This window comes from Ambystoma mexicanum, chromosome 5q (genome assembly GCF_040938575.1).
Source record: "Ambystoma mexicanum isolate Mex_15411 chromosome 5q, UKY_AmexF1_1, whole genome shotgun sequence".
Taxonomy (NCBI): domain Eukaryota; kingdom Metazoa; phylum Chordata; class Amphibia; order Caudata; family Ambystomatidae; genus Ambystoma; species Ambystoma mexicanum.
The window spans coordinates 947,095,737-947,672,452 of NC_090933.1; the positions used below are offsets into that span (position 1 = coordinate 947,095,737).

General features: G+C 46.2%; 1 protein-coding gene across 1 annotated transcript; it reads left to right on the plus strand.

Annotated features, from left to right (window-relative positions):
* The first annotated feature begins 26,955 nt into the window (after nt 1-26,955).
* Nucleotides 26,956-304,444, plus strand: BAALC (BAALC binder of MAP3K1 and KLF4). Its single transcript, XM_069621465.1, has 3 exons — nt 26,956-27,418; nt 290,095-290,273; nt 301,492-304,444. The coding sequence occupies exons 1-3, from the start codon at nt 27,205-27,207 to the stop codon at nt 301,606-301,608; spliced, it is 510 nt and encodes a 169-aa protein (XP_069477566.1). The 5' UTR covers nt 26,956-27,204; the 3' UTR covers nt 301,609-304,444.
* The last annotated feature ends 272,272 nt before the right edge of the window (nt 304,445-576,716 follow it).

The following is a 576,716-nucleotide window of genomic DNA, read 5'->3' on the forward strand; positions in this document are numbered from 1 at the left end:
TAACTGAGGAACTGAAAGCGCAGGCTCTTGCATTGCAATAGGGAGCAGGGGCGGATAGAGATGAAGTTCGCTGGGAAAGGGAAACACCTGAGCATAACCTCAGGAGCCCTAGTACCAGAGGCCTTCATCTCTCCCAGTCCTTGGACTCTGCCACCCCTATGTCCCCTGGCGCACATGAGCACAGGGCCACAGGGAGGGCAGATTACTATCCGGCCAAAAGTATGGGGTTCACAGGCCAGTACCTCCCAGGAATGGATGGGCAGGCATCCGGGTATGGGCACCTAAGCACAGTGCAATTTAGTGGGGAACCCCAGGAGAGTAGGCCCACTAAGGGCATCCTGGAAACCTCCGCCCAGTTAGGTCAGTGGGGGGGGTACCCATCAAATCCTGGCAGCGGATCTGAAGACTCCTTTGAGCGGCCCAGGACACAGGAGACCAGGTCCCCACATTCTGCCAGCCATTCCCAGGCTTGCAGAATCTGGGAAAACCTGGAAGATCAGACGGGCACCTCTGGGAGCAGTGCCTCTGAGTTAGAGGATGAGTGGGAACACTTGGAGCTCTTTGAGCAAATGATGGAGACTTTCCATTTGAAGGACAGCAGTAGCTGCATCCAGTACGTCAAATGGACATTCTCCCCAGAATACTCCAGTTTCTTTGCGGAGCTGGAGGACCAAAATCATTCAAGATGGTCCACCTATAGGGCGGCCATCTTGAAACATTTTTCTGTTCGCCGGAATCCCCAAGAGGCTCGCAAGGCAGCCTACAATTTGCAATGTGGGGAGGATCAGGCCCCACAAGAATTCGTGCTAGAATTGAAGCGTGCCTTTGCGCAGACCACCAGAAGGGTGCGCACTGACAGCAGAGAATTCATCAACGCATTTTTCCATGCTCTCCCCAAATACATAATGACCCAGCTCGTGAGAGATTTTCATGGGGAAAGATCTTTAGACTGGGTCATTGAGCAAGCCACCCACATCTATGAGGTGAAGAAACCGGTGGAAAATAAGAATCAGCCCAAAAACCCCAAAACCAACAGCACCCCTGCTGCTGCCAAGGTGGCAGAGGTAAAGGTTGCCCCCGTTTTAGATTTGTAGATGGGGGGACCTAAAAACCTGCCTGCACCAAATAATTCACAGCCCAGAAGGTCCTCGGGCCAGTCACAGACAGGGAGTCAAGGAGGTAGTCCCACAAATGGGGTCCCCCGCTCCGCTGACTATGTAAGTCCCCGCTATTAGGGAAACAGACCAATCCTCGGTTATGTGTGGACCCCTCCGGCCCAAGGTGGGGAATCCAACCAAGCGCCCAACCCACGGAGCTTCCCTCCGCACTTCCCCCAGGAGGGCAGAAATTCACCAAATCCTGGGCAGAACTTGTTCCCCAGGTATCCACCCAACTTCCAGCCCCAAAATCATCCATCCTTCTTTCCCCACTTTCCTGAGCCCAGACAACCTAATCCGGGAGAGGGGAGGCCAAGGGTGGAGGGGTACCCAAATCTTCCCAACCCAGGGTACTACCAGAGAAGGGATAGCTACCCTTCCCGGGATCAGCCCAGGGGAGAAAACAGAACCCCGTATCAGCCTGAGCGGGTTTCCCAACTTGCGTGCCAGGTCCAAAATATGGCCCGGGATCTGGGTCACATACTGAGGGCTCAACAGAGCCCTCAGATGAGCATACCACCACAGAATGCCCCAAACTCTGGGCCTGGTGCTCCAGAACAATGACGGGGGCAGCACCCCGATAACCCACCGGTTCCCAGGGAGGAGGCACAAGGGGAAAGGGATGTAAAGCCTTGGAGGAAGCTTCCTTCCCAACTTGTAAACAGCCCCTGGAAAACCAGGAACCGGAAAAAAAAGCTCCTACCCCACCCAAGGAGCAAAGAGGAGGTAGGAGAAACAAAGGACCCAAACAGACCCATTTTGTGGAGGAGGTACAGGTCTTCCAATTTGAGGGAGAGGGATCCTCCTGGGAAAAGTAGTTTCTCCTTCAGAGATGGGGGAACTCCTCCCAAGGAAAAATGGTCCCAAGGGATTCCAACCTAGACTGGGTAGATGTGGGGATTGAGCTGTCGCCGCCCATCATTCTATCCCAGAACCAACAAGACCGAAAACCCCTGGTTCAAGTGAAAGTTAAAAGAGGACAAAAATTGAAAAACCCTGATGCTTATATTCATCTAAATGCTTTCCTTCAACAGCAAGGGTTAGGGGTAAACCCAACACCATTAGTCAACATAGAACATGACACCATTCCAATAGAGGTGGATAACAGCGACTTAAAGAGTATTACTCTAGCCGCAGGCACCATTATTGGAATGGCGGTTGATGACTGACATTTTTCCATTGATTTAGGAAATGAACTCTTAGGACCAATCCCCAAGGACTGTTTTGACAGTGACAGTGATGAATATACAACACCAGATAGGATCTTTACCCGGCATGGGGGGAACTTCCTGGTATACACTTTTTGCCCTTGTGGTAAGGAAGACGTGACTTGTGACATCAGAAGGGATGAGGTGATTTTCCAGGTCCATGAGGGCTGCCTTTCCCACCTGAAGCCTCCAGTCCAAATCAGCACTCTGACCAGGGACTTCTCCACCCAGCTGGAGGAGGCCGCTGAGATAGCAAAACCAGAAGTCTTTTCAGGCTTCAGGCAGATGGTGGAAGAGAGAGTCAACCTAGCTGATTCCTGCGTGACTCTGGAACAGAAGTAAAAGTTGAAACAGGTTTTCTTGGATTTCCAAGATCTCTTTGCGGTAGACTCATATGACTGTGATCGCACCGATATCCACACAACAACAATTCCCACGGACCCTGGCATGACTCCAGTATTTGTGAAGCAATATCGTTTGCCTCTCGCATCCATGGAGTCCCTTACGGAAATAATTAAGAACTTTGAGTCCTGGGGTATAATCTGTCCAGTACACAGCACCTTCAATAATCCGGTGCTGGGAATATTGAAGCCAAACGGCCAGTGGAGACTCTGTGCCGACCTTAGGGAGCTCAACAAACGGGTCCATACTTCCCGATGGCCTCTGCCCTAAATTGACCAAGGGCTGGCCCGGATTCAGGGGTCACAAGTATTCACTGCAATAGACCTGACCAATGGATACTGGACCATGCCTGTCAGTAGGGAGGACCAATTCAAACTGGCTTTTACCTTTGGGGACCAGCAGTACACATGGACCCAGACTCCCTTCGGATACCTCAACTCCGGCAATTAATTCAACATTTTCCTACATAAGGCCAGGCCCGACCTGGGTGCGAGGGGTACCTGGCTTATGTAGATGATGTCCTCATCAAAAGTTCATCTGTGGAAGAACACATAGTGGAGATCCGTTATGTTCTGACACAGTTGAGGGCCGCCAGAGCAAAACTTTCCTTTCAGAAAGCACAGTGGTGTAGAACCTGTGTTAATTTCTTGGGGCATGAGATTACTCCTCAGGGTCTCTGTCCCCAAGAAAAGAAAGTGGAAGCATTTCAGAAACTGAAGGATCCCACAACTCTGCGGGATCTAAGAAGCCTCCTTGGACTGACTAATTACAGCAGAAAGTTCATTGAGGGCTACGCAGAGATCACCAGACCCCTGATTCATCTCTTGAAGGGGGGGGTCAAGTGGGAATGGGGTCCAGAACAATCCGAGGCAGTAAGACAACTCAAAAGAAGCCTCTCACAAGCGCCTTGCCTAGCTTACCCTGTCAGAAACAAGGAGTTCTTCCTGGAGACAGGGTTCTCCAATACGTGCTTGACGGCAGTATTATACCAAAAGCATGACAATGTCAATAAGGTAATCTCCTATGCGAGCAAAACTTTGTCCTCTGTGGAGGAAAAATTCAACGATTGTGAGAAGGCACACCAGGCAACGGTGTGGGCATTGAAGAATTACCGCCCGTTCATCCAGGGGGAACACATCATAGTGGAGACTCCTCACCAGCCTCTGCAATACCTCCAAAGTGACAGAATCCGGGCCGGAAATGTGAGTAATTCCCGAATTACTTCCTGGATTCTGTCAATGCAAGGCTTTCCTGTGGAGGTCAGATATGGCCAAAACAAGAAGAGTCCCCTCGCGCAAGGTCTGGCTGACTTGCATGATTGTGCCAGAGAAAACTGTCTCGAGGACGAAAGTCTAAAAATCAAGGACAACATGGAGGCATACCTTAATTCCCCACACAACGTCTTTGAAGAAGACAAGTGTGAGGGAATGCCCACTGTCTATGTGGATGGATGATCGTACCATGTTGACAACAACGGGGAAAAAGAACTGGTGGCTGGCGTAGGGAATGCATGGGTGAATGAGTCCCCAGAACCCTCCGCTGGGTACAAAATTGGTCCCCGAAGTAGTCAGGTAGCAGAGTTGATGGCTGTGCATCACGCCATCCTCACTGCTGTCCAACATCCACTCCACGAACTGGTCATAATCACAGATTCGGGTTATGTACGGAACGGGTTCGTGGAGCACCTGGTCAATTGGAAAACCAGAGGCATGTTATGTGCTAATAACAAACCCCTGAAACATGGGAAGTTAATCCAAAATATTGATGATCTGGTCACATTGAATGGGATGACCATCTACTGGAAAAAGGTCAGGGGTCATTCCAAAGTAGAGGGACCAGACAAAACTGGAAATGACGTAGCTTATCAGCTGGCCAAAACCGGGGCCATCCAAGGGGATCTAATAGAAATAGAGTCCCTGTTGGGGGAAATCCAGGTCACTGCTATCACTAGGTCCCAGACAAATGCTCACAATGATCTTTCAACTGCACAATGGAGTAAGGAGACCCCTGATGCTGATTTTATTACGGCTCAAAAGGGGGATCCAATAATTGGTAAGTTTTACCAACACATTGAAGACCCTGAGTAGCTTATAAGATCCGCATCCCCAAAGGTAGTCTGGCGGAAGGGGAAGACAAGTGGGTACATATAAATAGGCTAAAGTGTTGCCATCCCAGGCACACTCTGCAGCAACTGGAGGAATCCTCTGGAATCCCAGAGGGGGCCGCTCCACAGTAATTCAGTTCCAACCCTAAAATATTCCACATATAGCCTATACAATTCTATGATTTTTGAATATGTTCTTGCCTCCTGATTTAAAAAAATGTATATGTTCATGTTTTTGACTATAAAATGTATATGCCGCCCCACTATATCAATGGTGGGGGAGAAATGTCTAGGAATGTGTATTGCCGCTTTGCTTTATCATCCTAGGAGAGATAAAACCCGGAGACTGACCACGGAAGACGACCTGGAGACCGGGAGCAAAGATCCGAGGGGCCCGGGGTACCGCCCAATATTCCCATCAGGACAGGCGAGGAGAACCGATCGATCCAACCGGATGGAGGAAAAGATGCTGAACTGTGCCATCTGCGGAATTGGAAGAAGAGGATCCGGACATACCACCGCGTGGATCAAAACCTCCTTTGCACCCGACTCCCCCTCGACTCGAAATCAAAGCACAGTCGGGCGGGGGGGCTTGTCAAGGGTTTTGACCCATGTTGAATTATTAGACTGGTAGATGTGGGGATGAGCTGTCGCCGCCCATCATTCTATCCCAGAACAAAACTAAATCAATAGACTGGGTAGATGTGAGGATGAGCTGTCGCCGCCCATCATTCTATCCCAGAACCAGGAGAACCGTGCAGTTTTGCGCACAACAAAATGGTCCCCTGACCTGCCACCCACCAGTGCGAGCGTGATGGGCCAGGAGTGCCATGGGTGAAATGTGTGCCAAAGGAAAAACAGCAGTACCGGTTAGCTCAGAAAGCGCTTTGAAATCACCCTTGTTTCTCTGAAATGCAAGCTACAAATGCCTATTTTAAACATTGCAAGATATTCAAAAATCTCACTGAACACCAGCAGACATTTGGCAGAATGTATTCTTGTGAGCATACAAAATCTGGAAAGATGAAGAGCCCAAAACAATGTTTATAACAAAACTGGCCGAGCTGTGGATGTCAGCAGCCAGATAAATTGAAATTGGACTGAAAGACACTAAAATCTAAATGTTTAAAATAAATGAGTGACCTACTGTTGAGTGTCACATAGTTTACAACTGTTAAATGTCATAGTTTTGAGTTTAGAATCAGCGTTCTAGCTGCATGTGTAAAAATTGTAAGTTTGATTTGGATGAAGAAAAACTGGGAACCAAAGTGACATTTAGCTGAAGCCTGGCTTGAAGGGAGTGAATTCTGCCCGGCAACTATCCCCAACAGGAGTTGAAACTTGATCAGCAGCTTTGTTCCCAGGCCTGGCTGCATTCTGCTGCCCCTGCCAAAAGGAGATGACACCTCTCTGATTGAATCAGGGGAGGAGCACCTGGGGACTGCAGGAAACTAAACAAAGCACTGTCCTTGGCCCAGGCAAATGTTAAATTAGGGGGGTCATAAATGGCTTCCTCTTGGAAGGAAACGGGGAGGGGCACTGCATCTGTGAGCAAGCCGAGCTTGGTGGAAGTGGATAAACCAGAACTTCCACCATGTGCTTTGGAAAACCACACCCCTTTGGGGCCAGAGCATAATTTTAAAAAGATGGATAATTCATAGTGCGGACTTGTAAAAATTATATAAATAATATCATCATTCTTGTGAATTTTCTGTGCACCTTTTAAGAGGTGTTAGGACTAAGTGGTATGTTCTTGGGGATAGTAGCGGAAAAAAAGGTTGTTACTCCAAATGTACGCATGTTACAAATCTGACACTTTATCATCTGAAACCCATATCCCTGGTGCACATTTGTGTGGTGCACAAGTCTGGAAAGGTTTAGAGGTCGTTATCTGGATGAAAAGGGCAGAATTCTGTTATAAGTGGACACGACATCTTACAAAGACAGGGATCGGATGGTTTGGTGCTACAGAAAATATGTTAACTGGACATATAATATTAGAAAAATGGTACACAGATAAATATGTATTTGGATCAGAAATAGATTTGTGTGCAATTTGACAAGGGGAGGATCCTCTGACCATAAATCTACCTCATCACTCTGACTCACAACCCAGTTCCCCCAATCAAGGGAGAGAGGAGGAACTGGCCAATGATAAGTTGAGAGGGTTGGGCATGCAGAATGAGCCGACCGACCCACTTTCTAGACACATAAAAGGAGACTGTGCAGGACAGGTAGGGACGTTCAATTTCCATTTCCTTGCGGAGCACGCTGACAGACGACTTCACATCCAGAGATCCAGACTTCAAATCCATCAATCTCCAGACACCAGAGAGACCAGACCCAGACCAGATCGCTGAGAGCTGACCAAGATCGCTGTGAGCAGAACCAGAGAACCAGTACCCAGTGGCGAGAGAACCGCAGCCAATCCTGACCCGATCCGTGACAAAGTCGCATTCCTTTCCAAAAAATAGTGTGAGTACTCAGCCAGAACTGTGCAAAACCAATCTCTTAGTTTAAAATAATCTAATTCAAACTATTTTAACCTATTGAGAACTGCATCATAGAAATCGTGTCCCTTCTTTTGATTCAAAGCGGCAAACTGTCATCTGTCATTTTGAAACTTTAAAATTTCATTTCTGAAAAACTACCTTCACAAAATCGTCCGTATCACCGGAACCGTTTGTCCCAGGAACGAAATTTAACTAAGATTCTAAGCTTTCCAACAAGCCTAAAACCGTCTTTCTACTCCTTATACTTCCTCCGTAATTGCGCTCGACGCACGCAACTAAGTTGCCGCAATTTGACATTTTGCTTCATTCCAGCCACGTGTAAAAACATTTGCCTTTTGCTTCCATCACGGAATTCTGTTTTCAACTTGATAACCATCCCTGAATCATTGATAGGGCTGGCCTGAACTGATTTAAAGTATCTCTCACTCACCCTGAACCTCCTAGAGGGAATTAAAATCATTTTAGCATATTTTTCCCTTCTTTGCATACCACATTTAAAGTACTTTGCCTGTGTTTAAAATCATCCTTGTGATCTAAGCTTGTTAGGGGGGAACTGAATTCTGATTGTACTGTGATTGTATTCCTGAAGACTGTGTGTGTTACTTCCACCTCCTTAAATTGCATAGATGGGGGTGAATTGCCAAAAGGGGAAAAGTGATTATATTATGTTTTGCTGAAATCATATCAAGTTTATTCCTGTGTTGCTTCTTTTCCACCTTGCATTTCCTTGTACAATATAAAGAATTCTCAGCTACCTTATCCTCTATACTACTCCTAAGTAATTAAACCAGCGTGCTAGTATCACATCATCCATTGTTGATCACTCACTGTCATATGTCTAAGTGTGATATCAATTATTAATTTATTATAAAAGTGCGATATATATATATATATTGTTTAGTTCTCAAATAAACCTTTTAAATTTTCAAAACAAACTTACTTCTTGGCTCAGTGGGGTCAGGGGGATTCTAAAAGAGGGGTGTTATATAAGGGTTGTCATCCAGAGTACACGAACTGGACATAAAAATATATAAATAAGGGCTTCCCTTGAGCAATCCCAGACAAGGCACTGACTTAGTGGGACTGCTTCATTGGAGTCTTTAGCACTCCCCCACAGAAGTGGGATCGCACCAACCAGAGCGCTCAGTGGCAATGAGGGGGAGATGGCAGAAAACTGGCAGAGGACCCTGAGGGCACAACCCTGATCACAACAAACCCTAGGGTGCCCCCTAAACCCAACCCAAAGCCAAACTAAGACAGAATATGAATCAAACTAACCCCAGAGAGGTTACAAACCACCATCGACAGATCTCCACGCAACCACAGGGGTGGATGACATGGAACACCATACACCTCACCCATGACAACTACCACCCCTCTGATTCCAACTAACAATATATATGGGACATGGGAGTAAGCCCACGCCTCACACCCACTAACTCCGTATATGGGCTCCTAAGCCTTGTATTGGGCATGGCCTGGAAAAAAGGCCCACCCAATGTTATTGTTCACGGTTACACTCAGGTCTATATTCAGACCATGAAGTTACTGAAGAGTGGGAGTTCCCCCACTGTTTGAAGAGCGCTAACACGAGACAAGAAGCGCACACAGACCACACCGATGCACGGGATGGCATGGACATACACCCCCAAAACGAACCCTCACAACTACCCGGAAATCACCTTGCTTTAATGGCTAAGGTCTCAATGGTGAATCTGAACATCCAGGGCCTAAGTCACTCCATCAAACGCAGTCGGATGCTGAATTACATGCGAGACAACCAAAGTGACATCGTCTTCTTACAGCCGACCCATCTCAATAGAGCGGAGGTTGAGAAAAATGACCTGAGGCTGGGTGGGAGCCGCAGCTCACTTGCCCGACCAGGGGAAGTGGGGGGTGTCCATCCTAATCCACAGGCGAGTCCCACTAAAGATCTTACGCACACACAGCGATAAAGATGGCCACTATATCTTAGTACAGGATTGATTATCGCAGCGCCCGATCACCCTGCTGAACACATAAGCCCCCATGAAAGACTCCCCGGCATTCTTCAACAGCACCTTCCGGGAATGCGCCCAATATATGAGCAACTTCACCATAATTGGAGGAGATCTGAACGTGACCCTCAACCCAGGTACAGACCGCAAGGGCCTGAAATCCACCAGCATAACCAATGCTAAGAAGAGACTTGCCCTCAGAACCTTAATGAAAGACCTCCGCTTGGTTGCCGCGTGGAGACACGTCCACCCAGATCGCCAAGACTTGACCTTCTGCTCCCACTGCCAAGATAGTTATTCCCGTTTGGACTATTGGATACTACCTGAGAACGCAACACATATGGTAAATAGCTGCTCAATCGAACCAACTACTTTATCAGACCACGCACCGGTCAAACTTCACCTCATGATCCCCGACATGCCCCGCAGACTCCCAACCTGGCGCCTCAACCTCAGCACCCTCCAATACCCTGACATAATAGAACATCTAACAGATGACAATGCAGGGTTCTGGGGAAACAATGAGAAACCGGGATACTCCCCATAAAGCTGATGGGACGCCTTCAAAGCATATCTCAGGGGCCGATGCATAATGCGCTGGGCGCATGAACGAAGGGTGTGGAGGGAGGAAGAAGCCTGACTTCTGGGGACCTAAAACAACTAGAGATACAACATAAGATGACCCATGACAGCCAGATCAGACCCCAACTACACACATTGAGAAACAAAATCAAGCAGTTCACCACAAACAAGGTGCAAATATCCTACACTGGCTGGGCTCAAAAATACTTCCTAGAAGGCGATAGACCCCTCTGAGGAATGGCACTAGCCCTTAAACAATGCCAGGCCACACAGACAATCACCTCAATCAGGGACAATGGCAATAACCCAGTAGTAGTGATGAATTGATCAACGAGAGGTTTGCCGAATTATCTACACTGCCACTGACACATTCACGCCACAGGCCATAGACTCATTTCTCGCCACAGTGCCCATATCCCGAGTCCCACACGAACAAATAGACGACCTGGACACCCCTATCACCACAGCTGAAGTCACATGAGCAATCCTGTCCCTGTCCAAAGGGAAAGCTGCAGGACCAGATGGGATCCGTATAGACATGTACGAGAAACTAGTAGAGGGAATTGCACCAAAACTCATGGCGGTCTTTGAAGAGGCCCTGACACACAAACAGCTACCTAAATCCATGATGGGGGCCAATATCATAGTTTTCCACAAAAGCGGCAGAGTCCCAGAGGCCTGCGGCTCCTATCGAGCAATCTCATTAATTAACGCAGATGCCAAGATACTAGCTGAATGCCTGGCCCAAAGGATAGAGAACACCCTACCACACCTGATACACAAAGGCCAAACTGGCTTCATAAAAGGGTGACACTCCAGCGACAACATCCGCAGGCTCCTACATATAATCGCAGGTGACAGGGACCCCCGGGATGCCATTCAATCCAGCACAAGACAATGCTGCCCATTATCGCCCCTACTATATGCCCTCTCTATCGAACCCCTAGCAATACTGACCCAAACTGGAAAGGCATACAACAGGGAACAGAGGAACACAAGGTATCACTAAATGCAGACAACCTACTCATATACATCAGTAACTGCCCCATAACCCTCCCATACATTAAAACCATCCTGCAAACCATCAGCCCCATGGCAGGCTACAAAGTCTACTGGGGCAAATCCAAAGTAATGCCCCTTCGCTGCGACATCCCCTGTAATCCGGGCGGTGTGGCACCCTTCTCACTCCAATTGAACTGAGTAAAATACCTGGGGATGCAAATCAGCGCCTCGATAGCGGAACTCCGAGACCTCAACTACCCACGGTTCCTCCACCACATACAAAACGATCTGGGGAGATGAGACACGATAACCCTATCCATGTCAGGCAGAATCAATGCACTGAAATTGAACTCCTTCCCAAAGCTGATATATGCAGCAATGATGCTCCAAACCGGCCCGGCCCCCCAAATGTTAAAAGCACTAGATAAAGCCATCAACAGATTCATTTGGCGGGGAAAGAAAGCACGGATCCGCCTACCTGTACTGCAAGTGGACAGACCCAACGGGGGCCTGGCGGTCCCCCCCAAGAGAGCATACCTTCAAGCCGTGCAATTGAGCTGGATTAAATGGTGGCTCAACCCCGAGGAAGATACAAGCTGGCGGAACATGGAGCTAGCCCCAATGGCCCCACTCACACCCATAGAACTCATGGCAATCCCACCACAATACATGCCGCTGAATATCAAGCTGCACCCGATTATTGGGCCTATCCTGCTACAATGGCACAAACTACGCGCCACACAAGGGGTCCAAACACAAAAAGCACCTGCCTGGGCCAGTATAAGATCGGTCCTATGATACAAATCAACACCGCCGATCCATAGAAACCAAACAGACACTTGGTCCAGGTGCGGATTATGGACATCACAGAAGAGGGAGCATGAATGGGATTTCAAGACGCAAGCAGAACCTTAGGCCTGGGGACAGGAGACTGGCTTGTCTACCGCACCATCCAGGCCACGATCGCCAAACACACCACTGCCAACACTCGCTCACAACCTCCCGTCCCATGCGAAACCGAAATGGAACAAAACATCAACGCATTCCTGTGCATCCGCCCTTTCTACCGAATGTCGATACCAGATAATATAAACAGGATTCTGACACTCGCAGAAGACATAAGTCAGAAGACATAGGAATGCCAATCAGCGCTACTGATTTGCAGCGGACCTTCACGTTCATCCCTGCGGTCTCCCTTACCCCCAGCAACAAGGAAATCCAGTACAAAATAACACAAAGACTGTACTTCACACCAGCCAAACTCCACAGCATGGGCCTCACACCCACAAGCCGGTGCTGGAGAGGGTGCAGCAGCATGGGAACAATGGGGCACATGTTCTGGTCCTGTCCCGCCATCGCCCCCTACTGGCGGGGGAATTCATCGCAAACTCATAAACATTGAGGGGGCAGATGTCCCGCTCACCCCAAAGGCATTGATCCTCGGCGCCGATGATGAAAGCTGGTATGACGACTCACTCAAACGCAAACTCATCTCCATTATGACGTTCACAGCACGGAAACTGCTGTTGACACACTGGAAATCAGTGACTCCACCCACGGTCACTGAATGGTCGGACTCACTCTCCAGAGCTTGCAGGCTCGAAAGGGCAGCCTTTAATAGACTATCCAACCTCAACCCGAGTAGAGCAGCCCGCTACTGGGAGATCCTGGAGGACTATGTGTGACCCGGAGTCTGCACAACCCCATATGAACCCCTATCCCCACAACCCGCACTTCCCCCGTATGGACTAGAATCATCTGTGCCCCACCCAAACCCAAACCCTGGTCGTTCGCCTGAACTGTCTCATTATATGACCTGCACTTAAAGGCATGGTCTAGTAAACATTTTTATTGTCCCTACGGGTCGGCCATGTTTTTTTAAGCCTAAGTGGCTCGGTTTTAGAAAACTTTCCTATGGACCTTACCCGAGTTTTCGTCCATTAAACGCACGCAAAAACAGGCACCAGGGAGCTGCCATTTTGTGATAATCCTATCACTTGCCGCATCGCCCTGGCTGACCTGCTTCTGCGGCACTAAATCAAATCCCCCGCCCTTGAGCCTGACATTATCAAAACATTCATATTCCCTGCCTCTCTCCGTGACGATATCTGTGCTGTGTATGTAAACGCGCCCAGTCGTCTTCTACGCGTCTCCACACAGAACCCGGAAACCAACACAGACCATCTCACAACACAGAGCGCCACCATTCGGAATATGAAACTATACTTTAAAATCAAACAGCAACAGGGTACATTTGGTAAAGTACATTTATTTGACATTATTGTCTTTTATCTGTATCCGCAAATCCGTAAAAGTTTATATTGAGTCACGCGCTGTTCCTTTATGGTACACAGGGTGTTGGTTTTCGTTAAAAGAAGCACTTTGGAAGCACGGTGAACCGCAAGGCTGTTCCATCAACTAGGCACTAGTCCATCGTAAAGGTTGATATGTTGCTTCTAGCCACTAGTACAGCGTAAGGGCATGTGGGCCCTTGGCGATCGTCCCATAAAATTGTCAGTGTGCTCCAGTTGTTCACACGAAGCTGCAGGTGTCTGTTGAAAAAACCATCTGCCGGTGTCTCAAACCGATAACAGTAGCAGAACGGGATCAAATACCTGTTATGAAAACAAAAAAATTATTTTATTTATTACGGCTGATCAGAAACTATTTGCTTGCAAGGATAGTTCAATGGAGTATGTTCGGCTCTAAAATCAATGCGAAAAGTAACGAAATAAATCGTGGCCAACACACAATGAGAAACGACAGTTTGTCTACATGTGTGTGGAATGATATGATATATGATATGGCATTTGTAACGCGCCTATACACAAGTGTTTCAAGGTGCGACGAGGCAGGGGGGAACAAGGGCAGACAGCCAACGATCCTACTAGGCCAGGTGTCTTTCAGATCGCGCAAGGGGAAGGGGAGAGGGGGGTAAAAGTGCTGCACATGGTTAGTAGAATACAAGATAAATAATAGGGCCAGCTGGTGGCAAGTGCAAGGTAAATGCCGGGAGAAGGGGCTGAAGGATACAGAGACAGTCCCGTAGTGCAGGTAGGCAGTGCAGGGAAAAGTGGCTGGGCCAAGGACCGAGATCGGTGAGACCTGTGGACCTGCATGCCCATGTGCCCACTACGAACACGTTTTCCTTGCTTTTCCTAGCTCTTCATTCATGCATTTATTCAATCATCCATTCATTAATTCTTCATTCCGGTATAAAAGCGTCTAAAGATTTACTCACATTATATTTGAAATTTCCATTGTGTCTCTGCGTAATGCAGTCTGTAAATCCGACCGTGCTCTTGACAACGATTTTTCGTATACTGAACTAAAATGAAACTCGGTCTAGTTTCTGAATTTTCTGCCTTATCGTCTCTTACGTTATTGCGCACCCCCTTCAAATGAAGTTCTTTCGGCATGGTCCCTGTCTCAAGGTAAAAAAACAATAGAACCTTATACTTCCAGTGCGACTTGTGGGCCTCTTCTGGGCGCGAGCTGAAAATCAAAGCCGCTGTCCTTCGCATTCTTTATTTGCAACATCCCGTAGTGAAGGCATCTGTGAGAACTTGAAGTTTAGAATCCCTCTATGTAGTGCGCCACAATGTGCAAATGCAAACTGGCTTCTCTCCCAAATGCCACGGCCCACTTGGCGCGTTCTAAGGCCCCCAATTCTGTCCCCGTTGTCTGCGAGCTTTGCAGCCCCAAAGAATCATAACTATGGAGACATTTAATTTTTGGCGGAAGGTCAGGGAAAGTATAAAGTACCACAGGAGTTGAGTTAAAAGTGAGATTTATTGTTTGTTTGTTTGTTTTATTATTTGCAATACGCAAGCCTCCCCTCCGTTAACAGTGTGCAACAGTGCGCAGCATTTACATTTACATGAGATGAGACATGAGAAAAATATATACATACACATATATGAGGTGAATAGAGAGAATTCAAAGATGACACCCAGCTTGTTCGCCACCCATGATGGTGAAGGTAGGGGTTAGGGTTACAGGTACACTGTGCAATAACATTTATTTACAAAAAGACAATCGTATTGCAATTATTTAAACCGGGATTTGTACTTCACAACCAGCTCTGCTTCGGGTGGACATGGCACAGTCGCAATGTTCGGTGGCAATGCATCACTGCTCTGCACAGAAACGTCCAGAATTCCATATCTGTGCTTCTCTAACACAGCAACAATAAGGCCTTTCACAAAGTCGAACTGCATTTCATCATAGACTGGTTTGATCACCCATTGCTTACTTCGTTTTGAAAACGCCTTAGTGTAGCGAGGCATCCTTACTTTACCCCTAGTCCTAGATTGTTCACGTCCGACATTGCTGTTATGGGCCAAGACCGCTAGTAGAGTGCGATGTTTCATGCCCCGAAAGCTAAAATACAAGCGCTTTGGCCTGTACTTTAGGCACATATTGTGGAACACCTCCAAACCTCCTGTGTGACAGAATTCTGTCAGTCCTCTCAAATCTCTTGATAGAGTTTTGTCGAAAACAATCTTCTCAATGGCTTTGTGTGTCGTTGAAGATGGAATCAACCAGTTCTTCTTCCTTGCCTCCTCTGGGGACAAAGGGTCATGTTCACATTGGTTGAAATGTAGGTTTTCTGACCAGCGGTGAACGTTGGTACAGTGGTGCATCAGTGACCGCCATTTTTCAAGTAGTATTTCCACTGACCCTTCACAAGTTTTTGAGCTCCACCAAAGATGGTTGGTGATAGACTGGGACCACTGCAAAATACTTTCAAAAACTTTTTTTTTCCTGCAGCCGAGATTTTCTTACTGATTGATTTAGCAAGATGCCATACGTCAAATTGATGATTAATAAGCGGGAACTGCCCTCTCATTGTCTTGGCAATTGAAACGTGTCTGTCCGTGGCTATGAGGTCGATGTGCATTCCCCTTGATTGTAGATATTCCACTGATTTTATGAATCCTAGTTTCTCCATGGCCACTGACGATGTACATTGTGTTACCTGCACGACCACCGAACTCACAATTTTCTTACTATCCATGTCCTGAAAGTGGTAGGTGCAGTACTTGGCAGAAAATCCAGGGCTGTCGCACTGTCCATCGCCAGCTAGCCTGAAACGTTTCCCTTTGAATGTACTTGCTAGAGACAATTGTTCAATTTTCCAAGCATCACTAATGGCCGGAAACAGATAATCACGTTGGTATATGTAGTACAGCGATTTAGAAATGAAATGGAGTCCCACAAACTGAAAGAAAGCCTCTAACTTTCTAAAACTGGAGCCACTAAAAAGTGATGCAGCTGCACACAGTAGATTGCCTGCTGGCATTTTCCCCTGCATCGTTTGTGCAGACCATGAGAACCTATGATTTAATCTACAGGCGGCATTTATTTTGACGTTACTGCCTTTTATTTGACGAGTCACATTAATCAATGGCTTCCCACATACTTTCCCTCTAATGGAATGCACACATTTCAGCATACTTATAATATCCATCAAACAACTGTCGAATACAATGTATTTGCTCTCTTTCATTAGACTGTCATCCTGCGTCAACGTTGTTTCGGCCTGTGACGTTGCGGAGATTTCAACACATTGGAAAGTAATATCGTTGATATCAAGTTCTGATGCATCTATGGATGCTGCGGCTGGTTCATTCTCTGTCATTTCGACATCTGTTACTTCAACATTGATGGGAGAACACAACAATGTCGACAGGTTTTTGGGTGGCAATTTTTTGGCGGGTGTAGATTGTGTGAATTGATCTGCAACTACTTCAGAGCTATCTTCAATACATTCAATATCATCTTCTTGTGGTGGTGCGGTCGCACTGTAGCAATGGTCCAATGCAACTTTGCTGTATTCTCCAAACACAGTTAATTCATGTTCTGGCCATTGGACATGAGCATCTCGAGCCCGAACACACCTCGCCTCAATTAATAGTTCCTCCATAGTGTACATGGTCTGGCAAGCAACATCTCTCATTCGCTTCACTGTCTGTGTATGTATAGTTCTGACACCCATGGGTAACTAGAGGAGAGATTGGAAAAGGGATGTTCAGTTTAAACACAAGATAAAGTGTAGTCCAATTGACTGGAAAAAAACATAAAATAGTCCCCAGCACAAACATTTTTTTAAAGTTATGAACTGTTTGTAACTAACCTTTTTTTGTTTTTTTTTCTTTGCAACTTTTTTGACTCGACCTTCAACATCTGCACGCTGTAGCTCCGATTCATTTCCGCATGTCCTCCCTTCCTCTTGCACTGCAACGACTATATTTTCTGTATACGCATAGACAGCACGGAATGAGGCTCCATCGTCTCCCTGAAACATAGTACTTTCATTACTATGTATCAAAATATTGTTAGCATAAAACACACATGAGGACGAACACACAGGTACATCTCAATAGCCAAACACGATCTAAACATTGTGTGCAACAATCAAACGACAAGTATTCGACCTGTGATGATCTATTTCGATGGAACTGTCAGTATCCATGCCTCTGGCTCTGCATGGACTGCCATGAATGGTTGTATTGGAGAGGAGGCATCAGCATCTCCCTGAAACACAGTACTTGCATTAGTATGGTTTTCAATATTGGAAACATAACACACACTTGGGGTCGACGGCACAGGTACATATAAAGAGATAACCACAAATGATGCATTGTCTAAAACAATCAAGGAAAATATAAATATGCAGATTTCATTGACTTATTTCTCTGATTCCTTTACATCTGCATCATTAAAATGGGATGTTGTGATTGTAGTGGAAGCTCCGTCGTCTCCCTGAAACACAGTAATTGCATTAGTATGGTTTTCAATATTGGAAACATAACACACACTTGGGGTCGAACGCACAGGTACATATAAAGAGATAACCACAAATGATGCATTGTCTAAAAGAATCAAGGAAAATCTAAATATGATCACATTTCATCGACTTATTTCTCCGATTTATTTACATCTGCATCATCTAAATGGGATGTTGTGATTGTAGTGGAAGCTCCGTCGTCTCCCTGAAACACAGCACTTGCGTTAATAGGGAAGAAAGTATAGCAAATGGAATCACGTTATATGATCACGCATGATGGAGCTGTCAGTATCCATACCTCGTGCTGCTGAAGAATATCTATGGATGTTGCAAATGTAGTGCGCACTTCCGAAAGCTGTTGCGCCGATTCATATATGCATGGTCCCGCTTCCACTTCCCCTGGAATTACTTGAATGTCAGGCTCCACATCAAGTGCAGGGGTTGAAGCTCCATCAACGGCCTGAAACATAGTACTTGCATTAGTGAGGATTACAATAGTGAAAACATAACACACACCTGGGGTCGACAGCACAGGTACATATCAACGGCTAACCACGAATGAAACATTGTGTAGAACAATCAAACGACAAGAATTCCAGCTCTGATGATGACGCTCGATGGAGCTGTCAGTATCCATACCTCCTGCTGGTGAAGTACATCTAGAAATGTTGTAGATGTGGCGGACGCTTCAGCATCTCCCTGAAAGACAGTACTTGGTGTATATCAATTGGAAAGCACTAACCAAACATTCGGTAAAATAATTACACGATAGAATAAAACTATTACTTGACATGCATAAAACAAGTCTGTAGCGGATTAGCCTAGTAAGATTACCTGATACGCGCTAGAAGTGGTTGATAACTGCGACCACGTCAAGGATGTAGAATGTTCTTGCTTCAGATTCAAGGGATAGTTAAGAAGTTGTAAAGGTAAATTAATGATTGATAATGAAATGCCAATATTAAAAATAGCCATGTAAGGCAACAGAATACTTGAAAAATGCTCAATACAGCACAGTTCCCTGTTCCCATATATATACATTTCGTTTGTGGGTTATGAAATCGAAAAAGAATATATTGATAAATGTCATTATTCAAAAAGCTATACACTCATTTCAATATCAAAATTATTACAAGGGATAGAACACCTACAATATCAATTAAACCTACACACTACCGCAAGGCCTAACGCTAAATCCGGACACTTGACTCACCGGTGGCAGAATGTGGACGAATAGAGTGGCAATAGCGTTTTCGAGCAATTTCCGTGTTGTTCGCCATTTATTATTCTTTGTTACCCAAGATGTTGTGTACTTGTCCAAGGAAAAGTGCCGGCTGCAGATGCGGTATCGATCACCCCTCTTGTCCTGTAAGACTTGTTGGACTCTACTTTCCAGCTCATCCAGTGGATATCCGCAATGTCTGACCCATTCTCTTATTCGATCAACAGTTTTCGGGAATACATGCATTGTAGTGCCTTCAGATTTCGCATGGGTCTTCGAAGGGCAACCGCTAATCGAACAGGCAGACATTGTTGATAAATCTGAAAAGTAAATATCGACATTATTATACAATCTTCATGAATAAAGATTTGATACAAAAGTAAATGAATCATACAATGACCAATGCAAGGTTTGTTTTGGTCGCAGGAACTATACCAGTTCATTATGTGCGGCTTAGTATTTGCATAAGTTGCAGAAATGTATAAATGATGTGACTTAAATCTGAACATGTGACTCGTCCCTTGGATGTTCTGTCTTGCACGAGAAGGAAACATGCTTACATTATAGACTGGACCCCCGAAGGATGCAATTCGATGACAATAGACACAGATGAAAATAAATAGATCTATTGATAGCATAGCAATGGAAACTCAAGTCAATAGCAATGAGACCAATGAACATAGCACTATTGTGTACTCTACTCGCAAATAGATAGAAATTTAAAAATCTGCGAAATATGACTAGGATACATGGCCTTACCTTGACCAACAAACAGTTGGATTCAGCAAGCAGAGCAGTATGTTGCAGGAGAATAGGTGGGTGGCCACAGGTAGCACACTGATGGGTTTGCTCTAAGCGGTCACAGAAGTTCACGGATAGCACAACGACGAGCAGATTAGCGTAGATCTCAGTGGTTGCCAGGTAGTATGTTCAGGAGTTGACTTGCAAAGAACAAAGATGTTCTCATGAGACATATCAAGTGGTTTATAAAGTATTAGAAACAGGGGTGTGTTTGTGAATGAATGACGTATGTATCTCGTGGTATTAGGGGGGCGGCCTGCTTGAAGGGGAGGCCTGGCTGGAGACACGGGGTCTGAGGAGGCCATGTGACCGATGGCCCCTTGGCGTGGGATACCTTTTGAAGTGTACATGTAGTTTGGCACCTTGGCCTTTCGCGCCCCTGACAGCGCGCATCCACTGGCGCGAACCGCCTTTGATAGAGGGTGGGTGGGATGGAGGGGCTTGGGGCGTGCAGATAAGGCACAGGAAGACTGCTGAATGGAGACACACTTATGTGGATTGCAGGGGGGCGGCCTGCTTCAAGGGGAGGCCTGGCTGGAGACACGGGGTCTGAGGAGGCCATGTGACCGATGGCCCCTTGGCGTGGGATACCTTTTGAAGTGTACATGTAGTTTGGCACCTTGGCCTTTCGCGCCCCTGACAGCGTGCATCCACTGGCGCAAACTGCCTTTGATAGAGGGTGGGTGGGATGGAGGGGCCTGGGGCGTGCAGATAAGGCACAGGAAGACTGCTGAATGGAGACACACTTATGTGGATTGCAGGGGGGTGGCCTGCTTCAAGGGGAGGCCTGGCTGGAGACACGGGGTCTGAGGAGGCCATGTGACCGATGGCCCCTTGGCGTGGGATACCTTTTGAAGTGAACATGTAGTTTGGCACCTTGGCCTTTCGCGCCCCTGACAGCGTGCATCCACTGGCGCGAACCGCCTTTGATAGAGGGTGGGTGGGTTGGAGGGGCCTGGGGCGTGCTGATAAGGCACAGGAAGACTGCTGAATGGAGACACACTTATGTGGATTGCAGGGGGGCGGCCTGCTTCAAGGGGAGGCCTGGCTGGAGACACGGGGTCTGAGGAGGCCATGTGACCGATGGCCCCTTGGCGTGGGATACCTTTTGAAGTGTACATGTTGTTTGGCACCTTGGCCGTTCGCGCCCCAGACAGCCCCACATGCCAGCGCTCATCCACGGGTGCGAACTGCCTTTGATAGTATATTGTTGCTTATCAATAACAAATGCCACATACCAGAGATTCTTGTGAGCACAGACCCACACTTCAACCGGTGTATTATAGTGGTCAAGACCCTTAACCTAAGGCCTGTATAATCCAATGGTAATTATTAGTATAGATATATGTGTGACTTTTATAGAGACATAACCTACTGAAAGACTTTGAACAAGTGTTATTTAGTGCATGCATTATCGAGAATATTTTATGTTAGCTTAGATAGATAGTGACCACCCTGCTTCACAGCGACCAGACCTTCATCCATTCTGAGCACAGATGTCTGACGTCCATCCTTGAATGGAGACACACTTGATTCATTTAAAAAATCGAAACAACCGTTGTTAAAATATATGTGGTGTTTTATTTTGTATCTTATTTTCATGGCACAAAAATACAAGACTTTAAAGATTATACAGGTCAGGTTGCAGCACAGCGAGAGAAAATCCCCTGTACTGACCGCTGTCACTCGGGAACGTTTCTCTTATGGCACGAACGGCACAGGCGGGTATCACTCTTCGAAGGCGGTGTTCAAGCCTCCCGTGGAGCCACCATGTAAAGGAACGAAAGGCCACCAGCCTGTACCACCTGTGAAAAGGAATGAAACAAACTGTTTTTAAATAACCAAGATAAGTTTAATAAACTTTTGTTGTCAATGACAATTCTTGTAACTAATGGCATTCTGCACGGACAAATGCTATCTAGACAATGCACACTATTGAACGACTTTCATGCGTTACTATGATATGAATATATAATTTTGGATATAGTAGAAGAACATGAAATAGGAGTGGCATGACAAGCAGAGTACACTTACTCGTTACTCGGATTACGAGGACGAACAGTTGCGCCAAGTTCGTGCATAAGCACCATCATTATTCTCAACACGGCCCGTGTGAGGCAGGCTGCCCTGAAGTCTGGCAGCTCGGTGATGCATTGCGGTCGTGGCTCGCCTTCCGAAATGTAGGCCAGGCATCCCGAGTTTTCTCGGCAGCAGCAGTTCTCGTCCTCGGTTGGCATTAGCTCGCACCAATTTTATGTGCACCAGGTGGAGACGCCGTCCATGCGACTAGGCCCAGGCTCTTCATCTGTTGAATCGTCCTCCCAACTGCCGTCCGAATCCCCATCGTTTTCGCGTGCTTCCCTTTCCAGTAGTTCCTCCTCGGTATACTCGGGCTCGTACATGCAGGGCATTATTGTAGCCATTGTGTGGTAAACAAAGTAAAATAATTTACAGAGATGGTACAGGTGTTCACACGGGCTACAAGCGGCGAAGGTAGCTGACCAGAGCACAGAAACGAGTCACAGAATACTCAAAGTAACACAGAGAGAGGAATGGAATCGAAAATCTGCTGCTGTGTGTTGGGAAACGGTCTGTTTATACTTATTGAGGAAAGAGGCGTCCTGCCATTTCCATGGCGACACGTCATTAGCTGAGGCGCAGCGATTGTTGACACGAGACATGCTTTGGCGTTGGGAAATGGGCGGTACGAGTCTGCTGATGTCAGGCTCAGGGGCGGGGGATTTGATTTAGTGCCGCAGAAGCAGGTCAGCCAGGGCGATGCGGCAAGTGAAAGGATTATCACAAAATGGCAGCTCCCTGGTGCCTGTTTTCGCGTGCGTTTAATGGACGAAAACTCGGGTATGGTCCATAGGAAAGTTTTCTAAAATCGAGCCACTTAGGCTTAAAAAAACATGGCCGACCTGTAGGGACAATAAAATTTTTTACTAGACCATTCCTTTAATATTGTCTGTTTCGGTTGAAAAAAAAGGGGCTCTATTCGAAGATGATTACTTGCAATTATACTTGTGAATTAGATAAAGAAAATCTACTAGTCTGTTGCTTTAACAATTCTAGTAAAGAAAAGATAAACAACAAATAACACATAGGATGATCCGGTCCTGGCTTGCCATGACACTAAATAAACCGGAGAGACTGGGAGACAGTTATCGTTGACCACTGGAATTTTATAATCCTTTCTTGGAATTCGAGAGGCTTCTATTCATTTTGATAGATGTGATATAATTCTCCTCCAAGACGTTTGGTTACAAGTTGCATGGATGGATATCATGGATATTCTTCACTCCAGCACATGAAGGCCTACTTTGGGCCCCCTCAGTGGCCTACTTTGGGCCCCCTCAGTGGGCTTGATATTCACAAGCAGCCACAAATTGGGAGGTACAGCAACATCCTTGAAAATGGACTCCCAGAAACTCTTAGCAGGAAAAATAGTAGACCTAAAATGTAAAAATCTAAAAAAATATGCATGTAATGTATATTTCTTTTAATCCTTCACAAATGAATTTGGAGGACATGCACAAAGAGATTGGTGAACTCTTTCAATTGGAGAAAGGAAAAAGAGATTGTTTGGAAATAATAATGGGAAGGGATCTGTGTGCAGTGTGTCTAGATCTCGTAAAGTGTGTTTCATATATCCTAAATGAATGTTCGGGCTTGACAAAAAAATGGGGTTTACAACGCGCATTATTTGCAGAATTCTGGGATTCATCCAAACTAAATGGCAATATGCAGCGTGATATATTCCCAGCAAAAATAAATACCTAGCCAGGATGTAAAGCTTCCTCTATACGTGATTACCTGCATACCACCAAGCGGCTAATGAATTTGTGCACTGAATTGGTCATTATAGATTCAATAGTGAGAGATCATTAAAGCCTACAGGCAGAATTGGCACTCCAGGGTGGGATTAGATCTAAATGCGTGGGAATAATGTATTCAACTCTGAACGTTGTGGAAAACAGGTTAACATGGAAAAAGAATCAGACTGCTATACTTAATACTAACTTGGAATCCGATTACTACTCCCTGAGTCCAAAAGAACAGATAGCTCTAACAGACCCACAGTGTTTTTCCACTTTTTTTTTATGGAAAGCACAAAAGTGACGTTGAATGGAAATAAGAGATCAGGAGGAAATCTACCCCTAGGGAAAAGGGTATAGGATCACCACATTCCAGAAAAGAATCGATTAATAAGGCTGGATATTAAAAAGAAAAACATATGGAGCAAAAATAAAAAAAAGGGAATCATACTATGTTAAAAAAATATAAACAAGTGTTTAAAAGTTGGTTACGGCAACATAAACCGCTGTTATTAGAAGAAAGAAATTAGCTAATGCTGGGCACAATACTTTCCAAAACACCCACAAGGTTTGGCAGCTGCTTCATAGCCTATTTGTGGATCAATATGATACCCTCATGAACCCTATTTGAAACCCTGATTGGTGCACTCACTATACTAACCTCTATGGAGACTGGCAGTGCACTAAGATGCTCAAAGAGCCCTATGCTTCAGATACCACCTGGGATTTAAACTTCACAGCTGATGATGTAATAATAGGTAGTGAAACTCTTAAGCCTCCTCGAGTCGGTGTCCCTGATGATTTATCTAATGGCTCATCTAAGCAGTCACCAGTCCTCTGGGGCAACTCTTTTCCAGCAGGAAATTGTAATCCTGGCGGCTATCGTACATTGTGGCAATCTTCAAGAAGGGCAAGAGGTGTCATATTAAACATTTTAGACCTATCACCCGCCTTGATGCCTCCACCTAAATTTTGGGAAAAATGTTGCTGATCGAAATGGAAAGATGGGCACTGAATGCGGGCAGGTTAAAAAATATCAGACAGGTTTTCGTAGAGGAATGGGCAAAAATGTAAATGGTTTTGTGTTTGGATTTCTTCAAAAACCAGCAGAGTTAGTTTGTGTCATGCATCAACCTAAAGGCTGCATTTGACAGTATAGATAGAAATTAGCTATGGCGCAAACTCTTTAGCTGGCGTTTGCTATTAGCCTTATTGCAAATGATTATTGCGTTACATACCTAAGATTGGATGGACAAGGAACTCTGACCAATCAAATGACCACCAATCGCGGACTCAGACAGAGCTGCGCGTTAGGTCCTTGTCTATTTAATCTGTTTGTATCAGATGAGGATTCAGATTTGGAGAATTGTAGGTGGTTTCCTCCCTGCGTAGGGGGCATTCCAGTTCCATGGATCGCCTATGCAGCGACTTCATGAGCTTAGATTACGCCTCACTAGTCCTCCAGAAATCAGTACTAGGCTTTCAGAAGTATGCACAGAAGAATAGGCTCCAAATAAATACTGATAAATCTAATGTGATTATGTTTTCCAAACAAGGCAAAATGATCCTGGTTTATTGATAACAGTAAGCTGAATCAAGCTCCACAGGTGTTCCACCTCGGAATGACCTCGGAATGACATTGTGCTTCCAATAAAGTGTCTAAATTTGATGCTCAAATGAAAAGAGTTAATGCAGACTTTGGGAACTTTTTGCTATTACCAGTTATTAGATTCTATAAAATGAAAGTTACTCCTGCAATGAGGGCAGGCCCGGCGATGGCAGAGGCTAATGGCTTGGAAATGTTAAGTGCTCTAGAAGCGCTACTTTGCCGGCAAGTCTTATTCCTCCCGAATTATGTCTAAATATGAGTTAGGAATAGCACCTTGCAGGGATCCAGTCGAGGGTACACGCGGGGGACAGAGTGCGTCCACTTTATTCAAAGGGTGGACTCAGTACGCGCCCAGCTAAAATGAGAAACATTGAATGTCCTAGTTGAATTTATGAATGAAAGCCGACCTCAGAGAGAGCAAACCGCAGTGGTCAGGTTTGCAGGCCGGACACTTCACCACTGCACTATATAACCTGATGCAAGTTAACAAACAACTAAAGGTGACATGCCCCATTTCGGTACTGCAAGTCTCAGGGACAACATTTGTATTGGTCCTTGGAGTTTAAAGCATGCACACCTTTCAAAGTTTTGGAAAACACTGTTAGAAGAAAATATCCTCTCTTGGTTTTGTGTGTATGTCGATTTTATGAAAGGCAAATGCCATTCGTCCTGTGCAATTTGGGTGGTTATGAAAACCCAATTTAATTAAATGTGCATATTTCACCTTGATATGCTAATTTCTGGCGATGTCACATTCCACTGGGTTTGTTGATGAGTCCCCCCACTTTAATTTTTAGGAGTTGACCCCAGGTACCTTGGTTGATCAACATCAGATAGAATAGACTCGTTTTACTCTAAGGTATTACATCCATGTAAGGCTTCTCTTTGTGAGCCTTTGCAAGTAGAAGCAATCAATCAAGCAATCAAAGCAACTTTATTCTGCAATAAAGCCATCAAAGTGCACACATATAATACAACATTTGATCATTACATACAAAAAGAGCCATGAAACTTTTAAAATAAAATACAAGTTTGACATCACCCAGAATAATGAGCTATCATACAGGACAATTCAAGGCTCAGTAAAATTCACAACTGGGAATCCACACAAGACAAACACAAGGTGGTCAAAACAGAAAACGGGTTGAGCGCTCGCTGCTGCAATCTATGTGTGATGTCAACATCGCACATTCGAATCCCGGCAATGCCAGATCAGCCTTTCATCCTTCCGAGATCGGCAAAGGAGTAGCAACTTTGGTTGGGACGGGGATGATGTATGTAAACATGGGCGTAAGCACTATATAAATAACTAAGCGTTATTATGAATTCTCCAGTCACATCAAATCAAACATATCCCATCCCTATCTCATCATCAATAAAAACAAGCACCTAGATAACATGGTCAATAAATTACAAATATATAATGTGATTTTTATTAATGTTATCACAATACAACAGTCTGCGAGGATGCAATGGGCACAAGGAGACAGCAGACGCAGTAGAATATATCGCCCTGGGTACTTAACTATTTCATGTATGATTGGGAAACATTAAGGGAAGCAAATGGCATGCACAGGCACTTACACAGGCAGTTTGATATGCACAAAAAAGCAAACAAAAGGCTATGGGAATCCGCATGGATTGGGCGGAGTCTCCCGGAGACGCCCACAAGGCAGGGGTTCATAGCATGACAGGAAAGCTGGTGGCAAAATGATCAGTGTGCTCCCAACAGGAGTGAGGCCATGGGGTGTATAGATGCTGGCAAGGAAGAGAAAATGTGGGGATAATTGGGGAAAGGAGGTGTACAAGGAAAGGCGATCGGCAGCAGGGGGAGGGATGGGCGGATCCTAGGAGTGGGAGGAGCCCGCGTACACAGGCGGGGAGTCTCCGCCAGCCCATCGGGCGGAGCCGGGCTTGTCCAGTGCCGGGGGCTCCCTCTGTAGAGGGCCGCCTGTGACAACGCAGTGCACGGGGAGCCGAGGAGCCAAGCCGGTGTATGCGGCTCGGCCCCGGGGCCGAGGGCAGGATGGGCTGCGGGGGCAGCCGGGCCGATGCCATCGAGCCCCGCTACTACGAGAGCTGGACCCGCGAGACCGAGTCCACCTGGCTGACCAGCACGGACACCGAGACCCCCGCGGGTGGCCCGCAGGAGGACGGCAGCACCCCGGAGGCCAGCCCCCGGGACAAGAAGCAGGGCCCGCTCTGCCCGGGTGAGACACGCTGTGCATGCATCATGCGCCCCTTTCCTGGTACCCAGCAGCGGCCCCGCATCCTCATCCTCAGCACCGGGGAAGGATGCAGCGCCACAGCCTGACAGGTGCCGGGGTGGGGGCTCTGACATTCTGGAGCTGTGTAATGTTTACTGCTGCAATTGCTGCTTCCATATCATACACCATGGCACTGGCACTACACCGTGCCCCGTAACGCCTACCGCACACACACGCACCCTCAAACCACACCGTATAGCATGCATCGCACAATACGCGCTACGCGCTATGCCATCTACTCCACATTACACATTGCAGCCTACAGACACCATCGCAGGTATTACACCTGTGCACCAGGCCACGTACATCACACTACTGGGCATACATTTTACCACACAGTAGAGCAGGCACTACAGCGAGCTCCAAACTAGCCACTGCATGCCACACCACATACTGCACCGCGCACCATACCTAGTACATCAAGCACCGTACCACTTACTGAGTACCACATTACACCACACACAGTCCAAGATGCATCATATCACGCCTAGCATACACCAAGCACCACCACATATTTCACCACAAAGTATACCACACTGTACACCACACACTGAAGCACGCACCCCAGTGTATATCTTACCACACATTAGTAGATATATACCACACCCATACAACACTCAGCATCACGTACCTCATGCCCAATACATCACACATTACATTGCATACCTGGGTATTTATCTTATCACAATCAAGCACGCGCCTTATCGCACCGTATAACACGTAGCACGTCTGTACACATGCAGGCTGTGTTTATTATTCGCCCCGCCACTACACAATCTACCATGCATCGTCCAACATATTGACACACAGTATACCAGACAACCACACCTTCCACCTCAGACACCCCACTCTACTCCTAACAGTAACACCAGACCCTAGCATACCACACACAAGAACACACCGCATCACACCCCATGTCATACTATACCGATAACTATGTCATACACGCCATACCGCACACTAAACAAACATACAACAGCCCACATTACACTCAACACTATGCTACACGCCATAACCTCCAGTTCACCAGATAGCCGCGCCACACTAACCAACGAACCCAGACTTGTATCCCGTATTGCATGCCATCCTAGAACACGTATAACCCATCACACGTTGCATTCGTAACTCCAGCCCACCTCATACAAGCACACCACTCGCCCTAGCACCCACCGAAGCACGCACCCTATTAGACGCCATACCGGGGCCCTGACTTTTTAAGAGACCCCCCATGGATTTAGTGTGCCTAGTTCACCCTCCCCCAGCCTCGACACACCGCTGTCAGGACCCCCATACACTGGACAGCAGTAACACTGAAGGGGGTCACTGTATCACCACCGAGGCATGCAACTGCCAGGTCCCACATAGCCTGCCCAGAATCACTGCCCCCCATTCCCCTCCCCCACCACAGGCCAAGGTGCTGACTGGACTCACCTCAGCGCCGCCGGAGTGCACCCATGTTCCTTCCGAGGCTTCACGGCACTGTGCTAGTGCCCACTCAAGGGGGTGCGCGTGTAAGCCTGCGCTGGCCTGCCCATGCCATGCTACGAATTTGGCCGCAGGATCCGTGCCCAGCGGCAGAGCCACCCTGGGCCTCCCTTGAATTACATCTATAGCGCTTGGTGCTTCGCTCCTTGGCAGACCCGCTCCCGACAGTGGCACTGGGAGTCAAACATGATTTCACCAGGATCACATAGTATTAAGTGATGGAAGCTGTATTTTACTCTGAGACAGGACGATGCTCTATACTTGCCAGTTTACTCTCCGCAGCGGTGTTAAGGTTGGCACAGCGTGTACTAAGCCGCCACAACTGCCACTTTGCCCCGATAGAGAGACGGGCATCATTCCTAAAGTGCGAAGTTTCTTCTACTTCCGGGTGACTTGCAGTTTGCTATTGATGATGAGTAGTGGTCTTTTGTTTTTTTTGTTTTCATCGCGACGTACACTGGGGGATCCCTACTGTTCTGCTCTCGGGCGACAGGCGGGCAGAGCAGGGGGCACTGCCAGCGTCTTCCCGCACGCCCCTCGCAGGGGTGAAGTGCTACTCTCCCCGGGGCACGCTCTCCCGCACGGCCACTTCAACCTCTAGCATGATCCGGAGTGCAGCGCCAATCCTGAACAGGATAAGAGACGCCCGGGGGCTTTTATTGAGGTTTTCCTGCCCTCCATTCGAGCAAGCGTGCCCCCTCCCCCGAAAATCCCACATTCGGTGCTGGCCTGGATGCTATAACGCGGCGCAGGTGCTTTTATTTATTATTTAGCGAGGGCAGGTGCTTCTATGTATTTTGCGAGGGCAGGTGCTTTTATGTATTATTTTGTGAGGGAATTAAAGCACAACGCCTTTGAACATTATGTGCAGACATTACGCACTATGTGTAGAAATGTGTTGAGCTGCTTCAGCTCTTTTGAGCTTTGCACATGGTCGTTTTTCGCAGCGAACGGCAGAGTTTGGATTTCAACGCGTCAGACGGTGCTTTGCTTAATGCATCAGTAAGGGCAGCGAGGCCGCGATTGTGGCCGACCCACTAACTGCAAAGTGTGAAGAGGCGACCACGATGTCCCTAGAGTAGCCACTGATGCCTGGCCTGCCCAGAACAGCGAGAAGTGCCCCAACAATGGCGCCGCAAAGGAACAGGCATCAAACCACAACCACACAGTCTCCCAAAAGAGGGATGCAGCGAAAACAAGAAACGGACCTGTTTATGATTTTGGAAACTGAACAGTGATGGCTGGTGATTCTGCTTCTTAAACCCTGGCATTTCCTCTGGGTAGCATTCCCTTGAGGCGCAGCTCTGCTGCTTTCGCACAAATGGTCCAATGCTATGTTATGGGTTTTATGCAACACTCCGCTGCCACCTGCGTGGTCTCTTGGTGCTAAGGGACAGAGGGGGGGGGGGATGCAAGGATGCTTTACTTCTGTGCTGGTGCAGGCAGGGCATGAGTACGGGGTCCTGGTGTGCTCTGGGTAGTTTGCCTCACATGCACCTGGGCCTTTCTGTATCCAGAGGGAAGGGGGGGGGGTATGTGACAATAGCATAGGGTGGTTGGTAGAAGGGATGTAGAGTACTGATGATGTCCTTAGAGTGTGCTTGCTGATCACCTTCAATCAGACCAGCCCAGCTGGAGCATAAGCAAGCAATGACATGTTTCGGCCTTGGTGGGCCTCTTCCAGGAGTGCAACGAAACATACATTTCGGGCGGCGGGGGGAGGGGGGGGCTAACTGGTTTTAGGCCTGGCAACTTTAGAAACTGGGGGATCAAACTTAGAGGCTCCGTCCCCTGTGTTCTACCCCAGGCTTGTGTGGCGGTGAGCCCATATATCCTATCCCTCTTTCCCCAGCCGTCCCGCTCCTACTAACCACCACACCCCCTACCCTCTACCCACCAGAATCAGCTCCTCCGTCCAGCATTACACCTAAGCGCACACACATACACACATACATATACGCAATTACACATTCACTCACTCATTTAAACATCCCATTGAGTAGACACTCAATCATTTACCTGCTCACCCAGCCACCAGACATCATGCACTCACTCACACACACTCATTCATACATACACATTCCTTGCACACATGCATACAAACATAAGCTAACATGCAACACCCTTTCACAATGCTAGTTTCAGAAAAGACTTCCCTTGCCTCTCTGCCTAACAAAAAGCAAGTGTGCACGGTATCCAGCTAAAATGTCGATTTTTTTTCCCCGAATGCAATGTCTAAAAAAAGAATGCCGAAAAAAAAAATCGAATGTGTATTTTTTAATTTGTATTTTTTGTTTTGGTTTAGCTAGTAAAAATTAATAGTAAATAAAAAAAAAAAACGGGGGATTGGGGGAACCCTCTCCATAAAGAACCCCCCCCCCCATAACAAAAAAAAGAAAATGGAAATCATTTTTTTTTTCGGCATTTTTTTTCCGACATTATGGCATTCGAAAAAATGGCAATCGACATATTCACTATAAACCAGTGTGCACATCAGCCCCCTCCCCTCCGATGTGAAAGAACATATAACATTCGTATATGTTCGCTTGCATCCGCGGGGAGGGGGCTGATGTGCGCATTTCATTTTTGTTAGGCAGTGCAGTGATGGAAGCCTTTCCTCAAACCAGCAGCTTAACGTTTTGCTGCTCTCTGCATGAACACAGTAACACTTTAAAGCCACCGGTTTTAGGAAAGGCTTCTCTCCCCTCTCTGAGTAACGAAACGGCACGCCCATCAGCTCAGATTTTGGGGCGGGGTGCTGAAGCCTGGCCACCTCAATGGCGTTGCGTGCCTGGCCTCTTCAGTGTGATGCAGCTCAAATCCACAGATGCACTGAGCTAGGGCTGAGCGATATATTGAGTTTTGGAGATATATCTATATATTTTCAAAATCGATATAGGATGAGACATTGTTAACATCGATATATATACATTATTACATATACTATTTTTTAACATATTGCCATTTACGTCGCATGTAGTCAGCTTACAAGTGAGCATTTAACCCACATAAACAATATTGAGATATATATTCTATATAACCATTCAGCCCAAAAATATTGAGATATGACTTTTGGTCCATATGGTGCAGCGCTAGAGTAGGCCAAGGCCCACGTCAGTGTAGTCCTATGGGAGACGCAGAGAAGCAAAAGCGACTGGTGGAAATGTCTGTGGCCCCACTTGCTTGTGTTTTGCATCTGATCAACAGCTTGCATCCAAAGCACACCTGCCGCATCCTCTTGAGCAATTAAAAAACGGATAAAGGGGGAAAATGAAAAGAGCGTCTGCGTTTATCGCCTGTTTTGGTGGTGGCATTGATAGAGAATTCCTTCTCCAGGCTGTGTAGTGTAATTTGGATTGTAGAGTGATGCCGCTGTGCCGAAAGTTGTCGTAAAAACCATGCAAACAACAATATTTTCATGCTCTGCACAAGCCGCTCCCCTTTGCTCGATTTCTGACGTGGATCAGGGGCATATTCTGCAAATCACATGTTTGGCACCCAATGTGCTCGGTGTCTGCATCTCCACCCACATGCGATATGGATGCGGGCAGAGGTGCTATGGATTCCTATACGTTTGGCCTGCCTTTTAGCACCTCCCAAGGGAGGTAGATTCCCTCGGAATCCATGTGAATGTGTCCTGCCCGGCATTTACCCCCACACAAATCAAGCGTTCTAGGATTCTGCATGCAAAGAAACGCATTCGTTTGCGACCCCCTGAGTGCAATGTGCAGGTTACTCAAAATGAGCCCCAGTATGTCTGTCATGTGTGCATGTGTGGCACTGCTATGGTGCAAATCTAGCTAGGAAGAAGCGGAGTACTGTACAAAGGCACATACAAGGTTTAATAGAGAGCCAACACAAGTGCACTGGGATAAAATGGAGGCCTGTGCAAGAGTAGGCACTTTAGGGGCCCGGTACATTTCTCAAAACACGCCGTGCAATGACACAGAGCTAGGAACAGCGGAGTGCTGCACAAAGATAAATACAAGGTTTACTAGAGCGGCAACACAAGTGCACTGGGATAGCAGGAAGGCCTGTGCAAGAGTAGGCACTTTAGAGGCCCTGTACATTTCTCAAAACACGCCGTGCAATGCAATGACACAGAGCTAGCAAGCAGTGGAGTGCTGTACAAAGGCAAATACAAGGTTAACTAGAGCGGCAACACAAGTGCACTGGGATAACAGGGAGGCCTGTGCAAGAGTAGGAACTTTAGGGGCCCGGTACATTTCTCAAAACACGCAGTGCAAACACGAAGCTAGGAAGCAGTGGAGTGCTTTGCAAAGGCAAACACAAGGTTTACTAGAGCGGCAACACAGGTGCACTGGGATAACACAGAGGCCTGTGCAAGAGTAGGAACTTTAGGGGCCCTGTACATTTCTCAAAACACGCCCTGCAATGACACGAAGCTAGAAAGCAGCGGAGTGCTGTACAAAGATAAAAACGAGGTTTACTAGAGCGGCAACACATGTGCACTGGGATAACAGGGAGGCATGTGCAAGAGTAGGCACTTTAGGTGCCCTATACATTTCTCAAAACACGCAGTGCAATGACACGAAGCCAGGAAACAATGGAGTGCTGTACAAAGATAAATATGAGGTTACTAGAGCGGCAACACAAGTGCACTGGGATAACAAGGAGGCCTGTGCAAGATAAGGCACTTTAGGGGCCCTGTACATTTCTCAAATCACGCTGTGCAATGACACAGAGCAAGAAAGCAGTGAAGTACTGTACAAAGGCAAATACAAGGTTTACTAGAGCGGCAACACAGGTGCACTGGGATAACAGGGAGACCTGTGCAAGAGTAGGCACTTAAGGGGCCGGTACATTTCTCAAAACACACCGTGCAACCGCAGAGCTAGGAAGCAGTGGAGTGCTGTACAAAGGCAAATACAAGGTTTACTAGAGCGGCAACACAGGTGCACTGGGATACCAGTGAGGCTTATGCAAGAGTAGGCACTTTAGGGGCCCTGTACATTTATCAAAACACGCTGTGCAATGACACAGAGCTAGGAAGCTGCGGAGTGCTGTACAAAGATAAATACGAGGTTTACTAGAGTGGCAACACAAGTGCACTGGGATAACAGGGAGGCCTGTGCAAGAGTAGGCCCTTTAGGGGCCCTGTACATTTCTCAAAACACGCTGTGCAATGACACAGAGCTAGGAAGATGCGGGGTGCTGTACAAAGATAAATACGAGGTTTACTAGAGCGGCAACACAGGTGCACTGGGATACCAGTGAGGCTTATGCAAGAGTAGGCACTTTAGGGGCCCTGTACATTTATCAAAACACGCTGTGCAATGACACAGAGCTAGGAAGCTGCGGAGTGCTGTACAAAGATAAATACGAGGTTTACTAGAGTGGCAACACAAGTGCACTGGGATAACAGGGAGGCCTGTGCAAGAGTAGGCCCTTTAGGGGCCCTGTACATTTCTCAAAACACGCTGTGCAATGACATAGAGCTAGGAAGCTGCGGAGTGCTGTACAAAGATAAATATGAGGTTTACTAGAGCGGCAACACAAGTGCACTGGGATAACAGGGAGGCCTGTGCAAGAGTAGGCACTTTAGGGGCCCTGTACATTTCTCAAAACACGCTGTGCAATGACACAGAGCTAGGAAGATGCGGGGTGCTGTACAAAGATAAATACGAGGTTTACTAGAGCGGCAACACAAGTGCACTGGGATAACAGGGAGGCCTGTGCAAGAGTAGGCACTTTAGGGGCCCTGTACATTTCTCAAAACACGCTGTGCAAAGACATAGAGCTAGGAAGCTGCGGAGTGTTGTACAAAGATAAATATAAGGTTTACTAGAGCGGCAACGCAGGTGCACTGGGATAACAGGCAGGCCTGTGCAAGAGTAGGCACTTTAGGGGCCCTGTACATTTCTCAAAACACGCCCTGCAATGACACGAAGCTAGGAAGCAGCAGAGTGCTGTAAAAAGATAAATACAAAGTTTACTAGAGCGGCAACACAAGCGCACTGGGATAACAGGGAGGCCTGTGCAAGAGTAGGCACTTTAGGGGCCCTGTACATTTCTCAAAACACGCCCTGCAATGACACAAAGCTAGGAAGCAGCGGAGTGCTGTACAAAGATAAATACGAGGTTTACTAGAGCGGCAACGCAGGTGCACTGGGATAACACGGAGGCCTGTGCAAGAGTAGGCACTTTAGGGGCCCTGTACCTTTCTGAAAACACGCCCTGCAATGACACGAAGCTAGGAAGCAGCGGAGTGCTGTACAAAGATAAATACGAGGTTTACTAGAGCGGCAACACAAGTGCACTGGGATAAAAGGGAGGCCTGTGCAAGAGTAGGCACTTTAGGGGCCCTGTACATTTCTCAAAACATGCAGTGCAATGACACAGAGCTAGGAAGCAGTGGAGTGCTGAACAAAGATAAATACGAGGTTTACTAGAGCGGCAACGCATTTGCACTGGGATAACAGGGAGGCCTGTGCAAGAGTAGGCACTTTAGGGGCCCTGTACATTTCTCAAAAAACGCCCTGCAATGACACAGAGCTAGGAACAGCGGAGTGCTGCACAAAGATAAATACAAGGTTTACTAGAGCGGCAACACAAGTGCACTGGGATAGCAGGAAGGCCTGTGCAAGAGTAGGCACTTTAGAGGCCCTGTACATTTCTCAAAACACGCCGTGCAATGCAATGACACAGAGCTAGCAAGCAGTGGAGTGCTGTACAAAGGCAAATACAAGGTTTACTAGAGCGGCAACACAAGTGCACTGGGATAACAGGGAGGCCTGTGCAAGAGTAGGCACTTTAGGGGCCCGGTACATTTCTCAAAACACGCCGTGCAAACACGGAGCTAGGAAGCAGTGGAGTGCTTTGCAAAGGCAAACACAAGGTTTACTAGAGCGGCAACACAGGTGCACTGGGATAACACAGAGGCCTGTGCAAGAGTAGGCACTTTAGGGGCCCTGTACATTTCTCAAAACATGCCCTGCAATGACACAGAGCTAGGAACAGCGGAGTGCTGTACAAAGATAAATACAAGGTTTACTAGAGCAGCAACACAAGTGCACTGGGATAAAAGGGAGGCCCATGCAAGAGTAGAGGCCCTGTACATTTCTCAAAACACGCCGTGCAATGTAATGACACAGAGCTAGGAAGCAGTGGAGTGCTGTACAAAGGCAAATACAAGGCACTAGGATAACACGGAGGCCTGTCCAAGAGTAGGCACTTTAGGGGCCCTGTACATTTCTCAAAACACACCCTGCAATGACACGAATCTAGGAAGGAGCGGAGTGCTGTAAAAAGATAAATATGAGGTTTACTAGAGCGGCAACACAAGTGCACTGGGATAACAGGGAGGCCTGTGCAAGAGTAGGCACTTTAGGGGCCCTGTACATTTCTCAAAACACGCCCTGCAATGACACGAAGCTAGAAAGCAGCGGAGTGCTGTACAAAGATAAAAACGAGGTTTACTAGAGCGGCAACACATGTGCACTGGGATAACAGGGAGGCATGTGCAAGAGTAGGCACTTTAGGGGCCCTATACATTTCTCAAAACACGCAGGGCAATGACACGAAGCCAGGAAACAATGGAGTGCTGTACAAAGATAAAAACGACGTTTACTAGAGCGGCAACACATGTGCACTGGGATAACAGGGAGGTATGTGCAAGAGTAGGCACTTTAGGGGCCCTATACATTTCTCAAAACACGCAGTGCAATGACACGAAGCCAGGAAACAATGGAGTGCTGTAAAAGATAAATATGAGGTTTACTAGAGCGGCAACACAAGTGCACTGGGATAACAAGGAGGCCTGTGCAAGACAAGGCACTTTAGGGGCCCTGTACATTTCTCAAATCACGCTGTGCAATGACACAGAGCAAGAAAGCAGTGAAGTACTGTACAAAGGCAAATACAAGGTTTACTAGAGCGGCAACACAGGTGCACTGGGATAACAGGGAGGCCTGTGCAAGAGTAGGCACTTAAGGGGCCGGTACATTTCTCAAAACACGCTGTGCAATGACACAGAGCTAGGAAGCTGCGGAGTGCTGTACAAAGATAAATACGAGGTTTACTAGAGTGGCAACACAAGTGCACTGGGATAACAGGGAGGCCTATGCAAGAGTAGGCCCTTTAGGGGCCCTGTACATTTCTCAAAACACGCTGTGCAATGACATAGAGCTAGGAAGCTGCGGAGTGCTGTACAAAGATAAAAACGATGTTTACTAGAGCGGCAACACATGTGCACTGGGATAACAGGGAGGTATGTGCAAGAGTAGGCACTTTAGGGGCCCTATACATTTCTCAAAACACGCAGTGCAATGACACGAAGCCAGGAAACAATGGAGTGCTGTAAAAGATAAATATGAGGTTTACTAGAGCGGCAACAGAAGTGCACTGGGATAACAAGGAGGCCTGTGCAAGACAAGGCACTTTAGGGGCCCTGTACATTTCTCAAATCACGCTGTGCAATGACACAGAGCAAGAAAGCAGTGAAGTACTGTACAAAGGCAATACAAGGTTTACTAGAGCGGCAACACAGGTGCACTGGGATAACAGGGAGGCCTGTGCAAGAGTAGGCACTTAAGGGGCCGGTACATTTCTCAAAACACGCTGTGCAATGACACAGAGCTAGGAAGCTGCGGAGTGCTGTACAAAGATAAATACGAGGTTTACTAGAGTGGCAACACAAGTGCACTGGGATAACAGGGAGGCCTATGCAAGAGTAGGCCCTTTAGGGGCCCTGTACATTTCTCAAAACACGCTGTGCAATGACATAGAGCTAGGAAGCTGCGGAGTGCTGTACAAAGATAAATATGAGGTTTACTAGAGCGGCAACACAAGTGCACTGGGATAACAGGGAGGCCTGTGCAAGAGTAGGCACTTTAGGGGCCCTGTACATTTCTCAAAACACGCTGTGCAAAGACATAGAGCTAGGAAGCTGCGGAGTGTTGTACAAAGATAAATATAAGGTTTACTAGAGCGGCAACACAAGTGCACTGGGATAACAGGGAGGCATGTGCAAGAGTAGGCACTTTAGGGGCCCTATACATTTCTCAAAACACGCAGGGCAATGACACGAAGCCAGGAAACAATGGAGTGCTGTACAAAGATAAATATGAGGTTTACTAGAGCGGCAACACAAGAGCACTGGGATAACAGGGAGGCCTGTGCAAGAGTAGGCACTTAAGTGGCCCTGTACATTTCTCAAAACACGCCCTGCAATGACACGAAGCTAGAAAGCAGCGGAGTGCTGTACAAAGATAAAAACGAGGTTTACTAGAGCGGCAACACATGTGCACTGGGATAACAGGGAGGCATGTGCAAGAGTAGGCACTTTAGGGGCCCTATACATTTCTCAAAACACGCAGTGCAATGACACGAAGCCAGGAAACAATGGAGTGCTGTACAAAGATAAATATGAGGTTTACTAGAGCGGCAACACAAGTGCACTGGGATAACAAGGAGGCCTGTGCAAGATAAGGCACTTTAGGGGCCCTGTACATTTCTCAAATCACGCTGTGCAATGACACAGAGCAAGAAAGCAGTGAAGTACTGTACAAAGGCAAATACAAGGTTTACTAGAGCGGCAACACAGGTGCACTGGGATAACAGGGAGGCCTGTGCAAGAGTAGGCACTTAAGGGGCTGGTACATTTCTCAAAACACACCGTGCAACCGCAGAGCTAGGAAGCAGTGGAGTGCTGTACAAAGGCAAATACAAGGTTTACTACAGCGGCAACACAGGTGCACTGGGATACCAGGGAGGCTTATGCAAGAGTAGGCACTTTAGGGGCCCTGTACATTTATCAAAACACGCTGTGCAATGACACAGAACTAGGAAGCTGCGGAGTGCTGTACAAAGATAAATACGAGGTTTACTAGAGTGGCAACACAAGTGCACTGGGATAACAGGGAGGCCTGTGCAAGAGTAGGCCCTTTAGGGGCCCTGTACATTTCTCAAAACACACTGTGCAATGACATAGCGCTAGGAAGCTGCGGAGTGCTGTACAAAGATAAATATGAGGTTTACTAGAGCGGCAACACAAGTGCACTGGGATAACAGGGAGGCCTGTGCAAGAGTAGGCACTTTAGCGGCCCTGTACATCTCTCAAAACACGCTGTGCAATGACACAGAGCTAGGAAGATGCGGGGTGCTGTACAAAGATAAATACGAGGTTTACTAGAGCAGCAACACAAGTGCACTGGGATAACAGGGAGGCCTGTGCAAGAGTAGGCACTTTAGGGGCCCTGTACATTTCTCAAAACACGCTGTGCAAAGACATAGAGCTAGGAAGCTGCGGAGTGTTGTACAAAGATAAATATAAGGTTTACTAGAGCGGCAACGCAGGTGCACTGGGATAACAGGCAGGCCTGTGCAAGAGTAGGCACTTTAGGGGCCCTGTACATTTCTCAAAACACGCCCTGCAATGACACGAAGCTAGGAAGCAGCAGAGTGCTGTAAAAAGATAAATACAAAGTTTACTAGAGCGGCAACACAAGCGCACTGGGATAACAGGGAGGCCTGTGCAAGAGTAGGCACTTTAGGGGCCCTGTACATTTCTCAAAACACGCCCTGCAATGACACAAAGCTAGGAAGCAGCGGAGTGCTGTACAAAGATAAATTCGAGGTTTACTAGAGCGGCAACGCAGGTGCACTGGGATAACACAGAGGCCTGTGCAAGAGTAGGCACTTTAGGGGCCCTGTACCTTTCTCAAAACACGCCCTGCAATGACACAGAGCTAGGAAGCAGTGGAGTGCTGAACAAAGATAAATACGAGGTTTACTAGAGCGGCAACACAAGTGCACTGGGATAACAGAGAGGCCTGTGCAAGAGTAGGCACTTTAGGGGCCTTGTACATTTCTCAAAACACGCCGTGCAATGACACGGAGCTAGGAAGCAGTGGAGTGCTGTACAAAGATAAATACGAGGTTTACTAGAACGGCAACGCAGGTGCACTGGGATAACGGCGGCCTGTGCAAGAGTAGGCACTTAAGGGGCCCGGTACATTTCTCAAAACACGCCGTGCAACCACAGAGCTAGCAAGCAGTGGAGTGCTGTACAAAGGCAAATACAAGGTTTACTAGAGAGGCAACACAAGTGCACTGGGATAACAGGGAGGCCTGTGCAAGAGTAGGCACTTTAGGGGCCCTGTACATTTCTCAAAACACGCCCTGCAATGACACAGAGCTAGGAACAGCGGAGTGCTGCACAAAGATAAATACAAGGTTTACTAGAGCGGCAACACAAGTGCACTGGGATAGCAGGAAGGCCTGTGCAAGAGTAGGCACTTTAGAGGCCCTGTACATTTCTCAAAACACGCCGTACAATGCAATGACACAGAGCTAGCAAGCAGTGGAGTGCTGTACAAAGGCAAATACAAGGTTTACTAGAGCGGCAACACAAGTGCACTGGGATAACAGGGAGGCCTGTGCAAGAGTAGGCACTTTAGGGGCCCGGTACATTTCTCAAAACAGGCCGTGCAAACACGTAGCTAGGAAGCAGTGGAGTGCTTTGCAAAGGCAAACAGAAGGTTTACTAGAGCGGCAACACAGGTGCACTGGGATAACACAGAGGCCTGTGCAAGAGTAGGCACTTTAGGGGCCCTGTACATTTCTCAAAACATGCACTGCAATGACACAGAACTAGGAACAGCGGAGTGCTGTACAAAGATAAATACAAGGTTTACTAGAGCAGCAACACAAGTGCACTGGGATAAAAGGGAGGCCCATGCAAGAGTAGAGGCCCTGTACATTTCTCAAAACACGCCGTGCAATGTAATGACACAGAGCTAGGAAGCAGTGGAGTGCTGTACAAAGGCAAATACAAGGCACTAGGATAACAGGGAGGCCTGTCCAAGAGTAGGCACTTTCGGGGCCCTGTACATTTCTCAAAACATACCCTGCAATGACACGAATCTAGGAAGGAGCGGAGTGCTGTAAAAAGATAAATATGAGGTTTACTAGAGCGGCAACACAAGTGCACTGGGATAACAGGGAGACCTGTGCAAGAGTAGGCACTTTAGGGGCCCTGTACATTTCTCAAAACACGCCCTGCAATGACACAAAGCTAGAAAGCAGTGGAGTGCTGTACAAAGATAAAAACGAGGTTTACTAGAGCGGCAACACATGTTCACTGGGATAACAGGGATGCATGTGCAAGAGTAGGCACTTTAGGGGCCCTATACATTTCTCAAAACACGCAGTGCAATGACACGAAGCCAGGAAACAATGGAGTGCTGTACAAAGATAAATATGAGGTTTACTAGAGCGGCAACACAAGTGCACTGGGATAACAGGGAGGCCTGTGCAAGAGTAGGCACTTTAGCGGCCCTGTACATCTCTCAAAACACGCTGTGCAATGACACAGAGCGAGGAAGATGCGGGGTGCTGTACAAAGATAAATACGAGGTTTACTAGAGCAGCAACACAAGTGCACTGGGATAACAGGGAGGCCTGTGCAAGAGTAGGCACTTTAGGGGCCCTGTACATTTCTCAAAACACGCTGTGCAAAGACATAGAGCTAGGAAGCTGCGGAGTGTTGTACAAAGATAAATATAAGGTTTACTAGAGCGGCAACGCAGGTGCACTGGGATAACAGGCAGGCCTGTGCAAGAGTAGGCACTTTAGGGGCCCTGTACATTTCTCAAAACACGCCCTGCAATGACACGAAGCTAGGAAGCAGCAGAGTGCTGTAAAAAGATAAATACAAAGTTTACTAGAGCGGCAACACAAGCGCACTGGGATAACAGGGAGGCCTGTGCAAGAGTAGGCACTTTAGGGGCCCTGTACATTTCTCAAAACACGCCCTGCAATGACACAAAGCTAGGAAGCAGCGGAGTGCTGTACAAAGATAAATTCGAGGTTTACTAGAGCGGCAACGCAGGTGCACTGGGATAACACAGAGGCCTGTGCAAGAGTAGGCACTTTAGGGGCCCTGTACCTTTCTCAAAACACGCCCTGCAATGACACAGAGCTAGGAAGCAGTGGAGTGCTGAACAAAGATAAATACGAGGTTTACTAGAGCGGCAACACAAGTGCACTGGGATAACAGAGAGGCCTGTGCAAGAGTAGGCACTTTAGGGGCCTTGTACATTTCTCAAAACACGCCGTGCAATGACACGGAGCTAGGAAGCAGTGGAGTGCTGTACAAAGATAAATACGAGGTTTACTAGAACGGCAACGCAGGTGCACTGGGATAACGGCGGCCTGTGCAAGAGTAGGCACTTAAGGGGCTCGGTACATTTCTCAAAACACGCCGTGCAACCACAGAGCTAGCAAGCAGTGGAGTGCTGTACAAAGGCAAATACAAGGTTTACTAGAGAGGCAACACAAGTGCACTGGGATAACAGGGAGGCCTGTGCAAGAGTAGGCACTTTAGGGGCCCTGTACATTTCTCAAAACACGCCCTGCAATGACACAGAGCTAGGAACAGCGGAGTGCTGCACAAAGATAAATACAAGGTTTACTAGAGCGGCAACACAAGTGCACTGGGATAGCAGGAAGGCCTGTGCAAGAGTAGGCACTTTAGAGGCCCTGTACATTTCTCAAAACACGCCGTACAATGCAATGACACAGAGCTAGCAAGCAGTGGAGTGCTGTACAAAGGCAAATACAAGGTTTACTAGAGCGGCAACACAAGTGCACTGGGATAACAGGGAGGCCTGTGCAAGAGTAGGCACTTTAGGGGCCCGGTACATTTCTCAAAACAGGCCGTGCAAACACGTAGCTAGGAAGCAGTGGAGTGCTTTGCAAAGGCAAACAGAAGGTTTACTAGAGCGGCAACACAGGTGCACTGGGATAACACAGAGGCCTGTGCAAGAGTAGGCACTTTAGGGGCCCTGTACATTTCTCAAAACATGCACTGCAATGACACAGAACTAGGAACAGCGGAGTGCTGTACAAAGATAAATACAAGGTTTACTAGAGCAGCAACACAAGTGCACTGGGATAAAAGGGAGGCCCATGCAAGAGTAGAGGCCCTGTACATTTCTCAAAACACGCCGTGCAATGTAATGACACAGAGCTAGGAAGCAGTGGAGTGCTGTACAAAGGCAAATACAAGGCACTAGGATAACAGGGAGGCCTGTCCAAGAGTAGGCACTTTAGGGGCCCTGTACATTTCTCAAAACATACCCTGCAATGACACGAATCTAGGAAGGAGCGGAGTGCTGTAAAAAGATAAATATGAGGTTTACTAGAGCGGCAACACAAGTGCACTGGGATAACAGGGAGACCTGTGCAAGAGTAGGCACTTTAGGGGCCCTGTACATTTCTCAAAACACGCCCTGCAATGACACAAAGCTAGAAAGCAGTGGAGTGCTGTACAAAGATAAAAACGAGGTTTACTAGAGCGGCAACACATGTTCACTGGGATAACAGGGATGCATGTGCAAGAGTAGGCACTTTAGGGGCCCTATACATTTCTCAAAACACGCAGTGCAATGACACGAAGCCAGGAAACAATGGAGTGCTGTACAAAGATAAATATGAAGTTTACTAGAGCGGCAACACAAGTGCACTGGGATAACAGGGAGGCATGTGCAAGAGTAGGCACTTTAGTGGCCCTGTACATTTCTCAAAACACGCCCTGCAATGACACGAAGCTAGAAAGCAGCGGAGTGCTGTACAAAGATAAAAACGAGGTTTAGTAGAGCGGCAACACATGTGCACTGGGATAACAGGGAGGCATGTTCAAGAGTAGGCACTTTAGGGGCCCTATACATTTCTCAAAACACGCAGTGCAATGACACGAAGCCAGGAAACAATGGAGTGCTGTACAAAGATAAATATGAGGTTTACTAGAGCGGCAACACAAGTGCACTGGGATAACAAGGAGGCCTGTGCAAGATAAGGCACTTTAGGGGCCCTGTACATTTCTCAAATCACGCTGTGCAATGACACAGAGCAAGAAAGCAGTGGAGTGCTGTACAAAGGCAAATACAAGGTTTACTAGAGCGGCAACACAGGTGCACTGGGATACCAGGGAGGCTTATGCAAGAGTAGGCACTTTAGGGGCCCTGTACATTTATCAAAACACGCTGTGCAATGACACAGAGCTAGGAAGCTGCAGAGTGCTGTACAAAGATAAATACGAGGTTTACTAGAGTGGCAACACAAGTGCACTGGGATAACAGGGAGGCCTGTGCAAGAGTAGGCCCTTTAGGGGCACTGTACATTTCTCAAAACACGCTGTGCAATGACATAGAGCTAGGAAGCTGTGGAGTGCTGTACAAAGATAAATATGAGGTTTACTAGCGCGGCAACACAAGTGCACTGGGATAACAGGGAGGCCTGTGCAAGAGTAGGCACTTTAGGGGCCCTGTACATTTCTCAAAACACGCTGTGCAATGACACAGAGCTAGGAAGATGCGGGGTGCTGTACAAAGATAAATACGAGGTTTACTAGAGCGGCAACACAAGTGCACTGGGATAACAGGGAGGCCTGTGCAAGAGTAGGCACTTTAGGGGCCCTGTACCTTTCTCAAAACACGCCCTGCAATGACACGAAGCTAGGAAGCAGCGGAGTGCTGTACAAAGATAAATACGAGGTTTACTAGAGCGGCAACACAAGTGCACTGGGATAAAAGGGAGGCCTGTGCAAGAGTAGGCACTTTAGGGGCCCTGTACATTTCTCAAAACATGCAGTGCAATGACACAGAGCTAGGAAGCAGTGGAGTGCTGAACAAAGATAAATACGAGGTTTACTAGAGCGGCAACGCATTTGCACTGGGATAACAGGGAGGCCTGTGCAAGAGTAGGCACTTTAGGGGCCCTGTACATTTCTCAAAACACGCTGTGCAATGACACGGAGCTAGGAAGCAGTGGAGTGCTGTACAAAGATAAATACGAGGTTTACTAGAGCGGCAACGCAGGTGCACTGGGATAACGGGGGCCTGTGCAAGAGTAGGCACTTAAGGGGCCCGGTACATTGCTCAAAACACGCCGTGCAACCACGAAGCTAGGAAGCAGTGGAGTGCTGTACAAAGGCAAATACAAGGTTTACTAGAGCGGCAACACAGGTGCACTGGGATACCAGGGAGGCCTGTGCAAGAGTAGGTACTTTTTAGGGGCCCTATACATTTCTCAAAACATGCCGTGCAATGACATGAAGCTAGGAAGCAGCGGAGTTCTGTACAAAGATAAATACAAGGTTTACTAGGACGGCAGCACAAGTGCATGGGATAACAGGGAGGCCTGTGCAAGAGTAGGGACTTTAGGGGTCCTGTACATTTCTCAAAACACACCCTGCAATGACAGGAATCTAGGAAGCAGCGGAGTGCTGTACAAAGATAAATATGAGGTTTACTAGAGCGGCAACACAAGTGCACTGGGATAACAGGGAGGCCTGTGCAAGAGTAGGCACTTTAGGGGCCCTGTACATTTCTCAAAACACGCAGTGTAATGACACGAAGCTAGGAAGCAGTGGAGTGCTGTGCAAAGATAAATATGATGTTTACTAGAACGGCAACACAAGTGCACTGGGATAACAGGGAGGCATGTGCAAGAGTAGGCACTTTAGGGGCCCTGTACATGTCTCAAAATACGCTGTGCAATGACACAGAGCTAGGAAGCTGCAGAGTGCTGTACAAAGATAAATACAAGGTTTACTAGAGCGGCAACACAAGTGCACTGTGATAACAGTGAGGCCTGTGCAAGAGCAGGCACTTAAGGGGTCGGTACATTTCTCAAAACACACCGTGCAACCACAGAGCTAGGAAGCAGTGGAGTGCTGTACAAAGGCAAATACAAGGTTTACTAGAGCGGCAACACAGGTGCACTGGGATACCAGGGAGGCTTATGCAAGAGTAGGCACTTTAGGGGCCCTGTACATTTATCAAAACACGCTGTGCAATGACACAGAGCTAGGAAGCTGCGGAGTGCTGTACAAAGATAAATACGAGGTTTACTAGAGTGACAACACAAGTGCACTGGGATAACAGGGAGGCATGTGCAAGATTAGGCCCTTTAGGGGCCCTGTACATTTCTCAAAACACGCTGTGCAATGACATAGAGCTAGGAAGCTGCGGAGTGCTGTACAAAGTTAAATATGAGGTTTACTAGAGCGGCAACACAAGTGCACTGGGATAACAGGGAGGCCTGTGCAAGAGTAGGCACTTTAGGGGCCCTGTACATTTCTCAAAACACGCTGTGCAATGACACAGAGCTAGGAAGCTGCGGGGTGCTGTACAAAGATAAATATGAGGTTTACTAGAGCGGCAACACAAGTGCACTGGGATAACAGGGAGGCCTGTGCAAGAGTAGGCACTTTAGGGGCCCTGTACATTTCTCAAAACACGCTGTGCAAAGACATAGAGCTAGGAAGCTGCGGAGTGTTGTACAAAGATAAATATAAGGTTTACTAGAGCGGCAACGCAGGTGCACTGGGATAACAGGCAGGCCTGTGCAAGAGTAGGCACTTTAGGGGCCCTGTACATTTCTCAAAACACGCCCTGCAATGACACGAAGCTAGGAAGCAGCAGAGTGCTGTAAAAAGATAAATACAAAGTTTATTAGAGCGGCAACACAAGCGCACTGGGATAACAGGGAGGCCTGTGCAAGAGTAGGCACTTTAGGGGCCCTGTACATTTCTCAAAACACGCCCTGCAATGACACAAAGCTAGGAAGCAGCGGAGTGCTGTACAAAGATAAATACGAGGTTTACTAGAGCGGCAACGCAGGTGCACTGGGATAACACGGAGGCCTGTGCAAGAGTAGGCACTTTAGGGGGACCTGTACCTTTCTCAAAACACGCCCTGCAATGACACGAAGCTAGGAAGCAGCGGAGTGCTGTACAAAGATAAATACGAGGTTTACTAGAGTGGCAACACAAGTGCACTGGGATAAAAGGGAGGCCTGTGCTAGAGTAGGCACTTTAGGGGCCCTGTACATTTCTCAAAACATGCAGTGCAATGACACAGAGCTAGGAAGCAGTGGAGTGCTGAACAAAGATAAATACGAGGTTTACTAGAGCGGCAACGCATTTGCACTGGGATAACCGGGAGGCCTGTGCAAGAGTAGGCACTTTAGGGGCCCTGTACATTTCTCAAAACACGCCGTGCAATGACACGGAGCTAGGAAGCAGTGGAGTGCTGTACAAAGATAAATACGAGGTTTACTAGAGCGGCAACACTGGTGCACTGGGATAACGGGGGCCTGTGCAAGAGTAGGCACTTAAGGGGCCCGGTACATTTCTCAAAACACGCCGTGCAACCACGAAGCTAGGAAGCAGTGGAGTGCTGTACAAAGGCAAATACAAGGTTTACTAGAGCGGCAAAACAGGTACACTGGGATACCAGGGAGGCCTGTGCAAGAGGAGGTAATTTTTAGGGGCCCTATACATTTCTCAAAACATGCCGTGCAATGACATGAAGCTAGGAAGCAGCGGAGTGCTGTACAAAGATAAATACAAGGTTTACTAGGACGGCAGCACAAGTGCATGGGATAACAGGGAGGCCTGTGCAAGAGTAGGGACTTTAGGGGTCCTGTACATTTCTCAAAACACACCCTGCAATGACAGGAATCTAGGAAGCAGCGGAGTGCTGTACAAAGATAAATATGAGGTTTACTAGAGCGGCAACACAAGTGCACTCGGATAACAGGGAGGCCTGTGCAAGAGTAGGCCCTTTAGGGGTCCTGTACATTTCTCAAAACACGCAGTGTAATGACACGAAGCTAGGAAGCAGTGTAGTGCTGTGCAAAGATAAATATGATGTTTACTAGAACGGCAACACAAGTGCACTGGGATAACAGGGAGGCATGTGCAAGAGTAGGCACTTTAGGGGCCCTGTACATGTCTCAAAATACGCTGTGCAATGACACAGAGCTAGGAAGCTGCAGAGTGCTGTACAAAGATAAATACAAGGTTTACTAGAGCGGCAACACAAGTGCACTGTGATAACAGTGAGGCCTGTGCAAGAGTAGGCCCTTTAGGGGTCCTGTACATTTCTAAAAACACACAGTGCAATGACACGAAGCTAGGAAGCAGTGGAGTGCTGTACAAAGATAAATACAAGGTTTACTAGAGCGGCAACACAAGTCCACTGGGATAACGGGGAGGCCTGTGCAAGAGTAGGCACTTTAGGGGCCATGTACATTTCTCAAAATTCGCTCTGCAAAGACACAGAGGTAGGAAGCTGCAGAGTGCTGTACAAAGATAAATACGAGGTTTACTAGAGCGGCAACACAAGTGCACTGGGATAACAGAGAGGACTGTGCAAGAGTAGGCCCTTTAGGGGCACTGTACATTTCTAAAAACACACCGTGCAATGACACGAAGCTAGGAAGGAGCAAAGTGCTGTACAAAGATAAATACGAGGTTTACTAGAGCGGCAACACAAGTGCACTGGGATAACGGGGAGGCCTGTGCAAGAGTAGGCACTTTAGGGGCCCTGTACATTTCTCAAAATTCGCTCTGCAAAGACACAGAGGTAGGAAGCTGCAGAGTGCTGTACAAAGATAAATACGAGGTTTACTAGAGCGGCAACACAAGTGCACTGGGATAACAGAGAGGACTGTGCAAGAGTAGGCACTTTAGGGGCCCTGTACATTTCTAAAAACACACCGTGCAATGACACGAAACTAGGAAGGAGCAAAGTGCTGTACAAAGATAAATACGAGGTTTACTAGAGCGGCAACACAAGTGCACTGGGATAACAGGGAGGCCTGTGCAAGAGTAGACACTTTAGGGGCCCTCTACATTTCTCAAAACATGCCGTGCAATGACACGAAGCTAGGAAGCTGCAGAGTGCTGTACAAAGATAAATACGTGGTTTACTAGAGCGGCAACACAAGTGCACTGGGATAACAGGGAGGCCTGTGCAAGAGTAGGGTCTTTAGGGGCCCTGTACCTCTCTCAAAACACACAGTGCAATGACACAGAGCTAGGAAGCTGTGGAGTGCTGTACAAAGATAAATACGAGGTTTACTAGAGCGGCAACAAAAGTGCACTGGGGTAACAGGGAGGCCTGTGCAAGAGTAGGCACTTTAGGGGCCCTGTACATTTCTCAAAACACGCAGTACAATGACACAGAGCTTGTATTTTTGTAGTCACAGAACAGAAATAGCATCTGCAATGGTCCGTGAATTTGAAAGTTGCCTGCAAACCCAGGCCTTTTACTGATTGGTCAGGCCTTTTATCTCAACTGATTTCAATGTCCAATCAGGATTTCAGAAGGAGCGCACATATACAGGGGGCGGGGGGTTCACTGAAATTCATTATATGCAAATTGTTCTCATATTAATTGTGGATATTTGCACCTTGCTCAACATCTGTGCTATAATTTATTTTACAAAAAAAACCAAACACTGGAATCTTATATCATACAGTTCCCTTCAGCACGATATCGTGATTTATATATAAGATGTCGACTCAATGTATGGCATAGGTGGGAGATTCTGGCTAAGTGGAAATTAGTTGATGTCAGTGAAAATACTTGTCGGTATTGTAAAGATGAAAATCAAATAGAGTCACTGACACATCTTATTACTAATTGTCCTCATAGGTTAGAACTTCGAAAGAAATATTTTCAGCGTTTTTTCATGGGATTTCAGTCTGTATCACATGAATTGTTCTGGAATACTTTATACAATGCGCAAATGACCTCAATGAGAATAGCAATTGTGAATTTTTAATTGGCTTTAAAATGGATGAAGGAATCAATCTATGTTAGAAATGTTTGATTGTTCCAGGCTTTAGAAAAAGGACTTATAAGAAGATATTTTTGTTTTAAATTTAATCTTAGAAATATTACAGAATTAAGATTGAATTATGAAAGAAATAAGACGAAATTGGTTTAAAACAATAGTGATAAGATATTATATCTCTATTGTTATATTTGATTGATTTTATGTTTTTAATTTTTTTTTTCTATATTGAAAAGTTGTTTCTACAACTAAATCAATAAAATAAAACTCGAGAGCAGCAAAACAGGGTCTGGATCACAGACATTGCACTGGTGCCTGTGCAGTTTCGAGCAGCGCCGGGCAGTCTTGCAGCAGTGGTGGGCATTTTGGCAGCGCATGTACACTGCTAGGAGTGCCAGTGTTGTTATCACACTGGTGTGCGGGTGCAAAACTGTCCCTTTCTTCTGTGCGTTCCTAGTGCCCCCACCTTCACGTTTGCTTCTGGATATCTCTTTACTACTGTTAGAGAGAGAGAGACTCTCTCTCTCTCTCTCTCTCTCTCTCTCTCTCTCTCGTGTGTGTGCGCGCACCTATATGTTTCTGCATGTGTGTGCGTGTTGGGATTGTGGTGGTGGTGCGGTAGCAGTTGGGGGTGTCTTGTGCCTCTCACATTGAACATTTTGTCCTGTAGACACCCACATCTTACTTTCTTTGACCAATAATCCTACCTCACTTATGACCTACGCTTATTTAGCTACCCTGTATTTTTTGTATTTGTGATTTCATACAGCGCCAATCCATGCCACCAGCTTTGCATCATGCTTCTGTCAGACGTGCTGTAGCATACAGGTCAACAGACATGTGTATGAGAGGCAGTGACAGCCTCATCATGACACAGTTCTGGCCTCAGCCTGTCAGCTGAGAGTGGTATCTGCAACTTGCCCGCTTTGCCCGCCTGTGGAATCCTGCCAACTTTGTTGTAGGCTTTGAGGATGCCCGTTTAGTTATGGCCCAGCACCGGCGGGCTGCACATGGTCCTGCACCATCCTTTTCTCTAGCGCTGGGAAGCAGCTGCACAGGAGCCTATAGCGGCGGGCAAAGCTCAGAATAAATGCATACATTTAGAAGGGAGCAGTCTAAGGGCACCAGCAAAAGCAGGCAACCGGCGAAGCTGCGTTTAAACGCTGGTAACTGAGGCATAAGCAAGGAAAGGGACAAGAATGCGCCTTCTTTGGAACGTGGCGCCTCGAGAACGTCGCCTGCTACAGGCGGCCACGTGTGTAAAGAGATCTACTGACACGCCAGTGATCTCTACCGCTGGGCGCACCATTATATGTTCATTTTTCTCGTACATATTCACTGTGGAGATTCTGAAAGCATGATTGGAATTCACGATTCGTTGGGGCCAGGAGCTCACCCCTAAACGCAAGCTCGAGGTGACTGGTAACGTCTAGGATTCGCGCATCTCAGAGCCGGAACGGCACATTCGTGCATGGCCGCGCAGAAGCGGCGGCTTGCCTGGTCACTGATTCACAGAGCGTTTTCCAATGGGGTTTTGCCATTATAAAAACACTTCTGTGAATTAGGGAAGGCTGCCTTGGCGCAGCGACGCTAAATCATTGGAGCTCCCACAAACCATCCTTATTCTGAACCAAGGCCCCTTTGTAGCGGCAGAGACTGACAGACAGAGTGATTCCAAAAACTAGCAGTGCCATTTGTACGATGGTTCCCATGGCAACAGCGGACATAGTACTGGTTTTGACCAGGGCTTCCCATTCTGCCAGGTAAACATGCAGATGTGAGGGAGAACTCTGACCAGCAGTGGTCTTTCAAACAGTGAATGCTTTCCGACCCAGTTGTGCCCTGGAAGCTTCCTTTGTTGGGCCTGACAGCGCGCAAGGTAAGCGCTCTCCTCAGATAAAGGGATGGGCTGTACTTCCAAGGTTGGAATCCCAGCGAGAATGACTCAGCCCTTCTGCTTTCTGCTGTTGATACATTGGGCCTCATTACAAGTGAGGCGTAACGGGTTAACGGGACACGCTAAAGGAGGCGGACCCATTAAACCCGTTCCGCCTCATTACAAGCTCCCCTCGCGGGATCCGGTAAGTAACGTCTGGTCAAACCAGGCGTGCTTACCGGGTACCGGGAGGGGAAGAGGGAGCAAACAACGGGCCGCTCGTAATCGGCCCGTTGTTTGCTCCCTCCCCATTCCCATTCAGCCCTATGGGAGCTCAAATGGGAATGGGGAAGGTCCGGGTCCGGGTTCCTGGAGGGAGGAATTACCAGGCCCTCCGAACTCGGAATGGCACGGTAATTTCCCATTCTGGGAACCCGGACCCGATTTTGGCGGCAACCATGCTGCCAATAGCGGCATGGCTACCGCCAAAATCGTAATGAGGCCCATTGAGTAGCAGTAAGAATGGCAATTACGTACATCTACAGTTAATGTGCTTATAAGCAAGAAGAATCGAACATCGAGCACCATATGTAAAATCATGGTATCATTATTCAGCACCTGGGGTCCTTGACTCCAGCTGGCAAGATCAACCGCTTTGGTCAAGTGGCCACGTGTCATATTTTCCTCCACTTTCCTTACTCCCTATTGCATGTATTTTGCTTCTTCTGAAGTGTCTTCATTTTCTTAACAGGGTTACTTCCTTTTCTCTGTTGTCATTTGCATATACGTTCATCCTTCCGGTGTCCTTCTCCCTCCGACTTCAAGGCTGTTCTAGGTATTTGATGTGGGAGGTACCTACCTAGCACCAAGGAGCTGGTTACAGAGACGATTGGTCTACAGCAGAATTATGTGGCGCAGAGGCGCAGCACGCAGAACTCGTTTGCTGTGTGGGATCTGGTGGAGACCACGTGCCGCAATCCATGAGAAGATGGCAAGAGAGGTGATTTTAGGCCGCTCCGAGTTAACACCACCCATAGAAGATGCTTGACTTTGTTCGTTCTCAGTAGAGTGGCTTCCACACTTTTGACAAATGTTGAGTGTCACCCTGAATTCTTAAGGGTAGTCCAGACCTGGACCTCCCGCTCCCTGTGCCTAGGCCCTAGAGCCATGCTGCTCCTCTGCCACACCCCATGACCAGCATCAAGGTAGAGACCAGCATCTGGTGGGGTTGCTGTGGGTGCTCCCGTTCAGAGGAGAATTGCGTTGCATGTCGCTTCAGGAAGATCCTCGTTGTTGGGACGGGCCAAGGGTGGGCGGGAGCCTTCGACAATAAGAAACATAGACACCACTCTGTATGTCTCGGAGCTCGTGCCTGGGTGGGGTCCCCATTTATTAGCTGAGTGGCGTAGGGCGTCACCTGACAGGGGTGACTTTCCACATCACAACACTCGTGAAGTGGACCAGAGGGATAAGCAAATGCATATTTCTAGGGAGCTAATACATGACCACAAGACCTCCCTGAGCATGTACCCGCCAATAGATCATGTTATCTGGCCTTGTTTGTGCTCATTGGAGTTGCTCACACACCTTTAGCAAATCTGGTTGGGGCAGGGCATGAACGTGCTTTTTAGTGGTCAACTTGACTGTTCACAGTTTGAGGCACAGAGCAATTAAGCAGTTTGCTCAGAATCTCACACATCCTTTGTCAAGCACTGAAAGTGGAACTGGCAAGCGCGTGCAGGCTCCATCAATCTATTAACTAGGCCATATGCCATTCATGCAGTTTTGGCTCTTTTCATTTGGCTCACCCTTCACATTTTCCTCTTTGTGGTTTTCCGTAATTACATATTTATTTATTGTATTGTTTTTTTATAACGTGCCTAGTACCACACCTGAGTTTGATTTCTAAGCGTGGATCCGGGATTCGAGCCTCTGTTGCTCTGCACGTTTGGCCCTGTGCTATCCTCCGTTTGAAGTCTACACGCGGCTATTAAAAATAGCCTATTATGAGATGGGTTTTCTTATAATGTGGTGCGGATCAATGTTTTTTTCTGCATTTGTGTAAGGCTCGTCAGGCCCTCTTTCCCTACTGCAATAGGTGAGTAGGTAGGTAGAATTTAAGTGAGTTATTAACCTAGCTGGGAAGCAAGAAAGTGCTGTACAAGTAGTGGACGGCCTACATAGAGGATAAGACCGGAAGTGAGGGTGGTCGGTCAGAAGCCCATCATCCTCAGTCGGTTCCGCGTTCAGTGCGATTGCCTGGTACTACCAGGGCCGAGTATGCCATGTTCCTTTGGCAGACTCGAACCCCAACCTCAAATATTTCAGTGGGGAATTCAATTGAGGCAAATGGGTTTTTGGACATTGTGTTTTTAAGCAATGCATATATAGTACAAGGTAAATTCTACTGGTGAATGAATCCAGATACTGACTGAATCCAATAGTCCCAATAAGACGCCAGCTCTAATTCCAGGGGGCACCATGAATCTTCTGTAACCTTCCCCAGATTAGTAGATCACCAAAAACCAGTGTGGATCCGACTAGATCTGTACGTTCTCTGGATAACAGAAAGCCAGTCAGTCCAGGATGTTCCACGGAGGTCCGGGATAGTAGTTCCTCTGCAGCAGTTCAGAGACACCCCCAATAGCAAGAACACAGGTAAACCAGGTCACTTATAAAGAAGAGAGTTGATTAACTTGACATCCTTTTGGTCATATAAGACACAAAACGCTGAAAAGAATGGTATACACCGCAGGTCTTGAGGACAAAGGGATCACACCTTTTGACTGTTCAAATGTACAGTGTCAAAATCCCATTGAAGAATGAGGGCCCCTGGGGTGCTCACATTGGAATTGTGAGAAGACTGGGGATTATGCGGATGAAAGTGAAACCTTTCTTCACAATGGTGGGTGTAAGCCCTAGTAACCCCTAAGAATTTGGCACCAAAACAATGCCCATAGGTACTAATAGAGCCCAATGTTATCCAATTTTAGAATTTCGGCAGGTAGATGGACTACGTTAAACCACGGGACCTAGCTTGGAAAGGACAAGAAGATGCAGACTGAAGGGGTGGTGGGTTAAAGGAGGTGGTTTTTCTGGTGAATACAGGGGATGGCGGGCACTTATCATTTTTAGGAGTCTGCAAGTTCTTGAGAACAGGTGGTTTCAGCAAGACTACACAGAATCATAGTGAACTAATGCAAGTGGGTAGAACCCTTAAAACCTCTTGACTGGCCTTAGTGGTAGTTGGGTCTATAAGGTTTACTGGCTGCGTATCCAGATGTGGCACTCCCACCCAGTGCCAATTCTCAGTACAGTCCCAGATGAACTAAGTACACTGCTGTGCCATAACATACCCTTTAAAGTGACATGATCACCATCACTAATTATGATTTTTTTTTATGACATGCTTGTACGAATTGTAGCCTAAGCACATGTATTGACACCTCCAAATCAGGTAGTGACGGAAGGTGGTGCCGACAGAGTTTCGCCACATTAGGCATTTTCAAGGCAAATGTGATATTATTTCTTATCGATTGCCATAAAAGATTCACTCCCTTAGATGTAAATTGGGAACATCAAAATTGTCACTTAAGACTAACAACCGAATGTGTAAATTCAAATTGCAAAAGAGAGAAATGCATATTAGATCCACTGTGCCCACAAATTTGACACATAGAAATAAATATTCTGCCAATTGGCCTTATTTAAAAATAAAAACATCTATTACATTTTTTACATATATTACAGAACTGAAGAATTCAGATAAGCAAACTGGTGTCATAAGCCATGCATTTTGCAGCTAACCTCACTGCTTGGATGAGGGAGGGCCCACTCCACATTTTGATTCTACCCTTCCCTCAAAGCCTGTTTTATTTAACTTTTTAACATTTTATTAATTATTATTATTATTGAGCGGGGAGAACACATGATGGAAACAGAAAAACAAGGGAGCAGGGAGTTAGCAACAAGGTTGGGGGAGGGTGGGCAATTTGGAAGCAAGGGATCTACTAGAAACCAGGACATTAAACAGTGAGTAGCAGATCACTGAATTTCAGGTAGGGTGGGGAGGTCAGGGTCTTTGGACCTAGGTCTTAGGGAGGAGCCATTCCCTGAAGAGGGAGGGTTTTGAACTCCTTCCTGAACTGTACAAGTGAAGGGACATGTCTGATTTTAATGGGGGAGTGAGTTCCAGAGTTTCGGGGCATGGACAGAAAAGGGCGGTCTTCTGGTTCTTTCGTGCACCGGTGGAGATCAAGACTGCACATGTCCTTAGTTCAGGTGAATTGCAGGCCTGTGGAGATGCTAGGTTTCACAGTGAGGTAACCTTGGGACTTCAGGGTGACTGTGATTGTGTCAGGGTGATGATGCAGCGGTATTTGAAGATGATGCAGGCTTGCAGTGGGAGTCAGTGCAGTTTGATGAGGGTCTGGGTGATGCGGTCGAATTTGCAGAGTTCTTTGATTTAAGTCCTGCTCTAACGTGAAGCACATATCTCAGAGATGCCAGGGTAGTCCCCGGAAGACCTTCCAAAAGGCCACTGCCGCCTTACAGACTAAAGAAAAAATACAATAGATGGATCAGCGGCCATAAGAAAGAAATGATTTGGAGAGATGCTCAGAGGACTTTGAGAGCTCTAGAACAAGAAAAACATAACTGAAGCGTGGGCTATCATCAACTCAACTGGAGCATGCAGGAACACACCACTAATAAATTCAGTTGCTGAAAGTGTCTGGGTTAATTTCTTTTCGGCCTTATTCGCAGAGTGGCACGCAGTGGAGGAGATTAGCTATGATGCGCCATCTTGGCACCTCCCTTACCATCAGGCTGATCTGGTCAACCAAATAAAGAGATCTAAATTGTCCCAAGCTATGGGCCCAGATGGTGTCTCTAACATGCCTATCCAAGAGAACCTGGAACAATGGGCTTACTCCTTGGACCAAATCTTGAAAAAAGTTTTGGAAACAAGATGCTTGCCAAATTCATGGAAGGAGACCAATGTAGTCCTGATCTTTAAAAATGGCGATATGGGCAACCCGAATAACTACCGGCCAATTGCTTTGCTGGATGTTATGGGAAAACTCTATTTCACACTGCTCTTACAAAGACTGGGAAAATGGTAAATGAGCGAGGGATGTGAAGATCTGTCCCAGTCAGGATTTGTAAAAGGCCTGGGGACCTCTTCGCCAATTTTCCTCATCTCACTACTGATGAACAGAGTCCAAAAAATGCATCAGAAGATTTACATAGCCTCGTCGATTTATCTAAAGCCTTCGATATAATTAGCCGGAAACTGTTCTTGAACAAGCTGCTGTCATGGAACAACCCTGTCGACCTGGTTGACTAGCTAAAGGCGTTGCACAGAGAATCTTTCTGTAGAATTCGACTGAATGCTTCCGGCCGCCTGAGTGATAAGATCCTGATAGGCCGATGTGTCAAACAAGGCTGCCCATTAGCACCGTCCCGTTTCAATCTTTACATCTCAGATTTGGCAGCATCCATGGATGGCGTGAGGTGTTTTCCTCCAAAAATTGGTGGAGCAAAAGTCAGTCGACTGCTGTACGTGATGACTTGGCCCTTCTTAATACTACCCATATAGGCCTGCACAGACAATTAAATCAACTGGAGGAATATACTGTTCGAAACGACCTACAGGTGAACACAGGAAAGACAAAGATCCTTGTCCTGCAAAAGAGCTGAGGGAAACAGAATGAGCCATTCACTTGGCAATTGGGTTCTAAGAAAATCGGGGTGGTTGACTCCTTCAAATTTGTCACAGACTAAAGGGCACTGAGTAAACAGTGTACAGGGTGATGCCCTGACTAATAGCTTTTGTAACACAAAAAAGAGCAAAACACAACTGTGTGGACGATTTTGAAGACTGTCCTGATGAAAGTGGTCAAATCCACAATTGTACCACTGAAACTGGCTGTTATTGAGTGGAGGCTATACTTACCCTACCGTCACTCTTAACAACCTTTTATCTCTCCCATTCCCTGCCCTATTTGAAATCATAAAGGGCAGTCGCTTTGGGTGTGTGTGTTTGTCTTCATTTCTTGACTCTCCCAAACAGGGAGTGCCACTTTATTTGGCCCTCTTTTCCCTGTTGGTTGTTTAGACTTCTGTCCTTGTTTTAACCAAAGTCTCCCTAGGTTAATTCAGCTAGTATATGGGATAGTAAATCATTTTGTACACACAAATACAAAGCTGAAAGATTTGCCATAGGGTTGTCTTCTTTATGTACATTGCTACATGAATATGAGTGGCGATGGACCAATGGGGTTGAAACAATCGAAAAGATTGTAAATGCTTATTCAAAAATAATTTCTCTTTACTTTCTTTTTCTGTCCCTGTTTGGTAAGCAGCTCACCAGCGTTTTCTAGACACAGATTGGGACCAGGCAGGTTTAGCAAGAAAAATCATTGTTTCCTTCTGTCTTCCATTAATAACCCCATTCTCCATGAGCCACCCATTGTCTGTGAACTCATTTTTATGACTAATTGAAATACCTGGGAGTCCAGATCTGCAAAAACTTGACGCAAACAAAAACTGTTCAATCGTTGAAACAAAAAATGATTGTCTTGTTGAATCAAGCTGTAATCTTGAAACATAGATTTTGTGGCTTTTCGCTGCAACCATTATTGGAATTCTACAGAGCCAAAGTAGTTCCTGTGGTGTTATACAGTGGCCATTCCAAAAAAGCAATGGGCGTTATTAGAAGGACGCTTCTGGAAGAGAGTGCTTAACCTCCCCAAATCTATCCCAATTCATATCATCAGAAGGGAGCTGGGGCTAACCTCTCTGAAGGGAGCGTTGGGTTGGAAAGCTTTGACCCTTTTTGGAAAATACTCGGTGGTCTGCCCTCCAATAATGTTTGCACTAATAAAAGTTGAGGTAGAGTCTAGGACCAGCACGCCGGCGACCTCGTGGGACCAGACTTGTAGATCTTTACTGGAGAAACTGGGGACAACCCTCAAAGAACTGTTGGCCAACCCATGGAAAGTTAAGAAAAACTATGGCAAAGAGACTGGATTGTGACCTATGAGGAAGCAAGCAAATTCAAATTGTTTTTGCCACTTAGCAAACAAAATAAGACCACTAGGAGATACACCAGGTTACATAAAGACATTTCCAGACCGCTACTTCAGGTCTCAGTTAACGAGGATCAGATTCAAACTATAGCCCACAATGGAGATTATTATGGCAAGAGAGGGCCAGAGTTCAGAAACTGCACTGTTCAGGTTTTTGCAGGAGACTGGAGTTTTTGGAAAATCTCTTCCACCTCTGCATCCAATGCCTAGCCCTAACTGAATTAAGAACATAACGTTTTGCAAAAATAGTGGAAAGTGCCCTTTCCCTCTCGGCAGAAGATTGGTGGGCAATATTGCTGAGAGGAGGAAACATCACACTGACCATTGCAGCAGAAAACGTTTTGGAAAAATGCTTGGGACACAAGAGCGCCTCAGTTAGCAATAAGTACTAGATGACAATACGCAACACTTTGACAAGAAGTATAATCCCTTTAGGACGGATTTTACTTTGCTAAATGTTTTTGTATTAAACTAATGTCTGCAATAAAAATTAGAAAATCAGTCTTGGAGCAGTTGAGTTTCAGATAAGTACTGGACATCCATGACTGAATCAATGTGATACAGGCGTTGAGTCGGTTGATGTCTTCACTGGAGGATATCTTGAGGTAGAGCTGCATGCCATCTACGTGTTTGTGGAAGTTGAGTGTAGCGAGGAGGGTTTCAAGGGGTTGCCTGTAAAGAATGAAGATCTCAGGGGAGACGATGGATCCTTGCAGGACTCCACAAGTGATGGGTAGAGTTGGTGTTCTGGAGGAATTCCATTATTACAAATTTATGGCGATTAGCAAGGAGGATTTGAATCATCTGAGGACCATTTCATTGATTCCCCATGCAGTGGTGTAGATTGTCAGTGAGAATCTGGTGGTCTGTTGTGTCGAAGACTGCTGGGAGGTCAGGAGAACCAAGAGTCATGGATGGCTATCATTGAGATTTTCAGGGCATGGTTAATCACCTTAATGGTAGCCATTTCTGTGCTGCATCTGCGTCTGAAGCCAGATTGATAAGACTGAAGGAGATTGTTGACTTCAATGTGTTGGAGGAGTTGCATGGTTACTGCTTTCTTAAGGATCTTACCTAAGAAATGAAGATGGGTGATGGAGTGGTAGTTGCTGAGGTGGACAGGGTCCAGTGTTGGTTTCTTGAGAAGCAGAAGGATTTGCCATCGAGGGAAAGGTGCCTTGAGTTGGGAAGATGTTGATTTTCTTTTTTTTTAGGCATTTATATGAGAGTGCCAGGCCTGAGGGCATATGGACGCTGGTTACAATCAGACAGGAGAGAAGAGAAAAAAAGTAGTGGAGGAAGAAAGTCTTAGTTGAAGAGGTAGGTTTTGAGCTTCTTTCTAAAGCTGCCATAGGATGTTTTGTCACAGAGGTGGCCAGGGAGCTCATTCTACATTGCAGGGGAATGGGCCGGGACGCTGCCCTCCCCCTTTGCGGTTGAATCTGGGGGTGACGAGACAATGCTTGTAGACCATGCATTGTGGCCTTGCTGTAATGTGTCTTGAGATTTGTGTTGCAAGGTAGGAGGGTGCATTGTCCCGGGAGGATAGCAAGGTAGGAGGGTGCATTGTCCCGGGAGGATAGCTCAGCGGCAACGTGCTTGCCTTGGAAGCAAGACGACACGGAGCAACACAGGTTCGATCCCCGGGTTCGCGCTTAGAAACCTCTGGGTATTAAGCGCGTTATAAATAACCTATCATATCATATCATTGTTGGAGAGGCAGCAGTGTGTGATGGACAGGATCTTGAAGTTGATCCTGTCCTGAGCCAGGAGCCAGGGAGCGGATCTCCTAGCTTCTGATATATGGTCACGGGATGTCAAGTGCTGCTCTCAGTGCATTGTTTTGGATTGATTGACATTTACAAAGGTGTTTGGCAAAGGTGCTGCAAAACAGAGTGTTGCAGTAGTCAAATTTTGAGCAAATGAGTGCTTAGGCAACTTCGATCTGATTTTTGGAACACAAAAAAGGTATGCTGGCGGTGATAAGCTTGGTGGCATAATCTGATGTTGAAGCAATGTGGTTGGTTGACGTGCCATATTGAGGATGGAGTCCAGGTAGACGCAGAGGATTGTTACAGCGGCTGTGTCAGGGATGATGTGGCCATTGATAGTGAAGGATTTGTAGTCCTGATGAAGCTTGGTTAGTCTTGCTTGGGAGCACACAAGAAGGTTGGTCTTCTCGTCATTGAGACAGAGACAGTGTGTGGCCTTTTATGTTTAGATTTTCTGATAGAAGAGGTTGACCTTGAGTGAGTCTTGTGTGTGGTTGCTTGAAAGGGGGTTGAGGATCTGGGTGTCGTCTACATAGTTGGTGTAAGAGACACGTAGCGAGTCGAGGAGCTCAAAGGGATGCTTGGTATATATGTTATATAGTGTCGGGGAGATGCAGGAGCCTTGAGGTACACCACATGCTATGGGGGTCGGGTGCGTCAATGCCTCTCCGCCAAATACTCTGGAGGTCCTGTCAGCGAGGAATGAGGTGACCCATTTGGCTGTGTCAGGTGATTGTCAGTTAAAGGACGAGTGCTTTAGTTGGAAGGGCTTTGAGTACAGAGGTAGGCAGGATGTTTGCATACGACGTTGCTTTCAGAGAAGGTAGGGTGGCAGGGAGGTCTTCAATAGTGAGTGTCTTTAAAGTTGTTCGGGTAGTTGTAGTTTTGCAAGATGGGATGTGTAGTGGTCTGACAGTTGTGGCGTTGTTGTCTATGTATTGGCAGATCATGCTAATCTTATTGATGAAGAGTTGATGGCAGTGGATTTGTTGATGGTAAATTTAATCTGCAAACATTAGACACATGACTAGAATGTGCTACTCTAATTCATAATGTAATTGAGTCACAAGCAATGCAGTACACTAGTGGTCTTTGTAAAGTGTGCACAATTAGGTGATCCATCACAACCAATGACACTTTTTCCCCCTCTATTCACACAGGTATTTTTATGAGCCGTGCAACTGCGATGACCAACTTGTTAACCTTTCTTCAGGTACTCAAGCGGCCCTACCCTCACTCACTTTTTCCTCCCTAGCAGTTTCCACTATTCAGTAGCTAGGCCCTATGTGATGGGCCAGAAATGAGAGGTGGACACAAAGGTATAGTTTTCTTAGTTTAAGGCATGTTTATTAAACAGAAATGGGTTGTTTGAACACCTCTCTATCCCTAGTCTAAGGAGAGTTTCCCTGCCTAGGTAACTAAACTAAAGACCAGTCTGTGTCAAGAAATTACATTTAAAAACTGCCATTGTGTCTAAAACATTCTAATCTGGCCCTTCCACTAGAAATTAACAACTAAGAGTGTAAGGATATGTCTCTGACTTCGAGTTGGCAAAACATGTTTATTATCAAAGTAAATGAGTAACTCCAACAGAAAAGTATTTTCCAAGACGAAACCCTTGGATCCAGAGGGTGTTTCCCTTCCCCTGGTTTTTTAGGCAGAATGGCAAAAGTGTCTCTTGGAAACAGCAGTTTCTTAGGGCCTCATTACACGGATGGCGGAGAACCATGGCGCTATTAGCGCCATGGTTCATGCCGGTAAAATACCGGCACCGCCTTGGCGGAAAGGGGAATTACCGCCCCATTCCAAGGTTGGCGGGGCGGTAATTCCCCCTTCCACCAGTGCCCTTCCCCATTCCCATTTTTGCCCCATAGGGCATAATGGGAATGGGGAAGGCGCTAATTGCGGTACCGCAAATTGCGGTACCGTAATTAGCTCCCTGGGTCCCTTTGCGGGTTGGTTTTTAAAGCCTGCAAAAAGCAGGCGTTAAATCCCCCAACCCGCAAAGGGACCTCGTAGTAAGGCGGTAAGGATTTACCGGTACCGGTATTTTACCGGTACCAGTAAATCCTTACCGCCATCCATGTAATGAGGCCCTTAATGTTCAGTTAGCATGGCAAATCATATTGAACAAACAACAGTTTCTTGATGTTAAGTAGGATAGAAAAAAGTGTCTCCTTCAAACAACAATCTCCTTGGTTCTTTGAATTAGGTTCAGAAAGTTCTTGTGCAAACAATACATTCCATAGCATTCAGCTCCTCCTTGGTCTCTTTACTCTCTGATGTTACAAGAGTTCTTATCTGTTAATACTCACACAAGCTGAGTATGCAGAAAATCCTTGAAGAAATGGGAAGATCCGCTATTGGGGTTGCTAGTTGATCAGCCCACTGAGGGCCGGCCTCCTCTTAGGGTGGAATTTCACATGCAAGGTCGCCCTCTGTCAGCATAAAGGGATAAAGACATGATAGAGGTTCACCTGGAAGAGCAAAAATACCACCAGGTATTCACCAGGTTGCAAAGAAATGAGGGACAGTTTTCGTACAGGAATTCTGCTGTAAACCCAAGGTAATGAAACTATTAAGCACTAACCTGAGTAGACAGGGAATTGGCTTTGATGAAAAGATGTTGAAGAGGTGGCAAAAAACTCCTATTTAAGATGTTGCTTTTTCAATGGGATTCCTGGATTAGAGTAATAGAACAGAAAAATTGTGACTTGGAGGTGTCTAGGTGAAAGGAGGGAGGAGTTAATATGGTTAGTAAAGACTTGAAGACCTGGGTGGAACGAGGGTGCTCTAAAGGGGAACAGAGGAGCAGTGAATAACAGCAAGGCGTCCACAGTTCAGAACTCCCTGTTGGTAAGATAGACAGAAAGTTTCAAAAATCCATTTTTGTGTAGTGTTCTGTAGGCAATCCAGAAAGCAAGATGTTCATAAAGCAGAAAATCAGCCAAAAGAAGGAAATGTAATCCCAAGAGAAGTCGTGAAAACAAAGCATAGGTCGATACCATCAAAACAGGTTTAAATCGGCATCCAGAGGCAAGTCGAAGAGCTAAGCAGAGGTCAATAACATCAAAACAGGTTTGAATATGAATCCAGAGGCAAGTTGAAGAGCTAAGCAGAGGTCGGTAACAGAAGACAGAAGTCACGAGCAAGGAACAAAGGACCAATGAAATGTGGAACTTACTTCAATCAGAAGCACTCGCCAAATGGAGTTCATACTTCTTTATGCTTCCGTGCTGGATGCTTGGGGTGATGATGGTAGCGTGTGCGTGACACATTGGCTGAGCGTTGCGCAACCATGGCAGAGGCTGAGATGTACGATAGACTTAGAATGTTACGACGCTTGAGAGCGCTACATTCATGCAGGTGCCATGGTAACCGGCAGGAGCGTTGTATACGCTTTGCAGGACTGTATCATTTAAGGAAACAGTGAGACCGTAGCCCGACAGCGCGAACCGTGACATTATCCAGATGTGAAATTTCACACACAGGTTTATTTAACTTCTTCTGTACTTCGGTGGATTACCTGATGTGCTTCTTAATCAGCAATTCTCTTGTGCGCTCCTAAAATTTCCGGGTGTACTCTCCTGCCAGGTGACTTGTCACACAAAAAGCCTTTACTCAATTTCACAACTTCAAATGCTTGGTGCATCTACTCACCAAGAACTCCTTTGCGTGCTTTCTAGATTCCGCCTGGTTTACTTAACTGCCAGGTATTTTGATTTCCTTTTACAACTTGAGTGGATCCCTTGGTATAATCCCCTGCCAAGAGGCCTTTGGTGGGCTCTTCAGATCCCCTGGTGTACTGCCCTGCCAGGTATCGACCCACACTTTTAAAGTGCTTATTAGATTTGAAAGTGCCTGGTTTATTGGTGACCAGGGCTTCCTTTTTACATCCTTGGTTGATTTCCTGGTATACTCCCTGCCAGGTATGCTTTTATGGGTTCATCAGGCCCCCTGGTGTACTCTCCTGTCAGGTATCTTACTGCAGGCTTTAAAGGTTATATTCAATTCCAAAATGCCTGGTATTTTTGGTTGCCAGGAATTTCTTTATGGCCTTCTTAGATCTCCTCGTATACACCCCTGCCAGGTATCTTGCCAACATTTCTAACAACTTTCTATGCTTTTGCTGGATTGCCTTTTATACTCCCCTGCAAGAATCCTTCTTTGGGGTCCTACGGATCCCCTGGCATACTTCTCTGCCAGGTGTCTCCCCTGCAAATGTCAACTGCCAGTGCACTTCTTCCACCAGGACTTCTTTTCGATTTCACTGTCCTTTAAGTATTCCACAGTTGTATCACTTTGCTGTGTATCTATTTTGCTTGCTTAAGGTAATACTTGTTCCAATTTTCTCCACACTGACATCTCACACATGGGGGATTGTCAAGTTTTGTCTGCTTGCTTAAAGTAATACTTGTTCCAACTTTCTCCACACTGACATCTCATACATGAAGACTTGTCAAGTGTTGCCGACGGTTTATATCTCGTTGGTATTTATTTGCTTAGGTTAACACTTGCTACGACATTTACCGCATTGACATTTCATACATGGCGACTTGTGTATATGCCTGTTGGAACCCCCAGGGGTCCCCAAAGCCACTGGGCAGACTCAACAGTACTTTGTAGCATTTCTGACCCATGGCGTGTCTCTGCAAGGACGCTTCCTCTCTGGGACGGCCTCCTGTCCACTGCATTCTTTTCAGCTCTGTGCTCTCAAGCCTGCACGGGAGAATGCTGCTTTTGGGCATAGCCGTATCTGCGAGAGCTCCTCCGGTGCTCCCGGCACTCCGGTCCTCCAACGGTGCCCAGTGCGTCTCTCCTTCCTTCCTGCCACGGTGTGATTCTTGCATTTGCGAGCTGCTGCATGGGTGTGCCTGTTTTCTCGACTTCTTCTGGCACCGTCCTCTTTTCTTCTACTTTCACTTGGAGTGCGGATGTCATTTTTAAATGCTCTGCACACTTGTGATTTAATAAAAAAAAACTAGTCTGCACATTCAAATTTGGATTTCTTTCAATCTGCATCCGCTCCTTCATCCTCTTCCTTGTCTTAGTACTTGAGGCTTTATGGGAGTTGAAGTCCCTAAAGTTTAGAGGATTTAAAAAAAAGATTGTTTAGGAGTTGTACTTAGAAAGAAAACAGAATTAGGAGATGGTATGTGTGTGGTGTATGTTGGAAGTAGGAAGGGGATTTTGATTAGAATGGCAGGGTGCCATCAGATGTTTGGGTGCCTTAGGGTTTTCAGAAGAAAGGGTTAGGGGGGTGGGAATACCACGTCTCTTCCAGTGGCGCCACCACCTCCCGCCCGGCAGTCATCTCCTTGCACACGATCTTCCCTCATATTACCACCCTAAGGATCAGTATCGGGTATCGGCTGCCGTCCCTTGGCTCTGTGGGGGGAGGTCTGTACCGGGGAATTAGTGATGACTCCATAGGATTCATCACAGTGAAAATATGCAATGTGCTAACATAGTGAGTATTAAACACACTGCAGGAAGCTAACATCCCCACCAAACAGTGCCAAAACCCAACATTTAAATGTATTTGTAAAAAATGTAAAATATGAAAAAGCAACCCAAACTGTAGCAACATTTCAATAAAGATGTTGCAATTAGTAAACACCATTCTCCTTATTCATTTGTTTACACAAAAGCCCAAAACGACATTGGGTGCCAGGCAGTTGCAAACTTGTGCTATTTGATCAATGGAGGGACTACTTCAAACGGTCCCTACGCATCACGGTACATAGAGTGACTATCGTAATAACAATTTAATTCACAGAACATCTTGTCCAACCAAGTCGAGACGGTACATGCTTCTCAAAGTATACATAAATATACATAAAGAACTGTAGGCTTTTAATAGTGTTTGTAGGCTGTGTTTTCTTCTTCTTTTTTGTATTTTCGTTGCTTGAGAACATGAAAATAAAAGCATCACAATAAACGTAAAAGAGGCCCATTCAAAAATGTGTTGCCGAAGGTCAGAGTTGAACACAGTTCTGCTGGCTTCCTGTCACTCGAGGTGAGTGCTCATAAAGCTTCACCAGCAAAGTCATGAAGATGAACATTGAAGAAGCACTCACCCCATACGTCACAATACAATGTGCTCTACTGCATAGTGACATGGACATTGCCCCATACGAGAACACACAATGCTCATTGCCACTCTGAGTACGTCTCTGTTTCAAAACCAACAGAAACAAGCACTGGCAAAACGAATTGTGTCTTTTTCAAGCGGTGTCTCAAACCTGCGACTCTCCCGATGCTTTGTACTACCACTCCCATGGCCCCTTGCCATTGCCAGTGCTGGTGGCCAGGGCTGATGGGAGTTATAGCCCAAAGCATCTGGAGAAGCGAAGGTTACAGATCGCTTATATGTGCATTATGCTGGATCATTTAAAAAAGGGACAACCATCTAAAGCCAGTGCATCACCAAGACTTCCTCATTTCTCCTTTTTTGATTCCATCTTTGATGGGGCAGTCGGGATGAGAGCCTCCCTTGACCACTTTCTTTTACCTCTCTAATGCACTTGGGTTCCAGATCTCGCTGTCCTGGGTGTATGGACAATATAAATAATGATACAAAGGAGTGAGCAGCCCCTTTAGTGAGAACGAACATGGGTCAAATACCATGTTCTATGGAATTCCACTGAGGAGGGTCTACAACCACATTTGAGTTCACTGCACCCTTCACAGAGGAGAACTATCCATTTGCATTCCATTTTGCAGTCCAGCACCGAAATGCTAGGCAAATCTCCTCTGAATAAGAGTACCATCAACAACCCCAGACACGTGTTTCGGCCTAGTTGGGCCTCATCAGTGAGGTGCAGCTTAGCCTCTCTAAGACATTGCTATCTCTTTTGAAAAACATCTCAGTTGTCTGAGTAAATCCTTAGTATTTTTTTTAAGTAAATCAATTAATTCCCCCATTGAAATTCACGGTTTAAGATTGTTGCAATTCAAAATCAACTATCTTGTTTTTGGTGTTTTTATTTAATTTTTATAGTCATTAAAGTGTTGCTTCAAAATAATTATTCTCCTTGTAACTAAAAGCCGAATTTGCCTTTGTATTGTGTGCATTACCAAACAAATTCCTATTTGCATCTGTCCTATTAAACCCAAACCGTTGTTCCCATTGTGAGCAATCCCTTTTGCCTAGAAGTCTACCTGTTATGTACCTCTGTCCTTGTCACTGATAAACAATTTTACTTTTGTAAGCTCTAAACCCCTTCCCCAAGCTGCCTGTTATTGTAAGCCTCGGTATAAACGAATTTCCATTTGCCACTATATTTTCCCTTTGCATTTGGTTTCTCCCAAAAACCTATTTTCCTACTTCATGTCTATTTTGCCGGGGTGTGCTGATTAGCATTCTCTAAAAGTGTGCCTATCTCCTAACTGTAAGCAATACACATTTTCTTTTATTCTGTCTCCTACCAGTTGTGAGTAATAATCATAATCCCATTCTGCAATTTTGCTCCAAAACAGGTTTTCCCTTTCTTTGCTGGCTTCCCATCTTGTGGTGGTCGGCTTCAACCAAAGCCTGATTTTACCCCTATATTCCTACTCCTTGCCACTGCCTTCCGTTCAAAGGAATCAAGTGTAATTGATTTTGGGGAGGTGTTGCAGAGGGGAGTGCATAACTGTTGGTGCTATCATTTTGTGGCAAATTGTTATTTTTCTGTTCTGCTATTAAAAAAACGGAATTCACTGTAAGAGTATATCTTAACCTGATGGTTTTGTAGAGAATATTGCATTTTGTGTTGGCACAACATTGGTGGCTGTGAAATTGTTTGATTTTCCTTTTTCATTAAATACTAAATATCTTATTGATACACACCGGCCTGGTTCATAGTCCATTGTGACAGGAGGTGTTTGTGGAGGTTGGGTGTGAGACAGGTTGGAGGCCTACTCAAAAGAATCTGTAGTATATTAAAAATAAAAAGCACTTTATTGTGGCTACATCCATTGTAGGGGAAGGAGTTCCCTAGTTGGCGTGTGCTATGTAATAAACTGTGACACTCCACTATATACCGATTTATAAATGCTCCTGATCCAGATTATCAGTTGTCGGGGCTGGGGTGGGGAGGTATATGCTAGCTGGATTTGAGGCAGACTATATCTCATGAGGATTGGCCCCATATTTGTGCTGGACCTTCCCGTTGGAAAGTTCATTTAGATCTGAGGTACATGCAACATGACCTATGTTCATTCTCAGTAGAGGGGTTCCCACACTCCTTTGCAACTTTGTAAAATGTAGGGTTTCACCCTAAGTAACCCAGGGTAATCCAGACATGGATCGCTTGCTTGCTAACTTACACTTGCAAACAAGAGATTCTTCTATGGGGAGATGACTGAATTACACTGGAAATTTTGTATTTTCATTGGGGATATTGGATGCACCGCTACAAAAATGAAGGGCTTATGCAATTTAGGGCTGGGGGTATTGCCGGTTTAAGATTCAGGAAAGCCAGCTGCATCTCAGGGCCCTCTGGAAAGAAAGGGCAAGGGTCTGGTCACTACACTCTCAAAGATGCTAAGGATCAGCAGCCTTCTCTCTGTCCTCATTTTCTGTCGCCTCGGTTTTTGTGTATGTGGCCGAGTCCTAGTACAGTCCCCTTTATATAGCAGAAATTACATCACTAATTTTACAATCTAGGGGGAGTACCCTGTATTTATCCCTGCCGCTCGGATTGGACAGTTACCATCCCTCTCTCCACCCCCTGTCAGGATTGGTTGAGGGGATGAGAGCACCATATGCCTGTTTGCATTTATTACCATCCTTTGTTCTCATTACAACTTTTTGGCAAACACTAGTTATGTATCATAACTTCATAATTATACTAGCCACTGCCTTATGGAACATATATGCAGTTTTAATTGATCATGAGGAATTAGATAAACCGATCGCCAAATCCATACGATGTAGTATCTCCATGTGGCACATTTTTGTAATTTTCATGAAGTGTACAACAGTTTTGAATATGTAAGTGCTCGAGCATGCTCCTTATTTCATTTTCCACATTTTCACCAACTCTCACATTTGTAATATGTTCAGATCAGCCAGAAAACAAGTCCAACTGGCGATTAAATCCCCAAAGTCCCAGTTAATGCAATTTATATCCCCAAAACCGCCTGGAAATTACATAAAACATGGCATAAAAACAAAATTAATCCTCATTGAGATTACTGTGCAAAATGCCTAAAAATGAAATCAGTCTTTTAATATCAATTGGGAGTGGTCTGTCCAACATGTGGGAGGGCCGCTTCACCCCTACAGCCATCTGTCTTCCTTTGGGCTCAGCCTGTGACCAGAGATTTTTATGAGTCTCTTTGAAATTAGTGTGGGCTCTTTGAAGTGGGTGCTACAATGACTCACACCTTCTTGTCATGCTTCAGCCACATTTTGCCTTCTTTGAACTCCCTGGGCTCCTGCCAGCCAGTTTGCAGAATAGGGAATGCTGACGCCTCCAGCAGCATCACAATTTATTGCGGGGTGGTTATAGGAGTGGTGTGATATCCAGCTGGAAGGGGGGCTTGTCATTGTGAAGTTCCTGCCTCAGCCAGAACAGGTTTTTCCCGAGTTAAGTGTCTCTTCAAATGTGACTGGAGTTATAATATACATTTGCTTTGGTCACCCCCCACATCATGTTCTGCTCCCCTGACATTTTCTGTGTGAGCATTGATATCTTTTTGCATTGTGGCTTTTTAAAGCTGTTTTTATTTGCAACTACATGTGCAGTCCGTTTTTGCTTTGAATTTTTAAAAATCCCGTTTTGCAGGTCACATGATGCTTTGATTCCTCCTTCTTGGGTGACTTAACATTGCTGATTGTCCATTGATAATGATGGATAGGCCCCTTTCTCCATGGTGCTTTAATTTTACATGAGCGCAAAAGAAAAAGCAAGGCCGTTTTTGGTTGCAGTGTTTAAATGCTGCTGTTCAGCTGAAAGGGACCTCTGTTTGGGGCCTTTGAATGCACCCCACAGGTGGCAGATAGGCAAGAAGATTTAGATAACCTATACAGATTTTCCATGGAGGGTCACACCCAAAGTTACATATAAAACATCAAACATATCTTGGAGCTGGCTGTATCAATGAATCTCTCTTGCTTCCAGTTTGTTTTTAAATTTCAGTAATCCAAAATCCAGAAATGTGCTCCCTTCTGGACTTGATCCAAAATCCATACCCCAGCCTTTTGCTAGTTTTTCCATAACATTTTGTGACCATTGATAGTTAAAGCTGGATTCTTCAAAAAAGCAAGATACTTTTGACAGTAGGCATTTCTCACCCATACGAGCATTGTTGCCTTTCCACTGATTTATAACATGGCTGATTGGAGGTGGGGTCTTAGCTACCTTAGCTACCTGAAATATATTCTCCATATACAGCAAACAAGTTAAGCCATTGGTGTGATATTAGCTTGTTCTCTTTTTACCCAGTTTGAGTTCTTGTTTGAGTGCGCAGTTATCCAATAATGATGTGAACATAGCAAATACGCTCTGAGATATTCTCTAATCTTAGGAAATTCCAAAGCACCCTTGCTCTTCAGGGCTCTGCAGCACATCTAAGGGGACATTTGCCTTCTTCCCTTCTCCCCACAAAAAGGAGGTAAACATTTTGTAAATTTGAGATATTATGCTATTAGAAAGTGGGAGCGGCAACATACTAAAAAGATATTGCAATTTTGGCAAATAGCCATTTTGATCACACTTATTCCCCCCTCCCCTTCAAACGTTAGTTTAAGTCTTTCACATTTCTTACATCCATTTTGAATTTCAGTCAATTTTTATCTGCTATTGTGCGATAAAATTTGATTGACATCTCTAGTAATCTGAATTTCAAAATTTTGAAATCCCTTCTGATTCCAATGTAATCTGGTATGTCCAAACCTACTTCTATGACATAATGGAGTCAGAAGGAACATTTCTGTTATGGAAAGTATTTACCTACATTCACTCCCCTAATTTGTGCATCATATCGAATTCGGATATTCGAATGGCGCAATCGCAGATCAAATGATAGCAGAGTCTGCAGAGATAATGGGCAACCCTGTCTAATGCCCCCTTTGAGTGGAAATGCCGTAGAAGTAACACCATTCACTGATACCTGAGCTTCTGCTTTCTTATACAAAGCATCAACAAGATTTCAATAAAGGTTTTAAAATGATAAAGCAGAAAAGCCATTGCTGTGTTTTACACTTGTGATTCCATGTCTTGAAATCAATGCTTTTTCATCGTTATGCAATTGCATCACAGAATTTGATACTTCTATACACCACCCCTTTTCTGAATACACCTTACTCTTTTTACATCTCTTTTGTTTGTTCCCGCAAAACCGATGTAAACACGCATTTCACCTTTTTTCTTAAACAGAGGTAACCCCCAGAAAACGCACCCCTCTTTTACATCTGTTTTGCAAAAAACATAACAGTGCAAAAGCACCGAAGCAAAGCTGTGTCGCCATATTTGCTTGATATTGTCTCCCCATGTGCACGAGCGTAGGAGATGAGACACAAGAAACAATATACACAGACGCTTCCTGTTGTTAAAGAGATTATGAGCTGGAAGATGTGTTGTTCTTCAGGCGCTGAGTCACCAAGGACAACAATCGCTCGCCTTTGGATAGACCTTTCGAGCTATATTTCTTTCACATAACTTTTTAAAAGCTTTCGTTTTGCCCACGAATACTTCGGGCTTCTCTGCCTTCTTACTGCCAAAGATGTTAAGTATGTTTTTATAGGTTTTGATGTTATTGTAAAAAGGAAAGTTAATATGATCTGTGTGAAGCAAGTCACTCATTTTACTATGTGAGCTTTGGGAGAACTTCCCCGGGGTGGAGGCAGAGCTTTAAACCGAACATGCAGACACCATCGGCATTTATTGCTAGTTGTCTAATGCAGACCATGAAGAAATTGCATACAATTCCAGTGTTCATTCTTGTGTTTAGAGGAATGTGAATAAATGCACGGGCAAACAGTCTATTACCCCCTCCCTGACTCAGAAACTGATAAGCCGGGTATTTATTTTTTAACAAAGTGCAGACTACATACCTCAGCCTGGGAAGACAAAAACAGAACACTACACTTATTTTGTAAGATGTTTCTAACGCATGCCAACATGCAAAATGTTGCTTCTCAATAGCAATATTACCTACTTTTTAGAGCCCTTCAAATGTGTCATATATGAGATCAGTGCATGCAGAAGGGTGGATTAAATCTGTGATGTGACCACCAGAGATACAAGACATGGCTGACTTAAAAGTGAAGTGTACATGGTTATATTTGGGATTGTGTACAGGTTGGGGCCAAAATAACAAATGGGGGTGGATCAAAGATAACTGAAATGTCTCCTCATGTTCTTGGGCTGATCCGATCCTGGGGAGTGTCCACTTCAGTCATTTTCTAGGTGCAGGTTTGCTCGGCAGTCCTTTCCTATTGTGTCTAAGGGGTGGTAGGGTCAGATGTCCAGTACAAGTTTCATTTGCTGGGGAGGCCCTCGCTCTTCTGACCTCTCGCAGATGATGAGCTACTTTGTACTCATGGATTCTGGTTCTGCAGGAAGGGGGGCATATTCTACAGGCTGCACCTTAACAACTAGGCCAGTCCTACCCTACTTGCTGCCATGCCCCACCGTTGCATCTCCTCCCACTTTGGGGTCTGTCCATTCAAATCAGGGCCCCTCCCCTAACTACAACCCGGCCGCATCAGGTCCCCCCTTCCCTTGGGTACTTGTCCCTTTTCTGTCCTCATACTTGACCATAAATCTCCAAACCTTTCCTTCCCCCTGCCTCATCCTTTCCACCTACCTTATCCCCTTCTTATTCACTTGCACAGTCTTCCTGACATACTCTGATCTCATTCTTGCTTTCCTTTGTAACCCCTTGTTCCTCAGTCTGGTGATGGCCAGTCTGTCTTAACTTCCTTCCTCCCTGTCCCCAACAATCTTTCAATCACTTCCTCTCTAAAATGATGTGTCCAGCCTCCTCTGCCAAATACCCTTTCCAACTTCTGAATTCTATACCTCCTCTTCATACTCTCTATCACCCAACTCGGTAACTCCCTCTTTCCGATTGCTTCGCTTATTCCAACGTCCTTTCCAGATACCCCTTCCATCCTTTGGCTCGTAATGGCCCCTCCTTCCACCTTTTGCTGTTTCTTCAACTCCTTAACTCCACCTGCTGTCCCGTCTTCTCCTATTTCTCCTTTTTTACATCTTCTCAACCTCCTTCTTGATAGGCCTCACTTACACCAACTCCCATAGACCCTCCTTGCACCCGCCTTTAAACTTGCAACCGCAACCTCATCCAACAACCCCTGTACCTCCTTCCTGTATCTTCACAACTCTTCCAACAAACTCCACTGCAGGTTGGCCTCTTCGCAAGTTCTCCAACATCATCTTCTTGCCACTCCAAGCACTGAGAGACTGACAGAGCTGCTATTTTTATACAATCTTAACCCATCCCCTGGGCTGGTTTCCAGGGTACCAGGCTGCTGCTGTGCCTGCAGGCGAGGGATCCATTTTAATTGGTTGTTGAAGCTTCCTTCCTGAAGATCTCCTGAGGGTGGACTCAATGAGACAGAGGCTTTAAGAGGCAGACCAGCCTTCTTGGTTCTCGCTAGTCTACCCTGCCTCATCCTTGCTTACTGCTGCTCTCACTTCATATGCTTCTCGAAGGTCCTCCACCCTCCTTCAGCTAGTGTTGACCTTGACCTTCTCCTGTTTTCCTCACGTTACTTCTAATATTTGCTTCTTTGGAGAGACTGCCATTTCTGGTTTTCCCCTTTGTTATTAAGAAGGGGAGCAAGTGTACATTCTACCCTCATATGGATGGGTGTGGGTTCTCCTGCACTGTGTTCCCTGAAGTTTAAAGACAACTTCTGTGGGTTGGCCCAGTTTAGCCACCCACCATCTGTCCTGTCCCCGTGGCATTGATTGTGTATCTCAGTCTGGGTATTCCTTTAGCCCACCAAGGGCATTATGGGAGAAGTAGTCCTCCTACTCCTGTTCTGTGGACACAACTGGGATAGTCTGGGTAGGGGTCACATTCCCAAAAATTCTCTTGGGTTTTGGGGACCATACTTGGAGTTCCCTCTGGTGGTTTGCCACACAAATCTCCAGTCTCACCTTGTAGATCCGGTCTGGGTTTTCACCTTGACCCATTGTGGAATTCTATGAGTTTTAGTGGTCTTTTCCCATAGTGGCCAGGCTAATTAAAAATAGGCTTTGCTCAGTGGAGTGGGTGCTTTCATGTGAACAATGTGACTGTTCTCTGCTATCCGCAGGGGTGTTCAGGAGGATTTTAAGGCCACCCCGCTAGTCACCCCCGACTCCCAGCAGGGGAACTAGTCACTGTTCTCATGAAGATGTTTCCAACAGCCTGAAATCCTTAACTTGAAGGTCTGCTGTGTAACTCTATTATGTACTGAGTGGAGAGCTTACTACAAAAAAATCGTTTTTAAATAACCCAGAAGCCTCACCCCTAAATCGGGCATCCGTGTATTGATGGAGGCCACTTCAGGAACGGCACACCTCTGAGACTAACAGAAGTCCGATTTTCTGGTACCTGTATCGTACCCTCAGCTGCACATTTTCTTGTTTATCGTCAGATAAGTCTCTTCCCCCCAGGCCACCATCCATGACATGTTAAACCAAACCTATTTAAGCCATGTACATGCATTTTGCAAAACCAGACAGGGTGCTTTTTTGAGCTGCCACCAGTTTAGGTGAAACACTTCAATCCACCAGCTATTCATAATTCAATCTACAAACTATGTCAAGGGGTGGTTTGCCTGTTATCTGCGCACAAAACACAATTAGAAACACGATTAAGGTGAGTTTTAATTGGACAGTCTTGAACAGCCTGACACGTGTTTCGAGCTGAGGAGCTCGTCATCAGAGGCTGGTAGTTCAGTACATAATTATACAAGAATTCCAAAAATTAAAATAAAACAAAAATGGACATAACAAATTATCAGTAGGTTAGCAGCAACCGCCGATCCAAGCGAAGGGCACATGTGTGGCAAGACCCACAGAATGATAAATCATATTCGTAACAAAATAACAATCAAACAAGTGCATGAAATAATAATGTATAAAGAAATCATCAACGTTCACAATTTTTGAAAAGGATATTGTGTGGTGCATCCACAATTGCCAAATTCGTAGCAGATTATATAAATCAAGAGAGGAGACAAAAAATAACCACAATGGCATCAATTAAAGGCCAAGGAATTTTGGACTATAGCATAAGAGGTGTCTCTCCAACTCAGTGGACATACCAATTCAACTGTTAGGGAAAATAGATCACTTTGTATTCCTTGGAAGGTAAGTCAACCTGACTAAAGAGAATTTGATTGGAAAATAAGGTGTTGTTAGATGAAGATACATGTGAAAATCCATGTGTCAGAGAGAAAATTGTAAATAATAAAAGTGCTTACCAATAGGTTAGTTCATTTCCTGAACCAGTAATTATTGTGAGCTCCACTATGGGAGAAACACAAGCAAACAGTTCTAACTCAGAATAGACATCTAATGAATTCGTTGTACTAATTAAATCCAGCATTTGCAAAGATAAGTGAAGAGCATTAACTTAAGAAGCATACCTATATAAAACGCTTTCAATGCGTTGAGATGCCTTTAGTCCAGGTAGACAAGGCGAGTTGCACAGAGATTAGTATGGGACAGAGTCATGGGGATTTGGATTCAATGGTGTTCATTTAACTGACTTTGGTCATCTATCCTATAATTCCCTTCAGATGTTTGTGCAGTATACGCACATCTATTTCTACTCTGAGACCCTGCTGTGATTAGGCAAGGGGTGGCACAGCATTTGGAGAACAATTGAGACATTTAGGTTGCAGCCAATGTATCCTCCCAACCAAATCCTGAGGCTGTCCGTATCAGTATATTTGCTTCAGCGTTACAAACATTTTTATTTATAGGATGAGTGTTGTGAAAAATGAGGGCAACTGGCCTAGAGTGCATTACAAAGTTAGTGATTCAATAATGCAACCATTCTATTACAAACATATGTGTCAGATATAACGATCTGTGGTCATTCGGATTTTCTCAAAATGCTCTTGGGTTTTATGCAGACAGGAACCTTTCATGGATCAATTTGTCCACTTCGGCTTTCTCATAAAGGTATTTTAGAAAGAGTACAATGGATGTATACCATACAAAGCATCATGGAATGATATCCTTTTATCAGAACATCATTTATATGGTTATTCTTGCTTTTAATAATGTGCTTTGCTCAGTAGAACAAGTGTACCATTGTAGTACTCTGAACTGTCTATGTGATTTCAAACGTATGGTTGAATGAAATGTATATTTCTTCTTTAAAATATTACTCTTTTTGTTAAGTGGTAACTGTTTTCTTTAGCACTCTTATCTACGTGCATCAAAATATACCCTGCTTCTACTAATTTCCCATCTCAGATTACAATATCAATGTCATATTTTTTATAGAGTGTGAACAAGGTATGTGGTGCCTCTGAGTGCAGTGAAACATACATTCTCACAAACATAACTTGCATAGATAGGTGAATTAGGTCAATGATAGCAGTACTGCTGGGCGTGGGATCATACATGAGATGCAATACATCTATGACCTCTTCTTAAGGCAGTGGTGGTATAGCTTCCTCATTGTTATACATGTATGGGATTTATAAAGCCCATACCTAGATGGGATGCAACCAAGTGCGGTACAAAGGGGACATAGCCAAGGCTGTACCCATAGGATGCAAGGGAGCAGATGAGCTGGGATGGGTACGAGGAGCAGTGAAGGGTGGAACTCCAGAGGCAGAAAAAAAGGTTTGAGTGGAGTGATCAGTGATTGGTGTGATGTTCTTTGAGGAGAAGGGTCTTCAGGTCCTTCCTATAGTGTGGGATTGACAGGTGTAGTCATATCTGCATTGGGAACGTCTTTCGGAGACTGGGTGCGTTCCATGAAAAGGCCTGTTTCCTGTTATTTTGCCTCTTGTAGTCCTTTGTTGGGCCAATTAAGGGCTTTAAAACTGGATTAATTACCATCTGATGCTGAATAATCTATATTGTAACCTGGGGGGGAGTGCCCCGCCACTCCCCCATTGGCCAATTTCCAGGCCATGCGATCCGGTATGGCTCGGAAATTCAATGAATGGCCTGGAAATTGGCCATTGAGAGGGGGAACTGTGTAACTCCCCCAGTTACCGCTGCTGGCAGAGCTGTCAGTGTGGCGCTCACGAGATGGGAAGGAGCGCCATGATGAGAGCCCTACAGGCAGCTGGGCTGTCAGTAAGATACTCCTGTGATGAAAGGGGGCACTGCACTGACAGCCCCAGCGCCGGCAGGGCTTTCAGCACGGCACACCCTCATCAAGGTAACGTCGGGCTGAGAGCCCCGCATCCCGCCCACACTCTTTAGTCTGCCCAGGCTGCACCTGACAGACAGGGCCTGTGAAGGCCATCTTAAGCACTTTTGGGGCCCAGAGCACAGACCTCATATACAATATTTACATGTTCCTTCTAGAAAACTGACTCAAACAACAAAAAGTACATTGAAACGTATGTTGATGGCGACCAGATCCCTCTCACTGTGGAGGAAAGCCCTGACCATCACAGTGACCAACTACATACAGCAGAAGACCTTGCATGAGCTATTGCAACAAAAAAAACACCTATGCTGGGAATTGCTATAAAATGCTCCTCTTTGAGTGCCTTCCTACCTCTTGATTCACCTTTAAATTGCCCCCACATTTGACCAAGATAAAGTAGCAATAAAAGTGGTTGACAAACTGTAAGTACTGTCTTACTCGACTCAGCACACAAAAGATGTTCCCAAGTACACCCTCCATCCTTCACGCTGTTTAAAGTGGACCAATCAGCAATTTGAGGCATATTTCTATGTAATTCGACCAATCAAATCTGATCTTATCACCAAGCTTTGATTACCGACCCACAGAATCCCACCTACCAACCGCCTGTCTGGCATTTACACCTGCAGAATCCCTTAACCTTGCATCCCCTGTCCTCCCTGGCCCACTGACCTCTAGAATGTGTGGGATTCACCCCACCATTCCTGCACCTTCCCACTCGTACACTGACCCTGCCATGAAACCCAGCCTGTCTGATGCCCCCTGACCGTACTTCCCCCTGCACCTGCATCCCACCCATAGGCTCCCTAACCCCACTCAATGCCCCTAGACCGCATATACCCAACCCCCCACCTCCTTACCTGCTTGTCTTCGGTGCACACTCCTACACTTCCTGTCTACCACAGCGAACACTGGATATTGAAAGCAGACTATGCATTTGCTTATCCTGTGTTCGCTGTGCAGGCCAGTCGATGGCCTCTGGATTAATCTTCCCTATTCATCGAAGATCGACTTGCCGAATCCATCTTCACTGAGTATGAGTAGAACCTGAGATCAAGTCCTTGTCCAAAGTAGACTTCACCACTCAAATCCCAAATTCATGGATCTCCCAAAAACACACATAAAAATTGGAAAACTGCCGTAGACTATAAGACAATAGGACAAATTAATGCATAGACATAGAACAAATTAATCATTGGAATTAGGGAATGCAGAATTGGCTAAATCAGCCCTCTGGGTCCAGATTATCTAGGATGTGCACCAGTGCTAACAATTGAGCGCATGATTTCTTTCACCAGTTTGATGCTTGGGTAATACAGAATTTAGCAATTTTGTCCCAATCCGTTTCATTTAAAAAATCTGTTCACTACATTTCCTTTTATGTAACATAAGACATATAGTTAAACAACCTGCTGCTTTCTTGACCTAGTGAAAACATGTTCATGTAATACGGATTAGGGTAAAACCTGTTGTGCCATTCCCTTATATACAGGCAGCGAAGCTGGTGCACAATTAATTTGCTCTGTTTTATTGCTCAAGGGCAATGTTTACACTCCTCCCTGACTGACGTCCCATAGATCAAAGAACCCTGGTGAAACCTCTACGCTTGTACACAAGTACACAAAGCCTACTGGGCACCAGTCACTACTTGAGGGTATTAGTTACCCATTGCACCAGAAATAAACACTCATTCTCGACATCTCGCAAAGCCTGAACTGGCAAATTAAAATAGTTACTAGACCAATTCTTTTAGTTCAAGGCCCTGTAATGCCCCTCTCCCATGAACTAATAGCACAAAGTGCATAAACACATACTCTTCTGTGTATGTGTCCCAGTGCAGTGCTATTGTGCATGGTATTTGCACTGGGGCAAACATGCTTGGAAGACATGTCTGTTGGCATTGAGACATGTTTTGCCACAGATGGCCTTAATAATACACAAACGCCTTAAGAATACCCAAACTTATTGGGCGTCATGAGTGAGGAGTAACCTAGGCCTCTAGGCTCAGCAGGCTTTTTGAGGGGTGATGTCGTGGACCTGCTGCTTACATTTTAAAATAAAAAAAAACCTGCAATTACTGTGACCTGTAACACACCCTCCAACACGTCCCCTCGGTCTCCCATCCAACAAAAAGAAATGTGGGTGACTTACCAAATAAGCAAAACAGAACCGTGATAGCCGGAAGGTTTCAAATCATTCATAACTACTGGCACAGCTCTTGGCAGCACTCCAGGTCATCGCTTTTCAGCCTGCCAAGCCGCTACAGGAGTGGAAAGACTATATGCAAATTATTCTTGGTCCCACTCCAAAAGGGGAAGCCCAGCCCAAACTGCTAGGTCACATCCCTTCTGCACGAGACCACAAGCATCCCCAGACATGTTGAGGGCCTTATTGGGCCTCATCAGTGAGGAGTAACTGGGGTCTCTAGGCCCAGAAAGCTTTTCTAGGGGGGATGTCCTGGAGTTGCTGCTGCTGTTTACATTTCATAATCAAAAAACCTGTAATTACTGTGACCGGCAACCCATCCTTCCCCTCTATCTCCCATTTAACAAAAAAAAACTGTTAGTTACTTACCAAATAAGCAAAACAGAAAGGTGATGACTGGAAGGTTCCAAATCGTTCATAATCACCGGCACTGCTCTGAGCAACCTTCAAGACCATTGTTTTTCTGGTTGGACTTGTGTTGGTCAGTTGCTGTTTCTAGTCTGTGGCAAGACACTTGGACACTTGGAAGGCACTGGATGTCAGCGCTTTGGCATTTAGGCCTCTTCGAGATGCTCTGTCTGTTTATAGTTTAGCCCAAGTGATGTACAATAGTCTGGTTGTTTTGTTGGGCGTCTGCTTACATTTACAATAATTTTGTAATATGGGCTGTATATAATATATACACTGATATTAATGCTACATATGGTGATCCAGTCTTGTATGAAATGTATATCATATTACAGTGATAACATAACTATATTTTTCTTAGTGTACTGAGGAACAATGCTATGTGATGCTACTTCCTGTTTTGTCAAGGGGTGAAAGGTTAAGTGCATTCAATTCTTGTGATGTCACTTGGGGGTGGGGTCAAATGACAGGGTCGTGTGATGTCATTTCTGCTACCCCTTGGTGAAGTGACATCCCTGATGTGAGGAATGTGTGATCCCCAAATACATCGACACATCAGCAGTCTTCTCATAGCAAAATACATTACACGAAAAGGAAAATAAAGAAAAAGAATACAGTTGTGAAAATCCCTTTGTGACCTTTACCATTAAGTGTAGTACAAGTTCATAAAGAAGGCATTAATTTGGCCTATGTGATGACATAAACATATCTAATATTACCGCTGATGGAGCTGAAAATACGACCACATAGCAATTCAAATATTGCATACTAAAGTTAGCCGTGAAGAAACCCAAAACAACTCGGATACCTTCTGTTTTTTCAACTGTTTACAGTTTGAATTCCTACTTTCAATTTCTAAAATGGGGACTCTATGAGAACCTCTTCCATCGATTGTAATGTAATGCACGGTCAGGGCAGGCTGCAGCAATAGACAAAGGGCATTCATTTGTTGGCATGTATGTTACATGCCTAGACATTGGTTTGCTGATGTATATTATTGGGGAGGGGGTGCAACTGCTTTAAACAGTGAACTGGACACAAACATCGTCCTAGGTTCCTTAGGCGCACATCCCAATTGCACCAACACATCAATGCTGCGTTTATAATACACATACAATAAGACATGGATTTTTTGTGTCATTTTTCTGTTTTTATATGGACAGAGTCTTATTTAGTTAAACCAAAACACAAATAAAATCCAAATGTAGAATTGTGCTAGAGTCAACACGTGTTTTGAGGAGTGAGGAGAAATGCAGGGGAGGGAAGATGGGGAGCAAAGGAGTGGGCAAGTGCTGGTGGAGGGCCCGGGAGGGAAGTGCGAGGGGGAGCCAAGGAGGAGAGCCTCAGGCAAGTGCTAGTGCAGGCGCCTCCCAAGGGTGGGATGCAGCAGAGCTGCCAAGCAGGGGTTCGCAAGGGCAGGGCAGTGGGGTGGAGGGTGCTAGTATCGACTGGGAAGAATGGCCTCGAATCCTGTGAGATTCATGAGGATCAGGCCACCGGTCACAGCAGCAGTGGGGTGATTAGCAGGGCAGGGGAAGAGGAAAGGAGGTAGAGAACAGCAGAGTTTTGAGCAGTTTCCGGGACTTAAGGAGGTCAGGCTCAAGTCTGAGAGGGGCAGGGAGGCTGATCCAAAGGGAGGCACCAGTCAAGGAGAGAGAACTGCCCCCCACTCTCTGCTTAGCGAAGTGTTTAACAGTCAAAGAGTTGGAATTAGAGGAGTGTAGGGCTCTAGCAGGGGAGTATTTAGGGAGGGAAACCTGGGAGATAGCGTGGTTCCAGGCCCCAGAAGGCCTTGTGGTTGATGTAGAGGGTCTAGAATGTGATCCTTGCAGCCACCTGGAGGCCGTGGAGCTCTAGGGCTGGAGAGATACGGTCCCTGGCCTTGCGGCCTAGGATGAGTCTTGCAGACCTATTCTGGATGAGCTGGAGGGGAGTAGGGAGGAAAGAGGGAGATTGAGGAAGAGGCTGTTGCAGTACTCCAGCCTGGAGAGACCCAGAGCTCTGGAGACATTGAGCTTCTGGGGGAAGGTGAGGAAAGGAAGAATGCCTCTGAGGAGGCGGAGCTGTAAGTGGGACTTCTTAATAAGGTCCATTATGTGAAGGGTGAAGAAGAGGACATAGTTACTCAAGAAGGAAAAGTGGTGTATCTGCTGTGAGTCTTGGGGAGTGAGACTCTGGTCAGGAAATTATGATTTTTCCTTATCCAGCCTTACCATTACTTATGCAGATTGCTACATTCTTAAGTTAGCAGGTGAAGCCTCCTATCATGTTTTTTCATTGTAAGTCTGAGCAATTTTTCGAGCATTCTGGTCTATGAAGTGAGAGACTTACCTAACCCCACACTGCAGGGGCGCTTCCAAGTATAAAGTCACCTACTCACTTTGGGATCTTTAATAATAATAGTACAGAAAGGTAGGTCATTCTTTATTTGTAAAGCTCACCCACCCTAAAAAACTTGATTATCCCTGTTAAATAAAATCATGCCCGAGAACAGCTTGGCTGTGCAATGGTGATAGCATACCTTCAGCCCACTTGTTATTAAATGGATTTTGGGGTGCAAAAGCGTGATATTCTAAAGACATAAATCTAAAACCCTTAAAAGAAAAGATAGCATCATTGCACATTAAAACTAGTTTTGTTTGTTACAAGAAGACACATCCCATTCATCAGCCTTGTACATCCTGCGGACGACTTCTCCTCATTTATTCTGCTGCCCCGAATCTATTCAGACCAAACATGCACCAACAAAATTGATTTTAAGGAATAGTCTCAATAGATGTGACATGCGCCCAATTAGTGTCGACCCATCCCTGCAATTGAATTATTTATTGCATTCATCAGGACAAATGATATTGCTTCTCAGCTGGCCTACTACATCTGCTGCAGTATTCATGGGCTCTGTAATCTAAAATACAAAGCAAAAGCAATAATTTTATGAATTCATAAGTGCCTGTTCCAGAGGGGTCACAAATGTAACCCTGTCAATTAGTCTACTCACTAAAGTTGGTCATGTGTATTTTTCTTGGATCTTCTATTCAGCTCTTCTCATGGTTCGTGCAGGCTATTGTCTGCAATTAGTAACCTGTATTTCCTATGGATTACCTATCTTTTGAAAGTGTATGGCTACTATTTTCCACACTCTTTTAAAAGCCTTTGTTTCCAGACTAGCGGCCTAATGGTGTTTTTTCTAGTGTTCGATAATATTATCAAAGAATGTCCTCTAGGTGCCGTACTTTGGAAATCACCATTGAGTTCCCTAACGTGGAAATCAAGGCACCTAAAAGAGAATAACATGCATGTGCACAACTACCCCGAAACATGGGCATACTGTACATAGCTGCCTCAGAATTGCATATATGAGCACCATTTTATAACCAGCGATGGAAAAATTCTACTGAGAGTTATGTACAATTACAATTGGACTCATCTTCGTTCTCGAGTCATCCCGGCAATCCGTCGACACAGAGTACAGAGTAGTCCGCTTGGGAAACTCTCCCAAACAGGCACAGCCATCTTGGTGTCGCACAAACACTACAACGTCAGACCGTGCTGACGTTTGTCCATCAAACTTGGGCACTATATTCGAATTATATAGTCTAATTAGTTTATAATCAAATATTTACACGCTTGTAATTTCTCACGCATGAGCATTCAGGGCCAAGTTCTAGAACAAAACATATAGAGGATTGGCTAAATTTATTCTGATTAATGCACATACTACATCTTCTGTATGCAAAATGAAAAGCATAGTTTTGTTGCATTCACTCTTCAGGCTCAAACTGTACTATAGGGCAATAGGGCAATGCCCGAACCCAAAACACAACATGCCAATGTGGGCCAGTTGTTTTGGTCAAAGTGGGCCACTTTTTTGGCCAATGTGGGCCAGCTTGATGAGTTACTTCACTATGCGGCTGTGGTTTTGACCATTGTTGCTGAATAAATATTCTTTCAATTGCACAGTTTGCATTACAGTTTATTCAAAAACTCCCACTTGGGTACTATTCATACAGTCTGTCAAAAAAGGAATGAATTGCCATTTGCAAATCTGGGCCAATTGTATGCCCCAGTCCGAGCCTGGCACTCGTACAAATTAAACTGTAATTGCCAAAAATGTATTCCCTGCAATCTGATTTAACAGTTTATATATAGGACAGCAACCTGAACCAGTATTGCTCATCTTCAATTGTTCATTGCTAAGTGATGCTGTTGGATGGCCTCACTTAAACCCTCTTTGTCTAAATTTAGTCTGAGGATCTTTCTTTGTTCACAACTTAATAACATTTGGGACCAATTACCGCCTCTTGCTGGAAGTGTGACCTTTTCTAATATTGGCCATGTGAAGTGTTTCTCTGAGTGACCCATTTTGATCAAATGTGGCACCAATGGCGCATGTTTTTTTGTTTGTATAGAAGATTTATTTTCCAACTTTCTCTTCTTGACCATCCTATTGTTCATTTCCACCTAACATTTATTGCGTAAATATGTGATCAGATTTTCTACATGGCTAGTATTAACATCTGTAAAATATATTTCAGTCGTAAGTGTTTCCAGGCCAATGTCAATTATAATGGTTATCTTGTTTGTGGAAAGACTGAACATTGTGCTTGACCAGTGGGTCTGGGTAAATCATAAAGTGTAGAGGGCATTGGGGCCCTGTCCGTTTTTCCAGTCGAATGTATAAGAACATCTCAAAGATTTTCCTTTGACAGAAGACACATTTTGGACAAGGTAATATATGTTCCCCTTGATTACAAATTAGCCCAAATCTGCAGATTTGTTGTTGATCTTGTTTGCGGAGAGTGAATAGAACAGCACTGCTGTAATTGTTTCAGCAAAATTGTTCTCCTTTGGTGTTGAATTAGGGTGACGTCTTGTGAAATATTATGAGTTTGTGTAATTGACCTCTTCAATAATCTGCATGGATAGCCCCTTGCCAGAAGTCTTGTCATACGATCCTTAGCCTGGTGATCATGCTCTTGTACAGATGAACAATTCCAGCTTTATCTAAGGAAATGCCCAACATTGAAAAATCTCCCATAAAGTTCTCAGGCGATAACTTCCATATATGAGCTGGGAGTTCTGATCTGTCTTTTTTTTATCTATAGTTGCAAGGACACCATTTTCAGCCTTCACCTCAAGATCCGAATAATTTATCATATTAATGTCACTCGTATATGTGAATCTTAATGAGTCGTTCTGGTTGTTCAGCCAAGCCATAAAAGTTTAGACTCTGCACATCCCAATTCCAGATGAGCAAAAAGCCATTTATGTAATGAGCCCAGAGGGCTTTTTTATTCCAAATCGAGTGAGTGTCTGGGTATATATGCTGAGTCTCAAAATCTTTTACATACAAATTGGCCAAACTGGCAGCAAATGTAGCTCCCATGGCTATGCCTGACAAGTGTGCATGCAACTGACCTTGATACATAAACACATTTTTTGTTAGGGCTATTTCTGCCAGGTAGAGAATAAAGTGAGAGATGGGCTTGCTTGTAAAGCCCATGTCCACAATGCAGAGGGATTTTAATTTAATCCCGAAGTCCACCAGGATTCAATTCAGTTCACAAAAATCGGTTCAGTGTGTGCTTTAATCACTTTATTCTGTACTCATTGCAGTCTGTTGATGAGGCCAGTGTAGATTACACTGCAGAAGTCCAGACGTGCCATGAGTAGGGATGCTTCAGTGCTAATAGGTCATTCACTTTTCGGAATGGCAGGATGTTCTGCAGCATGATTATCTTCAAGTTGTAGAGGCGGTCCCAGATAAAACCTGCACTCCAGTCACCCATTTTGAAGTACCAGGAACGTTCTCACCAAAATGTTTGACGTATGATGAGCATATAAATCAGCAGAGAGCCGCAGTAGGGCTCTGCCCAGTACCTATCAGAAGAGCAACACCTATTGAAGTACCGATACCAAGAAAATGGACAGTGAGGTATCCATTAAGGAAACCTTACCAGTTAACGAGACAAAATGAAGATTGCCTAAGTACAGTCCCGCAAGAAACCAAAAAGGTCTTAATGGAAGACGAATAGTGACGTCACGAGGACCTGGACTGAAGTACAAGCAGAAGAAATGACAACCCAAGAATGACACCCAGAGACGAAACGCCATGAATAAGGATGTCGTGAACCTAAAAGGGGAGAGTGATGTTGAAATACAAAGAAGCTTAAGCTGTAAACAGGATGAAGATATTCAACCAGCTAACAGTTGTACATATGCTAGGAACCGCAAGGAAGCTAAGAAAACGATGCGGCTTGCAATGCTAAGTAGAAGAATAGTGGGGCAAGCGCCATTATACGTAATCTACCTCAAAACGAAGCACAGTATTATAGTATTATAAGTATAATTCCACTTTGCAACAAAGCAGAATCAACCCAGGTTACTAAAGGCCGAATGAGCAGAGATTCATATTCTAACAAAATGAGAAGAGACGGCTGAATCGAAACTCGGCAGATGCAACTCGTGTCAAGAGAGCCAAGGTCATACCAATAGAAGGAGCAAACAGTAGCTACATATAATTGAAACTTAAGAACAGAATATCCTGTCTCTGAGAAGTCAAGATAAGGAGGCTTAGGCTGGTGGCAAGCCGAATAAGAATTAAATGGACAAATTGAGAGAAACTAGGCAAATTCATGGTGTCTGCATCACATGACCATCCGAGTGAGGAGAAACACGAGTGCACACCTACACTTGGCATCCGCCCAGGTAGATTTATCGGAACTTTCCCAGGCAGAAGATGCAGTTTCGAGGTTAACCACAGTAACGTAATTGACACATAGTTGTTGAAGTGATGATTGATTGTAACCTTAATTTGAGAAAGAATGCAACATGCTCAGCTAAATTCGGTATGAACCAGTCTTCAGCGAGCGTTGCTGCTTGGTTCTCTTTTGTCATATGCGCCAGATAATGTAACTACTCCAGCGCTATCTTTAATAGGGCTACAGGCTTTACTGGTTTACCAGTGCTGTCTTGTCACCACAAGCTGTCAGAGGGGTTTAAAGAACACCCTCGACGTTTCCAAAGGTTCTTTTCTTCCTGTGGTGCCTCCCCTTGGAGTTCCATTAGCTGTGTTTGTCCCAAACTACTGTAACCTTCAGGTGTAGTTCGTGTAAACATCATTTGCTCGTTGGCATGGATAACTTCCACTTCCATGATTGTTTCACTTTTGGATGCCATACGCTTGTCTTCTGTGTCTGCTGCTTGATTTCCACGTGAGATCAAATCTGTCCCCTTTTTTGTGGGCGGTACTAAGCCTGCGTGCACTGTTGACATCACATAGGCGGAGTCACTGTACACCGTTACTTCCTGGTCTGCGTGATTCTTAATGGCGAGTATCAACGCCAATAATTCTGCAGCCTGTGCTGAATAATGAGATGGTATTCGTGCACTAATAAGTACTCGAAATGTAATTCATCACAGCCAGTATATCTTTGCCCGTCATTTTGATCGATTCTTGAAGACACGTCAATGAAGACGATCTCTCCTTCTGCCAAGCCTTTTTCTTTCACCCTGGGGATTTCATCATAGATGTAGTACCTATATTAAAATTACCTTTTCCTAACCAATAGAATTGTATGTTAACTTTTCAGTGTTACACGTCAATTATGACGAGTTTTCAGTATACATTCTATGATTTGTATGAAATTCATTGGAGTTGAAGTGAGAAGGACGATCGCATCACTGCTGATTTCCATGACTCCCCGTTTTTTTGTACTTGTCATTAAACGGACTCCCTTTGCCAAACCATTGAGTTGTCCTTGTTGATTATTGGTGTTGGAGTAATAAATCTGCACCCCATCCATCTCAAGGGTGCAGCTATCTCATCTTAAAGTACTTTTGGAGCAAACCTCAGCTCTATGGGCCGGCCGGGGGTCTCCGGAGTACAAAGTTGCTGGCTTGCACCTTTGAGTTTATTTGGGGGGAGAAGGATAGATCTCACACTTTTCTTTGTATCGTGGTTGGGGTTGATCTCAGATTTGTACAACATTTAAAATAGTATTGTGTAGTTGCCCTTGCTGTCCTCAAGATCACTTATTTTGCTCTGCTGAAGCAAAAGTAGTTTCCCTTCATCCATTTGTACACTTTCACAAAGTCACTTTAGTTGTGCCAGAAGGTGGTGGCTGGGGTCATGTGGTAAATGAGGCATAATTTAGAGCTCCCCCAATCCTCCCTCTGCTGGCAAAGTAGCTAAAAAACACATATGCGCCATACAACTATCTTGCAAACTCTATTGCTGGGTTTAGAAAACCATACACCCACACAGGCAGCTGAAGAAAACAGAAAAAACCCACTATTTAGACTGTAAATCAACCTGTGAAACAGGAGTCTCTGTGCTTCGCATGTTAGAGAGACAAATCCCAAAGAAGGGTGAAAAAGAGGAGAAGGAGGAGCTGGAAAAATAGGAGGAGCTGACCATGTCTGTGGGAATTGGACTATCATGGTCCCCTGTGAGCAAGGCCTTTGAGCTGGAGGGGATAGCTGCCAAGGAACTGCAGTGAGACCAGGCCAGGTTAGACCCTTAGGTAAGGACAGGAGCCCTGTGCAAGACCTAGGCACAGAAACAGGAAGGGGCAGGGACAGAGACTCACAGAAAAGGTGATAAAGTGAGTCAGTGGCACTATATCCCATTTCTGGTTGCTGAAGCAAGTAACTGTGACTGAGCAACCTTGAGATCATAGACCTAGCACCCTGGTTGGGGAAAACCTACACAAGTTGTCTCACATGGGGAAGCCCATCTGCAGAGACCTTTGGTGCAAAAGGGAGAACTACCACCTGCCCACTGCAGAGGCCATCTCATCCCTGGTGACCTGTAAGGATACAACCATAGCTGAAGGCCATCTCTCCATCCCAGGAGGAGAACCGGACAAGGCACAAGGAATGACCAGTGTCCAGGAGGACCGGACCCCATCAATAAAAAGAAGTGCCCACTGAGATCCCCAAGACTGTGAGTGACATTGTCGGACATTGACCTGAGGAAGAACCTCACACTTCCCTCATCCTTATTAAAAACATTAACTTCACTTACAGAGTTTATGTGCTTTGTGGACTCCTTAGTGACAACAACAAAGAATGTGCAGCAGTAGCTTGATTGCCAATTGCCAGTTTCCTTTTCTAAAGTGAGGTCATCAGCGTACATCTAGATTTGCAAGATGCGCTGTTTGCGCACTTGTACCAGTGTGTGCAAGACACTCTTAAAAAGGAGGTCGGAGTTATGATGCTGCAATAGGATACTCTTATCCTGAAAAATGCTGGTCCCAATTCTGATTTGATGGATATGGCTTTCGAGAAATGAGTGGATCCCCCACAGCAGAGTTTCAGCTTAATGCCATGGTTTTAGCATGTTGTAGACTGCAAAGAGGGCAATGTGTGTTATACAGCCATTGTGACTATTTTATCCCCAATTTACAAAAGTATCTCCATGCCAAATTTTCCCACCCCGAATTCCTGTGTGCCAACAAGAAGGGTAAGAGTTAGGAAAATATTTAATCACAGATATAACAATGGAGTTACAAGTGAGAGTTGAAAGCAAAGAAGAATAAAAGGGAAATTAAAGGGAGAAAAAAGAACCTCATTGAGGGAAGGAATAAGTCTAGGCTGCTTGTAAATTTAGAAGCAACGGAAGATGAAATATGGGAGCACTCCCTCCCCCATGCTGCCATCAAAATAGGAGGGAGCGTTGTGACCGTAAGGAAAGAAAATGTCAAAACGTTTTTAATAAATTTGGGAATGATTTTGCATAGTGACCTACAACACCCGCAAACTGTATCAGTACTGCGTGGTGGCCTTTATCTTAAGATGAGGAGATACTCGATCATGTTCAATAACAAAGCTTCTGTCCGTCTCGCGGGTCTTACTAATGAAAGGTACTCATGGAGCAGGCTGTGGTGTTTCTTGTACTCCAGAAGTTGCCTGGTTACTTGCTTTCACCTATTTTAGGATTTTGTAAATTTAATTGAGAATTGCTTTCAGTTTACACATCCATCCCTTTACGAAAAGCAGCCAGATGGCTACCTGCCCAGGTATTGCAATACAAACACAGTCCACCCTAACAGTAAAATGTTATTTTCATATTCAATAATAGAATTTGCAAGAAATAGTCCAGCAGAAGAAAAGGAACATTTAGCGCCAGATTCACAGAACATTTTCCTATGGGATTACACCATTATAAAACGCTTCTGTGAATCAGGCCTTAATATCATTAAAGCTACAATAATTATAGAGACTATTGACATTCGAAATTATTTCTGAATTTGATAAGAACAATTACTCTTGAATACATTGCTTTACGCTGCGGTTTGAAGGTTCCATAACAGGGTTAAGCATTCTGTGTCAGAGCTTAGCCTTGGGGGTTTGTTGTGTAGGATCCTGCAGAATCCTGTAGAACGTCAGAGATTTAATGAACTGAAATACGTGCACGCCTAACCCAGTGATTTGCGATATAGCTGTCATGTACCCTTGCTGGCAGTACTAATTTCTGGTTGTTAGATACTCATTTATTTTCATGGGGACGCAAATAGAATTGATGCAATCACACGTGTAATGATATAATAGAAACGATGCAATACAATAGGATTGCTAAGCCTGTCTCCGTATTGCTGTTGCGTAGTAACCCCCGTGTTGAAACAAAGCTGCTGCTCCAAGCAACACTATTCGTGTAATTGTTTTTATGATACACGTCAGCTATTATTACAGAGTGCTATGCCTAGCCATCAATCATGCCCTTTAGGAAATGTCAATGTTGGAATTACATTTCTAATCCCAGCATTTAGAGGCTCTTGATATGGATAAGCAACATGGCATGATACTAAATCTACAAGCGATAGTCCTGATGAAGAATACCTTCACCCAATTCCAGTATCCCTCACATAGGGGCAATAAATACCGGGGCCCCTGTGCCTGAGCCAGTTCTAGCTAGACTCGCCCACCCACTGATTCGCTCAATCCAATCAGGTTTTCAGGATATCCACAATCAATATATGAGAAAAATGCGCATATTATCAATTTCATTGGTGATATAGCTGAAACATTAGTAATTAAAGTGTGGGTAAACGCAAAAGATCCTGTACTTAAAAAAATATATATATCTTTACATCGATGAACACAATACTGTGAAGGAATACAGACGGCACCACATCAAATTAAGAGAAAGCTAGCACAGACCAGAACCTATATGACAATTGTGTATGTGATGTGATGTATTTTTCATTTATTTACATAGTCCTTAGAACAGAAACATTTTACAGAGAGCACAGTGGAGAAATCCTGTTACAAGGTGCCTTACAATAGTGGGGCGCTGTGATCTGACTGTAACATAAGCCATATGGTAAGGGGGGAGAACGACAACACCTTATCAATGCAGCTGTACATTATTATCAATGGGCAGTGGCAGGGCTGTTGCTAGGTCTGATAAAGATCCAGGGCTAAGCTAATGTCAGGATTGTCAGGACTCGGTCAGCGACTAGCAACGCCTCTGGACAGCAGCAATAAGAGTACACGAAGAAACATACCATAGTGTGAGGTCATGTAAAGTTCGGGATATGGCACTTAAAATACAGCTGTAGGCAGTGGCTATGAGCGGGCACAGGCAATAAGAAGTGTGCAGATATACACAATGGTGGGCATGCCATTACAAAAGAGGGAGGCTAGGTAGTCACTCTGAATCCCAGAAGCTCCATTGGGGAATATGAGATGCCTTTATAGGGACATCTTGAGCCCTTGGAAATTTGTAGAGTTTATTTTTTACGTCGAGTGGAAGCAAGTTCTATTGGTGTGGGTCCAGAGCGGAGAAGGGATAAAAGTGGGAAGCAGTGAAGGAAAAGTCGGGCACAAAGGTCGAGAGCATAGTAGGGAAGGGGTTTAGCAGGATGCAGAGTTGGAAAGAAATAGGGAGGGGAGCAGCCCATGGATGGAGTCGAACACCAAATTAAGGAATGTATGGAATGATCAGTGTTGCATGGCGAGCCAACGGGTGCTGAGATGATGGGCAGAGCTGGCAGAAGGTGGGAGAGGTTGCTAGTGGCCACGGTAAGTACTTAGTTCAAGGAGAAAAGGGAGTAGAAGGAAAGGCCCGCAAGGAGACTGGAGGAGTTATCCAGTCTACCAGAACCTCCTCTCCAATCTGGTCCTCAGCAGGTGGTGAGGAGTTTATATGTTGAGTAGTTTGAGCCTGGCTGTTGTAGCCATGGTGCCTATAAACTGCTGGCATTTCAGATTGCCCTCATGGAGGACAACCTGGAGATAACCCATGGGGGCAAAGACATAAGAGCGGGATGGAGGGGCGGGACGTTGGCAGCAGGAAGAATGTTAACATTAGTTTTACGAGAATTAAGCCTTAGCGAGTACAGTGCCATCCTGTGAGGAATGACAGACAGACAGTTGGAGATGACAGCAGATTCTTCAGGTGGGAACGAGTAGGAGGAGAAGATGATTTGGGTATCACTCACAAAATGTTGGTAGGGCAAACTGAAGGAGGATATACACTTGCCAAGATGGGAGGTGTAACGCATGAAGAGAGTGGTAGCAAGAAGTGAGTCTTGGGGGGCTCCCACTGTGAGAGGTGTTTGAGAAGGTGTCACCAATCCAGGAGATGGAGAAGATTCAGTTAGCACGGAAAGAGGCAGTGTATATGAGTGTAGTGCCCTTGAAACAAGGCGGGAGTGATGGTCCTGAGCAGCCAATTGATTGGAGAGAACTTGGAGGATAAAGAAGGAGGAGAATTTGTGTCTGCAGCAGAAGCATTACTGGGGGATTACCTTGTTTTTTGAACTCCTGGTGGGATGTTATCTGGTTAAACATCGCACATTGGAGGAATTTTGAGTACTGTGGCAGGAGAACCACAGGCTGATAGTTGGATAGGGTTGGATAGTGGGTTAGAGGATTTGTTTAGGATGGATAGGAAGGTTGCTAACTTGATGGAGGCAGGGAAGGTCATTGTCGCCAGTGAAAGGTTCAAGAGTGGGGATAAGGAATAGGAAGTGAGGGAGGCTATGTAGGAGAATGTGTATGCAGAGCAGGTGAAGTGTGAGTGACTTTGAGCAGGGGTGTTGCCTCCTGGGGATTAGGAGTATGGAAGTAGGTGATGAAAGCAGCCATGTGGTGTTGAAGATATGGAGGTAACCAAGACATAGGAGAGTGGAGTATCTCGATCCATTGTGATTTTGGAAAAGAAGAGGCCAAACCCTAACACAATGGGCCTCATTACGAGGTAGGAGATAGCCATGGTGCTATTAGCACCATGGCTACCCCCTTACCGCATTCCTGGTCCGGGTTCTTGAAATAGGGACTTACCAGGTCATTCTTACCAGGCCAACCTTGGAGGACCCGGTAAGTCCCCATTCTGAGAACCATTCCCCATTCCCATTCGAGCTCCCATAGGTCTCAATGGGAATGGGGATGGAGCTAATAAGGGGCCCGCTAATAGCGGGCCCGTTATTAGCTCCCTGGTCCCTTAGCGGCTCCCACTAAGGGCGCCTGGTAAAACCAGGTGCCCATAGCGGGACCCACTAAGGGACCTCGGAATACGGAGGTAAGGGGTTACCGGCACCGGCAGCCCTAACGGTGCCAGTAACCCCTTACCTCCAACCTTGCAATGAGGCCCAATGTCATTACTGTGGTATTTGACTACTCCCGCATATTGATTACATATGGATCCAGTGAACTCAGATCCCCACTTTGGAACCAGAAGATGTGAGCTCTAATCCTTGAATTCCCGCTCCTGTAAACATGTGTGATCTTGGACACATCACTTTATATCCGAGTGCCTCAGTTCTGCAAATTCCGCAATACTATGAAGTGCCTCATTAAGATTTATTAAAAATACCAGTTGTTTTACTGATGCCACCATACAAATGTTTAATATACCACCCAAGTATGAGCAGGGGTTATTTACTGCATGGGAAACTACTGCGTGGGTTAAATGTGGGTTATTTACCACATGCAGGAATTGCTGTGGGCTGCTGTAATGAAAGGAAACAACCAGACGCTTCCACACCCGTGTGAATATCTTATTATTCGATTGCAATACCTGGCGAGGTTGTGTTTACCTGGGCTTTTGATGTCAAAAGCAAGACATGTTGCAAGTACCTAGGATTTTGTCATGGCACTATCTGGTATATGGTAGCATTATCTGCCATACAGTCTGTGCACCACAGGATATCATCATTCATATTTGCAGCAAATAAAGATGGTGCCATATCGATGATAGCTATATAATAAAAAGTGTATTAAACAACAACACAGAAAACTACATTAATAGCCCTACAACTGAAGTGTCATGTTTTTAAAGAACATTGCCAATAGCAGCAATGAATATATAGAGTAACAACGACACAAACAAAATACGGAAAAATCAATATTTGGCAATGCTGGTTATCTATCCACTACATAAACTTAAAAAATATATTGCAAATCCACCATGCCGACCAATCTCACAGCCAGTAATACCACTGATGTGTGTGTGTGTGTATATATATATATCTTGAGGTCCTTGTACCTAGGTACAAGAAAGGTGGAGTGCACTCCAGGAAGCTGTTTGAAGCCAGTGATTTTAGCCAAACATAGAGGCAGGGAACCAAGGATTTTCAGGCAAAAAATAATTCTTTAATTGATGTAATGTCCAGAACAGGAAAGATAGCTTGATAACAACGACGCGATTTGCGGCTAACACACCGCTTGTTCACGTTGAGGGTGTAAACACTAAGGAAGGACTTTTAAACTAACATCATCTCTATGGTTGTCGTATAGAGAGTCTCATGTACATCCAGACAATCTATGATAAAAATCTGCCATGTTTGAATGGTGTATTCAGCGCAATTAGTCACAGTAAGTAAATAAAAAAATATATTTACAAAGAAGCGTAAAAGTAAATAGACATTATTACTTATTGCCGTTTTTCAACAATGTGCAGAAATCGCTTTCTGGCATATATCCATGGCAAATATTACCGCTAACAAATAATTTTTCACAAGTTGTGTGCAATCACATTAACAGCTTACTAGTGTAAAAAGCTTGAAAGCAAATCTCATTACATGCAATTTGGCTGAATTTTCCTTTCACGTGACTAGAGGTAGTTAGTTCATGAACATTGCATTACTGTGCTCCTTTCAGTGAGCTGAATACTTAACTCTGTCGGATGCACAGTTCACCTCAGCAACGTGCTGTGACTTACTGTGAGGGCTGGTTCTTACACTTTAGGCATATAATATATATTAGTCATCGGGGCTAATACTAACAAAGTAATACAGTGTTCAGAATAAGGTGCATAGTGCTCATGGCAGGAATAAGTTTTAATTCATATATCCAGAAATTGCCTCCTAAAGTGCAAATGCTTATTTTTGCTAGCTGTGCAAACTTGTGATGTACAACATAGCGCTGACAAAGTGCAATGTGCAATTAGCAGCCTGAGAATACAACATACTGTTGATAAGTGCAATGTGCAGTTAGCAGCCTAGAGGTAGTGTTCCTTATATGGGAATACATAAAGTGCTTAGTGCTTGGAATTTCTATACTTTAGATATTCATATTAGTCACTGCCTACTATATAAAATGTAATTGCTAAGCATAGATAAAAAACATTAAAACGTCATCATAAAACCTTAATTATAAAAACCCCTAAATAGTATTGCCCACCATAAGTTTTAGTCTAAAGGGACGGAAAATGAGACTGAAAGGATAATGTACATGCAACTGTTAGTTTTCCTGTGTTCATAAATATTTCAACAAAAATATTGCTCACCCTATAAAAAGAGAAAGGTATAAAATAGAATCAGCAAAAAGAAAGAGACAAGTCTAAAATTCATTCAATTCCCTTACTAAGAGTACAATATTGAATTGATAGACCTTCTGTCCTAAATGCTGGTGAAGGTGAAAAACATGTACCTGTGACGACTTCATATAAACTCCAATTTGCAACAAAACATTTACATGTGGATTAGATCAAGGCAGGCTGTACAATTATAATGATAAGATAGCTATCTTAAGAGTTCATGCTAGAAGAGAATCAGGATCCCCCGAATAGAAAAATGTTGGAGTCCTGAGTCTTCTTTAAAATCCATGCATTTAATTTTCTGGTTTAATCTTAAAATTCTTAGGTGCCTAGGAAGGTATATAATTCTTCGTCTATATATATATATATATATATTACACGGCCTGTGGCAGCGGCCATGTTGTAGTTATGGTTAAGTTGCTAAACCCATAGGAAGAGCATTTATTGGGCGGCTTATAACTTTGCTCCCTCTGGATGAATCCTCACCAAACTTTGCAGTGTATAGTCTGCTCTGAATTCCTTTGCAAAGTTTGGTGGAGTTTCGTCAAGGGGCAAAGTTATAGGGGGGTCCCAAAATTTCTTTTTTTTCCATAGTCTGAATGGAGAAAAACTTTGCTCATGCCTACAGCCCAAACTGCTAGATGGATTTTCACAAAGTTTGCAGCAGTAGCTGCGGCTTGGTCCTGAAAGCATGCTTTTGTAAATTTGGTGGAAATCCGTCCAGTAGTTTTTTTTAAAAAAGACCAAAAAGTAGGTACAAAAAAATAAGTGATATCTGGGTCCAGTCCGCTGACTCACTTCCCTGTTCGGTCTACAGATAGGATTCCGATTGGCTTAGAAGGCAACGTGAAGTCCGCGCACATCGGACGCGCCCACTGATTGGATGGTGAAAAGCGTGAAGTACGCCAGATTTTTGGAAAAGTGCGCCGTCTTGGATTTGCGGTCAGTGGCCAGTGTGCACGGACATCGCGGTAAAAACATACAAAAAAACTCAACGTTGCACTTGTCAAACTTATCAAATAATCTCTGGGGAGATGAGGGGTGATGAGGATGGGATGGGATATGGCTGCAAAAAGCAAAAATACATGGTTTTTTGCCGAAAAAGTACACAAACAGTCCGGATGTTCGCGAACAGTCCTGTGAAGTTCGCGGACCCCTCTGCATTACAGGGTTGGTGAAAAGCAGTTCTTGGATGTCTTAGAACTTTGACACCACTTAATGAAACTGCTTGCAATTTTGCAATTATATTCATGACCTGATTCCGAATGAGTTTGCAAGGTTTGGTGGGATTCTGTCAAGAGAGGGCAAAATTAGAGGGGAGTCCCAAAATAATTTAAAGGCTTATAAATGAGGTGCCATTTGACAAATCTACACTTAATTTGGCAAACTGATAATAGATCTAGATATACATGTTTTTGCGAAGTTTGGTGGGATTTTGTCAAGAGGGGCAAAATTAGAGGGCGGTTCCAAAATATTGTGAAGGCTTATAAATGTGGTGCCATTTGACAAATATACACACAGGTTTGCAAAAAGATTATAGATCTGGATATAAATGTTTTCGTAAAGTCTAAATGAATTTTGTCAAGTGGGGGCTAGGCTATATGACTATTGTATGTGCATACATTTGACACTTTTGAAAAAATAAAACATGGGTGGATTTCCAGCAAACTTGTGTAAGGAGCATTGGCAAGGACCTGAAAGCATGGTTTTGCAAATGTGCCCATGTTTTATTTTTTGACAAGTGTCATAATGTAGTTACAAAAAATAGTGATATACCTTTGGTGACTGAGGTGTAGCCTGTGGCCATGGGCAGTGGCCAGATTGTCCGGGTCATGGAATAAGATCATGATCCGGACAATCTGGCTACTGGCCATGACCACAAGGGACAACACATGGGGTTAAAGTGGCCATGCCACCTGGGACTGTCTTTGTGGTAAATGTATTCGAAATTGGGATAGGTTTGAAAGGGAAGAAAAATATGCTTGTGGTAATATGGTCATAGGGTTCTCTTTCCGCCTTCTGCAGGCTGCCCTGGGAAGCGAAGAGGGGCCCTGTATGGAACCTTGCATTCCCTTTCCATGGTGGCCATCTTGGAAAAGGATTTTCCTTCCTACACCGGCACGCTGCAGGCGTCCCTGTGTAGGAAGAAAAATCCTTTTTTAGCACCCAGGGTTCCCGCTTAGGGAACCTAGGGTGCTAATGGCTTTCATCCCCCATTACAGGAGCTGGAATAAGGGGAGAATGGTCCAGAGACCTCATTATCCACCCTCGCTTCGCTTGGGCTGATAACTTGGGCTGCCGGGCCGGTATCCACAGTTCCAGTCCCTGGAACGGGGGATGAACGCCACAATATTCCCATTAGCATAACACAAAATGCAAATGGAAACGTTGGAAAATCTTATTGAGTCAATGTACTTTACTGACAAATATAAAGTAGATGGAGTCTATACGTTTTTTGTAGTTCTAATTTTTAACTGTGAAAGGTGGTTCCAAAAGGAACATTTCTTTTGTTGTTTTTGGATGTATTTATTTTTTTGGCAGGAGAGCTTAGAATGAAAGGTGGGGAGGGAAATGAGGGAAGAAGCACCAAACACTAATACGGAGGGGCAGGTGGACATGGGAAAATGTTGGGCGTATGTTATTTATAAGGTAGGGGGCAGTGTTTCTCATGCTCCTTGATTACAGCAGTGGTGGTGGGTCTTGGGGAGGAGGGATGGCATTGGCTGATGCCATTTTAAGATAAATAGCAGTTTTGCTAAAAGTATGTACTGTGTGCTAGATTGTTAATGGATAATGAGTAGGAATCGGTGTTGGAGCTGAGCAAAGGGACATTTAGAAGTTGAATGTTCCTAGATCAGTAGAAAATGCAGTTCCGAACTGTTCGCCAAGCACGCATCTTATCGTGAAGTGCAGATGGGTTCTTGGACACGTCATCATGCTGCGCGCCAGCATATGGTCATGTGGCACTGTCCGGAAAGGTCTGCAATGAAGTCAGATGTTCGTAGACGTCTACGGATACAAAACTAGTTGAAATAGTCGAAAAAAGTGTATAGAAGTGTTATAAATGATTCTAGAAGGTGGGAAATGGCAGAGCTTTATTGTGACACTTTGTAAATTGGACACAAATGTTGCTATATTGCGTAAGTATGATATTAGTAAGTTGTAAGAAAATAGCATGCACTGGTAAAAACCCATGAAATTCACTGAAACAACTTTGTTAAAGGGACGTTATGGTTAAGTTGCGCTATTAAAAACCTATGAAATTCAATGAAAAAACTTTGTTAAAGGAACGTTATGGTTAGGTTGCACTAATTAAAACCTATGAAATTCAATGAAAAAACTTTGTTAAGGGGATGTTATGGTTAAGTTGCACTAATAAAAACCTATGAAATTCAATGAACAAACTTTGTTAAAAGAATGTTATGGTCACAAGTGAAACAGAAAACCCCCAGAAATTTGCCAGTTATGTTAAGCTAAGCAACCATAACTTGCGCCACCACCGTGCAGTGCAAAGACACCCAGGACATCAAAGATGACATCACAAATATATGTCTACAGACTGTACTAACAAACATGGGCCCCAGCAACCTGGACACTCTGGGGTTTCAAGTAAGCTCTCAAAATCAGACCTAGATAAATCACTCGAAAGCAAATATGAAATCGGCTCCTCGCACCCTTACTGTTTGCAATTTCTTTGGGGTAATAATAAAAATTAGTACCCCGCGAGGGCCAATCAGAATGTAACAATCAATCTGATTGGCCCTCGCCGGGGCTTTACCTGACCTCGAATCCCTCGAATCCCTAAGTTCCTTCATATCTCCAGCGGGGGGGTGGAGAGAGGGGTGTGGCAGCCCCTCAGCCAATGAGAAGGCTCGGAACGGGGTAATTGCCGCTCCGAGCCACCACACGGCTGGAGGCTACCATCTTCCCCCACTGGGGATTCAGGTAAGTGTTTTCCCTCCCCGGCATCCTCCCAATCCAGACAATCCCCTCCCCGCCCTCCCAACCCAACTTACCTGCTTTATACCAGTTACCTGTCCCCAGCGCGTCTTCTCCCGATCCGCAAAAGGCCGTCATGGAAAGGAAGAAGGGACTACACATAGTTACTTCTCTCCTTTCCATGGTCGGCATTTTTTTTGTTTACATTTTTCTTATTTTTTGAATGGCCTCCATGGAAAGGGAGAAGGGACTACTGTAGTCCCTTCTCGCTTTCCATTGTGGCCATTTTATTTTCTTACCATTTTCCATTCAGTATGAATGGCCACCATGGAAAGGGAAAACAGACTCAGTGTTCCTTTCCGTGGAGGCCATTTCTTTTTTTCTGTTCCGAAATGCCAGAGCATTTCCGAACAGAAAAACATTGCTATTAGTACCCCGGTCTTGCGGGCCGGGGTACTAATAGCAATAAGCCCCTCAACGTAGGGGCATTACTGAGTCAGGTAAAGCCCTAGGGCGTCACTTTGCTCGGCCTGTAACTATGGGCCCTGGGGGTTTACCTGACTCGGTAATGCCCCCGCTTTCAGGGGCTTATCGCTTAAGTGTCGGTTCATTTTTAAGCATTATTGCCTACAGCTGCGTGCGATACAGGATCTTCTGAGCCCGAAAGCTGACTTGTGGGCTCGAGCGCAAGAAGGACTCATAATGAAGGAAAGGGCGTAGGATACACCATTGTCCAGTAGCTGTGCATAATGATGCTATCAATACCCTGCCTCAGGTCCAGGTGCGGCTGGCATGCATTTCTGTGAAAGCGCTGACTGGTTGTAAATATTATTTGGTGATTTAAAATTGCGTGGTGTATGTTGTAGTGATTGTTTCGATTGTAGAAACCGCATGTTTTTGTATGGATAATTGTGAAAGGTTTAACTGAAAACCGAAGCAAAATAAAAACATGTTTTTAAAAAGTGCTGACTGAAAAAAATTAAAGCTTTTTCAGTATGGCCACTGAGGAACAGAGGCTCTGCAGCCTGTTGGCAGAAGTCCGTTTTTGGTTTCTTGCCTACAAGTGACAAAGCAATGCAGCAGGTGTGAAATGCTTGCCGTGGAGAAGGACCAGAGCGGGCTACCACAAAGTAGAGGAGTGCATGAGGGGTGAATGGCGGCCATGATGGGAGGAGAGGCATTCCACTAGGTTATGTGAGCAAGAGAGGGTGTGGGCACAGTGGTGGGAGGGACAACAAACACTGTAAACCTGAGATGCAACAGAACTCATGACTACACCGGTGAATATTGCCTGCAAGCTAGAGATCCTGATTGTTTTCCAGAATTCCAACGTCGATCCAGGTTACTAGATGTAATTGTCCAGGTGCTGCAGTCTTGGAGAAGTGGAGTCTGCTCTTTCTGTTTGCCGTTTGCTGGAGGAGGAGCCACCCTACAAAGACTGTCTTGCGACGCAGAGTGTACAGCGGAGCTGCTGCTGAGGTGCTGCAGTCTTGGAGAAGTGGAGTCTGCTCTTTCTGTTTGCCATTTGCTGGAGGAGGAGCCACCCTGCAAGGACTGCCTCGCTACGCAGAGCGTACCACGGAGCTAGTGCTGAAGTGCTGCAGTCTTGACAGTCCTGGCAGACGAGGCAGACGAGGTAGCCAAGCTGAGGATGCAGGAAGACAAAGAGGGACATTGACTACGGAGCGCTCGGCCCAGGCGAGCGGACCTACTCTACAAAGAGGGTTCTCCGTCCGCCTCCTCACTTATGCCGGCAGAACAGGGTGAAAAGCCAACATCTCCCCGGGAACAGCCAGGTAAGAAATGCGGCCCAACTTCCCCACTGCCTTTCCCTCGATCGTTTCTCCCGGGTCTGGAAAGCAGACAGTGCTTGATCCGGCCGGCAAGGACTCCTCTCCCAGGAAAAGCCACCAAACCCCTGACTAAACAGGCGGTTTCACAGTTGACGCAACAAAGCTCAGAGCTATCACTGGAACAAGCAGGGGCGAACGAGCAATCTATCCACTCCCAACCCTCGGTGTGCGAGGTCCACGAGGTTCAGGAGACAAGTTCCAATATTGAAAGGGCAGGCCAAAAGACTCTGGCAGCGTCGCCCCAAGAGTTGAGTACGGACCAAACCTTGAAGCACAAAACAGACCAAATAGACCCTATCCATTTAGAACTCACAAAACTCCCGGAAGCAGGACTTCACCAAACAACTAGTGGCACAGACAAGCACCCGATGACTGGAGACTCGTGCTGACCAACTTTGCAAACACAGCAAATGACCCACTGAAATCTACCAAAAGCCAGAACAGCGCATTCCATCAGGATACTGGTAAACAACTGAAAATATCTATTGACATTCATCCCCCTATTGAGAGGGAAGATTTGAAAAAAGCCCACAGGACCCCGTAACAACGTTAGAAACCCCACTGGTGGAAAAAATGGCCAACATGACAGAAGAAGGGGGGGGGGAGCAGCAAACCACGAAACAACCAATGCTAACCAAGATCAGGAACCTAATTATGGGAAATGCTCCCCATAACCAACCAAAACATCGGTAACACCAATCAAGGACCAAACCCCAGCTATTTTGACACCAAACCCAGAGAAATCGACTGACAAGGCTGACTCATCGGAGAAGATAGAGGGCCCGCTCAAAATCAAGGAACAGAAGAAAGAAGCTCGGCCGTCTAACAAGTCAAAACCACCTTCACTGACAAGAGCCTCTAGATCTAAGTACAGCAGAGACACCAGAAAGGCTTTCACGAACCGTCGAACTTTAAAGATGTATGGTCCGCAAAAGCTACTGAAAACTCAGGGGCCTAACTCACTAGTGAGCTTTTTCAAGAAAAAATGTTTCGCTATCGAAACAATACAGGACGAACCTTCAGATGTTGAAATTCTAGAAAGCATGGAAACTCTACAAGACTCAGAAACTTCACTTGTGGAATACAAGGTGATATGCTCTGGGGACATAAGGAAACCCCCCCGAAACACTGACGGAAAATATGTGAACGCCTATAAAATGGCACTTCGGCAAGCCTCCGGAGATCCCCCCCAATAAGTTATCAAACTGGGACAAAATCATTCCAGGGGACCCCAACAGCTTCCCAGTAATAGAACGCCTAAGTGAAGAGAGGCGGGGAAACCTTCAACCCAATGGAAACCAAATTACGAAACCAAGCAAATTGCCACAGGATGAATAACGTGTTGAAGATCAAAGACCAATCAAGATTGAAGTATACTCTAAAACATTAGAGTCAAGAGAGGAGTCAAGAGAGACGAGAGACTTGAGCAAAAAAACACCAAAAAGGTCACGACTGAGAAAGAATTCTAGAGCAAACAACTTCAAGTGACCTTACTCCACCACAAAAACTTCTGCTCTCCCAAGAACCCCACTGCAAAACAGACGATTAAGTGAAATTACTAATACTGCAACCAAAGAAACACCACAGAAAAAATTAGACATGATGACGATTATGTCTACAGTGACCATCACGCTAGCACCCTTCAGTAAGCTGTATGAAGCGTTGAATGACACGCTCAAAGATCACACAACAATGACCGCTTTAATACATACAAAGCTGTCATACCTGGAGGGATACATGATGGCAAGAGAAGCTTAACACCAACATAGAAGAGATCAAGGAACAGAGGCACTCTGCCGCCCAAGTGAGGGTAAAGATCAAGGTAGGGATAAACAGATCAAATCAACAGGAAGATGCACAACGGGTTCGCAGACCACAAACAACCTGGTAACAGGATCAGGTCATATAGAGACGCTGACCACCGAGGAAATTGACTTAACATCAAACGAGGAGATACTCCAAAAGCATTACCGAGCACCAACAACGCAGACATGAGTGTTGTTTCGCCCTAACAAAGGGATACCTCTGAAGGAACGGAACCTTGAGTCGATCGTTCTTGAGAATGCGCTTAAACTTGATGAAAACCAAAGAAATAACGGCGATTGGAGACAAAACCACCTCCAACGAATGCCATTTCTGCAAAAACACTTGCCAAATTGAAACAATTCGACACCTTCTGCTAACTTGCAGTGGAACACAGGCCGTTAGAGATACCTATTTGGGAAATTATTGAAGTCAGCAAAAACCTACAACGAAGAAACGTGGTGGTCTCTCTTCATGAGAGGAGAAAAAACACGATGGGTGATGGCAGTAACGCTATTTATGAAAAATATCAGCTTGGAAAAACCAGACACCTGACTTAAACTTAAACTCTTAACTACAAGAACTTTCCTGGACGTCATATTATGCAGGAGGATTTTATATGAAGTTTAAAGACTATCCGTAATGGATTACTTTTCTTCTTTTTGTAAAAATTGTGATACAATTAACACAAATAAAAATAAAAAGATAAAATAACTGTCCATGTTTGTGCATTGTTAAAAAAGTGATGCACACGGATTGACTAGCGAAGAGCACAGTACATCATCAACAGTGACACTTCATGATTGTAACAATGTTCATAAAAGCTGCCTTCAAGACAATCCCCTTACTTTTGAACATAATAAGCAGTGATGCCAACCCAAACGTATTGCTCAAACCTCTCCAACAAAGCGATGAATATAGAACAAACCACCAAGTGATCATCAGCAGGTTTATTTATTTATTTGTATTTACTGATTATTTGTAATGCGCACTATACAGCATTTTTCAAGGTGCATCAAGACAACGAGTGGAGTGAGGAGTAAGTATAAAACAAAAACAAAACTTTCTTAAAAGGTCTTGAAACATTTGGAATGCGCAAAAAAGGGCGAGGGGAGGAATGGAAATGCAGGAGGGCAGAGATGAACTACTGACAGGTACATGAAATGGATCCATTAGCCACGGATTACCCTGAGGGATATATTTGAACTGTAGCCCAAAAATATTTTAGTTAAGTCTTTAGCCAAATGATTCTCAAAAAACACACCCCTTGTCTGGTTGAAGGAGCTCATGTTAACGTCAGTCATAAAATTGGGCGCAGTCCCCACACACGCTGCACCTGGGTACACTGTAGTATTGGGGACATGCGGGATATTCATGATCAGTTAGTTGGCCTACAGGAAGTACCTTTCACTTATGTGATGGCTTTCAATATGCTATATTGCCAGTAAGGTACGAGGTTAGGGACGGCCAATCACTTGTGTGTGAAACATGGGACCTAACAGTCCATGCAGGATTCCAATGGTAACCACCAGGAGGCTTTTCAAATCATATATGAATACTCCCTTGGTTTTAGATTAGCCAGGAGCCTCGTAACCACATTTCAATGATTTTGAAAATAAGCATTAGATTTGAGGAGGAGGTTTACATAATGTAACTATCGAAACTGTTATGTATTGATGAGAGTGTCAATTACCAATTTGCTTTATCTGGGAGAGAGGAACACATTTTCTTTGGAGTAAGTCTTCATTTGGAACATATTCAATTTGATCAAGTTGATCTTCTGTTTATTCAGGTTGCTATTTCCTTCACAAAGTGGGCCTAGGTTTAATGCTGGTTATCTGAGTATACGAGAATGTGTATGAGGGGGTGTCATTTTCTCATTAACGTTTTAGGCCCATTCTCATGAGCTCTTGGAAGACTGGCATTTAAGAATTCTTCTTCCCGTTCCTAACTAGATGTCTCTGAAATGTTTGCTCAGAGGTAAGAAGTCATTCTCTGTCTTATTTCTATGTGATGCTGGGTGTTGCCTACATAAAGACTGTTACAAAGTCCCTTTCCTGGTTCTGGGGACCGGCAAGGTGGGATCTAGGGGGCTGGTTGCCACCCAGAGCAAGTAGTTGTTGCACCCAGAGTAGTATGGGGAGGTTTCTCGAGTTACGCCACATTGGTCCCACTCACATGGAAGGGAACACCCATGCATCCTCTCCTCGGAGCAGTTCTTGGAGGCCAGACAAATCCCCAAATTCTGGTTTGTTATGGCAGCCTAGGCTTGATGATTTTACCCTTTTCCCAAAACCATTTGGAACCTCTAAAGAGTCATTTAGAAATACCCTTTGTCCAATTGTTAGAGACAAAAGCTCCTCCTGAGCATATCCAAATTCATGGCACAGTAAGGGTAAGCCTTCTCTTTAGGGTAAGCCTTCTCTGAAGGGGAAGGTTGTCCATACAATCGTAGAAGAAAGCAGGGGTTTGGACAGTGCTGCTGCAACTGCTCTCAGTACCTCAAAGAAGAATGTCCACAGGGCTTGTGGGTAACACGTGGATACTGAGTTGAAGGTTTTGCTATTTGTGAATGCTGGCATTTCAGCGTGGAATGGAAAGTTACTGCGACTGTGCTCCCTGGTGAGTGTCTCTCGGGCCAAGGATAAGATATATCATATTTCCTACATGCCCAGTAAAACAGAGTATCTCCAAAGCTTACTGTGCTCTACTAGAACAACACTGGGCGAACTCAGCACAACTCCAACATCCGGAGAGGGGGGGAGAAATTTAGATCCATGCTGGTGGCGGTGCAAAAGATATTCGGTCCAAGCCCTGGAACTAAACATCTACCTAGGGGCACTTGAAGAGTCTATCCAATCACATCCCTCACAGAATTATGAGTCACAGAGGCCCATTCTGCGGAAAGGCAAAGTCCACTATAGAAGGAAAACGCTCCAGTAAAGCAGTGCAGTTTGCAGTCAAATTAATCTTGTGTTTGGAGAAGGCTGCCAATATTTGAGTGATGAAAGAAGTGGCTGCTGATGCAACAGAGGAGAGTGCAGGACTAGCAGCAACAAAGACCAAGAAGAGGTGGTGAGAGCGAAGAGGCTCAAGTGGAGCGGTAACATCAAAGGTGTTATAGTGAAACAAGGGAGATGGTGGGAGTTAAGCATTTGAAGGATTTGATAACAGCGGATGGGGAGAGGAGAAAGGAGGCAGTGGTGTTTGAGCTGAAGGAGGAGATGGTGGCATCTATGGGGAGAGGAGAAAGGAGGAGGTAATAAGAGAGATAGGAGGAGAAACTGAGAAGGTGTTATGAACTATGGAGGTAGCGGAAGAGGTGATAATCATCATCAGACTGAAAGTAGCAGGAGGAGGGAATAAGATCAGGGTCGCAGAAAGCAACATCAGGTGTAGGAGCGAATGAAACTCAATGGGAAGGAAAAGGATGAACCAGGTCCTGACACAGAGTTTGTAACATTAGAGGAAGAAGCAGAATGTGACAAGGGAGAAGAGAGCCACGAGGAGGAGGTGCTAGAGGTACTGAAGGAGGTTTAAAAGAGGTTTGGGAAATAATATCAGTTGGAGAGAGAGTAGCTGAGACAGGAACATCAGATGGCCAGCAGAAGAGCAAGAACATAGTTAGTAAAAACATGCAGATTCCAGAGGCCCGGTTGACCGTAGGCAAGACAGATGGTAGGAGGAGGTATGAATTGGGGTCAGGGAGTTTATGCCGAGTTTAGAGCGGAAGGAAAAGATTGGCCAGAGATAATACAACCTTTCTCTGCTGGACATGTCCAACAACCTACCTGCTGACAAGAATATATGATAGAGTGAGCCTTTGAGCATGGGTCCCCAGAGAGCCTGTGTATAGATTAGATCCTGAAGAAGGGTTTGGGTGAACCTGAAAATGACAATGCCAGGAGTGGGTGGGATGAAATTGCCCCCCTCGAGCTGCTTGAATAGAATTTTGTTTCAAAGGTCAAGGGGGCCTATTAATCCACAACCTTTGAGAGAGACATTGGGCATGGAAGGGTTCCTGAGGAGGAAGGAGCCGTAGCCTGTTATGGAAAAGACCATCCTAGCAGCTACTTTGTTTGGTGAGATATTTATTTGGAGTTGCCCAACTTTGAAATGCCACTCTTTATTCTTGGCATCCTTCTTGGTATTTCTTACAACCTTGTGACAGGTGTCAAATGTGGGCTTGAGAAGAACAGGAGAGTCAACCCAACACACCAATTTATTTATTTATTTTTATTTGTAAGTTTGTATCACGCCGTAGCCCACAGGCATCAGGGCGCAGGAGAAAAGAAATAGCTGAAGCAGAAACTAGGGTCAAATCACCAGAATAGATTACTCAAAAATAAGAGTTTTCAGGCGTTTTCTAAAATTTAACAGATTTGTTTCTGTACGTATATCCTTCGGTAGTTTATTCCATGCCTTGGAAGCCTGCACAGGCAAGGATCTTCCAGCTCCTCTGACACGTTTACTATGTGGCACAAACATGCGTATTTCCTCGCTAAGTCTAGTGGCTCTTTTAGCAGCATGTACTTTCATGCGATTTTGCAAATATCTAGGCGCTTATCCATAACAGCAACTGTGTACAATAGGAAGGCCCTTAAACTGAATCCTGGCCTTCACCAGGAGCCAATGGAGACTTCTCCTATGCTTTGAAATAGGCTCCTGCCTATTCACATTTCTTATCAGACGGACTCTGTTATTTTGCAAAACTTGAGGATTACCTAGACTACCTTTATTTGCGCCAAGATGGAGGGCACTACAGTAGTCTATTCTGGGCATAATCATGGCTCTGACAAGGTTTCACAGTTTGATTCTGAAACATATGGTTTTATCAAACGTAACAGTCTCAGATGGTACTGAGTTTTATTCACCATATGTTGAATGTGGACCTCTGAACTGAGAGCGGCTTCAGAAATAACACTGAGGGTTTTCACCTTTGGGGTGAGAAGAATATGGTGATTATTATTAGAAAAGCTGTCATACAAAGTCTCATGTTTCCCTCTAGTTTGGGATGATCCGAAAAACAAAAGCTCTGTTTTTGCCGGCATTAAACACATATCATTATGTGTCATCCAATTTTGGATTTCATCATAAATTTGTGTCACTCTCTTCATGTCAGTTTCATACGTGCCACTGAGTTCTATGACCAACTGAGTATCACCAGCGTAGTTTGAAAAGTAGTATAATGAAAACGGGGGTAGGAATGCGCTTGACACTGTTAAACTAAAGTAAATCAACAGTCTTGCTGAATACAATGTTTTTAATAATAAAGCTTTCTTTGAAGAACAGCCGACACGTGTTTCGACACTTAGGTCGTTTTCAAGGCTGGTTAACACACATCGTAAATAAGAATAATATAGATGTTCAAAAAGATAACAAAGAAATAATCATTGAATACATAGCAGTAGAAAGATAATCGTTAAAATAAAGTACACATCGATATTCCAAAACGATAACGGAAATGCAAAAATAAAATAAAATGAATAAACATACCAGGAAAACATGCAGAGGGCGAGGTACAGCAGTTGTGGATCAGTAAAAACACAGTGAAATCAAAGATAACAAGAAAAGAAACGATTTAGAAAAAGATATAGACAATGTTCAGATGAGAAATCATCCATACGTATTACAGTTGGTACTCAAATATCATCTTAAAACTAACTGTAGCCAGCACCCCGTGGCACAACCACATGCGAGCCCAGACACCAGGAAAAAAAAAAAAAAACAAAAAAACAAAGTGCTAATCACAGTCCAGAATAACCCAAAATTAAATGGAGGGATATTGTAAATACAGCATCAGCTAATATTACGTGATACTAAATAATTAAAAGATACCAATTATATAGAGTAGCATAAGGATAATGCAAAATTCCTTTCGATGATAATATGATACAGAAAAGTCACTTACCACACAAAACTAAAGATCATCAATTAGCTGGTTATATCCTATTCAAAGTAAAAATATATAAAACAAAAATAGAACTCAGTACAGGAGCTATGAAATCAATTGAACAAAATGATGAGGACTAAAATAAATCACTCACCGGATCAAAATATTGAAAAAGTTCCCATCACTTGGGAAATATGGCGAAATGCAAAAGAACAAGGTACTAGTTGCCGTATTGGCCGACTGAATTATATAGCCTGAAAGGAAACCGGATCTAATAAGAAAGCTGTCGATTTCAATCAGTTAAAGATTCAATATTCACCAAGAGGAAATTACTTACTCGATATATCGAGTGAGAAACATATATACCAGGATAAATTCAACCGTCAATGATCGAAAGCTTCCAAGATAAAGTGTGTCGCTAAAGACGTCACAGAAGTGACGGCGACGTAAGTGGAGGCGCGTTACGTCGCTCTGGTGACGTATTGTATCAACAAGGTGACGGTAGCCGTACGCAGTGCGCCCCGGTCGCAGGCTATGACGTCAGATATCAACATAGTTTCGAAAAGGTGACTTACAGTGCCCGATAATTGCCGGAAAATCCTCACAACCATTTAACGTGAACTCCATGAATATGGTATACAAACAGATTCCAAATTAGACTAAAGAGTAATATAAAAATTACTGGTGGTCGGACACGCATGAGAGGTGAGCCACGGTGATAACTGGCCCCAATCAGATAGATGTTCAAAACAGTGATGCACATGCATGAAAAAAACAACCTTTCTGCTCACAAAATTCAATATTGATAAGGTAAGCCTTATTTAGAGAAAAACATGCATCTCATGATCTGAATTCAACCCACGTGTTGTGCATCTCAAAAGACAAATTAATTTGGCTTCCATCTGTCGCAGTTTAAGCTGGAGATTGCCGCCTCTTTTCCCTTTATGTGCTTTCTGCAGACCAATAAAGCGCAAATCAGTGATTGAGTCCAATTGATGCTCTACTTGCCAATGAATTGCTAATGGTGATTTGGGTTCACACATCCTGAGGCTGGCCAAGTGTTCCCTGATGCGTATTCGAAGCTGACGGATGGTACTGCCCACATAGAGTTTGCCACATACACATACAATGGCATATACCACATGGGTAGATCTGCAATTAATGTAGTCCTTAATGGACACTCTAGTTCCAAATTTATCAGTGAAAATTTCACACTTGGGAAACGCCCAGGCACATTGATTGCAATTTCCACATTTACGAAAGCCCGTCAGTTGTTGTAACCAGGAAGTTTCTGTGGTTTTGTTATCAAAGAATGATGGACTCACCCGTGATTTAATAGTTGGTGATCTTAAATAAGTAAATTTCGGTTTAGGAGTCAGGTATGGCTCTAGATCCTTGTCAAGTCTCAGGATGTGCCAATGTTTGGCAACCAATTTGTACATCATGGAAGAATCAGACGTAAATGGGGTAACCAAAGAAATATGGGGTAAAGAGTCTTTAGATTTGGCTGCCTTGTTCAAGAGGTCTGGTTGAGTGACACCAATGAATTTAGCATGTGCTTCATTGATTACAGAGGCTTTGTATCCTCTGTTCAAAAAACGTTGACTAATAATATTAGATTCTTTGTCAAAGTCGATAGGGCGTGTACAGTTCCGTCTGGCCCTGTGAAACTCACCCGTAGGGATATTATTAATAGTAGTTCGTCGATGGTTGCTCTGTGCTGCTAATACGGAATTCACCTCAGTAGGTTTCCTGTAAGTGCACGTGTAAATTTGTTGATTCTCGACAAATATATGTAAGTCCAAGAAGTCAATTTGTTTACAATCAGATTTGCCAGTGAAATTGATCCCAAAGGTATTAGTATTGGCATAAGTAAGGAAGTCATTGAAGGTATCCTCAGTGCCTTTCCAAATCAAAAAGATATCATCAATAAAACGTCGCCATGTAACAATGTTGGCATGATATTGATTTTGATTCAAAATATGGGTCTCCTCAAAGTATGCCATAAAGAGATTAGCCAGGGAGGGTGCAAACTTGGCTCCCATGGCTACTCCCTTCAGTTGAAGATAGAATTGGTCATTGAAAAGAAAAATATTATTGGCTAGAACAAATTTGAGAAATTGTTTAAGCATAGAGACATGTTCAATATAAGATGCCGAACAATCTTTAAAAACATAATCTAATGTAAGTGATGCCAGATGGTGATCAATATTGGTGTACAAAGCAACAACATCAATGGTAGCTAGCAAAAAGTCTGATTGCCAAGTAGTGGCAAAGAGGTCCTTAAGAATATGGGTACTATCTCTGATGTAAGAATTCATTCGTATTACATATGGTTTCAGCACTTCATCCAAATATTTAGACAAGCTCTCTGTAGCCCAATGAATACCGCTCATAATAGGTCTGACCTCAGGTAGAATCTCATAAGGTTTGTGAATTTTAGGTAAAAAATACATAGTTGGTATGGTAGGATCAGTAATTAACAAAAAATCTTTTTCATCATCAGTTAAGAATCCTTTAGAATGCCAATGAGAAATCAGATCAATTAAATTTGACACAACACGTTTAGTGGGATCAGATTTAAGAGTGAGATAGCAGCCAGGGGTTGAAAGATGTTTGAGACCCATGGAAATGTAATCAGAAGTATTCAGAATGACAATGTTGCCTCCCTTATCTGCCTCTTTAATTACAATACTACTGTCATCGGCTAATTCTTGAAGAGCAGTTTTTTGATTTTTGGTAAGATTGGATTTAAAATGGGGTTTGGAGTGCTTGTCCATATATTGATGGATATCTCGAGTCAAAGCTTGATTAAATGTCTCAATGACATTGTCTCCAATAAATTGAGGTGTAAACTTAGATTTCGGTTTAAATTCCATGATATCCAAGTGCAATGGATTGATATTCAAATCATGGATAACATTAGAGGTGTCACGACCGGCTTCCTGATCCAAGGAAACCAAAGTTTCAATGGTTTTAAGGTCTGAAATGCTGAAAGTACTCGGGGGATCAGGTTTGGGTTTAGGTTTGTACATAGTAACCTGTGTTGCAAAATATTTTTTGAGCTTAAGTTTTCTCAGAAATTTGTAAAGGTCAATCTGAAAATTGATGAAATTGGTACACACACTGGGTGAAAATGATAAACCTTTATTCAGGGCAGATATTTCATGATCAGTCAAGTTACGATTGGAAAGATTAGTAACTAAGTCAACATCAACTATTGTCCCAAACGTTTTCTGGAGCGAGTCAAGATGCCCGGTCGGGCTAGTTCCTCGTCTGAGCTGCCACTTCCGCTTCCGCTTGCCCCCCCTCCTGCCCCTGGTATGTTTAGAGGTATTGGAGTAAATACTGTTGGTGTTTTGGTGAAACGAACTTGTTTGGTATTTGCGAATCTTACATTCCCTTTTTTGTATCTCCGAATTTCCCCTAAAAAATGTTTACCCTTTAAATTAGGTTCATTAGTTGGAACGTCATCCGTTGGTAATTCACTGAAGTCTGTTTCAGAATCGAGATCCGAACTTGCAGGGGTAGTGTTAGCTGAGGTCGTTGCTGAGGCGGATTTACCGCCAATATTAATATTGTCATATTTGGTTTGAAATGTATAGACCCTATCTTGACGATAATCCTTATCGTCTCGGAAAAACTTTCTGCATTTACGTAGTTTAATTTCATCCTGATATTCAACCAAGATTTCATGCATTTTGTCAAAATTCTTACGTTTGGTTTCTTCAGCATTTGGCATTTTAGTAATCTCATCTTTGAGTGCTGTGATTTGGGTAAGAACCCTTTTGTGTTCTCTAGTGGCATGTAAAATTAATAATTCTATCATGTTCTTAGAGCTTTGATTAAGGTTATCTACCCACTGTTCCGCTAAGTCTGCATCCTCTTCATTATCAAAATTCGGAAATGTTAAGTTGCGTAGGCCCCTCGGGATAAGATTGTTTTCAAGATAATTAGTGAGGGAAGCCTGCTCCCAGTATTTATTGATTTCTTTCTTGGATAATCTTTCAAGTCGGATAAATTTCTGTTTAAGAGTTTCAGAAACTTTAGTGTTATTGGCAAAGGCATTAGCAGTACTGCCCCGTGGGGCAAATAGGGCCGCTCTATCCTGGTCCCTGTTGGCCATATAGTCAGCCATTATTAATAGAGTGATGGTCAGCTGGCACAGGTAAAAAGTGACAAAATACAGTGACAAGAAAATGTGTGGAGTCACAAACAGAATACTTGTGCGCTATTTATCACTACTATATTCAGAAAAGGCGTCTCTAGCAGCAATTCCGTACCCACCAACCCATCCACAAAGGCTGGCAACAATTAACAATAGTATAATGAAAACGGGGGTAGGAATGCGCTTGACACTGTTAAACTAAAGTAAATCAACAGTCTTGCTGAATACAATGTTTTTAATAATAAAGCTTTCTTTGAAGAACAGCCGACACGTGTTTCGACACTTAGGTCGTTTTCAAGGCTGGTTAACACACATCGTAAATAAGAATAATATAGATGTTCAAAAAGATAACAAAGAAATAATCATTGAATACATAGCAGTAGAAAGATAATCGTTAAAATAAAGTACACATCGATATTCCAAAACGATAACGGAAATGCAAAAATAAAATAAAATGAATAAACATACCAGGAAAACATGCAGAGGGCGAGGTACAGCAGTTGTGGATCAGTAAAAACACAGTGAAATCAAAGATAACAAGAAAAGAAACGATTTAGAAAAAGATATAGACAATGTTCAGATGAGAAATCATCCATACGTATTACAGTTGGTACTCAAATATCATCTTAAAACTAACTGTAGCCAGCACCCCGTGGCACAACCACATGCGAGCCCAGACACCAGGAAAAAAAAAAAAAAAAACAAAAAAACAAAGTGCTAATCACAGTCCAGAATAACCCAAAATTAAATGGAGGGATATTGTAAATACAGCATCAGCTAATATTACGTGATACTAAATAATTAAAAGATACCAATTATATAGAGTAGCATAAGGATAATGCAAAATTCCTTTCGATGATAATATGATACAGAAAAGTCACTTACCACACAAAACTAAAGATCATCAATTAGCTGGTTATATCCTATTCAAAGTAAAAATATATAAAACAAAAATAGAACTCAGTACAGGAGCTATGAAATCAATTGAACAAAATGATGAGGACTAAAATAAATCACTCACCGGATCAAAATATTGAAAAAGTTCCCATCACTTGGGAAATATGGCGAAATGCAAAAGAACAAGGTACTAGTTGCCGTATTGGCCGACTGAATTATATAGCCTGAAAGGAAACCGGATCTAATAAGAAAGCTGTCGATTTCAATCAGTTAAAGATTCAATATTCACCAAGAGGAAATTACTTACTCGATATATCGAGTGAGAAACATATATACCAGGATAAATTCAACCGTCAATGATCGAAAGCTTCCAAGATAAAGTGTGTCGCTAAAGACGTCACAGAAGTGACGGCGACGTAAGTGGAGGCGCGTTACGTCGCTCTGGTGACGTATTGTATCAACAAGGTGACGGTAGCCAGGCTTCCCTCACTAATTATCTTGAAAACAATCTTATCCCGAGGGGCCTACGCAACTTAACATTTCCGAATTTTGATAATGAAGAGGATGCAGACTTAGCGGAACAGTGGGTAGATAACCTTAATCAAAGCTCTAAGAACATGATAGAATTATTAATTTTACATGCCACTAGAGAACACAAAAGGGTTCTTACCCAAATCACAGCACTCAAAGATGAGATTACTAAAATGCCAAATGCTGAAGAAACCAAACGTAAGAATTTTGACAAAATGCATGAAATCTTGGTTGAATATCAGGATGAAATTAAACTACGTAAATGCAGAAAGTTTTTCCGAGACGATAAGGATTATCGTCAAGATAGGGTCTATACATTTCAAACCAAATATGACAATATTAATATTGGCGGTAAATCCGCCTCAGCAACGACCTCAGCTAACACTACCCCTGCAAGTTCGGATCTCGATTCTGAAACAGACTTCAGTGAATTACCAACGGATGACGTTCCAACTAATGAACCTAATTTAAAGGGTAAACATTTTTTAGGGGAAATTCGGAGATACAAAAAAGGGAATGTAAGATTCGCAAATACCAAACAAGTTCGTTTCACCAAAACACCAACAGTATTTACTCCAATACCTCTAAACATACCAGGGGCAGGAGGGGGGGCAAGCGGAAGCGGAAGTGGCAGCTCAGACGAGGAACTAGCCCGACCGGGCATCTTGACTCGCTCCAGAAAACGTTTGGGACAATAGTTGATGTTGACTTAGTTACTAATCTTTCCAATCGTAACTTGACTGATCATGAAATATCTGCCCTGAATAAAGGTTTATCATTTTCACCCAGTGTGTGTACCAATTTCATCAATTTTCAGATTGACCTTTACAAATTTCTGAGAAAACTTAAGCTCAAAAAATATTTTGCAACACAGGTTACTATGTACAAACCTAAACCCAAACCTGATCCCCCGAGTACTTTCAGCATTTCAGACCTTAAAACCATTGAAACTTTGGTTTCCTTGGATCAGGAAGCCGGTCGTGACACCTCTAATGTTATCCATGATTTGAATATCAATCCATTGCACTTGGATATCATGGAATTTAAACCGAAATCTAAGTTTACACCTCAATTTATTGGAGACAATGTCATTGAGACATTTAATCAAGCTTTGACTCGAGATATCCATCAATATATGGACAAGCACTCCAAACCCCATTTTAAATCCAATCTTACCAAAAATCAAAAAACTGCTCTTCAAGAATTAGCCGATGACAGTAGTATTGTAATTAAAGAGGCAGATAAGGGAGGCAACATTGTCATTCTGAATACTTCTGATTACATTTCCATGGGTCTCAAACATCTTTCAACCCCTGGCTGCTATCTCACTCTTAAATCTGATCCCACTAAACGTGTTGTGTCAAATTTAATTGATCTGATTTCTCATTGGCATTCTAAAGGATTCTTAACTGATGATGAAAAAGATTTTTTGTTAATTACTGATCCTACCATACCAACTATGTATTTTTTACCTAAAATTCACAAACCTTATGAGATTCTACCTGAGGTCAGACCTATTATGAGCGGTATTCATTGGGCTACAGAGAGCTTGTCTAAATATTTGGATGAAGTGCTGAAACCATATGTAATACGAATGAATTCTTACATCAGAGATAGTACCCATATTCTTAAGGACCTCTTTGCCACTACTTGGCAATCAGACTTTTTGCTAGCTACCATTGATGTTGTTGCTTTGTACACCAATATTGATCACCATCTGGCATCACTTACATTAGATTATGTTTTTAAAGATTGTTCGGCATCTTATATTGAACATGTCTCTATGCTTAAACAATTTCTCAAATTTGTTCTAGCCAATAATATTTTTCTTTTCAATGACCAATTCTATCTTCAACTGAAGGGAGTAGCCATGGGAGCCAAGTTTGCACCCTCCCTGGCTAATCTCTTTATGGCATACTTTGAGGAGACCCATATTTTGAATCAAAATCAATATCATGCCAACATTGTTACATGGCGACGTTTTATTGATGATATCTTTTTGATTTGGAAAGGCACTGAGGATACCTTCAATGACTTCCTTACTTATGCCAATACTAATACCTTTGGGATCAATTTCACTGGCAAATCTGATTGTAAACAAATTGACTTCTTGGACTTACATATATTTGTCGAGAATCAACAAATTTACACGTGCACTTACAGGAAACCTACTGAGGTGAATTCCGTATTAGCAGCACAGAGCAACCATCGACGAACTACTATTAATAATATCCCTACGGGTGAGTTTCACAGGGCCAGACGGAACTGTACACGCCCTATCGACTTTGACAAAGAATCTAATATTATTAGTCAACGTTTTTTGAACAGAGGATACAAAGCCTCTGTAATCAATGAAGCACATGCTAAATTCATTGGTGTCACTCAACCAGACCTCTTGAACAAGGCAGCCAAATCTAAAGACTCTTTACCCCATATTTCTTTGGTTACCCCATTTACGTCTGATTCTTCCATGATGTACAAATTGGTTGCCAAACATTGGCACATCCTGAGACTTGACAAGGATCTAGAGCCATACCTGACTCCTAAACCGAAATTTACTTATTTAAGATCACCAACTATTAAATCACGGGTGAGTCCATCATTCTTTGATAACAAAACCACAGAAACTTCCTGGTTACAACAACTGACGGGCTTTCGTAAATGTGGAAATTGCAATCAATGTGCCTGGGCGTTTCCCAAGTGTGAAATTTTCACTGATAAATTTGGAACTAGAGTGTCCATTAAGGACTACATTAATTGCAGATCTACCCATGTGGTATATGCCATTGTATGTGTATGTGGCAAACTCTATGTGGGCAGTACCATCCGTCAGCTTCGAATACGCATCAGGGAACACTTGGCCAGCCTCAGGATGTGTGAACCCAAATCACCATTAGCAATTCATTGGCAAGTAGAGCATCAATTGGACTCAATCACTGATTTGCGCTTTATTGGTCTGCAGAAAGCACATAAAGGGAAAAGAGGCGGCAATCTCCAGCTTAAACTGCGACAGATGGAAGCCAAATTAATTTGTCTTTTGAGATGCACAACACGTGGGTTGAATTCAGATCATGAGATGCATGTTTTTCTCTAAATAAGGCTTACCTTATCAATATTGAATTTTGTGAGCAGAAAGGTTGTTTTTTTCATGCATGTGCATCACTGTTTTGAACATCTATCTGATTGGGGCCAGTTATCACCGTGGCTCACCTCTCATGCGTGTCCGACCACCAGTAATTTTTATATTACTCTTTAGTCTAATTTGGAATCTGTTTGTATACCATATTCATGGAGTTCACGTTAAATGGTTGTGAGGATTTTCCGGCAATTATCGGGCACTGTAAGTCACCTTTTCGAAACTATGTTGATATCTGACGTCATAGCCTGCGACCGGGGCGCACTGCGTACGGCTACCGTCACCTTGTTGATACAATACGTCACCAGAGCGACGTAACGCGCCTCCACTTACGTCGCCGTCACTTCTGTGACGTCTTTAGCGACACACTTTATCTTGGAAGCTTTCGATCATTGACGGTTGAATTTATCCTGGTATATATGTTTCTCACTCGATATATCGAGTAAGTAATTTCCTCTTGGTGAATATTGAATCTTTAACTGATTGAAATCGACAGCTTTCTTATTAGATCCGGTTTCCTTTCAGGCTATATAATTCAGTCGGCCAATACGGCAACTAGTACCTTGTTCTTTTGCATTTCGCCATATTTCCCAAGTGATGGGAACTTTTTCAATATTTTGATCCGGTGAGTGATTTATTTTAGTCCTCATCATTTTGTTCAATTGATTTCATAGCTCCTGTACTGAGTTCTATTTTTGTTTTATATATTTTTACTTTGAATAGGATATAACCAGCTAATTGATGATCTTTAGTTTTGTGTGGTAAGTGACTTTTCTGTATCATATTATCATCGAAAGGAATTTTGCATTATCCTTATGCTACTCTATATAATTGGTATCTTTTAATTATTTAGTATCACGTAATATTAGCTGATGCTGTATTTACAATATCCCTCCATTTAATTTTGGGTTATTCTGGACTGTGATTAGCACTTTGTTTTTTTGTTTTTTTTTTTTTTTCCTGGTGTCTGGGCTCGCATGTGGTTGTGCCACGGGGTGCTGGCTACAGTTAGTTTTAAGATGATATTTGAGTACCAACTGTAATACGTATGGATGATTTCTCATCTGAACATTGTCTATATCTTTTTCTAAATCGTTTCTTTTCTTGTTATCTTTGATTTCACTGTGTTTTTACTGATCCACAACTGCTGTACCTCGCCCTCTGCATGTTTTCCTGGTATGTTTATTCATTTTATTTTATTTTTGCATTTCCGTTATCGTTTTGGAATATCGATGTGTACTTTATTTTAACGATTATCTTTCTACTGCTATGTATTCAATGATTATTTCTTTGTTATCTTTTTGAACATCTATATTATTCTTATTTACGATGTGTGTTAACCAGCCTTGAAAACGACCTAAGTGTCGAAACACGTGTCGGCTGTTCTTCAAAGAAAGCTTTATTATTAAAAACATTGTATTCAGCAAGACTGTTGATTTACTTTAGTTTAACAGTGTCAAGCGCATTCCTACCCCCGTTTTCATTATACTATTGTTAATTGTTGCCAGCCTTTGTGGATGGGTTGGTGGGTACGGAATTGCTGCTAGAGACGCCTTTTCTGAATATAGTAGTGATAAATAGCGCACAAGTATTCTGTTTGTGACTCCACACATTTTCTTGTCACTGTATTTTGTCACTTTTTACCTGTGCCAGCTGACCATCACTCTATTAATAATGGCTGACTATATGGCCAACAGGGACCAGGATAGAGCGGCCCTATTTGCCCCACGGGGCAGTACTGCTAATGCCTTTGCCAATAACACTAAAGTTTCTGAAACTCTTAAACAGAAATTTATCCGACTTGAAAGATTATCCAAGAAAGAAATCAATAAATACTGGGAGCAGGCTTCCCTCACTAATTATCTTGAAAACAATCTTATCCCGAGGGGCCTACGCAACTTAACATTTCCGAATTTTGATAATGAAGAGGATGCAGACTTAGCGGAACAGTGGGTAGATAACCTTAATCAAAGCTCTAAGAACATGATAGAATTATTAATTTTACATGCCACTAGAGAACACAAAAGGGTTCTTACCCAAATCACAGCACTCAAAGATGAGATTACTAAAATGCCAAATGCTGAAGAAACCAAACGTAAGAATTTTGACAAAATGCATGAAATCTTGGTTGAATATCAGGATGAAATTAAACTACGTAAATGCAGAAAGTTTTTCCGAGACGATAAGGATTATCGTCAAGATAGGGTCTATACATTTCAAACCAAATATGACAATATTAATATTGGCGGTAAATCCGCCTCAGCAACGACCTCAGCTAACACTACCCCTGCAAGTTCGGATCTCGATTCTGAAACAGACTTCAGTGAATTACCAACGGATGACGTTCCAACTAATGAACCTAATTTAAAGGGTAAACATTTTTTAGGGGAAATTCGGAGATACAAAAAAGGGAATGTAAGATTCGCAAATACCAAACAAGTTCGTTTCACCAAAACACCAACAGTATTTACTCCAATACCTCTAAACATACCAGGGGCAGGAGGGGGGGCAAGCGGAAGCGGAAGTGGCAGCTCAGACGAGGAACTAGCCCGACCGGGCATCTTGACTCGCTCCAGAAAACGTTTGGGACAATAGTTGATGTTGACTTAGTTACTAATCTTTCCAATCGTAACTTGACTGATCATGAAATATCTGCCCTGAATAAAGGTTTATCATTTTCACCCAGTGTGTGTACCAATTTCATCAATTTTCAGATTGACCTTTACAAATTTCTGAGAAAACTTAAGCTCAAAAAATATTTTGCAACACAGGTTACTATGTACAAACCTAAACCCAAACCTGATCCCCCGAGTACTTTCAGCATTTCAGACCTTAAAACCATTGAAACTTTGGTTTCCTTGGATCAGGAAGCCGGTCGTGACACCTCTAATGTTATCCATGATTTGAATATCAATCCATTGCACTTGGATATCATGGAATTTAAACCGAAATCTAAGTTTACACCTCAATTTATTGGAGACAATGTCATTGAGACATTTAATCAAGCTTTGACTCGAGATATCCATCAATATATGGACAAGCACTCCAAACCCCATTTTAAATCCAATCTTACCAAAAATCAAAAAACTGCTCTTCAAGAATTAGCCGATGACAGTAGTATTGTAATTAAAGAGGCAGATAAGGGAGGCAACATTGTCATTCTGAATACTTCTGATTACATTTCCATGGGTCTCAAACATCTTTCAACCCCTGGCTGCTATCTCACTCTTAAATCTGATCCCACTAAACGTGTTGTGTCAAATTTAATTGATCTGATTTCTCATTGGCATTCTAAAGGATTCTTAACTGATGATGAAAAAGATTTTTTGTTAATTACTGATCCTACCATACCAACTATGTATTTTTTACCTAAAATTCACAAACCTTATGAGATTCTACCTGAGGTCAGACCTATTATGAGCGGTATTCATTGGGCTACAGAGAGCTTGTCTAAATATTTGGATGAAGTGCTGAAACCATATGTAATACGAATGAATTCTTACATCAGAGATAGTACCCATATTCTTAAGGACCTCTTTGCCACTACTTGGCAATCAGACTTTTTGCTAGCTACCATTGATGTTGTTGCTTTGTACACCAATATTGATCACCATCTGGCATCACTTACATTAGATTATGTTTTTAAAGATTGTTCGGCATCTTATATTGAACATGTCTCTATGCTTAAACAATTTCTCAAATTTGTTCTAGCCAATAATATTTTTCTTTTCAATGACCAATTCTATCTTCAACTGAAGGGAGTAGCCATGGGAGCCAAGTTTGCACCCTCCCTGGCTAATCTCTTTATGGCATACTTTGAGGAGACCCATATTTTGAATCAAAATCAATATCATGCCAACATTGTTACATGGCGACGTTTTATTGATGATATCTTTTTGATTTGGAAAGGCACTGAGGATACCTTCAATGACTTCCTTACTTATGCCAATACTAATACCTTTGGGATCAATTTCACTGGCAAATCTGATTGTAAACAAATTGACTTCTTGGACTTACATATATTTGTCGAGAATCAACAAATTTACACGTGCACTTACAGGAAACCTACTGAGGTGAATTCCGTATTAGCAGCACAGAGCAACCATCGACGAACTACTATTAATAATATCCCTACGGGTGAGTTTCACAGGGCCAGACGGAACTGTACACGCCCTATCGACTTTGACAAAGAATCTAATATTATTAGTCAACGTTTTTTGAACAGAGGATACAAAGCCTCTGTAATCAATGAAGCACATGCTAAATTCATTGGTGTCACTCAACCAGACCTCTTGAACAAGGCAGCCAAATCTAAAGACTCTTTACCCCATATTTCTTTGGTTACCCCATTTACGTCTGATTCTTCCATGATGTACAAATTGGTTGCCAAACATTGGCACATCCTGAGACTTGACAAGGATCTAGAGCCATACCTGACTCCTAAACCGAAATTTACTTATTTAAGATCACCAACTATTAAATCACGGGTGAGTCCATCATTCTTTGATAACAAAACCACAGAAACTTCCTGGTTACAACAACTGACGGGCTTTCGTAAATGTGGAAATTGCAATCAATGTGCCTGGGCGTTTCCCAAGTGTGAAATTTTCACTGATAAATTTGGAACTAGAGTGTCCATTAAGGACTACATTAATTGCAGATCTACCCATGTGGTATATGCCATTGTATGTGTATGTGGCAAACTCTATGTGGGCAGTACCATCCGTCAGCTTCGAATACGCATCAGGGAACACTTGGCCAGCCTCAGGATGTGTGAACCCAAATCACCATTAGCAATTCATTGGCAAGTAGAGCATCAATTGGACTCAATCACTGATTTGCGCTTTATTGGTCTGCAGAAAGCACATAAAGGGAAAAGAGGCGGCAATCTCCAGCTTAAACTGCGACAGATGGAAGCCAAATTAATTTGTCTTTTGAGATGCACAACACGTGGGTTGAATTCAGATCATGAGATGCATGTTTTTCTCTAAATAAGGCTTACCTTATCAATATTGAATTTTGTGAGCAGAAAGGTTGTTTTTTTCATGCATGTGCATCACTGTTTTGAACATCTATCTGATTGGGGCCAGTTATCACCGTGGCTCACCTCTCATGCGTGTCCGACCACCAGTAATTTTTATATTACTCTTTAGTCTAATTTGGAATCTGTTTGTATACCATATTCATGGAGTTCACGTTAAATGGTTGTGAGGATTTTCCGGCAATTATCGGGCACTGTAAGTCACCTTTTCGAAACTATGTTGATATCTGACGTCATAGCCTGCGACCGGGGCGCACTGCGTACGGCTACCGTCACCTTGTTGATACAATACGTCACCAGAGCGACGTAACGCGCCTCCACTTACGTCGCCGTCACTTCTGTGACGTCTTTAGCGACACACTTTATCTTGGAAGCTTTCGATCATTGACGGTTGAATTTATCCTGGTATATATGTTTCTCACTCGATATATCGAGTAAGTAATTTCCTCTTGGTGAATATTGAATCTTTAACTGATTGAAATCGACAGCTTTCTTATTAGATCCGGTTTCCTTTCAGGCTATATAATTCAGTCGGCCAATACGGCAACTAGTACCTTGTTCTTTTGCATTTCGCCATATTTCCCAAGTGATGGGAACTTTTTCAATATTTTGATCCGGTGAGTGATTTATTTTAGTCCTCATCATTTTGTTCAATTGATTTCATAGCTCCTGTACTGAGTTCTATTTTTGTTTTATATATTTTTACTTTGAATAGGATATAACCAGCTAATTGATGATCTTTAGTTTTGTGTGGTAAGTGACTTTTCTGTATCATATTATCATCGAAAGGAATTTTGCATTATCCTTATGCTACTCTATATAATTGGTATCTTTTAATTATTTAGTATCACGTAATATTAGCTGATGCTGTATTTACAATATCCCTCCATTTAATTTTGGGTTATTCTGGACTGTGATTAGCACTTTGTTTTTTTGTTTTTTTTTTTTTTCCTGGTGTCTGGGCTCGCATGTGGTTGTGCCACGGGGTGCTGGCTACAGTTAGTTTTAAGATGATATTTGAGTACCAACTGTAATACGTATGGATGATTTCTCATCTGAACATTGTCTATATCTTTTTCTAAATCGTTTCTTTTCTTGTTATCTTTGATTTCACTGTGTTTTTACTGATCCACAACTGCTGTACCTCGCCCTCTGCATGTTTTCCTGGTATGTTTATTCATTTTATTTTATTTTTGCATTTCCGTTATCGTTTTGGAATATCGATGTGTACTTTATTTTAACGATTATCTTTCTACTGCTATGTATTCAATGATTATTTCTTTGTTATCTTTTTGAACATCTATATTATTCTTATTTACGATGTGTGTTAACCAGCCTTGAAAACGACCTAAGTGTCGAAACACGTGTCGGCTGTTCTTCAAAGAAAGCTTTATTATTAAAAACATTGTATTCAGCAAGACTGTTGATTTACTTTAGTTTAACAGTGTCAAGCGCATTCCTACCCCCGTTTTCATTATACTATTGTTAATTGTTGCCAGCCTTTGTGGATGGGTTGGTGGGTACGGAATTGCTGCTAGAGACGCCTTTTCTGAATATAGTAGTGATAAATAGCGCACAAGTATTCTGTTTGTGACTCCACACATTTTCTTGTCATAGTTTGAAAAGTAGACATCAAGGGCACATCGAGGTTGTCAATAGACATTAAAGAGTGACAGCAACAAACAGGATCCTGTGGGAGCCCGCACCTCAGAGTTTTATATGCAGAGCAGGCATCACCCCAAACTACTCTTGATGTTCTTTTATCACGAAATGATGCAAACCAAGTGGTTGCCTCCTCTGACTAATTGTAGCCTCTTTAAGAGGTATTCATGGTCCATAAATCGAATGCCAATGCCAAGACCATACCCTCATGACAGGGAACAACATCCCTAAGGCAAGAAGCCAATTAGAAACTGTCACTGGAATAGGTCTCAACCCACATGATTCCAGGTCATAGCCCACCCACCGTGCTTTGTCAGTTGCAGCCCAATCCTGAAGCAAAATCCCAAACAGGCAATAAGAGAGTTACCTTTGACCCTGGGACAATTTCCTCGGCTTCCCTTCAAATCTCAATTGTAGACCTACCCCAACCGACCAACGAACAGCACAGATTTAGCCAATGAACTGCACGACACAGAGGATTCTAGAGGAGGTCTAATGATGTGTTATTTATATAGAGCTTTCACCAAAGCGTTTTACATAGAACATATTTACATACAATATCACCCAACCGAAGTTGGTACTCATTTATCAACCTCAGAAGGATTAAAGGCTGAGTTGGCCTTGCTGGGGTTCAGACCTGCGACCTGCAGATCACACACAGATCGCAGCAGTGAGCGCTCAACCCGCTGAGCTACCTTACCAGCAATAGAGTGGGACTAACTGGGAGCCAGCTCTCGAAACTGGTCAGGACCTTCATTTGCAAACTCTGGGGAAGCACGATCAGGTACAATTTCAGTGCCTGCATATCCTGCCTGCTATCCTAAACAGTGATAAGGGATAAGGCCAGGGTTGACTAGAGGGCATGGTGGCTGTCCCAACCACTAATCTATTTGAACAGTGCTAACTGGAGGGTCTCACTAGAATGTTGACCAAACAGGAGTCTTGGTTCTGAAAGGCAGCAGGATCAGAAGAGGAAACCCAAATTCTGACCTGTCCCTTCAACAAGTTAGTAATGGAAGAACTAGCCCTACTGGGAAAAGTTTTTTCAGTACGCAATTATCTACTTTTAAGGATTACATAATTGTTTTTCGACATCTCGATTAATTTGAAGATGGACCGCCAGTCCTAGATTTGATTGCAGCATATTTAGCAAATGGACCAGACCATTTGCTCTGCTAGGCAAACTACTTTTGACCATCGCCTTGAGGATGACCAATTGATTGAAACACATGTCGGCTGTACTAGAAATTAAACACCTTATCATCTATATGAGCAACTTTTGGATTCTTGATTAATTTAACATTCATAGACTATGATCTTATGTATAGTTTTTGACGTAAGAGTCTCCTGCGCTGTTTTATGACATACACCTTTCATCCAATGATATTCTTATTAGGAGGTCTAGGGGAACCTCGTATGATGTTTCTGCTGCGGTTGACCACTGCTTTCTTTTTTGAAGACCAGGCGCACCTCAGCTTGTTACCCCCCACCTCTGGGTTTGCTTTCTAGTATCCTGAAGAGGGTGGGCTTCAGAATATCAGTGTCATCACCTGTGGAACATCTATCTAGAGGCCCAGGCCAGTCTGGGGCAGATGTCCTGTTCAATTAAGGTCCTGGTAAAGAAATTAATGGGGAGGAAGTTGGCGGAGGAAATTTAAAAAAGTGCTAGTTCTATAGCAATTGTTGGGCTCCCCAACCTTGTCCCTGCAGTCACCAGTGAGAAAATTCCACAGACTGTTCCTCCAGCTGGCTATTTAAATTGTCATGGGGGTCCAGCAGGCACAACAGTGAAGGTCAATTGAAGTGACCAGCCACCCTGAAGACCATCTTAGATATCACCTAGGAGAGACAACAAATTGATCAGAGTACCGCAACCACAACTAGATGTCATGCCCACGTACATGACCTTGTTGGTGGTTCCAGCAAGGCCCTGGAATAGCAATGAGATGCTGAAAATATATCCTGTAAATTTGACCAGGAAGACTGGAGGAGGTGGAGATATTTGCAAGTCATCACCCACTGTGCCAGTGGTCTGTAATCTGCGGCTCGCTGGATGTTTTGGTCTACAACACCCATAAACCCTCATCATTGGCTATCCTGGCTAGAGCTGATGTCAGTTGTAGTCCAAAACATTGGGAGAGCCAACGGTTGCAGACCCCTGCACTAGGTCATGAAACCCACCATTTTGTGTTATCTCTATGGCCAGCTGGTACATGTAGTATGTTTCTGTCTCACTCTACCAAACCTGGACTGATTGACACAAACTATTGTCTCTAAGAAGACCCTGAAGAAGCAGATTACCAATGGTAGCTGAAACCAGAATACTCCAGACAGCAGAGGAGACTGAGTTTCGTACCTAAGGGAGACCAAGGCTTCAATATTACATCTTCTAAACAACCAGTCAGCACCACGTTGGATTCTGGGAGCCAGAAAACAGCTGTTCACTCAGAATTGGTACTTGCTGGGTAAGTGAATCCTCACTGACTGGTATAATTAAAATAAATAATTAACTGCATCCATCGAGGTAGGGCTATCTAACCAAAAGCATGCCTGGACATCAGTTTGGGGCAGGAGATGTGCAATGCCAAAATACCACAATTTGACAGATGGTTGCGGATGGCCCTGGTGGAGGAGACTACTGGCCTACACAAGAAAATGGTAAGTTTGTTAAGGGACCAACCCAAGGTAATACAGTGTCCCGAGGATTTTGTGTTAGAGTGAGAGACCAATTCCGAGTTCAGTCCTCATTAAAAGTCCTAAGGTGAGAGTAGCCAGTGGGTAGAGGGGAGATGTGAAGCAAAATCTCTTGCCTGGTCTGGGAACTGGCAAGGTGGAAACTGGTGTGCTTTGGTGCCACCCCATCCCAGTTGATGTTGGGCCTTCGGGTGTTATGAAAAGGATCCCCCAGTCACCACACATTAGTTCCCTTCACATGGCAAAGGGCAATCACAGTGATGCAACTCAGATCAGTTCTGTAAGGCGAGACCACCTCCAAACACTTGGCAGCACATTATTTATTTATTTATTTTAATTCTTGTTATGCACCACATGCCCGTGGGCCTCAGGGTGCACAGAAAACGAAAACAAGACAAACAAAACATTAAAAGACTGAAGCAGAGGAAGTGTGGAGAAGTCATATGATTACTCTACGGGGAGTATTATGCTAGTTTTCCCCCATCCCATTCCCAGATAACTTTGTTGAAGAGCTTGCCCAATTGGTTGCAGACCTGGCACGTAATTATCCGAAACTCATTCTTATGGGTGATTTTAACATGTGGCCTCACAGCCCTATGGATTCCCATCCCAAGAATCTAACGGCTGTCTTGGATGATTCCACTTTATATTTATGTAACCTTCTCCCTACTCACTGCTTGAGGAATACGCTTGATTTGATCTCTTTAAGAAAGTTTTGACATTTACATGTAATCCTCTTCCTGTACTTTGGTCAGATCATTTTCTATTTCTCATCACTATATCCTTTCTGTTTCCTCATCATGGACTTCGGAAATCTCTTCAACTCCGATGCCAGTGGCGTAGGGTTAGCCCAGCTTCTATAGCTTATCATTTTCTATGTTGTACACAGTGTTGTATTGTGACAGATAACAAGATCCATGTACAGCACTTGTGAAAGTGATGGCTAGCACTGCTGATGTATTGGACTCGATTAAATCCTCAGTCAGCCGGTCTAAACCGTCAGCTCCCTGCTTTTCATCTGGCCTTATGACACTCCAACAAGCCTGTCGACGTGCTGAGCGCAAATGTTGTATTGCTCATTGCTCGTCTGCTAAGTTGGTCTATAAACAGACTTTTATTGGACTATCAGGGTGCAATGAAAGTGGCAAAAGCCAAGTTTGATGCAGATCATATTGTAGCAGCCTCCTGCTCCTATCGCGAATTATTTCGAGTAGCTAAGGAGCTTTCTGCTCTCCCTCGACCTTTATCTGATGGTTCACGTCCAAAAGCTCAATGTGATGACATAAACACTTTTTTATTGAAAAGAGTTATAAGAGTCAACAGTCTATTCTGATTAGTAACTCTTGCCCCCACCCCCCCCCCCCAAACATTTCAGAAATGGTACAGTCTCCTACTGTGGGGAATTCTGGTAGTCTGTTTCAGTTTGAACCAGTTACTGATGAAGTAGTTTTCGCTATTCTAAACTAAAATCAGTTATTCAGGCTCTCCCGATAGATATCATTCCTCTGTTCACAGCAGCACCTCATCACTCTTTAACTACCAGCGGAATTCCTACCACTTTAAAAGATGCAGTAGTTTCTCCACTTTTGAAGAAGCCTCATTTGAACCCTGCCTTAGTAGCACATTATCGCCCCATTTCTCTTCTGCTGGTTCTTATGAAATTGATGGAAGTTATTGTTATTGTAATCCCAGCACCTTCTTCACCCTTTTCAATCTGGCTTTAGAATGCTCATGGGTACTGAATCAGTGAGGATTTCCACTTTGGATGATCTTGCATTGCTTCAAGACAGTGGTGATGTGGGAGTTTTGATTCTACTAGACCTCTGTGCAGCCTTTGATACTATTGACCATGGAATTCATTTATGTTGTGTGGTAAAGGCTAATATTTCTGGCGGCCTCCTCACATGGTGTTCCTCTTTTCTCTCTGACCGCTTTCAAACTGTCTCTTCCTCCCTTTAAATCTGACTCAGTGGCATTGACATGTGGTGTTCCCCAGGGCTCTGCTCTGTCTCCTCTTCTCTTTAATCTGTACCTTTAGCTGATCTTATAGCGGAACACAGAGTGCCTTTTTACACCTATGCAGATGATACACAGGTCATTTCCGTCGTGACTCAATTAAAACTGACCCTTCATCCAAATTATGAAATTGTTTGTCCTCTATTTGTGATTGGATGGTTAGAATTGGTTAAAGCTGAATGGGGATAACATGAAGATTCTTGTGGCGGGTTCCCCCAACTCTAATTCATCTTGGAGTGCTGACTATTGGCCAGCTTCTCTGGGGCCTTGTCCCACTTCTGCCAAATCATTTAAGTGCCTGGGGGTTAAACTTTTTCCATGCGGCTCCAGAGAAGCCCAACTCTCGTATGTTTGTCATGCTGGCTTTGCTAAATTGAAGGTACTGAGGAGTACTTTGCCTTTTCTCCCTCTAGAGTCCTGTGCCAAGGTAGTGATCTCTTCCATTATGGGGTCCTTGGATTATTGCAATGGTTTCTACCTGGGCCAACCATCTTTTTTTGATACAACGTTTGCAGATCCTGCAAAACTCGGCAGCTCATCTGGCTCTGTGGACCCGAGACATTCTCACTCTTCTACTTCAGCTGCACTGGTTCACTGTAAAGAACTGGTATGACTTTAAGAGATTGTGCATCAAGCACCATGCCATTTACAATGCCAGTGCTAGTTATCTTCATTCTAAGCAGACCGTTTACAGGCCCGCCAGAACTCTTCACTCTTCTTTACAAATTTTTTTGAAAATTCTGAGATACCACAGGGTCCGGGCAGGGGGAGGTTCATTCTCAGTCCTGGCCCCCACTCTGTGGAATTCTCTTCCTGTTTATCTCTGAGATACTGTAGATCATCTCCGATTTCTTAAGCTTTAGAAAACCCATCTTTTTAAATTCTGGTTGTCTCCTAATGGTCTCCCAATTTGTCTGCCTCCTTAGCACCTAGATGGATTTTGGCCTTAGATCACGCTCTATACATTTTGATATCATACTATACCCAGCCATGGATTTTCATGCCGTCGCAAATGCTGGAGATCCCTTTGGAGTCCTCTGGCTTTATGCACCAGCATAAAGCAGGCACACCCAATAGGGATCCATTGTACATGCTACCCCCCATGCCACCCTTGCATGTCAGGCATTGTGTACAATTACAAGTAAAGGCTAAACGACATGCTTACATGTCAGGCAGTGTTTAATTGCAATTGTGATTACTGCTTACTGTGCACACATGCAAATGTAATTGTGCACAACGCCTTTTGCTCTGCACATTTTGACTCCGCCATATAAATGTTTAAAATTTGGTTACACATTCAATGCCTCAACGAAAAATGTCCCCAGTGCTCCAGGACTGTAGATATGGCATTGAAGGTTTGACTTCCTAAGCAGGTTCTGGTGGTCCCATTTGGTCATAGGCAGGAGCGGATGGTGGAAAGAGGTACACGTTGGGGTCATGGAGTTTATGGTGAGTTCAGAGAGGCAGGAAAAGAGAGACCAGAAGAGACTTCAGAGACCCCTTTCTGGTGCTCTCTGCTGTCTACTCACACTAACCTGCAGGCTGAAAGAAATATATGAGAGTGTACCATGGGATACAGGTCCCCAGAGCACCTGCATTGAGACTGCGAAGAAGAACTGGAGCACGCAACACCAAGGGGTGGGTAAGGCATCCCCTCTTGAATGGCATGAACACAGGTTTTTGCTTCCAAGGCCAAGGGGAGCTAGTTAACCGGGACCTGCAGGAGAGACATTGGGCACATGCAGGTTCCTGAAGAGGAAGGAACCCATGCCTGTTATGGAAAAGACCATCATGACAGCTGTTTTGTTTGGGGAAGAGCTTGTGTTGTTTTGAGTTGAACAACTTTGTAATACAGCCCTTACTAAAACACTGACAGCCAGTCTTGGTGTTCTTCTTGGTCCCTGGTGCAACCTTGTGATGGGACCAATCAGTCTTCAGGACTGCAAATCAGTTTCTACTTATTTGGGTATGCACTTTTAAAGAAAAATCCCAAATATGCTATCTCTGATTTTGGCACCAATTAACAACATAGAGTTAAGGGTTTATTTTTTTAGTGAGGGAAGCAGAACACAAGGGTGTTGGGGGATAACAACATGGAAGGCTTGCAATTGGCAGCAAAGGATCTACAGGCAACCAAGGGAGACAACAGTTAGGAGCAGATGACATGGTCTCACGTAGGTTGAATGGTGTATGGTCCTAGGCGTTGGGGAGTGGCCATTCATTGAAGAGGAAGGCATTGAGCTCTTCCCTGAACTGTAGAAGCAATGCGGACGAGTCTGAGTTTAGATTTCAGCTTTTGATAGCTTTGCTACATGAGGGGCCTCCCGAGGTGTGGAGTTCAGCCACCAAGTATTTTGGTGTTCCGTTCAAGACTGATTTGTATGTGATACGTGCAGCTTTCAAGTTGATCCTGACAGGGGTAGGGGAGCCAGTGAAGCTCACAGTGTTGGTGAGATATGATGGAATTTGTGGGCATCTGTAATGAGACAGACTGAGGCATGGTGGGCTGCCTTGAGAGGCACCAAGTGTGTAGCTGGAAGCCCAGTAAGGAGGGTGTTTCTATATTGATGTTTGAGATCACAAGGGCTGGGACCACCATGCGTAAGTTATGCAGGAGGATGAAGTGTTTTATTTTGAGAAAGAGCTATAGCCATGCAAAAAAGTTTGCACCTTTTTGGCTATGTGGGTTTGGAAGGAAAGGCTGCTGACAATAATGAAGTGCAGGGATTTGGCTGCGTTTGACAGCTGAGGTGGGTGGGGGAATCCGTCCATGTACATGTTGTCCAGCCATCGTTGCAAGAGTTCATGTTTAGTGGGTGGGCGATGAGGACGAATTCAGTCTTAAATTAAATGATCATGTGTTGCAGGGGTCCCCAAGATCCCAACCAATTCAGGGTTTTCAGGATAGCCACATAAAACCGATTTAAGTACAGTGAATCCAAATGGAAGTCATTACATAACTAGTGGTTATCTTGAAAACCTAGTGTGGTAGGTACTCTCGAGGACTGGAGTTGGAGTCGCCTGCCCTATTGATTCAAGCTTCTACCTCCAGAAGTAGTGAGGTTGTGTTGGACATATGCATATCTCAGAGATCTGCTGGAGTACAGTACCACCTGTGGTAGGGCATATAGTAGATCACACATGTGAGCGTCCAAACAAAAGGCCAGGAGCTTTTAGTAATGCTCTGCTGCCAGATACATGATTCACACTTAGAGAACTGATGAAAAGGTTGGAACTCTTTGTATGCATTGACCTATACTCTTTCTCTGAAATTTATATCACAATGACATTGACACGTCAGACGCATACGTAGTCCTTAGTCTGCTTTATGCTCTAAGCAATAACGCATAGTGATGTGGTAAATTGCAGCAAGGCCCCTCTTCCTTTGTGTACACGCTCACTTCATGAGAATATATATGGGTACTAGATGTACCCTGCATGCCCTACATCAATCAAGCTCTCTCTCTCTCTCTCTCTCTCTCTCTCTCTCTCTCTCTCGCTGAACGGTATTTGCCGGAGCCACCCCAACCACTGGTGATAGCAGCTCCACCAGAAAACAAAAATACACATATTTGAAGGGGGTGCAGTGTTTTTCTTTTAGGTAAAAATAGAATAGAACAGCAGTGATACTTGCATTTCCCTACGTGGGGATCAGCTTGGTATATGGAGACATATACTTGCACCACTGAGGGTGCACTGCCAGTATGTGGGTGGGTGGGGGGGTGAGGGGAGGAGGATAAGATCCGAAGGCGATGATGGGTTTTAACAGACCTTTGTAAGGGGCCAGAGGATTAAGCTGCAGGGTCTTTAATTGTCTTTATTTCCTATTTTTTATTAATTATTAGTGTTTCCGCACACTGGTACAAGTGCACAGATTTAGCAGCACAAAGAAATCTATCAGTATCCTGGATGCAAAATTGAACATTGCCTTGGTGCTTGCAGAACAGACAGATCGCTAGGGTTAGTCTGAGGATGACCCTTTCCAAGAGGGAAGGACATTTTGAAAGACAGAATGGTGTGTATTCTCAGCAAAAGAAGCGATTTAAAAAAGGAAACCATCTCATAGTATTACAATTGTAATATGCCTATTTTTAAAATTGCGCTTCCAGTATATATTGTAGTCATAGTGCAATTATTACACTTTTTTCTTTCTGAGAAAAGCATATGACCAAAACCTAGAAGAGCCATATAAATGTGTTTCTGATAGAAGGTTATGTTCCTAGATGGTGACTACTGTGGTACAATCTTAGTATATACTCTTTTGAAATACCCCTATGAGAAAGGGGGTGGGGACACTGGGGTTTGTCTCATTTAAAATTCGTTCCCAGCTCATCCAAACATTGAAATACGTGTGTCAATATGTACTAATTTTGGTAGTGTTAGATTTGCATGTGAGGATAAAAATACTCCAACATCTGTCACTCAATTGGGTTCACTGTCCTGCTTCTCCCTTCCCGAGATAATGCTTACTTTCCCTTCCAGAGCTATGAGATGAACCTCGCAGAATTTTAGAAGATGTACAGCTGGGTTTCATTGTTAGGAGGGCTGTGTGCATGCTCAGCACTTAATGCCCAGACATTCTTGGCAAAGTTAATATACGCAATTGCCTGCATTGAGTGTGTTTTCACAGAGTCTGTGAAAATGAAGGCAATTCTAGTAGACCGCTTGGGGCACATCAGCAGAGGGACTGCAGAGGGTACCATGATGGTCCCTAAACCCCTCAAATCTGGCCAGCATGGCACTGCACCTGAAGTGGCATAACACTTTATACTGACTCTGCTTACAGGTGTATGTACATTGTGAGCCTTTCAGCTGTGTGCTGGATAGTTTAATTGGATTCACTTGTTAAATTAATTTGTATAGTCAAAGGTGTATATATATATATATATATATATATATATATATATATATTACAGGGCCTGCGGTATCGGCCATGTAGTTATGGATAAGTAGCTCAACCCATAGGAAGAAAACTTTTTAGTGGCCTATAATTTCACTCCTACCCGGAACGAATCCTCATGAAACTTTGCAAAAAAAGCATATGGCCCGTCAGATTGATTCTGCAATGTTTGGTGAGATTTTGTTAAGGGGGAGGGGGAAGTTATATGGCGGGTTCCAAAGTTTGTGGTTTTTCAACATAGACGCAATTGCAACATTATTTTGCTCATGCCTACAGCCCAAACCGCAGGACAGATTTTCACCAAATTTTCAGCAGGAGCGGCAGCTTGGTCCTGAAAGTGTGCCTTTGTTAATTTGGTGTAAATCTGTCCAGTAGTTTTTTTTTAAATGACCAAAAAGTAGGTAAAAACAAATTAGTGATATCTGTGCTCGGTCCGATATCGGGCATGACCGCTGATTGGATGGTGAAAAGCATGTGGTGCATCAGATTTTCTGAAACACCCGCCACAATGGATTCGCGGGCAGCAGCCGGTGTCCGAGAACATCGCGGTAAAGACATATTAAAAAACACAACATTGCACTTGTCAAACTAATGAAACAATTACTGGGGAGGTGAGGGGTGATGAGGATGGGATGGGATATGGCCATAAAAAGCCAAAGAAAGAGGTGTGTTTGGTTTCAGATGTCCAGGAACAGTCCGGGCAGTCCTGTGGTGTTTGCGGACATCTGAGATGTTTAGGCGAATCTACGCTTATTTCTGCATTACAGGATTGGGGAAAAGCAGTTTTTGGATGGCTTATAAGTTTGGCGCCACTCAATGAAACTGCATGACATTTTGGAGTTTGACCAATGTGCACAAAAGTGTTCAGAAAGATTATAGACCCAACCTTGAATGTTTGTGCAAAGTCTGAATGGATTTTGTCAAGTGGGGGCTAAGTTATATGACTATTGTTTGTACATATATTTTGACACTTTAGAAAAAATAAAGCAGGGCAGTTTCGCAGCAAACTCGTGTAAGGGGCATTGTCAAGGACATGAAAGCATGGTTTTGAAAATGTGTCCGTGTTTGATTTTTTTAAAAGTGTAATAATGTCGGTACAGAAAATAGTGATACACTTTTGGTAACTGAGGTATAGCCTGTGGCCATGGGCAGTGGCAAGATTGTCGGACAATCTGGCTACGGGCCATGACTACAAGGGACCAGCAATGGGGTTTAAGTGGGCCTGGCCACCAGGGGGGTACCACTATGTGGTAACATTTTTTAAAATTGGGATAGGTTTGAAATGGAAAAAAAATATGGTTGTGAAGTACTGGATGGGATTGCAGCAAATATGCAAGAACTGGAAAGCATGGTTCTGCAAATATGTCCTGTGTGTTTTTTTTAAGTGTACAATGTAAGTACACAACACAGTGATATGACATTTGTGTCTGGGCAATGGGTTTGGTCATCAGCAAGGAAAAATGTGTACTGTAATTTGCTTATTGGGGCATGCGCCATGGCAGAAGCGGTAGGTGTGAATGAGAACAAATATTCTGCCTGCGGTTACATCCTGAAGTGGTGGACTAGACTACAACAAACATGCACAATGAGCATTAGCAACTACCTTAAAGCATGTTTTTGGAAATATGTCTTGTGTTTTATTTTTCAAAAGTGTAAAAATGTAAGTAGAAAAACTAGTGATATACATCAGATGTCTGGGTCCTGGGCCTGGTCCTCGGCAAACGCAAAAATGTAATGCCCCATGTATTTGGAGACTGGCAATGGTTGCAAGCCATGAGCACTGGCCATTAGTAACATTATTAGGGTACAGTGGACACTGAGCTAGGATGCAGGGTAGGTGCAGTGAATAATAGGGGTGGTTTGGTTTGGCTGGGGTCATGGTGGAGCCTTATGCCGTAGGCAATTGAACAATGATTTCCATCCCCAGCATGCGCTGCTGATAACGACAGACATAAGTATGTGTTGCAAAAAATGTGTTTCTTAAAGGAGGTTTATAGTTCTTTCATAAATATGAAAAGAGGAATTATTAATAAATTATATATCTAGTGATGTAACACCATGAAACATTTTCACTTATAAAAACCTATTAAATTAACAGAAAAGACTTAGTTAAAGGGATGTTATGGTTAAGGTGCATCCCCCCCTTGGGACTCCTGCACTCCAGTAGTTACCCAGTGGTGTCCCATCTTGACAACCTTGGCATTTCCCTCCTGGGTTCTCATGAGCATTTTCCCATCCGTACTGCCCATTCTATTTATGCACTTCTCTCAATGTCCAATGCATATGTGCATTTATAGGAGCATTGGGTACATTTATTTGTATAAGTAAGGGAAATGTAGATGAAAAAGATTTGTAGAAGATTGTTAAGTGGCAGTTGGTGTGTGGAAGCTTAATATGGTCATAGGGTAATATGTACCGTTTTTGGAAGTGATTGGTGGATGGATTTGTGACTGTTTGAAAGGAGGCATTGAGGGAGTGTTACAAATATAAAATTAAAAAGGGTATAAGGGCTGCCCTGTGCGAAGGTGTGCGTGTTGAATCTGGGTCGTTTAATGATCCATGGCGTGGAAAGGGGACTGTGGAAACTGTGGATAGTTATAACGGTCTATCGATTATGGTCCTTATTGTATGATAGAGAAAAGTATTTGGGACAGAAAATAGTTTCTGTCATTTTATATTTTTCTCTAATATTCAATTGTACATTAGCACTCTGGGCGGGGGAGGCAGCCAATTAGGTGGGTAGGAACGCAGGCTTGAACTGCAGGCCACCATGGAAAGGGGAGAGGGGCTCCTTACGGAGCCCTGCCTTCCATTTCTATTGTGGCCATCTTGGAAAAGGATTTTCCTTCATACAGCGTGACGCTGCGTGTGTCCCATTGTAGAAAGGACAATTTTTAGCACCCCGGGTTACTACTTTGGCAACCCGGGGTGCTAATGGCCTTCATCCCCCGTTGCAGGGGCTGCAATGGGGTATGATGGTCTGGAGCCCACGTTATCTGCCCTCGTTTCTCATGAGCCGATAATTTGGGCTGCCAGGCCATTATCCCCGTTCCAGCCCCTGGAATGGGGGATACATGCTACATTATTCCCATTTGCATAACACAAAATGCTAATGGGAATGTTGGAAAATGTTATTGAGCCTATCTACTTTACTGAGAAATGTAAAGTAGATGGAGTCTATAACATTATTTTTTTAAGTTCTATTTTTTAACTGTGAAAGGTGGTTCCTAAAGAAACCTTTTATTTGTTGTTTTTTTAAATGATTTTTGCAGGAGATGTCAGAAAGTAAGGTGGTGAGGGAAATTCAGGGAAGAGGCACCAAGCATTAATATGGAGGGGCAGTTGGACAAGAGAAGATGTTGCGCGTGTGTTACATCTAAGGTAAGGGGCAGTGTTTCTCATGATCCTTGATTACAGCTTCAATAGCACTTAGAAATTGCTCCACCCTGCAGAGCGGTGTGTTGAAGTATATACAGAGGACTGTTGTCTTCCAAAGATATGGATCAACAGCCTCTTTTATGGCTTGGAAGGTAGCTGGTGGGATTTTGTGTCCCACAGAAGTAGGCTGTGTGGTTACAGTATTGGTTGAGGAAGATGAGGTGGAGGAAGACAGCCTAGTACTTTCTAAGAAAGAAACAACCTTTCTGAGAGCATTGTGGTGGTTTGATTTGATGTGGCGATGCATGGAGGTGGTTCCGTAGGAGTACTGTCCAGATTTTCTGCAACTGTTGTACTCAGTGCATTTGACTTTGGTAGCTTTAGCCTTTGGTACATTCCCAACAGTAGTAAAGAACTGCCACACTCATAATTCTATGTGGGTGCGAGAGTACTTCCTCTACCTCTTCTTCTTGGTCCTCTTCATTGGGGGTCATTACGAGTGCGGCGGTAAGGGTTTAACGGCGCCGGTAAGGATGCTGGTGCCGTTAACCCCTTACCACCGCATTACGAGGTCCCTTAGCGGGTCCCACTAAGGCCGGCCGGTAAAACTAGTGGGAGCCGCTAAGGGGCCAGGGAGCTAATAACGGGCCCATTATTAACGGGCCCGTTATTATCTCCCTCCCCATCCCATTGAGCCCTATGGGGGCTCGAATGGGAATGGGGATGGGTATTTTGAATGGGGACTTACCGGGTCCTTCAAGGTTGGAATGACCCGGTAAGCCCCATTCAAAGAACCCGGACCCTGATACGAGTTTGGAGGCATCCATGGTGCTAATAGCACCATGGCTGCCTCCAAACTCGTAATGACCCCCATTGTCTTTTGAAGTACTATGCTTCTTTTGTTGTGTAGGTCCTCCAGCTGGTGGTGGGGGCTCTTGGGGAGGAGGGATGGCAATAGTTGATGCAATCTTTAAGATAAATAGCAGTTTTGCTAATATACATCAAAGTATGTTTTCTGTTCTAGATTGTTAATGAATCATGAGTAAGAACAGGTGTAGGAGTTGCGCAAGGGTACATTTTGAGCTTGAAAGTTGCTAGATCAGCAGAAAATGCAGTCCTGAACTGTCCGCGAAGCACGGATGCATTCGCGAACACGTCATTGTGCCGAGCACGCATAAGGTCACGTGACATCGTCCAGAAAGTCCGCCATGATGTCAGACATTCGCAGACGTCGACGAATGCTAACAGAGTGGAAAAATTTGCTAAAAGTGCATAGATGTGTTAAAAATTATGCTAGAAGCTGGGACATGGCAACCTTTTAAGGTGAAACTTTGTAAATTGGACACGAATGTTGCTATATTGGGATAGGTATGATATTAGTATGTTTTAGGAAATTAGCGTGCATTGGTAAAAACCCATGAAATTCACTGAAAAAATGTTGTTAAAGGGACGTCATGGTTAAATTGCACTAATAAAAACCTATGAAATTCAGTGAAAGAACTTTGTTAAAAGGACATTATGTTTACAAGTACAACTGAAAAACCTTAGAACTGTGCAAGTTATGGTAAACTAAGCAACCATAACTCACGCTACCACCGTGCACTGCTAAGACTAACACTGAGGACATCATGTGTAGAATAGTCCATTTGAGCCACATCACACATTCCACAATGCCGCATAGTAGCCATCAATGGAAGTTCCCCTCTAGTTCTGAGCCACGCCAGCAAAGCATTGTAAGTATGCAAATTTGCTGAAGTGCAAACCTTTTTCTCCAGGAAATTGTCTTTGGGCCTCATTACACGGATGGCGGTAGGGATTTACCGGTACCGGTAAAATACCGGTACCGGTAAATCCCTACCACCTTACTACGAGGTCCCTTTGCGGGTTGGGGGATTTAACGCCTGCTTTTTGCAGGCGTTAAAATCCAACCCGCTAAGGGACCTCGGAGCTAATTACGGCACCGCAAAATTGCGGTGCCGTAATTAGCGCCTTCCCCATTCCCATAGAGCCCTATGGGGCAGAAATGGGAATGGGGAAGGGCAATGGCGGAAGGGGGATTTACCGCCCCTCCAACCTTGGAATGGGGCGGTAAATCCCCTTTCCGCCAAGGCGGTGCCGGTATTTTACCGGCATGAGCCATGGCGCTAATAGCGCCATGGCTCACCGCCTACCGTGTAATGAGGCCCTTTGTCTTAGACGGCAGTGCTACTTTACACATAGCATAATCAACTCAAGACAGACATTTTGCAAGGCTGTCCGGACAACAACATAACTGGTTTGGCCCTTATTAGGGATCACCAATGCAGTATAGTCCTGGCAACTTTGTGGTTGTAGCATTGGGCCATGTTTTCCAAACACCAAGAAAGTTATGGTGGGTTTACAAAGTCTTGAAAAAATCCTTTCACCTGAAATGTGAAAGTAGAATAGTCCATTTCAGCCAAGTCACACATTCCACAACACCACCTAGTAGCCATCACTGGAAGTTCACCTACATATGTATATATATATATATATATATATATATATATATATATATATATATATATATATATATATATATTCACTGAAAAAACTTTGTTAAAGGGACGTTATGGTTAACGTCACATTTGTGATGTCATCTTTGATGTCCTGGGTGTTAGTCTTACCAGTGCATGGTGGTGGCGCAAGTTATGGAGTTATGGTTGCTTAGCTTACCATAACTGGTGAATTTCAGGGGTTTTTCGGTTTTACTTCGATTCATAACGTCAGTTTAACCAAGTTTTTTCAGTGAATTTCAAAGGTTTTTATTAGTGCAACTTAACCATAACGTCCCTTTAACAAAGGTTTTTCATTGAATTTCATAGGTTTTTATTAGTGCAACTTAACCATAACGTCCCTTTAACAAAGTTTTTTCATTGATTTTCATAGGTTTTTACCAGTGCATGCTATTTTCCTACAACTTACTAATATCATACTTACCCAATATATCAATATTTGTGTCCAATTTCCAAAGTTTCACCTTAAAACTCTGCCATTTCCCACCATCTGGAATAATTTCAAACACTTCTATACACTTCTTGCAACCATTTCAACTAGTTTTGCATCCGTAGACGTCTACGAACATCTGACTCAACACCTATTTCTACTCATTATCCATTAACAATCTAGTACACAGTACATACGTTTAGCAAAACTGCTATTTATCTTAAAATGGCATCAGCTAATGCCATCCCTCCTCCCCAAGAGCCTCCACTACTGCTGTAATCAAGAAGCACCATGCCCCCTGACTTAGAAATAACACACGCGCAACATTTTCCCTTGTCCACCTACCCCTCCATATTAGTGTTTGGTTGCTCTTCCCTCATTTCCCTCCCCACATTTCGTTCTCAGCTCTCCTGCCCAAAAAAAATACATTCAACAACAAACAACATATTCCTTTAGGAACCACCTTTCACAGTTAAAAAAATAGAACTAAAAAAAAAATGTATAGACTCCATCTACTTTATATTTCTCAGTAAAGAAAATAGACTAAATAAGATTTTCCAACATTTCCATTTGCATTTTGTGTTATGCTAATGGGAATATTGTGGCGTTCATCCTCTGTTCCAGAGACTGGAACGGTGGATACCGGCCCAGCAGCCCAAGTTATCAGCCCAAGCAAAGCGAGGGTGGATAACGAGGTCTCTGGACCATTATCACCCCATTCCAGCCCCTGAAATGGGGGATGAAGGCCATTAGCACCCTAGGTTCCCAAAGCGGGAACCCGGGGTGCTAAAAAATAGGATTTTTCTTCCAACAACGGGACGCCTGTGGTGTCCCGGTGTAGGAAGGAAAATCCTTTTCCAGGATGGCCACCATGAAAAGGGAAGGTGAGGGTTCCATACAGGGCACCTCTTCGCTTTACATAGCAGCCTGCAGAAGGCAAAAAGAGAACCCTATGACTATATTACCACAAGCACATTTTTCTTCCCTTTCAAATCTAGCCTAATAACTTTACCACAAAGCCAGTCCCAGGTGGACATGGCCACTTTAATCCTATGTTTTGTCCCTTGTGGTCATGGCCAGTAGCCAGATTGTCCGGATCATGACCTTATTCCATGACCTGGACAACCTGGCCACTGCCCATGGCCACAGGCTACCCCTCAGTCACTAAAGGTATACCACTATTTTTTGTAGCTACATTATGACACTTGTCAAATAATAAAACACTGGCACATTTGCAAAACCATGCTTGTAGGTCCTTGCCAATGCTCCTTACGCAAGTCTGGAAATCCACCCATGTTTTATTTTTTCAAAAGTGTCAAATGTATGCACATACAATCGTCATATAACCTAGCCCCCACTTGACAAAATCCATTCAGACTTTACAAAAACATCTAAATCTAGATCTAAAATCTTTTTGCAGACCTTTGTGTAGATTTGTCAAATGGCACCACATTTATAAGCCTTTACACTATTTTGGGACCCCCACTCTAATTTTGCTCCCTCTCAACAGAATCCCATCAAACTTTGCAAACACATGTATATCTTGATCTATTATCAGTTTGCCAAATGAAGTGTAGATTCATCAAATGGCACCTCATTTATAAGCCTTTACATTATTTTGGGACCCCCCCTTCTAATTTTGCCCTTCTTCACAAAATCCTACCAAACTTCGGAAAAACATTCATATCTAAATGTATTATCAATTTCCCAAATTAAGTGAGGATTCGTCAAATGGCACCTCATTTATAAGCCTTTACATTATTTTGGGACCCCCCCTCTAATTTTGCCCCCTCATGACAGAATCCCACCAAACTGTGCATAGTCATGCAGAATCAGCCCAGGAATATACATGGACAATTTCTTGCAGTTCCATCAGGTGGCGCCAAAGTAATAAGCCATCCAAGAACTGCATTTCACCAACCCTGTAATGCTAAGGTGTTCGCAAACTTTCACAGGACTGTTCGCGGACTTTGGCGGCAAAAAGTGCCTGTTTTTTTGTTTCTTGCAGCCATATCCCATCCCATCCTCATCACCCCTCACCTCCCCAGAGATTATTTGATAAGTTTGACAAGTGGAATGCTGTGTTTTTTCATATGTTTTTACTGCGATGTCCGCGGACATCGGCCGCTGTCCGCGAATCCAAGATGGCGGGCGTTTCCAAAAATCTGATGCACTTCACGCTCCTCACCATTCAATCAGTGAACATGTCTGCGGACACGCCGATTAGCCAATAAGGACAATGTCTGCGGAGCGAACAGGGAAGTGTGTCCGCGGACCGGACATAGATATCACTAATTTTTTGTGACCTACTTTTTGGTAATTTTTTAAAAAGCTACTGGATGGATTTTCACCAAATTTACAAAAGCACGCTTTCAGGACCAAGCCGCTGCTCCTGCCGCAAATTTGGTGAAAATCCATCCAGCGGTTTGGGCTGTAGGCGTGAGCAAAGTTTTTTCCCCGTTCAGTCTATGGGAAAAAAATAAATTTTGGGACCCCCCCTATAACTTTGCCCCCGCTGGACCAAACCTCACCAAACTTTGCAAAGAAATCCAGAGTGGGCCATATACTTTTATTTAGTTTGGTGAGGATTCATCCAGGGAGAGCGAAGTTATAAGCCGCCCAAAAAGTGCTCTTCCTATGGGATTAGCAACTTAACCATAACTACACGGCCACTACTGTGGCTGTGTAATATATATCGCTTGATGGGCTTTGCACTGTGAAGTAAACTGCACTGAGAATGGTCACATGCAACTGGCTGACATACCCCATAGAAGGCGTGGAGGGGAGGAGAGAGTTGGCATGCTGCAGCATACTGGGACCTTCTGTGCGTTCTCCCCACCTGGTGCCTCACCCTGGCGCGGTTCAGTGCATTGCGGAGCAATTATCTCAGAAACGGTGCATCCTAGGGCCTTGTTGTTTTCAAGGACCTTTAGAGTTTTGTTTGTCATGTTGAGACACTTAAAACGAGCATTGTACGGACCTTCTACGACCATATCGATGTTTTGTCTATTTCAGGCAACCATCTCACGTGTGAAGGGGCTGAAATCCAGGAAAAAGGGTGGGTGTCCAAATGTCATGTAGCCAGTAATGTCCGGACGTCCTAACGGGTAACTATGCAACATTTGGTGCAGATTGGTGGAACGGTGTGGAATTATATGAGGAACAAACTGACATATGTTCTGCTTTATAAATAGAGACAATTGTACAGGCTTCAAGCACAATTTACCTTGCTAATATAGAGGAAAAGGCAATTCATGCCCAACCGTACAACCTGGGACCCTGGGATTTGTATCTTTACTGTGGGGGGCCCAGTTCCATCTTAAGGAATTTTGGAGTCCCGGGCACAGACACCTTTGGTCCCCTCTCCCGAACCAAAGAAATTAAGTTATCCAGAATCTCTGGTCGTCCCCCTCCCAATATGCGATCCCAACCCATAGCTTGATCAATCATTGGGGGTACTCCTTTCTAGTCGCCTTACCTTCTTCAGACTTCCTAGAACCCGAATAATATAATGTGGCATTTCAAGGGCAACATCCACAGTCCACAACAATAGTATATGACACGGTTTAACAAGCATTGGCAAAGCCAATAGTTGTGGCTTTTGTATTGTCATAATGTTATCACCTGGTCATAAAATGAAGACAGCTGGAAAATGATGAGAGTGCCTGGGCATATGATAGCAGTGCCTGGAAAATGCATACCCAATTGCATTTAGAAGTGTACCCAATTGCATTTAGAAGTTGCGCCCAATTGCATTTAGAAGTGTGCCCAATTGCATTTAGAAGTGTGCCCAATAGCCTCTCCGAGAAAGTTGAATTTAGAAGTGTACCCAATTGGATTTAGAAGTTGCGACCAATAGCCTCTCAGAAAAGCCGAATTTAGAAGTGCACCCAATTGCACTTAGAAGTGTATCCAACTGCATTTAGAATTTGCGCCCAATAGCCTCTTTGAGAAAAGCTGAATCCAGAAGTGTATCCAATTGCATTTAGAAGTTGCACCCAATAGCCTCTCTGAGAAAGTTGAATTTAGAAGTGTACCCAATTGCATTTAGAAGTTGCGCCCAATAGCCTCTCTGAGAAAGTTGATTTTAGAAGTGTACCCAATTGCATTTAGAAGTTGCGCCCAATAGCCTCTCTGAGAAAGTTGAATTTAGAAGTGTACCCAATTGCATTTAGAAGTTGCGCCCAATAGCCTCTCTGAGAAAGTTGAATTTAGAAGTGTACCCAATTGCATTTAGATGTTGCGCCCAATAGCCTCTCTGAGAAAGTTGAATTTAGAAGTGTACCCAATTGCATTTAGAAGTTGTGACCAATAGCCTCTTTGAGAAAGTTGAATTTAGAAGTGTACCCAATTGCATTTAGAAGTGTACCCAATTGCATTTAGAAGTTACGCCCAATAGCCTCTTTGAGAAAAGCTGAATCTAGAAGTGTACCCAATTACATTTAGAAATAGCCTCTCTGAGAAAGCTGAATTTAGAAGTGTACCCAATTGCATTTAGAAGTGTACTCAATTGCATTTAGAAGTGTACCCAATTGCATTTAGAAGTGTATCCAACTGCATTTAGAAGTTGCGCCCAATAGCCTCTCTGAGAAAGTTGAATTTAAAGTGTACCCGATTGGATTTAGAAGTTGTGACCAATAGCCTCTCTGAGGAAAGCCGAATTTAGAAGTGCACCCAAGTGCATTTAGAAGTGTATCCAATTGCATTTAGAAGTGTACACAATTGCATTTAGAAGTTGCGCCCAATAGCCTCTCTGAGAAAGTTGAATTTAGAAGTGTACCCGGTTGGATTTAGAAGTCGTGACCAATAGCCTCTCTGAGAAAAGCCGAATTTAGAAGTGCACCCAAGTGCATTTAGAAGTGTATCCAACTGCATTTAGAAGTGTTCCCAATTGCATTTAGAAGTTGCGCCCAATAGCCTCTCTGAGAAAGTTGAATTTAGAAGTGTACCCAATTGCATTTAGAAGTTATGACCAATAACCTCTTTTGAGAAAGTTGAATTTAGAAGTGTACCCAATTGCATTTAGAAGTGTTCCCAATTGCATTTAGAAGTTGCGCCGAAATGCATTTACGACTGCACCCAATTGCATTTAGAAGTTACGCCCAATTGCCTTTGAGAAAGCTGAATTTCGAAGTGTTCCGCAATTGCATTTAGAAGTGTACCCAATTGCATTTAGAAGTTGCGCCCAATCGCCTCTTTGAGAAAAGTTGAAATTAGAAGTGTACCTAATTGCATTTAGAAGTTGTGGCCAATAGCCTCTCTGAGAAAAGCTGAATTTCGAAGTGTACCCAATTGCATTTAGAAGTGTACCCACTAGCGTGCCATACTCAATCAAGTTGCGCCCAGTAGTCCCTCTGAGAAAGTTGCATTTAGACGTGTCCCCAATTACATTTAGACGTTGTGACCAATAGCCTCTGTGAGGAAAGCTGAATTTAGATTCATGCCTAATACCCTCCCTGTATAAATAAATTGAATCTAGAGGCTAATGTAGAAGCTAAAACGGCGACTAATAATCTAATACAAAGTTGATTCAGACTCATGCCTAATACCCTCCCTCTATAAAAGGGAATTGAAAGAAGTCCACCCAATAATGTGCCCTACTCAATCCCACTAGTATAACTAACAATATAGCTGTGTAATGTAGAATCTAAAACGGTAACTAATAATCGAAAACCCCCTCTAAGCAAATTAAATCTAGAGGCTGACCGAATATCTTCTCTGTGTACAGGTGAACTTAGAAGTGTACCTAATAAACCAATTTCATCTCTGTCTACAATTGTATCAAGAAAGCACCGAATAGTCGTTGACCAGTTGAACCTGGAAGTGTGCCTAAAAGCGCGAGTCACTGATCTTAGAACTACAATCAGAAAACCCTAAATCAACCCAAAGCTCGCACCAATCATGAGCGCACCCACTCCACCAGAGTCTGTCAAACGACTCCTGTCGACCACCTCCACTCTCCGATCTGCCTTCCCTCCCGCCCCACCCTCCCATATCACCCCACCCTCCTCCACAATCCCTGCCATTACCCTCTCCAAACACCAAGCCAGAGGGGCACGATGGCGAGCCACTCACCCTAAGACCACTCATCCCCTGAACCCCACCGCCGACCCGCCAGCATTGCCCATACCCGCTCCTCTCGCTATCATACCTGGCGCACCCCACCTTGCAATCACCCACCCCCCGCCTTGCCCTCATACCCCTGCCACCTTCCCCCCAGACCACACCATTTCCCCTCCTTAAAAACTGCGCGCCTAGCCCTAGCAAGAACCGAAGCCGCTTCCCTCTCCCCTTCTGACCCCCCTACCCTCTCTCACACACCAGTCGTAGCAAAGAAACTAAAGAGGAAACGTTCCTGGTCCCCCTCAACATCTCAGCTCTCCTCGCCTCCCCTGTCTCGACCCAACACCTCTCTCCCACAATCTCCTCCTTCCTCCATGGCCTCTCCCTTCCTGAAACCCATCTCCCTCGATTTCTCCTCGACTGCAACTGAAACTCCCAACCACCCACTCCCCTTCCTCAAATCCCCCACCCCAAACCCGATCATCCTATCACACGCAGCCACCCAACCCCGCCCGAAGCCTGCACATTTTTGTGCTCGCCCACTTTTCCCTAGCATCACCAACCTTACCCCTCTCCATCCACTCTCTCCCCCACTGCCCCATCCCGCTCCAGCACCAAAACCAACCCTGCCTGCAGATGTGAACTGTACCCTATTTAACGCCCGATCTGTCGACCAGACATGAATGTGTAGGACAATCTTGAACGCCTGAAATGAACAAAAATGCATAGAACGGACCTGTCCGCACGGAATTGCGAGACATACATAATATGCTTTGGAATGCAGGGAATACATCATACCACACCCCACGCTTACTCTCTCCCTTACACCACCACTCAACTAGAACACAGAGATACTATGACACCATTCGGTATAACAGTTCTCATATCAACATCTCCCGCTCACTCCCCATCACTCTAAGTAAACATTGCTGGTTTCGCACCCCCCAGCCAGGCGTTCTCCTCAGGCCTAACGCAGCCACACTCGATCTGGATAAAGCCGGCCAGAGCGAACACATACTCCTGATCTCTCAACCACCACACCTACCGCTAAGAAGCAGCTACCACTTGAATTCCGCACCAGCTGCACACATACCTGGTGCGCACACGCACTTTTTGGACTCTCTCTACTCTCTCTACTGACCTGAACTTCGGTTCCCAAGGGCGTTCAACCTACCAGCGCCTTCAGACCATACCAATGGTATATAAGGTGCTATATAAATGCAAAATAACATAACATAACATAACATATCTAATAACAGGCAAACCTGCTGGCTTTGACAATGCTTGTTTTTAACATGCCTTCAGTGCAAGGGCATGCGTACTACTTATAAATCAAGTGGCTGAAGGAACACTTAATAAAACATGTTTATTGCACCAGCAACACATCTGGCAGGGCACATATTGATGTTACTGCTTGATAAAGCATGCTGAAAGAGATCCTAGGAGGATATGTTTGGGCGAGGAGAGGCCAGTATTGGGTGGGTATGGCCATAGGGATTAGCATGGCCAAAGACAGTCAATGGGTGGGTATATAACCAAGCAGTCACAGCAATAGCTTTGGCTTACTATTGGTGTTGTAGCATCACCTAATAGCCAAAACTAAAAATAGCAGTCATGTGGATGAATTAGTTGTAGATGCAGGACACAGATCAGTAGCCATATGAAAAAGCTACACATACCCCAGCAAAGAAAGAGGACTTATATTAGCTTCCATTAGCAGAATGTAAAAGTGCTCAAGCTTGCAGATGGATTGAACGCAATGGGAACGCTAAACATAGTATTGCATAGGTAGTGGATATAAACTAGCAGCTAACAGAAAGGTGCATGTATGCTAACATAGACTGAGATTAGAAGACAGATAATAGTTTTCAAGCTAGTAATATTATAGACGAAGCAACACTATAGCTAGTTAAACCTTGAGTGAGACTTTATTTTGTTGAAAAGCATACCCTCAGAACTACATCACTCTTAGGGGCTGACAATGTGAACGTTTTAGAGAATGGGAATTTCGACAGGTTAGGCTCCACAAGATTAAATGAGTTGCCCATGGACAAACATGTTAGTTGTGAGGTGAAGCTGGGATTGGAGCCAATCTGCAATTTCTGCACTTGACACATTGTGTCCCAGTTCCTATCATACAGCAAGATACAATAATTTGTTAACTTTTGTCTTTTATGAACTAAAAAAATATCCTTTGGGTTTTTCAAACAATATGCTGACATTCTAGCTTGGCCCTATAGACTATCAATACTATTTGGACACATTTTAACAACCTCCAAATCTCCTGATACCTGGTGACTATAACACATTATTCCAAAATACAAGAAGGGTGCCTGGAATTCGCCCAAGAACTACAGATCCATTGTACTATTCAATGTCATCAGGCAGGTGTTTTCGGCCTTGCTACTGACCCAATTAAAGGAATGGTTCAAATGAAGTAACATCACGCCTAAGGAATTAACAGGTTTTAGAAAGGGATCCAGCACTTTAACCGTTGGATTCCTATTAAACACATTTAGGAACGGGCACAAGATTAAGCATGACATTTCTCGATTTCACCGACTATCAGAGAGCTCAGTTAGGGGGACGTTCCCTTTCGGTCCTTTCCCCTACCCTGTTGAACAAGCTACTATGTGCAAGATTGGAGACTACCTCCAGTTCCGAAAAGCGCTGAAGACTCATCTTTTTTAATTCTTCACATGACGTTGTAACACACCAGCAGTGTCCTTCTTTCTTAGCACCTAGATGCCTCGGGCCATAGTCCGCGCTCTATACCTACGGCACATCACATTACATTGATCATTTCAGCATAGCCATTGTTTGAAAAATCCCAGTTCATGCTAATTTTGCACTGTGCCGATACATTACAATTTTGGAAGCCCAAAATATAAATAATTGAATTATAGTTCCAGTTTACCGTTACTCAGTGCAAGCATTCTCCCGTGTCACGGTTTCAGAGATCCAGTATAGTGCCCGTTTGCAAAGTGCCAGGGAACATGAAGTCTGCACTGTTCCAATGTGCTCCCAGTCTGGCAATCCCAGTATATCTCCAGTTACAGAATCCAAGTAGTTAATGCTCAATGTTTAGTTGCCTGGCATATTCCCATGTAGTAATGTCCGTGACCTTCTTCACACAATCCCAGTACATTCCCAGTTCTCATAATCCCAGTATATTGCATTGAACAATTCCAAATCTGCCCAAACATCATAGCGAACAAGCTGCCGGGGGAGCCCTGCTTGGGCAGATCAAATTTAAAACACAGCACATATCCCTACATGGGACATAATGGCAAGCAGAGTGATGAGGCTTGGGACCCATCACACTGAAGCACAGCTTTCCACCTACGCAGAGTAAAAAAAGAACACCTATCTTTACATAAGATGACCCAACTACTCAGTTCTGGGCTGAAAGAACAAAAGTGAACAAAGCACATTGCGTATTTTGAGATATTGAGCTGTGACGATCAATAGTGATGTGTTGCTACATATATTCCTTCCATCCTCCACAAGGAAGTCCAGAGGGATTTGTTTTTCCATAGAACAGCAGCAAAACAGGGCAACGTGATCCCAGGCGTGAAAGACGGCTTCCGAAGCGTGAGGACCACGCTGACCTGAGTGCTTTTCTCTCTTTGCTTAGGTGAAATGAGAGCGTGTGATGCAGTGATTAGGGGGCGTGGGTCCCTCTCATTCTGGCTGCAATGCCATTGTGTGTGTCTGAACAGCACAGTCTGGCAGTGAACTAGTAAAGAGCGGCCTTGTCAAGTCTTCGGTCTTGAGCTTGAATATACCCAGTGCCTTTCTTTATCCACCTTGATAAAGAAAGGCACTGGGTGCAGTGATTGATTTTTATGCTATTTACTGAGCGCGGAGCTCGCTTTGAGAAGCAACAGAGCGCTTTACAGAGGTGTGCAACAGTACAGATGCATAACCGAGTGCTTTTCAGTGCTAACAACAGGACAGATATACATCAGGTAGTAGGATCAGTGCTTTAAATTGACATGGGCCAGCCGGGGCCAGGCCCTGACAGTCTCCAAAAAGTGGGGCTGAGCTGGGACACTGTCGGGGGCTCCCTACCCCCACCACAACATTGCCGGGACACATTCATTTTCGATTCAGGCAAGCTGACAGAAGTGCCAACCAGCCACAGCTGTTGAGGCTGGCACTTCTGTCAGTCACTGTAACTTCCTCCTGTGACCCCTTGCACAAGGGTCACAGGAGGAAGTTACGCTCCATTTGTTGCCCCGCACCCTCCCCACCCCAGGTCGTTGAGGCGTCTTTGACCATTGGCAAACCTGGGCACTCCGTGCTAATTTCTATTTTTATAAAAGATGGCTTGCAAAGTACACAAATCAAGACATCTTTTATAAAGCTTTGCCGATGGACAAAGATGCCTCAGACTTTGTCCGTCGTCAAAGCTTTATAAAAGATGGATTGATTTGTGTACTTTTCAAGCCACAGAAATGTTTAAAAAAGATGGCTTGAAAAATACGCAAACCATAAGGTTTGCACACAAATATATAAATGTTATATATTTGTATGCCTACCTTACTATGGTTTGTATAATTTCCAAGCCATCTTGAAGTACACAAACAATAGTAAGGCACGCAAAAAAATATGTAAATGTAAGCATTTATATATTTATGTGTGTACCTTACTATGGTTTGTGTACTTTTCAAGTCATCTTTTATAAACATAGAAATATGTAACATATTTCTGTGCTTATAAAAGATGGCTTGAAAAGTACACAAACCATAGTAAGGTACGAATGCAAATATAAAAATGCTTACATGCATTTATATATTTGTTTCCGTACTTTACTATGGTTTGTGTACTTTTTAGGCCATGTCTATCCCGCAAGCCACGCCCCCAAATGAGGACCCCCTCGATTTCTTACACCACTTAAAGCCCTGGGTAGGATACATAGGGGCCCTTGGGAGGGGTACAACCAGCTTCACATCCATGTGTGTCTGTGTTTAATTGTCTTTTTTTCAATGGGTATGCAGCTCAGCTGCATGCTCTGTGCTTGCCTCAAGTTAGCTCTCAGTCAGCGTTTCGTCCTGCAGGGCCCCAGAGGCCGCGGCCATGCAAAGTTGTGCGAACAAAGGAACTTGTTATATTTAACACTTGGTAAAAGTTACTTCAGTTCAGTTTGAATTAAAGAACCAATAGAAACAGTCCCTGTGCTGCCAGCGCTGGCTGCCACCCGCCAGCGTGGCGCCACACAGCCCGCTCGAACGTTCATTTTAATTTTGATAGACATGTAACGTGACAACATTGCCTGGGGAGCTGCTTGAGTGTTTGTCTGTTACTAGTGCTTTCCGCTGCTTAGTTCGTGCACATTCTGCCTGGTGGTGCAGGGTGTGACCCCAGAGTTACACCCAGCACAAGAGAGGCCAGGAGCAGATCTAGTTAGAACTCGCGACGAAGGAGGAGGCAGCAAAGCAGGAAAATGAGTGAGTCTCGTGAGGCCTTCTACTCGAGGAGACAGATATCGTGCATGTGGGCTGGCGTGTTCTGCTGCTGTTTGACACAGTCAGCGAGCGTAATTAAGTGAATCAAACAATTAACACACAAAAGTAAGTAAAGAACTGGCTCAGAGAGAACAGAAGTGAAGTTAGTTGAGACAGGGAAGTGGTGGGGTCAGGAGGGTGAGTCAGTGGCAGCAGTGATGGCAAACGACTAAGTGACCAGAGAGCATGGGTCTCGGCTGAACTCTTTAAAATCTGCAAGGAACTGGCCAATCCTGCCGCAGTCTCTACCTCTCCTGTCCCTTCCCAGGCCCTCTGCACTGGCTTCTCACTTCATTTCCAAAACTCAGGACATCCTGTCCTCACTTTCCTCCTATCGCCTCCCTCCCTCTATCCCCTGCTCTTCCGCTGGCCCTTCTGCTGCCACCCCCCCTCCCTCCCTCTCTGCCTTTCCCCTTTTCTCTGAAGACGAGGTTTCTCGACAAGTCCGACCTATGAAAATCTCATCAAAACAGGTTCACCCCTGTTCCTCCAAAACTATTAAAGACCACATCGACTCCCTGGCTCCTGCCCTGGCTGATTTCTGCAATCACTCCTTCGCCACTGGAGTCTTCCCATCCCCCCTGAAGCACTCCCTTGTGCGCCCTCTTATTAAGAAACCCCTCCTGCCCGGCTAACTATCGCCCAATCTCCATCACTCCCTTCCTGGGCAAGCTCCTGGAGAAAATGGCCATCTCCCATCTTAATCTCCACACCAAATCTGTTGATTGTCTTTCCTCTCCGACCGACCCTCCCAGGTCCAACTTTGGGTCCTTCCTCCCCAATATCTTTTTCTCTACCTGTGGCATCCCCAGGGTTCTATCCTCTCTCCTTGGCTGTTCAACCAATACCTGGCACTCTTTGCCCACTGCATCGCCGCTCTCTGTCTCAATATTCAGTGTTATGCGGATGATACCCAGCTAATTTTCAGGTAACCCTCGGCCTCCTCCTCTCTTTCCCTCATCTCTGACTGTCTGTCTGCTATCCAGGAGTGGTGTGCCACCAATGACCTCTGCCTTAATGCTAGTAAGACTAAGATTCTACTCATCGGCACACCCTATCCCTCCTTCCCTGTAGTTCTCTGGCCGGCCTCTCTTAGCCCTCTTCCTGCTCCCACCTGCAAGGCTAAAAACTTCAGGGTCATCTTCGACTCCACACTGTCCTTATCTCCTCACATCTGCGACGTCTCTAAGAAGTCACATTACCAGCTGCACCTCAACAGAGGTATTCTTCCTCTCCTCTCCTTCCCCCAGAAGCTTACCGTCTCCAGAGCCCTGGTTCTCTCTAGACTGGACTATTGCAACAGCCTCTATCTAAATCTGCCTGCCTCTACTCTTGCCCTCTGCAATTTATCCAAAACAGGACTGCGAGACTTGTCCTGGCCTCAAGCCCAGGGATCGTATCTCTCCAGGACTGAAATCTCTGCACTGGCTCCCAGTGGCTGCAAGGATTAAGTTCAAAACCCTCTGCATTATCCACAAGGCCTTCTGGGGCCTGGGGCCGCATTACCTTCAACTCTCTCTTCCGAAATACCTGCCTTCTCGGGCTCTTCTGCCTCCAACTCCCTCAGGGTCAGCCGCTTCTCCAAGCAACGAGTTGGTGGTCGATCTCTCTCTTCGGCAGGTGCCTCCCTCTGGAACAGCCTTCCAGCCTCCCTGAAACTTGAGGAGAACCATCACCGGTTCTGGAAACACCTCAAAACCTTCATCTTTGCTTCTGCTTTCTCTGCCTCTCTCCCCTGCTGAAATTCCCGGCCGAATCTGCACTGGTTACCTGCCCACCCTTTCTGATCTTGCGCCAGGTCCAGCCTTTTGCGCTCCTGCCCTGCCTCCCTGGCAACCCCCTGCACTTAGGGACTGGTTCTGTATCCGTACAGTCCCCCTACCAGCACCTATGTCTGCTCTTACCTTGCACTTGCCACCATAAGGCCACTTTTATTTATCGTATTTATTCTTCTATCCCATGTACTGCACTTTACCATCTCCCTTCCCCCAGGCATTTTTTCCTTTCTCCCTACCCTCGCACTTGCGCGATCTGAATGACATCTGGCCTAGTAGGATCGTTGTCTGTCTTTCCACTGTTTCTCCTCCCTTGCCTCGTCGCGCCTTGAAACACTTGTGTATAGGCGCGTTGCGCGTTATAAATGCCATATCATATCATATCATATCATATCATGGGTCATTTGGGTTTGTGTTGGCGTATGGGCTGCTATTGTTTGATGTAAGTTACGTTATATAAAATGTGGAACACATTCGATGATGATTAAATAGCGGAATAGGGAAACACCTCTCTATCATGATGTACTTTACAGGAATGGAGTAGCAAGCACTGATATGAGCCGGTGTTGGGGCCTCACTCTTGGGGAGGCCATCCTGAAAGTCTCCTTTTGTTGCACCCTGTTTTGCTGACCTCCAAATGTTGCCTTTTGTCACAATACCCCCCCTTGGTCTTTCAGTCTGGCAGACAGAGCACTCTTCCACTGGCCTGATGGCAGGTTAGCTCATTAACATCCCTGTTGTATTTGGCCAAACTCCCTTCCTGCAGCTGCTTGAATTAGTTAGGAAGCGTGCCATGTCTCGGGAGGATAGCTCAGGGGCAATGTGCTCACCTTGGAAACAAGACGACACAGAGCAACACAGGTTCGATCCCCGGGTCCACGCTTTGAAACCTCTGGGTTCAGCGCATTATAAATAACCTATCATATCATATCATGCCAGCTGGGCTAACCGAGGTGCGTGGCACCACCGCCGCAAGTTAGGTCAGCGGGGCTGCAATGGCGCACAGTAAGTCATTTGCCCATAGAATGCTATGGTAGGTTGTTTTGGGATCATTTTCCCAGTGTGCCAGGACGCACTGTTTTATATAACACAATACTGATCTTTATGGGTGATCCTGGATTGCATTGTGTTAAATTGGGGTTGTTTTTAATTTTATCAATTATGTTGGGGTGGGTGTGTTTGTTGTGTGTCTGTGTGATGTTGTTCTGTTTGTTTGTGGTTGTCGGATTTGTGGGATGTATTTACCCATGCATCCGAGCACTACCTCAAAACTGTGCAGTACTGACATGAAAACATCATGATGGCTAGAGCTTCCCAGAAAATGCACAGGGAAGTGCATGAAGAATAGGCTGCCACCCATTTTTGCCGATGTTATGGGCACAGAAGGACACTGCCTAAAACCACCATTGGACTACCCACACAGTAGTCTGAAACCATTGGGAATGGCAATGCTGATTGCCAAAAGCAAACCCATAACTGTGGAGAATTCATTTTCTTAAATCCCAAAAAGGGGTGCAGTACCAGTACTCACCACTATCCAAAAGCCGGCGTTTTAAAACCACCAGATTTTACTTTTTTGTAGAAAACTGAATAGATGAACCCAAAGCAAGCCAAAGAAAGACTTACTGAGAGGTGGATACAATGTAAAGTTATATTCTGAAGTGACTTGAAGGTTTATAACAAGACTGGTTGAGCTGTGGATTTCAGCAATTTAAGTAAATTTGCACTGAAAGACACTACAAATCTAAATGTTTAAAAGAAATGAGTGACCTACTTTGAGTGTCACATAGGTTGCAATTGTTTAAATGTCATAGTTTTAAACTTAGAATCAGCATCCTAGCTGCATATAAAAAAAAATGTCTTGACTTAAACTGGGGAACAATAAGTGACATTTTAAGTGACATTTTATCTGAAACTTGGCTTAAGGAACTGGATTCTGCCCACCAGCCACCCCCATCAGGATTGAAACTTGAGTCACAGCTGTGTTCCCAGGCCTAGCTGCCCTTTTGCTGCTCACACCAAAAGGGATATTACACTTCCCTGATTGAATTACCTGGGCTCTGCAGGAAATTGAACAAAGCCCTGTCCTGACTCAGGCAAATGTTTTATTGGCGGGAGTCGTAAATGGAGCTTCCTCTTGGCAGAAGCTGGGAGGGGCAGGGTCTCTGAGCTTGGCAGAAACTGGAAAGACTGGTTTCTGTACCATGTGACCTGAAAAGACACACCTCTATAGCCAGAATATGGTTTTAGAAAAAGATGAATAACTAATAGTACGGACTTGTGAAAATTGTATAAATGACACCATAATTCTTGTGATTTTTCTGCCCACATTTTAAGAGGTTTTTAGAAACGGTGGCATGTTCAGGGGGGTTTTAGCGGAAAAGAGGATATTACTCAAAATGTGTGCATGTGAAAAATCTGACACTTCATCAACTAATGTCCATACTCCTTGCGCACATGTGTGTAAATTTGGGGTAATGTCCGGAATTGCAAACCAGTTAAAAAGTGCAAAATATTGCCATTTCTGAATGCAAGCTCCCAGGAAGAGCAGAGTTTGAACAGGGTATATCTCCTGTGATATGTGATGTGTGCATGTAATTTTAAACCAATGTTTACCTGTGCAAATATGTCTTTTGTTATCATATATAGATTGTGTGCAATTTGACTGGGGAGTGTCCTCTCTGCAGGCTGTAAAATGACATCACTCTGACACAACTTAGCTCCCCCAATCAAATGAAAAATGGAAGTTTGACCAATTAGAAGCTGAGAGAGAGGTAGGGTCAGTGATGCTAGAACACACCCATTTTAAAAACACATAAAAGCAGACAGTCAGGACAGATAGGGACTTTCAAATCCATTTGCAGCTGGAAGCTCTGCCGGGAAAATCCATACTTTACCTCCATCAATCTCCAGAGAAAGCTGTGCAGAAAGATCCAGACTTTAAATCCCTCAATCTTCAGAATCCAGAGAGAGAGCAGACCCAGATCACTGTGAAGTGCAGAGACCAGAGTCCCGTCTAAAACCTGACCAGATCCATGGCGAGGCCCATTTCACTCAAGAATATAGTGTGAGTACCTAGAAAACTGTGCAGAACCAATCTCCTAGTTAAAATAATATAATTCAATCTAGTTTAATCTAAGTAGAACTGTCTCCTAACTGTCACCTGTCATTTGTAAAGCTGTCACTTGTCATTTTTTAGTTGCAAGCTGCACTTGTCTTTTTGAACTTTAAAATTTCAAATCTGAAAAACGACCTTTATTTAATCGCTCATATCTCAGTGACCGTTTGTGCTAGAGACTTGCAGTAACTTTCCTCTGAAAGCTGAGAATCGTGGCTTTCCTACGAACCTAGAACCGCATTCCCTTATAGTTTTACCGCAATCGCGGAACACGCATTCGCGAATTTTGCCGCAATTTTCAAAAATCTCCACGTGTAAAAATCTGATGCTGCTTGCCTTCCATTTGCCAGAAATTCGTTTAACCTGCTAATCATCCCTGAATCATTGCTAGTGTGAGCCTGGACTAATATTAACTAGATACCACTCACCCTGAACCTCTACAGGGAATTAAAAGCATTTTAGCATATTTTTCACTCCATTGCCAGCACATATAGAAGCATTTTGGGTTGTGTTTTAAACTTCTGTTGTCTAAGCTTGCTGGGGTGAACTGAATCACATTTGATTGCATTTCTGAGAACTGTGTGCTTTTCCTTCCATTTCCTTGCATTGCATAAAAAGGGGGGGTGAATTGTCCAAGAAAGTGATTACATTGTCTTTTGCTGAAATCCTATCAAGTTATTTTCTGTACTGCATTCATTGAATAGTGCATCCACCTGAGCTTACATAAAGCATTCTGTACCACCTTCTTCTTTTGTTCCTATTTACCAGTGTGCTACCTTATCCATTTCATGTCAACTCCTTAGTGATTATAAAGAAGTGTGCTAGTGCCAGATTCTCCGTTGTTAATCTTTATCATATCAGATTAAGTGTGATATTCAATTATTAATTTATTATAAAGTGTGATATATATATATCTATATTGTTTAAAGTCTCAAATAAACCTTTTAACTTGCAAAACAGAACTACTTCTTGGCTCAGTGGGGTCAGGGGGATTCCAACAGAGGGGTGTTATATAGGGGTAGTCATCCAGAACGCATGAACTGGACATAAAGATATATCAATAAGGGTTTTCATTCAGTATTATAGACTAGGCGTTGACTTAGCTGTAGTGTTGAATTGAATCCTCTTACAAATTGGGGGCTCGGGCCAGACGTTTGGGTTAGAATACCACTTGTGCAGCTTAATACAGCGTGCCAGCTGACCAGATACACATATCCAGTCGGATCACCACGCTGCATTACGCTGTGAAGCATTCCTCAAAAGGGACACTCCAAGAAAAGTTCTGTTCTGCAAAAATAAAATACAAACTTCTGTAAGTCAGGACAGAGACCAATCTCTAGAATGACGACCTTGGTAGATATGAAAATAGCCAGAGAGCGCTTCTTACATAAACTATTTGTGAGAGGTGAATGGGCTGAGCAGGGCCAGGATGCCTGGTTGCAGGCCATCACGCGACAGGTCACTGAAACAGGGTCAGACTTATGGAGAGATCAGGGTCCATTACATGTGGCCCTGAGTGAACTATATATGGCTCCTAAGGCCAAAGATGAACACGACAAGATTGTTAGGATAGCGGCATATTTATATTTATATATGGGAGCCATACAGAATAAATGTGCTGAAGGCCATGATCTGGCAAAAAGACAACAGATGGCGTTAGAGAAGGCCCAATCTGATCTGGACACTTCTGAGCAAAGGCTGCACAGGAGCCAGGAGTCAGAAAATGAGACCAGGCAGTACATCACTAAAATAAAGGAGGATATGGATGTGCTGCAAAAGGAAAAGTCAGAACAGGATACCAGATTTCTGGCCTTGCAGAAGGAACACCAAGAAGGTTTGGACTCCCTACTGCAAAGCCAGAAAAAGCTGGAGCAACAACTGGACTTCAACAGGGTATGTGCTGAGCAGGTAGTCACCCTGCAAGGCAACCTAGATAGGGAAAAGGCAGAAAGCAATAAACTGATTCTGAAAGACCTGGATACCCAGGCAGAGTTTGATGAAGAGCGCCGGAAAGCTGGTGCCCTTCAAAGGCAGAGGGACGACCTGGCAGCACAGATGCAGGCTCTCAGTCAGGAAAGAGACACTTTAGGCCAGGAAGTCTGCCACTTAAAAAAGGAAATTGAAGAAAATCACCTGGCCCTCCAGGGGCTGGGTGACCTCCAAAAAGAAAACCAGAACTTGGTAGAGCACACCAGAAGGGTGGAAGATGCTCTGGCAAGAAAGGAGCAGGCCGGTAGGGATGGGACTCAGGAGGTAAACCTCCTGCAGCAAAGACTGGCCCAGTTCTCCAGGACCAACCAGGAAGCACAGAGGGAAAATGAGGCCCTCTGTCAACACAATGATAGGCTCCAACAACAGGCAGCGATGCAGGAGAGACTGATAGAGTCTAGTAAGGCCTTAACTGAGGAACTGAAGGCGCAAATGCAGGCTCTTGCATTGCAACAGGGAGCAGGGGCGGATAGAGATGAGGTTCGCTGGGAAATGGAAACTCCGGAGCATAACCTCAGGAGCCCTAGTACCAGAGGCCCTCATACCTCTCAGTCCCTGGACTCTGCCACCCCCATGTCCCCGGCGCACATGAGCACAGGGCCACAGGGATGGCAGATTACTATCCAGCCAGAAGCATGGGGCTCATAGGCCAGTACCACCCAGGAATGGAGGGGCGGGCATCGGGGTATGGGCACCCAAGCACAGTGCAATTTAATGGGGAACCCCAGGAGAGTAGGCCCATTAAGGGCATCCTGAAAACCTCTGCCCAGTTAGGTCAGTGGAGGGGGTACCCATCAAATCCTGGCAGCAAGGAGGAATCTGAAGACTCCTCTGAACTGCGCAGGACACAGGAGACCAGGTCCCCACATTCTGCCAGCCATTCCCAGGCTCGCAGAATCCAGGAAAACCTGATAGAGCAGACAGGAACCTCTGGGAGCAGTGCCTCTGAGTCAGAGGATGAATGGACAAGGGTTACCCGAACCAAAAAGGCCAATAAGGCAAAAAGGGCCTTACTTAAGGACCCCTTAAAGCAGATTAAGGCGATCAGGAGCGTCATCACGCCTTACCATAAGAACGCTAAGTATTCTGTTTGGGAGCACTTAGAGTTGTTTGAGCAAATGATGGAGACTTTCCATTTGAAGGACAGCCAAAGCTGTATTCAATATGTAAAGTGGACCTTCTCCCCGGAATACTCCAGTTTCTTTGCGGGGCTGGAGGACCAAAATCATTTAAGATGGTCCACCTATAAGGCGGCCATCTTGAAACATTTTTCTGTTCACAGAAATCCTCAAGAGGCTCGCAAGGCAGCCTACAATTTGCAATGTGGGGAGGATCAGGCCCCACAAGAATTTGTGCAGGAGTTAAAGCGTGCTTTTGCACAGACCACAAGAAGGGTGCGCACGGATAGCAGAGAATTTATAAATACGTTTTTCCATGCCTTGCCCAAATATATCATGACCCAGCTCGTGAGGGATTTTCACGAGAAAAGATCTTTAGACTGGGTCATTGAACAGGCTACCCGGATCTATGAGGTGCAGAAACCGATAGATAGCAAAAGTAATGCCCAGAAAAACCCCAAAGCCAACAGCACCCCTGCTGCTGCCAAGGTGGCAGAGGTAAAGGTCACCCCCGTTTTGGATTTGGAGATGGGGGGGCCTAAAAACCTACCTGCACCTAATAATGCTAGGCCCAGGAGGTCCTCGGGTCAGTCACAGACAGGGAGCCAAGGAGGCAGCCCCACAAATGGGGTCCCTCGCTCTCCTGATTATGTAAGTCCCCGTTACAAGGGAAATCGACCCATCCTGGGTTATGTGTGGACTCCTCCAGCCCAAGGGGGGGGATCCAGCCAAGCACCTAACCCAGGGAACTTCCCTCCAAGCTTCCCACAGGAGGGCAGAAATTTACCAAACCCTGGGCAGAACTTTTTCCCCAGATATCCACCCGACTTTCAGCCCCAAAACCATCCATCCTTCTTTCCCCAATTCCCTGAGCCCAGACCACTGAATCCGGGAGAGGGGAGGCCAAGGGTGGAGGGGTACCCAAATCTTCCCAACCCGGGGTATTACCAGAGGAGGGATAGCTACCCTTCCCGGGATCAGCCCAGGGGAGAAAACAGGGCCCCGTATCAGCCTGAGCGGGTTTCCCAGTTAGAGCGCCAGGTTCAAAACATGGCGCGGGATCTGGGTCACATACTGAGGGCTCAGCAGAACCCTCAGATGGGTGTGCCGGCGCAGAACGCACCCAACTCTGGACCTGGTGCTCCAGAACAATGACGGGGGCAGCACCCCGATAACACACCGGTTCCCAGGGAGGAGGCACAAGGGGAAGGGGGGTGTAAAGCCTGGGAGGAAGCTTCCTTCCTCACTTGTAAACAGCCCCTGGAAACCCAGGAACCAGAAACAAAATCTCCTGCCCCTGATAGTCTGCCTCCTAAGGAGCAGAGGGGGGGTAGGAGAAACAAAAGACCCAAACAGACTCAGTTTGAGGAGGAGGTACAGATCTTCCAATTTGAGGGAGAGGGATCCTCAGAGGACCCTGGGAAAAGGATCTTCTCCTTCAGAGAGGGGGGAACTCCTCCCAAAGAAAAATGGGTCCCTAGGGATGCAAATCCAGACTGGGGAGATGTGGAGACTGAGCTACCGCCGCCCACCATCTCATCCCAGAACCAACAGCAAGAAAATCCCCTGGTTCAAACCCACCCTGGGGACTGCCTCCAAAAAGGGGGGGGGCGGCCCAGAACCGGAACCAGGGGAACCCACAATGGCTCTGATCTCCAGTTGCCAAATTTTTCTTTCAGATTCCCAAGGCTCTCCACAGAATTCTGCCCGAAATTCTTCTCTCGCGATGTCCAGAACCAGAAAATTAGCCCACCAGTTGTCCAAAAATGTACATTATCTGTGCCCCCTTGAGGAGAAGGAGGGAAGATATTATGCCCCGGTACAAGTATAGGGGCAGGGTACAATCTCGGCACTGGTGGACACTGGATCTCAAGCTACCCTTCTGTCCAGAAGGGCCTTTGACGAACTGAATGCAGGAAGGGGAGAGAATTACCAAATTCCTCTCACCTCTCTTCCTGGACAACTCCAGAACTTTGACGGGAAGGAAATTCCCGTTGAGGGGACGGCAGACTTGGACATTAAAATTATTGGGCGACATAAGTTGAAACACCCGGTCATAGTTGTGACCCCAGAGGGCACCCCTTGTTTACTAGGGAATGACCTCCTGAGAAGGTTGTCACCCCTAATAGATTGCGTAAACAAGGTCCTCTGGACCCAGACTAGCCGACCAATAAAATTAAAACAGAGTGTTAACCATGTTAGTTTAAACGGCACCTGCCACATGGTTGAACAAAAATCTGACCAAGTAGAATTTCACTTCCAGAACAACCAGATTCCAGACGTGACAGTAATAGCAGTAGGACAACAGACTGGTGATGGGGGGTCCTCTCTATTTCTGAAAATCAACCTTCCTTCCAGTCTAAAGTGGTACTCCACGCTGGAAGGAAACACTCTGAGATTCTATACTAATCCACAATCAGAAACTCCCACTCCTATAGTCCAGAAAGATGTGAAATCAGCTCAGAGCCTGGCTGATATTCAGCAAATTGGAGAGCAGTTGTTCATCCCTGTTCAGTTAAATGATGGGAAGGACTCTGTTCTCGCTCGAGTGTGTGTGAACAACGGTAAGAGCTTCATCAGCGAAGCCATGTTCCGCCAACTCCCAAAAGATCCAGCCATTCCCACATTCAAACTGATAGACAAATGGGAAATGGACCTGGAAGCGCCTAATTCCAAACATCTCCTGCCAAGCAGGTGTATGCTCAAAATCTCCATTGGCAACAAGAGCATAGTCCATAATTGTTGGGTCGTGCGAGACGTCACTGCCGCCTTTTACTTAGGCAGTGACATTCTCAATCGCTTTGCCATTAGTTTGGACCTAATAAACTTCAAAGCTTGGTCCCGATTAGCGGATAATCCCATGGGCTTTGATGATCCAGAAAAAGCATTTAGGTCAGCTCAATTGCTACCTTATGCAGTTGAAATCCAGATTAAAGAGGAGGTCACCATCCCAGAAAGGACCCGACAATTCTCCCTGGAAGTGAAAGTTAAAAGAGGACAACATTTGAAAAACCCTGATGCTTACATACATCTAAACGCTTCTCTCCAACAGCAAGGGTTGGGGGTAAACCCAACTCCATTAGTCAACATAGAACATGACACCATTCTAATAGAGGTGGATAACAGCGACTTAAAGAGTATCACTCTAGCCGCAGGCACCATTATAGGAATGGCGGTTGATGACCGACATTTTTCCATCGACTTAGTAAATGAACTGTTAGGACCAATCCCCAAGGACTGTTTTGACAGTGACAGTGATGACAATACAACACCAGACAGGATTTTTACCCGGCATGGGGGGAACTTCCTGGTGTACACTTCCTGCCCCTATGGTAAGGAAGATGTGACTTGTGACTTCAGGGGGGATGAGTTGATTTTCCAGGTCCATGAGGGCTGCCTTTCCCACCTGAAGCCTCCAGTCCAAATCAGCACTCTGACAAGGGACTTCTCCACCCAGCTGGAGGAGGCCGCGGAGATAGCCAAACCAGAAGTCTTTCCAGGCTTCAGGCAGATGGTGGAAGAGAGAGTCAACCTAGCTGATGCCTGTGTGACTCTGGAACAAAAGCAAAAGTTGAAACAAGTTTTCTTGGATTTCCAAGATCTCTTTGCGGTAGACTCATATGACTGTGGTCGCACTGACATCCACACAACAACAATCCCCACGGACCCTGGCATGACCCCAGTGTTTGTGAAGCAATATCGCTTGCCTCTCGCATCCATGGAGTCCCTTACTGAAATAATTAAGAACCTTGAGTCCCGGGGAATAATCCGTCCAGTCCACAGCACCTTCAATAATCCGGTGCTGGGAATATTGAAGCCGAACGGCCAGTGGAGACTCTGCGCCGACCTCAGGGAGCTCAACAAACGAGTCCATTCTTCCCGATGGCCTCTGCCCTACATTGACCAAGGGCTGGCCCAGATTCAGGGGTCACAGGTATTCACTGCAATAGACCTGACCAATGGATACTGCAGGGAGGACCAATACAAACTGGCTTTTACCTTTGGGGGCCAGCAGTACACATGGACCCGGACTCCCTTCGGATACCTTAACTCCGGTAATGAGTTCAATATTTTCCTACATAAGGCCATGCCCGACCTGGGTGCGAGGGGTAACCTGGCTTATGTAGATGATGTCCTCATCAAAAGTTCATCTGTGGAGGAACACATAGCGGAGATCCGTTATGTTCTGACGCAGTTGAGGGCCGCCGGAGCAAAACTTTCCTTTCAGAAAGCACAGTGGTGTAGAACCCGTGTTAATTTCTTGGGGCATGAGATTACTCCTCAGGGTCTCTGTCCCCAGGAAAAGAAAGTGGAAGCACTTCAGAAACTGAAAGACCCCACAACTCTGCGAGAACTAAGGAGCCTCCTTGGACTGACTAATTACAGCAGAAAGTTCATTGAGGGCTACGCAGAGATTACCAGACCCCTGATTCATCTCCTGAAGGGGGGGGTCAAGTGGGAATGGGGTCCAGAACAAGCCGAGGCAGTAAAGACAACTCAAAAGAAGCCTCTCACAAGCGCCCTGCCTAGCTTACCCTGTCAGAAACAAGGAGTTCTTCCTGGAGACAGGGTTCTCTAATACGTGCTTGACGGCAGTATTATACCAAAAGCATGACAAGGTCAATAAAGTAATCTCCTATGCGAGCAAAACTTTATCCTCTGTGGAGGAAAAATTCAACGATTGTGAGAAGGCACTCCTGGCAACGGTGTGGGCATTGAAGAATTACCGCCCGTTTATCCAGGGGGAACACATCATAGTGGAGACTCCACACCAGCCTCTGCAATATCTCCAAAGTGACAGAATCCGGACCGGAAATGTGAGTAATTCCCGAATTACTTCCTGGATTCTGTCACTGCAAGGCTTTCCTGTGGAGGTCAGATATGGCCAAAACAAGAAGAGTCCCCTCGCGCAAGGTCTGGCTGACTTGCATGATTGTGCCAGAGAAAACTGTCTCGAGGACGAAAGTCTAAAAATAAAGGACAACACGGAGGCATACCTTAATTCCCCACACAAAGTCTTTGAAGAGGACAAGTGTGAGGGAATGCCCACTGTCTATGTGGATGGATGCTCTTACCATGTTGACAACAACGGGGGGAAAGAACTGGTGGCCGGCGTAGGGAATGCATGGGTGAATGAGTCCCCAGAACCCTCCGCTGGATACAAAATTGGTCCCCGAAGTAGTCAGGTGGCAGAATTGATGGCTGTGCATCAGGCCATCCTCACTGCTGTCCAGCATCAACTCCACGAACTGGTCATAATCACAGATTCGGATTATGTACGGAACGGGTTCGTGGAGCACCTGGTTAATTGGAAAACCAGAGGCATGTTATGTGCTAACAACAAACCCTTGAAACATGGGAAGTTGATCCAAAACATTGATGATCTGGTCACCTCGAATGAGATGACCATCTATTGGAAAAATATCAAGGGTCATTCCAAAGTAGAGGGACCAGACAAAACTGGAAATGACTTAGCTGATCAGCTGGCCAAAACCGGGGCCATCCAAGGGGATCTAATTGAGATTGAGTCCCTGTTGGGGGAGATCCAGGTCACTGCTATCACTAGGTCCCAGACAAATGCTCACAACGACCTTTCAATTGCACAATGGAGTAAGGAGACCCCTGATGCTGATTTGATTACCGCTCAGAAGGGGGATCCATTTATTGGTAAATTTTACCAGCACCTTGAGGACCCTGAGAACTTTCCCCTGACGGATACCGATTACATTGGGAAAGAGGACCTAAGAGTGTTGATGAAATGTCCAAAAATGTTCCGAATCCAAGACGGTTTGCTGGTAAGGAAATCCAAAGCTGGCCACGATCAGTGGGTGGTTCCTACCTCATTCCGAAGCCTGATGTTAAGTCACGCCCATGATGCGGCCACCGCCGGTCATAGGGGGTTTCACACAACATTGGAAATCTTAAGAGAGGTTGCATACTGGCCACATATGGGGCAGGACCTCGACCAATACTTGAAGGGTTGTCTTGTGTGTGCACAATTTTAGCCATCATCCCTCACGCACCGTGCGCCTCTCCAAAAGCGGGGGATGACACTGCCATGGTCAGATTTACAAATCGACTTTGTAGGCCCCGTGATTCGCTCGGCTAGGGGGAATAAGTACATGTTGACTGTGACATGCTTGTTTACCAAGTGGGTGGAATGTCTCCCAGCCCCAAATTGCAAGGCAGAAACTGCAGCTGCCTTGATGATTAACCACATCTTTTCCCGTTTTGGTCTACCTCAAAGGATTGAGTCAGACAGAGGTAGCCACTTCACCAGTGAAGTGATGACAAAGATGTGGGAGATACTGGGGGTCAAGAGAAAGCTGCATATTGCTTATAGACCAGCTTCTTCTGGGGCAGTAGTGAGATATAACCGGACAATTGTGAGCATCTTAAAAAAGTTTGTGGCAGATTCTGGGCCAAGTTGGGATATCCGATTACCTCTGGTCCTAATGGCCATCAGATCTTCCCCTTCATCTGCAACCAAAATGTCACCATTTGAGTTGATGACTGGGCGCAAGATGGTGCTTCCGCAGCATTTGCTCTACAGGACCCAAGAGCAGACACTAATAAATGCCTCCACAACTCATGAGTATGTGGAGAATTTAAGGAAACACCTCCAACATGCTTTTGCTTACGCTCAGCGGAATCTAGAAAGATCGGCTGATAGCATGAAGACCCACTATGACCTGAAAACTTCCAGGAAGGAATATCAGGTGGGAGACCGGGTCTATCTATACAACTTCCAAAGGAACCAGGCCAAGCAGCGCAAATTTTTGCCTACATGGAAGGGACCCTTTGAGATCATCGACAAAATCTCCCCTGTGGCCTACAAAATCCACATCCCCAAAGGTCCTTTGGCAGCGGGGGAAGACAAGTGGGTCCACATAAACCAGTTGAAATGTTGCCATCCCAGGCACACTCTGCAACAACTGGAGGAATCCTCTGGAATCCTAGCGGGTACTGTCTCAGACTAATTCAGTTCCAACCATAAAACATACCACATCTAGTCTCTAAGATATTGTGATTTGCATGAAACTGTCTCTTAGTTATACTGTTTTTTTTCAAAATAAGAATGTAATGTTTCGTTATGATGAAATGCATATGCTGCCCCACTATCTCAACAGTGGTGGAAAAATGTCTATGGATAGGTATTGCCGCTCTTCCTTTGTCGTCCTAGGAGAAAGAAGACCATGGAGAATGACCAAGGAGGATGACCCGGAGACCGGATGATGCAAGGGGGCCCGGGGTACCGCCCAATATTCCCATCAGGACCGGCGAGGAGAACCGATCGACCAGTACCGGATGGAGGAAAAGATGCTGAACTGTGCCATCTATTGGAAGAAGATGAGGACACATCCCAGATCTTGCGGGTCCCACCAGTGAAGGATCAGATGGCCACCGCAAGAAGGGGGGCTTGTGGGATGTATTTACCCATGCATCCGAGCACTACCTCAAAACTGTGCAGTACTGACATGAAAACATCATGATGGCTAGAGCTTCCCAGAAAATGCACAGGGAAGTGCATGAAGAATAGGCTGCCACCCATTTTTGCCGATGTTATGGGCACAGAAGGACACTGCCTAAAACCACCATTGGACTACCCACACAGTAGTCTGAAACCATTGGGAATGGCAATGCTGATTGCCAAAAGCAAACCCATAACTGTGGAGAATTCATTTTCTTAAATCCCAAAAAGGGGTGCAGTACCAGTACTCACCACTATCCAAAAGCCGGCGTTTTAAAACCACCAGATTTTACTTTTTTGTAGAAAACTGAATAGATGAACCCAAAGCAAGCCAAAGAAAGACTTACTGAGAGGTGGATACAATGTAAAGTTATATTCTGAAGTGACTTGAAGGTTTATAACAAGACTGGTTGAGCTGTGGATTTCAGCAATTTAAGTAAATTTGCACTGAAAGACACTACAAATCTAAATGTTTAAAAGAAATGAGTGACCTACTTTGAGTGTCACATAGGTTGCAATTGTTTAAATGTCATAGTTTTAAACTTAGAATCAGCATCCTAGCTGCATATAAAAAAAAATGTCTTGACTTAAACTGGGGAACAAAAAGTGACATTTTAAGTGACATTTTATCTGAAACTTGGCTTAAGGAACTGGATTCTGCCCACCAGCCACCCCCATCAGGATTGAAACTTGAGTCACAGCTGTGTTCCCAGGCCTAGCTGCCCTTTTGCTGCTCACACCAAAAGGGATATTACACTTCCCTGATTGAATTACCTGGGCTCTGCAGGAAATTGAACAAAGCCCTGTCCTGACTCAGGCAAATGTTTTATTGGCGGGAGTCGTAAATGGAGCTTCCTCTTGGCAGAAGCTGGGAGGGGCAGGGTCTCTGAGCTTGGCAGAAACTGGAAAGACTGGTTTCTGTACCATGTGACCTGAAAAGACACACCTCTATAGCCAGAATATGGTTTTAGAAAAAGATGAATAACTAATAGTACGGACTTGTGAAAATTGTATAAATGACACCATAATTCTTGTGATTTTTCTGCCCACATTTTAAGAGGTTTTTAGAACCGGTGGCATGTTCAGGGGGGTTTTAGCGGAAAAGAGGATATTACTCAAAATGTGTGCATGTGAAAAATCTGACACTTCATCAACTAATGTCCATACTCCTTGCGCACATGTGTGTAAATTTGGGGTAATGTCCGGAATTGCAAACCAGTTAAAAAGTGCAAAATATTGCCATTTCTGAATGCAAGCTCCCAGGAAGAGCAGAGTTTGAACAGGGTATATCTCCTGTGATATGTGATGTGTGCATGTAATTTTAAACCAATGTTTACCTGTGCAAATATGTCTTTTGTTATCATATATAGATTGTGTGCAATTTGACTGGGGAGTGTCCTCTCTGCAGGCTGTAAAATGACATCACTCTGACACAATTTAGCTCCCCCAATCAAATGAGAAATGGAAGTTTGACCAATTAGAAGCTGAGAGAGAGGTAGGGTCAATGATGCTAGAACACACCCATTTTAAAAACACATAAAAGCAGACAGTCAGGACAGATAGGGACTTTCAAATCCATTTGCAGCTGGAAGCTCTGCCGGGAAAATCCATACTTTACCTCCATCAATCTCCAGAGAAAGCTGTGCAGAAAGATCCAGACTTTAAATCCCTCAATCTTCAGAATCCAGAGAGAGAGCAGACCCAGATCACTGTGAAGTGCAGAGACCAGAGTCCTGTCTAAAACCTGACCAGATCCATGGCGAGGCCCATTTCACTCAAGAATATAGTGTGAGTACCTAGAAAACTGTGCAGAACCAATCTCCTAGTTAAAATAATATAATTCAATCTAGTTTAATCTAAGTAGAACTGTCTCCTAACTGTCACCTGTCATTTGTAAAGCTGTCACTTGTCATTTTTTAGTTGCAAGCTGCACTTGTCTTTTTGAACTTTAAAATTTCAAATCTGAAAAACGACCTTTATTTAATCGCTCATATCTCCGTGACCGTTTGTGCTAGAGACTTGCAGTAACTTTCCTCTGAAAGCTGAGAATCGTGGCTTTCCTACGAACCTAGAACCGCATTCCCTTATAATTTTACCGCAATCGCGGAACACGCATTCGCGAATTTTGCCGCGATTTGCAAATTTCTCCACGTGTAAAAATCTGATGCTGCTTGCCTTCCATTTGCCAGAAATTCGTTTAACCTGCTAATCATCCCTGAATCATTGCTAGTGTGAGCCTGGACTAATATTAACTAGATACCACTCACCCTGAACCTCTACAGGGAATTAAGAGCATTTTAGCATATTTTTCACTCCATTGCCAGCACATATAGAAGCATTTTGGGTTGTGTTTTAAACTTCTGTTGTCTAAGCTTGCTGGGGTGAACTGAATCACATTTGATTGCATTTCTGAGAACTGTGTGCTTTTCCTTCCATTTCCTTGCATTGCATAAAAAGGGGGGGTGAATTGTCCAAGAAAGTGATTACATTGTCTTTTGCTGAAATCCTATCAAGTTATTTTCTGTACTGCATTCATTGAATAGTGCATCCACCTGAGCTTACATAAAGCATTCTGTACCACCTTCTTCTTTTGTTCCTATTTACCAGTGTGCTACCTTATCCATTTCATGTCAACTCCTTAGTGATTATAAAGAAGTGTGCTAGTGCCAGATTCTCCGTTGTTAATCTTTATCATATCAGATTAAGTGTGATATTCAATTATTAATTTATTATAAAGTGTGATATATATATCTATATTGTTTAAAGTCTCAAATAAACCTTTTAACTTGCAAAACAGAACTACTTCTTGGCTCAGTGGGGTCAGGGGGATTCCAACAGAGGGGTGTTATATAGGGGTAGTCATCCAGAACGCATGAACTGGACATAAAGATATATCAATAAGGGTTTTCATTCAGTATTATAGACTAGGCGTTGACTTAGCTGTAGTGTTGAATTGAATCCTCTTACAGATTCTTACTCGTTGGTTATATTTTAGGCTGGTTTATCTTTAATTAGTTTGTTAATAATTAGACTGATGTTCATTTGATATTATCAGTTTTGTTACTGTTGTGGTGAGGTTTATTCCATTCTGGCCTAAGTTGTATCCTTTGTTGTATTTGATGCATTTCTGTTTTTCTATTGATAATAATAAATAAAGAGTTGAAAAAAACACTACTGATCATTGTAGGTGTTTTTTATATTAAACATTTTATAAGCAGGAAAAAAATCAAAGACTGAATGCAGTCATTGGGCAGTGTGATATATGTGGTCACATCTAATAGTGTCACCCCTCTGCAGTTAAATTTCAAATTCCTTTTTTATGTATATAACTTTAACACTGACGTTCAACCTTTTTTATTAGCATACTGGAAATGTTGCATCAATTGAAACTGTAGCAAATAGCAAAAACATGTGTTTTTTTTCCCAGTATACCACATTTGAATTTTTTTTTGGTCTGGTTTGGGCTTTGAGGGGGTTGCTGATATTAGAATTTGTGTCGTGTAAACTGCTTGCTAGGCCACTCTGAGGGCATTTACGGCAAACTTCACTACCCGTTGATTCTCACTTTAACCCTTGGTTTTGGAGTCTGGTGCAAAATGGTGATTAGAGTATAATGGGCCTCATTAAACCCGCCAGGATACTGGCAAAGGCTATTACCGTTTCGACATAACTGGGGGAGGGAATAGATGTGCTGGAAACATTAACAGAGATCAATCTTCCTAAACTTGAGGCAGTGGAAAGAGAGAACTTGGAGGCCCCAATTACGTTAGAAGAGTTGGAACAAGTGATTAAGCTACTACCTACGAATAACGCCCCAGGAGTAGATGTACTTCCGAGTGAGTTTTATAAAACATATAGGGCAGAATTGCTCCCCCCGATGTTAGCAATGTTGAACAAGGAGTTTGACAGGGGCAAAGAGTCCCTGAGGGAAGCGATTATCATTCCACTCCTTAAACCTAATAAACCAAGCACAGACTGCGGATCTTACAGACCGCTATCGATGCTCAACCAGGACAGTAAGATATTCACAGCAGTGATGGCCAATAGGTCATAAATAAACTCATACATCCTGATCAGACGGGGTATGTCCCGCGAAGGAGCATATCTGACAACCTTAGAAGACTCCATCACGTGATAGATCAGACAGTGGGGAGCTCCCAAGAGGTGGCAATAATCTCACTGGATGCGGTGAAAGCCTTAGATTCAGTCAAGTGGCCCTGGCTAATGGCTGTTTTAAAAGAATATGGTATTGGGCCTGCATACTTGAAGTGGGTCCAATTGTTGTACAACGAACCATTGGCTCGAGTCAGAATGGGAGCAACCGTGTCAGAACAGTGGCAACTGAGAAGAGGCACCAGACAGGGATGGCCGTGGTCCCTGATGCTTTTTTTATTAGCACTTGAGCCCCTGGCGATATACTTGAGACAACAGTATGGAGAAGTGGGGATCAGTACGAACGGAGGGCAACATCTGATATCGATGTATGCGGATGACATGCTGCTGTACTTGAAGTATCCCGAAGAGAACCTACAGTATAATTTGAAGGTTATGGAGCGATACGCGACGCTGTCTGGCATAACGGTTAACCCCAAAAAGTCTAGCATATTCCCCCTGGGTAGATATGTATGAATACCACAACATAAATTGCCAGTATTACAGATAAGGTGGGAAACTGAGACGTTCAGATATCTGGGAATAGATATATATCATAATGTCGAAGTCGAACACAGGCAAAACACATAGAAGGCAGTGTCTAAAATTGAAAATAGCATGGAATTCTGGGCCAAGCTACCGCTGACCATGATGGGGAGAGGGGCACTGTTAATGATGGTGGTACTGCCCAGGCTATAACACTATTTTTCAAATATTCCCTATATGATACCTAAACGATTCTTTGCTAAAATACAGAGTGTATGCAGGGGGTTCATATGAGACAATAGCATTATGGAAGCTACAGAACCGGTATGAACAGGGGGGCATCAGATTGGCCAATTTCGAAGTATGCTACCTGGCTAGCCAGCTCCAATATGTGGCAAGGTGGTTATCATAAACTCCTACAGCAGAGTCCAAACTATTGAGGGCTGAGTGCACCCCTTATTTTCTGAACAAATGGATGTGGCTATCAAAATCGCAGCGGGGGAGGGGACTAGATTGCTAGACCCGGGTGGGAATATGTGGCGGAGAGCCTGCCAGATAATGGAGAACTTGAGCCCGTGCTCCCCACAGATGCCACTAGTGGCACTAGAAAAGGTGGATGGGCAAATGAGGAAGACCATCAGAAGGCAGTGGGAACCGACGGGCATAGCGACCTTTGGGGATTTGTGGCAAGATGGGAAGGTAATAGAGTTTGACACGCTGGTGGAAGACGCAGGATTACACCAGGGGAAACATGTCACATACATTAGGCTGGTGAAGTTGATAAGGGGGATGTGGTCTGAGGTAGAGTTGGCCCGACAGCCCGATGCTGTCATGGAAACATTTTTTGATGTGTCGGAAGGGGGCCATGATGTCTCCTGAATATATGAACTACTGATGTCTAGGATGTGATCCAAACGAGACGAGATTGGGAGGAGGAGGTGGGAGAATCAATGGAGACAGATTTTGGGTCTGGGCAGAGGGGTACCACAAAAAGTATGAAGGAACATGAGGTTGGAACAGATTCAGTTATACGTCACCCACAGAGCATATATGACCCTGAAGAAGATAGCCAAGTTTAAAAGCGCCAGAACACAGACATGCCCAAAATGTGGAGAGGTGAATGCAGGAATGGTACATCTGTTCTGGGGATGCCCTGAAATAATGAGATTCTGGAGGGAGGTGGCCCACCTCATGGCAGGAAGAGAGATAAACTTGGATGTGAACTCCCTGTGGGCATGCATGCTAGGGGGGTTCCCCAGGCTGCGTAAACATAAATACGTGAGCAAATTCAAAGACTTGGCATACATACTTGCTAAATGTCAGATAGCTATGAGTTGGAAAGTGAGTAGGAAACCGAAAGTAGAAGCTTGGTGGCAAGACCTCCAAAAATTGGCGAATACTGAAACAACGGTGTGGAACAAGGCTGCAAATAGAGGGGGGGGACACTTTGATTGCCTGGAAACAAATAGTAGCGATACTATCAGTGTCTGACCGGGTGATTCCAGAAGAAGACAGCCCTTCAGGCGGAGAGGAGAGATAGAAGCCCATAGGAAGGGGTTATGGAACTAAGGTGTGTAGTATGCTCAGGAAGGGGCGTGGGGTAGGCAGGGGGAGGGAGGAAACATCACAAAACTGTACACAAGAATTGTAATGCATATTTGTTGGTATACTGTATGGTGATCAAGTTGGAATCAATAAAAAATGTTTACAAAAAAAGGCTATTACCATTTCGGGCTCTCGGTCCGACGGGAGTGCCAGAGGGCACCATTACCCACCATTGCCCTAAAACAATCCACTGCATGTAGTATGCAATGCAAGTGTATTAACCATCAGAATTAGTTGCACATCTCTTTTTATTTAAATGTGCATATGCACTAAACTCTAAATCCTAAACCCCATTGGATACATGCATCCGAAGATGACCAAACAGAAATAGCTGGAATGCTTGACTTATGCAGTTTCACTGATGAGTGGTAGGATGTGAGCACCGTATGCCCAATACAACACCCCCTTGTTTCCTGGGGGTGCAGATCACTGTGTACCCCCATGTCCCACATTCACTCGAAGTGATTCCTAATTACCTCCACAATATACACTCGTGAACTCAAAACGGTCAATCCTGATCCATGTGGCGTACGCACCACTATTGACAAACTGTATCCATGACCATTTTAAACACATCTCTCTTAGAAAGCAGTCAACATATAGTGCAGAGTGCACATTAAAGAGGGCTGAGCCCCTCAAGCGAGATACTCTGTATTCTATCTTCAAAGAGGTTTGGATGGAGGGCTTCTGTCTCCAGCTCAACCTGGCCATTCCCTGCACGGTGTGAGTCAATGAATGCAAATGGTTTTCTCGGCTCTGAACCAAATTTGTTGGGGGAGGGAGGGCAGCAGCACAGCTAGTGAGCCAGAAATGTGGACATTTTGTAAGCTTTACAAATTTCTTTACCATATCTATTTGTGCATTGGAGAATTGCCAAATTATTCATAAATCTACTGCACTGTCTTCATTTAAGGGCATTTCCAAGACTTGTATGATGTGTAGGGCAGGCCTCCAGACAACCTGAAGAGGAAGAAATGCAACCCTCTAGGGAAAAAAGCTTGATACACCTTTTGCAATGATAACAAAGTTATAATTCTCACAAGAGAAAGTACATGCCAGCAGGGGCATTCAAACCCTACTGCCATGGAACACACTGGTTAGTTCAAAGCAAACAAGACATTTTAAAGGGCAGCAGCATCACTTTTGAGGCAAACAATATACAGTTTTATCTCATCGCCCTCATTGGTTGTCCCCTATATACATATAGCCTGCTCCTTAGCGGACACCAAGTGATTGGTTACAGTTCCTTGTGTTGATCTTCTTCCACGTGGTCCTCGGCCTTGCTGAATTTGGGCCTTCGCAACGCAATTGGTTCATTAGTTGAAAAGGCTCCTCTCCCCACATATCAACCATGTGATGGGCACCTGGTAATTAGACATGAGCTCAGTGGATACTCTCGGGGTCAAGATAGCTCTCTGAAATGAGAGAAGCTTTGTTCGATCCCAGACACTCTGGCGCCCCATCCATGCGTCCCCATCATTGGCCTAAATGTGTTACTCTCACCCCACGCACCTCGCAGGACAAATCACAGAGCGTCCTGTTTGTGCCCCCCCTTGACATCTGCCCCCTCTCTGGGGTGCCCCCTGTGATCACAATAATCAATCGAACGCTGAGGGATTTAGGGGTTCCGATAGTTAAAATCTGGTAGTCCAAATAGAGTGACTCTGGGTCTGGGGGCATAGGTGCTCTAAATCTGGGATGGGTGTTTTATCAGCTCCACACTTCTGCCCTGCCCGTGCTTCGCTATTCACATTCCTTTCGAATTACGTTGGCCTGCATTGTTAAAAAATGAAGGGTTATTTCTTAATTGATAGAATTACCTTCTCGTATACTGACTGAGATGAGAAAGGGAATGGGAATATGCACTACTCCATCTATTATTCTCTGGTACTAGGTCCTGGCCATTATAGGTCTAGCTTCGAAAATGGCGGCAGTTTAGTACATTTCAATGCTCAGAATACCTAACTTCTACAACCCCTACACTTACTACATGCTCCTGTGTCCCAGTGTCCCTCGAGTGCACCTCTCCCCTCCCCCATGCCACCTTGTGTCATTATTTACAAACACTCCTAGCATATTGTTCTCAACCTAAACCATTTGAGGGGTCAGGGGAGCTGGGCATGAATCCCAGCAGATGTGGTGTTCATCTCCAAATGTAAGAAGAAGAAGAATTGGCTAAATATTAATAAATCTACTTCAATGTCTATACGCATTTCCAGGGTTTTTATTCTTTGGCATTTCATCCTGAAACTGAGAATTGCCCAAATATGTGTAATTCCATTCACTGTCTTTCGGTAGGGGCATTTTTGGGTCTTGTATGCTTTGTCGGTCCATCCTCACATGCAGCAGTGGGGCGCTTTTGCTTCTCTGGGGAAGGCATGGTCTAATTTATTTGTGATTTGTAGAATATTGAGGCTGCCGTTGGGCAAAGTAGGAGGAAAAAGACTCTGAATGATCCAGAACTTTGTGAGACACCCGCTTATCCAGTGCAGGCTGGAGAATCCATGTTCTTAGCCTGGGATGTTTTCCTCGTGTATGCCATACTGATGGAGAAAGCCTCCAGGTGGAATAAGTGCCACAAGAAGATTTGGGAGCCGCCCGTGGTTGGCCACTGAACGGTGAAAGCGTTTGACTGCAATAGTAAAGGACCACATCTTTATTAATGACAAGGTGGAGAAAAGCAAGTGATCAGTGATTTAAAGGAGTACTTGTAGCTTTTGTGTATGTTAATTCCCAACTTCATTCTGGACAATGTAGATGCACAATTTAACTTATTTAGTTGTATTTCCCAGTTGCAGTCTAGACATTGTAGGCCATCCATTTAGCTTCCTTTCTATTGGTCCTCATTAGCATTCTAGATGATCTAGTTTACCAGTTTACAACTTCTTACATTTATTTCACACTTAGGGGGTTTATACAATTATGAATTCACATTATAAATGAAACAGCCACTAAAAATTGCGGTTACATCAAGACTCTCCCCAAGTATTGAATCATATGCAATGGATTGAAATTGATGTTTCTCACATCAATTGGGAACAAGTGCCAGGAGGTTCAGCGCTCTAAGCCTCGTAGGGCATGCAATAATATTGCTGTTTTTTTCAACACATTTCAGGAGGAGAGTCTGTTGGAATGTGCTCTCGGATACCATGTGTAGCTCGTGTTACTTTTTAAAACATCATTGTATACAGTGCTTTACCATGCAACATCACTCAAGAAGAAGCTGTGGGTTGTCCCCACTGGTCTGTTTTACATCCCTTTGCATTAAGCAATGAGTGAGCAATCTACTTCTGGGGTTGTGAGCCTCCAAATACTCTGTGCTACTGTTTATGCCCAACAACAGATATTATGACTCATCTGGAATGGAAAACTGCATGATATCCTCTGTTGCTTTTCTGTTTTCATTCCAGAAGTCACCAAACTCGGCAATTGCACCAGCAAATGACGCAACAATCCACTCAGCTCATGAATGCTCCGACACCTGTCTGATCTGGCTCAGTAGACGACATGTGGTTGTTCAGGGGTGTTGCACCGCCTCTATAGCAACTGGTATTGATTTTCTATTAACTGAACGCATTGCGAAACCCTAGATCCCCAACGGCAGATATTCGGATTTATGTGGCACTCATTGAAATAAAACCCGGATTCCTGTTTCTCAGAATCGACTAAATGACCATCTGGGACATGCGAATAAACACTGTTCAAATCCCAAAGGCACCCGCTTATTTTCCTACTGGGCTTAACGTATGTGAAATGCCTTTGAAAATATCTAGATTTCTGTCTGGCTTTAGGGCCAATAAACTAGATCTCAGCATCTGCACGTTCAATGTCATAGCATTTAAAATCTTTACTCAGGGTTGAAGCTCTTTAAGTCAACATGTGAAACTACATTTTAACTACTCCAAGCGTATCCACATGCTCTGAAATAAACCTAGAGGAGGGGGGGTTGAAGACCATGCTATTGAAGGGATGGGACCAATTTGGATCCATTCTTAGCATTGGGTATACTTTTCGGGTGAATGTTGACTTTTAATAGCTGAGGATTATTGGCTGACCTCTGATGGTTAGGTGGATTTGATTGGTGGTTTCACTATTCATGAAACATAGACTAAGGCATGCGTCAGCAGCAGAGGAATGTCTAGGAAGTTATGTTAAATAAAATGGGCTTCGTTATACGGTTGAGGTAGTTGTCGAAGCATATGGATGATCAGGGTTAATTTGAGGACTCCATGTTATCCAAGCCAACATTCTCAACAGAAGATGCCTACCTTAAGCTCCTAGGAAAATTGGGTAGGAAGGAGGCAAACCAGAGGATATAGGAGTGCATGACTTCGGCTTCTTCAGATAGGCTGCTTAGCAGGGCCTTTTCTATGTGCGGTTTGAATACAACATTGAGATTACGGGCAGATATCAACCAAGTTCAAGGCAAATGCTGCTTTCGGTCATTGCCCAGGGCAAAGTCCAGAGTGGACTAGGATGAGGAGGTTGCATCTATGAACACACGCTTGAACGTTGCCAAATGTGACTTTTTTGTAAGGTCAGTGATTTGGTTTGCTATTGTCTGCTGTTATGATGGGTTGTAAGAGAGTAACCAGAACTGCTCCTTATTCAAAGCACAGTTTATTATGAGTGGTAGGGGCAAGACACAGAAAGACATCTGCACACTCAAAATGAAGCTTGGACCGTATGAAGAAAACGAAGTAATGTGTGGACAGCACATACAGTAATTAAAAGTGTAAAGTGCTTTTGTGCACTGTAACTGTTTGGCGCTGTCCTTTGGCATTGACACTAATTAGTGACTGGATAATTTACTTACCAGTAGAGCGGGGGACGGTACAAGACCTGGGCTTTGCAGTAGCAGTTTTGAAATTGAACAGGAGGCAATGTTTGATTAATGAGTAATTAGTTCCATTCATTCGCTGTGGGGGGGGAGATGGGTGGTGTTCCCACAGGGGGAGATGATTTGGAAAATCTTAAACCATAACTTCAAGGAGCTTTGTAACGAGGATGGGCGCATGCCTGGCAGCACGATGTGGACTCATTCATGGTGGCTGCCTTTGCTAAGTGCTTCACAGGAATTTCTTTGTACATTTCTAAGGATACCGTGTGCCTAAAATTCATCTGAATATATTATTTGAGGCCTATAACATAATGAGATTATTCATCTGTATTGTGAGTTATTGCTTTATCACTACCTTGGAAGATACATTTAAACTGTATATAAACACGTTTTATTCACTCTTTAACCCCTGTTCATTTCCTCTTGCATGTCCACCTCCCGACATCCCCATCCAGTCACACAATAGCTTATTGGCCATCTTAGATTTTAAATTACGTGCACCATAATGCCATGTCTTCGCCCCGTTGCCCTTCTATTCTATCTTTTCATTTCCAGAATCTCTGCGGTGAGGCTTTTTTCCTCCTTATTCTGTTTTCACCCTGCTTGTCCCATTTTCATTTTTTTTTCCATTCCACTGTTTTCATTGTATTTCTTTTACGAAGAGAACTTTTCATCGTATAAAGCTGTACATCTAAACATAGACATACACCCGAGCAGTGATGACCCGCCTTCAGCAAATTTCCAGGCTCGGCGAGGATGATGAGGCTTCATCTTTTGCAGAGAAAGGACGACCAGACCGGCTATTGTTACCAACACGGGCCACCACAGACTGAATCCCCGGTGATTATGGGCTGTGTTGTCTGTGTTAATAAAAGATTTGCTGACCCTATTCTTCTCAACGAACCTTCTAACGCAAGGCGCTCATAGGAGTCGAATGTGGATATGCCGCTCTCTTCCAGGATGCATGTATCCTTCTACCGATCTTCTCACATTGATTTCTGTTAATATTTCACTGATCACTCTTACTAACGGAAATCCGCCAATGCAGAGGGATCTGTAATGATGACTGTGTATTCAATATTAATCACTGATACAATAGTTACAGTTGTTGCTATGTCAGCATGGCCCGGATGTAAATACTGGATTGATGGGTGTATCATGTGTAGCAGATCTGGGTAAACAAGTGCAGACTCATGGTTGGCTAGTGCATATTTTGTGAAGTAAGTGTCCGATATTATACGGGTTGTCTGTAATTAGTGATCTGATTGACTAACTTTAGGTCAAGCGGGATAATGGTCTATTCTTGAATCATTGGTGTGCTGCTTAGATGTGTGTATGTTTTGTATCTTTAACATTTTTCTATAGCAAGTTTAAACCAAGAAAAGATCAATGCCATGGTTCATGGCTGTGTCATGGTTCAGGGTTAGAACTTTCCGTTCTCTCTACCACTAGCCCACAGCATAAAAGTGTTAGGTCACTGTGATGCTTAGCTAGCTGGGTCTCCATGATACACACCCATTGTGGTCATAATTGCTGAGTGTTGAAGTTGAAGGCAATTTAAGCGGTCTTGCTTGTCATCTATGGCATGAATCTAGGACGCTATGGACTACCTACCACACAGTCAGGTTTTCTCAGCTAGGGTCGGCTCAGAGCTTGTAGTCTTTGATCTTTGGCTGTTTTGGACTGGACCTGGCTTTGTTACGATTAGAGACTTTCTCTATTGTGTCCTCTGCATCCCAAGGGGGTCTGGTGGCATCTCATGAGTGGCTAATGAAGCCCTTTACTTTAGGAGCAGTTGGGGCGCCATGGACATCTGTTCTTTTGCTGCGCTATCTTTAGACTCTACTGTCCAATAGATACAAAGCCATGTTGATGATTGCAGGCTCTAATATTGAAAACTGTATCTGCAACACTTAAATGCATTTGTGTCATGCAGATACAGTTCTATGAATCAAGTCCAAATGGTGTGCATGTTTTGTGTGTATGTGCATGTGTACATCACACACAAAGGTGTATGGTAAACTTGGAGAACCATGGCCATTGAAACATTAGTCCTGTGGCTCTCTGCCTTCTGTAATGCCTCCCTGGCCGGGGTGTCTATTCCACACTTGCTGAAGCAAGCAACCATTTTTCCTCACCTGAAGAAGGATAAGGCAAACCCAACTATGAATTCCAACTATTGGCTGATTGTCAACATATCACTGGGAGCTCAAGTCCGGGAAAATGTTGTCATCCTTTAGGTTTAGAAGTGCAGTGAGGAACATCACCTGCCCTGTGACTGTCAATTTGCATTCCATACTTCCAGGCAGAAGAGTAAACATAGTGTAGGTACGTGAGAAAACCCACATCTGACCTTGATTCCAACTAACCTGCCACACTCTTCGCTGTTTGCAATACATAATATGGCTTGGTGGTCAAGTGCTTAAGTGGTTCCAATCCTTTATACAAGACATTCCCTGTCATGAGACACTGCGTCAACTCCAATCCAATTTGTGGTTGGCCACAATGGGCTTCTATTTCTCCATGCTCGTTCCTCATCTACAGGAAGCAACTAGCTTCCCTAAGTGAGCTCGAGGAATTACCATTGTACATCTATGCAGACAATGTATAAATAATGATTCATATCTGCAATGTGTTAAAAGAATCCAGGACTGGAATCCCATTCAGCATCTTCTGTTTGAAAGCCGGCAAGACTGAGGTCATACTCTTTGGTTCTGTAATCACCAGCATCCTCCCATTTTGCCTGTCTATCATTGTTGAACCTTCCCATCCTTCCCAGTTAATGAAGCTCAAAACCTCTGTGTTCTATTTGACTCTGATTTAGCTCAGATTGATACGGTAGCCAAGAAAGCATACTTCCAATGGTTCCATGTGATTTCATCGCCTGCTTTTACATCGCCAGGCTTTTAAACGTGCACATTCCATCAAATGTGCTCATCAGGTTTTTTTTGTTTTTTTGTTGGGGCCCCGCCCCATCAATCCCCCCACCCACACTTATTTTTTACTATTGCCCACCCGCCCAAACCCTTATTTGCCCTTTCCCACCCCCCCTTAAAAATTTGATGAGCACATACGATGTAATGTGCACGTTTAAAAGCCTGGCGATGTAACAGCAGGCGATGAAACAATGTCGTACCCTTCCAACTTCACATGCTAAAGAACATTTGTCCCCTCTTGGACTTCCAATGAAAGGTGAGGATCATCGGGGCCTTCCTCCACCCCATCCCTCACCATGAATTATTCTAACAGCATTTATCCAGCAGCATCACAATGTGTAATCCAGCCCTTGCAGCTTGATCATGAACACTATAGAGCAACAGCGTATCTCCCCAATTCTTAAGGATTGGCACTGGTTCCCAGTGAAATACTAGATCATGTTTAATGTCTTGTGCATCATCAAGGGGGCATCATGGGCACTGGACATGAATACTTGCCTACCTACCATTATAGCCCACCCTATATCTCTTCAAGATCAAAAGGCTTGTCGCGCACTGGTAAGTGCACCAAGAAACTGAATGTGTGGGACTCCTCTCAGATTTGTCTCCGATATCGTGGAATGTGCTTCTGGAGGACCTTAGATGCCAAAGGATATTTATAATTCAGATAGGAGCTTAAAATCCTTTTTTTAACCCTGGCATTTTGTCTCATGCCCAACCCGTGGTCACTCCCTATTGATAGACTATAATCATTGTTGATGCTTTGCCACATAAGAATGTGAATGTTGAACTTTCAGTGGTCACTAATTTATTTTGATGCAGATGTTACCAAAATGCTTTCATGAAAATGGTCAATTCTCTGAGCTTCATTGGTCCAGTAATTTAACCTAGTGTAGTACAATTGTGCATATTTTCCTCCACTCCCTTCCTTACACCACCTTCCTTCTCTACCCACACACCCATCACCCCCCCTGCCCTTGCAATTTGAAGTGGCTCTTCACTGTGCAACATAGTAAATAAAAAATAAGATAAATAACATATATATATATATATATATATATATGGTGTGAGACTTTGGCAAACATTCAGTAAGCAAAGGCTGGTGAGGGGTATCTTACATAAGATTTCTTCTTCCTAATAGTAATGCAACATAGGGTACGTACAGTGAAAACAGATTGTTTAAAGTTTAATGTTAAGTGACATTTCTCTACGGAGAAAATCAATAAAAATAGGTTTTAATCCGATACGTCCCCTAGGAATTGGTGGGATGCATTCAAAGCGGTAATGAGGGGAAAAATAATAGTATTAAAGGCCACAAGGGACAAACAGAGAAAGGCATTGTAACAAGAATGTGAATCCCAACTAAAAGAGATCATGCTGGCTGAATTTGGGGGGGGGGGACAGGGTCAACCGAATAGGGTCACAAGGAAACAGTATAGAAAAACGCGGGGTCAGATTGGCCTATTAAGACCTAAATGGGGGAGAAGAGCATGCTTAACAAAAGGCAGCTATATTATATAAGGGCTAAAAGAGCAAACCAATTACTGACCAGTCAACATAGGAATAAGGCAGCTAGACGGTCAATAATGAAACTGAAAACCGAATCAGGGGATACAGTGACAGAGAATGGGGAAATTCTGAAACTCTTTGAACAATTCTATGATTCCCTGTATTGATCTGATCGGCTGTCGGAAGGGCCCCAAAAGGAATATTTACATTCCATCAAGCTGAGGACCCTATCAAAGAAAGAAAGGGAATCTGTAGAGGGGGATATTATGGAAGAAGAAGTTTATAGAGTTATTAGGAAACTCCCCCTAAACAAGGCACCTGGATCGGATGGGTTCTCAGCTGCATTTTCATTAAAAGTATTGACTGGTATTGGCCCCGAAATTAACATCCTTATTTAATTCATTTGGAGAGGGGGGATCTCAGTCACAATGGATAAGCAAAAGTATCATTATTCTCTAAGGCTATAATGATCCGACTCTATGCGGTTCATATCACCCCTTTACCCTAATTAATATTAATGGGAAAATCCACACAAAGATATTGGAAAATAGATTAGTAAACATACTCCCAAAAATAATACATCACGATCAATCTGGATTTATTAAAAAACACCAAAACTTTGCTAACATCCAGAGAGTGAGTCGCCTTGTAGAAAAAAGAAACTATAACTTATAATTATATATAGAAACTATAACTTATAATTATATATTCTAGCCCTCTTATTGTCCCTTGATGCCAAAAAGGATTTTGATAGGGTTGAGTGGGCATTTCTCTTTCGCACCATGGATCACATTGGGTTTTGGGACAAGGTTTTTACAAATGGTACAGGCTAACAATCTCTCTCCCAATACAAGACTTCTGGTAAATGGTCACCTTTCCCAATAGGTCAGCATTGAACGAGGGACAAAACAGGGTTGCCCTCTTTCGACATTATTTGCCATTTGTTTGGAACTCTTCTTGACATGGCTAAGAGAATCTTCAAAAGTGCAGGGTATAATGTTTGGAGGGGAAGAGCATAAGGTGATGGCATTTGTGATGATGTGTTATTAGCCTGCTCTGACCCAGTCTACTCGCTTACAGAAGTGGTGGTGGAGATAGAGGTGTTTGGTAAGGTGGTGGGGTTAAAAATAAATTTGAATTCATCGGAAATGTTTAATTTGTTCCTGACAGGAAAACTGTTAGAGAAGGCACGGGACAGTTCACCATTCCAATGGGCTGGGGAGAGCAGTAGGTACCTGGGTGTCATCTTTACAAAGTCTTTGAACTTCCGACATGAGGTGAATTATAAGACACTAATAAACAACACAAAATCAGATCTGGAACCTTGAAGCCCACTTAATATATCTTGGATGGGTAGGATGGCATCAATAAAAATGGTGACCCTCCAACGGTTTCAAGCACTACGGATACCCCTGATACCCCTTCCTAAGACCTTTTTTGTAACAACAAATAAACTATTAACTGCATTTATTTAGAACAATTAAAAACCGAGGTTTGCCCTACAACCATTAATGACCCCGAGATCAATGGGGGAGGTCTAGCAGTCACAAATTTCTTTTTTATTATCAAGCTGCACAAATGCAGGTTAAAATGGAATGGTTTGGATCAGACACGAATAAACTGTGGGTTAAAGTGGATAGAGTGGTCAAATGAGGAGGGTGGAAGTTACGAGGGGGGAAGGGAGGGAAAAGGGGTCTGTTGTATTGTTTCATATGAAAACATTTCAATAAACACAATAAAAAAATAGGTTTTACTGAATGGTAGCTCTATCCCCATAAGTATTTTTACATCTCCAATTTGAGTGGAGCTTTTTTATCAGTCACAACGTAACACATTGCACATAATCTGTAACCAAATATAGATGATTTCCCATAGCACCTTTCAGTACAGTAACCGCATGCCATGCAGGATCCTACCAGTGTGATTAGAGTTCAGATTGACCATGAATTATTCCCCAGCCGCCCCAACAACATCTTTTGTCAATTAAAGAAATACGGATGAAACAACTGCAGATGAAAAGAAGTCTACAGACCTGTAATAGGTTAAGCAACAGATTCCTTATTGTGTGAATGGGACTCTTCTGGAATACCCTACAGGGAAAACAGAGCAACATGCAATGACACAGAATTTAAAGTTCTGCGTAAGCGTCTATACGTTATCCCTACTAATTGATCTAGATTTCTCAAGTGGGAATCTTTTGGGTTGACAGAATCCAGGAAGTGACCATAAGACGCCATTTGCACATTGTCTACAGTTAATCCCACAAAGAAGGAGGTCAACTAAAACATGGATACTTGTTCATTGAGAATTGACCCAACCTCATACCACCTAGTTTAACACAGACCACTACACAATAATCGATGAATATATAGCTCTGGTAGATCAACCTACTGGTAATAAATAAATATAGACAACATCTTCAAATGTCAGCCAATAGGTCAACATCATAGTGTGAATGAGTGTAACTAACCACAACCACTAAATGAGTCAGAGTTAGAATAACTTGGCCTGACTGTAAAACTACAGTATGTTTTAAATTTCTTCATATTTCTTCAGCCGTCAAACAATAACAACATAGCTGTTAAAATGTTTAACTGCCTAACAAACTCTGGCCCAAGTTGATGTTTAGATTTTGTTTCAAATCCACTAAAAAAGTGCAGGTGTTTTAAACAATGGCAAGAAGGAGTTTGGCAGGCTTCAAAATAGCTTTTGGCGTGATGGCAAAAACTGGGAATCATACTTCTGGGGTGACGGGGGAAGGCCAATTCCCCTTAACAGGCTGCATGGCTGACCTCTGCTCTCATTTTCTGACAGCCGCCAAGATTTCCATCGCCAGACTATAGAAAAACCCTGATGGCCCATCCACGCAAATGTGGTGGTCCAAATGTTGGGAAATAGCAGCAGAAAAGTTCACGCCCATCAGATTCGGTAACTAAGCCAAGCTTGAGCGTATCTGGACCCCCTTCCTGGACTACACACAACAATTCCCCGGAATAGCAAGGCAGCCCCCAATGCTGCGTTGGATGGAAAGTCAGGACTGAGGGGAAAGCCACAGTACGCCCGGCCGGAGGACCAAGTGGCTGACGCCTAAAACCAAGACGCTAAATACCTTGCAGTCCAAGCCGCACAGTTCTTCAGAACTCATTCCCCAGAGGAACCACTCCGGGGCTCAAGCGCTGAAGCAACCAACATCGCTCACTAAGCCAACTGTGAAAGACTCAATCTTCCCATCCCTCTCCTGAACCTCACCCCTCCACCTGACCCCCTCCAAGGGACTACTGTTGTTTGTTATTATTTAGTTGTTTGATTATGGTTTCTTTTTGCTATTGCAAGCTCCAAGAATATGTAACATACGAACCTCTGCAAAGCTTGTACTATTTTTTTTTTATTGACTTTAGTTTTGTAAAGAAAAACAAACTTTTTCGTCACATTCAATTCAGTTACAATCCCCAGCCCACGTCATGCTATTATTCCATTTTCCCCTTGCATTAGGCAAGCGTGGGCATATTGGATCGTCTGAAATTAACCATGTTTTTGGCGAGCTAATGATTTCCAATGGTTTATGTCAGTATCATGTCCATAAAGTTAATCACGTTGCAGGTTAGTTGTACATTTCTTCCCGTTATCAGATACGACCACCATTCTTCCATATTGCCGTTTTTAGGGGCATAACGTTCGAGATGGAGGGTGCGCTGTTCAGTAATTTGTGTACACTCGATTATGAGATGTTTAATAGATTCAGGTTCCTGCTTACAGAAGCGACAGTTTGCGTCAATAGTCATGGGATCTTTTATTCTTCTTTTATATAGCTTGGTGTTGGACAAATTAAGGCGAAGCCTTAAAAATTGATTTCGATGATATTGAGAGGGAAACTTGGCCAGGTATTTCGGTAGGTTACCTCTTTCCTGTTCACACGGTCCGAGGTCTAGTCCAAGCTTGTACTATTGTAAAACAATAAAAACAATTTTGGAAAAAAAAAAGTAGGAGTGAAATAGAAGGAATCATACTTTCGAGGAGGATTGTAATTTCAGTATTTTTGAGTAAGTGGATTGCATGTATTTGTATTTTCTAGGAAATGCAATTAAAAGGGCAAACTCACGTTTTTCTCATGTTTTCAATTCTGAAGCCCACAGGTAGTCAAAGTACACCTTTACCTTTAGTGTTTAATGTACACGTTACGCCCCGCCTGTTACGGAATGACATCGGCATCGCCCAAGTTGCTACATGCATGGAAAAACGCTCCTCTACTGTCACAAAATATACAATCTCGTACATAGATACCACATAACGTCCATCGCACCATCAATCCACCCCAAGACTGGCACCACTTACCCGGCCAGAATGGAAAGCCACCTCAGAGCCAACATCACTTCTGAAAGTGCCCTCACAGCCCTGCACCAAGCACTGCCGCCAGACAATGCACAGTGATTAACACCACTGCTTGCCATGCCGCAAAGTCTGTAGTGAAACACTGCTTTGTGTTGGGTAATACTGACAGGTACGCAGATCAGACAGCCACAATCTACCCGGCACAAATATTTGATGCTAAACAATGGGAAATGTGTAATGCCACTGCCTGCCTTGCACCTAACAGTGCTGCCTTACAATGTAATGATCTAATTGCCACTGCCTGCCTTGCACCTAACAGTGCCGCCTTACAATTTAATGATGTAATTGCCCACTGCCTAATTTGATGTGATCACTGCCCCCATATGCCGTACACCGAATAACTCTGTAGTTAAGGTATCTTCTAGCCATGCACATAACTATGATGTCAATAAGGCGACCGTTTGCCCTGCACTTGCTCTTGCCTGACCCGCTCCAGACAACCTTGAAGCCAAAATATCAGCCGGCACTCCCATAAACATGGCTGACAACTGCACCACTTTCAAACCAGCCCAGACCACGCTTAATCTTGCCCTGATAAATGCTTGCTCCATACCAGCTCATGCCTTGTACATCCATGACCCCCTGACAACAGAAAATCCAGATATCCTAATGATCACCGAAACGTGGCTCCACTCTGCATCTGGGCCTGTCCCTGCCCTGGCCAATTCCAGTAGGATATAATAAACTCAGAAATTGCAGACCCAAAGCTAGGGGTGGTGGAGTAGCCAGCATAGCCAATGTCCACCTATGCTTCAAGCCATTCGACACCTCCATCAACAATTGTGACATTCTATCAGTAAAGCTATCAACATCACCCACTATCACTGTCCTTTTCCAAATGATCTACCGCCCCCCCCAGGACCTATCCTTACATTTGTGGGAGACCTTCTCCACTTGATCAGTAACAATATAAATCCTTAATCAAACCTAAACCTGGGCCTTAATGACCCTACTGACCTGCAAGCCTTCTCCCTGGCCAGCTCCCTGACCTACCTAGGATTTAGCCTCCGGATCAACGCCCCCCACCCATTCTAAAGGGCGCACCACCCTGAACTGGATCGCAGACCACATTTGCCTGGTCTCCATTAGCTCCAGTGCCCCCTGCCCATGGTCCGACCATCATATCATTGTCTTTGATCTCCCACTGTGCGATTATACCAAATATGCCACCACTCAATTACCCCCTTCATGGTCTTGCAGTTCACATAAACTCACCAAGGACCACCTCCATCCCCACCTCAACACCCTTAAACCAGAGTACCACCATTCACATGACCCCACCACATTAGTGGATCTTTATATTAAAAATGTAACTACTGCAGTGGATACTATTACCCCCTTTACGCCCAATAAAGAAAAACCTGCAGGACTCATCAACTCCTGTTTAACCCCTGACCTCCTGGATCTCTGAGCCAAAAAATGTTCTGCAAAAACAGCCTTGCGAAAAACCCACTCCAGTGTCCTAAAATGAGTTTTTACGAAAGTAGCCAAACAATAAAAACAAACCATCATTCACACCAAAGCCACCACCTTTAATGTCGGAATTGCCAATGCTAAAACTGACACCTGGTAACTATTCGCTATACTGAAAGAACTAGGAATCCCCACCACACCACCACCCACCCTACTGAAGGACAAAGTGTGGTGCACTCTCATTCCATTCCTCACTACCTTCATTAATGCCTTCTTCGAAACAGGCATTGTACCTTCCTTCCTCAAGGAGACCTGGGTTCTCCCCCTACTAAAAAATCCTACGCTCAACCCCACCCTTACTAACAACTATAGGCCAATCACCACTATCCCCTTCCTACTAAAAATCCTGGACAGGGTTGCCTATGTCAAGATCCAGTGCCACCTGAAAATGAACCATATCCTAGGAGTCCGACCGTCCAGCTTCCGTCCAGGTCACAGCACTGAGTCAGCGCTCTTAGACCTAAAAAACCAAATTGATGAAAGGGAAACCTGCCCTGCTATTCCTTTTAGATCTCTCCGCTGCCTTTGGCTTAGTCAACCCCAAAATCCTCTAACACCATCTGATCACTTGAGCATCTTTCTCACATGAAGCCACAACCTGGATCACCTCTTTCGGTAGAGTGATGAGAGTCTTTGCTGAAAATGCAAGCTCACCACCAGCCCCAATCAAGTGCGGAATCCCACAAGGCTCCAGTATCTCTCCCACCCTCTATAATGTATTTACCAAACTGCTCTTCAACCTCCTGTACTCCCATGGCGTAGTCTACACATACTATGCCGATGACACGCAAATTCTGTTTCCCCTATCTGTAAACTACCCTAATGACTCTGTCACTTTATGTACAGCATACGCAACAATCCAAGTCTAGATGGCATTCATGGACTTTGTCTGAACGAGGAGAAGACTGAAATCATTCTTGTTGGCCCACCAACAGTACTAACAAAAATTTTATCCCAGATATGCGCCCTTCAAAAGTGACGGCACCCAGATTCCGGTATCTCCTGCAGTCAAAACACTAGGGGTTTACCCCAATGCATCACTCTCTCTGACTTGCCAAGTGAACGCCATCTCGTCAGCAGCCTACACCACCAAATTGATAAATGCAGCCAGACCTTTCCTCTCTACAAGCAGCTGCCTAACAATTGCATGAACTGTGGTAGGTGCCAGATTAGACAACATCAACGTGCTCTTCGCTGTCACATTAGCACACAACCTGTAGAAATTGCAATGATCTAAAATAATGCCCTTGGAGCCGCATTAAACATCCCTTAAACAGAACACATCTCCGCCACCCACAGTGCTGCTCACTGGCTCACTATCCAAGAGAAGATCATGTTTAAGATCTTAACAATCACCCACAAATGCATTTCTATATCTGCCCCCCCCCTGACCCAAAATATCTCCAAGACCCTCTCCTCCAGACCATCCACAATGCCATACACCCACAGACTAGCACTGCCGAAAGTGAAATGGGCCAAAGCTGGAGGCAGCAGCTTTCCATCCATTGTAGCTAAACAATGGAAATCTCTTGCTCTCGAGCTGAGAGCTGAAAAATCATACCTGGGTTTTCCAAAAGACTATTAAAACTTGGCAATTTAACTTTGCATAGCTCCTACCCTCGGCTCCCCCTCCTCCACTCCACTGAACCCTGTACTTGCCTACCTGGCATTACTACCAAATGTCCCTATGGCCGCCCACTCTTGCCCTCTTCCTGCTCCTTCCTGCAAGTCTAAGAACCTGGTATCATCTTTGACTCCACCCTCTCCTTCTCGCCTCACATCTCTAACGTCTCTATGAAGTCAAACTATCAGCTGAACCTCCATAGAGGTATTGTTGTTGTGGTAATGTTATGCTATGGAGGTTTTGGTTTGGGTTTAATAGTAATATAAATATATAATATAAATAATATAAAGGGCTTTGTTTGGGGCTGATATTGCATTATTCATTTGATTGGACCTAAGACTAAAAGTCCCATAGTGCATTTGACAGAGAAATGAAAGCCCAGACTTCTTCAGTACTCATATTATTTTTATTGTTATCATGATAGTCTCGATACTCCAAAAGGAGCAGGGGGTGATTGGAGGTGACGCGACGACTTAAACTGTATCTTAACGAGCAGTCTAGCACCGACCAGAGAAATACATATGCGCAGCAAGACAGAGAGCGGAATGGCATGAAGGTAAATCTTAAAAAAAGAGTGGGTGAATTGTACTAACAACCAAGAGGAGGCCCTGTGAAAGAAATTATCAAAACAGAAAGGTTTTAAAACGTTTCCAGAAAATGTGATGATTGTCTATGCTGCAGAGGTCTGCTGGCAGACTGATCCAGAGCTTAGTGCCCTGCACCGCCGCAGAACGAGTCAGGGCTATAGTAAGGCGAAAGCGGATAACATTCACAGTATGTCTATTAGAGAGACTGCGGACATGAAGAAGAGTGCCATTTCATGTTTTTTTCTTTGTTGAAAAGGATCTTTGCCAAACAAATCTTTATATGCTACTGTCAAGTTCAAGACCCTATGCATTGTCAACAAGGCTTTCTGGGGCCTGGGAGCACACTACCTCCACATCTCTCTTCCTAAATATCTGTTTTTGCGAGCTCTCCGCTCCTCCACCTCTAACTCTTTGAGGGTCAGTCGCTTTTCCAAGCAAAGCTTTTGGGGCAGATCTCTTTCATTGGCTGGCGCCTCCCTCTGGAACAGCCTCCCTGCCTCTCTGAAACTTGAGCAGAACCATCTCCGTTCCGTAAGTAGCTCAATACCTTTGACTTTACTTCCGCCTTCTCTCTGCCTCTCCCTTGCTGATCACCTGCCTGATCCATGCACTGGATCCATGCAACCTCTGAATTTGGGCCTAGGTCCCTGCCTGTCCAGCTGCAACCCGCACTGCCTTTTGGCTCCCCTGCACTTGTGGTCTGTATCTGGAGCCCTACAATCCCCTTTCTTGCACTTTTTAGCCACCCTTTAGCTGCATTTCCGAGTACCTGCAATTTGCCACCCGTTGGCTGCACTTCTCCATGTACCCTCCCCCCCCACCCTCGGTACTTCTCCCCTGCCCCTAGTTAGATCGTTGTTTTGTCCTCCCTTTGTTTTGCCTGTCTTTGTCTTGTCACACCTAGAAACCCTTGTGTACAGCCACGTCATAAATGCCATATCATATCATATCATATCATTACAAGATTAAAAGGAATTCTACCCTTTACGTGGAAGCCAATTAAGGTGCATTAGAACAGGCCAAATGTGAACAAGTTTGGTAACTTAATGACATTGCAAGCAGCTATATTTTGAAGAAGTTGATGACAGTGAATAGATGCTTTTGTGGCTACAGAATAAAGAGCATTACAATAGTCTATTCTTGCTCCCACAAAAGGTCCAGTCAAGGTGGCACAGTGTGATGCTGATCAAAATAAAAAGGCCAAATCTATCTAAGTAAGATTAATGGAAAGTTTGTAGATTGTAGAGTAAAAGAGAGGAAACTTAAAGATGGAAGATTCTAGAGAGACACCAAGAGTTTTAACAAATATTTGTTGTATTATAACATGCCCTGCTACTGGAAACTTTGGATACATCTCCAGTACTCTATGGTAGGAAGATGCTGGGCTAACAAGCAGAATGTTGATTTTGATTTTGAGGCATTTGTATCACACACTTGATTAAACAAATCAAGTCTAGGCGCAGATTAAAATGGACATCATAGCCAGAAGGTCGAAAGAACTGAGTACCAGAAGTGAAACCAAGCCAAATAACTAGAATCATGTTAGAGTGTTTTGCCTGCCTAGATTATTCAAATAAATGGGTTTTCAGAGCCATGGATATAAAGATTCGAGAGCCCTGATCTCCAGCGGTAGCATATTCTATAGCTTTGGCCCATACAGTCCAATCTGCGATCACCTCTACACACATAATTCGACGAGGGGATTTGTTGTAGCGATTTGTCACTGGATTGCAGCAGCCGAGTTGGGTGATACCAACGGATTTTGTTTGGGTAGGTATGGTCGGGCTACATTTTTTATACATTTAAAAACAAGACATAACATTTTAAAATCTATTGGGTCCTTAGCTGGGAGCCAATGTAAGGATCGTTGTAGAGTTGAGATTGAGGAGGGTTTCCTTACTCTAAAAATCAGACTCACTGCAGCATTTTGGGCTTTTGCAGCCACTGGATTTGGGTGAGTGGCATGCCTGCCAGCAGCACATTACAGTAATCCAGAACGGAATTCACTAGAGCTCCCCCAACCACTGGGTGATCCTCAGTCAGAATAAATGGAAGAGCCTGTCGCAGGAGGCTTAAGGTGCCAAAACAGACTGTACCTTGGCGCTCACCTGAGCTGTGCACCCTAGATTCTCCTGCCAGACGCAGCCTAGGTTTTTGATTTTGGGGGAAACATTATGGGCCTCATCATGAGTTGGGCAGTAGCCCTTAAATGAGGTGGTAATGCTATTACCACCCCATTTAAGGGCTGGCCCTATTATGGGTTGGGCGGAATATGTGGAGTTTTACTTCCAGCTTTTTGCTGGAGGTAAACATCCTGCTTTCTGCTAGTTTTGGGTGCTATTAGCCCCGTGCTAATTGCACCAGCACTAATAGCTTCATGAACACCCCATTGACTCCAATGGACCCAATGGGGAATGGGCAATAACCACCCAACCGCTACTCGTGATCCGGCGCTAATAGCGCAATTTGCGCTGGCAGTATTACCGCCGGGATATCGCCAGAATCGTGATGAGGTCCTAAGTCTGAACCCAGGAAGAGTGGTGGATCTGGACGCCTTCTTTGGTTGAGAAAGTGTTTGAGGCCAAACAGTGCTCCTTCCGGTTTGCTGGCATTCAACAGAAGCCAGTTGGAAGACATGTATGCCCTGACGTCCACCAGGTATTGTTTGACCGCCTGGAAAGTCTCTTCCACATTCCCTATTTTAATGAACACCTGGGTGTCATCCACATAGGAGAGGAAGTTGACTTTATGTTTCCTAAGTAAATCCATCAGTAAATCCATCAGGGGGTGGAGATGTAGATTAAACGAAAGGGGGGAGAGTGATGAACCCTGAGGGACCCACCCATCTTCATTTGAAAGAAAGGGAGCAAACCACTTGATGGCTTGGTCCAAGATGTTTCCGATCTCTCTGAGCCTTGCCAACAAGATAAAGTGATCCACTGTATCGAAAGCTGCAGAGCGATCCAACATGACCAAAACAGACAACTCTCCCTGATCTGCCACCTCAAGGGGATCGCCTCATACAGCCATCAATGCGGTCTCTGCCCCCAATCCTGGTCAGAACCCAGATTGAAGGGGGTCCAGTATGAATTCACCCTACATATTCTTGTAATTGAGAGGCGACAATCCTCTCCAATATTTTGCCGGCCACGGGAGACTGGCCACCGGTCAGTAGTTCTGCAGATTTCCAGGGTCTAGATTGGTCTTTTTTCAAAGGGGCAAACTCATGGCCTTTTTAGCCCTGGAGGTGCAAACCCAACTGACAGTGATTTGTTTACACATTGAGTCATGAAGGGAGAGATCTATGGCACTAACCTTTTTACCACACTTGCTGGGATAGCGAAAAGTGAGTCATTGGTGGTTTTCAAATTTCCCAATAGTGCCAATGCTGTCTCTTCCATTACTGGTAAGAAAGAAAAAGGCTCTCCTTTGGGGGCAAGTGCTGCTTCCTTCACTCTGGGGGGGTTGTTAAAACAAACTTCACCTTCAGAGCACGGCAGGCCGCCTAAAGCGATATTTTCTTGAATCAACTCAATCTCTTCTTAAAAGAAGGAGTTAACATCTCATTGGCTTGTTCCACAGAAGCTTCCATGGATGAAAACAAAAATGTTGGCTGCAAAAAGTTGTTAATGATTGAGAACATTTCTCTTAGAGCCCTCAATTTTCTTCCTCAAAAAATCAGACTTTGCTATGAATATGGAATTTGTATATTATGTTATGGCCTGCTTTACTCTGTCTGCATTAGTTGAGGTTCGATATTTCCTCCACTTTCTTCAGTGGCTCTCATCAGATTCTTACGAAATGGGAAAATATCTTTTCGTCTTTCCATGCCTAAACAGGGCCATTGTGGAGCAGATGTTACCCATAATCACTGTTACCCTGTCAACAAACTCTTCTCTTTCCTGTGAGGTATCTATGGCATTCAAGGCATTATTTAACTCTTCCCCAAAGATTTTGTCCAAATCTTTGGATCTGCTATAGTGCAGTAGTGGGTTGTTCACAGTAGGTACTGCTCCTTTGTCAGGCTGTCCAAAAGTAAACATCCTCACAAAATGGTGAGACCACGAGATGGGTAGGGTATTGGCTGATTTGGTGCTTACCCCTCTACATAAAAGAACATCAAGACAATGGGCCTCATTACAGGTCTGGCAGTAACCGTGCAAGTGATACTATTGCTGCCGGATCCGTAAATATTTACTAGCGCCTGACTTCCCATAACAACCCCAGTGTTCCGGAAAGTCAGGCGCCAGTAAATTGTAAGTCCCCATTCCCATAGAGTCCTATCAGACTCTATGGGAATGGGGACCACAGAAGCACCGGCACTGTTGTTAACGGTACCGGTGCTTACCTTACGGCTTTGCCTATCATGACCGCTGTGCCCGGCAGGGTCAGACCTGTTGGGCACAGCGGCTCCGGCAGGCAAACCCGTAGTTTTCCGGTCCGGAAACAATGTTGCCAGTAAGCTTACCGGCACTGTTGTTTCCGAACCTCAAACATTGAATGAGGCCCAATGTCCCTGGATATGAGACGCTGACACTTGAAAGGATTTCAGGTCATGATTGGTTGCAATGTCCTATAGCTCCTCCGTATCAGGAACTGAACAATCGTCCATCCAGATGTTAAAATTTCAGAGACACAGCAATTCCCTATGCTTGATACCTGATTCTATCAGGAACTGGTCCAAATTTTCCAGGAAAACTTTAGCTGATCCTGGAAGGCGATAGCCTAATACAATTTTAATAGAGCTGCTAAGTGATGTCCACACTACAGTGCACAATCTGATTTGAAGCCTCCCAGTCTAGAGCCTGTAAGTGGGACATTTGTACATAGGCTCTTGAGATCACTGCCACTGCCCCCCTTCTCTTTTGTTAGTCCTAATAATACACTAAATTATGTAGTTTTTTGGCACAAGCCAGCGGAAAAGTGCCTGGTAAGAATCAGTGAGCCACGTTTCCGTGAGGAACATGATATATAGGTCATGTTCCTCGATGAAATCATGTATTTTATGAGCATGAATGACTGCGGATCTCACATTTAGCAGAACCGCTTTAAGTGGAACCTTATCGGATTCCCGAGGTTCGGTTGTCTTTTTCTCATTAGGCTAGCAAGCAGAATCACAGTCTTGTCGTTTTTCAGTCCAAGGAAATTCTCAGAGATCTAAGATTCAATGTGCTGAAAGACTGATAGAATTTTGATTAGACTTAGGGTCACTATTAAGGTTGTCGATAATTTGTGTATCCTCTGCATAGTTTTGAAGTTCCACTCCAAGCTCTGATACGATGTCACGAAGGGGCTTTGCATTGATACATTGACTGTGTTCAAATCTCTAATGCGCCAGTGCCCAAAATAAAGTGTTACATGCTATCAAGTATCTAGAGTTCAAACATGATTGAAACCAATTTTATTTATGAATCAGGGCAAAATATATGTTGAAAATATAAATTACTTGCCACCTAGTAAACTAAATGAGCCGACACATGTTTCGAGAATGAATTCTCTTCCTCATGGCTCTCAGTGTCACTCATCAAAAAATATATAAACAATAGTCGTACTTACATCATCACAACATAAATCATGACATCTGTCAACTTGTGTGATGTTAGTATTGTGATCAATGTGTATACAAATATTATTATTGCATTGATCTTGGCCAGTCTGTTACTACACATATAAAAAAGAGCCAAGATGGGTTACACCAATAATTCATCAATACAAAATCGTCAAATCAATGTGCATGTCATAGGAGTTTGCAAGGAGGACAAACAAACACAGGGAACAGAGAAAAACAACAATTAGATTGTCCTTATTATCTATTGGAGCTGGTGTCCTAGCCTCTTCTTATACAAATCATCTCTATGGTGAAATGAAACAGGCAACTTCTTAATGTGATTCCCCAAAACTGCTCCCAAACAACATGCAAGCGCAAACAGTGCCATGTGCACACACTCCAAAATGGGGGCATTATAAGGAATGCAACGTTTGTCATAGTTCAGTAAAACAAAATTGTCTAATTCACGGGTTAATGGTAGCTGGTGGTAATAGGCCCTTTACAGCTCACCTCCACCGTGCATGTTTCTGGTATGCAACTACCAGTGTGTGTGCAATCCCTATTTAAGCTAACCACATTTTGAGGGATGCCAAGTGGTGGCGTCAGTGACGATACATGTACCTCATATCAAAGGGTATGTCTTCCAAACTGGATATGCTGTGGATACAAATAAATAATAGGGGGTGCCTATGAATAACAAGCACTCCTGTTTGCTGGAAGGCTAGTATAATACTTACATGAGTAAATACAATGGTGTGCGTGGTAGACCCTTTGCATGAGTATGGGTCTAGAGACTGTTGCTTGCAAGATCAGTATTCCCTAATGTGTTCTTGCTAATGGTGTTTTAACCAAGTCATGGATTTGAATAATGTGGTATGCATCCTTTTTCTGTATAAAGTGTTCTGGAGTCTAAGCTCCCCCACCTGATAACGTGGAGCTGTAAGAATTTGGAAGAGATAGAGAGTGTCAGGTGCTGATTGGAGCTTGCGAAAGATAATGAATAACTGTGTCTGATATTCAAATGGGTACTCGCGCTGGCCGCTGAGGCCTGACGCTTACCCGTTGAAAGGACAGTTCGGGTGCTCTCTGTCCTGCAATCAGTAAACGATTGTGCTCACAGCGCAAGTCAACTTGTAATGCTGTTGAGTGTTGTCATCGAGACGTGCGGGAGGAAGCACGACGAAGGACTAAACACGTGTGAGTTTTTGCTGGCTTTAGCCAGCAGAGTGCCATCTTTGAACACTCGATCTTTCCAATTAAATATGAACTGCCCAATTGAACTGGCTAGAAGTTAACAAGGTAGCGGGACATCTTAAATAACATAAACATAATGATGTCCATAGTGTGTTCAGATGAAGTATAGTGAAGTCAGCATGGGCCAAATCTGTGACTTGTGAGCAGTTTCTAATAATTAAATTCCTCATATAATGAGCATAGTCATTCCTGTATTATTGCCAATGTGCATTCGCATCAAGGCAATGGACCCGAGGAAGGGAATCACAGAAAGACCAACTCATAGTCTCACAGCAAAAGTGAATTTCTACAACAATCAAAGTGGGTTCAATCCTGTGTACAATGTGCAGCACTAATGTGATATGTTGATAGTTCAGCTTCTCTATTAAGGCCTTTTTCAATTGCTTTGAGTGTGTAGATTAGTCTCGCCTTGTTTCTTCTCATCATTAATTCTCTTTGGTCACATCTCAAATTCCTCTCAAATGTTTTGATTCCTGCAAATCAGAACTTGTCCACACCTTCTCCGCTGTGTTCCAATGCTGGGCCAGAGGGTAGTGTGAATTATTTGTTCTGATGGCATATAAATGCTCCCGGATACGCCATCAGAGTTCTCGTCTTGTGCTCCTGATATAAAACGTATTACACAGACAAAAGATAGTGTAAATTAAAAATTTAGTTTTGCAATTTATAAAACTCTGGTTGTGCATTGTCTTGTTTGTAAATGTTTGAGTAGTTGTGGTTTTATTGAGAGCAAATTTGCACATATTACATGTGCTGCATTTAAAGAAACTCAAGAGTGATTTCAACCAGTTACCCTCCGACATAGGGGTTTCTTTCTCCAGGTAGCTGGGACTAATTCGATTCCCAGTGGTTGGTGCTCTCCTAAGCACCAAATCTGGCTTACAACTGATGTATTCTTGTAAATCATTGTCTAGTAATAAGATATTCCAGTGTCGTTTAAGGATTTTATAAAGATCCTGATTATGTGCTGAGAAGGTAGTGATGACTCTCACTATGGGCCTCATTACACGGTAGGCGGTAAGGGTTTACCGGTATTTTACCGGTACTGATAAACCATTACCGCCTTACTACGAGGTCCCTTTGCGGGTTGGAGAATTTAACGCCTGCAAAAACCAACCCGCAAAGGGACCAGGGAGCTAATTACGGTACCGCAATTTGCGGTGCCATAATTAGCACCTTCCCCATTCCCATTATGCCCTACGGTGCTGGTATTTTACCGGCATGGACCAAGGTGCTAGTAGCACCTTGGTCCACCGCCGTCCGTGTAATGAGGCCCTATGTCTTGGTATGTCATATTATTCTTCACTCTAGGTGTGAGTAGAGTCTTTCTTTCTTTCAGTGGTTCTTGCCCTTGCAATAGCTTTGTCTATTGTAAACTCTGAGTGCAAATCTGTTTGAAATTAGCTTCATTTCTTGATCAGAATATTCTTCTGTACTACAATTTCTTCTTGCTCTAAGAATCTCACCAGTGGGAATGTTTTGAATCACCTGCTGCTTATGTCCACTGGTCACATGAAGGACTGAGTTAACTTTTGTCTGTTTCCTGAATGTTTTACTTTCTACCTTATTGTCCACAATGGTGATTTCCAAATCTAAAAAAGGGATTTTCTTCATGCTATGGTTACATGTGAACTCTATCTGAAACAGGGTGTCATTGAGTTTTTAGGTGAAAATGTCTAATTCAAGGGGGTACCTTGCTAAATAAAAAATATATCATCAATTAATCTTTTCCAAAGGATGACCTGGTTGGCACATAGTATAGAGCGTAATGATAAAGCATAGGTCGTTTCCAGTTGCCCCATAAAAAGATTAGCAATGGTAGGTACACATGTTGCACACATGACAAAACCCTTGGTTTGGATGTAAAATTCCCCATAAAAAAGAAAACAGTTACAGGTCAAAGCAAATTCCAACATTTCAATAATCATTTCACAAAATTATTAAGTACAATGCTGATTTCTCCTGAAGCCAAAAGCCAACTGTGTTTAGTGCCAAATCATGCTGAATTGATGTGTACGGTGCCTTGACATCATATGTCACTAGTACAAAGTTAGGTTGCCATTCAATAGAATGAAGAATATTACAATTATGCATTGAATCTCTAGTATAGGATTCCAGTTTAGTGACATATTCTCTCAATTGTTTATCAATGAACTCTGACATTGGTTCAGTGGTCCATGTTATTCCTGATTCATTTGGTCTCATCTAGGGTAACCTAGTAAAAGGTTTGTGGACTTTCGAAAGAAAGTAAATCATCAGATTTCCTCAGGGCTTTACATAGATGTTAAACAAAATAAATCAGGGAGATGCCGGTCCCTTGCCGTACTCCATACTTCACAACATCTAGATTAGCAACACCGGCTAGCCACACCTAAGTCCCAGCAAAATAATTGTGCCTTTTATCTCCACCGACTATGCTGAAATACTGTTTGACATGGCATTTGGCAGGCAGAAACAAACACAATCTGTAAATTGACCAGGAAACAATAGGGCATGAATACAAAATAAATACCTACTGTATACGAACAATATTCATAGTCTGGAAAAAAAATAACATTGGCGGGACGATCAAACTTCTGGTTCAGAAACACTGTGGGAGCAATGGGTGACTGGCGCTTATGTGCCACAGCCTCCCGCATGATAGGGATCCTACCCATGCAAATGCTAAGAGGTCTTCATGGCGTTTAATGATACTTTTAACTCTAATGTTTAACACTTGCCACTACTTGAAATGTAAATGCACGCAACACACTCCCAAATTCCTTTAATCTCGTATGGGGCAATGTGTTTTTTATGGAGGTATTCCAGTGCATGGATGCCTTGGCTTTCTAAATGCCTTAACATAGCATTACATCACAGTCTGTGTTAGGGGACAGGTAATCTGTGTCGTGCAAGTCAGTCAGAGAGAGTCTTTACACCCAAGACATTTCATGAACCCATAATATTTGGAACTGAGACAGAGGTGCCCACAATCAAAGGAACATACCATTTGTGTTGACCAATGCAAGACCACGTTGATCCCTGGAGACAATACTGGCTTAGTTTGTTGCTTCTGGAGCCAGCATTGGTTGCCTACGGTGCATTAAGCAGGGTAGTTGGTAAGTGTATGAGTTAAGCTCAGGCTGACCTCCATGACTGCTGACACATTGAAGACTGAAGTTTTAAATAACCTCTGTGTATACATTCTTTGGAAAAGACCACTTATTATATACCTAATAAAATGATTGAAGAACAGAAGAAGACCTATTTCTATCATGCAATCACTATATTTTTTGTGGTCACTTGAAATACAAATGCAGACCACACAGTGTGGGGGAAGAGACAGGCGAGCAGCGGCTAGCCAGACATTTAGGGAGCATCTTTATATATCCAGAAAGTGCCTCATGAAATAGGTGTGTGGGGAAAAATGTGAATAGTACAATCCCTTTGTTACATGGCTGAAATACAGATAATAATGGGGAGCATTGGTGCTAATGCTTGAACCCAGCACTCTTGGCTGTCCCCCTCCACCACTATCCCAGAAAGTGTTCTAACATTTACACCACCAATTCTTGGGCAATAAGGTTCAACAGGAAGTGTATGTGCCTATGATAGGCGCACTTGTGTGTGTTGTGGGCAGGTACCTGCTGAATGATAAGGAGACACAGAGCAGGAAAAGGATAGATGTCTCCCACAACTGTTTTAGCTCTGCATCAGGAGTACTTTGGCGGCAAAACAGTGGCAAGATTTGGCCATTTCTGGTGATTGAAAAAGAGTGATATATCCAAACGTAGGTCCCAATTACAGTAAGCTACATCTGATCAATTTCAGTCATCCCACAAAGTGCTTTCTATTCTCTCGTTTAAGTAAAACTCAAGACTACCTGTAATAGTATTACTGTATACGATTAATAGATGTCTTGACTGAGAAGTCTGCAGTGACCAATTGCTAACCAAATCTACTGTGCTGATGGTTAATTCACTCTCCTACGTTAATGAGAGAGTGTCATAAACGTGGTAAGTAATATTTGATAGGTTAGTAATGCGCGGACCTGGGGATCAAACCTGTGCTGCTCTGTGTCGTCTTACTTCCAAGGCGAGCACGTTACCCCTGAGCTATCCTCCCGAAACAAGTAAAACGAGTAAAACGAGTAAAACGAGCAAAAAGATCAATGGCGTTGCTAGTGTTTTCTATGTGATGCTTTTGTTTGAATTGGCAAACCTGCGGAGCGAGTGAGACTCCGGCTGTTATCTACAGTCAACACGCCATTTTCCAATGACTGAGTAACGAGAATGAAATGCAATGTTTGTCCATGATCACCGCCCTGTACGGAAGCCCATTTGTCAATGCACCGGAAGCCGACGGGTTCCTGAAAGGGCTTCAGCAGCCCTGTACGCCTTTTAATGATCGTAACGAGCAGTAAAACATCATGTTTTTATTTTCATCTATATAAGCATTCATCTGATTCAATTACATCATCAATACAAAGTTTAAGCAGGGGAAGACTGCAATACAAAAAAGTGTTATAATTGAAATGCACTTACCCCGACTCTGCAGTATGTCCAGATGTAATGTTGATGCCATTTTAAGGTTGTCCCAATAAAAGATGTGGAGCTCCACCTGGCCCAAGTGACAGCTGTTCAGTTAAATGGGTGGTTTTGGCCAGTAGTGTGTATTTCATATCTAAAAAAATAATCTTTTCAGTTGAGCACTTGCTACGGTACACATTGGGGGTTTGCAGTTGATTTGGTTTGATGATGCAATGTATTGATTACGCGCAGCTGAGCCACTACTTCGCTATCATGTCCATTTCTTTCTCGGCTGAGTGATTTTCATGCAATCGGACATTATCTGTGCATTCACTATCACAGAAGGGATATTTGCTGCTGTCTGTGACTCTCACTGGAGGTTGTGTGTCCTTGGCTGAGAGCATTCATCTGATGCAAAAGGTTGATCGTCTCAAGGATGCATATTATTAAATGTGCAGCCTGATATGATAGGCTATTTATAACGCACTTAATACCAAGAGGTTTCTAAGCACGGACGCGAGGTTCGAACCTGTGGTGCTCCATGTCGTCTTGCTTCCAAGGCGAGCTCGTTGCACCTGAGCTATCCTCCCGAGATGCTAAAACTGTAGCAAATGCACATCCCACCAGGGGCTTCATTACAGAAACTTTGCCCCCATACAAATGTACAGTATTGGCAATAGGGCAAAAACTGCCCAAATGCAAATACATTTTGTTTTGATGCATTTTTAGCACCTTGGCAATGTTTGCCTAATTTTGAGTACAAGGTCCTTACTAAGGCAGACATTGTCAGTGTTGCATGTCACCCCTGTTGGGAGACATGGTAGCTCCCAGGGTTGTTGTTCTGGTCACGTGGGGGAACGACGTGACCAGGTTAATAAAAAGAGCAAGCCGCTTCCGTCTCGTCAGTTGAAGTGATTGGCCTGGCATGAAGACCGGGCCCCTGCCGGGCAACACCGTCTATAGTGACTGATGAGGCCGTGTGAGCACAGCGATTGTGGAGCCCCTGCCTTGGTGCCCCAGGACCGGGGCTGGTGGGTCTGCAGCTCTGGTGTCCCGAGCTGCGGAGCCCCTCGCGGCCCGCTTAATTTGTAATATCGCATCCGGTGATCCGGAAGCTGGAGGTTGCCTCCTCTGGTCCGCCCAAGCGCATGGTTGCGTATTGGGCCGGGGCCTAGTGATCCAGGCCCCCATAACAGTCTGGGTGCATACATACGTTGAAAAAATGCATTGTTTGCACTACGGCAATATTTACGGTAAAAACTTGCACTTGTAAGTGCAAAGGTTTTGTAATGAGGCCCCGCTTTGTCTAATTGTGTAACAGGGAATGAAGCAAGCAGGTTTTGCCCCAGTCATTATTACATAAAGGTTTTTGCCTTGGGTCAAAAATAAAGCAGTCTGATTTGTGTTTGTTGTGCGACATAAAAATGAACAGATTCTGGCTCGGACTCACATTGAAAAAGAAGAGCAACATTTTTTGGTTGTTCCTTTAGTTCATAAGCGGGAGGATATTAAAAATCAGATTGTACGCTCGGGTCTTTTTCTTTAGTTAAAAAAAGTAATGTATGTGGGTGCTTTGCTAAAATTGCATCAAGCCTTTTTTGTACTATTCTCGAACACACTGGCTGAAAAAATTAGCAAAACCACCCCGCTGCAAAAATCCTTATGTAATATGGATTGAAGCAAACCCTGCTAACTACATCCTACAAGCAGGAACACTGGTGCTAACTGCAGTTGCTTAATTCTTAACATAGGTGCAAACATTAGGTCATCTGGCTCCATACTGATCCCTTCGAGGATTCTTATTTCTCGCAACAAAAAAATGACAAATTCTCCTTTTTAGAGGTAGGTTTGCTGCAGAAACCAGAGACGCTTGAGACAGACAGATAATGAGTCAAGAAAAGCCGACAGTAATGGCTGGAGATGCCTTTGGGCGGTCACTCAACTCCATTGTTTTTAGCTGGTCGATTCCCCTGGAGCAAATGAGCGTGCTCTGGCATGTGGCCTAGCGCGCTAGGCTGGTTCGCGCGCTAGGCTGGATCGTTCTCTTTGAGTCAACACTGATGCTGCTGAGAGGGCGCATCAGTGGTCAAGAAGCATTGGCTCACGTATTCAGTAGATCCTTTTGCTGTCATGGTATGGACCCTCAGTGTCAAAAATCCACCTGGTGCTCTGAATCTTGGAAAGTACTTATGATTCTAACCTCACTTATTTCAGCTGCACTGAAGCCACCAACTTAGAAGACATTTGTCTCAAAGGATATGTGAGGTTGTAAAAGTAAGGTGTGACATCCACATACCAACTGTTTAGTTTTAGATGTTTGTTTAGGTACTTGCAGTTGTACAGTAGACACAGCAAACTCACTTGTTAGTAAACAGTCGCAGCAGGTAGCCAACAATTCATGGAACATTTTAAAATAGCTGAGCTATCAAGTGTATGCAAAATCTTACTAAGGACAAGGCTTAGCATATCTTCAGCAGATCAATGCTCCATGCTGTGGGAAATGGCACATCAAAACAGCTGTCTCCTTATACTGCACATCTCAGTGCTAACAGCCGTCTCCTCAAACCACACATCTCAATGCTGTGGGAACCGGCAAAGAGAAACAGCCGTCTCCTCGTACCACACATGTCAATGCTGTGGGAACCGGCAAAGAGAAACAGCCGTCTCCTCATACCACACATCTCAATGCTGTGGGAACCGGCAAAGAGAAACAGCCGTCTCCTCATACCACACATCTCAATGCTGTGGGAACCGGCAAAGAGAAACAGCTGTCTCCTTATACCACACATCTCAATGCTGTGGCACCGGCACATAAAAACAGCTGTCGCCTTATACCCCACATCTGAATGTTGTGCGAAATGAAACAGAAAAAACAGCTGTCTCCTCATACCACACACCTAAAGGATGTGCGAACCGCCTCAGAAAATCAGCCGTCTCCTCATACCACACATCTCACTGCTGTGGGAAGCAGCACAGAAAATCAGCCGTCTCCTCATACCACACATTTCAATGCTGTGGGAAGCAGCACAGAAATACAGCAGTCTTCGCATACCACATATTTCAATGCTGTGGGAACCAGCACACAAATACAGCCATCTCCTCATACCACACATCTTAAAGCTGTGGGAACCAGAACAGAAAAAAAAGGCGTCTCCTTATACGACACATCTCAATGCTGTGGAAACTAGCACAAGCAGTTTACTGTTATCTTATACCAAACATTTCAAAGTAGGTACTCGGAAAGGCTCTCGATTAGAAGAGCGATTACACCTGCCAGCCAGATACTTTAGAAATGTGTCTCTCGGATACTTGGAAACAAAACCAGGGTAACCCTTATGGATTAGCCACTTTGGTCGAAATTCACAAAATGATGTTCTCACTTGCATGTGCCAAGTGCGCCCACAAGTTAGGAGAATATCCCAAAAGGATATAAAAATAAAATAAATAAATAAATATAAAAGGATATTAGTTACATATTTCTTAGTGATCAGAGTTTTTGCAAACGTGTAAATGTGTGCTTTGATGTATGCCAGGGAGTGGCACTGTAGACCAGAGCGTATCCCTACTTCTCAGAGGGGTAAGCATTGGCATATTCTGTCCGTGTGGTTATTTCCGCTGAAACTGGCCTAGTTTGTCTTTTCAAGACTATGCCCGCATTGCTGTGCCAGAAATGTTTTTGATTTCCATTGCTTGAAAGAGGGGTGCACATGCAAAAGTATCCCCACCCATGAAATGCCTGTCATTACCAATGTCCACTAAGCACCTTTGAGGGTGGAGGGTTGACCCCAGTGCTTACTCACATATCAGAGTCTGGTGTGCCCCTTGCAGGTTGAGAGATGCCATAGGGGCGTGCGTCCCGGCCCTCCTTCTATAACTAGACCCCCTTTAGGAATGAAGGGATCTAATTAGAAGGACTACCAGTCGCAGAATTCAAGGAACCTGTTGAGCTTCACACCCTGTGTCTGCTGGTCTATGTGATTCGGGACTGTCTCTTAAATAAGAAGTCAATACAGGGATCACAAAGGCACTCGCTCCTCGGCCTCCCTTGCCCAGCCAAAAGGCCATAGAAGAATGATCCACTGGCTTAGGGACCCAAGCCGGTGTCCTGCAGCCATCCTCCAGGATACATTTCTCTGATCCCTCGCAGTTCACAGAAGTCTCTCCCATGGTCAAACCACCATCCTCCCACCATCTCCCAACTCACATGGCCAAACCATCAACCACACATTAGAGTCTCTGCAATGGGCCAGTCTGTCCTTATTCCCTCTTTCCACCCATGTTAGACCCTCAACATGGAACTCAAAAGACACGATGAGACTCAAGAGAGCCTCCTCTCACTCCCTCCTTCCCACCCCGCATTTTTACCATGTCTGCCCCCCACCCACATCTCTTGAATTCCTCTCCCTTTGCCTGTTCGCGAGTTGCCGGCCTGCCAGGTATTCAGGCCCTCTCTTGCATGAGAGATATGAGCCCAACCCCCAACTACTCCTCCCAGGAATTCCCCAGTGCAACCACTGTCACCCCCGGAATTGCACCAGGTTCCCCAAACCCGATCATGCCCGCCCACCTCTCAGACCACCTCCTTATCTTGCTGCAACCAAGGCAGTGCCTGCATTGAATCCACATGCCTCTGCACCCGCATCATGGAGTCAATCTTCTCTCCAGCCACTACTTCAATGACACATCTCATCAGCTGCTTCCTCTCAACCACACAAGACTCCTGGGGCTTCACAGGCGATGAAACTGCAAAATGTTTATGTCGCAGATGTGCATATGCGGGTAAGCAAGCGGAGTAGAGAAATACGGAAAGCCTGCCTCAAACCTACAGAAACATGAAAAGGAGGCGGGTAGGTGTCATGAGCATAAAAGTATATTATGGGGCTGGAAGGCCATGGAAGGATGAGGATAGTTTGGGGATGCCTATCTGGGTCCAGGAGCTTCGGAGAAGAGTAACATACCTGTCGGCCATTTTGAATTTATGAGCTTGTGCAATGACTATCAGACTGTTTGGGACTATGAGCATAGACGCCATTTGGAGGTCGCTTGGGGTTGCAGCTGCGACCCCTGGCTTTATCCTTGCAAACACTGGCATGTTCTTTGCAACGCCTGTTGGACAGAGATTGGCAGTTGTACTATGCTCCATAACCTTTCTCGCGTTTCACTAGGAGCAAGCAGCACTGGCCACAAAATGTTGATTATGTTGTTTCAGGCCCTGCTACATCTAGCACTGAGTAGGCCCGTACATTATTCGATCATCTTTTCTCTTCTTTAAGTTTCTGCACAAGACTGAATGGTCTTTGACTTCCCTGATCTGGGAAAAAGGTGCACATTATCTGGGGTTCTGGAGGAGAACGTGCTTCGTTCTTAAGTGTGTGGCATCTGCAATTATCAGCCTCAGAACATGATTGCGTGCATGTGAGCACACCTGAAAGGATGTCACATACCTGTATGCCTTCTTTAGAGAATATATTACCAACGTCTGGGCAATATTTATCTGCTTTGGGGAAACCCTCACCATATTGTGTATGGTTTTTTTTCTATATGTAGGATACATCTTTGTATGCCAAAGGTAGGAGGAGAGGTTAATATTCTGTGGGCCACCCATTATTTGAACGCCTAATACTTCACGTTGTACTCAGTAACTGGATCTCCAGCAGCCAAATCAATGGGTTAGATCCCTATGCCAAAGGAAATACAATGTACAATGAAAAGATATGCACATTTAGATATGCCATAGGGATCTAACCCAATGATTTGGCTGCTGGACATTCACTTATGGGCATAATGCACGTAAAAAACAATATTGGGGAAATATTCCAGGACTTCTCACTATATCTACAAGTTTCTTTGCAGAAACGCGCCAACCATTGATAGATCACCTTAGGATTGCACCCTTGTAGTACACAATATCATAGTTCACTTCCAGGCTGCACCGTAGCAGGCGCCAATGCCCACCTATGTGCATCACACCCAGAACAGTTTGCTAAAGCCTTGAAAACGACCCAGTTCGAAACATGTGTCGCTGGCCTAATGAGAATGAAATCCTTTTTCATTGCATACCTGATGGGATTGGATTGATTTCTCATGATTAGGCTGTTTACCATAGTACAAGCGGGTGGAGCGCGATTCACCCAAACCCACACCATTTACAGTAAACTGATTGTTGGGTTACTTCATTTCCTAAGCCAGGAAAGTGTTCTTTAGTTTTAGAAGAAAAGTGAGTTGCATTGGAGAATCATGCCATCTGTTATGAGACCTTCAATTTGTTAAGGAGAGCGAGTTTGCAGTTGCAATTTGTTCATGAAGAAAATAATGGTATCTCTTTGGATCCCACCCTAATCAGACCTGACTCACACCTCGAACAAGTTTTACATTTTGAAAGATTTCAACTTCATTGTTTTATGGTAAAGGGTGCTAAAACCATTCTGTTTTAGTTCAGTGTATTGATTTTGAAGTACAGTGACGTTTGTTGAACCCTTCATTTTGGAAAATGTATTCTGTTTTGCTGAACATATCCCAATGATAAAAGGATTTACATGGGTAAAACAAAAGAGGTGATAGCTGGAAGGTTTGGAATTAATCCTAACCTTTGGCATTGCTCTGGGCAACCCTCCAGACCATTGTTCTTCAGCCTGCCAAGCCGTTACAAAAGCGGAAAGGCCCTATGCAAATCTGCCTTGGTCCCACCCCAAAAGGGGCAGTCCAGCCTGAACTACTTGGTCACATCCCTTCTGCACGAGACCACAAGCATCCCCAGACATGTTTCGGCCTTGTTGGGCCTCATCAGTGAGGATTAGCTTGGGTCTCTAGGCCCAGCAGGCTCGGGAACCCATGTCTAGGCATACCCGTCCACTCAGGGTGACTGGAAGGTTTGGAATTAATCCTAACCTCTGGCATTACTCTGGGCAACCCTCCAGACCATTGGATTTGCATGGTGCAAATGGAGAGTGCTTTGTTCAAGAGGAGAAAGATCTTTGCAAAGGAGCTAGCAGAAGCAGGACACACCAGTGAGTTACAGGTGGTTATTGTGGATGTCCCTAAATATAAGAGGGATTCAAGAAAGGAAACGATAAAGATACAAACATAAACAGTTAACAATTTTTTTGCAGTTATGATTAACTAAGACATTCCGGTCACTGAGCGTCTAAAAGACAATTGCCGATTGCTCCACTCAACGCCACTTCTCCCACTATGAAATTCCCTTATTACACCTCACATCCATCCCAGTTCCTCTGCTACATCTTGTTCCTACCTGTAAAACACTGGGTACGTCCCCTATGCATAGAGGTTGGTTGCCTCACAGCTAGGTTTGCGTTTTATAAATCCCATAAATACATACATAGAAATCTGAGGGCACTGCTCACAAAAGATGGAAAGGAAGAGGAGTTGTGTGTTTGCCACGCAACTTATGTCGCATGTGCACCACGCTATTTTCACACTGAGCTTCAATTATCTAATTTTACTGGCTTGATGGTTGCTCCAAACTATGTTGCTTTAGCTCATAGAATTTCAAGAGCTGACTCAAAAGCAGCACAAAGAGGTTAGAACATTCTTGGAGTGGCGCGTTGGTCGTCCAGGAGGTACTCTTTGCAAGACATGTACAGGTGGTGTACAGTGAAAATGCATTTTATTTGGCATTGCTCCACAATGGCTCTCAGTTAATGTGTACATTCAGCCTCACAAGCAGGAATGTCGATGTCATGCCCTGCAGCATCAAATCCTAATTTAGGTGATGGTTTTCACACTTAAGAACAAGTTACTTGGAAAAGTCCATACTTAGTAATGTTCTGACTTTTGTTATTCCTTGACCTGTGCAAGATGTTCAACCACGCCACTATCCCTACCAGCGTCACGACTCGCATTGCGGAGCTAGTGGAAGAACACTCGCCCAACAGCTGTGCAGAATATGCTGCCAAAACGACTCGGTCCTGGATCAGATTGTCTGGGACAACCCAACGTACTTAATAAAACCATGCCCGATCTGCTTCTTACTCAACACGTCCAGATGCTCTTCATGAATGTGCAGGAAAGGCCTTTCCATAAAGACCTACAAATCTGACTTGTGCACTTTTAACATTCTCAAGACACTGAGTGGCGTGGCTTGGTGCAGAAGGGAAGGCCACATGCTTAACACAGGCACTGGGCATTACTCAATTTAGCAGATGAATTGGACCCAGCACGCCAACGTCAAAAAGGCACGGTAAACCAGCTGCGCGAAATGTGTTCAGCTTTCATTTGGAGCTGGGGCTGGGCTTGCCGACCTACTGAATAGAACATTAGAAATGGGATTTCAGTGTGATCAAGAAAACATGCAAACAATCTCTCCAGAAAGTCCCTATTTGCAGTTGCTTCCGATATAGCTTAGGTTTATCCTGGACGCATGACTAGGTCTTGCCATTTGATCGGTAGATTAACTTGGCTCTACTTGGAGAGGGGTTGTTTGGCTGGCAATGAAGCCAAGACTCCAGAAAGGACTTTGAATGTACCTTTAGCGTTTGGTTATAGTGCAAGCGGGAAGAAAGATGTGGGTCAACATGGTTTCAGAAAGTCACACCTAGTTTTCTGGCCGGGGAGGGGTAATCTCTGAAACCTCTGTAATGGAAAAATCAGTTGTTATTTGGAACAGCCCCTCTGGTTCCTGGCCATTGAGTATTATTTACTGTATTCAGTATTGTAGGGAAAACCATATGAATTTAATACTAAATGATTATGAGCTTTGATCTCATTTTATATATGGGATAGAACATGTATCGTGCTGTTGAGGGAAGCCAGGGTTAAAATGTCCTCCTTTCACGATGATGGTTTGATATGATGTATAATATCTTAACAAAACACCTGTCAATGGTTGTAGCCTTGATAAAGACCTTCAGATGGTTGAAACACGTGTCGGCACCCATGGTGATAAATAAAAATCCACTATGATATCACAATTAAACGCGTGAACTATACCTATCATGACTTACAATGAACAAAGCAAGCGCTTATAAGGATCTGTACAGGCGCCATCTACGTAGGAACCCAACACAAACCTACCTAATCTAGACTTGGGGCACCAGAGCACGGGTCTTATGTTTCCTACAACTGACCGCACGAAAGGCGTGGCAACCACCAGTTCTTAGTGCTCTCACCACCTTGTATATTCAGCCTTGCAGTTTTTCTAAATCTCTGCACGTTTCACCACTAGTATTGCAATAAAGCTCTTATCCTGCAGTGACCCTCAATTTTCTCTATGCAGTAAAGGTACTTATTAATGAGGAGATCTGAGGATAAACTCCACAAAACTCCTAATGAGGTCCACAGAGGCACACCTAAAAGGAGATTCTGATTGTTGCAGCTAATGTAAGTATGCAAGGCACTTGTAGTGTTGCAAATTCCCAACTCTCCCATGGTTCCACTGGTGCAGTTTTTGACTAGCACTGTATGATTAGAATGACCTTTCCAATATAGCTCTGTCTGGGAGATGCATCCATCTGCCCCACTTGCATTAGACAATATCTATGCGTTTTACTGCCAAAGGCAGTGTATTACAGACAGGAGCACATTTTGTACAGGGCCATAACGTAAATGGAATGCATAAAAGCTTTGCATAAGTCTTTTATGCCTTCCATTCAAGTCACACCCCATTTTCAATGATTTGTATGATGGAGAGGAGCAACGTAACTCTGCTTGCGTTACATCTGCTGATCTTCCTTTCCACCATCAAATGCTCCTGCATTTCCACCGGCATGAAAAAGCATAAATGCGCAAATGTTGGGGATCCCTATGGAGTCTGTGGGCTTTATGCGCCAGAAAAAAGCAGGCAGACCCCATAGGGATTAATTGTAAATGCTGCCTGCAATGCAAGCATGCCCGCATTTACTTTTGCCCTGCGCAGTGTAGTGCAAATGCGCAGGGCAAAATGCAACATTCATACTTGTATATCGCCTTTTGCCCTGCACTTATGCACTCCACTGTGCAAATGACCCGCTTAGGTTGAAGTGTTAACGTAACGGTTCCCCAATGCCAAATAGGCAGGCACTCGAAAATGAACTCCTAAGTAGCCAAATGTGGGTGAGTCAAATCAGTCAGGTCTCAATCAAATTGAAGTATTTAGGTAAAGGGTATTTTGCTGCCACTGAATCCCAGATCACCAGTGGATCACTGATCATTTTAAATGCCACAAGGTAAGTCAGTCTTTTTCACCTGTACTGTGGACATCATTTGCATAAAAGCAGAGGTTGTATGAGTACATTCAAAGCATCAAAACATCTGCAGAGAAGATATTTAATGGTTTCCAAAATCGCATAACAATATTGAGGCGCAGCAGAAATGCTTATCCTATTCTTAGAGAGGCACAGCTCCACCCTACTGATGAGGTCCAACCAGACCGAAACACGTGTCTGGGGTTGCTGTTGGTACTCTTGTTCAGAGGAGAATTGCCTAGCATTTCGGTGCTGGACAGCACCAGGGCAGGACAAAGACTGATATGTTTTGGATATTTCTCCTCTGTGAAAGATAGTGTGCTAATGAATCTGGGTAAGGCTCTCACAACCAGGACCGATGTCCGGCAGAGGGACTCCCAGGACCCCCCTTGTATTTGCATAATTTAAGTAACTTTGGGTCACACCCTAAGTTACTAGGAGAATCCAGACATGGACCCCTTGCTCACTATTCTTAGAGAGCCACAGCTCCACCCTACTGATGAGGTCCAACCAGACCAAAACACGTGTCTGGGGTTGCTGTTGGTACTCTTGTTCAGAGGCGAATTGCCTAGCATTTCGGTGCTGGACAGCACCAGGGCAGGAAAAAGGCTGATATGTTTTGGATATTTCTCCTCTGTGAAAGATAGTGTGCTAAAGAATCTGGGTAAGGCTCTCGCAACCGGGGCTGATGTCCGGCAGAGGGACTCCCAGGACCCCCTGTTGTTTTTTGCATTATCCTCCCAACATACACTCTCGCAACATACACTCTGCATCATTATAAAGTTGGTGGGAACAGTAAAATTGTGGCATATTAAATACCTCCTATTCTTAAACCACCACCTTATTATGAGCTGGGATCGCTTAAAACATTTTCTTCTTGTGGTATATAGTAAGTTCTCCAGGGTGTAAATAAGTTCTATTTACTCCATGCAATATTTCTGCGCACCCTATGCAGAAATAAATATACAATACATTCATAATTTATAATTAGGTGGAGGCACGGAAACCAGATGCAGAACTAGAATCTCGGATACAGTTGGTTCGGTGAACACAAAAACAAACAGCATGCAATCCCCAAGAAACCCAAAACTGTGTTACCCCACCCCTTAACAAGTTTTTATAACATTCTCAGTATATTGACTTCAATGCAATGAACAGGAGAGTATGTGACCTCACTAGAGAGGATTTCAGTCTTCTAGTAAGAACAATGCTCTTCTGTGAAGCCAGGTGAACCTACACACCCATGGTCACTTTTCCAGTCTTCAAGAGATAGCCAACACAGATGTTTACTCTCAACATAATTGAGCCTCACTCCCTTCTGTCAGTTTTCATTTGAAGTAACTTTTGTTTGTGAAACATGAAAATACTTTTGGCAGTTAAAATAATTATCTAAGTAATTCTGCTAAGACAGCACAGTACGAAACTGAATTAATTACCAAGTTTAATTTCTCAATTCTGATTGCAAACACATACTTGAAAATCATCTTTTCCTATGGTATATTTTGCCTAGTGCTGAATGTAGAGGCCTAGTCTTTCTTGAATCTACATAATGTTCTTGTTTACATTTAAATGCGCTTGCAATTACATGTCCCATCAACATTTTTTAGACATTCATCTGCATATATCTGCATTTTTCCTCCACTTTGGTATTTTAAAAAACAAATGACTTGCAAATTCAAAACTACTTACAATTGAATAATCTCCTGGGCCTCCGACAGTCGGGCTTTAGACCAGGCCATGGCAAAGAATCAGCCCCTATAGACTTAAAAATTTAAATGGATGAGCTAAAAGACAAAGGTAACTTAGCACTCCTTCTCTTATTCGACCTATCAGCATCCTTCGACTTGGTGAACCACAAAGTCCTTTGCAAACATTTAACATCAGCGGCCCACTTATCAACTAAAGCCTTTTTATGGATCCAGGCCTTCCTCTCCAACAGAACAATGAGGGTATTTATCCCTACAGCATCTGCAGAGCCTGCTCCAGTCTCTTGTGGAGTACCACAGGGCTCCTGTGTTTCCCCCACACTATACAACATTTTTACCAAGCCACTTTTTGATCATCTGGACGACTTGGGTGTCAACTACACTAACTATGCTGATGACACACAAATCCTCACTCCCATCAGAGGCGCTACGACATTGACTCTAAACTAATTAATGAGCCTTACCAAACTATACAGGCATGGATGCCATTCATGGCCCTTGTCTTAATGACGATAAAACAGAGTTACTCCTCATCGGATCACAGAATAAACAAACTAAATGACCAATTCAAATCCTTTAACATTGGCAACATCAATATTAAGGTCTCTAAGGAAGTGAAAACATTAGGCATTTATCTCGACTCAGCCCTTACGTTATCAAGACAAGTTAATGTGACAGCCTGGGCAGTGGCCTATACTTCAAAACGTATCAATGTCTGTAGACCTTTCCTGTCATCAGACAGTTTTATTACCTTAGCTAGAGCCCTCATAATATCGAGACTAGACTATTGTAATGCTTTGTACCATGGTACAAACAGTTGAAACCTTAAAAAACTACAGGTGCTACATGAGAGCCAACCACATGACTTCTATTAGACAAAATTCACACTGGCTCCGAGTGCAAGACAGAATTGCCTTCAAAACACTATCACTTACTCACAAGTGTCTTTCAAACTCAGCTCCAAAATATCAAGTAAACAAATTCACAAAAAATCAAGCCAGTCGACCCACCCGGTCCACACAGACACACCTTCTAATGATACCCATATTTAAACTTCAAAGAGCAGGGGGTAACAGCTTCCCAGTACCAGCTGAGCTGCCCAACTTTGGAACTCCATGCCACTAGCCTTAAGAGCTGAACCGTCCTTTTGGACCTTTAGAAAAAACCTGAAAACTTGTCTCTTTGCATGTGAGCAATAATGTATCTTTGTTCCTTGCTCACAAATGTATCTGTATTAATCTGAAATGTACTTGTAATGTCTTGAATTGTACGGGAAATGTCAAAGGCCTCTCACATAATGTATTCACGATTTTAATTAACCTACTGTAACAATACTGTAATCTGTAACTAATGCTCCCAGATACCTTTGGGTTAGGTGCGCTTAACAAATTAATAAATAAATAAGTGGTATTTAAAATACCACATGCTTTTGACCATTAACAGCATATTTCTAATAAGTCCCTAAGTGGGGTGTATTACTCCTCTGTACCAAACACCACCATAAGCATCAGGTGATTTTAACTTGTTAAAGTTTAATGTTGACCTTACTTTCGAACCATAGGGAAAGCTAGAAAATAGACCAGAGGTCATTCAGAGTTGGGTAGCATTTTTTATATGTAATACAGGCAGACAAAGTTACCACCTCCGCCTATGGTATTTCTGAAAATCCGCTCATTTCAGAGTCCATCACCGGCAGACGTGGAATTTATGGAATACCTCTTGGGGTATTTCAGAAACCCCATCTCCAGGGGTGGTAACCTAAAAATATATTGTTTGAAAAAATAATCGTCCATTTCCGCCGTCAATATGAAGGTGGAAATGGATTATGTGCAGCAGTGGTTCATAGCACTGCTGTGCGTTTTTTGTACGCATAAAAGAGTCGACTCTTATTCTTTTTGCATTATATAACTAAAGCGGGGCGGGTGTCGCATCGGACCTTTTAACCCCCTTACCATGGCGCTTTATAAAAACGTTTTCACTGTATTGAGCGAAAGTGCCAGTGGTTCCCTTCCGTACAGTTTTTTTAAAAGTTGTCAAAATAATTGGCAGATTTAGGCGGAGGTAAAAATAGGCAGATTTTCTTAAGAAATACCACTTCCAATATTGCTGGTTTTATTTGATGAAATCCTGATTTGAGCATACACTGTGCCAAATACCGCCGATTTGACTTTGGCCGCCCACTGATGGGACCACATTACAGGTTGAGCAGATTCTTTTGCGGATGTATGCTGGAGTTATTTAACATTACAGCCGGTGCTAATCCGACGAGTATGCCTCATTACAGGACTACTTCACTGCGGCGGGGGAAGATGGCAAGCTAGAGATGGAAATGGATTATGCATTGTATCAGATCATGCTTACTACTACACCGCTTTTTATTGCACAATAGTGTCACATCTGGCCATATGCCTACTATCTCACCCCTTTCAATGCCCTCATTTATAGAAGCGTTTTCTCATGTATTGACGGGAAATGCTTGCGCTTCCCTTCCCCATATGAAAGATTCTTAAAAGTATCAGGGGACTTTTTAAAAAGTTTGCATCCAGTTTGCAAGTGGAGATGAAAATTGGACCTAATGAAGTTGTTATTCCATGTTGTGATCTGCCAGCCTTTACCGCTTGGAATACCACCAGCAGAACATACCCCCATGCCTGTAAGGACATAAGTTGTTAAGAATACGGCCTGTTTACCGTTACCATCAGACCCGTAACGAGGCCTATAATGCTGTCAGTTCGACATGCGGAATTAAAAAATACATGAGAAGTTTGATGACGATCAGTATATACAAAAGACTAATAACAACATGAAGGATAAAAGATGTTTTCATGTCACCAGGTCCACACACAGTAAACACCCTTCCAATCAACCAGGCAGCAGGCGGTCAGTGTGCGGAAACGCAGAGCAGAGAAACGAGATTAGGAAACGTGTTCTCTTGGAAAATCAATTCTTGACCACTCATTAGTATCGACAGATTGTCTGAAGAAGAAATAGAAGGGAGCCAAGAATTCCCCATGTGGTGCTTATTGAAGGTGGCAGTGGCATGTGCTCTGGTATGAGCGAACATTAGGGCTGTAGCTGCAATGCCTGCAGGAGCTCTAATGTCCATAGAGTCAATTGAGTGGACTGAGTGGGGCTTTAATGAGAAAAGGCAGAAAATTAAGACAGATAATGAGCTGGAAGAAGTCTGGCAGAGCAGGATGATTGAGGTGCAGAATGTCAGTGGGAACTGCAAAACAGTAACTGCAACTGCCCGTCTTTTCCAGGCCCACAATCTGAAAGGCACTAGAAGCGTCCATGGCGGTGGAGACCTGCTGACGTCAGCACGCCCTTCAGTCTTCCACACACTTCCGTGCTGGGGGGCAATGACTAGCTCAATGTTAAGGGTAGAACTTCGATATGAATGGAAGAGTGGGCTATACAGCACTTGCGCACAAGCTTGGCCCTCCCTCCACGCGCGGGTCCTCTCACTATACTAAGTGCATGTCCTGATGGATGCGGTGAGCAATCTACGTATTGCTTTCTGCGATCATCAGAAATTGGGTATCTTCCCATTGTATTGCGTGTAACAGAAGTGTTGATTTTCATGATCACATTGCAAACTGTACACACACATTCTATCCTTCACATGCAAGTAAAACATACATTGCTGCTTATGTTCACTGATGGGATGAAACTGTAAACACACATTCTATCCTTCACATACAAGTAAACCATACATCGCTGCTTCTGTTCAGTGATGGATGAAACTGTACACACACATTCTATCCTTCACATGCATGTAAAACATACATCGCTGCTTATGTTCACTGGTGGGATGAAACTGTACACACACATTCTATCCTTCACATGCAGGTAAACCATACATCGCTGCTTATGTTCACTGATGGGATGAAACTGTAAACACACATTCTATCCTTCACATGCAAGTAAAACTTCTGTACAGTGATGGATGAAACTGTACACACACATTCTGTCCTTCACATGAAAGTAAAACTTCTGTACAGTGATGGATGAAACTGTACACACACATTCTATCCTTCACATGAAAGTAAAACATACATCACTGCTTCTGTACAGTGATGGATGAAACTGTACACACACATTCTGTCCTTCACATAAAAGTAAACCATACATCACTATTTCTGTTGAGTGATGGATGAAACTGTACACACACATTCTATCCTTCACATGTAAGTAAACCATACAACACGATTTCTGTTGAGTTATGGGGTGTAACTGTGCACATACATTCTATCCCTCACATGCAAGTAGACCATGAATCACTATTTCTGTTGAGTGGTGGAATTAAACTGCACACACACGTTCTATCCTTCACATGAAAGTAAACCATACATCATTGTTTCTGTTGAGTGATGGGGTGAAACTGTGCACGTACATTCTGTCTTTCTAGATCACAAGATGGGAATCTAAGTGCACAGGCCATTGCATTTCCGCAGTTGGTAAGAGCACGTTCCAGGGATATTCCTTCCATCAAATTGCTTTTCTGCCAGCAGTGCTGCATGATTCTTCCCAACTGTACTGTATTACAGCTGCTTCCAATTTGTGTATCTGAATACCACGTTCAGGTGGAAAATTACGACCAGCCATAGGTGTGTGTTGCAGCTGGAGTAACTTACACTGGGAACAAGGATTCTTTGTGACTCGGCTCTTATCTTGCCAGTGCAGAGCGTTAAAGAAAGATGTTAAATCTTGCTTGACAGTCAGAAAGGAGTAAGGGGAATGCACAGTGAGTGAGTAAGAGTCTGTAGTAGAAGAATGTTTAGCTTAGAAAACATTGACTCCAGACAATGGTCTAAAGGAAAGCAAGAAAAAACCTCTACAAATACATAAATGGGAAATATAAAACTAATAGAGTGCATGGCCTCCAATTAATACAAAATAAAATCAGTAAAGATTGATTGGCAAGTACTAAAACGAGCAGTGTTCAGTAGGCATTATTCTCCTGTTATTAAAATATTTGTTTTAAGAAAAGGTACACAGATTAATTTGTACTAGATACCATTTTAATAGCATTATGCAATTTAAAGGAATATAATTGGAATGGCAGTCATATGCATTGATTTTAATTGTTTATTATTCTAGAAACATCAGGCACTTTAAATGGACAGTATTTCAATAGCACAGTGCACTTTAATGTGATGGTGCAGGTTCATGTTATCACTCATTATTCTGGGTAATCTTATTGTTTATTATTCATGACTCCATTGTACTTACTATGGAGAATCTCATTAGGGCTTTAATCTTGGAAATTGTGATTCGACTGGTGAGTCCCGAGGTTCCATGAGTTTTTTATCAGCACCTTTGCACTTTGTAGTTTAAAGCACAGTCTCTTTGAGAAATGGGAATTGTAGTTGTTAGAAATAGGATTTAAGAACTGGTCCTATTTTCTTTGCAATGACCATAATTAAGCTGTGCAGTACAGCGAACGTCAGTATCTTTTTCTGTTCACATGTTAGAGAAGTGAATAAAATGCTTCATTGCCCAGTGACATTTTTTTGTCTTTTGGCAAGGTTGTGCACAGTCAGATACAAAAGTGATTTTTAACATAACAGTTTATTGTGCTTCAATTAAATGCACACATTTGTTATGTCATGAAATGCATAAACAAGGTGATGTTAGTAAATAAAGTGAGGTTGCAAAGAACTGCCAACTGTATGGCCATCAATTTCGCACTCTGGGCTTTAGTCTATGGGCTTTCTCCAGGCAGTCTTAAAAAAGAAGAGAACATATTTGTTTTAGCTTTTTTCAAAGCACAAAAGTAAGCCAATACAAATCAAAGGCTGAAACTGTGACATTTTGTGTGAGCACAGAGTTAACATATGTTGTCCAAGCACAAACTTAACATTCACTAATTAAGGCTTTTCAACAAGGTATGTTAGGTTTAGTCTGAATTACAATAATGAAACAAGTATCATGGTCTGTTTGTCCTCATCAATCTGTGTAAGTATAGAAGTTGGTTCTCTTCAAGCTCCCGGTCAGCCTATTATTAGGCTAATTCAAACATTCTGCCACATTGGTTCGACATGTTTGCTGTTCTCAGTATGTGGTAGTACAAAGGTTATGTATCGTCAAACTCCCATTGCGCCTATGATTAGGCTCATATGAATGTGCTGCCATGTGTGACTTCAGTGTGGGATTACTCCCGTGATTGTTTCAGTCCACATTACCATTTTGTCCCTGCTTGCTTTTACCTACGGAATATTCATTACTGCTGTCCTGGGTTTATAAGGAGAATTGCTGTATTTGCACTGTTTGAGGATCATTTCTTTGACCATGAGAAATGTATAATGCACCAGAATTGACAGTTAGCATTCATTGGGGATTCCCTTTGATTTCCGCTTCTGTAACAAGATGGATTCAGCCTAGTCAATGGCTAATCGCTTGAAGCTGGTGGTTTCGGCATCCGAGCCAGGCAACTCTGTACTAGCTAATGGAAGTAAGCAACCAGCCACAGGCTCCAATACATCCTTATTGGACAAAGAAAAGAACTGTCTAAATGGTGGGCATTCACTGCTGTCGAGTGATACTTTGATGCAAAAGTGATTACTAAAATTACCCAATTATGAAGAGAAAAATAGTGAAATGCTTAAAGAATGCGAACACATGCTTTGTATTGTGATTAGATATGCAAAAATTCATCAGGTGCAGTTAAATCAAGAAATAACTGATCTCAGTGAGGAACTTACTAAAGTACAACACCAGGACCTTGTCAAATCTTTTCAAACAAAGTTGAATGAGAAATTACAAAGTTATCAGGATGAAATCAGACAGCATAAGGTTCATGAATTTCAGCAAGATCATGAGGATTACAGCAGTGGCAGAATATTCACCTTTGCCAGGAAATATGACTCTCTGTATAGAATTGCTGCAAATATTCCAGTCAGTGTAATTTCAAAGTCTCCATCTTCTGAATCTTCTGATATTAGTTCAGCAGAGGAAGAAATAGCACCTTCAACCTCCATCTCACTTAGTGGTAAAAACGAATGTAATTTTTTAGAATAGATTAGTATGATTTATACTGAAAAGGAAAAATCCAAAGAATCCCCAAAAGAAAAAAACACAAGTATCGGACGGTGCAGACTGATAAAGAAAAAATAACAGTGGAGAGGTAGAGGACAACAGCTATGGAGGCAAAATCCAACCCAAATTCTCATACGTTTGAAGAAATAATCTCTTCCGAGAGGTTTGAGATCAACACAATCTTGAACCTAACAAGTACATCTATTGACAATCATACCCATCAGCTATTGGAATTAGGCCTCTCCTTTCCTGAACAAAATATAGATCAAGTAGATACATGATTGACGTATTCAAATTTTGCAGGAAATTACGTGTGAAGAAATAGTTTGCGAACTCTGATTTAATGCTGGTACCTTCTGTTTCGGCAATTCACACTTAAGTGTTAGAGAACATGAAGCATTTCCTTGTCTCATGGAATTAGGGGCTGAAACGGATTAGTTTAATTTAAGTGGTGATCTCACTGATCTGGATTACGAATTCTTCAGTCATCATAGTAACTTCAAACCCAAGTTATATTTTGTACCACCGTTTGTTGATGATAAATGTATTACTCAATTTGAGAATTATGTGGAAAAAGATCTAGTAAAAATCAATTGGTTCCATAGTCTAAAAAGTATGCTCCACACAGATATATTACATCTAAAAGAGTTGGGTAAGAATTCTAATTGGGTAATTAAGCCCTCCAACACAGGTAGTAATGTAGTACTTTGGGACAGTGGTGACTGTGGAAAGGAGGCTTATAAGTTCCTTAAGACAGAAGAAGTTATCAGAAACTCAATAAAGATCCTACAAACAAATGCATTGTCTCCATGAAATCCCTGCTCGATAAATGGTATGGTGAGGGCTTCCTTAATAAAGATGAATATCAGTTTCTGAATGTGAAGTACCCCACCATTGTAACACTCCATTTGCTGCCCAAAGTGCATAAAAATGAGTCGGTACCACCGGGTAGACCTATAGTTAGTCCTATGGGTTAATTGACATTGTCCAGTTTATTTTTTCTGGTTTCGTATGTGACAAGTGTACCCACGTATGTGAAAGATATATGGGATGTCCTGAATAGGTTATAACATATACCGTGGGAGGATGATTTTATTTTAGTCACTCTCAATGTTACCAATTTGTACACTGTGATAAAGCACACTGGTGGGATAAGAGCAGCTGACATCTTTCTGAGAAACAGATCAGCAACCTTCAGTAGGCATAATGAAATGCTTTGGGAGACTATTAGATTAGTTCTGAAACATAATTATTTTCTTTTAAATGGTGACATGTATTTACAACTCATGGGCACAGCCATGGGCACTATGTTTGCACCTGTTTATGTGAATTTGCTGATGGGATACTGGGAGGAAGTATTTGTGTTGATTATCCCACTGAATAAGTGGAATGACAACATCGCCGTTTGGCTCTGTTTTATAGATGACCTTTTTTAATTTGACGTGGGAGTCTAGAGGATCTTCAATTGTTTCACAAATGTCTTAATGAAAATCAGCTAAATTTGAACTTTGATATAACAATTAGTACCACACAGTATTGAGTTCTTGGATTTAAAGATATCCGTAATTGTCTGTGCGATCCAAATTCTATTGTTCATGCAAGTTCATGTCAGCCCCCTAATACAAACAACAATATTCTGTATGCAGAGTTTCTCTGTTACGCTCACCTGACTCCCACGGAGGCGCTGGCCTGGTTCGCGCTGCTGTGACCTCTTCTAAGGTGATGCGCAGGGTTCGGAAGACGGACTGGACCGGGCCCCCAAATCTGGTTTGTCTGTCTCGAAGAAGTATCCTTCTGTAGGCGAAAATAGGGGTTTAACTGTCTGCCGGGTAATGCAATTGGACTCCCACTTTCCCCTCTCACCCTCCTTGAAACCCTTCTGTGATTTCTCATAGCGTCTCACCTTAGGGTCTGGAAGGACGAGCTCTCCATCCTGCTTCTGATGCAGGGGCGCGTTGGTATTCAGTTACTTCACTGGATTTTCGGATTGGTGAGAACCAAACTTGCTTGGCTTCCAGGAAAGTTTTTTGATAAGAGGTTCCCCTTGTGTCCATGCATTAATGTACTAATGCTAGTGTCTTTTTCCCCATAGGGGCCGGGGTGCGGAATGCCGGGGAACAGGCACCGACCCGAGATGAGCGGTGAAATCCTTGTAGAAATCAGTTAAGTTTTTAATGAGTGTTTTTTGGTAATGTCTTTTCATTCGCTCATTAACGCTGATGTCTCTTTTTCCCCTTAGGGGCCGGGGTCCAGAAATGCCAGGATGCGGCGCGGACCCAAAATGAAGAGGGAATGAATCAACAGGTAAGTCTTAACATGGAGATTTAGCTTTCCTTATTCCCTTCTCTCTCTCACCTTTTGTTCTGGTGTTTTTCTCCCTAGGCACTGGGGCGTGACTGCGAATCCGGATGATCGCTGCTGAACATGGAGGCGCCCTGTAAAGGTGAGTGGAATGCGGCGCTGCAGCGATCAACGCGATGAGCTTTTAAATTAAAGTCTTCCTTTTCAGGATTGTCGGCGAGATGTCTCCGGGATGCGGATTTAGCAGGTAAGGACTTTTCCTTCTTCTGTTCTCTTCTTCTCTTCCTTTGCAGGTGATCCAGGATGCTGGCAGGCGTGGCAGAAGTCAGGATGCAGGAGCAGACACGGTGAGCGTCCAGCTGCTAGATGCAGAACAACGCGAAGCACGTGTGGCTGTTCGGGTGGGGTTTAAATAGCCTTGAAAGAAGTTCCAGGTATGTATCCTTCCTCCAATCAGGTATGTATCCTTCCCCGACCAAGCCCGGATGGTAAATTAGTCCCACAGGTAAAGTAGTTCCTTTCAGGCCTCAAGGAGGCCGGGATCCTGCAGCATGGTCTGCATCAGGTAAGTGCACCCAAGCATTCCCATAATGAGCCTGGCGCCTATGGCGCCAGGACTGATGTCTTTTATGAGCCTGGCGCCATAGGCGCCAGGACACTGTCCAAAGGGCCCCTATATGGGGTTGCTGGGTCCTTCCTTGGGGACTGGATGTCCGCTTTCGGGGACGCCGGGCTTGAACCGGCTCCCCGGGAGCGGGCATCATGACAGCACTCCCCCCCAAGGCCCCTCCCAAGGTTGTTCCCTCCGGGGGTTTTGGTTTGTCTGGGAAGAGTCGGTGGAATTTCCTGACTAATCGAGGTGCATGCACATGGTCGCTGGGTTCCCACGACCTCTCCTGAGGTCGGTACACCTTCCAATCAATTAGGTAGAACAGTTTTGACCTAAACATTTTTGAGTCTAAAATGTTCTTCACTTCGAATTCGGGCTCCCCATCTATTAGAATAGGTTCTGGAGGTTTGAGTAGTCGGGTTCCGGGTACCACTGGTTTCAGAAGTGACACATGAAAAACAGGGTGAATTCGCATACTAGCTGGTAAATCAAGTTTAACAGCCACTGGGTTAATTATTGCCGTAATAGAATAAGGTCCCAGATATTTTGGGTTAAAAGTTCGAGGCCCTTTGAGTGGTAAATGTCTGGTAGCTAACCACACTTGATCCCTAATCTGATACGGAGGTGCTTCACTCCGATGTAGATCAGCATTCTCCTTGTATTTTCTCTTGGCTTGTTGTAAATGCGTAGTTGCCTCTTTGAAGGCTTGGGTAATTGTAGAATGCAGAAGTTCTACTGCAGGCATTCCGAGGTTCTGAGGTGAGTCAAAGTTTGAGGTTCGAGGGTGATGCCCAAACAAAGTATAAAAAGGACTGTGGCCAGTTCCAGAGTGTACCGAATTATTATATGCGTATTCGGCTATCCAAAGAATGTCTTTCCAGTTGCTTTCAGATTGCTGTAACATACACCGTAAGTACTGTTCAAGGGTCTGATTTGTCCTCTCGGTCTGACCATCGGTCTGAGGGTGGTGACTGGTCGATAATCTTACGTCGATCTGCGCTATTTGACAACATTTGCGCCAGAAGTGGGAAATGAATTGGCTTCCCCGGTCAGAGATTAGTATAGATGGGAATCCATGTAGCCGAACAATATTTTCGAGGAATTCTTTGGCTAGGACAGAAGCTGAAGGTAAACCTTTCAAAGGAATAAAGTGGGCCATTTTGGAAAACAAATCCACAATTACCAGAATAGTATTGTACCCTGAAAAAGGAGGCAGGTCCGTAATAAAATCCATTGATAGGGTGTGACAGGGTGCTGGTGGTATGTCTAGAGGTTGAAGGAGACTGGCTGGTCTTTTCTTTTGACTTTTATTTTGGGCGCAAACACCACAGGATATCACAAAAGATTTAACATCTTTTCGCCAAGAGGGCCACCGAAATTGTGGTTTCACCTTTTCCTCTGTCTTGGCAATACCGGGGTGTCCCTCTATTAATGTATCATGATAACCGGAAATAACTAGTTCGTGTAATTCTTTATGTGGCAGGAATAAGCGTCCTTGGAAATAAGGTAAACCATTATCTAAGGTAAAGTCTGATCCCTTTTGTATCCATTCCTGTAAGGTTGTAGGGTCCAGGAGTTGTTTCACTCTGGCTTGAATGTCTTCAAGCGTCTGTAACGAAGTCATGCCTAGAATCCTCTGTTCGGGAATTATTGGTACTGGTTCTGAGTTTGTATCAGATTCTCCCAGTCCAATTTGGGATAAGGCGTCTATTTTGCCATTCGTGTAGCCAGGTCGTTAGGTAATCACGAAATCAAATTCAGCGAAAAACAAAGCCCATCGGAGCTGCCGTGATGACTGAGCCTTGGCGGTTTTCAAATACTGTAAATTCCGGTGATCAGTGATCACTGTGATGGTATGTCGAGCGCCAAGCAGATAATGCCGCCAGGCTTTAAAAGCGGATTTAATGGCTAACAGTTCTTTGTCCGTGATTGCATAATTAATCTCGGGTGCCGAGAATTTTCTGGACCAAAATGCTATGGGATGCAGTTGGTTGGTTTCGGGATCTCTTTGGGACAGGACAGCTCCCATGGCTAGGCTGGATGCGTCAGTCTCGACGACATGAGGGAGATCTGGACGCGGGTGTTTCAATATAGGTGCAGAGGTAAACTTAGCTTTTAAATCCTGAAAGGCCTGCTCGACTTCTTCAGACCATTCAAAACGTTTATTTTTCCTCAAGAGTGCAGTAATGGGTTGTACCACGCGTGAAAATTCCGGGATAAACCTGCGATAGAAATTGGCAAATCCGAGCATGCTTTGAACCCCTTTTACAGAGCTAGGTGATGGCCATTTGAGGATGGCATCCACTTTTCTTGAGTCCATTCGGACTCCTTTGGGTGTCAGGATGAAACCTAGAAACTCGACTTCTGTGGTATGGAAAACACATTTCTCCAATTTAGCAAATAGTTTGTGTTGGCGAAGTTTTTCAAGTACTGCACTGACGTGTTTTCTGTGATCAGATTCCGAAGAGGAGTACACCAGAATGTCATCGATATATACGACAACACAAACATCGATGAGTTCCCGAAGGACATCATTCATGAAGTATTGGAAGGCAGCCGGCGCATTACACAATCCGAAAGGCATCACCTGGTACTCGAATAATCCGTATTTAGTACGGAAGACAGTTTTCCATTCGTCGCCTTCTTTAACTCGTACCAGATGATGAGCCCCCCGGAGATCTAACTTGGTGTGTATGCAAGCGTCCTTCACCTGGTCAAGGAGTTCAGGGATCAGAGGCAGAGGATATCTGGTTCAATGCGCGGTAATCGATACAAGTTCTAAGGTTGCCTTCTTTTTTGGGCACGAAGAACAAAGCCGAGGATGCCGGGGACTTTGATGGGCGAATAAAACCATTAGCTAGGTATTGATCCAAATATTGTCTCAAATGCAGATTCTCAGGTTCGGTAAGGGCATAAATCCTGCTACAAGGGGGTTGTGCACCGGGCACCAGATCGATTTGGCAATCGTATGATCTGTGAGGAGGTAACGTGTTGGCCTGTTCCTTTTGGAAGACGTCCTGAAAGTCTTGGTATTCCGGAAGTAGTTGCATGGAGGCAGAGGTTACAGATGCTAGATTAATCTTCAGGTTTTCTGGGTAGCAGGTTTCTGTACAATCCGGGAAGGTTATTCTCTTAGCTCGCCAATCAATTCGAGGATTATGTGTCTCTAACCAAGGGATTCCAAGAATAACCTGAAACTGTGGAGCCTTGATTACATCAAACACAACACCCTCCCGATGGCCGTCGGGACCAATAAGAGTCACCTCAGAAGTGGAATGTGTTACCGGTCCAGAGGCAATTTCAGTTCCATCGACTGTGGTGATGACATCTTTGCTGGTTTTAGGACGGAGAGGGAGGTTAATCCTAGAGACCAATTCACGATCCACATAGTTTCCAATAGCCCCACTATCGATGTATGCCTTTATTGCATGCAACCGCTTAGGCTGTTCTGGATCTACGAGAACCATTGGCACAATGAAATGCGAGGTCTGAGAGTTAGTTTTCAAGCTCGGCAAGCGGACCTCTACACTTGTCGGGCGGAGTCGTTTCCCGAAACAGAGTCTTCATGGTTTTTATCAGCGGCTCCTACCGCCTTTTGGGGCGGTTTTGCCGGGCAATTTCGTAGAAAGTGTCCAGAATTCCCATAATAAAGACATAATTTTAACTGCCGCCTCCTTTCACGTTCCTTTTGAGTTAAGGGTCCTTTAACCCCTCCAATTTGCGTAGGCTGAGACATCAACTCACTTGGGATTAGCATGGGTCTTGACCAACACCCGGGTCTCAAACCTGGACCGATCTGCTTTTCTGTTTTGAAGTCTGTGATCCAATTGGACCACTAAGTCTATATACTCTGTGCATTCTTGGGGCGGATTTACAACTTGGGCCAAGACATCTTTAAGTTCTCCGCGAAGGCCTCGATAAAACAACGTGACTCTTTTATCCTCTGGCCATCCCGTTTCCACAATTGGTCTATTAAAGGTTGCAATATAGGATAGGAGGTCCTGATTGCCCTGTCGCAGGGATAGAAGTTTGTCATCCAGAGCCTGCCCCTGAGAGTGTCAAGCAAATAACCTTTCCATGCTTGCTTGAAACCTTTGAAAATCACGGAGAATTGGGTCATCTTGTGTAACCAGTGGAACTGACCAATCGGCAGCGCAGCCACTGAGATATGACAATACAAAGGCTACCTTGGTCTGATCATTAGGGAAGGCCCCAGGTCTGCATAGGAAGTGCAAACGACACTGATTCATGAATACGGCGAATCGTTTGGGGTCCCCAGCAAAGCGTTCGGGTGGGGCCAGCGGCATGTTCCTAGGTAGATTAATCTGCACAGGGTTACTGGAAACCACAGGAGCGGGCTTCCCTCTGGAACCGGGTAGAGGAGTTTGCCCAGCTTGACCTTGCAAAAGCTGTCTGGCCAGGTCATCAGTTCTTTCCTTTGATATTATTAAGTCCCTCCTGAGGGCATTAGTCTCTTGACGAACGGCATGTACTTCGGCCCGTAATTCCCCCAGTAATTGGGCCAACTGATCAGTCTCAGAACTTCCCATAGCGCCTGGGTGGGAATTTGTAGGAAGGCTTTGCGTTCTTTTACGCTCACCTGACTCCCACGGAGACGCTGGCCTGGTTCGCGCTGCTGTGACCTCTTCTAAGGTGATGCGCAGGGTTCGGAAGACGAACTGGACCGGGCCCCCAAATCTGGCTTGTCTGGCTCGCAGAAGTATCCTTCTGTAGGCGAAAATAGCGGATTAACTGTCTGTGGGGTAATGCAACTGGCCTCCCACTTTCTCCTCTCACCCTCCTTGAAACCCTTCTGTGATTTCTCGTAGCGTCTCACCTTAGGGTCTGGAAGGACGAGCTCTCCATCCTGCTCCTGATGCAGGGGCGCGTTGGTATCCAGTTACTTCACTGGATTTTCAGATTGGTGAGAACCAAACTTGCCTGGCTTCCAGGTAAGTTTTTTGATAAGAGGTTCCCCTTGTGTCCATGCATTAATGTACTAATGCTAGTGTCTTTTTCCCCATAGGGGCCGGGGTACGGAATGCCGGGGAACAGGCACCGACCCGAGATGAGCGGTGAAATCCTTGTAGAAATCAGGTAAGTCTTTAATGAGCGTTTTTTGGTAATGTCTTTTCATTCGCTCATTAACGCTGATGTCTCTTTTTCCCCTTAGGGGCCGGGGTCCGGAAATGCCAGGATGCGGCGCGGACCCAAAATGAAGAGGGAATGAATCAACAGGTAAGTCTTAACATGGAGATTTAGCTTTCCTTATTCCCTTCTCTCTCTCACCTTTTGTTCTGGTGTTTTTCTTCCTAGGCGCTGGGGCGTGACTGCGAATCCGGATGATCGCTGCTGAACATGGAGGCGCCCTGTAAAGGTGAGTGGAATGCGGCGCTGCAGCGATCAACGCGATGAGCTTTTAAATTAAAGTCTTCCTTTTCAGGATTGTCGGCGAGATGTCTCCGGGATGCGGATTTAGCAGGTAAGGACTTTTCCTTCTTCTGTTCTCTTCTTCTCTTCCTTTGCAGGTGATCCAGGATGCTGGCAGGCGTGGCAGAAGTCAGGATGCAGGAGCAGACACGGTGAGCGTCCAGCTGCTAGATGCAGAACAACGCGAAGCACGTGTGGCTGTTCGGGTGGGGTTTAAATAGCCTTGGAAGAAGTTCCAGGTATGTATCCTTTCTCCAATCAGCTATGTATCCTTCCTCGACCACGCCCGGATGGTAAATTAGTCCCACAGGTAAAGTAGTTCCTTTCAGGCCTCAAGGAGGCCGGGATCCTGCAGCATGGTCTGCATCAGGTAAGTGCACCCAAGCATTCCCATAATGAGCCTGGCGCCTATGGCGCCAGGACTGATGTCTTTTATGAGCCTGGCGCCATAGACGCCAGGACACTGTCCAAAGGGCCCCTATATGGGGTTGCTGGGTCCTTCCTTGGGGACTGGATGTCCGCTTTTGGGGGCGCCGGGCTTGAACCGGCTCCCTGGGAGCGGGCATCATGACATTCTCAGAGCTAAAAGAAACTGCTCACTTGCCTCTGATTTTGAAAGAATGTATGAAGATATGTCTAAGAGATTTTGCAGAGAGGTTATTCAAAAGATATTTTTTATATATCTAAAAGTAAAACGAATTTGAGAACTAGAGCAGATCTATTGAAACCAAATGTATCTGTGGTACCTAAACTTGATACAATCAGATTTGTCACTAATTATGGCCCACAGCCTCAACAAATCGACAAAGTCATAAGTAAACATTGGCACTTACTGTTGAAGGATGATGATTTGAGAATGTGCCTTAATCCCAGAGCGCAAATTACTTACAAACGTGGCAAAAATATTAGACATCTGTTAACTCGTATTCACCTTGAAGTTGTGAAACATCTGAATTGGTAACAAAAACATACAGGATGTTTTTGCTTTTGGCTCTTGTAATATTTGTTTTCAGGTCATAAAGAGCACCTGTTTCAAAGTTACAGTTATGTATTGGACAGATCATATTACTTATAGAATGGACTGTAATTCAAATGTTGTGGCTTACGGCTTAGTATGCCCTTGTGAAAAAATCTATATCGGAATCACCGAGAGAAAACATAAGTTACGCATACAGGAACATCTAAGAGGTATTAAATCTAAGCATGTGAACTATCCAGTGGCTACTCACTTCGCAGAATTTCATAACCAAAACAGATCTCGATTGAAATGGATTGGTCTAGCACATGTTGCACAACATCCCAGGAAAGGCCATAGAGGACTAATGCCTCCTAGATTGGAACCTATGTTGATAGGTGCACTTTAACTTTAAAATTCCATTTGGCTTGAATACTAGCAAAGGCATCGACGTGCTTTAATAATAAATTCTATGTAAGATGTATTTTTTGCACTTGATATTTTGATGATGAATTGTTGCTTTCAGAATTGGTTTGTGTAGATTTCTACTGTCATTTTACTGTGATTTTCCGTCTGTTTGCTAGTTCACCAATGTTGATGCTTTTGAATGTTTTTAACGATGCAACCAACCAGACAAGTCCATTGTAAGATTACAGCCTTTTGTAGCGTGTACTTAGAGGAACTTACTATATTGTTGGGTCTCACTATGACATTGTTCTCCTATTATTAAAATATTAAAAAGGGTACACACATGAATTTTTAATAAATATCATTTTAATAGCATTATGCACTTAAAATGGATATCATTGGAATAGCAGTATGCACTTTAATGTCAGTATACCTGGTGATTTACATTGATTTTAATTGTGTATTATTATCGTAATATCTGGCACTTTAAATTGACATTATTACAAGAGCAGTGTGCACTTTAATGTGATGGTGCAGGGTACTTTTCTCCATTTTTGGTTCCAGTACAAAGATACCATTTTAATAGCATTGTTCACTTTGAATGGATATCATTGGAACAGCACTGTGCAATGTAATGGCAGTATACCTGGTCATTTACATCAGGAACCTTAAATGGACATTATTGCAATAGCACTGTGCATTTTAATGTGATGTCGGAGGGTCATCTTGTCCATTTTATGGTTCCAGGACAAAGCTATCCGCACTAATTATTGTGGGTAATCTTATTGTTTATTAATCATGGTCCATTTTATTTGGTATGAAGAATATCTTGGAAATTGTTATTCCCCTGGTTGCCTGCGTTTTTATCAGTACTCTTTCACTTTGTAATTTAAAGCACAATCACTTGTGAGGGAATCTTTGGTCTTTTTTCTACGTTAATCGAGAGCAACAGAATTGCATAAATGGTGCGGAAATTGTAGTTGTTAGAAATAGGATTTAAGTAATGTGGAGTACAGCAAAACCTTGGTACCTTTTTCTGTTCACATGTTGGTGAAGTGACTAAAATGCTTATTTTTCAAACCGCTGCTGCCCACAGTGACACATTTTTTTGCAATGTTGTTTTTGCAAATGATTTAGTAGTGCCCATCTGATGAGCGGTTGACTTCACTTGTGTTTACGTGGTTGCTTGTTCATTAGGCACATGCTTAACTATGTAAGAGAGATTTCTGTGATTTTTGATGCCTTAATTTTACCCTTGGTTTATAATTAGTTTTCTTTCCAATAGGAAGCCCTGGGGGGATTTATGGAGCTCCTGATGGATAATGAGTTTGGTTTAGACAATAGTCTGATTCGGACATGTATAATTTAGTGCTGGCCATTCAATGCCTGCCACCTCTTTCTCTGAAGAGCTTGTTAGTGTAGGCTCTCGAGCTTGTCCCAGATGCTCTTCATCCTTATTACTTCTGTAAGTACTGGAGTGCTTTTGAAGAGACTAGGCTACTCTGCACTCATATCTCGTGGGACGGATCCAATTGGTCTCTGTCCCTCCTTTCACTTTTAATGCCCATCCTGTGACCTGTGGTGCTCCCCATGGTCCTTCCCTCTACCCGTCCACTTTAATTTGTAATATGTGCCTTTTAGCCACCCTCAGTCTTTTCGTGGACTACAATTGTATTCCAATACTGATGGCAAGCAAATACACACTGTCCACCAATACACAGCAGGAAGCACAATACCCCACCACACAAAACCACAACTAAACAATAGTCCCAAGGATGGTCACCCCACGGAAACCAAAGAACCAGTCAGGATAGAAGGAATACGAACGCCTGAATACACAGGCTCACCAAGACTGATCCATCAAGACAACACATCAACACGACTCCGACCCTGAACCATTCAAAGCCTTAACCAAGAGACGTCTTTATGGGAGGGCAAAAGGGGCACTTGCCAAGGGCCGCCACCTTGGAGGGGGGCCCCAAAAAGGCTGCCTGATATGAAGAAGTAAGGTTACATTGTTAACCAGTCTTAAATAGCACACATCAGGATATTTTACAGGGTGCTGCTGAGTCCTTAAACCCATTGCCTTTCTGTTTTGACAAGTACATTCTGCCTTGATCAATTCACCATGTATTGCTTTCTGTGTTCACTGTGGTATACATAGTTTGTGTGTTCCTTACGGCACAACTCTGTAGAATTCTTTCCTTCCTGTGGGAATTATGTTGATCATGTGCAATAGGAAACAGTGAAATGCATATTGATAAATTGAGTGCAACAATGGTTCAGAAGTTAGCTCAGTGTGTGAAGCACCCATTTCAGAGATATGTGTTCATATGCAAAATTAGAATATCATATTCCAGCAAGGCTGGCTGAGCCTTTCCTATGTCTGAAGTTTATAAAACTGCCTGCATATGTACTTGGTTTTGCAGAACAACATCTGCTGGTATCAGCAATGTACCAGATAGGGAATGCTATAAAAACACACCTATCATCCGTATGGTGAAGGTCTAGAAATTGGTTTGTTCGTATGGGTGTTGTAAAACCTAGGCAATCGCCTCCAATGATGGCATAAACTGTTAGTCCAAGAGGTGAATAAGTATCCAAATTCAAGACTATGGAACAAAAGCGTTCATGCTTGTATCCTGGCTTTGCCAGCAGACGATACAGTGATCCTGGTCAAATCATCTAATATATCTTCCATTACTTTGCTTTCTTCTGTGAGGGTTGCCTTCTTGCATGCTTCTGGCATTGTTTAGCCCATTACTTGATCTTTCTTCTTATTTAGACCATTTGTGTGGGAGGGGTGGTAGACAGAAGAGAGCGTACCAGATGTTGCAGGCCTTAGGCAAGCATATTTCAAGGTCTGCTTGTTTGACAAAAAACGATTAGCTTTTTGGTAAAAGTCAAAGGTTTTTATGCACGTTTATAAATGAAAATGTCACAAGCCATTGTTTTGGAAGTATTTAAAGCTTTAAAATACAAAAGACAAACCCAGATTACATTTGTTAAATCACATCGATTGGTATGCTGGTACTTATATACCTCCCTTGATGATGGAGAGAATGAAGCTAGAACCATTCCCATTTTGCATACAACACTTCTATAATATTTTGTTAAAACTGTCATGTTTGGTAATGTGATTTGTTCCGTTTTTATAAAATGAGATTGTTTTAGTTAATGGTAATAACTGGAAAAGAAAGTGTTAAAATGCAGAAATTGCAGTGTTGGCACAAATCCCAGCTTCACCCCTTGACCCCTTAACCAATGTGTGATTCTGGCCATCTCATTTAATTTTATATTGCCAGTCCCTAAACCTTTCAAAATTGTCAGCCCTTCAGAGTGATTTCCTTCTCATGGTATGATCTTCATAAAATACTTATTCATGGTTTCACTGGCTATAGGGTTGCTTCCACTTTAATAGTGAGCATATTTATATCGCACACCACAGGCATTTGTTTTCCTTTAGTGGCAACACTATTAGAAAACCATATCCCACTTCTAATCTAAATCTGGATAAAGACACCTTTCTGGTAGCTTCTAATCTGCATCCACTATCCATGCTATGGTATGTGTAGCGTTCTCCTTCCTTCCAATTGGTCTCCTCTATCCATGCATGAGCACTTTTGCATTCTGTGAGGCAGCTAATGTGAGTTCTCTGTCTATTATGGGTGACATGTACCTTTTACATACGGTCCTGCATTAATACTACCGGCTGCACACCTTCCTGGATGTTATTGATAACAATGATCCTGTATGCACTAGAGCAGTAACCTATTTGTAGACTGCTAATGTTGGTCTTCAAATGCTACTTGTTTATCATTCTGATTAGAGCAAGAATGAAGAAGGTAAGGGGACTTAAAGTAAACGTGCTTATTATGCTGCGAGACAGCATATCAACCTATAGGTTGTGAACGGAACGGGTGGGGGTGCGGGGTGCGACCATTATTCTTGATCCCTTAATTCGTTTGGTTTGGTGGAGGGAAGCCCCAAAGATGTCCGTGCCCAGGGCCCCAAAAGTGCTTAAGATGGCCCTGCCTCAACCGACCAGGGTCACACTAGATAACCTGAGAATAGTTATTACCCACCCATTCCCACACCTGAAGATTAGGTTCAGAGGCGCCTACCAATCCAAACTATACTCAATAGGATAAAGTTGGATCAGCGCAAGATCACCAAAATGAGTCGGCCCACGAGGAACCAGCAACACCCCAACCCACAGGTATACAACTCTAACAGAACCATAAGTACCTGAATCAGGACACAGACCCCACTAACCCAACCATCAATCTTCTGCATACTTAAACCCACACAAAACCATACAACCAGCTCTCTCCCCAGCAATCCGCACGCACTTTACCACACCACATCAACAACACATAAACCTCACCCACAGCACTCGAGGCCTCGCCTGATCCGATACTAGCACCAAAGCCCAGCACTCGGTGTATACCGAGCTGAAGCTGCCAACAGCACACCACCTCCCCACTCTCCTTCTCCCCTCTTCCCGACCAACCCTACCCACCCTTCCTGTTTACGGATCTGCCAGAGCACCCGGGGACCAATTCTGTTGATGACGATATGCTATACAAGTACCACTAACATAACATATGGACAGTGAGAACAGGTCCTAAGCAGACACCTGTAGGTCTTGCCAAGCAGATGTAGATTATTGGATGAGTAGACTTGGCCAAAACCTAACTCTGAAAAGATAGAGGTACTCTTAATCGGCGGTGAGTCTGACAACTGGAATGATTCCTTCTTGCATCCAGTCATGGACCCCGGCCCTACCACTGTCACCTGGGTGAAGAATCTCGGTTTCAAATTTGATCACTCTCTTTGGCTAATTCCTCAGTCAATGTGGTAACTCAGTGCTGATTGTTCCATCTGCACAAGACTGTACCTTTTCTTCTGGAGCACCACACATTGTTACTGTTATCACTGTTCTAAACTCTCAAAGCAGGTTTTTGACAATTCTTTATATGGTGTCTACCCATTCTATGTATGAGCAGCCTGTCACATTGGCAGAATGCTGCTGCCTGTCCCCGCAGATCTGCTGCGAGAACTGACCACGTCCCGCCTCTTCTGCGTATCATGTGCTGGCTTCCTATCCATCTGCACATATTATTTACATCACTGTGCATTATGTGCAAGGACTTCTATGGCATCCCCATCTTCTTGAGAAGATCTTTCACTATGTCCCTTCTCACTCTCTGTGCTAACCTACAGCTTTCTTACTCCAGCTTCCATCCTCTCAGAGGAGAAGAGGCTCTGCCTTTTCGTGATGGGGACTCGGCTATGGAATTATCTTCCTTCCATACATTCTGAAGAGCTCTGAAATCAAGGCTCTTCCCCACTCGTTCTACATTTCCACTTCTCACTTATTCCTGTGAGCGCCTTGAGACCCTCGGGTGACTACAGAGTGCACGCATTACATATCCCAGTACAAAATTCAAACTGGAGTATTAGGTGTTGCAGTGACTTCTGAAATGAACTAGTTTATTGGCTTTCAGCTGGGTGATGGTTGAAGGTAATCTAATGGTAATGTGCTAGATAGTGTCTTACTTCAAGGAAGGAGTGATCGCCATGCCTACGAAGGTCCAGTAGCTGCTAACTTCCAAGTCAGGAAGCCACTACTTCTGATATTATGAGAAAGATGGCCGTGACTTAAGAAATCGGGCAGTTCAGATCGAAAAAAGGAAACGCTAGGACTCTTAAATACTAAAGGTTTAGTCATGCTCAAATAAACCCTTATGTGTTAAAGGTGTCTATATTCGTTGTGAATTCCCATAACCCCATAACCGCAGTTTAAGCTAATGGCTCCCTCTAAAGGGTGCCTTTTAGGCACTTTGTCTAGCCACTTGGCAGATCGGGTCTTGCTGGTAAAAAGGTTGAGATATGGTTGCATTAGAGGAACCAGAGGGAGTTGACCAGAGGTTGATATTAGATCAGTTGTAGCGTCAGTTTGGGGGTCACCATTGCTGCTTGCTGCTGTTTGTGTGTTGTATGCAGTAGTTTTGCTAGGTGTTGTTGTTCCACAAGCTGGAGCCCATCACCTGCATGCAAGGATGGTGAGGTGGCAAGAGCTGGGTTGCGGGAAATAGCGAGTGCTTGATTTTTGTGATGCATTTTGTGTGCCCCCTTGAAGTCTGGTGAAGGATTCTGTTGAGGTTTTTTAGGGCATTAGTGGGGTTACGAGGTTGACAATTGGATGTTAATCACATATTAGGGTTGCATACTTTGCAGTGCACAGCATGGGCCACTGACATTGCAGGAATCACCAGTCTTGGGTTAGTGCTCATGTCCACGCCACACAGCAATTCCTGGCATCATATCACGACATACCGCTTATCTGCGCTTGGTGACATGGCCCTTTAATTGAATCAGCAGAGCATGTCGTGAGTAGGTGTGTCACAGGGGATCCTTGCAAATCTTGACACAGCCTAACGGAGGGTAACAAAGTATAGAGTAAGACCTGAACAAAAGGCATCGGCAATCATATTTTATTATGCAATGGGGATTCCCTTTGACAGTCAGACACCTCATTAATGGTCATGGGGACTTGTGTGGTTTGCTGTTGAGTGTGGAGATGAGAGCTGGATGAGGGTTACTGCTTCATATGATCAGGTGGGTGTGGGTTAGGTGGAGCATTGCAGCACAGAGTGACATAATAGATAGGCATAGCATGAAATATGAACAATCATCTTGAAATTGTGGAATGACTTGTATCGGGTGGTGACATATCGTGGCAGTTTGCGTCTGCCCCTCACAAGTGGCCATTAGCTACATCTAAGTATTTAGGAAGATGTTTTGAAAGTATTGTTTTCAAACAAAATGTAAAATTTGTGAGGGTGATGAAGCTTGGTCATCTGAGGTTCCAAAGTGACCCATCTGGGACCTTAGACGAACTATCCCTCTCAAATGTAGCCCCTTCATACCTCTCACAAAGACTCTCAAAACCTTTAGCTACCAGACCTTCGCGTGCCACCTACAGCCACCGCCTCAGCATTCCCAGATTCAAACATAACCCACCCAGAGGTTCTAGTTTCCCAGTTATTGCCCCCATGCTCTGGAACTTGCTACCACTCACCCTGCGTGCGGAACCCTCCTACATTGCCTTCAAGAAACAATTGAAGATATGGCTCTTCGTCTAACTGACTAACCTTCTCTCCTCTACCTTGCTTTCCGCAACCAGTGCCTAGATGCCCCTCGGTTAAGCACGCTTCTATAAATGTAAAAATGAATTAAATAAATAAATACGATTGAATCTCCTCATAACATTAGATAAAGTGTACTCTATGGCCCTCATTACGACCCTGGCGGAGGACCATGGTGCAATTTGCACCATGGTCCATGGCGCAGAGCTGCCAACTCCACCATGGGGGTTGGCGGACTTACCGCCCCATTCCGACCTTGGCGGGGCGGTAAGTCCCCAATCCCCATTTACCCTTCCCCATTCCCATTTTTGCCCCATAGGGTATAATGGGAGTGGGGAAGGCGTTAATTACGCCACCGTAAATTACGGTGGCGTAATTAACAACAGGTCCCGTAGCGCCATGGATTTTTCCGGCCGGAAAAACCAGGCGAAAAAACCACCATGGCGCTACGGGAACTCGTAGTAAGGCGGAAAGGTACGCCATGCATTACGCTGGCGTAAAACCCTTTCCGCCAGGGTCGTAATGAGGGCCTATGTTATATTATCAGGATATGCAAACCCTTGAGGAATTTGGTGACCATACACAGTAACGAGGTGAAAGATAAAGCTCAATTACGAGGTCATAGTAATCAGTGCTTCGAGTTTTTACATAACATCTGTAGTACTTTAGGCCTCATCATACACATTTACCATCAATTATGTAAATTAAATCTACCTGGATTTATCATGGGCAAGCAAAACGAAAAGTTCTACAATGCAAAGGACAATCGGGACTGGGTGTGTCCCTCTTGAAGGACATGGGACATGTGGGCATGTAGGGTTTTCCTTTTTAGCACATTTTTAGCTGTATGGGGAGATCATGTGCCCCTGTTCGACATCAGAGGCTCACGCACTTCAATTTGCCCCACAAGTTTTCAGACTCACAGTGTTTCCTGAACAGTGCTGGCCTGTCCACAATGGGCGACAGGAGGTCCTCTCCCATCATGTAACCGCTACATCATGAAGGGATCTCCCTGTCAAACAACTTGATGAGGAGAGCTCTGTATTGCAATGGCGCCTTCATCCCTTCTAGGCACAGGAGGCCATCAGGGCATCTGGTTTGGAGTGCCAGTGAGTGTTGTAGGGTGTAGCGAGGCAGGCAGTGGGGCACTTTTGGGGTAGCAAGGGATACCTGGGAACTCAGAGCATCATGGGACAGAACTGGGGAAATGAGAGACATAGTGAAAAGAACCGGGGCAATGAGAGTGACATTGGGGTAGAATGACCTCGGGCAATACAGGCACAATTGGTGGCATGCAGAAGAGAATGAGGAAGAGCTGGGGCAGTGAGAGTGTAGGCAAAACATTGGGCAAGGAGTCCTGACATTTGAAATATTGCAATATGTTGTTTTCTTCTACATAATTAGTTGGCTTTTTAAAATATAATTTCACTCAAAACTAAAGGCGTGGTCAAATGCACGCCTTTGACCCATCACAATAAATGCAGGAGGCCACTCTGCAAAATCAGGCCCAACATTAAACTCTCCCCACCTTCCAGAATTCACCATTTTCCTCTGCTACCAAACCAGCTTCTCCCAGTCCATCGTGGCGGAACTGTGGGGCGATGTGAACTGGGCTCTTTTCATAAACAGCCTCTGTAGCTGACCCTTCGCGAGTTCATGCCGCCGCCCCCTGGCTTTATTAGCCAAAGTAAACACTCGAGCTTGTCTTGAGAGGTTTGCCCTGCCAGCCTATTGAAAGCCCTTTCTACTTCTATGGTTCCTAGTCTATTAATGGCGGGTTCGTAGCTGGGCCTGTCCCCACAGAGCTGAAATACGCCATTGTGATGCAGCTTTAAAGAATGTCAAGATACGTTCCCACGCGACATTTTGAAATGTTATTTACTGTGTTACCTACCGTCCATCACTGAAGGTTATCCTTTTTAAACCAAACTAAAATAGTGCTTTAGTTGAAGATAAATAATCACACAGTGATACCATCTCCTGATAATGTAAAGCAGAAATATATTTCTCGCTTCAAACCACCCTATTTAAATATTAAACAACTCATGCTGTTGCATCCACCACATGTAAAAGTAATTATTCTCTCTTCCACATACAAAGTTGCCCAAAAGAGTAATCATTATTTCCCATGGAAATACCACCAAACTAGTGTACCGTGTCTTCCACTCACAATCACAGTGAATCCACTGGATTACAAATTGCACAGTGGTGATCCCCATTTTTGGAAAACTCCACTAGGCATTTGAAGGATTTACCACTGGGGGTAAGTCCTTCATTTTTAGAGGGTAGAGTGGAGTAAAACCCTCCTGCAACTGCAGGAGACAGTTTCTTCCCTTTACCCCCACACTCGGCACTTGGTGGTGCAGTAAGTTTTAATGTTATATTATTGAATTTCAATAGCACACATTTGCCAGAGATATCCTGGTGCTAGTAATCAACTAAAGTAGGCAGTGCCACCGGACCGCTAGAATAAAAGGGTTTTTATGGCACACCTAAACATGAGATGGGTCTCTGTGACTATAACATCATGTGTCAGTGCGTTCCACAGCTTGGCGGCCGCTACTGAAAAGGCGCGGCCGCCTGTTCTAACCAACTTGTGACGTGGAATTACAAGAAGATGGCCATCCAGAGAGCGAAGGGCCGGAGTGGGAACATAGAACTGAAATTTGGCCTGAGGTATTCTGCTCCTTGACCATATATGGCATGATGAACTCAATACGTTTTGTCACCGGGACCCAGTGGAGATTCCGTAAAATGGGTGTCATATGCGTGCCATTAGGGGAAGCAGCAGCCACTTGAGCAGCCAAAGTCTGGAGTTGCTGAAGGCGCTTAGTAAGATATAGGGGTTGCGCCAGGTACAGCAAGTTGCAATAGTCGAACCGGGGCATGAAAATGTCTGGATAGGAAAGGAAAGACCTTCCGTAGTATCTTGAGCTGGAGATATCCTCTCTGGCAGGTGGCGCCAATTTGGGCCTCCATTGAGAGTAAGGAAGACAGCTTCACTGCCAAGTCCCTAACAACTGACACTGGTGAGGGGAAAGGTGCAAGCAAGGAGCGCCAAGAGGACGGGGTTCATAGGGAAATGGCAGACAGAGGACCAGCCACAAGGACCTCTGTCTTGTCCTCATTCAGTCTTAGCCAATAAGAGCTCATCCACCGCCCCACAGCCTCCATGCAAACCCCTAAACTGAGATGATATGTCAGCATGCAGAAGTTTCAGCTGGACTAGAATCTGTGTGTTGTCTGCATACGAGTAGGACCGGAAGCCGTGGGAGTGAAAGAGGCCAACCAGTAGAGAATGTGGGTCAGAGTGGAGCCCTTGGGAACACCACAAGACAAGGGGACAGAGTTTGAACGGAAAGGAAAAAAGAGAGAATGTTAGAGCCCTATCTGACAGAAAGGAAGAGAACCATGCCAGTACCGAGCCAGAGATACCAGCATGGGCGAGGCGATCTAACAGGGTGGGATTGTCCACTTTATCAAATGCTGCAGATCTAGTAAAACCAGTGCCCCCACTCCACCCAGATAGGAAAGCCACACCAGATCATCCATAGCTGAAACAAGAACACTCTCTGTCCAGCGATCTGAACGAAAGCCAGACTGAAAGGAACTAAAAAAACATAAATCCTCCAGAAACTGGCTGAGTTAAGGAGAAATTAATGACTCGAGAAGTTTCATGGGGTAAGAAAGGAGAGATAGGTCAGAAATTAGCAGGGATCAAGCGATCCAGAGAGGATTTTTTGAGAAGAGGAACCACCAGTGCCTGTTTCAGTTCCATAGGGATCATACCAGTGGCACAAGAGCCATTTGCCACCTGGGTGAACAAGGAGCAATCTTCGGCATGATTTCCTTCCAGATATTCAGAGGAACAGGGTCTGAAGGAGATGCTGATTTAAGTTTCATGATAGCCTGCAGAATTTCTTCATCTGAAAGCACCGGAAAAGAACACCAGGAGCAAGCAGAGGATACCTGATTAGGAGTGTTCTCTGTGAGCATAGTAGCAGATATACTTGCCCAGATGGCCATTATTTTCTGAACAAAGAAAGAGGAGAGTGTCACAGTGAACCTGCGAGGAAACCTGAGGAAGAATTAGCGGAAGATGAGAGCGAGCGTACCAAGGAGAACAGTTCCTTGGGTTGGTTCAGAACATTTTCAAACTTCTCCTGAAAGAAAGAACATTTGGCCTTGCAGATGGAGCTATGATAAGCCAAGAAGGCAGCCCGAAATGCCAGCCTGTAACTTACATTGGTGGTAAAGTGGCAGTAATCCAATTACCACTGATTTATTAAAGTTTTTCTCACTTCACCGAACTCGTAATGAAGACCTTCGTACATTTTACGTTATCGAGGAAAGAAAAACAAAAAAGAAAAAGCTAATCAAAGCTTTTTAGGCGGCACTCTTCTCCCACAATAGAAATGCACCAGATGCAAAAGAGGATCTCCATCATACGTCCTTTATTTTGCTTTAGAGACACGGTGGACAAGCAGTTTCAGGAGAGAACAAACAATTACGCGTTTCACCCTTCCGGGCTTCGTCGGATTGTGTTTATGTTTATAAATATATTCCATGATCTCTTCACTCTATACCCTCTGCAATGGTGGCCTATAAGGGACAGCGCACAGGTTGGACAAAGGGGTAGGCGGATCATACACAACATATAATTATAGATGGGTAACTTTCAACTACATGGTGTATTTTTACATGTTGGGGTTCTAATAGACACTGCAATCTTCCCTCTCACTATCTATTAGATGCCACTAGAAACCCTGGTAGAATATGCCCCCGGAGTTGGTAGCTACCCATCCATAATTCTGCAGGTGCTCTATGAACTCTGTTTTCCTTGTCGGGCATGCTGTGCGAAACATTTTGCCTCCTTTGCCATGGGATGCATACTGACTCCTGCAGGAACAGCACCCGGCACCCCGCTAGTTTCATTTGTGAATTCAGAGTTCATGGGTACAAAGCAATGATCTTCTGTCGTGAGAACCCTCCCACCCCAAATAAGACCTCTGATCGCTGAACAGTAACTATTCTGATCGACTCAACCTGTGTTACATGCTACCAATGTGTGAACTCCAATACACAGATCATTCTGTCACCTTAAGACAGATATGCCTCACTTCCAGGTCCTACATGAATGCGAGTAGGGGGGATAGGGCGAGAACTGATCCCAGTAGCTGCAGAATGGACTATGCTTACCCAATACTGCCACTCTACTGCCCACCACTCAACCTCTTTGTACCACATATTTCGCCCTCGATCAGCCCCCCAGTCAGCTGTGCTTGTTTACAAGTCTTCTCATCACACAAAGGCATTAGTCTGCTGCTTGCCCTTCACTGGAATTCTGCAGGACATTTTGTACAGTATGCAACCAACATATTTATAAATGTATAGGGCACCCTTGGATGAAACGGAACAAAGGAATTGAGCAATATGCCTGTAGTTATTTCCATAGCTCATATACCCCCTCAAGCTGGAGGGGGCTGCGTCCGTCATCACTGTGCTCTTAATGTGTCAGATTTCATGAAAGCCGATTGTGCTGTGTGAATTCCTTTCTCTAAGAATGAGTCTTAAAGTGGTGCCCGCAAGCCGGATGTGCCAAGGTTACAGATATGTGGCAAGGTTGCAGATATGTGCCACTGTTCATGATAGCTTTTCAAACCACCTCAACATGACAACATTCTAGTATTTTCATTAACGATCATTTCAGATTTTCATATTGGCTTCATGCGTAATACCATCTCCTTCTAAGCAGCGACAGTACTGCCTGATTTATTGGTACTCAGGTTATCGACCTCTGAAGAATGAAGAGCTATTTCGGCCCTGCTGGGAGTCGAACGTATGTCAGGGGTAAACTAAACTCCCGGACACATAGGGATGTTGTATTTCTGAGTGGATCGTGTGTTGTTGATCAAGAGACGATTTCCTTGTCTGATTGATCCCAGGCATTAGGTCTTCAGCCCAACTTTATTCCCAACCTTTTTCTGAACCAATGGTCAAATCAATGGTGCCTCTACTCTCCGCCCTCTGCAACTTATCCAGAACAGGACTGCGAGACTTGTCCTTTGCCTCAAGCCCTGTGATCGCATCTCTCCAGCTCTGAAATTTCTCCATTGGCTCCCAGTGGGTGCAAGGATTAAATTCAAAACCCTCTGCATTGTCCACAAGGCTTTCTGGGGCCTGGGTCCAAAATACCTTCAGCTATCCCTCCGCAAATACCTCCCCTCTCAAGCTCTTCTCTCCTCTATCTCTAACTCCCCCAGGGTCAGTCGTTTTCAAAGAAACAAGCTGGGGGTAGATCTCTGTCTTTGGCTGGGGCTTCCCTCTGGAACAGCCTCCCTACCACTCTAAAACTTGAGGAGAACCATCTCTGGTTCCGAAAGCACCTCAAGACCTTCCTCCTTTCTTCTGCCTTCACTCCCCCTCTCCCCTGCTGATCTGTTCTCTCTTGGCACCGTGCACTAGGCCACCCTCTGTCCTCAGGGCCAAGGTACCTGCTCACCCCGCCACCCTCCTGCACTGCCTCCATGCCACCCCTTGCACTGGAGTCTGTATCTGTACCCATACAGCCCCCCTTTTTTCTTCCTGCACTTATGAGACCTACCCTGTTTGCTGCCTTAAACCTAGCACTTGCAAATTGCTGGCTGCACTACCACTGTTTGTTGCCTTTATTATTTATTTATTGTTATTTATCTGTTTCTCCTCTGCTTCGCACTTTCCACTTCTCTCCCCTTCCATGCACTTTTCTCCTCCCCCTCTCCCATGCACTTGCGCGTTCTCAATGTCACTGGGGCTAGTAAGTTTTCGCTGTTTTTTTCTCCCCTGTTCCCCTCCCTTGCCTTGTCGCGCTCTGAAATACTTGTGTACGAGCGCGACAGAAATAAAATATTAATATCAATATCAATGAAGAAAAAGAATGCCTATTCGTTTTCTGGTCAGCAAACAACATAACTATTATGACAATTAGTGATGCTCTTTTACAGATTACCATTTTTGGTTACACTTTTCCTTTGTGTATATTAGCTAGGTTTACATGGAATAACACATGGCATAGCTTATCACTATCTACCTTGTTTTTTTTAAAAGGGCATTTAAGGGGACAAGCTGTTGTGTTGTCAGTGTGTAATAAAAAAAAACATGTATATGCATACTACTTATGTCTTTCACTAAATGCAGTGACCTGAGATAGTACAACAAACTTCTCCTAGGATTCAATCACATCACCTGACTAGACTATCTTTATCCCTCAACGAAGGACTATGCTGGGCACCAACCACAGATATGGAGGTGCAGGTGGACAGAGGAAGATGTTTGGCGGGCCTTAAATCTAGGGTAAGGAGCAGTGTTTCCCATGCTCCTTGACCAAAGCCACGAAAGCACTTCAAAACTTCTCCCCCCTGCAGAGCGGTGTGTCTCAGTACATGCAGAGAACTGTGACCCTCGACGGTAAGGATCGAAAGCCTCCTGTATGACCTGCGAGGCAGCCAGCGAGATCCTCTGCCCCGCAGGAGTAGCCTGTGTGGTGGCAGGAGCAGTTGAGTAAGATGGGGTAAAGGATGTTAACTTGCTTCTCCCTGAGAAAGGAACAGCCTTTCTCAGAGCATCCAGGTGCTTGGATCTGGTGTGGCGGTGCATGGAGGTGGTCTCGAAGGAGTACTGCCCATGTTGTCCATGACTGAGTATGACCCGCACTCATTGCATTCAACATGGGCAGCCCAAGCCTTTGGGATTCCCCCTATGGTCTTAAAGAACCGCCACACCCATGACTCTCTATGGGTTCTGGAGGTAAGCACTTCCTCTACCTCTTCTTCTGGTTCCTCATCATCCTCCTCTGCATCACTGCACCTGATCCCCTGGCCCAGGCCCTCCAGTTAGTGGTTGTGGTGGTGGCCCCTGGGAAGGGGGGATGGCCATTACAGATGCCATTGGAGCAGGTTATTAAAATTCAGCAAAGCAAGACTTCTCCTAGTGCTCTCTCCTGGATAGACAGAGCGAGAATGACTAAAATGAATAGATGGGTCCCTTCAGAGGAACCGTCCACCTACCATGCGACTGTCGAGCTGAAAATAGGCCTTGGAAAGTTATAAAAAGTTGACAGATCAACTAAAAATGGGCCTAGGAGCTGTGGAATGGTAAACTTTCAACTTGGCATGCGGGTGTGATCACCTGATGACGTCCGGAGACGTCCGTGGCAGCTGTCCGCAGACCCCATTGAGCCCGATATGCCGGGCGCATGCGAATAGAGGTCTGAAAATGGGTGTGTTGTCGACGGACTAATTAAAAGTATGTCATGTGAAACCGGACATGTGTGGACACAGCGCGATGTCCGCGGACACCCTATTTCGTAAACTGACCCCTGAACAGTCCTGAAAATCATGGACTATTAATTGGGGTTTAAAAAATAACAGAATGTATGACAGAATAATATAGAACATATTTATAATATAGAAAATAACTGTATTAATCAAACTGATGGGGTATCAGAATGAGAAACATAAATGGGAGAATTTGGAATTTGTATAAAGTCATCATTGGGGGAAGGAGGGAGAGAAGATTCATGAATCCGTGTTTGATTTATATTTTGTGGATTTGATTGGGGTGATTGCTGGGGGCAAAGATGACGGGTACAAGTAGAACAGTGATAATGAACATTTCTAATAACATGAGTTTTAACATAATTTAGAAGTTCTTTAAAGTAATTTGTAAATTAATCCAATTTTGAAGACAGGATCTTGATTTCATTGTGTACAGGTGGGGGTTGGATTGTCTTTTTGATTGTTGTGATTCTCCATAATTAATCTGTGGGGTTAATCTTCATGTGAAGTATGTACTAAAAGAAAAGAAGACATTATTTTGTCAATGAGCACTGTATACATTATAATATGTATTTATATAGAAAGATGTTTTGTTTATGATTTAAGATCTCATCATCGCTCATTTCTTCTTTCAGAAGTTTTTCTTCTAGCCACTTAAGTATGTTTGCCATTTCTGTCAAAATAAAAAATGGTGATATTTTCTTATGAGAAATGTTTATATGATGAATGGTAATAATATCATTGGTTAAGTTGCTCAATTTATAGGAAGAGTACTTTTTGGGCAGCTTATAAGTTTGGCGCCATTCGACGAACGGTCACCAAACATTGCAGAGAAGTGCACGCTGACTGGATGTTTCAAAACGTGAGGTGCATCATAATGTCTGAAACAGTGGACATATTGGATGGGTGGATCACGACCTGTGTCTGTGGACAGCGCGGTGGGGAGAAGAAGTCTGGAAAATATATTTGGGGTTCTTTTGAGGATGAAAGAGGGCCTGGAAAAGGTGGGGGAGTGGAGCTCTTTTTATAGGTGAAAAAAGCTGTGTGGGTGCTGGCGTGTGTGTCATGAATTATTCTGTCCGTGGACGTTATTGGGATTGGGGAGGGGGTCTGGGTGAGTCTTGTTGTTTGAAAGTATATTGTGTATACTTGGTATATGGTTTAATTCTATTGTGGTGGTTGTAGCCACTGGCCACATACACTATAGTAAAACGTTTTAGGAGAGAGTATTTCTGTCTTTCTTTTCATTGATTTGTTTTGCAATAAACTCGATACATGTTAATTTCACAATTTAATTGAACACCAAATTTTCATTTATCTCCGATTTCAATTCTCACATGAATATCCTATTTCTAGGCTTACTCTGATTATTTGCAGTGTTGTTAGCAGCTGTGGCCATTTTCGCTGCTAAACACACACTGCGACCCAATGGGCAATGGGGATTAGCCGTTATTGCCCAACCCGTGATCTGGCGCAGGTGGCGCTAAAACAATTAATGTTGGGCGGTATCCCAGCGGTATTACCGGCGGGTTACCTCCCAATTCATGCTCAGGCCCAATATGTTCAGTTTTGCCATATAAGGCTTTACCTGTTAAACGGTTTGCAGTTTCATAGAACCAACATTCTTTATGGGAGAGCATTTTTATACCTAAGCTGTACAATTTTTGTGACAGTGTTTTGTTAGATGATGTGTCATCAGAGCGGTCTTTTAGCTCTGTTTTCTCAGCTTTGGTGAAATATCTTGCAACTGCAGTGGAATTGTCTGCAATGTATTGTATGTCTATATTTGCATGCCAAAAGAGGGCAATTATTGCATTGTAATCATTGATGTACTTGGATGCTTTGTCCCTTTTAATAGTGCATGTGTTATAAGGGGATTTGCGTTTTACACTGTGTCTAACAGAAGACATCAAGCTATTTACTTGTCCTTTTGTGCAAACTGGTCTAGGGAAGCCAAAGCGACATTTGGTATAGTATTTACCTTTGTTTTTATATCTACATCGGCAGTATTAGCCACACTTTTGTTTTTGGAAGCGTAAGATTTGTGCATGTAGGTCACTATGTTTGGTTTCTGAAGGGATGTAGAAGGTATTGTATTTTTCAATAAACTGTAAAACAGTGGCATTACTGTCATGGCAAAAGTTGTGAGAATCTTTTATCCATAAAAGCATGTGGATGTGCGGTGCTCCTCTGGATTGATATTCATTTCTCCAAAAGAAGTGTTCCACTTCTCCGAGTTCTCCTGTGTTTGTATATCTATTCCCTCTTTATTTTGGTTTGCAGTGCGTAAGAAGTCATGCAAGTCATCCCACACATATACAAACCATGCGGGTCGGCCTCGGTTCCTTAGCATACAACGTACATCAGCGTGACGTCGGAACCAGTATTCTCTTGTACCAAGCATGTTTGCCAAGAGATTTGTGATACTTGACTGCAAAACTTCATCTTTGTCTGTTATCTTTTGAAGCAGTTAGGCAGTGGACCTGTTTAATAAATTAGAGCCTGTTTTTAATGTGTGTGCAACTCTATAACATAGAGTTGCTATTCTACATTTTGTCTCAATCTGGGGTCTTCAAAATACATTAGTAAAGAGCGATATTCTGATGCAGTAGTTTTTGAAGATCTTTCATCATATCTTCCTCCTTTTTCTGTAGGAAAGAGGAAAAGAACATGCTTCTACACTTTTCTCCCATATGCTCATTGGGGATCCTTTGGCTTGACACATTTGATATCTTTGATATGTTTCTAATGCATATTCTATGGTGTTTTTGGAGTGTATTTGGTGAATTGCATACCGTCCTAAAATGTTGGCTACAGTAACTACAGGATCTACGCATTCAAATTAGCCAGTTTGTGGTGAATCTTGAATTATTTGGGTGGTTTCTCTTAAGTTTTCCACTATGTTTTTATCTTTGTAGCATTGATTGTTTTCTTTGAGATATTGTAGGGATTATCTAACTTTGTTTAAATCAAATAGTTGTTGCCAAATGTGTTTGTCTTTTGTTGGTACACCATTAACTAATACAATCAAAGATTGAGCTATTGGCCATTGTACTCCTAGAGTTTCTACATTTTCTTTAAGATCTAATGGTAAATACACTACTTTGCCACAAATGCCTTTTAGTAACTCAGATGGAGGTAATTTAGCTGTTTTCGGTTAAAGGCGTATTATAGCTTGAAATGGGTGTGCCGTTTGGATTATAATGCTCTCATACAAGTTAAGTTGTTGGAGAGCTTTTGAAAGTGGGAATATTTCTAAGTTATTAGTGATAGCACGTGATGGCATTTGGTTATTATCAAGCTTTGTATTGCAGTACGTGCAAACTATTGAGGGGTCAGTTATTTTGTATTTCTTTTCTGTTTTTAGATATGAAGCTAATTGGAACCAATGGCATTCCTCATTGCCCTCTATTTTGTAGGCCATATCTATTTGTTTTGTGCTACTTTTATAACAAGTTCTGCAACAACAAACACATACTTGGTCTGGTATTTTAACAGATGTATTTTGAAACTTAGCTATTTCTTTTTTGTATGTGTTTTTTAGGAGGTTGGTGTTTGTGAGGTTTTCGCTAATGTTTTCTGAAGCTACTGAATTTTCGAAGTCAACTTCAGTGCCAACATATTTACTTTGGATGTTCTTTCTCAAAGGAGTTCCTTGCTGTTCCATGTAGGAAAATGTTCTTTAAATGTTGCGGTTCTAGAGCAGGAGTATTTGCATAGAACAGTACTCCCTGAGTTCCATCCATCCAGGTGATACTCCCTCGCAAATCCACCCCCAGGGTCAGGATATCTTAGATGCACAACCGGGGTTGTAAATACATCCAATCACCCAGACTTTACTGTTCATACTTACCTAGGCAGGATAAATCTCCTTTCAATTTCCCAGCTGCTGAGAATAGCAAGCCACTTTAGACCTAATGCCAAGCTCTCATGCTTAAAAGCAAAGCAGCTTGAGATCTCAGTGGGATATCTCTTATTTTATGGCTAGCATGTTTATTATCCTGTTCTCTCTATCTCCTCTTCCTCTCCCTCTACCTCTCTTGGCACCCCCCTGGCTGCCTCTCCCTCTCCTTCTCCCTTCTCCCTTTTCTCTCCGACCACGCCTGACGAGGTTTCTAGACAAGTCCGATCTATGAAAGTGTCAGCCAAGCAGGTGCTCCCCTTATCATTCAGAACCATCAAAGACCACATTGACACGCTCGCTCCAGCCTTGGCTGACATTTGCAATCAGTCTTTTGCCACTGGAACTTTCCCCTCTCCCCTCAACCACTTCTTTGTGCTCCCCCTCCTGAAAAATCCTTCTGCCGATCGTTCCTGTCCCAATCTCTATCATGCCTTTCCTGGGCAAACTCCTGGAAAAGCTGGCAACTCCCAGCCTACTCTCCATACTGAATCTCTTGGTTGTCTCCATGACCATCAGTCTGGCTTCAGAGCAGCAAGAGGCATGGAAACTGCGCTCCTGAACACCCATGAAGATCTGCTCACTGATGTCGATTCAAGCCTTCCTTCTGTCCTTATCCTCCTTGATCTTTCCTGTGCTTTTGCATGACCATCAGTCTGGCTTCAGAGCAGCAAGAGGCATGGAAACTGCGTTCTTGAACACCTATGAAGATCTGCTCACTGATGTTGATTCAAGCCTTCGTTCTGTCCTTATCCTCCATGATCTTTCCTGTGCTTTTGCAATCATGCCATCCTGATCAATCATCTCCGTGAGAACGTGGGCATCATGGATCAGGCCCTGGCTCGGTTGACCTCCTTTCACCTGGACCGACCCTCCCAGGTCCAACTTGGGTCCTTTTTTTTTCCACCACCTCTCTCTCCACATGTGGTGTTCCCCAGAGCTCTAACCTCACACCTTGGCTCTTGAATGTCTACTTGGCCCATTTGGCCCACATCTCTTCAGCTCAGCTATTTTAACTTGAAAGCAAGCTCCACATTTTCCCTCCTCCCCACCCACCCTGATCACTCCTACCCTCTATCCCCACTCCTACCCACACCGCCCTCACAGTCGCTCTTTTTAATGCTCATACAAAAGTTAAAAAAACAATGACTTTGCCAATACTTGTTTTTTTTATAATAATGCTTCATATCCCGCAATGCAATTTTCTTTCAGAAGGCACGTGTTATGTCATTTTAAGGTCCTTCAAATTTTGTTTTCACTTCTTCCCTCCCCCCTTCCGATACCACCTTGTGAAGTGTTCTATAGCCTATTGCTTATGCCTAAATTACTTCAGTCTCTAGGCTCCCTCTCACACTTCCAGCCATACGCACTTCGATGTTAAACCTGAGTAAGGCGTGTGGTTACATTCCTGTTTAATTGCAACAATCTTTGATTAAACGCTTTGCATTTACTGATAGTGCCCCTGCTCCTGGGTGAACCTGGTCTGCACTTCATACAATCCTGAAAAGAAAATAACTAAGCAAATAGATTACAAGAAAATACTCAGGGATTGTACCCGTGTTGTTGAAATGGTCACATGTTTGAGACACTAGAAAATGTTTTTTTTCTTTTCTGACAGTGAAAAGAGCGTATGCTAGTGTCGCTTGAGTACTTTTCATTTGGATGGTTTTGAAACTGGGGATGTATTTCCCAGGGGAACATCCGAGAGACTGTCAGGGTCATTGACAGGTCAACAATCACTGCTGTGTGTGGACACAAAAGATCCTGTTATTTATGTGTAGACTTTTCCCATTGTAACAAATTGCAAAATCTACTGTAGTTTCTTGGAAAAAATAGCAATGTTGACTTTCAAGGGAAAAGCTCACTGTGGATATTTGGCTTGCAGAGTGAGCACCAAAGCCAGCTTATTAAAATGCATTGTTTTTCGTGAACGAATGCACATTTCAAAGTCCTGGCACCCAGGTATATGGAAACAAGTTGCAACAAATTGGCTGATTCCTCCAAACGCAGGAATCGGAAGCTTTTTAATGAAAATTCAGGGTAAATGCCAATACCCAGAACATCTGAAGAGCAATATTCATAAAACACATGAGCACCATTTCCTGCTCAGCCTTGCATCCTTCTTTAAGATGAAGCAAATGTTGAAAGCCAGCGCCTTCGCTAAAGCTTGTTTTTGAAAATGTTTCACTGGTGTCTGAAGGCCACATTCCACAGACTACTTACTGGCACTGATGGCCTTAGGCTATGTATAACAGACTGTTAGCCACAGATAATGCAATGCACCATTCCACAGACAGTGGCCACTAATGCCTCAAGGCTGTTGATCATGCACTGCTACCAATGATGCTTCATTTGTCACGATGCCCGCTCCCGGGGAGCCAGCTCAGGCCCTGCGTCCCCGAAAGCGGACATCAAGTCCCCGGGGAAGGTCTATGGCGCCAGGCTCATAGAAAACGTCAGTCCTGGCGCCATAGGCGCCAGGCTCATTATGAAAGTGTTTGGGTGCACTTACCTGATGCAGGCCATGCGGCAGAACCCCGGCCTCCTTGAGGCCTGAAAGGAACTACCTTACCTGTGGGACTCATTTACCACCCGGGCATGGTCTGGGAAGGATACATACCTGATTGGAGGAAGGACACATTCTAGGAACTTCTTCCAAGGCTATTTAAACCACACCCGATCAGCCACACGTGCTTCGCATTGTTCTGCATCTAGCAGCTGGACGCTCACTGTGTCTGCTCCTGCATCTTGACTTCTGCCACACCTGCCAGCATCCTGAATCACCTGCAAAGGAAGGGAACAAGAGAACAGAAGAAGGAAAAGGCCTCACCTGCTAAATCTGCATCCCCGAGACATTTCGCCGACAATCCTGAAAAGGAAGACATTTATTTTTAAAAGCACATCGCATCGATCGCTGCAGCGCCGCATTCTACTCACCTTTACAGGGCACCTCCATGTTCAGCAGCGACCATCCGGATTCGCAGTCGCGCCCCCGCGCCTAGGGAGAAAAAGACAAGAACAAAGGTGAGAGAAAGAAGGGAAAAGGGAAGCTAAAACTCCATGTCAAGACTTACCTGTTGGGTCATTCCCTTTTCATTTCGGGTCCGCGCCGCATCCAGGCATTTTCGGACCCCGGCCCCTAAGGGGAAAAAGACATCAGCGTTAATGAGTGAATGAAAAGACATTACCAAAACACTCATTAAAGACTTACCTGATTTCCACAAGGATTTCACCGCTCACCTCGGGTCGGTGCCTGTTCCCCGGCATTCCGTACCCCGGCCCCTATGGGGAAAAAGACATTAGCATTAGAACATTAATGCATGGACACAAGGGGAACCACTTATAGAAAAACTTACATGGAAGCCAAGCAAGTTTGGTTCTCACCCATCCGAAAATCCAGTGACGTAACTGGATACCAACGTGCCCCTGCATCAGAAGCAGGATGGAGAGCTCGTCCTTCCAGACCCTAAGGTGAGACGCTACGGGGAAGCACAGAAGGGTTTTGAGGAGGGTGAGAGGGGTAAGTGGGAGGCCAGTTGCATTACCCCGCAGACAGTTAACCCCCTATTCTCACCTACAGAAGGATACTTCTGCGAGTCAGACAAGCCAGATCTGGGGCCCGGTCCAGTCCGTCTTCCGAACCCTGCGCATCACCTTAGACGAGGTCACAGCAGCGCGAACCAGGCCAGCGCCCCCGTGGGAGTCAGGTGAGCGTTACATCATTGCCATGTGTAGAAGACTCTTGGCACTAATTGCCCAAGATACCCTACCTACCACACACTGCTGTCACTGAGGACACAAGGCTGTGTTTCACAGATTGCTTCCATCATTGATTCAAGGCCACTTAGAAATCTCTGCTCGGCTATATATCCTGTCAAAGCGAAGGGTTAAAGTTGGAGAATGATACAGAATCACCACCCTCTGTAACAACACTGTGGAGGCAGAATCCCCGCTAGTCATGTGACTAAAGGGAAAACCCTCTGGACCTAGGGTTGGTAATTAAATCATAACAGAAAGGGTGTCCTAACCATTCAATTGAATATTGCCAGAGTTTATTACGTGGTCACACTCAACTCAGGGAGTTCCTTTTCCCCCAATGAATGTGGCGCACAATAAAGCACAATTAGTTTGTTAAGGTTCAATTTGGTAAGGCCTCAAACCCGTCTCGCTCCCAACCTCGACAAATACCCATTGCCACAATGGACCAGGAACCAGGCCGGTGTGTAGTAAGAATTCAAAGCACACAGAGATTGCTGATTTGTTTAATGTGCTTTACTCCCAGCGACCCCCACCGTCCAAACATCAATTAGACTTGGCCCCTCTGAATTGAAGGCCAGTGGCAGAGAGTGGGAACACAGTGGGAAAATCGTTTTGGGATTCTGATAAAATGCACTCTTTGGAAAAAGGGATTCAAGGTGCAAAATGCAATATGAGGGAAAGAAAAGCAATGGGAAAACTCATTTTGCCACCCACACCTAAAAAGAACAGGCAGGGCTTTGGGGTTTTGGTCAGAGCACAAAGGGAAAAAAGGGGCAATTTCATTTTTGACCCTGCACACTCACGTGGAAACAGGGTTTTGGGATTCATTCATTTGGAAAATCTTTATGTCTATAGCGGCTCAAAACACACTGGGAAGAGCTTGTTAGTTACAAATGCCAACAAAACACATCAGGCCTCATTACGACCCAGGCGGTAAGTTACCGCCTGGGCCGTGACTTTACCACCATGGCGTAAACTACGTTTACGCCATGGTGGTTGGCGGACTTACCGCCCCATTCCGACCTTGGCGGGGCGGTAAGTCCCCAATCCCCATTTACCCTTCCCCATTCCCATTTTTGCCCCATAGGGCATAATGGGAGTGGGGAAGGCGTTAATTACGCCACCGTAAATTACGGTGGCGTAATTAACTCCATGGTCCCTTAGCGCCATGGATTTTAACACCTGCTAAAAGCAGGTGTTAAATCCGCCATGGCACTAAGGGACCTCGTACTCAGGCGGTAAGGGTCGGCACTGTTTACGCTGCCATAAACCCCTTACCGCCTGGGTCGTAATGAGGCCCATCCTGTGATTTCTACAGGGGAATTAATTAATTTACTTTAATTAAATATGCTAAGGATCTACACAGACAAACAGGATATTTTGCTATGGGAAAATAACTAAAACAATGCTTGAAAATGCAGGGCCTATACAATCTATGGCTTTGGGGATAGTTTTACTTACAGGAGAGGCCTTGTAATGAGCATCAGAGAACAGCAGGGCACCTCTGGCTGCTCGAAGGGGTCCCAGTCAGCTTCTATGTCTGCTGGTTCCTGTCTCCAATGCAAGATTTGGGGCCTCTCTGCTTGGATATTTCTTGCAAGAGTTCTGCAGCAGGTTACCTCCCGGAATAAGTGGAAAAGCCCAGTTCTGATGCAAAATGGTTTACTTATAGGGCAAATGACATCACAACTTGTCATGATTCCCACGGAAAGGATTGGTTGGTTTTCTGTACCCACCTCCCATCTGTGTGCTAATCGAACAGGGAGATGAGCGGTGTGAGTTAGGAAAGCTGTGGGAGGAGAAAGCTTTGTCATCCCAAACTGACATGTGGACTTGGCATGTTCAGAACTCTGAAATTCTATCTACATGGCAAGTACCCTAATTTTTCAAATCTTTACATGTATAGATATATTTTTAATAACTACATATTAAGGCAAATCAGATGATGCTAAGTTGTCACGACCTTCCTATTCAGAAATATGTTTTTTCTTCATTTACTCTGGAGCCGTATCAGTGAAAAATAGGCCACTTCCTAGTTCCCATGTTAATTTTGTCCTTCATCCTCACACCAACTTTCAAATCTTTCGGAATCAAGGGAAGTCCCAAATCACATTTTCATTAATAACTTTAGTAATGTTTATCACACAAAAATCGTTTTAGCATGATTCAAAGGGAGTTACTGTCACCTTTAAAATAAGTCTGGAATGATCGTTGTGGCATATACGCTTCCCCTTTTATGCAATGATATGTATTTTTCTATTAAGTAAACTCCAGTTTTTTCTTTATTCGATTTCAGTTTCATTTTCCCTTTAGCATGTGATCAGCCAGAGGCTGGCTCATGTTTATCTTCGCCTCTCCCATCAAGGACTGTAATGGCCCTGGCTGCAACTCTAATGGACATTTTATGGGAATTGTGACCTCAAGGTCACTTCTACTGAAAGAATAGGCATGGCCTTATCTGTTTCCACCGTGATTTAAATCTAGGCAGTGTATTTCTTTCTATATTATTAAACAATGGCCCTAATTGGTGGTTGACAAGCAGATCTCCCTCTCCTGGATCAGCAGAGGAAAGGTCATGGAGGTTAAGTTTCATCTTTAGGAGAAATAAACAGCTGCATGTAAAATTCTGCAAGCAGTGGCTTTTAAACTCACACACAATACATTTCTCATGACATTTTATAAGGCACCTGGGCCTTAGATGTATGTGCCATGTACTTCTTTAATCTCAAGGTTGCAAAATACATGGATATCAGTTCTGGATTATCCATATGTATAGGGCAGTTATATGAGAAAACCATTTTCAAACTCTGAAAGTCTAGTAGGCACTTTTCTTAGCATACTGTCATTTGGATGAGGACAAAGGAAGTTCTTTTATTTCTTATGATTGCAATGAGCTCGGTTTCACTTGAGATGACTGAGGCACAATCTGGTATTACATTGAAGATAATGTACATACTGCTATCTGTCTCTTTAAGTAAAAACGCAGCTCTCCATGGATTTAGTAAAACAGCATTGTCAGCCAGATGTCTTTCTTTTTCTGGCTGAAATGCATTGCGCATATCTTCGCACTTTTGAAATTGAAGGCCACTTTCTTTCCTTTGAGATTTAGGCCTCTTTTTGGTTCAATATGCCTCATGTCTGACATCACCATTTCTGTGCTGGCCTTATTCTTCAATGGGACTTCCCAAATCACTCAGGCCTCTTTATTTCTGGCATTCAGAGGTTATATATCACCCACACGTTATGCATACATTCTGCATCAATTTTCAAAAAGGAGATTCACAATAACTGTTCATGAGTTCCCAAATCTACACATCAAAGAAAGAATAATCACTTTATCTTTTGTTAAATCGGATAGTGGAAGAGGGGGCTATTTATTTGCCCAACTACTCCACTATCTCTCTTTTTTTTGTTATTTTCTTTTTTCAAATGCAAGTTCTTTCTCTTCTATAAACCATCATATACATTGTAGTTTAACAGGCAGACACATTCAAAAGTACAGGTATAATCGGCACGTATACAATATGTAAAACAGTGTTGCAATCTACTGAGGCATACAAAGAACTTGTACTTATTAGTTTGTGCACAATCGCATAGATAACATAAATGTGTGTATAAGTGTGTGTAATGATAATCCAAACATTTTAGTTCGGTCCATGTGTCCATGTTTTCAACTGTGGTCTTCAAGTGTGCTTATTTCTCTAAATTTACATTCCTAGACCTGTACTTCCTAGGTAAGGTAGAGGTTGTATTTGGTCTAACTCCCGCCACAATTCTTTGTACGATACCCACTGAGGCCACATATTTACTGTAATTGATTTGAAAGATGCATTTTCTCCATCCCATTGCACCCCGATTCTCAGTATCTCACTGTGTCACTGTGTTTACACATCGTGGGCAGCGGTTTCAACACATAAGGCTGCTTCAGGGGTACTGTGAGTCCCTCAATATTTTTAACAGAGTATTGCCTATGGATTTAGGTAACATACATGTTCACAGCATCATCATTCAGTACGTAGATGACCTACTAGTGTGTAGTAATGCAGAAGAGCAGTGCAGAGAAGACTCAGTGGCACTATAGACATTACTTGCAGGAAAGGTTTACAAAGTGGACAAAGACAAGAGGCAGTATTGTCAGAAGGAAGTGGTATATTTATGGCAAATTATATCCTGAGCAGGAAAAAGGGTACCTCTAGAGAGAGCAAATACAGTACAAAACACACCACAGCCTACCACCATGAAAGAGATGCAAAATTTTCTAGGATGTATAACTATTGTAGAACGTGGTTTTTAACTACTTTAGCTACTGTGAGGGGTCAGAAATGCGAGATGACGTTTTCCCAAGGTTTGTCATTTATTAAATGAAAAAAGGTGAGAAAAATGCCTATCTTTCCCTATCCTAACGAGGATGTCCCTACCTATCAAACTAACCTAAAGAAAGATGACCTAGGGCATCATTATGAGTATGCCAGTCTGGTAACAATGCTGCTGGTAATCTACTGGCACCATTGTTACCGGACCGGCACACTTTGAGTTCTGCTGGAGGGTGCCGTCCCTCCCACCAGGTCTGACCTAGCGGGCGGAATGGCACCCGCTCGCAGACTTTGACGGAAGCACCGGCATCGTTATGAACGGTGCCGTTGCTTCCGTCCTCCCCATTCCCATTGAGTCCAATGGGACTCGAATGGGAATGGGGAGTGATTTTTTTTCAGCGCCTGGCAATGGGGAATTACCGGGACCGCCAAGGCTGTAATGTCCCTGTAATTCCCCATTGCCAAGGGGCGGAAAAAAAACCACTCCGGCCGCAGCCGTGCCATTTTCTACTGGCATGGTTACTGCCAGGGTTGTAATTAGGCCCCTATTGTCTAAAGGTCTCTGACCCTCCCACTAATACATACAACAAAATAACATAAGGAATATTTGGCTGCCTTCAATTCAATACAATAGAATACAAGTTCAAACATATAGGTTTTTGAAAGAAAGTACTCCTTGTGATCAGGGTTGCATTCCATTCCCCTGGAACAATGCAGGAATACCTTTGAAGAAGTTCTGACTCAACAAAGTGAAGGCACGCCCCGGCATGCTCACACCAGAAAAAATACAGCCTGCTAGGGAAAAAGACCCAAGACACGCTTGCAAGAATAACAAGTATTTACTTCTCCAAAATACAAATGTATCAGCAAATAACTCTTCTGCCGTTGAACGTTCTGAGCTCCGTAGGCAAGTGCAGCACATTATAAGCATGAATAACGTCACCAATGACGTGATCATATATAGTACAATTCTACAATCCTAACCAAATAAGCTCTATACATATAGGGCTTGTGCCATATGGGATGCCCGGCCATTGGTCCATCTTTATCTGTTCATCTCCTTCCACGTTGGTTCTGCTGGGGTCGTCATCCAAGGTGAAGTTGGCCTAACAATTAATTGGCTACTAACAAAAACAATGTTATTTTATCATTGTAACAAGCACTGAGCAGATACAGGGATGGGCTTGAAGGAGAGCCGTGGTCACACTAACTCATACGATTCACTTGCTCTCAGACAGATCAGCAACTTCCCAAGGTCCTTTACCTTAGTTTTAGGCTATAATTTTGAGGCTACCCTGCATCTCGCTACACAAATCACGTGACCCATTTCTGAAGGCGCGATAGCCTTGCCTTCTTATCTTAGTGATCGATCAAGGGATGTAAACGCATTATGCTCGGTGGTCTGGGTTTGGACGGTGCCATGGCATGCGGGTGTCATGGGATCAAAGCATGGCAAAGCTGTATTTCTTGTGTGGGGATCATTGGGGGAAGGAGGGCTTTGCTATCTGTCCCATGGGATGGTGCTGCCAAGAGGCGCTCTGCTCCCATCTCATGACCTTTGTAGGTACATTCTTTCCCGGACGCAAGTGCCTGTAATTTTCTTAGAACTATGGAGGATTTTGTGGACTCTGGGAGACCTGGCCGGGGTGGGTGTGATGTTCGCGCTCATGCAAGCGGGTCTAAGACTAACACACAGAATAATGTCCATCGCACTTGGGCCTACTTCTAAGATGACTTCCGCTTGCCAAAATGATGTTTGCACCCACATATACCATATAGTTTGTAATGCATGCACTAAGATGATCGCGCATGCACCACCTACCCCCTGGATGTGCTTTCTTAGCATTTATTTCTCATTCAGTATCACCTAGGGGGGTGGGAAGATCCTCTCTCCTTCCGAACAAATGTTCTGTTCAGTTTAACACAAAAGATCCTTTCCTTCAAATGCGACTTTCCACTTGTCAAAATAAATGCCTCTTTCATAAACACTTGTTCCACGAATCAAAGCAATTGGTGTTTTTCCCAATATCCTTCTTGGTAAAGCACTAATGTCTCTCTCTCAAAACACAAGTTCGTAAATCAAGGTAATTGGTTTTCGCAGGATGTAAAGCAATTATCAGCATATCACATTTCTTCTTCAAATGGAATACCGTTGGCAGGATAGCGCAGCAACTATTTATGGTAATGTCACACTTGTTCTTCAAATGAAATACTTTTGTCAGGATAGCACAGCAACTACTTCTGGTAATGCCACACTTGTTCTCCAAATGAAACAGTGTTAACACGTTCTTTTCATTTCACCTCTTTGCCCCAATCATACTGCTTTATCTTCTTTCCTGGTCCACTCGCCTGCCAGAACTAACTACGATTGGTCTCTTTCGTGGTTTACTTGCCTGCAAGGATGTAAAACTCCTACATCTATAATTGTTCTCAGTGGCAATATTTGTTCCAGGATTCTCCATACAAGTAACCTGTGTTAGGAGGGCTGAACAATGGTTGCCTTGGTTTATAGTCTCTTGAGTCTTGGCAATGTGGGTTACATGTCTCCTCCAGTTGGTATCCCATATAAGGGGAGTTGCACTCCTGTCACCTCTGTACTACTCCTTTACTGCCTCTTGGCTGTTGACAATGCGTTTTACAATTTCTCCCCAACTGGTGTCCCATGTAAGGAGAGTTGCACCCTTGTCTCCTGGCTGTTGACAATTCGGGTTGCATGTTTCCCCTAATTGTGTCCCATGTAGGGGGAGTTGTGCCCTTGTCGCCTTTGTACGTCTTTATTTGCTTGGTATTACAAATTGTTTATTTTGGTAAAATGTCCTGTTTGGAGTGCCCCAGGTCATCTCTAGTGTTAGGCACACTCACCGTTCTTCTTTGGTGACTCTGTTCCCCTTCGCTGATGCTGCAGTGGATCTCATCCCTCTTGCCAGCACTCGCGTGTCCTCAATGGTCTGCACGGTTGCTTCCTGGAGCTCAACCAGCTCTGTTGACTCTTTGCTGCCTCCTGCACACCAAAGCGCTGCACTTCGGGTTGGGAGCACGACTCATCCTCGGCTTCCCGACACTGATTCCCGCTGCGCTTACCCTGCTATTTGGCAGGCTTTAACATCTCGTGTTGACGTGAGCTGACATCAGCTGGTGTTCTCCCTTCAACTTTTGTGGCAGACTCAGCACTGTGATCTACTCCTTCATCATCATCCTTTACCTGTAACTAATTCCTGAGTTTAAATGTCCCACTCAGGTGTTTTGGTCTATAACAACTAAACCGCACATTTTAGTTAATGGCATTGTTGATCCTTACTAACTCTGGGCCTCTCTTCCTCATCCCAGCACCAAGGGCATTGTGGATCTTGTATCATAATGGTTTTGGATTTTTTGATACTTAATTTGTTTGAGCTGTAGTGTGAAATGAGAGTTGTGTGGAATGTTGTGAAAAAGGTTCACGTTTTAACATTGGGGTTAGGACCTCTATTTAAAATAGGATCATGACAATTTGAGGATGTTTAAATTAATTCCTGAACCCCCAAGGTACATACCTTGTTCTGGTTAGACGGCGTTTTATAGCAAGTCCGTGGGTAGTTCCATAGGAGGGACTTTTATCATCTTCAGAGGAAGATGGATACCACATCTCTCCTAAAGGAGTCACCACATCCCCTGACAGCCATCTCCTCCTATGTGATCCTCCCTCCTTATACCACTCCAGGGGTTAGGATCAGTTAGAGGCTGCCTTCCCCTGGCCAAACGGGAGGAGACTTTAGGCTGGGTTTAGTGATGGCTCTGCAGGATTCATCACACTACACAAACCCCTTGTTGCAAGGAGTTAAAGAAGCACAGAAAGTTAAAGGGTCACTCACATGAACAGGAGAAATGATCATTCGTTTTCAAGAACTTAAGAATGTTATAAATAACGCTCCAGTGTTAACAACCCCCAATTACACAAAGGAATTATCTTTGTTCTCACATTCCAATGGGGAAGTATTGACATCAGTGTTGACCCAGACACCATCTCTGGGACACAGGCCCTTAGCCTATAACAGCAGGATCTTAGACTTAGTGATGCAGGGTCATTTCCCTTGTGAACAGGTGCTAGCAGCTGCACCTTTTGCGATTGAAAAGTCATGTGCATTAAACATGAGGTACTCGGTAACATAATATGTGGAGCACACAGTTTTATCCATTCATGAAAGGTCCAAATCAACCCACACTATCCAAAGAGCATCAGGTTATGAGGCCATACTATCCAATCCTTTCATACACATGGTAAGGAGTCGCACAGTGAATCCTGCTACATTCATTGCCATACCCATTAGCCAGGGAAAGAGGTGCATGACTGTCACATATGAAGGTCCCGAGGATGACCGGCTCTTCATTGATGGTTCATCGACGATTAATCAGGAGACTGGACAAAGGAATACAGGTGCTGCGGTGGTGTACCTCATAGACGGGGAGTGCGAAGTAGAAATTAAAAAGAGATTACTGACACATTATTCTGCACAAGCAGCAGAACTCATTGCATTTATTGAAGCACTAGAAGCATCACAAGGGTGTCTAGTAACAATATATTCTAATTCAGCATTCATCACATCCACAGTGCATTCAAGGTTGTCCATAGGGCAAAGCATAGGGTTCGAGAGGGCCAATGTGGCGCCTGCACAGCATTGCTAGAAAGATAAATGTATGCCCTATCCAGTCCAACAGCAGTAGCAATGGTGAAATACGCCTCCCACACTGGGACACAGATTTTGTTTTACTTAGTAATGATGCCGCTGACAGGGCCACCAAAGAAGCAGTGCATTTAAAAGTTCTCGATGTTACGGGATATCCTGAGGTAGCAATACAACAATTGCAGCTAGCAGTACCTTCCACAGCAGTCACACTCACTCAGATAATTGAACTGCAAGGTCAGGCACCCCAAGAGGAGAAGGATTTGTGGATTAACCATGGGTGCTCACTGTCACTGATGGATCTTATCTGGAGACAAAACATTACAGTTAAAGTAGAAAATGCCGTTGAATTGCTTATGGATGCTCTTGAGCAACTGCATTACCCAACACATATATCTAACCAGTATATTGCAGTTGACATCCAGGAGGACTGGTTTGTTGCCAACCTTCACGAATATGTTGATAAATTATTGGTCAATTGCACCACCTGCGACCTCTTCAGTACTGGACACACTCTTTGTTTGTCCAATAGGATCCTTTCAGGCGCTCCACATAGATTATGTGGATATGATAAACAGGTGTAGTAACTATTGTTATCTTATTGTGTGTCCATTGAGGCGGCACCTGCGTACAACCAGATGCTAAATCAGTGGCCACATTTTTATTACGCAAGGTCTTTCCTCGCTGTGATGTCTGAAAATTCAGATAACAGGACTAACTTTTACAATGAATTATTTAGAGAGATCACATCCTTACTAAGAATTAAACATAAGTTATGCTTGATATACCACCCTCAAGCCAATGGGATCGTAGAATGGCTCAATGGTTTATTGAAACAAAAACAATCAAAATATTGTCATACACTAGGGATAAACGGGCTGCATTGTCTTCCTCTGGCTCTGTTCAGCCTTAGGAACCAGCCAGGTAAGGACCACCACGTGCACCTGCATGAGATAGTGATGGTGAGAAGGTTACAAACCACACTCACACCTGTGCGCGCTGCACCAGATCCACACAGGCCAGCTGAGAGTTTGGGGGAGGAGTTTCAGCAGGATTTTAGGGATTTAACAAAATCTATAAAAGTAATCTCCCAAAAGCTCATTCCCAGGAGAGAATAAACAGCTGCCATGCCTATCGTTGACCCAACATCTCTACAGGCCCCAGAGATTTCATCTACTTGGAGTCTTTTGAGAGGAAATGGAACAACTGTCAATACCAAGTTCTGTTTAAGGTTGTGTATGCCACTTCATCTGCTGTAAGAGTGAAGGAACTGCGTTATTGGATCCACTTGTCTGATGTTCGGAAAGCAACTGGCAAAGCACTACCTCTTTCAGGACCTCAAGAACAGTGACATTAAACAATTAATGTAGTTACCTTTCTAGTGACATTCTGGCAACAGATGCCATCAGCGGGCACCATGACACTACATTGTCTTCTTCCCCACAGCGTCCAGGATTAAGAAGTAGTGAAATATATACATTGTTATATATGGGATGCTTCTGTTTCTGTATTCTTTTTTGCTTTATTGTATTTAATTTTGTATGGACTGTGCATAGAAAGGGGGGTATAGTAATGGCACGTTGTCAAATAAGACCACTACTGAAATTGGAACGTTTGCTGTTCTCTAATGACAGATGGGTGAAAGGACTAGTGAGCTGTGCAGCGGGGGGCCTACTGGGGTTCTCAGAGGATGTAGTGCAGGGGTGCACAACTGATTTTGACAGAGGGCCTAAAGTACCTTAAATGAGGGCTATAGTGGGCCGAAAAGTAAAAGTGGGCGGGGCGGTAGGCGGGACATGTCAGGAGGCTTTTTCAACCCCCAATTTGTATTAAACACATGGAAAAAGAATATGTTTTTGAGGGGTAACGATTTTTATTGCATTTCAAACTTACATTTTGTACTATACATTTTCCATTGTTATCATTTATTTCGATTTAGTTATTGTATATCGTCTGTTTAATTAAATTATATATATTTTATTGACCCTTGATTGGACATTCCGTTATTTTGGACTGCTATAGTTTGCTGTTTGGGTTGACCAAGAAGAGTATGGCCTTCGTTGAGTCCGGTTTCCTCATAAAAGCAAAGGATGTACATCTCCTAACTGTGCCTGTTTTAGCTTTATTATTGAGTTCACTCTTGAAGTGCAACACTATGCCCCATGGCTCCCACCCCCAACCAAACACTATGCCCCATGGCCCCCTCACCCCCAACCAAACACTATACCCCATGGCTCCTTCACCCCCAACTAAACACTATGCCCCCTGTCCCTCACGCCCCAACCAAACACTATGCCCCTGTCCCTCAACCCACAAGCAAACACTATGCCCCCTGTCCCTCACACCCAACCAAGCACTATGCCCCATGGTCCCCTCACCCCCAACCAAACACTATGCCCCATGGCACCCTCACCCCCAACCAAACACTATGCCCCAAGTCTCCCACCGACAACCAAACACTATGCCCCATGGCCCCCTCACCCCCAACTAAACACTATGCCCCATGGCCCCCTCACCCCCAACTAAACACTATGCCCCATGGCTCCCACCCCCAACCAAACACTATGCCCCATGTCCCTCACCCCCCACGCAAACACTATGCCCCATGGCCCCCTCACCCCCAACCAAACAGTATGCCCATGGCCCCCTCACCCCAACTAAACACTATGCCCCATGGCTCCCACCCCCAACCAAACACTATGCCCCATGGCCCCCTCGCCCCCAACTAAACACTATGCCCCATGGCCCCCTCAAACCCAACCAAACACTATGCCCCATGGCTCCCACCCCCAACCAAACACTATGCCCCTGTCCCTCACCCCCCGAGAAAACACTATGCCCCCTGTCCCTCACCCCCAACCAAACACTATGCCCCCTGTCCCTCACCCCCAACCAAACACTATGCCCCATGGCCCCCTCACCCCAAACCAAACACTATGCCCCATGGCTCCCACCCCCAACCAAACACTTTGCCCCATGGCCCCCACGCCTCATGCAAACACTATGCCCCCTGTCCCTCACACCCAACCAAACACTATGCCCCATGGCTCCCCTCACCCCCAACCAAACACTATGCCCCAAACACCCTCTCAAGCATGCACCCATACAGACACGAACCCCCCACCCTCCAAATCAGCACACCCTCAAACACGCACCCATACGGACCCGAACCCCCACCCCCCAACTCAGCACACACACTCTCAAACATGCAACCATACAGACACGAACCCCCCACTCCCAAAATCAGCACACTCTCAAACATGCACCCATACAGACCCGAATCCCCCACCCCCCAACTCAGCACACACACTCTCAAACATGCACCCATACAGACACGAACCCCCCGCCCCCAACTCAGCACACACTCTCAAGCATAAACCATGCACCCATACAGACCCGAACCCCCCAACTCAGCACACACACTCTCAAACATGCACCCATACAGACCCTAACCCCTCACCCCCCAAATCAGCACACTCTCAAACATGCACCCATACAAACCCGAACCCCCCGCCCCCACCAACGCAGCACACACATTCTCAAGCATGCACCCATACAGACCCAAACCCCCCACCCCACAACTCAGCACACACACTGTCAAACATTCACCCATACAGACACGAACCCCCCACCCCCCAAATCAGCACACTCTCAAATATGCATCCATACAGACCCAAACCCCCCACCCCCCCAACTCAGCACACACACTCTCAAATATGCACCCATACAGACCGAACCCCCCACCCCCCAACTCAGCACACACACTCTCAAACATGCACCCATACAGACCCGAACCCCCCAAACCCCCCAACTCAGCACACACTCTCAAGCATACACCATGAACCCATACAGACCCAAACCCCCCACCCCCAACTCAGCACACACACTCTCAAGCATGCACCCATACAGACACAAACCCCCCAACTCAGCACCCAAACTCTGAAGCATGCACCCATACATGCATCTCAACATACACAACACAAACATTCAAAAACAAACATTCATGCACATCTGACACCCCCCAACCCCCATCTCAACATACTCAACACAAACACTCAAAAACAAACATTCATACACATCCGACACACCCCCCCACCCCCCATCTCAACATACACAACACAAACACTCAAAAACAAACATTCATACACATCCGACACGCCCCCCAACCCCCATCTCAACATACACAACACAAACACTCAAAAACAAACATTCATACACATCCGACACGCCCCCCCACCCCGCATCTCAACATACACAACACAAACACTCAAAAACAAACATTCATACAAATCCGACACGCCCCCCACCCCCCATCTCAACATACACAACACAAACACTCAAAAACAAACATTCATTCCTTTCCGACACACCCCCCAACTCCCCATCTCAACATACACAACACAAACACTCAAAACAAACATTCATACACATCCGACATGCCCCCATCCCCCATCTCAACATACACAACACAAACACTCAAAAACAAACATTTATACACATCCGACACACCCCCCACCCCACCCATCTCAACATACACAACACAAACATACAGCAGAACAGACCCGACACACAAACACAAACACACAGACCACTTACCGGAGACGTGCTGGAAGGCAGGTAAGCTGGAACGCTGGCGAAGTGAGTGATACTACGGCTGGCGTGGCAAGCAAGGCTGAAATGCCTTCTGGCATCAAGCCTTACTGGCCACGCCAGCCGTAGTGCTGGCACTCCATTGGTGCAGCACACACGCACTACGTGGCTCGTAGGAGTGACGTGGTGCATGTGTGCTGAGCCAATGACGGCCAGTGTTTTGTCCAGCCCGGAAGACAACAAAGACTTTCCTAATGGAGGGCAGCCGATGCTGCTTGCGGGCCGCCCTCCATTAGGAAAGTCGTTGTGCCCGCAGGCCGTATGTTGTGCACCCATGATGTAGTGGAACATGTCAACCAGAAATGTGCTAAAACCTGTAGCACCTATGTGTCAACCCACCTGGAATGAACTGAATGAAATGCCTGCTAAGGTGCAAATAATGAAACACTTCTCCTTTTGCTTCTGAAGAAATGGGACTGCACTCGTAGGCACAAATGAAAGATGCAATAAGAATTTATTCCTGAGCTGACTAATGGCACATCTGCATTGCTTGATTTCTACTGGGTCTGAGGACAATACGCTTATCCCTACCATCCCCCATCTTGGAGAGGCGTCTGCTCACTCCCCACTTTGCGTTTGGCTGTTCTCATAGTGCCCGACTCGCATTTGACTGCCATAAACATGCCACCCGCAGTAGCAACTGAATCCCCTCTCCCCATCAGCATGCCTACCACCCTCTAAGAGCCAGGCAACAAAAGATGTAGAATTATTGGTCCCAGGATTCCTCTGACTAGCTCAAAGCAATCCCAGAACAATTCCGTCTGCTCACAAAAACGGAGCATTTTTTACCTCCTTCATTGTGCATGGCATCCAAACTGCAGCCAATGCCATGTAGTTGCAGATACCAAGGTGGGAGATGATCCAGATAACAAACCAGACAGAGCAAGGCTTCAATTCAATAAAAACAGAATTGCGGGCTATTCGTCTCATGACCCTCCAGAACCTGTATGTTCTGGATTTACTTACAGCAATGGAAGGGGGCATGTGCAAGAAGATAGGATCTTCTTCCTGAACATACATATCCCCAAATGATGCAGATAATGCTTCTTTAACCAATGCCATAGGGGCCCTCCACAACTTGCAGATTGCCATGGAAAAAGAAGCTGGAATGAGTGCGGAAGACTGGTTCGATTCAATGTTATCGTGGGCCCCCATAAAGGTGCTGGTTCCTATCGTAGTATTTTTTCTTGTCATTTTTTGTTGTGTCAAAAGATTCTATGGTGTTGCTCCAAGATACTGCCTAAGAGTTTGATGATGATGTTGGGGTCCATAACAACAGATAAATCTGGTCCCCTCACAAAACCCGTATACACACAGACTGAAAAGTGGTATGGTGAAATAGAGCACAGGATAGTAAGAGATGTACAACCAGTTGGTCCCCCGGGGACACTGTCTCACCCCCCTACCTGATTAAGAAAATGATGTGGAGCATTGGGTAGATTTGGTAGGAGATGGGGGATGCTGTTTCATGACGTGTACCACAGAAGAATATGCCTGGATGGGGTAAAGTTTATGCCACGTGTGCAAAGTGTGTGTACCAAAATATGATGATTATAGAAGAAGGGAAGCTGGTTTAGTTAATGGAGTACTAACTAAAGGGGGGAGTGTTGGGATGCAAGTGCAACGTCCTAAGCAAGCAAAGAGATTTAGACTGCAAAAAATATATTAGCAGACGGCCTAGTGTTAGCAGTTCTTGTTGAGCATGGCAGAATGTGCATGTATCCATAAGTAGTGAGCTTTAACATATATTAGAAACACCATATAGCCACACATGTGGTTTCAGAGGTTAAAGACAGGGTGGTGTATTTTCCATTTAGCAGTAGCGTACAATGTTATGTTTTAGGGGTTGTGCGAGAAGGTAGCTGACATAGGTATTAGATGGCATCAGGGAGGGGTTGCGGTAAAGGCAAGGTTCCAGGGGCTAAGGTAGCAGGAGTTCTGCCATGTTGGATTTTAGGACAAGTTGCAGGAGGCATTTTGTGAGAGTAGGAGAAAACAGGTCTAATGTGGAGCTGCGGCTTTGTCCAGTTGATCCTGAGACAAGTCCCCCTTCCTCACCCCAAGAGACAATTTATGCTGCCAAGGCCACAGGCAGCCACACTGTGTTGATAACAGTTAATTGAGTCCAGCTGCAGAGCTCAGAGGAGATCGGAAAGGAATGTTGGGTCCAGGAAGGGAGGAGGAAGGGTAGGGAGCAAGTATAGGGAAGCGCCTTTTGAAGATTGAATTCATGTGAGCAGGGTGTGGGGTCCTGTGATGCCAAGAGGCCTGGTAAAGATTTAGCACTATGATCCTAATTGAACTGCAGGCACTGCACGCTAGGGATAAAAAAAATACGCAAAATTCCAACATAAGAGTGGTGCCCCTGATTATATCATTCATGAGCACCTGGGTTCCCAGAGAGATAAGGCGGGAGATGTGCTAGGGCTGTACTGTGATTTGGGACTGGAGGAGTAGCGGTGATGCCAATAAATGTATCTGCAAGGGCAGGGAGTTGTTTGTGCGTGCCAGAGTGTCTGGTATAATGAGGAGGCCAATTGTACTATCAAAGCAGAGTTGATTGACCTCACTATTCACACGTTGATCAGACTCCGACAGAGGAGTGCACATCATGTGATGGTCAGGAAATTTTACTCGTTAAAGAAATGCATTATGGTAGTAATGTACCTCCTGAGTTTCACAGTGATGTTTTAGTAGGTCACATGTTTTAGGGGAATGTGTTTTAGATAATGTGTGATCAATAGGGTAATGGACTAAAGGGGATAACTAGAATTGTATATAGGTGTTATCAATGGGGAGTGTGGAATTCTGTTGTGATATTTATTATGCATGGGTTTGTTCATTTTCATTTTTCCACTATGAAAGATGTAACTTCTTTGGGTGGGGCGAGCTCAGTGTTAGTTTGGTTCTAATGGACCATCTGATACTTTTTGCATGTAATAAAACATTCACCTTACAGCAGGCACTAGGTCGAGTCTGTGGCTAACAGCTTGACAGCGGATTGGCAGTAGCGTATGTCAAAGGCAGCTCCCAATGCTTGCAGAAATCCCCTTTCCTTTGAACTTCCAACCAGGAAGGCTAGTAGAGAGCACTTGCAGAGTTCTGTCGCCACCAGTCAGGAGTCCTCTACCATGCCCCTTCCCTAGTTTCATTAAATCAAAAGCTCTCTGTTTTTTTACCACCATTGTTGTGACTCCCTATGGCATGGCAAAGTCTGCACTTTGAAGCACTGGACCTCTCCCAGCCCCCATGGGGCTATTCCTGTTTTCCTAGCAGGTGACAGCCCTTTCCCAGAGAAGGCAAACATGGTCTGTTTTGACTGAAACTCAGTCCCAGGGAGTGAGTACACAGGAGTCATTGTCAGGAGGTCACTTTGAAAGAAGCTTGCAATAAAATGCTTACATTCCCTTTCTCACTTCTTTATTTACTCGCGGCCACTTGTATTTGCGTTCACCAAACCCTTGCCTATCTGTTCTGTCCTCTTTTAGACTGTTCACTCGATCTTTCCCATCTTCTGGTCTTTGGTAGCCTCTCCTGCCTTTTGTGTCTCAATCTGTCCTTCATCATTTCTTTACAGTTCTGTGGCATTATATTTATAATTGTTTAGCTTATGTTAGCATTTACTTTCAAAAAAGAATAAATTAGTCAAGGTTTGTTAGCCAGAATCATCATTTGTATTATGTGCATTTAAAACCAAACAAACAGTTGTTTTGGGAAAAAAGCACACATCAATTTTTCATCAATTTCTGGTGATACGAGAGCCAGCTAAGTGAACAGTAGTGTGTAACTTTGTTTTTGTTAAGTATCATTGTATAAAGTCATTCTGCATCACGTTTTAGGAACTTCACCAAACACTGACTGACAAGAGAGGCCTCCTCTCCTCTCAGACAGCATGTCTACGCTGCTTGTGTAATAATGAGATTCAGAGGGGCTAATTACAACACACAAAATAAAAGAAAATAAGCATAGCTAAGAGGCGTGGCGGCACAGTCCCAAGTGAAAATAAAGTACATGGGTGACTGTGCTGCCTGTCCCTCAGGAGAGGTGGCAGCCAGGCCCCCTCCCATGGTGGCAGGCCGCAACTGCTTTGGTATGCAGCCTTGTGTCATGAGTGAAAGCAGACAGTGATATGTGGCATTGAGTCATTCGAGGAAGCAGTCTGTGGTACATTGCCTTGAGTCTGTGCCAGAGTTCTGTGGTGGTTAGCCTTAACACTTATGGTTGCTTTACCCATGATGCATAGTCACTGTGCATCAAGGGTAAAGCGAACATGACCAGTTTTGTCAATGGCCTACATCCAGTATCAGTCTAGCCAGGTAATAAATACACTTATCATGTTTGCTTGACCCTTGTGCATCAATGGGCAAAGCAAACATGATAAGTGTTATTACTTGATAAACTGGCCTATCTTGGTATAGCAAGTGTCTGGATATACTTTCTTTCTGTGGCATGGTATTTTGTACTCGTTGGCAGTCCTTCTATGGTAATATTAGCATATATTGATGCAGCATGCATGCACATGTATGCGCACAGCCAGTATGACATTTTTTTTATATGCTAGGATATGTTGTGGGCAAAGGCATAATGAGAATTCATTGAAAAATGTTCCTGTGCACAATTGGCAACTTGCATCTTGTTGGGTGTCTTGACCCACGTTCAAGTTATTATGCTACAACATTTGGTGCTGTGGGCTTAGAAAATCCATGATGGCGGAAAAACCCACATTTGCGCCAAAATCCAGGAAAACCGCGCAGTTTGTGCGCACACCAAAACGGTCACCTGACCTGCCACCCACCAGTGTGTGCGTGAGGGGCCAGAAGCGCCATGAGCGAAATCAGTGCTAAGGAATATGGTGCTGTTCAAAATCTGTTGTTATTAATGTCAAAAATGGGTGCAATACTGGTGCTCACCACTACCAGAAAGCCGGCATTTTAAAACCACCAGACACTTGTGTAAAACTGAACAAATGAACCCAAACCAGGCCAAAGAAAGACTTGATAAGAGGTGGATACAATGTAAAACTACATTCTGAAATGACGGGAAGGAAGTAATTTTCTAATGTATGTATTGAAAATAGCTGGGGATGTCAGCAGCTTAAGTGAATTTGGGTTTAAAGCCACTAAAATCAAAATGTTTAGAATAAATGAGTGACCTACTTTTGAGTGTCACATAGGTTGCAATTGTTTAAATGTCATCGTTTTGAACTTAGAATCAGTGTTCTAGCTGCATGTGTAAAAATTGCAAGTTTGGTTTGAATGTAGAAAACTGGGAACCAAAGTGACATTTAGCTGAAGCCTGGCTTAAAGAGATTGAATTCTGCCTGACAACTACCCCCGCCAGGAGTTGAAACTTGATTAGCAGCTGTGTTCCCAGGCCTGGCTGCATTCTGCTGCCCCTGCCAAAAGGAGATGACACCTCTCTGATTGAATTAGTGGAGTGGCACCTGGGGACTGCAGGAAACTGAACAATGAGCCTTCCTTGGCCCAGGCAAATGTTAAATTAGGGGGGTCGTAAATGGCTTCCTCTTGGAAGGTAATGGGAGGGGCGCTGCATTTGTGAGCAACTTGAGTTGGAGGAAGTGGACAAACCAGAAATTCCACCATGTGCTTTGGGAAACCACACCCCTCTGGGCCAGAGCATAATTTTAAAAAGATGGATAATTCATAGTACAGACTTGTCAAAATTATATAATTAATATCATTATTCTTGTGATTTTTCTGTGCACATTTTAAGAGGTGTTAGAACTCTGTACCATGTTCTGAGGCAAAACCCCATGAATTATGGAGATTGCAGACACGGTGTTCACGCTAGAAAAATGAAAATTTACTGGAATATGTGTAGAAAGGCGGTGTACAGTTGTGCCATTTTTGGTAAACGTCCGAGATTGGTAAACCAACTAAAAACGAAAATAAGTTGACATTTTTGAATGCAAGATCTTAGGACGATCAGAGTTGAACAAGAATGTACCTTAAGTCATCTGCAATCTGTACATGTAATGTCAACCACTTGTGTATCTGGGAAATATGTTTAGTTATGAAAAGGATTTTCTAAGGTAAAAGCAAAGGGGTGTTTCTTCAATAGACTGTAAGACTCTGACTCACTCTGACTCACTGCTCCCTTCTCAAATCAGGTCAAAGAGAAATCCTTGACCTATCAAATCGTGAGTGGGTTGGGCAAAGAAAGTTAGCATCCACACTAATTTTCAAAAGACATAAAAAGAGCCACTGGAAGCCAGACAGGTACATTAATTTTCCAACCTTGAACTGAATTCCTGCGCAGCACGCTGACGGAGAACTCCAGAACTTCACTCCAGAATTTCACTCCAGAACTTCACTCCAGAACTTAAAGCAGAGAGGCCTGGACCACCAGCTAAATCCTTTTTCAGCAGGCCTTCAGAATCCAGCAATCCAACCAAACTATTCTACAGCCGGGCGAGCTGTTGAATTCTTTGCCAAGAACTTTTGCCAGAACCAGTAGCAGACCCAGAAAGAAGTGCCGACAGCAGAACCACAGACCAGATCAGAACCAGAGAGACCAGAACCAGAGATCCAGACCGCGGTGAAGTGCAGAGCAGAGCTGAACAAGGGAGCTGTGACTTCAGAACCACCCGCCCGGAGTCCAGTCCAACCTGCTGACCAGACCCTGACGGCCTATTTCAAATTCATAGTGTGAGTACTTAGCCAGAACTGTGCAAAACCAATCTCTCAGCTTAAAACAATCTGATTCAAAACATTTGAACCTGTCCAGAACTGCATCATAGGAATCGTGTGTTCCTTCTCTGATTTTAAACCTGTAAAAGTTGCATTTTGCCATTTTGAATCATTATTTCATTTCTGAAAAACCACCTTCATAAAATCGTCCGTATCTCTTGAACCGTTTATGCTAGAAGTGAGATTTAACTTACATTTTAACGCTAAGATTCTAGGATTTCCAACGAACCCAGAACCGACTTTCTATTCATTATACTTTTTCCGTAATTGCGCTCGACGCACTCGGAAAAAATGCCGCGATTTGCAATTTGGCTCAAATTTCTTCACTTGTCAAAATAGCAGCTTCTAGCTTTCCTTTGATGAAATTCGTTTGAAACCTGACAATCATTCATAGTGCATTGCTAAAGTGATCCTGAACTAATTTAAAGTAGCTATCACCCACCCTGAATCTCTTATAGGGAATTAAAAACCATTTTTAGCATATTTTACTTCATTGCCACCACATTTAAAAGGATTTTGCCTGTGTTTTAAAATCACCCCTGTGATCTAAGCTTGCTAGGGGGGAACTGAACTACATTTGATTGTATTCCTGAGAACTGTGTGCTCTCTCTTCCATCTTCTATTGCATAGGGGGGGAGTGAATTGCCACCAGGGGAAAAGTGAACATATTATCTCTTGTGAAACCCTACCAGTTATTTCTGTACTGCATTCTTTCCATCATTGTTTGTCCTTGAAACCATAAAAGCATTCTCAGTTACCTTTTCCTCCCTATACTAACTCTTAAGTAATTAAATCAGTGTTCTAGTGTAACATCACCCAGTGTTGATCACTGTCATATTCTTAAGTGTGATATCAAATATTAATTTATTATAAAAGTGTAATATATATATATTGTTTAATTTTTCCAATAAATCTTTTAAATTGCAAAGCAAACCTACTTCTTGGCTCAGTGAGGTCAGGGGGATTCAAAGAGAGGGGCGTTATATAAGGGTTTATCATCCAGAATATAACTTGTCATAAAAATATATAAATAAGGGCTTCCCTTGGGCGTTCCAGACGAGGCACTGACTTAGTGGGATTGCTGAATTGAAGTCACTTAACAATCTATTAGTTTTTTTCATGTGCTACAATACAAAATTGATTGCAAACTGTTTTTTTAATCCAATTCGTTACAGCAGGTGCTGGAAAAAAGGCACTATTTAAACCCCTTATTTTAGAACTTTCTGCGGGAGGTGGTGGGGAACCCCCCCGAACCTCCCTTGTTTGGTTCAGGATCTCTCCCTGCACGTGCTCGCTCCTGCATATTAGTCACATACATTTACACCCCTCCACTTCAGAAATTCACCAGCCACCAGTGCCAGAGGCTGCTGCACTGATGACTCAAAGATATGTATCACAGACTGCTGCAAATGATTATCCACTGACTGCTGGCACTGGCAGCTGAAGGCTACATACCCAAGGCAGTGGGCCCTCATTATTCGAGGCCATGTGTCACAGACTGTGGACATTGATAGCTCCAGGCCATTTCCAGCATTCTGCTGGAGAGGATCACTCAAGGTCAAGTTCCACAGAGTTCTAGCACTGGTGATTGAATGATATGTCCCACACGCCACTGGCACTGATGATGTAAGGTTATATACCACAGACTGCTCTGCACACATTGCTCAAGGCCACTTACCACTGATTGCTGCCACAGATCAATCAGTGCTGTGCACCACAGACCATGGGCTCAAATCACTCAACACTGTGCACCCAAGACCGCTGGCACAAAGCAACCGCAACTGTGATTCCTTTAGAGCTGACGCTGATAACTCGAGGCTATTTCCCATGGGCAGCTTTTACCAGTAAGCATCCCCGGTTGCTGGCATAGGTGGATCAAACTGAAGTACTAGTTCAAAAATGACACAGTGTAGCATAATGCTGAAATGGTGTCTCTTTTTGAAATTTGGATGGTGCATTTTAAGTCCGGATGCCCATTGACATTTGCTGCATAGGTCACCATCAGAGCTTTATAGGGAATAGGATGTTCCTGAGCACGGGTAGGCAGACCAGCACCAGGAAGGAACTCATAAGTCTGGAACCGCCGGTGGAACCAAACACTTGTGTGTTCAGTATTCTTTGTAACTTTACATCATGGCGTATGAGGCGTGTCTGTGGAGAGAGAGCTCCAGAGTATGAGCTCGTGATCGATGTGGATTTTACCATCAAAACGTTGTCTATGGATATGCGATGAGCTAGTAGGCTTAAGGAAGTCGATATTAGGTGTCACACTGGTGGTACTGGGGGAGAGTCAGATATCCAGCAGCTGGTAATGGCCAGTTTGCTGAGCTAGCCAATGTGCTTTAAACCCTGTACTGGCTTAATGGGCAGCGACTGCAGTCATTCATGATAGAGGGGAAGTGGTCAGACCACCCTATGCCATATGTAACTTGAACAGCCTGTTCTTTCTAGCCCCCTGCTTACATTTGGGCTATGGGCAGCATGTATGTATTTGTATCCTTTGTTTCTCTTGGGGGCTTCAGTTCTGGCATTCAGAGGGTTAATCTCTTCCTTTCTCCTGATTGGCAGTGACATAAATCCATTGGTCATTTTCATTGGTCAGCTGTGTCACTTTGCTAAGAGGCATTCCATCCTGTAGGGACACTGCTGCTCGCGGTGCTGTTTGCAAACTGGGAGAGTTTATGCAGATTGACAGATGTTGGAATCTATAAAGGTGATACTTCGTCACAGTTGGTCTGACAGGTTTTATTTTCTCAGTGGGCTATAGAGGTGGAAGCGGTTGCCTGGTAAAGGAGCCCCACTCAGATTTCCCATAACCCCTCATTACGAGTTTGCCGGTCTAGAAATAAGGTGCCTGTAACAACGTGTACTGGCACTTTTCTGGACCGGCAAACTCCAAGTCCGCAGGCAGGGGCTGTGACCTGCTGGCAGGACCCAAACGGCAGCCAATTGATGCAATCCCTGGCCCTGGTGTTCACGGAGCCTGTGATTGTGGCTTCCCCATCCCATGGAGTAAAGGCATTCCATGGGAATGGGGAGTTACTGATGTCTCGCCGCCCGTAATGTCCCAGTAACACCAGGATATCAGGAGGTGGAGCTGCTACGGTAGTTCCGGGGGAACTTATGATGAGCTCCCAGGAGTTTTAAATTCCTAAACTCCTGGGCCTGCAACCTCTTAAAAGTGAGGAGAGAGACCCACAAAGACACGTGGTTTATGTCTTAAATTGGGCCCTGATTATCAGGGAGTGCACTGGGTTTTAGTGACTGACTAGAAAGTGTGTGGAAATGCCATTTTATCATGTAAAATACAGATGGATTCGAGGTGAAAAGCGTCAGTTAGCGAAACCATTATCCGGTGAGGCCTACATTTCTGGATCAACTTTAGAGATGCGGTAAAGAGCTGCTGCATGGAAGGATGATTTGTCAATGAAGTCACCAGGGCTGAGGTGTCTAACCCCGTGACCGTGGATGGCACCCTAGGTGACTTATTTAATGTGCTGCACACACCATACTGTGGTTGGGTCAATGCTTAGTGGGGTTTTCACAGATCTCCCACAAAAAAACGTTCCACGTGTGTTTTGACATTCAATGTTTGACATTCAATGAGGCCTTCCCTAGGAATATCTGTCCCTGGGAGTCAACTGGTTGTTCACTAGTACTGCCCTACTGGTTCCCCAATACAGTGCTGCCAGTGAATATATTTAAAAATGTTAATGAGTGCGTGCCTCACGGGTGGGCAGTGTAAGATGTTGACATTTAGCACCAGCGGGTTACCGCCACCATCGTAATGAGGGCCATATTGTTTTCATCTTATTGCTGTAATCCCACTGGATTCCTACAGGAACATCAAAGGATGCACTCAGAAGAAAAGGGTCACAGGAACCAGCAGGTAAGGTGGGATAATAGCAGAGGTCAGGGGGGATTTAGACAGTGCCGGGTTAAGGTAGGTAGGAAGGGGGTGCATGGGGTGTGACGGTGGGGATGGGAAAGGCTTTTACATTTTCAACTGTTTTCTCATTGCTGTGGTAATAAGCAATCAGTGCATTACAGAAGGCATTAGAATTGAAGTGACTGAACATATCCTGAAAATAAAGCACGGGAAGCGAGCGGCACAAGCGACGAACGACCGTTGAAGTGAAAGAGTGCCATCTTTCTCAGCTAAAGGGAAGGCACTAGATAGTTTGGGAGCCTGCTGTTTGATCTCCCAGCATTAATCTTGGAAGCCCCAACGCTGCAGTGCGCTCGCTTCCTGGAGGAGGCGGAGCGCGGTCACGATCACGTGACCGATCACGTGACTCATTCTGGGCTCTTATTCGAGGGCAATCCGCCCGAGCGGTGTGGATACTGGTGACTCAAAAATTGTGATTTCTACCTACTTGCAGCCTGCTGTTTGATCTCCCAGCATTAATCTTGGAAGCCCCAACGCTGCAGTGCGCTCGCTTCCTGGAGGAGGCGGAGCGCGGTCACGATCACGTGACTGATCACGTGACTCATTCTGGGCTCTTATTCGAGGGCAATCCGCCCGAGCGGTATGGATACTGGTGACTCAAAAATTGTGATTTCTACCTACTTGCAGCCTTCTGTTTGATCTCCCAGCATTAATCTTGGAAGCTCCAACGCTGCAGTGCGCTCGCTTCCTGGAGGAGGCGGAGCGCGGTCACGATCACGTGACTCATTCTGGGCTCTTATTCGAGGGCAATCCACCCTCGCGACGTTAAGCCCGCTGCGGAGACAAGGGCGCTGCTGTTTGGGCTGTTTGGCTGGTCGGCTGGGCACGAAAAAGATACTGGAAACTCCCCGCGGAAGTCACGTGCAGGTGGGTCACTTATTTTAAAAAATCATCTGTACATCTGGGGGATATCCCAAAGCTAAACAAGTCATATGACCAAAGGATAAAAAAAATCGCTAGGATCACCCCGGATAAGCAAGCTAACATCACCAGTTGTGTTGTGTTTTTTTTTTTTTTTTTTGGGGTAGGGAGACTGTTTGGGCTTGACCCCTTTGATCCCACCCTGCGAATCGATCAAAATTTATATTTAAAGCCCTAAGGAAAGGGAGCTGCTGGGGTTCGACCCTTTTGATCCCGAACACTGCAAACAACTGACATAACCAGACAACATCAGGGGACAAGATACTAACAGCCCCATTTGAAGGTTAGATATCAGTGTTCCAAACTAATACACATACGATCTCCAAATACCTAATGGCAGAAGTAGTGCTATCAACTAGATTGGGTGACCACCCTCTACCAAACAACCATATAGATGATTTAATATTATCCGAAGACAAGGATAACGAATCAGTGCTAGTTAAGGAAAGCATGACTCCGAATCACGGAACGAAAGATTATAATCAAGGAGCAGTACTCGGTCCGTTCATGATAGAGGTTAAGATCGGCAATCAAACAGGGAAGGAGCCGCTACAGGAAGACATACAATTAAACTCAGAGAGCAATGAGGTCAACCCACCCATGAACAATTTCATATTCCATCAACTTGACAATATGATTGAAACAGACGAATCACCTCAGCCTCAGAAACGTTCAGCTGATGCAAAGCAGTCTAAGGAAACTCTGGCCCTTATGGCAAATGAAACATCCAACAACAATGAGTATGACTTAGAAGCTACAAGGGAAACTGACCTTTCAAAGGAAGATGTGTCAGAGAAGCCATCACCTGTACTAGAGATAAGAACAAAAACAGTAGAAAAAAATATTCCTAAGGCAAAGGATTTAATTCAACTATCTGAGGTTATTCCCGGGTTAGAACCCAATACTACGGTGGAAGATTTAGCAAAAACAGCGAAAGGAACCTTTAACGGAACGAAAGGTAAAACAATAACCCCCAAACCAATTAGAATGGACTTTATAAGATATACAGACCTAGAACAAAAAATATGGAAACCCAGGACCCTATCCTCAGGGGATGCTCAAGACAGAAATAATCATTTTTTTGGGAAACAATCCCTACTAAATTGGGGGACAGGCATTTCTGGGAATGTACCCAAAAGGAAACCAACTCATAAAAACACCACGGCAAACGAAATCCCTGACGCTGTTATGCTGGAAAACTCAATCTTAATAGATAAAGAGCCACAAACTGTAGAGACGACCGTTCAAACCATGAAAGGGGAAACCAAAAACCAGTTAATTCAAACAGAAAATGACCAAGACTCAAACTTGAACACACTATCATCAACGATAGAAGCACCTCAGAAAGAGAGGGAGATGACCAACAAACCTAAGACAGGTGGAGAAAAGTGTGAAAAGGATGACTTCCTGATGATTACAACAATGGCAGCGATCCTGGCCCCTTACATGAAAATACACAAAGATGCTACGGATACTCTGAAGGACCACACTACATTGCTAGCAATGGTTCATTCTAAGACAATCTTCATTGAAGGATTCATATCGGCCATCCAAAAAAATATGCAAAATGTTGAGCAAAGAATCTCCGATATGTTACACACCATCCTAGAACCAATTATGAAAGAGAAGGAAAACCGATGGAAAGATCCTAGGAGAGACTCTCTAGGTGGTTCGGACTGCTCCGTTTTTCAATCAAAAGAATTAGCAAAATTTCAACCACAAATAGAAGAAAATGCAAATGAAGAGCATTTGAAAGAACGTACTGGAAATACGATTGAAAAAGGGACCTTAGAAGAGCTAAGTAATCAGGTCGAATGTCCAATCCCAACTCCGAGGAAAGGAGAAACAACTACAGATACAATGAACACAATAAAAGGAAAGGAAAAAAATAAAGAAAATAATGAACTGGTGCCAAATACCTCAAAAATCTCTGCGGAAAACGAAACTCAAAGAGGAACCACGGCGACCAACGATCAGAAAGCAAAACAGATCACAAAAAAAGGACAACACACACCTCAAAAAACCTTAGACCTTTCGCAGCATGAAAAAGATATTGAGGTATCAAAAATAGATAAGCAGAATTCAAAATTATGCGAAATCTTTAAAAAAAAGGACGTAAAACAGATGAAAGGTATCACTGCGTCGCAACGAAGGGAGCAAATCGCTACGAATGATAAGAAAGCGAAATCTACTCAACCATTACAGATACTTAAAAAAACAAAAAATCAACCGCCCCGGAGGGTATGTAAATCAAATAAAAGCAAATCATTTTTCAAATGTCTGAGCACACCAAAGGAAGCAGCAACTACTGTGGTAAATCGAAACATTGGTAGCCATACGCAAACAAGTACGAGTCTAAATAACAATGAAGCAGCAGAAACAGATGACTCCGATCAGGAGTTAATGGATATGTCCACTTACTCCATCTCGGATGACAACGTCTCAACTGATAGTGACTCAGAAGAAGAGGAAATTGAAATAACTGATGAACAAGTACAGACGGAACGAGAAAGGGGAGTCAAACCAATGTTGGATGACAAGAGGATAATTGGGGAAAACGCAAACAAAGCTGAAACAACAAAAAAGGAAAATAATACAGTCAAGCCCGAAACTGTAAGTAAGAAAAAATTAAAGACAACAATGACGGGAAGCTCAAATATACCAATTAAAAGTCCAACAAGAAACCTGGAAAACCAAAATATAAACAGCCCCATACCTATTTTGGAATTCAAGGAATACACCACAGAAGAAAGTGAGCAGATCAGTGGAACTGATGATTTCCGGACTAGTCCCTTGAGACTGCCGAAACGCAGATTAAACCCGGAAAAAAAGGGCAGAGGTCTTCTTTTGGAAAGACTAGTACATACAGACGACGGTCTTATTCTAAACCGGGCAAATGTCCTAAGGTTGTTCCACCATATACCAGCCTTGAGATTAATCAGCTCTAGTGATATAACACTGATAGAATTTCCTGACAAAAGGTATACGGATAGTATTCGGGTTTCCACATGCTCCCAGGTGATTCACCAGCTATTACTATCCGAAGAGAGGACCATAAGAAAGAAGGGGTTCAAGATAACCGAAAAAAACAATAAAGAAACAGAACCAGAGGTACTGGATCAAGAAACTATCTCAAAGAAAGCTCGCTTTCAAGAGGCGTACGATACGCATAAAAAAGCCATGAAACAATCGCAGGTTACCCAACCTCAAGACGGAGAACAGGAGAGATGGGTATGGTTGGTCAACCTAGCAGCAGGAAAAATGAAGACACTATAGAGCCGGAAAGTAACACAAAAGGAAACATTGTCCCTTATTTCCTGGAATACAAGGGGATTCAACCACCTTCTAACAAAAAATGAATTTGAAAAAGAAATGCCAGATGTACTATGCCTGCAGGAAACGTGGTTGAGAGAAACTCCCCTGATCGAAGGCTATTCAGTAAATATAAACCCAGCAAAAAAAGGAGAAAAAGGAAGACCAATGGCGGGTTTGCTGATAGCGATAAAAAAAGAACTAAACTGGAATGTGATTCATTCTTGGAACTTGACTCCATATATTCAAATCTTAGTCCTGGAAACATTGTCGCCCCTAGACGATCAACACCACCAGCACGTTGTGCTGATGAATATATACTGGGTGCCAGGAGCTAAAGGAAACAAGTCCCTTCCAAGGGACGTAGCAGAGGCAATTGATGATCTGAAAGCTAAATGGCATGACCCATGGATAATATTGGTGGGCGACCTTAATTGCACTTGTCTGGACGAAAACAATAAAGTACTCGAAGACGTACCGAAAATGGCCACAACCAAACACAAAAGAGGGGTCAATTGGAGATCCACGTTACAATCTAGAGATTGCACAATCCTAAATGGAGTCACGTTAGGCGACATCCCAGGGAAACCGACGTGGCGAGGGCTGAAATCCAAAGCCATCTTAGATTACGTGACAGTTTCAACTAATATGTCAATGTTTATTCAAAAACTTGAGGTGCAACCGACCAAGGCTAGTGACCATAATGCTATCAAACTTACTTGTTCTAGTTTTCTTCCTAAGAACGTAAAGGAAATATATCCATTCAAGATAGATATCAACACTGGGAGAACTCGAAATAAAATGAATCCAGCAAAATTACCAGCGCTGAACGATAATTTGATATCCACCCTAAATGATTTGTATCTGCAGCTACCTCTGCAAACCATCGATTATGTTCCTCTGCTAAAAATCTTCCATATTAGAATTAAACCCGGCACTACAAAACCAATAATGTCACATCGACATATATTCGAGCAAGCCATGGCTGATAAAAAAAAGACTATGAGGAAACAGCTAAAATCACTGAAAGTCTCGAATGAGGTAAATAAAACTGATAAAGTACGAGAAATAAAACAAACCTTTAGAAATTGGAGAAAGTTGCACAAAAAAACAATGCTAAACCACGACTCCCAGGCAATGTTAAGAACGATATGTGAGAGAAATACAGCAGAGACGTGGGCCTTAATAAATAACAAAGAGTCTTTGCAAAATGCCATAATAACAAATCCAGTCACAGAGAAACAATGGGAATTATACTACAAACAACAACAGCCAGTTCTAAAACCTCTTATAAATGATTGGATTATACCAAAATGGGATGAAAGTTTGCTGACCATAGACAGTGAGATATTAGAAGACATGATTAAAAAGCTAAAGAACTCTAGAGCACCGGGGCCAGACGGCCTGACTAATGAAGGTCTGAAAAAGGACCCAGCGGAATGGGCTAAAATCCTACACCAACTGTTCAAATATATCTTGGTTTCGGGGAAACTACCGACTTCGTGGAAAACGAGTATTGTGGTGCCAATCTTTAAAAAGGGCCTAAGAACAGTCCCAGAAAATTACAGGCCAATTGCCCTTCTGGATGTGGCTGGAAAAATCTTTGCCTCAATTCTTTTATAATCTTTGACAAATTGGGCAACACAAACAGGCCGTAAGGACGAATGGCAATCTGGGTTCGTAAAAGGACAAGGCACTCCATTAAACATCTTTATTCTAAATCTGTTGAAAGCTCGAACCCTGACCAACAAAGAGGCGAAATTCTATATAGCTGAAGTGGGAGAATGGGACAAAAGAGTCCCACCAATCCCCTCATACCCCTGGCCTAGAGGATCGCGGCCCAGACACCCGCCACGAGAGGAGTTTGCCTATCTACCAGACGACCAAATACCCTGGTACAGGAACATACGGATGTGCCCACCAGCCTGCCCACCAGCCTGCCCTGCCCAAGCCGACACCTGCGGCATGGATGAACTCGACTGAACCATGCAACAGTAAATAAACACATCGTTAGAGATGCCATGACGACCTAGCCAACAGTCAGAACACCCGTGCAAACATGCACACTGGACACTCCCACACCAATCCACACAAAGAACATATTCAGTGCTATGACGTAGGTGACGGACACACCCACTGACGCGCATCTTTATTATTTTTCACATAGGTTTTTCAAAATGCAGAAACGCAAGACGCACAACGAACTCATCTAAAATGCTTGCTGACGCTTCCCCTAACCCGTGCATTGCGATGAGAAATATAACGAAGACATGATACTGGGGGTAAAGCAATATGATACCGTAACTTAAAGTGCCATGCATCAAACTTCCCCACCTATGCACCAGGCCCAAGTAGGCCGCAAGCAAGAGCCTCCACGAACATTGAACGAGCAAGAGTACAATCGCTGACCCTGCAGAATGAGCCTGGCGAGAACGGACAGCCAAGGGAACAATGTTGCAAACTTGCATGCCACAAGCCGAAGCCAAGGTCACACCTGCAAACTAAGCCAGACACAGAGTGGAAAATGCAACATTAAATGTGCAGAATTCTGCCTCAACCACGGTCTCTCCTCACGTGACCAAGCCGAACCTGACAGGGTGCCAGACCCTGGAGGGAAGAGGCGCCTGAGTCCCACGTTTTGAGACACAGGCAGCAACAATGAAGCGACTCAATGGACACCTGCGGCGGTGGGAGTAGTCTGCTCTCAAGCATATGAACAAATCCACGCATTGTCTGCACAAACACATAGTTACATATTGTTGCAAATGGCAGGTGCACCGCGAGCTGGGAACAACGATGGTCCCAGGCTGGGGGGCTCGCGAATCAGAACATGGGGCACTTATCACTGACGCCATTAACATTAGCCAATCATCAGGGGTCTTCGTGTAACAATTTTCATGTATCTAATAGAAGGGACAACCCAATTATACCACCTGACTGACCCTTAACCACTAACAGCGTTCTCTATACGTATGCTATACTAACCCTACCACTCGAGGAACCAATCCAGAGTGACGATAGGTTTTTTGCTAACTTTCCCAGGTGACGCGAGTAGCACGTCATACTGAGGTAAAAAGGGCCTGCGAGCCCCACGAATTTCGAGAGAGTCAGGACGGACGCGTACGATCCTTGACCCATCCCTGCCGTTGTTTAATAAACAGCAGAACCACCTTGCTTCTTGCGTGTGCCTCATACTCATTTTTGGGATACGCGGGAGGAGTTGGGGCCTCCCTCCCGGGGGTCTGCGGACGGCCCAGCAGACCCCGGGAGAATTTCCCCCGACATAGCTTTTGTTGACTTATCAAAGGCTTTTGATGCAGTTGATCGCGAGAGGTTGTGGAGGAAATTAAAAAAATGGAATTGCCCAGAAATTCTACTTTACAACATAAAGGAATTACACTCGAACACCTCAATTAAAGTGAAACTAAATAAAGCCGGCCTGTTATCGGACACAATTCCTACGACCATTGGGCTTAAGCAAGGATGCCCCTTGGCTCCAGAATTATATAAACTATATTCCTCAGATATGGAAAAAGCCTTTGTAGATATAAGATCCTTTCCAGCAAAACTTGCTAATATAGCAATTGGTCGATTGATCTATGCTGATGACATAGTTTTAATCGATCAGACTCCTATAGGACTTTAACATCAACTAAAAGCATTAGAAACATATGTAGCCAAAAACAAAATGACCATCAATCCTGAAAAATCTAGGATCTTGACACTCTCTAATAACAAAAAGAAGAAAAAAATAAACTCACCCCAATGGTATCTATCCAATAAAAAGATAACGGAAGTGACAGCTATTACGTACCTGGGGGTTTGTATCAACACCAACAGATAAGAAGCCCCGAGATGTCAGGACTTAAAAAACAAACTTGGAAACCTAATAGACCAAGCTAAGTTTCTACTGGCGCGATTTTGTCTATTCTCCATGAAACCACTGATAGACTTCTATCGTGCAAAAGTAGTGGCAATCCTAACCTATGGATCAGAAACCTCACTCTTATTGGACAACAAAATATGATCACGTCTAGAAGGCAAGTTCTGGAGATCTATTTTGGGTTTGCCAAAATCTTTCCCAATTCAATTAATTAGAAGAGAGCTGGCACTATCCTCTCTGAAAGTCATCGTGGAGTGGAAGATATTGTCTTTTTACAGAAGATGTCTAGAACCGGCAACAAAGGGGGGCTTTGCGGCCATAAAAAAAGCAATGGAAGAGAGGTCAGAACCAATATTGACTGAATGGACCAAAATATGCCAGATGATCCTTCTTAATTTAAATGAAATGGAAGAATCCTTCTTAAACAATCCAGATCACGTGAAAAAAAAAATGTACACTAGAGATTGGATTGATACATTGGACGAGCTCACTAAATATCGAGGCTATGAAGAATTCTGGGCAGTCCCGCGAAAACTGAATATACTACCCAAATACCTAACACTTTTCCCTAATTGGTTCTTGAGGCAAGGCTTCTTAAAGCTGCGTTTGAATCTTTGGCCAAGTAGAACCAATCATTATAGAAAAAGAGAGAGAGATGAACCAAAGAACTGTAGATTATGTAAAAATGTATTAAAAGTTGAATCATTGAAACATCTGCTGCTGGAATGCCCCACTGTGAGAGGTGAACGACAGACGTACTTAGGTCATATCTGGCAGGAATACAGATTCAAGGACATTGAACTTTGGTGGTCATACCTACTGGAAGGAGATAAGATCTCAAACAATCTTGCGGTCATAAAATTTATCCAGTTCATCTTTGAAAAAATTGAGGGACTAGACGAACCTCTTGGAACAGTTTAAAGGACCTGAAATCAAGCAGACTTTTGCGGTGTGAAACACTAAGCAACATAAAAGAAAAGAAAGAGAAAGGGAATATGAAACAGGCATTTTTATAAAGTTTATAAATATTTTAGCATAACTGTAAAACAGAAGTTTGGGAAAATGCTATTCTTGTTGTTTTTGGTTATTTTTATTCAATTATTCTTGATTTTTAAAATGTTCTTTAAGTTTTCTTTAACGATTGAATTAACTCTCGTCTTGATTTTGTATAGTTGAACTTGCTTTTTTTCCACTCTCTTTTATGACATTTTCTTCTCTTTTATGTTGTAGTCTGCTCCTTGTTCGGTAAAAATAGCTTAAGGTTTTCTTGTGTAAACCAAAGAGCTACAATAAAAAAAAAAAAAAATTACAGAAGGCACAATTACTGTGGTAATAGAAGGCGGCATGAGGGTGAGGAAGGTGGGGAAAAGGTGGGTGCAGCGGCCATGGACAATGGTCCATTCTTGGTTAGTTGTAATGTGTCTGCATGGACTGCCGTGGCCACTGACAGGCACATTTTGCGACGCCTGCACCTCGCTGCTGCCCGCCGATTCGCACTCCAGGGCTCTTCAGCGGGCTCACGTTTCTTCTGAATTTCCCAGCCTTGAAGACTTGAGCTCCAGGCTGCCTCCCAACGTGGACCCTTCAGCTAATGCACCATGTGTTCCAACTTCCAAGCACAGTCACCCTAACGTGACGCTCCCAGCGGACCCTCCACAGACCCCGGTTACCGCTCCAGGGGCTTCGGATCCATTCCAGACCAGGGGTGCCTACCACCAACTTGGCCCCCTCTCTTGCCCCCGCAACGTCATCCTGCGCCTCCACCTGCCCAGATTTGGATCCCCACACACCCACCCCTTCTCACTGGAAGCACGACCAGTGAGTCCTCTGACTTTTTCCGGCCCAAGAAGAAGGCTACAAACTATACTGCCGAAACGTCCGCAACACATTGACGCAGAGTTCCTATGGGCATTTGTCATGTTGTGTTGCCCTTCTAATTTCTAACATTATTTCCAGACGTTCCAAATATAAGGTCAGACTTCAGCCGGGCAGAAGAGACCAAGACGTATTGTCTCTTTCACTCACACTTTCATAGTGTGCTCTTCTTTTCCAATGACATGGGACATTGTATTTTCAAGATGGTGTTCACATGCACAAATTACTAACCCACATCCCATGTCACAAATATTACTCTTTAGTGAATGTCTAACTATGTATGTGATTTTATGACATTATGGTTTGTTATGCGAAGTAATTATGCAAAGTAACCCTTGAACCACTGCACAAAAAAAGTAAATAAACAGCTCACAATATAAAGCTAAATGAAAAATTAAAAATGTGATCTATATACTGTTTGAGTTATGTGTTTAGCACCAGCTAGCATGTTAGTTTGCTTAATGGTTGCCCAGAATGACATGTGCTCCCATTAGGGTCAACATAAATCAGTGTACTCCTAACTAGTTTCGTACACCCCTTAGACTCACAGAGGGGAGGACAACCCCCTTGTTACAGCGTGGCCACTGACCATGGCTGGTGGGATCTGGTTGTTTACTAGAGAGGGCATATGGGCCACTGATATAGAGCATGGTCATTAAGCTCCAGTGCACCATTTGTTGATAGACCGCTCTTGAGTACTCCAGGAAGCAGACAGTTTCATTTTGGCAAGGTCCAATTTGTCCAGAGCGCAAGTATCTGCCAGGTTTATGCACTGTGGCATTGAACTTCTTGGTAAGGGGGAGGGTGATGTTTTGATTGACGTGGCCATTGTTTTTGTATGACCTCTGGCTCTGTGTCTGGTCTGAAGTCATGAAACGGAATTGGGTAGGACCCTGCAGGTGGGCTTGCCATGGGGGACATTGATTCTTCAGTGGTACCAGATCGTGGGTTTTAACTTTTGCGTGTAGGAACTCCAAGTATAAGCATTCAGAAGCCTAATAACCAGCAAATGATGTTCTCATAATAGATCCATTTTAAATATCAAAATAAAGACAAAACGTGTGTACCTTTAATCAGAATTGTCCATTTCCTCTACAAAATGCAGCAAGATGTAACATTGTTCCTTTCTGAATAGCAAACAGGCAGACCGCCATGAGATGTGTAATGTTTAATCTTTTCTTGACAGGTATTTTGGAGGATGGCAAGACCCCTCAGAACGCTGTCACGGTCTCTACAACGGCACCTGGGATACTTAACCCTGAGATCCTGAAGAAGACCAACTCTGGCACCCAGTGCGGCAAACCTTCAGTATTTTCCACTGGAACCAAGACTCCCAAGCAGAAGGGCATCTTTAGAACTGCAGAGGTATGCCACCAGTACCTTCTAGAGCGACCAGGATGTTCATTTGAATGACTCATTTTGGGTTTCTTGCTGTAGTGTTATTAACTATGGAGGCAGTCAATGACACCTACATGAGAAGACCGACGGGCACTAGCTAACGTTAACGTCTGCTTTCAAGGTCAGTTATGCTGTTACCACTTGGATTTTGAGCCAGTGACAATCTATCTACCTCTACCTTTCACCTGCTCCTTCCCGCTAGCAGTTCATCCGCTGCTCGATGACCTATATCAGTAGTCAGTGACTAAGACTCGGGAAACAAGTTTGCTCTTCTCCACATGCCTAAAGTCCATTAACACATACACATATGCACAGCGACTTCACTTCCTGCCAAAATAGTAAAAATGTAAGGGCTTTGCTACAGGCCTTTTGGAAAATGCACCCAAACCATTTGTTACGCCAGAAAACATATTTCAGCAGTGTATCTTCAGTCCTTAGGCTCCACTTGATAGGATAAGACGGTGCCGCTAGTACGGTTCTGTAATGTATAAAGGCCACTCAAGAGTGGAATGATTATTATTATTGTTATCATTAGGGTCTTTATTGAGCGCAAACCTAGGTTCAGGAAGCAACAGAGCGCTCTACAGTCATGGGGGAAGAACATGTGGAAAAGAAGCAGGGAGGCAAAGGAGTGATGAGCAAGCATCAGTGGAGGGGAAGGGCGGGCCATTTATCAGCAAGGGATCTAGAAGCAACAAGGAGTTGAAAGAGTGGGGATTCAGCTCACCCAGTTTCAGGTAGGATGGGGAGTGGAGGGTGTGTGGACCTTGGTGTTAGGGGGCAGCCATTCCTTGAATGTGAGGGTCATGAGCTCCTTCCTGAACTGTAGAAATGAGGGGGCGACTCTAATGTTGACGGGAGAAGTCTCTAGAGTCTTGGGGCATAGACCATAGACAGAGAAGGCCTGTCTTCTGGTTCTTTCCTTCCTGCACCGATGGAGTTCAAGCCTGCACATGTCCTTACTTCTGGCGGATCGTAGACCTCCAGAGATGGTAGGTTTCTCAGTGAGGTAGCTTGGGGACTTCAGCTTGATATACTTGTAGATGATGCAGCAGGATTTGAAGATGATAGAGAGTTGCAGTGGGAGCTAGTGCAGTTCGATGAGGGTCGGGTGATGTGGCAGAATTTGCAAAGTCCTTTGAGTCATGCTGCAGCATGCAAGACACATCTCAGGGGTGCCAGGGTAGTCCCTGGAACCCTAGAATACATTCCAAAAGTGCATTGCCACCATCCAGGTGTGAGAAGAACCAAGGCTTCGACAGCAGCTCTGAAGTTGTTTTCTGGGATTAAGGACTTGATTTTCCTCAGGAGAGAAAGTTGGTACTAAGCCGTTTGTGTCTTCCTATGTGCTGTTTGAAGGGGAAGTGTCTGTCGATATCGAACCCAAGGGACTTGGAGCAGGTGCTCACCTGGAGTGTGAAGCCTTCAAGGTGCATAGCAGAAGGTCAGGTCTGGATGTCACAGTGTTCGGTGTTGTTGGCCAGCAGTAAGAATTCAATCTTTGCGGGTTTGAGCTTCAGGTAGGCACTAGACATCCATGACTGGATTAGAGAAAGCCAGGCCTTGAGTCTGTGGATGTCTTTGATGGAGTATATCTTTAGGTAGAGCTGTGTGTCATCTGCGTATTGGTGGCTGTATATGTGGAAGTGGATGTGTATGTGTCCTGTGGAGCGATAAGGGTTCAAAGCAGTTCCATGTAAAGATTGAAGAACACGGGGAGAGGATGGATCCTTGTGGGACTCCACAGGTGATGGGTAGAGTTGATGGTCTGTAGGAATCCATTGGTACAACTGGTGGCTATTAGCAAGGTAGGATTTGAACCAGATGAGGACGATCTCACTGATCCCCATGCGGCAATGTAGACTGTCAGTGAATGTCTGGTGGTCTAATGTGTCGAATGCTGCTGAGAGGTTAAGGAGAACCAGGATGGCCATCATTGAGGATTTTAAGGGCATCGTCTATAACCTTAATGGTAGCCATTTCTGTGCTACATCTGGGTTTGAAGAAATATTGGTAGGACTGAAGGAGATTGTTGGGTTCGATGTATTGAAGGAGTTGTGTGGTTACTGCTTTCTCAAGGATCTTACCTATGAAGGGAAGATGGGTGATGGAGCGTTAGTTGCTGAGGTTGTTGGGGTTCATTGTTGATTTCTTGAGAAGCAGGATGGCGGTTGATGATTGTCGGGTGAGGGGGAGGGTTTTAGTCAGAAGGGTCTTGAGTATGGAGACAGGGAGGGTGCCATCTGTGTACGCTGTGGCCTTCAAGGATGCTACGGTGGCAGTGATGTCTTCCATAGTGAGTGTCTTGAAAGCTGTCCACTTAGTTGTGGTTTTTGCGACGTGAGATGTGTAGCATGGGGGCAACTGGGTATTTTCATGCATTTTGATGCCAGAGCAAATGCTGTGGATTCCTATGGAGTCTGCTGGCTTTTTGCACCTGCAAAAAGCAGACAGACTCCATCGGAATCATTGTATGAATGCATGGCAGGCAGCATTTACTTAATTTGCACAGCGGAGTGCAACAGGGCGGCGTATATGGATGTATGCCACCTTTTTACCCTCCCCTTTTACACTCTTCTTTGCAAATGAGGAAAATAAGGCGGTGAGGACCTGTGCACATTAAGGTATAAATGTAACAGGTCCCTGTTGCGTTTTTCAGGAGGAACTCGAAAATGAGCCACAATGAATTTGTAAAAAAGCATGATGGAAAGGATGCAGTGCTGTTCTACAGAAAGATTATACTAGATGTCTGTCCAGGGCACCTCCAGCAGAGAGTGTCAAACTGGACCCAAAAGCAGCATATCTGACCTTGTTACCAGGGATGGGATGCACCAAAATCTCACTTCTAGAGAAAGGTTCTGCAAACTGTGGCTCACCATATTTTTTGGACCACAACTCCCATGATCCCTTAGCGTTGACTTTGTTGACTAAGGCTGATTGAAGTAGAAGTACAACATATTTTGAGTACCAAAGGTAGCAGAGGCCTATTCTACAGGGTATCCACAGGAAAGAACAACATTCCCCCACTATCCAGCCCTTTCTCCACATATTCTAGGACCGTACTTTGTGGTTATGATTATACGAATCTTAGAATATGTTTAGATTGCTGATAAAGTAGGAGAAAACAATATGGTTCATTTCAGGACCATACAAACACACGTATACATTGAAAGTCTGATTGAAATCGATATTTGATAGTGACTTGTTAGTTGTGCTGACTTAAAGGTTCCCCAGGTTTTTATCTCTGTATTCTTTCTTAAGCAACTAGTAGCAGCAGAATATTTTCGCTTTATGGAACAGGGAAGCAGATGGCACACCAATTATACCCCAATGTTAACTGTGGAAAAAGTAATTTGTATGTTTTAGAACTGACCATGGAAAGAAACACTTTTGCCCCTGCACGTTCTACATCCGCAAAGAATTCACTAATATTCCGTGATATATTTAGAGCAGTACTGGATAGTCACAAAATTACAAACCCTGTCACGCAATAATAAACTCTGGCAAACATTCTTTGTCACTCAGTCAGTCTGCATGTGAAGGAGAAATGCTGTTGGATTCAGTAGACCAGGCAGGATATCTGAGTAGCAGTTTTGGGGTAAGCAGGTGAGGTGGATAGGAGGTGTACACGTGTGTAATAGTAACATTACTCGGAGCACTACTGGGGCTAGACCTTCTCAGTTTGCCTTTCGCTGGTGAATTGAAAACTGTATTTGTTTTGTATTTTATTTTTGTGGTGTTATATAGAGTGTTTGGATGAACCATATGTGTCATGGGTCAAGTCAACAGGAGAATAACAAGAAATTGGAAAAAAAAACCCACAGAGAGTAGTGACTTTCGAAAGTCTTGAGTTTCTTTCTGAGCAACAGAAAGTTGGATTTCAAGTGAAGAGATAATGGCAGTACATTCCAGCTTTAGGCCGCGTGGTAAGAAAAAGACCGGCCACCACTTCTGGTCTTTCTGAACTTTGACAGAGAAAGGGGCGGTACGAAGGGCAAGATAATGGTGTACTTGTGAGGTACTAAAGTTGCGTTTCCTGAGAAAGAGCAGATTGTCTGGGACAGTAGATCTTATGTGTGCGACATACCATCTTGAACAGCACTCTCTTCCTAACTGGTGCCCAGTGCAAAGAGGCCACACAAAGTGAGTTATGGTCACATTTTTGTCAACCTAAAAATGATTCCTGGCTGCTGCATTCGGGCCCTCTTTCGTTAAAACAGCTGACTTTCCGTCAGGCCCAGAATCGTGACAGGAAGAGGCACATCCATGTGCGGCCATGACTTTGTGAAGGGAGGATACAAAAAATGGTTCTGGTGTTTCAGTTTACATAAAAGGTAGAAACACGATTTCATCAATGCAGCAACCAGCAGGATCATGCATAAGTCTGAGTCCATTAGAATCTCTAAATGCGTCATGGCCAGAGAGGAACTTCGGCAGTTGGCCAGGGCTTCAGACTGATGCATTTGACCGATTGATTGAGGTTTTCCTAACGCGCAGTCGGGCGAACTTAATCGAATCTAGGTGCAGATAGCAAAAGGTGTGGCAGATTTGGATAACCGATAAACTGATAGACAGACACGTTCAGGAAACAGATACACTGGTCGAAGTTATGGTTGTTCCTCTACTTCTAAAAAAAATGTTTCTTGTTCGTATACTTTTATTTGAAAAAGAAACAGTTCCGGAATGGTCTAGTTTTAAAATAAAAGTGTAGGAAGAAGTTGAAGCTTGCACTGAACTTTCCTGGGTATCAGGTCTCAAGTCGAGGGTACACGCAGGTGGACGTAGTCCCCCCACTTTTTGCAGAGGGCACCTTGATATGCTCATGTCTGTTGATGCCACATTCAATTGGTTTTATAACGAGTCCCTCCACTTTTGTTTTTAGGACTTGACCCCTAGTGGGTTTGTTTGGGCGTTTGCACTGCACATGGGAGGGGAGGTGGCGATGGGGTTTGTGGGGGGCAGGCCAATAGGGACCATAGTTCCACTACTTCTTTTCGTACACTTCGACCACTGACACAGATATGGTCATAGTCTTATGCCTGTTTAAACAGGTACGTTTTTACCGCCTTATGAAACGGTGGTAAAGACTGCAATTTACTAATCTCCCATGGGAGTCTGTTCCATTCTTTGGGTCCAAATACAGAAAATCTACGGTCACCGCTATAAACTCAGGACGAGGAGGGAATAGCCAAAGCTAGCTTGCTCTTTCATTCCAGAAGTTTCCTGTGGCATTGATGGGCAGGACGTCTGGCTTTATTTGGGGTCATTTTTAGCAAGCTCCCGTCCATCCACCCATTTATTTTCCTCAGACATTGCTTGAGTTTCTGGGAGGCTGTGCTCCTGTTGCTAGATAGACAGGACAGACATTGGATATCATAAGCCTGGTTCTTGAAACATAACCCACTTCATTGTATGGAAGCAGCCTACGGGCCTATTAACCAACGCCACAAGTTAAGAGGCAAAATGGATAGAGAAAACGACTCTATTCACTGGCTATGTATGGGAGGAGCGATATGAGGAGAGAGACAGATCTCAAAATATTTCAGACACTTCAGCAGGATCTGGTGATCTACTGCGATGAATGCCACAGATACATCTACTAATATTAATGAGGTGGCACCCGCTCCTTCAGCGTCCACCCGTATTTGGTCTAATATGTTTGTGATTATCATCTCAGTACCACAAGATGCCATAAGGACCATTTTGTGCAAGAGCAGGTAAACCGTTTTTCCTCTTCAAACTGGAAATAAAAGAGTGAATACGTTGTATGATGAAACCTCTAAAATGCAAAGGTCTTACAGTGGCTTCTACTCAGCTGAAATGCTGCCTTCAGGGGCCCAGATGCGCACTCAGTGGCGCCATTTCACCAAAATCGTAGGGGCGGGGCTGGGGGGGGGCAGAAGCGCTATCACACAATGACCCCTTTCGCGGGTTGTGCTGCGCTGTATCTTTGAACAATGTTTAGGAAGTTAACTAGGCTATGATATGATATGACAGGTTATGTATAACGCCCTTAATACCACAGAGGTTTCTAGGCACGGACCCGGGGTTCGAACCTGTGTTACTCCATGTCGTCTTGCTTCCAAGGCGAGCACGTTGCCGCTGAGCTATCCCCCCCGAGACTGGCGGACTAGGCTACATAATGCAAACACACATAGATTAATAGCAGGGACACAACACCACTAACAATACCATGAATCGAGTGTAACAGTTGATCGTCCCGTTTTGAGGATGTAGAACATCGATATTCCATGTGTGGACCCTCGAGGCCCATAATCCTTCACCACTGAACATGCAGAATTAGGTTAATGGCTGTCCAAGGCCAAAACATCTGGAGAGCCACATGATGAGTAACCATAATGTAGAATATAATCGCTCAATCACAATATTATTATTGCACTGATCATAGTATAAATAGGCGAACTAACTCTTCTTTTGAGTCCATACAAATCTTTGTTGTGACCTGGGACTTCCCAAGTATGCCTTCAGCAAAACATTTTCAAATTTTTCCCAAGTTTAAATGCAAAATGGTCCAATGGTCAGCATCGTTTCTAAGTAACAGTCAAGTATCTTAAATAGTTTTTTCTCCAAATTGCAACCTGACCCTTCTTCTAATGAGGGTGCAGAAAGGTGTGGAAGCCAGAAGACTCATGCTAACATGTTTCCGTGGGTTGGGCACCATTGGCACAATTCTGCCAGGATTCTTTTAACTGAGCAAGGAACCTGGTGGAAAGTCCACCCTCTAGAATGTCCGCACTATAAGGGAATGTGAACGTGTCTCTGCAATATGAGCATCCAGTTCTATGTGTTTTTATCATGTAAAGGGTCAGCACATTTTTTGCCTTCTGTTTTTTTCCCCATTGCAAACTGTGGAGGGAAACCCCAAGACTCCCACTGGTGCCACAACGTACCCACCGTCGCCAACTCCCACCCTATGTTGCCTCACCCAAACATGTTGCGGTAAAAAGTCGGCAAAACATCATAGGAAAGAAAATGACCCTGATGAATATTTCAATATTCTTATGGCAGCACAACTGACAGAGTGCTTCAAGATGCCTACTAGCTTGGCTCTGTCTTCAGAGCCATATTAGGGGGTGCAGTGTGAGCTTGGCAAAGGCAAGTCAATTCTCTGGCATCTCCAGTCACAAAGTGGTTTCCCCAAATAGGCATAAGACAAAAGAATGAATTCAGGGTAGTTTTCCGTGAGATTTAAAATAAACGAAGCGAGAGAGAATGCCACGGTTATCAAAAGACTGCTGTAAGTAGGAAAGGCTCTAGTCTTTGCAGGAATCTCACGCATTTCCCAAGCCAGTCATGCTATGCCATTGATCTGGCAACGCTCTGGAGCTTCTGTGTGATGCTCCTGTCAGTGGAGTGCGGAGCGGGAGAATGGTCCTTCTCTCTCCAGTTGAGCCTGCGAGGTACAGGCTCAACATTGCCTCGTAGATCTCAACCCACTGGGCCAAGAGTGTCTATCGCGTAAGACATTTGTTTGGTTTTCTACTCACGGTGCCTTCTGATCACTGACCATCTCCCTCTCTAAGGGTCCTGGTAGTATTTATTCTCTATATCTCTACTGCTCAGTGCATCACCACCTGCTCATGGCTGAGGAACTCTGAACTATACTCTCTCCACTTTGCCTCTTCCTGCTCCTCCACGATGCCTCGTCACATGCTTCTTCCTCCGCTCTGCCCAGGAGCGCCCCTCTGGACAGAGAGTGCATGAACTCCTCTTCTAGAGGTTACGGTTTTAACGTCACCATGCCTCCAACCTCTCCTTTCCATTCATTATTGGTATTGGAGACATAGACCAAGAAGATACATAGCCGGTTCGCCATCTTGGAACTTTGAAAAACCACCACATACATTTTGCCATTCATAATTTGTGCCCCGTGAGTGGCGCGACCAGGCTTGTGTGCGCTGCTTTTCTTTCTCTCTGGTTCGCTACAGCAGCAGAGAACTCGATCTCTTCATGTTTGCAAGTGGTAACCAATGTTACAATGGCCTGTCCTGCCCAAGTCCACGGGCCCTGTCCTAATATACAAGCAGAGTTTTAAAAACGACTAAGTCCTGTTCTTAAAGGGCCAATGTTCACTGAGTTGGCAATGTGGCGATCCCCTACGCCTTCCTTGTGGCATGATGAGGGTAGCCAGTGGATCCTACCAATACCATCCTAGGGCCCAGTATCACACGACAGGTGGTGGCACCCGGCCCCCTGCACAATCCCATCACCCAGACCATAAGGGGGAGGCAGAGGACTTTGTTCTACTCCAAAACTCGACTTATCCTCATGATTCCACGTTATTTTCCAGGATTGTTTCACTACATAAGAAGCACTACAAGCATTCTGATTACTACTTTGGTCTTATCACAGGAACAAGAATGAATGCATTATTTATATAGTCTTACCTTCTAGGGGTCATTATAAATTTTATGCACTGCTTTGGGCAGAGAGCATGTTTGATCATCAGTTGTTTCCTACTGTGTCAGTCCTAATGGCCTCATTTCCTAATGGCCGGGATGCCGGAGAGACACTGGGACACATTCTCTGCTGGTTTCTCTGTATCCGTGCCATTTGCATTTAGATTCCCTGCACGGATCAGGATGCAGGATGGAAAGTCCGCTCTGTGTGTTTCCCCACTTCATTCAGGGAATCCATTTGCATCTCCCTTGCATTACAATGTTGATGCTGGTGGAGAGGTGGAAATCCTGGCAGACATTGCATGCTCATCTGTAGGGATCTGGTGTTGCGGCGGCTGCATGTTTTCCCAAGGCGAGCAGGATGACTGGTCACTGACGTGCATGCATCGCGTTAATCTACGTGAATTCACAGCGTCCTGTAGTGTTAGGCATGGAAACCTGGATTTCTTTCAGGGATAGAGTGCCCAGCTCTCTTCTAGACTTCCACGTCTTGGAAAATAGCACCAAACTCGCATCCTGACTTCACAGTCTTAGGGAGATATGTTACCCAGCTCACTTCCTGATTTCTACTATCACGATGTACATCTCCCCCTTGTTTTAGGGTGCATGTCGGGCTCACATATGTTAACCCTCTAGCTGCAAATACCTCTCCTGGGCCAGAATCAATACCTTCTACACACTCAGCTAGCAAGTATATGTTTCGCCTTTGCTTAGGGCTTTTGTCAGGCTCTCTTGTGCCGTGCTCCCTACCAGTGTATTAGTTATAGCCCCCAACAGGCTCATATATCGCTCTCTAAAATCTCACACACAGGCCACTCTCAGTGTCTGAGATACACGCCTCACAAGGTTCTCAGCTTTCTCTCTGAAGTCTATCTGGTCTCTCACAGGATCTGCCTCCATCCTGGGCTCCTTCTCTCCACTCTACGATTCCTGATTTGTGGCACCCCTTATGGAGAACTGTATTCTTTTATAATAAAAAAATAGTGCATAGGCGCCCCTCTGCGAGAACCAACACGGCCCATTGACCTGTTCTTTGGGAGGGTACCCACCTGAGAGTCCGCAGCCACACTTTAGCTCACTGTACCTTTCACAGATGGGAAATATCCATTTGCATATCAGTCTTTGTCCCGCCCACATGGGCAGTCCAGCACCAAAATGCTATGGCAATTCCCTTCTGAAAAAGAGTACCAACAGCAACCCCATACACGTGTTTTAGCCTTGTTGAGCCTCATCAGTGAGGTGGAGCTGTGCCTCTCTGAGCATAGTGAGCAAGGAGTCCACGTCTGGATGACCCTAGGAAACGTAGGGTGACTAAACCTAAGTCCCTTAAATAATTAAAAACCAGTCCATAGGCGCCCCTCTGCGAGAACCAACACGGCCCATTGACCTGTTCTTTGGGAGGGTACCCACCTGAGAGTCCGCAGCCACACTTTAGCTCACTATACCTTTCACAGATGGGAAATATCCATTTGCATACCAGTCTTTGTCCCACCCACTTGGGCAGTCAAGCACCGAAATGCTATGGCAATACCCTTCTGAACAAGAGTACCAACAGCAACCCCATACACCTGTTTCAGCCTTGTTGGGCCGCATCAGTGAGGTGGAGCTGTGCCTCTCTAAACACACGTTTTTATAGTGCTGCTGTGTGACAGAATGCCATCTGTGAGGGTGGAATAGCCTGAGCTTGTTTTATTTTAAATAATTCAGAGATGTGGGAAAATCTGTCTCTGAAAGTGAGGTCTAATAATTAGACCACAGTTAAGTTGCAGTGAATTTATTAAGCTCAGAAAAGACCCGATGGTATCCTCAGTTTCATAATGCTCCATGCTGACCAGTTTCTGTACACTCAGCAATGGCTTCCTGGTAGTCTCTTGGTTGACTGTAGCAACACTGTGGACCAGCTCGACACTTTGCCCCTCTAGCACATTTGTGAGGCACAAGTGGTGCTTGAATGATAGGTAGCGTGGGAGCCTCATTAACCGCTACTATGGCTGTCAGGTTGCTCCCTCAATGAGAGCCACAGCGTGTATGGTACATCACTGACGATTGTACTGGGGCTTGACATGCAGTTTCCCTTTCGAGTAGGCTTAACTGATTATATGAGCACCTTTCTAAAGTATTAATTTCAGATGAAAAGAAGCCTAAAGTACTGGGATTCGTGCCATTCTCCCTGGGGCCAGGTGGGATGTTTGATAAACTGGGGCATGGGGTGAAGGCTGGGAAAGATGGATCTGGGAAATCCACCAGGCGACATGTATTCTCCCTAACAAGGGGTTGTTGCTTTGGGGAAAGCTGCAGAGTGGGCATAACATAGGATACATGGGGTTCAGAAAAAGGGATGGGAGGAATCCGCCCTCATACAGCCTCCAGGTAACTCTTCACAAAGCGGGTGGGCATCCCTGGTCCTCCAAACTCTTTGGAGCCCAGAGAAGGCATTGGCAATCTGACTTTGTCCCAGTGCTTGTTTTAACAAATCTTCTTTGCTCTTCTATCTCTCACATCTACAGTTAAATCTCTCTGCCATTTCCTTTTGATTTTATCTCACGTGTTGGTTTATTTGGAGCTTACTCTATATCCCTAAGGAGTCAATATTTTGAGATACTTATTTGTGCAACCACCCTTGAAAAGTCAGCGTTCTCTGACATTTGTACTGACGGTTTTTTTGAACTGTTAAAACGTCTGTAAAGTGTGGCCTAGTGCAGTGCCACTCCTTGGCAACTCTTCTTTTTTTACAAGTCACGTTTCCATTGTCTCTCTTCCAACAGGCAAAACGCGAATCCAAAAGAATCGCCAAGAAAGAAGTCACAATTAATGTTCAGAAAAGCATCCGAAAAATCGACAGTGATGGAAGAATAACCGAGAACTGTGCCAAGGAGCACTGAGGTCATACGCGGAAGAGGACTTATCACTGGTGTGCACTTTATTATCGATTTACCACTTGAGAGGACCTGAGGACTCTGAGAATGTGTTCGAGGAGTGCCAGGAACAGCTGCTGAGTGCCTTGAGAGAGAGACAGTTTATTGCCGCACGCGCTGTATGGAACGGAGCGGAAGGGCACGTGCATACGGCGTGCGCGTGCGCACATGGACCTGAGTACATGGATTATTGGCAGGCTTTTTCTTTCCCAGTGTTACCTTCTCTATGTGCGGGAAACCATTTGCTTTATTTGTGTTCACAAAAGTCTGTGATTCAATTTACAGCCCACCTAATGGAAAAATAAGCTCCACTCACCATGTAATGTTTTTTTTGGGTCAAACTACGTAAAGCCAATTATGTTTATTGTCAGCTGGCCACATTGCATTTCTACTGGCTCGGGTTAAAATTGAAATGTCACAATGTGTTATGATGTTTATATATTCCACCTTCAGTAATTATTGGATATGAAATCATGTGTCTTGGTTTGTTTCCCGCGTTCGATTTCTTTCAATTCCAAAAGGGCTGCAGCTTTGCATGCAATAGCACTAATGTCACCAGTTAATTTCCCAGAATGCCTTTCGCTGTTTCCTTGTGTTCCAGGGGAATATTTAAGGCGGTTGTCCTCCTGGTCGAACCCCCTTTCGATGTGTATACAGCGTAAACATCGCCATCCCTGACACTGCTGGGATCCAACAGCTTCTCATGAAGGGCTAATGTTCAGCGACACCGATGTTGATCTGCTAACTTTGATACAGGAGCATAGGACTATTTAGTTACCTCATTAATCGAACTACACAGATTGGTTTATTTGTACGTTTCCCATGCTCTGGTTGCGGGATACTTGGAGAAGCGTTCCATTGCTGGCGATGGGACCTTCATACTAAAGTCTGCTTGAAGGTTGTATGTGAAAGTCTTGTGTGGATAAGGTTGACTGGGTCGATCTCGTTTCAAGCGCCCCCTTAAACTGGATTTAATTCTTTGGTGGTATCCCCCAAAATGCTCTGTAAAGCCTCAGTGTTCTCAAGCCTTCTTCATGCTGTTTTAGTTGGAGCTCTTCCCCTTTGCCCTATCTTCTCAAGACTTGTACTGCCAACATAATTGATGCCCATTGTGGAATGGTTGTACTCTGCACTCTCTTGAAATACCGTTATCTTTGTCATGAGCTATTTTCATAAGGGTTTAATGCCATCGAGATGGGTTCTTTTTTGCTGACATGGCTGTAGAGAAGTAATCATAATTCCCAAAGTAATTTTTATGATCTTATTGCACGTTTTAACCAAGGCTAGCATATGGGCCCCGAGGTCCAGTCCTCAAGACCCCTGGCCACGCACACATATGGCATTGAGGATAAACAACTAGGAAATTTACTCCAATTTAGATTCACATTATTTAAATGTTGTGTGTGCATTTGGTCTTGATGCCAGAACTAGGAGGACCCTAGGCTAGCAGAACTTGTTGAGGAATTTCCCAATTTTATGATTGGTTTTGTAGATCTGTCAATTGCCTATTTAATCTATTGTGTGTAAAATTAACTGAACCTTTTTTAAATGTGCTTTCTGCCCTTGAGTCATAGCAGCTTTTGCAAGGTTATCTCACAGAGCAGGCATCGATGCATTGCAGAAAGCTAATCCCTGGGATTTCCAGCAGTGAGTGTATTTTTCTTGGTCAATTGCAAGTTCTTTTTTTGGAAGTCACAACAGTCGATAACCACTTATAATGGAGCAAGTATTTCCACGAGAAGAAATTACCAGACCGTTACTGGTCTATCCACTGTGCATAGTGCTTTCTGGAAATAACAATATTTTTCAACAAAACACATATTTTCAAGAATTATTATGAAATGAACATTATAAATATAAACGATTACAGGTCTACTTATTATACCTCTTGTCAGAGGATGGACATTCCAAGAACAGGTTATACAATTGTCCTTTACAAAGGTTTTGCAGAGTCTAGCAATTTAGCTATAATAATTGTAAGCAATCAGTGTTTGAATTTAGTATTTTCTAAATCATAAGGGCTAAACCAAGATGGCTGACCGAGTCAGCACCTATTAGAATGTCTTTCAAATACCACTCATGCGGAGTCCGCTGACTGTGCACAGTTATCGTTTGACGATTGTAGCAATCTTTGTGTTTCTATGGTCACCGTGGGAATGCTTTCTGTAACTTCCAGATTAATAACAAATGTTGCCTCAAATACTTTTGTTGTTGACTGCAATGTCCTAATCGAGGTTCATGGCATGGACCACGAGACTTCACCACTGGGGGAAATGCAGCAAATCTATGCATTGTATAAATGTTTCGCTTCAAAATCTGTTTGTTTCACCAAGTCTATCGAAAACATTTCAATGTCCGCTTTAAATATATATTTACCTTTATTTGTGCTCTTTTTTCTCTTTTTTAAGTGTGCTTGTGTAATGTCTGAAGGAGGTCTGCGCTCTTCAATAGGGTCGGCTGCACCCGCTCCGCAGCTCCGTGTAAACCGCCAATCCATGTTTGCACCAACACATAATTTGTATGAAGCCAGTATTGTGAATTGACAGGGTGGCATGCTATTCTGAACAGTATTAGGGTTAGTAATGCAAGGACCAGCAGGGGCTTCCACACTCAAGCCCAGCCTCTAACATGTGCATGACCCTTTCTGTTAATTTTTCATTCCCCCCTGTGACATGCTATTCTATGCTGTTCCATGTACATTGATTGAAAACTCAAATAATTTGAATTGGTCACAATGAGATTTTCTTTTAAGAATTGTCTGCATTAATTTGAGCAATTATGATTAAAGTACTTTTATGATTCACCTGTGCTTATCTTCAAAACTATCTTCTCTTTTGTTATGTGTTATAGCATGTGTCATGCCACTTATACTCCCCTTGCTGAAAATGTTACACAAATATAACTCAAGGTTTATTATCTGGCACACCATTAACCAGATGCTCTTTTAAGTGACAATTGCCACTGCTGGAATAAGTATGGCAAAGAAAATGGTGGATGCCATAGCTTTGTGTCCGGATAGCCAAAGTTCTGGATTGCAAGGTGCCGGTCAACAGAAGGCCAGGGAACCATTAGCTGGCCTATTTTATGGCTCTTTGCCACCGAGATAACTGGCGTACTTGATTATCTGGCAACACTGGGTCAGGTTGAGGCAGGGGCATTTTGCTTTTGTTGTGTTACTGTGCAAACCTTCCCTCTGTCAGCGGGTGCCCAGACAATACACAGGAATCACCCGGACTTCTTGAGATTTTACTTTCATGTCCAGCAATGAGGTTTATTCTGCTAAACTGCAGCTGTCTAATAAATTCAGTCTTTGTTCCGTTTGATTATTTGAAGGAAAATATATTGTTCTGTGTCATTGCTTCTATTTGATTACCTTTTTGTGGGAAATACAGGTTTATGAAGAGAATTATGATCTACTGAGAAGACCGGTAATGCTATCAAAACCATTGTTATGACAATTTATCACTTTCGAACTAGAATGTCCAGCACATCGCATTATAACAGCCGTCTGAGGTCTGCAAGGTTTAAGGTATAAACATGGACAATGTATTACATTAGATATCACTTTGTCTTTGTTGTGTTTGAAAACAAATTGAAAGTAAATTGAAATTAAACCACATAATATACAATTATAGTAATTCCCTATTGAGGGACTATATTGTCATTTTATCAAAAAGCACACTGTGTTTACTTATTTAAGGTCGCTGTATTTGGATTCCTTCAGCCTTTCATATGTTCACTTTCAAAGTTTGACTTTATTCCTTGTGCAACAATCATTCAGTTTTATTCAATTGCCCTGGGGTTCCCTTCCCCAAGTTCCAAGCACCACAATCCAAAACAAGGGGGTCTTGAGACTCTGTCCCCAAGACATGTATAGTTCTGTAGGTCCCAGGGTTCCCTCCCCCAAGACTCTCAATCCCTTTGAGGATGCTTGCCTTAGTCTCTTCAAAACTCTTTAACAAAAACCACCAGGTCCACTTGACCCTTTTCTGGCTAACCTTGCCAGCTCCTTTGCAGTGACTTTGTTGGGCTTGTTTTATGATATTCTTGGCTTTCACCACCCAGGCACTCTGATCTAGATGCAGTTGTCAGGCCACACGGTCCACCCATCACAGGTGCGTATTCAGGAACTTGGGCTCCTCTGCTTGTACCCACATGGCACTCAGTACTTAGCTCCTAAGCACCAAGTCACTGACACTTGACTACTTTGATTGGGCTCTTGATTTAGGGCCTTTTCTTATATTCCTTTGGCTTCTCCCTTGTCACCTTGCGGCTCTGCCACCATGTATCACACACCTGTTGCCCAATTGTCGCTTTGTCACACCGTATTTATTCATATTGTTGATTGTTTGGTTTCCCTTAAGCTTTACTATATTGGAGTTAAAGGTTTCGGTTAATTCGTTGTGCCACATATATTTAAGTTCACTTTCAGCTCAGAGTTCAATGCTCTTTTGTGTTGGTCAGTTAAGTTCAGTATTCAATGTATACTTGTTTGTTTCAATGTTAAATTACTGTTCAATTCAGTATTCAATCTGCACTGGTTTTATTTTAATGTTCAGTTTCTTTTTATTATAAAGCTGTTTTGTTGGTTAAATAAAATAACCTTTAACAATAGACTACAAACACTTTAGTACTAATAACAAAAAAATAAGAAAATAACACCAGAAATTGAGTAATTAGCTAGAAAATAAGCAAAAAAAGAAGGAAGGAGAAAGAAAATAGAAACAAGGCATGATACAGAAAATACAAAGAATATCGGGTAAATTGAACGCTCACTACCCTACAGCTGTTTTTAAGTCCCTGTCATTTTAGCATACCCATTCTCATAAATTCAAGAAGTTTACAAAATTCACAGCAGCGATAACAATGGAAGTGGTGCGCCCAGCCAGACCTAATTCCCACAAGTTTGTAGCTGGGGAGCAGGTGCAAGTGGATCTAGGTCACCTGGCCTAAGCCCCGCCCACCTGGTGCCTTCCTGGTTACCGCTCTTTTTTCACCATTTAGCAAGCCCCGCCCACCTGGTGCCTTCCTGCTTGCCGCTCTGTTTCACCAGTTAGCAAGCCCCACGCACCTGGTGCCTTCCTGTTTGCCACTCTTTTCCCTACTTAAGGAGTCCTCCAGCCTCTTTTCCTTTGCAGCTGGGGAACAGGTACAAGTGGATCTAGGTCACCTGGCCTTAGCCCCACCCACCTGGTGCCTTCCTGGTTGCCGCTCTTTTTCACCACTTAGAAATCCCCGCCCACCTAGTGCCTTCTTGGTTGCCGCTCTTTTTCATCACTTGGCAAGCCACGCCCACCTGGTGCCTTCCTGCTTGCCACTCTTTTCCCTACTTAAGGAGCCCTCCAGCCTCTTTTCCTTTGCAGCTGGGGAGCAGGTGCAAGTGGATCTAGGTCACCTGCCTAAGCCCCACCCACCTGGTGCCTTCCTAGTTGCCGCTCTTGTTCACCACTTAGCAAGCCCCGCCCACCTGATGCCTTCCTGCTTGCCGCTCTTTTTCATCACTTAGAAAGCCCGCCCACCTGGTGCCTTCCTGCTTGCTGCTCTTTTTCCTACTTAAGGAGCCCTCCAGCCTCTTTTCCTTTGCAGCTGGAGAGCAGGTGCAAGTTGATCTAGGTCACCTTGCCTAAGCCCCACCCACCCGGTTCCTTCCTTGTTGCCGCTCTTTTTCACCACTTAGCAAGCTCCGCCCACCTGATGCCTTCCTGCTTGCCGCTCTTTTTCACCACTTAGAAAGCCTGTCCACCTGGTGCCTTGCTGCTTTCCGCTCTTTTCCCTACTTAAGGCGCCCTCCAGCCTCTTTTCCTTTGCAGCTGGGGAGCAGGTGCAAGTGGATCTAGTTCACCTGGCCTAAGCCCCATCCACCTTCTTAGCCCTGCCTCTTCCTTCCTGCTCTTAACTCTTAGATCAAGGGCGTCTCTCGCCCCGGCATCCAAAGCAAAGGGCAGACAAAGTAAAGGGCAATTCCTGTTTGGACCTATTTGGACCAGGAGGACCCAGGGGCCGACCCCCTGCTCAAACAGCAGGTTAGCATGCACCAAGTTGTGTTTACACCCTCTGTCCCAACAGGCCATCCCTGTCATGATCTCTGCTTCCAAAAGGTCAGGGTTTTCCCAACTCCCTTGGAAGCAGATCCATAACCCAGGTTCCGAGTGCCAACCAGTCCCAATTGGGACCTTTTGGACCCAGTCCTGGCGCCAGTGGCACCAGGCTCATAAATATGCCCAGTCCCAGCGCTGGAAGCGCCGGGCTCATAATGCTTGGGTGGACTTACCTTCACCAGACCATGCTGCTTACTTGCCTGCCAGTTGAGCCTCTGATCCTCTTCTGTTTGGAACTACTTTTCCTGTTGGGTGGGGCTGGAGCCACTCCCTAGATTCAGAACACTGGAACTCTTCTGGAAGGCAGGAACTCTTTTCTTACCAGGAACTCTTTTCTTACTTAGGCGTGGCTGTGGAAGGAGACACCTAAGCACTACAGGAGGCTATTTAAACCACACCCGGTGGATGAATCTTGCTTTGCGTTATTCTGCAACCTCTGCAGCAGAACGCTCATCGTGTCTTCTGCATCCGGTCCTGGGCCTAAGGAAAAAGGCTTACCATCCTGAATCCAGTCTTCAGCAACACCTATAAAGACAAGAAAGAACAGGTTAGCATTCCGGCATCTGAAAGGCAAAGGCTTATCATCCTGAATCCAGTCTTCAGCAACACCTATAAAGACAAGAAAGAACAGGTTAGCATTCCGGCATCTGAAAGGCAAAGGCTTACCTACTCTTCGTATGCTCCGGAGGCCTTCGGCGCTGCATCCCGCATCTGAAAGACAAAACAAGGTGCGTTTAAAGACATTGGGGAACTTTAATACTCACGTGCCATTACTCCTTTCCACATCTAATCCAGTGGGTATTCCGGCACCCTGCAGCCGCTCCGAACTCGTACCTGCAAAATAAAAAGACAGTTAGAGCGCATAGTGAAGCAGGCAACAAGCGCTTACTTACGTGCTTCCAGGCGCTTCTATTCATCACACGGGCTCCATCTTCAACTCACTTCAGCCCGTCATCCGCCATCGCCGGAACCCTGCAAAACAAGAGACATCATTACTAAAGACTTTAAAGACATTTGAATGACTCGAAACTTACCGTTCGTGCAGTAAACGACGGACAGCAGTCCTCTGAAGTCAAGAGGCCTGCGCTACCTATCCAGTGAAGAAACTGGTTACAGCACCCTGCCCCGAGGCAGATGGAGAGCTCGGCATTCACTTACCTAAGGTGAGAGCGTTAACCTTTGGGGGTCTACAGGAGAGGAGAAGAGGAAAGAGATAGGGACACCCCAATAACCCCAGTTCATTAACCCCATATTTTCTATCTGCAGACATCTTACTCTACACGTCAGGCATACAGTGCACAGAGGTCCAGCCCAAAGAGCCAACCGGGTGCTACACATCACCTTTGAAGATACGGTAGTCGCCCAGTCAAGACCGGCGCCTCTGCGAGAATCAGGTGAGCGTTACAGAACGCAAAGCCTACCGCAAAACTCTCGCCCAGGCGCTATGGAAACCTCGGATACTGACCCCCTAGCCCGGTTACTTGGGGAACTAAGGGCAGAAGTGCATGCAGCTCGTCAGGAAACGAATGCTCTAAGAAGGGAACTAATTATTTCCAAGGAGAGAACAGACAATCTTGCTAGACAAGTGCTACAGTCACAAGCCGGACAGACCCCATTACCCGCATCAGGGGCAAATCTTCCTTCAACATCCTCTATGAATCCAGTGCAGATCAACCTACCTGGGAATGTACCTCTGGCTCCGCCCGAACGATTTTCTGGTGACCCAAAGAGGTTTGCAGTATTTATCAATCAGTGCCGGTTGCACTTCTTATGCCGGCCAGCAGCCTTTCCAACTGATCAAGCAAAAGTAGCTTTTGTACTTTCGTACCTTAGTGGCAATGCGGCAGACTGGTCGATCCCTCTAGTTAATCAAGATGATCCGTTTCTCCATGATTTTCAAGCCTTTCAGCTTAGTATGGAAAAACTGTTCGCAAGACATTCACAGGGGCAGGCCTTGGACAATGAGCTTCTTTCGTTGCGACAGGGTAATCAAGACCTTTTGGCTTATATTGCATCTTTCAATAGACTAATAGTGGAAACTCAATGGCCTGAGGACAAAAGGATTACGCTGTTTTATAGAGGTCTACGTGGAGAGCTCAAAGACGTTTTAGCCCAAGTAGTGAATCCCCCACAAGACTGTTCGGATTATATAGACTTGGTCGTTCAATTAGATCACAGGCTGCAGAACAGGAAGGCCGATCTTTCCAAGTTTGATGCTCGAGTATTTTCCAAACCGCCAACTCCTTCCAAAGGAGTAGACTCCGGGGAACCCATGCAAATAGGGGGTCTGAAAGGTCCTCTGACACAAAGGGAGCGGGAAAGGAGGAAACAGTTGCAATTATGCCTATATTGCGGAAACTCAGGGCACTTTCTTCGAGACTGTCCGGTGAAACCTGCCAAGAAGGCAGTAGGAGCTGCAGTTACCAAAGTTACAAACTCTGAGCAGGGAAACGACCTCGCCCGACAAGAATAGAGGTCCTCTTGCCGAGCGTGAAAACCAGTTCCGTGACCTCGCATTTCGTGATACCTATGGTCCTCATTAGCCCTGATAATCCGGATCGATTACATGCAATTGAAGCTTACGTCGACAGCGGTGCCATCGGCAATTATGTGGATCATGAAATGGTTTTGAGGATGAATCTAACTCTTTGTCCCAAGGCTGTAAAGGACGTCATTACTACGGTGGATGGTACGGAGATAGCCTCCGGGCCAGTAACGCATGCCACTCAAGAGGTGACGCTAGTAAGTCAAGATGGACACCATGAGAAGATCGTGTTCGATGTGATCAAGGCCCCTCAGTTTCAGATTATTCTAGGAATACCTTGGTTAGAGAAACACAATCCTCTGATCGATTGGCGAGCAAGAACGGTCCAGTTTCCAGAATGTGTCTCTACTTGTCACCCTCCACCTGGTGTTGCACTGGCCGCAATTTCTTCAGAGACTCCCCAGTTACCTCCCGAATACCTAGAATACCAAGATGTTTTCCGGAAGGATCAGGCTAACTCTCTACCTCCTCATAGGTCTTATGACTGCCAGATAGACCTGATACCTGGATCTACTCCTCCTTGTAGTAGAATTTATGCCCTCACCGAGCCTGAGAACCTTCACCTTCGACAATACCTGGATCAATACCTGGCAAATGGGTTTATTCGTCCTTCCAAGTCCCCTGCTTCTTCAGCTTTGTTCTTCGTTCCAAAAAAGGAAGGAGACCTTAGAACTTGTATCGATTATCGCTCCCTGAACCAGATCACCGTTAAGAATAGATATCCGTTACCTTTGATCCCTGAACTCCTGGACCAAGTCAGAAAAGCATGCATATATACAAAGCTGGATCTTAGAGGAGCTTACCACTTGGTACGAGTAAAAGAGGGCAATGAATGGAAGACGGCCTTCCGCACCAAGTATGGGCTATTTGAATATCAGGTCATGCCCTTCGGACTTTGCAATGCCCCGGCCGCCTTTCAATATTTTATGAACGATGTCCTCAGAGAGCTCATAGATGTATGTGTTGTTGTTTACATTGACGACATCCTCGTTTATTCTTCATCGGAATCTGAACATCGGAAACACGTGAAAATGGTCCTCGAAAGATTGCGTCAACACAAACTTTTCGCTAAGTTGGAAAAATGTGTTTTCAACGTGACTGAAGTTGAATTCTTGGGATTCATATTATCACCTGGCGGAGTGCGTATGGATTCAAAGAAGGTCGATGCAGTTCTCAAATGGCCATCACCATCCTCCGTAAAAGGTGTGCAAAGCATGTTAGGCTTCGCTAACTTTTACCGCAGGTTTATCCCCGAATTCTCTCGAATAGTCCAGCCCATCACTGCCTTGTTAAAGAAAAACAAACGTTTTGAATGGTCTACCGAGGCGGAACAAGTTTTCCAGGATTTGAAGACTAAATTTATCTCTGCACCAATCTTAAAACACCCTCGCCCCGAACTCCCCTACATCGTGGAAACTGATGCTTCAAGCCTTGCCATGGGGGCAGTTCTATCACAAAAGGACCCGGTAACCAATCAGTTGCATCCCGTGGCATTTTGGTCCCGCAAATTCTCGCCTCCTGAAATCAATTACACGATTACTGACAAGGAACTTCTGGCTATCAAGTCTGCCTTTAAGGCTTGGCGGCATTATCTGCTGGGGGCCCGACACACCGTTACTGTGATTACGGATCACCGAAACCTGCAATATTTGAAGACCGCAAAAGCCCAATCCTCTAGACAACTCCGTTGGGCATTATTCTTTGCCGAGTTTGTCTTCATAATTACCTATCGACCTGGTACAAAGAACGGTAAAGCCGATGCCCTTTCTCGGATGGGAGTGGAAGAACACTTGGTCAACCCTAAACCTGTACCAATCATTCCCGAACAAAGAATTCTGGGTGTAATCGCCACAGAATCCATAGAGGAAGTTAAGGATAAAGCCAGGCAACTTGTAACTCCAGCAGACATACAGAATTGGCATCTGCAGGGAAAGGACTTTGCAGTAAAGGACAACTTATTGTATTTCCAAGAACGATTATACCTACCCAGCACAGATTTACAGAAAAAAGTAATCTCTTGTTATCACGACTCTTTAATGGAAGGTCATCCCGGTATAGCCAAGACCTCAGAAAAGATCAAGCGCTACTTCTGGTGGCCGTCTTGGAAAAAAGATATCAGAGACTTTATAATGTCCTGTGGAGTATGCGCCCAAAACAAGAGTCAAAAGGAAAGACCAGCAGGCCTCTTACGCCCTATTGACATCCCACCTCGCCCTTGGCATACGCTTTCTATGGACTTCATCACCGATCTACCTCCATGCTCCGGATACAATACGATTCTAGTAATCGTGGACTTATTCTCCAAGATGGCGCATTTCATTCCGCTCAAAGGCTTGCCAACAGCAGCAACTCTGGCCCGAGAATTTCTCGAAAACATCGTCCGACTGCACGGTTTTCCTTCGGTTCTAATTTCGGATCGAGGTAGTCAATTTATTTCTCATTTTTGGCGAAGTTGCTGTCGGTCGGCTCAAATTGATGTGAGACTATCGACCAGTCACCACCCTCAGACCGACGGACAAACCGAGAGGACCAATCAAACTCTGGAACAGTATTTACGCTGCATGCTGCAACAAACTGAAAAAACTTGGAAAGATATCCTTTGGATAGCCGAGTATGCCTACAATAACTCTGTCCATTCGGGAACTGGGAAAACCCCGTTTTTTCTTTTGTACGGCAGTCACCCTCGAACCTCGGAGTTGGATCCCCTCCAAGATCTTGAAACACCAGCAGTAGACTACCTGCATTCTACAATCACCCAAGCCTTTAAGGAAGCTGTTTCTCACCTTCAAAGGGCTAAAGAACAATACAAGAAAGGAGCAGATCAACATCGGAAGGAAGCCCCTCACTATCAAGTAGGGGATCAAGTCTGGTTATCCACCAAATATCTATCTCTAAAAGGGCCACGCACATTCAACCCAAGATACCTTGGTCCCTATTCCATCACTACCATAGTAAACCCAGTAGCGGTCAAGTTGGACTTGCCCCCGCACATGAAGATACATCCGGTCTTCCACGTCTCTCTATTAAAACCCGTGCAACCTCAAACCCGACTAACCAAATCTCCAAAACCTATCCTAGTGGATGGAGAACTCGAGTTTGAAGTCAAAAGCATTCTGGACTCCAAGATCTCCAAATCTAAACTATTCTACCTAATTGACTGGAAAGGCTACGGCCCCCAAGAGAGATCCTGGGAACCTGCTGAATATGTCCACGCTCCTCGCCTAATCAAAAGATTTCACCGAACATTTCCTGACAAGCCAAAACCCCCGGAGAAGCCCGGTTTGGGAGGGGCCTTGAGGGGGGGTACTGTCATGATCTCTGCTTCCAAAAGGTCAGGGTTTTCCCAACTCCCTTGGAAGCAGATCCATAACCCAGGTTCCGAGTGCCAACCAGTCCCAATTGGGACCTTTTGGACCCAGTCCTGGCGCCAGTGGCACCAGGCTCATAAATATGCCCAGTCCCAGCGCTGGAAGCGCCGGGCTCATAATGCTTGGGTGGACTTACCTTCACCAGACCATGCTGCTTACTTGCCTGCCAGTTGAGCCTCTGATCCTCTTCTGTTTGGAACTACTTTTCCTGTTGGGTGGGGCTGGAGCCACTCCCTAGATTCAGAACACTGGAACTCTTCTGGAAGGCAGGAACTCTTTTCTTTTCAGGAACTCTTTTCTTACTTAGGCGTGGCTGTGGAAGGAGACACCTAAGCACTACAGGAGGCTATTTAAACCACACCCGGTGGATGAATCTTGCTTTGCGTTATTCTGCAACCTCTGCAGCAGAACGCTCATCGTGTCTTCTGCATCCGGTCCTGGGCCTAAGGAAAAAGGCTTACCATCCTGAATCCAGTCTTCAGCAACACCTATAAAGACAAGAAAGAACAGGTTAGCATTCCGGCATCTGAAAGGCAAAGGCTTATCATCCTGAATCCAGTCTTCAGCAACACCTATAAAGACAAGAAAGAACAGGTTAGCATTCCGGCATCTGAAAGGCAAAGGCTTACCTACTCTTCGTATGCTCCGGAGGCCTTTGGCGCTGCATCCCGCATCTGAAAGACAAAACAAGGTGCATTTAAAGACATTGGGGAACTTTAATACTCACGTGCCATTACTCCTTTCCACATCTAATCCAGTGGGTATTCCGGCACCCTGCAGCCGCTCCGAACTCGTACCTGCAAAATAAAAAGACAGTTAGAGCGCATAGTGAAGCAGGCAACAAGCGCTTACTTACGTGCTTCCAGGCGCTTCTATTCATCACACGGGCTCCATCTTCAACTCACTTCAGCCCGTCATCCGCCATCGCCGGAACCCTGCAAAACAAGAGACATCATTACTAAAGACTTTAAAGACATTTGAATGACTCGAAACTTACCGTTCGTGCAGTAAACGACGGACAGCAGTCCTCTGAAGTCAAGAGGCCTGCGCTACCTATCCAGTGAAGAAACTGGTTACAGCACCCTGCCCCGAGGCAGATGGAGAGCTCGGCATTCACTTACCTAAGGTGAGAGCGTTAACCTTTGGGGGTCTACAGGAGAGGAGAAGAGGAAAGAGATAGGGACACCCCAATAACCCCAGTTCATTAACCCCATATTTTCTATCTGCAGACATCTTACTCTACACGTCAGGCATACAGTGCACAGAGGTCCAGCCCAAAGAGCCAACCGGGTGCTACACATCACCTTTGAAGATACGGTAGTCGCCCAGTCAAGACCGGCGCCTCTGCGAGAATCAGGTGAGCGTTACAATCCCCACCCTCTCTAGTCCCCCAGTGATGTTCTCTTGTGCCCCCCTTCTCACACACAGATGTTGCCTGTTTTGCTTGATTCTTCTACCCGGCTTCCAACCTACTTCTGCAGGAGTCTATCCTGATCACATTCTGGTTTCACCATCACCGTCTTGTGGCCAATGCTGGATTTGACTTTTATGGACTTCATTGGTTCACAGTGTGTCACCCTTTCTCAACTCTCATGCTGGACTTCCTTTGCCTCTTATACTCGTGGTGGCCCTGAATCATGCTGTTCCCGTCTTCATCTTGTATCCTGGCTTGAAACATGATGTGTTACTACTGACTTCTGCAATTATATTCGCTCTCCCGTTTTGCTCCTCCACTCTTTTTGACTGCTTACTCTCTGTTCTGCCCTCCTTTTCCTTCTCCTATCTTCTCCTCTCCTCCCCTTACTTTCTTCTATTCCCTTACTCTATCAGAATTGTCCCTGGACCTAATATGATAGCAACCTTGTCGGTCTCATCCCACCTCCTCTTACTGTCACTCCCACCCCCCTTCCAGCACTATCTGAAATGTTGTCAGGCCTAGTACAATAGTCGCTTGTTTTGGTCCTCCCCTCCCTTTCTGCACCCCTCTCCCTCACCTTTTGTTTTTCTCCGGCTCTACCAGAAATGTCGTCAGGCCTAGTACGGTAGTCGCCTGTCTGTTTCCATTTCCTTCCCACTCTCCCCCTCCCTTCCTTATCTATGTTTTAGCTCTTGCACTATCTGAAATGTCATCAGGCCGAGTACGATAGTTAATTTCACATCCTTACTGTTCATGGCCTGTAAGAATGTCTTTGTATTTTCTCTTTTTCCCTTCCCTTGCCCTGAAGCTCTTTGAAACCCATTGTGTATAGGCACTATATAAATAAACTATCATATCATATCATAAGTGCTCTGTACCTGTTCTCTGAAAACAATCAATGTGATTCCTGAAGGCCTGGGCCACTTTTCCTGGCAACGCTGCACATTCTGTCAATAGGTGTTCTAGTATTTCCTTCTGCGATCTTATTTGACAGAATCTACAATAGAGGTTCTCAGTTTCTCAAAGACCATAACGTAGTAACATTTCTTTGGCGTGCAAGATGTTCCAGCACAATCTTAAAAATGGGTTCTGCACTCCCCTATTGGGATAAATCCCCCAAAACAGGGCCAAGATGCCCCTTGTCTTATGATCACCACAGGGATGCATCATCAGGATACCCTCAATTGTTTGAACCCAATCCCAATCGAAGAAGGATTTATTGGCCCTGCTTTGGTTTGCCACCAGCTCTTAAAGAGAGCTAGCCACATCTGAGAAGAGCTGGCTACAGTTGCCTGCCCATTCTGTCAAGTTCTTTGAGCCCTTGTCCTGAATAATCAATTTGAGATCAGGGTAGAGTGAGGCACCTTTCATAACAAAGATCTTCTGATATAGTGTCACTTATGTCCATTGGGCTCTTGCCAACAGGGAGCTCAAGTCCAGAGCGTACCGGACCACGGGCAAGGGAAAGGAGGGCGACAGTCAAAAAACACCCCTCCACATCTGTCCCTCCAGGACTGGCAAGTAACTAAGAACTGATCATTCATAGACTTCAATCCCATACAGGAGTTTCAGTACAATTTAAGATAATAGAAAATTTCCCAAATTTTGAGTCTGTTCTCTGTAATTGATTAGCCAGCCCTGCGGCTTTAGTTTGAAGCCATTTATTGGTGGTTATACCCGACTTTTTTTAGTATATAGTTTTGTTTTTAGTTTATCAGGAAGCCCGGGCATCCACCCTCTGCACCATTTCCCCTGGAAGGTGCCAAAAAAAGGAAAATCTTTTCCTAGTATTGGAAAACTGGATCACTTTGGTCTTGAAGGGATTGATAGTTAAAGCTTGTGCCTCCACAAAATCAAGAAAATCATCGAGCCAGTGTTGCAAAACTATAGGTGTATTGTTTAATATTAAGAAATCATCGGCATAAGACAGCCAGAGGGAGCGAAGATGATGCAGTTTTGGAGCTATCTTGGTTCTAGGTTGCAGATGTAGGTTAATGTCTGCCATGTATAAGTCATAAAGATATGGAGCAAAAACACAACTTTGCTGAATGCCCCTGCCGTTCCAATAGGCCTGGACAGTTTACCTCGCCTGTCTAAACACACCTGAATTGTGGAATTTTCATGCAAGCCTACAAGTAGTCTCAGTAGACCCTCAGGGATAACCCACGACTGCAGTTTTTGCCAAGGCAAGGGGCGATCAACTGCGTTGAATGCAGCCATCAGGTCAACCGAGGCCCATGCTGACTGTTGGATGCATTTTAAGATTGTACCATTAAGGAAGGTTCCCATCCGCCAGCGGAATCCTGTTTGCCACTTACTAAGGATCCTTATGTACGTGGCCCACTGGTCCAAGTGCCCTAGCAGGACAGAAGCAACTATTTTAGAGTCAGGGTCCATCAGCACTATTGAGTGATAATTACATGGAGACGATCTTGCACTCTTTTTGTATGTTGGGATTATGTGAGCCTGACTCCAGGTCACTGGAAACCTTTCCATCTTTAAAATATCAAAAAAACGGCTGTGAGTACCTCAGACCACAGTCTTGGATTGGATTTAAAGAGGAGGTTCGACAGTTTATTGGGCCCCATAGCACGGGAGGAGCGCAAACCCAAGATGACCTTCTGGACGACTTCAAAACTGAATTCTATCTCCCCCCCACCTCTTTTGGGGAACATTTACCAAGACTGGAAATTGACATGGGGAGATTGGCCCGAGAGTACAGTGTTTCAAAATGGGAAACCCTGTCCGCTTCTTCCACTGCTTTAACTAGTCTCCCTGATTGTAGGCCCATCTGCCCATTAATTAAGGACCAAAATGCTTTGGAGTTTTTATTACTGGGCGCTTTCAACATTGATTCCGCATCTAGTTGTAAAATTGTGCCATCGATGTTCGCTGGCAGTTTTTATATGCCTGTCTGTCAATCTGGAAAAATGAATACCCTTCATTTGGATGATAGACGTATCTTGATGGCCGAAGGCCAACCGTCTTATGCACAGAATTATAGAAATACAGACTGCTATGCTTGGCCAACAAGCGGCCATTTTAAACGTAGCAAGAATCGCCATTTTGCTTGTTAACCATTGCTCATTGCTTTCTGTCTAAACTGCTTTGCAGCTTGCAATTCTTGCAAATTCTGCTTACTCTGCTCAACTGTTAACATTGTTGTCTGAATATGAAAGGGCAAGGCCGCGGGACTGAGGAGTTCGTTGAAACTCCTCATGAGCAGCCCAGAAAGGAATGCCAACGCTCCCTCTCTGTAGCCTTGAGGGAGAGCTGCAGGGCATTTAATCATTTCACAGCTGCCAGCCAGTCTCGTACTGTGGTAGAATATGTTAGAATAAAGCAGCTAAAGGCTTGAATTATGCAATTCTTACCGCCCCCCCTTCACAAAACCCTTTAGAGCGTGTTGGCTCCCAGGACACGAATAGCACCTCATAGATAGCAAAGCTTGGAATGTGACTCTTCCCCCGTGTGCAGCTTGCTTCCAAGAACAAAAGCACCATGTTCTGTTCAACAACTAGAAGATGCCTCCGCACTTTCTAAATTGCACATTGTTACTAGACTACACATCGAAAGTGTCATAATTGTCATACTCGTCGGAAATGTCCATCATCATCCCGAGTTCAAAGAAACTCAATAAAAGGGGGGTGTTAAACATGACATAGCTGATTGTATGATATGCATTTTGTATATATGTAACTGATGAATGTAATTCGCTCTCTTGCGTCCCTCGAGGTCTAGAGAATACACGTTGCGGGGCGTGAGACCACAGTTGGCCAATTGGGACTATTTTGCTTGCAATAAACCCTAGCATTGGGAATTTGAACCTCGTGTCTGGCGCATCTTTTGGTGTATGGTTATTACCTTGTTTCCATATCACGAGGGACCACTAAGGGCCCCTTTCAAGATGGCGCCCGAATAGGGACCCTCCCCCACTTGCCCCTTCGTAGACGTAACGGAGTAAAGGCGGAGAACGGCGAGGACGGGACGATCGAGCCGGGATGAAGAGGTGTACGGGGCGCCCTGTAGAAGTGAGGAGAGATTCCTTCTGGAGATCTGCACACATCTGATCCCTGATCGACGTACCGGGCCAGAGGGCAAAGGAGGCGAGGGTCACAAAACGAGGCAGAAGCCGGAGAAGCGCAGACACGACGTTGGGAGAGGTTGCGTCAGGACACAGGCGACTTGTTTTATCAGGTGAGTCATTCCCCGATTCAAACAAAACCCTGATTATTGGTAGAGTGTTGATTTTGCAAATTCAAACATCCAGAGTAAGGTTGGTTAACCAAGGGGAAGGTTAAAAACATGCCTGGAGTACTGTCCACTTTAGCGGGGCTTTTCCGCTGCGGTAGACAGTCCTTGGAAAATGGCCAAAGTGCACTGCCTGGGGGAACGCCGGCTTATGACATGTATGCAAAATATGGTGTGGGTGCGATAATATTTTGTGAAATTTGGCATAGGCAAACTAGAAAGCAAAAGGACCATCAGTAGCCGATTAATGGTAGCTTTGAGATTGCGAGGATAGATAACTTAGAAAGGGTATTGATAAGGGAAAAAGCGCGACCCGCAGCTTTTGAGACTATCAAAGATTGGAGGAGGGAAGCAATGCTCCGACTTAGGAGTAGAGAGAAGCATGCGCGTAGGCACAAATCGAAGCTTGAGGTAGCAGAAGAAAAGGAGGAGGAGGAGTGGACGGCAAGTCTAAGACGGGAAGGAAGAATTGAGCAAATGAACATAGAAGGAATATACCCGCAGCAGGAACTACACATAGCAGACAAATTAATGGAACATTTGTTAACCCATACGGGTCGAGGCCCAAAACCAGGATCGAAACCAAACACGCCAGTAGTGACTGCGCAGGCCCAACCAGTAGCTCTCATACCCCCTCCCTCAGCCCAACCACTTCCCCTCACGCAAGCATTAACCCACGCCCCACCCACAGCTCGAGCCCTCCCACAAGCGCAGACCGCACACCTGCAATTTCCCAGCACCCAGCAAGGCCCTTCACAGATGCCACCTGTGTCACTTGTCCCATCCGCACCTCCCGCTCCGGACACAGATTCAGCACCATCCGCCCCTCCCGAAGTCGAAATTGAGACCGGGGAGGCGAGAGGCGGGGCTGAAGGAACAGGATTTGGACGGGTAACTCGCAGCGCGATCAGCAAAGAAAGAAAGGTTGAATTACAGCAAGAGGCAGAAATATACATAGAAGGAAATGATGGGACAGCAGCATGGGCCTCATTATATGGGTACCGAAGAAGCAACGAGAGACAGGTAGTGTTGGAATACATGGGGACATTTTTGGTAGGAGAATGGAAAAAGTTACTTGAGGAATTACCGCCACAACGATTGTTAGATTTGAACCAGTAGCATGTTGTAGAATAAAAGATGAAGAAGTAAAGGAACATGTGAATGGACTTTTTGATCTTAAAAATGAGTTGGATAATGATTATGCTGAAATGTTTGCTGCACCTAGGCACAGGGGTTGGGATATTAGAAGAGATGGGAGAGGGACGGTAGAACCATGCATACAGTGGAGACATTCAATGTCATCTGTACAGAGGGGCGACAAGCTGAAAGTATGTATACGGGAAGCGATAAAGTGGATGTCGAATCCTAGTATCCCAACAATGGTCATACATGACATATTTGACGAATATTCCATGCCAATGAAAAGAAAGGCACTGCAATCGATGGCTGAACATTTAATAGACAAGGATATAAAAAACAATAAGGCTAGCCCACCCGAGATACTAGCGGTATACAAGAGAGCATTCGAGCGAAGTACAGGAGAAACGGGCCTATCACTGGACTTAGGAATACTATTGAACCTAAGAGAAGGGGGAGGGATCGTGAGTGGGGTATTTCCAATGAGAGAGGTTCCGCCCACGTTTGTACCAAAAGTAGAGGTCCCTGCGACGGGAACAGTAGGAGCGCAGGTAACACCAGCCCATTTCACCGCCCAGTATGTGCATGTCCCCTTTTCCAGGCAAGAGGTGAATACTATAAAACAGACGATTCCCGATATAAGAAAGAATCCAGCAGGTTTCTACAAGGAAGTAGAGTCAACCCTGAGATCAGCAGTGCTTACTATGAGCGATATAGATTTGATTTTCCCAGTCATTTTGCCAGCAGATATATGGAAACAGATAAGGACGGTAGATGACGTGGGGGCTTTTGGCGCCACATGGGCGGAGTTACTATTGGAGGACAAAAATAAAAAAGTAGGGGAAAATCCGGGAACCCGCATGGCAGATCTACCAGAACGGATAATGCGGAGATTGAGAGAAATAATTACAGAAAGAAGGATTCAGTGGGACAAATTAACTACATGTGTACAGGGCAAGGATGAGCCAGTAACGGATTATTTCAATAGATTTGAAGGAGTATTCACAGACTTCAGTGGGCAGGATGTGAGCACAGAGTCGGGGAAAAGGCTATTTGTTGATAAATATGTGAGGGGACTAATATTACCAATTCAAGATATGTTAATGGCGTCGGAAAGTGCCTGGGCAGCAAAACCGGTGAGTAAGATATTACACATAGCCCAATATTACGAGAACAGGGTAAATGTGGCGAAAGAAAGAGAGATGAAGGATAGAGTACATTTTAAAATGAGGGTGTTACTGCAGCAGGTAATTGGATACAATAGAGGTAGAGGAAATGCACAAGGCAGGGGAAATTTGAATAATATGCACAGAGTGTCATTGGGATTAAATCAATGTGCGTACTGTAAAGAGGAAGGACACTGGCGAGCGCAATGCCCGCACCTACAGAATAGAGGTGGGTTTGGCCAGAGAAGGCCTCATAGAGGACATCAGGGGTCAAATGGCCCAAGCAAAAATAGCGTGCAGCAGCAGCAGGAATGTACCAATGGAGGTAATCAAAACCAATCCTATGGTCAAAACCAAGCTCAACAGAACCAGGCATTGAACCAAAGTGTTACGAACCAAAATCAGGGCGGGCAGGGCCAACAGAGAAATGATCAGAGTGGAGGACACCGAGGGGGAAATGGGAATATTTTTGATACACAGCCAAACACGTATTATAGCAGCAGCGGTGACTACACATCGGACAATGTGTTATTTTCGCAATAGGACAGCCAACGGCAAGGGTCGGAACCAATGTCTAGTCCCGTGAATCAGAGAGGACCCTACGTAGAAATGAGAGTCGGGAATAAGGAACACTGTTTCCTTGTAGATACAGGGGCACAAAAGTGTTAGATAGACCACCACTTGGTTCCGGAGATCCCACTGTCGGGGCAAAAGAGTGTTTCTGTAGGGTTCACAGGTACACCAGTAATTAACCCCGTGTCCGAAGCTGTCCCAATTACAATAGGACCATTTACGGAACAGTGTTTATTTCTTCTGACAGAAAATTGTGGGGAGAACTTGCTAGGATTAAACTTGTTGAGAAAATTGGGGGCAGTTATACATTGTACGACAGATGGGGTGTTCCTCACGATTTGGCCTCACGATGCACCGGTGACGGAATTTATGTCAAAAGCGTTACCAGAAGAGCTAAGTAGAGTACCAACCTGTCTGTGGGCAATGCATGATAACGATGTAGGATGCTTGAAAATAGAGCCAGCAAAAATAACTTTGAAAGAAGGTGTTACATTACCACGATTTCCCCAGTATAAAATTTCTGTTGAAGGTGAGAAGGGATTAAAGAGTATTGTTACTGACCTGGTGAGATTGGGGGTGGTTGAAGAAATTGCAGGTAGCACGTGCAACAGCCCGATTCTTCCAGTTTACAAGAAAGGAGGCAATGAAGTACCATATCGTTTCATAAATGATCTGCGCGCATTGAACAAAGTGGTAGACCCACAATTCCCTTTGGTCCCAGATGTCACAACAATATTGACAATGATACCGGCCACTGCAGAATACTTTAGTGTAGTTGATTTGAAGAACGCGTTCTTTAGCATTCCAGTGGATAAAAGCAGTAGATATCTGTTTACGTTCACTCTAGGAGGTCGATCATTCACATTCACACGCATTCCACAAGGATACACAGAACGCCCGAGCATTTACAGCAGGGCACTAAAGGAACAGCTAGATATGCTAGAACTACCAACAGGTTGCGCACTCTTGCAGTACATAGATGACTTGTTACTAACTGCTGACACAAAAGAGATCTGCAAAGAAAGTACTATATTACTATTGACACACCTAGCGACCCATGGTCACAAGGCAAGTTTGAAGAAATTCCAGTATAATCAAAAGGAGGTGTCTTATTTGGGTTACCTACTTTCGAAAGAAGGGAGAAGATTAACACCAGAACACATAGAAAGTATTTCTAGTATGCCTATTCCAAAAACTCAAAAAGGAGTGAGAGCTGTAATAGGCATGGCCTCTTATTGTAGGCAGTGGATCAGTAAGTTTGCGTTGATTGTGAAGCCGATGATAAAATTAACTAAAAAGGATACAGTGATGCCTTTACAGTGGGATGAGGAATGTCATAAAGCATTTGAACAATTGAAAGTTGCATTATGTTCCGTGCCAGTTTTAGGCACACCAAACTACAAGAAAATATTTAGACTATTTGTGAGCGAGAGTGAAGGATGTGCATTGGCGGTTTTCACACAGGAACAAGGTGGAAGAAATAGGCCGTGCAGCTATTATTCTTCCGCGCTGGACCCGGTAGCGCGCGCACTACCACGATGTTTGCGATCTGTTGCAGCGGCTGCTGCGTCAGTGAAACAAATGGAAGGAATGGTATTGGGGCATACTTTAATTCTGATGGTGCCACATGCCATAGACGTTCTATTAAACAGAACACAGATGCAACACCTCACCTCTGCTAGACTAACAAGATATGAGCTCATCTTGTTTGCACCCCACATCCAAATTATGAGGTGTAGCGCATTGAATCCTGCAGAATTAATGCCATTGCCCATAGCAGAAATTGGTGACAACCAATCACCACCCCATGATTGTTTAATGGTCACTGAGACAGAAACGAAGGGAAGAGTTGATTTGAGCGACACCCCACAGAAAGAGCCAGATGGAGAGTTGTTTTGTGACGGCTCTTGTTTTAAATTACCTGATGGCACATCAACTGCCGCATATGCAATTACTACCCTAGAGAGTATTGTAGAAAGCAGAAGAATCCCCTACAATTCGGCACAAGCCGCAGAAATAATAGCACTGACCCGAGCCTGTGAACTCTCTGAAAATTTCAATGTAAACATATATACTGACAGTCAGTACTCATTCAGGGTGGTTCATAACTTTGGTCGACTCTGGGCTGAGAGGGGTTTCTTGACATCACATGGGGCCAGGATTCAGCATGGGCCTTTGATTGTACGATTGTTGTCTGCACTCACGTTTCAGGCGCATAAAAAAGTAACATGGAAAGTGGGAGAGGGAAACGCATTTGCAGACAGGATTGCGAAACAAACAGCCACTGATTTGGGAAATAAAATGATGACAGTACTGTCATGATCTCTGCTTCCAAAAGGTCAGGGTTTTCCCAACTCCCTTGGAAGCAGATCCATAACCCAGGTTCCGAGGGCCAACCAGTCCCAATTGGGACCTTTTGGACCCAGTCCTGGCGCCAGTGGCACCAGGCTCATAAATGTGCCCAGTCCCAGTGCTGGAAGCGCCGGGCTCATAATGCTTGGGTGGACTTACCTGCAGCAGACCATGCTGCTTACTTGCCTGCCAGCTGAGCCTCTGATCCTCTTCTGTTTGGAACTACTTTTCCTGTTGGGTGGGGCAGGAGCCACTCCCTAGATTCAGAACACTGGAACTCTTCTGGAAAGCAGGAACTCTTTTCTTACTTAGGCGTGGCTGTGGAAGGAGACACCTAAGCACTACAGGAGGCTATTTAAACCACACCCGGTGGATGAATCTTGCTTTGCGTTATTCTGCATCCTCTGCAGCAGAACGCTCATCGTGTCTTCTGCATCGGATCCTGGGCCTAAGGAAAAAGGCTTACCATCCTGAATCCAGTCTTCAGCAACACCTATAAAGACAAGAAAGAACAGGTTAGCATTCCGGCATCTGAAAGACAAAGGCTTACCTACTCTTCGTGCGCTCCGGAGGTCTTCACACTGCATTCCGGCATCTGAAAGACAAAAGCTTACCGACTCTTCGCACGCTCCGGAGGCCTTCGGCGCTGCATCCTGCATCTGAAAGACAAAACAAGGTGCGTTTAAAGACATTGGGGAACTTTAATACTCACGTGCCATTACTCCTTTCCACATCAACCCCAGTGGGTATTCCGGCACCCTGCAGCCGCTCCGAACTCGTACCTGCAAAATAAAAGACAGTTAGAGCGCATCGTGAAGCAGGCAACAAGTGCTTACTTACGTGCTTCCAGGCGCTTCTATTCATCATACGGACTCCATCTTCAACTCACTTCAACCCGTCATCCGCCATCGCCGGAACCTGCAAAACAAGAGACATCATTGCTAAAGACTTTAAAGACAATAGAATTACTCGAAACTTACCGTTCGTGCAGTAAACGACGGACAGCAGTCCTCTGAAGTCAAGAGGCCTGCGCTACCGATCCAGTGAAGAAACTGGTTACAGCACCCTGCCCCGAGGCAGATGGAGAGCTCGGCATTCACTTACCTAAGGTGAGAGCGTTAACCTTTGGGGGTCTACAGGAGAGCAAAAAGGGAAGAGATAGGGACACCCCAATAACCCCAGTTCATTAATCCCATATTCTCTGTCTGCAGACATCTTACTCTTGAAGTCAGGCATACAGTGCACAGAGGTCCAGCCCAAAGAGCCAACCGGGTGCTACACATCACCTTTGAAGATACAGTAGTCGCCCAGTCAAGACCGGCGCCTCTGTGGGAATCAGGTGAGCGTTACAGAACGCAAAGCCTACCGCAAAACTCTCGCCCAGGCGCTATGGAAACCTCGGATACTGACCACCTAGCCCGGTTACTTGGGGAACTAAGGGCAGAAGTGCATGCAGCTCGTCAGGAAACGAATGCTCTAAGAAGGGAACTAATTATTTCCAAGGAGAGAACAGACGGTCTAGCTAGACAATTGCTACAGTCACAAGCCGGACAAACCCCGTTACCCGCATCCGGGGGAAATCTTCCTTCAACATCCTCTATGAATCCAGTGCAGATCAACCTACCTGGGAATGTACCTCTGGCTCCGCCCGAACGATTTTCTGGTGACCCAAAGAGGTTTGCAGTATTTATCAATCAGTGCCGGTTGCACTTCTTAGGCCGGCCAGCAGCCTTTCCAACTGATCAAGCTAAAGTAGCTTTTGTACTTTCGTACCTTAGTGGCAATGCGGCAGACTGGTCGATCCCTCTAGTTAATCAAGATGATCCGGTTCTCCATGATTTTCAAGCCTTTCAGCTTAGTATGGAAAAACTGTTCGCAAGGCATTCACAGGGGGAGGCCTTGGACAATGAGCTTCTTTCGTTGCGACAGGGTAATCAAGACCTTTTGGCTTATATTGCATCTTTCAATAGACTAATAGTGGAAACTCAATGGCCTGAGGACAAAAGGATTACGCTGTTTTACAGAGGTCTACGTGGAGAGCTCAAAGACGTTTTAGCCCAAGTAGTGAATCCCCCACAAGACTGTTCGGATTATATAGACTTGGTCGTTCAAATAGATCATAGACTGCAGAACAGGAAGGCCGACCGTTCCAAGTTTGATGCTCGAGTATTTTCCAAACCGCCAACTCCTTCCAAAGAAGTAGACTCCGGGGAACCCATGCAATTTGGGGGTCTGAAAGGTCCTCTAACACAAAAGTAGCGGGAAAGGAGAAAACAGTTGCAATTATGCCTATATTGCGGAAACTCAGGGCACTTTCTTCGAGACTGTCCGGTGAAACCTGCCAAGAAGGCAGTAGGAGCTGCAGTTACCAAAGTTACAAACTCTGAGCAGGGAAACGACCTCGCCCGACAAAAATAGAGGTCCTCTTGCCGAGCGTGAAAACCAGTTCCGTGACCTCGCATTTCGTGATACCTATGGTCCTCATTAGCCCTGATAATCCGGATCGATTACATGCAATTGAAGCTTACGTCGACAGCGGTGCCATCGGCAATTATGTGGATCATGAAATGGTTTTGAGGATGAATCTAACTCTTTGTCCCAAGGCTGTAAAGGACGTCATTACTACAGTGGATGGTACGGAGATAGCCTCCGGGCCAGTAACGCATACCACTCAAGAGGTGACGCTAGTAAGTCAAGATGTACACCATGAGAAGATCGTGTTCGATGTGATCAAGGCCCCTCAGTTTCAGATTATTCTAGGAATACCTTGGTTATAGAAACACAATCCTCTGATCGATTGGCGAGCAAGAACGGTCCAGTTTCCAGAATGTGTCTCTACTTGTCACCTTCCACCTGGTGTTGCACTGGCAGCAATTTCTTCAGAGACTCCCCAGTTACCTCCCGAATACCTTGAATACCAAGATGTTTTCCGGAAGGATCAGGCTAACACTCTACCTCCTCATAGGTCTTGTGACTGCCAGATAGACCTGATACCTGGATCTACTCCTCCTTGTAGTAGAATTTATGCTCTCACCGAGCCTGAGAACCTTCACCTTCGACAATACCTGGATCAATACCTGGCGAATGGGTTTATTCGTCCTTCCAAGTCCCCTGCTTCTTCAGCTTTGTTCTTCGTTCCAAAAAAGGAAGGAGACCTTAGAACTTGTATCGATTATCGCTCCCTGAACCAGATCACCGTTAAGAATAGATATCCGTTACCTTTGATCCCTGAACTCCTGGACCAAGTCAGAAAAGCATGCATATATACAAAGCTGGATCTTAAAGGAGCTTACCACTTGGTACGAGTAAAAGAGGGCGATGAATGGAAGACTGCCTTCCGCACCAAGTATGGGCAATTTGAATATCAGGTCATGCCCTTCGGACTTTGCAATGCCCCGGCCGCCTTTCAATATTTTATGAACGATGTCCTCAGAGAGCTCATAGATGTGTGTGTTGTTGTTTACATTGACGACATCCTCGTTTATTCTTCATCGGAATCTGAACATCGGAAACACGTGAAAATGGTCCTCGAAAGATTGCGTCAACACAAACTTTTCGCTAAGTTGGAAAAATGTGTTTTCAACGTGACTGAAGTTGAATTCTTGGGATTCATATTATCACCTGGCGGAGTACGTATGGATTCAAAGAAGGTCGATGCAGTTCTCAAATGGCCATCACCATCCTCCGTAAAAGGTGTGCAAAGCATGTTAGGCTTCGCTAACTTTTACCACAGGTTTATCCCCGAATTCTCTCGAATAGTCCAGCCCATCACTGCCTTGTTAAAGAAAAACAAACGTTTTGAATGGTCTACCGAGGCGGAACAAGCTTTCCAGGAGTTGAAGACTAAATTTATCTCTGCACCAATCTTAAAACACCCTCGCCCCGAACTCCCCTACATCGTGTAAACTGATGCTTCAAGCCTTGCCATGGGGGCAGTTCTATCACAAAAGGACCCGGTAACCAATCAGTTGCATCCCGTGGCATTTTGGTCCCGCAAATTCTCGCCTCCTGAAATCAATTACACGATTACTGAAAAGGAACTTCTGGCTATCAAGTCTGCCTTTAAGGCTTGGCGGCATTATCTGCTGGGGGCCCGACACACCGTTACTGTGATTACGGATCACCGAACCCTGCAATATTTGAAAACCGCAAAAGCCCAATCCTCTAGACAACTCCGTTGGGCATTATTCTTTGCCGAGTTTGACTTCATAATTACCTATCGACCTGGTACCAAGAACGGTAAAGCTGATGCCCTTTCTCGGATGGGAGTGGAAGAACACTTGATCAACCCTAAACCTGTACCAATCATTCCCGAACAAAGAATTCTGGGTGTAATCACCACAGAATCCATAGAGGAAGTTAAGGATAAAGCCTGGCAACTTGTAACTCCAGCAGACATACAGAATTGGCATCTGCAGGGAAAGGACTTTGCAGTAAAGGACAACTTATTGTATTTCCAAGAACGATTATACCTACCCAGCACAGATTTACAGAAAAAAGTAATCTCCTGTTATCACGATTCTTTAATGGAAGGTCATCCCGGTATGGCCAAGACCTCAGAAAAGATCAAGCGCTACTTCTGGTGGCCGTCTTGGATAAAAGATATCAGAGACTTTATAATGTCTTGTGGAGTATGCGCCCAAAACAAGAGTCAAAAGGAAAGACCAGCAGGCCTCTTACGCCCTATTGACATCCCACCTCGCCCTTGGCATACGCTTTCTATGGACTTCATCACCGATCTACCTCCATGCTCCGGATACAATACGATTCTAGTAATCGTGGACTTATTCTCCAAGATGGCGCATTTCATTCCGCTCAAAGGCTTGCCAACAGCAGCAACTCTGGCCCGAGAATTCCTCGAAAACATCGTCCGACTACACGGTTTTCCTTCGGTTCTAATTTCGGATCGAGGTAGTTAATTTATTTCTCATTTTTGGCGAAGTTGCTGTCGGTCGGCTCAAATTGATGTGAGACTATCGACCAGTCACCACCCTCAGACCGACGGACAAACCGAGAGGACCAATCAAACTCTGGAACAGTATTTACGCTGCATGCTGCAACAAACTGAAAAAACTTGGAAAGACATCCTTTGGATAGCCGAATATGCCTACAATAACTCTGTCCATTTGGGAACTGGGAAAACACCGTTTTTTCTTTTGTACGGCAGTCACCCTCGAACCTCGGAGTTGGATCCCCTCCAAGATCTTGAAACACCAGCAGTAGACTACCTGCATTCTACAATCACCCAAGCCTTTAAGGAAGCTGTTTCTCACCTTCAAAGGGCTAAAGAACAATACAAGAAAGGAGCAGATCAACATCGGAAGGAAGCCCCTCAATATCAAGTAGGGGACCAAGTCTGGTTATCCACCAAATATCTACCTCTAAAAGGTCCAAGCACATTCAACCCAAGATACCTTGGTCCCTATTCCATCACTACCATAGTAAACCCAGTAGCGGTCAAGTTGGACTTGCCCCCTCACATGAAGATACATCCGGTCTTCCACGTCTCTCTATTAAAACCCGTGCAACCTCAAACCCGACTAACTAAATCTCCAAAACCCATCCTAGTTGATGGAGAACTCGAGTTTGAAGTCAAAAGCATTCTGGACTCCAAGATCTCCAAATCTAAACTATTTTACCTAATTGACTGGAAAGGCTACGGCCCCCAAGAGCGATCCTGGGCACCTGCTGAATATGTCCACGCTCCTCGCCTAATCAAAAGATTTCACCGAACATTTCCTGACAAGCCAAAACCCCCGGAGAAGCCCGGTTTGGGAGGGGCCTTGAGGGGGGGTACTGTCATGATCTCTGCTTCCAAAAGGTCAGGGTTTTCCCAACTCCCTTGGAAGCAGATCCATAACCCAGGTTCCGAGGGCCAACCAGTCCCAATTGGGACCTTTTGGACCCAGTCCTGGCGCCAGTGGCACCAGGCTCATAAATGTGCCCAGTCCCAGCGCTGGAAGCGCCGGGCTCATAATGCTTGGGTGGACTTACCTGCAGCAGACCATGCTGCTTACTTGCCTGCCAGCTGAGCCTCTGATCCTCTTCTGTTTGGAACTACTTTTCCTGTTGGGTGGGGCAGGAGCCACTCCCTAAATTCAGAACACTGGAACTCTTCTGGAAAGCAGGAACTCTTTTCTTACTTAGGCGTGGCTGTGGAAGGAGACACCTAAGCACTACAGGAGGCTATTTAAACCACACCCGGTGGATGAATCTTGCTTTGCGTTATTCTGCATCCTCTGCAGCAGAACGCTCATCGTGTCTTCTGCATCGGATCCTGGGCCTAAGGAAAAAGGCTTACCATCCTGAATCCAGTCTTCAGCAACACCTATAAAGACAAGAAAGAACAGGTTAGCATTCCGGCATCTGAAAGACAAAGGCTTACCTACTCTTCGTGCGCCCCGGAGGTCTTCACACTGCATTCCGGCATCTGAAAGACAAAAGCTTACCGACTCTTCGCACGCTCCGGAGGCCTTCGGCGCTGCATCCTGCATCTGAAAGACAAAACAAGGTGCGTTTAAAGACATTGGGGAACTTTAATACTCACGTGCCATTACTCCTTTCCACATCAACCCCAGTGGGTATTCCGGCACCCTGCAGCCGCTCCGAACTCGTACCTGCAAAATAAAAGACAGTTAGAGCGCATCGTGAAGCAGGCAACAAGCGCTTACTTACGTGCTTCCAGGCGCTTCTATTCATCATACGGACTCCATCTTCAACTCACTTCAACCCGTCATCCGCCATCGCCGGAACCTGCAAAACAAGAGACATCATTGCTAAAGACTTTAAAGACAATAGAATTACTCGAAACTTACCGTTCGTGCAGTAAACGACGGACAGCAGTCCTCTGAAGTCAAGAGGCCTGAGCTACCGATCCAGTGAAGAAACTGGTTACAGCACCCTGCCCCGAGGCAGATGGAGAGCTCGGCATTCACTTACCTAAGGTGAGAGCGTTAACCTTTGGGGGTCTACAGGAGAGCAAAAAGGGAAGAGATAGGGACACCCCAATAACCCCAGTTCATTAATCCCATATTTTCTGTCTGCAGACATCTTACTCTTGAAGTCAGGCATACAGTGCACAGAGGTCCAGCCCAAAGAGCCAACCGGGTGCTACACATCACCTTTGAAGATACAGTAGTCGCCCAGTCAAGACCGGCGCCTCTGCGAGAATCAGGTGAGCGTTACAAGTACAGACTGAGGAAGTACCTTGTATGATAGAGAATGGAGTTGCCACAGTGAAAAAAAGAAATGCAGGCTGAGGCCACAACCGAAGAGATTCAGGGGTGGGCTGAGGGCTCTGCTGAGTTAGATTTGGAAGGATGTTGGGTGGACAAAGAGACCAAGAACTGGATGTTGCCAAATTGTTACGTAACCGCAATGGTTACAATGGCGCATAGCCCTACCCACATTTGTGCGAAGAAGATGGTACAGCATTTATCCACAGTATGGAAAAATGAGCACATAAAAAAGAATGCAGAAAGGCTAGTGCAGAATTGTATTACGTGCCTGCAACACAATGTAGGGAAGGGAACCGTGACTCCAGTAGGTAGTTTTGGCCCACCCTCTATGCCATTAGAGGTGATCCATTTTGATTTCATAGAAATGGAAAGGTGCCAGAACTACAAATATGTGTTAGTGGTGATTTGTGCATTTAGCAAGTGGGTGGAGGCATATCCTTTAAAAGACTGTACTGCCATGTCAACGGCAAAAGTAATGTTGAAGGAGTATTTCTCCCGGTTCGGGCTGCCCCGTGTCCTGTGGTCAGATAACGGCCCACACTTTGTGGGCGCAGTAGTACTACAGATCTGTGCAGGTCTGCAGATTGACAAGCGATTCCACAGCTCCACGCATCCCAGTTCTGCCGGACTTGTTGAGAGACATAATAGTATCTTAAAGTCAAGGATAGCTAAAATCTGTGCTGGGAGCAAGTTGAGTTGGGTGGATGTATTACCCCTAGCGCTATTTATTGTGCATGTGCACGTCTGTGCAGGCTAAAACTGGGCTCTCTCCCTATGAAATTATCATGGGGAGACCGGCAAATGTATGGTGCGCACCGCAGCCCAAAAGATTATGTGAGGTCGAGCATCCTGTGTTAAGCACGTACTGTGGCCTTTTAATGCAGAAGTTGCGTTTGATTCATCAGCAGGTGCAGGAGGCGTTACCAGTGCGATAAACCGGACCGGGGCACGCGCTGGAGCCTGGAAGCTGGGTCCTGATTAAAAACTTTCAACGGAAGACGTCATTAGCACCCAGGTGGCGCGGCCCCTACCAAGTACTTTTGGCGACACAGACGGCCATTCGAGTGGACGGTCGCAAGGCATGGATCCATGCGACACATGCCAAAAGATTCCCAGGACTGCTGACAGCTTCCGAAGACCAGAGAAAGGAAACGGTCTCGGAAACGAAAGAAACTGTTGCCAGTCCACTGCCACAGCATCAGCCTGAGTGAGAAGTGAAAATTGAAACAAAGCCTAAGCGAGAAGTGAAACTCGAAACAGAGCCTGAGGAGGCTGCCAGGAAGGGGAAAGGGCGAAAAGTGCCCCAATGTTGCTCAGCAGAAACAACATCACTGCCGAGCGACACAAACTCTGCATTGCAAACACGAGCAGAAACAACGTGTGGACCCCTTTGGCGCCCACCAACTTCTGCAAACGCACCAAGGCCAGAGAAAGAAACTACATCATTGCCATGGCGCTCATCGCTACCCATCATTGTGCCACAGGCTGACATTGAGCCTGATACTGGAAGTGCAATGGCACTATTCACGGATCATACAATACCAGGAGTGAAACGGTATAATTTGCGGCCTCGACAGGCAAAGTGATCCACAGATCTTTGGTGCTTTCTTTTGCCTTTGGTTCCACTCGCGGACAGAGTAGGAACCAGGGGCGTAGAGGAGAGAAGAGTGAGAGTTGTGCAAGTCGGACAATTCAAGACTCACGGCTCCTCGGTGCGCTTATAATAAAGTACATGTGTCAGGAGCCAGAGCAGGACAAGCTAGACGCACATAAGTACTAAGGCTGATAGAGTACATGTGTCCTAAGCCAGAGCGGGACAAGCTGGATGCACATTGTACTCTGTCAATAAAGAACTGTTCAGAAATCGTCTGAGCAATGGGAGAAAGAACAACTAATCTTGCTCGGAAGGGATAAGTGATCTAGGCTGTGAAAGGCCTGGCAGAATTGAACTGTGACATTTTCATTGAACTTTTGGCATCAAGAACGAGAGACATTTGCGACGAACTTTGCCAGCACCCCTGCTGAAAAGATGATAGTTTTAGAGACTGTAAATTTAGGAAAAAAGCATGGTAAAAGGAATAAGGTACTGATTTGGACATTTGTCCTGTGTTCTCTAAGTATGGTAGTACCAACAATAATAGCTATTACACTATGGTTCCTGGAGTCCGCGCACCCATTAGAAACACTTTTGCTAAAAGCAGCTACTGAAAGCCCGGTTCATGTAATCACTGGTACTTTGTCCCCAGTGGAAGAAAGACATAGAGAAGGATATGGCAACAATACATTGTTGCTCATCATGAACATGACCCATGCGGTTTTAAAGAAAAAAGATTGCTGGGTTTGTGCCTATTTACCACAGCACGGTGGAAAAGGGATAGGCTGGTATGTACAACCGTTATCATTGGTTTATTCATGTGAAGTATCGTTGAGTGCAATGTTCTTTGGGAAATGGAACAAGAGTAATACGGGTCAGCTAGATGAGACCAATGTGAATGAATTTGAGGAAGTGATCATGAGACCTGTGGGTTGTTCCATATTCCACAAAGCTCACGTGTTTTCACCAGATCCCATGAGGAAAAATACACGAAAGACAACAAGACTAGATAGATTACATAGGCAGAATAGACCGACCCCGCCAGCAGAAGAAACATCAGTAATGTCATTTCGAATAAGGGATGAATGGAATAAAGATGCTGTGCCCCCTGCCTATTCAGTGGATTACAGCCCAAAAACTGCTCCCCTATGTTTAAAGAAAAAAGGTTCCTATAAAGTAGGAACGTTTAGCAGTTGCCTGAACACAGTGGTTTTAAAGCACGAAATAGAACCCGTGTACGTAGGGGACCCTGCTTACTTTATATGTGGGGAAAAACATATCCATGGTTACCTAGAAACTGGAGAGGTACATGTTACTTGGGTCTACTATTCCCAGGAGTGTTCCTCTTAGAAACTGCAGAAGTAGTGAGGCGATTAAAAGGTAGAACCCGAAGGAGTAGTGAAGATGGAATGATAGCAATGGATGTAGCCAAATCGTTTATACCATTCTTGGCCCAAATAGAAAACTCCTATAACATAAGGAAACTGTCCAGAATACTAAAAAATACAATAGATACAACAACAGATATCTTATACAACATGACGTTGGAAGAAAAAGGAATTAGGCTAATGGCACTACAAAACAGAATGGCTCTTGATATAATATTAGTTGATCGTGGGGGATTTTGCAAACTCGTACAAAACTGCATGCTGTGTGATTATAGATGATTACTCCCCTACGATATTTAAAGCAATCCTGAAATTACATGTCCTAAGTTCCACACTCTCTACTGAAAAAGGGGGTTGGTGGATAGGATCCTGGTTTTGGGGACTATTGCGGTCCTGGGGATGGAAGCTAATTTCGATACTAGTGGTGGTACTTGGTATATTCATAACATGTTGCTGTTGCATACAATGCCTACCAATAGTTTGCACTGAGATAACTGAGGAATGTACTAAGGGATGTATGCACATGGTGTCGAGAGGAAAACAAACGCATGGCCGAAATAACAGAGACACTGATGAAACAAAAACAGTAAAACAATTCATGGCTATAGACATTAATGATGAAGATGATGTTTATGATAGCATGAAAGGTTCAGACATAGATACCCCAGACTTATCCTCATCAGAGGAGGATACAATGAATGAATAAGACGTTTGGCATACGGCCAAAAGGAGGGTTTGTCAATCTGGAAAAATGAATACCCTTCATTCGGATGATAGACGTATCTTGATGGTCGAAGGCCAATCGTCTTATGCACAGAATTATAGAAATACAGACTGCTATGCTTGACCAACAAGTGGCCATTTTAAACGTAGCAAGAATCGCCATTTTGCTTGTTAACCATTGCTCATTGCTTTCTGTCTAAACTGCTTTGCAGCTTGCAATTCTTGCGAATTCTGCTTAATCTGCTCAACTGTTAACATTGTTGTCTGAATATGAAAGGGCAAGGCCGCGGGACTGAGGAGTTCGTTGAAACTCCTCATGAGCAGCCCAGAAAGGAATGCCAACGCTCCCTCTCTGTAGCCTTGAGGGAGAGCTGCAGGGCATTTAATCATTTCACAGCTGCCAGCCGGTCTCGTACTGTGGTAGAATATGTTAGAATAAAGCAGCTAAAGGCTTGAATTATGCTCTTCTTACGGCCCCCCTTCACAAAACCCTTTAGAGTGTGTCGGCTCCCAGGACATGAATAGCACCTCATAGATAGCAAAGCTTGGAATGTGACTCTTCCCCCGTGTGCAGCTTGCTTCCAAGAACAAAAGCACCATGTTCTGTTTAACAACTAGAAGATGCCTCCGCACTTTCTAAATTGCACATTGTTACTAGAATAGACATCGAAAGTGTCATAATCGTCATACTCGTCGGAAATGTCTATCATCATCTCGAGTTCAAAGAAACTCAATAAAAGGGGGGTGTTAAACATGACATAGCTGATTGTATGATATGCATTTTGTATATATGTAACTGATGTACGTAATTCGCTCTCTTGCGTCCCTCGAGGTCTAGAGAATACATGTCGCGGGGCGTGAGACCACAGTTGGCCAATTGGGACTATTTTGCTTGCAATAAACCCTAGCATTGGGAATTTGAACCTCGTGTCTGGCGCATCTTTTCGTGTATGGTTATTGCCTTGTTTCCATATCGCGAGGGACCCCTAAGGGCCCCTTTCATGTCGAGCTTTGTTTTCAAGGGCGATCTTCTCACTAAACCTGAGGGTCACCCTTTATCCTATCCTCCATGCTAAGATTCTGAGTCTTTTTTTCTCTGGGCAACAGGCTCTGAGTTATACGCATGTCTGTGGACCTTAGGGGCTGGGTTCAAGTTCCCCGCACTGGGAAAGCAGCCCTAATCACATCTTTTACAAAACAATCAAAGTTATCAGTAGCAAGAAGCTCCGACCTACAAGCAAATGATTTGTCTGCCAGGAGTTCTACAAAGAACTTGCTCACCAACATAGCACGATTGCTGGTCCACACAATGTGATTGTCCTGAAAGGTCAGGGCTAAGGACTCCCTGGCCAGACTTCTTCCTGCTGGCGTACTGGACCATCTCCCTGTATCAAAGTGTATTTATATTAGAGCATGATCACTCAAGGTCGTTTGTTTCACTGAGAAACTATCAATCTACAACAAAGGTGGTAATAAGTTCCAGTGCCTGCGTTAATGGACACATGCCTTGGTGCCAGCAGAGGTTCAGGATAAGGTTGTCAACTACAATGTTTTGACCAATTCTGATGTGGGTCGCCAATGTTCCAAAAAGGATGGTTGAATTACACACCACTCATAAGTATGGGTCTGATTTAATCACAGTTAGTAAACCCCAAAAAGGACGTCCACTATCACCTTGGCGTGCCTCTTGAAATAGAGGCAAGTAACCATCCAAAGAGGGTAAAGTTGTTAACAAAGTTTCCTGAAAAATAATAAATGTGTGTTGCTTGCAAATTCGAGAAAGGTCATTGTTATTGAACAGATGCGTGTTGCCCCTAGAGTTGAAAAGAAAGAACGCCAGGCAATTGTAGTTCTTGAGCAGCGACACCCAAGGGCTTGTCCCGGCAATCTTGTTTGGGGGCCAACCCCTGAAGCCACGACCAATCTCGATTTTCTTCAGAGGCTAGGATCTTCCTCTTTAGCTTCAAAACCGGTTCCTCCATAGATTCTCCCATTGCCTGGTTAAGGAACTGGTCAAATTTGTTATTTTTAGTTATTTGTTTTTTTTAGAATGCGCCTTGAGGGGTCGATCTCTTATCATGGGCACAAATTCCCCCTCCAGTATTCTGCCCTGCACGGGGGACAAGTCAAAGCCCATTTGTCAGAAAGAATCTTTTTCCTTTAGCAGGATGTCCCTCACCATCTTAGAATTCAGGGAGATAACTGCTCCATCGTATCACTGACGATCAAACAGGAACACCCTCACTAAATCGCTGGAGGTAATGCTTTTCAAAGATGGAGTCTCCCAAAGAAGGTGCAGGATATTCGCTCTGTTTATAGTTATGTGGTGCTTTTCAGGTAGCACGCTTTCAATTAGGATGTTGTAGAGGTGCTCTTTCTCTTTCACCTGTTGGTAAAGCTGCCAGTTAGAGGAGTTTGAAATGGCCACTAGAGCTGGCCCCAAAGGATATTGTTCTTCAGATCTTTCATTGTCTTTTGTATTGTATGAAGGGCTCTGCAAACTAGCCATTTGTTGTGGCGCAGGTCTCCAAAGCAGCAACGTGGTCGAAAGTTGCCCAGATGATTCTTTAGGATTGTCAAGCCTTGGCAACTGCAAGACAGCAGTATCACTTTGACTAGAGCCACGGGTATTGGTTGCCACCGGATCCAGCACTTTCTCTGCAGCACACAGGTCCGGGGCATTGACTGCAGGGCCCCATCCGCACTGCTCTGCTACCATTCCTTGAGATGTTTTAGTGGTCGTCGTAAGGTTTAGGCCCTCCAAGTTCTGTGCGGACTTACTTGTGGTTCCGGTAGCACCCAAGACAATGTTGTTTTTCTTGGGGCGTACTGCCACAGCTTTGGTTTGTGACAGCGCTGCCTGCACCATAGGTTGATAAAGTAGTGCATGTATGCCTTGTTGCACTGTTTGCTTTTTAACTGGCTTCTGTACTCTGTTTTTTGCCTTTTTCGTTTGGGGGCCCAGATTTTAAAGCGACCCTCAAAATTGCTCTTTGCCCCCTTCGATTGAACAGCGAGCACGTTGTTGATTGATATGCTGGAGCGAAATTGTTTACCTGGCATTTTTGCACTTGACTCCCAAGTGCATGGGTTGCCATGAGGGGTTCAGGCATGTAATGTTTTGTACTAGGGTCTCAAGAACCAGAGCACCATCCTATTCCACCGCTCCAGTTTTAGCCTTTCCAGTATGCAAACAAGAATTCTTTGCCCGCTGTATACAACTTTACATTGTCAAATTTAAATAGTATTGACTCCAAAAGTGCAGTTTTTTTCCTTGTTTTCTCACTGAAGACTCTCATACAGGGAAAACAATATGCAGAGTACTTGATTTATTTCAGTCAGGCAACCCTCTCCATCATATTTTATGACGTCATCCATCTTGCGCATTACTGGCGATAGTCATCTGAAGGGGCCAGAGATGAAGCAAAAAAATCAGTTCCAGACAAATGGTGGTCACTGTGTGTTGGCATTTTTGGTGAAACCCTGAAGTCGGGAGGTGTATGATCTATTTGCATATCTATAGAGCCAAATAGGCCCATCATAAGCTTACCGGTACAGTAACAACGGTACCGTTAAGCTTGACGGTACCGTTGTTACCGTACTGGCAAACTACAAGTTCTGCTCGTGGGTGCCTTTTCGCCCGCCAGGTCGGACCTGGCGGGTGCACCGGCACCTACGAGCAGAGCATGTCGGATGCACCGGCACCATTCACGAATGGTGCCGGTGCATCGGACCTTCCCATTTTCATTGAGCCCTAGCATGCCCAAATGGGAATGGGGAGCATTTCATTCTGGCACCCGTGAATGGGCAATTACCGGGTCCAGCAGGGCCCTAATGACCCGGTAATTGCCCATTTGCGGGTGCCGGAAAAATTCGCAAGTTTAGCGGCAGCCTGCCGGTTTTACAAACTTGTTGTCTGGAGACATTTGGGGCGACGTGCTGGTATCCTCAATTGAGAGGCTGCTTATGTCAATTGTTACCGCAGAGTAGAACTCTGTCTCTCTTACTGTTGAAAGAAAGAGGTAAACAAGCAGGCTTTCGACTTCGGTGCCGTTAGTTGAGTGTGTCAGATACTGGAGTCGTTGCAAGAAAAACATATACTGTAGCCTGCTCGGTGGGAGAGGGCGGGAGCGGTAAGCTTGCCGCCGGCAGCAGCACTGCGTCAGATAAAGGAGCTGAAGACATAGCTGACATGGATCCCCAACTACGAAGATTGTACATGTTGTGTCACAGGTATGAAGGAAACAGGCACGCAAAATAACTTCTGCACTCACCGCCGAAGTTCTGGTGTCTCGATGGATTATTCAGATTATTCAATATGGGCTAGTTTTGGTATTCACAAGATTTGTGTCAGTTTCACTGTAACTCCATTACATGCAAGTATTTGTTTGAAGCCCCCCCGGGAAGATTATCCCTTTCCCTCACTCACCGGCTTGAAGCGGCAACTCCGCTCGGCTCTTTAGCCACTGGTCTCTCTGCTTCTTGCTCACGGAGGTTAAGGCGAGCGTCCCACGCTCATGAGGCAGTGAGGTGGGATGTAGATGAAAGAGGCAAACTTAAATAATCTCCCGGGGGCAAAATGAAGCTCCTTCCCCCGTTGTTCAAACAGAATGAGGGTAAGTGCCCCCTATTGGCCCCATGTACTTGTCGCCTATGTTCCTGATCGCCATTACTTCTCATGTCAATGTGTTTGTGATTGCCATTACCATTTTTATGGGTCAACATTATAGATGGACACAACTACTGCTGTTATACACACATGCTTAGAATGCATCCAGTAAACTGGGGGAAATTGATTGGTAAATGAATACACAAGGTCTATCTTTAAGCAAAAGAGTTGCAAAGAGTTATTACAAAATTGCATTTGCCTATATTTGCTGTTTCTGGTGATTACTCCTTTTCAAGCAACTATTTCTATTGAGAATATGCTTGTGATAAGAATTACATAAGACCATAAATATTTTGGAAAAGTATTTAAAATGCAGTTTTAAACTTAATGTATTTGAGAAATGATTGACCAGAACCCACGCTTACACACGTTTCTGTTGAAGGCTAAGAGCTCATTTGCTGAACTCAGTGGTCCCTATGCATCAGGACGATTTGCAACCTCATGATGCTGGACATTGGCCAACACTTCCTCCCAAAGACTTGTTCAGCACAAGTGTCCTGGGTGGAAAAATAGGGTGTAACGGTTTCTCAGGCGGGCCTCTGTCCAACACATTAGTTCACCTGGAGGAGTTTGTTTGGCACCAACAGATGCTTTTCTTGTTCGCAAGTGCAGTAAGCATTTGGTTGTATCAGAGGCACAATGCAGATCAGTGTAACGAAGACGTGGGCAGGCAGTATGAAATGGTTGGGTTCAGTCTCCGTGCGCAACCTTACCTGTGCTCAATCATACTGGTTGAGGTTTAATTGAACAATTTCAAGTCAGAAAACTATAAACTAGAATTAATGCATACAACAGATAAGCGAATGGCAGTACAGTCAATTGAATATAATCCCATTAACACTTATTTGTAGGCTGCCCGTAAGTCACTGCATTAATATTGTCCTAGAAAACAGATGTTAGACTAGAATCTCAGGTGAGGTTGATTCAGCAAATCTTTAATAGCAGCACTACAAATCCAAAACAGTACTACCCCACAATCAACAGTATTTTTTTACATTTTCAGTGCATTGACCCCAATACAATGAATGGAAGATTCTATGACATCAATAAGAAAAGAAGGATTGCAGTCTTCCCAATCAGTACAATAGTCTTCTATATGGAACTAGGCAAACTTAGACACTGAACATCACTTTTGCAGAGAAAAGCAACATGGAGGAGTACCCTTAATACAATTAAGACTCACCGTAGCAGATTCTAAAAAGAAGAAATGAGCGCAAATCAGAAATTAACAACACATGCCTACAAAGTGCACCAAAAATAAATGTGCCCGAGTCACAGAGAAGCTTATTTCGGCAATGTGCCAGTGCACAGACAAAGCGCAAAAGATGAGAAAAGTGGGTGCAAAACATGAATTGCCCAAATAAAGCATGCAGGGGGCGGGGGAATTTGAGCAAAAAAAGTGCACAAATTTGCAAAAGCCCTGATTTTCAAAATATGAACAGACCATTTGCTCCAAAAAATACCCATCCATCAGGGTTTACTTCAAGCCCTAAGTGGGCAAGTGGTTCACATAAAAGCAGTCAGCTGATTCATTACACCCAAAACACTGACTAAGGGCACTGCAATCACAACAGACTACACAGAATAAAAAACCACAACAGTGAGGAAATATGCACATCTCCAATATGGCAGATCTACTGGTCAACATGCTGCTGTGACGAATGAGGAGAAAGAAACTGAGGTAAAGAATATATAAACGAGGAGGATAACCCTATTCCAAATGGCAGATGAGGAGGCCACTCTGCTGCACCATTTTCCACCCCATACAATCATTGAGATGACACAACTGTGGGAATAGGGTCTTACCTCACCTACAATGTGAGGGTAGGCCTTACCACCAAACATAAAGGTTGTGAGGGCCTTGCATTTGATTTTCATGGGCTCTTTTCAGAGAATCAGTGGCATAACCTCAGGCATCTACAAATCCCCAAAGTCAAGGGTATTATATCAGGTCGTCAATATAATTCTCTCATCTGTCAGACAACACATAGAAATGCCACATGATGCATGAACAAGGGCTGCCATAGTGAGGGCATTCTAAGACGTAAGGTTTCTGGGGGGGGGTGGAGAGCCATTGAGTGCATCCAAGTAGCCATTTCACCCCTGGCTGCCAAAGAACACGTCTACAGAAACTGGAGATACTGGCATTCAGTTAATGTGCATTTGGTGTGTGATGCTGGAAACATCATCTCAAATGCGAATGCAAACTATTCAGGAGGAACGCATGACCACTTTATATACCACCACTCATCCATAGCACAGCAATTTCAAGATGAAAACCATGGAGAGATCTAGTTGTTAGGTAAGTCTTGACTCACACCATTGCACAGAATGGACAAATTTGCCCTGAATCCTCTCTTCTCCAAAGGTCATAGTGTGTAACCCCTGAAAAGGCAAATACTCCATTCAGCAACCCTGTGTTCCGAGGGCAGCAATGTTACAATGCATCCCAATGCACATTCAACCTGCCCTTCGTGCTCCTTCACTCAAGGCATGAAAACTTAGTGTCCTCTTTGATAGTGACTCACGACTGCAACAATACATCACTACCACTGTCTTAACTTAACCTTCTCAACATTTGGAAAATGTGTTCTTTTCTTACTTACCTCTTTACAAAAACTGTAATCTCATTCTTGTGCTCAGCAAACTGGACCTCTGCTCTAGCTTAGCTCTTGACCTTCCTCTCTCCTCCTTCCTCTGGACAAAGTGCTCAACTTTGCTACTCACACTCTCTACAACCTACCCAGATCGCCCACCACTTCCACCTACCAACAGCATGCCGGTTGGCTGTCCATGCACAACTTCTCTCTTTTCAAGTTCTTTTTTCTAGTTACAAATCTATCAATGGCCTTGCTCCTCAGTACCTGTCTGATTGTATTTCAGTAGACTCGCCATCTTGTTCCCTCTGATCCTCCTCTGCCCTCAACCTCACAATCCCATACCCCCGTTGTGCCTCCTCTCACTTTGGCTCTTTCTCCCTACTCATCCTGCTCCAATGGAATCCACTGCCCACAACAATCAAAGCCTTCACAAGTGTGGATCTCTTCAAAGCTCACCTTAGACCTCACTTATTACTAAAGAGGTAGCTCCCCTGCCCTCTTCACCATCCTCCCTACATGACCCCACCACTGCCATCAGACACGCTTAATGCAAATAAGCAATTCTGTATATTTAATTAGTACTCCTCTTTAGTTTTAAGCACTTACCCCCATAGCTTAATGTTACCTTTGTATGTCACCTGTTTCCTTGTATATGTTGTGATTCGGTTTGTTTTGTCCCCAGTATATGTGCTAATTTGTACACCCTCCTAAACTGGCTCACTTCTTCTACTCATCTTTATGCTATTGTACAAGCACCCTTTGTGGGAATTCTTTCACCATCTGTAAATGTGTTAGTGTAAGTAATTTCTGATTGAAATTGACATCACTTGTTCTTCAAAATAAGTACAAATACAAACACATACACACCAGGAATCCAAATGAATGCACATTCAGCATACTTAAGTCATGCTTCAGATGCCTTGACTACTCTGGGCGGAGTGCTTACAAATCCATGACCGTAGTCAACATAATTGAGGCTGTGCATTAATACATAGCATAAACATGTGCACACATTTGCGGCCACAGCCCCCTGCTGAATATTATGTTGCTGATGGACAAAGGGATGAGGCAACTGCATTATGAAATGACACTATTGAGAATTATTTCTCCTGAGCTGCCATGTTTGCTGATCTGCCCCACCCTTGAAGTTGTATCAAGTGTATGCATGATTAATAGAAGGGCAGGTGACGTGAACAAACAATAACGTACGTGCACTTGCCCACAGAGAAGTGACAACCATGCCAGATCCCAAAGCACAGCTTCACGCCAGCCCATTCCCTGCAGATCCAGTGACAGCATAGCAATCAATACTGATGGACACATATCCCACGTTTTGTATGTCATTGATGAATGGTGGTAAGAAAGGATGTTCAAAAATGATTCCTACTGCTTTCATCCCTACAATTTACCTGATTTCCCTTATAGCTGTCCCTAGTGAGCGCTGTTGTGACGCCTATATCTAGGAGAAGGGTCAGGATATGTGAACATCGATCCAATATTAGGACGAAACGCCTGACTGCCCCCTTAGTCGAACACTTTATTCAAGAACAACATACTGATAATGACATCAGATGGACTATAATTGAAAAAGTAGCAGTACCAAGAAGAGGGGGACATGTAGCAGCCTTATTGCTGAGGAGAGAGCAAATGTGGATTTTTAGACTTAAGAGCCATGAAGAAGGCCTGAACGAGGAAGTCTGTTGGTAGATCCTAGCCACGCTATAAGTAACTAGCAACCAGGCAATAACTAGCAACCAAGGCAGATGATAAGACTTCATCATCATCCAACTACTGCATTAACCCATGCTTGTTGCAATTAATAAGAGTACCACTGCATAGAAATATCTTGTGTCTTTCAAGCCGTTTAAAATCCACCCTCAATAAGAATTGTAAAAAGAGTCAAAAAGAGTATGAGGGGTTCTGCTTTCACATTCGGAGGCGGCCACCACATGGAGCACGAGTTTTGAACACACACCATGAGACCACAGAGATGGCATCTATATGTAATTGATTTGATTCTGACTGGGAAATGAGGAAACTACATTACCCAGGAAGCATTAGGAAATCCTCATGACAATAATAGCAAGGTATGGAGGCATATGTACGGAAAATGTGCTACAGTAGCCCTATGACATCTCTCCTTGAGGCAAGAACTTACTTCGTAATCTCGTGTCAAGGAGAACGGCATGTAAAACGAAGACAAAATGAAGAAAGGACTACAATTCCCATTAAACCATGCTGCGAGCATCTCAATCGTGGCACTACTAATATATATATATATATATATACAGAATCGAGGAAAATAAAAGATTCATAGCTAGGGGCTCAGTGGTCTCAAGGGAAGAATCACCTATACAAGAAGAAAAACTTTATTCAATACATGAAACGTTTTACATCGGCATCACGCAGTAATCACGTGACACCACACGTTTAGAATAACAATAGGCTCTTAAAATGGCGGGCAGGACAACAACTCGGGAGAGATCGAGCTGAACACTGCATAAGTTATCAGGAGATAAGACTGTTAAGTCATAGCTCTCAACCATTTGTGTCGCAAAGGCGGGTGAAAACACCCGATTTTATTTTTGGCGGGTGAGAGGCCCATTGAAATGAATGGGCGTGCAGGAGGCTTGGCGGGTGAGTCAGCTGTTTACAAGGCGGGTGACACCCGCCAAAAGCGTGTGAGTTGAGAGCTATGGTTAAGTGGGCAGATTGCAGCGAGGGGTTTAGAAATCCATAATTAAAAACTGGAGCGTCATGAAACATGGATAAGTAACATTGAACCTATGACAGTTAAAATGCTTCATGAGAGAAAAATCTCTTTGTTTCAGGTTATGTACCATTGAAGTGGATGGGAAACCTTTAGAGGAGGAGAAACCACACACACCCCTGGCGATCTACATTGAAAAGCCCCTGCAGGAGAAAACACTGAACAGCAAGCAAATCCAGCCCAGGTAAAATAGAAAATCAATAATGACAAGAAATACCAACCCATTTCCAATAGGACACATGATTAGACTAATGGGAGCCCACCCTGTTTAATTGCACCATATAGGTGGGGCTACAGACTCTGGTCAGTGCAGGACCAAAACTATAAAAAACAGAATAAGAACAAGTCCCCCCAGATTACTGGTAAGAGCGAATACTGCATACCCATGACAGAATCACAAAGAGAAGTTTAGTGTGTAAAAGTGTTAAGAGAGAGGCACTGATGACATCCCTGTTTTTATGTATCCTCCCTCCCCTTTTAGGGTATGTGGATTCTGAAATCAAAATCAGGAAGTAACGAGAGAAGCTCTCCCCAGCAGCAACGGAGAAGAGACAAGAAATAATAGATTGTCTTTGTAAAGTTAAACAAATGTTGTCTAAAACTTTGAAGTAATTTGTCCTGAAGAAAGTGGAAAGGTTAGAGATCCGCTGAAACCGGTAGACAATAAGAAGGGTCGGGTGATTACCTGATCCCTGAGATGAACTACATTAACATGTGAACTCGGTCAAATTATCATCTTGTTTTTTAGAAAGATTGAATTGTGTAGTAAACAAAAGATACTTTTTGACAACGAGGCAGCTGGTCGGTTTTAAATATAGACATGTGGAAAGAGAAATGTGATAAGAAACACAGTATGGAAGAGAGAAATATTAAAGATTAAAGAATCTACTTCTAGAATGTGTGCACTGATTTTTTAGTAGTTAGGAAAGCAGTGAGAGAGGTGAGGATGAGCTCCCTTTGACCCTTCCCCTAGATAGGCGTCACAACAGCGCTCCCTAGTGTCAGCTATAAGGGAATAGGATCAGTAAGATTCTCGTTGCAAGGAAATCTAGTAAGTTGTAGGGATGAAAGCAGTAGGAATCATTTTTAAATGATATAAGTCTGTCTTTTCTTGTGTTAAACTATGTTTGGGCTAAGACAGAATAGGTAGGCCCTCCGACTCTATTTGTTGTACGATAAGAAAGGATGCACAGTAGGTGCCCAATATGGGGATGCAAAGGAAGCCCCACTCCAATAAACTATGAAAGCCATAGGCCATTAGCTAGGAAAAGTCTGGTGCCCACCCCAAGCTAAGTCTAGTTACCATTGGCAAGGTGCACACAAGACGACACAGCTGAGTTAACAAAGAAATACATGTTTTAGCCTTGACAGCAGAGTTTTACAAATAGAACAGGATACCACACCAAACTGAATATCATCTCAGAAAGCTCCAAGCATGTGAATTATTACTTCAACATTTAAACATTATTTTTGATGCGCATGGTGCGGGATGTGTCTGATAGTTGAGGCCTTCCTTTGCCAGCTGTGTATACGCGCTGGCAAGGGGGTTTGGGTGGGGTAAATGGAAGATAGGCTAAAGGCAGTACTGTGATTGAAGCATATGGCCATTGTGGCAAATTCCCTCTCACAAGCAACTGCAAAATTGATAGCAGCAGATGTGATCTATGCATGCGGCCTCATCTGCAGCCTAATGTGTTATCAGTGGTGAACTGCACGGCATTGTATGATACTCTCAACATTTCCCTTTTGGCCCTCACCTCTTCGCTTCTGCAATGGCATTGCGTCTGTGTGCCAACTCCATTGACGATCCAGGAGGCTTTCTTCCAGGTGCTGCACATGTAGGTAAGTTGGGTGCATACTGTGTGCTGATGCATCGCTTCTTTTTTTTTCTTGTTTTTTTTTCCATTTAACTATTAACTTTTTGTATCACAATATCAAAAACATTAACTACCACAGTTACAATTTCACAAAGTTCACCAAAAAGTATACGTTACTAAATCTCTAAGGCAACAACCCAAATAAATGCGAACATTGTTTTTACAATACACACATTACAAGTTATACTGCAACATTAGACATAGTCAAATCTAAAAATTGAGCACTCCTACCACTCTAATTCCATGCATTAAGGCCAGATACTACAGTCCACAAAGCTATCAGGAAATTTAAGACCGTTCATTTGGAATCCTGAGGCTCAGTTTAGTCTCCACCACTTTCCACACAGCGTCAATGCCATGCTATGACCGGGCATACAATTAAAGCAAAACATATCCTCTGTGATGTATTGCAACTCTCCAACATGTTTCGCGTGATATAAAGCATACATTCTTCTACTGCCAAACAAGAAGTGATAACATGTCTTATTGTTTTCATTTTTGTAGAATCTCCACATATTTTGCTAATAAGGGTAATTTATGAAACCCAATTTGCATAAATATTCACCTCAAAGCAGAAAAAGGAAACTGATAAAGATTGCATTCGGGTTTCCTGTAGGGAAAATACATTTTGGAAAAGGTGCACAGAGTTTTGAGACTGCCTATATAGTCATGATTCCTAGCCCAGTCCCAGTTCTCTGCACACTTTTCCAGGGAAGTCAATAGTACACCTATACCATCGTTCCAATCGGGGCACCAAACTATCTGCTCAGATAAGCTTTTATTTTATTTCATGAATTCAAGTAAAATAGAATAGGGCCTGTTTTCAATTCCTTTGCTAAGTAAGCCTAACACAGAGCCTTCCTCTGCGCACCTTATCTTAATATATCATTTGGCCCTATGTTAATCTTAATCAATGTAGCTATACAAGTTAAACCTAGTTCAAGTCTAATAGCTTGAATAGGGGTATCATTAGTCAAGCCCAGTATCGTACGCCATCTCACACCTTCAAGAGTATTTGCCAAAACATTGCAGGTGATGTAAGTGGTTTTTGCTGCCCTTGCTTCATTCCATGGTGTGGTTGGTTCCTGGGTTTAGTGATTGTCTGGGCTTTGTGTCAGAGTCATGGTTCTCATGTGGATCCTGTGGTCTATGTGGAACAATGGTCGGCTCACCTTGGTGTTGGCCTTCTTCCCCTATGATTAACTGGTCTTCTTTATCCCCTCAAGTGGCTACAAATCAGGCTTCACCCATGTCCTCTTCTGGTTGTGGGTGTTCTGGGTGGAAAATGAATGTAATCAAATTGAGTGTGTGTCATGTTGTTGCGGAATGGTCATGTTGTTGCAGATATATGTATGGTGTTACATCTGAAAGGGTCATTCCCGGCACTACCCGTCACAGCTTGGGAAATGACTTTTTTCTCAAAGATTTTCTGCCACTTGTGGATATTGCTCCATACCTGGTCACCCGGTTGATGGGAGTCATGCAGTCTGCATAATGCAGCATTGTTATAATATATGCCACACTGGGTGCTATGGTCTTGTCCTGTGCATCCCTTCCTGTATTTGTAGCATTTAATTCCTGATTTTCTATCTTCTTGCCTTCCCTCACTTATTTACATCCCCCCATCTGACTAACATCTGTTGACAGCACAGTCAGAGTATATCAACTATAAGGGTGCAGAAGTAAAAAGTCAACACAAAGTGATATGGTAGTTGCTGCAGACCTTTATTTTAACAGAAAAGGGAAAAACTGTACCTCTACCTAACTCTAAGAGGGCTTTCCTTGCCTCAACTAAAACTCGAAGGAATCTGTCAGGATGCCCCAAAAGCATAAATGTCCACCGTCATGTCAAAATCTACTTATGTCCTTAACATTGAAAAATAACTAAAAGTAAAGTTTCCCTGCTGGTCCAGAAGGATGACTCCCTCCTTCTGGACAGACGTCTAGTCCCAGATCTTTATCCTTGCCAGGCAGAATATCATACTTTCCCCTAGTCTTTTCTTAATGTTCCAAAAACAACAATTCTCAGAGGGAATGACTCCCCTGCCCCTGATCTCTCTACTTCTTGATCTACAATATCACCAGAGGGAATGACTCCCACCCCGTCTTCTTTGTGTCATCCCAAAGACATTTGTAGATGGTACAACTTCTTTTGCAATGTTCCGCAACTTGGGGTTACTTTAGGATTTCCTTTGTCCCATGTTTTCCCCTTCCTGGTTCCCTCTTTGGCTGTGGGTCCCAGGTTCTGCCCAAAAAGATGTGTCCCAGGTTTCAACTGGGTATTCTGTCTTTCTTTTCTTGCATTATCTTGAAAGCTTAGAGGGATGATACTTCGCTAACTTTGTTACGTTCTTTAGTTTTCACCTTCTTTGAATTGAGCTGTCTGGTATACTCTTGTGCCAGACACTGTTATCATCTATATTTCTTCTGCTTTTTGTATATTCCTTCTGCATATAAATTTCAAACTTATACTGATTTGCTTCTTGACTTATTCTACCTGTTTACTCCCCTGCCAGTTACTATGACTATGATGATGCTATAGGAGGCTTGGATAGCCTCTTTGGGCGTAGGTCCCAGACTCACACTTGTTCTCTTTATTATTTAGTCCACCTGGATTACTCTCCTGCAAGGTACTAGAACTACGAGGATGCCTTAGGAGTATTTCACAAATTCTTTGACTATTTGGGTCGGGGTCCCAAGTCCATATCTCTTGCTTCTCCCCAGCTCCCCAACGATTAGACCTTTGCCTTGGGGCCTTTTCACCTCCCCTCACACCCATGTACCTGCCTCTATGTTCTGCGATGGTCTTAGGGTGTCGTGATGCTTCTGGCCTGCCTCTCTGGTCAGTTGCCTTTCTGGTCAGTGTTCCCCTGTAGCTTACGACAGCTTGCCCGGGGAACTTCTCCTCGGTGGCCATGTTTTCCCTGCACGATCACCATACCCATGGAACCCTGAGAGCTTTTTCCTCCTGCTTAGTGGATCGGTCCTTTCCCAGCAGACCCTCGTCACAGTAGTGTGCTTTCTCTGTGATGTCCCAGTCTGCCTTCCCTCTGCTGCTTCCCTCTCTGAACACTCGGTTCCTCCAGGGAGGGCTCGACAATTGCTGAAGTCCCTTCTCAATGTTTATGCATCATTCAAGTTTGCATGCACTAGACTGCTCTCTCATGTTCTGCGCGGTGCTCTTCATTCTTCTGCACCTCGTCACACTACATTTAGTGTTGTACTCCATCATGTTATTCAGGATCTTCTTCGTCTCAGTTAAAAAATGGGAGTCACATATATAGTTCTTGTTCTTCTCTGTCTGGGAATGAGATGGTGAATTCACATATTCTACTTTACAGAGGTATATTGAAGTTTGGTGAACTGTATTATCCTTCTCAGGTTGAGAGGATGAGAGGGGTTGGCTGGGGTGTGGGGGATACCATGCTTTCCTTGGATGGTCCTCCATTGTCCCATAGGCCTCTTCCCACCGCAAGTGATCCTCCCATGGTGTATCACCCCAAGGGGGACTATTGTACTGGGATTGCACAGTTTTGGCCCCACTGGAAGCCCCCCCCATGGGAAAAGGGACAACATCGAAGGATTTGTCACACAATCCACTGGCAAGCCTAGGCATTCTTATACTACACTAGTGCTTATTTGGAACAGGATAGATGTATGTTGACATGGCATGACATGTGAGGGAGTGGTGTTGAGTGGACTTACCATGTTCATGGACACTTTAGAACATGGTTGCTTGGATTCTCATGGCCCTTGCATGCATTTCTGGTGTGGATGTGCAGGCCTCATGACAGTACATTATGTTCAAACTGGCATGATATTGCTATTCTCAGCTTGTTTGTGTGTGGCTGTATTGCCACTATATTGAGCATGCCTGCCTCTGCTCGGGCGAGGGTGTTGTGCACTGCTGGGTCACCACCCATGCCACTGGCCGGAGCATGTTGGTCTGCCAGTTTTTCCTTTGTTCGCCGCTTGAGGTCCCTCCATCCTTTCGTGGCTTCTTTTGTGGTTCACTGTACCACTTCCAAGGCATTCATATTGTGTGTGAGTTCAGCCCAGAGGTCATTTCTGATGGCAGTGCTTCTTGCCCTTGCATGTTGAATAGTGTTGCCTCATGGTCACCGTGTAGGATATCATGCTGTTCCGTTCATCGTGGGTGAAGCTGGGTGCACGGTGTCCTTTGTTGAACATCTTGCCCACTTTCCTTGTAAGTGGATGTCGTGTCAGAGGCCTGTATTAAGCTGGATGGAGTGAGTGGTGTTTCAGCTGCCCTGTAGGTATCCAGGCTCGTCTTTCTACATTGCTCTAGTTTCTGTGGCGAGTTGCATCCCATCGGATGCAGACTTTTTGCACCTTTATTTGTGCTTCTTTTCTGCACCATGTTGCTCATTTTGCTGAGCAATTTTATTTTCACCTCGTTTCTGCACATTTGTGCAGCACAACGGAATGCTCAACGGCACAGTTTCATCTTTGCACATTTCACTGAAATGCACACGTTTTCGAAAATCTGTTCCAGTGTCTTCTTTCATCATTTGTTTGATGTACCTTTTATCGACAAGGCTGACTATACCTGTTGCCGATGTAAGTCAGGTTCTAATTAATTTTGCTAAGGCAGCGGAACACAAACATGTGAGTAAAGATGCATTAGTTGCCAAGTTTAATTTCTCCATTCTTTCTGAAAGCCTATGTTTCAAAATTACGTTTTTCCTTACCGTACATCAGTATACTTTTTTCGCTTACGTTGAAGTTCACTTGCAATTACATTTCCTATCAACTTTACTTCGGCCTTTGTTTGAATGTTTATGATTTCTTCCTCCACATGACCATGGGAGCATGGTACCTCCCCAAGCTGGTGGATGATGGACCGGGGCTATATGGGGAGGAGCTGTTCTAAGTGCAGGGACAGTCATATAATACCCACAATGGCAGGGTCCCTTCAAAGGGACAGCCCCCTACACCTGCGAAGTGGAGACCATACGGGATCAAGGAAGCAGGCTCTCAACCGCAACTGCGAAGTGCTTTCACTTTCACTGAAGCTAGCCATTCTGTAGCTGGAGAAACGGTAGTCCTGCAGAACCTGTAGGGCGGAGTGCTCAGCTCCCACCGTACAGGAAATATATTTTAATCTACAGAGGGAAAGAGGGGCTCCCGAATTAGGCAGGGAAGCTCATCATACAAGACCTCAACTATCATACAGTTAATAACTGATAGGCTTAGGGAGTCCACCAAGGGCAAGCAGTGAGACTTCAGGGCTATAGGACACCAGAGGCAGAGTCCGAGAGCCAATCCCCATGCAAGCTAAGTCAAGGTTTACATTCTCTTAAATGAGGCAGAACGTTGGGGCTAAAACCTTATGAAAACCCAAGGACTCAGTCTGAGAGTGGAAGCAGTTGGAGTAGGAGGTAGACCGGAGATAGAAGACAAGAGCTGTTTTGGTGAAGACTGAAGGAAAGGGTAGTGCCTGTAGTTGAGGTAGAGGTCCGGAGGCTGTAAGAGAGGTCCCGAAGCCTGGGCTACCCTTGAGTTTAGGAGCTGGAGGGAAGACACATGAAGACCAACTGCGGAGCCAAGAAAACTGGAGCTAATGATAAATGACCGAGTGATGACAAAGGTTTTTTACCACCAGACAGGGCGGCAGGCCCTTTATTTAACAGGCTCACTTGACCATAGAGGCATCAAAGTGACAAATTGGTCAGGCACAGTAGTCTGGATAGGCCATGAGGTAGGAGGGAGTAAGATTCAAACTCTACCTAAGATTGTAAAAAGTGTACAATACTTGGCAGTCTCCACGTCTCACTCGGGTGAAGGCAAGTTTAGGCCTCGCAGGCTTCTCCTGGCTGCCTGTGGCACCATAGCAGCTCCTCTTACTGACGTTACCGCTCCCAAACAACCTTAGTAAGTCACTTGGGTTGAGAATTGTGAGAAGGCCTATCAAAGACTGAATTATACCCTTTGTCAAGCCCCTCTTCTCAGGGCACCTGAATAAGGGACCTTTCATTCTTCGGACTGGTGCTTCAGAAGCAGCTATTGTTGCGGTACTATCCCAACTTGATGTCAAAGTTAGGCAACACCCTGTATGTTTAATCAGTAAACTATCAAAAGCTACAGAATTGAGATGGGCCATTGTTGAAGTGTAGTGCTATGCCATTCTATGTACATTACACAGACTTAGATCCTACTCGATAGGGTCTACCTTTACAATATAGAATGACTGCATGCCTCTCCATTGACTGATTATCAGGAAAAGCTAGAATTCCAAGCTGCTCAGGTAGTCGTAAACCCTCTAGGCTTTGACTTCAGCATTGAGCATAGGCCAAGTTACCAACATTGCCATCTTGAGGGCCTGTCCACGAAGTATAACCGACTTAAACAGGAAATCCTTTCAGGGGGTACATTAGATTCCTCAGTCCCTTTTCAGGGAGGCGCAGGGGTGATTTTCGAAAGATTTCTAGTTTGTCCAAGTTTCCTCTAAAGACTTCAATGGCAACCCAAGCATATCTGATACTCAGTGATTTTGGGTCAAGTGATGTCTTTTTATACTCCCTCACTGACTCGGCTATTATAGTTTTGGGTTCACTGGGTAGTCCTTCCAGCTCCCAGTCCAGGGAGTGCTTGTCCCATTTTCTTTCAACTTTTGTTTTTCCATGGTAGCACAGGCCACCTTATGTGAAATTCTGCAAGAACACATTTTGACCCCTTTTCGTTTTCTCCCAGTTATGTTTTGTTATTTTGATGATGTGAACTGAACAGGCTAGTGATAGTAAACTAATTCTTATACTTTTTTATTGTGCACTACTATGCACCTTTATGTTTACTGTGATAATGCATTTTTGAGTCCCATATACTCAAAATGGCTCCTCCTCGTGGTATATGCGATGTTTCCAGTGGTCAAAGTGAGCGGGAGCAGTTGGGAGCAGTGCTCCTCTACTTTTTTTAATGAAGTTTTACTGTTCCTATACTTTTATTTTAAAAAAGAAACCGCTCTGGAATAGTGACATTTTAAAATAAAAGTGTAGGAAACAATTAATATGAGCACTTCAGTGCACTGCACTGAACGTTTCCATTAACAGCAGGCACATTTGTTTGGGGGTTTGTATTGTGCTTGGGAGAGTGCGTGGCGATGTGGTTTGTGGGGATCGGGACAGACCAGCAGGGAACATAGTTCCGCTAATTTTCATGCACTTCAACCACTGGCTGTTTCCTTTAGCCATATTCTTAGTTGGCTGTCGTCCTGCCCTCTAAGATCCCATATTGTCATGCATTTCACAGGGTTCCTGCACGGAGGCCCTGGACAATGGTTTGTGTGCCTTAAGAGGGAATTAGTACTGTCTGGTACCGATCCACATTCCAACAGAGTGTTATCATGTTGCTGGGCAGATGTGGGATGGATTTCTGGCACTGTTGGTCAGCAAGGGGCAGTCTGAATGATGCAGGTACTTAGTATTTGAGTTCTGGGGTAAATCTCAGTCTGAATTTTGGAACTAAGGATAAGGTCTTGAGACATTTTCGGGCGTCAACCACAGAGCCAAGTATCCCATGAAGGAGAAATGCTGGAAGACTGCTGTTGTAACCAGCATTGGCTTAGCCAACCACTTCTTTGAGAAGCTCTTCCTTCTTATCATCTGTGGGGCCTGTGAGAGGGGCCGCCCTGTGTAGGACAGGTGGGAAAATCCAGTCTGAAGCCTGCATACTGTTCTCACTGCCCCAGAGCTTGGAAGAGTGGTAATGCTGCATTTCACTTGCTTTCTCCTAGTGTTGGAGTACCTCGGATCATGGATGCTTTCCAGTCTCGAGACTGGAAAGTTCCATCTGCCCTGCACTGGCAAGGCCACTTCCCTGTGCTGTTGACATTCTTCACCATGGGGAAGTGCCTGCCCTGGACTGAAGTTCGACTTCTGTGCTGCTTGGGCACTGCTGACCCTTTCTGGGATTGAAACCGTTGCTGTTCCCATCTGCTGCTTTTAAGGTGTCCTCTTGCCTCAGGGGATTCAACTTGACGGGGTTCTATGTTCGTTTGCTGACTTGTTTTTTTTCGATGGACATTTTCGATGGACATTTTTCCAACAAAATTCCATAAAAAAAAACATCTTTTTTGTTGATTTTTTTTCTATTTGGGGGTTTCCCCCACAAACCCTACCTTCCCTATATTTTATAACCTACCCTTATCCCCTCCCTACCCTTTTTATCACGTTACCCCCCATTAAGGTCAATGAATTTTGTCGATGGATTTTTGCATAAAGAAATTGCATTAAAAAACACTGGCAAAACGACGGTATACGCTTGAAGCCATATTTTTGCACTCCAGGGGAATCTGCTGTTGCCTCATCAGATCATTGGAAGGAGCCTCAAACACGCAGTCCAACGGTGAGCCCGGTTGTCACTGACAATCCTCTCCCCTGTGGGTATGTTGGTTTTGCTGTTTGGTGTTCGGGGAGCTGGATTGCTTATAGGGGTTTACGTCCCTCTAGCCCCAGTGAAAAGCATTAAGAAGTGAAGCTCATCTCCAGCTATCCTTGCATGCCCAATGTGGTGGGGCCTGGGCATAGATGTATGTCAAAACTGCCCAACCTATAGCTGTACAATTAGGGTTATTTAGCTGTAACACACCTGGGACCTGAATAGGGCAGGTCTTGATTCCTTAAGGAATTCTGAAAGTGTTGTGGGTGACTTATAAAATTAGAAGCCCCACTGTATGAACTCTTAACAGTGTATGTACGTATGTGACTGCATTAACACTAAAATGGTGTGTAATTAATTGTAGGTTACCAAACTGTTCATATATTTGTATATTTTTCTGTGTTCGTTTTCATTTCGTGCAAATGGAAATAGAAAACAGTGAAGCGTGCCAAGATGTATCTGTATCATTGTCTAAAAGCCTAATTGATGAGATCATTTAATAAAAAAGTCTTAGAGCACTGACAAAACTCAATTCGACTGCTTCACCATGGCAGGACAAACAGACATGTTCAATAAGACAAAACTGAGCTACACAAGGACATGGATTTCATTAAACTTCATGATGAGGTCCTGCTGGAGAAAATTAGGACTGAGGCTGAATACTTTGTGATGGAAAACCAATCAGATGAGCTTAGTAAGAAAATTACGTGGGAGGCGTTCAAATGTACAATGAGGGGCCTTGCTTTGGGTGTATCCAGTAGCAGAAGGAAAAAATGGATAAGGTGAGGTCTGAAACTAATACCCGTATTGCTGAGGTAACAAGTGACCTGGTACGTAATCCGAATGACACTGATAAGAGAAGGGAATTGAAAAAGCTGAAAAAAGAATTGAATGACATTTTAGGTGCAAGAACTGAAAGAGACTTATATAGAATCAAATATGCCTACTTCGAACGGGGGGAAAAATGTGACAGATGGCTTGCCTACAAGCTAAGACAACAGCTTTCAGAAGGGGCTATTACTTCAATAAAAGGTATGAATGGAGTGGTCACTTTTAAACTGCGTGAGATTAAAACGGTCTTCAAGGATTTCTATACAAGCTTATATGAGAATGAGGCTGGGATTACAGGTCGAGGTGAATGTTTCTTGGGCAACCTGAATGTTCAGAGAATTTCAGATGAAGAAAAGGTGGGTCTAAATGGGCAGGTGACTTTTGATGAGATTAGGTCTGCTATTAGTGGTTTGAATTCGGGGAAAACACCTGGTTCTGATGGATTACCAGTTGAGTTTTATAAGATGCTTCCTGAGGCGGCATTGGGGCTCTTGAGAGATATGTATACTGAATCTAAGGAAGTGAGCTTACTACCATTGTCTACCAATCATGCTACCATTTCAGTCTTTCTAAAAAAAAAGGTAAGGACAGTGTCCTACCTTCTAGTTATTGACCGATAAGTTTAATAAATACTGATAACAAGATCTTGGCTAAAATACTTGCTTTGCGCATTGAAGAAGTGATCCAAAAACTTATACACACCGATCAATCAGGCTTTGTTAAAGGTCGTAGAACTTCTAGCAACATCCGGAATCTATTATTGACCTTGTCACAAGCCCAGACTTTTGATGAGGATGTAACTGTGCTCTCTCTTGACGCTGAAAAGGCATTTGACCAAGTTCATTGGCATTATTTGTTTTCGGTCCTGTGTGCAATGAATCTGGGTGATGAATATATTTCATGGGTTTCCCTTTTGTATGCCCGTCACACGCCAGATGTTAAGACAAATGGTTTGTTGTCAGAATCTTTTTATCTTCGGAGGGGCACTAGGCAGGGTTGCCCACTTTCACCATTGCTGTTTGTGCTGGCCATTGAACCTCTTGCTATTGCTTTACGAAGTGATTTGCGTTTGACGGGGTTGAACAGAAAATATGGTTTTATGCAGATGACCTTTTGCTAGTTTTACGGGATTTGGAGATATCATTGCCATCACTGATGAACACACTTGATCGATTCAATGAGGTAGCCGGGTATAAAATTAATTGGTCAAAGTCTGAGGTTTTGCCAGTTACGATGCGCTGTGATAAGTCCTTGGTGACTAGCTATGGATTTCAATGGTGTATGCACAAAATAAAGTACTTGGGAGTTTGTTTAACTCCAGCTGTGAGTGATATGGTGGAGGAGAATATGGGGGAGGTCTGGCGGGTACTGAAATTGAATACCCAAAGGTGGTTGGATTTACATTTTTTCACTGTAGGGCAAGGTGAATGCCTTGAAGATGAATGCTGCACCAAAAATCAACTACTTATTGAGTATGCTCCCTCTGAAGGTTAGTCCATATTATTGGAGATTGAGTGATGCAACGTTGCAATCCTTCCTTTGGGATGGGAAGCCTCCTAAACTAAAGCTATGGAAGCTTCAATTGCCGGTTGGGAGGGGGGATTTGGGTCCCCAATTTTAAGGCACATCATCTGGCATTCTCGTGCCAATTTTTCCTTCCTTTTCTGGGGGATTCTCCAAGTGCATGGGCAGTGGCGGAGGCAAGCACATTGGGCCCTCTTGCCCCGCGAGCTGTTCTTACGACAATCAGCAGGCCTGGTAGGAGATTTCCCTTGACTGAATTCCTGAGGGATGTGTGGAAAAATATTCACGACATGTGTGGTTCGGTGGCTCTGAAGTCGCCTGCCGCCTCCATTTGGCTCAATAAAGCTATTACAGATGGTGGCAGAACTTTATTCTGGCCGGAATGGTTTGTCAGTGGAATTCATTGGATTAGTGATGTATACAGGGATGGGAAGTGGGTTGATTGTGATGAGTTGCGCGCAAATTTCACTATTGACAATTTTTCAGTTGCAGAATACAGGAAATTAAAGAGATGTATTGGTGAGGTTGATTGGAATGGGACTGTGCGTTTGGAATTTTTCAATGTGGGCTCTCAATCACTTGCAAGCAAACTATAAAGAGAATAATGGTCTAATGAATGAATGGAGTAAAAGATTGGGATGTGAGATCACTTTTAATGTATGGCTTTAGATGTGTGCTAATGTGAAGCTCTGCTCGATCAGTTTGAGCGAGCGCTCTAGGCAAATTAAAATTCTCAACAGGGTTTACTGGTGCCCGGAAAGACTCAAAAGGAGAGGCATGTCAGATTCGGATGTATGTTGGTGTTGTGGGGTTGAGGTGGGCAGTATTGAGCATTTACTCTGGGACTGTGTTCGGGTCAGAGGTTTTTGGCAAGAAGATTGCACTATGTGTCTGCTGGTTCTAAATCAAAATATCGATTTGAACTTCAACACAATGGTTTTGGGCTATAGTGCCTTACTTGAGGGTCTTTCTTTATCAGAAAAAAAGTTTTTATTCAGGGGAGCATTAATATGCAAAAAAATGATTTTGAGGGGATGGAAATCCCACATACCGCCAAGTTCAGATGACTGGATTACCCGAAATGAATTGTTTAGCGAATATTGAAAAAGTTATTTACAGAAGGATGGGGAAAATACATTTACATGCAAGGGTCTGGGATGTTTTCTTGAGTATGTACTAGTTCTTCAACATGTATATGATATGTCTTTTTTTCTTTCTTTATTTTCCTCCTTCTATTATTGGTACCTTCTATATGCCATGTACAATGTTTTGTGTTCTTCGGTTATTGTTTGATAAAAATGTAAATAAAGAATTTTAAAAAAAGATTTCCTTAAACTTACTTTTCCACTCTAAAGGTAAACAATTTGAGCCTCACACAATGTTTTAGTTAACATATCCATTTGAACATATACACATAAATGGGAGTCATATTTCTTTTTTAATACAAAGTTTTTTTTTCCATTTACCGTAGATATTAAATCGTGGACACCACTATCAACTCAAGCCATCACCCCTAGAAAGGTGCTTGAGGATCGAGAAATGACACATGATAAGACATGCCAAATGAATCTTGGAGACGAGTCACAGGCTAATGGGAAAGGACCAGAGTTGAGGTGAAACGCTGCACAGAAGGATTGGCTGGAAACACAGATGTATCTCGCACTCCGCATGCATTGACAGTGGCCAACATAGGGAGCCAGGAGAGCAGTTACCACTTTGCAGTGTAGAGTTGTCCGGTGTAGGAGCACGGCTGTTTCCACACTATGGATGCCCAATTCTGTGTAGTCTACCGATAGACCTCAATGCAGTTTTATGATTGATTTAAGACACTTGCTTTGCAATTTTTTATGTTTTAAAACATACTTAAGTCCCCATAGTTCCACACCATATGTTAAGACAGGCAAGATCTTAGCCTTAGAAATTAACCACAGAGCTAAGTGAGTATCCTCTGCATTTCTCAGAGAAGAGTTTCACTGCGCTGAGTAACTGGGACACCTTAACTTCAAATGTTTTCCCACTGGGCTTTCCAATTAAATGTATCATCAAATGGTACCCCCAAGTATTCATACTGATCTAATATAGCAATATCATTCTGTTGCAATCTCCAAGTCAATTTCCTCCTATCTCTCCCACAGCCAGTATGAAAAGCCACCATTTTAATTTTTAGTTGATTATTTGTAACCATTTTTCTTAGAAAACCAAATTTAGGATATTAAGAGCCCGATTCTTAGAAATGTGTGCAGAAATCCCACAAGGGCCACACGCCAGGAAGGACATGCGCGAGCCTGCATGCATATTGAAAAATGGGCGCCCCGCGTATTCATGGAAATTACAGTGCAAAGTATCCATATTCGCAAGTCGCACCCGTAACGCCCCAGATATGCCCACACGGAAAGAAAAAACAGCCACCAGGGCGTGAATATACACACCCTTCAAACAGTGTGTGGAATCCCCCACAAGCAGGTATGCATCTCTGGGACGCTGCACGGGGTCCCCCGTAACTCTATCCGGCACCACGACAACATGCATATGAAACTCGCTTGAAATCTCAAAAAAACCTGTGTGCAAACCCCCATAAACCGTTCCTGCACGCCGCTACACTGCATATGCGCACTCCTAAGTTGGATCGGAACCCCAGTTGCATACATGCACCCCAAAATCCGACATGCAAAACAACCTCCACATTGTAGTTCCTATGTGCAAATGTACTTATGCCTGCCTTCGGGTGGCGGATAGTATGAAGGACTTGAGTGGCTATTTCACGGCCGAGAGGTTGCACAATCAAATCCATGAATACATCTCGTGCTGTGCAATTGTGGGCTTCAGAGGGACTGCATGCAGGCCGTTCCTCGGAATGCCTGCTTTGTAGCAAGTTCTGCCCTCATTCCCCTTCCCAGCCCTCTGCGCAAGCCACACCCATGCTCCTCATGGAGTCTCAGGCAAGGCTGACAGAGACGTGCTGAGCCTGTGCAAACTCCATGCAAGTCCACGAAACGTACAGCGCATTGGATTCCATGAATCGACAAACGCAGATTTGCATGCACTTTGGCGGGCAAGTTCCCTTTTTTCCACACATATAATTCCATGAATCAGGCCCTAAATTTGGCTTGCAATCCTGATGGCATGTAATCTATGAGAAGCAAGTCATTATTAAAACCAAGCCACTGTATGCTGGTGTTACCTAAGCTTGGAGGGTGGGCTTTATCCGTAAGTAACTTGGTGGATAAATCAGCACCGTAGAGATTTAATAAAATTGTAGCTAATATACACCCCTGTTTAAAGCCAACAAAAATGGGCAGTGAGCCAGTGATTAGACCAGATAGAGAGAGTCTCACTTTTACTGATGTGTTAGGGTAAAGTACTATTAACACCTTGAGTAATACAGAAGGAGTACCACAAGAGGATCATTTATGCCATAGATCTTCCTGTTTTACAGTGTCGAATGGTGAGGAGTAGTCAATGTAAGCAATATGGACTCGTTGCTGATAAAGCTGCCATGCCACCTCCACAATTGTTAGCAATACTAATAAATTAGTGATGGTGCCAGTGCCTTTACTAAAACCTTTCTGGTTATACCGAATCATTTTATTATTATTGGTCCTATCATCAAGTTCTTAATGGAGTACGTGGGCAAAAATCTTTGCATTAGCGTCAAGCATGGGCAAGATTCGGTAGCTTTTTGCTTCATTGCCTCGCTTGTAAACAGGTATAATAGTGCTCCTGTGCCAGGAGGTGGGTATTTCCCTTGAGATGCTCACTGCAGTAAACAGTGCAAAGAGTACCTGAGACCACAGTAAGGGATTCAACTTAATCAAGGAGTTACAAAGGCCATCAGGGCCCGGAGCATGTGAGTTCTTAATAGTTGTTATTATCGCCAAGGTATTAGGGAGGTGCATATTAAAGGTTGACCTAGTTCTATTGGCAAGATCTTTGATACAACATGTTTTCTGTCTCGTATTGTTTCAACTATGTGCCTATGTATATTTTAAATAGTTTGTTGTGCTCAGAGACGTAAGGATCCTGGAAAAGTCAGAAACCATATTATCACCCACACCAATTAATAACGAGGAGTCCCACAAATTAGTAACAGTCAGGAAATGAAAGTATGCCGACAGCATGAAAGATGGTTTTAAATCTTTTAGGATTTACAGATGTCCAGCTTATTCTAGTATTGCCAGTACTGAGATCTATTTGACCTATTCTATCATACTCATGTGATGGTTCATAAGGATCAAGCTTAGCGAACAAAGGGAAATTATCACTTTGCTCATGGGTCAATATCTCAAAATTGACCTTATAGGAGAGCAAGTAGCAATGGGCAAATATATAATCAATCGTAATAGAGCTGGTGAGAGAAGCTCTGGTGTACTGACCAGGTACATCCCCATTACATGGCTGTTCAACCTAAAAAGGCTGTAAGAGTTGTAAGGGTGCAGGAGAGAGATGAGACACAGGTGGCATATTTGTTTGGGCTAAAGACTTTTATTTTTCTCAAACAAAGAAAAAGAGAAACCTATCTTGCTGTATTTACTAGGAGGGGTTGCCCTGCATCAAGAAAAAGAACACTGCATTCTCGGTCAGGATGTCCATCAAACAACAATGTCTGCCATCCTGTGTCGAAGCCTATTTCCGTCCCTTATATTTTCAACTTAACTAAAGAAAGAATTGATGTCTTCTTCATTCTAGAAGGAGGTCTCTCCCGGTTCTGGATGCTGAGAACCAAAGCACAGTTCTGATGCAAACAAATATATATATATATATATATATATATATATATATATATATATATATATATATATATATATATATATATATATATATATATATATTTATATGTATCTTGAGACTGTGTTTCAACAGTCCGAGTGAGAGGCACTCCCCCGTTCCTTACGAAATCACCTAGCAATCAATTCTCTTTTGGAAAAAATATCCTCTTTATTTTGCAGACCATGCACAGCACATGACTGTCAATAAAAACCACCTAAAATGTGGTGCTCCATAATGTATGGCTTAATCTGACGCGTTTCGCGGTTACCTCACCGCTTGTTCACAACAAGTGATCGATACAAACAACACAGTTTAAAAACACCCCATGTGACAGGAAGTTTGCCATAGAGAGAGGACTGAGTGGGCCACAATTTCGGATCGGCCATTTTGGAACGGGTTCAATCATTCAATGTTTCTACATGTTACTTTTTACATTTTCATTTAGAAACCTATTTCACATTTAAGAAGATAATATTCTTGCCATTTAAAATCAGTTAACATAAAAAGAGAAACAAACAGAAAGTGCAACGTGCAAACAATTCCTTAAAGTGCATAGTGCATTACCCATTTTTAATATATTTGGGTGGGATCATTCCCTGTGCAAACCTTGCAAAACTAAAGTGCAAAATGGTATTTTTAAAATGCATCGTGCTGTTGTTTCTGTATGTAAAGTGCTTAGTGCAACTATACTTTGTTTTTCAGGGCATTGTTTTCATAGGTCTCGTGGGATATTTCTAATTTGTCCCCATCTATAAAATCTAAATGTAACAGATTACGTATATTCACAAATAAAAATATCCCATTTCACAATCCGTGCCGATACCTATCTTTTCCAATTTTCCATATTAAACATCTTATGGTATTCAACCGGAAAACATAGAGGCATCAAATAATGTCACGTCAAAGTTTTTCATTTAATAAATTGGAAGGACATAATAACTGTATTTAATGGACCTCGATTCCAATTCAACGTTTTGGATTCTATTAGAATCATTGTTTCAGTCATTGTTAATACATTCGCAATTCATTCAAAGATATGTGTCTCAAAATCTGTCCGTTCACTCAAACATATAAGACATTTGAGAAATGAATGCCTCTTTAAAAGCGTATCTTATAAATAAGAACATTTTACCACTACAAGTATTGAAATATGCCGGTCTCACTTCAAAAATTGTATTAGTGGCACCACTCTTTCTTGTCCTTTCAAATCCTGACACATGAATCACCATTAAAAATAAGTTTAAAAAATCACCCTAAGTGCAAATAACCGAGAGAGGAGGTAACCTCACTGGGCCTTCATATCACACAGCTGCCTAATCTCTTAAATCATAATTCAATTTTTTTTAGAATAAGACATGAAACATAAGAATACGATAGATGAGGGAGAAAAGTAAAACAGAAGGAGATACACATATCATGGGTGGAGAGATTAGAATAAAATTAAATAGAAAGGTGTCAAATACTTAAGCATGAACATTTTCTCTTAAAGTACAAGGTTTGAAAAAAAGAAATGAGAAATCAAAGAAAAATAATAATACTACTCTAAAAGCAATTATTACAGATTGACTTCCTTATAAAATCATCATTGTCCCAGAAATGTATACATTTCTTCGTCCATATTATGGCCGGCTGGATGTTTGGTTTCAAAGTCTAGTATGCAACATGTCTCATTTTGATGGAGTGTTTTTTCACAATCTCCTCCTCTCGGTTCTTTGTTAATTTTATAGATACCAAAGAAATAGAAACCCTGCAAATCACTGGCATGATGGTCTTTGAAATGTTTGGCTATTGGATAGTTGGGGTCCTGATGTCAGATGGCCCGTATGTGTTGCTGAATCCGTGTCTTCAGCTTGCATTTGGTGCTGCCTATGTACCATTTTTTGCAGGCGCATCCCAATGCATATACCACGTACTCTGTTTCACATGTAATGGCATCCATTATCTTGATTGTGTTCCCCAAAATTGGATGTTCAAAAGTTGCACAGTTTCTGGCATATCTGCAGATGTTACATTTTGTGCATTTGTAAAAACCCAATTTTTGTGGTGCAAGCAACGTTCCCTTTGCCATTGTTGCATCACTTTTCATAAAACTTTGGACCAGGGTGTCTTTAAGAGAACAGTTGCGTCTCAGGCTTATTTCTGGGTACAGTTTCAGGCTCATTGCAAGGTCTTTATCGGCCAGAAGGATCTTCCAATGTCTTTGAAGAATACGTTTGATTTCCTGTGTTTCGCTATCAAACGTCAAAATCAGTTGTGTTGTATCTTTCTCCTTTTCCAATCTGGCTGGTGTCTTGGGACCTGTGAGAAGATTCAATCTTTCTTGCTTTCTGGCTTTTATATAAGCTTTCTGAATCACCTTTTTCAGATAACATTGGTCAGAAAACCCTTTTGCTGCAATTTTACTTTACTGATCATAGGCCCTCAGTGTTGAGCTATTCCGTCTGATCCTTATAAATTCACCATACGGTATGCTCCAAATTAGTGTTTTCGAGTGGCCACTTGTCGCATGCAAAGGTGTATTTGTTCCGGTTGGTTTTCTGTGCAGTTCTGTTGTTAACATATGGTCCACGACTCTGATGTTCACATCTAAAAACGTTAAAGAGTACTGCTGTGTGTCTCTGTAAATCTCAGATTGTGTTCATTTGCATTCAACAGCTTCGCAAAATCGATCCGTGTTTTTTCAGATCCCTTCCAAATGATAAAAAGATCATCAATGTATCTCAGCCAGAGTACAATATTTTCAGTTAGCAAGGGATTTTGATCAGACCAGACATCAGAGGCCTCCTATGCCCCCATAGTAAGATTTGCATATGGTGGGGGCAAATGTTGTACCCATCACAGTACCTTGCACTTGTCTGAAGTATTTGTTGTAAAAGATAAATACATTATTAGTTAAAACCAAGTCAATCATCTCTAAAACCATCTTAGTATGTTCTAGGTAGTTCAATGACCTTGGCCCTCATTACGACCCTGGCGGAAATCGAAAAACGATGGCGGAAATGCAATACCGCCATCGAATAGCGCTCGGTGCGATTATGACCCGTCACCGCAAAGTACGATGCCATTAGCGACACCGTAGTGAACGCCAACGCTAACTGCACCAAGTACGCGCGCGCGCGCCATGCCAAACCGTAAGCACGGCGGAAAGTACCATTCCGCCATGGTGAGAAGTACGGCATCGCGAATCAACCGTAAACGGCCCCACTGAGTGCCTGTACACCGCTCCCTGGCCACATTGTACAACTCCCCGTAGGTGCAATGAAGTCACAATGCAACCAGTGAAATGTACAAGTCACCCATGCATGCCAACGAACAAAAGAATCTCAAGAGGGGCCAATGGGAGATGCAGGGCACAGATGGCACGAATACAGAAGCTATTCCAATGGACATGACCTCAGTCTCCCACCAAGAAACGCACGCAAACACAGGCACCTGTGACCAGCAATATTCAGAAAATCACATCATTCCACCAATCCACCTGGCTGACCGGCATCTGTTACACAAAACCTAATCCCCCGCCCCTGAGCATGACATCATTCAAACAGTCATATTGGCAGCCCTTATCCCTGACCTCACTGGGCTTCGTAGGCAAACGCGCCCAGCACAGTACCACGCAACTATACTCCGAAGCTGGAACCCAATGCAGATCTCCTCACAATACATCGCTCCCCAAATAGGAATATGCCACATCACTTGCAAAAGAAGAACGCTACACGGCCCATATCAGAATAGAAATTTAATGCACAACAAATTCACCAAGCCCATACAGCCATTAGGCCATGAACTCCAAAACACATTTCACCATTGTGGCCTGCATCCGCAATAAATGACCAGCTACTTCTTGTGTGACGCCCTGTTCCTTCATGGTACACAGGGCCACATTCTCGTACGAAAAGGCAACATGGAAGCGCCCAGAACCGCAGGGCCGACCCAATGGGGAGGCACTAGTCCAGCTGAAAGGCCGAAATGTTGCTCCGAGCCACTAGTACTGCGTAAGGGCATGTGGCCCATTGGCGATCGTCCCATAAGATCGTAATGCTGCTCCACTGATTAACACGAAGCAGCAGGTGTCAGGAGTAAAATCCATCTGCAGGAGTGGCATACAGATGGCAGTGGCAAAAGGGGAGGAGATACCTGTCAACCAAATGAAAAGAAAAAGAATAGAATGGCCATCAGAACTACATTTGAATTACTCACTTCAATGATCACACCAAATCCACAGCCATTTGCATGCTAGCCCACTCCAAAGGATCATCACCACCCAAAAACCACTTGCGACTCATAACTATCTATAGCGAGGTGAAAACACCATCACAAACGAGTGTACCTGTGCATGCGTCTGTTAAAACAGAATCCATCAGATGGGATTGGTAACGTGCATGGACACAAGTGTCTGAAGGCGCGTCGAGACAGGGAGGGCTCAACAAGGCCAGATAGACGATGGTCCCACTATGGCAGCCCTGCATCACATAGCGCAGGGGAGGCGGACAGATCCCAAGAAGCCCTGTACATGGCAAACTCTGTATCAAATCATCTGTCCATGCATCCATTCATCATTCCCTCATCCCGTAATGATAACGCCTGTTTCCATACTCACATAACATGTGAAAATTCCATTGAGTCTGTGCGTTATGCAGCCTGCATAATCCACTGTGCCCCAGCCCGTAATTCCAGTGTTGTGAAGTAACATGTATTTGGGAACGTCCGGCCTCATCGTCCACTTCGCTATTGCGCATCCCAAACTATTCACATCAATCATTGCATCCTCGCCATGGCCCCTGTCCCAAGGACATTGAACAATAGAACGTTATATTTGCAGTCAGACCTGTGGGCATCTCCTCGCCGCTAGCTGAAAACCGAAAGCGCCGCCCTTCGAATTCCTCATTTGCAACATCACGTCGAAAAGGCATCTGTGGCCGCTTGAAATCACAAATTAATCCATCTAGTGCGGCTGTGTGTGTAAATGGCAACTGCCTTCACTCACAAATGGGACGCCCCGCCCGTCGTTGAAACTCGGTACAGTGATGCATGAGGGTCCACCGTTACTCGAGTACTACGTTCCACTGACCCTTCACAAGTCTGTTCGCGACTGCTAAGATAGTATGTGAAACAATGGGACCATAGCCGAATGAACATATCAACCAATGTTACACTGCCATCGGGTACAAATACATGATTGTAATAGCAAGATGCCATTCCTCGAATTGCAGCGTTGTGTGCAGGACGTGCTCGCCCAAAGGGGAGAGCAGCTTGCACAGGTGGAATGAATCACCACAGGTGGAGGCCATACAGCCTGAAAACACATAAATAGCACACCCAGTCTCCTCCCACAACCACACCCACTCCGAAATGCTACCGGCAGGACTCGCGATGTTGGCCCTGGGGGACCTGATAGCACTGCAAGTACTCCAACTCCAAGAAGAAGACGAACACCAACTACAACCGGCCGCACGGAGGAGACGCAGGAGGAGGAGGAGGAGGGCAAGGCAGGGCCAGCAAGGGCCGCCAGCACAGCCACTACCACCACGCAGGCAGCCCGCAATCCCACGCCTCCGAGCACATCCGTTCAACCTCACTGATGAGCAGATCCACACCCTCTACCGTTTGGACCGGGACACCATAGCCGCCATTGTGGACATGACACAGGCTGACCTTGTCAGCATGATAGATAGCCCAACCGCCATCCCACCCCTACTGAAGGTGGTGTCTGTACTACACTTCCTGGCCACAGGCACCTACCAGCACACAGTCGGACAGTTGCATGGCATATCACAGCCACTGTTCTCACGGACACTATTGCAAGTGCTCGATGCCCTCCTGAAGCACGCAGACGACTACATCTCTCTACCACGCTCGGAGCAGGAAATTACCAACACAAAAGTGGGATTCCATGCACTTGCCGGCATACCGGGTTGCATTGGTGCCATCGACTGCACCCATGTGGAATTGGTCGTCCCACATGCCATGGAGGCCCAGTACCGCAACCGAAAACAATTTCATTCACTGAATGTACAAATGGTGTGTGACTCCAACAGGATCATTACACATTGTTGTGCCCGATTCCCTGGATCAACCCATGATTCTATGGTCTTGAGGAACTCAACAATACCATGCTACATGGAGCGACACGCAGGGAACAGATCCTGGCTACTCGGTGAGTCTCATTTCATGCATGCTGATGTGGGGTATGTGATGCGGCAATGACCTGGCAGGAAGGGGGGGGGTGCGTACGTAGCAATGGCATTCCACATTATTCGTTTATCGTCCACATACAGGTGATGCCGGATATCCACTGAAGAGATGGCTCCTCACACCAGTCCGGAACCCACGGGACCAGCATGAGGAGGACTAAAACCATGCCCACTCACGTACCCGTGTAGTCATTGAACAGGCATTCGGCCTACTGAAGACTCGTTTCCGGTGCCTCAGCAGGTCTGGCGGGGCACTCCTGTACCGCCATGTGAAGGTTGCAAAGATGGTGATGGCATGTGTCATGCTACACAACATGTGCGTACGTAGAAATGTGCCCATGCCCCCTGACGCAGAACTGCAAGCACCTGAAGATGGTCATGATGAGGGTGGGGATGTGGCAGCACCTCAAGGAGTCTGCGAGGCACAGGAGGGCCGTGACATCCGTCAGCATCTCATAGATGCATGCTTCTAGCACTCACGCCTGGTGGCTGATACATGGACACGGGACTCGTGGCACTGTGTGTGTCTGGTACATGCACAATATGGACTGTACGCCTATGATGGCCTCGTACACAAAGATCAATGTCCACACATCTCATTGGTTGATCGTGCATTGTTTATGGCATATGTGATATCATGTTGAACACCCTATCGACCCGCCACCCAAGTGAGCCCAACACCCCCCCTCCACCCTCCTACCTCCCCCCCGAACACCAGTGTCCAAAGATGCTCATTGTCAGTGGGCAGTCGCTATTGCAAGCCCCCTCTGCGGGTATCAGGGGCACCCCTGCCTGTGGAGCGCAGGTTCCTCCCAGATCTACGTTGGGGGCTGCCCTGGACGGAACTTGCAATGGATGATGTCTCTGCCTGCTCACGTCCATGCATGTCCCTAAGGGTTTGTGAGAGCTCAGTGAGCACACGGCGCACTGCGGCAAGTTCGGCACATACGTCTTTGGACGTCGCATGCAGTTCCCCCCTCAGGCTCTCGGTGCTTCTCTCCATTTGGACTCTCAGGCTCTCGGTGCTACTCTCCATTTGGACTCTCAGGCTCTCGGTGCTACTCTCCATTTGTGCCCTTAGTGTCTCTGTACTTCTCTCCATTTCTGCCCTAAGTGTCTCAGTTGATGTTTCTATGTCTGCCTTAGTGCCCCCACATTCATCGGCATGGTCCTTGAGGAGCGTGGCCAGTTGCTGCTGTTGCACGATTAACTGGTCGAGGGACTGTTGCCTCTGCTGGGCCATGGCCATTTGCGGTGGTGTCACAGAGTGGCTGTTCGCCTCATGTTGCCCTGCCACAGGGCTTGTGGGGGATGGCCAGTCGTCGTCTTGTGGGTGCCCCTGCGTGGTATCCTCATGGTGTACGGGATGGAACAGACAGGGGGATTGGGACAGGTCATGGATGGATCTGACTTCGACATCCCCGTCTTCTGTGTCGGAGCATGCTGCCATTAATGGAGTGTCACCTATGGTGCTGCTGCCACCAGAGGCAGTGCCTTCTGTGGCATCCATTGGGGGCACCTGTGGTGGTGCTGTTGTGGGCATGCTGGCTGCTGGGGTGCCTGTTGGAGTTCCCTCCTCTGTGCTGCCACTTGATTTGTGCTGCTGCCGTGTCTTGATGCGTGCAGCTGAGGTGGAGGGTCTTTGGCCGTTGGTCTTGGCCCTCTTTGCAGGTGTGCTGGTAGGGGTGTCCTGAAGCTCGTCGTTTGGATCGGACCCTGTGGTGGAGTAAAGGAGGGCGAGCGTTATTAATGGGTCTGTGGGAATTGGAATGGCAATGTATCACATGCATTGGGGTGGTACCTGAGGGTGATTTGGGTCGGGGCCTTGGAGGTGCTTTCATTTGTGTGTGGAGTGAGGGTGCAGTTGTTTGGCAGCCTGCAGTTAGGGTGTGCCTGCTGCACGTGTAGAGGGTGTTTTTGGGGTTTTTAATTATTTATGTATTTATTGTGAGTTTTAAAGTGCGCTGTCAGGCCAATGTGTGTGGACGTTCTCCTGGACATGTGTTACTGTTGCGCTATGGTGATTCACATGATTGGACATTGTGGATTTGGCATGGTTTTATTTGGGCCACCTACCGGATTCTTCGGATGTCTGCACTCCTTTCTCCATCCCTCCGACTCCCTCTATACTCTCCATTCCAATGGTGGAGGCACAGATTTCTTCCCAGGGGGTCAACTTGATGGGTGATTCCGATCCTCCCCCGGTGGCTGTGGCAATGTTGCGGTTGGCAGAAAGTATGCTACGGACGCGTATCCGCAGGTCGTCCCATCGCTTTCTGCATTGCTGTGGGTTGCGGGGTGCGGTCCCCACCGCACTTACCCGCTGTGCCACCAGGGCCCATATGGCCTTCTTGTTTGCAAGTGCCGTCCTGGTCATTTGCGTGGAGAAGACGGCGGCAGCATTCTCCTGGAGGGTCTCTGTGAGCACGGTGAGTTCCTCACGGGAGAAGTGGACCTGCCGCTTGCGGTCGCACGCTTTCTTCGCTACTTTTCCCATTTTTCTTGGTTACACTAGGGTGGATGACGGGTTGGGATGTGTCTCAGGGTAGTGTTTTTAGTGGTTGTGTGGATTTTGTGGTTTTATAGGTGTACGGCGTGATGTTTCCCGTTCCGGGACCATGTTTTTACTTCCGTTTCCGTATATTTATGGTCACTGCGGTGTCCGCTAAGATGGGTGGCGGTATTGCACCTAGGGCGCCGTACGGCGGCGGTGTGGGCCGTTTTGGGGTCATTTCCGCCATCGCGGACTTTGCACTTCCGCCATGGCGTGGTGCTCGTGCCCGATGGGTCGGAATGGGCCGCACTTTGCTCCATCGTGCAATGGCGGAAACGCTATTTACGCTGTGGCGGTCCGGTCAGTCACTTTCCGCCAGGGTCGTAATGAGGGCCCTTGTCTTTAAGAATTTCTCACAAGCTTGTTTGCCATATTCATGTCCGATCGAAGTGTAAAGTGACACCACATCCATTGTCGCCATGATATAATCATGTTCCCATGGCACATTGTCAATATGTTTCAAAAAATCAGTAGTATCTTTGAGATATGAGGGAAGTGAAGAGACAAACAGAAAAAGTACCTCATCGATATATTTAGACATATTTTCTAAAACTGAACCAATTGATGAAACTATTGGTCTTCCTGGTGGTTTCTTTGTATCTTTGTGTATTTTTGGAAGAAAATAAATTGTGGGTATAACTGAGTTGGTTACTGACAAAACCTTACAGTTATCCTCACTGAGGATGCCTTTATTTTCCCAAACTTTAAGAAAATCATTCACCTTGTCTTCCAGCTCATTAATCGGATTGTTCCCAATTTTTTCATAACATTTTTTGTCATTGAGCTGTTTGTATGCCTCTATGATGAAATCCTCTTTCTTCATACGGACAATGTTACGTCCTTTATCTGAGGGCTTGATGACACAGTTGGTGATAGTTTGTAGTTCTTTTAAGGCAATCCTCTCATTTTTTGTCAGATTGTCTTTAAATCTCGGTTTTTAACCCTTCGATAGTGTTTCAAATCTTCAATCACAAGAGTTTGAAATGCTTCAATATTATTACCTGAGTTTGCCATAGGATTAAATTTTGATTTAGATTTAAGCTTACTCTTGGTGGTCCAGTCGGTCCTTATATCGAGATCTTCAAGGTCTAATGTGCTTTCTTCACATTCATTTTCCATCTGAATTTCTTTTTCAAGGTTGGCCAGAGTTGTTAGTACTCCCAAATCGTTGATGGTTAGATCTGTTTTACCTCCTTCTTTGCATATTTTCTTGGTGGCAAATTGATTAATTGCAAAGAATTTCTTCAGGCGTAATTTGCGCACAAAACGATCGAGGTCAATGCTGGTTTTAACATAATTGAAAGAAGCGGCTGGGCAGAAATTAAGACCAAGATTTAAAACCCTTTCTTGATGGTTCGTTAGGGTATGGTCTGACAGATTGATCATTTTCTGGCCCCGTCTTTGATTTCGTTATCTATTTCCCAGAGCGTAGCAATCTGTCCGGGATACTGTTCGTGGCTTTGGTTTCCCGTCTGCCCCCTCCTTGTTTTGCCCGGCCGCCTCTGCTTTTTCCCCGACTCTGGTTTCCTCCTTTTTGCTGTTTTTGTTTTTTGCCATCTTTTCGCAAGAGTCTCATCTCATCTAAAAAATTTAAACGTACAATTGGCTCATCGTTTTCACTTGCTGTGGCATCTGATTCAGATGCTGAGGATTCCACATTACCATCTTTCGCAATTTCATCTGTTGGTTTAGGGGTACTATTCCCTGAAGTCAATCTTAATTGCTCGAATCTGCGAGCAAATGTATAAACACTCCCAATCTCATAGTCCTCTTTATCGCGCAAAAATTTGCGTTTGTTTACGTTGTTTTATCTCATCCTCAAAGCTTGCAAGATTTTTCTCCATATTGATCTTTAGTTTCTTCCCCTCCTCACTTTCAGGCATCTCTGTCAGTCTCTTCTCGACCTCCTCTATCCTCTCCAGAACCTTCTTTCTGTCGGCTCCTGCATATTTAACCAAAAGCTGCAAAAACGTGTTTGAACATGTGTTGGTCGCTTCGCCCCACTCTTTGAGCATTTCGGGATCTTCTTCCTCGAAAGATGGAATTGTTAGTATTCTGAGGCCTCGTGGGATTCTACCCACTTCTATATAGTTCTTCAAGGAGTGCTCCTCCCACCATTTGCTCACTTCTTTTTTGTGGAGTTTTTCAATTTCTTTCAAAAGTCCAATTTCGCTGTTGCTTTTGGCTGTTTTGCTAGTGCTCGGAGCCGTTTTATTCTGTTTCAAAGTTTCGTTGAAAAGAGACGCAGCTTGTGCCATTCTCGTTGCTTCTTTATTCGCCCTGGAGCTCGCCGTGGCTGTGCACGGTTCACAGTTAATAATCCCTGGTGTGTCCGCCTCGTTTAAGGGCGTTCACTCTTTAATTCAATTCAGTCAAAATGTTAATGAAACAGGGACGTTATAACGCATAGAAAAGTGTAATGTGTACATCGTGGATAACAAAGGATTGCATGCTTTAAACATTAAGCCATATTTCAAATCTGCGTGGTTCAAGGAGCGGCCGCGGGCGGCACACTCACCCGGCTTCGGCTCTTCAGCTGTGATGAACAGCTGCTTCCACTCCACCGTGCCGCCCGTCGCCGCTGTCCTGCCTTCAATCACCTCCAGAGTGAATAACACAATAGTTTAGGGCAATCCGAGCTGCAGCGGAACTGTTCGTTCTATTGACATAAAAACCGCACGCTCTTGTTGTTTCAGCTTCCACCGGTGCTCTCTCTATGTTGTCATGCCACAGCGTTCAACGATGTATCTTGAGAGTGTGTTTCAACAGTCCGAGTGAGAGGCACTCCCCCGTTCCTTACGAAATCACCAGGCATTCAATTCTCTTTTGGAAAAAATATCCTCTTTATTTTGCAGACCATGCACAGCACATGACTGTCAATAAAAACCACCTAAAATGTGGTGCTCCATAATGTATGGCTTAATCTGACGCTTTTCGCGGTTACCTCACCGCTTGTTCACAACAAGTGATCCATACAAACAATACAGTTTAAAAACACCCCATGTGACAGGAAGTTTGCCATAGAGAGAGGACTGAGTGGCCACAATTTCGGATCGGCCATTTTGGAACAGGTTCAACCATTCAATGTTTCTACATGTTACATTTTACATTTTCATTTAGAAACCTATTTCACATTTAAGAAGATAATATTCTTGCCGTTTAAAATCAGTTAACATAAAAACAGAAACAAACAGAAAGTGCAACGTGCAATCAATTCCTCAAAGTGCATAGTGCATTACCAATTTTTAATATATTTGGGTGGGATCATTCCCTGTGCAAACCTTGCAAAATTAAAGTGCAAAATGGTATTTTTAAAATGCATCGTGCTGTTGTTTCTGTATGTAATGTGCTTAGTGCAACTATACTTCATTTTTAAGGGCATTGTTTTCATAGGTCTCGTGGGATATTTCTAATTTGTCCCCATCTATAAAATCTAAATTTAACAGATTACGTATATTCACAAATGAGAATAGCCTGTTACACAATCCGTGCCGATACCTATCTTTTCCAATTTTCCATAATAAACATCTTATGGTATTCAACCGGAAAACATAGAGGCATCAAATAATGTCACTTCAAAGTTTTTCATTTAATAAATTAGAAGGACATAATAACTGTATTTAATGGACCTCGATTCCAATTCAACGTTTTGGATTCTATTAGAATCATTGTTCACACGAATCACAGGGTAGTGGCCATGTAGTTATGGTTAAGTTGCTGTTTCCATAGGAAGAGCACTTGTTGGGCGGCTTATAACTTTGCTCCCCCTAGACGAATCCACACCAAACCTTGCAAAAAAAGTATATGGCCCACTCTGATTTTTTTTGCAAAGTTTGGTGAGGTTTGGTCCAGGGGGGGGGCAAAGTTATAGGGGGGATCCCAAATGTTTTTTTTACCCATAGACTGAATGGGAAAAAAACTTTGCTTGCGCCTACAGCTCAAACCGCTGGACGGATTTTCACCAAATTCGGACCAGGAGCAGCGGCTTGGTCCTGAAAGCATGCTTTTGCAAATTTGGTGAAAATCCATCCAGTAGTTTTTTTTAAATAACCAAAAAGTAGGTCAGAAAAAATTAGTGATATCTGTGTTCACTTCGCGGACACACTTCCCTATTCACTCCGCGGACAGGACGGTGATTGGGCAAGCAGCTTGCGTGATGTCCACGGACATTTGACGTGCTTTTCTATTGGCTGCCGTGAAGCGTGCAGTGCGTCTATTTTCAGAGACGCCCGCCATCTTTGTTTATCGGTATGGGATCTGCTGCCTGCACAGTGTAGATGTGGGCTGCGTCGGCTCTGCATCAGCCCAGCATCAGCCACGAAAAGGTGGTGAGGCACAGGCCCTCGTGTCTCTCTCTTGTTCCCCCCACCCCCCCGCTCATGGCCCGTGTCTCCCATGTCCCCCCCTGATTCTCTGTGTGTTCCTCCCACCCCCCCGCTCATGCTCCGTTACTCTTTCCCGTTCCCCCCGCTCATGTCCCGTGTCTCCCTCCTTCCCCCCACCCCCCACTCATGCCCCGTGTCTCCCTACTGTTCCCCCCACCGCCTGCTCATGCCCTGTGTGTCTCTCCCCTTTCCCCCCACCCCCCGCTCATGCCCCGTGTCTCTCTCCCCTTCCCCCCACCCCTGCTCATGCCCCTTGTGTCTCTCCCCTTCCCATCCATCCCCCGCTCATACCCCGTGTCTCCCTACTGTTCCGCCCACCCCCCGCTCATGTACTGTGTCTCCCTCCTTCCCACCGCCCCTGCTCATGTCCCGTGTCTCCCTCCTTCCCCTCCACCCCCCACTCATGCCCTGTGTCTCCCTACTGTTCCCCCCAGCCCCTGCTCATGCCCCATGTGTCTCTCCCCTTCCCACCCACCCCCGCTCATGCCCCGTGTCTCTCTCGCCTTCCCCCCACCCCCGCTCATGCCCCGTGTGTCTCCCTCCTTTTCCCCCCACCCCCTGCTCATGCCCCGTGTGTCTCTCCCCTTACCCCCCACCCCCCGCTCATGCTCGGCGTGTCTCTCCCCTTCTCCCCACCCCCTGCTCATACCCTGTGTCTCCCTACTGTTCCGCCCACCCCCCGCTCATGTACTGTGTCTCCCTCCTTCCCACCACCCCTGCTCATGTCCCGTGTCTCCCTCCTTCCCCTCCACCCCCCACTCATGCCCTGTGTCTCCCTACTGTTCCCCCCAGCCCCTGCTCATGCCCCATGTGTCTCTCCCCTTCCCCCCACCCCCCGCTCATGCCCTGTGTCTCTCTCCCCTTCCTCCCCACCCCCCACTCATGCCCCATGTCTCCCTCCTTTCCCCCACCCCCCCGCTCATGCCCCGTGTGTCTCTCCCCTCCCCCCACCCCCGCTAATGCCCCGTGTCTCTTCCCTTCCCCCCACACCCCCGCTCATGCCCCGTGTGTCTCTCCCCTTCACCCCACCCCCTCCTCATGCCCTGTGTGTCTCTCCCCTTCCCCCCACCCCCTGCTCATGCCCTGTGTGTCCCACCCCTTCACCCCCACCTCCCGCTCATGCCCCGTGTGTCTCTCTCCTTCCCCCCACCCCCCGCTCATGCCCCGTGTCTCCCTACTGTTCCCCCACCACCCGCTCATGCCCCATGCCTCTCTCCCCTTCCCCCCCACCCCCCGCTCATGCCCCGTGTGTCTCTCCCCTTCCCCCGCACCCCCCGCTCATGCCCGTGTCTCTCTACTGTTCCCCCCACCCCCGCTCATGCCCCGTGTGTCTCTCCCATTCCCCCCACCCCCCGCTCATGTCCCGTGTCTCCCTACTGTTCCCCCACCCCCCGCTCATGCCCCATGTCTCTTTCCACTTCTTCCTCACCCCCCGCTCATGCCCCGTGTCTCCCCTGTTCCTCCCCACCCCCGCTCATGACCTGTCTCCCCTGTTACCCCCCACCCCCTGCTCATGCCCCGTGTCTCGCTTGTGTTACCTCCCACCCCCAGCTCATTTCCCGTGTCTCCCTTGTGTTACCCACCCACCCCCCGCTCATGCCCCATGTCTCCCTTGTGTTACCCCCCACCCCCCGCTCATGTCCCGTGTCTCCCTCGTGTTAACCCCCACCCCCCGCTCATGCCCCGTGTCTCCCATTTGTTACCCCCCACACCCCGCTCATGCCCGTGTCTCTCCCCTTCCCACCCACCCCCACTCACTCATGCCCCGTGTCTCCCTCCTTTCCCCCCACCCCCCGCTCATGCCCCGTGTGTCTCTCCCCTTCCCTCCACCCCCTGCTCATGCCCCGTGTGTCTCTCCCCTTCCCCTCACCCCCACCCCCGCTCATGCCCGTGTCTCTCTCCCCTTTCCCCCCACCCCCTGCTCATGCCCCGTGTCTCCCTACTGTTCCCCCCACCCCCCGCTCATGCCCCGTGTCTCTCTCCCCTTCCCCCCACCCCGCTCATGCGCCGTGTCTCTCCCCCTTCCCCCCACCCCCGCTCATGCCCCATGTCTCTCTCCTCTTCCCCCCCACCTCCGCTCATGCCCCGTGTGTCTCTCCCCTTCCCCCCACCCCCGCTCATGCCCCGTGTCTCTCTCCCCTTCCCCCCACCCCCCACTCATGCCCTGTGTCTCCCTCCTTTCCCCCACCCCCCGCTCATGCCCCGTGTCTCTCCCCTTCCCCCCACCCCGCACATGCCACGTGTGTCTCTCCCCTTCCCCCCCACCCAGCGCTCATGCCCCGTGTGTCTCTCCCCTTTTCCCCCCACCCCCGCTCATGCACCATGTCTCCCTACTGTTCCCCCAACCCCCCCGCTCATGCCCCATGTCTCTCTACCCTTCCCCCCACCCCCAGCTCATGCCCCGTGTGTCTCTCCCCTTCCCCCCACCCCCCGCTCATGCCCCGTTTGTCTGTCCTCTTCCCCCCCACCCCCGGCTCATGCCCCGTGTCTCTCTCCCCTTCCCCCCCACCCCCCACTCATGCCCCGTGTGTCTCTCCCCTTCCCCCAACTCCACGCTCATGCCCCGTGTCTCCCTCCTTTCCCCCCACCCCCTACCCATGCCCCGTGTGTCTCTCCCCTCCCCCACCCCCGATCATACCCCGTGTATCTCTCCCCTTCCCCCTCACCCCTGCTCATGCCCTGTGTCTCTCCCCTTCCCCCCACCCCCCGCTCATGCCCTACGTGTCTCTCCCCTTCCCCCACCCCCCGCTCATGCCCCGTGTCTTCCTCCTTTCCCCCCATCCCCCGCTCATGCCCCGTGTGTCTCTCCCCTTCCCCTCACCCCCCGCTCATGCCCTGTGTGTCTCTCCCCTTCCCCCTGATCCCCAGCTCATGCCCCGTGTGTCTCTCCCCTTCCCCACCACCCCACGCTCATGCCCCGTGTGTCTCTCCCCTTCCCCCCACCCCCCGCTCATGCCTCGAGTCTCTCTCCTCTTCTCCCCCAACCCCCCGCTCATGCCCCGTGCCTCTCTCCCCTTCCCCCCACCCCCCGCTCATGCCCCGTGTCTCCCTCCTTTCCCCCCACCCCCCGCTCTTGCCCCGTGTGTCTCTCCCCTCCACATCACCCCCTGCTCATGCCCCGCGTGTCTCTCCCCTTCCCCCCCACCCTGCTCATGCCCCGTGTGTCTCTCCCCCTTCCCCCCACCCCCCGCTCATGCCCCGTGTGTCTCTCCCCTTCCCCCCACCCCCCGCTCATGCCCCATGTCCCCCTCCTTCCCCACCACCCCCCAATCATTCCCCGTTCCCCCTCCTTTCCCCCCCACCCCCGCTCATGTGCCGTGTCTCCCCTGTTCCCCCCACCCCCCGCTCATGCCCCGTGTGCCCTGTTCCCCCACACCCCACTCATGACCTGTCTCCCCTGTTACCTCCCACCCCTGCTTATGCCCCGTGTCTCGCTTGTGTTACCCCCACCCCCAGCTCATGCCCCGTGTCTCCCTTGTGTTACTCCCCCACCCCCTGCTCATGCCCAGTGTCTCCCTTGTGTTACCTCCCACCGCCGCTCATGCCCCGTGTCTCCCTCGTGTTACCCCCCTACCCCCCGCTCATGCCCCGTGTCTCCCTCATGTTCCCCCCACCCCCCGCTCATGTCCTGTGTCTCCCTTGTGTTACCCCCCAGCCCCCGCTCATGCCCTGTCTCCCCTATTACCCCCCACCCCCTGCTCATGCCCCGTGTCTCCCTTGTGTTACGCCCACCCCCGCTCATGCCCCATGTCTCCCCTGTTCCCCCCACCCCTGCTCATGCCCCGTGTCTCCCTCCTTTCCCCCCACTCTCCGCTCATGCCCCGTGTCTCCCTTGTGTTACCTCCACCCCCCGCTCATGGCCAGGGTCTCCCCTGTTCCCCCCACCCCTGCTCATGCCCCGTGTCTCTCTCCTATTCCCCCCACCCCCGCTCATGCCCTGTGTCTCCCCTGTTCCCCCCCGCCCCCCGCTCATGCCCGTGTTTCCCTCCTGTACCCCCCACCCCCCGCTCATGCCCCATGTCTCCTCTTGCCCCCTACCCTCCGGTCATGTCCCGTGTCTCCCTTTGTACCCCCACCCACCGCTCATACCCCGTGTTTCCCTCCTGTACCCCCACGCCCCCCCGCTCATGCCCCATGTTTCCCTCCTGTACCCCCACCCCCCGCTCATGCCCTGTGTTTCCCTCGTGTTCCCTGCACCCCCCGCTCATGCCCCATGTTACCCCCCACCCCCGCTCATGCCCCGTGTCTCCCTCGTGTTCCCCCCACACCCCGCTCATGCCCAGTGTGTCTCCTGTTGCCCCCACGCCCCGCACATGCCCCGTGTCTCCCTTGTGTTCTCCCACCCCCACTCATGCCCTGTGTCTCCCTTGTGTACGAACTCACCCCCAGCTCATGCCCCGTGTGTCTCCCTCGTGTTCCCCCCACCCCCCGCTCATACCCCGTGTCTCCCTCGTGTTCCCCCCACCCCCTGCTCATGCCCCGTGTTTCCCTCGTGTTACCCCCCAACCCCACACGCTCATGCCCTGTGTCTACCTCATGTTCCCCCCACCCCCCACTCATGCTTCTTGTCTCTCTCCTTTCCCCCCACCCCCACTCATGCCCCGTGTGTGCCCTATTCCCCCACCCCCTGCTCATGCCCCGTGTGTGCCCTGTTCCCCCCATCCCCTGCTCATGCCCCATGTGTGCCCTGTTCCCACCACCCCCCGCTCATGCCCCATGTGTGCCCTGTTTCCCCCACTCCCGCTCATGCCCCGTGTGTGCCCTGTTTCCCCCACCCCCCGCTCATGCCCCATGTCTCTCTCCAGTTCCCCCCACCCCCTGCTCATGCCCCGTATCTCCCTCCTGTTCCCCCATGCCTGCTCATGCCCTATGTCTCTCTCCTGTTCCGCCCACCCCCTGCTCATGCCCCGTGTCTCTCTCCTGTTCCCCCCACCCCCCACTCATGCCCCGTGTCTCCCTCCTGATCCCCCACCCCCCGTTCATGCCCCGTGTCTCTCTACTGTTCCCCCCACCCCCCGCTCATGCCCCGTGTCTCCTTCCTGTTCCCCCTGCCCCCGCTCATGCCCCGTGTCTCTCTCCTGTTCCCCCCACCCCCCACTCATGCCCCATGTCTCTCTCCTGTTCCCCCCACCCCCGCTCATGCCCCATGTCTCCTCCTGTTCCCCCCAACCCCTGCTCATGCCCCGTGTCTCCCTCCTGTTCCCCCCACCCCTCGCTCATGCCCTGTGTCTCTCTCCTGTTCCCCCCACCCCCGCTCATGCCCCGTGTCTCTCTCCTGTTCCCCCCACCCCCCGCTCATGCCCCGTGTCTCTCTCCTGTTCCCCCCACCCCCCGCTCATGCCCCGTGTCTCTCTCCTGTTCCCCCCACCCCCCACTCATGTCCAGTGTCTCTCTCCTGTTTCCCCCACTCATGCCCCGTCTCTCTCTCCTGTTGCCCCCACCCCCTGCGCATGTCCTGTGTCTCCCTCCTGTTCCCCCCACCCCCTGTGCATGCCCCGTGTCTCTCTCCTGTTCCCCCACCCCAGCTCATGCCCTGTGTCTCCCTCCTGTTCCCCCTACCCCCCGCTCAAGCCCCGTGTCTCCCTCCTGGTCCCCACTGCTCATGCCCCGTGTCTCCCTCCTGTTCCCCCCACCCCCTGCTCATGCCCTGTCTCTCCCCTGTTCCCCCCCACCCCCCGCTCATGCCCCGTGTCTCTCTCCTGTTCCCCCCACCCCACGCTCATGCCCTGTGTCTCTCTCCTGTTCCCCCCACCCCCCGCTCATGCCCGTGTCTCTCTCCTGTTCCCCCACCCCCCGCTCATGCCCCGTGTCTCCCTCCTGTGCCCCCAACCTGCCACTCATGCCCCGTGTCTCCCTCCTGTTCCCCCACCCCTCGCTCATGCCCCGTGTCTCTCTCCTGTTCCCCCATCCCCCGCTCATACCCCGTGTCTCACTCCTGTTCCCTCCACCCCCGCTCATGCCCCGTGTCTCTCTCCTGTTCCCTCATCCCCTGCTCATACCCTGTGTCTCTCTCCTGTTCCCCCACCCCCCGCTCATGCCCCGTGTCTCCCTCCTGTTCCCCCACCCCCCGCTCATGGCCCGTGTCTCTCTCCTGTTCCCCCCAGCCCCCACTCATGCCCCGTGTCTCTCTCCTGTTCCCCCCACCCCCCGCTCACGCCCCATGTCTCTCTCATGTTCCCCCCCACCCCCCGCTCAAGCCCCTTGTCTTCCTCCTGATCCCCCCCACCCCCCGCTCATGTCCCGTGTCTCTCTCCTATTCCCCCACCTCTCGCTCATGCCCCGTGTCTCCCTCCTGTTCCCCCCACCCCGCGCTCATGCCCCGTGACTCTATCCTGTTCCCCGCACCCCCCACTCATGCCCCGTGTCTCCCTCCTGTTTTCCCCACCCCACGCTTATGCCCCGTCCGTGTCTCAGTCTTGTTCCCCCACCCCCTGCTCATGCCCCATGTCTCTCTCCAGTTCCCCCCACCCATGCTCATGCCCTGTATCTCCGTCCTGTTCCCCCCATGCCTGCTCATGCCCCGTGTCTCTCTCCTGTTCCCCCCACCCCCTGCTCATGCCCCGTGTCTCTCTCCTGTTCCCCCCACCCCCTGCTCATGCCCCGTGTCTCTCTCCTGTTCGCCGCACCCCCCGCTCATGCCCCGTGTCTCCATCCTGTTCCCCCCACCCCCAGCTCATGCCCTGTGTCTCTCTCCTGTTCCCCCACCCTCCGCTCATGCCCCTTGTCCCCTCCTGATCCCCCACCCCCCGTTCATGTCATATCCCGTGTCTCTCTACTGTTCCCCCGACCCCCCGCTCATGCCCTGTGTCTCCCTCCTGTTCCCCCTGCCCCCCACTCATGCCTCGTGTCTCTCTCCTGTTCCCCCCACCCCCCACTCATGCCCCATGTCTCTCTCCTGTTCCCCCCACCCCCGCTCATGCCCCATGTCTCCTCCTGTTCCCCCCACCCCCTGCTCATTCCCCGTGTCTCCCTCCTGTTCCCCCCACCCCCTGCTCATGCCCCGTGTCTCCCTCCTGGTCCCCCCACCCCCGCTCATGCCCCGTGTCTCTCTTCTTTTCCCCCACCCTCGCTCATGCCCTGTGTCTCTCTCCTGTTCCCCCACCCCCCGCTCATGCCCTGTGTCTCTCTCCTGTTCCCCCCACCCCCTGCTCATGCCCTGTGTCTCTCTCCTGTTCCCCCCACCCCGCTCATGCCCCCGTGTCTCTCTCCTGTTCCCCGCACCCCCCGCTCATGCCCGTGTCTCCCTCCTGTTCCCCCCACCCCCGCTCATGCCCCGTGTCTCTCTCCTGTTCCCCCCACCCCCCGCTCATGCCCCGTGTCCCCTCCTGGTCCCCCCCACCCCCCGCTGATGCCCCATGTCTCTCTCCTGTTCCTCCCACCCCCCACTCATGCCCCATCTCTCTCTCCTGTTCCCCCCACCCCCCGCTCATGCCCCTTGTCTCTCTCCTGTTCCCCCCACCCCCGCTCCTGCCCTGTGTCTCTCTCCTTTTACCCCCACCCCCTGCCCCGTGTCTCCCTCCTGTTCCCCCCACCCCCCACTCATTCCCCGTGTCTCCCTCCTGTTCCCACCACCCCCCGCTCATGCCCCGTGTTTCCCTCCTGTTCCCCCCACCCCCATTCATGCCCCGTGTCTCTCTCCTGTTCCCCCCACCCTCGTTCATGCCCCGTGTCTCTCTCCTGTTCCCCTATCCTCAGCTCATGTCCCGTGTCTCTCCCTGTTCCCTCCACCCCAGCTCATGCCCGTCCGTGTCTCTCTCCTGTTACCCCCACCCACGCTCATGCCCCGTGTCTCTCTCCTGTTCCCCCACCACCTGCTCATGCCCCGTGTCTCTCTCCTGTTCCCCCCACCCCCTGCTCATGCCCCGTGTCTCCCTCCTGGTCCCCCCACCCCCGCTCATGCCCCGTGTCTCTCTTCTTTTCCCCCACCCTCGCTCATGCCCTGTGTCTCTCTCCTGTTCCCCCCACCCCCCGCTCATGCCCCGTGTCTCTCTCCTGTTCCCCACAACCCCGCTCATGCCCGTGTCTCCCTCCTGTTCCCCCCACCCCCGGCTCATGCCCCGTGTCTCTCTCCTGTTCCCCCCACCCCCCGCTCATGCCCCGTGTCCCCCTCCTGTTCCCCTCCACCCCTGCTGATGCCCCATGTCTCTCTCCTGTTCCCCCCACCCCCTACTCATGCCCCATCTCTCTCTCCTGTTCCCCCCACCCCCCGCGCATGCCCCTTGTCTCTCTCCTGTTCCCCCCACCCCCGCTCCTGCCCTGTGTCTCTCTCCTTTTACCCCCACCCCCTGACCCGTGTCTCCCTCCTGTTCCCCCCACCCCCACTCATGCCCCGTGTCTCCCTCCTGTTCCCCCCACCCCCCGCTCATGCCCTGTGTCTCTCTCCTGTTCCCCCACCCCCTGCTCATGCCCTGTGTCTCTCTCCTGTTCCCCCCACCCCCCGCTCATGCCCCGTGTCTCTCTCCTGTTCCCCGCACCCCCGCTCATGCCCGTGTCTCCCTCCTGTTCCCTCCAACCCCGGCTCATGCCCCGTGTCTCTCTCCTGTTCCCCCCACCCCCCGCTCATGCCCCGTGTCCCCTCCTGTTCCCCCCCAAGCCCCGCTGATGCCCCATGTCTCTCTCCTGTTCCCCCACCCCCCCACTCATGCCCCATCTCTCTCTCCTGTTCCCCCCACCCCCTGCTCATGCCCCTTGTCTCTCTCCTGTTCCCCCACCCCCCCCTCATGCCCCGTGTCTCCCTCCTGTTCCCCCCACCCCCCGCTCATGCCCCTTGTTTCCCTCCTGTTCCCCCACCCCCATTCATGCCCCGTGTCTCTCTCCTGTTCCCCCCCACCCTCGCTCATGCCCCGTGTCTCTCTCCTGTTCCCCCATCCCCAGCTCATGTCCCGTGTCTCTCCCCTGTTCCCTCCACCCCAGCTCATGCCCGTCCGTGTCTCTCTCCTGTTCCCCCACCCACCGCTCATGCCCGTGTCTCTCTCCTGTTCCCCCACCGCCTGCTCATGCCCCGTGTCTCTCTCCTGTTCCCCCAACCCCCCGCTCATGCCCTGTGTCTCTCTCCTGTTCCCCGCACCCCCTGCTCATGCCCCGTGTCTCACTCCTGTTCCCCCCCGCCCCCGCTCATGCCCCATGTCTCTCTCCTGTTCCCCCCAACCGCCGCTCATGCCCCGTGTCCCCTCTTTCTTCCCCCCACCCCCTGCTCATGCCCCGTGTCTCTCTCCTGTTCCCCCGACCCCCCACTCATGCCCCGTCTCTCTCTCCTGTTCCCCCCACCCCCTGCTCATGTCCTGTGTCTCCCTCCTGTTCCCCCATCCCCTGCGCATGCCCCGTGTCTCTCTCCTGTTCCCCCACCCCCGCTCATGCCCCGTGTCCCCTCCTGTTCCCACCCACCCCCTGCTCATGCCCCGTGTCTCTCTCCTGTTCCCCCCACCCCCCACTCATGCCCCGTCTCTCTCTCCTGTTCCCCCCACCCCCTGCTCGTGTCCTGTGTCTCCCTCCTGTTCCCCCCACCTCCTGCGCATGCCCTGTGTCTCTCTCCTGTTCCCCCCATCCCCTGCTCATGCCTCGTGTCTCTCTCCTGTTCCCTCCCACCCCCCACGATACCCCCGTGTCTCCCTCCTGTTCCCCACACCCCCCACTCATGCCCCGTGTCCCTCTCCTGTTCCCCCAACCCCTGCTCATGCCCCATGTCTCTCTCCTGTTCCCTCATCCCCCCGCTCATGCCCCGCGTCTCCCCTCCTGTTCCCCCCACCCCCGCTCATGCCCCGTGTCAATCTCCTGTTCTCCCCACCCCCGCTCATTCCCTGTGTCTCCCTCCTGTTTCCCCCACCCCTGCTCATGCCCCGTGTCTATCTCCTGTTCCCCTCACCCCCCACTCATGCCCCGTGTCTCTCTCCTGTTCCCCCCACCCCCGCTCATGCTCCGTGTCTCCCTCTTGTTCCCCCCACCCCCGCTCATGCCCCATGTCTCTCTCCTGTTCCCCCCGCCCACTGCTCATGCCCCGTGTCTCTCTCCTGTTCCCCCACCCCCTGCTCATGCCCCGTGTCTCTCTCCTGTTCCCCCCACCCCCGCTCATGCCCCGTGTCTCTCTCATGTTCCCCCCACCCCCCGCTCATGCCCTGTGTCTCTCTCCTGTTCCCCCCACCCCCGCTCATGCCCCGTGTCTCCCTCCTGTACCCCCCAGCCCCCGCTCATGCCCCATGTCTCTCTCCTGTTCCCCCCACCCCCTGCTCATGCCCCGTGTCTCTTCTGTTCCCCCACCCCCGCTCATGCCCTGTGTCTTCCTCCTGTTCCCCACCCCCATTCATACCCTGTGTCTTCCTCCTATTCTCCCCCACCCCCGCTCATGCCCTGTGTCTCCCTCCTGTTCCCCCCACCCCCCGCTCATGCCATGTGTCTCCCTCCTGTTCCCCCCACCCGTCGCTCATGCCACGTGTCTTCCTCCTGTTCACCCCAACCCCCGCTCATGACCCTTGTCTCTGTCCTGTTCCCCCACCCACTGCTCATGCCCTGCCTCTCCCTCCTATTCCCCCCATCCCCCGCTCAGGCCCTGTATCTCTCTCCTGTTAGCCCCACCCCCCTCATGCCCCGTGTCTCCCTCCTGTACCTCCCCCACCCCCCGCTCATGCCATGTCTCTCTCTCCTGTTCCCCCCACCCCCTGCTCATGCCCCGTGTCTCTCTCCTGTTCGCCCCACCCCCAGCTCATGCCCTGTGTCTCTCTCCTGTTCCGCGCACCCCCCGCTCATGCCCCGTGTCACTCTCCTGTTCCCCCCACCCCCCGCTCATGCCCCGTGTCTCCTCCTGTTCCCTCCCACCCCCCGCTCATGCCCCGTGTCTCTCTCCTGTTCCTCCTGCCCCCCACTCATGCCCCGTCTCTCTCTCCTGTTCCCCCTTACCCCCCGCTCATGTCCTGTGTCTCCCTCCTGTTCCCCCCACCCCCCACTCATGCCCTGTCTCTCTCTCCTGTTCCCCCCAAACCCTGCTCATGTCCTGTGTCTCCCTCCTGTTCCCCCCATCCCCTGCGCATGCCCCGTGTCTCTCTCCTATTCCCACACACTCCCGCTCATGCCCCGTGTCCCCTCCTGTTCCCCCCCACCCCCTGCTCATGCCCCGTGTCTCTCTCCTGTTCCCCCCACCCCCCACTCATGCCCCGTCTCTCTCTCCTGTTCCCCCACCCCCTGCTCGTGTCCTGTGTCTCCCTCCTGTTCCCCCACCCCCTGCGCATGCCCCGTGTCTCTCTCCTGTTCCCCCCCACCCCTCGCTTATGCCTCGTGTCTCTCTCCTGTTCCCTCCCACCCCCCGCTCATGCCCCGTGTCTCCCTCCTGTTCCCCCCACCCTACGCTCATGCCTCGTGTCTCTCTCCTGTCCCCCCCACCCCCCGCTTATGCCCCGTGTCCCTCTCCTGTTCCCCCCACCCCTGCTCATGCCCCATGTCTCTCTCCTGTTCCCCTCACCCCCCCGCTCATGCCTCGCGTCTCCCTCCTGTTCCCCCCACCCCCGCTCATGCCCCGTGTCTCTCTCCTGTTCCCCCCACCCCCGCTCATGCCCCGTTCTCCCTCCTGTTTCCCACACCCCTGCTCATGCCCCGTGTCTATCTCCTGTTCCCCTCACCCCCCACTCATGCCCCGTGTCTCTCTCCTGTTCCCCCCACCCCCGCTCATGGTCCGTGTCTCCCTCTTGTTTCCCCCACCCCCGCTCATGCCCCATGTCTCTCTCCTGTTCCCCCCGCCCCCTGCTCATGCCCCGTGTCTCTCTCCTGTTCCCCCCACGCCCTGCTCATGCCCCGTGTCTCTCTCCTGTTCCCCCACCCCCGCTCATGCCCCGTTTCTCTCTCATGTTCCCCCCAACCCCCGCTCATGCCCTGTGTCTCTCTCCTGTTCCCCCCACCCCAGCTCATGCCCCGTGTCTCCCTCCTGTACCCCCCAGCACCCGCTCATGCCCCATGTCTCTCTCCTGTTACCCCCACCCCCTGCTCATGCCCCGTGTCCCTCTCCTGTTCCCTCCACCCCTGCTCATGCCCTGTGTCTTCCTCCTGTTCCCCCACCCCCATTTATGCCCCGTGTCTTCCTCCTATTCTCCCCCACCCCCCGCTCATGCCCTGTGTCTCTCTCCTGTTCCCCCACCCCCTGCTCATGCCCTGTGTCTCCCTCCTGTTCCCCCTACCTCCCGCTCATGCCATGTGTCTCCCTCCTGTACCCCCCACCCGCCGCTCATGCCACGTGTCTTCCTCCTGTTCCCCCCAACCCCCGCTCATGACCCTTCTCTCTGTCCTGTTCCCCCACCCCCTGCTCATGCCCTGCATCTCCCTCCTATTCCCCCCACCCCCCGCTCATGCCCTGTGTCTCTCTCCTGTTACCCCCACCCCCCCTCATGCCCCGTGTGTCCCTCCTGTACCCCCCCACCCCCCGCTCATGCCATGTCTCTCTCTCCTGTTCCCCCTACCCCCTGCTCATGCCCCGTGTCTCTCTCCTGTTCCCCCCACCCCCGCTCATGCCCTGTGTCTCTCTCCTGTTGCCCGCACCGCCCGCTCATGCCCTGTGTCTCTCTCCTGTTCCCCCCACCCCTGCTCATGCCTCGTGTCACCTCCTGTTCCCTCCCACCCCCCGCTCATGCCCCGTGTCTCTCTCCAGTTCCTCCCGCCCCCCACTCATGCCCCGTCTCTCTCTCCTGTTCCCCCCTACCCCCCGCTCATGTCCTGTGCCTCCCTCCTGTTCCCCCCACCCCCTGCGCATGCCCTGTGTCGCTCTCCTGTTCCCCCACCCCCGGCTCATGCCCCGTGTCTCCCTCCTGGTCCCCCAACCCCCCGCTCATGACCCGTGTCTCCCTCCTGTTCCCCCCACCCCCGCTCATGCCCCGTGTCTCTCTCCTGTTCCCCCCACCCCCGCTCATGCCCCGCGTCTCCCTCCTGTGCCCCCCACCCCCGCTCATGCCCGTGTCTCCCTCCTGTTCCCTCCTCCCCCGCTCATGCCCCGTGTCTCTCTCTTGTTCCCCCCTGCCCCCCACTCATGCCCCGTGTCTCTCTCCTGTCCCGCCCACCCCCCGCTCATGCCCCGTGTCTCTCTCCTGTTCCCCCCAACCCCGCTCATGCCCCGTGTCTCTCTCCTGTTCCCCCCACCCCGCTCATACCCTGTGTCTCTCTCCTGTTCCCCCCACCCCCGCTCATGCCCTGTGTCTCCCTCCTGTACCCCCACCCCCCGCTCATGCCCTGTGTCTCTCGCCTGTTCCCCCCACCCTCTGCTCATGCCCCGTGTCTCTCTCCTGTTCCCCCCACCCCTGCTCATGCCCTGTGTCTTCCTCCTGTTCTCCCACCCCCCACTCATGCCCCGTGTCTTCCTCCTGTTCTCCCCCAAACCCCGTTCATTCCCTGTGTCTCTCTCCTGTTCCCCCACCCCCCGCTCATGCCCTGTGTCTCTCTCCTGTTCCCCCCACCCCTGCTCATGCCATGTGTCTCCCTCCTGTTCACCCCACCTGCCACTCATGCCCTGTGTCTTCCTCCTGTTCCCCCCACCCCCCGCTCATGACCCATGTCTCCCTTCTGTTCCCCCCACCCCCCGCTCATGCCCTGCGTCTCTCTCCTGTTCCCCCCATCCCCTCTCATGCCCCGTGTCTCACTCCTGTACCCTCCCGCTCATGCCCCGTGTCTCTCTCCTGTTCCCCTACCCCCTGCTCATGCCCCGTGTCTCTCTCCTGTTCCCCCCATGTCCCGCTCATGCCCTGTGTCTCTCTCCTGTTCCCCCCACCCCCTGCGCATTCCCTGTGTCTCTCTCCTGTTCCTCCACCCCCCACTCATGCCTCGTGTCTCCCTCCTGTTCCCCCAACCCCAGCTCATGACCCTTGACTCTGTCCTGTTCCCCCACCCCCCGCTAATGCCCTGCGTCTCCCTCCTATTCCCCCCACCCCCCGCTCATGCCCTGTGTCTCTCTCCTGTTCCCCCCACCCCCTGCTCATGCCCCGTGTCTCTCTCCTGTTCCCCCCACCCCCCGCTCATGCCCTGTGTGTCTCTCCTGTTCCCCGCACCCCCCGCTCATGCCCCGTGTCTCTCTCCTGTTCCCCCCACCCCCCGCTCATGCCCCCCGTCCCCTCCTGTTCCCTCCCACCCCCCGCTCATGCCCCGTGTCTCTCTCCTGTTCCTCCCGCCCCCCACTCATGCCCCGTCTCTCTCTCCTGTTCCCCCCTATCCCCTGCTCATGTCCTGTGTCTCCCTCCTGTGCCCCCCACCCCCTGCGCATGCCCCGTGTCTCTCTCCTGTTCCCCCACCCCCGGCTCATGCCCCGTGTCTCCCTCCTGGTCCCCTAACCCCCCGTTCATGACCCGTGTCTCCCTCCTGTTCCCCCCACCCCCACTCATGCCCTGTGTCTCTCTCCTGTTCCCCCCACCCCCGCTCATGCCCCGTGTCTCTGTCCTGTTCCCCCAACCCCTGCTCATGCCCCACGTCTCCCCCTGTGCCCCCCACCCCCGCTCATGCCCCGTGTCTCTCTCCTGTTCCCCCCACCCCCCGCTCATGCCCTGTGTCTCTCTCCTGTTCCCCGCACCCCCCGCTCATGCCCCGTGTCTCTCTCCTGTTCCCCCCACCCCCGCTCATGCCCCGTGTCTACCTCCTGTTTCCCCCACCCCTGCTCATGCCCCGTGTCTCTCTCCTGTTCCCCCCGCCCCCCACTCATGCCCCATGTCTCTCCTGTTCCCCCACCCCCCACTCATGCTCCGTGTCTCCCTCCTGTTCCCTCCACTCCCGCTCATGCCCTGTGTCTCTCTCTTGTTCCCCCGCCCCACGCTCATGCCCCGTGTCTCTCTCCTGTCCCGCCCACCCCCTGCTCCTGCCCCGTGTCTCTCTCCTGTTCCCCCCAACCCCGCTCATGCCCCGTGTCTCTCTCCTGTTCCCCCACCCCCCGCTCATGCCCTGTGTCTCTCTCCTGTTCCCCCACCCCCCGCTCATGCCCTGTGTCTCTCTCCTGTTCCCCCACCCCCGCTCATGTCCCGTTTCTCTCTCCTGTTCCCCCCACCCCCCGCTCATGCCCCGTGTCTCTCTCCTTTTCCCCCACCCCCGCTCATGCCCTGTGTCTCTCTCCTGTTCCCCCCAACCCCGCTCATGCCCCGTGTCTCTCTCCTGTTCCCCCAACCCCCGCTCATGCCCCGTGTCTCTCTCCTGTTCCCCCACCCCCCGCTCATGCCCTGTGTCTCTCTCCTGTTCCCCCACCCCCCACTCATGTCCCGTGTCTCTCTCCTGTTCCCCCCACCCTCGCTCATGCCCCGTGTCTCTCTCCTGTTCCCCCACCGCCTGCTCATGCCCCGTGTCTCTCTCCTGTTCCCCCCACCCAACGCTCATGCCCTGTGTCTCTTTCCTGTTCCCCGCACCCCCTGCTCATGCCCCGTGTCTCACTCCTGTTCCCCCCACCCCTGCTCATGCCCCATGTCTCTCTCCTGTTCCCCCCAACCCCCGCTCATGCCCCGTGTCCCCTCTTCTTCCCCCCACCCCCTGCTCATGCCCCGTGTCTCTCTCCTGTTCCCCCGACCCCCCACTCATGCCCCGTCTCTCTCTCCTGTTCCCCCCACCCCCTGCCCATGTCCTGTGTCTCCCTCCTGTTCCCCCCATCCCCTGCGCATGCCCCGTGTCTCTCTCCTGTTCCCCCACCCCCCGCTCATGCCCTGTGTCCCCTCCTGTTCACACCCACCCCCTGCTCATGCCCCGTGTCTCTCTCCTGTTCCCCCCACCCCCCACTCATGCCCCGTCTCTCTCTCCTGTTCCCCCCACCCCCTGCTCGTGTCCTGTGTCTCCCTCCTGTTCCCCCCACCCCCTGTGCATGCCCTGTGTCTCTCTCCTGTTCCCCCCATCCCCCGCTCATGCCTCGTGTCTCTCTACTGTTCCCTCCCACCCCCCGCTCATGCCCCGTGTCTCCCTCCTGTTCCACCCACACCACGCTCATGCCTCGTGTCTCTCTCCTTTTCCCCCCACCCCCCGCTCATGCCCCGTGTCCCTCTCCTGTTCCCCCCACCCCTGCTCATGCCCCATGTCTCTCTCCTGTTCCCCTCATCCCCCCCGCTCATGCCCCGCGTCTCCCTCCTGTTCCCCCCACCCCCGCTCATGCCCCATGTCAATCTCCTGTTTCCCCCACCCCTGCTCATTCCCGGTGTCTCCCTCCTGTTTCCCCCACCCCTGCTCATGCCCCGTGTCTATCTCCTGTTCCCCTCACCCCCACTCATGCCCCGTGTCTCTCTCCTGTTCCCCCAACCCCCGCTCATGCTCCGTGTCTCCCTCTTGTTCCCCCCACCCACGCTCATGCCCCATGTCTCTCTCCTGTTCCCCCACCCCCGCTCATGCCCCGTGTCTCTCTCATGTTCCCCCCACCCCCGCTCATGCCCTGTGTCTCTCTCCTGTTCCCCCCACCCTCGCTCATGCCCCGTGTCTCCCTCCTGTACCCCCCAGCCCCCGCTCATGCCCCATGTCTCTCTCCTGTATCCCCCACCCCCTGCTCATGCCCCGTGTCTCTCTCCTGTTCCCCCACCCCTGCTCATGCCCTGTGTCTTCCTCCTGTTCCCCCACCCCCATTCATGCCCCGTGTCTTCCTCCTATTCTCCCCCACCCCCCGCTCATGCCCTGTGTCTCTCTCCTGTTCCCCCACCCCCTGCTCATGCCCTGTGTCTCCCTCCTGTTCCCCCCACCCCCCGCTCATGCCATGTGTCTCCCTCCTGTTCCCCCCACCCACCGCTCATGCCACGTGTCTTCCTCCTGTTCCCCCCAACCCCCGCTCATGACCCTTGTCTCTGTCCTGTTCCCCCACCCACTGCTCATGCCCTGCCTCTCCCTCCTATTCCCCCCATCCCCCGCTCATGCCCTGTATCTCTCTCCTGTTAGCCCCACCCCCCTCATGCCCCGTGTCTCCCTCCTGTACCTCCCCCACCCCCCGCTCATGCCATGTCTCTCTCTCCTGTTCCCCCCACCCCCTGCTCATGCCCCGTGTATCTCTCCTGTTCCCCCCACCCCCCGCTCATGCCGTGTGTCTCTCTCCTGTTCCGCGCACCCCCCGCTCATGCCCCGTGTCACTCTCCTGTTCCCCCACCCCCCGCTAATGCCCCGTGTCCCCTCCTGTTCCCTCCAACCCCCCGCTCATGCCCCGTGTCTCTCTCCTGTTCCTCCTGCCCCCCACTCATGCCCCGTCTCTCTCTCCTGTTCCCCCCTACCCCCTGCTCATGTCCTGTGTCTCCCTCCTGTTCCCCCCACCCCCTGCGCATGCCCCGTTGCTCTCTCCTGTTCCCCCACCCCCGGCTCATGCCCCGTATCTCTCTCCTGGTCCCCCGACCCCCCGCTCATGACCCGTGTCTCCCTCCTGTTCCCCCCAACCCCGCTCATGCCCCGTGTCTCTCTCCTGTTCCCCCCACCCCCGCTCATGCCCCGTGTCTCTGTCCTGTTCCCCCCACCCCCGCTCATGCCCCGCGTCTCCCTCCTGTGCCCCCCACCCCCGCTCATGCCCTGTGTCTCTCTCCTGTTCCCCCACCCCCGCTCATGTCCCGTGTCTACCTCCTGTTTCCCCCACCCCTGCTCATGCCCCATGTCTATCTCCTGTTCCCCCTGCCCCCCACTCATGCCCCATGTCTCTCTCCTGTTCCCCCCACCCCCCACTCATGCTCCGTGTCTCCCTCCTGTTCCCTCCACCCCCGCTCATGCCCCGTGTCTCTCTCTTGTTCCCCCCACCCCCTGCGCATGCCCCGTGTCTCTCTCCTGTTCCCCCCACCCCCTGCTCATGCCCCGTGTCTCTCTCCTGTTCCCCCACCCCCGCTCATGCCCCGTGTCTCTCTCCTGTTCCCCCCACCCCCGCTCATGCCCTGTGTCTCTTTCCTGTTCCCCCCACCCCAGCTCATGCCCCGTGTCTCTCTCCTGTACCCCCCAGCACCTGCTCATGCACCATGTCTCTCTCCTGTTCCCCCCACCCCCTGCTCATGCCCCGTGTCTCTCTCCTGTTCCCCCCACCCCTGCTCATGCCCTGTGTCTTCCTCCTGTTCTCCCACCCCCTGCTCATGCCCCGTGTCTCACTCCTGTTCCCCCCCACCCCCGCTCATGCCCCATGTCTCTCTCCTGCTCCCCCCAACCCCCACTCATCCCCCGTGTCCCCTCTTCTCCCCCCCACCCCCTGCTCATGCCCCGTGTCTCTCTCCTGTTCCCCCGACCTCCCACTCATGCCCCTTCTCTCTCTCCTGTTCCCCCCAAACCCTGCTCATGTCCTGTGTCTCCCTCCTGTTCCCCCCATCCCCTGCGCATGCCCCGTGTCTCTCTCCTATTCCCCCACACCCCCGCTCATGCCCCGTGTCCCCTCCTGTTCCCCCCCACCCCCTGCTCATGCCCCGTGTCTCTCTCCTGTTCCCCCTACCCCCCACTCATGCCCCATCTCTCTCTCCTGTTCCCCCACCCCCTGCTCGTGTCCTGTGTCTCCCTCCTGTTCCCCCACCCCCTGCGCATGCCCCGTGTCTCTCTCCTGTTCCCCCCCCGCTTATGCCTCGTGTCTCTCTCCTGTTCCCTCCCACCCCCCGCTCATGCCCCGTGTCTCCCTCCTGTTCCCCCCACCCTACGCTCATGCCTCGTGTCTCTCTCCTGTTCCCCCCATCCCCCGCTTATGCCCCGTGTCCCTCTCCTGTTCCCCCCACCCCTGCTCATGCCCCGTGTCTCTCTCCTGTTCCCCTCACCCCCCCGCTCATGCCCCGCGTCTCCCTCCTGTTCCCCCCACCCCCGCTCATGCCCCGTGTCTCTCTCCTGTTCCCCCCACCCCCGCTCATGCCCCGTGTCTCCCTCCTGTTTCCCCCACCCCTGCTCATGCCCCGTGTCTATCTCCTGTTCCCCTCACCCCCCGCTCATGCTCCGTGTCTCCCTCTTGTTTCCCCCACCCCCGCTCATGCCCCATGTCTCTCTCCTGTTCCCCCGCCCCCTGCGCATGCCCCGTGTCTCTCTCCTGTTCCCCCACCCCCGCTCAGCTCATGCCCTGTGTCTCTCTCATGTTCCCCCCACCCCCCGCTCATGCCCTGTGTCTCTCTCCTGTTGCCCCCACCCCAGCTCATGCCCCGTGTCTCTCTCCTGTACCCCCCAGCACCCGCTCATGCACCATGTCTCTCTCCTGTTCCCCCCACCCCCTGCTCATGCCCCGTGTCTCTCTCCTGTTCCCCCCACCCCTGCTCATGCCCTGTGTCTTCCTCCTGTTCCCCCACCCCCATTTATGCCCCGTGTCTTCCTCCTATTCTCCCCCAACCCCCCCTCATGCCCTGTGTGTCTCTCCTGTTCCCCCACCCCCTGCTCATGCCATGTGTCTCCCTCCTGTTCCCCCCACCCCCCGCTCATGCCATGTGTCTCCCTCCTGTTCCCCCCACCCGCCGCTCATGCCACGTGTCTTCCTCCTGTTCCCCCCAACCCCCGCTCATGACCCTTGTCTCTATCCTGTTCCCCCACCCCCTGCTCATGCCCTGCGTCTCCCTCCTATTCCCCCCACCCCCCGCTCATGCCCTGTGTCTCTCTCCTGTTACCCCCACCCCCCCTCATGCCCCGTGTCTCCCTCCTGTACCCCCCCACCACCCGCTCATGCCATGTCTCTCTCTCCTGTTCCCCCTACCCCCTGCTCATGCCCCGTGTCTCTCTCCTGTTGCCCGCACCCCCCGCTCATGCCCTGTGTCTCTCTCCTGTTCCCCCCACCCCTGCTCATGCCCCGTGTCACCTCCTGTTCCCTCCCACCCCCCGCTCATGCCCCGTGTTTCTCTCCTGTTCCTCCCGCCCCCCACTTATGCCCCGTCTCTCTCTCCTGTTCCCCCCTACCCCCCGCTCATGTCCTGTGTCTCCCTCCTGTTCCCCCCACCCCCTGCGCATGCCCCGTGTCTCTCTCCTGTTCCCCTACCCCCGGCTCATGCCCCGTGTCTCCCTCCTGGTCCCCCGACCCCCCGCTCATGACCCGTGTCTCCCTCCTGTTCCCCCCATCCCCGCTCATGCCCGTGTCTCTCTCCTGTTCCCCCCACCCCCGCTCATGCCCCGCGTCTCCCTCCTGTGCCCCCCACCCCCGCTCATGCCCGTGTCTCCCTCCTGTTCCCTCCACCCCCGCTCATGCCCCGTGTCTCTCTCTTGTTCCCCCCTCCTGCCCCCACTCACGCCCCGTGTCTCTCTCCTGTCCCGCCCACCCCCCGCTCATGCCCCGTGTCTCTCTCCTGTTCCCCCCAACCCCGCTCATGCCCCGTGTCTCTCTCCTGTTCCCCCCACCCCCGCTCATACCCTGTGTCTCTCTCCTGTTCCCCCCACCCCCGCTCATGCCCTGTGTCTCCCTCCTGTACCCCCCACCCCCTGCTCATGCCCTGTGTCTCTCTCCTGTTCCCCCCACCCTCTGCTCATGCCCCGTGTCTCTCTCCTGTTCCCCCCACCCCTGCTCATGCCCTGTGTCTTCCTCCTGTTCTCCCACCCCCCACTCATGCCCCGTGTCTTCCTCCTGTTCTCCCCCAAACCCCGTTCATTCCCTGTGTCTCTCTCCTGTTCCCCCACCCCCCGCTCATGCCCCGTGTCTCCCTCCTGTTCCCCCACCCCCCGCTCATGCCCTGTGTCTCTCTCCTGTTCCCCCCACCCCTGCTCATGCCATGTGTCTCCCTCCTGTTCACCCCACCTGCCACTCATGCCCTGTGTCTTCCTCCTGTTCCCCCCACCCCCCGCTCATGACCCATGTCTCCCTTCTGTTCCCCCCACCCCCCGCTCATGCCCTGCGTCTCTCTCCTGTTCCCCCATCCCCTCTCATGCCCCGTGTCTCACTCCTGTACCCTCCCGCTCATGCCCCGTGTCTCTCTCCTGTTCCCCTACCCCCTGCTCATGCCCCGTGTCTCTCTCCTGTTCCCCCCATGTCCCGCTCATGCCCTGTGTCTCTCTCCTGTCCCCCCCTGCGCATTCTCCGTGTCTCTCTCCTGTTCCCCCACCCCCCACTCATGCCCCGTGTCTCCCTCCTGTTCCCCCAACCCCAGCTCATGACCCTTGTCTCTGTCCTGTTCCCCCACACCCCGCTCATGCCCTGCGTCTCCCTCCTATTCCCCCCACCCCCTGCTCATGCCCTGTGTCTCTCTCCTGTTACCCCCACCCCCCCTCATGCCCTGTGTCTCCCTCCTGTACCCCGCCACCCCCCGCTCATGCCATGTCTCTCTCTCTCCTGTTCCCCCCACCCCCTGCTCATGCCCCATGTCTCTCTCCTGTTCTCCCCACCCCCCGCTCATGCCCTGTGTGTCTCTCCTGTTCCCCGCACCCCCCGCTCATGCCCCGTGTCTCTCTCCTGTTCCCCCCCCCCGCTCATGCCCGGTGTCCCCTCCTGTTCCCTCCCACCCCCCGCTCATGCCCCGTGTCTCTCTCCTGTTCCTCCCGCCCCCCACTCATGCACCGTCTCTCTCTCCTGTTCCCCCCTACCCCCCGCTCATGTCCTGTGTCTCCCTCCTGTTCCCCCCACCCCCTGCGCATGCCCCGTGTCTCTCTCCTGTTCCCCCACCCCCGGCTCATGCCCCGTGTCTCCCTCCTGGTCCCCCTACCCCCCGTTCATGACCCGTGTCTCCCTCCTGTTCCCCCCACCCCCACTCATGCCCTGTGTCTCTCTCCTGTTCCCCTCACCCCCGCTCATGCCCCGTGTCTCTGTCCTGTTCCCCCAACCCCCGCTCATGCCCCACATCTCCCTCCTGTGCCCCCCACCCCCGCTCATGCCCCGTGTCTCTCTCCTGTTCCCCCCACCCCCTGCTCATGCCCTGTGTCTCTCTCCTGTTCCCCCCACCCCTGCTCATGCCCCGTGTCACCTCCTGTTCCCTCCCACCCCCCGCTCATGCCCCGTGTTTCTCTCCTGTTCCTCCCGCCCCCCACTTATGCCCCGTCTCTCTCTCCTGTTCCCCCCTACCCCCCGCTCATGTCCTGTGTCTCCCTCCTGTTCCCCCCACCCCCTGCGCATGCCCCGTGTCTCTCTCCTGTTCCCTCACCCCCGGCTCATGCCCCGTGTCTCCCTCCTGGTCCCCCGACCCCCCGCTCATGACCCGTGTCTCCCTCCTGTTCCCCCCACCCCCGCTCATGCCCCGTGTCTCTCTCCTGTTCCCCTCACCCCCGCTCATGCCCCGCGTCTCCCTCCTGTGGCCCCCACCCCCGCTCATGCCCGTGTCTCCCTCCTGTTCCCTCCACCCCCGCTCATGCCCCGTGTCTCTCTCTTGTTCCCCCCTGCCCCCCACTCACGCCACGTGTCTCTCTCCTGTCCCGCCCACCCCCCGCTCATGCCCCGTGTCTCTCTCCTGTTCCCCCCAACCCCGCTCATGCCCCGTGTCTCTCTCTTGTTCCCCCCACCCCCGCTCATACCCTGTGTCTCTCTCCTGTTCCCCCCACCCCCGCTCATGCCCTGTGTCTCCCTCCTGTACCCCCCACCCCCCGCTCATGCCCTGTGTCTCTCTCCTGTTCCCCCCACCCTCTGCTCATGCCCCGTGTCTCTCTCCTGTTCCCCCCACCCCTGCTCATGCCCTGTGTCTTCCTCCTGTTCTCCCACCCCCCACTCATGCCCCGTGTCTTCCTCCTGTTCTCCCCCAAACCCCGTTCATTTCCTGTGTCTCTCTCCTGTTCCCCCACCCCCCGCTCATGCCCCGTGTCTCCCTCCTGTTCCCCCCACCCCCCCGCTCATGCCCTGTGTCTCTCTCCTGTTCCCCCCACCCCTGCTCATGCCATGTGTCTCCCTCCTGTTCACCCCACCTGCCACTCATGCCCTGTGTCTTCCTCCTGTTCCCCCCACCCCCCGCTCATGACCCATGTCTCCCTTCTGTTCCCCCACCCCCCGCTCATGCCCTGCGTCTCTCTCCTGTTCCCCCCATCCCCTCTCATGCCCCGTGTCTCACTCCTGTACCCTCCCGCTCATGCCCCGTGTCTCTCTCCTGTTCCCCTACCCCCTGCTCATGCCCCGTGTCTCTCTCCTGTTCCCCCCATGTCCCGCTCATGCCCTGTGTCTCTCTCCTGTCCCCCCCCTGCGCATTCCCCGTGTCTCTCTCCTGTTCCCCCACCCCCTACTCATGCCCCGTGTCTCCCTCCTGTTCCCCCAACCCCAGCTCATGACCCTTGTCTCTGTCCTGTTCCCCCACCCCCCGCTCATGCCCTGCGTCTCCCTCCTATTCCCCCCACCCCCCGCTCATACCCTGTGTCTCTCTCCTGTTACCCCCACCCCCCTCATGCCCCGTGTCTCCCTCCTGTACCCCGCCACTCCCCGCTCATGCCATGTCTCTCTCTCCTGTTCCCCCCACCCCCTGCTCATGCCCCGTGTCTCTCTCCTGTTCCCTTCACCCCTCGCTCATGCCCTGTGTGTCTCTCCTGTTCCCCGCACCCCCCGCTCATGCCCCGTGTCTCTCTCCTGTTCCCCCCACCCCCCGCTCATGCCCGGTGTCCCCTCCTGTTCCCTCCCACCCCCCGCTCATGCCCCGTGTCTCTCTCCTGTTCCTCCCGCCCCCCACTCATGCCCCGTCTCTCTCTCCTGTTCCCCCCTATCCCCCGCTCATGTCCTGTGTCTCCCTCCTGTTCCCCCCACCCCCTGCGCATGCCCCGTGTCTCTCTCCTGTTCCCCCACCCCCGGCTCATGCCCCGTGTCTCCCTCCTGGTCCCCCAACCCCCCGTTCATGACCCGTGTCTCCCTCCTGTTCCCCCCACCCCCAATCATGCCCTGTGTCTCTCTCCTGTTCCCCTCACCCCTCGCTCATGCCCCGTGTCTCTGTCCTGTTCCCCCAACCACCGCTCATGCCCCACGTCTCCCTCCTGTGCCCCCCTCCCCCGCTCATGCCCCGTGTCTCTCTCCTGTTCCCCCCACCCCCTGCTCATGCCCTGTGTCTCTCTCCTGTTCCCCGCACCCCCGCTCATGTCCCGTGTCTCTCTCCTGTTCCCCCCACCCCCCGCTCATGCCCCGTGTCCCCTCCTGTTCCCTCCCACCCCCCGCTCATGCCCCGTGTCTCTCTCCTGTTCCTCCCGCCCCCCACTCATGCCCCGTCTCTCTCTCCTGTTCCCCCCTACCCCCCGCTCATGTCCTGTGTCTCCCTCCTGTTCCCCCCACCCCCTGCGCATGCCCCGTGTCTCTCTCCTGTTCCCCCACCCCCGGCTCATGCCCCGTGTCTCCCTCCTGGTCCCCCAACCCCTCGTTCATGACCCGTGTCTCCCTCCTGTTCCCCCCACCCCCACTCATGCCCTGTGTCTCTCTCCTGTTCCCCCCACCCCCGCTCATGCCCCGTGTCTCTGTCCTGTTCCCCCAACCCCCGCTCATGCCCCACGTCTCCCTCCTGTGCCCCCCACCCCCGCTCATGCCCCGTGTCTCTCTCCTGTTCCCCCACCCCCGCTCATGCCCCGTGTCTACCTCCTGTTTCCCCCACCCCTGCTCATGCCCCGTGTCTATCTCCTGTTCCCCCCGCCCCCCACTCATGCTCCGTGTCTCCCTCCTGTTCCCTCCACTCCCGCTCATGCCCTGTGTCTCTCTCTTGTTCCCCGCGCCCCACGCTCATGCCCCGTGTCTCTCTCCTGTCCTGCCCACCCCCTGCTCATGCCCCGTGTCTCTCTCCTGTTCCCCCAACCCCGATCATGCCCCGTGTCTCTCTCCTGTTCCCCCCACCCCCGCTCATGCCCTGTGTCTCTCTCCTGTTCCCCCCACCCCCGCTCATGCCCAGTGTCTCCCTCCTGTACCCCCCAGCCCCCGCTCATGCATTGTGTCTCTCTACTGTTCCCCCCACCCCCTGCTCATGCCCCGTGTCTCTCTCCTGTTCCCCCACCCCTGCTCATGCCCTGTGTCTTCCTCCTGTTCTCCCACCCCCCACTCATGCCCCGTGGTTTCCTCCTGTCCTCCCCCAACCCCCGTTCATTCCCCGTGTCTCTCTCCTGTTCCCCCCACCCCCCGATCATGCCCCGTGTCTCCCTCCTGTTCCCCCCACCCCCCGCTCATGCCCTGTGTCTCTCTCCTGTTCCCCCCACCCCTGCTCATGCCATGTGTCTCCCTCCTGTTCACCCCACCTGCCGCTCTTGCCCTGTGTCTTCCTCCTGTTCCCCCACCCCCCGCTCATGACCCATGTCTCCCTTCTGTTCCCCCAACCCCAGCTCATGACCCTTGTCTCTGTCCTGTTCCCCCACCCCCCGCTCATGCACTGCGTCTCCCTCCTATTCCCCCCACCCCCCGCTCATGCCCCGTGTCTCTCTCCTGTTCCTCCCGCCCCCCTCTCATGCCCCGTCTCTCTCTCCTGTTCCTCCCTACCCCCCGCTCATGTCAAGTGTCTCCCTCCTGTTCCCCCCACCCCCTGCGCATGCCCCGTGTGTCTCTCCTGTTCTCTCACCCCCGGCTCATGCCCCGTGTCTCCCTCCTGGTCCCCCAACCCCCTGTTCATGACCCGTGTCTCCCTCCTGTTCCCCCCACCCCAACTCATGCCCTGTGTCTCTCTCCTGTTCCCCCCACCCCCGCTCATGCCCCGTGTCGCTGTCCTGTTCCCCCAACCCCCGCTCATGCCCCACGTCTCCCTCCTGTGCCCCCCACCCCCGCTCATGCCCCGTGTCTCTCTCCTGTTCCCCCACCCCCGCTCATGCCCTGTGTCTACCTCCTGTTTCCCCCTGCCCCCCACTCATGCCCCATGTCTCTCTCCTGTTCCCCCCACCCCCCACTCATGCTCCGTGTCTCCCTCCTGTTCCCTCCACTCCCGCTCATGCCCTGTGTCTCTCTCTTGTTCCCCCCGCCCCACGCTCATGCCCCGTGTCTCTCTCCTGTCCCGCCCACCCCCTGCTCATGCCCCGTGTCTCTCTCCTGTTCCCCCCAACCCCGCTCATGCCCCGTGTGTCTCTCCTGTTCCCCGCACCCCCCGCTCATGCCCCGTGTCTCTCTCCTGTTCCCCCCACCCCCCGCTCATGCCCGGTGTCCCCTCCTGTTCCCTCCCACCCCCCGCTCATGCCCCGTGTCTCTCTCCTGTTCCTCCTGCCCCCCACTCATGCCCCGTCTCTCTCTCCTGTTCCCCCCTACCCCCCGCTCATGTCCTGTGTCTCCCTCCTGTTCCCCCCACCCCCTGCGCATGCCCCGTGTCTCTCTCCTGTTCCCCCACCCCCGGCTCATGCCCCGTGTCTCCCTCCTGGTCCCCCAACCCCCCGTTCATGACCCGTGTCTCCCTCCTGTTCCCCCCACCCCCACTCATGCCCTGTGTCTCTCTCCTGTTCCCCTCACCCCCGCTCATGCCCCGTGTCTCTGTCCTGTTCCCCCAACCCCCGCTCATGCCCCACGTCTCCCTCCTGTGCCCCCCATCCCGCTCATGCCCCGTGTCTCTCTCCTGTTCCCCCCACCCCCTGCTCATGCCCTGTGTCTCTCTCCTGTTCCCCCCACCCCTGCTCATGCCCCGTGTCACCTCCTGTTCCCTCCCACCCCCCGCTCATGCCCCGTGTTTCTCTCCTGTTCCTCCCGCCCCCCACTTATGCCCCGTCTCTCTCTCCTGTTCCCCCCTACCCCCCGCTCATGTCCTGTGTCTCCCTCCTGTTCCCCCCACCCCCTGCGCATGCCCCGTGTCTCTCTCCTGTTCCCCCACCCCCGGCTCATGCCCCGTGTCTCCCTCCTGGTCCCCCGACCCCCCGCTCATGACCCGTGTCTCCCTCCTGTTCCCCCCACCCCCGCTCATGCCCCGTGTCTCTCTCCTGTTCCCCCCACCCCCGCTCATGCCCCGCGTCTCCCTCCTGTGCCCCCCACCCCCGCTCATGCCCGTGTCTCCCTCCTGTTCCCTCCACCCCCGCGTCTCTCTCTTGTTCCCCCCTGCCCCCACTCACGCCCCGTGTCTCTCTCCTGTCCCGCCCACCCCCCGCTCATGCCCCGTGTCTCTCTCCTGTTCCCCCCAACCCCGCTCATGCCCCGTGTCTCTCTCCTGTTCCCCCACCCCCGCTCATACCCTGTGTCTCTCTCCTGTTCCCCCCACCCCCGCTCATGCCCTGTGTCTCCCTCCTGTACCCCCCACCCCCCGCTCATGCCCTGTGTCTCTCTCCTGTTCCCCCCACCCTCTGCTCATGCCCCGTGTCTCTCTCCTGTTCCCCCCACCCCTGCTCATGCCCTGTGTCTTCCTCCTGTTCTCCCACCCCCCACTCATGCCCCGTGTCTTCCTCCTGTTCTCCCCCAAACCCCGTTCATTCCCTGTGTCTCTCTCCTGTTCCCCCACCCCCCGCTCATGCCCCGTGTCTCCCTCCTGTTCCCCCCACCCCCCGCTCATGCCCTGTGTCTCTCTCCTGTTCCCCACACCCCTGCTCATGCCATGTGTCTCCCTCCTGTTCACCCCACCTGCCACTCATGCCCTGTGTCTTCCTCCTCTTCCCCCCACCCCCCGCTCATGCCCTGCGTCTCTCTCCTGTTCCCCCATCCCCTCTCATGCCCCGTGTCTCACTCCTGTACCCTCCCGCTCATGCCCCGTGTCTCTCTCCTGTTCCCCTACCCCCTGCTCATGCCCCGTGTCTCTCTCCTGTTCCCCCCATGTCCCGCTCATGCCCTGTGTCTCTCTCCTGTCCCCCCCTGCGCATTCCCCGTGTCTCTCTCCTGTTCCCCCACCCCCCACTCATGCCCCGTGTCTCCCTCCTGTTCCCCAACCCCAGCTCATGACCCTTTTCTCTGTCCTGTTCCCCCACCCCCCGCTCATGCCCTGCGTCTCCCTCCTATTCCCCCCACCCCCGCTCATGCCCTGTGTCTCTCTCCTGTTACCCCCACCCCCCCTCATGCCCCGTGTCTCCCTCCTGTACCCCGCCACCCCCCGCTCATGCCATGTCTCTCTCTCCTGTTCCCCCCACCCCCTGCTCATGCCCCGTGTCTCTCTCCTGTTCCCCCCACCCCCCGCTCATGCCCTGTGTGTCTCTCCTGTTCCCCGCACCCCCCGCTCATGCCCCATGTCTCTCTCCTGTTCCCCCCACCCCCCGCTCATGCCCGGTGTCCCCTCCTGTTCCCTCCCACCCCCCGCTCATGCCCCGTGTCTCTCTCCTGTTCCTACCGCCCCCCACTCATACCTCGTCTCTCTCTCCTGTTCCCCCTTACCCCCCGCTCATGTCCTGTGTCTCCCTCCTGTTCCCCCCACCCCCTGCGCATGCCCCGTGTCTCTCTCCTGTTCCCCCACCACCGGCTCATGCCCCGTGTCTCCCTCCTGGTCCCCCAACCCCCCGTTCATGACCCGTGTCTCCCTCCTGTTCCCCCCACCCCCACTCATGCCCTGTGTCTCTCTCCTGTTCCCCTCACCCCCGCTCATGCCCTGTGTCTCTGTCCTGTTCCCCCAACCCCCGCTCATGCCCCACGTCTCCCTCCTGTGCCCCCACCCCCGCTCATGCCCCGTGTCTCTCTCCTGTTCCCCCCACCCCCTGCTCATGCCCTGTGTCTCTCTCCTGTTCCCCGCACCCCCCGCTCATGTCCCGTGTCTCTCTCCTGTTCCCCCCACCCCCCGCTCATGCCCCGTGTCCCCTCCTGTTCCCTCCCACCCCCCGCTCATGCCCCGTGTCTCTCTCCTGTTCCTCCCACCCCCCACTCATGCCCCTTCTCTCTCTCCTGTTCCCCCCTACCCCCCGCTCATGTCCTGTGTCTCCCTCCTGTTCCCCCCACCCCCTGCGCATGCCCCGTGTCTCTCTCCTGTTCCCCCACCCCCGGCTCATGCCCCGTGTCTCCCTCCTGGTCCCCCAACCCCCCGTTCATGACCCGTGTCTCCCTCCTGTTCCCCCCACCCCCACTCATGCCCTGTGTCTCTCTCCTGTTCCCCCAACCCCCGCTCATGCCCCGTGTCTCTGTCCTGTTCCCCCAACCCCCGCTCATGCCCCACGTCTCCCTCCTGTGCCCCCCACCCCCGCTCATGCCCCGTGTCTCTCTCCTGTTCCCCCACCCCCGCTCATGCCCCGTGTCTACCTCCTGTTTCCCCCACCCCTGCTCATGCCCCGTGTCTATCTCCTGTTCCCCCCGCCCCCCACTCATGCTCCGTGTCTCCCTCGTGTTCCCTCCACTCCCGCTCATGCCCTGTGTCTCTCTCTTGTTCCCCCCGCCCCACGCTCATGCCCCGTGTCTCTCTCCTGTCCTGCCCACCCCCTGCTCATGCCCCGTGTCTCTCTCCTGTTCCCCCAACCCCGCTCATGCCCCGTGTCTCTCTCCTGTTCCCCCCACCCCCGCTCATGCCCTGTGTCTCTCTCCTGTTCCCCCCACCCCCGCTCATGCCCAGTGTCTCCCTCCTGTACCCCCCACCCCCTGCTCATGCATTGTGTCTCTCTACTGTTCCCCCCACCCCCTGCTCATGCCCCGTGTCTCTCTCCTGTTCCCCCACCCCTGCTCATGCCCTGTGTCTTCCTCCTGTTCTCCCACCCCCCACTCATGCCCCGTGTCTTCCTCCTGTCCTCCCCCAACCCCCGTTCATTCCCCGTGTCTCTCTCCTGTTCCCCCCACCCCCGATCATGCCCCGTGTCTCCCTCCTGTTCCCCCCACCCCCCGCTCATGCTCCATGTCTCTCTCCTGTTCATCCCACCCCCCGTTCATGCCCCGTGTGTTTCTCATGTCCCCCCCGCTCATGCCCTGTGTCTTTCTCTTGTCCGCCCGTCCTATGATGCCCCTTGTTGACCTCTTGTTCCCCCACCCCCCGCTGATACCCTGTTGTGTTCTCTTTATACACCCCGCTTTCCCTTTCCATGGTGGCCATCTTGGTAAAAGATTTTCCTTCCTACACCGGAATGCTGCAGGCGTACCGGTTTGGGAAGAAAAATCTTTTTTTTTACCACCCCGGGTTCCCACTTTGAGGACCTAGGATGCTAGTGGTCTTCATCTATTGAAAAGAACGTTATGGTTACGTTGCACTAATAAAAACCTATGAAATTCAGTAAAAAAAATGTGTTAAAGGGACGTTATGGTTAAGTTGCACTAATAAAAACCTTTGAAATTCAATGAAAAAACTTTGCTAAACGGACGTTATGGTAAAGTTGCACTAATAAAAATCTATGAAATTCAGTAAAAAAACACTGTTAAAAGGACGTTATGGTTACAAGTAGAATCGAAAAACCCCTGAAATTTGCCAGTTATGGTAAGCTAAGCAACCATAACTCGCGCCACCACCGTGCACTGCTAAGACTAACACCCAGGACATCAGAGATGACATCACAAATATCATTGATGACATCACTGATGACATCACATGTGCATTTACTTTTCATACAAGGGGTTGTGAATGTAATGTTGGCCAAAAAGTATCAGGAATTATCGGGAGATGTGTAATAAATTACATACTTCATCACGCAATGTAGCGTTCTAAAGAACATTCCATTGCAGTGTTCTTTCTAGTACAGGAACCTACTTATACAGAAATGTAGGTATTGGCTGCAGCATAGACCACAGAGGTGCTATATTTGTAATTTTCCAAAGTTATATAATAAAACGGTGAATGCTTCTGTATCAGATTTTTCCGTACTGTGAAACATGTACTAAGTAGCTAATAATGCATCACTTACTACATATTTCTACTAATACACACAAAACATAAATAGACTATAATGCACAAATATGGCTCTTATATATGGAGAGTAAAGTAAGCAAACAAGAGGCAGTACCATTAGCAATTGTGTATAATATGCATGATTGTATTCACGCACAAAAATGATTTCTGTGTTTCAGGCCTGCTTCTCCCCCTATATATGTACTTCATAAGATGCGATAAAATTGTAAGGGAAGTAGTGTAAGAACATGTGAGAATAGCAATATCTATAAATGTAATACCTTTTAGAAAGTTAAGTTTCTGACTGTGAGTAGATAAACCCACCTGTCCTAGATATGGCAGTGAACAAAAAAGAAGGGGCTAGAAATGTGATGTCATCAGTGATGTCATCAATGATATTTGTGATGTCATCTTTGATGTCCTGGGTGTTAGTCTTAGCAGTGCACGGTGGTGGCGCGAGTTATGGTTGCTTAGCATACCATAACTGGCGAATTTCAGGGATTTTTCGATTTTACTTGTAACCATAACGTCCTTAAAACAACGTTTTTTTTACTGAATCTCATAGGTTTTTATTAGTGCAACTTTACCATAACGTCCCTTTAACAAAGTTTTTTCATTGAATATATATGTATATAGTTCAATGTTCACTGTTCACAAGTTCAGCCAAACTTAAAGATAACCCAGTTCCCACTCTCCTGGGGGGAACCTCTTCCTGGGTTTCTCAAAATCCTCTGGGGAATTCCTCTTCCCCAGTCCGTAGCACAAAAATGATCCTTTTCAGTCTCTTGTCAGGTTTGGTTCACTATCATGCCAGACCTCACTGTAGGCTTTTCCAATGGTACTCTAAGTCTGATCTACTCACCTGCCAGGCTTGATTTCCACAACTTTCAGTTCCAAAGATATGTGTAATTTTGGGCTCCAGCCCACTGGTTATAGTTCTTCCTGTATTGCATTGGGTCCTCAACCTTCATTCTTTCCACTGGTGGACCTTGCCCATTTTCATCTGGGACCCAGACCCTGTTTCTTTGTCTTGGCGGGACCATCATCCCTTTGTTGCCTAGTGTTCACTTGAACAGACCGGGTATACTCCTCTGTCTGACATGCTAGTATCAGGCAATATCCATGCAACGTTAGACAATGATCTAGGAGGGCAAAGTCAATCAAGAATAGATTTAAAAAGCAAAGTATGACTGTTATCTGGTGAATATCTTTGGATAGTTTTACCAAAGATTTTAATAAATAACCTAAGCGCTGTAATCGGGGTTGGGACATTCTCATATTATCAACCGAATCATTAGAGCAGTTACTGCAATTGTCATGAGTGGCAGAAACAGCAAGAGCATCTTCAGCTAATAATGTAGAATTGTTGCAAGGAGGTTGCAGTGTATTTAGAAGACTTTTGACTATAAGATCATCATCAGTGTGATATAGAGCAGGGCAAGATGTGATGTCACCCTGTGACACCATCCTTTGGGCCATCTGATTCAAGGGGTTCCCATATCTCTCAACTCACATGGTTTTTGCCAGTGTCACCCCCCCTTGTAAACAGCTAACTTACCTGCCAAGCCTCCTGCACGCCCTTTGACTTCAATGAGCTCTCACCCACCAAAACCAAAATCAGGTGTTTTTCACTTGCCTTGGCGATACAAAAGGTTGAGAGCTATGGGTTCCAGACTGTCAGCCGGTAATGTTTGCACAATGGAATCTGCCAATTTCCAGCCCAAACAGAGAGGGAAGTCGTAAGTTGTTGTCCCGAGCAGGCACACTTACCGTAGGGTTCGAATTTTCAATATCCACCACCACATGGGGGGCCTACTGGCGGATGGCTTCAGTGCAATCTTCCCGCTTTTGTAGTTGTTGAAGGGGTTGGTCTGCAGTGGTTCAAAGTGCCTTCAGTCCGACAGTCACTTATCCTACATTCTCATGTAACATTTTTTATGTTACCCTCACTACTTTAAATGGCTGGTGGCAGTGCTTTAATGTTCCTACCATTGTGCTTTTCTACCGCAGGCTGACTCCTTAGCTGCAATACAGCGCCCATGGGTGACCGTTTCTTTCAAAATGGCCCCATCTTCTTTTTTCGCCATTTTCTGTTTATGAGGTCTTTCTTGGGTTTTTCTCTGTGCGATGAGCCAGGTTTGAGCCCTTTGATCATTTGTCCTTTGGCGGGCTTCAACCCTGAAGCCAGCCTCTGGCTCCAGTTTGTCTGGAAAGGCAGAATGTGAGGGAGTTTCTCGAAACTCCCCTGCCCTTTGTCTATAGGAATGCCTGAATGCAACCAGTCCTGATTGACTGGCACCCTGCTGTGTGATTGACAGCCTAGGCTGTGCATAAATGGATGAAACCTGCTTAAAAGGCAAGGGTTTTGGGACTAGAGGCAGAGACGACCACTGGGAGAAGCACCTGACGAAGAAACCGCAAAGGAAGCTTGCTGCATCCTCGTGGACCTTTGAATCCAATTCAACAGAGAAGCTTCGGAAGGGACGACTTCTTCCCTTGAGTTAGTGGGACCAACTAACCCTGAGACGAACTCCACTGGACCAACTTCCTTGATTGGCTGTACTTCTTCGCTGCTGCAAGAACCGAGTGCCAGGGGTCGAGAAATCCGTAGTTGAGTGCAACGTCTGAAATCTGGCCAGAAGCTGAAGGAGTCCCTTCAGGACCCTTCAGAAGCAGGATGACCCAAGCTCGAGTCCCCTCACCAGAGTGCAGGACCCAAGGAGTGAAGGAAGCCCAACTGGGATCCGAGATCCGCGAAGGTGCTGTTTACCAAGCGCTGAAACCGCGAAGTGCTGCTGAACTGAAAAGAGCCCATAGCTGCCGATGACCTCCAAATTGCTGCCGAAGGAGACCCCAGATGTCCTCCATCTTGTCCCCACGACTGAGGCTCAGGAACCCAGGGTCTCCATCGCTGCAACAGGACAGAATCCAGCTGTACCACTCTTCTTCTAACCAGAGGTACTGTTTAGACCTGGGGTACTCACCCCAGTGTCTTTTGGAGCCTGAACCTCTTTAAAGGACACCATTACCACAAGCAGTGTAGAAGAGGTTCCCATAGACTTCCTCAGTTTCTTCCAGTTGGGGTTGTACATTCCTGTGCTTATGGATGAATACTCCATGTGCCCTGAGACTCAGAGAATCCAGTACATTGCTGCTTCAAGCGTCATTCCTGTGTTTTACAAAATGTTTGCGGCATACAGGACACCTAGAGTGGTCAAGTCAGACAATGGGCCACCATTCACAAGATTTTAAAGAGTTTGTGGAATACCTAGGACTCAAGCATAGGCGGTTCACACCAACTTGGCCATGAGTAAATGACACAGTTGAACGCTTCAACAGTAATACAATGAAGATGTTGCAATTATTGTATCTCACAAATCGGCCAATGGAACACATGCTGTACCAACTACTTTGGGACTATAGAAACACTCCACACAGTACGACTGGAAGATGTCCATTGGAATTCATGTTTGGAAGGAGCAGTAGTATCCATTTGCTGCTGTCTGGGAATTCTGTGAGTCTATGCCAAGAAGATCAGTCAATCAGGGAACAGGATGCAAAATCCAGTGAAGCGATGAAACAGTACGCAGACATGAAAAGGCAAGCAAAGTTGTCAACGTTGAAAGTAGGAGATGTTGTCTTGGTCAGACAACCGTTATCCCACAAGTCAACCTCCCTGTTTCACCCGAACAAACTCATGATAACTAAAACCAAAGGTTCTTTGGTAACTGCTAACAATGCAATGACAGTGATTACAAGGTACTTGTTGCTCTTCCAAAAGGTCCATTCTGCTACTCTGGAGACAGTGAACTATATGATAGAGAAATTTCTTCTGCAGATAATTCATTGCTATGACAACTATCCTGGATTATCGCACAACATATTACTAATCTGCTGGAACTAATTACCAGACTGCTGCTTGACAGGCACAGGCTACTCTGTAAGAGTTGCTTGTACTGCACATCTTTTAAGAAAGAGTACTCTACTGACATAGCAAGCTTGCTGATGACAGTGCAGATGGCACCTCTCTGGTGTACAACTGCAGAGGGTCACGCATGCAGGGGAGAGGTGATCTGGGAGTAAAGGCACTGTTTTAATTGAAAGCTCCCTTTAATTCCTGCACAGGAAAGTGTACCTGTAGAAAAAGTGACTTCATCCGAATGTAAACTCAAGAAGAAGTCTAACAAAAGAACTGTGCATCAGCCTCAAATCCCATTGGAATATGATCGAAGTGCCCCTGGTTTGGGTGCTATTCTACCTTTTCTTCACAGAACAAACTCCCATGCTTCAGAGACAGAGTTATTACATCTGTCTACACATGAGGCTACCGAGGAGGATTTCGAAGTTCCTTCAATAGATACCGTGCGGGCAAAGGGAGATCTCTGCCTTATCAGAGGGTTCTACTCTGGCACCAATGCTCTCCAAGCATTGGAAGTTCGGAAGGTGTTCCCCCCTGTTGCCCATAAACAACCGCCCCCTTCGGAGAGCATGTGGGCATAAAAGGCTGAAGTCGATAAACTGAATGATGGGGAATGATGGAGAAGGCTTCTCTCAGTTGGATCAGGATAATGTGTGTGATATTCTGGCCTTGGAGCACATTTTCTATTCTAACTTTCAAGTGTGCCTGAATAGGTTGAATGTGTTAGATAATATACCAGCTCTAAGATCAAGCTACCCGAGTGACCTTGTCCTGGTTGACTTCCCTGATTTTAGTAAACCTAACTTTTTACATGTTTAAACTAAACAAGTGCTCAATCTCTTGCTTAGAGAAGCAGAAGCTTTTTCTGCCTATGGGTTATGATTTATTTAAGTGCTCAAGATTAAAAAAAAGGGGCTGAAATCAGTATGCTCTGTTGGGCGATGTACCTGTTACCCCATGTGGCAGAGCAAACGAAGTGAGCCGTGGCATGGCTGTAAGCACCATTGGAGGTTAGAGCTCAAGAGGAGTAGGTTGAGGGTGGCTTCTGAGCTGCCTTGCAATGGATCACACTTCCAGTGGATTGAGATTGCAGGCATAGGAATCTCTTATAAAGGTTGCCTCTTGGAATACTCAGGATATAACCACCTCATGAATACAGGGCAGAATATGGATCTCTTGAGAGGTTTTGATCTGATTTCTCTACGGGAGGTGTGATTGTTGGATCCCCCTCTTCTGTATGGTTACAAGTTATATCTACAACCCGCTTTTAAAGGACCTAAAGTGTGACCATCAGGTGTCCTTATCACGTCAGTCAAAAGTTATCTGGGCTGCTTAAATCACCCAGGCTTGCGTGGAATCAGTAGCTCGTCCTGTGGGGAGGTCTCTGCTTAGGAGAAAGTTGCATTTAGTTAATGTGCATTGTTACCATTATTTGGTGTTTGAAAATGTTTTAGTTGATTGTGTGTTTTGTTGAAGAACTGGATGACTGCTGGGCGAGGGCAGGAGCTCATTATTGTGGGTGATTTAAACTATTAGTGTGGCTCTAGTAATACGGTCATGGGTCAAAAACACGAGCTGAATAGGGGTCTAAAGGGAAGGAATGCTGCTGGATGGTTGCAATTTATGGAATTATGGGGTTTACAGTGTGTGGATGTAATCTAATCTGGAGACTGAGCTGGATCCCACTTGGAAATCAAATAATGCGCTTGCACTATGGATTACTTTTTTGTTTCCTTGCCTCTGATCGAACTCTGTAATGGGTTTAGGGTTTTTAATACTGTAAATAGCAATAACTTGCTAATAGGAAATGCCTTCTCATTGTTTCGGCAGATAAAACCTTATACAGTAGCCTCAGATGTCTCTGTCAACAATGCAGGCAAGTGTCTGATATGGAAGCAGTGAGCTGTTGAATTGTTTAAAAGGCATTCCCGACTGTTGCGATGGGTTTGTCTGATGAGGAGCTAAAGATCTTCACCAAAGAACCAAATTACTATTGTTTCCTAAAGTTGGAACATTTAAATACAGCTCATTCTTCCCAAATATGAGGTATTACTGGGAACTCTAGGCCTAAAAAGTTTTATGTAGCCATTCAGGAAAAGAAAAAGTAGCTTAGAAGAGATCTGCGTTCGCTAAAAAGAGCTAAACTACCAGAGTGTGTTTTATCTGTTGAGGTAAAGAGACTAAAGCAGATCTACAAAAATTGGCTAAAAGATCATAAAATGAGAGTCTATCAGGAGAGTTGATGATGTCTAATTTAATGACAAGAGATTTTACAACTTTCTGGAAATTATTAAATTATGATTCTGGTTTACAGGAATCTGCTCAAGAAAACCCAATCTCTGAGAATGAATGGATTGGCTATTTGACTAGTATGTATCTATCTCTGGTGCCTACGGTAATGATGGTGAGGCAGGGGTCAGCTTCATGGATACTGGAATTTGATAGTGATGACTTAGAGCAACTCATTAGGAAGGCTAAGCATTCAAGATTGGGTTGTCCAATCTGGTTTTCAAAGTTGACCCTCCCTCGTCTGCTAACAACTTGGATTCACTCTTTAAGAACATAATTGTTGGAAAGATCATGCCTTAATCTTTCAGGACTGCCATTCTGGTCCCTATTTACAAGAATGGGGATAGGCTTCAACCAATTAATTATCGGTCTATTTCCCATTGTGTTTGTAGTAGTCAAATATTCGCCTCTGTGGTGTTAACAGCTTTGAGTGAGTGAACTGCTGAGGCCATGAAATACGATGAGTGGCAATCTAGTTTTAGGCAAAGTCTGGGAACCCAAGTGAATGGCTTTACTGTTATGATGCTTATAAAGGAAATTAAGTTAAAAGGGAAGCCGTTGTACTTAGTGTTAGTTGACTTGTCCTCTGACTTTAATGGGCTAAGAAGAGATATTCTCTGGGGCAAATTAAAAAGTTGGGGATTACCAAATTCTGCATTGGACATCCTGATTGCTCTCCATGCTGGCTCGAGAGTAAGGGATTAGATGGTGAAAGTAACCGATCAGGTCCAGTTAATACTGTGGGTGGGGTTCAGCAGGGGTGTTTATTAGCACCTTCTCTATTTAATCTTTATTTTACAGATCTAGGGTTCGGTCTATGATCTGTGAATGCCTTTCCTCCAGAATTGGGCTCTGTGGTGTGTCAATATCTTGCCTATGCAGATGATCTGATCATATGCGATCAAACACTGTGGGTCTCCAGTGGTCACTGAATGCTTTGAATGATTTTATGACCAAGCATGATTTGATCATCAACATTTTGGCTTACTGCACAAAAACCCAGACTCATTTAAAAGTGGAAAAGGTTGCTTTAATGTGACAGGCCAAAGCTTACAATTAAACGCTTACCTGGCTCACTGGCCTTACAAACTAAAGACATATTTCAAACAACCAATTAAATAATTAAACATTCTCATATTTCACCCAACAATTAAATAATTAATTAAAGCCCTTTCCTCCCTAACTATCCCTTGGACCATACCGTCTCCTTACCCCTTTTCCAGGCGTCCCGCTTTCTCCTCCAGGCTCAATACCTGTTCCCCCGTGGTGGCCCGATTGTGCAAACAGTGCCACCCCATCCTTTCCCGTGTCATTCCCCCATTGTGCTTCCCTCCCCCCACATCAAAAGGGGCCATGCCCCCGGAGCCCAGGACCACTTCAATACCCCTCAGAGTCCCCTCTACACCAAACTCCCCCTTCCTATGACCTGCAGCCAGTCTGAGCTGCCACATCAGCAACACATTTTTACATTACAACTTCACTGATGCCCCGACCTGTCACACAAAACTACCATATAATAGCTCCTTAACAGACCAAAAACCCCCGTAATAACTTGACATGGGACTTAAAACCCCTGCAGAAAACCAGTACAATGGTCCCCCATCCCCATTTAATAAAACCAGACACCAGACCTAACCCAAAATGAAGGGGTGGGAGGGCGGGGCAATCACCAAGTCCAACCGGCCCCCTTTTGAAAACTAAGGTTATGATTTGTTGCCCAACAAAGATGAGGCATTTTTTTGTATGGAAAATGCACAACAAAATGTTGATTGTTGTAAGCCAGTACAAGTATTTGGGTTATACAATGTATAGCAACCAAAAACGCCTGGAGCACTGGCAGTCTTTAGTAGAGAGAAGTGTGCAATATAGCTCTCAAATGAGAAGGATTCTCAATAGCTATGTAACCTTTTCAATAGCCCCAGTCATCTCCTACTATCGTATGAAGGCACTATCTGCCCTCCTCTATGATACAAACAAAACATGTAAGGTGGAAGAACTTCAGGGTAATTATCTAGAGGGGAGAATTTGGTGGACTGTTTAAGGTTTACCTAATTGTGTGCCTATTCCAGTGATTCAGATGAAAATGGCTTTAACTTGAATTGTTGCTTGGCTGAAGTGGCAATGTATTTCCTTTCTGAGATGTATTAGACATGCATTGGCAAATTCCTATCTGAGTGAACTCAATAAGATAATGGTGTTGAACAACTGTACTTCTTTTTCTGACTGGGTGTAGGGTAATCTGCTGCTGCTGTCAGAATTGGGAAGATCTGAGATCTGAGAAAGTCCTGGAGCGAGATCCTCTAAGAGGAAAGTGACCACTGTATGTAAATGACTGGATTACAGCTGTAGCGTTAACTAGAAGGTATCATCTATTTGGAAGTGTAAGGAAGGTGGAGAAACCTTTACTGATGTGTGAACCATATTGAATGAAATGTCCATATCCCCTTTGGCGGAAGAAAATAGGAGATTCTGGCTGAACCTCCTACCAACGTTAAAGGTTGAGGGGGATCATACTGGTATGGAAAGAGTTAAGATAGCGTGTAGATTCTGTGGTGATGGGATATCTGTTGAGACATTAGAACATCTTTTAACAGTTTGTCCCCATACTCTTGCCCAGTGATGTAAATATTTTTTGAAATGTTTGTATGAAAGAAGGTTTTATAATTCATCAGATTTTGGAATGGAATGAAATGTTTGGGTACACAATATCCCTGATGATTGCCGCAAATAGATGTGTTGATTAAATGTTAGACTGGTCTTAAATAATTGGTGCTAGTTTTTATCCTTGTGATTGCTGCTGGTTGTATTCTTGATGTATACTCTCAACTATGAATTGATGGTATTTGTTATTTGATTAATTGTTGAATTCATGGTTATTTGCTGCAATTATCTGCATTTTCCGTGTGCACAATAAAAAAAAGGCATTGTTTCACAGCATATTACCTTGCCACTATGTGCGAAGGCATCCATAATGTGATAAAGCTCTATCTGTCACATTCATTACGTATCTGCCCCTTTATTTTCAAATGAACTGTGACATACATGGATTATTGCCAAAATTATCCACCTCTATTATGTTAATGCTGTGACGATCCTTCAGGCATATCGTACTGGTACTAAACCTGTCTCTTATTTCTATTACTTAGAAACAGAAGATATGCAATGTAATCATTGTCTTTATCAATAGGTGACTGTGCATACCCAATAAACAGTGGCTGATGACTCCAATTCTAAATCATACACCTGTTGCACAAAAAAACGTTCAGTGCCGCAAATATTTGAACACGGAATGCCGTAGAACGCATATTTGGGCTACTGAAAAGTCACTTTCGATACTTTCATATCTCCAGAGGAAACCCGTCATATTCGCCAGACTAGGTTTGCCTCATTGTTGTACTACGCTCGATGCGACACCATCTCGCAGTGCAGCAGAAGTTGCCTATACTTTCAGATTTGGTTACGGAGGAATCATGGGACATTTTACCACGCGAGAACGATGCAGTGGTGATAAAGTGCTGAGTAGATGGCCATGACCTCAGTAGCCAAGTAATGGGCCATTTGTTTACATAAACACGCGCATGAAACATGAGGTGCAGCAAGTGTATTCTACGTACACCTGGCCAAAGAAAGACACAGACCCTGTACCATGAACAATCCATCAGTAGAAAATGTTAGACATGTTGTAACAAATAAAATGTTGGTTGAAAAAATGTTATGCTATCATGCACTTCAGTGTAGATGCCTGATTGGCTAGGTCCACCTGCTTCCCTTACCCCAACTTCACCCTACCCCCTCCACTGACCCAAATGTAATTATTTTCCTTCCACTGGCCAACTTGGCCCCACCTTACCTCTTCCGCTGCCACCAAATGCACCCACAGTTCTTTCCTGGCCAATTGGGTCCTGTCCCATCCTTTCTTCTGAGACCAACTGATAGCTTTCCCAACCCTTGGCCAACTAGGTCCTGTGCACCACCGCCTCTAACCCAATCTGCAAGCTTTCCCCTTCCCTGACCAACTCCTGCAACCCAACTGCACCCTTTCCCTTCCACTGGCCAAAAGGGACTCTCCCAGCCCTCATTCACCCCGACCTCAACTGCTTACGTAGCTATAGAACCACAGACCCGACATTTGCCACATGGTTTCTTGCCACTTACATGCAGGTGATGTCAAGGTAGGAGGGATACCTGGGAGACTTCTTTTGTTTTGCTCGGCACATCCAAGAAGCGCAATGCAGTCACATCGGTGGGGGATGGTACTGGATCCTTTTGGCAAGTGATAGTGTAGCGCGTGAGGCACGCTGCTGTCCCGACATCCCCAGCAGTTACATCATTTGGGGCATATTGAATGTTGTCACCTATGCCAGAGGCAGTTGCTGTGAAGTAACATGGCATGGAAGATGATGCGTCCTCTGAAGTACCTTCTGGGTTCTGCGTAACTTGTTTTACAATGATAAGGTCCTCCACTAGCACTCACTTCTGTTTGTGAGCAAGGAATATTCCACCACTTGCATGTTCAAAAGTTCTGTTAATGTACTGAGGCTGCCAGCATTCTTAACAATACTTGTGGTAAAGAGTTTGTTGTTCTGCATGATTAGGGCACTATTTAAACTTGCCGCTGAACTAATGTAGGCATTGCATTTGTCAATGCACCTACACACTCGCAGTCCAACTTGTATGCCACTTTCCAGATTGATCTCATTGACTTTATGCAGACAGTATGCTGGGGTTGGACTTTCTCGTTTCTTTAGCTGAATTTGATACTTCTGCAGCGTTGTTTCTGGCTCACTGCTTCCTTCATGCACGGGTTCGCCCAGGCTCTTTGAGGCTAATCCACCGGTTTCAGGTGCTTGATGTTCTCAGCGGGCGTTGTCTATCTGCTGTTTGCTTGATTTGATGTGGATGCTATTTGTTTTGCAATGACCGAACAGCATTGCTCACCTTATGGTCCTTCTTGAATAGGTTGGTTTTCTCCCCATTCCTCAGTAAATATTAAGCAGACATCCCTCACAATGGTCAGTTGATGAAGATGATGCTAATTGACCATGGACAAAACCACTTTCCCTCTTCAAAGTCTGGATGTCACATTACGGATCATCGTGGGATGATTCAATGCCTGCAAAACAGTGAGCCCTTGTATAAAAGTTTCCTCCAAGATTGTGTTGTCTTTCCCACGATTTTGCCATCCCGATGTACCTTCTGAAAAGAGCCAGTGCACAGCATGCCCAGTTGAGTCGCGACATCCATAAATACAAAGTTATTTGGCTCAACTGCTTTATAGTTTGGATTGTATGGGGACACTCCCCAGGTTCCGCAGGCATGCACCTTGAACTGGCGTTTCTTTCTTGTATACACCTGTGCATTTTGTAGAGATGCAGATGTACACATCATCTATAGAGTCCACCTCCTCACCTCCGCCATATTGGAAGAACAGGAAGAGAACACTGTGCATGACACCTGGTATCATCACAATGCCACATCGAAGTTATGAGACAACCTGATGCAGTAGACATGAGTTTGCCGTCACCACTGGATGTAGAATAACTATAAGTAAAGTCTGACAGGTATGAAGTGACGTCATGAAGAAGAGAAGATATGTATGAGCCCTAAACCTGATGTATGGATATCCGGTGAATGAAGATGTTACTAAAGTGATGAAGTAAACATATATACGAATGTGAAGAAAACCATATACACTTAGAAGATAAGTATCAAGGGATGCAGTAGATGTATACACGCAGAAACGCAATGTAGATAAGACAATGTAGTAGCTTGCTAAGTAGGAAATATAACACGAGTAGAGCAGCCATGTTGAGAAAATGGACATCGGCATCATAAAATAGTAACCGAGAAGCCCCGAGGAGAAAGACCAAGGCTGCAGAGCTGATAGGCACTGGAATGCAGATGTGTGCAGGAACAAAGGATATTTCTTTTGCTCAGAATCAAGGATGCCACAACAAGAAACAACTGCAAGGCACAAAAGGAGTCGAAGAGGATAAGCTACATACGCAGGACATATTTCTCTTAGATTAAGTAAAGGAGTGAATAATTGTGAGTGCCAACTATTGAAAAATCAAAGATGCTGAAAGCATGTGCAAGACGGAGCAAACAAGTCTCCAGAGGCCGAGGAGAGTAATAGCACCCAATATAATTGAATCAAATAGAACTAAATAAAAGGACAGAATGGACAAAATCATGGTCTCCTTACACGTGGTACAAGACCAGAAGACAAGGTCTATTCATAAGGCTACAGACAAAGATAGCAATGTACCTTCACTCCCTTTTACAGTCCGGAGGAAGAGAACAGTTAGCAAGGTCAACTATAGAGAAGAGGCCCTGGTTTAAGGCCTAATTGATGAGAGATGATAGGCTAATTAGCTAAGGAGGGCAGTTATCTGATGTAGTTCCCTTGCACCTGGGTTTTGTTGCTTCCGTGCTGCTAACGAGCTGAATGTCGAAGGTTGAAAGAGAGTGCCAACCAATCATGAGGGTCTATGTAATGGTGAGCGAAGACTATTTCTCAACAATAGCAAGAGCCACCATCCTATCTAGGCTGGATTATAGCAACACCTTTATGTTAGGAGAAAATAAGGGCTATATCGCCAAATGCCAAAATATCCAAAATAATGCAGTAAAGATTATAAAAAGGAAGTCCAAAATGGAACACATAAGCAAGGATAGAAGGAATCTACACTGGTTAGCCGTTGAGGAAAGAATTGCATTTAAGGCTATGACACTGACACACAGATGCATCCACACGACTGCCCCGCCTTACCTGAAAAGCAAACTGGTCACGAACATACCAAGACGGGCGCTCAGGTTGGACTCAAAAGATCAAATCGAAATTGCCAGAATCAAAAAGGCTAACGGACTTGGAAAGCCTTCCATATCAAAGCAGCCACGATGTGGAACAATCTGCCGATCTCTTTAAGACTAGAACAAAAATACACAAGCTTCTGAAGAAAACTCATGACACATTTATTCAAATGATAAACCGATCCTAAGAAACTTATACCCCTAATAACTTATTGAGCGCCTTGTCCTGTGATTTTATATGTTTTGTCCCTGCGTTTACATGTCAGCACCCTGCTGCTTGCGAGCTACTGGCGCTATATAAACAAACAAATATAAACAAACAAATAAATTGATGCAGAAGACTAGCCTCTGCTGTTGTTATACAATTATCTGTATTTTACGTAGTTAGAGGTTGTTCAAGGCGTGCCTACCAGAAAAGGGGCAGCCAATGATGATACTAGCACATATATGAACTATAGGTATATATGTTCACTTAACCGGTCCCTCCACTTGATAGGTTTTTAATGTTTGCCACTTAGGGTGACGTCATAGCTGACGTATGTCGAGGTATAAAATCTTTTGCGTAATTGAAATGCGTTGAGAGCGTGTGAGCCACAATCTGTTTGTTCGCAAGTTTTCCCTACTTTATTGAAATGATGATAAAGTTGTTATTTTGCCATATTTCTTTTCTTTAATTCCTCTTTTGTATGGACAGGTGCCTGTCTTTGTGTGTACATTTGCAAAATAGGAGAGGTTATTGGACAAATACCTTGCCTAACAGAGGAACCAGACCATTTTTGCTAATTATTTTTCCAGTCTGCTGCCACACCCATGCCCACTAAGAGGTAGGAAACTACAAAACACACTCAGCAGTGCTTTGGCCAAAACAACAAAAGAGTCTTTTTCAGTTAACAACTACTCCCCGTAACACGTTGACCAATCCAAGAGCATATGTGTCCCATATATCCGCTGCAGATGCACTTCCGCAGAGCTACTCTGATGAGCACTTTCCTATCCCCTGTGAGTGCATGTCTATAGCTAGGTCCCTGACTGGGCAATGCCCTACCTTACATTGGACGTTGTTTGCACATTACAGTAGTGCACAAACAACGCACCTTTCTCCATGGCATGACACACATTAACGTTTTTTGTTTACTTCTGTGTTCTTGACGAAAGATTCACTAACAACCTTCATTAGTTAATGGAAATGGGGTTTTGCTGCTCATAATGTACTATAAACGTTGCCTTGACTTACTACAACCGCATTCACTAAGCACCACACCTTTCTGGTGTAAAAACCACAAAACTGCACAACATACTTGCAAAGGCATAATCACCTTGTTTGAATGACATTGGCCCACAACGCCCTGAAGTGGGGCAGGAGTTGTCATACCCACATACCACAATGACACGATCCTTCATTGTGAGCAGAGGTACATTTGGTTTTAGTCCAACACTCTACTACAGTAGCATAATTTCTGTGGAGTAGGGTTTGTTGAAATGACGTCTACCCAGCATGAGTACAAGGATGAATAGTGGCTAAATTGCCTATTCAGTCCTCACACTTCTACAAAACAAGAGTGATCAGTGATGAACCTTGCAGAGTCATCACTTATTCCCTGGTGATAGCCTCCTCCCACATGGCATGGGGAAGAAAGCCTCTACCTGAGCCTGACCCTTGGGGTGGTATCAGGAGGGATGATCATGGGGGAGAAGATGAATACCAGGGGGGGTAGTGATGACTCCGATGGGAGGGATGCAGTATTCTTCCCTTTTCTGTTAGGAAGAAACCCTATTTCCAGAGTCTTTGGTGGCATGTTGTCATTTAACATCTAAGGTTTATGGTGATTGTTATTTAAATAAAATTGTCCAACAATGTAACTTAAAATCATTTAAAACTTCCTTGGACTCCAAGTCCCAGAAAGCCACAAGTAATGAGACAAGGAAGAGGAGCAAGGAGTCAATGTGGAGGGAATGTGATGCCAAGTATAACGTGCAGTCTAGTTGTCGAGATACAAGTCAGCTGCGCGGGACATTTAAACTTGGAAATCACCAACAGGTTACAGACCTGAGAAGGAGAGAGGAGAAAGGCTTCAGAGTGCGTGGAGCGGGAAGCCAGTTCAGAGGAAGAGGTAGACAAACGGAGAAGAGCAGTGGGGATAGCAGGCAACATTTGCTGGTAATAGACCTGAGGCGTTCAGGACCGGGGAAGAGGAACTCCGGTGAGGTCGCAGTGGGTTCATTTGAGAGACTGCTGACGGTGAACTGTACACAGCAAGACCAGGGGAGACACAGTCCTGCAAAGCGGCAATGGTTCCATCCGCGAAGCACTAAAAACCCGACGTGGGAACCAAAAGAGTCTCTGCCAAGAAAGGGAAGCTTGCCCAATGAAAATTCCTCCCAGCAGCAGCACGTAAAACTGGTGAGTCAACCTAAATGAGTAGGGGCCCCGGGACGTGCCAATGTGTTTATGAACAGTTGGGATTTATTTTTGAATGCCGACCAAATAAAATTGAAAACCAAAGGCAAATATGGTACAATTCTCCTGACAAAAAATGTCAATTGGGGGGAACCTGGAACCAGCTTTTCCATAAGCCAAAAGACATCACGGAAGAAACAAAAAGGAAAAAGTTGTACAATTCACCTAATATGACATGTCAATTTGGGGAAACCAGGAACAAGCATTTCCAAGAGCCAAGAGATGTTAAGAGAAAGGTTGACAGACAGACATTTAACAGCCCCTCACATATGGGATGTCAGTATTGGGGAAATTGGAAAAAATAATAACTGAAGTCAACAGAGTTTTACTATTGGAGAAGTGCAATTGAGTTATTCCTAAGAGGAATGTGAATATTAATCAGGTAGTGAAGCTTTTGGGAAGAGATACCTGACAGGACATACACCAGGGGATTTGCATGAGCCAAAAGGGAGATATTCCGGGCAGGGGAATAAAACAGGATATCTAAAGATTCAGTTGAGAAGTTTCCTGGCAGAAGAGCATACCAGGAAATCCATTTGGAACTAATGTTGTTAAAGAGAACATTTGTCATATCAAGTTGTAGTTCAAATTGAACATTTTGGTGAACCTGAAAAGTGTAAAAGACTTTCCTTTACTATATTTCAACCATTGTTGTGGAACCAACATTTGTTTTGTCATCTTTAGGAATGTATTAAGCGAAAGAGACATCTTCTTTGCCTTTTATAGACGACTGCTGAAGAAGAACATTTAGAAATGATATTCCTTAAACAATTCAGGGGAAGGAAACCAACCCCTTGGCAACAAGGATTGTTTTGGTGAAGTTATATGTTCAGGTTTTTGCAAATGTTTGTTTAATTGACCCATTTACCTTGCACCGTTTGATTGTGTATGTTAGTGTGAAGGTCAGAGATAGTTTGGACACAAGATCCGCCTGTTTAATTTTAGTTTCATAGGAAGGGACATTCTCTTTGGGGTAGGGAAATATAGGCCTTTATCCACACCCCTTTTTGTTAATAAAAATGACTGATGTTGAGAACATTACAACTTTGTGCTGCCTCTCATTTCTGACCCCTCACAGATCCCAATCAAAAAGATGAAACGGGCACAGTTAGGTGATATACCTCCTTTGCCTTTTGTGGTAATGTGGACTGAGGGAAGACTTTACTCACAAGACTAGTGTGAGTGTGAAACAGTAACCAAACAAGCAGCAAAGTACAACAGTCCAAAATACATGTTTCTATAACATATAATATATACTTTAATTAAACATACCATATGCAATAATAATTAAACAATAACACACTACACAAAGCCCACCCCTGTGGAGCACAGAATATGCAAAAGAAGAAAGATGCAACACCCTGGGTAAGGAAACAGAGGTTGAAGTCAATACAAAAAATGTTCATATGTTCTTGTGTGAAAAAGGGATTAAACGTGACCTAACCAGTGTCTAGGGCCCAAAGATGGACCATGGGCGGGATACCAGTCAATAATACCTTCCCGCTGTTCTTTGTGGTTCTGCGGCATCCGTAAAGTAAAGTAAGAGAGGTACAGAGGTAAGCAAGATGTTGAAACCCTTCCCCACTTGTGCTCAGCTCTCTCTGTCACTAACCCCATGCACATTTCAGACCCATTGCATCAAAGGCCCTTTGGTAAGCAATTCCCTGGTGTAAGGCTAGTCCTTTGGTGTAGGATGTTTCCTGTGGTACTGGTTTCCCAGGACAACACCTACCGAGGACTGTCACCCTGAAGAGAGGTGTTACCAAACCTCACAAAGGATCAAATGTGAGGCACAGCCATTCAGTCTCTTGCCCTGCCAAACCAGAATACACAACTTCCTTCTACAGTTGGCTGGGTTTACATTGTTGACACATGCATGAGACAACTTAGATGTGGCTTCTTATAGGTAGGTAGAGGTGGCCATAGCCAGCTCAAGCCTAGTTTGAGCTAAATGCCTGCCTCTGACTTGGGTGTATTTGTGAAAGCAGACAAGCCAAGCATCACATCATCCTCTGATACATTCATATAGTAAATTAAAGTAGCATTGCTGCTCAGTGACAGTTGAAAGAAATGCATGCAATCATCTACTTTGCTTATCAATTGCACGTTGATGTAAAACTAACAATGGACTAGAAGCCTGTGTGATCTGAACCCTGCAAAATTACAAGCCTCAATCAGAAAACATGGCTTCTACACTTGAATCACTCTACTTAAATGGGTCATATTTCCTTTGGTTGCTACAGCTGGTCTCATTTAGAATGGATTTTCTTAAATATGCACTACACCGGAAGGCCCCACTTAGATATAATCTATTAAAATACAGTGTTTGCTCCAAAAATAATTTAAAAAGAATGGTCCTTTATGATGTACATAGCACAGGCTGAATGAAGTATCCCTTAACTTGCCCATTGTCCTGTCACTTATGAGCCACGTTTCTCTCTTAACGGTAAAGTGAAATAGATATTGTACTACACTTTTTGGTGAGCAAGAGGGTTTGCCTGGGACATTTTCCTTTCGTTTATAAGGAGCCAGCCAGGACAATTTATTTTACTCTCCCCCATGCTATGGGCAGTGGGCAGGAGAGCACCACATACTACCCTATTTGTGGATTAGGTTGTAGACGCTCACACTGGTCTTAGAGAAAAAAGTACACTTGCCTAGACATGAGATTTTCCAACTCCCACATAGCCCTTTCGTTTTTTGTCCTCAGTCTCTCAGCATTCAGGGAATGTGGGTGCTGCTTGCTATCCCACGTGTCCCTGCTCTTCTAGGGTTAATGCTTTTTAAAAACTGTGCACAATAACCAGCAATAACTCTTGAAAGTACAGTTACAAAACACAGGGGTTGACATTACTTGTGAGGTTTTATATATTGGTCAGGTAACATTATAATGTGATGTGCATACTTTTAAGACATCTTTATGAAACAGAGCGTTGTTTGAGCTCCGTAAAACCATCCATTAACATACATTTATTTCAGCTAGAGATGAGAGGTTATGTAGCCAAGTGTCTAAAGTGCAGACTGTGGGATCAAATTCCATTTTACAGAAAGTGTGTGATCCTGGACAAATCATTTAATTTCACTTAATGTGATATTTGTCATAAGATTGTGGTGTTTGGTAAAGAGGTTTGAGGAGGCAGGATGAGAAGTATGGGTTTGGTGTTTGAGGATGGGGAGGTGAACAACAAGGTATGCATGTTTTGATGGCTCGGCATGTATCTGGCTGTTAGGGCCAAGCCAAGCCACATGGCTCAGCTCTGGCTTTGCGTGTCCCCTCTCTATAGTTAGTTGAACACAGGTATGTTATGTTAAAGGTTCTTATACCATGCACTGTCACCACTTGCGTGGTCCCTTGGCACTCTGGCGGATCTTTAAAGCAAGAGGGTAAGGGCGGGTGAGTTAGTAGGTCTGAGCAGGAGAAAATAGCATGAGAACTGTGATGTGCTGCTGGCAGCTTCCGTTCGGCTTGCTCTGTTCGCTGAATGTAGGTGTGTTTTTCGGTTGGTAGCCATCATATTCTGTTGTGCGGGGCTATGTGTGGTTTGTTTCATTGTTGTTGTCAAGTGTGTGGGCTTGTTGTGCTGTGGAGATATGGTTGTGCTTAGTTCATCGTCTGAGAGATGTATGCAGAAGGTTGTGTTTTTTTTTGTAGGATTGTTTAGTGGTGGTACCCTATCCTGTCCCCACTATTTTGATTCACTGTGGCCCATGTCCCATACCCTATCATGTATTCTGGTGTACTACACTTACCACTCTTATGTAGTGTGCAAAAGAGTGTGTCCTCAATGGGTTATTCAGTGGCAGAACCCTTTCCAGCCATGGCATTCCGACCAAGTGTCACCCACATCCTGTCCCCCTCAGCACCCCTCCCTCCCATGTGCAGCGACCACCGACCCCCATGGGTTTCCCCAGGGGAGGATGAGCTCCCTGTGCCCCGCAGTCCATCAGTTCCAAGATCGGGAGGTTCTCCCTTTCCACATTTTTCATCTGATGCTCTTGGTCAGTGGTCCAATTAAGTCAGACCCTTCTCTCTCCCCTGTTTCCCGTTTGACTCTCTATGGGGAAGGGTACACCTAAGCCTACCGCCAATTCAGAGTGGTCTCTTCTTCTCTGCACTCCACCCCGGTTTGGCATACTCACCGATCTTTCTCATAGGAGAAATGCCCAAATGTGGGACTCAACAGCAAATGCAGGGAAACCAGATTTGAGACAAAGCAGCAAATGATAAAAACGCTCAAATTTGAGGTACCTGGATGAATGGAGAAACACCTAAATTTGGGACTCAGCAGTACATGCAGTGACACCCAGATTTGAGAGACAGCAGCAAATGATAAAAGCACTCAAATTTGAGGTACCGGGATAAATGGAGAAACATCTAAATGTGTGACTCAACAGTACATGCAGTGACACCCAGATATGAGACACTACAGCAAATGAACAAACAGCTTGATTTGCCATGGGAGAAGACGCCTACATTTGAGAGTCAACACTCAATGGAGTATGCTTGAAAGGTTATCTATCGGGTGACTGAAATGGGTCTGCTAAGGTAATACAAATGGTAGGGCTTTGCTGGAATACAGTAATTTCTGTACTCCCCACCCAGACCATGATTACCTTGTCTGTCGCTGCTGGTTGATGGTGGTTGGCTACCCAGGCAAACACGGAGTGGAGCTTTTGCTTTGTGGCCCTTAGCCGGTGGCTTTATGTGTAAAGATTAAACTGTCTCTAGAACAGTAATGACTCATAACTATGTGGCTTTGGAGCAGAGGTTCAGACTTTAAATGTATCCTCAGTGCTCATGTGACTTGGTTTTCACAGCAGCTATCAAAAGGTCACCTGAGAGCTCTGGACCGGCTCTGTGCCACTGGAGAGCTGGATCTGCAGACCAGCAGCTGATGCATCAGGCAAGGTGTCACTATGCTTTTGGCATGGAGTTTATGAAAGGGGGGTCTGATTAGCAAGCTACCCTTTCTGAGATGGAATTACCCTCATCATTGTATTAGTTAATTAAACAAATGTAAACAACAGGACTTCTACACCTTTGCCAGCTGACAATTCCTCAGACAAGGGGCACATTAATTGCCACCAATATGAGGGATGTGAGATGTAAGTGATACTTCTTCCTATATAGATAAAGGAATATCAATCATATCCATGAGTTGCCTAATTAAGGCACTCTCGACATATATTTACAGACATTGGGGCTCATTACAAGCATGTTGGTCCAGACACAACGGGTCCAGTAGGCTTACAGGCACCATTATTTGCAGACCGGCATAATACAGGTCTGCCTGCTGGTGCCGCTGTGCCCGACAGGTATGACTCTGCCGGGCACAGCGGCCACCGTAGGCAGTCCATCCATGGGACTCTATGGGAATGGGGACTTACAATTTACCAGCGCCTGTCTTCAGGGACCTCCAGGGTTGTAATCCCCTGGTGGCACCGGTAAATTAGGCACCAGTAAATATTTGCAGGCCTGGCAGCAACCCGTCTGTATCACCAGCGCGGTTACCGACAGACCCGTAATGAGGCGCATTTACAGTAATGGCAGCTACAGACTTAAAACAGATTAGTGAATTCTGTCGTTATTATTACCTTGTTTTTGGCTGAGTGCCACTTCTAATAAAATAACAAGGATAAATGCATTTGGTGAAATATGAACTTACCGCTTTTAAATATATATATTATAAGAAACAAATATATTTTAATGTAATACATTGATAGAAGGTGCAGAATTTGATATAGCATGAAATCCTGACAGTTGCAAAGTGCCCAATTACAGTCTTTTTTCATTCCTGGATGAATGGAATTGATTGCGATGCGTTTAGTCCCGTTAGGAAAAAGCTTGAAGCATCCTTGATCTTTCGCCCCTCCACTCGGCTTCATGCAGGTCTTGAAAGTATTTTCGTCAGGAATCTGGGGAAGAAAAATGAATATGAGCCGATTTCATTGGCGCAGTAGCTCTCATTCTCCAGGATATACTTACATCACATTGCCCTTCGGTCGGAGCCTAGTGAAGAGGGAGCATTGCTCTGCACCGAAAGCACACGTTTCAGAAATCTGGGTGCAGCCAAGCGACACAGCTTTGAACCCTGCCAGGCCCATCTCAAACCTTCCTGCTCCTGAGATCGATAAGTAGAGGACTGTTAAAATGGCTAGTGATAACACGTGTTATCACACCCCTATCATATGATATATTACTTTCCCTGGAGAGGTAGGGGCCGCTGCACCTCCTGTGGTGTGCGGGGCCCCACCACACCAGGTCTAGGGGGGGTCCCAGGCCTCGCTCATTAGGGTCAAGATTGCGCCGGGGCCAAACACGGCTTGCTCACGCCGTGTCATACAGAAACCAGGAAGCTCTCCCAGATTCCGGGTTCCTGTGTGTGTGCAGCACAGAGGAATGGGAGGCCTGACGTGACACAGCAAACCGAAGGCTCAGCGGAAAACAGGTAAGAACGCTTCTTTTTATTTTTGGATGTGCAAAGTGTAATATGTGTATTTTGCATGTGTGAGGTGCGTGTCAGATATGTGTACATGGTATGGGTCAATGGGCTTCATTACACGTACTGCGTTAAGGGTTTACCGGTACCCGTAAGGGCACCGGTACCGGTAAACCCTTACCGCCTTACTACGAGGTCCCTTTGCGGGTTGGTACTTTAACGCCTGCTTTTGCAGGCGTTAAAAACCATTCCGCAAAGGGACCAGGGTGCTAATTACGGTACCGCAATTTGCGGCACCGTAATTAGCGCCTTCCCCATTCCCATGGAGCCCTATGGGGCAAAAATGGGAATGGGGAAGGGCAATGGGGGAAGAGGAATAACCGCCCCGCCAACCTTGGAATAGGGCGGTAAGTCCCCTTTCCTCCAAGGCGGTGCCAGTATTTTACCGGCATGGACCAAGGTGCTAATAGCCTACCGTGTAATGAGGCCCAATGACTGGTAGATGAATGAATATGAATGTGATTATACGTTTCTTTGAAAGGGGCGGGTGGGCGAGTTCTCAGCCTGTTTGAAGAATTCAGTCTAAGTGGATGTGAGACAAGGTTTATGAGTGAGTGGCTGGTGGTTGAATGTTCTGGGTGATGCCCGTGTGGAGAATGCGGGTGGGTGGTCGCCCGTGGGGAGAATGCAGTGTGAGTGAATGTGAGTGAAGTTGTATGGGTGAGTGACTGGTGAGTGAATCAGTATGAATGTGATTGTCTGTGTGTATGTTCTCCGTGGGTGCCCATGTGGAGAATGTAGGTGGGTGGGTGCCAATGTGGAGAATGCAATGTGGGTGGATGCGAGAGAAGGTTTATGGTTGAGTGACTGGTGTGTGAATGGGTATGAATGTGATTATGTGGGTGTTTGAATGTTGTGGGTGCCCGTGTGGAGAATGCAGTGTGATTGATTTTGAGAGAAGGTTTATAGGAGTATGAAGGTGAGTGAATGGGTATGAATGTGATTATGTGGGTGTTTGAATGTTCTGGGTGGGTGGGTGGCTGTGTGGAGAATGCAGTTTGATTTAATGTGAGATAAGGTATGTGGGTGAATGACTGGTGGGTGAATGGGTATGAATGTGTGCATGTGTGTGTGAGAATGCTCGGCATGGGTGGGCACCTATGTGGTGAGTGCATTGCGAGTGAATGTGAGAGAATATGTATGGGTGAGTGACTGGTGGTGAAAGGGGATGAATGTGATTGGCAAGGCTCTGGGAGGCCGGGAATCATTGGAACATGTTTGACATTTCCCTAAATGGCATGGCAAATTTTATTGGCATTTTCGGGCAAAGTCAACTTCTCATGTGCTATTACGTGGCTTTACGTGGCTAGACTGGCCTTTTGGTGCAGCCAGTCTAACCCTTACTTACTGTGTCATGACATTTTGTTCTGGGCATCTTTGATAAAGCAAGCATGATATGTGGTAATACATTGCTAGACTGGCCTTTTGGTGCAGACAGCCCAGCTAGTTCTCACTGTAGCATGACTTGATTTTACTGAGCATGTATGATAAAGCAAGTGTGATAGTTTTCTTACATGTCTAGACTGGCCTACATTGGAACCAGTTTTCTAATTGTGGCATGGCACTTTTAATGGCCAATCCAACAAGAGTATGTTCTTACAATGGGATACTGGCATATATTGGCAGAGATAGCTTTGAATTTTTTTTATAGCATCATTACTGGCAAAGCGAATATGAGTATGTTCTTCTATGGGAATACTGGCATATGTGGGTGGAGCCAGGCACAAGAGGTGATGGCTGGAAGGTTTAGAATTAATCTTAATTTCTGGCATTGCTCTGGGCAACCCTCCAGACCATAGTTCTTCGTCTGGCAAGCCATTACAGAAGGGGTAAGACCATATGCACATCAGGCTCGGTCCCACCCCCACTTCTTTGACCTCGTCTGATACAGTGTGCAGTTATGTTCAAACTCTTGTATGTCTATATTTCTCGTGGGTACATGGGCGTACCCCCTTTCCAATATTGCACCTGTTAACAAATAAATATTGTTTGCTTGAATATACATTGCTATGTGACAATTGAAACCTCTTGATTGCATCCTTCATATCATTTCATGACTTTCTTCATGGCCTCCCCCACCCCAGCTGGCATGGGTACACGGCATGCTGGATGAGAGGGGTCTGGGATCTTGCTTCCGGGGAGGGTTACAGGACTGGTAATGCTGCCAGCTCTTCATGCGCAGTATCCTACACACCCAGTCACGGGTACGTTTTAAAAAAGAAAAGGGATCCTGTTATGTTGGTTGGTAGCTCAGAAGTACGTACTGTGACGAGGAATAGTAGGACTGGCATTCATGAAGATTACTGGTAAGTAATCAGATCACTAAATATGCACCCTGTACCTCAAAAAGGGAGGTGAAGAGGGAGGTGTGCACTGCACTGAAAGAGTTCACAAGGGCCTTCATTTAAAAACGACTTGTTATTGGCCCAGGAGTCAACCTGCCCCATCCATGAACGTGATGAGCCTGCCTCAGTTGTGTACGTTCTCGAATAGGACAATTCGCTAAAATGCAGACACATTTCCTAGCACGTTTCATGTGTATCCTACACTCGCTTTATAATGGGCTCGTAGGACACAACGTGTAACTGATCATTGCAACTACACGACAGCAACTAGAAGAGTCAAAGCAATTATCACCTTTCTTCCAAAGCTTCCTGTCGTTTTCCCTCCTACTGAAATTCACATTATCACTTATTTCAATCAGAGTGGCGCCTTCCCCTTTGCTCTCTTAATTGTCCCGTTGTCCATGAGCTCTGTTTAGCTTTCTCACCATGTTCAGCCTATCCCATTATCACCAACCCACCCAGCTCCATCCTTTCCATCAGTCCCGTTGTCATCAGTAACCCATTTCCTTTTCTCAGAACCCTCGCTCAGAGAAGGACCAATCTTTATTTTTACAAAAACTGAGTCCATGCTGATGGCACGCTTGTTGACCCTTGCTCTTCAGACAACTCTTTCCATCCCCTCTCTCATCAAATTGTCAATTTCATCACCAAACAAAGGGTAAAAAAAACAGGAATGGAACACTGACATTGGAAGAGGGGGTAGACTGGAACAAAGATCCACCAGGAGATGGTAACAAGTGTGTGCTGGAGAAGGGAGCTCTCGGGTGTTCTTAACAGAGAGGTGGAGGAAAGATGCCGGAGCCATTATTTTCCACTCATGCTCCATCCCTTCTGGGATAGAGTAGCTCCACCTCCAATGATACGTCCCCCAGAAGGTTCTGTTGCTCTGCAACATTGATCACCCTCTTCCTCACCCAGCACACCCTTCTCTCTTCCAGCCTTCACCAACATACATAATTCATTGTCAACCCCAGTTGTCACCCTCCAAAATTCAGCCCCCACTGAACCCATGCTCCATCGCTGCACTTCAGGCCTGTCACTCATCCTCCCCCTGATTCAGCCACACCTTAGATATCATCAACCTCCCTCAAAATCCACAACTACTCTCGCAGGCGGCATCTCACAGGTGGCATTAGCCGGGACCTCTGTAGAGAACTTTGCACCAGAGGTTGTGCCGGGGTGAATACTGTGGGTGACCTGGGTACAGAAGGAACTCTCAAGGGCTCTATGCAACTCTCATTTTCACAGAGCATCGCAGTGGTGCAGCTAGAACTAATCACAACACCGCTCATCCCAGCTGCACCTGAAACTGTGAACCGCTCTGAAGCGGCGTGCCTGCATTGGAAAGTTCCCTCAAATTATTAGACTCCTTGAGTGGTTGAGGAAAAACCCACGTGTTTCTCTGTATTTAACCCATTTTTGATTTTGTACACAAAACATTTTATTCATCCATTACTGTATTGACATCCCACTATAGAACCAGCATGAGCTATATAAGACATGACCGTGATATCAACATTATTGAATGCAAATAATAATTATATAATGATACTTTTGGGACCAAACCTAAGACTATTTTGGTAATCTCTGGTGAAGTTGATATAGTGTTGCTTTTCATCTGAAAAATGACATGGAGGCAATTTGTTTACACCAGATTTCCAAGGATGTACACGCTAACCCAAACTCTGGCAACCTGCAACCTACCTGTGGGCTCATTGGGATTGAACCAGGGAATCCACCGGTGCAGATCCATTCGCGACTGTGTTCATGTTCTGCTGTCGTGGATTTTTCTACCTTCCCAGCCAAGGTGGCGAAAAAAGGCACATACCTGGGCTGCGTTCCCATACCTTTTATGCACTGGCTGGGAAATGAGCGGTAATGCCAGTCGCCATGTATGTGCATGGCAACCGCCATTTCCATAAATCCAAATGGATTCTAGGTCACGGCAGAGAGGCTTCTTATTAAGCATGAACTATTTTCTTAATTCAAATATAGCAGTAAGAAAAATAAACTTTAAAACTACCTTTCCCACAAACTATCTCATTTCGAGATGGCATCGTACCCCACCTTCTGAATGTATACTTATGTATATTTTATAAACTCGCCTAACTGAATTTCTGGTGACCTCAAGTGCTTAATCATAGCACATGTTCGATAGTCTAGATCTTCTGAAAAATGAGAATAAGCGTAGGTAGAGTTGGAACAAACTTTCTCCATTCTAGTTTCATTCCTAGAGTTTACTATTGTCAACAAGGAACATTCTAAATCTATCGGCCTCCCTGGGCACTGTCCTAATATCCCACTTAAATCCTCAATTTCACAGCCCTGGTACCACTACCCGATGCATTGCATGTAGCAAGTTCACCATGTCTGAAGTCCCATTTACATTACCACCAGTCTGTCTATGGGCCTCATTACGAGGCCCGTTGTTAGCTCCCTGGTCCCCTCGCAGGACCCGCATAGGACGTCTGGTCTGACCAGACATCCAGAGCGGGTCCCGCAAGGGAACCTCATGATAGGGTGGAATGGGATTAACGGCACCGGCACCTTTACCGGCGCCGTTAAACCCATTCCGCCTGCCTCGTAATGAGGCCCATTGTCATGTTTTAGGTAGTACAGTCAGAACTGTTTCTAAACATTAGATAATGGTGTTATCAGCTGAGCTTGTGCCTCCACGTTTAAAGCTTGGAGGGAGTCCTCATCACATATCCAATTTGTGATCTCTTCACGTGGATAAGGGACTATTCCATAAGGGCATTGAGCTAGCGGTAGGGATAAATCCCAAATATAAATTTACTCCACACGGTAAGGGACCGGCACCATACATTCTGGGCCACCCTATTACGAGGTCCGCTAGCGGGTCCCGCTGTGGATGTCTGGTAAAACCAGGCGTCCTTAGTGGGACCCGCTAGCGGAGCAGGATGCTAACAACGGGCCAGTCATTAACGGGCCCATTGTTAACATCCTCCCCATTCCCATTGAGCCCTACGGGGCTCAAATGGGAATGGAGATTAATTTTTACTGGTGCCCAGAAAAGGGCAATTACCGGGTCTGCCAAAGTCGGCATGACCCGGTTATTGCCCTTTTCTGGGCGCCAGTAAAAAATCATTACCGACGGCAGCCGTGCCCTTAATAAGGGCACGCCTACCGCCTTGGTCATAATGAGGCCCATTTTCTTTTACCACGGCCAGATTTGCATATCAGCAGTAGTAAGTAGAATAGTAAGTTTACTTTTACCTGCTATTTCTGAGCCTACTGCGTTAGTTATAGTAAAAGCCAAAATGCAACAGGTTAGCATAAGAGAATAAAACTTAACAAGCAGATACTTAATTCTCCAAGGGTTACTGCCTGCTGGCAGTGGGAGACATGCCCCCCTGACAGGTGCCCCTGCACCTTTACAGCTGAATTAGAGACCAAGTGGACAAAATAAGTGGCCCCTTACACCAGGGGCAAGGACTGACTTTCCCTGGTGCACCTTTATTAGAATGCGCTCGCCAGGCTGTAGTGAATGACCCCTGCCAGACAGTTCTCACGGAATGACAGCCTGGGCCTGTTCGTGGATGAAATTGACAGAAGAAATTAAGGTCTTCATGCAAGTCGCTAGACACAGCTGTTACAAGAGGGGATGTAGGCAATTGCATCAGTCGCCCATAAAGGACCTCATCATTCTTATTTGGAGTGCATCTCATGCTGAATAACACCAATGGGAGGGGTTTGAGCCACTTCAATCCTGTCTCCTGACATCATTTTGCCACTTTGTATTTTAAAACTCCATACCGCTTCTCTACTACCCCCGTTGACTGGGGGTGGGGTGGGCAATGCAAATTGTGCTGTATGTGAAGAGTAGATAATAGAGCCTTCACAACATTATTAACAAAATGTGTGCCCTGGTCACTTAATACAATATGGGCATGCCAAATACGGGGATGAATTCTTGCATCAAACTTTTGCCTACTGTGATTGAATCTGACCTTCTGCCTGGGTAAGTTTCCACCCAATCAGAAAACACATCCACAATCACAAGTAGATTTTGATAATTGTTGCACCGTGGCAGTTGCATAAATCTATCTGCACACAAATTGGCTATACTGTGGGGGATTTGGTCCTTGCATAGATGGGACTGTCTTGGCTAAATTGTTATGCATACAGATAATACATCTCTGACAGTGTTCCTGAGCCATTTTAGTGAAATCTGGTGCAAAACAAGAACAATTCAGCAACATCACCATTTCATCTCGCCCCACATGCGCTTCTCCATAATACAATGTTACTAGATGGGAAACTAATACTTTGGGAGCCACTAATTAGCCCTGGCCATCTCTCCACAGTGAGTCTTCATGTAACTGACAACCCTTTCGTACCCAGCAATCTTTTTCAATGGATGGGAAATTCTCTTGTATTACAGTCAATGCTTCTAAGATTTGATATGGGGACGGTAGTGGACTGACCTTGACCGGTAACACATAAACCTCTGCAGTGTCTAATATGGCAGCCAGTTTGGCCGTTCGATATGTGAAATTGATACCACAGTTTATTGGGTCATCTAAGGAAAGATGAGCAGCACACTTCACAACTGTGAAACGGTTAGCATATTAGCATCCAATAATGCCTTCACATATTGCCCATTGTTAATTTGGGTTCCAGTAACAGGCAGGCTCGCATGAGAGCAACCAATTCAGCCACTTGTGCTGAGTTTGCTTGGGGCAGTTTTCCACTCGCCACCAGCTCGTCTGGGGCACATACCATCTACCCAGTGACCACTTTCCCATTCTGATCTCGATAAACAGAACCATCCATGAAATACTCAAGGGGCCTCATTACACGGAAGGCGGTAGACCATGGCGCTATTAGCGCCATGGTCGCCGCCGGTACCTTACCGGGTCCGCCTTGGTGGATGGCGGAATTAGCGCCATATTCCAAGGTGTGTGGGGGCGCTAATTCCGCCATCCACCATTGCCCCTTCACCATTGCCAGTTAGCCCCATAGGGCTCCATGTTAATGGTGAAGGTGCTAATTACGGTACCGCAAATTGCAGTACCGTAATTAGCACCAAGATCCCTTTGCGGGTCCCGTACTTAACGCCTGTAAAAACCAGGCGTTAAGGGAGGTCCCGCAAAGGGACCTCGTAGTAAGGCGGTAAGGGTTTACCGGTACCGGTACCCTTATCGGTACCGGTAAACCCTTACCGCCTTCCGTGTAATGAGGCCCAAGGTCTGTTTCTGACATGGGTACACCCGTCAAGTATGTTTGGGCATCATTAAACCGTCAGCAATGGCTACACAGTCATGAAGTGTACTGTCATGGTACTCGCCATCTAAAGGCGTGGGGCGACGGGAAACCAAGTTCAGAATCAGGCACTGATATATTCGATGAATTTGACAGGCGTATTTCACATTCTTTTGTTCTATATGTGGATATGTGCTGAGTTTTGGTCTTCAGTAACTAGGAAATAACTGTGTGGTACTCCTACTTCCAAAGGAGATCCTAACACTGTATTCTCACTCTGCTCTACTGCTAGCACAGCTGCCTCTACAGGTCTCAATCATGGGGGTATTCCTGGCGCTATTGGATCTAGTTCTTTTCTATAGTGCGTAATAGGTCTGGAATGGATTCCATGCTTCTGAGTGAGCAAATCCGTTTATCTCATGGCAGTACAAAACAAAACCCTTTCTATAGTTTGGCAAACCCAGGGCAGGCGCTTCAGTTAAAAAGCTCTTTATCATTGTGAAAGCCTCTCCCAACTTCTGGGTCCATTTCAAGGGCTCTACTGTGTTCAATCGTTTATACACTTGGAGGGGTTTTAATATCTCTGCATATCCCAGTAATCACTGTTGTCAGTAACTGAATCCTCCTAAAATACCCTCATCTGTGTAAAGGCCTGCAGATTTGGAATCTTATAAAATGTTTAGATTAGAGGAAGTGCTATCAGCCGATAATCCTTGATAATGTCATGTCCTAAATAATGTGCCCTCTGTAAACACAACTGCAATTTGTTTTAGATTCCTTATGTCCCGTCCAGGCAAATGCAGTTGACAGGACTTGTGTGTCCTGCTTACGTGCATCATAAGAGGGTGAGGCTATTAACAAGTGCTCCACATTGAATTTCATGGTAGCTTTATGTCATCTACATTTTTCTTCAGTTGCTGTGAGAAGAGGGTAGGAGACTCTGTATACCCCTGTGATACACTGGTCCAGGTACATTGGATCTCTTTGTCCGTGAATACAAATAGATATTGGCTATCTTTATGTATGGGTACAGAGAAAAAGGCTGAATGTAAGTCCACTACACTAAAGTGGATAGCCTCCAGGGGAATGCAATAAAGAATGGTAGCCGTATTCAGCACAAGCAAGGAAGACGGTATTACTACTTGTAAGGGTGCAGGAGTAAGGCTCGGACACAAATGTGACATCGTTTTAGTTATAGGGCCTCATTACACGGAAGGTTGGAGGGGCGGTAAATCCCCTTTCCGCCATTGCCCTTCCCCATTCCCATTTCTGCCCCATAGGGGCATAGGGCTCTATGGAAATGGGGAAGGCGCTAATTACGACACCGCAATTTTGCGATGCCGTAATTAGCTCCGAGGTCCCTTAGCGGGTTGGATTTTAACGCCTGCAAGAAGCAGGCGTTAAATCCTCCAACCCGCAAAGGGACCTCGTAGTACGGCGGTAAGGGTTAACGGTCACCGTTGCCTTTAACGGTAACCGTTAACCCTTACCGCCGTCCGTGTAATGAGGCCCATAAACTTTTATTAATGAGGGTTGGAAAAATTACCTCTCTGTTCCTAAAGCCAACAGGGGTTTCCCTGCCTCAAAGAAATCTAAGGAAAACAGGAAGTCAAATAGTCAGTTACAGTCGCTTCCAAAAACCCTGCTTCTGACCCTAATACTAGTAACTAAAATCTAATGTGCAAGGACGTTATGTTCAGAACTAAAGTGGTGATGACAGTTCTTGCCAACAGATCGGTCCCAATGATTAAGGTAGTCCAAAAAAAACAAAAATGTTCCTTTTCCACAGATCAGGGATTAGCTTCTTTCCCCTGGATTCCTTCTGGTTCTACTTGCCAAGTTAGGAACTCCTCTCCTACTTATGCAGTTTCCTTAACTTAGTGAAAATAACCCAAAGAAAACACAATATTCACTCAGCCAGGGTCCTTGTCTCCATTTCCAAGCGTAACCAAAGGTGCACAACAAAGGTTTCCAGCTTTCCCGTGAACACCTCTTCTTTGTTCACAGAGGTTTTATTTCTGGTTCACTCTCCTGCCAAACAGACCCCAGGAAATGTGTAATTGATAGTCTTTGTTGATCTCGTCCTTTTATCTCCTTGGATTCAAGACCCCGTACATTCTTGAATGAGCTTCACTGCATTCTTAGACCTTCATATGGGCGCGAGTCCCAAACTCACAGTGATGTATTATGCCAGCAAGGTGTACTCTCCTGCCAAGCATATGTGTTGTTTTTCTCTGTCTCTTTTGCTTTTGGGGTCTCAGACCCTCCTATTCTCTGTCTCTCATGTGGATGTGGGTTTCAGACTCGCAATGCAGTATCACCATGGCTTGGTTTTCTCTCCTGCCAAGCATACATTTCTTTTTGGACTGTCTCTGTTTCTCTCAGGGCCCCAGACACGCTTATTCTCTGGGTCTCATATGGGTGCGAGCCCCAGACTTGCAATAATGTCTCTTACCTGCTTGGTTTACTCGCCTGCCAAGCATACAATTGTTTCTTTGTCTCTCGATTACTCTCAGGGTGCCAGTTCCTCTTATCTCATGCTCTGTAGATGTTCCCTGATTCCTCCTGAACCTCTAGCACCTCTCGGTCTACCGCGTACCTGTTTGTGTGGTTCGCTTCTTCCGAGTGACAGTGCTCTCTCAGGTTGGCAGCGGCTCTGAAGTTTACTCCTTCTATCTTGGGCTTTGGTTTCTGTCACCAGCGGCGTTCGGGTATCTCTTCTTGTCAGTCGTTACTCTGCCGAACACTGCTTCCTTTTCAGGCTGTGGTTTTGGGCTCCAGCAGCTTGCCAGATTTTGGGAAGGTGTTTCTTGGGCACCGGTCAGCATAGTTCCTTCATCCTAGACTACCTTCTTGCTCCCATTTGTCTCTGTGCATGCCGTCTCATGGTGCGTTTCCCTGTTTGCCAGAACAGCGTCTCCTGGCTTTCCTCCTCGGACGATGGCTCTCTCCATGTTGGTTTCCCTCTACTATTTTGGATTGCCTTTGACCAATCAGGTCTCCTGAGTGACTAGGTGATTCATTGCAGTTCTCTGAATTGATCTTCATACTCCTGGTCTAACATACTAGGCTGGTGACTTTACATTAAAAGATATTGGCACTGGTTGGAAAGAGGGAAGGAGAGTTTTGCTTTGGGGAAGAAGGAGGGTGTAAATACCACATTTTCAGTGGATGGACGTCCCTAATCCCATAAGGGGATTTCTCCCCCATGTGATCGTCTCCCTGTGCCCCACTAGGGGGCTATTGTACTGTGGAAGCACCACCCTGGCCCCATGGGAAATGTCTCCCTCTAGGAGAAAAGGGACGACATTCGGGGATTGGTCACATAATGCATTAACATCCCTCAAGTCTGGAATTAATCTATAGGTTGACTTCCAGGTCTTTTTCTATTGCAAAATCGGGGTATTGGATGGACTACTAGTTAATACTATGATTTGTTGTTCCAAAAGCAACTCCATAGCTGGTTTAATACTTGCCTCTGCCTCAGGCATCAAAGGGTATTGGGAATTGCTTGGCAATTTCTTAAATGGATTGACTCTAATACACATCGGTTCGACTGTATGAAGTGGGGTGGGTGGTGGTAGAGATAGTGATTGTACGGTGGGTGGGGGTAGAGAGAGTGGAGGTAGGGTGTGTGGGTGGGTATAGAGAGAGTGGTAAGGGAGGATGGGTATAGAGAGAGTGGTGTAGGCTGAGTGGGTTGGGTAGTGAGTGGGGGTAGTGTGTGTGGGGGTAGAGAGGGTGGGGGTACTGTGGGTGGGTGTAGAGAGAGTGGGGGTAAGTTGGGTGGGTGGAGCAGAGAGAGTGGGAGTAGGGTGAGAAGATGGGGTAGAGAGTGTGGGGGTAGAGAGGGTGGGGGTAGGGTGGGTGTGGGTAGAGAGGGTGAGTGGGTAGGGGATAAAGTGCATGGATATAGGGTGGGTTGGTGGGGTAGAGTGAGTGTTGGATTTGGAGAGAGTGGGGGTAGCATAGTTGGGGGTATGATGGGTGGGGGTAAACAGGATGTGGGTGAGTGAGTGGGAGTAGAGGGAGTCAGGGTCACAATGGGTGCGGGTAGAGAGGTGGCGGTAGAGTGGGGTTATGGTGGGTGAAAGTAGAGAAGGTGTGGGTAGAGAGGGTTGGGATTGGGTGTGTGAAGGTATACAGCATGGGGATTGGATGAGTGGGATAGAGAGAGTGGGGGTATGATGGGCGGGGGTCAAGAGTGGGATAGGGTGGGTGGTGGTAGAGAGAGTGGGGTATGGTGGGTGGGGTAAAGAGAGTGTTGGTAGGGGGGTGTGTGTAGAGAGAGTGGGGGCAGGGAGGTGAGTGTAGAGAGAGTGGGTGGGTATAGAGAGTGGGGGTGGGTTAAAATAGAGAGTGGGGGTAGTGTGTGTGGGGTAGAGAGGGCAGGAGTAGGGTGGTTAGGGGTAGAGACGGTGGTGGTAGTGTGGGTGAGTAGGGGCTAGAGGGATGGGTGGGGGTAGAGAGCACATTGGCTTAGAGAGAGTGGGGTAGCATGGTTGGGGGTAGGATAGGTGGGATAAACCGGATGATGGTAGGGTGGGTGGGTAGGGGTAGAGAGGGAGGAACAAGGTTGGTGGGCATGGGTAGAGAGGGTGGGGATTGGTTGGGTGAGGGTATAGAGGGTGGGGATTTGGGTGAGTGCGGATAGAGAGAGTGAGGCATGGCGGGTGGGAGTCGAGAGAGTGGGAGTAGGGTGAGGGATAGTAGAGAGTGTGGGATAGGGTGGGTGGGTAGGTGGGTGTAGAAGGTGTGGTGGTAGGGTGGGTGGGGGTAGGGAGAATGTGGATAGGAGGGGGGTAGAGAGTGGGGAGGGAGGTCGGTATAGAGAGTTTGGAGGTGGGTGGGTTGGGGTAGAGAGAGTGGGTGGGTAGGTGGTAGAGTGGGTGGGTGTAGGGTGGGTGTGTGTTTGGTAGACAGAGTGCTGGGTTAGAAAGATTGGGGGTAGCAAGGTTGGGGGTAGGATGGGTGTGGGTAAACAGGATGAGGGGTAGGGGGTAGAGATGGTGGGGGTAGGATTGGTGCGTGAGGGTAGCAAGGGTGGGGATTGTGTGGGTGAGTGTATAGGGGGACTGGGTGGGTGGGGATAGAGAAAATGGGGGTAGGGAGGTTGGTGATAGAGAGAGTGGGGGTATGGTGGGTGGGTGTTGAGAGAGTGGGAGTAGGGTGGGTGGGATAGAGAGAATGGGGGTAGGCTGAGTGGGTGGGGGTAGAGAGAGTGGGGTTTGGGTGGTTGGGGGTAGAGAGAATGGGGGAAGGCTGAGTGGGTGGGGGTAGAGAGAGTGGGGTTTGCGTGGTTGGGGTGGAGAGAATGGGAGTAGGATCAGTGGGGGTAGAGAGAGTGGGGGCAGGGTAGCATTAACCAAGGGGGACAAGTGCTTCAAAATAAAGAGGAGTACCAATTAAATATACAAAATTATATTATTAAGCGTCACTGGAGGCCGTGGCGGGGTCAGGTAGTGAGTTAAGCTGGGTGGGATTTGTGCAGTGGCAGAACCTCCCATTCACTCAGATCCACAGTGTGTGTCATGCTTAGTGCAAACTCTTAAGTGACTGCCACATGAAACGTAAAGGCTTCAAGTGGTCCTTGTCATTTAATTTCTTTACGGGTAGAAAAATCATATAAGCAGAGGTACTGGAATAATGCAAATATAGTCATGTTTGGTTGTGATGGGATAGTAATGGGAGACAGGCAAAGACACGCATGAGGCCACAAGACTGTACCAACTCCTGTCAATATGCAGTTGTGCCTCATACATGTCATTCTCCCCACACTGTGCATGGGTAAGAGGAAAACGTGCGACGCTTGCTATTCACAGGAAACAGTGACAACACGTCATGCAGGTAGCAGAGTTATACATTTATATGCAATGTATATAGAAATATCTAAATAAATGACACCATCATACGTAATGTGCAAATAGAAACACATTGTCACGTGCTGTACACGGAATGCCCGTCTCTCAGTTGCTGGGCTGCCGAATACCATGAGTTAAAGTACTGAGAATGCCCGCCCACCACTTACTGAACCACGAAGCCAATTCCTCAGCTGCCGTGTCACAAAATAACGGCCTGCCCCTGTGCTTCAGATTGTGCAGCATTAATAGTGCCCTATGTATCCTTGTGTATCCCGCACGTTTTGTTTCATATCCCCCTCCCGCTCCGTCTCCCACCCCATCCACCCTCCATCCTCACTGTCTCTCTCAGCAGGGTCCATCTCTCACTGCACCTTGTTGCGTGCCCTGGGGCGTGGGTGGACGGAACAGACACCAGACCGAGCAGTCATTCTGGGGCACTTTTTTAATTTTTCATAAGGTGTCTTCCACTACTCCTCTCGCAGCTCTGCTCTGCATGACTACTCTGGGCAGTCTCTGCAACATCAGCGAGATTGAACAGCCACTGAACTCAGGTGTAGGAGCATTCATCTAGGTGGACCTTTGCAGGACCCTTTCCTCAATCCTGAGAAAAGAAAAATGAACCTATCACTGTCCATTTTGAGAGTCTTTCAATCACATCTGTTTTTTCAATTCTTTTAATACACCTTCCCAAAAGCCAGGAGGATAGTTCGCCTTGTGAAGAGGACAACGATGCCGTACAACAAGGGTTCGATTACCGATAAACCGCTTAGAGGCTGGAGGGGGTCTGTCGTGAAGAGTATATAAATAACCAAGGCTAATTACAATATGACTACTACTTCTAATGATAATAGGTTACCCTCCACTAGCACCTCATAGTTCGTCAATTATCCTACCTCCTCTTGGTATTTTTCTGCTAACTCCCTGCCTTCTATTCTCCCAGGGAGTGATTGTAGCCCTTGACACAACCTCTCCTCCCCCTTTGCCTGACTGCTGCGCCTTCCTGATTGTTCAGACTGTTCATAAGGTATTGAAGTCCGGGCAAAGCCTGCATCACTGTTAACCTGATTGACCATCAGCATGATGAGATCCTACCATCTCACTCCCATTTGGACAGAAGCTTCCACCATGACCAATGACAGGTAAGATACTCTTGTGTCCTACCTCTTCCATGGGCGAGATCGCGTCAGCTGCTGCACCTCTGCGACATAGGTACACAAACCCTTCTAATAAAGTTGAAGGAGATGTAGGTTCTGCATAAGTTATGCCATTGCTGCATAAAGAGGTCTTGACGAAGTCTCCTCTGTTCACGTTTAATACAAGAACACATCCTCAGGATTCCCTATTAAAACACCACACATCCCCACCCTTAAACCAACAAACTAATCTGCTACGAATGATTACTATGGAAATTCCTCCCTTTTCCCACGACTTGTATATCCATTAACCTAACATCAGACACCTTTTCCCACATCATTTATCATGGACAAAAACCTGCACACTTTGTTGGTGCACATCTACACAGTGGTAGCCTGGACCACACTACCCCACCAGCAATCGTCAGACCAGACACACCATCAGCACTGATCATTAAGACATCCACGGGCAAAGCGGGTTGGTGGAATGTTACTTGGATACGTATAGAGCAGTAGAGAATCCAGAAAGACGGTTAGGATGCACATCACAATGAATTGGGGTTGAAAGCCCGAGATTCAAATATTCGAGGGAGAAAAATTATTTTTCAAAAATAACCTTTGGTCTTTTCTCCCCTGAACATTTCTGATTTGGCCCCCACCCCACACCCACGCCCCCACCCACACCCCCCTACTTACCCTGCGGCCACCGGCTCGCAGTGTCCCTGCGACGCCTGTTCCCTTTCAATTCCGTGATCGGGAACCAGCACTGCAGGGTCCTTTCCTTTTTTTGTGGCTTTTTTGGGATTGCTGCAGGGGAAACCCCTGCAATCCCCGCTCACAATATAGTGAGCAAGGGTGCGGGGGACACCCCTGCAGCCCTTCTTTTGTGTGTAGCTTTTTGGGATGGCTGCAGGGGACACCCTTGCATCCCCTGCCCACAATATAGTGAGCAAGGGTGCGGGGCAAACCCTGCCAGCCCGCAGCACCGAATGCGTGATTTGGTCAAACTTTTCGCCACTCGGAATTTTCGAACAGCCGAAATTCGGCCAAATCACACATTCAGGCTTTTAAGCTCAGTCAATTTAGACGTTTCCCATCACAGTGATTCGGAATATGCCTATTAGGTATCTGCCAATTATACTGCACTAGGGTAGAAGTGGAATAATAATATCCTGTTTTTATGTAGCGCTTCATGCCAGATCGCTCCCACTTCTAATCGCTGTAATATTAGGTGTGATTATTGCACAATGTAATGGTACTCACTCTATCGAACTCTGAAGTGGGGGGAGTGGCTGAGTCAGCCTTGCCGGCCTTGCGAACAGCAGTCTGGAATTACACCCAAGGCCAGATCTTATCTTAGTGGGCTAATCCTCTAGTGATAAAAGAAAAGTGATCAGTGAGTTATCAGACACTGGTTTGGGCAGTTACACCCACTCCCATTCAAGCATCACCATAACATGGTCTGCTGAAGATCAATCAAAATCCAGAGTTTACAGCCAGTGCGCAGATACTGGGTTTGCTGCTGTGGCTGAAGTAATATCTTTTAGGTCGGTTTGTTTCTCTAGAAAATAAACATCAGCCTTCATCAGTATACCTGTGGGTTTATCTGTGTTTCTCTCTACTATCCCTTGAACATGTGCAATATCTTTTTTGTATGTCATGTTTTTATGGATTTTAGAGTTGGCAATCAGGGACAGTGAAAACATTAAAACATACAAAATTCACTCATATTCTGTGTTTCTATGTTGCACCCTTTTTGAGCAACCCGGCCTTCCTCCTGATCTTTCTTGGCCTTGTCTAGAAACCTTCATTTGCTTCTCATCCTCGAGTCGTTTAGCTCATTCAGCCGCCCAAGACGGGTAGTGCAGCAGCCATACACCTCTACGTCCACCACTGGCTCTTCAATCTTCCAGCGACTGGTTCAACCAGGTGCCTCCTGCCTACCACCAGGTCAGCAATTCTCTAAAAGGGTTAAGCTTTCATTGTTTCTGTTAGGGCGTCCTTCCTATCTCTCCCAACTCCCCTTCTACATCTATCTCCTTAAAAGTGCACAACAATCACGCGCCTAAGTGATACTAAGGACTGTTTTCTTTCTCAACGTCTTCTAATCCTCCCTCTTCCTTCACCTCTTTTCCCCTGTCCACAATTCCTCCTCAGCCCTCCTTGATGCTTAACCACCATCTCGTACCTTCCTTCTTCCCATGCTCCTTCCCTTCCTTGTCCTTTCTCTACCTCCTCCTCTCTATAGCTCTCCTCACCTCCTCTCCAGGCTTGATCTTCTTCCTGCTCCTCGTGTCCACTTTCTTTAACTCCTCTCCATCTCCTTCCCAAATCGTCCCACCTTCCTCCTGTCTTTCTTCACCATCTAGTTTCTCTCCAGCTCCTTTTCACTCTTCTCAATGATATGATATGATAGGTTATTTATAAGCACTTGGACCCGGGGATAGAACCTGTGGTGCTCCATGTCGTCTTGCTTCCAAGGCGAGCACGTTGCCCATGAGCTATCCTCTCTTCTCCAATCTCCCATAACGCCTTCCATCCTTCTCACTGCTTCAGTCGCTAGCTTCACTGTTTGCATGCCACCTCCCTCCACCCACACCACTGCCAGAATGCCAGCCATGTAAATATAGATGTATATATATATACACGAGTAACCACAGCAGTCCCTTGGTTAGCAGCTGCCAAATGTGTCCCAATGATGTATGAGCCTTCTCGAAGGCCTTCTGCCATCTTGTATCTGTATTTGTATGCATGCGTGTTTTTGAATATTGCTTTGAAGTGTCAGTCTCTCCATTGTTTCCCAACTCACGTGTGCCCATGCACTGCCACTGCGGCCCCAGGGGCGCCAACTCCACAAGGAAGTGGGGACTTGCCCTCCTCTACTAAAAAACAGTCCAAACACAATCACAGGGAAGGGAGCGCTGTGGCGACACAGACTGACCATACGGAGCTTCATAGATTGACAGATTTGCCCAATTGTCGGGGGCCAAATGGGAGCTCCGGCAAATGGTTCTGCATGTGACAGACCCATGATGCCATCCTGGGCATGGATGTGACCGTCTGGGGAATCCCCCATTTTGGTCCACAATTAAACAAATAAACCATTTAAAATTCCTCCCTTCCGTCCCCTTAAATTCCTCTTAACCTTCATTCCTGCTTTCTCCCATCTTCTCCCTGAGGCCACGCCCCTCCTTCTTCAATACCTCTTCCCCCTCTTCGTACCCCCAGGGTAGCCCGTTTGTGCAAACAGCACCACCCCCACCCTTTACCGCGCTGGTATACCATTGTGCTTCCCCCACTCCTCCTCCAAAGGGCCATGTCCTTGGCACCAGAAAAACCCTCCCCTGAGGTGTCCTTTCTGCCCCCAAACCCTTCCTACCCAAGGTTCTCCTCTATTTCCAACTCTTTACAATGTCCTCCACCGCCAACCTAACATCCACCAGGTAATACAAGTTTCCAAATACCGAGAGGTGCACTCCATCCTCTCGAAAAACTGAAAAGTCCTTGTAAGTTATTTCCCGGTGCTCCAGCACTTGCACACCCAAAGATCTACGAAATGATAACATCTCTCTGTTAATCTTCTTCCTCATCCTTTCCACTGCCCCTTTGTTCACCACACCCCTCCATACTCTCCTTGGCAATAACTTTATCCAAACCATTCCTACCCTGGGCCATATCTCCCTTAACCAACTAAGATCCCTTTTCATCTTGCTTAACAATGATACCCCTGTATTTCTAACAAGGTAATTCTCCCCTGCATGCACAATTATAGCTGCCGGAACCCCATGGAGCTCCATCAATCCGGCTAATATGGGCAGCAATTGGTCCCACCTAAGCCCCCACACCCCTGAACCTCTCAGTAAGGCAATGTTGTAGCTGCAATCCAATTGTGTCCCAAAAATCCTTTTTTATGCATCTGTCCCTACCCATTTTACAATTGAATGTCCACAAATCCATATCTGCTGCAACTCATCACTCCTCTGTGCCACATTTGCAAAAGAAAAACATTTTATGAGTCTTTCTCCGCCACTGCCAAACACCCCCTCTGCCCGTTGCTCTTGTTCCGTCCTAACCGGCCCCTTTTCCAAACTCTCTGGTGTACCTCTTGTACTTTCCCGAGTTCCAGTGCCCCAAACTCTTGACCTCCTCCTCTGATAGGCCCATCCTGATACCTTCTGATGCCACCCCTATCCTGAAAGAATGAGTTCCAAAAACCTCTGCTCTCTCCCCCAAGGCCAACAAAGCCCTCCTCATAACCCCCAGAACTTGAGCTGCCATCACTGCCAACCCATCCTTGTGCCGAAAAACCAACCCTTCCTTTCCCCTACATGTCTCCCGCCAAGATATTCCTGTCCTCACTGGCCACAACTCCTTGATACCTCTATCCAGAAGCACCCAATAGCCCTTTCCTTTCTGATCCGTTTTCAATCTGCTGATCTTTATATCCACACCTAATTCTGATAGATGAACATCTCCCTACCTCAGACCTCCTTCCCCTCTTCCCCACCCCACCATCTCCGACACCCAAAATGCCCCAAAAAACAACCAAGTGAAAGAGGTTGCAAACATGTCCCTCTCCCATGATGACCAGCACACCCCCCTCAAAGCCTTGCACAACCTCCCCAACAGGTCCGCTGAAACCGGTCCCCTGCTATCCTTTCCCCTCCTGTTCTCCCTTGATATGATATGATATGATAGTTTATTTATATAGTGCCTATACACAATGGGCCTCATTCCGACCCTGGCGTTAACCAAGGCGCTATTAGCGCCTTGGTTGACGCCGTTATCTTTCCGACTCCGCCATGGTGAATGGGAGAATTACCGCCCTATTCCAAGGTTGGAGGGGTCGGTAATTCCCCATTCACCAAGGGCCCTTCCCCATTCCCATTTTTGCCCCATAGGGCTCAATGGGAATGGGGAAGGCGCTAATTACGGCACCGTAAATTACAGTGCCGTAATTAGCTCCTAGGTCCCTTTGCGGGTTGGTTTTTTAACACCTGCAAAAAGCAGGCGTTAAGTACCAACCCGCAAAGGGAACTCGGAATAGGGCGGTAAGGGTTTAACGGCACCAGTCTCGTTAACGGTGACCGTTAACCCTTACCGCCCTACTCGGAATGACCCCCAATGTGTTTCAAAGCGCTTCACGGCAAGGGAGGGAACAAAGGAAAAATACAATGGCATTCTTAAAGGCCATGAACAACAAGAATGTGAAATTAACTATCGTACTCGGCCTGGCGACATTTCAGATAGAGCAAGTGCAAAGACACAGATAGGAAGGAATGGGAAACAGACAGGTGACTACCGTACTAGGCCTGACAACATTTCTGGTATAGCTGCTGGAATTTTACAAGAGGAGAGGGAGAAGGGATGAGAAGGAGGGAGAGGAACAAAACAAGCGACTTTCATACTCGGCCTGGCTCATTGCAAATAGAGCAAGTGCAAAGACACAGATAGGAAGGAATGGGAAACAGACAGGTGACTACGGTACTAGGCCTGACAACATTTCTGGTAGAGCTGGAATTTTACAAGAGGAGAGGGAGAAGGGATGAGAAGGAGGGAGAGGAACAAAACAAGCGACTATTGTACTAGGCCTGACAACATTTCAGATAGTGCTGGAAGGGTGGGGGGAGAACAACTATGGGACGGGGAGGACAAGGGACAATTCTGATAGAATAAGTGCATAGAAAAGAAAGTGAGGGCGAAGGGAGAGGAGGAGAGAACAGAGAATAAACAGTGAAAAAGAGCAGAGAAGCAGAGGGGAGAGTGAATACAGTTGCAGCGGTCAGTAAAACACATAATGTTGCTGGGAACAGAGAATGTAGGCAAGGAATCACGAAGGGCACAGCATGATTCGGAGCCACTCTGAGTGCGGGATCCCAAGGAGGTCCAGCATGAGAGTTGAGAAGGTGAAACACCAAGTCAGTGTGTCCATAAAGTCAAATCCAAGCGTTGGCAACAGGTCGGTGATGGTGAGACAATAGTGAATCGAGACAACTCCTGTAGAGAAAGATATGAAGGGCTGGGCAGAAAGGATAAGGGAGAAGGGAAGAGGGAAGAAGAGAGCTGGCAAGAGGGGCGGAACATAATGAGGAGCAAGAAAGGGGTGGGGGAGGGTTATGAGGACGGGCACAAGGACATCACAGGGGACCAGGAAGGGGGTGGGCCACGGAGCACCTGTCCTCACCCCAGAACCAGAGAAGTTGATGTTGCCGTTGCTTGATGATGGTGGGGATGGCCTGTGGGGACAGAGAGAGTAAACACATGTTGGTGCATACTTACCTGCTGTCTGGGCAGGGGTTCGGGTCTTGGGTCCTCCTGGCCCGAACAGGTCCAAACAGGAATTGCCCTTTTCTTCTTCTGCCCTTCGCTTCAAACGTTAGGCCGAGAGAAGCCCTTGATCTAAGAGTTAAGAGTAGAAAGGAAGAAGCAGAGCTAAGAAGGTGGGTGGGGCTTAGGCCAGTTGACCTAGATCCACTTGCACCTGCTTCCCATCTGCAAAAGAAAAGAGGATGGATGGCTCCTTAAGTATGGATAAGGAGCAGCAACCAGGAAGGCAGCAGGTGGGTGGGGCGTAGGTCAGGTGACCTAGATCCACTTGCACCTGCTCCCCATTTGCCTTGCCCAACTTTCCAACACTCTACATGCCATCTCCCCGCCACTGGGCTAAAAGCCCCAAAACCATTTCCTGTAAAAAGCAATGCCCGCCAGTTTCCCTGATATCGTTGTCCTCAACCAGCCCTTGTCCATGCACTCCAATATAAAGTTAACCACATCATCCCTTCTTCTCTCCTCGGCGTCCTCCCTGCCCTTCCAGCTGCGCGCTCCCCCCCCTTATAAATTTCAACCATGCCCTCTTGTATGTAGCCCAAAACGCTGGGACTAGTGAACCCTCCACTAAGGACAGTGCTCTCAGTTTCCTAGCCGCTACAGCTCTTCTGGGATCCGATGCCCACTCAGGTCCGCTTGTGGTGCCATTCCATAGAATCTCTGCCAGTGAAAACAAGATAATGCATCAGCAATGCCATTATCCTTCCCTGGCACGTGTGTCGCTCTAAACACCACATTCCACTTCATACATCGCAATCCAAATTCTCTCATTAATCTAGCCACCGTCTGGTCTTTTACTGACTGCCTGTTAACCACATTGACCACTGCTTCGTTATCGATATTAAAATGCACTTTCTTGTTCCTCAACTCTCCGCCCCACAACTCCATTGCCACCAACAAAGGGAAAAATTCCAAAAAGGCTATGCTTCCACCTCCTCTCTGTCACTGCTCAGGCCACCTTTTGGCACACCATTCCCCCTCCCCAGAACACTCCAAAACCTCCTGAGCCTGCTGCGTTTGATAAAACCTGAACTTCCCACAAAACTGGATCACTCTGCAGCCACATGGACACCCCATTGAGCACTTCCAGAAATCATAGCCAAATCCTGCAGTCCTCCCTAACCGCTCCTGACAACCTTACCCTGTGATGTGGACACTTAGCTCCTGCCATAGACCGTGCCATGTTTCTATGGAAAGTGCGCCCCTGGGCCACTACCTGAAATGCAAAATTGAGATGCCCCACTAACCTCTGCATGTCCACCAATGTCATTTTGCGAGCCGCTATTGCCCTCTCCAGCAAATCTACCAGCCTACTCACCTTGTCGTACAGCAAGCGTGAGGTCAAGGTCACCGAATCCAACTCTATCCCTAGAAAGGTCAACACCACGGCCGGCCCCTCAGTTTTATCCTCCGCCAATCCAAAATCCTGCATCAATGTCTGAAACGTCCCCAGCATCCTCCGACATTCCTGTTCTTGGCCCGCCCCACTGATAAACAGAAAATCGTCCAAATAATGCAACAATCCTTCGCAACCCGAACTGTAAGTAAAACCCCACTGCAAAAAGAAGCTAAAACGCTTAAACAAAGCCTTGTCTATATAAATTTGGCCTTCAAATTGAATCCCCAGAAGTCAGAAATCTTCTGGATGCACCGGTAAAAAACGAAATGCTGACTTGATGTCGCATTTGGCCATGAAAGCCCCACAACCTTCCTTCCTCACAAAACCCACTGCTTGGTCCAGACTGGCAAAGGACACCCCGTAATTCTCTGGCAAAATAAAATAGTTTGCTGACATAATTCGCTGACATACCCTCCAGCCACGATAAATGGTGAATTAGTTCTCCCATAACCTTCTTAGGCACAACCCCCAACGGGGATACCACCGGGTCTCCCGTCAAATCAGTAAACGGCCTTACCACTCTTCCTGCTGCCACCTCCTTGTGCAGTTTCGCCCTCAACACTTTCACATTTTCCCACGGCGACTTCAAATTTCCGGCCACCGCCGCAGCCTTGGACCCTGATAACCCAACTTAAAACCCTTGGGAAAACCTTCCCCCAAAATCTTGGCCCCTTCCCTGTCCGGTAAAACAGTGAGCCACTTCTCCAAACCCGCAACTCTAACTGGAATATAGGCCTTTTCTCACAATTCCCTGTACTGCACCCTGCCCTCTTCCTCTGTGGCCTGTTTGGACACATTGGTAACCGGATGCCGTCCTGCGCATCTGCTGCACTTGTGCTTAAATTTTCACACCATTCTCGTGCAGCTTTCTTTATTGAACACCCTGCCTCCTCCCTCCCCCTGTCCCACTCGGGGCGACCAAGAAAGGGCCAGTAAGGCACAGGCAAACCACTCGCTTTATGCAGCGTTTGTGCTGGACGCGTAGGCGCCATCCATTGTAGCCATAGATCCATGTCAATCTCTCCCCATACTGCTTGGCTATCCTCCGCCATCCTTGCCCTAAACTCTTCATCGTATCTCACCCATGCAAAACCCCAGAAACTCGTAAATACCTTCCTTATTACATCCATGTATTTCAGTAATGCTACACCCCTCTCTGGAAACTTCTTGCAGTAAACACTTGCATATATAATAAATGCTGATGTCCAATTGTCAATTGTGACCAGCACCTTTGGTGTTGTGGCCAACTCCCTCTCTTCCTCCTTAGACCATTCTTTCGCTCTCATCTCCCTGTGCAGGAGTTTAAAAACATCCACAAACCCTCCTGCCCATATCATTCCTTTTGTTGCCCCCATCAAATGCACACCCAGTGGCTTTGTAATGCCCATATAAGGCATCCTTTTGTCCTTCCCTGCACATTCTGCAGTCCTCTCCTTAGGAACCTCAATCACCCTCTGGGCCACAGGCTCCGCCACCTTGTCAGTTTGTACTTCCACAGAGGAGACACTCTTTCCACTTGCCCTCACCAAGGCCCTCGTAGTCTGAGACTCCATATATTCACCTGTACCCTTGCCCAGCCCCCTTCCCGCGTGTCCTCCACCTCGTGCCTAACCTGACCCATGCCGCTTACCACTCCCGTTCCTGTTCACCTCTTTCTGCCCCGCTGTCACCCAGCCACGGCATCCTCGCCTCCATTGCGACACTACTACTCTCTTTTCTCACTGGGCTCCTGCTGCAGGGACAAAAAGCATCAGCATATTCCCCCAGTCAATTTCTGTGTCATCCTCTTGCTCTTCTGCCCCTCCAACCCGATCTTCCCCTTCAAATCTTAACCCCTACTCGCCCTTTCCCTCCCCCGTAACCTATCTTGTTCCTCATCCCCCCACTGCAGAACATTCTCCTCTTCCCATTCATCATCCCCATGAAACACTATTGTTGTTGCGAGTGCACTCTCGGGCCGGGCAGCTCCTCTTCGGGTGATCCTGGAGCATCCACCCGCTGCTCCATTGACGTCTTCTCGGGGGGGGGGTCGCGCCAACCCCTTCCTGCTCCTCTCTTCTTGGGTGATGTGTTCTCTCCTCCATCCTGTGCTCGTCCGTGCTAGGGGCTGTACTGTGCCCTCTAGTATTTTCTCTGCAGTCTTCCAGAGGGGCCGCCTTCAAGCCCTCTCTTACCACCTCCTCAGGAACAACGAGGGCAATACTACGCCCTCCGCATAAAACCCTCCTAGGAAGAGAGGTCATTCTGCCCATTCCCTTTTTGTCACTAACCAACGGAGATAGAGCCCTCCTCTGCCCACCTGCACTCTTTTGCAGTTATTTCCCTCCCCTACCCCTCTGCACAGCCGCCCCTCTTGGGTCCGAGCTGAACCTAACCTCTCCCCTTACCTGACCTGTGCCCACCTCTACCCCTGTTCCTGTTCTGCTAGTGGCCTCCCCTGGCCCTTTAGCTCCTGTCCCACTACCCAACTCTTCACTGTCTGCTCCCCCACTCCTGGTTGCTCTGCTAGGTTCTTCCCTCCTGCTCCTTCTGAAACCTCTGTCCCATACCCCCTTCCTGCTGACGTTGCTCTGCGCTGTGGCCTACCCTCCCCAGCCCCCCATGCCCCCGTAACTTCCCCTACTGCCATTCCAGCTGGCCTTTAGATGTCCTGCAATAATACTCAGGGCCTTCCTCAGTGCCAGGCCCTTATCTCCCGCTCCTTGACCTGCCATCCCACTGGTTACTAATTACACTCTTGATACCACTGACCCCCAAATGCCACCTAAATGGCTGGCCCCCAAAGCCTGCAATAAATGTGTCTCCCTGCAGAGTCTCCTGTAATATCCTCAAGGAAGTAGTACCTTACTTCACAACTTAGCCTTCTGTCTTCCCCCCTCCACTATCTGGAAGGCATGCCCCTGAAAAATAGACTTGGGCAGTGCAGAAATGTGTCCCCGTGATCTGCTACCAACACGCTGAATGCAACAGTATTGGCCACACTTGCCTTTCTTTATTTTTATTGTTTTATATTCCTAACACAGGCTGCCCATAGAGCTGCTGCACCATGGCGAATGACAACTGGTGTCTTAACACTGTGAGAGCCTCACCAGGCTATTCCCATTCTGCTCCTCCATGGCCACCGACTGCACCTGCAGGCCGCCATGTATCTTGAGTTAACTGGTGCTGCCCCTTTAAGGGCGCGCATTGATCCAGGGGGGGACATATTGACCCACTCAACAGCATTTCCCCACATCACCAAGCTGCAGTTGTGCAGAAACCACAATATGGTTGCGCTGGCTCTTATGAGTGCCATGGCTCAAAACTGCATTTTGCAACAACAACAAAAATAGCTGCTCCGTCCTGCCAAGCACACATCGGACGGGATGGAACAAAGGGGGCACATTGAAGGAGATTGTCAGTGTGTTCCGCCATAAATAAAAGGAAGAAAATCCTCATTGAAAAGAAACCCTTTTTCACCTTTAAAAAAAATGCGGCTTTGACAGTAATTCCCTCTGTGCCTAAAAGCCACTGTGATTAATAAGCCCTACCAAGCCCTGTGTGTTTCACTGTGCCTCAGCAAAACCAGGCATGATTCTGAATTAACAAGTCCTGTCAAACCAACTCTAAAGAAAAATCAACCAGGAACTTTACTTTTACTTAAATGGGAAACACGTTCATTTTCTTTGCAAAAGTATCCAAAACTCAGCTGTTCAGAGATAGACTCTAACTAGCTGAGCCATGCCTGATTCATTGTATCTGTGCCTCAGACCAACTCCAGCACTTCAAGAGAATAACTATAGCTGTAAGACAGTGTATGAATCTGCTGGAGATGAAAAGTTGAATTTAAGAAGGAAGGCCGGCTGCACCACGTGTAAAAAGAATGGGCCTTTGCAAATTAAAGAAAAACAAATGCCTGTGTTTTGGAACAGTACACTGGTGAATGAAAGCATGGCAGTCTTTAGCAATCTGAAGGGGTGTGTTGCTGTTGAGACTATATAACATGGGTTATTTTATGCAACAGGCTTGTTTTAATTTTGGATCTAAGATCAGAAAATAAAGGTTGAATCTATGGTGGCTGGAGTTGCAAGTTGAAAAACAGGGTTTCTGCTTGGAGGGGTGGCACCAAAAGGATGGCTCTCTCTCAGCAGGTACTGAATACCCCCTGATAATTACGGGGTTGAACAGACTTTCGTCTCTGCTGGGACCCTGACAATGAAGCTCCCAGGGAAGGAAGTCTGATATGTGAAGGGGCAATACAACTTCAATCAAGGGAGAAACCCCCACCATGCGCTGAAGGAAATTACAGTTGGCCGCAGTTGAATGAAAAAAAACAAATGACCCAGGGACAAAGCGACTGCCATTTGTTCCCAAAGACTATTTCTGGAATAAACTTTACAGACTTCTATCTCTGCAGCAAGACTTTTTAAAAATGTTGCAGTTTAAAAGTGATTTTTTTGTGCTTTCTTTTGAGACATGGTAGAACTCACTGACACCGTGGGGACGAACAGGGTGAAGTATTGAGGATAAATAGAAAAGTTTCAATGTTAACATACATTTTTGTACATACATCCTTTGGGATAATTCACATCTGTGTATAACGTTATGGAATTTTAGTCCGAATCTTTCATGCTCAAAATTACCAAAATGTATCAGAAAGGTGAAACAAGGTCCCACAGACTGGAGGATTGGACTGATATGTGCTGTACATAATATATAACCTGTGTATATAGTTTGCTAAGAGATTGCAATTGTATAAATGTATGTTTTTGGCAAAAGCAGATTTTAAGTAAAGTAATTGTGGGAGTTTTTGGAAATTGTAAAACTCACCTCATAAATCTGACATCATCCCCTTGGAAATCCAATCAGTTGAGAGCAAGGCGGAGTCTAGCACCCCTGTCCAATCCAAGTAGTTTAGAGGCGTGCTTAGTTAACCCTGCCCAGCCTATATTTTGATGAGGTCATTATGCATTGTAAATAAGGGTCCCTGACAAGACTCTGGAGATAGACACTCTTCCTGATTTCCTGCGCTGCGTTCCTGTTCCCGTCATCTTCCAGAACCAGACTCCAACTACACGGCCAGATATTGCTTATCCTACTCCAGGGCCCACTGCAAAACCCAAGCAGTGCTGATCCCACGCCCAGCAAGGCCTCAAATCTAAGAACCCACTAAATTTCCCATTAACAAGGAGAAAGCTATGGTACCTTTTGCATCCTGATCCAGCCTGAGTTGCTGTCACTAACTGCATGCTGCTGCAATTCTGCTACCCTGATGTCCTTTAGTATCAGGTGACCAGAATTTCCCTCCCAGTCCCTGCCAGCTGGTGACCAGAACCGCACAGCTGTATGCCAGGTGCCCTGCCGTGGCGTGACCGGACCCGGTTGACTGTCCAAAAAGCCCAAAACTAAAAAGTGGATTGTGAGTATTTCATCACCCCATAGAAATCCCTAGTATCCCTTGTGTTGCATTGTCCTCATTCCACTCTATAAGTCATCCTATCCTTATCCTGATAACTTGTCCAACTGTCAGAATTCTCTGTGCATTTTGACATTAATCTCCAAGCATCAGCGCTACTTTTGTCTTAATTTCTGTCTTGCATAGATCATATGTCAGCAGCTATATTCTGATTAAATAAAGTAATTTTCCTTAAAGAAAAGGGGTACACTGCATGAAGGGTTACATCTGCAGCGTAACTTAGACATTTCACGGGTGGCGTTCCTCTTTTCTTAGTCCTTAAATACAGTAAAGTAAAACTGTTCTTTTCACAAACTGATTTCCTTTCCAATTTCACCCTTCATTTTACTCAAAGCGCGCCTCCTTCTATATTGCATATCTATTTCAATTTACCAGCTAGAAACTTACTTTCAATTCCCTTTTGTACCTGTGATGTATATATCTATCCCCCAATATAGGAACCGCACTCCAAATCAATGTATTTCACCCGTTTTTATTAAAAAACAGTTTGGGTAATTTTAGGCGGGAATTGCAAAAGTGTACATTTTAAACGTGTTATTTGACTCCAAACTGTTTTAAAATCACCACTCATTTCTGAACTGTATGCTTTTGGTAACCCATTCTTCGTGATTGTTAGTATCTTTGCATTGTTGCATTAGTAAAGAATCTTATCTGCTCCAAGGTTTTTAATACATATTCATTATTGATTTATCCATTTCCGAGTGTCATTTCATCACATTGCAAGGGGTTTAAAATACGTTTTTGGGGAGGGAAGGTCAGATTTAGTTTCTGCTTTCAGTTTCTTATTCCTGAGTACCTGCTGCTTCTTTGGACCCACTCCATTGCAGGGGGAAATTCTAACTTGGGTGCTATCTGTCCTAAATCAAAAAGTGTTCCTATTCTGCTGTGCTGTGTATATGCTCCACTAAAAAGTCAAACCCAGTCCATTGCTCAGATTCTCTTTTTAACTATCACTCCATTGGTGATTGCTACCCAATATTAAAAAGTGTGTGATTTCTTTTGAATTTTAAATACATAAATAAATATTGCATTTGACCAACCAGACTGGTTCCTGGTCCATTGTGACCCGGGGTATTTGAAAAGAGGGTGTGATATGAGTTGTGTACCATCCCAAAATTGAATCCACATAAATAAGGAGAAAAGCACCTCAGTAAGGCGCTACATACTAGGCCAAGACCAAGGTGTGCGTGTCGCCTGATTGATATCCTCAACAAACCTGGGGGCTCATCTGGGATATGAGTTTTGGTCGCCGTCCGTGACAGTCTGACACAGCAGACTAACCTGCAAGGGAGTAATACTTTGTGGGGTTGGAATACTGGGTTACACTGTACAAGTGCCTCCAAAACAAATACTCTAAGTACCAGGCCTGTGTATAAAATTAAAGCTAAATCAACCCCAAAATAGACAGAAAAAGCAATAGAATACAGGTTACCCGTACCTAAATAAACAAATTAATAAAGAAAGAACATGTCCAAAATGACCGTGGTAGAAATTAATATGGCTAGGGAGCATCTTCTGCACAAGTTATTTGTTAGAGGTGAGTGGCTGGAACAGGATGAAAAAGTCTGGCTACAAGAAATAACACAACAGGTTATGAGCCTGGATACATGGCAAGACAGGGGCTATTAAACCAAGCTCTGAGCGAGCTATATATGACCCCAAAAATTAAAGAGGAGCAAATCAAAATTGCCAGAAACATGGCCTACCTGTGTCTCCACACGGGAGTGATGCAGGAAAAGTAGGAGGAAAATTAAACTCTAGCGCAGAATCAATCTGAACTATTAAATAAAATCCAGATTGATTTAAGTTTAGCCGAACCAACATTACTAAAGAGCCAAGAGTTGGAGGTAGAATCTGCAAACTACATCATAAAATGAAAAGAGGATTTGGCTCACCAACAGCAAAATAATGCAGATCAAGAGGCCCAACTAGAAGCAGCAAAAATAGAGTGTCAGGAAAAGGTTGATTCCCTAGAAGAGAGTCAACGGAAGCTGACTCAACAGTTAACCTGCACAGAGCAGACAGTTACTCTACAAAATCAGATAGATGAATTGAAAGAGGAAAATAATAAGTTAATCTTGAGAGACCTTCACTCTCAAACAGAATTTGATGAAGAGCGCCAGAAATTCAATATCATCAGGCAACAAAGGGATAACCTAGCAGAACAGAGAGACACCCTAAATCAGGAGAAAGATGCCCTATGCCAGGAAATCAGCAAATTAAAAATAGAGTTACAGGGAAGTGAATTAGCCCTCCAGAAACTCAATGAACTGAAAAAAGAGCATGGGAATCTACTGAAGCATGCCAGACAGGTAGAAGGTGCTCTGGGAGAGAACACCCAGACCAAAGATGCTAAAACTCAGGAGGTGAGTCTCCTGCAGCAGAAATTGTCTCATTATTCCCAGACCATACAGGAATCCCAGAGAGACAATGAGGCCCTCTGTAAAAAGAATGATGGGCTCAACAAACAAGTGGCAGTGCAAGAGTGGGTCATAGAGGCCAGTAAAGCCTTGATAGCTGAACAAAAACCTCAGATCTTTGCTTCTTATCTAGAAGCAGGAGCTGAAAAGGAGAAACTAGCAAACTTGGAGAAAGAGGGTGCTAGATTTCATCCTAACTAGAGGGACCCCGAACAGGTAGAGAGGGACAGGGTAATACCTGATCATAGTATAAGGACCTCCATGCTAAGGGACTCCAATCCATTTAATACTGTGAACACTGCCAACTTCATGTCTACCAGTTCACATGAGCCAGAAACCATGAGGCCGGCAGAATTCAATAGACCAAACATGATGGAAATAACAGATCAGCACCCCCCAGAAATTGATGGTCGGGTGTCCCTGTATAGATACCCAAACAAACATTCAGGCTGTTGACGCTGACAATGAAGTCTCCTATGAGGGGAGGGTCACGGAAATTAAATCCACTGAAATATTACTTTCCAAGGGACCAGTTGGTCCAATTTAATGAAAAACCTGATTAAATGAAGCCCGAAAAGAGTATCCTGAAGACCTCTACCCAATTAGGGCAATGTGGGAATACTCTGCCAACCCTGGGAGTAAGGAGGAGTCAGAAGACTACTGTCCTGTCACTCACAGCTGTGGGGAAACTAGGCCCCACCATTCTGTGAGCCCCTCTCAAGCTCACAGAATCTGGGAGAGCCTAGATGATCATGAGGGGACCTCAGCTAGTAGTGCCTCTGAGTCTGAGGGCGAGTGGACTCAGATGACTAAGCCAAAGAAGGCATACAAACTCAAGCGAATTATGACCAAAGACCCCATTAGGCAGATTAAGGCCCTTAGGAGTGTCATAACCCCCTACCATAAAAATGCAAAATATTCTGTTTGGGGAACACCTAGAGCTCTATTAACAGATGATGGAAACTTTTCATATGAAAGACAACCAAAACTGCATAGATTATGTAAAATGGACATTCTCCCCTGAGTACTCCAGTTTCTTTGCTGGACTGGAGGACCAGAACCATTCAAGATGGTCCACCTACAGGGCAGCCATCTTGAAACACTTTTCCGCCCACAGAAACCCCTAGGAGGCTCGCAAAGCGGCCTACAATCTGCAGTGCGGGGAAGATCAGGCCTCATGAGAGTTTGTGCAGGAGCACAAACGCCCCTTTGCCCAAACCACTAGGAGGGTGCGCACGGATAGCAGGGAGTTTGTAACCACCTTCTTTTATGACTCCCAAGTATATTATGACCCAGCTGGTGAGGGACTTCCATGTGAAAAGATCTCTGGACTGGGTCATAGATCAGGCGACCCACATTTATGAGGTCCAAAAACCTGCAGAAAATAAAAACCCCAAACCAGCCAACATCCCTACTGCTGCTAAAGTGGCAGAGGTGAAGGTTGCCCCCATTTTAGACCTAGAGATGGAGGAGCCTAAAAATACACCTGCACCAAGTCAGCAAAATCAAAGACCCAAAAGGCCTTCTGGCCAGTCACAAACAGGTGGCAGTCAGGGAGGTAATCCCCCTAATGGTACCCCTAACTCCCCTGATTATATCAGCCCCCGATACAAGGACAACCAACCAATCCTGGGGTATGTATGGACTCCCCTAGCCCAAGGCGGGGGATCCAACCAGGTAAGTACTGCCCCGGGAAACTTCCCTCCTAACTTCCTTCAGGAGGGCAGTAATTCTCCAAATGCTGGGTTAAGCTTCTTTCCCCGATACTCACAAAACCCCAACCTGCAAGACAACCCTCCTTTCATTCTCCGATTTCAGAAACCCAGACAACCCAATCCGGGAGAGGGGAGGCCAAGGGTGGAGGGTTGCCAAAATTCACCATATCCAGGGTGCTACGGGAGAAGGGAAATGTTACCCTTCCCGTGATCCACCTAGGGTTGACCAGAGACCCCTGTACCAGCCGGGACGGGTGTCCCAACTGGAGCGCCAGGTCCAGAACCTAACCCATGATCTGGGTCACATGTTGGGGGCTCAACAGAACCCTCAGATGAACATGACGGCTCAGAACCCCACAAACCAAGAGTCTGGTACCCCAGAAGAATGACGGGGTGAGAACCCTGACAACTCACCGGTTCCAGAGGAGGAGGGACGGGGAAAAGGGGGTTTAAAGACCTAGAGGAAGCTTCCTTCCTTACTCGTGAAAAGCCCCTGGACACCAAGGAACCGGAACAAAAATCTCCTGCCCCCGAAAACCTGCCACCCAAGGAACAGAGGGTGGATAGGAGAAATAAAGAACTCAAAAAGACCCAGTTTGTGGAGGAATTTAGTGTCCTCCGATTTGAAGGGGAAGAATCCTTAGAGGATTCTGGGAAAAAGATCTTCTCCTTCAGGGACGGGGGGACTCCTCCCAAAGAAAAATGGGTCCCAAGAGATCTAGATGAAGACTGGGTGGGTGTGGGGACTGATTCTGAATCGCCCCTCCTAGAACCCCAGAATTAGCATCAAGAAGACGTAATATTAAAAGAGGATTCCCAAACTTCCCAAAGCTATTCTGGTGACTGTCTCCAAAAAGAAGGGGGCAGCCCAGAATCAGAAAAGGAGGAGCCCAAAACTCCTCGAATCTCAGAGTGCAAAATTATTCTTTCAGATTCCCAAACTCCTACACAGAATTATGCCCAAACTACCCCTGTGACGGAGTCCAAAATAAGGAAATTGACCTCCCAGCTCTCCCAAAATGGAAATGATCTTTTCCCCCTTGAGGAGAAGGAGGGTAGATTTCATGCCCCGGTCCAAGTGCAGGGGCAATGTACATTTTACATTTACAGGTGGACACAGGATCTCAAGCCACTCTTCTGTCAAAAAGGACCTTTGATCAGATAAATTCAGGATGCGGGGAGATATACCAGATCCCGCTCAACCCTTTTCCTGGACAACTCCAGAATTTCAATGGGAATGAAATTCCTGTCGAGGGGACTGCGGATTTAGAAATAAAAATTGGGTGACATAAGGTGAAACACCCTGTCATAGCCGTGACTCCAGAGGTGACAACCTGTCTACTAGGGAATGACATCCTGTGAAGGTTGTCCCCCTTAATAGACTGTGTGAACAAGGTCCTCTGGACTCAGACTAACAGCCCAATAAAATTGAAATAGAGTGGCAACCATGTTAGTTTAAATGGCACATGCCACATGGCTGAACAAAAACCTGATTATATTCAGTTCCATTTTCAGAACAATCACGTACCAGACGTGACAGTAATTGCTATAGGACAACAAACTGGTGATGGGAACCCCTCTCCATTCCTGAAAATCAACCTTCCTTCCAGTTTCAAGTGGCATTCCACACTGGAAGGAAATACTTTGAAATTCTATGCTGGTTTACAATCTGAAAATCCCAATTCCATAGTCAAAAGTGATGAGAAACCAACTCAAAGTTTAGCTGACGTTCAGAAAATTAGAGGACAGTTATTCATCCCTATTCAGTTAAATGAGGGGAAGGAATCTGTTCTCGCCCGAGTGTGCGTGAACAATGGTAAGAGCTTCATCAGCAAAGCCATTTTCTGACATCTCCCAAAAGGTCCAGCCATTCCCACATTTAAATTGATCGTTAAGTGGAAAATGGGCCTGGAAACTCCCAATTCCAAACATCTCCTGCCTAGCAGGTGTTTGCTCAAAATATCTATCGGAAACAAAAGCATAGTACATCATTGTTGGGTTGTGCGAGATGTCCCTGCTGCATTCTATTTAGGCAGTGACATTCTCAATTGTTTTGCCATTAACTTGGACTTGATAAATTACAAAGCCTGGTCCCGACTAGGGGGCAAAACCATGGACTTTGATGATTCAGAAAAAGCATTTCGGTCAGCCCAACTGCTGCCGTATGCAGTTGAAGTTCAAATTGGAGAGGAGGTCACCACCCCAGGATGGACACGACTATTCCCACTCGAAGAAAAAATTAAAAGAGGACAGAAACTGCAAAATCCTGACACATATGTACACCTCAATGCCCATCTCCAGCAGCAGGGGTTGGGGCTAAACCCAATCCCATTAGTCAATGTAGAACACAACACCATTCCAATATTGATGGATAACAGCGACCTTAGGAGTATCACTCTGGGCGCAGGTACCATTATTGGAATGGCGGTTGATGACTGACATTTTTCCATGGATCTAGGTACTGAACTGATAGGACCAATCCCCAATGACTGTTTTGACAGTGATAGTGTCAATGACTTAACACCAGACAGGATCTTCACCCGGCAAGGGTGGAATTTCCTGGTGTACTCTTCCTGCCCTTACGGGGTATAAGAGGTGATTTTCAAGATCTCTTTGCGGTGGACTCGTATGACTGTGGTCGCACCGAAATCTATACAACAACAATTCCCACGGACCCTGGAATGACTCCAGTGTTTGTGAAGCAATACCACTTGCTTCTCGCATCCATGGAGTCCCTGACGGAAATAATCAAAAACCTTGAGTCCCATGGGATAATTTGTCCAGTCCACAGCACCTTTAATAATCCGGTGCTGGGGACTTTAACACTGAACGGCCAGTGGAGACTCTTTGCCGACCTTAGGGAGCTAAATAAAGCAGGTCCACCTGTCCCGATCGCCTCTCCCCTACATTGACCAGGGGCTGGCCCAGATCCAGGGGACAAAGGTATACACTGCCATTGACCTGACCAACGGGTACTGGACTGTTCGTGTCAGTAGGGAGGACCAATACAAGCTGGCCTTTACATTCGGGGTGCAGCAGTACACCTGGCCCCGGACTTCCTTCAGATACATCAACTCCGGCAACAAATTCAACATCTTCCTGCATAAGGCCATGCCCGACTTGGGTGAAAGGGAAACCTGGCCTATGTGGATGATGTCCTGATAAAAAGCTCGACTGTGGAGGAACACATAGCGGAAATCCGTTATGTTCTGACACAGTTGAGGTTTGCCGGAGCAAAACTCTCCTTCCAAAATTGCACAGTGGTGCAGGACCAGTGTCAACTTCTTGGGGCATGAGATAACTCCTGAGGATCTCTGTCCCCAAGAGAAGAAAATGGAAGCACTCCTAAAACTTAAAAACCCCACAACTCTGCATGAGCTAAGCAGCCTCTTTTGACTGACTAATTACAGTAGGAAGTTCATTGAGTATTGTGCAGAAATCACAAGACCCCTGATCCATCTGTTGAAGGGGGGGGTCAAGTGGGAGTGGGGTCCAGAACAAGCCGAGGCAGTAAAGCAACTCAAAAAAAGCCTCTCACAAGTATCCTATCTAGCTTACCCTGTCAAAAACAAGGAATTCTTCTTGGAGACAGGGTTCTCGAATACATGCCTGACAGCAGTATTATTTCAAAAGCACAACAAGGTCAATAAAGTCATCTCCTATGCAAGCAAGACTTTATCCTGTGTGGAGGAAACATTCAATGATTGTGAGAAGGCACTCCTGGTAACAGTGTGGGTATTGAAAAATTACTGCTCGGTCATGCAGGAGGAACACATCATAGTGGAGACTCCCCACCAGCCCTTGCAATATCTCCCAAGTGACAGAATCCGGCCCGGAAATGTGAGTAATTCCAGAATTACTTCCTGGATTCTGTCAATGCAAGGCTTTCCTGTGGAGGTCAGATATGGCCAAAACAAGAAGAGTCACATCGTGCAAGGTCTGGCTGACTTGCATGATTGTGCCAGAGAAAACTGTCTCGAGGACGAAAGTCTTAAAATCCAGGACCACATGGATGCATACCTGAATTCCCCGCACAAAGTCTCTGAAGAAGACAAGTGCGAGGGAATGCCCACCGTTTATGTGGACAGGTGTTCCTACCATGTTGACAACAACGGGGAAAAGGAACTAGTGGCCGGAGTTGGGAATGCCTGGGTGAATGATGCCCCGTAACCCTCCGCTGGGTACAAAATCGGTCCTGCAGTAGTCAGGTGGCAGAGTTGATGGCAGTTCATCAAGCCATACTCACTGCTGTCCAACATGAACTCCATGAACTGGTCATAATCACCGATTCAGATTATGTCCGGAACGGGTTTGTGGAGCACCTGGTTAATTGGAAAACCAGAGGCATGTTATCTGCTAATAATAAACCTCCTAAACATGGCAAACTTATCCAAAATATTGATGATCTGGTCACCTCTAGGGGGATGACCATCTTGTGATGCTGGAAATGCATCGCAGGGACAGGGCCTCCGTATCCTTGTCCTTTACTGCTTTTTATTGTGTGTTCTGTCGTGTTTTCCGCGCAGGAGTTCATGTGAGACTCCTGGCGGTGCAGGTCTCTCTCTTTTGGTTTGGTGAACAGACCCGTGGGATACCCTTATGGCACCCATGGGTGGGGGTACAACCCTGTGCCTCTGTCGGTGGCCCGGAGAGCAGGGTATGGGCTGGTGGCAGCTCCATGCTGAATTTGTCAGGTGCGCAGGGTATCCTCCATTTTGGGATACCCCGGCCCTGCCATTGGGATCAGTTGATTCCGGATGGAAAACAAAGTGGCCCCTGCGGCCTCTTGCTTTCTATTACCTATTACCTTGTTTTCCCAAAGTCCTGGGAAGCCCTGACTCTGTCCCTTCCCCCTGACTGTGTGTTGTTGTGAAGGCCCGGCCAGACTAGCTGGACCCTTCCCAGTGACTGTATGTTGTGGGTACCTCCTGTGGGTGGGACCTGGGTGAATAGAGTGTGTGACGAATATGCATTCTGTGTTGTGGATGTCTAGTATCTGGTGGTTGACACCATGACTGAGACAGCCCTGCCCGAAACCGGTATGAATGCAGTTGGGAGTGTTGAATGGCTTGGTACTTGTCCCAATACACATAACTTGTTGTGAGTGTCTGGAGAGAAGTGAATGGCCTGAATACCTTGTGTGCCTGATTGGCTGCCTGCCTGCATGAATGCCCTTAGTCGTGATTAGATGCTTGAGTGTGACCCAGCGGAATGAATGGGAGATCAACAGTATATCTGGTGACCTCTCACTGCTAGGAATCGTGTTCAGAAGCTGAAGTCCACTACGACGAGTAACTGGAGTAACTGAAGCTTGACCTTGAAGCCCTGCTGGACGAGAAGAATTGCTGTTGCTCTCCTTCACAATCTGAAAGCTGCTGTGCCTCCAAGGACTGACCCAGAGAGGACCTGGTAAGGCTGCCTCTTCCCGAGCTATGAGGGACCATCGTGCACAGCTGATCTTTGCCAAAGCTCCCTGGTAGACAGACCTTCGACAGGCTGCCGACCCTAGACGGGGACTGCAGCGGAATCTCAAAGTGAAGCACTCGGACTGTTGTCCGCCACTGTCGATGACCGCCATCGCTGACTGGAGCCGCCGTGCTCTCGTTTGCCTAAGAACTTCATTTGATCATCAGACGCTCTCGTCTGCATCGTCGCCCACTTTATCCCGCTGGAGAAGGCCCGACCGTCGACGCGCCGAGGAGCATCCGCCGGTGGGTTTCCCGCCACCTAAAGACCACAGAGACGCCCACGACTCGACGCCCTTGCTGGGCCACAGTTCTTCATCATCCCTTTGCGGTCCAGAACTATCGTCACCGAGGTGTCCCGCCCGCCTCTTCCTTGCAGGACGGCAACGCTCTGTCGTCGATGAGCACCGCTAGGAACGAAGCTGCCACTTCACTGCCGTAGTTCAACCTGTTCGCCGTCGGACGTTCTACGACCCATGACTCCTGCCTTAAAGGGAGGGCACTCAAGAAGGGCCGTCGATTCCCCGACACCGAACGCCGAGTTCCTCGACGCCTCTCGATGATCCATGGCTCCTGCTTTAAAGGGAGTCACTCAAGAAGGATTGGCCGACGCACCTTCAGAGAACTCTACTGCACCAGGTACATTGGGGGGGTAAAACCTTAATAGGAGGAAATAAGACTATTGTTTCAGCCATCTTACGTTCCTGCCTATCTCTATTGCTGGTTTCCTCGTTATTGATCTGTGTGACATTTTAACCGTACAGTTGATGCACTGTATTGTAATGAGATTCGATAACATTGGTGGTACCACTTTAGAATTGTATATATTTATCATTGTTGACTTCTGAGTACAAAGTGCGTTATTGTGATCGTGTACGTACCTTTGAATATTAATTATATAAAGTCTGTGTTTCCAGTAAGACAGTGTGTGGACATTCCTTTGTGGGGGTTCGGGGACTACACTGTACTTAAGAACCAGCCCGCATCACCTCCTGAGAAGCTAGGCCTTGATTGCTCGTCCATTGCTACCATAATAGAGAATCTTGGCTGGGGTCTTCTGTGCCTCTCCTCTACCATATAGAGAGCAGAAGTACAGACACCCCCTACCAGTCTTTACACTGGTGGCAGCGGTGGGATGCTTATGGTTTTAAGAATCAGTGTGTAACCGTGCCACTCACAAAATATCTGCACTTTATTAAATTAAGGTTTGGTTGTGTACAAAATAACTGCATTACAAGCAATGGAGTCTATTGCAAATGGTAAATTGACTCGGATGAGCTTAGAGGCGCTCCAGAGTGCTTGTGAAGCCAGGGAGTTAGACTTTGTGGATAAGTCTAGGGCTGAGCTGATAGCTGCGCTGGTGGACTACCAGACCGATGGTGAAACTCTTGATGAGGGGGGGATGCAACCAATGAGGACTCTGCCCCTGGGGTTTCTACTGAATCTGTTTCTGGGAATGCCACCACTCCTGCTGCATCTATTCCGAACCCCAGCAATTCCTTGGAGCTTAAATTATCAAGGATGAAATTGGCCTTTGAATACCGCAAGTTGGAAATAGATGCTGAGCCTAAGAAGGAGGAGCTGGCTCAACAAGTTGAACTCAAGAATAGGGATCTTGAACTCAAAGACAAGGACACTGAATGTCAGCGAATCCAGCTAGAGAAAGCTAGAGTGGAGACTTCAGCGAAATCCAGTGAGAGTGTCAGGTCCCCAGAAACTAAATTAATGAAAGATTTGGTTGGTGTGTTTGTGGAGTGTTCTGATATCCTCCAATGGATTGAAGCGTTTGAAATGGCTTGTGCAATTCATGATGTTGACAAAAGAGATTGGGCTAAGTGTTTGCTAAGCAGAGTGCCTCAGACTGGGTATGACTGTATTCTGAAGCTGAGTGTGGAAGAAAGGGGTCAGTATGAGTGTATGAAATCTGCTTTGATTGCCAAGTTTGGCAAGACACCTACCCAATACCTTAAAAGGTTCAGGGATTTTAAGAAAAGAGAGAATGTGTCTTGGGTTGACTGGGTGAGTGCTGCGCACATGAATATGATGGGGTGGATTGATGGTTACAAGGTGAAAACCTTTGTTGAATTGTCCCACCTGATGTTTTTTTTAGCATTTTTCTGAAGCCTGTTCACCAGAGCTGCGTCAGTATGTTGCTGACCAGAACATTTTGGATCCCTTCAAGCTGGCCAGGCTGGCTGACAAGTGGGTCTCCCACCGGGTGTCCCCTGAGGACTCCAGTGGGAAGGACAAGGACAAAGAAAAGGGGGACTCTCAGAAAGCTGAGGAGTCCCAAAAGCAGTCACAGTCGGGTAAACCTAAACCCTCCTCTCCGAAGACCCAAAAATCTAGTGGGGATAAGTCATCTGTGGGTGGGAATAAGAGTAGTGGTCCACCTGCTGCAAAGCAGGCTCCCGGTGGTTCCAGTACCGTACCCCGCACTCCCGGCACTTGTTGGGACTGTGGGGCTCTGGATCACAGAAGGGGTGACTCCAAGTGTAAAGGTAAGGCACTTGGAGTACAGGCTGTCAGCCTGACCTACCCTTACCCCGTGTCTGAGGTGGAGGCCACTGTCCTCCCCTCCTCTGCCGGGATCACCTTTGGTGCTCCGGTAGAGATTTCCTTAGTATCCCTTGGGGCCTGGGACCAGTATGCAGAAGTAGTGGCGACTATCCCACAGAACACCCGTAGGTTTTTGAGAAGTGTCCTCCTGAATGGCCAGCCTTCTACTGGTTTGAGAAACTGGGGCAAGCATGACAGTGGTGGACAGGACCCTGCTCAAGCCAGAGGACCATGTAGGTGCTCCTCTGAGAACCACCAGGTTAGCTGGTGGGCCTCCCAAATTATCGCCTGTAGCCCGAGTCACACTCGTAATTGGAGACAAGACAGCAAAGCTTCCTGTCCTGGTTCAGGACAATGTCCCTGCTAACATTCTGTTAGGTAATGATCTAGTGGAGTTGGGATTGATTGCGGATGGTCTTCCCATGACTGCTGCTGCGGTCACTAGGTCACAGGTGACACCGGGTCTGGCTGTGAGTCAGGCACCCGAGCCAAAGGCGCGGCCTAAGGCAAGACGAAGGAAGAGCAAGAAGGCCACCTATGTGGAGGGAGCTCCTTCTCTTCCTGCTGTTCCTACAGCACCCATTGGGATCCATGCTCCGGACGGGCTGGGTCCAGTGGTAAACCCCGTCTCAACTCCTGTGGGAGAAGAGCCAGAAGACTCTCCTGTGGGAGAGGTTCTCAACCCGGAGGATCATCCCGATCTTCAATGCTTGTTAGCTGAAGGGGGACCCTCCCGGGCAGACTTCTGTAAAGGACAGAGAGAGTGTCACTCTCTCGAGGGTCTGATAAAACAGGCCCTGTCCCAGGCACAAGGCGAAGTGCCTAGGACATTCCGGATTTATTGGGAGCGTGAGCTCCTTGTTAGTGAGCCCACTAAGCCTGAACCTGGTGCCCTCAAGAGGTTGGTGGTACCCCAGGTTTACAGGCCCTTCCTACTGCAGTTGGCGCATGAGGTGCCCTTGGCTGGCCATCTTGGTACCAAGAAGACTAAGCAGAGGCTCTCTTCCCATTTCTACTGTCCCCGGATGGGAGTAGAAGTGGAGTCCCACTGCAGGACCTGCCCAACTTGTCAGTTGTCTGGCAAGACTCGAGGCAGTGTCATTGCCCCACTGCAGCCATTGCCAGTGGTTGGCACACCATTTGAGAGGGTGGTCATCGACATTGTCGGTCCCCTGGACCCTCCGACGTCAGGTGGACATCGGTTCATCCTGGTTTTGGTAGATCATGCCACCAGGTACCCTGAGGCTATACCCCTTCGGACTGTTACTGCCAAGGTGGTTGCCAGGGTTCTCCTGGGCATTTTCACCCGTGTTGGATTCCCCAAGGAGGTTGTCTCTGACAGAGGATCCAACTTCATGTCTAGTTACATGAAAACCATGTGGAAAGAGTGCGGGGTAACCTACAAGTTCTCCACCTCTTTTTTTTAAAAAAACATGTTTTTATTAAGTTTCTGTTGGCACAGTGTTATACCATACAAGGTTCAAACTTCAAACTTCATTCAAAGAAAACAAAGAAATCCCTCCCCACCAACCTGCATAACTCAGTCTGTATATGTTTTATGTCGGAAGATCTTTTCCTCGTTCACGTGAATAAGTCCAATAGTCTTATATTGTGTGGGCACCATTGTTCTTTATATTCTTTTGTAGGAATTCCAATACACCTCCCTAGTCGTCTCGGAATTTCCCATGATCTCCTTGGATGTTATACGTTATTAGTTCTAGAGCCAGATGTGACCAGACCCTACGCGTCCAATCAACAACCAATGGTGGGGATTCGTGTTTCCAGTTCCTAGCAATTTCCAACCATGCTCCTATTAGGAGGCCCATAAAATTTCTTTTCTGTGGGGTAGTTAGCGTTTTGTCTTTTGGATCCCAAAAGCCCCCTATCCATATTTCTTCTCCCAGGTGTTCTCTTCCCTGGAACATTCCCCTCATTTAATTCTTTATCTTTACCCAGTATGGTCTTATCCTCGGGCAGTCCCACCAGATATGTTTCCAATCTCCCAGCCCGCCACACTTTCTCCAACAGATATTCGTGGAGGTAGCATACATTGTATTCAGTTTCTCCGGTGTATAGTGCCATTGCACCATCATCTTCACCCACATTTCTCTCGTTTGAATGGCTGTTGTCAGTTTTGGCATCAAGCCCCACAAGTAATCCCACCTCTCTTTGGAGAGTGCGTAGCCCAGGGTGTTCTCCCATTTCTTCATATATAGCCATGTGGTAGGTTCCTTCAGTGCATTAATACATTTGTAAGTGTTGGTGACAAATTTTTGAGATCCAGAGTGCGTCATGATGTAGTTCTCAAAGGGGGTCAAGTCCCTGGTCAGTGCTTCTTTTATACGAGGAGTGCTCAGCCAATGATGTATCTGATCATATTTATATCTATCTTTTGGTGTCAGATTCAAAAGAGTTTTGCAATCCTCGAAATTATCTGATCTGTTGATTCTGTTGCATATCTCCCACCATCTTGCACCCCCCTTCCTCCCACTTGCGAAACGCTCCCTTGTCCATTCCCGGGGGGGAATTCAGGGTTTCCGAATATTGGTATGAACGGGACGGGATCCTTGGTCAGGGTTTCGTTTGTCGTGGCGGCGTCCCATACCCCCAATGCCGTTTTCATTATTTCGCTAATGTGGGTGTTTGCATGTCGGAATCTTTTATTGATCCATAGCATGTGCCTGGCGGATGTTGTCGCTACCGCCCTATCCTGCCTCTCCCAGATTTTCTCCCTCTGTTCCGATATCCAATCCCTCATGACCCACAGCTGGGCCGCTTCATAGTATTTTTTGAAGTGTGGCATGGCACATCCCCCCTCCTAGTTCTCCACCTTTTACCACCCCCAGACCAATGATGTTATGTTATGTTATGATATGTTATTTTTCTTATACCGCGCCAAAGCCCGTAGGCATCCAGGCGCCGAGAGACAGATAAGGCGGCTACCAATGAGGAGGAATATGCTAATAGAAGAGGTGAGTCTTCAAGAGTTTCCCAAACACAAATAGGTCCCCGGTTTTACGCAAGGTAGCTGGCAAGGCGCTCCAAGCCTTGGCGCCTTGGATATAAAACGCTCTGCCAAGCTCACAAGCTCGTTTCACACGGTGGTGGACTAATAAGGGATCTTCTGCTGATCTAAGTCTTCTAGAGGGTTGATAGACATTTACAACATCTTTCAGATAGCTAGGTGTAGTCCCATAAATACATTTATGGCAGATGGTAAGTCATTTAAACCGAATGCGGGCCTCAACAGGAAGCCAGTGTAATTTTTTCCTGGCAGCAGTAATCGGTTCAGAGCTTTTCATCTGGAAAATGATGCGGATGGCTTTATTTTGTACTTTCTGGAGTTCATGGAGATCAGCTTTACTTGCCCCACATAAAAGTGCATTACAATAATCCACACAAGGTAAAATAACAGCTCTCACAAGTATGGTACGATTTTTCGATGGAAACAAGTGGGGCAATCTGTCTGAGCACTTTGAGATGGTAATTAGTGCTCTTTGAGATAGCTGTAACGTGGGCATCACAATCTAAACTACTCTCCATGAACGTGCCTAATGTTTTAACTTTATGCACAACTTTTATGTCACTGCCATCAATTCTAAAGCCTGAGTATGCTTGGTCCAGTTTAGTTAGTGTTTGGCGGGGTCCAAAAATCATAAGCTCAGTCTTAGAAGCATTTAGCCAGAGCCAATTGGTAGACATCCACTTTTTTATTAATTGATACACCATGTCCACCAAGTTTTGGTCAGTATCATGATTACCAGTGATGTCAAGGACCAATTGAAAGTCATCCGCATAGTTACAAAAGAATATCCGGAAGAGTTCCAAATCATTACAGAGGGGGAGGATGTAAATATTAAACAATAAAGGGGAAAGACAAGCCCCCTGTGGGACTCCACAAGTTAGTAGTTGTGGTTCAGAGGCACTGTCCCCCCAAAATACCTGTGATCGTCGACCCTCTAGAAAAGATCTCAACCAGGCTATTGCATGTACAGAGAGGCCCCCGACCAGCTGCATTCTGTCAAGAAGGATGTTATGATCAAGCAGATCGAAAGCTGCTGATAAGTCCAGCAACATCAGCAGCCCCAACCTACTTTCTTCCAGCTTAGAAAGCATGAAGGTCTGTAGGTCGAGAAGGGCACTCTCAGTGCCATGGTAACTTCTGAAACCTGACTGCTTGGTATGACGTATACCAGTCATTTGTACATGGTCTTGCAATTGGATAGTTGCTATCTTATCTATGAGCTTCAGTAAAAACATGGTATTTGTAATTGGCCTAAGGTTTGCAGCATCAGAGGGATCTAATCCAACTTTTTTTAATAATGGTGAAACCGCCACGTTTTTTAGTGGCTGAGGGATTTTACCTAACCGAAAGGAGGCATTGGCGAATCTACATAAGAAAGGTGGGAACTGCTCCTTGTGCTCTAAAATAATTTTAGATGGGAGAAGTTCGCTAGGACAATTAGTAGGGTGCATGGATTTCAATATATTTATCTGGTTGAGAGATTTAATAAAACTCTCAAGGGCATGCTAGGTGCTTTGGAAGAGCCCCTAAGGAGGAAATGGGATCTCCTCCTGCCATGCCTGCTGTTTGCTTACAGAGAGGTACCTCAAGAGGGTGTTGGTTTCAGCCCCTTTGAGTTACTCTTTGGGCATCCCGTGAGGGGGCCCCTTGCCTTGGTCAGAGAAGGTTTGGAAGCCACCCCTCCCGGTCCCGCCAAACAAGTGGGGGACTATGTGTTAGGCCTCAGACGGAGGATGACACAGATGATGGGTCAGGCAACAGCGAATCTCAAGGCCAGCCAGGAATTGAACAAATACTGGCATGACCTTAAATCATCGCAAGTGGATTGGACTCTGGGACAGGAGGTCCTCGTGATGGAGCCTACCAAGCCTCGAGCATTGGCAGATAAATGGACTGGACCCTTCAGGATTATCTCCAAGATGGGCAAGGTTAATTATCTGGTTGACATGGGAATCCCAGGGGTAGCCCCTCAGGTATTCCATGTTAATAGGCTCAAGCCTTTCCAAAGGCGAGCCAAAGTCTCATGTCTCTTGCTGGCTTCAGAGCAAGAAAAGGATGAGAGTGAGCCCCTTCCTGATTTGCTGCATAGCAACCCTCAGGATGGCTCAGTGGAGGGAGTGCATCTAGCTCCAGATTTGACAACCGAGCAGCAGAGGGCCTGCAGGACTTTGCTCCAGCAGTAGGCCTCTCTGTTTTCGCTGATGCCGGGCCTTACACCGTGGTGTAAGCACGAAATTGACACTGGTAACAGAGTGCCTGTCAAGAGCAGGAGCTACCGAATGTCAGATACGGTTAAGAACCACATCCAGACTGAGGTTGCCAAGATGTTGGATCTGGATGTTATTGAACCCTCAACCAGTCCCTGGTCCAGTCCCGTGGTCCTTGTCCCCAAGGCAAGTTCCCAGGCAGGTGCCAAGGATTGGAGGTTCTTTGTGGACTACCGAGGAGTCAATGCCGTCACAAAAACTGACGCGCTCCCATTGCCCAGGGCTGATGAGCTCGTGGACACCATAGGTGCTGCCAAATTTGTGAGCACCTTTGACCTCACCTCAGGCTATTGACAAATAGCTCTGACGGACCATGCCAAGGAAAAGACGGCGTTCTGAACACCAGAGGGACTCTACCAGTGTAGGGTAATGTCTTTTGGGTTGAAGAATGCCCCTGCCACCTTCCAGAGATTGGTCAATCATGCTCTCAGTGGGCTGGAAGCCATTTGAGTGGCTTATTTAGACGACATTGCCGTCTACAGTTCCACTTGGGAAGAGCACTTGACACATCTGGGTAGAGTGTTGCAGGCATTGAAAAGGGCTAACCTCACTATCAAGGCCACCAAGTGCCAGATAGCTCAGGAGAAAGTCACGTATCTTGGTCATGAGGTAGGAGGGGGACAAATCCAACCTCTCCCCAGTAAAGTACAGGATGTACATGACTGGGACACTCCCACTACTCAAACCCAGCTGAGAGCCTTTTTGGGCCTCACTGGGTATTATCGCAATTTCATGGTGGACTATGGAACCATAGCTGCACCACTGACAGCTCTGACTTCACCCAAACAGCCTAGGAAGGTTAATTGGACTGAAGACTGTCAGAGGGCCTTTGATGGCTTTAAAGAAAGTCTGTGTAGGGCACCCGTGTTGTGTGCGCCTGACTACAGCTGACCCTTTATCGTCCAGACGGATGCCTGCGACACCGGAATTGGAGCTGTCTTGTCCCAGTTAGATGACAAAGGGAGAGAACATCCTATCATATTCATCAGTAGACAACTCAAGGGTAGAGAACTTAGGTGGGCTACTGTTGAAAAGGAATGTTTTAGTATAGTTTGGAGCCTTAGGCGTTTTAGGCCCTACCTTACGGGGTCTACTTTCAAGGTCCAAACAGATCATAAGCCCCTGAAGTGGCTTATGCAGATGAAGGGTGAGAACCCGAAATTGCTCAGGTGGTCCATTAGCCTGCAAGGGCTCGACTTCACCATAGAGCACAGACCAGGAAAGAGTCACGATAATGCAGATGGCCTTTCCAGAAGGTATGTTGACCGTCTGGATGAGGGTGTCTATCCTGTGGGAGAATACGCACCCTCCACCTCAGTCTGGAGGGGCGACTGTGATGCTGGAAATGCATTGGAGGGACAGGGTCTCCGTATCCTTGTCCTTTACAGTTTTTTATCGTGTGTTCTGTCGTGTTTTCCGCGGAGGAGTTCATGTGAGACTCCTGGCGGTGCAGCTCTCTCTCTTTTGTTTGGTGAACGGACCCGTGGGATACTCTTATAGCACCCATGGGTGGGGGTACAACCCTGTGCCCCTAGTGTATGTTTTTGGGCACCTGTTGAAAGGGGCCCCTAGGGGTCCCTCGTGCTATGGAAACAAGGCAATGACCATACACGAAAAGATGCGCCAGACACGAGGTTTCAAATTCCCAATGCTAGGGTTTATTGCAAGCAAAAGATAGTATCAATTGGCCAATTCTGATCTCACGCCCCGCGACGTGAGTTTCCTAGACCTCGAGGGACGCAAGAGAGCGAATTACATACATCAGTTACATATATACAAAATGCATATCATACAATCAGCAAAGTCATGTTCAACACCCCTCTGTATTAAGTTCCTTTGAACTCGGGATGACGATGGACATATCCGACGAGTATGACGATTATAATGCTTTCGATGTCTATTCTAGTAACAATGTGCAATTTATAAAGTGCAGAGGCATCTTTTAGAACACGGTGGTTCTGTTCTTGTAAGCAATCTGTACACGGGGGAAGAGCCACATTCCAAGCTTTGCTATCTATGAGGTACTATTCGTGTCCTGGGAGCCGACACGTTCTAAAGTGTTTTGCGAAGGGGGGCCGTAAGAGAAGCATAATTCAAGCCTTTAACTGTATTATTCTAACATATTCTACCATCGTACGAGACTGGCTGGCAGCTGTGAAGTGATTAAATGCCCTGCAACTTCCTCCCAAGGCTACAGAGAGGGAGCGTGGGCATTCCTCTCTGGGCTACTCATGAGGAGTTTCAGCAAACTCTTCAGTCCTGCTACCTTGTCCTTTCATATTCAGAAAACAATGTTAAGAGTTGAGCAGAGTAAGCAGAATCCGCAAGAATTGCAAGCTGCAAAGCAGTTTTTTAGACAAAAAGCAATGAGCAATGGTTAACAAGCAAAATGGCGATTCTTACTACATTTAAAATGGCCGCTCGTCGGTCAAGCATAGCAGTTCATATTTCTCCAATTCGGTGCATAAAACGGCTGGCCCACGGCCATCAAGTTACGTCTATCATTCAAATGAAGGGTATTAATTTTTCCAGATTGGCACTGTGGGTGGCCCGCAGAGCAGGGTATGGGCTGGTGGCAGCTCCATGCTAAATTTGACAGGTGCGTGGGGTATCCTCCATTTTGGGATACCCCGGCCCTGCCATTGGGATCAGTTGATTCCGGATGGAAAACAAAATGGCTCCTGCGGCCTCTTGCTTTCTATTACCTATTACCTTGTTTTCCCAAAGTCCTGGGAAGCCCTGACTCTGTCCCTTCCCCCTGACTGGCTGTTGGGTGGAAGTACCATTTATGGTGTTGTTGTGAAGGCCCGGCCAGACTAACTGGAGCCTTCCCAGTGACTGTATTTTGTGGGTACCTCCTGTGGGTGGGACCTGGGTGAATAGAGTGTGTGACGAATATGCATTCTGTGTTGTGGATGTCTCGTATCTGGTGGTTGACACAATGACAGAGACAGCCCTGCCCGAAACCGGTATGAATGCAGCTTGGAGTGTTGAATGGCTCGGTACTTGTCCCAATACACATAACTTGTTGTGAGTGTCTGGAGAGAAGTAAATGGCCTGAATACCTTGTGTGCCTGATTGGCTGCCTGCCTGCATGAATGCCCTTAGTCATGATTGGATGCTTGAGTGTGACCCAGCGGAATGAATGCGAGATCAACAGTATCTGGGGACCTCTCACTGCTAGGAATCGTGTTCAGAAGCTGAAGTCGACTACGAGTAACTGGTGTAACTGAAGCTTGACCTTGAAGCCCTGCTGGATGAGAAGAATTGCTGTTGCTCTCGTTCACAATCTGAAAGCTGCTGTGCCTCCAAGGACTGACCCAGAGAGGACCTGGTAAGGCGCCCTCTTCCCGAGCTACGAGGGACAATCGTGCGCAGCTGATCTTTGCCAAAGCTCCCTGGTAGACAGACCTTCGACAGGCTGCCGACCCGAGACGGGGACTGCCGCGGAATCTCAAAGAGAAGCACTCGGACTGTTGTCCGCCACTGTCGACAACCGCCGTCGCCGACCGGAGCCGCTGTGCTCCCGTTTGCCTAAGAACTTCATTTGATCATCGGACGCTCTCGTCTGCATCGTCGCCCGCTTTATCCCGCTGGCGAAGGCCTGACCGTCAACGAGCCGAGGAGCATCCGCCAGTGGGTTTCCTGCCACCTAAAGACCACAGAGACGCCGACGACTCGACGCCCTTGCTGGGCCACAGTTCTTCATCATCTCTTTGCGGTCCAGAACTATCTTCACCGAGGTGCCCCACACGCCTCTTCCTTGCAGAACGCCAACGCTCTGTCGTCTAGGAGCACCGCTAGGAACGAAGCTGCCACTTCACTGCCGTAGTTCAACCTGTTCGCCATCGGACGTTCGACGACCCGTGAGTCCTGCCTTAAAGGGAGGGCACTCAAGAAGGGCCGTCGATTCCCCGACACCAAACGCCGAGTTCCTCGACGCCTCTCGACGAACCATGGCTCCCGCTTTAAAGGGAGTCACTAAAGAAGGATCAGTCGACACATCTTCAGAGAACTCTACTCCATCAGGTACATTGGGGGGGGTAAAACCTTAATAGGAGGAAATAAGACTATTGTTTCAACCATCTTACATTCCTGCCTATCTCTATTTCTGGTTTCCTCGTTATTGATCTGTGTGACATTTTAACCGTACAGTTGATGCACTGTAATGAGATTCGACAACATTGGTGGTACCACTTTAGAATTTTATATATTTATCATTGTTGACTTCCGAGTACAAAGTGCGTTATTGTGATCGTGTACATACCTTTGAATATTAATTATATAAAGACTGTGTTTTCAGTAATACAGTGTGTAGACATTCCTTTGTGGGGGTTCGGGGACTACACTGTACTTAAGAACCAGCCCACATCACCTCCTGAGAAGCTAGGCCTTGATTGCTCGTCCATTGCTACCATAATAGAGAATCTTGGCTGGGGTCTTCTGTGCCCCTCTTCTACCATAGAGAGAGCAGAAGTACAGACACCCCCTACCAATCTTTACACATCTATTGGAAGAAGATCACGGGTCATTCCAGAATAGAGGGGCCAGACAAAACTGGAAACGACCTAGCTGATCAGCTGTCCAAAACCGGAGCCATCCATGGGAGCTCCTCGAGACCGAGTCCCTGTTGGGGGAAATCCAGGTCACTGTTATCACTAGGTCCCAGACGTGGAATGTCTCCTGGCCTGCAATTCGCTCCTCTAGGGGGAACAAATACATGTTAACCATAACATGCTTGTTTACCAAATGGGTGGAATGTCTCCCAGCCCCAAATTGCAAGGCAGAAACAGCAGCTGCCCTGATGATCAATCACATCTTCTCGCGTTTTGGCCTTTCCCAAAGGATTGAGTCCCCTGCTACCCCAAACTCAACTATAAACCACTGCACACCTCTTCACCCCTCCCCCTTCCCTTCCCCACCCCAACTGGTGCCCAGCTCCATCCCTGGATCTCAGGCTCCCCCACGTTTGGTCCCACCTCGGAGTGCCAAGGTCAGGAACCCAGCAGGGTCTCACCAATGGGTTGGTGACCTAACTAGTCTCCTAACTTTTGGGGTTTTAAGAGTGCTTCCTTCGCGTCTCCTATTAATAGCTACATTCTGTTGTGCACCGTCTGTTTCACATTCTTAATCTAACGCTTCTGAGTTCCAACACCTCTCATCTCTATCTGAGTTTGCCATGTAGGGCCCTAAAATATGCCGCTTTATCTTGGTTGGGGGCGTATGTGTTTATGATGCTCACTTCCCTGTTTTCAAACATCCCCCACACCACTAGCATTCTGCCATCTGGGTCTGACGTGGACTGAAGCAGCTGAAATGGTACATGACGTGCCACCCACGTGACCACTACCCTGGCGTAGGCTGAGTAAGTGGCTCCTGTGGTGGACCCCCTCCACTTTCTCTAAACTACCTCCAGTTTGTCCCTGGTAAGGTGGGTCTCCTGCAACAATGCTATGTCCGCTTTCAGCCTTCTCAGGTACATCATCACTTTATTCCTTTTCAGGTAGCTATTGAGGCCTCTCACGTTCCAGGTTACAATCCTGGGACTACCCATAGCCATGCGTGGTGTGAATCACATCCTCTCCCGCCGGGTTACTATTTCTGTCCATTTTGGCATGAAATTGGGCTCGTACCCCTCCCTCTCCCAACTTAAACTCCCCAACTAACCCCCCCGCTACCCCAAACTCAACTATAAACCACTGCACACCTCCCCACCCCTCCCCCTTCCCTTCCCCACCCCAACTGGTGCCCAGCTCCATCCCTGGATCTCAAGCTTCCCCTCGTTTGGTCCCACCTCGGAGTGCCGAGGTCAGGAACCCGGCAGGGTGTCACCAATGGGTTGGGGACCTAACTAGTCTCCTAACTATTGGGGTTTTAAGAGTGCTTCCTTCGCATCTCCTATTAATAGCTACATTCTGTTGTGCACCGTCTGTTTCAAATTCTTAATCTAACACTTCTGAGTTCCAACACCTCTCTGCTCTATCTTATATTCAAGTCCCAAAGTCACAGAGTAAACGGCACCTTGGTCCCAAGGTCAGGCATCACTTGTCTGTACCCTCCTCCTTCTGACTGTCCGCTCCCTCTGGGCAATTTTGAGTGTCCAGCCATTCTGTTGCATCCTCCGGACTCTCAAAAAACAGAGTTTTGTATTTATGGAACACTTTCAGCTTTGCGGGGTGCATCAATATGTACCGCAAACCCGCATCTCGCAATCTCCTTTTCACCGTACCATAGTTCAGTCGCCGTCTCTGCACTTGGAGGGTGTAGTTGGGGTATGCCGAGATGCCCGCCGAGGCTCTTCGTATGGTGCCCCCCTTCCGGTAGTATTCCAATATCTTCTCCCTGTCACGGTAGTTCAAAATCTTGGCAATGATTGGCCTTGGAGGGGCCCCTGGGTGATGTCTCCTTGTGAGCGCTCTATGTGCTCTCTCCACCACGAAGCCTTGCGTGAGGACCCCACCTTCTATTTCTTGCAACATCCTCTTTTTCCACGTACTCTGTCGGGTTAGGTCCTTCCTCCCCCTCCGGAAGGCCTACTATGCGCACGTTGTTTCTCCGGGCGCGCCCTTCAGCTTCCTTCGCTCTGTTCTCAAGGTTGCTCAACTGATGCTTCAGGATGCGGATCTCCGAGGCATGAGATGTAAGGGCTGTCGTATTTGTGGTCACTTCCCTTTCGAGCATGCCTGTGCGTTCCACCATTTTCCGTACATCCAGTCTGAGCAAGTTGACCTCCTCCTGTACTGCACCAATTTTGAGCTCCAGCGCTGCTTTAAGTTCGGCTGTGGCTGCCTCTAGCTTGCCTTCCCACATAGCTTTCAGATCTGCGATTGCTTCTAGGATCTGCCAGTCAGCGCGCGTCAGGGTGGTGTCCTCTGGTGGGTTTTTTCCTTTCGGTCTCGCCCCCTCCGACTGTTGCGGGGTTTTGGTGAAATCTTCCATTGTGGGCTGCTTACCCCTGGATTTAGGAAGTTTGGATGTCATCTTGTTGCCTGGAGTCATGCAGGTTTAAGGCGCCTGGAGCTCTCCGTCCACGAAAACCCCAACCAAGATTTGCTGGCCCTCTGTGCCGATGTCGGGCTTCCAAAGCGCTGTGCCTGCTCCCACCTTAGCGCATGTGCCAGCTGCAAGGCGTGCACGTGTCTTTGGAGCAGGGCGCTCTTGCTGCGAGCAATGCAGGTCCCTGACTGGGCTGTATGGCTTTCATGCCCTGTCCAGCGGTATCACACCCTCCTGTCAGTGTGCGCCCGCTCCCTCCTTCCTTGCCTCCTTTGGGAGCCCACAGTGCGCGCCGTGTAGACTTGCAATGTGTATACTTTATTTTCACGCTTACTGCAAGTGGGCCGTATCGATGTTAGGATGTTGCGCCATTCACCGTTGGGATAACAGTAACGTGCTCCTCAGCCACTCACGTTGTCTCGTGGCCATCCGTAGCCAAGTCAGCTCATGTTACTGCATGATTGACCCATGCATCCTCCATCTAGCGATCATGCTACCTTAATATTGGACAATGATATGTGTGGAATGTTTATTGAAGCCAGTTTCCTTTTCCTCCTACAGACCGCCTGTTTCGTGCGCCGCGGCCTGCTTTATGGGCTCTCATCTCCCCGCCGTTTATTTCGGCAGTCAGCTGATTGTGTGTCGGCTGGCCGCTTCCATCAAAGGCCTCTTCCACCGGCACACACTGTTCTCCGGTATGCGCCCGCGGACCCCAGCCCCCTACTCCAGCATGGAGCAGCGGGCCCGTGATGTGTGCTGGGAGGCTGAGCGTTCTTCCGTGTGCCCCTCAAGTCTGCCCCCTTGTCGCTCCTCCTCCGCTCTGGGGTGCTGCCCACTCGTACGGTGCCACCGCCGTCCTCTGCCTTGTGCCGGGGTCAGCATTCACTCTCCGGGGTCCGCACTGTTTGCCGATGGGCTCGGCGGTCATCTGCGATCTTCTCCCGGCTGCCGCAATGCCACTCTTTCTTTGCCCTGGGGTGCTGCTCGCTCATCTGCCTGCCGCGTTCTCAGCCTTGTACCGGGAGCGTTGCTTACAATACATGTGCCCGATGCAGTCCTTCTCTGGCTGCTTTTTGGAACTCAGCGATGGGCCACTTATCTCTAGCTGGGGCAGACCGACCCTTTGTTCTATGTGTCCGTCTTACTCCATGGCTGGATAACCACGCCCCCAAAGCAAAAGTTAAAACAAGTTTTCTTAGATTTTCAAGATCTCTTTGCGGTGGACTCGTATGACTGTGGTCACACCGAAATCCATACAACAACAATTCCCATGGACCCTGGAATGACTCCAGTGTTTGTGAAGCAATGCCGCTTGCCTCTCGCATCCATGGAGTCCCTGACGGAAATAATCAAAAACCTTGAGTCCCGTGGGATCATTTGTCCAGTCCACAGCACCTTTAATAATCCGGTGCTGGGGATTTTAAAACCAACAGCCAGTGGAGACTCTGTGCCGACCTTCGGGAGCTAAATAAACGGGTCCATCTGTCCCGATTGCCTCTCCCCTTCATTGACCAGGAGCTGGCCCAGATCCAGGGGTCAAAGGTATACACTGCCATTGACCTGACTAATGGGTACTGGACTGTGCCTGTCAGTAGGGAGGACCAATACAAGCTGGCCTTTACTTTTGGGGGGCAGCAGTACACCTGGACCCAGACTCCCTTCGGATACATCAACTCTAGCAACAAATTCAACATCTTCCTGCATAAGGGCATGCCTGACTTGGGTGAAAGGGGTAACCTGGCCTATGTGGATGATGTCCTGATAAAAAGCTCAACTGTGGAGGAACACATAGCAGAAATCTGTTATGTTCTGACACAGTTGAGGGTTGCCGGAGCAAAATTCTCCTTCCAAAAGGCACAGTGGTGCAGGGCCCGTGTCAACTTCTTGGGGCATGAGAGAACTCCTGAGGATCTCTGTTCCCAGGAGAAGAAAGTGGAAGCACTGCTAAAAATTAAAGACCCCACAACTCTGCGTGAGCTAAGAAGCCTCCTTGGACTGACTTATTACAGTAGGAAGTTCTTTGAGGATTACGCAGAGATCACAAGACCCCTGATCGACCTGTTGAAGGGGGGGGTCAAGTGGAAGTGGGCTCCAGAACAAGCCAAGGCAGTAAAACAACTCAAAAGAAGCCTCTCAGGGAGTTCTTCATGGAGACAGGGTTCTCGAATACATGCTTGACAGCAGTATTATATCAGAAGCATGACAATGTCAATAATGTCATCTCCTATGCAAGCAAGACTTTATCCTCTGTGGAGGAAAAATTCAACGATTGTGAGAAGGCACTCCTGGCAACGGTGTGGGCATTGAAAAATTACCGCCCGTTCATCCATCATAGTGGAGACTCCCACCAGCCTTTGCAGTATCTCCAAAGTGACAGAATCCGGGCCGAAAATGTGAGTAATTTCAGAATCACTTCCTGGATTCTGTCAATGCAAGGCTTTCCTGTGGGGGTCAGATATGGCCAAAACAAGAAGAGTCACCTCGCGCAAGGTCTGGCTGACTTGCATGATGGTGCCAGAGAAAATTGTCTCGAGGACGAAAGTCTTAAAATCCAGGACAACATGGAGGCATACCTGAATTCCCTGTACAAAGTCTATGAAGAAGACAAGTGCGAGGGAATGCCCACAGTTTATGTGGACGGGTGCTTCTACCATGTTGACAACAATGGGGAAAAGGAACTGGTTGCTGGCGCTGGGAATGCCTGGGTGAATGATGTCCCGCAACCCTCGGCTGGGTACAAAATCGGTCCCCGCAGTAGTCAGGTGGCAGGGTTGATGGCAGTTCATCAAGCCATCCTCACTGCCATCCAACACCAACTCCACGAAATGGTCATAATCACTGATTCAGATTATGTCCGGAACGGGTTCGTGGAGCACCTGGTTAATTGGAAAACCAGAGGCATGCTATGTGCTAATAATAAACCACTTAAACATGGCAAGCTCATCCAAAATATTGATGATCTGGTCACCTCTAGTGGGATGACCATCTATTGGAAGAAGATCAAGGGTCATTCCAGAATAGAGGGGCCAGACAAAACTGGAAACGACCTAGCTAATCAGCTGGCCAAAACCAGAGCCATCCAGGGGGAGCTCCTCGAGATCGAGTCACTGTTTGGGGAAATCCAAGTCACTGCTATCACTAGGTCCCAGACAAATGCACATAATGAACTCTCAACTGCCCAATCGAGTAAGGAGACCCCAGATGCTGATTTAATCACGGCACAAAAAGGGGATCCGATTATTGGTAAGTTTTATCAACACATTGAGGCCGCTGAGAACTTTCACCTGACGGTTACTGGTCACATTAGGAAAGAGAACCTCAGGGTGTTGATGAAATGTACCAACATTTTCCGAGTCCGAGACGGTTTGTTGGTAAGGAGATCCATATCTGGCTGTGACCAGTGGGTGGTCCCTATCTCATTCCAAAGCCTGATGCTAAGTCACGCCCATGATGCGGCCACAGCCGGTCATTAGGGGTTTCACACTACTTTACAAATCTTGTAAGAGGTTGCCTACTGGCCACACATGGGGCAGGACCTCGACCAATACTTGAAGGGGTGTCTTGTGTGTGCACAATTTCAGCCACCTTCACTCACACACTGAGATCCCCTCCAGAAGAGGGGGATGACACTGCCTTGGTCAGATTTACAAGTAGATTTCATCGGGCCCTTGATTCGCTCCTCTAGGGGGAACAAGTACATGTTAACCGTAACATGCTTGTTTAACAAATCTGTGGAATGTCTCCTGGTCCCAAATTGCAAGGTCGGAAACAGCAGCTGCCCTGATGATCAATTACATCTTCTCGTGTTTTGGCCTACCTCAAAGGATTGAGTCAGACCAAGGTAGTCACTTCACCAGCAAAGTGATGACAAAGATGTGGGAGATACTTGGGGTAAAAAGGAAACTTCACATTGCATACCGCCATCCTCTAGTGGTGGAGTTGAGAAGTATAATTAAACCAATGTGAGCATTCTAAAAAAGTTTGTGATAGACCCTGGGCCAAGTTGGGATATCAGATTACCGCTTGTCCTGATGGCCATCAGATCTACACCTTCTTCTGCAACTAAAATGTCTCCAGTTGAGCTGATGACTGGACGAAGGATGGTGCTACTCCAGCATCTGCTCTATAGAACACAGGAGCAGCCACTGATTAAAGCTTCCACAACTCATGAGTATGTTGAGAACCTAAGAAAACACCTTAAACATGCTTTTGCGTACGCTCAGCGGAATCTAGAAAGATCTGCAGAGGGGATGAAGACTCAGTATGATCTAAAAACAACCAAAAAGCAATACCAAGTATGAGACAGGGTCTACTTGTACAATTTCCAAAGGAACCAGACAAAAGGGCGCACATTTTTCAAAAACTCACCTGTCGCCTACAGAATCTGCATCCCCAAAGGTGAATTGACAGAAGAGAAATGGGTCCATATTAATCAGCTAAAGAGTCTTCACCCTAGGCACCCTTTGCAACAAATTGAGGAGCCCAGAGAGAATCAAACAGAGGAGACATCGGAAACATGAGAATAAGAAAAAGAAGAACCAGAAGGGAGCCGATAGGATTTATAAATATGATTATGTAACATGGAGTGTTTTCTTCATTATCAATGTGATCATTGAATGCCTGCGTATCCCACTGCTGTCAACCCGATTGGAGGGCAGTTAGTGGGAAATTTTTATAACCGATTTGTGTTCTCTTTCATAGATTCGTACTGGTTGCGCCTATCTAAAGACCAAGGAGGACCTCCCCGGCAACCTGGAAGGGACAAACCAAAGGAGATCCGGGTATGTCACTCCACACTATGAAACGAAGATCCAAGAGAAAGCTGGGGGTGTTGTTCCACATTCCGACCAGAGACAACAGGAGGAGCAGGACGCACTGCTCTCTGACGGAAGAAGGACACATATCTGACTGATCCTGCTTTGTCCCATGAAGAAATCCCACTTGCCCGATTCTCCCTCGACTTGAAATCTCAGGGGAGTCCGGGGGGGGGGATATGTGGGATATATTGACCTACTCAACAGCATTTCCCCACATCACCAAGCTGCAGTTGCGCAGAAACCACAAAATGGTTGTGCTGGCTCCTATGAGTGCCATGGCTCAAAACTGTGTTTTGCAACAACAACAAAAATGGCTGCACCATCCTGCCAAGCACATATCGGGCAGGATGAAACAAAGGGGGCACATTGAAGGAGATTTCCAGTGTTTTCCGACATAAATAAAAGGAAGAAAGTGGAAAAAGCAGCATTGCTTTGCTGCAAAAGCCAAAATCCCTGTTGAAAAGAAACCCTTTTTCATCTTTAAAAAAAATGCAGCTTTGACGCTAATTCTCTCTGTTCCTTAAAGCCACTGTGATTAATAAGCCCTACCAAGCCCTGTGTGAAACTGTGTGTCAGCAAAACCAGGCATGATTCTGAATTAACAAGTCCTGTCAAACCAACTCTAAAAAAAATCAAGCAGGAACTTTACTTTTACTTACACAGGAAACGCGTTCATTTTCTTTGCAAAAGTATCTAAAACGCAGCTGTTCAGAGAGAGATTCTAACTAGCTGAGCCATGCCTGATTCAATGTATCCGTGCCTCAGACCAACTCAAGCATTTCAAGGGAATAACTATAGCTTCAAGACAGTGTGTGAATCTGCTAGAGATGAAAAGTTGAATTTAAGAAGCAAGGCCAGCTGCACCACGTGTAAAAAAAATGGGCCTTTGCAAATTAAAGAAAAACAAATGCCTGTGTTTTGGAACAGTACACTGGTGAATGAAAGCCTGTCAGTCTTTAGCAATCTGAAGGGGTGTGTTGCTGGTGAGACTATATAACATGGGTTATTTTATGCAACAGGCTTGTTTTAATTCTGGATCTAAGATCATAAAATAAAGGTTAAAACTATGGTGGCTGGAGTTGCAAGTTGAAAAACAGGTTTTCTGCTTGGAGGGGTGGCACCAAAAGGAGGGCTTTCTCTCAGCAGATACTGACAACCCCCTGATAATTACAGGGCTGAAGAGACTTTCGTCTCTGCTGGGACCCTGACTATGAAGCTCCTAGGTAAGGAAGTCTGAAGTCTGAAGGGGCAATAAAACTTCAATCAAAGGAGAACCCCCCACCATGCTCTGAAGGAAATGATTGTTGGCAGCAGTTGAAGGAAAGAAAGAAAAATGACCCAGGGACAAAGGGACTGCCCTTTGTTCCCAAAGACTATTTCTGGAACAACCTTTAATGACTTCTATCTCCGCAGCAAGACTTTGAAAAATTGTAAAATGTTGCAGTTTAAAAGTGATTTTTTTGTGCTTTCTTTTGAGACATGGTAGTAGTCACTGACACCTTGGGGTCAGAAAGGGTGAAGTATTGAGGATAAATAGAAAAGTATGAATGTTGCAAACATACATTTTTATACATACATCCCTTGGGATAATTCACATCTGTATATAAAGTTATGGAATTTTTTGGCCGAATCTTTCATGCTCAAAATTACCAAAATGTTTCAGAAGGGCGAAACAAGGTCCCACAGACTGGAGGATTGGACTGATATGTGCTGTACAGAATATGTAACCTGTGTATATAACTTGCTAAGAGATTGCAATTGTATAAATGTATGTTTTTGGCAAAATCAGATTTTATGTAAAGTAATTGTTGGAGGTTTTGGACATTGTAAAACTCACCTCATAAATGTGACATCATCCCCTTGGAAATCCAACCAGTTGAGAGCAAGGTGGAGACTAGCACCCTTGTCCAAGTCAAGTAGTTTAGAGGCGTGCTTAGTTAACCCTGCCCAGCCTATATTTTGATGAGGTCATTATGCATTATAAATAAGGGTCCCTGACAAGACTCTGGAGACAGTCAATCTTCCTGATTTCCTGAGCTGAGTTCCTGTTCCTGTCATCTTCCAGAACCAGACTCCAATTACAAGGCCAAGTATTGCTGATCCTACTCCAGGGCCCACTGCAAAACCCAAGCAGTGCTGATCCCATTCCCAGCAAGGCCTCAAATGTAAGAACCCACAAAATTTCCCATTAACAAGGGGAAAGCTGTGGTACCTTTTGCATCCTAATCCAGCCTGGCTTGCTGCCACTCACTGCATGCTGCGGCAATCCTGCCACCCCGATGACCTTTAGTATCCGGTGACCAGAATTGCCCGTCCAGTCCCTGCCAGCCAGTGACCAGAACCGCACAGCCGTTTTCCAGGTGCCCTGCCGTGGGGTGACTAGACCCGGTTTAATGTCCAAAAAGCCCAAAACTAAAAAGTGGATTGTGAGTATTTCATCAACCCATAGAAATCCCTAGTATCCCTTGTCTTGCATTGTCCTCATCCCACTCTATGTCATCCTATCCTTCTCCTGATAACTTGTCCAGCTGTCAGAATTCTCTGTGCATTTTGTCATTAATCTCCAAGCATCAGCAGTACTTTTCTCTTCATTTCTGTCTTGCAAAGATCATATGTCTTTAGCGATATTTTGATTAAATAAAGTAATTTTCCTTAAAGAAAGGTGGTACACTGCATCAAGGGTTACATCTGCAGCATACCTTGGAGAATTCACGGGTGGCGTTCCTCTTTTCTTAGTTCTTAAATCTAGTAAAGTAAAACAGATCTTTTCACAAACTAATTTCCTTTCCGATTTCACCCTTCATTTTACTCAAAGCGTGCCTCCTTCTATATTGCAGAACTCTTTCCATTTACCAGCTACAAACTTACTTTCAATTCCCTTTTGTACCTCTGATATATATCTATCCCCCAATATAAAAACCTCACTAATTTTAGGTGGGAATTGCAAAAGTGTAAATTTAAACGTGTTATTTGACTGCAATCTGTTTTACACTTTCCACTCATTTCTGAACGGTATGCTTTTGATAACCCATTCTTTGTGATTGTTAGTATCTTTGCATTGTTGCGTTAGTAAAGAATCGTATCTGCTCCAAGGTTTTTAACACACATTCATTATTGATTTATCCATTTCTGAGTGTCATTTCACCACATTGCAAGGGGTTTTAAATCTGTTTTCTCTCTGATTTGGGGGTGGAAGGTTAGATTCCATTTTCAGTTTCTTATTCCTGAGTACCTGCTGCTTCATTGGACCCACTCAGAATTGATTATTGGTGGGTTGAGGGAACATTGCAGGGGGAAATTCTAAATTGGGTGCAATCTGTCCTAAATCAAAAATTCTACTGTGCTGTGTATATGCTCCACTAAAAAGCCAAACCCTGTGCATTACTCTAATTCTCATTGTAATTATCACCCCATTGATGATTGCTATCCCATATTAAAAAGTGTGCGTGTTTTTTAGATAAATAAATAAATAAATAAATAAATAAATAGTGCATTTGACCAACCAGCCTGGTTCATGGTCCATTGTGACCTGGGGTATTTGAAAAGGGGGTGTGATATGAGTGATATGAGTGGTGCATCAACACAAAATTGAATCCACATAAATAAGGAGAAAAGCACCTCAGTTAGTGTGATGCTGGAAATGCATCAGAGGGACAGGGCCTCTGAATCCTTGTCCTTTACTGCTTTTTATCGTGTGTTCTGTCATGTTTTCTGCCCAGGAGTCCATGTGGGACTCCTGGCAGTACAGCTCTCTCTTTTGGTTTGGTGAACAGACCCCTGGGATACCCTTATGGCACCCATGGGTAGGGGTACAACCCTGTGCCCCTAGTGTATGTTTTTGGGCACCTGTGGGTGGCCCACAGAGCAGGGTATGGGCTGGTGGCAGCTCCATGCTGAATCTGACAGGTGCTCTGGGTGTCCTCCATTTTGGGATACCCAGGCCCTGCCATTGGGATCAGTTGATTCCTGATAGAAAACAAGATGGCCCCTGTGGCCTCTTGCTTTCTATTGCCTGTTATCTTGTTTTCCCAAAGTCCTGGGAAGCCCTGACTCTGTCCCTTCCCCCTGACTGGCTGTTGGGTGGAAGTTCCATATATGGTGTTGTTGTGAAGGCCCAGCTAGATGGTGTTGTTGTGAAGGCCCAGCTAGACTGACTGGAGCCTTCCCAGTGACTGTATGTTGTGGGTACCTCCTGTGGGTGGGACCTGGGTGAATGGAGTGTGTGACCAATATGCACTCCTTGTTGTGGTTGTCTGGTTTCTGGCATGAGAGACAAAGACTGAGACAGCCCTGCCCGAAACTGGCCTGAATGCAGTGTGTAGTTTTGAATGGCTGGGTACTTGTCCGAATCCACATTCCTTGTTGTGAGTGTCTGAAAGGGAGGAGTGTGGCCTGAATGCACTGTGTGCCTGATTGGCTGACTGACTGCATGAATGCCCTTCTGTATGATTGGCTGCTGAGTGTGTGCCAGCAGTGTGGATGAGAGGCAGAATAGTATATCTGGGGACCTCTCACCACTGGTAGGTGGTTCAGGAACGTTCAGGAACGTTCAGAAGCATCCTGGAGCTGAGTCTCCACTCTAAGAGTAACTGGAACTGCTGATCCTCGACGTCCAGCTGGAAGAAGAAGACTTGCTGTGGCATTTGCTTCGACCGATCCGAAGGCTGCCGACATCGTCGAAGGCTGACCCGAGAGAGGACCTGGTAAGGCGCCCTCTTCCCGTGCTCCGAGGGACTATCGAGCACCGCTCCATCTTCGCCGAAGCGCCCTGGAAGACAGACCCTCGAAAGGCTGTCGACCCGAGACGCGACCGCCGAGGAGATCGAAGTGAAGCACCCAGACATCGCCGCCGTCGAAGTCCATTGCCGTCGACCAGGGTTCGCAGGTTTGTGTAACCGCTGGAGGCCCGTCGAAGTTGTGTTGCCCAGCCGTGGGAACCACTTGACGCCGTGCCGCCGACGACCGGAGCCGTCCGCTCCTTTGCCTAAGAACATTCGAATCGAAGGACTCCCTCGTCCGCACCGTCGACCGCTTTACCCTGCCGGAGAAAGTCGAGGACGACCAACGCGCCGAGGAGAAACCTGCCGGTGGGTTTCCCGCCACCCGAAGATCACAAAGACCCGAACGACTCGACACCCTTGCTGGGCCTCCGTCTCCACAATCTTTGCGGTCCAGAACTATTGTCACCGAGGTGCCCCGCACGCCTCTGCCTTGCAGGACGCTGACGCTCCGACGCCGACGAGCACCGCTCGGACGAAGCTGCCGCCTCATCGACGCCGTTTTACCCTGTTTGTCGACGGACGTTCGACGCCCCGTGCCTCCCGCTTGAAAGGGAAGGCATTCAAGAAGGGCCGTCGATTCCCCGTTGCCGAACGTCGATTTCCTCGACGTTTCTCGACGATCCGTGACTCCCGCTTGAAAGGGGGTCGCTCAAGAAGGATCTGTCGACGCCTCTTCGAAGAACTCGACTCCACCAGGTACATTGGGGGGTAAAAACATTATAGGAGGGAATAAGACTTGCAGAACAATATATGGACTGGGCTTGTGCTATATCTTTATTTTACAGGTTGCCCAGGTGGGGGGATCTCCACACAAAACTGTGTCTAGTGGTAGGGGCCAGTATTCTGCCTATTGCTCAACCATCTTATTCTCTCTCCTCTCTCTATTGCTGGTTTCACTCTATTGATCTGTGTGACATTGTTACAGTATTGTTCATGCACTTTAATGAGATCTAATACAAAGGGTGGTACCACTTTAGAATTGTATATATTTGCCATTGTTGATTTTCCGGAGTACAAAGTGAGTTATTATGATAAGTGTACATAACCTTGAATATTGATTATATAAAGACTGTGTTCTAACCAATACAGTGTGTGGACATTCCTTTGTGGGGGTTTGGGGACTACACTGTACTTAAGAACCAGCCTGCATCACCTCCTGAGAAGCTAGGCCTTGATTGCTCGACCATTGCTACCGTAATAGAGAATCTTGGCTGGGGTCTTCTGTGCCTCTCCTCTACCATATAGAGAGCAGAAGTACAGACGCCCCCCACCGGTCTTCTTTCACACTGGTGGCAGCGGCGGGATGCTTATGGTTTTAAGAATCAGTGTATAACCGTGCCACTTACAAAGGATATCTGCCCTTTATTAAATTAAGGTTTAGTTGTGTACAAGATAACTGCATTACAAACAATGGAGTCTATTGCAAATGGCAAGTTGACTCGGATGAGCTTGGAGGCTCTCCAGAGTGCTTGTGAAGCCAGGGAGTTAGACTTTGTGGATAGGTCTAGGGCTGAGCTGATAGCTGCCCTGGTGGACTACCAGACTGATGGTGAAACTCTTGATGAGGGGGGGAATGCAACCAATGAGGACTCTGCCCCTGGGGTTTCTGCTGAATCTGTGTCTGGGAATGCCGCCATTCCTGCTGCCTCTGTTCCAAACCCCAGCAATTCCTTGGAGCTTGAGTTATTAAGGATGAAATTGGCCTTTGAATACCGCAAGTTGGAAATAGATGCTGAACTTAAGAAAGAGGAGTTGGCTCAACAAGTGGAGCTCAAGAATAGGGATCTTGAACTCAGAAATAAGGACCTTGAACTCAAGAGCCAGGACACTGAATGTCAGAGAATCCAGCTAGAGAAAGCTAGAGTGGAGGCTTCAGCTAAAACCAGTGAGAGTGTCAGGTCCCCAGCCACCAAGTTTATGAAAGATTTGGTTGGTGTATTCGTGGAGGGTTCAGATATCCTCCAATGGATCGAAGCGTTTGAAATGGCTTGTGCGATTCATGATGTTGATAAAAGAGATTGGGCTAAGTGTTTGTTAAGCAGGGTGCCTCAAACCGGATATGACTGTATTCTGAAGCTGGGTGTGGAAGAAAGGGGTCAGTATGAGTGTATGAAGTCTGCTTTGATTGCCAAGTTTGGCAAGACACCTACCCAATACCTTAGAAGGTTCAGGGATTTTAAGAAAATAGAGAATGTGTCTTGGGTTGACTGGGTGAGTGCTGCGCACATGAACATGATGGGGTGGATCGATGGATACAAGGTTAAGACTTTTGTTAAATTGTCCCACCTCTTGTTTTTTGAGCATTTTTCTGAAGCCTGTTCACCAGAGCTGCGTCAGTATGTGGCTGACCAGAACATTTTGGACCCCTTTAAGCTGGCTAGGTTGGCTGACAAGTGGGTCTCCCACCGGGTGTCCCCTAAGGACTCCAGTGGGAAGGACAAGGACAAAGAAAAGGGGGCCTCTCAGAAAGCTGAGGCGTCCCCCAAGCAGTCACAGTCGGGTAAACCAAAACCTTCCTCTCCTAAGACCCAAAAATCTAGTGGGGATAAGTCATCTGGGGGTGGGAATAAGAGTAGTGGTCCACCTGCTGCAAAGCAGGCTCCCAGTGGTTCCAGTACCGTGCCCCGCACTCCTGGCGCTTGTTGGGACTGTGGGGCTCTGGATCACAAAAGGGGTGACCCCAAGTGTAAAGGTAAGGCACTTGGAGTACAGGCTGTCAGCCTGACCTACCCTTACCCCGAGTCTGAGGTGGAGGCCACTGTCCTCCCCTCCTCTGCCGGGATCACCTTTGGTGCTCCGGTAGAGATTTCCTTAGTATCCCTTGGGGCCTGGGACCAGTATGCAGAAGTACTGGCGACTATCCCACAGAACACCCGTAGGTTTTTGAGAAGTGTCCTCTTGAATGGCCAGCCTTCTACTGGTTTGAGAGACACTGGGGCAAGCATGACAGTGGTGGACAGGACCCTGCTCAAGCCAGAGGACTATGAAGGTGCTCCTCTGCAAACCACCAGGTTAGCTGGTGGGCCTCCCAAATTACCACCTGTCGCCTTAGTCACACTCATGATTGGAGATAAGACAGCAAAGCTTCCTGTCCTGGTTCAGGACAATGTCCCTGCTAACATTTTGTTAGGAAATGATCTAGTAGAGTTGATAGGATGATAGTAGGGGTTGATCTCGGATGGTCTTCCCATGACTGCTGCTGCAGTCACTAGGTCACAGGTGACACCGGGTCTGGCTGTGGGTCAGGTACCCGAGCCAAAGGCGAGGCCTAAGGCAAGAAGAAGGAAGACCAAGAAGGCCACCTCTGTGGAGGGAACACCTTCTCTTCCTGCTGTTCCGACAGCACCCATTGGGATCCATGCTCCGGACGGGCTGGGTCCAGGGGAAAACCCAAACTCAACTCCTGTGGGAGAAGAGACAGAAGACTCTCCTGTGGGAGAGGTTCTCAACCCGGAGGATCATCCTGACCTTCAATGCTTGTTAGCTGAAGGGGGACCCTCCCGGGCAGACTTCTGTAAGGGACAGAGAGAGTGCCACTCTCTCGAGGGACTGAGGAAACAGGCCCTATCCCAGGCACAAGGAGAAGTGCCTAGGACATTCCGGATTTATTGGGAGGGTGAGCTCCTTGTTAGTGAGCCCACTAAGCCTGAACCTGGTGCCCTCAAGAGGTTGGTGGTACCCCAGGTTTACAGGCCCTTCCTACTGCAGTTGGCGCATGAGGTGCCCTTGGCTGGTCATCTTGGGACCAAGAAGACTAAGCAGAGGCTCTCTGCCCATTTCTACTGGCCGCGGATGGGAGTAGAGGTGGAGTCCCACTGCAGGACCTGCCCAACTTGTCAGTTGTCTGGCAAGACTGGAGGCAGTGTCATTGCCCCACTGCAGCCATTGGCAGTGGTTGGGACACCATTTGAGAGGGTGGGCATCGACATCGTCGGTCCCCTTGACCCTCCCACTTCAGGTGGACATCGGTTCATCCTGGTCTTGGTAGATCATGCCACCAGGTACCCTGAGGCGATACCCCTTCGGACTGTTACTGCCAAGGTGGTTGCCAGGGCTCTCCTGGGCATTTTCACCTGTGTTGGATTCCCCAAGGAGGTTGTCTCTGACAGAGGATCCAACTTCATGTCTAGTTACATGAAAACCATGTGGAAAGAGTGCGGGGTAACCTACAAGTTCTCCACCTCTTACCACCCCCAGACCAACGGTCTGGTTGAGAGATTTAATAAAACTCCCAAGGGCATGCTAGGGGCTTTGGAAGAACCCCTAAGGAGGAAATGGGATCTCCTCCTGCCATGCCTGCTGTTTGCTTACAGGGAGGTACCTCAAGAGGGTGTTGGTTTCAGCCCCTTTGAGTTACTCTTTGGACATCCCGTGAGGGGGCCCCTCGCCTTGATCAGAGAAGGCTTGGAAGCCACCCCTCCAGGTCCCGCCAAGCAAGTGGGGGACTATGTGTTAGGCCTCAGACGGAGGATGACACAGATGATGGGTCAGGCAACAGCAAATCTCAAGGCCAGCCAGGAATTGAATAAGTACTGGCATGACCTTAAAACCTCGCAAGTGGATTGGACTCCGGGACAGGAAATCCTTGTGATGGAGCCTACCAAGCCTAGAGCTTTGGCAGACAAGTGGACTGGACCCTTCAGGATCATCTCCAAGATGGGCGAAGTCAATTATCTGGTTGACATGGGAGCCTCTGGGGTAGCCCCTCAGATACTCCATGTCAACAGGCTCAAGCCTTTCCACCGGCGAGCAGAAGTCTCATGTCTCTTGCTAGCTTCCGGGCATGAAGAGGATGAGAGTGAGCCCCTTCCTGATTTGCTGCATGGCAACCCTCAGGATGGCTCAGTGGAGGGAGTACATCTCTCTCTAGATTTGACAACAGAGCAACAGAGGGCCTGCAGGGCTTTGCTCCAACAGTATGCCTCTCTGTTTTCACTGACGCCAGGCCTTACACCGTGGTGTAGGCATGAAATTGACACTGGTGACAGTGTGCCTGTCAAAAGCAGGTGCTACCGTATGTCAGATACCGTCAAGAACCACATCCAGGCTGAGGTCACCAAGATGTTGGATCTGGGTGTTATTGAGCCCTCAACCAGCCCCTGGTCCAGTCCAGTGGTCCTTGTCCCCAAGGCAAGTTCCCAGGCGGGTACCAAGGATTGGAGGTTCTGTGTGGACTACCGAGGAGTCAATGCCGTCACCAAAACTGACGCGCACCCATTGCCCAGGGCTGATGAGCTCGTGGACACCATAGGTGCTGCCAAATTTGTGAGCACCTTTGACCTTACCTCAGGCTATTGGCAAATAGCTCTGACGGACCATGCCAAGGAAAAGACGGCCTTCTCAACACCTGAGGGACTCTACCAGTTTAGGGTCATGCCTTTTGGGTTGAAGAATGCCCCTGCCACATTCCAGAGATTGGTCAACCATGCGCTCAGTGGGCTGGAAGCCTTTTGTGTGGCTTACTTAGACGACATTGCCGTCTACAGTTCCACCTGGGAAGAGCATTTGACACATCTGGATAAGGTGTTGCAGGCCTTGAAAAGGGCTAACCTCACTATCAAGGCCACCAAGTGCCAGATAGCTCAGGGGAAAGTTACCTATCTTGGTCATGAGGTATGAGGGGGTCAAATCCAACCGCTCTCCAGTAAAGTACAGGATGTACAGAACTGGGAGACTCCCACTACTCAAACCCAGGTGAGGGCCTTTTTGGGCCTGACTGGGTACTATCGCAATTTCATGGCAGACTATGGGACCATAGCTGCACCCCTGACAGCTCTAACCTCACCCAAGCAGCCTAGGAAGGTTAATTGGACCGAAGACTGTCAGAGGGCCTTTGATGGCTTGAAAGAAAGTCTGTGTAGGGCACCTGTGTTGTGTGCGCCTGACTACAGCCGACCCTTTATCGTCCAGACGGATGCCTGCGACACCGGAATTGGAGCTGTGTTGTCCCAGTTAGATGACAAAGGGAGAGAACATCCTATCATATTCATCAGTAGACAACTCAAGGGTAGAGAATTTCGGTGGGCTACTGTTGAAATGGAGTGTTTTAGCATAGTTTGGAGCCTTAGGCGTTTTAGGCCCTACCTTACGGGGTCTACCTTCAAGGTCCAAACAGATCATAAGCCCCTGAAGTGGCTTATGCAGATGAAGGGTGAGAATCCGAAATTGCTCAGGTGGTCCATTAGCCTGCAAGGGCTAGACTTCACCATAGAGCACAGGCCAGGGAAGAGTCACGATAATGCAGATGGCCTTTCCAGAAGGTATGTTGACCGTCTGGATGAGGGTGTCTATCCCGTGGGAGATTAGACACCCTCCACCTCAGTCTGGGGGGGGCGACTGTGATACTGGAAATGAATCAGAGGGACAGGGCCTCTGAATCCTTGTCCTTTACTGCTTTTTATCGTGTGTTCTGTCATGTTTTCTGCCCAGGAGTCCATGTGGGACTCCTGGCAGTACAGCTCTCTCTTTTGGTTTGGTGAACAGACCCATGGGATACCCTTATGGCACCCATGGGTAGGGGTACAGCCCTGTGCCCCTAGTGTATGTTTTTGGGCACCTGTGGGTGGCCCACAGAGCAGGGTATGGGCTGGTGGCAGCTCCATGCTGAATCTGACAGGTGCTCTGGGTGTCCTCCATTTTGGGATACCCAGGCCCTGCCATTGGGATCAGTTGATTCCTGATAGAAAACAAGATGGCCCCTGTGGCCTCTTGCTTTCTATTGCCTGTTATCTTGTTTTCCCAAAGTCCTGGGAAGCCCTGACTCTGTCCCTTCCCCCTGACTGGCTGTTGGGTGGAAGTTCCATATATGGTGTTGTTGTGAAGGCCCAGCTAGACTGACTGGAGCCTTCCCAGTGACTGTATGTTGTGGGTACCTCCTGTGGGTGGGACCTGGGTAAATGGAGTGTGTGACCAATATGCACTCCTTGTTGTGGTTGTCTGGTTTCTGGCATGAGAGACAAAGACTGAGACAGCCCTGCCCAAAACTGGCCTGAATGCAGTGTGTAGTGTTTAATGGCTGGGTACTTGTGTTTAATGGCTGGGTACTTGTCCGAATCCACATTCCTTGTTGTGAGTGTCTGAAAGGGAGGAGTGTGGCCTGAATGCACTGTGTGCCTGATTGGCTGACTGACTGCATGAATGCCCTTCTGTATGATTGGCTGCTGAGTGTGTGCCAGCAGTGTGGATGAGAGGCAGAATAGTATATCTGGGGACCTCTCACCACTGGTAGGTGGTTCAGGAACATTCAGGAACGTTCAGAAGCATCCTGGAGCTGAGTCTCCACTCTAAGAGTAACTGGAACTGCTGATCCTCGACGTCCAGCTGGAAGAAGAAGACTTGCTGTGGCATTTGCTTCGACCGATCCGAAGGCTGCCGACATCGTCGAAGGCTGACCCGAGAGAGGACCTGGTAAGGCGCCCTCTTCCCGTGCTCCGAGGGACTATCGAGCACCGCTCCATCTTCGCCGAAGCGCCCTGGAAGACAGACCCTCGAAAGGCTGTCGACCCGAGACGGGACCGCCGAGGAGATCGAAGTGAAGCACCCGGACATCGCCGCCGTCGAAGTCTATTGCTGTCGACCAGGGTTCGCAGGTTTGTGTAACCGCTGGAGGCCCGTCGAAGTTGTGTTGCCCAGCCGTGGGAACCACTTGACGCCGTGCCGCCGACGACCGGAGCCGTCCGCTCCTTTGCCTAAGAACATTCGAATCGAAGGACTCCCTCGTCCGCACCGTCGACCGCTTTACCCTACCGGAGAAAGTCGAGGACGACCAACGCGCTGAGGAGAAACCTGCCGGTGGGTTTCCCGCCACCCGAAGATCACAAAGACTCGAACGACTCGACGCCCTTGCTGGGCCTCCGTCTCCACAATCTTTGCGGTCCAGAACTATTGTCACCGAGGTGCCCCGCACGCCTCTGCCTTGCAGGACGCCGACGCTCCGACGCCGACGAGCACCGCTCGGACGAAGCTGCCGCCTCATCGACGCCGTTTTACCCTGTTTGTCGACGGACGTTCGACGCCCCGTGCCTCCCGCTTGAAAGGGAAGGCATTCAAGAAGGGCCGTCGATTCCCCATCGCCGAACGCCGAGTTCCTCGACGTTTCTCGACGATCCGTGACTCCCGCTTGAAAGGGGGTCGCTCAAGAAGGATCTGTCGCCGCCTCTTCGAAGAACTCGACTCCACCAGGTACATTGGGGGGGTAAAAACATTATAGGAGGGAATAAGACTTGCAGAACAATATATGGACTGGGCTTGTGCTATATCTTTATGTTACAGGTTGCCCAGGTCGGGGGATCTCCACACAGAACTGTGTCTAGTGGTAGGGGCCAGTATTCTGCCTATTGCTCAACCATCTTATTCTCTCTCCTCTCTCTATTGCTGGTTTCACTCTATTGATCTGTGTGACATTGTTACAGTATTGTTCCTGCACTTTAATGAGATCTAATACAAAGGGTGGTACCACTTTAGAATTGTATATATCTGCCATTGTTGATTTTCCGGAGTACAAAGTGAGTTATTATGATAAGTGTCCATAACCTTGAATATTGAATATATAAAGACTGTGTTCTAACCAATACAGTGTGTGGACATTCCTTTGTGGGGGTTTGGGGACTACACTGTACTTAAGAACCAGCCTGCATCACCTCCTGAGAAGCTAGGCCTTGATTGCTCGACCATTGCTACCGTAATAGAGAATCTTGGCTGGGGTCTTCTGTGCCTCTCCTCTACCATATAGAGAGCAGAAGTACAGACGCCCCCCACCGGTCTTCTTTCACAGTTAGGCACTACATACTAGGCCAAGACCAAGGTGTGCGTGTCACCTGATTGAAATCCTTAACACCCTTGCTGAGCGGCTACAACATTGCACTCTCTCCACCTGCACCCGGTGCTACAGCGATCCCCCAGGAAAGGCCCGCTCTCCAAAGCTCCTCCGGCCGCAGCAACCAATGCCCACGGACCCTCCCTGAGACACGCTGACCTAATGGACGAAACTTGTCCCGCCAACGCTGCACTCCCCACAGACAACCCTTCTGCGTGAATGACACGCCCCGCGGGGGCACGGTGTGCTCTCAGTTCACCGAGATGTGGCTTCCTCAAAGGTATGGCGGGTGGTGGTTTATCTACAGCACTCCCTCAAAATATAAATATAAATCCTTTTCCTTTTTGATTTTTTTAAAATTATATATATACCTCGCACGCCACTAAAACTTTTGACCTATTTCAAAATCTACGCCCTACTTCAACCGACGCTACCAACGAGGCCCAAGGCAGATAAGGCTTCGGAGCAGTGTGATGCTGGAAATGCATGGAAGGGACAGGGCCTCCCTGTCCTTGTCCTGTAGTCCTTTTTCATTTGTGTTCTGTATTGTTTTCTGCCCAGGAGTCCATGTCGGACTCCTGGCAGTGCAGCTCTTCTTGTTTTTGGTTTGGTGAACGGACCCGTGGGATACCCTTATGGCACCCATGGGTGGGGGTACAACTCTGTGCCCCTAGTGTATCTTTTTGGGCACCTGTGGGTGGACCACATAGCAGGGTATGGGCTGGTGGCAGCTCCATGCTGAAATCGACAGGTGCGCGGAGTATCCTCCATTTTGGGATACCCCGGCCCTGCCATTGGGATCAGTTGATTCCTGACGGAAAACAAGATGGCCCCTGTGGCCTCTTGCTTTCTATTGCCTGTTACCTTGTTTTCCCAAAGTCCTGGGAAGCCCTGACTCTGTCCCTTCCCCCGGACTGGCTGTTGGATGGAAATGCCATATATGGTGTTGTTGTGAAGGTCCGGCCAGACTAGCTGGAGCCTTCCCAGTGATGTATGTTGTGGGTACCTCCTGTGGTTGGGACCTGGGTGAATAGAGTGTGTGACGAATATGCATTCTGTGTTATGGGTGTCTAGTATCTGGTGGTTGACACAATAACTGAGACAACCCTGCCCGAAACCGGTATGAATGCAGCTTGGAGTGTTGAATGGCTCGGTACTTGTCCCAATACACATAACTTGTTGTGAGTGTCTGGAGAGAAGTGAATGGCCTGAATACCTTGTGTGCCTGATTGGCTGCCTGCCTGCATGAATGCCCGTAGTCGTGATTGGATGCTTGAGTGTGACCCAGCGGAATGAATGGGAGATCAATAGTATATCTGGGGACCTCCCACTGCTAGGAATCGTGTTCAGAAGCTGAAGTCCACTACGACGAGTAACTGGAGTAACTGACGCTTGACCTTGAAGCCCTGCTGGACGAGAAGAATTGCGGTTGCTCTCCTTCACAATCTGAAAGCTGTTGTGCCTCCAAAGACTGACCCAGAGAGGACCTGGTAAGGCGCCCTCTTCCCGAGCTACGAGGGACCATCGTGCACAGCTGATCTTTGCCAACGCTCCCTGGTAGACAGACCTTCGACAGGCTGCCGACCCGATACGGGGATTGCTGCGGAACTCCAAGGAGAAGCACTCGGACTGTTGTCCGCCACTGTCGACGACCGCTGTCGCCGACCGGAGCGCCGTGCTCTGTTTGCCTAAGAACTGCAATTGATCATCGGACGCTCTCGCCTGCATCGTCATCCGCTTGTCTCCCGCTGGAGAAGGCCCGACCGTCGATGCGCCGAGGAGCATCCACCGGTGGGTTTCCCGCCACCTAAGGACCACAGAGACGCGGATGACTGGACACCCTTGCTGGGCCACAGTTCTTCATCATCTCTTTGCGGTCCAGAACTATCGTCACCGAGGTGCCCCGCACGCCTCTTCCTTGCAGGACGCCAACGCTCTGTCGTCGACGAGCACCGCTAGGAACGAAGCTGTCACTTCCCTGTCATAGTGCCACCTGTTCACCGTCGGACATTCGACGACCCGTGACTCCCGCCTTAAAGGGAGGGCACTCAAGAAGGGCCGTCGATTCCCCGACACCGAACGTAAAGTTCCCCGACACCTCTCGACGATCCGTGGCTCCCGCCTGAAAGGGAGGCACTCAAGAAGGATCGGTCGACGCATCGTCGGAGAACTCTACTCCACCAGGTACATTGGGGGGGGGTAAAACCTTAATAGGAGGAAGTAAGACTATCGGACAATATATGGACTGGGCTTGTGCTATATATCTTTATTTACAGGTTGCCCAGGTGGGGGATCTCCACACAGAACTGTGCCTAGTGGTAGGGGTCAGCATTCTGCCTATTTTTTCAACCATCTTACGTTCCTGCCTATCTCTATTGCTGGTTTCCTCGTTATTAATCTGTGTGACATTTTAACCGTACAGTTGATGCACTTTAATGAGATTGGATAACATTAGTGGTACCATTTTAGAATTGTATATATTTATCATTATTGACTTCCGAGTACAAAGTGCGTTATTGTGATCGTGTACATACCTTTATATATTAATTATATAAAGACTGTGTTTTCAGTAATACAGTGTGTGGACATTCCTTTGTTGGGGTTCGGGGACTACACTGTACTTAAGAACCAGCCTGCATCACCTCCTGAGAAGCTAGGCCTTGATTGCTCATCCATTGCTACCTTATAGAGAATCTTGGCTGGGGTCCGCTGTGCCTCTCCTCTACCATATAGAGAGCGGAAGTACATACACCCCCTACCAGTCTTTACACTGAGCCCTTCGAAAAAGGTGCTCAATGTACTGCATTTTTTGGCCACTGGGCATTTCAGCAGACAACTGCCATAGTCGGGGGCATTTCACAGGCCACGCAGTGACGCTGCCTACACCAGGTTTTGACGATCATGACTGCACGCCCCTAAGTGTGCAGGCACATATACATGCCCAGAACACCCGCAGAAAGGCAGACCATGATCCAGGACTTTTACAGGGTGGCGCACTTCCCTAAAGTGCTTGGTGCCATTGATTGCACCCATGTGGCCCTACATCCACCTAGGGCCACAGAGAACATCTATCACAATCGCAAGCACTGGCATTCCATTAACGTGCAGGTTGTATGTGATGCCAAGGGGATCATTAAATCTCTATATGCCAACTATACAGGGTCCACCCATGACAGTTTCATATTCAGAATGTCACCCCTACACCGGGCCTTGGAAGCTGAAAGGCATGGCAACTCATGGCTCATTGGTGAGTACAAATGGCCCTGCAAATGCATGCATGTCTCACACAGACAAAACCACACCACTAACAACCATCTCACCTCTACAGGGGACAGTGCCTACCGTCTGAGCACCTGCATGATGACGCTAATACGGAACCCCACCACACCACCCCAGTTAAGATACAATGCATCCCATATTGCAGCTATGGGCATAGTGGAGTGCACATTCAGAGTGCTAAAGTCACGCTTCTGCTCCCTTGACCACTCTGGTTGTGAGCTACTATATGCGCCTATGAAACTATCATGGGTGGACCCTAGAGAGTGGAGGCACAGAAATATGGGTATATGCCGTTGCAGTACCCCACCATGGGCATGAACAGTCTTCTGGAGATAGTGAGCTACTGGGGGAATGAGAGGAAAGGAGGAATGCCCCCGAGGAGGTGCAGCTGGCAGGGTGATCTCTCAGAGATGTGCGGAGTGAAGGCGAGTGTGGAGTGCAAGAATGTCACAGGCTATCCGCCATCAAAAATTGGATCAGGAAAAGGGCCAATAGAGCCTGGACAGAGTGACATGGAAGGAGTGAGCATGTGTGGTGATGGGGTTTGTCACAGTGTCCACCATGACATGGTTCACACATTCCAGTCATGCAAATGCAGCCAGAACTGCCAGACAATCACACTTCATCCAAGCAAGATACACATGTCCTGGACACACACGCATCACCACTCACCAGACATTGCCTCATAAATTGGCAGGTCTCCCACACATCGGATCTGCTTCACATCAATCATAGCACCTATGATCTCCTCCTGTTGAGTGAGTTCTTTGTCCTCTCGTGGTGACCCACCTCCAGTCACCAGAGTAGAGGCGTAGTTGGCACCCATCTTATCTTTGGCTCTGTGTCAGAGGTCATAACATCGCTTCATTGTGTCAGTAGCTGAGCCCCTCTCTTGGACCAAGGCGTTAATATGGTCAGCGACACACTGCCAGTGGGCGATACGCTGGGAAGGCATATGTGTGCTCCCTGCCCGCACAAGCATGTTATGTTTGTGTTCCTGCACATAGTCCACGAGGACCTGGAGCTCCTCATCACTAAAGTTCCTCTTCCTCAACGTGCAGGTCTCCTGTGCCGTGCTTTGGCACTGAGCCTGTTTGCCAACTGCACGCTTTGCCTTATTGTGAGGTCGTGCAGACCCTGAGTGGTTGGAACCACTTGGGTCATTAGGGGCTGAAGCACTGGTGGCCTGGGCTGTGGCATCACACAATGATGGTGTGACTGTATGTCCCCTTGCAGGTGGCTGTACCTGGGTGCCGATGCCATGACGCTGCACAGCATGTCCCTTCCCCTTTGATGCATGGATAGCATCTGCTCCTGCATCTTTGTGGACCGGGGTGGGGAGCACCACAGGCCTGGCTGGGTGACCTGGAGGCTGGGTGGTGGTTGCTAAAGCTGCCCCTGCAGCTACCTGACCCTGTTGGTTGGGGGGCAAAGCTCTCCCTGCACAGGTCCAGACACCTCCGCCACCTCGCACACCTCTGCCACCTCAGGCACTTCCACCACCTTGTGCGCCTCAGCACCTTAGGTGCCTCATCCACCTCGGGCACCTCTGCCACACCAGCCACCTTTGCCTCCCATCCCACTAGTTGCCCTCCCAGTCATGGCACAGATGGATTGTTGATATGGGAGGTGCAGCTATCGATTGTCCTGGGCAATTTGAGGGAGGGGGCAGTGTACATGATATCAAATGTATCAGTGTGCCCCAGCAAAGCTCTATGTTTGTTTGTTTGTTTTATTTGCTGATATAGCGCGCCAAACCAGGGGGTATCTGGGCGCTTTACTTGAGGAACAACAGGTTACAAGAATAGTGCAGCATACAATGAGAATTTACAGTAATTATAGTAATTTACAGTAGCTGACATGAAAATGTACAGAAGTATACAAAATGGAGAACTGCATAGACATTTCATTTAAAGCAATGACAATATATGGAGATATATAACGTAGCAAAACTGCAGTATGAACCATATTCATGAACAATAATGTAACCCCTGGGAAAAAAAGAAATGGGCCAAGTAACGCACAGGCACCCCAAATATGAAAAATACGTGTACGCGACCCCTCGGCACCCCACGTGTAAAGAAAAAACCTAACGCAGTATGCTGTGGCACCAAGCAAACACAAAAAATATATATGCGAAGGACACATAAGCTATAGTGATGTTAAATAAGGGGTTAAGTGACACACAGGGGTACCCACAGAATGCAAAATGCGTACGTAACTCACCGTCCGCCTCAAAACTGCACGTGTCCGTGCGAGGAGGCAATCCCCCACCAAAACAAGAGGCTTGCACGCAGTGAAGAGAACCCGTGGAAATGAAGTCCACATGTCCATCCACTATAACTCGGCAAGGGTGAGATGCTCTCCTATGCACTACTTTATCCCGATCCTGAACGCCATGCCCAAGGTTCAGCATGTGTCACGTAAGTTACACGCTTAGGGCCTTTCCTCTGATTTCACGCGTACGCGCTGTTTCCGCACATGCAGAGTCACTCTTCTTCTGGCTGGCCACGTGAGTAACGCAGAAGACCCACGCTCCTGGCTACCACCAATTTAGCTGCCTCCAAGTGCCTCGAGCTGCCTCCTACGAGCCATCTGCTGCTGCCTGCCCACTCTGTGTGTCTGCTGCCCACATGCCCTGCAATTTTGATGCCTGCTGTACAGCCATTGCCAGAGCTCCTGTCATTAGACCTGTGACCACATCTGCTGATCCAGAAGACTCACGACATGCCAGACCACTGCTCCACAGCCCAGCACTAGGAACACCTTGCCCACCTACACCTGCGTCGGGCTGCCTTGTCTGAAGGAACATCATCAGAGGCAAGTGGCAACTCCCCGGCAGCGACGCAGAGGGCTGTCAGCTTCTCGGCCAGGGAAGTTAACATCCTGGTGGAGCAAGTCCTGGTGCATCATGATGCCCTCTTCCCCAGACCATCGCAAGTCAGCAAGGAAGGACGGATGAAGGTCTGGGTGGATATCGTGGGTGCCATTCATGCAGAGGGGGTGGCACCCCGAAACTACATCCATGTCCATAAGCGCTGGGAGGACTTCAAAGCCAGGACCCGCAACAAGGCCCAGCACCTCGTCAAGGCTGGCATGTACCAAGAGGGGTGCCAGGGCCGGTTGACCACTGACAACAAGCGGGTCCTGGAGCAGTTCTACCCAGCGCTGTACGCCCAGGTCAGGGAATTGGAACTCCGTCTGGAGTCGACTGGTAAGTGTCCATGTATACTTGTCCACCATAGTGCATGTGCATATTGATGTATGGTTGGAGGGTGCACCTTGGCCTTATGCCTGGTATATCTCTTGTACAGATGCCTGTGTGCATGTCCTACACAGTGCTGCATGTGATTCCATTCAAGCATGTGTGACAACAACAGTGATTGTGTAGCAATGTGTGATGCGCGGCAGCATGTGACAATGTGCACATGGTTGATTTCATGTGTCTGGACTTGGCCATGTGAGAGGTGTCACACATGTGTGCTTTTAGCAAAATCATGGACATGAATGGTGTATATGTGCATGTGTCTGAAGAGTGAGTGTGTGACTGGCCAACACTCCAGGATGTATGTTACTTGAGCATTAGATTGTGTGATTGAGTCATGCTGCCAAATGGACCTCTTGTGCACTCTGACGTGCTAGCTCCATGGCCTGCTTCATGACTGTCAGCTGATGTGTGTGAGTGAGATGGGTATGTGCCATGAAGCATGTGAGGTGAATGCACAATTTTGAGGTGCAGACAGTGGCTTGCGCAAGGATGTGATAGTCTGTTGTGAATGAAAGACATGATTTTGCATGTGTGTTGATTGCACTGACCTGTGTGTCGTGGAGGGTGATGATGATTGTGACCTTTAACAGTGCCACTCATGTACATTTGCTTGTGAAAAACAGACATATGTTCAGTACCCTGATGCTTGTGTTCAATTTTTCCCTATCCACAGTGACGATGGAAGAAGAGGGCGGAGAAGGCGCTGTGGAGCAAGGCAGCAGGGATGCCTCCACCAGGCACAGACGCAAGGCCCAGTCACGCTCCCAGGAAATGTCATCTTCGGGGAGCGAGGGGACTGATGCCATGTCCGAGGCAACAGCCACAGCTGCTGAGGGAGGCCCAAGAGGGTGAAGTTGGTTGTGGGCTCCTCAGCAGTGGGAGGGACAGGTGAGGCAGCACAGGGGCAATCCGATGTGGAGGATGGTGGGGTGGTATCCAGGTTGGTGGAGGAGCAGGAGGAGGCCTCATCAGCCCAGGCCACGGGGCCCGGTGGGGGTAATGACATGGGTGTGACTGGTCCAGTCCAGACTCAGGGGCAGGAGCCAGTACAGGTCGCCGTGGAGGTGCCTGTGACTGATCCTGACCCTGGGACTGCGACTGCATCAGTATACACCTGCAGGCATGCCTCAGGCTGGACCCATCCGCAGGTGGCGGATGTTTCCACGCAAATGGAAACACCAATGCCTGCGGATTTCGCCATTCGAGACAGGGTGGAACCTGTGCTAACCGGTGTCATGAGGCGGACAGGCACCATCCGTGATGATGTGCAGACTTCCAATCGGGGGCTTGCACGTCATCATGATGAGGTCATCCGTCTCTTGAAATGGCTATCATTTCCTGGTCTCGCAATGGGTCCGTGGGCTGGCCACTTATGTGACCCCCTCCTCGTCTTCCTCCTCTGTGCGTCAGTCTTACTCTCTGCCGTCTTCCAGCCCAGACACCACCCCTGTGAATCTGTCCCAATCCCGTTGGCCAGTCTGGTCGAGACTAGCTTGAATTTCTCTACAAAGACAAACTGCACAGGTATGAACACATCCACACTTTAGATTTATACTAGGGGCTATGCGTACTACAATACAGTTCACTGTTCTACTTTGTGCAATCATCGTTTTTTTTTTGTCACTCTGCAATAGTGTAAATATGACGTAATATTTTCACAAAGGAATACTAACACACCCTTGATGCATACATTGTGATGTATTTTTGTTCTATGTAAAAAATCATAGCATCCATATTCAGTTAATTTATTGTATCATGAATATGTGTAGAATAAACCCAGTCTTGGGGACTGGTGGTGTTGAATAAAAGCAACATGTTTTGAGCACTAAAATAATGGCTCAAGGGTAGACCTTTGGAATTTGTATCCAGAATAGAACAACCCCTGCATTTGGGTACTTACTTTTGAAGTACGCCAAAAAAATATAACAACTTGATATGGTACAGAAAAACACTCTAAGTAACTCTAGAGTGGGAAACATTTTCATGTGGTAGGAGCCCTTTTGTTACCAGTTCTGTTCTAGCTCTATTTCCTGCCACCTTACTATGGCTATCCCTTCAGTTACCTATGAATCAGAAGATATGGTCACCATGCCGATCCAGCAGGCGACAGGAGCTGTGGCAATGGAGCAAGAGCAGGCACCAAGGAGCAGGGCACGTGCACGACAGCCCCAGGGGTTGTCATAATCCCAGAGGCTGTCCTTAAGGCGCAGGCACCTGGCAATTTGGCGGCAGCAGGCTCGGAGTAGGAGGCTCTTGGACTCAGGGCTTTCAACAGCAGAGCGGCAGGTATAGGCCATCAGGCAGGAGGCAAACGTGGACCTTACAACAAGGATGTCTTCTGTGTTGGAGCGTTTAGGCCAGCAGATCGGGGCAGAGCAGCAGCAGGCACAGGAGGCAAGACTCTCACCATGGCCAGGGCGGAGATTTCACTGTGTTGGGCAGAGAGGCAGGCGGAAGTCCTCGAGGAGACTAGCAGGGAGTTTGAGAAGAGCAAGTTGGAGTCCCTTAAAGCCCTCGAAGGGGAAGCCGAGGCCCGCCTAGGGGAAGTGGACGCAGTGTGCGATAATGCCCGGCTGGGGACTATGAGGGAGCATGGTGAGGAGACTGACTAGCCTGCTGCCATTGTATATAGTTCTTTAGGTGTAAGTTTAATTTATTTTCACTTTTATTTGGAGTTTTGGGACTTTGCTTCACATTTTGGACATAGTTCTTTTTTAATAGTATTTTTTAGTATTTCTTTAAATTGTTTGGGACAATAGACCCTGGTTGTTTGTACATAGTTGTCTTTTTCCCGGATCCTTTTCTGTTCACCATGGAGGAATGGTTTTCTCTTCATTTGTGTTTTCATTTGGACTTACATATATGGACATGGACCACATCTTTGAGTTTATTTTTTTTTCATCCTATGTTTTTCCGTTTTCACAATCTTTTATTTATTGATTTGTTTCATGCAGATTTTATTTATCGATTTGACTAAGTACGGCATTCACTCTGATTTTTAATATATTTTTCACCTTGGAAATCAAAGTGGTGTCTGGTCTCAATGGCTTAGAGCAAGTTTCACTCTGACCAATGTTGTTCATGTGTGTGCACACATGCATGCATGTGTGAATTTTGAATTCCAATCCCATGAGGCATGTTCTGGGGTCCATGACCAATGAATGGGTGTTAAGGTGCACTTGGAGTGTGCAGTTTGTGGTGCAGTTTGTGGTGGCCTTTCATTTCACATGTGCTGCATGAATGTGTATTGCTTCACAGTGTTTTTGGGTGGGGGTGTCCCATGAGGCGGGGCCTGCCAGCAGGTTGCCATCATAGGTGTTGGGGGGAGACATGAGGCGGGGCCTGTCTGCAGGTTGCCGTCACAGGTGTTGGGGGGGGAGACATGAGGCGGGCCTGCCTGCAGGTTGCCATCACAGTTGATGGGGGGAGACCTGAAGCGGGGCTTGCCTGCAGGTTGCCGTCACATGTGTTGGGGGCAGGCGGGGCCTGCCTGCAGGCTGCCGTCACAGGTGTTGGGGGGGAGACATGAGGCGGGGCCTGCCTGCAGGTTGCCTTCACAGGTGATGGAGGGGAAGACATGAGGCGAGGCCTGCCTGCAGGTTGCCGTCACAGGTGTTGGGGGGACATGAGGAGGGGCTTGCCTGCAGGTTGCCGTCACAGGTGTTGGGGGGGAGACATGAGGCAGGGCCTGCCTGCAGGTTGCCGTCACGGGTGTTGGGGGTGGAGACATGAGGTGGGGCCTGCCAGCGGGTTGTGGTCATGGGTGATGGGGGTCCCATGTGATGTGGGATGCCTGCAGGCTGTGGTCACGGGTGATGGGGGGCCCATGCGGTGTGGGCTGCCTGCGGGCCGTGGTCACGGGTGATGGGGGGTCCCATGTGGTGTTGGTTGCCTGCGGGCTGTGGTCACAGGAGATGGGGGGCCCATGTGATGTGGGATGCCTGCGGGCTGTGGTCACAGGTGATGGGGGGCCCATTTGGTGTGGGCTGCCTGCGGGCTGCATTCACGGGTGATGGGGGACCCATGTGGTGTCGGCTGGATGCAGGCTGTAGTCACAGGTGATGGGGTCCCATGTAGTGTGAGCTGCCTGCGGGCTGTGGTCACGGGTGATGAGGGGTCCCATGTGGTGTGGGCTGCCTGTGGGCTGTGGTCACAGGTGATGGGGGGGCCCATGTGGTGTGGGTGGCCTGCGCGGTGTGGTCACGGGTGATGGGAGTTCCCATGTGGTGTGGGCTGCCAGCGGGTTGTGGTCACGGGTGATGGGGGCTGGGGTGTGGCTGTCCCGTGAGGAAGGGTCAGCTTCCAGTGGATTTGTGTGTGTTTCGCAGTTTATGCGCTGAGTTTCTACGAGATTCGGCTGGGGTGCGGGTCGAGTGATAGTGTGGAAACTCATTGCGTACCCCAGATGCACCCCAGCGGAATCGCATGGAAACTCATTGCATACCCTGGACGCACCCCAGCCAAATCGCATTGAAACTCATTGCGTACCCTGGACGCACCCCAGCCAAATCGTGTGGAAACTCATCACGTACCTGAGATGCACCCCAGACAAGTCATGTGGAGACTCATCTCATACCCCGGAAGCACCCAGAGAAATCGCGTGGAAACTCATTGCTTACCCAGGACACACCCCAGCAGAATCGCGTGGAAACTCATTGCGTACCCCAGATGCACCCCAGCCAAATAGTGTGGAAACTCATCATGTACCCGGGACGCACCCCAACCAAATTGCATGGAATCTCATTGCATACCCCGGACGCACCCCAGACAAGTCGCGTGGAGACTCAATGCGTACCCTGGACGCACCCAGCAGAATCACGTGGAAACTCATTGCGTACCCTGGACGCACCCCAGCAGAATCGCGTGGATACTCATTGCTTACCCTGGACGCAACCCAGTGGAATCACGTGGAAACTCATTGCATACCCTGGACGCACCCCAGTGGAATTGCATGGAAACTCATGGCATACCCCGGACGCACCCCAGCCAAATCACATGGAAACTGATTGCGTACCCAGGATGCACCCAAGCCAAATCGTGTGGAAACTCATCATGTACCCCGGACACACCCCAGACAAGTCGGGTGGAGACTCATCGCATACCCTGGATGCACCCCAGCGGAATCGCATGGAAACTCATTGCATACCCCAGATGCACCCCAGCCAAATCGCGTGGCAACTCATTACGTACCCAAGACACACCCCAGCGAAATCGCGTGGAATCTCAATGCTTACCCCGGAAGCACCCCAGCAAACTCACATGGAAACACATTGCGTACCCCGGACGCACCCCAGGCAAGTTGCGTGGAGACTCAACGCGTACCACAGACGCACCCCAGCAGAATTGCGTGGTAACTCATTGCAGACCCTGGGCGCACCCCAGCGAATTCTCATGGAAACTCATTGCGTACCCCGAACACACCCCAGCCAAATTGCATGGAAACTCATTGTGTGCCCCGGATGCATCCCAGTCAAATCGTGTGGAAACTCATTGCGTACCCCGGACGCACCCCAGACAAGTTGCGTGGAGACTCATTGCATACCCCGGATGCACCCCAGCTAAATCGCATGGAAACTCATTGCATACCCCGGACTCACCGCAGCCAAATCGCGTGGAAACTCATTGTGGATCCCAGACGCACCACAGCGGAATCGCATGGAAACTCATTGCGTACCCTGGACGCACCCCAGTGGAATCACGTGGAAACTGATTGAATACCCTGGACCCATCCCAGCCAAAACACGTGGAAACTCATTGCATACCCCCCACTCACCCCAGCAGAATCGCGTGGTAACTCATTGCATACCCTGGGTGCACCCCAGCGGATTCACGTGGAAACTCATTGCGTACCCCGAACGCACCCCAGCAGAATCGCATGGTAACTCATTGCATACCCTGGGCGCACCCCAGCGGATTCACGTGGAAACTCATCGCGTACCCCGAACGCACCCCAGCCAAATCACATGGAAACTCATTGCGTACCCCAGACGCATCCCAGCCAAATCGCGTGGAAACTCATTGCGTACCCAGGACGCACCCCGCCAAATCACATGGAAATTGATTGGGTACCCCAAACACACCCCAGCCAAATTGCGTGGAAACTCATCACGTACCCAGGGCACACCCCAGACAAGTCGCGTGGAGACTCAGTACCCCGGACGCATCCCAGCCAAATCGTGTGGAAACTCATCATGTGCCCCGGACACAACCCAGACAAGTCACGCGGAGACTCATTGCATACCCTGGTGCAACCCCGGCGGAATCGCATGGAAACTCATTGCATACACCGGACGCACCCAAGCATAATCACGTGGAAACTCATTGCATACCCCAGATGCACCCCAGCCAAATCGCGTGGCAACTCATTACATACTCCGGACGCACCCCAGCGAAATCGCGTGGAATCTCAATGCGTACTCCGGACGCACCCCAGCCAAAAAACATGGAAACACATTGCGTACCCCAGACGCACACCAGAAAAGTTGCGTGGAGACTCATTACATACCCTGGGCGCACCCCAGCGGATTCACATGGAAACTCATTGCGTACCCCGAACGCACCCCAGCCAAATCGCATGGAAACTCATTGCGTACCCTGGACGGATCCCAGCCAAATCGCATGGAAACTCATTGCGTACCCCGGATGCACCCCAGACAAGTCGCGTGGAGACTCATTGCGTACCCCGGATGCACCCCAGCCAAATCGTGTGGAAACTCATTGCATACCCCGGACTCACCCCAGCCAAATTGCGTAGAAACTCATCGTGGATCCCAGATGCACCATAGCGGAATCGCATGGAAACTCATTGCGTACCCTGGACGCACCCCAGTGGAATCACATGGAAATTCATTGCATACCCCAGACCCATCCCAGCCAAATCACATGGAAACACATTGCGTACCCCAGACGCACCCCAGACAAGTTGCGTGGAGACTCAACGTGTACTACGGATGCACCCCAGCAGAATCGCGTGGTAACTCATTGCATACCTTGGGCGCACACCACTGGATTCACATGGAAACTCATTGCGTACCCCGAACGCACCCCAGCCAAATAGCATGGAAACTCATTGCGTACCCTGGACGCATCCCAACCAAATTGAGTGGAAACTCATTGCGTACCCCGGATGCACCCCAGACAAGTCAAGTGGAGACTCATTGCGTACCCCGGATGCACCCCAGCCAAATCACGTAGAAACTCATCGTGGATCCCAGACGCACCCTAGCGGAATCGCATGGAAACTCATTGCGTACCCCAGATCCATCCCAGCCAAATCACATGGAAACACATTGCGTACCCCAGACGCACCCCAGACAAGTTGTGTGGAGACTCAACGCATAGCACGGACGCACCCCAGCAGAATCACGTGGTAACTCATTGCATACCTTGGGCGCACCCCAGCGGATTCACATGGAAACTCATTGCGTACCCCAAACGCACCCCAGCCAAATCGCATGGAAAGTCATTGCGTACCCTGGACGCATCCCAGCCAAATCACGTTGAAACTCATTGCCTACCCCGGATGCACCCCAGACAAGTCAATTGGAGACACATTGCGTACCCCGGATGCACCCCAGCCAAATCGCGTGGAAACTCATTGCATACCCTGGACTCACCCCAGCCAAATCGCGTAGAAACTCATTGTGGATCCCAGATGCACCCTAGCGGAATCGCATGGAAACTGATTGCGTACCCAGGATGCACCCCAGCCAAATCGTGTGGAAACTCATCATGTACCCCGGACACACCCCAGACAAGTCGGGTGGAGACTCATCGCATACCCTGGATGCACCCCAGCGGAATCGCATGGAAACTCATTGCATACCCCAGATGCACCCCAGCCAAATCGCGTGGCAACTCATTACGTACCCCAGACACACCCCAGCGAAATCGCGTGGAATCTCAATGCTTACCCCGGAAGCACCCCAGCAAAATCACATGGAAACACATTGCGTACCCCGGACGCACCCCAGGCAAGTTGCGTGGAGACTCAACGCGTACCACGGACGCACCCCAGCAGAATCGCGTGGTAACTCATTGCATACCCCGGACGCACCCCAGCGGAATCACATGGTAACTCATTGCGTACCCTGGACACACCCCAGCGGAATCGCGTGGAAACTCATTGCGTACCCTGGACGCATCCCAGCCAAATCGCGTGGAAACTCATTGCGTACTCTGGATGCACCCCAGACAAATCACCTGGAGACTCATTGCGTACCCCAGATGCACCCCAGCCAAATCGCGTGGAAACTCATTGCATAACCCGGACTCACCCCAGCCAAATCGCGTAGAAACTCATAGTGGATCCCAGACGCACCCTAGCGGAATCGCATGGAAACTCATTGCGTACCCTGGACGCACCCAAGTGGAATCACGTGGAAACTCATTGCGTACCCTGGACCCATCCCAGCCAAATCACGTGGAAACTCATTGCATACCCCGGACTCACCCCAGCCAAATCGCGTGGAAACTCATCGTGGATCCCAGACGCACCCCAGCGGAATCGCATGGAAACTCATTGCGTACCCTGGATGCACCCCAGTGGAATCACGTGGAAACCCATTGCATACCCGGAACCCATCCCAGCCAAATCACGTGGAAACTCATTTCATACCCCGGACGCCCCCAGACAACTCACGGTGAGACTCAATGCGTACCGCGGACGCACCACAGCCAAATCACATGGAAACTGATTGCGTACCCCGGACGCACCCCAGCCAAATCGCGTGGAAACTCATCACGTACCCCGGACACACCCCAGACAAGTCACGTGGAGACTCAGTACTCCGGATTCACCCCAGCGGAATCGTGTGGAAACTCATTGCATACCCCGGACGCACCCCAGCGGAATCACATGGTAACTCATTGCGTACCCTGGACACACCCCAGCGGAATCGCGTGGAAACTCATTGCATACCCCGGATGCACCCCAGCCGAATCGCATGGAAACTCATCACGCACCCCAGCCAAATCGCATGGAAACTCATTGCATACCCCAGACGCATCCCAGCCAAATCACGCGGAAACTCATTGCATACCCCGGACGCACCCCAGACAAATCGTGTGAAGACTCATTGCGAACCCCGGATGCACCCCAGCCAAATCGCGTAGAAACTCATTGTGTACCCCGGACACACCCCAGACAAGTCGCATGCAGACTCATTGTGGATCCCAGATGCACCCCAGCAGAACGCATGGAAACTCATTGCGTACCCTGGATGCACCCCAGCGGAATCACGTGGAAACTCATCACATACTCCAGACGCACCCTAGTCAAATTGCATGGAAACTAATCACGTACCCTGGATGCACCCCAGACAAGTCGCATGGAAACTCATCGGGTACCCCGGACGCACCCTAGACAAATCGCATTGACACTCATCGTGCACCCCGGACACACCCCAGGTAAGTCACGTGGAGACTCATTGCATACCCCGGACTTACCCCATCCAAATTGAGTGGAAACTCATTGCGTACCCCGTCTGCAATGAATTTTCACGTGATTTGGCTGGGGGGGGGGGCTGTAGGCTGGACCAGGGATGATGCAGTGACTTGCGCCGTGTTAGGCCTTTCGCTGGCTCTTTTACTGCACGTGGGGTCATGTTGGGGGCATGTTGGGGCGTTACTGGTGCAGTTTGATGTTCCTTGCGCCACGGTTAGTGATGCCTCGGTTAATCCATGAATACGCGTGCCATGCAATTGTTTCTGGCGCACACTCCTTGTCGGCGAGCGGTGCTTGCACCTATCCTGCGCTGGATTCTTTGAATCGGGCCCAATATGTTTTCACTCAGTAAATGGTTCCTCTTAATTCTCTGGAAGTTGGATTAAATATCCCAACATGCAGTTTCTTAGCTTAACACATGTGCATTCTCTCATTTAATATTGGGATTTTGAATCAATCTTCAATGTACTCTGGGGGTTGGACTTTATATCCCAGCCATGCGAGTTATTGGGCAATGAATGTTTCCTCAGCTTGTGCTGGCAGTTAGGACTAAGTTTCCCAGTTTACATCATTATCATACAGTGAATATTTCTTCAGTTTGTGTTTTGAGTTGGGACACATGCTCCAAGCATTTGCGTAGTCACACAATTAATGTTTCCTCAGTCGGCTATGGCATTAAGGACTCTGTTTCCCAGTTTGCAGCATTGTCATACAGTGAATGTTTTTTGAGTTTGTTTTGTGAGTTGGGACAAAGTTTCCAAGCATGTGCATTGTCACAAAACGAATACTTTCACAGTTTGCCCTCGAAGTTGGGACCTAGTTTCTATGGAATGCAGTATTGTCATATAATTAAACCTTCCTCAGATCACTCTAGGAGTTAAAACTCAGTTTCCCACCATCTACCATTGTCACCCAATAAATTCTTTCTCAGTTTGCTCTGGGATTTAGGATTCTGTCTCCCAGTAACAGGGTTGCCACCCAGTAGAGCATACTTTCAAACCTTTCCTTGTCAAGTTGCCCTCGGCCCCTTGATCAATATCCAGATATCCATCTTTAGTTCCCGGTTTCCAATTTCTCCTTCTCAGGTTCCGAGTTTTACTTCGCAATCTTTCCCTCAGTGTGAGTGTGCCTTCAGGGGTTCTCCCCCTCTACCGCAGGAGAATTTAGCTGGTTACTTCTTTTACCTGTAGGTCTTTCTTCCACTTTTTCTCTGTTGGCTTCACAGGGCAGTTCTCCTTTCTCTCTCTGTATCTCTCTCTCTATCCCTCTCTCTGTCCTCCCTATGTCTCTCTCCCCCTCTCTGTTTTGTGTTTGCTAGCTATCATCGTTCTGGTCTCTTTGTATTCTGCTCTCCAGGTGAGCACTTGGACATTGGCCTCCATCCTTTGACCTTTTCTGGGTCATACAGGAAAACCTCAGTCGGATTCCCTCTCTCGTCACTGTTACTGCACAGGGTGCCTCCACTGTGCACAGTTTCTACACAACAGGTTGATGGCCCTAGCCTTCCATCTCCACTTTGATTTTCAAGAGGCTGCAAAACCACAGATTGCATCACCCAACTGCAGACAGGGACAAAAGACTTGCACAGGCGCACTATAAATATTCTGCTACTAGAGATTCTGGTAAAGGTATGTATTCGAGTATGTGAGAGACCAATTAAAGCTTTAGCCTGCTAGAAGGGTCTCAGTTGTAAATACTGGTATGGATGCTGTTCCTGTTCTTAATAGGGCAGCCCCCTTACATATTGTGGTTCTTCTCATCTAAAGGGCACCATGATGTAACTCAGCCTTTCTTGCATTCTGATACTGAACCAATATAGCTTACAGCAGTCCCTGGCTTCTCAGTGATCAGGCCTCTGCCAGCTTCCACTGCAGACCTTAATATCATAAGTTATGTAGTATAAAAAATGTATGTTTGCAACATTGATACTTTTCTTTAACTCCTCAATATTTCACCATTTCTGTCCAGAGTGCGTCAAGACATTCTACCAAGTTTCAAAATAAAGCACACACAATCAATTTTAAACTGGGAAATGTTCACAATTTTTCAAGGTCTTGCTGCAGAGATAGAAGTCTTTAAAGTTTATTCATGAAATAATCTTTAAAAGCAAATGGCAGGGGCTGAACCATTTTTTACTTGTCAGCTGACACCAACTGGCATTTCCTTCAAAGCAGGATAGGGGGTTTCAACTTAATTGTAGATTTTATTGCCATTTCACACTTCCACCTTCCTTGCCCTGAGAGCTTCATTGTCCCTGGCCTCAATAGAGATGAACATCTGTCCAACCCTGTAATTATCAGGGAGTTGCCAGGAGCTGCTGAGAGAGAGAGCCCTCCTCCAAGCAGAAAACCTGTTTTTCAACTTGCAACTCCAGCACCCTGGTTTTAAAAATGCTTAATTTATGCTCTTCAATCCAGAATTAAAACAAGCCTATTGCATTAAATAATCCATGTTATATAGTCTCAACAGCAACAAACCTTTCCCATTGCTAGGTAATGCAAGCTTTCATTCAGTAATTTACTTTTTAAACAGACAATTTTTTTCTGTAGTTTTGCAAAGGCCAGTTTTTTACACGTGGTGCAGCCAATATTTCTTTATTTAATTCACCTTTTCATCTCCAGCAGTATCACACACTGCCATGCAACTATAATTATTCTTTTAAATGCTGGAATGCCTGTTTCAATGTATCCATGCTGCAGAACAACTCCAGCATGGATACATTGAAACAAGCATTGCTCATCTATTCAGAGTCTTTCTCTGAACAGCTGAGTTTTAGATACTTTAAAAAAAAAAAGAAATTAACATGTTTCCCGTGTAAAATGAAAACAAAGCCCCGGGTTGATTTTTTTCAGAGTTGGTTTGAAAGGGCTTTTCAATTCAGAATTAGGCCCGGTTTGGCTGAGCACAAGCACTTCTCCGGGGCCTGGTATGGTTTATTAATCACAGTGGCTTTCTGGAATGGATGAATTTAGCAGCAGGCAGCATTTTTAAAGGGTGAAAAGCTTAATTTTAAAAGGGAATTTTGGGGTTTTTCAGAAAGGCAATGCTGCCTATTTACTTAATTCCATGGTAAATGTTTTAGAGCACACTGGCACATTCCTGCAGTGTGTACTCTGTTCCCCCTGCCTGAAATGTGTGTGGCAGGGTGGTGCAGCCATTTTTCTGGTGGTTGTAAAAACGCAATTTTGAGATCCTGGCATGAACAGGAGTCAGCGCAGCCATTTTGCTGTTTCTTGCACCAATGCAGCACAGTGATGTGGGGCAATGAGTTGAGTGGGTCAATATATCCCAAACATTCCCCCGACTTATCCTGGGCTTTCCAAGTCAAGGGGGAGTCGGGCAAGTGGGATTTCTTTCTTGAAAAAAAACAGGTTCAGTCGGGTATGAGTCCTTTTTTCATCAGCAAACGATGCAACATGCTCCCCTCGCCGCCTCTGGTTGGAACGTGAAACGATACCCCCAGCCTTCCCTTGGGTTTTCTTTTCTGGTGTGGAGCGACACCCCGGATTTCCGTGGGTTTCTCCTTCTGGGTCCCCGAGGAGGTCCTCCTGGGCAATGACGGTGCAACCAGTGCAAATCTAGGAATGGAGCACAAATAGGTTATTACAATTGTCCCACTAACTGCCCACCAGTCGGGTTGACAGCAGTGGGATACACAGGCATTTAATAATAACAATTGATAATGGAGAAAATACTCCCTGTTACATAATCAGATCTATAAATCCTATCAGCTCCCTTCTGGTTCTTCTTTTCCTCATTCTCATGTTTCCAGTGTCTCCTCTGTTTGATTGGCTCTGGGCTCTTCAATTTGTTGCAAAGTGTGCCTAGGGTGACAACTCTTTAACTGATTTATGTGGACCCACTTCTCATCTGTCAAGTCACCTTTGGGGATGCAGATTCTGTAGGCGAGGCCTGGGATGGTGATCTCTTCTCCATTTTTGAACTTCAATTTCCTACCATAGCACTGGGGCTGACCGGAAGGATTTCTTTAGGACTGCCAGGGCCCTGAGATTTACTCGCCAGTTGGGACCGGGCATGGCAATAACTGGGATCCAAATTAATCTTGAGTCTGTTGAGGATGTGACTGCCCACATAAAAGGCAGAAGGAACACCTCGCATGACCCAACAATTGTGTTCTATACTTTTGTCACCTTTAGAAATTTTTATCATACAACTGCTAAGCAGAAGATATTTGGAACGGGGAATGTCCAGGCCCCATACCGATTGATAAACTCTACAGCGGGTAGGGTCTGGTCTTTTGGGAGTTTCTTGAATAATACTTCGCTGATGAAGCTTTCTTCGCTATTCAAGTCAATTCGGGCGAGGACAGACTCCTTCCGGTCATTTAACTGAATTGGGAAGAAAAGCTGTTCGCCTTTCTTCTGAATGCCAGCTACACTTTGTGCAGGTTTGTCATCAATTTTGGCTATGGAATTGGGATTTTCAGATTGTGGATTGGTATAAAATTTCAAAGTATTTCCTCCTAGCTTGGGATACCACTTGAAACTGGAAGGAAGGTTGATTTTCAGTAATGGAGAGAAGTTCCCTTCACCAGTTTGTTTTCCCACAGCAATTATTGTAACGTCGGGTATTTCATTATTCTGGAAATGAAACTCAATATGATCATGTTTTTTGTTCAACCACGTGGCATGTGCCATTTAAACTAACATGGTTGACACTATGTTTTAATTTTATCGGCCTGTTTGTCTGGGTCCAGAGGACCTTGTTCACACAGTCTATTAAGGGAGACAACCTTCGCAGGATGTCTTTCCCCAGTAGACAGGGTTTGCCCTCTGGAGTTACGACTATGACAGGGTGTTTCACCTTATGTCGCCCAATTTTTATTTCTAAATCCGCAGTCCCCTCGAAAGAAATTTAATTCCCATCGAAGTTTTGAAGTTGTCCAGGAAGAGGTGTGAGAGGGATCTGGTATCTCTCCTCCCTTCCTGAATATAGCTCATCAAAGGTACTCTTTGACACTTGGGATCCAGTGTCCACCAGTGCCAAAAATGTACATTGCCCTTGCACGTGGAATGGGGCATAAAATCTACCCTCCTTATCCTCCAATGGGCAAAGGTAATGGGCATTCTGGGCAAGTTTGGTGGTCAATTTCCTTATTTTTGATTCCTACACAGGGGTAGTTTGCTCATGATTCGGTGTTGGAGTTTGGGGATCTGAAAGAAGAATTTGACATTGTGATATGTCGGGAGTTTTGGGCACCCCTTCGTCTGATTCTGGGCCGCCCCCCCCCTTTTTGGAGGCTGTCCCCAAACTTGGTTTGGACAGGGTGGTTTCCTTGATACTCATTCTGGAGTTCAATGATGGGCGATTCTGACTCAGTCCCCACATTCACCCAGTCTTCATTTGGATCTCTGGGACCCATTTTTCTTTGGGATGAGTTTGTCCGTCCCTGAAGGAGAATATTTTCCCTCTGAGGATTTCTGTCCTTCAAATTGGAGGACACTAACCTTTCTTGAGTCTTTTTGGGTTCTTTATTTCTCCTACCCACCCTCTGTTCCCTGGGTTGGAGACTTTCTTGGTCAGTAGGTTTTTGTTCCGGTTCCTGGGCGTCCAGGGGTCTTTCATGAGTGAGGAAGGAAGTTTCCTCTAAGGCTTTACACCTCCCTTCCCCCGTGCCTCCTCCACTGCAACATGGTGCGTTGCCGGGGTGCTCTCCCTGTCATTGTTCTGGAGTACCAGACCCTTGGTTTGTGGGGTTCTGAGCCGCTATGTTCATCTGAGGGTTCTGTTGAGCCCTCAACATTCGACCCAGATCCTGGGACAGGTTCTGTTCCTGGCGCTTCAGTTGGGACACCCGTTCCGGCTGGTACGGGGGTCTCTGGTCAACCCTAGGTGAATCACGGGAAGGATAACTATCCCTTCTCACATAGTTCCCTGGGTATTGGGAATTTTGGTAACCCTCCACCCATGGCCTCCCCTCTCCCGGATTGGGCTGTCTGGGCTCCTGAAAGCGGGGAATGAAAGGAGGGTTGTCCTGCAGGCTGGGGTTTTGTGGGTACCGGAAAAGAAACTCAACCCAGCATTTGGGGAATTACTGCCCTCCTGGGGAAAGTTAGGAGGGAAGTTTCCTGGGGTGGTACCTACCTGGTTGGATCCCCCCCCTTGGGGTGGGGGAGTGCACACATACCCCAGGATGGGTCTGTTACCCTTGTATCGGGGGCTGATGTAATCAGGGGAGTTAGGGGTCCCATTTGTGACATTACCTCGCTGTCTACCACCTGTCTGGGATTGGCCCGAGGCCCTTCTGGAGCTTTGATTGTGTTGATTCGGTACAGGTATATTTTTAGGCCCCCCCCATCTCCAGATCTAGAATGGGGGCAACTTCACCTCTGCCACCTTAGCAGCAGCAGGGATGCTGGCTGGTTTGGGGTTTTTGTTTGTGTTTTTGTTGTCTGCCAGTTTTTGTACCTTATAAATGAGGGTCACCTGTTCTATGACCCAGTCCAGTGATCTTTTCTCATGAAAATCCCTCACCAGCTGGGTCATTATGTATTTTGGGAATGCATGAAAGAAGGTGGTGATGAACTCCTGCCTATCTGTGCGCACCCTCCTTGTGGTCTGTGCAAAGGCACGTTTGAGCTCCTGCACAAATTCTTGTGGGGCCTGATCTTCCCCACACTGGAGATTGTAGGCCACCTTGTAGGCCTCTTGTGGGTTTCTGTGTGCAGAGAAATGTTTCAAGATGGCCGCCCAGTAGGTGGACCATCTTGAGTGGTTCTGGTCCTCCAGTCCCGCAAAGAAACTGAAGTATTCAGTGGAGAATGTCCATTTCACATACTCTATGCGATTCTGGCTGTCCCTCATATGAAAAGTATCCATCATTTGCTCATATAATTCTAGGTGTTCCCAGACAGAATACTTTGCATTTTTATGATATGGAGTTATCACACTTCTAATGGCCTTGATCTGCTTAATGAAATATTTGTTCATGACTCTCTTAAGTTTGTTTGCGTTCTTTGTTTTAGTCACCCGAGTCCACTCGTCCTCAGACTCAGAGGCACTGCTACTGAAGGTGGCTTCTTGATGCTCTAGGCACTCCCTGATTCTGCAAGTTTGATAATGGCTTTCAGAATGTTGGGGCCTATTTTCTCTTTTCCTGTGGTGCTCAGAAGAGTCTTCTGACTCTTACCTGCTCCCAGGAATGGCGGAGTATCCCCCCCACCACCCTAACTGGGTAGAAGTCTTCGGGATACTCTTTTTGGGCTTTATTTCCTTGGTTCTCCACCAAATTTCACAAACTGGTCCCTTGGAAGTCAGTATTTTAATGGATCTAATTCCCTGACCCTCCCCTCAAAGGAGTCTTCCTTGTCAGAGATATCAGCCCTAACATTTGGGTATCTGTACAGGGACGCCCGTCCATCAATTTCTGGTGGGGGCTGATCTGTCAGTCCCATTTTACCAACCCTATTGAATTCTGCCATCCCCATGGCCACTGGTTCATCTGAGCCAGTAGACATGAAGCTGGCAGTGTTCATGGTATTGAAGGGGTTTGAGTCCCTGAGTGCAGAGGTCCTTATGTTATGATCAGGGGTTGCCCTGTCCCTCTCTACCTGTTCAGGGTCCCTCCAGTTAGAATTCAGTCTAGCAACCTCTTTCTCCAATCTTGCTGCCTTTTCTTTTTCAGCCCCTATTTCCTGGTGATAAGCAAAAATCTGAGCCTTTTGTTCATCTATCAAGGCCTTAATGGTCTCAATGATTCGCTCTTGCACTGCTACTTGTTTATGGAGTCCCTCAATCTTTTCACAGAGGGCCTCATTGTGCCTCTGCGCTTCGTGCATATTTTGGGAGTACTGGGAAATTCTCTGTTGCAAGTGATTCATCTCCTGGGTTTGTGTGTCTTTGGCTTGGGTGTTCTCTTTCAGAACACCTTCTACCCGTCTGGCATGCTCCATTTGCTTCCCATGCTCAGTTCTTAGATCCTTAAACTCCTGGAGAGCCAACTTACTTTCCTGTAACTCGGTTTGTAACTCGCTAATTTCCTGGCCTAGGGCGTCTTTCTCTTGATTTAGGGTGCCCCTCTGCTCTGCCAGGTCATGTCTTTGTTTTTTTATAGTATGGAATTTCTGGTGCTCCTGATCAAATTCCTCTTGAGAGTGGAGGTCTTTCACAATTACTTTATTATTTTCCTCACTCAGTTTATCTATCTGGCCTTGTAGGATGACTACCTGCTCTGCGGAGGCTCTATTAAAATGTAATTGTTGCGCCAGCTTGTGTTGACTCTCTTGCAGAGAGTCAACCCTTTCCTGACACTCCTCTTTTAGTGCCTGTAATTGGGTGTCTTGCTCTGCCTTCTCTTGCTGTAGGAGAGCCAGAACGTCTTTTAATCTTGTGGCATCATCCCTAGATTCTGCTCCAATTCTTGGCTCACCCGTAATTTTTGTTCTGCAGAATTTAAATCAGTCTGGATTTTCTCTAAGGATTCAATTTGGTTCTGTGCCAGAACAGTGTTTTCAGCATGCTTTTCCTGTACCACTCCCATGGGGAGGTATAGGTAGCCCGCAATTCTAGCAATTTTGCTTTGCTCCTCTTTCATTTTTGGGGCCATGTACAATTCACTGAGAGCTTGGTGTAATGGGCCATTGTCCTGCCATGTATCCAGGTCCATAGCAGTGACCTGTTCTGTGATTTCCTGTAGCTAGACATGTTCATTCTGTTCTAGCCACTCACCCCTGACAAAAAGCTTGTGCAGGGGGTGCTCCCTAGCCATACTCATTTCTACTGGAATCGCCATTGTGGAAATGTCAATTTCTTTATTAATTATTTCGGGGTTGATTTAATTTTACTTTTACAGACCGGCCTGGTCTTGGAGTATTTGTTTTAGGAGGCACTTGTACAGTGTAGCACAGTATTCCAACCACGCAAACTATCACTACCCTGCAGGTTAGTCTGTTGTGCTAGACTGTCATGATTTGTAACCAACTCAAAATCTCCCAGACGAGCCCCCAAATCTGTTAAGTATTTCAATCAGGCGATACACCCTGGTCTCAGCCTAGTATGCAGAGCACAACTGAAATGTGTAACGCTCACCTGATTCCCGTAGAGGCGCCGGTCTTGACTGGGCTTATACCGTATCTTCAAAGGTGATGTGTAACACACGGCTGGCTCTTTGGGCTGGACCTCTGTGCACTGTATGTTTGACTCGAAGGGTAAGATGTCTGCAGATAGAAAATATGGGATTAATGAACTGGGTTATTGAATGTCTCTCTCTTCTTCCCTTTCTCTTCTCCTGTAGAACCCCGAAGGTTAACGCTCTCACCTTAGGTAAGTGAACGCCGTGCTCTCCATCTGCCTCGGGGCAGGGCGCTGTAACCAGTTTCTTCACTGGATAAGGGGAGCAGGCCTCTTGACTTCAGAGGACTGCTGTCCGTCGTTTACTGCACGAACGGTAAGTTTCGAGTAATTCTAATGTCTTTAAAGTCTTTAGTAATGATGTCTCTTGTTTTGCAGGGTTCCGGCTATGGTGGATGACGGGCTGAAGTGAGTTGAAGATGGAGCCCGTGTGATGAATAGAAGAGCCTGGAAGCACGTAAGTAAGCGCTTGTTGCCTGCTTCACGATGCGCTCTAACTGTCTTTTTATTTTGCAGGTACAAGTTCGGAGCGGCTGCAGGGTGCCGGAATACCCACTGGGTTAGATGTGGAAAGGAGTAATGGCACGTGAGTATTAAAGTTCCCCAATGTCTTTAAACGCACCTTGTTTTGTCTTTCAGATGCGGGATGCAGCGCCGAAGGCCTCCGGAGCGTGCGAAGAGTTGGTAAGCTTTTGTCTTTCAGATGCCGGAATGCAGTATGAAGACCTCCGGAGCGCACGAAGAGTAGGTAAGCCTTTGTCTTTCAGAATGCAGCGCGAGGTGTTGGTGACAGCCGATGGCCCAGGTAAGTGAAGAGCTGTCACTGAAGACCGTAATGCTAACCTGTTCTTTCTTGTCTTTATAGGTGTTGCTGAAGACTGGATTCAGGATGGTAAGCCTTTTTCCTTAGGCCCAGGATCAGATGCAGAAGACACGATGAGCGTTCTGCTGCAGAGGATGCAGAATAACGCAAAGCAAGATTCATCCATCGGGTGTGGTTTAAATAGCCTCCTGTAGTGCTTAGGTGTCTCCTTCCACAGCCACGCCTAGGTAAGAAAAGAGTTCCTGCATTCCAGAAGAGTTCCAGTGTTCTGAACCTAGGGAGTGGCTCCTGCCCCACCCAACAGGAAAAGTAGTTCCAAACAGAAGAGGATCAGAGGCTCAACTGGCAGGCAAGTAAGCAGCATGGTCTGCTGCAGGTAAGTCCACCCAAGCATTATGAGCCCGGCGCTTCCAGCGCTGGGACTGGGCATATTTATGAGCCTGGTGCCACTGGCGCCAGGACTGGGTCCAAAAGGTCCCAATTGGGACTGGTTGGCACTCGGAACCTGGGTTATGAATCTGCTTCCAAGGGAGTTGGGAAAACCCTGACCTTTTGGAAGCAGAGATCATGACAGTACCCCCCCTCAAGGCCCCTCCCAAACCGGGCTTCTCCGGGGGTTTTGGCTTGTCAGGAAATGTTCGGTGAAATCTTTTGATTAGGCGAGGAGCGTGGACATATTCAGCAGGTTCCCAGGATCTCTCTTGGGGGCCGTAGTCTTTCCAGTCAATTAGGTAAAATAGTTTAGATTTGGAGATCTTGGAGTCCAGAATGCTTTTGACTTCAAACTCGAGTTCCCCATCAACTAGGATAGGTTTTGGAGATTTAGTTAGTCGGGTTTGAGGTTGCACGGGTTTTAATAGAGAGACGTGGAAGACCGGATGTATCTTCATGTGCGGGGGCAAGTCCAACTTGACCGCTACTGGGTTTACTATGGTAGTGATGGAATAGGGACCAAGGTATCTTGGGTTGAATGTGCGTGGCCCTTTTAGAGGTAGATATTTGGTGGATAACCAGACTTGATCCCCTACTCGATATTGAGGGGCTTCCTTCCGATGTTGATCTGCTCCTTTCTTGTATTGTTCTTTAGCCCTTTGAAGGTGAGAAACAGCTTCCTTAAAGGCTTGGGTGATTGTAGGATGCATGTAGTCTACTGCTGGTGTTTCAAGATCTTGGAGGGGATCCAACTCCGAGGTTCGAGGGTGACTGCCGTACAAAAGAAAAAACAGGGTTTTCCCAGTTCCCGAAAGGACAGAGTTATTGTAGGCATATTCGGCTATCCAAAGGATGTCTTTCCAAGTTTTTTCAGTTTGTTGCAGCATGCAGCGTAAATACTGTTCCAGAGTTTGATTGGTCCTCTCGGTTTGTCCGTCGGTCTGAGGGTGGTGACTGGTCGATAGTCTCACATCAATTTGAGCCGACCGACAGCAACTTCGCCAAAAATGAGAAATAAATTGACTACCTCGATCCGAAATTAGAACCGAAGGAAAACCGTGCAGTCGGACGATGTTTTCGAGAAATTCTCGGGCCAGAGTTGCTGCTGTTGGCAAGCCTTTGAGCAGAATGAAATGCGCCATCTTGGAGAATAAGTCCACGATTACTAGAATCGTATTGTATCCGGAGCATGGAGGTAGATCGGTGATGAAGTCCATAGAAAGCGTATGCCAAGGGCGAGGTGGGATGTCAATAGGGCGTAAGAGGCCTGCTGGTCTTTCCTTTTGACTCTTGTTTTGGGCGCATACTCCACAGGACATTATAAAGTCTCTGATATCTTTTTTCCAAGACGGCCACCAGAAGTAGCGCTTGATCTTTTCTGAGGTCTTGGCTATACCGGGATGTCCTTCCATTAAAGAATCGTGATAACAAGAGATTACTTCTTCCTGTAAATCTGTGCTGGGTAGGTATAATCGTTCTTGGAAATACAATAAGTTGTCCTTTACTGCAAAGTCCTTTCCTTGCAGATGCCAATTCTGTATGTCTGCTGGGGTTACAAGTTGCCTGGCTTTATCCTTAACTTCCTCTATGGATTGTGTGGCGATTACACTCAGAATTCTTTGTTCGGGAATGATTGGTACAAGTTTAGGGTTGATTAAGTGTTCTTCCACTCCCATCCGAGAAAGGGCATCAGCTTTACCATTTTTTGTACCAGGTCGATAGGTAATTATGAAGTCAAACTCGGCAAAGAATAATGCCCAACGGAGTTGTCTAGAGGATTGGGCTTTTGCGGTTTTCAAATATTGCAGGTTTCGGTGATCCGTAATCACAGTAATGGTGTGTCGGGCCCCCAGCAGATAATGCTGCCAAGCCTTAAAGGCAGACTTGATAGCCAGAAGTTCCTTGTCAGTAATCGTGTAATTGATTTCAGGAGGCGAGAATTTGCGGGACCAAAATGCCACGGGATGCAACTGATTGGTTACCGGGTCCTTTTGTGATAGAACTGCCCCCATGGCAAGGCTTGAAGCATCAGTTTCCACGATGTAGGGGAGTTCGGGGCGTGGGTGTTTTAAGATTGGTGCAGAGATAAATTTAGTCTTCAAATCCTGGAAAGCTTGTTCCGCCTCGGTAGACCATTCAAAACGTTTGTTTTTCTTTAACAAGGCAGTGATGGGCTGGACTATTCGAGAGAATTCGGGGATAAACCTGCGGTAAAAGTTAGCAAAGCCTAACATGCTTTGCACACCTTTTACGGAGGATGGTGCTGGCCATTTGAGAACTGCATCGACCTTCTTTGAATGGATACGCACTCCGCCAGGTGATAATATGAATCCCAAGAATTCAACTTCAGTCACGTTGAAAACACATTTTTCCAACTTAGCGAAAAGTTTGTGTTGACGCAATCTTTCGAGGACCATTTTCACGTGTTTCCGATGTTCAGATTCCGATGAAGAATAAACGAGGTTGTCGTCAATGTAAACAACAACACACACATCTATGAGCTCTCTGAGGACATCGTTCATAAAATATTGAAAGGCGGCCGGGGCATTGCAAAGTCCGAAGGGCATGACCTGATATTCAAATAGCCCATACTTGGTGCGGAAGGCCGTCTTCCATTCATCGCCCTCTTTTACTCGTACCAAGTGGTAAGCTCCTCTAAGATCCAGCTTTGTATATATGCATGCTTTTCTGACTTGGTCCAGGAGTTCAGGGATCAAAGGTAACGGATATCTATTCTTAACGGTGATCTGGTTCAGGGAGCGATAATCTATACAAGTTCTAAGGTCTCCTTCCTTTTTTGGAACGAAGAACAAAGCTGAAGAAGCAGGGGACTTGGAAGGACGAATAAACCCATTTGCCAGGTATTGATCCAGGTATTGTCGAAGGTGAAGGTTCTCAGGCTCGGTGAGGGCATAAATTCTACTACAAGGAGGAGTAGATCCAGGTATCAGGTCTATCTGGCAGTCATAAGACCTATGAGGAGGTAGGGAGTTAGCCTGATCCTTCCGGAAAACATCTTGGTATTCTAGGTATTCGGGAGGTAACTGGGGAGTCTCTGAAGAAATTGCTGCCAGTGCAACACCAGGTGGAGGGTGACAAGTAGAGACACATTCTGGAAACTGGACCGTTCTTGCTCGCCAATCGATCAGAGGATTGTGTTTCTCTAACCAAGGTATTTCTAGAATAATCTGAAACTGAGGGGCCTTGATCACATCGAACACGATCTTCTCATGGTGTCCATCTTGACTTATTAGCGTCACTTCTTGAGTGGTATGCGTTACTGGCCCGGAGGCTATCTCCGTACCATCCACCGTAGTAATGACGTCCTTTACAGCCTGGGACAAAGAGTTAGATTCATCCTCAAAACCATTTCATGATCCACATAATTGCCGATGGCACCGCTGTCGACGTAAGCTTCAATTGCATGTAATCGATCCGGATTATCAGGGCTAATGAGGACCATAGGTATCACGAAATGCGAGGTCACGGAACTGGTTTTCACGCTCGGCAAGAGGACCTCTATTCTTGTCGGGCGAGGTTGTTTCCCTGCTCAGAGTTTGTAACTTTGGTAACTGCAGCTCCTACTGCCTTCTTAGCAGGTTTCACCGGACAGTCTCGAAGAAAGTGCCCTGAGTTTCCGCAATAGAGGCATAATTGCAACTGTTTTCTTCTTTCCCGCTCCTTTTGTGTTAGAGGACCTTTCAGACCCCCTATTTGCATGGGTTCCCCGGAGTCTACTCCTTTGGAAGGAGTTGGCGGTTTGGAAAATACTTGAGCATCAAACTTGGAACGATCGGCCTTCCTGTTCTGCAGTCTGTGATCTATTTGAACGACTAAGTCTATATAGTCCGAACAATCTTGTGGGGGATTCACTACTTGGGCTAACACATCTTTGAGCTCTCCACGTAGACCTCTATAAAACAGCGTAATCCTTTTGTCCTCAGGCTATTGAGTTTCCACTATCAGTCTGTTGAAAGACGCAATATAAGCCAAAAGGTCTTGATTACCTTGTCGCAACGAAAGAAGCTCATTGTCCAAGGCCTGCCCCTGTGAATGTCTTGCGAACAGTTTTTCCACACTGAGCTGAAAAGCTTGAAAATCATGGAGGACCGGATCATCTTGATTTACTAGAGGGATCGACCAGTCTGCCGCATTGCCACTAAGGTACGAAAGCACGAAAGCTACTTTAGCTTGATCAGTTGGAAAGGCTGCTGGCCGGCATAAGAAATGCAACCGGCACTGATTGATAAATACTGCAAACCTCTTTGGGTCACCAGAAAATCGTTCGGGCGGAGCCAGAGGTACATTCCCAGGTAGGTTGATCTGCACTGGATTCATAGAGGATGTAGAAGGAAGATTTCCCCCAGATGCGGGTAACGGGGTCTGTCCGGCTTGTGACTGTAGCAATTGTCTAGCGAGATCATCTGTTCGCTCCTTGGAAATAATCAGTTCCCTTCTTAGAGCGTTCGTTTCCTGACGGGCTGCATGCACTTCTGCCCTTAGTTCCCCAAGTAACTGGGCTAGTTGGTCGGTATCCGAGGTTTCCATAGCGCCTGGACGGGAGTTTTGTGGTAGGCTTTGCGTTCTTTAACGCGCACCTGATTCCCGTAGAGGCGCCGGTCTTGACTGGGCGTATACCGTATCTTCAAAGGTGATGTGTAACACACGGCTGGCTCTTTGGGCTGGACCTCTGTGCACTGTATGTTTGACTCGAAGGGTAAGATGTCTGCAGATAGAAAATATGGGATTAATGAACTGGGTTATTGAATGTCTCTCTCTTCTTCCCTTTCTCTTCTCCTGTAGAACCCCGAAGGTTAACGCTCTCACCTTAGGTAAGTGAACGCCGTGCTCTCCATCTGCCTCGGGGCAGGGCGCTGTAACCAGTTTCTTCACTGGATAAGGGGAGCAGGCCTCTTGACTTCAGAGGACTGCTGTCCGTCGTTTACTGCACGAACGGTAAGTTTCGAGTAATTCTAATGTCTTTAAAGTCTTTAGTAATGATGTCTCTTGTTTTGCAGGGTTCCGGCTATGGTGGATGACGGGCTGAAGTGAGTTGAAGATGGAGCCCGTGTGATGAATAGAAGAGCCTGGAAGCACGTAAGTAAGCGCTTGTTGCCTGCTTCACGATGCGCTCTAACTGTCTTTTTATTTTGCAGGTACAAGTTCGGAGCGGCTGCAGGGTGCCGGAATACCCACTGGGTTAGATGTGGAAAGGAGTAATGGCACGTGAGTATTAAAGTTCCCCAATGTCTTTAAACGCACCTTGTTTTGTCTTTCAGATGCGGGATGCAGCGCTGAAGGCCTCCGGAGCGTGCGAAGAGTTGGTAAGCTTTTGTCTTTCAGATGCCGGAATGCAGTGTGAAGACCTCCGGAGCGCACGAAGAGTAGGTAAGCCTTTGTCTTTCAGAATGCAGCGCGAGGCGTTGGTGACAGCCGATGGCCCAGGTAAGTGAAGAGCTGTCACTGAAGACCGTAATGCTAACCTGTTCTTTCTTGTCTTTATAGGTGTTGCTGAAGACTGGATTCAGGATGGTAAGCCTTTTTCCTTAGGCCCAGGATCAGATGCAGAAGACACGATGAGCGTTCTGCTGCAGAGGATGCAGAATAACGCAAAGCAAGATTCATCCATCGGGTGTGGTTTAAATAGCCTCCTGTAGTGCTTAGGTGTCTCCTTCCACAGCCACGCCTAGGTAAGAAAAGAGTTCCTGCTTTCCAGAAGAGTTCCAGTGTTCTGAACCTAGGGAGTGGCTCCTGCCCCACCCAACAGGAAAAGTAGTTCCAAACAGAAGAGGATCAGAGGCTCAACTGGCAGGCAAGTAAGCAGCATGGTCTGCTGCAGGTAAGTCCACCCAAGCATTATGAGCCCGGCGCTTCCAGCGCTGGGACTGGGCATATTTATGAGCCTGGTGCCACTGGCGCCAGGACTGGGTCCAAAAGGTCCCAATTGGGACTGGTTGGCACTCGGAACCTGGGTTATGAATCTGCTTCCAAGGGAGTTGGGAAAACCCTGACCTTTTGGAAGCAGAGATCATGACAAAATGCCTATATTGTTATATATGTAGGATCAATATTTGAGAGATACACCACTCATATCACACCCCTGATTCAAATAACCTGGGTCACGATGGACCAGGAACCAGGCTGGTTGGTAAAGGCAATATTTATTTATTTATTTATTTAGAAATTCAAGAAAATCATACACTTTTTACTATATGGGGCAGCAATCACCAATGGGGTAACAATAACAAATAGGAATGTGAACAATGCACTTAAATTAATCCTTTGGCAACACAGATAAAAATCTCCAGAGAATAGAGTTACTTTAGAATTTTTGGAAAGATAGCACTCAAGTTAGGATTTCGCCCTGCAATATTCCTCAACCCACAAATAATCAATTCTAAATAGATATAAGGAAGCAGCAGGTCATCAGGAATGAGGAATAAGAAACAAAATTCGAATCCAACCTCCCTTCCCTCCCCAAACAAGAGAGAAAAACGGATTTGAAACCCTTGCAATATTAAAATGACACTCGGAAATGGCTGAATAAAACCATTAATGTGTGCAAAAATCCGTAAATAAGTACAATTCTATGGGAGCAACACTGGAAAGTTACAAGCAATCATGAGCAACAGATTGAGCAAAAGCATACAATTCGAAAATGAATGGAAGGTTTAAAACATTTGATAGTAAAAATAACACGTAAAACTTTGCAAAAATGCTCATTCCCGCCGGAAATTAACCAAACGTATTTTGATAAAAAAAATGGGTGAAATTCACTGATTTGGAGTGTGGTTATTTGGTTGGGGTGTAGCTATAGATCTTAGGTACATTCAGGAGGTGAAGTGAAGCTTCTAGCTATTGAACTGAGTGAGATATGCAAGGTAGTATGAGGTGCCTGTTTAGAAAAATCGGGTAGTGAAAACAGAAAAGAAAATCATTTTGGACAAGAATAGTTTTACTCTATACAAGAGCATTCAGGCTAGAATATCAAAGAGGGTCACACTAAGCTCCAGGGTTGATTCATGAGTTCAACCCTAGTTCCCCAGTGCCCGCCCTGGCGGAACCAGTCCGATTACTCGAAATAGGATTGATAGCTTAGGATTTTCACAAGACAAAATTACTAGAAATGTTAGCGCTAGCACAAGGAATCAAAGGCAGTGTTTCAAGAATGATTTTTGACAATATTGCAGTTGTCAGGATAAGGATAGGATGACTTAGAGAGTGGAACTAAGGACAAGGCAAGGCAAGTTAGGCTATGGTTTTCTATGGTTCCTATTGATACTCACAGTCCACTTTTAGTTTGTATTTTGGACAGTCAGCGCTCGGGATCACCACATGGATTTGGTCTAACACAGGACAGCCGGACAAAATCAGCGGGGCTGGACTGGATACCGGGTAGCACTTCTGGTTACTGGATACTGCAGATCAGCTGGATGGCAGGTGTGCTTTTAGTGAGCAGCAAGCCAGGTTAAATTCAGGATGCTTTCCAAAACACCACAGCTTCCCTTTGGTTATTGGGATAGTTAAAAATTGAGGCCTAGCTGAAGCAGGATCAGCAAGGTTTGGCCTTGTGGTTGGGATCTGGATTCTAGATGGATAATTGCAAGAAGACGGGAACAGACAGGACGCCGGGCAGGAAATCAGGATTCACTCAGGAATCAGTGTTTTGAGTTTTGTCAGGGACCCTTTATATAGAGCATAGTGACATCATTTACTATATTGCTGGGATGGCTTAGCTAAGCACACCTTTAAACAACTGGATTGGACAATCAATGTTAACTGCCTCCCCTAGGCGGTACCCAGTTTAGGAGATTGTATTTTTATGAGGTAAAAAGACTTCCCACAGACCTTTATCCAAAAACTGTCATATCAGTATTTAAGCATTTTTACAATAGGGATGTAACGGTATTACGGTATACCGTTAAAGATACCGTGAACCACTTAATTGAACAATAATAACCGTCACATTGTTTATACCGGTATACCGTTCATACCGTTAAGTGTGCTTTTCAATCTGATTTGGAAAGGCTGCAGTAAGCAAGTGCTGTGCAGTCTTGGTCTTGCACTGTTGGATGTGCTGTCTGCCAAGTAGTTTCAATTGGAGCAGTTTTTAATGCTATTCCATAAACCACACGTGCCTAACACAAAATCAATATGTCAGCAATAGGAAGAGTAAATACAGTGCCAAGAAGCAAAAGGGTTTGCTTTGGGTTGGCGGCTTTGGGGTTTATATATTTATAATGGATATTGTTTTCTAAACATATGAGAATGGGGGATTTCCCTGGTTCTATCATTGAATTTACATATAATAAGTCACACTGCGAAATGTACTCCACTCTGTGGGTATTCCTTGCTGCCATACCAAAGGGTAACATGTCTGTGATTACTGAACACCTTTTGGCCCGCAAGTAAACTAAAGGCTGTAACTTAAAGAGTGTGCGTGTGCATGTGTGTGTGCGCACAAGCGTATACTACCATCGGAATCCATTGATCTGTGGCATGCAGGTTATCAAGATGCCAACATGTTCATCTTCACCAGTAGCCAGTGGGGGAGCTAAAAGCCTAAATGAACACTTAAGAGAAGCTATTCAGTTTGCTTTGCCAGTCGCAGCAGGGCTCCCCCCCGCTCCTATTCTCCACACGTGTGTGTTTGGTGGAAGCAAGGGGTGGCATTTCAGTGGAAAGTATGTTGAAAAGCCCAATTCTGGGTGCCTGGTTTTGTTTGTGATGATAAATCTGACAATTTATGACCTTTTAGAAAATATTTGTTAAGAGTAGTTAACTCCACCTGCTGTACCGCGATAACCATGATGTACCGTCATTTCGCAAGAAGGTTATTGTACCGTCATAAAACTAATACCGCGACACCCCTATTGTACAATGTAGCACTTTAATAAGTTGCATAATAAGGTCAAATGTTGTATGTAAAGTACAGCCTTCCAATCCTGCAATCTGTGAGACCTTATTTTAGGCGGTTACTACTTTTTCATCATTTTAGGCATGAAAGGTTTAGCCTAAAATTCCATAATTTTATACATACATGTGTACTGTCATAAGGGATGTAGTACAAACAATGTATGTTTGCAACATTGATACTTTTCTTTAAATCCTCAATAGTTAACCATTTCTGTCCAGAGTGTGTCAAGACATTCTACCAAGTTTCAAAATAAAGCACCCACAATCAATGTTAAACTGGGAAATGTTCACAATTTTTCAAAGTCTTGCTGCAGAGATAGAAGTCTTTAAAGTTTCTTCATGAAATAATCTTTAAAAGCAAATGGCAGGGGCTGAACCATTTTTTTCTTGTCAGCTGACACCAACTGGCATTTCCTTCAAAGCAGGATAGGGGGTTTCAGCTTAATTGTAGATTTTATTGCCCTTTCACACTTCCAACTTCCATGCCTTAGGAGCTTCATTGTCCATGGGCTCAATAGAGACAAAAGTCTGTCCAACCCTGTATTTATCAGGGAGTTGACAGGAGCTGCTGAGAGAGAGAGAGCCCTCCTCCAAGCAGAAAATCTGTTTTTCAACTTGCAACTCCAGGACCCTGGTTTTAAAAATCCTTCATTTATGCTCTTAAATTTAAAATTAAAACAAGCCTATTGCGTTATATAATCCATGTTATATAGTCTCAACAGCAACAAACTTTTCCCATTGCTAGGTAATGCAAGCTTTCATTCAGTAATTTGCTTTTTAAACAGACCATTTTTTTCTGTAGTTTTCCAAAGGCCCGTTTTGTACATGTGGTGCAGCCAATATTTCTTTCTTTAATTCAACTTTCCATCTCCAGCAGATTCACATACTGCCATGCAGCTACAGTTATTCTCTTGAATGCTGGAGTTGTTCTGCAGCATGGATACATTGATACAGGCATTGCTCAGCTATTTAGAGTCTTTTCTCTGAACAGCTGAGTTTTACATACTTTTGCAAAAGAAATTAACGTGTTTCCCATGTAAAATGAAACAAAGACCCTGGTTGATTTTTTTCAGAGTTGGTTTGACAGGGCTTGTCAATTCAGAGTTAGGCCTAGTTAGGCTGAGCACAAGGACTTCTCCTGGGCATGGTAGGGTTTATTAATCACAGTAACTTTCCGGAATGGACAAATTTAGCATCAGGCACCATTTTAAAAGGGAATTTGGGGGTTTTCAGCAAGGCAATGCTGCCTATTTACTTAATTCCATGTTAAACGTTGCAGAGCACACTGGCACATTCCTGCAGTGTGTACTCTGTTCGCCCCTCGCCTGAAATGTGTGTGGCAGGGTGGTGCAGCCATTTTTATGGTGGTTGTAAAAATACAATTTTTAGATCCTGGCATGCACAGGAGTCAGCACAGCCATTTTGCTGTTTCTTGCCTGTATTCTTTGGAGGATCCCAGGGCTCAACCCTCACGGGGCTCTTCAATCAGCCACAAGTCCTGCTCTCTTAATTTTTAGGGGGTTGGTGAATTGTCGGGCCAGTCCTGGGATGGTGACCTATCCTCCATTTTTGAACTTCAACTGCCTATGGTAGCAATAGAGCTAAACGGAATGCTTTTTCCGGATTGCCAAATCCCCTGCGGTTACCCTCCATTTTTGACTGGGCTTGGCAATTAATGAGCACCAAATTAATTGCGAATCGATTGAGAATGTCACTGCCAAAGTAGAAAGCAGAGGGGGCATCTTGCGTGACCCAACAATTATGCTCTATGCTTTTACCACAAATAGACATTTTTACCATGCACCTGCTAAGCAGGAGATGTTTGGAATAGGGAATTTCCAGACCCCATACCCACTGACACAACAACTCAACTGTGGGAGTGGTCTGATCTTTTGGGAGTTTCCTGAATAATGCTTTGCTGATGAAGCTTTCCTCAGTATTCAGGCCTACTCTGGCGAGAACAGGCTCCCCCCCTCATTTACCTGAATGGGAAGGAACAGCTGTTCACCCTTTTTCTGAATACCGGCAAAGCTTTGAACTGGCTTCTCATCACTTTTTATGATGGTATTTGGGTTTCAAATTGTGGATCAGTATATAATTTCAGGGTATTTCCTTCCAGTGTGGAATGCCACTTGGAACTGGAAGGAAGGTTTATTTTCAGGAATGGAGAAGAGTTCCCATTACCAGTTTGTTGTCCTACAGCAATTACAGTGATTTCGGGGACTTCATTGTTCCTAAAATGGAACTCAATTTTCTCAGATCACTGCTCAACCACACAGCATGTGCCATTTAGGCTTACATAGTTGGTGCTCTGTTTTAATTTTATTGGCCGGTTAGTCTGGGTCCAGAGGACCTTGTTCAGGCAGTCTATTAGTGGTGAAAACCTCCCGAGGATGTCATTCCCTAAGAGACATGGGGTTCCCTCTGGAATAACGACTATGACCGGGTGTTTCACCTTGTGTCGCTCAATTTTGATTTCAAGATCCGCAGTCCTTGATTAGCTCAAATGCCTTTTTTTTACAGAAAGGTGTGTTGGGATCCAGTATCCACCAGCGGCGGAAATGCACCCTGCCCTTGCGGAGGAAATGCACCCTGCCCTTGCACCCGGATAAGGGCACAAACCTACCTTCTTTCTCCTGCAGGGGGCAAAGGAAATGGGCATTTTGGGCCAGCTGGGCAGTTAATTTCTTTATTTTGTACTCGGACACTGTGGGATCTTGGGCAGTTTTCTGTGTCGGAGTTCAGGAATCTGTTAATTAAATTTGGCATTCTGAGATTTGGGGCGTTTGTGAAACCTCTTTTTCCCCTGATTCTGTGCTGTCCCCCTTTTCCTGGAGACAGTCACTTGAATCGGTTTTTGGGGATTTGAGAATCCCCTTTTTCCTTTGATTCTGTGCTGTCCCCATTTTCCTGGAGATAGTCACTTGAACTGATTTGGGGGATTTGGGAATCCCCTTCTTCCCCTGATTCTGTGCTGTCCCCTTTTTCCTGAAGACAGTCACTTGAATTGGTTTGGGGGATTTGGGTATCCCCTTTTTCCCCTGATTCTGTGCTGTCCCCCTTTTCCTGGAGACAATCGCTTTAACCGGTTTGGGACGAGGATCCCTCATTCATTTCTGATTTCTCAGGATGACATTTCCGGGGTCCAGGGATAGGCCGTTCTAGTTCAATCCCCATACCTACCCAGTCTGAGTTATTGTCTTTTGGGACCCATTTTTCTTTGGAAGGAATGCCCCCATCCTTGAAAGAGAAGACTTTCTTCCTTAAATCCTCCAAGAAGTCTTCCCCTTCAAACTAGAGGATGCGGACTTCCTCCACAAAATGGGTCTTCTTTGTCCGTTGGTTTCTCCTACTTACCCTCTGTTCCTTAGGTTGCAGTTTTTCAGGGTAGGCGATTTGGGTTCAGGTGCATAGGTTTCTAGGGGCTTTTCATGGGTGAGGGAGGAAGCTTCCTCTAGGGCTTTGCATCCCCATTCCTGCTGATCCTCTTCCTCTGGCACCTGCTGGTTGTCGGGGGTTCTCTCCCCATCATTGTTCTGGGTTGCCAGAGGTTCTGAGCAGCCATGTTCATCTGAGGGTTCTGCTGAGCCCTCAACATGCAACTGAGTTCTTGGGTCAAGCTCTGGAACTGGCGCTCCAGTTGTGACACCCTCTCTGGCTGATACGGGGGTCTGGAGTCAAATCTTTGTTGCTCTCGGAATGGTAACTGCCCCTTCTCCCAGAGTAACTTTAATATGGTAGGTTTCCCTTGGTAGTCCTCCATCCTTGGCATCCCTTCTCCCTGATTTTGGGGGTCTAGACCTCTGAATGCGGGGAGAGAAAGAAGGGTTGTTCTGAATGTTGGTGGTTTTGGGAGTGCCTAGGGAAGAAACTTAAACTAGTCGGTGGAAGATTACTGCCCTCCTGAGGGAAGTTTGGAGGAAAGTTGGAAGGGAAGTTGGGAGGAAGATTTCCTGGGGCCGTCCTTACCTGGTTGTAGTCCATACGTACCCCAAGATGGGTCGGTTCCCCTTGTACCTCAGGCATATGTAGGTGGCAGAGTCAGGTGATACATTTGTGGGATACCCTGCCCGATTACTACCTGCTTGGGGCTGGTCAGAGGGTTTTCTTTGTCTCTGGTTTGGTTGGTTAGTGGGAGGTGTATGTTGGGTGGTTTGAGTGTTTTGGGGGAATTCTTGTTTTCTACTGGCTTTTGGACCTCATAGGTCCAGGTAGCTTGCTCTATTACCCCGTCCAGGGTCCTTTCTTCGTGTAAGTCCCTAACCAACTGCATCATAATGTAGGGATCTAGGAATGAACTCCCTACTGTTCGTGCGCACCTACCTAGTCGTTTGTGCAAATGCCTGCTTTAATTCTTGGACAAATTCACTTGGGACCTGATCCTCTCTGCACTGCAGGTTGTAGGCCACCTTGCGAGCCTCCTGAGGGTTTCGGTGCAGGGAGAAGTGCTCCAAGATGGCTGTCTTGTAGGTAGACCATCTTGAATGGTTCTGATTCTCCAGCCCAGCAAAGAAGCTGGAGTATACTGGGGAGAATGTCCATTTGGCAAACTCCATGGAATTCTGATAACTTTTAATGCCAAATGACATCATCATCTAGTCATACAGCTCCAAATGCTCCCAGAATGAGTACTTCACATTTCTATGGTACAAGGTCATGAAGGTTCTAATGGCTTTTATTTGTCTAATGATTTTTTTTTTTACCAAAGTTCTTTTTGTTTGGCAGCCATCTTTTTCCGCTGCACCTGAGTCCATTTGCCCTCAGACTCAGAGCTGCTGCTATTTGAAGTCCTATCCCAATCTTCTAAGTGCTCCCTGATTCTTGGAGACTGAAAGCCTCTCCCAGAATGACAGGGCCTAGTCTCTTCTCCCATGTTGTATTGTGGGCTCTCTGGGTCACTTCCCTTGGACTCCCTCTTTCGCAGAGGGGAGTACTCATCTGACTCCTCACTTCTTCCAGGGTTGGAGGAGAACTCCTCCCACCTCCCTGATTGGATGAAGGTTTTCAAGATGCTCTTTTGTGGCCTAAACTCAGACTCCTTTTTATCTGCAAAGTGGACCAGGTGGTTCCTTTGTAGCTGATGTTTCTGCCAGTCTAACTCCCTGATTTTCTCTTCATAGGAGTCTTCTGGATCAGATACATTGGCCACAATCTTTTTTAACCTAAACAGGGATGCACACACATCAATCTCTGATGGAGGCTGGCCTGCCGGCTCAATCATGCTGGGCCTAATTGAGTTCGGCTGCCTCATGGTTCCTGGTTCTTGTGAACCTGTGAACATGAAGTTAGCAGCGCTTTGCGAATACAGGGTGGTAAGTTAGCTTGAGCCCCTCGGTACAGAGGGCATCACACTGTGATCAGGGGTTGCCCCGCCACACTCTGACTGTTCAGGGTTCCTCAAGTCCATATTAAATCTACCACACTCTTTTTCCAACCTTTCAAATCTCACTTTCTGAGCCACTATTTCTTGATAGTATACAAAGGCCTGAGACTTGTGCTTTGCTATCAGGGCTTGACTGACTTCTATGACCTTCCCTTGTGCTACTACGTGCCTCTGGAGTCCCCTGTTCTCATCACAAAGGGCCTCATTTTCTTTCTGTGCTTCTTTTATTGCCTGGGAATACTCAGACAATTTATGCTGCAGGAGATGCATCTCCTCACTCTGTGCATTTTTGGTCTGTATTGTCTGCTCTAGATCACCTTCTATTTATCTTATGTGCCCCATTCATTTTTCATTCTCTAATTTTATGTTAGTCAGTTCCTGAAAACATGACACACTTTTCTCCAGATCTGCTTTTAATTTGCACATTTCCTGGGATAGGGCCTCTTTTTCCTGATGGAATGTGCTATTCAATTCACTAAAGTTATCTCTCTGCTGTTTCATAGCGCTTGACTTCTGGCGCTCTTGGTCAAAATCTGCTTGGTAATGGACCGCCTTAATGATTAATTAACTATTCTCCTCTTCCAATTGCTCAATCTGCTTTTGATATGCAATCATATCCTCTAAGCAGGTTCTATTGTATGTCACTTATTGGTTCAATTTTAGTTGACTCTCTTTCAGTGAGTAAACCCTTTCCTGGCACTCCTATTTTAGTGCAGACAATTGGGCCTGCTGTTCTGAATTAGTTTGTTGCTAAACTGCCAACTCCTCCTTGAGCCGCTGAATGATGTTTCCTAATTCTAACCTCTCTCGCATTTTCTCCTCTAACTGCTTTAACTCACTCTGTGTTTGATTTAAAAGCTCAGACGGATTTTGCACAGAAGTAACACTTTCTTGGTGCTTTTCTTCCATGATTATCATGTGGAAGTACATGTATGCAGTGGGTTGGACCATTTTAATTAGTTCATTTTTGACGTTCTCCGTCATATAGAAGTTAGTCAGAACTTGATGTAACAGCCCACTATCTTGCCACACATCCATACTTATAGAAGTTACCTGTTGCATCATACTAGATAGCTAGACTTCATGTTCTTGTTCTACCCTTTCCCCTCTAATGAATAATTTGGACAGACGGTGCTGCCTAGCCATGTTAATTTCCACGGTGCTCAGTATGAAGAGTGTTCTACTACTGGTGGGTCATCTATGCAAGGACAAAATCTCCACCCTGCTCTTGCCTAGTTTATGGTTACAATACTTTATCTGGCCACACTGCTCTGATACCTAGGGTACAAGTTTCGCTGGTGCCTTCACAGTGTAACACAGCTTACCATCCACTAAATGTAACAATACGTCAATGGGCTAGTCTGCTGTGCTGCACTGTCTCTTATCTCAATCCCGGACAAGCCCCCACTCTGTCGCAGTTTTATTACACAGCACACTGCAGCCAAGGGACTCCTTCCCTGACAATGAATGTGGCATACAATAAAGCGATTTTTATTTTTAATAAAGCACAGGTTCTTTTCTGTTTGAGTAGGCAATAAATATGTATTAATTTATTATTTAATGAAAAAGGAAAATCAAATAACTTTACAGCAACTACGGTTGTGGTACACAATTACACTCATCTCTAGAAAATAATTCAGTGAAGATATACTGTTACAATTCTCACACTCTTTAATGGCAGCACAGAAAAAGAGATAACACCAGGGGTTTAGCACTCCCCCCTGCAACACTCACCCCCAAACATTAGCTAACTTAAGCCCTTTGAATGGAAGGCAGTGGCAAGGAGTAGTGATAGAGACAGAAAATCAGATTTTGAGTAAAGCCCACCACCCCTGGATGGGAGGCCAGCACGGAAAGTGAAAACCTGTTTTTAGAGCTAAACGGCAGAATGGGATTTTGATTATTACTCACACGGCTATGAGACAGAATGAAAGGGACAGATGCAAAATAGAAATTTGTGGGGTAATGCACACAATACACAGGCAAATTCGGTTTTCAGTTACAAGGAGACTAATTCGTTTGAGGCTATACTTTAATGACTATAATTATTAAAGAAAGACACTAGGGACAAGGAGGTTAATTTTGAATTTTAACCAACTTGTACCGTGAATTTCAATGGGGGAATTAATTGATTTACTTAAGAATATGCTAAGGGTTTACACTGACACTGAGAGGTTTGCCAAAGGGAATATGCAAACATACACATGCTAAACACAGATTCATCTATGGGAAGGTGACTGAATTACACTAGCAATCTGAGGTTTTCAATTGTGTTTTCAATTAGTACAACACTACAAAAGGTAGGGCTTATTCAAATTAGGGCTGGGGTTACTTGCTACTTACCAAATAGGCCTTGGTTTGGGATTCTGGAAAGTCAGCTGGATCTCAGGACCTTCTGGACAGCTAGGTAAAGGGTCTGGTCACTGCACTTGCCTTGGTTTGGTTCAGCTGCCTCCTCTCTGTCCTCCTTCTCCTGTCTCCCTGGATTTCTTTGTGTCCTCTGACCTAGTACAGTCCCACTTATATAGCCCAAATGACATCACTCACTTTTCAATATAGGGGGAGTACTCTATAATTACCCCTAACCCTCGGATAGGACATTTTACTATCCCTCTCTCCGTCCCCTGATTGGTCCAAGGGAAGAAAGCACCCTCTGTCTATTTGCATTTTATTACCCGTCTTTGTTCTCTTGGACACTTTTTGACGAAAACCCAGTTAAGTCTCATAACTTCATATTTCTACTAGCCCCTGACATATGCGTTAGATATGTGGTTTGAGGGGGTCATAGGGAATTAGGTAAGTCGATCACCAACTCTGTATGAGGTAGTATGGCCCTTTGGCACACTTTTGTCATGTTCATAAACTTTGTAATAGTTATGACTTTGCAAATGATCAAGCATATTTCTAATTTCACCTTCCATCTTTCCATCAAATCCCATACTTGTCACATCTTCTGAGCAGCCAAAAACTAGTCTTAACTGACCATTTCAATCTCCAAAGTCCTAGGAAAATGCACTATAGCTCTTAAAAACCACCTGGAAATTACATAAAAACATAGCATAAAACAAAATTATTTCTCATTCTAATTGTTACAAAAATGCCTAAAAATTGACTCAGTCCTTTAATGTCAATTTGGAGGACCCTGTCCCCTTCTGTAGGAGGAGCGCTTTATCCCCGACAGCCAGTGACCAGAGATTTGTATTACCCCCTTTGAAGTTGTCAGTTTGTTCTTGTCAGTGGGTGCAGGAGGAACTCACACCCCCCAGTCAAGTTTTTAGCCACGCTTTGTTTCCTTGAAGTCCCCGAGTCCCTGCCTTCAAGTCTGGCAGAGCAGGGAATTATAACACCCTCAGTACATCACATGTCATTGCAGGCTCATTCACTAGTAGGAATATATTTAATGTTAAACCAGAAGTATCCACTATGCTACGTAAAAGAAAAAATTATTGTTGAATTCAAAGCAACTTAATTTGTTTTGTATCCTATTTCCGTGGATATCAGTATTTTTTTGGCCACTGAATTTTTTTCCCTGAAAACATTCCTTAATTTTGTCAATGTCATTTATTTTGCATTTACAAGAAAAATATCTAAATGTGAATATACAATCTAAAGTGATAAAGCAGAAGAAAAAATTAAAATAGAGACATTTGGTTCAATTTTTGCTAATAATTGGATGTAGACAGTGAATAAACCAATAAGTCAATAAATGCAAATGGTACAAAGATGAAAAAACAAACAGCCCAAAATTCAATATTGCGGGTGCCGCTAGTTCATGAAAGCCGGTCTGCCGACGTGGTGGTGTTTAGAGAAAGGAAAAGACACCCTAAACATATTCATAAATATATTAGTTTCTAGGTGGTTGCATTGTCCAACATTGGTATGAAATGAACTTCAAAATAAGTTCCAAAGAAAAGGGAGTCTTCCTATCATTGATGGAGTTAAAACATCCACTGTACGTTTCGGATCAGCCCCCAGCTGGGCATGTAAGTTTTGCTGAAGCCTTCCTCAGAGCGGGAACACAAAAAGATGGGGAACCAATTTAACCCTGTGTGGAGGCAGACAAGAAAAAGATAGAAAAAAAGATTTGTTCAAGGAATGTTTTCAGTTGGTGTGGCATTGGTCTAAATCTAAAAGGATATTTTGGTTTTGCAACAAAAATGAAAACTCAGTGGGGGTAACGTCCTAACCCTGACTCTGGGCATGGACTGAATCGAAAAAGACCAACTTAGGCAAGGGTTGGGGTCTTCCACTGGTAAGGAAGGTGCATCATGGATCCCGAGGTCCCTAGGGCGTAACCACTCGCTGTCTTTTGTACACTTTGTGGAGCAGAATAGAGAAAAGAAAAGAAAAAATAATAGATCTATCTCTTTCATGGCTCAAAACTGGTTTTAACTAAGAGAGGTATTTGAATGAATTATCTTATACCTCTGGTGGAGAAGGTCGCGTTTGAATTAACTGTATTTCAATTGATCTTCAGACGTCCTGAGTACGTGTGTGGCATTGAGTTCAGCTGTACTCGCTGTGGTGCACAAGCTGGAGGGCCCCAGTGGGAAAACAAAGTGACCGAGTTAGTGTGTTGTTATACACTATCAACCCTATTGGCAGAACTTATTTGCAATGTCTTTCAGTATGAGTGACGATGATTAGTAAAAGTTCAGAAATTACCTAAAATCAGCATTCAAAATCGTGAATGCCTCACTGTTGCAGCACGCCTTCGCAGTGACCGCGAGTGAATGCTGCCGAGGATTTTTCAGCATCCTGAGTGCTGAGTCATGACAGTCGAACGCGAACACCGCCGTAGCTTCTGTGGGTGTGTCACGCGAAACCGGTGCTCAATTGGCTGAGACCGGACTAGGGCAGCACTTCCTGGTCGATTCAATATGAACGCTCTGTGATTGGTGCATTGAGGAGTCTGTTTGTGAATACTGTGGAGGTGTGTCCCTACGGCATTGAATTTTACACAGCGCTCCATCGCTGGTGTTGTTGAGAAGTATGTTGTGCAGACTGTCCAAGTTAACGTGAGTAGGTGCGCCCAACTTTCATATATTGCGCATTACATCAAACCCAATGTATTATTATGCCGGAATATTAAAGCAAAAAGTAAGTATTGGCATTTTCACGCCAACAAATTAAATAACAATGGTTCCTTTTCATCCGGCGCATCTTTAAAATGCTGGCCTGTTTTCCAGGCATTTTGATGGTCATTTGAAAAAAAGGTGTATTAAACCTTATTTACGGGCTTTAGTTAGGTGGATGGATAGCATCTGCCAGCTCGTGTTCACACTTCTAACTGTCAGAACCATGCTGAGTTTATTGTCAGTTTGTGTGTTGCAGACTCTTGTATATCAGATTAAAGGTACATATTCTTCATTTAGACCGTGCTCATGACTAGAAAGTCTATGGATCCATCTCGCTTCTTTGTGCTGGAGACTGCGGGATGTATTTGCAGAGTCCTTAACTACATCTAAGATCCACCATTTGATATCATTCGGGGAGTGGTGTTTTTCCACAAAGTGATTCACAAGGGGTGCTGATGTATTTTTGCGTCTGATGCGAGACCGGTGTTCAGAGATTCTAGTATTTACCGATCTGCTTGTCTGGCCTACATATCTTAGGCCACATGGGCATTCAATGCAGTAGATAGCTTGCTTTGTTTTGCAATTTGTCATTAGGTTTAAGTGCCTGGTCTTCGTCCCAATAGTAACATTTTTCATTTTACAGGTAAATTGGCACACTGAACATGAGCCACATGGAAAGTGTCCAACAGTCGTCCTGAGGTCCCAGAGTCCAGTTTTGGAGCTGGTTTTTTAAATTTTGAATGTACCAAGGTGTCACGTGAGTTTTTTGCTCTTTTGAAAGCAAAACGTGGTGTTGGGGAATCAGGTAAGCTCAGTTTGACAATAGGCCAATATTTTCAAATTAATTTTTTGATCTGAAAAGTATGAGGGCTGTGTGTAATTACACAGGTCATTTTTTCGAAGTCATAGTGTTCCCGAGCATTGTTGTTTTATGATAGCAAGATTTCTCTGTCTGTGAATCTTGCTCTTTTCTTGGAATTTGAGACCAGTTTCTTCTGGTAGCCTCTTTTTAACAAACGGTTGGTTAGGGCCTCAGATTGTTGGTAAAAATCTGCAAGGTTGGTACAGTTCCTCCTTACTTTGAGGAACTGGCCGTATGGTAGATTTTCACGCAGGTGGCATGGATGGTTACTTGAAAAATGCAAAAGAGTGTTCCATGCAGTAGTCTTCCGATACAAACAGAATTTCAGAATGCCGTCTTCGTGTCTGATTTTTAAATCAAGGAAACAGATTTCCTGATTGCTACTTTCCATGGTAAACTGGATGTTGTTATCAATATTGTTTAACCAGCTTAGAAAGAGATTGAGTTCAGTTTCCGAGATGTTCCAAATGAGCATGATATCATCAATGTATCGTTTCCAATGTGAGATACAATGTTGGTATGGGTTTTTTTCGCATAAAATGTTGTTAGATTCAAAATTGGACATAAAAAAAATCGCTAGGCTGAGGGCGAATGTTGCGCCCATCGCTGTTCCCTTAGTTTGTATATAAAATTGCCTGTCAAATTCAAAAAGGTTTTTGCATAAAGCTAAGGTCATAGGTTCCACAATGAAATTGTGAGGTACTCTGTTTTGCTCATCATGATGAGTAAGTATTTGATGTATACATTCAATGGCCTGATCTTGAGGAATACTTGTGTACAATGATTTGATATCCATTGTCACAAGTCTTTGTGTCTGAGGATTGAAGGGAAGTTTTTCAAAAATTTGGATAGTGTGCGTCGTGTCTCGCAGATGTGTTGCCGTTTTGGTGCTTAAAGGTTTCAAAAAGACATCAATCATCAATGAATTTACACACTGGTTCTAAAACTGAGCCACACCCAGACACAATAGACCTGCCTTGTGGAGAAACTGAATCTTTGTGAATTTTGGGTAAGGCGTATAGTGATGGAGTCCGGCCTTGACTAGTAGTTAGAAATCTTTGTCCTTTATCACTGATCCATTTCCTTTCATATGCATATTGTGTCATAGTTGCTATTTCAAATTTGATTTCACTCGCTGGGTCTTTTTTTTATTTTCTTGTAACTTTCCTGATCTTGAAGCAGTTGATTAACCATAGTGCAATATTGATCATTGGACATGATCACAATGCCACCGCCTTTATCGGCTGGTTTAATCACAATATTGGGCTTTTTGGAGAGCTCAATTAGTGCCCTTTGTTCGGCTTTTGACAAATTGTGCTTGAAGTAGTTTTCTTCGCCTTTTAGTTTGCCCAGTTCCTTCATTATGCATTTTTCAAATGTAATAATTTCTTTTGGTGTTTCATTGTCTTGGGGTCTGAATGTAGACGGGATATGTAGACCTGAGTCTGTGTCCTGTGATTCAGCTGGAGTGTCATCAAAGAAGGCCTTCAGGCATATTGTTCTGAAAAAACGGCGAATTTCGGTTTCTGTTAGAAACCAGTCAGTTGTTTGAGAGGGCACAAATGAAAGGCCTTTGGAAAGAATAGATACTTGTGATGCTGTCAGAGTGACTTTTGTCAGATTAAAAATGGGAATGTCTTTATTATCTGTTGTCAACTTGTCTGCCGTCTTCTTCCCCGTGTTTGACGACGTGGGGGTGGGTATTGTGGAAACCATGGTTGGCCCCAGTATGGGATACCTTGCCCTAGTAGGTGCAACTTTCAGTGGAGAGCAGGGCTTTCAATTAAGAAGTTTCCTGACTGAGCCCAAAAACAGTTTTTTCCAGTATTGTGAGCCTCTTCCAAGGTGATTGAAGTCTTGTTGGTGGAAACATAAGGTACATTGCTTAGTCAACCCCCTCCCCATAGCATATTTCACTTAAAGCTATCCTTTCACAGTGGCTTTTTAAAGTCATTTCTATTGTTTTACACGTGTCCAGGCCGTTTCTGCATCTGATACTTGAACTCCTGTCTTGTATGTCAAGGGATACTTTAATTTGTCCTTTTTTAGTATGTTTGCATTTGCTGTGGTACCATTGACCATGAGGGGCAGGCCCCTTCCACAGGGTTCTTTGATTTGACACTGAATAAAAGAAAAAGCCAAGTCATTATTCATTTGCAATGTTTTAAAAGGCAGATGCTCAAGTGAAATGGAAAGCAAAAGCTGTGTCTGGTTTTAGGATTGCAATTCTTGCCCCTCATGTGAATGAAAAGTACAATAAGGCAATTTTTGATGCAGTGCATAACTTCATGTCATTCAAGTGAAACAAAAGCAATGCAGGGCCGTTTTGGATTGCAGGGTTCAACTGCTTGACACTAATGTGACAGGGAAAGCACAGCACAGCCATTTTTGGTGCGGAGTTCCAATGCGTTTTTTTAGGTGAACAGAGATTTCTGTCTAGGGCCTTTAATGTACCCCACAACACAACACCCAATCCAGAATAGGCTAAATCTGGGTTACCACACGTTTAGTTGAAAAGGTGGGTAGCCTTGACGTAGGTCCAATCTCCCTCTCGGATCAGGCTCCAATAATGGCAACATTTAATATACACACTACACAGGAAGGGATATGGACATGGACATTTCCGGCAGATCGATTACAGGACCAGCTAGTAGCGGAAGCTATAAAACACGAGATTGAAGAATACTTTTCCGATAATAATACAGGAGAAACAGCAGAAGATATTGTGTGGGACGCCTTGAAAGCTGTACTGTGGGCAACCTAATAGCCATAAAAGCATGAAGGGATCAACAGAGAAACAGATGGGAGGAAGAACTAGAGGGGAAACTAAAAGAACTACAGAAAGAAGCAGCAAACAACCCAAGTATGAAAGCGAAACTAGCCCTCAGACATGTACAAGGCCAACTGGGGATGTCAAAGAGTAAATACACGGAAATAGCACTCCTATACCTACACTTGAAACATAATTACTACCTCACAGCAAATAAAGCGACAAACTACTGGCAAGACAATTTCGGGGAAAAGGGCAGAGGATATCGATCTTGAAACTGTGAGATAAACAGGGTCAAATTAAGACATCGAATGAGGACATGGGGGAAATATTGAAGGACTACTACCAGACCCTATATAAGTCAGACGAACCCCGGGAGGGTAGACAGAAGGAATACCTTGAGAAACGTAATCTTCCCCAAATTTCTGAGGCGGACAGGACGACATTAGAAAGGGACTTTCAGGTTGAGGAAGTTCTAAGTGTGATTAAAAAACTCCTGAGAAACAAGGCATCGGCCCCGATGGGTAGCCAGATATTTTCTATAAGAAATACCAGGACCTCCTGGCACCAGAATTAACCAGCCTGTTTAACAGCTTCAAGACAAAGGGGAACATAACCAGATCAATGAATGAAACCAAAGTGGTGGTATTTCCTAAGCAGAGAAAAGACCCAACTCTCCCGGGGTCATACAGACCAATAGCCTTAATAAACCTGGATGCAAAGCTATACACGAAAGTGTTGGCGGAGAGGCTAACTCGTCTGCTCCCGACACTTATATGCCCAGACCAATCAGGATTCATACGCATGAGGCAAACGTCAGATAACACCCGAAGGGTATATCACTTGATCGAGAAAGTGGAACTGACCCACAGACCAGCTATCCTTCTGTCCCTGAACGCAGAGAAAGCTTTTGACAGGGTGGAATGGACCCAACTGTTCCACACAATGGTGTGTATAGGATTCAGGGCAAACTAACTACAAATGATTAAGGTCAACTACAACTCACCAATGACGCGGATAGCTCTGAATGGAACTCTGTAGAGACCGGTATCTTTGAGCAGAGGCACCAAACAGAGGTGCCCGCTCTCACCTTTATTATACGCCATTCTTTTGGAGCTGCTACTGGTATGCATTCGGGAGGCCCAACAGATGAAGGGGATAACAATGGGTGGGGACAAACATAAGACCAACATAAGATAATGGCCTTCGCGGATGTCATGTTAATACCACTGATTACCCCAGAACAATCTCTGCCGGACTAGCCCGAACCACACTATTGAACAACGCATATCTGGGGATAAATTTAGCGTCCTCAATTGGACAGATGTATAAAGTGAACTATCCGAAACTCCTCTGGATCCTAAAATCAGATTTAGCAAGGTGGAATCCCCTAAACATCTCATGGTGGGCAGACTAGTCGCTATAAAAATGGCAGTACTACCGAAACTACTTTACTATTTCCAGGCGCTGCCAGTAAGAATCCCAAAAACATTCTTTAGATCTCCGAACAAAATAGTAATCGCCTATATTTGGAAGCAAAAACACCCTAGGATTGCAATGTCGACACTAACAGCTCAGAAATGTCAAGGTAGACTGGCACTTCCCCATTTTCACAGATACTACGAGGCTGCTCAATAGAGGGTAATACGGGAATGGGTGGCGCACTCTCCACAACACATCTGGGCCAAACAAGGATGATAGTGGGCTCCCCCCTCTCGCACATGCTATGACTAAACAAATAATGTACACATCCAAACACTAACATAAGTGAAGTCGTGGGAGTAGGGATTGAAGCCTTGGACAAGGCGATCAAAAGGGGAACCCTAAAGACATTCCCGTCTCCGTTCTATCTGATGTTTGGAAACCCAGACTTTCATCCGGGGGCGTAACAGAATGCATACACACATTGGGTTCAGGCGGGCTGCTACAAGGTTAGAGGCATGTATCAGGGTCAAACAATGATGACATACAAAGAGTGTAAGCAGAACCTGTGGATAACGGATAGAGAAGAATATAAATATACCCAATTAAAACATTGGATCGTGCCCCCCCCCCATAAAAGAGGCAGCCACAGCACAGTTTACACTGTTTGAGGCCTATATGACATCAGATGCGGGCTCAAAAAAGAGGGTCTCAAATCTTTATAAATTCCTGAACGATCAAGGGGAAGAAATTAATTGGAACTATATGAAATGCTGGGATAGTACACTGGAGGAGTCCATCACCAAGAAACAATGGGAATATGTATGGAGAATGATCCCAAAATTGACACGTTCCATTCAAGTGAGAGAGATATGGCATACAGTTCTACTCCTGTGGTACTACACCCCTGAGAGACTGCATGCAATGTTCTTGTCCACCAGTGACAAATGTTGGCAGAGATGCACCATCAAGGTAGACTGGAGACACATCTGGTAGAGCTGCCTGAACCTACAGCAGTTCTGGGGCGAGGTGAAAACCCAGGTGGGCAAAATGGTCCAGGGAATGGACCAAATTCGGGAAAGGGTATGGATGACGGGAATAGGGGACCCTGGTCAGAGGACCTACACAAAACCACAAAAAAGGGGAGTGATGATCATGATAATAGTGGCATGGCTGACGATAGCCCAACAATGCAAGCACAACTCCCCACCCACGGCCTACGATTGGCTACAGAAAGTCTGGTGATTCATATAGCTAGAATGGATGACATACAAAATTCATGGAGTGTCTGAAGCTTTTTGAAAGGATTGGGATCATGTCCTGGCCTACTTGCAAAGTGACTAGATGTTACAATGGTGCCCACACAGGTTTATAGTCATTTTTTCGAATACAAAAATGTCGAAAAGTCATTTTTTCGAAAAAATAATATCGAAAAGAAAAAGTTGAATTTTTTTTATTACGTTTTTTATTCGAAATGGGGCTTCCCCCCCTAACCTCCCTTTTTAAAAATTTATTTTTTTGTTTTACCCATTTTCTTTATTCCCGGACCCCAAAATAAATATATCATTTTAAAAAAAAGAATTCGACTTTTTTTTTTAGATATAATTTCTTCGACATTTTTGTCTTTCGACTTTTTTTTTTAAAATTATGACCGACCACCGCCCACACAACATCAGAATACTGCCCATTTTATAAGATCTTTCCACACCCCGGATTAAAGATCAAACCACACCACTGAGGGAGGGAGTGGGGAGGAAATGGGGAGTTGGCGCGAAGTTATGAAACTGTTTATTGCCTATCTCATTGGAAAACCAATAAAACATGTTTTAAAAAAAATGTAACATATCAATCTCGGTTTAACTTTTTGCTGTTTGCCAGTACTGTCTACTAAGGCTTCATTCCACTTTTTTTTAAATATCATTCCTCCATCATGTACACATGCTGCAAATGACCCTGCCACCCGTGATCATTTCAAACGACAAATCACCTACATTGAAAGGTGGCATCATGGCATGATGCCACATTCAAATGCTACATTTTGGCTTCTTTCACATTCCTGTCCTTCGGTGCGGCCCATTGCACACAGTTTTTACAACCCTGTTATAACTCTCCTAAAGGCAATTAGACTGTGGGTGATAGAATGCTTAATACAATGCTTCTGCAAGTTCTTAATCAACTCTTTCAATATAAACTACCAACTAATGTCATTAATCAGCATTTCTGGGAATGATTCTCTTCTGAAAACCCAGGTGAAAACTCATTCACCTTTGTCTCGGAGAATGACCTCAGGTTGATGTATTCCCTTTTTACCCCATCGCTAAAAGGACGAAATAGTAATGGCACCCTTCCACTCTCTCCACGGTATGCTGCTAAACACAATCTGTGATGACAAGCACGGCTGTGTTAAAGCTTATGTACGTTTCTGCGGGCTTCGATGTTGCATCATTCGGTGTAAAGTGTCTGGAGGCTCACCTCCATAGAATGAGCAGCAAGGGAGATGGGCTTGAATATCACCTCCTCAAAAGTCTTTTGAATTTGACCTTTTTTATTTTATTGTGTTGCTTTTGTTTGCCAGTTGAAAAATGGAACAAAGACTTAAATAGAGAATATATAAGCTGGAAGCTCATGTACACTTAGGGTAGCAATTAGCCTAATGACATGGCGGTCGAGTGGTCGACGAAAGTAAGCGCTACCAATCTGAAGTGGACAATGTGGGTGGCAGCCTGTGCAACAATGCTTGATAACTGTAGGTAGCCCTTCCAGCAATCAAAGTGTTTAGGTTCAGAGCCCCTAGACATTAATTTTACACTCTACCACCGAATGCAATTTGTAATTAGTACAGCATTACAAATCATTCTATTTATTGAAATGTATACTACTGATTAGACCCCCCTTTTAATTTCTTTCTTGGCAATACTGGGTTCTTTTGGGGTCATGGCAACTCCCTTTCAGCTTGCCTGGTGCATTACAATGTGAGTGTCCTTTGGTGTGCCAGTGCTTAGTTTCTGTGAAGACATTTGCATATTTTATATTGTAAGCTATGGTTCCAAAGGTGCAACTCTTTTTTTCTTCCCATTTGCTACACTTCTGAATATTCAAATAGTGTCTCTTTAATTAAATGCACGCTCCTGTTTTGGAGACCTTTCTTGATTTATTTCATTTGATTTTTTGGTTGGCCTACTTTGGAGTGGCCACGCCCCACTAATATGGCGAGCTTAACCTCCTGCAGAGTACCCAATAGAATGAGGAGTGGTGTCAATCCTTGTGCTACACAATGACGGCGCTCAAGGGAGTTATACTACAGCTAGTACAAAGTGTATGTGGGCACCACAACGATTTCTACTGAAAAGATAGTTATATTATCTGAAATGTATTCTTTATAGATGTTTTGACCTGGAGTTTCCAGTCTGTAAAATATCCTGTGGCATCCGGATCTCATTAACCAGTTTAGAAGAAAAAGTAAGGTAACTATACCTAATTTAAGGCTGGTGCTCTCAGTTGACCCTGCAGGGTTGCACAGTTAGATCCAACTATATGTTGAAATGTTTGTACTGTTTCATAAATGCACAAAGGCGGTAGATAATTTTCCCACAAGAAATGTTTAATTCACACTTCTAGGTTAAATATTTCAAATTCAATTCTCATGTAGCGAGGCACCTAAAAAAAAATAGGTTGATTCATCAATAAGCACATATGCCAATGCATTTCGGTCTATGACCTTCTTCAGGGCCATGCTTAAGTGAATATTCATCCAACTAAACAATGTTAGCATCAATCATTTTACAATGCAACATTTTAAACAAGGAAACAATGTATTTACAATAAAAGAACTGGTGAAGCACATACCCCCTAATAGATCAGAGTGAACAAAGCCGACAAGGGAGAAAGTAAATGAAAAGTATGTCAATATCGTTAAACAGCTATGCATGTTCATTGTTTAACTCCCCCAGATGTTCGGCAGTCTGTACCTACTTTAAATTGGTTGTCCTCTCATCTGAGTGTTCTCAAATGTAGTCTCCAACGTTCCTGATAAGCAACAGTTGGAGAGTGTGTAAGTATTTCTATCCATACATCAAGTTATACTTGTGTGCGCGCGTTATGTGGAGTCTCTTACCTGTGTCCGCGGTGTTTGCGTGCAGAACCGATCGCATTCGCTGAGAAAGCGAATGTGTAATCAGGGACGTCATTTCACCAAAATGCCAGGGGTAGCGGAAGTGACACCACAGTGCCACACCCCAAGAGTGACATCACAGGAAGTGATGTCATTTGACCACACCCCCACAGGAAGTGATGTCATTTGACCACCACCCACAGGAAGTGATGTCATTAGACCACGCCCCCCACCATGACATCACAGGAAGTGGCCTAATAAAGCATTATCCCTCAGTGCATTAAGAAAAAAATGGTTACGATATCAGTGTATTGTGACATTTCATACAAGAATGGATCATCATATGTAGCAGTGTCAAGGTCCATGTTGCCACGTGAAGTGTATGAACCCCAATCCCCTCTTTATGTGGATCTGGTCTGCCCTGTTATTTCAACAGGATACAGAGCGAAATCACATTCTGGGGGACAGGGGAGGATAGGCGGGCACGGGGATAGGGGAAAGCCAGGATAAAAGGGGAGAGGGAGAATATTTCACCAGAAAACATGTATGGCATCCTCAGTTTTTAATGACTCTTCTGCTTGTGTTATTTTGGCTGCCAAAAGATTAGTTCAAAATGTGTTCAAGGCATACAGTGCATTACTGAGTGATACAAACTTCAGTACCAAAAGCCTCATCCGTCCAGTCCCCAGATTTTATGTTGGAAAAAGTCCTGGCTGCATTTTGCATTACTCCCACACGCATCAACACTCTTTATATGCCTAGGTTTCTGTTCCTACATGTTCATTGTCCTCCACACCCCACACCTCTCCACAATGGTACACATTCCAACAATTAGTACTATTATATAGATTTTTGGATAATGCCCAACAGTTGCTCTTCCTTCACTCTGATCATAAGACTTAAAATGTAGTTTCTTACCAGATTGAGCAGAACAGTGGCTTGACAGACATGCCGGTGCTGCTGTTTCAATGGCATGTGAGGTGAAGATTCTGACTCGAAGGCAGGTTGTTGCTTAGGTGACTGGAAACCAGAGGAGAGGTCTGTGAGTGTTCAGTGGCAACAGATCAAGAAGACACAGAACTCTGGTAGTGGAGCTGCAGGTGTTTGGCAGAGAAGAGGCTGCAAGTATGGCAGGTGCTGTTTTGAGGTCACAGAACTTTGGTAGTAGAGCTGCAGGTGTTTGGCAGAGAAGAGGCTGCAAGTATGGCAGGTGCTGTTTTGAGGTCACAGAATACTGGCTGTGATGCCGATGGTGCCGGGCTGGTTTTAACAGAGGGCACTCACTGGGTGGGTCTCATCATTGCTTGGTTGACTACAAATCAAGGATACGGTGCTGGCATTGTGAAGACAGAACTGTAGCTGTGGGGTAGCTGGTGACTGGCTTAAAGGAAGTTGCTGCTTAGATGGCTCATCATTGCTTCCTTGACTGGAAATGAAGAAGAGCCAGGCGGGAATCGGATAGCAAATGTTTTGATGACACAGAACTCCAGCTGTGCTGCAGCTTCTGGCTGACTTGTCAAGAAGATGCTGATGGAGGCTACTCAGATTCTAAGAGACTGGCGGTTGACAGATGCTTGTGGCTGTGCTACTAGTAGTGCCTGTCTGGCTTCACAGGAAAATGCTAATTGAATGTCTTGCTGTTGCTTAGACTGAAAATCTGTAGGATGCCGGCAGTGTGGCAGATGATGCCATTTTAAAGACACACATGATGTTTCTGACGTAATGGTCCATTGTTGCTTAGCTCACTCGTAAAAAATAGGATGTTGACAAAACTCAACAGCATACCATGCAGTGTTTTTAAGATAAGACAAACTGGTTGTAGTGCATGAGCGATGTATCATGGCTGACTTCATGAGGAGAAGAGGCTGGTAGTGTAGGAAAGTAGCAGATGGTTTTGAAGACTGTATGTGATGCTGATTAGGTCTGCGTGACTTGAAAAGAAAGACCTAACTGGAAAATTGAGCTATAATCTAACAGTGTCAAAGAATATATTGGTTCATATTTTCAGAGAATACCTCCTGTGTCGCATGTCAGAAAATCGGTCAATGGCATCACTCAAATTTACCTCGTCAACCTCCATAGGTTCACATGCCATTACCAACAAATCGCTAAGTCTGTTGTCTCCACATCTATTTTGCAAATAGTTTTTAACTCTTTTCAAACAGGAGAAGAACCTCTCATTTGTTGCAGTTGTAATCGGCAATGCAAGAACCAGATCCAACAGATTTAGGACATCAGAAAAGCCTCTTGGAGATTAATTGAGATAGTACCTGACAGAGTGAATACCTGCTAAAGTCTTGCCAGATAAATAGCCCCTTGCAGTGTCAAGGCCTGAATGCAATGCAGCATAATCCACTTGGGGCCCTAGGTAGTGCCGAGCAAGAAAATCTGCAGATGAGTCCTCCAAGAAATTTTTAGCCCTTGGATTGAACATGCTGGCAGCCTTGATAAGCCCCATGTTATCTATAAAACAGGCATCCAACTCTCTTACAAACCTATCCAAGGTGCAGAAAAACACCTCTTGCTTTATCCGTTCAGTCTGTGGCATTCGATCCTCAGAGTGCTCATAATGTCCAGGCCTCTTCCCTACAGTAGTACCAACAAGGTATTCTTTGAGTTTGCTGCTCAGTTGGTGCTGCCTTACTGGTAAAGCTCTGTGGTCGTGGTCTTCAACTGTTTCAATACCACATTTTTCTGCCAATTCCGTTGCGTCATTGACGATTTTCACACAATGGCATTCTTGTCGAAGGTTGACGAGGGAAGTTCTTGTCACTTGAATTAGGTGACTCCCATCTGGCAAATCAAGATGCTTTCTCTGAAGTTCATCAGATAACACACAAATCTTTTTCAGAATTGCTTCCATACTTAACAAAGTTAGCAAAAACTTAAAGCACTGCATATTTCGGAGAAGTCCTCTGGCTTCTGAACAAGCCTGCTTGTCACGTTGTTGCGATGATTCTATTACACTGAGAACAACTATAATGGTTTCAAATCGAGCCTGTATTTTTTTAACACACGCGTACCAATAAAACCATCTAGTGCCACAAAGTCTTTCTAATTCTTGTACTTCCAGACCGCTTTCTGTTTGAGCTTTTACAAAGAGTTCGTGCCGAGGAGAACTTTGTGAAAGGAACACATACACAGCCTGCAAAGTTGAGAAAAAATCCTTCACTGTTTGTATGTTAGTGATAGTTTGCACTAACGAAAGGTTTAGACGATGTGCATGACAGTGAATGTAAACTACCTGTGGAGCAATTTCTTTTATTTTCGCTTGCACTCCATTGAAACAGCCACTCATAACTGATGCCCCATCATAGCATTGTGCAACACAGTTCTTCCAGTCAAGGCCAGCATTGTGTACAGATTTGTCAATGGCTGCAGCTAAACTGGAGGCATCAAACTTCTCCATGTGGTAACATCCCATGGCTTTTTCCTGAATGTTCCCATCTTGATCTACAAACCGGATCACATAGCTCATCTGTTCTTTATGCGAAATGTCTTTGGTTTCATCAACCAACACTGCAAAGTGCTTTGTCACTTTCCTAACAATATTCTGACGTATAAGATTTGCCACAACTGAGATCATGTCATTTTGATACTCTGGAGATGTGTAGTGCCCATATCTTCTAGCCATTTTTACTTTAAGAAGTTCATTATTATCAGACAGCAAACGCAATATTGCTATGAAGTTTCCCTTATTGTGGGAGTATTGCGATTCATCTGTGGCTCGGAAAGCAAGTCCTTGACGACCCAAAACACATACAACCTTTAGTAACTGCATCACATGTTGACGATTCTCTTCAATCTCTTGGTCCCCATTCTTTTCTAGCATTGAAACAATTGAGTGGTGAGGGCCTGTAGTCTGTTGTACACGCTTAAAGTCTGCCCAAGCTACAACCGAAGACTTATGCTTATCAGAATCTGAGTGCATCTTTAAAGAACGACGTGTCTTTTCCCATTTAGCGAAGCTAATGTCAACAAATGGAACATTGCCACGTGCACGCCCCCTCCTCCAGAATTAGAACCAAAATGTCTGCATGCAAAGCAGTATACTTTATCTTTCAGAACGGAATACTCCACCCAAGAATATGTTTTGTAGTCTACGTTAAACATACGGGAACCAGTTACAGGGTATGTAAGAAGTTTTGGCTGTACAGGGTCACTGCATGGATTTGGTGACAGATCAGTCACCACACTGTCATCTAATATGGGAGCTGGAGATCTTCTTGGAATGCCCTGCTCAGCTAGACACATCTGCATACTGTTATCACTCTGCAACCAAGAGCTGCTTGTGCTCTCCCCGACGAGTGAAATGTCGGGAGAGCAAGCACCAGTGGGAGGATCATCAAACATGCCAATACGGGAAGAACAATCCTCAACATCAGGGTTGAAAGAGCACTCAGCGCTATCCAGGAACGTTGAAGTGTTGCTTGGGTCATCAGCATCACGTGAAACCTTCACAGCAATGTCTGCACGGGAACAAGAGCCTTCACTGGCCACTACAAATGAAGGAGATGCTATGTCAGCCAAGGAAGGTGGAGCTGTAGACAAAGAGTCAGCATGTGGAGATAGTGAACCAATGTCAGCACATGTAGATGCACTGTCTGCACCTGAAGAAGCAGCTTCGCTGCCAGCAAGAGTTGATGTGCTGGCCGATGGTTGGACAACATGTGCAGCTGTGTTTGAACTGCCACCTGAGTTATCATCAGACCTCTTGCGCTTGCTTGAATCAGAGCCTGGAGTAGGGCCAGTTCCTCTTGCTTTTGGAGAAAACATATCAACGATTGACCTCTGTTTTGGATTCTTGGGTTTTCCTGTAGGTGTAGACATGTTCGTTCTTTTAGTACTGCTAAATCAGAAGCTATTGTTCAAGCAAATGATGGATTCCTCAGTGTCCGCCCGACTTGTTTTGTGCTTCACTCTTCTTTGGAGGACCACTTCCGCTGAATACCATAGAGGAGACAAATCTGTAATGTATTGCTTTGGCTTACAAGTTTATCACTGTACTCCCTGAAAATAAGCGAGTACTCCCCAAAAAGAAAAACAGATTACAAATACTCCCAACAAAAAATAGGAAACAAACACTGTGGACCCTGATCCCCTGCTTTCACGCACACAGTTCCATGGATGCCTGGAGAGGTAGCGCACGTAGTTCCAAAGGAAGAAAGTACTATTATTACTGCTCGATCGGTAGACATGCACATGATCTTTTAATGCGTATGAGTAACTAGGTGCAACATAATTATTAGAAAAACCTTTCCGTTTTTCAGTTAAAGCATTTTTACTTGCTTACAAAATACTGCCCTGGGAACTAGATTTACATTTTTACTCCCTAAAAATCATTTTACTTCCAAGTTTACAAAATAGGGAATACAATAGTCCCACTTCAAAATCTTATCTGGAGCACTGAGTACATACCTAAGCAGTGATTTCAAGCATTTATTTTCGTAGCTTACTTTTAGGTCAGTCCTATCTGTCAGGGTAATACTTTACATTTGAGAGACTAACAGTTGCAACCTGTTCAAACTCTGCCCCTAAGAACAAAGGAAACCTGTAGGTCCCAAAAAACTGAAGTGAAGCATGCGTTCAGTGTCATACAGTTTGAAGTTAATTTTGTGGTGTTCTCTGATTAAATGGAAGAGAAACAGCCATCTTTTGTGTTGAAACAACTAGGACAAGGCTGCAATGCATAAATAGATATGGAATAACAGATCAGATCATTAACATATGCTGTACATTTTCAATATGTTGCTTCACATTCATTTACCTCTCACAGTGGTCACAGATAAGGCTGGATGTCAGCTGCTTAATGGTGGTACTGTTTACTGGCATTGAGAACACAGAAAGGAAGGAACTCCCACACGAAGATGCAGGTCTGAGAATAATAACAAAATATCAGAAAGATTCATTTGTGCAACACCTGACCATATTAATTTTTAATAGAGTTTTAGAGTTCTGGGGTGCACGCATCATGCAGAGACAAACTGGACCACAGAGGCTTTGCACATGACAGACCTAGAGAATGACTTCAGGCCCGGCAACGATTCATTATTAACCTTCTGTAACTCAGAGGGATGCATGTTATGCACCATTGCCCTAGGATCTCTAGGAACTAGCTCTGTAGGCCGCAGCAGGCCCAGGCTGAGTGTGTGGCTCGGGCAAGGAGCAGTTTACATAATGTCGTGTCACAATGTAGAATCCTAGTTAAATGCATTGCAAAATGTATAGGCTGCAGGCCACAAATGACTTGGATTTCATCTGACTGTGGTTAATTTAAGCAGTTTAATTTGCATAAGCTGTTGTTGTAAACTGGGCTCAGGAGGGCACATGAACACAGTGCCGAGGGGCAAGGGGCACATGGACACAGTGACGAGGGGCACATGGACTCACTGGCTGGGGTCGGGGGCACATGGAACCGGCGATGACGTATCTTACAGCAGGAAGTAAAAATGCCTTCAATCCCTCCCCCACATGATCTATAAAAGACAAAATGTAACGTTAGTAAAACTAATTTGGTGCTGCCGGCATCAGCGGCTTGCTTACTTTCCCTAATGTAAAGCCGCTGCCGTGCCAGCACTGAATTCATTATACTAACATGGTTGCAAACCCTACAGATTTAGGCAGTAGGCTACTGCTTTTTGAGCAGTCCTACCGCCTACAGATTTCAGTGACAGATCCTACTGCTTTTTACAGTGGCAGGTAATTTATGTGACTCTAAGGCAGGCTGCAGGACATAGCATGCAACACATTAGTCTGTACTGGTAGGTGATTTACTTTTTAGTCCAAGTTTAAACGTGTCATTTTTCTGCACTGGCCATGGGAGCAAGCGGGCTAATGTGTTGGCAGGCAGGGTAAGGAATGGAGAAAAGGTGAAGGAGCGAGGAAAAATATGCTTTGGCAAAGCCAACAGTTTTGTGTAGGCATAGAGTAGAGATTTGTCAGGCATTGCCAAACAGTAGTACCTGGTGGTAAAATGGCAACAGCTGGAAAATAGTTTGATTACCTTTGTGTATGAAAGCAGTTCCTGGCAAATATGTGCCGGCGGAGGCTTGCAATGCCGCCTGCACATATTTGCACGTTAGTAAAATGAAATTCGGTGCCGACGGCACTGGCAGCAGCACCAAATTCATTGTACTAACGTGCAAATATGTGCTGGCGGCGCAGCGGCTTGCAATGCCGCCGGCACATATTTGCACGTTAGTAAAACGAATTTGGTGCTCTGGTCGTCGGCGGCGACCGGCACGGCGGTCGACTGGACTCAGTGAGTCAGTGGACTGACTAGTACTCACCTCGAAGTCACTGGCCTGGCCTGCAGGGTATCTATCTCGTCGTGGATCGATACCTGCCTGGAGTGGACACACACAGCAGCAGCTCTCAAAGACGACTCGAGAAGCAGTGAAGCACCACACGTGTTTTTTGCTGCTCGCCGGCGCCGCACGTGCAATCATCAAAATGGAGGCCAACACAGCGTCGCAGCACCCTGTGGCCACGCCCCCTCCTTCTCTGATTGGTCATAGGCCAGAGGTCGCAAGAGATTGACAGGGGTCACTGGCCAATCGCCAGCGGTCACTCTTGCGACCTCTGGCGACCCCCAAATGACGTCCCTGTGTGTAATGCGTGCAAGCACCAACGCTATCTAGGATCGCCATGGGAACTCTGCAGGGATGCAAAGGGGCGGGGCTATTGCCATGGCGACCCGTTTGGATAAGTGCCTGAAAACACTAGTAATAACATGTGCATGAAGTATAAAACTCGGGGTATGCGGATGTTTCCATTAGGGGATGTCTCTTACTATGGAATAGTCGTATACCCATTCTTTTTGCAATAATTTCATTCCGTTAACCACAATGTAAACAAAAACAAATAAAGTGCCAACCCAAGTAGAAAATCTAATATAAGGAAAGAATTCATCTTCTATATATATCTTGATACCCATATCATGTATATAGAGAGGACAACCAATTTAAAGCAGGTACAGACTGCCGAACATCTGGGGGAGTTAAACAATGAACATGCATAGCTGTTTAACGATATTGACATACTTTTCATTTACTTTCTCCCTTGTCGGCTTCGTTTACTCGGATCTATTAGGGAGTATGTGCTTCACCAATTCTTTTATTGTAAATACATTGTTTCATTGTTTAAAGTGTTGCATTGTAAAATGATTGATGCTAACATTGTTTAGTTGACTGAATATTCACTTAAGCATGGCCCTGAAGAAGGTCATAGACCGAAATGCATTGGCATATGTGCTTATTGATGAATCGACCTATTTTTTTCGAGGTGCCGCGCTACATGAGAATTGAATTTGAAATATTTAACCTAGAAGTGTGAATTAAACATTTCTTGGAGGAAAATTATCTACCACCTTTGTGCATTTATGAAACAGTACAAACATGTCAACATATAGTTGGATCTAACTGTGCAACCCTGCAGGGTCAACTGAGAGCACCAGCCTTAAGTTAGGTATAGTTACCTTACTTTTTCTTCTAAACAGTTGTACTACAGCTACCAGAATGCATTTAGTTTTACATAAAAGCTTGGGACTTAAAAAGTGGTGCCCGCGTGATATTTTGTCATCTGGTCACACTGCTGTGGACCACTGCCTGTGCATTAGATTTTCCTAGTGTGAACTGCATGTGCAAACGCTGGATCTGTGCAGTCAGGCGCCTCGTCACTTTCTATTCACTGCTAGAATTGAGTTGCACAGATTTGCTATCATACTAGTGTACTGCAAAGAGACAAGTGCTTAGATGTACGCTACCTATACAAAAATGTATGCAATCTTTCTACAAAAAAGTAACTGCTGAACACAATGTTCACATGTACTATTACAGTTTTCACAATGATTCCAATTTCATTGCTGAATATCAATTTGCACAACTATCCAACCGTCAAGTAACAATTTTAATCACAATGCTCCCTAAATAAGAATTTGCATAACTATCTAACCGTCAAGTAACAGGTTCAATGACAATGCACCCAATGTTTTTACACGCTTTTCCTCGAAATGATCTTTCAGTTTCCATCCTTTTCTTTTTAATCACTTAATGCATTGTGTGATTCCCTAAAGCCCACATCAGTCATTCACCTGTGATCCTCACTTCTTACTTCTAGTTGTCTTAATCCACACCACACTGTGGCTTCAAAGCGGTACCTTTTCATTTGAAATCAGAATCATTGTTAAATCTGTAATAAAACACATGAAGATTGTATTCAGAAGTTGTTTTTTAAAGTGCCTTTGCATGACTATTCTATACATTTATTAAAAGACAAGTGCTTGTCTCCTTGTGGCATTTTGCAGAAGTGACTCGCTCGTGGTTTGCACTATGCATTTAAGGATCACCAGCTACAGACCTTGTCGCTTGCTGAACCGCAGCCTTCAACAGCACTAGAATCTAGTGGCCTGGGCTATCATGTAATAAGTGGATTGCAGCTGTTTTCATATACTAGTATATCATTAGCAAAGGTTGTTCCCAGTGGAACACTTAAGGGGGCAAACACCAAGCAGTAGACAAGGGAGGACAAGCCCCTTTTTAATATACATTCCCCCACCATCAGGAGGTCAAAAAGGGGGTCACCCTCTAAGATACAGTAGCAATATATAGCGACTTCAAATTACTAGGTTGTCTGTGCCTTAACCTCTTGATAGTGCAGAGCATTATTTTCTGTCTGTAACTTTCTTATATTGTGTTAATAGACATAATACTGTGCCACTCACCATGGTAGGTGTTTTATGACACTAGTGGTTGTCTGCAAAGCAGTGTATTGTGCCCCCATGTTGGATAAGTTGACAGTGGCCTCTACAGGAAAGGAAAAGTAGCAAAGATGAGAGGAAGGAAAGCAGTAGTGTAGTAGCAACTAAACACCTTTTGGATTAGTTGGTTGCTTTGGTGTATTTTGCTCATGATTGTTATGCATTCCCAAACAGCATGTTTTGGTTCAATGATTGTTATGCATTCCCAAACAGCATGTTTTAGATGGTTGCTTTGATGCATTTTGCTCATGTTTTAGTTGGTTGCTTTGATGAATTTTGCTCATGATTGTTATGCATTCCCAAACAGCATGTTTTGGTTCAATGATTGTTATGCATTCCCAAACAGCATGTTTTAGTTGGTTGCTTTGATGCATTTTGCTCATGTTTTAGTTGTTCGCTTTGATGAATTTTGCTCATGATTGTTATGCATTCCCAAACAGCATGTTTTAGTTGGTTTCTGTGATGCATTTTTCTCATGATTGTTATGCATTCCCAAACAGCACGTTTTAGTTGGTTGCTGTGATGCATTTTGCTCATGATTGTTATGCATTCCCAAACAGCATGTTTTAGTTGGTTTCTTTGATGCATTCTGCTCACGATTGTTATGCATTCCCAAACAGCATGTTTTAGTTGGATGCTGTGATGCATTTTGCTCATGATTGTTATGCATTCCCAAACAGCATGTTTTAGTTGGTTGCTTTGATGCATTTCTTTCATGATTGTTATGCATCTTCAAACAGCATGGTACCAGCTTTCCCTCCTGCACAAAGTCAAGCTCTTCAATCTCGCCAGAACTGCACAACAGGCGTCCAAGGCTTGAGCATTGTCCTCCTGGACAGTAGTAACACCCTTCTCAGAGAACTCGCAGATGCTACCTTGGGCCCCTTTAAAAGTGGTCGAGCATACTGCATCACTCCTCATCACTTCCATCTTACTTTACAAACCTCTTTTTCGCTCTGGCCTTACAGCCGATAGATATACTTTAACACGATTTTGTTTTTGCTTTCATTTTTATTTTATTTTATGCCATGTTGTAATAAGTACAGCCCTTTTTGCATAAATCGCTTTATAAATACAAATACAATACAAATACACAGGTCTGAGACAATCTGACCACATGAGCCTGATTCTGGAGCTGCACATGCTCCTGCTTCAAGCAAACATCATGTTCAAGTTCACCTCCATCATCCACAAATCAGTCGCAGCCAGAACACCACTGTACCTGGATGAGAAACTCACAATCTCTGTAAGCCAATGCACAAGCAGAAGCCACAACATGGCCAGAGTGGAAACAGAGAACGGCAAGAGGGAAAGAAATGAGGGAACATGCCTTTTCAGGCCATGCATCCTGTTTCTGGACTAGGCTATCAACACAGATGTGACTGTCCCCTCTATCCTACACTTCAGGAGGAACCTGAAGACCCTACTCCTCAAAGAACATCTTGCCAATCGCTGATCACTCAACCCTACTTTACCGCCTCCAGGACGTCTCTCCCTTATCCCCCCTGCCTATCCCTGCACCTCTGCTGCTCCAACACGCTATGTGCACCCCTTACGTGCGGCGCTCCTTTGCTACCCAGCTATGTTTGCATTTCACACATTCCAGACTTACAAACATACATTCTCATGTCTGTTGTTTTACAAACAGAGTATGTTAATTGTGTATTCTGTTTTGTTTTAGCACAATATATTTAATATACATACAGACAATACCTGTGCCCTTGCCTTTTTTGTTATTGCAGATGACTTATTCACACGTTCTGACTACCACAGTTCCTCCTGGGGACCCTCATCAGATGGGGTATTCCCTACTCTTGCAAAGCTATTGCACTCTATTGGACTGAATATGAAGGCAAACACATATCATTTATATTGTGCACAGTTTGTATTACTCAAAACAGCCACATTCACTGGACAGGCCTCCTTTGGACTACTGCGTCCCGCTCTGGAGGCAACGCCTGTTAAAGTAAGGACAGATTAGAAGCGATCCAACAGCACATGATGAAGCAGAGCCCGAATCAAGCCACAGATCAAATGAGGTGTGGCCTGATATGTAAATGTCGTGGAAAGAAGGAACGGATATAGGTTATCATTATTGTTGTTGTTGCTATTTTTCGTTATTATTAGCAGTAGTAGTATTTTCACAGTAGTTGTAAAATGCAACATTCTCTAACAAAGTGGCCTCTTGGACCAGGTTTTGGTGGGAGGAACATGGAGAGCGGACAGTTACTGTTGGACGTGCCAGGCCTTCAAGGCTCTGTGTAAATCAGGTGGTTCTGGGAATCGATGGGAACTGGTACGAAGCGCTGTCCCATAGTTGGGATGTGAGAAAAGAGAAGGGGCGCTCTGCAGAGTTTCATTGCTGAAGTGAGTGGTGGAGAGAAGATGGTTAGAAGCAGAGCAGAAGCTTCTTGATGGAGAGTAGTGTTGGAGGCTGGAGTAGATAGAAGGTGGGCTTCAGTGTTGGTAATCCCAGTGGCCCAAGGAGTAAGGCTTGAGTTTGATGAGTGGCACAGACTATAAGAGAAATACATGTGGCAATGTGAGACTGTTCTGAGAGATTGTTGTACGCGATTCCTGGAGCAGGACACACAGTAATAATATGTGCATGCATGGAAACATTACCCAGCAGAGGTGAGGGAGCACAAGCCATGAAACATTTATAAAATATGGATATGGAGAAGGGAGAACCATACTGATCAAGCGAGGGTAACGTGTTGACCAAGTAACATGTGTGTCATGAATAGCCGGTGGGACAAATTGTTCTCATCAAGGATCAAGTGTTATGTATCTCTCCTGCCAAGCAAACATTGACATACATGTGTCAAAAAGTCTAGAGATCTCCAGTTTTAAATCTACATGGTCAGGGGCACTCGAGAGCCAGAGCAAGATGGACGTGGGCTGAGGGAGCTCTGATGACAGACGGCATGCAAAGCCGTAACCTACCCGTTATGCGCATCATACCAAATAATGAGGGAGATATTGCAGATCGGAGCTGAAGCGGCAGCGATGGGCGAAATCCTATGCAAAACCGTACAGCAGAAGTGGAGATAAACAGCAGGGAACTAGCTGGCGTATCACACCATGACTGGAGCCGGAAAAAAAAGAGGCGTGAAAAAGGAGACGCTGGCACTGTGCACCCAGCACTGTGCCCTCCCAGCTGCGACACAACAGGACACCAAGGTCCGACACGGCCCCCGACGTGGAGGGAGTTAAATGGCCTAACATAGCAGCGTCACCAAGAGCCAGACCTGCACAACGAGAGAGGCAATGGAGCCGCATGGCCGCTAGCGAGCACAGGCGCTGCCACACTAATGAAGACGCGGACCGCCAACACGACACTGCCCAGGGAAACAAACACCAGGGAAGGCGAAGTCAGCAACATTACCCCAGGGGTGAGCACAACAGGCCCAGCTGAAGCGGCGGAGGGGGCAACCACAGCAGGAGAGGCGACTGTGTTGAGAAGAGCCAGCCACCCCACTCGCACCGCCACCAGTCGCTGAACCGGAGGAAGGACGTGCACCCCGGACAAATTAGTAAGACAGGTGCACAGCGGGGGGCCCCATCAGCGCAGCAGTCATGCGACCTAAGATATTGTCAGAGCACAATCAGCCAACCCCAATCAGGAGAAAGTCGAAGTGCTGTAACAGCACACGATCCTCACACAGCCATGCAGAAGACTACAAGCAACAAACACCCCGGCGCAAAGCACACAACCGCAGCACAACGTGCAAACGACCGGCTCCACACAGCCCAATATCCAAGGGAATATCTATAAGGGCAGCAGTAAGCAAGGAGAGACCCCGGAAGGTGATAAGGGCCTTGGGGGAATCAACAAGTGGGAATACCACCTCCACCAGAGGGCAAAGCGAACACCCGAGGCACAGGCCCAGGGAAGAGCACCCCTAGCCCACTGACCCCTCGAGGGAGCACAACAAACAGAGGAGGCCAGGACCTAGGAATCGGGGCGGTTGGGGGGCGAGGCAAGAAGCTGCGCAAATCGGTGTGGGACTGGACAAGCGCCTACAGACGGCAAACGGGGAGGCGAAGACAGAAGAGCACACTAACATCCCCACAAAAATGGGGGTAATTGAGGTGGAGACGCCCCCTGAACTACCGGGAGGGCAAAAGGAAACAAGGGTGACCCACAAGGAGAAGTATTCAAGTGCACAGTAGTGCCAGCACCAGGCAAAGACCAGGGCCGTCCAACCAGCATACCCCCCGCATATTTACCCAGAAGCGGCCCCATCCAGACTCTGACCCGGACCACAAACTGAGAAAGTGGAAGACACATCCACTGGGAGGAACACGCAAGTTAGGCTTGCAATACATCACAAACGAAGAGCCGGCCTCCACAGCCAACCCAAGAAAATCAACCGCCTCACACATCACAAGGGGAAAACTTTGCAACAGCACCGGGCTTTGCACAAAGCACCCCACAGAGCACAAATGTAATATGGGGCATGTAACAGGAGACACACGGTCCAGGAACTAAGAACACCCCAGACACCACACAAACAGGGGGCTACCAAGACAGTCAGCAAGAAACAAACCCGAAATGGATGTCCAATCACAACTGCAGGCCATACTGGCCGAGATGAAGCTCAAAGGCCAGCTAACACAGGAAACAAACACAGCTGTACACGATATCAAACGGGACCTCCAGGAAGTGCAAAGTCACCTGACAGCTCAAGCCGAGAGAACAACAGACAATAAGCAACACATCAGCGCCCTGGAGGACAACCAGACAACCAAAGAAACAGACCTGGATGGGTTAATACGGGAAGTTCAAAGACTCAGTGAGAAAATTGAGGATCAAGAAAACAGATCCCGCAGGAACAACCTCAGAATCGTCAGCGTCCCGGAAAACACATAAAGGAACAGACATGGAAAAATGTATATATGACCCCATGCAGAACTCCCTGCACTTAGCCAATGCCAGGGACCTCATCATAAAATGGGTGCAATGTGTTCTGATACCCAAACCAGCACCAGATGAATGCCATAGGGTCATAACCATGCGATTGTTAAACTTTCAACACAAAGTGACCATCCTAAAGGCTTACAGAAAGGCATCCCCAGTACGCATGGACAGAACAAAAATTAAAATATTCAATGACTTCTCCATGGAAGTATCAAGAAGACAGAGAGGCTTCAACCCCATATTCGAAGCACTCAAAACCACAGAGCACAGACACTATCCCAAGTTTCCAGCGGTCTGGTGCATACAGATCAACAGACAATGGCACTCATTTGAGGACCAGGAATCCGCATGGCTGTTCCTGCAACAACAAAATATAGTGTCGACAGACCTAGACAGTGCAACGGCTGAGGCATTAAGACCAGACTACCCCACTTCACCCCAGCAAGAACGCACACGGATGAAGGGGAAGTGGCAAAAAGTAGGCAGAGGCCCTCAGGGATGGGACTCCGATAAAGGGAGTGCACCGGCAGATCATGAAACTGACCCAATCCATGGACACCGTCAATGAAACCATTGGATACCCATCAAAAGCACGGCAGCGAGAATATGACGCTCCGATGTGTGCAAAGTGAAACTTCAAATGAAGACAAATATACTTGAATTATATCTCCACATTACCACGAGGAAGGTGACAATAGAGACGCAAAATGGAGCAACCTTTGCCACACCTGTACATTTGGTATTTGATTGAAAAATTATGCCAATCACTATCTCAGACCACGCCCCAGTGACACTGCACCTCTCACTCCCCAAAACGACCCGCAAACCCCCGGCGTGGCACCTAAACCTGTGCATCCTACAATACCCCGACATACAAGAGAACCTGCAAGACGATATTGAGGGATTTTGGGAAAACAACGACACACCAGGATTTACCCCATATAGGTGCTGGGACGCCTTTAAGTCTTATTTGAGAGGGCAATGCATATCGCAGTGGTCATACAAGCAAAAAAAGTGGGAGGAAACAGCTATACCCTCAACTCCAGAAACTAAGAACTGAAATCAAACAACTCGCCACATACAGAGCAAAAAATTCATACACAAGCTGGTCACAACAGTATTATCTAGAGAGCGCATACCCCTCCATATGGTGGCACTAGCGCTAAAACAATGACAAGCCACACAAATGATCACAACCATCAGGGACAATGCCAACAATCTATTAGTGGGGGATGAACAAATCAACGCGTGATTCACAGAATTCTATCGTGAATTGTACACAGCAACCAATACATACACACCCCAGGCCATAGAAGCCTTCCTAGACACGGTGCCCATGCCTAGGGTATCTAAAGATAAGCTAGACGAACTGGACGCTTACGTTACAGAATAGCCCGGGCAATATAGTCACTCTCCCACGGAAAGGCCGCTTGCCCCAATGGGATACCAATCGACCTATAGAAGAGCATAGTCGAGGACATGGCCCCAAAACTTGAGGCAGGGTTTCAGGAAGCGCTAGCTCAGAAACAGCTACCTTAGTCAATGCTAGCAGCCAATATCATAGTATTCCATAAGGGCGAGAGGGATCCAGAAGCATGTGGCTCCTATAGGCTGATTTCATTAATAAATTCAGATGCAAAAATATTAGTGAAATGAGTGGCACAAAGGATAGAAAGCACCCTACCGCAGATAATACACAAAGACCAAACAGGCTTTATAAAGGGCCGGCATTCCGGCGAGAACATCCGCAGGTTACTACACATCATAGCAGGTGATAGGGATCACCAATACACCATCTTGGCGGAAAAGGCGTTTGATAAAGGGCAATGGGAATTCATGTTCCACGATCTGCCCAGATATGGCTTCCCCCATGCCTCGTTCAGTTAATCAAGCTTCTATACACCGGCCCAACCACCTCTGTGGTCACCAATGCGGTGGCCCCACTGAATTTGCCCTCCAGTCGGGAACTCGCCAGGGCTGCCCGCTCTCACCCATATAATACGTCCTATCCATTGAACCCCTAGCAATCAGGCTGTGCAGAGACCCGAAATGGGTGGGCATAAGCCAAGGGATGGAGGAACACCTGGTATCGCTCTATGCGGACAACCTCCTACTTTATATCAGTAAGACCCCATCCACCTTGCCATACATTAAGTCACTATTACAAGACATAGGCCCTATGGTGGGATACAAAATAAACTGGAATAAATCAGAGGTGATGCTCCTGAGAGTAGATGTGCCTTGCGACCCGGGCAGGATCGCACTGTTCACCCTCCTGCTCCAGTCCATAAAATACCTAGGGATATGCAATAAGCACCTCGGTAGCGGAACTTCACAACCTTAACTATCTGCAGCATCAAGGCGGATTTAGAAAGATGGAACACCCTGGCGCTGTCCTTGAGTGGAAGGGTCAATGCCCTTGAGATTAATTTCTTCCCCAAATTGATATATATAAGCATGATGCTCCCAACTGGCCCAACCTCAAGCATGCTCAAAGAACCAAATTCATCTGGCGAGGGAAAAAAGCCTGAGTTCCCCTCCCTATACTACAAGCGAGCAAAGCCAACGGGGGGCTGGCAGCCCCCTCACTGAAGGCCAACTATCAGACGCCTCAAATAAGCTGGTTGAAATGATGGTTAAACGCGGCCGATGACACCAGCTGGCAGAGCATGGAGGTAGCCATGATGGCCCCGCTCACACCCATAGAAATAATGGCCACACCACCACACAAACGCCCATCAAAACTCAAAGCACACCCAATCATAGGACTGACCATCCAACAATGGCAAAGACTCCGAGCAACACAGGGGGCTCCAACTAGAGTATCACTGTTGTGGGCCAGTATAAAGTCAGTATTAGCATATGGGCAAACACAAACAATTCACCAGAAAGAGGCAACCAAATGGGCAAGTGTACGGTTTATGGATATAATAGAGGACAGATTACCGGTGGGCTTCTGAGAAGCACAATACACTCTAGGACTGGGAGGGGGACTGGCTATGCTATCATACCATCCAGGCTACAAAAATAAAGCACACAACAGCAGAATCCCGTCTACTACCCCCGGAAAATGCGAGAAAGAAATGGACGCCTCAAATAAGCTGGTTGAAATGATGGTTAAACGCAGCCGATGACACCAGCTGGCAGAGCATGGAGGTAGCCATGATGGCCCCGCTCACACCCATAGAAATAATGGCCACACTACCACACAAACGCCCATCAAAACTCAAAGCACATCCAATCATAGGACTGACCATCCAACAATGGCAAAGACTCCGAGCAACACAGGGGGCTCCAACTAGAGTATCACTGTTGTGGGCCAGTATAAAGTCAGTATTAGCATATGGGCAAACACAAACAATTCACCAGAAAGAGGCAACCAAATGGGCAAGTGTACGGTTTATGGATATAATAGAGGACAGATTACCGGTGGGCTTCTGAGAAGCACAATACACTCTAGGACTGGGAGGGGGACTGGCTATGCTATCATACCATCCAGGCTACAAAAATAAAGCACACAACAGCAGAATCCCGTCTACTACCCCCGGAAAATGCGAGAAAGAAATGGAACAAAACTTAGAAGCTTTCCCACGACTTTTCACATTCTACACCATGTCAATCCCAGATAACAAAGGTAGAACGCAAGCATTAGCTGCACACTGGGTGGAAGATCTAGGGGCATCAATCAGCGGGCCAGAGATGCATACCTGCCTCCAGGCTATCCCGGCAGTCTCCCTATGCCTCAGAAACAGAGATACAATACAAAATTCTCCACAGACTCTACTACACCCCTATCAAACTCTACAAAATGGGACTCCAAACCACAGCACTATGCTGGAGAGGCTGCACAGGTACAGGAACAATGGGACACATGCTCTGGTCACAATAACCCCCTATTGGCGGAGAGTACATCAACAACTTGCAGCCATTGATGGAGTAGACATAGCATTCACCCCCAACGTATGCAATGCTCCTGGGTGCAGATGGGTCAGACTGGCATACTGACGCGCTAACACGCAAGCTCATGAGCCTGGTAGTATTCACAGCACGTAAACTTCTGGTCTCACACTGGAAGGTACCAACTCCACCTTCTCACAATGAATTGGTTACCACCCTCTGCATGACGTGTAGACTCGAACGGGCCACCTTCAAGAGACAATCAAGGCTGAACCCTGCAAGGGGGGACCGATACTGGGAACCTTTAGACCCATACATCTGACTGGAGTGCGCTCACGCAAAGAATCCGACACACCCCACGTCACAACAAACCGAGGGAGCTATCTGGTACCAAGGACCGTACACATCTACCGCGACCAAAATAGGAGCACGTCCCAGGGTAAGGAGGCGGGTGGCGGGGGCTATGGAGAAACTAAGGGAATGGGAGGGGGGAATTACCTTATGATTCTATGTTGATTAATTTACTACAGTAATGCCAATTCAACCTAAATGTGAAGTATTCATGCATAAGACTTATATGACTGTCTGTAACCTTTATTAAAATCAATAAAAAAGAGTTGAAAAAAAATCTACATGGTGATATCTGCAGTTTTTGGTTTCCATTATAAATGCAACACTACATATCCAAGGAAGCAGAGAGAAAATGCACATGAGTAGATGGGCAACATGTGCCTGACATGGGACACCTTTCGAGCTCTGAAAATAAAGTGAGAAGCAATTAAAAAATATGTATATTTCCTAAGAAAATACCTAAAACAACGGAGATTTACACATTCTTATAAAGTGAGCAGACAACAGGAAGTGGTGCTGCCAGTGTTATTACTGAATGATTACTGTTTTCCGTGGCCAGCCATTAAGTATTCTTCATTTGTTTTTTAATGATGCTTAATCCTTCTTTTAAATCTTTTTTTTAAAGTTTTCATTATTATGTACACTCTGAAATTGTCGGGTCTTATGAGCTGTGATTTTCACAGCATGAAGCAAAAATGACTTGCATTCAATCAAATAAATCCGTTCTTTTCTGTGACTGGGTAATGAAGCTCTTTTATTCAGTTTCTGCCTAAAAGGTAAAGAAAGATTAGTGCCACAGGACGTTAGCAAATAATGTACTTTATGCAGCCCCACATGTTCTCTCCGGGTTCCATGCTGCCCAAAGCGTATTTATTTACTGAGAAGCAAGGGTCTCTGAGAACTGTGCTGAAAAGCAAGAACGAACTACGAACAACCCACATGTTCTGGAGCAAAATTAAAAGCTGGTCGAGACCATCGCAGTGAGACTATCAAAATAACAACGTGGGTCCCACTAATCGAACTCCGTCCTGTAAATAGGACACAATAGGCCAGGATAGGAGAGACGTATAGAGCAAATAGGAGAATGTGGGGGCAGCTGATCACTGCTAGGGCCAGGGGAGTTATTACAGAACCCAGGAGCCGATCTGACTGTATATACGCCTCCAACCATAGCATGGATAAACACCGTAGAAATGTTAAATGTTAAAGGTATTTGTATCATGCACCGTCCCCAACGGAGTTGGTCCCCAGGCGCTTAGGTGGATCTGCAAACCAAAAGGTGGGATCGGTTAGTAAGGTGAAGAGGGAGTAGGATAGTGAGAGGAGTGGTGTTCTGTTGGCAGCTTCAACTCGGTATACACCGGTTGCTGAGCTTTGGTACGGGTCGATGTCAGTCCTCGTGTGCTGTTGGTGCGATTTATGTGTTGTCGCGGTGTTGTGAAGTGCGTGCAGGTTGTTGTGCGAGAGATGGTTGTATGAGATTTTTGAGTGAGATAAGTGCAGAAATGTTGAGCTTTTTTGGTTAGTGGGTTATATGATGTTTAACATGCTAACATTCAAAATTCTGTCCAAATGTGTCGCTTGCTACCCTTCACAATCCCATCAAGATGGGCGAAAGGGCTACGCCAGGTAGGGATTTAGGTTTTGGTGTGACGCGCTCGCTGTTCTATTCTAACGCGCTCTGTAAGTCTTCTAATTCTGATGGAGTAAGTATTGTGGGGTTGGGGTTTAGGATGGTGCGATGCGCTCGCTGTTCTATTCTAACGTGCTCTGTGGGTGTTCTAATTCTGATGGAGTAAGTAATGTGGGGTTGGGTGTCTATTCTCCTCCTTGGGTGTTGGAGCAGGTGTTGTGGTATCCTCTTACAATACTTTCAATCTGAATGTGTCTGCTGGGAGTTTGGATATGGTACAGGCCGGGAGGCTGTGGATGAGTTGTTTAAGGGCTTTCGTCTCAGTCTGAGTATGTGATCAGTGTTTAGCGTCCTCCTTTTGTGGCTATTTCTCATAATGTCTTATGGTTTGTCGTGGGGTCCGTTCTTTGGGTTCTGTGCGTGATCATAAACTACTCTCGTTCTTATTAAATGCTAAGTTCCACAAAAATAAAATATGTAGTTTCTTACTATCAAAGTTGTAGCTTCTTACCATTTCCCAACCAAAACCTCTTGGCAACATTTGTTTACTGCTACTGTCCTTGATTTTGGGTTTTGTCTCCAAACTTTGAAAAAGGAAGTGACATCAGAGAGATGTGCAGCCTCCATAGCCATTATGACAGTAAAGATGCAAAGTAAAGGAGGCGTTTTATCTTACTTTCTGCTAACAAGTCCACATACCTGGTTGGCCTTCCCGCGCCTTAGACTGCAATACCTAGTGGCCTTGTCTCCTATTCTGGAGACATATTCTTCGCATATTTGCCAGTCATCTCTCATTGACAGATATTCCTGGGAAACTTGTCTCCCTAACTCTATTATTACAAATACTACTACTTATATCAATACTAACAGCCCTACTAGCCCTACTAGTACATTTGTGTGCTACCTGTTGGGTTTTTAGGTGCAGTGATGTCATAGGTATGCAGTGGCGTCTGGTGGATTTTTTTAACTGGCGGGCCATAAATATTTGTCCTTGATTTGGCTGAGCGACCAAGCATAGCGAGGAAGCCCACACCACTCAGTGATGGTTCGGGGGAGGAGGGTTTCCACCCCCGATATTTTTTTGTAAATAATCAGTGAAAATGGTGGATTTTAAAGCACACTTTTTAGAAACATTGGGTAAAAAGGCAAACAGTTTGCAATTGGGTTTTGTAGGGTAACTCATGATAAAAAATACAATGGATGTAAGTCAACAACAGGGCACAGGAGCATTTCTCCAACATATTTTCATGATGCCTTTTCCCACAATATATGCCAGTATAAAACATTTTCACACTGGCTGTGCCCACACATTTCCATGCTGACTGCAACATTATACCCTATTATTCCCATATAACGACATACTCGTCTTTGCTTTGTGCATAATTCCAGTAATGATACTATCGGAAAACATGTCCATGTTTGTTCTGCCAATATATGGTTGTATCCCCAAATAAGAACATACTCCCGTTGGCTTTACCATTAAAAATGCATGCCAAAGTATGAAAACATTTCCAAACTGACTGTACTAAAATGCCAGGCGAGCTACAGAATATCGCTTATCATTCTTGCATTATCAAAGATGCCCATGTTACGCTCACCTGGCTCCCACAGGGGCATCGGTCGGACCCGGACAGCTGTGGTCTCCACCCACGTGATGCGTAGTGCAGCGATGACTGACTGGATCTGCCCTCCTAATCTTGTCTGCTTAACCCGTAGAAATATTCTACTGCAAGTGGAGAGATGGATTTAGCCACTTGTGGATTCACGTGATGGCACCCCCATAGTCTTCCCCAACTAATCACCTCCGAAATGCCCTCACAGTAATCTCACCTTATATTCTTGAAAGATGAGCTCTCCATCCTGCGTGGATTTGCAGGGGCGCGTCGATTCCAGTTACTTCACTGGTTTGAAGGCTCGGGAGAGTTCCGGAGAGTATTGACTCTGAGGTTCCTGGTGAGGACCAGTAAGTATTAAGTTCATAGAGTTCAATATGTCTGATGTTCACTCTTGTTCCCCCCTTCCTTTCTTGTCTTGCAGCTGGCTCGTGAAAAGATGCTCTTGTGGCAGCTGGTGGCGCTCAGGTAAGAGTCTGCATTTCCCGGCGCTGTCCGGTAAATGTTGCACGAGGAAAACGTGTTGTTTTGTCTCTCTTTACAGATGGGGCATGTGAAAATATAGAGAGTCACAAAAGGATGCCTCTAGTGGTAAATCAGGT

Bases quoted from the DNA above. Each gene is read 5' to 3' on its own strand.
- BAALC (XM_069621465.1), top strand. From the start codon at position 27,205: ATGCGGCTCGGCCCCGGGGCCGAGGGCAGGATGGGCTGCGGGGGCAGC. The intron at 27,419-290,094 runs GTGAGACACGCT...TTTTCTTGACAG, and splicing joins GCAGGGCCCGCTCTGCCCGG to GTATTTTGGAGGATGGCAAG. The intron at 290,274-301,491 runs GTATGCCACCAG...CTCTTCCAACAG, and splicing joins GCATCTTTAGAACTGCAGAG to GCAAAACGCGAATCCAAAAG.